At 38.4% G+C, this 511,309-nt stretch overlaps 2 protein-coding genes and 1 long non-coding RNA gene across 6 annotated transcripts; 1 reads left to right on the top strand and 2 right to left on the bottom strand.

Annotated features, from left to right (window-relative positions):
• Positions 1-29,307: 29,307 nt before the first annotated feature.
• LOC131393987 (uncharacterized) lies at positions 29,308-36,752 on the bottom strand. Its single transcript, XR_009216031.1, has 3 exons — positions 36,667-36,752; positions 34,810-34,952; positions 29,308-29,519 (listed from the first exon to the last, which is right to left on the bottom strand). It is a non-coding gene; the product is annotated as an uncharacterized LOC131393987 (long non-coding RNA).
• Positions 36,753-44,755: 8,003 nt separating this feature from the next.
• On the bottom strand, positions 44,756-425,391 carry DLC1 (DLC1 Rho GTPase activating protein). 4 transcript variants are annotated; one of them, XM_058525106.1, is made up of 17 exons: positions 424,369-425,391; positions 331,879-332,028; positions 325,315-325,455; positions 239,902-239,935; positions 72,909-72,980; positions 67,887-67,968; positions 61,887-61,950; positions 58,513-59,936; positions 57,870-58,046; positions 55,212-55,371; positions 54,893-55,091; positions 53,123-53,336; positions 51,249-51,363; positions 50,197-50,415; positions 49,172-49,389; positions 48,232-48,405; positions 44,756-47,468 (listed from the first exon to the last, which is right to left on the bottom strand). In XM_058525106.1, exons 1-17 carry the CDS (start codon positions 425,389-425,391, stop codon positions 47,348-47,350), a joined length of 4,587 nt encoding a protein of 1,528 aa, XP_058381089.1. In that variant the 3' UTR covers positions 44,756-47,347. The 4 variants fall into 4 exon arrangements, with proteins under 4 accessions (XP_058381089.1, XP_058381090.1, XP_058381092.1 ...); XM_058525107.1 differs by lacking the exons at positions 239,902-239,935; positions 325,315-325,455; positions 331,879-332,028; positions 424,369-425,391 and adding an exon at positions 88,150-88,524; XM_058525109.1 differs by lacking the exons at positions 239,902-239,935; positions 325,315-325,455; positions 331,879-332,028; positions 424,369-425,391 and adding an exon at positions 87,973-88,138.
• Positions 425,392-489,840: 64,449 nt separating this feature from the next.
• Positions 489,841-492,380, top strand: C29H8orf48 (chromosome 29 C8orf48 homolog). Its single transcript, XM_058525398.1, has one exon. It carries the CDS (start codon positions 490,000-490,002, stop codon positions 490,765-490,767), a length of 768 nt encoding a protein of 255 aa, XP_058381381.1. The 5' UTR covers positions 489,841-489,999; the 3' UTR covers positions 490,768-492,380.
• The last annotated feature ends 18,929 nt before the right edge of the window (positions 492,381-511,309 follow it).

Genomic DNA, 511,309 nt, shown 5'->3' with positions numbered 1-511,309 from the left:
AAGGAGGCCACAGTATTTGGTTAAGTATAAAACGAAGGGCATGGTAGTTTGAGATATAAAGGGAAATTCCTTCCTTCCCCACAGACCACCCCTGCAAAATCACAGCAGCCAGGCCTCAGTGTTCAGAGCTCTCTTGCTCCAGAGGAGAACAAGACCATGAAGTTAACCCCACCCACGGCTTTGAGAGGCCAGGGCCCCCAAGGGATTTATCAACGGAGATGCTGTATTGAGAGGAAGGCTGGAGCAGCCCCACTGGCAGGGAGCCAGTTGGGCAGTGAGCTGGGCCCCCCGACACTGTTCCCAGGAGTGGAAGGAACCTGACTGGGGATGACCCCATGTGGACCACGAGCCTGAGCACTGGCCCCACATCTGGGAAGCTTGGCAAAGATTCCTGTGCCCAGGCTTGGCATGAAGTGGGCGGAGCTGCCACCTTCAAAGAGCATGGCGGGGCCACTTTGACAGGCCTTGTTCCTGTGCTGCAATGCCAGACCACTGTGCCCATCCTGGACATGGACAAGGCGGTGGGCTGCCTGTGGTCATCCTCATCAGAGGCAACTGAAAGTTTCTCATCAAAAGAAATGCAGTTGGATCCCCAAAGTTCCATGAAACAAGAAGATTGTTAGGGTGTCCTGATCCAGTCCCACACTCGTCTGTCTTATTAAGGGGGGATCTTCAGTGTGCGAGGTGAAGTGACTTGCGCATTCCCACACAGGCAGAGCCCTCTTGCTCCAGGGGTAATGCACAGCCATCCTGAAGTACCATCCAGTGAGGCCTCAGCCCTCAAAGGGACGTGGCCTATGGAGAATTTGTCTTTTTTTCACAATAATATGTTGGTAATTGATTCAAAATCTGTAGAGCAAGCACCCAAAAACAGAAAGAGCTTGTTTTCCTATCATTGTCAAGATGGCAATTTTAAAACTACATATCTTTGTATTTTGTGTTGAACAATTTTTGAACAATTCCTCTGGGCAAGAGGCTTTCTAGGCACTTTGGGGGATTTTTATGGGAATAAGATATAGTCCCTGGTCCTAGAGAATTAAAAACTAGCTGGAGGGAGAAGATGTGCACAGTTCTTTCTAGAATATTCTTCCACTCCCCACTTGACCTGACTTTGCGCTTCCATCTCAGCTTAAATGTACCTTTCTCAGGTGTCTTTGGTGCCCCCACCCTAACCCAGACCAGATACTAAGTTACGTTCCTTCTCTACAGTCCCAGAGCCGTGTACAGTCTTCCTTTTGAAATCCATCACTATATTTATTTCCTTAGCGTATCCTTTCTCTACCAGAGCATACATGTCACAAGGCCAGGGACCTCATCTGCCCCTTTGTCTGCAGAACTGTACAGTGCCTAGCAGAGTGCTGGCCCAGTCGGGAGTGCTCAGGAAAATAGTTTATTGTTGCCTGGCTCAGAGCATGAGGGGCGCTCAGAGGAAGATACAGAGAGTCACGGGGCCCCAGGGCGAGAGGAGGGTTATCGTGAAGGAGGTGACACAAGGCTGGACCTCAGACGGTGGAATGTTGACGGGTGAGGAGGGCAGGGAATTTGGACAACGGCAAAGAGGAAGAGAAGCTCAGAGGAAACTGACAATGATCGTAACAATGATGGTGCCACTTACCATGTGGGCACTGCATGCCAGCAACTTCCACATCTACAGTTTCTTTATCTGTTACACCAACCTGAGGGGTAGGTAGTACTGAGCCCCATTTATAGACATGGAAACTGGGCCTAGAAAGGTCAGGCTACTTGCCAAAGTCACACCGCTGGAGAGTGAAGGTGCTCGGCTTTGCGCTTGGACTTGTCCATGCAAACTCCCTTGTTCTACCCCCTCCATGGGAAGGCGGCTTTTGTGAGAGGGAGTAAAAGGCAGAGAAAACTGGAGAAGCAGGTTGCAGTTTGATTCTGAAGGGCCTTGAATGCCACAGTAGGGGATTTAAACTGGTGCCTATAATGCTAGAGAGCCTTCGAAGATTTTGGAGCAGATGCTTCAGAAAGATTATTACCCTGGAGCCCAGCAAAGATGTGGGTGGGGAGGCGGACTGAGATTCGAAGTCTATAGTGAGGAGACAGTGAGGAGAGGGGACAGGTTTAGAAATGAAAATAAGATACAGAGGTAAGATAGAATGAACTAGAATCTGATCAGACAGCCAGGGAGAAGAAAAGAAAAAAATGGCTCCACGTTCCCACCTGGCTGCCTGGGAGGCTATGAAGCCTGTAACAAACACAGCGAGGGAGCCCAGCAGAGGAACTGTGCCAGACAGGCCCACACAGTGAAGCGGAACTAGGTCGCCCCTTTCTGGAGAATAAAAGCCGGCTGCTGCACTGTGATGTCAGCACACACCCAGTCCATTTATGTCTTTCCAGAACCGACTGATAACGACTTGATACTAACTGGTCTTTCAAACACCTGGTACCTAACAAGTGGTAACCAGGTAGTAATTCAGACAAATCTGGTTGTGCAACAAGAGGCTGTCAAAGCAAGGGGTTACATCTAATGCAAACTATTTCAGATTTAAAAGTAGTTTAGTGATAACAAAACAGAATTATACTTGAGTGAAAGTAGATAATATAATCCATGGAGGAAAAAATGAAGGCAGATATTTGGGGACTATTAAATATGCTCTGAGGCGACAAAGGACTGAAATTGTGATCTTTAGCTGTTAATGCTGAGTTGGAATACCTAAGGCTATCAACTGTTGAAATGTGGAAGGTTTGAACAACTTTAAAATATTTCATGTGCAACTTGGCAAGATAACAGTAGGAGAAGAAAACTGTGCTGAACCGGTGGGAACCGATTCAATTTTTGGTGGTTTCCAGGGCTTTCCGCACTACCCATGTCCCACCAGCCATCTAGATGTCCACTTCCTCACCCAACCCCTAATAGAAACATCCGTTCCTGTGGCATATGCATGTCCTGGGCCACTGAAAGGGACTGTCCACATGGGAAGAGCCAAATGGTGGCCGAGTTGTCTCAGGACCTTGGACAGCATGGCTGCACCAGCCTGAGAGTCATGAGAAGAAAATTGACAGCAGTCATCCCAAACCTACAGCACTGGCCCCATTACCCTCTAATCTCATCTCTTACTCTGCTTCCCTGGTTCCTCAGCTCTAGCCGTACTGCCTCCTTGCTATTCCTCAAACATTTCAGGACTCAGGGACTTTGCACTTGCTGTTCCTTCTACTGGGAATGCTGTTCCCTGAAATATAAGCAATGTTCCCCTCACTTCCTTCCAGGCTTGTACTGCCTCCTTGCTATTCCTCAAACATTTCAGGACTCAGGGACTTTGCACTTGCTGTTCCTTCTACTGGGAATGCTGTTCCCTGAAATATAAGCAATGTTCCCCTCACTTCCTTCCAGGCTTGGCTCAGATATCAGGCTCTCAAAGTAGTCTCCCGTGGGACCGGCCCAGTGGCATGGCAGTTAAATTTGCACGCTCTGCTTCAGCAGCCTGGAGTTTGCCGGTTCGGATCCCAGACGTGGACCTACACACCACTCATCCAGCCATGCTGTGGTGGCATCCCACATACAAAATAGAGGAAGATTGGCATGGATGTTAGCTCAGAGACAATCTTCCTCACCAAAAAAAAAAAAAAAGTCATCTGCCATGATCAACCCACTTAAAATTGCACACCACATTCCTCCCCACCACACAGACAGACACACGCACACACACTCCCTACTTCCCCTCCATGCTTCATTCTTCTCCATAGCCCTTATCATCTTTAAATATTACATTTTACTTGTATACGTTATCTGCTCCCCCCTCCCGAAGATGCAGGGCTCCAAGAGGGCAGGGATTTTGTTTTGTCGTTTTGTTTTTTTGTCTACTTCTCTATCTCCCACACCAAGAACAGCGCTCAGCATATGACAACCACTCAATAAATATTTGATGGATTACAGTTGGTTCTTGGCTCTGCAATACCCAGCGTTCACCCGAGCGGAGACTACGTGGTCGGCTCTGGGCTGACGGGGCTGGGAGGTGAGCCCAGTGGGGTCCCAGCAGCCTTTAATTGCCTATACCTGATAGCTCCTGCTTTCCTCCCAGCCTGGGCGGTCTTGTGTGGGGGTGAGAAAAAAATACACTTTCCCTTTCACCTAGACAGGAGTTTTAAAGTTGGAAAACCAAGAATTGACTGCCTTAGTCTTCAGGTTTTGAAGGGACCCCTTCCTCCACAGCCGAGGATGATTCCCCATGGCTGTCTGCCCGGGGAGAAAGTCCTCAGGGCGCAATGAAAAACTACAAAAAGCCTGCTGAGCTGGGACCAGGAGGTCAAGAGAGCAAAGGGCTTCCTTTCTTTGAGCGTTATCCCCCAACTCCTAGGTTCACCTCTTGCTGCTGTTAAGAGTTACTGGCTGGGCCGGCTCCGTGGCTTAGCGGTTAAGTGCATGTGCTCCACTACTGGCGGCCCGGGTTCAGATCCCGGGCATGCACCAATGCACCGCTTGTCCCGCCACGCTGAGGTGGCGTCCCACATACAGCAACTGGAAGGATGTGAAACTACCACATATAGCTATCTACTGGGGCTTTGGGGAGGGAAAAAAAAAAAGGAGGAGGAGGATCGGCAATAGATGTTGGCTCAGGGCCGGTCTTCCTCAGCAAAAGGACGAGGATTAGCATGGATGTTAGCTCAGGGCTGATCTCCCTCACAAAAAAAAAAAAAAAAAAGAGTTACTGGCTTAAGCAAATACTTGCCCCGTCCTAAGCATCAATTTTCTCATCTGCACCATTTCTTCACCTGTAAAATCAGATTAATGATAACAGTCCTGGGTGAATTGAATAAGATATAACCTGTGTTTGAGTTTCAAGCATCAGGAAAGGAAATAGCTGTCCAGGAGGGCCCCTTAGCACAGGGTAAAATGTAATATACCATCAAATGTGTGGCACAGACGTCTTGATTGTTTTTTTTTCTGAGGAAGATTTGCCCTGAGCTAACATCTGTGCCAATCTTCCTCTATTTTATATGTGGGTGGCTGCCACAGCACGGCCACCGATGAGTGGTGTAGGTCCATACCGGGGAACTGAACCCAGGCTGCCGAATCGGAGCATGCCGAACTTAACCACTAGGCCATGGGGCCGGCCCCCAGACATCTTGTTTGAAAGGACACACGGGACAACAAGAACTGGTGAGTAATGAAGTGACGACATTTGTTCTCTTCCTTTCTAATTGTAAAAACACTCGAGTTCTGTATTAATTAGGAAAAACCAGACTTGAAAGAAGTAAAGGAAGCAAGCATTTGTAGCATCAACAGGTCAAATTCTGAATTTCTAAGTTCCACAAAGACATTTTTCCGACAACACATCCAACTAGGAATTGCCCAGTGGTGTTAGGACCAGGTCAGGCCAGGCTTAGGCAACCATGGGAACTGCCTCCACTGATATTTATGTCCTCACCCCACCCACCCCCATACTGTGCCCACTGAGGTTCCTGTGTCCCCATCAGGTGTTGGTGGTCCCGTGCCATTTCCAGAAGCCCAGGGACCAAGTGTGCTACAGGCTGTACATCCCTGGGAAACGTCTCAAGCCCAGAGCAGTAAATTTCCAGAACTTGGCTCTCTCCTCCTGAAACCAGGCAATCTCATTCCCTCAGGCCCGGCTTTCTAATCCATGCTAATTCAGCGAAGGGAAATCCCCAAAGCTCCCCTCTCAGTTGACTCAGGCCTCCTATGCTGTTTCACCCACCGCAGCTCCACGTAGCTGTCAGAGTCACAAACCTGCTTTACAAACCTTTCCAGGGCTCTCCTTTGCCTCCAGAAGTGGTCCTCAGCCTGGCTGCAGATGAGAAACACCTCTGGAGTTTTAGTACATACTAGTGAAAGGATCCACTCAGAACCCACTAATTCAGATCTTCAGCTTCTGAGTCAACTCTACTGTGCAGTAGTGGTTGGGAACTCCAGTTTCCAGAGCCCCAGCTCCTCATGCAGCATACAAGGCTCCATGCTCTCGCCTGCCTCATCCTGCACTGCACTCTCTCACCACCATTCACACGACACACTAACGGTGTTCCCTGAACTCACCTGACTGTTTCATGCCCTGATGGTTTGGACATCTTTCTGTTGGTCTAGGATCTAACTACTCAAAGTGTGATCCACAGACCAGCAGCATCAACCTCACCTGGGAACCCAGAACCGCAGAATCAGAATCTGCACTTCAGCAACATCCCCAGCTGATTTGTACAAACATTAATGTTTGAGAAACACTCTAGATTCTTTCTCAGCTTGCATCACTGGAGAATTCACATTCACGCTTAGATCCCTAGTTCAATTACCTGCTCTTCTGCGAAGCCTTTCCCAGCCCCACTCTCTTCACTCCTGACCCTCTCCTTGGCGGAATTAATTCCTCTCTCCTTTATGCCACCACTTTTGTGGAACCCAAGATCTGAAACCACCGTCATTCCGCATGCCTGTGTTAAATAATATTAGGACGAAACAAAAAGAACTCAGCTGCTTGCTTCAGGAAATACGTGTTCCTAGAAGACAAGACTGTGGACCAAGTAAACAGCTTACCTAGCAAGACTCACAGCTTGTGCATCAAGAGTGGCCTCAAGGCTCTTACATCACTGTGCCCACCAATCCAGAGAAAGCTAGGAAGGCAAAACTCTGCCCAATGTCGATCCCACCTTGCAAGACTCACCTTAAAATCACCCAGCCCAGGCCCTGAAACCAGATAAATACCCTGCCCCAATTTCCTTTTCTGAGACACTACTAAGACGATCAGGGTGATGTTTTCCCTCATTGCAGCAGACCTAATAGACTCAGCCTTGTTGAATCAACAAGTTTTTCTGGTGGCCTTTTTGACAGCTGACAGGCAATACATCTATCACAGAATATTGCAATTATTTACTTGCATGGCAGATATCTCCCCACTACCATGCCACTGCCCCCTTCCTGGGTAGACACTCTCTCACACACACACACCCCCACGCCCACCCATAGACTCGCACATAGAGCATCAAAACAACAGAATTAAATGACTGAACACCTGAGCTGGAGACAAGGAGAGAAATATAAGTGAAGGGAAGGAAGGGCCAGGGAGTGGTGGAAAGAGACAAGGGGTCAAAGAGAAGTTTCCCATCAGTCAGGAAAGAAGCAGTCCTGCACTGAAGCCTGGACTCCTACTGGTCCCCTCCTCCAGGCCGCTCTCCCTGGAGGAGCTGAGGACAGTGCAATTGAATAGGCGGAGGAGGCAGTTTCAAACCCAGACGGCCCGGTGGAACTTTAAGGATGGAATATTCAACTTGAACCCAAAGTTGAACACTCTTTTCTATCTTCTGTATATTCTTAGAGATTTGTTATTTGTACTTGATCACTCAATTGTATATATATTTGTGTGTGTATATATACCCACACAGGTATATAGATATATCCAGATATATATATCAATAAATATATAACGTAAATATGGTATATACATACCAGCTTGGCTATCTTTGTGTAATATTTTCTCTCTCTCCAATGTTTATGTGATCTCTCTCTCTCTCTCTCTCTCTATGTGTGTGCGTGTAGTTCCTTGAGAGTTACCAAAGACAGAGAAAACGTAGGTAAAAATTAAATAATAAAGACAACAGGAACTTTTGGGCTCATGTTGAAAGGACAGGAGCAAGAATAATGGCAAATGACTCCAAGTTTCCATGACTGTAGTATGAAAAGAATTTTCCTGGATTTATCCAAAACTTTCTTTCTAATCCAAATGTAAAAATATTATCAGGTAATTTTTCACCACTGATGTATTCACTATCTGCCACTATATAACAGATTACCTCCAAATTTAGTAACTTAAGACAACGAACATATATTTTCTCACTCAGTTTCTGAGGATTAGGAATCCCGGAGTGACTTAACTGAGTGGTTCTGAGCTGCTGGTTCTGGGTCTCTCATGAGGTTGCAATCAAGATGTTGGCTGGGGCTGCAGTCATCTGAAGGTTTGACTGGGGTCTGAGGATCCACTTCCCAAAAGATTCACTCAAATGGTTGCCAGCAGAAGGCCTCAGTTTCATGTGGACCTCTCTATAAGACTACTCACAACGTTCCTCTAGAGTAGACCATACAAGAGCAAGAGCAAGCAGGAAGACACAGTGACTGTTATGACCCGGCCTCTGAAGTCACACACTGTCAATTCTGCTTGATTCAATTCATTAGAAGTAAGTCACTAGTCCAGCCCATGCTCAAGTAGAGGGGAATTAGGCTCCACCTTCTGAAAAGAATGTTAAATAATTTGTGGACATACTTTAACCATCATATTCCTCCCACTTGCAGAATACTCTCATCCTTCCTAACACCTTCCAAAAATCTCAACCTTGTACAGCATCAGCTCGAGTCCAGGATGTCGTCATTTAAACCAGGTCCCAATGCAGGTGAATCTCCTTAGGTGTAGTCTTCAAGTACAGATCTTAAGTAGAGTTCCTCTCTGTCTGAAGTCCTGTGAACTAAAGACATTATCTGAAATGCCTATTAGTTATCCATCACTACGTAACAAATACTCCAAAACTTACTGGTTTAATGCAATTCATCATCTCAGTTTCTGTGGGTCAGGAATTCAGAAGTGGTTTTACTGGGTGGGTCTGGCTCAGTGTCTCTCATGAGGCTGCAGTCAAGATATCAGCTGGGGCTGTGTCATCTGGAGGCTGGATGAGGGTGGAGGAACTGCTTCTAAGATGACTCATGACAGGGCTGTTGGCTGGTGGCCTCAGTTCCCCACCATGTGGGCCTCTCCATAGGCTGAACAGAACAATCCTGGTGTGATATAGGAGGGGATTACACAAGAGCATGAATGCAGGAGGCAGGGTTCATTTGGGGCCATCTTGAAGACAGACCAGCACACCTGCTAATGAATTAATGTTGGAAGCTGGACCCAGGAGCATTGTCAGAGGCTGTAGATTCTTGTAATGTTTCTGCCACTCTTCAGATCATCTTGATACAGTTACAAAATTTCTGGGTACCAGGAAAATGGGGATCATAATAATTGTTTCTACCAGATTAATGATGATGATTGAATTATGGTGATAGGCTGAGAAGATCTGTGTGAAAAGAGCCCATAGAAATCCAGGCACTGGGGTCATGTGCTTATCTGAGAGGGCACTTTGAAGTCACGTGAAGCTGGCAATTGTTAAATCCCACTTCCAGCAATGTGGTCTGGGAAAAAGAATTGGCTTTCTCCATGCCTTGGTTTCTTCAACTTCAAAAAGAGCACATGAGAGCTATTTTAGTGAGTTTTTATAGGGATTCAAGATTGTATATGTAAAGTAAATAGCAACTATTACTGATTGATAAATGGTAACTATTGTAGAGATTACTTCATATTTCATCACATTGTATAGTCACCATCTGAGTTGATGTCCTTCAGTTTCTAGAAAGAAATTTTTAAATTCACAGAAAAGGTAAATGTCTCCCATTTAATAACTCATACACTCATATTTCAGATAATGAATAAAAAAGAAAAAAATCAGCCATTACGCTGCGACTAGAACACAATCTCATCACCATCTTTCCTTCTAGCCTTCTTTTCTATGTGCTTCTCCCATAACTGAAGTCAGAGTGTACGTAAAAGTTTGCTTTTTGTTTCTTTCACTTTGTATCTTAATACAGAAACTTCTTACAGAGTCTGAGACAGAAGCTTGTTCAAAGAGCGTCATGCTCAGGGCAGTGAGCTGAGTGTGGGAGTGAGAGGTGGGAACTGGGGGAAGGAGGGGAAGTATCATGGATCAGCAAATGGTCAACAGGGCTGGGTCAGCATCAGCTGAAGTTCTGAAAGCAGAAGTCCTGCAGAGTATCAAAGGCCGATGAGGGGAAACGTAGGAGGTTCTAAGAGATTCTGGAAGTTGTGAGCTAGGCATAAAAGGTATTTAACCAACCTTTGGCTCCTTTCCTCTTCTATAAATCACAGATGTTACATGCACCTACCTTTATAGGGTTGCTGGGAGGATTAGTCAAATTACTATATGTAAAGTGCCCAGCACATAGTAAAGATGTTATTACTAAAATGGTAAGATTCAATGAAGCAGGATGTAGGATTTCCCAAAAAGTGTTTAGCAACCTAGAAGAATTCTTAATACACTTCTCAAATATACAATTTATGTCCAAAAATTTCATGACTAATTTCTATAATACAGGAAAGTCCGTCTGGACACCGGTCAGTGTGGGGTTGATCATTAATCAAAACCATTGGTAACACGGGCTGGCCCGGTGGCGCAAGTGGTTAAGTGTGCGTGGTCCTCTGCGGCAGCCCGGGGTTCGCCGGTTCGGATCCTGGGCATGTACCAACACACTGCTTGTTAAGCCATGCTGTGGTGGCATCCCATATAAAGTGGAGGAAGAGGGGGAGGGATGTTAGCCCAGGGCCAGTCTTCCTCAGCAAAAAGAGGAGGATTGGCAGATGTTAGCTCAGGGCTGATCTTCCTCACAAAAAAAAAAAAAACATTGGTAACAAACCCCAACGCCTCCAGGAACCAGGTGGGTAAGCTAAGGACAGGAGGCAGCGGGGAGAGTGCAACCTGGAGAGCACGACCCCACCTCCAGGGGGCAGCAGCTCCTGGACTCACGTTTGCTCAGTGAAAAGCACAGACCAGGGTTGCCAGGACAGCCAGAGAGCATTTTCTCAACAATCATCAGAATTAATGTGCTATTCCACATAAGCAAAATGATGTTACTAGGATGTTTCTGGAAATTTACACACACAAAACAACAGTGGTTAGGTCACACGGCTCCTAACGTAGGGAGAAGAGTTCGACTTTCTGCTTTATCCCCAGCTACTGGGAGGTTATTTGACTTATATATTAAAATACATTTAATTTATAAATTAAATTAAAAGTACACATTGACATACAAAGTGTTTTAAGAAGTCCTACGCTAGAGCCAAGAAACCCATTTAACTTTATTCGGCCTTGTGGGTCCCATACCATTAGATCTGGAAGCTTTGTTTTCTGCATAAAATGTATTCTAAAGAACACACGTTGGGAAAGGCTGCCCTGCTTTTAAAAGGAAGACCCAAACAAACCAATCAACAAAAACAAACAGAATGCTGTTATGGTGCCAGATGTGGGGTACCCCAGAGGTGCTTCTGCAATGGGGCTGACGGACCTCTGTCGCCTGCCATCCTCGCATCAGCAGATGGAACGTGGCAGTTACTCTTGAGTGCCTGGCTCTAGCTCTCCTCACTGCTCAGCTCACAGGGAAGGGGTCTGGGCCCCACGTTAGAGCTTAATAAATGGGAGTGTCCCCCCAAATCCTTGGAAAACATATATTTTAACTATTTCTCTAACATTTGCCTTATGATAGGAGCTTTATGAGTCTGTGAAAGATAGACAAATATTTCCTCTAATGGAGCTTGCATGCTTTACATTTGGTAGTGTTGGAACACTGCAAACTGCACTGTGCTCTACACTGTCAACAGTGCTATGATGAATCATAATGACAATAGCATATTTCTCTCTTGCTTCTCTTTTATCTTTTTTGCTGGTTTGTAAACATGGAGAGCAGGGTATGGTAGCCTTAGATTACTTATTTGTAAAATGACCATAATAATATTTATCTTGCAGAGTTTTGTCTGCCAGAATTTTTTAAAGATTAAATAAAAAAGTGAATGTGCATAACGTTCCTAAAACAATACCAGAGATGTAGTGGTAGCCAATAAATGACGACCATTGGTATTATTTCTACACCTCTCGTTAACATTAAACTCTTGGAAGATGGAAAGAATCATGAATCCGAAGCATGTACAATCACTAGGGTAAATCACAGAATTGTAGTGTTTGTGGTTGGTTGAAATTTCTGCATAAAATGTATGCAGAAACTATCTTTTACAGTTCAGAAAAAGAGAAACTGAGGCTGAGAAAAATTAAGCAACTTGCCCGTGTTTTCCACAGGAGCAAAAATTACCAACACCCAACATTTGGATCCCACACACTGAACACACTGAAAAGTTAAAACTGAATATGACTCATATCTCAAGTGAACACACCCACAAATCTTCACCTTGCAAGGTCCCAGGGATTCTGTAACTTACACACACTTGCATGGTTAATAACAAATCTGAACTTTTGGTATATAAGTGATCTCTGCAAACGTTCCCAGTATTTTGTTTAAATCCCAGTTTGCCTTCATTTCATAGTCAACAGGTTTTCTTCATTTGGCGTTGTAGGAATCAGGCAGCAAAGCATCAGCCCATCACATCACTAGATGGCGCTAAATCCACTCATGGAGGATCTGGGGAAGCCAGGAGAGTGTGGGACAACCGAAGGTCGCGGAAAACAACAGTTGTTTAACGTCCTGTTTCCATTTTAAATGTTCATACTTGTACATGAAAGCAGATGAATTAAACATGCCATTATCCTGCGACCTTAAATCTAATTGAATTTAATAAAAATAGAACAGAGCTGGAGAAATGGCTGGCAGCCCAGCCTCTCGGGGCTATATTATGGGCTGAGGGAAGATCCTGACAGAATCCAGTCTCCAAACTCTAAACAGCCCCCATATCAGAACAGGAAGCGAACATATTCTGCTTCTTCTTTCTAAGAAAAAGTCGACCATTTGTAATATTATTTTAGAGACAATGAGAGCTGAATAATGTGAGCTGGTGAAGGAGGATCAGAAGAACTTAAATGTAAGAGGCGATCATGTAGGGATAATAAAGGGGAATGGAAGAGGACGAAGAACACGTGGGAAGTAAAGTCAGAAAGAAGAAAAACGAATGTTTCAGAACAACGGAGTGTGGCGAGTTGGGAAGTGAGGCTTTGAGGAGAACTCAGACTTACAAAATTTCAGAGCTGGAAGGAGCCTTATAAGGAAGCAGAATTGGGCCTAAGAACCAAATAATTTGCTGAAAACTATGCAGATAATTAGTGGCAGACAAAATACTGGACCCACATTTGTGCTAACCAGTGCTCTTTCCAAAAAAACATGTGGCCCTCTTAACGTCTAACTGAAAACCTTTCACAAAATCCAAGGAAATCCATGTAGAAACATCCTCCCTTCTGTCTCCACGTGCACACACATCCACCATTCTAACAATACAGGAAATTGAAGGAAACCATCTGAAACTTCAACGTCGGGCACCGCCGCCACAGATAACATATCAAACGAAAGGCTGGAAATCAGCACTGTTCACATTCACACAGGAAGCCCAACTCAAGCTGTTTGACCCTATTTAGTAATCAGTTCCATGCTCACAAAAGAATGCCAGAACAAAAACAGAAGGGAAACACACACACAGACACACATAACCTTTTTCCTTAGGAAGAAGAATTATTCCAAGAAGCTTAAAGAGAGCCCCAGCTAGTTTATAGAGTTTTGCAGGAAATTTGGTAACCATTCTGTGACGCCATTGTCTTTGCCAGCCTGGGGAAGTGGCATGCCAAGGCAGTCATTAGGATAATTCAAATACATCAAAGACATATTTTACCTCAGTTGTGCTTATATTTTAGGTGAAAGCATTTGGATCTAAACATTTCCAAAATTATCAGATGTATTTTGGTTTGATGGGAAGTGCTGGGCAGATCTGTGGTTCTGCAGCTCACTTATTAGCTGTGTGATCTTGGGCTAGGTACCTAACTCTCCTGAGCCTCTTTCGTCTTCTATCAAAATGGGATTAAATAACTATTACCTCACAGGATGGTTCTGAGGAAAAAGTGAGAGTAGATGTCCTATTGCACAAAGGAGCGTCTGTGAAGATTAGCCTCCTTCCTTCAGTTTAATTTTCTAATTCACTTCATTGGTGTGGACCTGGCCTCAAGTAAAGAGAAAAGTGAGAAGAACATCTTCATTTTCTTTGGAGCCACTGCTGAGTTCTCTTAAGCCTAATCTAGGCCAGAAGTTCTCCAAACGTTTGGTCTCAGAACCCACTTACACTCTCAAAAATTGAAGATTCTGAATAGCTTTTTGTGTGTGTGTGAGGAAGATCAGCCCTGAGCTAACATCCATGCCAATCCTCCTCTTTTTTGCTGAGGAAGACTGGCCCTAGGCTAACATCCGTGCCCATCTTCCTCCACTTTATATGGGACACCACCACAGCATGGCTTGACAAGCAGTGTGTCGGTGTGCGCCCGAGATCCAAACCCCGGGCCGCCACAGTGAAGCGCGCACACTTAACCACTATGCCACGGGGCCGGCCCCCTGAATAGCTTTTGTTTTTAATGTGGGTTATCAACATTTATTGTATTAGAAATTAACACTGAAAATATGTTTAAATATTTATTTATTTAAAAGTCACAATAAGGGGCCAGCCCGGTGGTGTAGCTCACACGCTCTGCTTCGGCGGCCTGGGGTTCGTAGTGATGTGCACCACTCATCAAGCCATGCTGTGGCAGGCGTCCCACATATAAAGTAGAGGAAGATGGGCCTGGATGTTAGTCCAGGGCCACTCTTCCTCAGCAAAAAGAGGAGGATTGGCAACGGTGTTAGCTCAGGGCTAATGTTCCTCACTGAAAAAAAAAGTCATGATAATAATGCACTACATGTTAACAAATTATGACAAATAAATATTTTCCAAAACAAAAACAGTTTAGCGAGAAGAGTGATGTCATTTACATTTTATAAATCTCTTTAATGTCTGGCTTAACAGAAAAGAGCTGGATTCTCATCTCTACTCTGCTTCTACAGTCAGTCTGTTGTAATATCTTGTTTTGGTTAAAGTTTATGAAGAAAAATCAGCCTCTGTGTGGGGGAGGAGTATTTTAATAGTTTTTTAAGATAATTGTGTATATTCTTTGATACTACACCCAAACTCAATAAGTACTAGTTTCTTAAAAGTTAATTTCAATGTTAATTTCAACCTGCAACCTTATCAATGAACTTTTTAAACTCTCTTATATGAAATCCGTCGATCTATTTTGCACTTTGAATGGATCATTTACCCATGCACGAATTTGTAACATTTGAAAAATATTGGTTAGCTGAGTTACAAAGATCTTCCAAATTTTGACATATTTTATTATACAACATCAAAAAAATCACATTATTAATACGTCACCACCAATCTCATCCAAGTAGTCTCTATAAGAAAGCTGTCTCGTTTACTGTGATGGACACAAGTTTTCCATAACTCTAATTTTCTCTTGAAAGTTAAAATTTTATCATTGGCAACGGATACTGTCAGTTGTTTTGTTCTACTAGAGGTAACAAGCTCACTTGATTCATTTTTGAGAAAGTATCTGTCAAATATCCAAGTCTAAATAACTATAGTTTGTCTTTCATTCTTTAAAATAAAAATAGTGTTCCATGAAAATAAAAAAAAAAAGGCTAGTTTAGCTCGCAATTCAATTGCTAATTGCCAGATGTTTTTCCTCAAGAAAACCAACATACTTCACTATTCAGCAGAAATGCTTTATGTGTATCTCCCACTTCATCACAGAGAATATTAAATGGACACGTACTCAAAGGTCAAGATTTAATAAAATTAATGATTTTTACTGATTTATCAAGGACACTCCTAAATGAAACTGGAATCTGTTTTACTGTGAGTGTGTGGTGACAATTTGGTGCCATCGCCTTGGTACATGCCAAGGAGACAGCAGTTTTACCCTCTATTGCTTTTGCATCACCTGTGGAAATGACACCACAGTGAAAAAGTCAACATCTTAATATTATTATGAAAACAGTTTTAACCTTACAGACTCCCTGAAAGGGTCTTGGGGACATGCCCCCACCTCCCCAAGGGCTCCTCAGATCACATTTTGAGAACCTGTGCCCTAGGCCCCTGTCCACACCTTAATGCTCCTCTTTCTTCAGCTCTCCAGCCCCTCAGGACCTCTGGCTGCTCTAAGTTCTCCTATGGCAGCACTCAATAGAATGTCCTATTTCCCCAAGTTCTTTGATTTACAACTGACTATATCCTCTAATTTCAACAATTAAAAAAAAAAATTGTGTACCTATTATGTGCCAAACACTGTTCTAAGCAGTGAAAATACAAGAGTCCACAAGACAAGCTAAGTCCTTGCCCTCATGGCCCTTATATTCTAGAAGGGGAAGAATAGACAATCAACTTGTAAATAAATTAAGGTACAAGATAATTTCAGCTTTAAGTCCTGTGATAACCATAAAAAACAGACTGATGTGAGCAGGAGTGATGAAGTGAGCCAGGAGTGAGGTGACCCCAAAACAAGAGGTGTCAAGTTTGTGCAGCCAATGTGAATAATGGTAATTCATGGGGAGAAGAGGGGCTGGGTGAGGTTTCCAGTGAGAATCTGGCTCAGGTAGAATTGGAATACCTCTGGAAAGCCAGGAAGGAAAGAAAGGAGAAGGCATGGTTCTTTGTATTTGAAAACAGTGCTACCTGGGGCCAGCCCCATGGCCTAGTGGTTAAGTTTGGTGCACTCTGCTTCAGCAGCCTGGGTTGGGTTGTGGACTTACACAACTCGTTGGCAGCCATGCTGTGGCAGCGACCCACACACAAAATAGAGGAAGATGGGCACAGATGTTAGCTCAGGGTGAATCTTCCTCAAGCAAAAAGAGGAAGATTGGCAACAGATGTTAGCCCAGGGCAAATCTTCCTCAGCAAAAAGAAAAGAAAGGAGTGCTACCTTACCCTTTCATGGAGGGTGGTACCTCACTAGTCTTCCAGGAGGAATAGCAAAGCACTGGGGCTGGGGGAAATGACTTAGGAGCAGCTGGGGCTGAGATAACAAGGCACTCTGTCCCATGAGGGCCAATGTGGAGTACTGATGTTACTAGTTGTTGCTTGTTCTGTCTAGAGGCTGGTGGGAGAAGGGAGCAAGGATGGAACTGAGGTTATTTGTAATCTGACCTTTCCATTAGCCTGCAGCAATACCCAACTTACAATGACATCCAGAAGCTGGCTGTCACTTCTGCTTCGAAGTATTACAGAACCACTTCTAGAATACACTAACATTTTTCACCTCTACCAGTATTCACCTAAAACAGGTATCTAGAGCAAAACAAACAAGTAAAAATAAAAAAACAAAGAAATCACACATAACTAGAAAGAATGGCTTGGAGGACCCATTGGGAAAAGCACTTTAAAGTGGAAGAAATATACCACTCACTAGAGAAAGTTCCTCTAGAATGAATTCTTGCCTTGTTTTCCTCTCCCCTTTACCCTAGCAAGATGCTGCTGTTGTTCATGCTGAAGGAATGTGTCCTCTGCAGGGGGGGCTGCGTCTCCTGGGCAAGTTTCCGGTGTTTTCTTCTCATGAGATGTTCTTCTTAGTCCTGGGAATGGTCTTCCTCGCCTCGAGTTCAGCCTTTCACTTCTCCACCCCCTGATCTGTTTCCTTTGAGTTAATGCTCCTTCCTATGTGCTTCACTGAAGAGCCACGATTTTGTTTCATGGATTTCACGCTTTTCCCGTAAGTATGAATTATTGTAACCCCAACAAAGGTACATTTTATCTCTTTCCCGGATCATTTCTCTTTTAGCCACTTGATGTTTTTCAGCAAGGACATACTGGAGAGGCCACAGGTCACTATACAGAACACTGCGCTTTATACAGATCATGTATATTCGACTTTAAATGTGAAAAATCTCCCTGCTCTAGAAATGCTTATTCACGGCAATCCATTCAATCCCCTCTACCCATTAAATCATAAAATACTCCCCTTTCCTATTAAATAGTAAAATTCTGGGGGCAGAGACTATTGTTTATTATTATATCCTTGTAGTCCCAGCCCACGCAGATTGCTGATGCTTTTACTGTAAGAATCTTAGAAAATGTGGTTCCCTCTACTATGCAGTCTTTTTTATGATGTTCCCAGAGGCAGCTGGCGGGGTGGGGGTGGTAGTGATAAGGGTAGTGGGAGGGTGGGTTTTTCTCTAATCTCTATTCCAAGAGCAACAGTACTTCTGGAACCACCCTTTCCCCAATCACATAATTTATTATATGGTCCCCTTTTGGGTTGGCTCTAAAATGTTTAAAGCCAAATTTATATGCCACTTTTAGCAACTCTCCAGGATCTTATCACAAGCATCTTAAGAATTAGATACATCGAGGGCTTCATCTTATGTTCCTTTGGTCCCGACTACGTGCATCTTCATCATTGTTGTGCCATCTTCCTTTTTGAACTCTGACATGTGTCTTGGCTACATTTTGTCTTCTGAAAATAGACCCCCATATAAACGTTAATAAGTTGGTCTTGAATTTCCATTGCAGGGACATTTTTCACATTTAAAAATCACATGAATCAAAGCAAGCCTTCACCTGGGGCCCTGAGGAACACTGCAGGAGAACAACACATTTTAATAAGGAAAAGGCAAGTCAGAGTCACGAGGGAGCAGTAGGGTTTCACAGCTACCTAACTCAGTTCTGTACCACCCGCATGCACTCTAAGTAATGCATGAGCAATTAGACTTGTCTGTCTATTGACCAGATTAGGAAGGGGGTGGGTGGTAGCCAAGGGTGGGGAAGCTAGCAGGAAATCATAGAGATGATAAGGAAAGCCGAGAAAGAGCTGCCCAGTTTTCCTTTGTCCATTCTTCGAAAGCCTTATACTGTATAGTAAATTCACACACTGTAACGTGAAGCTAGGAAAACCAGGGTGCACTCTAGATGGTCACTGTATCTGTATTCATCCCAGATTCTTAGCTTTATATCCAGCTTCAATCCTTACCTCCAGCTCTCCGATTTCTGCAAATGTCTCTTAGCTTCTCAAAATGGAGCCTGCTTTCTGTCGTGTTGAGTCTGCTCAATACCTTGGTTTGAGTGTCTCTTTTTCCTTTGAGAATCTGTTAAACCACTGGTTCTATCACCCCTGAATGAACCAGTAGTTAGTGGTAGGCATGGGAGAAGAAGAGAAGACTGCAATCAGAAAGATCTGATCAAAAACATGTTGCTTAAAATCAATATTAAGTGAATACAATCAAAGTTGTGTTTGTGGCCCAAATATTAATTGTTCAAATATTTTCCTTAAACTTTTCCATTTAATTTTTTCAGTATAATTAAGCCCACAGAAAAGGAAATAAAATGAGCTGAAATCCTAACCAATATATAATTTCCAGTATGTAATATCAGCTCATTTATTTTTAGATGAAAATTTATCCTGTTTTGTAACCTTCCACCCAGGGCCTCCATGGAACGTAGAAAGCATTGATAATGTCAGACAGAAAAAAGCTGAGATTTCACATTTCGTGTATTTTTCTTTGGCTCTGCCTAGCCAAAGAATGAAGCATTCAGATAGCTTCCCTGAGAACACCAGTTTGCATTTACATTGTTTACTACAGCAAGCACGCACATTCTGGCGGTTTAAGGAAGAGGAAACTGTCCTCAGCTTAATTCCCAGAATATAGTTTGGGTGTGTGGGAGGAATCAAGTGGACTTGATAAACACATGACATTCACACTGTGAGGACAACAGATACATAGCTTCAGCAATAAACTTCCTAGGTTGGGTGAGGATATTTCCTATATAAGAGGAACAGAGTAGCACAGTGGAAAGAGCAGTACATTCAAAGGTATTTTGATGGATTTAACTTTGTTTTTGGCTCATAGCACTTTAAAATTGTCACTCCAAAAGCTGAATCTGTAAGGAAAAGGATTTATTCCCCAACAATGTTAGGAATGACATGGCTGTGAACAGAACAACTCCTCTGGTATGTAGTCTGGAAAGAAGCCACCAAACCAGAGTCAAGGTACCTGAAAGTCAGGTGTTAATCACCTGTCCATTCCCCACTGTGCCCATTCCATAGGGTATTTGTCAGGGTTCCCCAGAGAAACAGAACCAATAAGATGTATGAAGACAAAGAGAGAGATTGATTGATTTTGAGGAATCTGCACATACAATTATAGGAGCCAGCAAGTTCAAAATCTGTAGGGCAGGCCAACAGTCTGGAAATCCCAACTAGAACTGATGTTGCAGTCTTGAGTCAGAAGGCAGTCTGGAGGCAGAATTCCTTCCTCTTTGAGGGACCTCCATCTTTTCTCTTAAGGCCTTCAACTTACTGGATGAGGCCCACCCACATTATGGAGGCTAATCTACTTCACTCAAAGTCTACTAATTAAAATTTAATCACATCTAAAAAAATTTTTATAGCAACATCTAGAGTGATGCTTGACCAAACAACTGGGTACAATCATCTAGCCAAGTTGACATGTAAAACCATCATACACACTAAGTGCTCAAAAAATTGATTTGATTTGATACATACTCCCAGAAAAAACATATTCTTTAGCTGAACAATGTAAGGATTAGATTTCATTCCTCTAATTCTAGTAGTCCAAGAACAAAAATTTATGTCTTGAGACTATGAAGAACCTGTGGCCTCTGGTCTCCTCAGATGAGCTGAAGAGTTTTAAATCAGATGATAACGCCTTCCCCACTGTGGTTACCACCAGTGTTGGCAACAATGGAATAAATACTATAAAGTTGTGCAATCCCATGAGCCATCTTCCTGTTGTTCTGATTCTCTCTAGCCTAATCACAGAGAGGCAGGCCTCAAGTAGCTTATGGTGTCCAAATCACCACATTTCCAAAGGAGAAGGGCTCCTGTTCTAACAGTGAATGGGCTGCATAGGAATTTAGAACCCAGGAATGAAGGAAATGCCTCTGAAATTGCTAGGAGCTCAGAGAGAGGCTTCCAGAAAAATAGGCTCTAGTGCCACCCTTTACTCTTTGTTTTTTTGTTGTTTTTTTAAAACTAATCCAGGAAGGAAATAATGTCCAGTGTCTTTGGAAGATTATCAGAAGAGGGTCATTGAGGAGGAATGAGAGTCAAACCACACTCAGACCTTTTCCTCAAGTTGGTGCCCCAATTTGCTATTGAATTCTTTTCACCCTAGTTTGTTGTATTAGTTTGATTGGACAAACTACCACAAACTGGGTGGCTTAAACAACAGAAATTTATAGTTTCACAGTTCTAGAAGCTAGAAGTCGGAAATCAAGATGTTGGCAGAGTTGGTCCTTCTGAAGGCTGTGAGGGAAGGATCAGTTCCATGTCTCTCCCCTTGGCTTACAGATGGCTGTCTTCACATTCACATGGTCTTCCCTTTATGGATGTCTGTCTCCAAATTTCCTCTTTTTATAAGGACATAAGGACACTCATATTGGATTATGGGCCCACTCTAACGACTGCATTGTAACTTGACTACCTCTGTAAAGATCCTATTTCCAAATACAGTCACATTCTGAAGTACTGGGGTTAGGACTTCAACATATGAATTTAGGGGACACAGTTCAACCCACCATATTTGTTCTCTGCATATGGCTGTTAGTTTCCCTTCACTGCATATGCAATAAAACAATATCATAGGAAACTGGCATTTCTATAATGCTTTATGTTTTTCAAGGCAATTTCAGATCCAGATGATAATCTCCTGGATGAAAGGAACCCCATCTTATTTACCTTTGAATACCCAGACCCTAGAGCAGTGTCTTGCCCATAACACTCAATAAATGTTCAGGGAATGCACTAGTTATTCTCTCATTTTATCCTTTCTCCATCTCTATATTTTCCTGAATCCCTACCGAGAGGCAGCATACAAGGTACTGATTCCCTTTGCTTGGTTCAATCCCAAGGCTTCAAGCAGAGAAAACCAACACACAGGAGACCCTAAACACCATGGCAATTCCTCAGCTCTGAATTCATACATCAAACATGATGGGTATTTCTTTCAGGCAATGTCCCACAGAGAGAAAAAAGGCAAATATTTTAGGTCAGTTCTGACAACACACAGATCTTTTTCTGTTTTCTGTCTGACTCCCTGTATATGAGGACTTTCAACACAAGGAAAGCAATTTGTTTTAGAAATGTTTTCTTTCATTTAGGTTTTTGCTTTTTTTCCTGAACTGGCTGAGCCAAATAATTAAACCATGAATCTGGCATTTTAAGCATCTAGATTATATCTTTTTAAAGTTGTTTTTATATGTGGAGTTTATTTGAAACAAATGTATAGTCAAAGACAAACCCTTGGATTTCCAGCAAATAGAATGGTGCTCTTATGAAACCCTAGGTGTCACGTAATTTATTTCTACCAACGTGCAATAGATGCATAAAACCAATGGCTTGTTTTCCATGAGGTTTTGAGGGGTACTGTACCTTGACGAGGTTTGCATGGATACAGATCTAGAACTTCCAAGATTAATTCTGCCATGTTGGATCAAACCCAGGAAAAACTGACTTCCAAGGTGGGGAACCTTAAGAGTTATATTCATTATCTTTCATAGCTCAGACTCATCCTTCTCTACCAAAGAGAAATAACTCTCAAATAAAATAAATATTCTCTTCCTAAGTGATATTAGGAAGTGATATTGTTTCCTAAGAAGCAAATAAATGGTATTTGGAGAGAGAATAAAGGGATGGATGGCCCTTACTTGGTTGCATAGAGAAAGATTTTTTAAGAATATAACATTTAAGCTGACATCTAAATAATAATAATAAGTCAGCTATGTGAAGCTGAATTTACAGACTTAGTGATAGAAAAGATGAAGGAGAGTGGGGGTGAGGGAGATGGAGAAATCATGTAGGACTCCCAGGCATCTGCCTTGTGCACTTGGCCTGGTGGTGCTAATATTCACAGAGACAGCAGAAAGAGGGGAGAAGGAGAGGTATGCAGGAAAATCAAAAGTTATGTTTTGGACATGTCATGTTTGTGATGACTGCAAGAATTCTGAGGGGAGATGTGAAGTAGGTATGTATGAGTCAGGGTCCTGGCAGGACACCAGGTTATGTGAGAAGAGTTTAATAAAAGGACTATCTACAAAGGTGCGGGCAGAGTTTAGGAAAAGCAAAGAGAGATGGTGTAGCACCCTGAAGCTAGTAACAGTGGGGAGGCATTACCATGCCTAGGCCTGAAGGAGCAAGGGAAAGGGGCAGTGTCTAGGTAAGAGACAGAGAGAGAGGTGGAGTTGGATGGAGATGGCCTTCTGATAGGACCTGTGGCCTTCAGCAGAGGGACATAGCCAACCTGAAGTGAACCACAAAGAGGGAGCTGGGGTAATAAATTTATTGACCTCACTCTCCTCCTGCTTTTCAATCTTTTGCTGGAAGCTTCTATTGGTCAAACCCAGCTGGAAGTCAGAGAGCCTATTGATGTAGCCCACAAAGGTCAAAGTACCAGGGCAGAGGGGAGAGTCAAGAGGAGTAGGGAGTGGATCTAGAAAGACAAACAGAAAATACATAGCACAAGGCAGCTGGAGCTCTAAAGAGATGTTGGAAATGATTGGTATACATGTGGGAATTAAAGCCTTGGAAATAGATGAGGTCATGGAAGGAGAGAGAATGAGGAGAAAGGACTAAAGAACTCCAATACTAGAGGTTAGCTAAAGAACAGAGAGGACTTTGCAAAGGAGATTGAAAAGGAATAGCCAGAGGCATAGAAGAAAAAAACAAGATAGTGCAGTGTCACAAAAGCAAAAATAAGACATGGTTTCAACAGGAAGAAGTGGTCAGTTGATTCTCCTGAGTCAAATGCTCCTGAGAAGTTGAGTAACAGAAACGTGCCTTTTGGATTTGGCAACATTATTCAACAAGCATTCCGTCCACTGTGCTTGTGGGTGTTGCAAAGATGAGTAAGTCCTTGATTTTGAGGACATCCCAATCTAGACAGGGAACTAGATACCATATTGTGGGACGACTGCTCTGATGGAAACAGGAACAAGTGCCTTTTGAGAGCAGACAGCGTTCTGTGAAAAGTTTCCTGAGGACAATCAATTCTATACACAGTACGTAAATTCTTCAGAATAAAGAGTGCCAGTACTGGAAAAGTCTTGCACTTCAAAGAAGAGGAAAATGAAACTCAGAAAAGTAAAATAACTTGGCACTCCTTGACTCAGCACCCCATTGGGAGGATGCTGACAATGTGAATACTCTGATTTCAGAACTTCTTGATCAGACCTCCAGAGGATAAACCTATGACCTATGCTTTATTAGAATGAAAGTGTTATTTATTTAAAATTTTTCTGTGAAAGCAATATAATTCTGCCAGAAATTTTTAACAATAAATATAAGATAAAGAAGAGAATTAAAATCACACATAATCCACACTCTTAACTTTCTAGTGTTCTTCCAGTTTTTTCCTGAAGGCATGTATGTTTGTATAAATATTTCTCTTTAAAAAGTGTTTATACTCAATCAACAGAATGGAAAGCCAACCACAGAACAGGATAAAATATCTGCAAATCATATATCTGATAAGGGGTCAATATCTAGAATATATAAAGAACTCCTACAACTCAACAACAACAACCAAAATAAAAAGCCCAATTAAAAAATGGGCAAAGGGCTTGAATAGACATTTCTTCAAAGAAGACATACAAATGGCCAATAAGCACTCAAAAAGATGCTCAACATCACTAATCTATAGGGAAATGCAAATCAAAACCACAATGAGATACCACTTCACACCCATTAGGATGGCTACTATCAAAAAACAGAAACTAACAAGTGTTGGTGAGGCTATGGAGAAACCGGAATCCTTGTGCACTGCTGACGGGAATGTAAAATGGTGCAGCCTCTACAGAAAACAGTTTGGCAATTCCTCAAAAAATTAAAAACAGAACTACTATATGATCCAGCAATTCTAATTCTGGCTATACACCTAAAAGAATTGAAAGCAGGGTCTTGAGGAGATATTTGTATGCCTATCTTCACAGCAGCATTATTCACAATAGCCAAAAGGTAGAAGCAACCCAAGTATTCACTGATGGATAAATGGATAAACAAAATGTGATAGATACACACAATGGAATATTATTTAGCCTTAAAAAGGAATACAATTCTAATACATGATACAACATGGATGAACCTTGACGGTATTATGCTAAGTGAAATAAGCCGTCACAAAAATACAAATACTGTATGATTCCATTTATATGAGGCACGTGGAGTAGTCAAATTCATAGAGACAGCAGAATGGTTGTTGCCAGGGGCTGACAGGAGGAAGGAACAAGGGGAGGGATGAATTTGCTTAATAGTATAGAGTTTTAGTTTTTCAAGATGAAGAGTTCTGGAGATTAGTTGCACAACAATGTAAATGCATTTAACGCTACTGAACTGTACACTTAAAAAATGGTTAAGATGATAAATTTTATATTACATGTATTTTACCATAATTAAAAACTAAAATTAAAAATTAAAATGTTTTATTTCATTTAATAATATCAAGTGCACATCTTTTCATATCAATGAACATTTTTTGTAGTATTATTATTTTAGTGGTTACACAAGAGTATTTTATTACCACATAACTTATTTAATCAAATCACTATTTTTGGAAATTTAGGTTTTCTACAAAGCTTTAAACATCATAAACAAACTGCAATGAACATCATTGTAGCCACATCTTTGCCAAATGTGCAATTATTTCCATAGAAAAAATTCCTAGAATGAAATTGCTGGGTCAAAGAAGAGTGGGACTTTATCAGGGGTGAGGTGGGGTGGGAAATGCAATATGAAAGCCGAAATATAAAAACCAATCAGCAGAGAATTGAAGCGGGGTTGATACTGAAGTGGGGTGTGATATAAATTAAGTGCTATACTAAATATTTCTGGTTGGTGAAAGGAAATGTTATTTACCCATTCACTTATTCCTTATATAAATTGTACTAAGACTCTGCTACGCACCATTGTTCTAGACCCTGTGATATCAAATTGTCTTATTAGATATTCTCTCATCCCTCAAGGAACTTAAAGACTAAGGAAGAGAGAAGCAAGTAAATCAATTTCAGTGCAGCTTAGTACATGACGGAACGGAGACATGTCCAAGGGCTGATGGGAGCAGAAGAGGAAATTCACCAATCAGGGGACGCTTCTCAGTGGAAGCGGCTGTGTCAGTGAGCTGAGTTTTGAGGGACAAGTCAGAATCATTTAGACTGGGAAAGTGGATAACTATATGGGGTAGCCCACTTCCAAGATGGTCCCCAATAATGCTCACCTCCTGGTATTCAGACCCTTGCATAGCCTCCTCTCACACTGGATCAGGGCTGTTCTGAATGACCAAGAGAGAATGGTGGAGATAATGGTGTGTGAACTCCAAGGCTAGATTATGAAGCATTGCAGCTTCCTTCTTGCTCTCTTGGATTGCTTGCTTGGGAGGCAGCCAGTTGCCAGGCCATGAGGATATTCAAGCAGCCCTGTGAAGAGGCCCATGTGAAGAGGAACTGAGGCCTCCCACCAAGAGCCAGTGCTAACTCACCAGCCATGTGAACAAGCCACCTTAGAAGTGGATGACCCAGTGGGTGACTGTAGCCCTGGCCAACGTCTTAACTGTGGTCTCATGAGGGAACCCAAGCCAGAACCAAGAGACATAACACGATAGCTGTTTTTGTAAGCCACTAAAAAGTTTTGGGGCGACTTGTTTCTCAGCAATACTTAATGTAATACACGACATCTTAAGCATGTGTGAAAGCATAGCTGAACATTTCTGAAAGTGGGAGATATTTAAGTGACCTCAGAGAAGGTTACATGTGGGGGAACAGCAGGAGCTGGAGAAGGAGACGAAAGCAGCGCCCAGATAATGCGCAGCCGCGGTTCACACTGCCCTTCTCCCCTTCTTCCTCGCCAAGTGAACCAATCTTGTGCACGTATGAGGTGGCCATTTGGATGAAGCCACACAAGGAGGATGTGTGTGTTAAGAACAGTGGGCTAAGGGGAAAGCCTTGGCTGGGAGAAACTCCTCAAAGGGTGAGCAGAGGAAGAAAATCACAGAAGCCCAAGAAGGTGTGGCCACCGGGGTAGGAAAGAAAAGGAGAAAGTGCAATTACAAAAGTTAAAGGAAGAGTTTCACAAAAGAGGGAGTGGCCAATGGCAGCAAAGCCAACCAAGAAATCCAGCAAGGCCTGAGAACCGGCAACTAGAATGGTCACGGTGGCAGCCACTTGTGTCCTTTGTGGAATTAGCTTTGTTGAAACTGTGGGAGCTTCAAAACATTGTGTGACCCTCTCACTTGGGTAATACCCAGAGTCCTTAGAGTGGCCCACGAGCCCCCGAGCCTTCTAACACCCTGTATCTCACCTCCTTCTCTCCTCCCACTTTCTGTTTTCTTCTCTTTCTTTAGCCACAGTGGCCTCTTCTCTGTTCCCACCTCAAGTGTCTTTGCCTTCTTCCTTCTCTGTGCTTGCACAGTTTCCCCACTAAGGTCCACACTCTTTCCTCCTCTGCCACCGGCAGGCTGATGCCCATGTCATCTTCTGTGTGGCCTTCCCTGACCATCTTCCAGATGGAATGCTCCCATCTCCACCCAATACACACTCTCTACCCCCTCTCTGCTCTCTCGTTCTCCCTGGCATTGATCACTAGATAGGCCACATCTTTTCCTTGTTTATCTTGCCTATTGTCTGTCTCCCTTTCTCTAGGATGTCAGCTCCATGGGCGTAGTGCATCTTCTCTCAACTTTGTCCCCAGAACCTAGCACTCAAGTGTTCTTTAAATATCAGTCAAATCTTGCAAGAAAAAGACACACTTCCTGTTTTCAAGGGACTCGCGATCCAGCGGGGGAAAGTGACCTCCAATGACAGTGACAGGTGCTACGCTTGAGGTGTGCAGAACGTGTTAGCAAAAGCACCGAGGAGGGAATGACAGAGGAGGTACATTTGAGCAGAGAATCCAGGAGCAGGAAAAGTGGACGAGTGACAGGGACATCATGTCCTGATGTGCCTGAACTGTGCGACGCCGGTGGAGGCGGGAATGGCTGAGGCCAGACTGTAAAAGGTCTTGAGGAGAGCATACTAAAGAGCCTTAACTGCAATCTGTAGGACAGTGGTTTTCAAACTGTCCCCTTAAGAGCCCAAGGGCTTCACCTCTGCCAGTACACTTGATGATGGAGGGGAGGCAGGATGGCAAAGTGTGTTCTAATCTCCACCCTCCCACACCCCTGTTTCAAACAGAGCAGGCCAGCATTAGCTATTTTATACATTGTGTTCTGACTAGCCCTTCTTCTGAAGGTTGTATTCCACGGCCAGAATTTTGAAAACCATCTCTGTTGGCAATGGAAGCAGTGGCCTTACAGAACCATCAAGTCCACGCAGAATCAATCATTTCTTTTCACCTGGAGGCCACCTGTAAAAATGTACAGGTTTTCTGGATCAGCTTCAGCAGCAGTGGGGGATAGAAACCAACCTTGGACTCTGGGTAGGACTCAAACTTGATCAAGGCCCAGCAAAGGGTAGCGATACAGCAGCGCTGCCCTCCACAGAGAGAGCAACTCCGCTTCCTCGTGGCACACCTGGGATTAGCTCCTGTGGCAATCCCTGCTTCCCGAGAGATAAAGCAACTTGCCAAGGACACACCCTCATTTAGTGGCACAGGCGGGGTCAGCTCTCCTGACTCTGGTGATCTCAATGCATTGTGTTTTGTTTGTTTTGTTTTTTGTTTATTGCAGTAACATTGGTTTATAACATTGTATAAATTTCAGGTGTACATCATTATACTTCTATTTCTGCATAGATTACATCACGTTCACCACCCAAATACTAATTACAACCTATCACCACACACATGTGCCGAATTATCCCTTTCGCCCTCCTCCCTCCCCCCTTCCCCTCTGGTAACCACCAATCCAATCTCTGTCTCTATGTGTTTGTTTATTATTGTTGTTATCTATTACTTAATGAAGGAAATCATACGGTACTTGACCTTCTCCCTCTGACTTATTTCACTTTGCATAATACCCTCAATGTCCATCCATATTCTCACAAATGGCTGGATTTCATCGTTTCTTATGGCTGAGTAGTATTCCATTGTGTATATATACCACATCTTTACCCATTCATCCCTTGATGGGCACTTAGGTTGCTTCCAAGTCTTGGCTATTGTGAATAACGCTGCAATGAACACAATGCATTGTTTAAAGCCCTAAACCAGCAGATAACAACAGTCCAACGCACAGCAGGACTGTGTGAAGTAAGAGCACAGAACCGGGTGGGGTGGGGGTAAAGGAGGGGAGGTGGGGGGGGCAGAGTGGGGGCGAGGAGGCATCCCTGCTCCCTGGATTTTGGCCAAATTCGCTTCCTTATCTGCAAAGCAAGAGAAACTCCTGCTCTGAGACCCCTGCTACCTCTCCTTTTGTGACACTTTGTTTTCAAAAGTATAACATGTACAAATGTGCCAGATTCCCATTTTCTGTCAATATCTAGAAAGATGCGCCTAAAGTCAGGAAAGGAGGTTCTTTTCTTCCCAGTAGCATACCTATATCTTAAAGCGCTGACCTTCAGGAGTCCGCGCGGTCCTTAGGTGGCGCAGAGCGAGCTGGCCCGGCTCTCGGCTACGTGACTGCGCGCTCGCCGCGCCCCTCACGGCCCGGGACGCGCCCCCACCCCTGGCTCGGCCTCCTGGCGACCTAGGTAGGGCGGGTCCGTCCACCCCCAACTCCTCCTCCTCCCCCCCCCCCCCCCCGCTCCATTTCCCTCTCCCTCCCCCTTCTCCCTCCTCCTGCCCCTCCCCGCGCCAAAGGGAAGCGCCGCGCGCAGCCCGACGCACGTCCAGATGCAGGCTTCCGTGTCCTTTCTCCATCCAAGACGTGCGCGGTCACCGCCGCTCTTGGAGCCTGGGCTTCCTCATTCTTAGACTGAGGACTTAGGGAGGCTCTCTGAGGGTCCTTCTTCCAACTCTAAGGTCTGAGGCTGTGGTTTCACCAATGTTGCTTTTCTAGTCTGCACAAATTAATGAGACCGTGTCTGTAAAGGGCCCTGAGTTCCTTGGGATAAAAATGCTGACTGAATTTTGTCACCCATTGCTTATAAAATCCACTAAAATAGCATTTTAAAATCAATGTTCATTTAGATGTAATAACCATAACAACACTCCTATAGAGCTTATTAATCACTTTAAACGTCAGGCTGAGATCCGAATCAATTCAATTTTACAGATGAAATTAACATTGTTTCTTATAATATTAATCATTACTGAAAGTAATACATTTTTAATGAAAAACATAAATTGCTAATCTATACATCTTTATATCTACATCTGTATCTACATCTATATATATCTGAGAAACTCCTTCTTCTGGAGCCGTTTTCAAGGAATGCTCCGGATCTGACCTTAAACAAGAGGAAAGGGCAAAGCGATGTTATCTTTTAGGTCAGGAAAATAAACAGAGTTTTCTATTTTTTTCCCTCTTTTGTAAGCAGTGACATTTGAGAGGTTTCTCATCAGCAGCTTTCTGCCAGTGCCTGAAAATTATCTGACTTGAGCCTAACCAAGGGTGCGGCAATCTGGGGGCGCCTTCCTTGTGCTCTAAACAGTATGTTGTGGGGGGACAGAAATGGGGGCTATAAGGTTTAGGGAAATATCTTACTCCTCATTTATTGGTTGTGTTGCATGGTCTCCCTGCCCCCTGAAAACGGTGAGGATGGTAGAAAGGAACGAGATTTGGTGGCCTCTGCTTTCTCCCGTTGTGAGGCTTGGCTGGTGTCCAAGGAACCCCAAGAACCCATAGAGGTCAAGTTGCGTAACTGGTCTGGGATGGGAGTGGTAAGGGTGGTACAGGAAGCTCATCTGCAGAGCCCCTTCTTACTGTGCAGTTTAACCAGGCCTACACCTAGGAGATACAGTGATTCTCTCTGTCTTATATACTGTGTTAAGGCTCCAAAAAGGTACCTCAAGTAACACAGCTAGGAAATGATACCACTGGTTTACAAACCCGTCTATGTGAGCTCCAACTTCGGTACTGTCTCCTTCTATTCCAAAGACCCAGACTTCGTGAATGTTCTTAGCCCCATCAGAGGGATGGTCCTGGGATGGCAGAGACTTCCGTGGGAATGAGATTGTGGGTATCTCTAATCTACCGTGATCTGGCTCCAAAGCAGTGGGATTATTGAAAACAGGGCGACACAGCAAGAGTTTGCAAACTATTGTCCATGAGCCAAATCCAGCCCACGTAAGGCCAGCCAGTTAAGACTGGTTTTCATATGTTTTAATGGTTGGGGGGGAAAAATTATGATGTAAAAATTTATGAAATTCAAGTTTCTATATCCATAAATAAGGTTTTATTGGCACACAGCCATGCTCAGTGTTTGCATATTGTCATGGCTGCTTTCATATTGCAAATGCAGAGTTGCGTACACTTTATTATTATTATTTGTGGTAATTATGTTCTATAAAGTCATGAGGAATACTGAATTAGCAAATACTGAACCATTGCTCCTAAGAGAAATACAGCGTTAGGTTCATGCAAGCCTCTGTCACATATCAGTTCATAACTTTATTTTTTGTGTGTTTCAGTTTAAAGAAACTTTATTTTAATATATATTGCTTATTCATTAACATTGAACTCATGGCTGATTGCACAGTAACTCATGTTTGGACAAAACTTGTCTAACACACAAATTTTCCTCTTTTAAGGCACATCACAGCCTTCTTGCTCATTGGAAAACTAGACAGCACTTCAGCACTATGCTTCAGTGTCATTTTAAACAGCAAAATCACTCAAAAGGCAAAAACCATAATACTAAATAGTTCTCAAAAAAGATACTTGGGTACAGTATGAGAGCAGAAACAAGAAGGCAGAATGTCACCTTGCTCAACCTCACAGCTGGGAACAAGGCGTCAGGCAACTCACATTTTTCACTGCTCTGCACATGTGCATGGATGACTGCACGGACACCAGAAGTATTGATTTGGGGGTTACAAATTTAAGTGAGTAGGTGAATTCATAAAAACGGAATCCAAGAATAATGAAGATTGACAGTACTTGCAACAGAGACCATTTGGACAGCAAAATCTAAAATATTTACTGTATGGCTCTTTACAAAAAAAGTTTGCCAGCTCCTGCTATACCATATTCTCAGCCTTCCCCCAGAAGAGTGAAACAGGCATAAAGAGACTGATTGTTCCATAACAGTATCCAAAGTACAGGGAGCACATAAAGGAGAGCAAAACTAAAATCAGTTATGAGATCAAGAGACTGGGAGCTCCCATAACTGAATGCGGAGAGAATTTCAAAGTGGTCAAAGTTTCAATGTCTTCCCGTCGCTGATCTGGTTTTCATTCAACCAACATTTGTCTAGTACCTTTTGATTTGCCTGGGTCTATGCTGAGTGTTGTGAGCCATTCAGAGTTACTAGTTTACTTAGTAACACCGTTCCTTGGTCGGTGTGTTGAGAACTTAAGTAGTGGAGGGTACTTAGAAGGAGAGAAGACTTGAAACAAAGGGTCTGGCCAATTTATAATTTGGATAATCAGTCTCTGAAACAGATTAGTTGAAACACTTTGTTTGCTTGTTATGACTTTCTAATTTCCAGAAAGAGTTTGAGACAGCTCACAACTGAAGCACATATGCTAAAATCAGGAGGAGGGAGAAGGGCAGGGTTAAGTGAGCAGGTCTGAGAAGGAATACAGTACAAGCAGGCAGGCGGGAGAGGCCGTGGAATTGTTACATTGAGTTTCAAATTGGATTCTGAGGTTCCCATCTCAAAAAACTAGGGCTAGGCCGGGAGAGAGCAAGTCAGTTCTGAGAGCAAACTCCAGAGAAAGGGCTTTCTGAGCTGTTAGGGGTAAAACAGTTTTCTGATGTGAGGTTTCTTAGAGCAGAGCCAGGAGGTAGAGAGGGCCAAGCTCCGCAACCCACACAGATCCAAACCAAACGCTCAACTGCTTCCTGCCCTGGCTCTTGGGGCTTCCCTGGTGAAAATGCAACTCTGTATTTTCTTCGGAACCTAAATAATAAATATCTGAGTATTTACTTTTCTGCTGTCTGGCTGTACCAAAGAAAGAATCTAAAGTGCCAAGAAGAGTGATGGACTGAAGAATTCTGAAATAGCCCTTCCCAGGGAGCCCCTTCTCACCCAGCCTTCGGATAAGTTGGAAGGCATCAGTTCAATGGCTTAGAGAGACCATATTTTGTGTTATTAATTGAGGCGCAATCCATAGACTCTAGAAATATTCGACTGCTGTGAAGGGTGAAGGACTGGCAGGCAAAGCTAGCAAGTTCTTTCAGGAAATAGATTGGCGTCCACCCTCGCCATGAACAAGTCACAGCTTTATTCTACAGAGAAGGCTAGAGGTGATTTCATCCTGGAAGATTTTCAAAGTCTACCATCCCTTGAAAAAATTCCAGCAATGCTTACATTTGTAGGGGCAGAAAAATCGTGTTTCTCCTAAGCCCGTTGTGGAGACTGGTGTGGTGTACCTGACGTCCCTTTGTGTTTACCCTGATCCTTAAGGCTAGGTGACCTATTTCTTCTTCCTACTTCTTTACATGGAGACAGAGGCTCAGACAGATTAAGAACTAGAGCCTAGACTTCTGATCCCGCTTAATTTTTCCATTCATCATGTCCTATTACTCCCAGCCACCAGTGCTTAGTGATATCAAAAGTAGAGCCATGTGTGGAATATTAAGGAATAGGCTGTGTGCTGGATAACAGCTGCGGAATCTTGCTTGCTCTCTGCCCCACAAACACACACACTGCAGAACTGTCAGCTCAGCCTGGACACAAACTGATATAATTCTTAAGCGCTGTGGTGTGGGCTTGAAAATCCTTGCAGGGGGTCAGAATTCATCCTAGCCACCGGAAGAGCTAGCAATCCACCTTAGCATTTGATCTGATGAAGTGGATTTCACTTGAGGAGTATGATGCAGTGAGTCATTGAACTGGGTATCTCTGCATTGAAACCCACTCCTCCTCGCTCCCTCCCCCACCCCTACACTCCAGCAGGAGCCTCTGCGGGTTTCTAAGCAGCTCTGTATACCTGAGACCGACCAGGTGCTAAAGATAATGCTAAAAAAATGATCAGACCAGTAGGTTGTAAGCCCTTTTCATGTCAAGGATTAATTTGACGGGATTTGTCAAGTCCAGAGGTCTCCTCCTGGCTTGTTGGAATTACAGACTCCCCTTGTGGACTAGGCTGGAGAATCTCAATCTGAAACCACATCTTTGAGCTGGGATGCAGCCCCCTCCCATGGTCCTAGAAGTTGACATTTGGAAGCACTTAAAAGGCACTGGGAGGTGCCGCAGCCCTTTGACCTCATTACATGTTTTTATTTTTTTCTCCCCAGATTGTTGCAACCAAATTGCTTCTAGAGGTGAGGCTTTCGGCAAAGATAAGGGGGTGTGAGGAGAGGCTGGTTATCTGGGAAGAGAAATATAGGATGGAAAACAGAGGGTGGTGATTAAATTACATAATACATTTCCTGTCTATTACCATCTGACAGTTGAAAGATTTTAAAGGTAGCTTTCCCCCAAATGCTTTTTCAGCCTAGATTTCTATTTGTTCGTGCTGAGTGAAATAAATATCTTAAGACTGCCGCTTGTTATGTTTTAAAGCAGAGGTGCGTGGGTAGGTGAGTAGGTGAATGACTCAAGAAGTCAGCTAATATACGCTCACAGCTACCAGGACACACACAAAACAGAGTCCCAAGAAAACTGTTGGAGTCATTTAAAGTGGAGACATGGAAGGCAATTACATCCAGCTCTGGTAAAGCCATAGACAACTGAGATCTTAATTCCCAAGGGGGAGAGACACACCTTGTGAGCATTTGAAGTAGAATCTTACTCTTGCCATTTACTGGAAAGAAAGAAAGGGAAGAGCCAGCATCCGATGCAAATGCTTTTGTCCATCCTTGCCCTAAGAAAAATTTCCTCCAAGCTCCACTAGTCTTAACTCTGAGGATAAATGCTTATTTAGATGTATTGTCTCACAGAGTCCACATGGATAATGAGGAGAGGAAAGATATCCACCTCCAGTTCCTTTCCACTTCCTGCATCTGGCATTGAGGGGGCATTCATAGGGCCCTCAGTATACGCTCTCATGGATTGTTAGATTTCTGTCTCCCCAGTGAGATGGAGGCTCCAAGTCAGCAAGAACGAAATCTGGTGTTCATTGTGTCATCCTAGAGCCCTGCTTATGGTAAGTGTTTGGAAAGGTTTGCTGAGGGATGGTCTAGAGGAAGAGGTTCCTTTAACCAGCAGACCCAGACCATGAGGTGGCCCTCCTCCTCACCATTTCCTGAGCCCGGAGCTGGAGCTCTTGTGGTAGGAGATACAGGTCCTTTCTCCTCTGTCTTCAAAGGCAAGTCTTGTTGTAAAGCAGATTGTCTCTGCTCTCCTCCTTGTTTTTTTGGAGCTCTGGAAATAGGCCAGGCACTGTGTTGGGGGTAGAGAGGGAGTAAGGTAATGTTTGCCTCTAAAGAGCAGACTCAACCCAAACCAGAACACATCGGAACAGAACAAAACACAAACCCAGACAATGACAAAATCATGTGGCAAATCAGAACCCAGAGGAAGGACACTTCGCCCACCCTGGGGGGCTTCTTAGAATATCTCCAAGGATGACTTGGAGTGAGCTGGGCAGGATTTACAATTCTCCACTCATCTCTTTCACAAAAGTGTTGGGAAATGTGAGCAGGCAGGACCTTTTGGTCATCTCAGGACATGCCTGTGGCACTGCTGGGTGGCACCCAGCTCACTAACAAGGACAGTGACTAAGAGCAGAGCGCTCACTGTGGGTTCCCAAACTCTTCACCACCCAGGATATTGTTTTATTTGGTTTTGTTTGTTTTTCAATCCTCAGAGACTTCACGTTTTGAAAACTGATGTCTGTCAATTAAAGTGCATGGATTAAGCAAACCTAATTAGTTTTCTCCTTATAATTTATCAAAAACTCATATAACCATCAATTGAAGCTTCTGATTATAACAAGATAGCAAATGCCACTACACTGGGGAGGCTGTAATTCCTTATAAAATCAACAAAGCATCTTAATTAGTTTGTACAGACTTATTGTGCTAAGACATGATTTGCATTCACCTTTTCTTGTCTTTGTTTTTTAAAAATATTGAAGTAGCAACCAGTTCTTTATTACGGTAAACACTAACATTGCGAATCAGAGGCTGTGTCTGAATATCAGATAGTCTAGGGCAATTTCTGACTTTTTTATTGATGTGCACACTTATTCTATTTAATTAAGGTTTTTGGTTGCCACCAGTCACTCTTTTTTCCATTCCACTTCTCCAGGAAGCCTCCAGCCCCTTAGGGAAGGGATTCATAAACAAAATTCATTGTTTCCAATAAGCTAGGGAATTCAGGAACCTAAAACATCAAGTTAAGAAAAACAACCCTTAGGGGCCGGCCCCGTGGCGCAAGCCGTTAAGTATGCGCGCTCCGCTGCGGCAGCCTGGGGTTCGCAGGTTCAGATCCCAGGCGCGCACCGACGCACTGTTTGGCGAGCCATGCTGTAGCGGCGTCCCATGTAAAGTGGAGGAAGATGGGCACAGATGTTAGCCCAGGGGCAGTCTTCCTCAGCAAAAAAAAGAGGAAGATTGGCAGATGTTAGCACAGGGCTGATCTCCTCACAAAAAAAAAAAAAAAGAAAAACAACCCTTAAGTTCTTGATAGTTATCAAAGACCCCATCTCCCTATTCCACGGCCCTGGAATCTTTTATAAGGTGTCCTTCAGGAATGGGTCAGCACTCTGTGGGGCTGGGACAGCATGGGTGGGGCCTCTCTGGTCTTCCCCAGGCCAGGATGTCTCCATGGTTTCAGCTACCATTTACCCTTCCAAATCCACGCCTTAGACCAGGCTTCTCTGGGGAACTCTTGTCCCATATTTCCATCGCCTGTGGGACAGCTCTACTTACACACCCTGCAGAAGCCTCAATGCACCCACAATTTACCTCACCATACTTTCCCATCCTCATCTCAAGTCTGTTTCTGCTCCTGAACTGCTTGTCTCAGACAGCAGCAGCATCGCCCTCCGTGCAGACTGTGGAGCTGTGGTTTGGAGTGCAGTCTTTATCTCCAATCTCTCTCATTCCAAAAAGACTGTCACCAAGCCCTGTTGATTCCACCTCCTAATTACCTGTTTCCAATGCCTCCTCCCGTTTCGTCCCTATGGCACTCTCTTGGTTCTGGCACTCATGATCTCTTGTGGGTATTACTGCGATGGACTCGGTACTGCTCTCCCCACTCAAGCCCTCCTACTGAATCTACCCTCCACACCACCTGTAGACTTTTCCTTGAAAAAGTCAGATCTACTGCTCCCCTCCTCAGAAGCTTTCCAAAGCTTCCCATTGCCTGTAGGGTGATATTCAAATTCCTTAGAATGGTATGCAAGGCCCTTCTCAATCTCACAGGTGCCTGCTTCTCCTGGCCCTTCTCCTGCCACACCTTCCAGAACAGAACACCCTCCTCCAGCCGTGCAGAACCCTCCCTGCTTCCTCACCAAGCGAGACCCCTCCAGGCTGCCCAAGGTCGCCTCTGCCTGGAATGCATTTCCACCCTCTCCTGTCTGTCATCCTTCAACACCCAGCTCAGATGTCGTCTCCTTCTCTGGGCCTCTGGGTGGAGTCTCCCCTACGCACACTTTATTGCAATTATGTCTGTGTCTGTCTCCTTGAGAAGACTATAAGTTGGCCGGCCCCATGGCTTAGCGGTTAAGTGCGCGCGCTCCGCTACTGGTGGGCCGGGTTCGGATCCCGGGCGCGCACTGACGCACCGCTTCTCCAGCCGTGCTGAGGCCGCGTGCCACATACAGCAACTAGAAGGATGTGCAGCTATGGCATACAGCTATCTACTGGCACTTTGGCGGAAAAAAAAAAAGAGGAGGATTGGCAATAGATGTTAGCTCAGAGCCGGTCTTCCTCACAAAAAAAAAAAAAAAGACTATAAGCACCTCCAACTCAAGAGGGGTGATTTATACTTCCATGGCTTTCCTCTGTTGGTACATAGTAGGTACTCAACAAATGTTTGTTGAATGATTAACCAAGTAAAAATCTAGGGCCAAGGCTGCTGAATTCTAGAGACTCCATAAGGAAACAAAGGTGGTCAGGCCTTCACCACCTTGCTCATGGGGTCTGGCCACCCAAGCTTGGATGGTATTAATGTTAATTAATATTAATCTTATGAGTATATATAGTTTATTTTAAGCATGTGTTTAAACTAGGAAAGAATAAGAAACAGACATCAGAAGTAATAATACTTACAAAGTGCTTACTATGCATCAGGCACGGTTCTAATGTCTTTACTATTATTATCTCTATTTTACAGATATGGAAACTGAGGTTAACAATTTCCGTGAGATCACACAGTTAGTGTAAATGGTGGTTTGACCTCTGAGAATCTGAGGTCTGGCTCCCACCTGCTGCATAATATGACCTTTAGTATAATAATAAAAGCAAAAGCTAACAGACCCTGAGTGCTCACCACATGCCAGGTTCCATTCTAAAAGCTTTATATGATTTATCTGACAGGAACCCTGACAACTGAACCCATAAAGCAGTGTTTTATTTCCTCATCTGTAAAATGGGATAATAATGCCTCCAACCTCATAGGTTTGCAGTGACGATTGATAAGATAATACATGGAAAAACTAGAATTGTGCAGACCTACTGCTTAAATGAACCATTACTCATGCAACCCGGTGCCTACTCACAGCTTTGGGAATGACGATGGGGAAAGTGGAAGTGACGCCACTGGCTGGCAGTGACAAAGGCACCAGCCCTAGGAAAGTCAGAGGGAAAGTCACACCAGAACCCGTTGATGGAGGTGAACTCAGAGAGAAATGGCTGACACTGAAATGCTCCTCTACTATTTTACTGGGGAGAAAAACTGAAGCCTCTCCAGAGTGACTGCTCTCATCCAAACATGAGTTCTAGCCCATTTTTTGCTGTTGTTTAAAACCTCAGGGCAGTCACAGCCTCTCTGCCCGTGCTTCCGCTTCTGGAAAATTAGATGCGTGGATTCAGCCGTCTTGAAAGTCCCATCCAGTTCAACGTTCTCTGATTCTACAGCCCCAGTGCTCTGGCTCACCGCTATACTTTGTTTGCCCTCACAGAGCATGTTCCCTCCTTCTTCAAAGCCACCCGTCCTCCTGTGAGCCCATCCTTTCCCCATCACAGAGGGACTTTCCCTCCTTCTCCATTGGCAAATTTCCTTTGTTTTTAAACCTATGTATTCATGTTCCGTAGTTACTTCAAACCTATGCATACGCGCCCTTGAACTTAAGCAAATTTTGCCCAAACCTGTTCTCTCTGATTACCACTGGATGGCTGTGTCCTTTACCTGTCTAACTTCCTCAGTGACCATTAGCTCTCTCCTCAGTGCCTTACACCTCCCACAATATTCCCTCTGTAACAACTTTAGATACCTCTACCTGCCCAAAGGGGTCAAAGGATAAGGAATCCTTTAGCCTATCTAGCAGAGATAGGCTGCATACCTGTAAATAATAGAAGCAAGAAAAACACAAAGTGATGTTTCTGCTTTGCAAATTAAAGGAGCTTAAGCAACTACTTTAAAAATCTTTTGGGGCTGTTAGGTTTGGCAGGCTCCACGTTGGTGGTCTGGGTTTGGTTCCCAGGTGCAGAACTATACCACTTGGCGGTGGCCATGCTGTGGCAGCGACCCACATACAAAATAGAAGAAGATTGGCACAGATGTTAGCTCAGGGTGAATCTTTCTCAGCAAACAAACAAACAAAAAAAACTTTTGTTTTTATAGTGGGGTTTTTTTTTTTTTGGAGTGATGTGGGGTGGGAAGGGGAGGCATATGGAGGTGTGAGAGATGAAAAGAGATGGAGGAGGAAAGGATTGAGGGAAGACAGAGGGACCAGTCAACATGGGAGGCCGGGGGAGGGCCTTGGAATGAGGCTGGTTTGAAGGAGTCAGGAGACAAAAGTCACAGGAGAGAGGAGGCCTTCGTGTGAAGGAACAGTGGCCAGAGTGAGGCGAATCCAGATATCAAGAGAACGAGAAAAGCAGGAGGCCAAGAAGTTAGTGTGAAATTTGAAATAAGAAATAGCATTTCATTGGGCAACATAAGAAAGCAAGTCTGGCTCTTTGGGTGTCTGCAAACACAGAGGTATTTGTAGGAGGGGTGACCTAGACTTAAGAGTTGAGTGAGTATATTCTGGTAATTAGAAGCCCTACCTTGGTCCCTCTTTTGTTTGCTTCCTTCCTGTTCTGCTTCTTTCTTCTTCTGTTGCCGAAATGAGGGTTTTCTTTCATTTGGAGCCACCATCCCTTATATTTCCTGATTTTATCTCTGTTTATACTTTTCTTGATATTAAATGGGTTTAGGATCAGAGAAAACTAGAAAGTAGGTGTAAGCAAATAAATGGAAGTTATCAGTCTTTGAAACTGCTTTCTTATTCTGTTAAGTCTGCTTCATCATCAAATGGTAAAAATCACCAAAAATGCAATCCTGAAATTTAAATGGCCACTGGGCCTTTGATGTCAGGCTGAACTGTCTACTGAAGTCATTGAAAAGGGGAGTTCATGGATAGTCCTCTTGAATTTCTCAGGGTGGAAGGCCACCTGGAGACATCTGTAGGTGACACTGCAGCAAAGATTAATCTGACCCCAGAGTGTTTGTGACATTAGGTTGGTTAAAAACAAACAAACAAAAAGCTATACTCTTATTCTGCCTTACCAGCCCGGTTGCTTTGCTTCTGGAAATTTAGCTGCTTCTTTCCTTTCCATAGTGGGGCAGGAAAACATATTTCATTTTCAGTATTCTGGGTCTTGGGTGAAAGATTGTCTCACTCTTTGAGATATTGCAACATTTCACATGGTCCCAAGGGGTTCAAATCTCTTCTCGCTCTAAGAACTTTTAATGACTGTGTGAACTTTTAATTCCCTGCTTTCTTGGAATGATTTTAGTGATCTATTCATATTTTTACATTTTGAAATACTGCAACAAAATGGAGCTCGGCTTATCTTTGTTATTGGAAAAAATACATCCTATCCACCAGCCCTAGAAGTCAAGAAAACTAGTTTCTCTGGAGCATGACATTAAATCTCTCATTTCCTTGATTAATGATCTCTTCCTTCGCTGAGCTACAGACTAGTGATTCTTCCTGAGCTGCCGTGGGAGGAGTCAAAGGCCTTGGACTCTCCAGCTTTAAAAGCCTTCATGAGCTGCTTTTCACTGAGAACACTCTCCAATCAGGTGCCAGTAAAAGTTATTTCACACTTCTTTCTCAGAGGCTTCTAGCCTTGATTAGCAGTTATAAATAATGTTTATCTATACCGAAAATAAGGGGAGAAATCATTACTTCTTCGTAAGTTATACTGTTAAAATGATGAATCTTCGACAACCTTGAAAAAGAGTGGAACATGTTAAGAAATATAATGAAGAGTCCTTTGGAGGCAGAAAGCTAGGATCTGCTGTTGAAGATATAGCTTTGTCTCAAGAGTTGTTACCACTGACTCTCAGGTTCAGACATCTCACTGTTATCAAACCTGGATCAAGAACTCCTATCACTGACGGTACCCTGGTCTCTGACAGCTGCTGCCGAGTGGCTGGTCTCACCAACAGGAAAGGAAGCCCCGACACCAGAGACCAGGAAGCCGAAGAGACAGGCACAGACCACAAAGGGACTGTGGTTGTTGGAACAGCAACGTCTGTGAGGATCCGTTTGCTTGCAGAGACCCGAGGAGAATGCTCTGAATTATGAAGCATCCTTTCAGATCACCTCCAGCTTTGTCTCTGGTTTGGAGACGTACAAATACTCCAGCAGCAAAGAAAAGAAGTCATTCAACTCAAGCTTGAGAAACGCAGAAGCTGGCCACAGCTGCGGAGACACAGTTTTGGTCTTGTGGCTGGAGGAATGTTGAGTGGGTGTTATCTGACCTGAAATGTGGCCAGTTAGATTTTTACAAATATTTACCATATTTCTTTTCTTTTTTTTTTTTTTTTTAAAGGATATTATAGGAGGAAGAGCTATAGGAATTGGATTGCTTGGAAATATTCTTGAAGCTTTGAAATAAAACTTGTCCTGTTCAATCCAGTAGCCATTAGCTCCCTGAAGCTATTTAAATTTTAACTTAATAAAAGTTAAATTAAATTAAGCATTCACCTCCTCAGTCACATTAGCCACATTTCGAGTGCTCAACAGCCACCTATGCTAGTGGCTACCTCATTAGTGCAGAGATGGAACATTTCCATCATGGCAGAATGTTCTGTATACAGTCCTGCTCTAGAATGTCTTGAGTTCCCTTTGCAAATATCATACAGTTACATTATTTCTTTAAGCCTCCTTACCTCTTTAAACTTAGGTCTCCTTCAAAGGACTCCTATAAAATTTAAATGTGATATTAATTGTATGCAACATACATCCCAGTACCTAGCACATTTATAATGCTTAATAAATGGTAGCCCAACAAATCCATTCAAATTTGAGCCAAACACATTTGTATTTTAAAAGTATCTGTAACCTACAAAAGTTTTTGAAACAATTTCCTTGGGAATGAGACTATTTTTATGGGAACAAGTCACTGATCATGGTTGATGAGAGCCTTTCTCAGAGTCACAAGGGGAGTAAGGCCTTTGCTTTCCACAATGCTTTGTATCTTTTTTCTTTTTTTGGAGAAGATCAGCCCTGTGCTAACATCTGCCAATCCTCCTCTTTTTTTTTTGCTGAGGAAGACTGGCCCTGGGCTAACATCCATGCCCGTCTTCCTCCACTTTATATGGGATGCCGCCACAGCATGGCTTGCCAAGCAGTGTGTCAGTGCGCACCCGGGATCCGAACCGGCGAACCCCAGGCCCCCGCAGCGGAGTGCACGCACTTAACCGCCTAGCGCCACGGGGCAGGCCCCGACAATGCTTTGTATCTTAATAGGAAAGAGAAAGAAGGAAATGAAAATCCCCTATGAGGAGCAACATTTCTAGCCCTGAACTCATTTTTTTTTTAAAAAAAGTCAAATGAGATGAAAAATCTCTGCAAAGAGGTGTTTATACTATAGGTGTCAACACAGCCATGGGCCCAGACAGGCAAACCGGCTGCTCTAATGGGAACTGTGTATACACAGCGAGGGTAATTACTTTGGGCTACAGCTGCTGACATGACTTAGCAAACTCCCTGCATGCAAAGGACTGATCTCTCCCTGGAGAATGGGCCTGAAGTCATTACAGCTGCACAGACCTACCTGAGCTTCCCCTGCCACAGGCTCTTTGAGGTCTTTTGTAATTTGCATTCCTTAGGCAAATGGAATTTAAATTCCTTAGGCAAATTTCACCCTGATGGAACACCAAGATGACATGCATGCCATGATCTCATCGTTTAGGATTTCTGCTTTTTAATCATTAATGTCTGCTTCAACAGGCAGGTGAGGTAAAGCATTTGAGCTAAATTCCACTCTGCTTTCGTGAACGCCCCTTTACCTTTCAATAGCCGTTGCTTTTCACAGCACCTTCACAAATATCTCAGTTGCACTCCATGATATTCTTGTGTGGTGGGAAGGGCGTAATGATGTACTGCAGGAGGTCACAGGACCGGGGTTCTAGTCCTGGGCTGCAAGTTAAGAAGTCTGTAAGTAGATGTTCCCCTTGTACCCGGGAAGCAATGTAAGATCAGAAGGGTTGGGCGGGCTGCAATCAGACCGCATGTCTAATTGTTCTGTGCTTGCAAATTGAGGACAACCATGTCCTTCTGTTTTCATAGGGAAGCATCAGTGGAATCTTCCTACATTTCAAATCATATATTCCATTTGCAAACAGAACTATAAATTCTTCCCACCATTAACCTGAAACAAAACTTTCGTCTCATATTTATCTTGACCTACTTAATTTCTCCTTAAGCATGTCAGTAATGGGGTGACAGAATAATTTGAGACTTTGACTAATGTGGTTATTTTGCTATGGACCTTCATTTTCCTGGAGTTCTTCCCAATTCTGATGCTGAGGCCACGTGGATTGGCTCTTACTATGAGAAATATGCCTTCTGATTAGGGAAAGATCAGCAAATGGGAGATGGGAAAACAAGCCCAGCTTGTTCTTCGGGCTCTGGGTACCTTAATTCATCACTTCCTAAGCCAAATCCTCACCTTAGAATGATAATACCTATGCTTCGTGGGGCACGTGTGAGGCTTAAATAAGTGTGTGAAAAGTGACAAAAGTAGAATAAAGACCCATGAATATTTCTACAAAATTACACACACCTCTATACTCTGTCTCTCCCTGCACACACACACGCACACCTGACTAATAAAGTTGGAAAGTACCAATTTGGACTATCTTCTTTAGTTTTTCTTCAGATTTTACTTTTCAAAAATCTCATCTCCATTAACCCTGAAAACAAAAGTCTCTTAAAGAACCATTTAATTTCATTAGAATTTTCCAAGTTATTCCGTCTACAGATTGGCAGGCAGGATGCTTTGAGCGTTAACAATTACCATGAGTTTTGTGAAGATCTTAGCTACCCTTCCTGAGTGCATAGGAATCTGAACTAATAGTCACTACATGGCATTATCACTTCTGTTTTCATATCTGTGAGAGCAGATTTTAATTCTGTGAGGGCAGAGTATGTCAGGCTGGCTCACTGCTGTGTCTTCAGCACTGAGCACAGCGTGAGGTAAATAGCAGGTGTTGAATAATTGACTACAAGAGTTGAATAAGTAAATGGGCGGTGTGACAAAAGCAATCTAAATCTAAAGTGTCTGTGAGAGCGTCTCCTCCATCCTGGTGACCTTACGTAGCCTTTTAGTAACTCATGACTTCAGAACTGTGCACACAACTAAAGCAGGAGGTATTTCAGACCTAAGACATTTTGCTCTTTATTTTATACAGCTCTGAGGAAACCAGATCTGGAGGCAGAGCAAATTAAAAAAGCCTTTGGTCTGTGTGTCTTTTTAAAAATTATCATGAGGTTGGGTTTTTCCACTTTTCTATGCCCAGAGTGAATATTTGTCAAAATAAAACCTCTTCTAAGATCGATACCAAATTGTATCTGAGAAACGAGATTGGTTAAAATTCCATCACAAAGAACTCTTTAATTGAGAACCAGTATCCATAGCATCGATATAGAGTAGCTATGCATCTCTGCCAGTTTAAACTTAAAGATTCCATTAGGTTTAACAATTTGCAGTCTCTGCAATCTCAGAACGGGCAGTGATGCGCCAAAGGGAGGGCTTAAGATGCCCTTCCTTTTCAAATAACAGAAGCTAATTCAATCCATTCCACTTAGCAAATAATAAATTTATTAGGTGCCTACAAGTACAAAACACTGAAAGCTGCTGTAGGGGATTATAAAGATGTGAAGAGCCCTGCCCTCAAAGAGCTTACAATCTAGGCAATTAGTCACAATCAGGAAGTTCTGGCAACATCACTTCAGGTGACTTACAGAGTTCTTGAAAATGTTCACATCCTTTGAATTCTCCTCTTGTCAAATATGTAAGGAATTCTTTCAACAGGAAAGCCAAACAGTGGGAAAGAGACCCTCTGTGGAACCAGTCAGTGACCTTGGCTTTGCTTATGAGCCTCTTTCTGTTGCTGTTGCTTATTCTTGTAATTTTCTCAGCATCGTTTCCTAATGACCTTTGTTCAGAGGGAATCTCCATGCTTCCTGAACCTTCACCAGGGTTTCCTGTTTGTCAGTGAGTGGCTCAGATGCAGTTTGGCTTCGGAATGATTTTCAGTCCCATTTTTCCTTCAGCAAACTATCTTTTCATTGTAGTTGATGCTAGAATGCTATGCCTTGCTATGTGGGGTTTTAAGGGTGGGAGTGAGATGCAATATGAAGAAAAGCAGGCCAGACTTTTCCCTTACTTTAAACTTTTAATAGTGCACTTATTGATTATATTCTGTACAGATACAGGGCAAGTTATAAACCTCTTCTTTTATTTTTTTTTTCACTTAGACTGTATTCATGTAAAGTGTATTTACATTTAGGAAAAAAAAAAGCCTTGAGGTACAAAACCCAAAAGATTATCTGAGGTATAAATACAAGTATATTTTAAATAATAATCTTTATCATGCTTTATCTATGTTTGAAAGCACACTGGACATGTGTACATGTTTCTTTTTCTTAATAGAATGGTATATACAACATACAATCTTACAAATCTGAAAGCCATTAAAATTGAATATACAAGTATATCTTCATGAGGAACACTGATATCCAAAATACTCAAATTTTAAAACTCTAATCTGCCCCCCCATTCTTCAAAACCTTTGAAATAACACTGACAATGGTAACTAAATTATAACAAAATAAAAATCCTTCTTAACAACTCTCATTCATACATTATTCACTTTTGATCCATATAAAATAAATTCACTAATACTGTCTCTTGAGTCAATCTTTACCATTACAGTAAAACCTGTATAAAGACCACCCTTCCAAAAATCTGCACTGGGTTTTTTAAAATTTTTTACTATGATTACTATTTTCCATTACTACTAAAATATATTCCAAGGGTACCATAAAGAAAAAGAAAAAATGCAGGAAAAACAAAGCAAAAAAAATAAGCCAGAAAACCTATTTGCTGATAAGCCCAAACCCAATTAATAAACACGTGCAGCTTTCATAAATCCTGTTAGTAACAACAACTTTTGTGGTTGGGTTAAATTTACAGGGATTTCCTTGGGACATACATAGCTTCCTATGTTCCTAACCGTAGTGTCTTTAAAAGTTTCTGTTATAAACATGACAACGCAAAGATTTTGGAAAGGTCAAAGTTTTGATGCTTGATTCAGGAGTAAATGTTACTGTTCATTGTTTACATCTCAGCTTTAAAAAAAAAACAAAACAAGGGGCCAGCCCCATGGCCTAGTGGTTAAGTTTGGTGTGGTCCATGCTCCACTTCAGCAGCCCAGGTGCGGTTCCTGGGCACAGACCTACACCACTTATTGGCAGCCATGCTGTGGCAGCAAGCCACATACAAAATAAAGGAAGACTGACTGGCACAGATGTTAACTCAAGGCGAATCTTCCTCAGCAAAAAACCCACAAAAAACGGTGCTTTGGAGCTGGTAAGGGAGGGTTTTCATCCCTGAACTAATCTCTATTGGTTAAAAATTACATCACTGTTTGCAACTAGGTTGAGAGACAAGCTGTGTTTGAAATGGGATATCAGAGTAAATTTACTACAATTACTTTTAAGGTAAAGAAGAGGTTGGTGGAGAATATGTCTAAAAACTCAGAAAAAAAAAATGGACAAGGGTTTCCTTTCTGGATGGACCCATGGGTAGTCAGATATTCCAGGTTAAACTGAACTCGATGCATCAATATCCTTCTTGGAGGCGTCTCAGTGTGCCAGACACTGCATTCCAACTTACTTATACTTCTGTGCCATTCAACCAGCAACAAACACACATACACACACTCCTCTGTGCAAACCTTTCTTTGCTCATCTCAGTGAGAAAACATATCAAAGAGAACCAACTATTCCAGTGGGTACACCAGTCCCTCATCACACTGCAAATAAAATGACGTAGGTACACATACACCAAAATCACAACAGAATGAAGTATCTTCATTATCTTCCGTAACGTATATATAGAGTTTTGCTTCTCAGAAGCAATTTGAATAAGAATACATTTTTTTGCACAGTCTTATATATTCCAGTCAAGGTCTATAATACAGACCTTAAACAAACAGGAAGCAGCTTTAAAAATGTATCATATCACTCTAGTCAATGCCTACACTCCAACTTGTAGTTTTCTTTGTTTCAGGATTAGACGCAAAACCCAATCTTCCAAGGATCGGCGAGGGTTCTGGAACCAAACGCCCAGATGGTGGACACAGTTGCTTTGCTTCAAGAATCACCTAGATTTGTTGTCTTTGGTTTCAGTGTTCTGATTACAGAAAGAGTCTCGGATCTTCACAACTTCAGCCGCACACAGATGTCCAAAAGATTTTGTGTACCACTCTGGCATGTGGCCCCTACAACGGGAAGGAAAAACAGGTGAATTAGTCAAGTTGGAAAGCCTTGAAATAAGCTGAAGGGAGTTCTGAATACACTTCCACTTCTTGATCAGCAAAACGTGTAAGTAAAGATTACTCTGATTATTCCAAGATAAACTCCTGGCACATTTGGAACCAGAAGTTTCTCCAGAAACAACATACTGAGTACAGGTATTGAGTGAAACTGTTCAGGGAAAGCTTTGGCATATATAACAAAAACAGATCACATAAATATTTGAAGAAGTACTGAGATGTAAAGATTTCAAATGAGAATTTATTTAATATGAGACCCTCTTTGGAAGGAGTTTTCGGAGGTTCATTATTTTATCTGCATTGCCACATTTCACTAGAATTCTGATATGAATACACATTCATGTATGGCGCACAGTGTATAGGCCTGATTAATTACTAAAAGGGCATGTCACATTATTCAAACACCTTTGAATATAAAATGAGAAACATCTGCTTGCTAGTTCGAATTCTCATTTCCTGTGGCTTGAAATTCCTAGCAGAACCACCATATCCACATTGCTTTTGGTACCACATTTTCTAAAGGATCAAAATTAGGAAGTGGTACCCAAAAGACCGAGAAACATGCAGGTGTTAACTTTATAAGCTCCACTCTTCATGGAGTATCCAAAATACAACACTGTATTCATTTAAGCCATACTTGATAGCGGACAAAAAGTCTCAGTCTTTTTCATGACCTTTGCCATGTCAAAAAATCAGAATCAGAACATACCTTAAGTCAGCTCTGCACATGTAGGTGAGTTTGGATTTCCCGGACCCGCAGGGTTCAATCAGATACCTGGACAGAAGCACATTGACCCTCACTCCCACCACAGGCGCCCGGTCATGATCCACGGATGTGAGTAAAAGGGCACACGCCCCCTTGGGTAAATTGGTCCTCCATGTCCTATAGAGACAAAACCAGAGGGAAAAAAATGGAATCTCTTGGAAGCCAAGTTGAAAACGGAGCCTCATTCTTAGAGGAGACAGCTGAGGGGCAGGACTAGTGGCCACGCTGTGTGTGACCCAGCCCTGGGTGGATGGCATCCTCTGAACTACTGTGCGAGGACTCCTGAATGAATAACTCTGTGCAGAGCCACCTCTACAGTGGGTATAGATGCTCACACAGTCACTTCTTTGAAAGAAAACCACTTTAAAGTGTGATTGAAAACCATTTTTATATTTCACAAGCGTATCAGAACATGGACATCCACATGGGCGCTGCTCTGCTGGAAAAGTTCTGGACTAATGATGTGACATTTCCTCAAAGATTTTTGGAATTCCTCTTTCAATAACGTCTCCAGAGAATTTATGAATTACACATAAATCAGCTTTAACCACAGCTCACTTGGGACCCAAATGTTATTTCCTGGCTTATGCACTCACTAGCTATTTCTTCTAACAAGAAAATCTATCCTAAAAGGGACAAGAATCTGCGACCAATGAGCAGATTCTGAATGTGCCTCTCTTTCTGAGCTCAATTCCAAAAGAGTTCAAACTATTTTCAGGGATAAACACACTGTGAGAATAAATGCAGATATATTTTCCATATTTGGAAGAGTTCAACACTTTTCTGGAGGTAAACGTTCTATTTTAAATAATTTTACCACCTTGTAACATTCAGTGACATACAGGCTCATCCTTGCCACAATCATCAATTTGGAAGCTCTCACCTCAAAACCACGTAGTCCCGAGCAGGATGGGGTGCCATGCTGTTTTGGACATACTGATAAATTTCAGTTTGGCTGTCCAGGATTTCAATCACTTTTGAATCCAACAAGTCTACATCCCAAAGGTGCTGCTCTTTAAGTAGGCGCTTTAAGATTTCCTCAGGCATGGCAGGGACCTCGATGGTTGACCTCCAGAGCCTTAGAGGGGGTCCTTCACTCACCTGAAGAGAGGATGTGGTTTTCAGCACTAAGACAATTCACACACACCTAGACTTTGAAGGCAAATTACTAACTGGGTACATGGTCATATGTTTAGAGGCTAATAATCGTCTATGGCTTTAAGAGGCTGCTGTCCTCAAGTATATTCAAGAGCAGGCCAGCAAGCGAATAGAACCACTGGTGTCACCTCTGGTCAAAACTGTTACATCTGTTTTCCTGGGACCCATACTAGGGTCAATGCAATAAAATAAGATCATTTATTTGCACCCCAAAGCCTGCATGGCCATCCAGACCACTCTCATTGTTTATTTCTTTAAGGGTGGTAGAGACAGTAACAACAAATACCTCTTATGGGCCTATCATGCTAAGAAAGCCATACAAGATGCCTCTGCCCTCAAGGGGCTTTCAGTCCTAACGAGTTAATTTCTCCCCTAAGTGCTCCCTACTCATTAAAGGGCCAAGAATAGAGCGACTGAGAACAGAGGAGAGTGCAAGGGGATTCTGACCAAATTATGGAAAACTCTAAGTGCGTCATAAAATGCCCTAAAGCCCAATACCACTAGTAAAACATTCCAGGGGACTCTGGTATGATTCTGTGGAACCAAAGGATTTCATTAGATAGTCTGATTCCTCTGCGTGTTAGATGAGTTTTCTGGGGGATATGAATCACCTGGCTGCCCAATTCTACAAGAAAGGGAATGGGTGACAGATCCCCATGGAGACCTGTGTTGGCAAAAGGCTCTCATCTCTGATGAACCCAAGTCCTGACCACTGGCACTCAACTGGCTGACCACAGGGAGAAGACTTACCTTCTTATAGGACAGCTCAGCCTGCTCAGACGTAGAGTAGCTGACCCAGCCTTTAAACTTCTCTTTGACCTCTTTAAACAGGCTGTCCACACAGTCCTGGAGGAAGTGTTGGTAGTCAGCCGAGTCGTCATTACAAAGACGTCCCAACGCTTCCAGAGTGAGAGGCTTCAGCTCTTGTTCGGTGTAGGAATTTCGACATCGGCTCATTTCCTCAGGAACCTTGAGGGACATGAGAGACAGAAAGGAGATTAGCCCCCTGTACTCATTCTCGTTGTCCATCAATGGAAGTGGCAGGGCAGAAACAATGGACTGGATCCTCGAGGCAATGCAGGCAGTCCATCCCTCTGGTTCCAACGGATGGAGGGTGTCCCTGCTGATCTCATATGGTATGTGAGTACAAACAGGGCACCTTCATAAAGGTACCTAAAAAGCTTATTCTACTGTAAGGAGGTTAATTACAGTAGGAGGATAATAAATAATAAAATAAGGTTATAGTAGGAGAATAAATGACAAAAATAGGGCTTACATTGATGAAGGCAGGTTTCTCAGATACAGAATTTATTTCAGATCATTTGTTGCCTTTTTTTTTTTGGTGAGGAAGATTAGCCCTGAGCTAACATCTGTCCCCAATCCTCCTCCTTTTTTTTTGGCTGAGGAAGATTGGCCCTGGGCTAACATCTGTGCCCATCTTCCTCTACTTTATATGGGACGCCGCCACAGCATGGCTTAATGAGTGGTGCGTTGGTGCGTGCCCGGGAGCCGAACCTGCAAACCCTGGGCCGCCGCAGTGGAGTGTGCGAACTTAACCACTGTGCCACTGGGCCGGCCCCGCTTTTGCTTTTTATTAAGTAAAGGGGTATGGAGGTAGGCAATTTCATTAAACATATTAACTCTAATGAGCTTATATATTATAAAATATATAAATAAGACATTCTCAGGCTACATATATAATCTCCAGCTGGGAAAAGATATTTCTGTTAAGATAGGCTACCTAAGTTTTTGTCCCTATTCACATTATCCTGAACAAATAACAAAACTTCCCAACGCCTCACCTGGAAAAGCTTCTTGCACTCAGCAATCATGTGGGCCAGCCCTTGAGTGGCAGCGAGGTTTTCATTCAAATCTTTCTGATCTGGTTTGCCCAAACTTTGTTTTCTCTGCATTACCCTAGGCAGAAGAAATGAGGGAGGGGAAAAATTCAAATATTTATAAATATATATTTTTAATTAATTAATTAATTATTTTCCCCCAAAGCCCCAGTAGATAGTTGTATGTCATAGCTGCACATCCTTCTAGTTGCTGTTATGTGGGACGCGGCCTCAGCATGGCCAGAGAAGCGGTGCGTCGGTGCGCGCCCGGGATCCGAACCCGGGCCGCCAGCAGCGGAGTGCGCGCACTTAACCGCCAAGCCATGGGGCCGGCCCTCAAATATTTATATATTTTTAATCGGTGTGTTATTTGAGGAAACCCAAAGGAGAGAAAAAACTATTTCACTGGAGCCTATTTGTCATTAAGTGGTTCAAGACTACTTTGGTCACTAGAATTTCTCGGTTTTATCAACAACTCACAAAAAACATGAGAGAGACTGTTTTCAGTGAAATCCAGCCTATTTAAAGCCATCACGTTAAATAGGTTCTTATTTAAATAGGGCAGCTTGGAAGGTGTGTGTATGTGCGGTGGGGAGGAAGAAGGGCAGCTCTGAGCAGTACGTGGGTGGGAGGCACTGGATGTTGGGGTAAATAGTGTCACTATTCTTTCTGGTTTAAATAAATAGGATCCCCTCCTGAAGGTGAGGGAAAAATCTATTGTTTCCTGAAGGTTTTGTCTTAATCTTATCTGATCCCACTCTTCTGCTCATCTCTGGTTCTCTATCCCATTAAAGTTGGAATGCCCCAGTCAATGGTTAGAACTAGTTAAAAGGATGTTTAAGCCTTGTGTGGCTTTCAGAAGCAAAGCTAACTCAGCTAGCACAACCAGCCCCAATGATTCTAGCTAAGAAATATTTGTCAAGATTCCTTGAGAGCTGAGGAAGAGGATCAGCTGGATGGATATGGCAAGTGGGGTGAAGTCCGGTTGGTGATTCCTTCCTCACACACTCCCCTATGAGGCCTTTACGTGAAATATTCATAGAAGTAAGAAGCTCCCACTGGCTCTGCCATTTCCTCCTGTCAGACATGGGCAAGTTACTTATTTACCTGACCACCCCACAGCCTCACTTTCCTCATATGTAAAATAAAGACTAACGGTATCTTCATCTCCTAGGATTGTTACAAGGATTAAATGAGATAATGAATGTCAAAGGAGTTGTTCTATGCCTGGGACAAAGTCAGTGCTGAGCAAATATCAGCCTTTGTTACTTTCCAGATTCTCTGACTTCTTCTACAGCCACGCCCACCTTGTATACATCTAAGGAGAAACTTTGCAAACAATTGGCTCAGGTCAGGTCCTAACTTTGAGGCTCAACATTATCTTTGGTTCTTTTAGATCTAGCTACTTCCTTTCAACTTCCAGCACAGGCCAGGGGCTTGGCTTTAATGATCACGCAGAAGCCAAGGCAGCAGAGCTCCTACACCCCATCCAGTTTTTCAGGTCAGTAAATCCACATGATTCTTTGCTGGCAGAACGTCTGATGACAGTGTTACAGAGAGCACTGGGGAGGGTCAGGGTAAACACTTGCCATGGCAAAGCTCGAACAAATCTCTCTCTCCAAACCTCGTCCTAACAAGATTGTCTAGGAAGTCACACCCCCGGGGCTGAGAAGAAAGGAGGGAGAAGCATGGCAGGTGCATGGGAAGGAGGTCCCACTCCTTTTTGCTTGATTCAGGTATGAATCCAACAAAAACACAGGGCCAACCCTAAAAAGAAAGGTGGGCTGCCTTAGTCTGAAGAACGAAGCATGCGTGTGCACATCTCATCCGACCCGTACCTTGGAGAAGAATTTTCTCTCTTCAGGGTGTTGAGGTGGAAGAGAGAAGGCGCCAAGCACACAGCCAGGTTGGTGGGAGTCATCTGGTTTTCTTTTACAGCTGCTGTGACATCGCTCAAGAAATAAAGGAGCGTCTGTAGAACCTCCCGGTTCTCATCAGGCAGGAGCATAATGGCAGCCTTGATGGCCTGGAGGCGCTGGTCCTTGGGCACATCTGTACAACACCAGAAGTTCCCCCATCAGCTCAGTGATTTTCCACGTACATGGCAAGGAAACGTCCCAAAGCAAATAACCAGCATCAAAGCCCTCAGCCCCGTCCTGAACAAGCACTTGCAGAAAGTGTACTCGAGGTTAAGATGGAAGAAATTAGGGATCGCCACCAGCGTCACTACCCTCAAGTATTTCCTGTCTGTGGAGGAGTTAGAAAATTTTAAACACCCACAACGCCAATATACTCCTAAATCCACCTTGGACTTCAATCCAGATGATTCCTGTTCTTTTAGTTTACAGAACAGTTTTTCTTTTCCTAAGAACTTTTTAGAAATCCCTAGCTTACCATTCTCAGTTACCGAAAACATATACTTAGACTTCTGTTGGGTTTCAATGAAAAATCTTATCTAAGATACACGAGAGGATAAGAACTGAGATTTCTTAGCCTGTACTACAAAATGTTCAGCATCTCTAGGGATGTTCATAACTTTAACTTATCTGCTCATTCTTGAAATGAGAAAAAGGAAGCCGCTAAAATAGTCAGTCAATTTAAACAACAGATATATTTAACTAGTAATTGCTTTAAGTTTTAGAAAGCCTACTCAGAGACTATTACAAAAACATGTTTGAGAAATAAACCCATAAAATAATATACATGTAGAAAGTGCTAATCCCAACCTTCAGGTCTCCTTTACTAAGCAAATCTTTCTTTCAAAAGGCATGTGGTGGAAAAATCAAGACACTCAAATGCAGCCCCATAGGACACACTGATTAAACAGCACCATGGTTACAGTACATAACAAATACCTTGGTGGGGAAAATGTGACCTGTGTTTTCATAAAATCTGAAAGGATGAAACAAATAATGAAATAATCCAGACCAGCTCCATTTCTCATAAAATAAAGTCCAATGCGCCAGTCCTAAAGACAATTTGAGCTCTAAGAGAAACTGCTTTTAAGTTACATTGCTGTAATACCGCACCGAGCCAAGAAAAACACGAGGCTGTAAAAGCTATAATCCTGATCTTGATCATTAATTTAGACAACTGTTTGCCTTAAGTTCTACTTAAAAGTGAGAAGGGCATGGGTATTGTTTTCCCAAGTATTTCTGGCAGAAGCTGAGATGAATAACAGAAAAAGATTATTTATTCATTTTACGGCAAGATAAAACGCACAGACACCTGTGAAATTTTAAACACAACAGGCCCTGCTGGAGAGATGTGAAGCATCTGAAATTTCTGTAGACAAGACAGAGCGAGATTTTGGTACCTGCTCTTTTAAGCATCTTAGGTAACACTGATCTAGATCTAGACCTGGATCAGAATGTAAAAATGTACAATTGCTTTAGAAATTAGAGAATGATGCTAAAGGAAATTTTTTTTGCATTATTTAACAGGTAGACAGAAACCTGTTTCACAAACAAGGGGGCAAGGAAGAAACTGATGATATGCATTTCCAAGAGGTCATCATGTGGAGCAAAAGACTGACATCAAAGGAAGCTACAGGTTTCAGTGGTCCCACTTTTCCCCACCCAACGACGTTAAGATCACAGGACACGTACATTGGTAGATCTGTAGAAAGGTTTCCGAGAGTTTGTTCGTCATTAGTGGCTCAGGAAGATCTCGAAAATACTGCTTCAGCATGTCTGCCACGTCATACGCGGACTGTCCCTCATAGTTGACACAGTCTATGCCACTTTCATTCATCTGGCGCAGAGCCTGAATCCGGGATTTGACACCCGATTTTCTGAAGAGCCCCACCTGTTGGAAGAAAAACATTAACTGTCAAGATGGAAGCAACATTTTCACTATAAAACCATAAAGAGAAGCATGCATCTGAGCTCCCATGATTCAGTGGGACCTGCACATGGTGGCTCTCACCTGATCCAAACAATGGTTGCGGAGGTAGCGCATGGCTTGCTGAATGCTCTGGGGCAGGGGCTGTCCTGTGCGCTGCACGTTGATCGTCAGAGGGACCCCAAACACATTCCGGTCCTTGTAGTCTGGAACCTTGATCCTTTTCATGAACTTGGGCACAGCCCTATTTAAAGAATATTAGGTAGGTAGGTTTACTTGTCTGTCTACACTTGTCCATCTCTGCAGGTAAACCCTGTGGGCTCTAGATCCTTGCTAATAAGGTGGCTATTTAAATTTAAATTAAATAAAATTACAAATTCAGCTCCTCAGTTGTATTAGCCACATTTCAAGCGCTCACTAGCCGGTAGTGGCTACCATATTGGACTGTGCAACTACAGAACATTTCTATCACCACAGAGAGATTCATTGGACAACGCCATTCTAGATCTTCTAAGAGTTGGGACTGGCAAGCCCAGTAACATTTCCTCAGTTGGGGGTTCTCCTTCCACTGTTAACTCTGAGAACTGTGTCTATATTCTTAAGGGAGCTGTTGGGCTTCCTTATAAAACGGTGACACAGGAAGAAACAGAAGCAGATATCAACATTCAAGACCCTAATTAGGTGCTTCATGACAGAGTTTGGAAAACAAATTCCTATTTGTCTGAAAACAGACAAGAATCATTTCTAAGTTCTTGATGAGATCCAATGTATTTAGGGTAAAAAGGATCAGGTAATGCTGGATGAGAAAACAGCAAATACATGACGTTGGTCCAACATAATGAGAACCAACTCCAGCACTCAAGGGTGGGGGCCAAGCTAATGACCCAAAGTCAAAATAAACTCTCCTGCTGATGACCCCGGAGAATATAACATCTTTAGGTTTCTAAAGAAAGATGGGAAAGAACAATGAGGGTTTTGTGAGCCTCCCCCAGGATCCCTGGGGTCCTGACACCAGGCCCAGCCCCACAGTATAGGCAACAGCAGGAAACCGATGTCATGCATTTAATGTTGTCAAGCAGAGATTTCAGCTCTACAAATGACCTCTCTGAATGGGACAAGAAAGGGCAAGGCCGAACAGGAAAAGGACTCTGTGTAGAATTTCTCCCCACTTGATGGATCCCACAATGCGAGGCTTTTACATTTGGTTTTGACTCACTGGAAAAACTGACCAGAACTCAAGAAGTGTTATGGACTTTCAGATTCTTGAGGGTTTGGTGGGAAGGGGGTGGGCACCTCAGAAAGGAGAATGTAAAATATGCCTTTTTAAATAGCCAGCAGGGAAACTATGACTCTAAGCAGGAGGAGCACAGAGGAACACTGCAGGTGACAGACCATTCGGACTTTTGAGTGCTTACCAACAGCCACACCGCGTTACCGTTTATAGCTCTCGGAAAGGTAACACGAAAGCACAGAGCCAAATTTGTGTTTCCATACAGTTAAGTATATGGTATCATGGCTATAAGCGTGCATAATACTTGCTTTGTCGGGGGAGAAAAGCCCAGCGGTGGAATGTGCAAAGAACACATTACGACCTCCACTGAGAATCTGAAGCATGTGGGGATAAACCGGTCAATACTTATTTCTGTCATTCAGAACAAACAACTTCTGTATTTAGCAAGGCTTACATAATAACAGCCTTTGAACAGGAGGTGCTTTGATGCTGAAGTTAAACTCACTGCGAGTCCTGAGGAAAGGAGGAGCTGGTGAGAGAAATGACAGTTCCGTTGCTCCTCGGACTCTCCCAAGCAACTCTGGTTTGCTATAGAGCGCTACTCATGAAATGGGCTGCTCTCTGTTTTTATAAGAAACAGTAGTTGTGCAATTGGATAATAAACAGATTAGTGAAAAGACTTAAGGCCACCCAGCCGACACTGCGAAATGTGCTGGAATGTCAATCTAGGAACATTTCTCTGCTTTGCACTGATCGTAGAAAAGATATGTACATATTAGGTCAAATCCACGACCCATCCAGCCCATTGTCTACATTTCACGTCATAAACACCAACGGCCATATTTTCCAAAATAATTATGGACAGTTTATCTGATAAATTTTACCTTCATGTATATTTTAGTCTGTAATATCTTTGAGTAGTGAATTCCTTAAATTTATGATTCACCGTTTAAGAGTCTTTGTTGGAAAAAGCATAACCTAAACTGTTTAGCACAGGTAGATTTTTGAGGGATGCTGCAAATATTCACATCAAAAATGATTTCTAAAAACAGACAGGAATAGGATTATAAAGCCAGGTACTGTACATCAAGCATTTTAAAGTCAGTTGCATAATATCTTATGATCTAAACAACATTTTTCCTTCCTTCCTTCCAAAATATGATATGATAATATACATGTATTTACCTATGGTGGGCTATTCCTACCGCTGGGCAGGAAGCGCCCGTACAATGCAATGGAAGAATTACCCATTCTCACCCCATCGCCTGGCAATATGTCACTCAGAGAGCTGAAAACTCAACCAACCAACCCTCCTGGTAATTCCCTAAAGCTATACTGGCCTAAGCAGTATCAAATGTGGCCTCAAGAACGCAGGGACTGATTGCATTAGGATGACAGACTAAAGATATTAACAAAGGATAGAACTGTCATATAATCAGTGTGGGGACAGCCTCAAGGAGCCGACTGAAAACATTTCCAAATATAGTTTACTGAGAGGTTTAAACCCTTACCAGCTAAAACCATGCTTATTAGAAGGCGTATATTTCTCCAGCAGGGCAGTTAGCTTCAGGAGTGAGTATTTCTGCAGCAGGTTCATCTGGGCCACGGATTGGCAGTTAATCTGCAGTGATACAGAGTTCAGGCTTGGCCGATGAGAGCTCTGGAAGCTGTGCCATCTCAGTCTGTGCCTGCGAGAGGAGAGCAAGGGAGAGGGAGTGATTACAAAGGCCTTTTAGCAGGTAGATGTAAAATTAGCAGTGGGCTGCTCGCTGGCACCCAATCTTAGGAACTAAGAGGACTCAACTTCCATTCCATTCTTCCCTCCCCTGCCGTGGCAAAATATACCTAATATAAAACTTACCGTCTTAGCCATTTTTAAGTGTACAGCTCAGCAGCATTAAGTACCTTCACACTGTTATACAACCATCACCACCATCCATCTCCAGAACTTACTTCATCTTCCCAAACTGAAACTCTACCCATTAAACAATATCTATTCTTTTTGGATGTTAGGATGTCCTGGGCTGTCACTTTCCTTAGGAACTCACATGGCTATGAATGCCACAGTTAATCCCATGTCCCCCTACACAACAAAGGGAAGAGTCCCTCTCTGATATCCCCTCCCCAACCTGGAGAGGGAAGAAAAGCTCTTACCTATTGGACCTTGTCAGGGAGGCCCCAACCCCAGAATCCCTCCTTTCTGGGATGTCGGCAGGTTCTTCAGGTTCATTTAGTGAGTTGCCTGTGCTGTCCAGGTCACTGGGTGTGGCTCGGTCATTGTCCACATCCAGGTGTATCTGTTTGGGAGAGGATGGGCACGGAGAGACTGAGTCCAGGGCTGAGTCAGAGTCTCCCTCGTCTGAAAACTTCTCGGACCACTGGTTGACTATCCTCTGCATCCCCTTCACGTGGTAGAGGATGTCGTCTAGCTCGGGGAAGATGTCCTCGTTCTCCAGGTCAGCCAGATCACCTGAACTGGAATAGAGGACGGAGCCTGGCACGTTGTCGTAGATACTCAGGCGGCTGCTCATGGAGCTGGAGGAATTGCGTCTCTTAAGTTCCTTGGGGCTGTCGCTGCTGTTTTCCCTCCTCAGACTGATATGGCCGGGGCCATGGAAGCTTCCAGTCCTCCAGTTCACAGAGCTGTTATTCCCTGAGGGAGAGAAACTGCCATTGGAGAGGGCCTTGGGGAAAGTGCCAGGCTTGTGATCTTCTGGGATGTAGAACACTGTGTCCTCCGGGTAGCTCTCGCGGTTTTTAAAGTTCTGTTCCATAACGTTGTTGAACGTCGACTGATTGAACGGATCAAAGCCCTCCAGGTACATGCCTACCCGCTTGTTGCAGGCACTGAGGCTCCGCGTCCTGGTGACGGGACTGGGCGTGCTGACAGCGCTGCTGGTCTCAGACTGGCTGCTGCTACTGCTGGTCTGCGTGGAGTTGGAGACGCTCCTCTTTCGTACCATGGGGACGTTGATGTGGTTGCCGTTGAGGGCGGAGATCTCCACGCAGTTCAGCCGCTTTAGCTTCTCCTCGTCCATTCCCTCTTGAAGGACGGGCCCGCTGATGAGCAGCCCCAGCTTGGACGGTGCCTTGTGCTTGCTGTGGTGGGAGCCTTTGAGCCTTAGGCTCTCCATGCGTTTCAGCAGACTGTGCGTCTTGGACTTGGTGTTCTTCTCGTGGCCTTTCATGCTAAAGCTGAAGGTGGACACTTCCTTGGGAGAGGGCAAGCTGCAGAAAGAGTCGTCGTTGCCTACCAAGTTGCCGGAGGAGCAGACGCTAAGGACGGAGTTAGTCCGGGGTGTGGCAGCGTCCCCGCTGTGGGGCGCATGGGTGGGGAGGCTGCTGGTGCTGCTGAGGCTGCGGACGGAAGCCACCTCCTGGCGCTCGCTGAGGTCCGTCAGCATGCTTTCGTGGCTCGCCGCGTTCTTCAGGTGGGGATCGTCTGGGGACCCAGGGACTGGGTCCTGCTTTGGAAAAAAGACATCGAACTCTTCAAGCCGGGACCACCTCTTGCTGTCCCTCTGGAAAGTCCATTTGCCACTTATTGCACAAGGCTCGTCCTCGTCGGAATCCTCACTCTGCAAAGACAGAATGGAGCCATTCATGCGCTGGGAGTGGCAGACAGCAGGGAGCAAGACATGCGCTGAGGGCCAGGGGACCAAGAGACTGCTCGTAATGCACTGTCAGCGTCAATTCCCCGCTTACACCTTTATTTTATTATTATTATTATTATTATTTATTTATTTATTGCTGAGGAAGATTGTCCCTGAGCTAACATCTGTTGCCAATCTTCCTCTATTTTTTGTATGTGGGACGCCTGCCACAGCATGGCCGGATGAGCGGTGTGTAGCTCCACGCCTGGGATCTGAACCTGCCAACCCTGGGCCACTGAAGTGGAGGGCGTGAACTTCACCACTACGCCACCAGGCCGGCCTCTATTTTATTATTTTTTAAAAATAACAAAGATGTATGTAAATAATTTAACAGGAAAAAGCCTCAGCAAGTGTTTCAAGCTAAATAAGAGTTACTTTATGGCAACTCTGGGATCTATAGGCAGTTCTTTAATTGCTCACAGAGGAAACCTCTGAGATCTGTGAAAATTCCAGGCATGCAAAATATTTTGAACTGGAGTCAGCAACGGGTAGGACTCCCTCTGGTCTACCTCCAGTGTTGCTGTCTGTTGACAGTATGTGTTTATATTCCTTTTTGCAATTAAAAAGGTAGTTTCCAAACACTAAGAAGAGTGGGAACTGAAATCTCTAGCTACTCTAAAAGTTTACAAGATCTCCTAACAGACCAACAGGGACACCAAGCCAGGTAAGCCATCACATGCCTTCAGGGCCATACTTTTCAGCCTCTTATCTGTTCTTTTTCGTTCCCTCCCTCACCAGACATGGGAACTAGAATTCATGCCACAAGGATCCTGTGAAGTTTCAACCTCAGACATGCTCCAGGCAATTTAATCAGGCTTCACAAATACCCACTCCTGACAGCATGTACCATTCTGACAGCAGGTACCATTTGTGAACACTAAGTAACATCTTGGCTGATGACGCCTGATTTATGGGCAGGGCTCAGAGTTACGCTGTGACACCAACTACTGCATCTGAGCCTTTTCGGCGGGGTATCAAAAGGCACCATTCAGCACAATGCATGTCTTTCCCACTGGTGTGGAAAATATCGGATGACCCAAGTTTCACAGGACAATGAGTAGACAGCAGTAAACGCTGCCTTGCAGACTCCTCTCCACAGCTCAGTGGGTGTTGAGGTTCCAGTTCATTTGTTTAAAAGGTTTAACTCCCCCAAGAAGGCAACTTGTGGCAGGTCAGGGACTCTAGGATAATTAAAATTTGTACTCTGAACGGTCAGAAATATGTTCTTTGACCAAACTTATTCGTGTTTACTCTAATTTGTGACACTCACTCCCAGTCCTACACCCACCTCTTTTCCTAAGATCTCATAAAAGGTCCTCACACTTCATACGTAGAAGAAAACACCATCCGATTCAGTTATGTGTCACCATTTGAGTAGAATGTGTGGGATTTCCTGCCCTCCTCTCTTCCTCCCCTAATTCCTTGTCTCCCTCCAAATCTCTATTATTCTTCAATATGCCACCAGCCAGCCTTCACTTCCATCTCTACAGCTTTGAAACATAGTTACTGTTATATATGGGAAGACAAAGAGATCCCAAGAACTTTAGCTATAATGCAAAATCCACAGGGATTCCTTAACCCTCCTACCTTTAATATGTAGTAGGCAATGAGTTAATGAGGCGAAATAAGAGATGATTTGTTCAGATCAAAAACAGTAGGAAAAACACAATTTATTGTCTGGCTGTAACTACTGGCTTCAAGTACATAAGGCTACAGGGTCTTTGGTAAATTTGACTAGATTATAACATTAAAAATGTAGATGTTTTTGGAACAAGAAAGTAAGAGTTTGAGAAACAAAACCTCTTACAAAACACATAATCCAGTTTTTGGTCTGCCCCTTTTCCTCCCACCCTATCACACATTTTATATACTCACTCTTTTCCGATGAGGACTAATTTCCAGCTTCATCATCGCACATTTATTTAAAGTGTTTAGACGCCTACAGAGCAAAGAAATAACATTAGCAAAGATAGGAAACCACTGATGGGTGGATAAATATTTTTTCCAAACAGTTGACATGTTTAATCCTCCTCTTTTTTTGCTGAGGAAGACTGGCTCTGAGCTAACATGTATTGCCAATCCTCCTCCTTTTTTTCCCCAAAGCCCCAGTAGATAGTTGTATGTCATAGTTGTACATCCTTCTAGTTGCTGTATGTGGGACGTGGCCTCAGCGTGGCCGGAGAAGCGGTGCGTCGGTGCGCGCCCGGGATCCGAACCCAGGCTGCCAGTAGCGGAGCGTGTGCACTTAACCGCTAAGCCACGGGGCCGGCCCAAGAGTCAAAATCTTTAGAGTTCAAAAATAAGCAGTTGAATCAGATTCTTCTTTGGAACAGGAGTCATATTTCTCCTCTGAATACTTTTTTTACCCTTGCCAAAAAGTAATGTCAGTTTAAAATTAGTGAAATAATTTAGTTTTGTTGAAAATGAAATACTTAAAACAAACAAACAAAACACAACCTCACTGGGAAATAATGAAATAGCTGAAACAAGAAACTCTATATATGCAAGAATAAATGGTACGTAGAAGTGTGAATGACAGCCCTTCAGGCCCCTGTTCTTTCTAACCTCTTCCAGATGATCATCACTTAGTCTTCCTCAAGTAAACCTTTAATATATCTGCTGTCTTGCACCATCAGTTTTCCAGTTTTTCCTAAAATTGCAACTCTTCATTTTCATAGGATAAGTGCATTTAATTCACAGAAATTCAGACTGACCGTGAAACCTCTTCAAGGCTTTATCTTTCTGATCCTGTTCTTGCAACTTGTCTAACAACTTTGATGCATGAGGATAGAAAGTATTTTTGCCTGCTGATAAGACTGCCTTTGATTTCATAGATTATGTGGTAGCCTGTTTACAGAATAAACAAAGATAATCCAGAGCACCTATGTTCAGGAAAATTCTCTCTGCTGATGGGAGGGAAAGAAAACAAATAACTAAGAAGAAGTCCACAGACTTTAAAATGAGTGGATACAAGGTCCCTCTGTAAGGAGCATCCATTACTTAAATGACTCATACCCACCATGTTTTAGTTCTCAAATGTTTTCAGGATTTAAAGAATCCGGAATGGTCACAATGAATCTTAGGTCTGGGTTTCATTAATCAAACCTGTAATCAAATATCCACTTGACTTTATTTGGGCTTTAATGGTTGAGTGGTGTTTATAACCAGGTTTACTAAGCATGGAGGCCTACGGGGGGGTGGGAGGGGTGGGCAGGGGAAGCTTTCTTCACAAACTCTACATTTGAGTCAAACAAAAAAGACTCAGGAGGCCAGTTTTATAAAGATCAACATTATCTTTTTCTGTTGGTAGCACCGAGCTAATGGCATTTCAGTTTTGAAGCCCAGAAGTTATTCCCTGGGGTTTCTGTGGGATTCATTTGTGCCCTAGGACCTCCAAAGAATGCCCAGTGGTGGGACCTTAGCTACTGAGACACAGACAGTACTGACATGAAGTAATAGTTCTAGCTAGATGAACTGGGGGCTCGCTCTGGGTGAGGCACCATGCCTGGCACCTCCAGAATTATTTCATCTTGGTCCTCACAACAACCCTATGGTACAGATATTACCATCTACCTTCATTTTATAGATGAGGAAATGGGGGCTTAGAGAAGTCAAAAATCTTGTCCAAGGCCACATGACTAAAACATGGTGGCTTTGACATTCAAAAACAATATCTTCTGCGTTCCTTTCCAAAATAAATGCGAATGATGGTCATAAATAGGAGCAGCTTATATCCTAACTATGATCCCTCAGATGAGTGGCAGAACACTGGTGTCATACACCCTCTGTCCAGAAGCCGCGGTTGTTCTCACCCCCAGGGCCCTCACAGGGCTCAGCTCTGCAGGAATGTGTCAGTCTTATCTGCCGGGCAACTTGTACCCTGCTCTGAAGGGGGAGGGAACACAAGGCTGGGCTGTCAAAGGTTCAAGAGCTTCGCTGCTGGGAGCTGCAAGCATGCTGATAAAAGCAGAGCAGGCAGGCCTCTGGGCCTCGTATTCAAAATGAAAACAGGGACACGTAGAAAAGAAGCGTGAGAAAAGAAAGAGGAGTAATTTTCCAAGCAAGACCTGACAAATAAAAATTGTTTCAATTCTCAAAGGCATTTTCTTGGAATTAGTGCAGTTGCTTTAAAAAATTACTTGCTTCCCTTTTAATCGAACAGAAATAGTAACCAAGTTAAAATCTACTATATGGCAGGCTGGTTTACATAGCTTAGGCATTTCAACGGCTGGTTTACAACCAAGTGCAGACCAATAGTATGGCTATCTATTTATCATTATATGATTATCACCTTATTTACATAACTCTTTGGTATGTTTATAAGGAGTCCGTTGTAACTCCAAAGGAAAACAGCAACATGGAATATTTTTCAGAAGCTATAGAGAGACATAAAACATTTCAGAAGAGGTCTTCTAACAGTTGGTCACAGTTTCCATTTTCATCTGCATACGCTTCAAGACAAGCAAATCACTCCTGCAGCATTAACATTGAATGCGACTCCCTCATAATCTTGGTCTTATCCGTGTTGGGTTACACAGCAAAACTAGCAAGAATGGGACAAAAGCCAATCTCTCCAAGGAAACAAACAGATCCTTACAAGTGTGAGTGTAAGAATGTCGGTTGGGGGCCAGCCCTGGTAGCCTAGTGGTTAAGTTCAGCGTGCTGCACTTAGGCAGCCCAGGTTCAGTTCCTGGGCGTGGACTGCTCTGGGGGTATACTGCTCTGCTAGCAGCCACGCTGTGCTGGCGGCCCACGTGCTAAAAAATAGAGGAAGACTGGCACGGACGTTAGCTTAGAGAGAATCTTCTTCAGCAAAAAAAAAAAAAGAAAAAGAAAAAGAAAAGAAAGAAAAGAATGTCGGTTGGCAATCTAAACCCAAAAAACCTGGTAGTTCCATAATTGTAACTTTTGGTCATTACCAAATTTTATATGTCAGGTAGTATCAACATCATTCTCAAGAAAACATTAAGTCTACAAGTCTTCTGCCCTAAGTGGACTATGTTATGAGATCAGCGCCTACCAGATTTTTGACCTGCTGCAAATGTCATAGGTATACGAATGTTTATAATAAATCTTTAAGCAGACACTAGTGTGTACATGGGAGCACTTGTAACATCTGTGTGTATGGTGGGGGCGGGGACAGGGAAGAGAAACCATGTAAGAATTAAAGTAAATTTTAAAAAGCTTTATTTAAAATAAAAATGTTAAATGAAATATTTAATAATGTTATTAAAGTAAAACTTTTCAACTGAGTTTCTATAACTATATTACCATATATATTTAAAATCAGCTGCTCAGAACATTTCCACAAGGCGAAAGATGGAAGTCTACAAAGTCTGTCAGTCTGGAGAGAACCGGACAAAGCAAAGGGCAGAATTTCAAACCACACGAGATTTTCATGATTTGCTGGCTCTTGAACTCCATGGGCCAAGAAGGCATGTGGAGTAGGCTAGTCTAGCCAATGAGAGGAATATCACATGAGCGGTAAAATCGGTATCCCCTACTCTGCTGACAGCTCAGAACCTGCAGCTTATTTCAAAGGAAGGTGCTGGCAATCCACGGTAGGTGGCCTCCATCTTTTTCTTCGGAACATTTGTTTAGGCCTCTCAAAAGGGGAACCATCTTCCATGAGAAATCTATTTATGTGACTCCGTGGACAGGAGCCTTTGGGTTTTCCATTACAAACAAGTTGATGACTATGAATTCTGAAGAATTTTTTTAAAAATAAAACCCAACCTGAAGCCTATTTCCACATCCTCAAATCTGGGCGTCAGATTTGGGCCTGATAATCTTTAAGCACTCTGACATCCATTGCTATATTTCCTTCTCACACTTAACCTGTGAGATATTATTCTATGCATAAGAGAAAATGGAAGCCCAATCAGAATGCACTTGCAGAATCCAAATTCAGAGCAAGGCCTAATTGTTTTTAGGCCTTTCTTTTCATAAAAGATCTAGGGGCACAGATTTATTCCTTTCAAAGGGAGGTAGCTTCTTGAACAGTGGTGAGAGCTAGAGTAAATCACAAAATACAGAGGATGTCCTTCTCTTTAGAGCACGGAAACTAATTTCAAAGTGATGTTCCAAAATAAAAGTATTCAAGAACCTAATCATGACCCTTTGCCCCACAATGCCGCAATGATATTTTTATGACCCAGGAATTCCTAAGCTGTTGCTGCTGTTCAGAAGGCCCACTCACTAAGTGGCTTAAAATATGTGAAATGGATGATCTGACACAATGCGTAAATATTTCCTAGGATACATCTTATGAGTGACCTCATTTTTATGCGTTATCCCCACAGCTAAACATTAAAACATTTAAAAAATGTCTGGAGTAGTTTATATTCCAGATGCTGCCTTCTTCCCTCCTGAACTGCATTAGCGACATTTTTTCATTCCAGATGACATAGCTATGATATGACACACCACAGCGCAGGATTCGGAATTTAGATTTCTTTCAGAAAATGTGAACATACCCCAGACATTTTTAAGCAGTCATTTCACTGGATTTGAAAAGTGACGATGTTTCTGTGGTTATATGGCATTTCTTTTTTTTCTTAAATCACGAGAACTAGTCTAGTCCACACACCATTCTAAACATCCTAGCTACCTTTCCCCTAAAACCACTCCTTAAGTTAGCTGCTTCAAAAAACATTGTATTACATAAGAAAAGCCAAAAAATAGTACTTTCACAGAACTATCACTACTTTCTTTGCCTACAAAGGGGAAATAAATACCACGTGTCCTTCCACCTTAATGATGTTTTTCCAAATTAAAATGAATACTGAAAGTAAAAAAAATTTATTTTAGTTTTACAAGCAAATCAACATGTGAATTTTGTCTAATTATTTTTTCCAGAATTCAGCTTTTAGGGCTTAGAGGTTTTGAGAAAAATTACAAAGGATGAATAATTTAAGATGAATAAAATGTCATGAAGAGTCTGAAAGGATTATCAGTGCCCCATCTTTGTCTGCTACATGTTTTATTACTTCCACTTTCCTAACACCTACCAGCTGCTCCTTAGCCTGGAGATCCACCAGCACCATGAGCAAGGATTTCTGACAGTTTTACTCACATTTCACATCAATGCTCGTTTACTGCCTGTCTCCTGTATGTTAAAAGCTGTGCTGAGTTATTTTATAGCCTTATTTAATCCTACGGTTACTATTTGTACCTGGGGAAGCCAAAGAGGTTCAGAGAAGCTGTTCTGGAATTCAAACAATGGTCCTGCTGACTCTAGTATGCCATACCCCAACCCCCATTTATTCCTCTGAATGTGTTATTTCCAGTCAATATAACAGCAGCTTTGATTCTGCTAGGGTACCTGGTTGGGACCATGCAGTCAATTACACTGCGTTTTAAAAAACCTGTTCCCAGTTTCCAGACCACCTGGATGTGAATGTTTCCACAATCATATGGTATCAAATATGGAACAGTACTATCTGAGTACCTCCTGGGCAGTGCTATTTTAATGGCAATACTAAATAACAGGATTTTGCTTATTGTAATTAAAAGGCCTATGATTTATAATGAAGTAAGTCACTATACCCATTTACGTATCAAAAACCTGACATAATTAGTTAGAACAAAAGCAAACAAAACCACTGTTCAGCAAACAAAACCTATGTTTTGTTTTGTTTTTGCTGAGGAAGATTAGCCTTGAGCTAACATCTGTGCCAATCTTCCTCTACTTTCTATGTGGGTTGCCCCCATAGCGTGGCTGACGAGTAGTGTAGGTCCGCGCCGGGGATCTGAACCCGTGAACTCAGGCTGCTGAAGTGGAACGCGCTGAATTTAACCACTAGGCCACAGGCCGGCCATAAGCACTATGTTCCTAAAAAAGAAAAAGAAAACACTCAAAACATTTCCATTTACCTGCATAAAGCCTCAATGGCATCTCTGTCTAAAAAATCATGCTCCTTCTTGACCAAGGAAATATCAATGGGGAACAGGAGATCTAGAAAAAAAATAAAAACAAGAATATTTATTGAGCACCTAAGTTCTTGCCAATCTACCCCAGTTTAGAAGAGGAAAAAACCCAAACAAACAAAGTAATTTATTGAATACTTACTGTGTACAGGACACCCCACGCCCTATCAAGAACTCTGGGAGAATAAAGCAGTTTAAGACAATTCTATCAGTGTCCTAAAGGAGCTTAGATCTAAAGGGGTCTACAGACTCAAATATCTCTTCTTGTCAAAGATAAGTGGTTCAAAACACTGTTCCACCTTTAAACAAATCAGCAGGCAGTAGACTCCTGCTATAAATTACCATCATTTAAGCCAGAATGAATACCAGAAGGCTGCTCTCTTTTAATATGGCTGGTTTTTTTTTCCCCATGTGTGTCTTTGCTCACATTCGCTCAGGGAAGAGGTCATAGAAAACTGAGCCAAGGAAAGACATAGAGGACAATGGCAAGTGGTAGTCAACGGAATCTAACCATTTGCATGACATCAAAAGCTACAGAGAATTCAGGATGTGCTATTTTTAAACAAATATTAGCACTTCCATATGGCTTTTCAGGAGTTTATATAACTCCCCCTAAAACAAAAGGCCAGCTATAAGGCCAGTGTAGAACAATAGAATCCCAAATCCCCTAATCTGGAGGAGAGTTCAATACACTTAGCATACTTAAGAGTTACATGAGAACTGAAGAGCAGAATGGAAAGAAGTCAACTCAATGGAAGAATTCCTTTTCTATCCCTTGTTGATAAACACATCCAAGAAGAGCTGGGAGCAAGAAGACCAGCAGCGCCACTGTGGAAATTTACAACAGCTCTGGAATCGCCACCAGATAAAAGCAAGTTATGCCTCCTTGGAGTTCCAGCTATGAGGGTAGATAATGGGCCTTCCCAGGAGAATGCTCGTATAATGCCATGAGTAAGAGTCTTTCTGTGCAAGTCTGTGGGTCAGGAATGGGCAAAATAAGTCAGCACAGCAGGAAACCAGGATTACCATAACCTACCAGATCCCTCTGGCCTCCAAAATGGCTAATACTACATATACTGGAATAGACGTGGCTCTCAGTACTTTCGGAGATGTGAGTCATTAGTCATATTCCAGTTCTTGAGTTGACTAGGGAGTGCGTGACTGTTATGTTTTTATGGTTTCTAACTCATCACTGGTTTTACAGAATGGTATGGAACTCCTCATTCTTAGTAATTTATTTTCTAGAGATAACACTTAAAAGTACTTTTTTTTTTTTTTTTTTTTTAACAATGAGTGGTAAGAGTCTATTCTTTTGTCCGAAGGCTGGAGTTAGATTACTGATATGTTCTCTGAATGATAACATAGCCAGAACAATGGAGCAGGTATAGCCCAAAGATTTATGAACAAATACATGAAAGTTCGTATCGCAGGATTATATCTCTTCATTAATATACAGACCAAGTCTTTTAGGCAAATGATGAATAGCACCATTATAGTGGGAACAAAAGAAGAGGCTTATGTGAATGTAAACTATTAGTAAATATAAGCAAGGCAGACTATAAAGCTGTTTGAAGGTTGTGGCATTGTATTTCACTTTGAATAGACATGAAGAACTCTAATTATTAAATAATAGAGCTGACATTAAAGAATATATTTTTAATACTTCCAGAGTATAACATCAGATCTATGAATGTAAATTAAAATACTCACATGCCCGTTAAATGTATATGAGACAGCACTGTGTTATTTCAGCAATTCTTAATTTAGTGTACCGAGAGCTGTATTTTAGATTACTTTCCTGATCCAAATTAACTGTAAAATTCTGTTAAAATTCTAGGGTAGGTAGGAACTAACTGCAGAAGAGTGAAAAAATTCAATCAATCATTTTCTTTTACTTGCCTAGACTCTTTTCTGAAAGGACTGGCTTTGAAAAGATGATAGTTTATTGATATATAGAAGAAGTTCTCAACTCTTCAGGTTAGGATTTCAACTTCCAGCTTCAGTTTGAGGGCAGGAAGTGAAAATTGCCAAGGACCAAAATAAAGCTCGACAGGAAGACAAGGAATGTGTGGGCTGGTGTGTGTGGTGTGTGTATGGCTCAGCCTACACACAGTGTCAGGATGAAGGTGGGAAATTATAGCCCAGAACAACATACAGTATCCCTCAAAAGCAGGCTTATGTTTCAAAAGACTTGTAACTGTGTAGACACCCAGAAACACAACTTGTGAAAATGCAGTTTGTACCTTAGGATTTGGAAAGAAGTAAGACAGAGACTGGAACTGGTCTTAGCAAACATACACATCACAAGAAAGTGCTTCTTGGCAGCAAATCAACACCAAAAATGGACATAATTGAAGGAAATTTAATTTCTAAACAGAGGAACAAAAGGAAGCTATGTTACTGCCACTGCAAATGCAATTATCTCTCCCTATCTCCAGGAGAGCTGTGAATTGAAAACCCAATAGAATGCTGGTCCCACCCCACAAAGTCCTACTGCAAGATTGAGAGACTCTAAATGTTAATAGGTCAAAAATTCTCTCTAAAGGAAAGATAAGCAACTCCCCCGTGATAAGCATGCAGGTTAACCAGATACCTTAAAAAAAAGAAAGAAAGAAAAAGGAATTGGAGATATTCTCTGAAATGGAGGAACAGTAAGATATCTTATATAGTCTGACAATAAAATAATGCTGAATTTTCATGGGAAAATATCATACATTCAGTCTGGGCTACAATGAGGAAGACCAGGTATTGTAAATTAGGTAACAAATTAATTTAGCTAGGTAAGCCAGGGAAATAAAAATGATCTCTAGGGTCTTTGACCAATTTGGTTCTGAGGAGTACCCCCCACCCACTCCATATCCCTCTTCAAGGCAACCTGCTGATCATGTCTAGCACTTCCAAGCTTACAAACTATATCCATTCTTAGCATGGGGTCATGGAATTTTGCTCATGTGTTAAAGAAGGTTGCTAGTGACCCCCTAGCTCCAACGGAGAGCCCACTGCCACTGCTCTAGGAAGCAGTCTGCTTGCTATTAGCCTAGAAGGATAGAAGAGCAAAAGACACATTTTAGAATCACTGTTTATTGTGAGAAGAGTGGAACATCCCTCGTGAAAAGATTTAAGTGACATCTTTTCAACTGGATCTTTTAGAGATTTTCTCACATGGCGGCTGTCTCCTAGCATCTCTTTCCTTCTTAAGTGATGAAAAAGATGTCTTTTTAAAATGTAAATCAACCAAAACTATCTTTGCTTTTTGAGATATTGGCAATCCTCTAAAAGTGTTCTTTGAGGTTTGAACTGTGTTTTATTTTTATAAAATATGTAGCATCTACCACAGTGCTGAGCATCCCTGTGGTGCAGAATTAATACTGGCTTGTCAATTAGTTGGATGGATGGATGGATGGATGGAAGGATGGATGGAGAGATGAATGGATAGATGAATGAATAAATGAATGAGAGACACCTAGTGTTGTCATCTCAGTAGAGTTAAGGAAACAAAGAATGCTCAAGTTGGAAGAAGCCCTGGAAGTCATTTAATTTATTCTCAATTTAGGAATCACTTCATATTCACCCAACCTTTGCTTGAAAATTACCCATAAAATGGACTTCACTAGTTTACAACTGTAATTCTTTTTACATGGTTTCATATAGAGTGCAATAAAACTCCCATTTAAATGAACACCTATTCATCTCACTGTGCACAGAGCACACTCTACCCACACCAGGCAGCCAGAGGACGAGAATGAGCGAGACTTGAGGTGCTCTTCATCCTCAGCCTGAGCTTCTGAGTGATCCCCAGGTTACTGATGACAAAATGAAGTAATGAAAATTCAGCCTAGATTTTGATCTTTTTTAAAAAGTTCCATTTTTCTTCATTAAAAAATTGAATGCCACAGAAAAAATAATATTCATCAAATGACAACCTAAAGAAAAGTGAAAAGCCTAATTACAAACTAGGGGAAGATATCTTTAACACATGACCAACAAAGCCCTAGTATTTAGAATAAAGAGCTCTTACACATCATTAAGAAAAGCCCACTCAACTCATGAGGAAAACCAGCAACAGACATTTGACAGAAGACCAAACACACATGGCCAGATGATATGAAGAAATGTGCATTATCATTAATGATTAGGGAAATGGAAGTCAAAATCCGTACGGTATCATTATATATCCATTTGAATGGCAAAAACTAAAGTCTGACAATAACAAGTGTTGAGAGTATACGGACAGAGAGGATCTTTATATATATTACTGGTAGGAGTGAACATCGGCATAGGCACTTTTGAAAAATTTGCATTATAAAATGGAACATACATGTTATTACCCAGTAATTCTACTCCTAGGTGTATATGAAAGACAAATTATTGCACATGTGCCACAAGAGTACAAGAATGTACAAGACTGTTCACAAGGGTACAGTTTGTAAAAGCAAAACAGAAAAAACTGAAATGCCCACCAGTGAGAGTGTGGGTATGAATAAAGCATGGTACATCCACACAATGGGCTATCACACAGCAGTCAAAGCCAATGAACTATGGAGACACACAGTATAGAAGAATCTTAACAATATAACAATAAGTGAAAAAATTAAATCCTACCAGATTACATAGAGCATAATACCCTTTTTATAAAGATAAAAATAACTTCATAAAAATATATATTTTAGGAAAATACCATAAAACAATATAAAAGGAAAATAAGAAAATGATAAACAGGTTTCAGGATGATGGTTACTTGGGTAGGAGGGAGCAGACGGACCGAATGGGAGAGCACTTGGGTGCATTATTATCAAGATGCTAGCTTTTGTTTCGAGTGGTGGGGGTCTCAGGTGCTTGTTATGTTGTTTTCTTATGAAATACTTAAATAAATAATAAAATGTTTGCAAATAAATTGTAGATCAATAATATCATGAACCAAGGATATGATTATGCCAATTAAAAAGAAAAATGGCATTCCCGGCTCACCTTCATAAAGCTGTGCATATTGGGGGAAACCTGTTGCCCGTAGCCAATCACAAGCTTCTTTGGCTTCAATTTCTAGAAGAGAGCAGAAGAGAGACAAAAATGTTAGTCATGTGCACCTCAGCATGCTGCTTCTTCCTTAATAAACTTTGATTTTGTTACATAAGCAAAACATGATGGGAGGTGGGAAACACGGATAAGCAAAAAAGAAAAAAAATCCATTTAATTCAAATAGTTTAAATTTTTGTGCCTCTTTTCAGACTTTTAAAAATGCATATTATTTAATGCATTACACATCCATATAATGGATATAAAAAATACCTGTTTTTCCTTTAAAACAAATGGGGTCCCAGCAGTGAGTTACTGTGTACGGCTTCTGTATTCTGGTTGCAAATGATGATGAAAATAGAGCATAACAAGAAAGTTGAAGAAGGATTAAATAACTAATTAAGCCTGGCTGGCCTAACTTGGTCTACTTTTCATGTCAACACAAGGCCACCCAGTACATCTGACACCTGGAATAGAACTAACCTGACCAAAGGAACAGACCTTCTGACACCCAATGGGATGCCCGTACAAGCCCAGGTGCTGTGGCCATGGGCCTTTAGGAGCATCCTGCTGTAGAGGCCAGGCTGTCAAGTGACCTGGAGGGCATTAAGTCAATAAACGCCACAATCTTGGCAGGCTGAAATGCCTAATAAAGCTTCTACTTCCCCGTGGTTAACATCTTGTCGAGAGTATTGATAAACAGAGAGGCCAAGAGTAACTGACACGCTGTGTTCAAACTCACTCACGCACAGATTTACAATCCCGTTAAAACTGACTCTCAGAGGCCGGGGCACTTCATTAGTTTCTCTGTTTGCACAAAGAATATTCTTTTCTCCCACCTTCCTCAGGCCCTTAGAGTACTTAGGTATGTAAGGCTATTCGCTCCTTTATAAATGTCTCAACATTGCTTAGTTTATTCCAGATTCAAATCTTCATTAAGCATCTCTCCTCTGGGCCAGATGGGAGGTGGACGGTCCATCTCAGGAGAAGTACACATGTCTTACTTTGGTCTAACAACTTTATGGCTTCCAAACATCCTCATCTATTATTTCATGAGTTCCTTGGCCTTTTAAGAAAGGTAACTGAGAACATTCAAATGCATTAAAGCAAGTAGAAATGTCCTTATTGAGCACGCCCAAGAGAAAAACAACCCACTATCTTCTGATGAGTTAGTTAATACCCAAACTAAACACAATTACGGCAGCACAGTGGGAATAAGTGGCACGGCAAAGTTTACATCCATGAATCTTTCCAGTGTAGTGATGAAAGTAGCATTATTAAACATAAGATTCAGGACTGAATTGGGAGTGAAGGACAAAGTGACATAAACGTGTAAGAACCTCAAGGTTTGCACTGATAAGAAAAAATATAGAATTGTCCAATGTGAATTATCTGCACTTAACATTTTTTTCATGCATTTATGTCTATACCTTGCCTCAGAAAGGATTAAGGAAGCTTTAAATAAAATCATAAAAAACACATTTTCTAGAAAACTATATTGCTGGAAAATTATGTAAAGCTCAACATTTTATTTTAAAGAACTTTTCTCTGTCTCCGTGGACTCTGCTCAAAGACAGACATGAAAAGAAAAAAAGCTAAGTTTTGTTTTTTTAAAAATATTTTAAATAACTTGCTTCTTCTGACTGTTTAGAGGTTATTTCCATTGAACAGATTGTTAGAGGATGAACAATAGATTGTTAAAAAGTAAATGTGCTTGCTTACTTAACAAAGTGGTGAGTAACCAGAAATTCTCAATGTTCACTCTTTTTGGACTATATTCAGACTCGACACCAGGTCAGCACACACACAAAAGCCTTAATCATACACAATTCACTCACCAATTTTGCCACCTATATAGAGCATGTTCCTCATTTTCTTATTAAAATGGCTTCATGCCAAGAGGCACGAAAGATGTAAGGTATTATTTTTCTAAAAATCTTTACATTTATTTATATAATATTTTACAAACTACAAAGTGTTTTCACACACATTACTCATTGAAGGTTCTGAGTGATTTCAGGAACACATACATACTTATTGCTTGTTGTCACTTTCTTACTCATTTTCCACCACTAAGAAAATGAAACCCCCCCAAATGACCAAAAATTGATCTAAGAGCTGCGTCCAAATAGTCACGCTCTTTAGGGCCACTTGGTTAGAAAAAAATAATGAGAACAGGTGAAGGTTTGCTTCATCAGCAGATAATCTCATTAAAAGCTTGCAATGGCTAAAAAGCGTGACTTTCAAGAACTGTAGAGATCCAGGCATTTACCTTTCCTTCTCCTTACCCTAAAATAGATGAGGATTTGTTCTTTTAGATAGGAAACCATGGGAAATAGACAAGCATATATCTATATTACATTTAAAAAGGTCCACTCATGAAAACTTAAACCGATTAACAAACGGGAGCTTAACCTGCTATTTCTGTAGAATCAGAACAGAAAACTGTAAAAAGTTACCATTGATTTTTAATAACTGGAATAGTTGTTGACCTCACTCCCACCCCTTTCCAATTACCAACAGGTCAAGAGAAAATGCCAACAATCCAATATAAGTACTGATTTTAAGAAAAATCAGTATTTTCATTTTATTTAATCTGAAATGAACCTATGTTTATATCCAATACCCTTTCTAGATTCACCCTCTGATCCAAGCCATTACTTCCACTCTGATCTCCTAAGTAAAACTCCAGGTCTCCAATTCGCTCCTCCCTCAGAGAATCCATCCAGCAACCTGGCTCAACAAACTTCCTAAGTTACAGTTTTGATCTTGTCTCTCCGTCACAAGCTTCACTGGAGCTCCACTATTTAGAAAAATCAAGTCTAAACACCTCCACGTGGTTTTCAAGGCTCTCCACGTGGCATCCAACCTAATTTTTCCTGTACTCCCTCGATGTTCCAGCCAAAGTAAACTTGGCACTCATCTCCCCACACATTGCCATGACTTCTCTGGCCTGAAATGCTCTCCCATCCTCTCAATGTCAAGTTTCGCTCATCCTTCAAGGCCTGGCTCTATGCTGCCTCCTCTGTGCGGTCTTCCAGATGCCTCCCAACAAATCTCTCAATGGCTAACTTTTATTGGGTGCTTAATATGTGCAAGGCCCGAAGTCTAAGCACTTAATGCATATGATTTCATTTACTCCTCATATTGATCCTAAAACGTGGATTACTAATATCATCCCCAAGATATACAGATGAGGAAATAAGCAGGGAAATAACCACTTTTCACTAAAAATGAGTGTTCTTCACATTCAAATGCCATAGTGGGAGAGGGAACTAAGACTTACAGAAATGAGCAAGACAAGTTCTTCCCTTAAAAAAATAGATAACAATGGGGGCCGGCCTGGTGGCGTAGCGGTTAAGTGCGCACGCTCTGCTTCGGGGCCCAGGGTTTGCAGGTTTGGATCCTGGGCGTGGACCTATGCACCGTTTGTCAAGCCAGGCTGTGGCGGCGTCCCATAAAAAGTAGAGGAAGATGGGAACGGATGTTAGCCCAGGGCCAATCTTCCTCAGCAAAAAGAGGTGGATTGGCAAGGGATGTTAGTTCAGGGCTAATCTTCCTCACACACACACACACACACACACACACACACACACACAAATTAGATAACAATGAACAATGTTTAAAATATTAAAGAAAACCATGTGCATGTTGCATTACTTCAGTCACTTTAACTCGTCTACGCCCATTTTTGGGGGGCCTCTAACCAGCTCTAAGGGTATGACTTTTCCTTCAGTGTGTGTCAGTGGTGGCATGAAAACTATGAGGACGATTTTTAAAAAACATGCCCCACTGGGCAAAAAATGCCATCAGAAACTAAAAATACAATAGAGATATAACGAAACTGTTATACCTGGGTTTTCTGAGCAAACAACAGACAAATATGTCAAGGAGGAAACAGGAAATTTTTATTGGAAACAGCTTTAGTGGTTAGTCGCATTAGATGAATGGGGTCCAGGAGACCCTTTTGTGTGTGGCTGGGAACCATTAGGCCATATTTGCACATTTCCTGGCATGAGGGGATGACCCCATCTTCCCCTTACCCCTCAACAATAAGGTAAACAGAAATTCCCCAACCCTGTCATCATTCTGTTGAACCTGCTGATCTTAGCCGGTTGAGCAACAGTAACTGGTGGAGGCAGGATGTCATCACTTCCATCTTCTGTTCCTCCACCTTCACAGTGGGAACTCTCAGGCTCCTTTATCAACATGCTGCCACAATCAGGATTCAAGGCAAATGCTACACGGAATTTCTCTCCTAAATCAAATTCTAAGGAATTGGAGGAATGTCAGAAAATTCAAGCACTTTCCAGATTCCTTGGATTCCCCCAAATCTGACAGACTTGTGAGCAAAGATCCATGGAAACACTGATGCTTTTATGGCCACAGAGAAGCACATTAGCTGTGTAAAGGCAGGCATGCTTTCTGATCCAAACCCAGATTCATTCCCGTCCCTGGTCACACAGATTCCTTCCAATGGAAGGAAGACTCTGCTTCTCGACTCTCCTGCCTCCGTCAAGGTGGCCAATTTTACAGGACTGTCATGCAGCTGGGCACCTACAGCCCATCTTTACCTGGCGAGTGGGTTTCACAGGGCGGGGCCCTTGGAGCAGCAACCCATGGCCTCCAACACTTGGAGCAAGGGGAGGAGATCTCAGCAGCTCTCAGCCCTGGATGCAGGTAGCATCACTTTGGGGAGCTTTCTAAAACCACCCGCCACCCCCAGGTATTCTGATTTTCTCAGTCTAAGCACAGCCCAGATAGCATATTTTTTAAAAAGCTCCCTAAGTAAATTTAAGAGTAGCCAGGATTGAGAACCACTGAGCCAGACCACGTTTCTTCTGTTTCTTCGTATTCCTGTGCCCCGGACTCTTTCTCTGCTGGGTTATGCTAACGGCCTCCTGACTGAACTCTCTGATAAGCCTTGCTCCTCCCTGCCCCCAACAAATCTCTCCTAGTCCAAAGGGTCCCTGAGCCCCTAGGTTCGTTTTTATGAAACACATAATTCACTATGTCACTCCCCTGCTTATAATTCTTCAGCGACTCTCCACTGCCTTTCAGATATAATCCAAACTCCCCAGCAGACCCACAACCCTCTCAATTTGGCCTCTGACTATCCATTTGGCTCCTGGAGGGCCTCCAGATGCAAGCTCTGCTCCAGTCTCAATGAACTCCTTGGGTTTCCCGGGTTGCACCAGGCTCTCTCACACCCCGAACTCTTAATCTGTTCTCTCCCCTGCCTCACACAAATTCCCCCTTCTCCACCCCACCAACTTCTCACCCCACCTTCCCCAGTCTGGGTGACGTGCACCTGACGTGCACCTACCATGAGCTCCTTAATTCATCTGTATATCCTGAAAGATGACTTTTTCCACATTGGAAGCACACATATATTTGTTTGCAGGAAGAGAAAGAATCCATGAATATTTTCCTTTCTTCAAAAACAGACTAAGAACTATGACTTGAATCTCTTTCTCTTTGCAATTCATAAAAATAAATGTTAAACATACACAACTTCCAAAGACTGGTTATCAGGAGTTAACTATGTAAAATGAATTCCTAGATGGGCTACGTCAGACAGCAGAATGTATATATTAATATTTATTAAATTCTGATGTTATCTAATCACAGCAAAGATTCTGACTAGCAACCAGCAGCCTTCCTATCCTCAAGTGCCTAAAAAATTCTAAACATCTGCTGTGCATATTCTGAAAGAAACCAGTTAGGAAGCTTCTGGAAGACAGGTCAATACTAATTCAGTTTCTAAGGCCATGTGGCCTAACAGTAGCTGACCCAAATCCACTTTTAGGTATATTTAGTAGAGACATACATTTAAGTGAAGCCAATCATCCTTCATTTTCCCCTTCAGTCAATATTTATTTATTGACTATCTACTCAGTGTGCTGCCAGCTGTCCTCAGGGACGATCAAAGACACACGTTCCAGCCCCGAAGCAGGAAGCCGAATGGAAAGATAATTCACAGCTGAGTATGTGGTGTCGGATGATCCTCTACTTAGGAATGAATTGGTCTCCTAAGGGCTATTCTACGGTCCACACATTTGCTAAGTCTCAGGTGACCCTGTACAGGCAGCACCAACGTGTCGCCATTTCATAGGCGAAAGCCAAAGTCCTAACAAGGCCTACACGCCCTAGCTCCTTACCACACCCCGCCTGTCACCCCATCTCCCTCTGGCTACCTGACCCAGCTGCACTGGCCTCATCATCCTTCCCTATCCCCTTCTCCTGCTTTATTTTTTCCTTTTTCTAAAACATTTATTATGTTTACTTTCTGTCTCTCCCCTCCGTAAGCTCAAAAAGGGCCAGTTTCTCTGTCCATTTACTCCTAAGCACCTACAACAGGGTGGGGCACATAGAAGTTGCTCAATAAATAAATAAACAAACAATGTTTGTTCCAGTGAAGTGGTCTTAATTTTTCTGACCAGGATCTGCAATATTTTACATTGTAACCTGGTACACACATGTAGGTATGCATGTATATATATGCATACATTCATGTCTACAAACACACGTGTATGTATAATCATACGTAAAACTGAAAGAAGTTTCACCAAACAACACTTATAATAAGCGATGCATTTTTCTATTCTATTTTTAAAATGCTATTTGTTACCTACCAAAGCAAGTATGAATGCATTACTCTCATGCCTAGCTTTTGTTTAAAAAGAAAGAAGTTAACTAAGAACTTCTGTATAGTTCAGAAGAGAAGGTGACATGACATAGGCAAGACGTGTATGAATTCAGAGGTAGGAGAGGGCAGAGAGGGAGGCAGCTGCTTGGGCACTCATGTTATGCTCAGCCTTTATCTAAGGAGGGGTTATGACCTCATATGTAAGACTGGATGGCGGGGGAGGAGATGCGGAGTAAAGGAGACAGAACAAGCTAAGTGGAGAGATGGAGAAGCACAGGTGTTTATGAAGGAATGGTAAGCAGTCCAGATTCACTGTAACATGGGACAGAGGAAGGGGAGGCAGGAAGTGGAGCATCCCGTTAGCCTGGTTACCCAATGAGCAACCAACGTTATTTCCTCGGATATGAAATGGTTTTGCATCTGAGTCCCGAACTCCTTCTAATCATCTATCCCAGAAAGGAGGCAAGATGTTACCTATAACAGCTAAGAAAAACATGTCCAGAAAAGAATCCTTGGCTTAGTTAAGCAGCCTTAAGAAAACCATCTCTCTGGATCTGTATCCTCATCTGTAAATCCTGGGATTGCCATAGGCTTTGTAAATTCTCTAAATTTCTGTCTCGGACATCTCCTTTATGCCCAATTCCCTTTCTAAGAACAGGTTCCATTTCTACTGTTAATTTTCCAGATTTATCATAATTACATGGAGATATTCTTCCTCCCTCAAGAAATTGGATCAATAGTAAGTGCTTTGAGTTCCCCAATTTTGTAAATTTAAGTGAAGTTTAATGAAGTTTATTGCTAACATATTTAATTTGCTTTTTAATGGATCGATTTGTTAATCTGCCCCATGAAGCCTATGTTCATATTAGAGAGCACACAAAACCCTAAATGCTTTGCCTTATGTGTGTCTTTAGTCCTCAAACTAAAATTATTCTTTATAGGAAGGAAACGCTTCAGCTCATAGAAAATTCTGAGTTTTACTCTCCTTATTGATCTTTTATGCTCGTGGTTCAGTGACAGCAGCACCCTGACTTCTGCAGAATCAGTGACCTGAATGCTGAAATGCATCTCGGTAGCTTTTCATCTTTTCTCTTTACAAACAAGGAAGCTGGTTCAGAATTTAGGTAACTTGCTTAGGGTTCCAGACCATGCTGTTCCCATTCCCAGGGAAGAGCACTTTCTTCATACTTCGGTAGTGCCTACAAAGATGACCCTCATTTTAAATCACCCGACTGTTTTTCAGTATGAGTAAGAACTGGAAGTTTGGGCGAGTGTTCTTTCTAAGTTTTTTTTTTTTTTTTTTTCCCCTCCTGCTTGAGGTTTGGAGGCTGATATGTTGCTTTCCTAGAAAGCACATTCCTAGAAATAATATAAAGGGGGGGAGAAAAGGACCCATTTTTCCCAGTGATGTGATGACAACTTAATAAATGGCTTTGCCTTGAAAGAAGGAAAGCTTGGGAGACACACCCTGCCAGCCTATACCTGGGATTATGCACATGAAGTGACATTCCAGCAGTGCAGAAAGTGAATCAATTGAAATCCCCTTTGGGGATCATTTAGTGCAAGCACTTGCAAAAAACTGTTTTTAACACACAAACCAAAAAAAGGCAATGAAAAATATGTGCTCTTCCCTCGCAAAGGCAAACAGCTCTGTAATGCTTTGAGCCCATGCGTGACGTGGTTCTATCAGGCACTCCAGACTTGAGCTGATCCAGTTATTTCCAGGAACAGAAAATATCACCCAACTAATCAAAAATTTGGCACTTACTACCCAGCACAACGAAGTCAAACTCAAATGAAAATAAACTATCATGGAAATGGATACCGCATCATCACATCTTTCGATTTCATTTCAATCTGGGGCGGGATAAAAAACCTCTGGTTTACAAACACACACACACCACACACACACATTTCTAGTATTCTATATCAAATATTTATGCATTTCAAACCATGCATTGCTAAGAAACACGATTTGAAATAGCTCTTAAAATACTGAGCCCTTCAAAGATGATAATTGCATAGATTAAGAAAATTTCAAGAAAGGAAACCATCTAAATAACATACTTTTAAGGGCCCTTATTTTTCTGAGCCTCACTTTTTCGTAAAGCGAAGCAGATGTTTTAAGATTACATAATCCATTTCCTTTTTTAACTTATTATTCAAGGCAAAAATACCTGGTTACAAACCTCAAGTAACATCCACCCCCAACTCTATCCTTAAAGGCTGGCAGGCACATCAATTCTTTCTTTTACATATGTTAGCAAAGCTTATTCTACGCTCATCTGTGGCTTTTGCCCTAAATTCTGCAGTGCTATAGCTCAGGAAATATAAAATACTGGGCAAATCGTAGTGCTACAAAAACCTTAAATTAGAAACAAAGGGAATAGTGAGGGATTCTAAAGAAATTGTTCGCCCATACTTTAGTCCATTCTGACAAAGAGAAAAAAGAAAATCAAGAATCAAAATGAAACATCAAGTTGCCTTATCAAGACCAATGAAAATAAAAACATGGCAGACACTGGTTAATATAAGCCACCTCTAGCCATTCCTATGTCTAACCTCAAGCAGGAAACACGATTCAATTTGACTTTCTCAGTTTTGTGCCAAAAAGTATCAGAAAAAATAAGCATTACTGTCTTCTATGGAAGCTAAAAAATTATTTTCATCAAAATTGCTTGTGACGCCCGGCCCCCCAAACACACACACTCAAATGGTCAAAATCTGATTCAAGTTCATCTATTTAGTTTAGGAACGTTTCTGGTTTTATAACTGATACATTTTTCCTACAAGCCCGTTAAGATCCTCATTTTGTTGCAATCCCCATTTTGTTTACACATGTGGGCAGGAAGGAGTCTGAAGTTCCATTCAACTCACATATGACCTTGGACTACTCGCTGAACTTCCAGGCATCTCAGCTGCCCCTCAGTGGGAAGAGGCAATGTTTTTCCAGGCCGCCTTTGCAAAGTTCTGGAATTTCCCACAAAATCACTTTTACAAACGCAGGAGCACTACACAAGATCCCTTTTTTGTGCTATGCAGTTCAAAAAAGAGTCATGTGGAGATTGTTCCTTATGAGATTATGGTTTCTCCAGACTCAGGAGGTGAGGATGATTTCAAAACTTTGGCCTCTTCTATCTACTTTGTCACCTGAGTGTGACAAGTGGCACGGCAGGGCTGTAGTGCAGCTCAGTGCAGGGGCCACAGGCCATTTCACCTCCAATGTCCCTTCCTCTATGGCTTCCTACGTGCTGCAGCCTGGGAAATGCTACAACCTCAGGGTGTGGAAAACTTTCGTCCCTCAGACATCCTCTAGAGACTCCTGCAAGAAGGAAGGCGCCTTTCTGACAAGCTTCAGGAAGCGGCCTCCAGTCCTCTCCGCAGGACACAGAAAGGTGGGGCAGGGAAGAGAACAAAATGTGGATGGGAGGTGTCACAGGCATCTGAGGACTCCAACCTCACTGACCTCAGCCTTCAGTTAGCTTTTGAATGTTCTCCCTGGGGCGGGAGGGAGTAAGACATGAAAAGGTTCCAAGAAGCAGTATGTGTGAATGGAAAGGGAGTATACTTTCCACTATGAAACTCAGCCTAGTAGCAGAATAAAGAACAGGGATGAACAATTCAGAGAAATGGATTCCCACTGTGTTTTGGCTGGACTTTTTCCAAAGGTATGATATTTTACCTTTTGGTGCTCAAGAACATTATTTCCTGATAGGCATTTTCAAGAGGCCATTCAAATGTTTTCAGTGACATCCGAGAGTAAATTTTCCCTTAGAAATATTATTTTAAAATACTTTCACTGAAGAAAGCATTATTCAGTACAGTTAATACAGGCTAAAAAATGGTATCCCAGACCCCTTCCCCAAATGTTAATGGCAGAGGCTCAAGTCTCCATTCAGTAGGCCCCAGAGCAGGGACACAGAAACCACTCATTTGTCAATCTTAGACCCTAACGTTATAGCTCCCTACCTAGGAGCATAAGCCCCCGAGGAAACTGCAAAGTAACTGAAAGGCTCAATATGGCCCCCAAATACTGTTTCCTAAATCGAATCAACTGCTGCCAAATATAGCTTGATAAATTGGATTCTACAGCCACATTCGTTGAAATCCTGGCTCTGCCATGTACAGTGATCCTAGGTAAGGTGTTCAATTCCCCCAAGCCTCAGATTCCTCATCTATAAAATGGGAAGAATTATATCCACTTTGTGGCATTGCCATGAAGATCAAATGTGACAATTAAAGCAAACTATGTGATGAATTTCAGCTTCTATAATATTATTACTATCCTGTTGCTTGTGAGAGATTATAAAAATATACAAGGTAAATATGCAAGGCTTTCTTCCTGTCCACCATTAATTATGATGGAAAGGAGGGAAGAGCTAGTGAGAAAAATGTTAAGACAGAGTAGACCTAATTAAAGAACCCTCAGCAGGACTACTCCCTGCTCCTTATCACTGATCATGATAATCCTTAACAATAACACAGGGTCTCACAAGGAAAAGTGCAGACAGACAGCAAGAGCCTTTCTCAGCTGGGAATCTTCCTCCTTTTAGATTAATTAGATTTCTGACTAATTGGAGGTTGAAAGAAAACACCACTGATTGCCCTCATACCAACCACCCATTCCTATAAAACTTATTTTAACCCTACAGCACTGTCTTTCTTAAAAGAGGAACGACCCTCAAGTCCCTGAATGCCTCCATCAGCAATGGCCACTGAGTCAGGTATAGACAATTGTGAAAGTCCGCACCAGAAAAGTCTTTTACTCCTAATTTCACAGCCATGGAAAAGAGGAACCTGGGACTGTGCTTTTTAGGACACAGTGTTTGGATATTTACGCTTTATGGTTGGGCATTAGTTCACCGTGACCACCATAGCCAGGAAAATTTTTTGTCTTGAATGCTGTAGCACCACAATTCCAAAGTGAGTATCTTAGGGTAAATCGTGCTAAAATGAGCATTCAGAGAAACTCAGAGGAATGACTAATTTTAGAAATTAAATTCTCTCTTCTCCACTGGATCCTAACTCATATAATTCTTATCACTGGACTCTGCAAACATTAAAAATGAAAATCCCCTTTTTTCCTCAGGTCTGCTTTATAATTTCAAGAACCGGCTTAGCATGATGTGAGCCTCCACGCCAGTGACACCATGGGCCGGGTTTTGCTACAATCCTCTAAAGCACCGAGAATTCGGTCTTTAGCGATTTGGCAATATCCAGAGAGGAAGGGGAAACATCTGAAGTTATTTTTATTTTTGCAAGTCTTCTGGCTGCACAGAGTAAATGCTAGGGTGGGTCAAGTATTGTCTGGAGCCCTTCAGGGTCTTTTTTTTTTCTTCATGGCCTCATTTCCGTCTTCCTGTTGCTAGGAAGGAGAGTTAAGCATGAGAAACTCGTGTTTACAATACTGGACCATCCTGTCCAGCACAAGGCCCTCTTCAAAAAAATTACAACTCACTTCACCCACTGTACTTGGGAGGTCTCCATTCTTCTGGACCAAATCACCCTTCCCTGAATATTTTCAAATTGCATATTTACCTGCCTAAGTCATAAAAATACCACTCTCATTTGAACATTGCATCATGGCTTAAAATCTCCATGGGGACACCAAGGGAAACTCAAGTACTTATTTTTGTATTTGAAACCACCTCTTGGAATCCCAAGCCTCTGATTGGAAGGTATCTGATTGGGGCCTCCTATCTCCCCTTTAAGCCCCATACTCGTTCTACAAATAAGAGTTTAAGTACTATATACATTTTTTCTCACTTCACAGTAATAACTTGTTTAATCATAACATGTCTATTAATCGGGGATATTATCCAGAAGCACCCAAACTACCCTTTTTCATGTTAAAATGCCCTTAAACTTTGCTTGATCTTTGCTCTTTGAATTACAGTGTAAAACAACAACAAAATAATAAACAAACAAAAAAAGGCATTAGCTTAAAGGGCAACTGGCCTCTCACCTTCCCTCTAAAACTATAGCAAAATCCTTAATTGGTCCAGTGTATTAAAACATCACTGCCTTCAATTAGCCATAATTAATTGCTTAGCTATTCAACTTTTTCACTCTTGGAAGGAGTAAGTGGTGTTTCTCATAAGGTCTACAATTTAAAAGTTAAGACACACGGAAGTCACCAAAACCACTTTTCTTACCCACTCTAGGGAAAGATTTAAGTTGGAAGCTACATATTCTGAATCTGTGGAGTCAGGAAACCAAGTCAGGAGTCAGGAGTCAGGAAACCAAGTCAGTGCCCCTTCATGAACTTCCAGCCAGTTCACTGCAAGGTAGCACTCAGCTTGAATTAAAATAAAATCCATTTTTGTCAAAAGCAAACTTTTAAAAACAGCTGGGAGAGAGAGTCAGTCTGCTGTGCTTCATTTTAAACTCTGAACAGTAGAGCTAAGGAAAAAAATACGCACCCAGGCTTGGGCCACACCGTAAATCAGGCACGCCACAATAAAAGTAAATATGCACAATCGCCAACATTTTCTCAGAAAACGTCTCAAAATAACTTCTGAACGCACATCTGCTAACTATTTGACACTCATTCCCCAGGACTTCGGTTCTTCTAGTCGGTGGGCTGTTGACTTACAGGGCACCCCTCTGACCATCTGCTGCAGTCTGCAAGCCAAGATGGCACTGGGTGCCTCCCTTAATTCCACACTTATGGTCTGCAAATTATCTCTGCGGAGGACCAGCCTGCAGTCCAGATGGATGCTGAATTAGTCAACCTCTTGGAGCTGCTGATAGATTTACATTCAGAATTCTGCTGGGCTATTATTTTCCCTCATCCCTTCAGCAAACGGAGTTCTGAAAAAAATGTAATTTGAGACAGTATTCTGCTTTCTCTAGAGCTGTGATTTTTTTCTCTCCAAATGCGTCATATACGCCACCCTCATGAATCTTTCTGTAACGGTTGGCTGTGCCTAGGCTGCATTTCTCACCTCACCGACAGTGGCTGAAACAGCCTCTGAATCCTGAGAACGCACCCATTTGCTAACCACGTTGGGTGTAAAAAGGCTCATTCAAAGCTAGCGTGGGGCAAGGTTTTCTTCTCCACAGTGGAGATTAATGACTATATGCAGGAGTTTCGTTCTACAGTAATTAGCATAAATTGGCTATTTGTTAAACATCAGTACCAGACACTGTGCTAAGCACTCGTATTAGCTCCTTTGATCCTCACAACCTCCTCGCGCGGTAAATAGTAGTTATTATCCCCATGCTGCAGATGAAGGAGTTACAGAGAGGTCGTGTCACTGCCCAGATTGGCCCAGCTAGCAGGCTGCAGACCCAGGATTCCGACGCCGCCGGCCTCACCCCTGGTCCACTCTAAGCCCCCTCGCAATAGGGGCTGTGCCCTGGAAAGACGCGCGGAGCCTCCGTAAATTACACGTGGCAGGGTCCGCTTGCTGCGGCCAGGGGTGTAACTCCTTCCGAAGGATCAAAGGCTCGCCCTGTGACGTTGAAGGTGGGGATAGGGGCACAGAGTGGGGCAGAGTTCCAAAAGGCCGTCGCCTCACTACGAAAAAAGTCGGGTCGGGGGCATGCTTCCTTCCTTTCGCCGAGCCAGGGACTCGCTCCGCGCGGGCGCCTCCTCTCGAGCCAAGCGCGTGGGCATATCCTCCGGGCATTTTAGGAAACCCGATTCAACTCCCCAGCACGTGAAGGCACACTGCAGCCTTTCTACCAGGGGCCCCTCACATGCAAGCCATGGGCTTGCTAAATAGCCTCAATACTCTCCAGGGGCCGGCAGCCACCAAACCAAGACTTTCCTGGCTAGGTCTGAGTTATTTTCCAGTGTTTAAAACACTTGAACAAAAACACTTGAAATTAAAGCAATATTTTGGTGAATTTACCTTCAGTAGTTTAAAAAAAAATTTTTCCAAGGGCCACGACGGTCTTAACGTCCCTAAATAATAAACTCTCAGGGAATCAAAGCTCATTTTGGACATGTACGGAGAAGGACAGCAAGTACCCAGAGCGGAACGGTGTCCGAAGGAAAGATAGTAAAAAGGCGGTCGCGCCGCGCCCCTGTAAACCAGAGGCTAGCGCCTGGGATTCAGAATAAGAATAGCAGGGCCGCCAGCGCAGCTGGGCTGGAAGACCCCTGGCCCTGCGCCCCCAGCTCGCCCTTGTGCCCCCTGCCCGGCCCTGCACCCCGCGCCTGGCCCTGCGCCCCCAGCCCGATCGGGAAATTAACGTGGGCTTCAACTTCATCAGTCGCGATCGCTCCCCAGCCCTCAGCCCTACCAGGAGTCCACCGGGCGCGCCAGCCCGCGGCCCCCAAGCAATGAGTAGCCAGGGATCATTATCCGAGATTAAGACCTCCCTCCCCAAATTATGACCCTTGTTTTCCCCACATTCCACCTCCTCCACTCCAAGAAACTCGGGCGACTCGGTCCCGAGCCTCCTCGGAAAGGGTTTCAAAAGCACAGAACGTCAGGCATCGACTTGACAAGGCGGGCTGACATTTCCTCCGCGGCGAGTCCCCTCTGCAGCTGGCTCCCGCGGCTGGCCCGACGGCAAGGCACAAGTCTAGCTTACGTGTTAGGATCATGGTGTCCGGCTTCTCTCTGCACATCAAATGCGGCGGGGGGCGGCAGGCGCGCAGTGGGGAAGTCGGGGCAGCCAGAGGCAGCTCGGCTCCTGCGCCCGGACCCACGGCGGCACCCGAGACGCGCGCCCCGGCGGTCCTCAGCGCATCCTGGCTCGCCGCTCCGTCCCTTCGCCAGGGCCCCAGAAAGAACGCAGGGTTTTCCAGAGGTAGAAAAGGGAGAGCGCTCAGGGAGAGGGGCGAGAAGCCCGGGAGCAGCTGCTCCTGCTGCGGGGACATTCGGCCATGGCCAGGATAGGAGCAATGCGCCCTCGCACGGGCGGCTGGAGCGCACTGCCTCCCGCGCACCCTGCCGGCCGCGCCCTCCCACAGCTCCCGCCTCTAACAGGAGGGACGAGGCAAGGCAGCATCGCCTCCTCCCCGCCGCCTGGGTTGCCGGCCACAGCCTCCCGCCGTCCTCAGGCCCCGCCCCGCCCCGCCCCGCCCCGTGCCCAGGCCCCGCCCCTCCCCTCCTCCCCGCGGCTAGGCTTCCCCGCCTGCGGCAGCCTCTTGCCGTGCTCTGGCCCCACCCCTCCAGGCCCCCGCCCCTCCAGGCCCCGCCCCCGCCTCCTCCGCCCGGGGCTGGAATGTTTTGCCCTGGCCTCCACGTCTGCAGAGGGAAGCGCCTAAAAGTCTCCAACCTTTGGCCTCTGGGGCAAAGGCAAAGGCTGTGGCCAGCAGGCTCTACTCGCCGGGGAGGTCTGGGCTGCACGCTGGGACACAGTGCACTTTCCCTCTTTTTCTTAGGAGCTTTACACATGGTTTTTTTTCACCTCTGTGATTCTGCCTCTCATCCTGGTGGGAACCGCGTAAATTCGCGGGAAGAGAGGGGAAGCGGGGAGGTAGGGATGAACAGTCTTTCTTGATCTGTAAAATGGGGGAGAAGAGTACCTGTCCCTTGGACATTCATTATTCATGCTAAAGCCCACAGGGGTACAGAACGAATGTCAGTAATTCACACAGCTGTAGAGAGAGACTGATTTTTACTCAGCAAGTTGAGTCTACTGTTTGCACAATCACAGCCAGTTTTTTTCACACTGTGGCCCTTGAGCCACAAACTAATACACCTCCTGGAACTGTGATGGGCCCACTCCAGCCTGCAGATTTAGAATCTCTGATGGCAAGAATCTGCATTTTTACAAGCCCTCAGGTGATTCTGATGCACTGTTTGAGGGCCCCTGAAATAAGGAAGCCTCATTTTTAAAGATCACAATTGAATACCCTCTGTAAGATTTTTAAAAATCTAGACTGGGGTTCCATGAAAATTTGCTTTGGGGCTAATTGATGCTTTCTATTTCCTCTGGGCAAAGAAAACTACTAACCTAAACCCATTCATTCAACAAATACAAGGAGAGCATTTACTGTGTGCCAAACACTGTTCTAGGCCCTGAAGATGTAGCAGTGAGCGAAAAAGACAAATGTCCCTTCCTTCCTGGAGTTTCCTTCCTAGTGGAGGATGCACGATAAACAAAATAAATAAGTGAAATATATATAATGTCTTAGATGGAGAGATATATAAAGCAGGGGAAGGGATAGGAGAGCTGGAGGCAGAGTCTGTATTTAAATAAGGTTAAATGCAAATTGGAGAACTTAGTCTCTGGTAATTATAGTCTAAAATGTATTGATTTCATAGCCATGTCTTAGCTTACATACACAAGACTCTTTTTCACCCTAGTTTTTTTTTTTTTTCCCCAAAAAAAGCGAACTTCACCACTGGCTCCCTAATTTACCCAAACCAGAATTCATCTTGGCAGAGTGGCATCTCAGGAGGGCATGGGCTCCTCTATTCAGACATTTCCAGGGCTTTCTCCTACTTATAACTGCCTGGGACACAAGGGTGAGCAAGGGCAGGCCCACCTCTGCCTGCTCAGAGTTCACAGTCTCTGGAGAAGCAACAAGGGGCTTATGAAAAAGAAGTGCTGGGAGGGCCAGGAAGAGGGGACCTGACCTTGCCCAAGATGACAAGAAGAGGGAGCTGCCCTCTGAAGTCTGTACGCTAGGGGAACTGTCAGAACACCCACAATTGTCAGATTGTCAGCAAGGGGGAGTGTGCTTCAAGGGGAGGCTGGAAACGTAAGGGCAAGAACTTTCCATTCCCTGTATGACTGTATTAAGGACTATTTTATCCTCAACAGTGATAAAGTGAGAAGCCATTTTAATGGATGAAGGTATCCCATTTTGCATTTTGAAAAGATCACCCAGGCTGCAGTGTGTCCTTCAAACTTAGAAAATAGGAATACACCTCCTAAACATACTAATTTCCCTCATTTATTCAAAATCCAAACCTTAAAAATATAGATATTCTAAGCATCTCCTCCAAAGTATATCAATTCTCATATAAGTTCTTAATGTTTATTGGTAGCCGGATGAAGTTGTATTTTAATTTAATTAGGTTTCTAGGAGTCTGTGCAATCCTGATATACCCACCCCACTAAGTATTCATCTTTGAGAATAAAACATGCTTATCTTTTTTTCTCTTCTTGTTCAAGCCCATTCCTTTCTCTTTGATTGTTGATGTTGTCTTCTCTGGATCTTCTCTAATTTCATTACATCTCTGAGGAGGTTTGTGTTATGTGGCTTGCTTATTATCTAATAATACTAATAACTCCAAAAACATTTTCCTTGGTGATGCATTGGTTTGTATTTGGCCTTCACTGAATCTTATCATCTTCCATTCTTTGGTTTATTGACAGAGCCTGTGTCCTGGGCCAGACCTCAATTTTTATAGTTTTAATTCTTACTCCTGTTAGAAATGGACATGCTACATTTTGAAGGCTGCTACACTTGTAGAATTGTGGTTGAAAGGAAGACTTTTGGAGCAGGCCACTTCCTAGCTATATGATGAACACATTATTTAGGCTCTCAAACTTGAGTTTCTTCATCTTCAAAACAGGACGTTGAAATACTGCATACCTCATGGAGTTTTTAGGGAAGTTAGAATAAGATAATACACATAAGTGCTTAGCACATAAGCCCTCAATAATCTTCGCCATTATTATTATAAGTTACTAAGTAAGCACATCAGACAAAAACATGCAATTTGTAGTTAAATAATTATCCAGGAGAAGATCAAAACAAAACAAGACCTTGACGTGAACCTTTGTGAATCTGAGGAGCCTTGACAAACTGGGGAAGGAAGGAGTGGAAAAGTCACTGAGTGTCAAGGAACAGTGGTCTTTACCAGATGAAAGAGGTCCCCAGGACAGCTCAGAGTCCTTTCTCTCTCTTAACCTCCAACTCGTCACCCAAGGTTTCATTTGTCTGTCCTAGGTAGATGGCACTAGACTGGGCTTGTTAGCTGATCTGCATTAAGTGAGATTTGGGTATTGAAATATTGGACTCTAAGAGGCAGGGATTAATGTAGCCGATTTCCCCACCAGCCGTCTATAAGGTCCTCCAAAAGCCCATCAATACATGAGAATAAAAACCCATCACAAATTACACCCAGTTTTTTTTGCTACAGTTGTTAATTATTTGTTCTCAATGGCACATTAGAAAAAAAGGAAAGACTTGACACAAGGACTTGTGATGTTTACTTCCTGCCACGTTCTTCTCGGTTTGGGCGTCTACTTCATGGAAGCTCTTCACAGGGCTGTCACAGTACCCTGTCCCTTTGGATGCTTTCACATTCAACTGTAGTTTTACCAAGGAAAGAAAAATAACATAGCTCACTCCTAAACTGCATGACAGAAGGTTGAGTGACTAAGAGGGCAACTCCCTGGTTCCTACTCTGTTTTAATGATTGACATTAGATATCATTGATATTATCCAGGGACATCCTTTTGCATTCTTCTACTGTTCTGTGTTAAAAAAAAAATAAGAAGCAAAAGTCAAGTATCTACAGGCACTCAAGCAGGTAATGCTGGTGAGTAAGGCGAGCCACAGTGGGAAGGAGAGAACTGGGGAGCCCAGGACCCCATCAAGAGGGCAGCGCCAGTCAGGCTCACTTGATTATTGGCATGTGTTAACACAGCAACCCCATTGTTCTGGATTTACAGATTTTTCTTCTTTTTTTTTTTTTTTTGGTGAGGAAGATTGGCCCTGAGCTGACATCTGTGCCAATCTCTCTCCATTTTGTATGTGGGATGCCGCCACAGCATGAGTTGATGAGTGGTGTAGGTCTGCGCTCTGGATCCAAACCTGCAAACCCCAGGCCACCAAAGAGGAGCATGCGAACACTGCACCACCAGACCGGCCCCCTAAAGATTTTTCAAGAGCCCCTAGATTTCTATATTTTTATATTAAATCTCCCAATTTTTCGATGCTAGCAACTAATTAAAAAAATCTAAACTTATTCCAAGTAATTTCAACTTTGGGCTTCATTTAGCCCTGGGGCAACTAGTTTAAACCTCTGCTCTAGTGATACGAGCCAAGCAATTTCTTTGGAAATTTCTCTCTCTCCCACAGGAACTAAAGACTCCCGTGCTTGGAAAATGTCGTAATATAATTAGTGTTCAGCGGAGCATTGTGAAATTAGTGTGGCAAATAATTTTTACTTGTAATGTTCAAAGGAAATAGGACAAATCATAGAAGGATTTGAAAATAATTTTTAAACAGTATATTTAATTAAGAGAAATAATTAAATTTGAAATGTAATGGTTGTCCTTAAAACATTCATGTTTAAACTTCAGTGACCCAAGTCTGGCTTCTTCCTCCACCATCTTCCCTGGTATTTAGCCTTTTCAGTGTTTAAAACCCAAATTCTGGGGGTATAGGATGGGGAAAGAGGAGAAAAAAGAGAGGGCTTAGGTCTCTTAAATAAATAAATTTACCCCCTTTTAATTTTACCTCGAGTAGCTCTCTTGTTCACTCAGACCTTTTTTGACTACATCTTTTGAACAATTTAAGTTTAAAATATGCAGAAGGTTAACTTCATCTATCAGAGATATCTATCAGAGGAGTCCCTTATTCTTGCATAAATGTGATATAAATCTACTTTTTGGATAATCACTTAAGCCCCAAATATGACCCAGCCTGGCATAGTTCTTTTATCATTCAACAAATATTTATCAAACCCTAGAAAATGCAGTATGCTGGTAAAACAAAAATGAACATGAATAAGTAAGTCCTGGGGAAATAGCATACAGCATAGTGACTATAGTAAATAATACTATATTGTATATTTGAAAGTTGCTAAGAGAGTAGATCTTAAAAGATCTCACCATGAAAACACAAATGTGTAAAGATATATGTACCCTATGTTCATCTCGGCATTATTCACAATAGCCAAGACATGGAAACAACCTAAGTGCCCATCAAGCGACAAATGGATAAAGAAGATGTGGTATATATGCACAATGGAATACTACTCAGCCATAAAAAAAGATCAAATCTTGCCATTTGCGACAAAATGGATGGATGCTGAGGGTATTATGGTAAGCAAAATAAGTCAGAGGGAGAAAGTCAAATACCGTATGATTTCAGTCATAGATAGAAGATAAAAACAACAATAACAAACACATAGATACAGGGATTAGATTAGTGGTTACCAGAGGGGATGGGGGGAGGGAGGAGGGCAAAAAGGGTGACTGGGCACATGTGCATGGAGATGGATGGTAATTAGTCTTTGAGTGGTTAACATGATGTAGTCTACACAGAAATCAAAATATAATGATATACACCTGAAATTTATATAATGTTATAAACCAATGTTACCTCAATAAAAAAAATTATTTTGAAACAATAAAAAAAAAAGTTTTCACCGCAGGAAAAAAAAAAGTGTAACTATGTGTGATGATGGATGCTAACTAGACTTAACTATGGTGATCATTTTGCAATATATACATATATTGAATCATTACATTTTATACCTGAAACTAATATAATGTTATACATTAATTATATCTCAATAAAAAAATACTTCAGTAAATGACAAAAAAGAAAAAATGAACATGGAGAGAGGGCTTGGAGGAGAAAGCTCTTTTGCTGGAAGAGATCAGTTCTGTAATGGTTCAGTAGAGCGTTTGAACATAATGAATTCTCCATCCTGATTTGATAAATCAATGGGCATGCTTTGCTGAGATAATTACAATATTTACAGTAGAATCTCCTATTAAAGGCTATTTCATTTAACAGCTTGGGTAGCTGAGTAGTTCAAGGCCTCACTGCTCAAAATGGCAGAGAAGAAGTGCCCCCAGAAGTGCTGGCACCTAGTCAGTGTTCCTGCCACCCCCAAATTCCATTCGATCTTCACCAATGATGGCTCTAAGTCTTTCATGTGGCCTCTGATGACACAAAAATCAAGCCCGTGAAAAGTAAAAATTGCCATCATTTTTGACTCCAGGAAAGAAACTGAGCTACTTGCCCATTGAATTAGCCAATTTTAATGGCATGCTTTGATTCTTTGTCTGTTCTGACATTATTCTCGATTTAATAGTTATTTTTTGAGCTTGTAGCAAATAATTCATTGAAAGCTGAGGATGGACAACGTTATTATTATTTTTTTTTAATATTTTTTTTTTTTTTTTGTGAGGAGGACCAGCCCTGAGCTAACATCCAATGCCAATCCTCCTGTTTTTTGCTGAGGAAGACCGGCCCTGGGCCAACATCCATGCCCATCCTCCTCTACTTTATATGGGACGCCGCCACAGCACGGCCTAACAAGCGGGGCGTCGGTGCGCACCCGGGATCCGAACCGGCGAACTCCGGGCCGCTGCAGCGGAATGCGCGCACCTAACCGCCTGCGCCACCGGGCTGGCCCCGACAACGTTATTTTATAAGTACTAATGATATTTAATCTTTTGGTTTCTTATTTAAATTTTATGATTATAAGATATTCATTATTAAAATGTTTAGGAAATATAGACAAGTATAAAGAAAAAAATTAAACCTTCTGATAACCACACTACCATAGACAATTACAGACGTATTACATTTTCATGTCTATCCTCTTAGTTTTTTATGTACTGATATTTTATTGTACAAAATTGGGGTCATAGTATATATTGTTTTATAATAGTTTATTTCACTTAATATACCTGAAGAATATGACGTTTTTACAGTTGCTTCATATTGCCTCTTATGGATATACTATGAATTAGTTAATCAATGTTGAGCCTTTATTTTTTCACTATTTTTTCTTTACTGAACATTCTTGTGTATTTTAAGGAGTAAGAATTATAATTTACTTAGGCAAATTCACTTACTTTGAATTGAGAGATCAAAGGGTATTAGTACATTTAATATATATTTCTAAACTGTCCTCCAGAAAGTTTGTACCTCTTTTCAGCAGTGTTTGAACATACCCCTTTCTCTTCACATTAAGTATTGCCAGCATTATAATTTCCATTTCTATTGCTAATTTAACAAGCAAAAAAAATCTCATTACTGTTTAGGTCTGCATTTGTTTGAATACTAAACTGGCTGATTTTTTTTTTTTACTGTAGTAAAATACACATAACATAAAGTTTTCTATTTTAGGGGCCAGCCCCCAGGCATAGTGGTGAAAGTTTGGTGCACTCTGCTTTAGCAGCCTGGATTCCTGGGTTCAGATCCCAGGTGTGGACCTACACCACTCATCAGCCATGCTGTGGCAGTGACTCACATACAAAATAGAGAAAGACTGGCACAAATGTTAGAACAGGTCTAATCTTCCTCAAGCAAAAAAGGAGGAAGATTGGCAACAGATGTTAGCTCAGGGCAAAACTTCCCTAGCAAAAAAAGAAAAAAAAAAAATTCTATTTTAACCATTTTTAAAGATACAGTTCAGCGGCATTAAGTACATTTACATTGTTGTGCAACTGTGACCACCATCCATCTCCAGGACTTTTCATCTTCCCCAACTGAAGATCTGTATCTATTTAACAATAATTCCCCATTCTCCTCCCCCCCAGCCCCTTCTAACAACTGTTCTACTTGCTGTGTTTAGGAATTTGACTATTCCAAGTACCTCCTATAAGTGGAATCATACAATATTTGTCCTTTTGTTTCTGGTCCTTTTGTTATACTCATTGAATATTTTCATATTTATTAACCAGTTGTATATTTTAAATTGTCTATTTAATCCTATAGCTCTTTTTTTTTTTTCCTTTTTGCTGAGGAAGATTTGCCCTGAGCTAACATCTTTGCCGGTCTTCCTCTACTTTGTACATGGGTCACTGCCACAGCACGGCTGACGAGTGGTGTAGGTACACGCCCAGGATTCAAACCCGCAAACCCAGGCCACTGAACCGGAGCACTCTGCACTTAACCACCATTCCACAGGGTCAACCCCTAGCTCTTTTTCTTTTTGATGAAGCATTTTTGTCTTTTCTTACTGATTTTTTAATATTATTTATATATTAGAGATATTAACCATTTGTCATTTATTATAAAAATATTTTTACTAGTTTGTCATCTGCCTTTTAAGCTTCTTTATAATATTTAAAAAATCCACAAGATTCAAACAAAATTCAAAGGTCTTATCTATTTGTTCTATTCAATTATTAATGAGGAGTTTATTTAAGCAGTTTTCCCAAGACAATTTGAAGCCAGAAGTGCGTCTAAGACACAAAATCAGTTTGCAAAACAAGGTCATTTAATGCGTGGGATTTTTTGCTTTAATTTTAGTTATAGGTTTTATTATGTACTCAAAGAAATATTCTAGCTGTCTTGTTTGATCTTTCTATCTCCCGTAGCATCACATAGAGACACTTTGCATAGAGCGAGGTCTCCATAAATACCTGCTGCAGAAGCCTAGCAGGGGCAGGGTATAAATTGGAGACCCAGGGAGAGTGAGTTTTTGAGAAACTTTCTGACTTTCAAATTTTCCATAAGTGCACTGTATGTGTGTGTGCATCTATATTTACTAATAAATAAATCTTAGAACTAAGTTTTTCTGGAACCAGGGCAATGCCAAGATGGCCATTTTTATACCTTTCACCTTGTGGCCAAAAACCTATTTTTAGCATTGCTCTCTACCACCTTGTATAAAAGAGCCATTTATGTGGTTCCTCCTAAACTCTGACTTTTAAATCAATATCCAGATGCCATTCTAAAGCATCTGCTCCAAGAAAATTCTCTACCATAGTTTTGAAAATCTGAGTGAAATCACTCACGAGTTTGTTTTGACTAAGGAGACGTTTTGTGTTCGTTTGAGTTGTAATGTGTTGCTGTTTCTTCATAGTAGATAGGGTCCTGAATGAAAGATACTATGGCACGGGTTTGGGCAATTGCCTGAAAAAAAATAAACAGTTCTTTTTCTTAGCTGCTAACTACAGCATGTTGGCCATTACAGAGTTATTTCTGGAAACCCCTACACAGCCCCAGATCATTAGCTTACTTTAATAGTCAACAGGAGAATGGAGCTGCAGTGCATTGTCAAGCTTGGTTTTTCATGCATAACTAACTTGGTCAATTATCTCTTACGGATTCAGTTAGATTACGCTGTATTTTGGGGAACTGCAAGGCAACAAATTATACTTTTTAAAAGCAGGCCTGGCAATAAGAATTATGAATTGTGAAAGACTGATGTTTGGAGATTTATCAGGAGAGAACGGACTAGATAGGATCTCTCCTATACAAATATTCTGTTGTTGAACAAACAACTATTTCTGTATGGATTATTGTCATCTTTTTGATGGGCTGACAAAACAAACATATAAAAAGTAAAAAAAAAGAATTAAAAAAACCCACTGAATTTTATGACTGAGTTCTCTGGGTTCTCTGAATTAGAAAAATGAATCTGTGAGGGTCCTTAAGTCCATGCATGTGTAGAGGAAAAACATTTGACATAAATCATGTTCCCAACTTGGTCACAGACACTATCAGTGGCCTTGAGTTGCTCATATAATACTATCTTTTGCTCTTTGGTTTATTTTTAAAATTATATACATATAATAAGTATGCTATACAATATATTAGACTTTATATATAAGTATATATATTTTATTATATATAAATAAAAATAGATATAATTTACATAGTAAAACAAGGATGCTGGATCATTTAACTAAGGATTTTAAGTTGAAAATACAGTATAATTAGAGGGTAAATTTTATTATTACAGGTAAGGAATTCAACTCAGAGAGGTTACATAGTTTGCTTGATTTCATACCGCTAATAACTGAGGGAGCGAGAACTTGAATCTGGGCCTCTCTGCAATGATGATCATGACCAGGGCTTTAAAGCTCAAACTATGTGAGCTTGGAGCACTATTTCAGGTCTCCCCTTTCCTCAAATGTAAAATGAAGGGATTGGCCCAGAGGCTCTCTCAGGTCCCTTTATCTGTCTTTAGACTCTAGTTTGTCCTGATGTACAGCATAACACTGAATTTATATTCACATTCACTTCCATCTATAGGGCTCTAAACACATCCAGCATTCAAAAATGCTACTAATTAAAAAAAAATGGTGGAAAGGAAAAAGCATCCACTCTGTAGGCCGCCATACCTCACACCAATTCAAAACAGAAAACTCTGGTCCACTGAGCATGCTGCTGCAGATCCCAGGATTGTACATGCTATGGTAGGACTCTTTTCCCTTAAGGGCCAGTTTCTCACGTTTCTTAAACCTGTACCAGAACCACATTTCTCAGAAATCCACAAGCTAAGCTTTTCTCCTTTCTGGATAACCGTCCTTTACTATCACTGAGGCCTCACAAGGCATGTGGTATGGTCCCTATACTTTTGCTCATCAAATTCAGACCACGCAATTTGATTTGGTCTAATTTTGAGGCTCTTCACTCAAATGACCTTCTTACAAATGAATTCTTCCTTTTCTTTTTTTTCCTATGTCACTCCTTTACTTTGCCAATCATATTTTGATTTTAATCCTCCCACCTGGATTTTAAAAATGGAACATTTCTATTACTATTTGTGTGATTTTTTTTCACACTTTGAGTGAGTACTTTTCCACTTTCATACACTTAATCTCTCTTCTAAATTTATTCTTTCTTCCAAGAAACCTATTGTGGTTATTAGAAAAGAATACCCAGCCACCATCCCAAAGTATTACTGATAGAACACTCTGCACCCAAGCCTTTACTCACAGTGACACAAACACTTTTTAAAACACTACCAACCTAATAAAAAGATGACAGTACGTGTTCTGGTGTTTTGTTTTCCTGCACTATAACCTTCTACATTTGAGCCATTATGTAGCCTGTCTGGTATGTAATAATACTCTACATTGGCATAGTGCTCTTAAATATAAATTTATTTCCCATAACATTCAATAATTGAGCATGATATTTTGTTGTATTTTCTTCTGACCTTTTCTTCTCTTACTTTCCTTCCCCCACCTCCCCAATTTTTTTTTTTTTTTTTTTTTTGCCTTTTATATTCCAACTATTTTACATTCTGGGAAAGGCAAAACTATGCAGACAGTAAAAACATCAGTGGTTGGGAGGGAAGCAGGGATGAATGGGTGGAGCATAGAGGATTTTTAGGGCAGTGAAACTATTCTGTATGATACTATAATGGTGGATACATGTCATTATACATTTGTCCAAACTCATAGAATGTACAACACCAAAAGTGAACCTTAACGTAAACTATGAATGTTGGTAGTTATGAAGTGTCTATGTAGGTTCATCAATTGTAACAAATGTACCACTCTGGAGGGGGATGTTGATGGGGGAGGCTATGAATCCATGTAGAGGGTTGGAGTTATATGTGAAATCTCTATAACTTCCTCTCAACTTTGCTGTGAACCTAAATCTGCTGGAAAATATAAACCCTAATAAAAAAAACAGGAGAGAGGGTTTAGGAGAAGATGAAATATCAAATGATAAGGTCGAACATAAGCATTTTAGTGTCCCAGAAGGAGTCAATATAGAGGATGGAACAAAGAGCCAACGTTTCAGTACATAGTGGCTGAGGATTTTTCAGAACTGATGAAATACATGAATCTGTAAGTACAGGAAGCACAAAGTATGCCAAGCAGAATAAATACAAAGAAATCCACACCCAGACACCATTTAGTGAACCTGCAGAATACTTTAAAAAGAAAAAAAATCTTAAAAGTACTAAAGAGAAAAGAGAGCTCACTTGCAGAAAATGGCAATTTAGATTGATGGCATACTTGACAACAGCAAAAATATAAACCAGAGAACATTGGAATATCTTCCAATTGAGAGAAGGAGAGCGAGAGAGGATAACTGGATTATGTGCCCAGAAAGACAAATTTTTAAGAATGAAGGTGAGAGGCCAGCCCAGTGGCGTAGTGGTTAAATTCGTGCACTCTGCTTTGGAGGCCCAGGGTTCACAGGTTCAGATCCTGGGCGTGGACGTACACCACTCATCAAGCCATGCTGTGGCGGCGACCCATATACAAAGTAGAGGAAGATGGGCACAGATGTTAGCTCAGGGACACTCTTCCTCAACAGAAAAAAAAAAAAAGAATGAAGGTGAAAGACGTTTTCAGATAAATAAGAATAAGAGGGAGTTAACAGCCAAAACAACTTACCAATGGAGATTTTGAAGGATTGACGTAAAGAAAAGGGAAAATGACCTCAAAAGTCTGAGAGTCAAGAAAGAATGGAGAGCAAAGAAATTGGTAAAATGCAGGTAAGTAGAAAACAAAACTGTCTATAGAAAATAGAGGTATTAATAATAATAATAGGTCTAATTTGTTAGGCTTAAAAAAAGACAATTACAGAGACAATAATAAGTCAGGAGTGAATAATTGGGGTAGAGAGTTCTAAGGCCCTTGTATTTACTTATTCAGGATGCATAGCAAAATTTAAAGAATAATCTCTGAAAGAATAGAAATAGTGTATTACTTCTAAATTAGTATAGGGAAAAAGCAGAACAAGAAAACATAGAGATTTAAATTTTTTGAAGCAAAAAAGGCAGAGGTTAAAGGCGTAGAAGAGAGCAGGTCAAATAAAAAACACAAAATAGGGGCCGGCCGCCCGCGTAGCAGTTAAGTTCTCGAGCTCCGCTTTGGCGGTGCAGGGTTCGTGGGTTCCGGTCCTGGGCGTGGACCTACACACCGCTCAGCAAGTCGTGCTGTGGTGGCGTTCCACGTACAAAATAGAGGAAGACTGGCACAGATATTAGCTCAGGGCCAATCTTTCTTTCCAAAAAAAAAAAAAAAAAAAAAAAAACCACAAAATAAGGAGGCATATATGTCCAAATCAGTTTTTAGCAGTAATAATAATATATATAAATGGCCTCAACTTGCCAGTTAGAAGCCAAAACTGATAGGTTATGTTGGTCTCCAATAAAAATAAAAATCCAGCTATATAGTGTTTACCTGAGCCACATCAAAAACTTTAGGATATGAAAAGATTGAAAGTAAAAGGTTAGAAAAAGACACACCAGGCAAATATTAAGCAAAAGAAAATTAGGTAGCTACATAGATAGAGATAAAAGGCTTTAATTCAAGAAGCATTTAATTCAAGAAGGACCACAAGTGATGAAGAACATTACTATGCAACACTAAAAAGTTCATTTAAAGAGGAAAATAAAACAATTCTGAAGCTATGTGTCCCTAATAAAATAACCTCAAAATATACAAAGCAAAACCCAGTAGAATTAGAGGGAGAAATTCACAAATATCATGTTGGTGGTGATTTCAACAGACTTCTCTCAATTTTGGGTAGGTTGAGCAGACAAAAAATAAAATAAAATAGAAAAATTTTAATGATCATTTGTAGATTTCTGTATCCATCAATTAGAACATATACATTCTCAACATTCAACATTAAGACCAAAGAAAAAAAACAAAACAAAAACAATGACCATATACTAATCCATAAAGCAAATCCCAACAAATTTCAAAGTGGTATTACATTGACCACTATGGTGGTTTTAAAATATGTCCACAAAATCTTTTGCAATCCTCCCATCAAAAGGTGGAGTCAATGCTTCCTCCCCTGGAACCCAGGTGTTCCTATGACCTTCAATGACTAGAATGTGGCACAAGTGATTCTGCTTTACTTCCAAAGTGGGTTGGAAAAGGTCATGTAGTGACAGAGAGTTTTTCTTGGGACAATCACTCACTCTGGAGTCTTCCATGTAAGAAGTTTATCTACCCTGAGGCTGTGATGTGGCGATCAAGGGGAAAGGCCAGAGAGAGAGAGAGAGAAAGAGATGACAGAGGAGCTGCAGCTGTTTCAGTCCACAGATGTTTGAGTTTTCCCAGCCCAGCACCAGACACGTGAATGGAGAAGCCTTTGAGAGACCCTAATCCCAGCCACCATCTGACTGCAATTGCCCAAGAGACGCTGAAGACAAATTGCCTAGCTGAGTCCAGTCAGCTCCCAGATCTATAAGTAAAATAACCGCTATTGTTTTATGCCATTGCCTTGCGTGGTTTGTCATGCAGAAATAGATAACTAGAACAGCCATATTCTCTGACCAAAATGGAATTAAATTAGAAATCAATAATAACAATATAAATTTTAAGTATTTTAACATAATTTGAAAAACTACTAAATATGTCATGATTCAAAAGAAATCATACTGAAAAATTTAAAATACTGAATGATAGTGAAAGTACTGCATATTCAAACTTGTGAGATATAGTGGAAGACAGTATACAACAAAGTATATAAGCTTAATTGTTTATATTAGCAAAGAAGAAAGGCTAAAAATTAATTACGTACCAGCTTAGAAAAAGAACAAAAGAATAAATCAAAGAACGCAAAGCAGAGGAATTAATAAATAAAAGAGTAGAAATTAATAATATTAGACAGAAGATAAAAGGAGGCACGGAAAACAATGGTGATTAAACATATGGCAAAATACTTAAACTAATTAGTAATCAAAAATGAAAATTGAGACCATAATTAGCTACCATTTTACATATACTAGATTTATAATTAAAAAGTCTGGCAATGCCAACTGTTGCCAAGAATGTGGAATGATGAGAACCTGGATATGTTGCTGGCAGAAGTGTATATTGGTACAAACTCTTAGGAAAACAATTTTACATTTATTTTAAAAATGAAGACTGACCATGCCAGGATCCAGCAGTTCCACTCTGAGGTATGTACTCTAGAGAAGCTCTTGCATGTTGTGCATCTAGATAACTCAAAAATGTTTACAGTAACATTATATTAGGAAAAACTGGAAATAATCCAAATGTCCATCAACTGGAGAATAGATCTTTTAAAATGGCATATTTACATAGTGGAATATTACACAGCTGTGAAAATAAGTGAGCTAGAACTTCAAGCACCAGTATGGATAAATCTTGGAAATGATGTTGAGTGAAATACCAACATTAAAAATAAAGTGCTTACATGGTAAAAAAAAAAATTCATAAAATATGAAGGAAATGACAAATTCCACATTCAGGATTGTGACTGCCTCTGAGGCAATGCAGTAACACTAGATGCAGACGAGCCCATGGAGAGCTTTAACAGGAAAGGCAATACTCTAGTTTTTCAGTTGGGTTTTGGGTTAACAGCTTTTGTATTATTATGCTTTCTAATTTATATTCACAAATATTTTCTTGTTGGTATTAAATATTATATCATTAAGATTTTAAGAAAGAAATAACAGGGGCTGGCCCAGTGACGTAGTGGTTAAGTTCATGCACTCTGCTTCGGTGGCCTGGAGTTGGCAGGTTCGGATCCTGGGTGTGGATCTACACACTGCTTATCAAGCCATGCTGTGGTGGTGTCCCACCTATAAAGTAGAGGAAGATGGGCACGGATGTTAGCCCAGGGCCAATCTTCCTCAGCCAAAAGAGGAGGATTGGCAACAGATGTTAGCTCAGGGCTAGTCTTCCTCACCAAAAAGAGAAAGAAAAGAAAGGAAGGAAGCAAGGAAGGAGGGAAGGAAAGAAGGAAGGAAGGAAGGAAAGAAAGAAAGAAAGGAAGGAAGGAAGGAAGGAAGGAAGGAAGGAAGGAAGAAAGAAAGAAAAAGAAAGAAATCCGAGAAAGTTTATCACATGGATAAGAAAATCAACTTTAGAGTCAGATCCAGATTTGAATCCTGAAAACGCCACTGAACTTGCTGCATTACCTTGGAAACGTTACTTTATCTTCAAATCTCACTTTCCTTATCCACAACATGGGAATAATAATACCTCACTGAGTAGTTGTGAAGATTAAAATGGATTACGTTTATAAAGCAGTCCATACATATATAAGCATATAGTAAGCAATAGCAGCTGAAACTTTAACTCAAAATCTATTTTTGGGGTGTGTGCATGTGTGTGTGTGTGTTTGACCTGTTTAGGCTCTTAAATATACTACAATACTTGTAGTTGTAATTGCATTACACTGCTATTTTACCTGTGTCTTAAAAGGACTTTCTCTTTTAATTATTGTACTAGTTATCCTCTGTTATAGTGTTATTATTGAAAAGTTCCAGAACTAGTGACTTAGTGACACTGAAAATAATAACCATTAAATTTTTCTTTTTTTTTTGCTGAGGAAGATTTGCCCTGAGCTAACATCTGTTGCCAATCTTCCTCTTTCCTTGCTTGAGGAAGATTAGCCCTGAGCTAACATCTGTGCTCATCTTTCTCTATTTGGTATGTGGGACGCTGCCACAGCATGGCTGATGAGCGGTGTAGGTCCGTGACCAGATCCGAACAGGCAAACCTGGGCTGCCAAAGCAGAGTGCGCCAAACTTAACCACTAGGACCTCCCTATCCCAGTAGCTTTTATTCCCTCTGTCACCAATCTTAAATCTTAAAATCAGAAAAGGAAGTTCTTTCACGCTGATTTTCAGGTCTTGTGGCTCACGCTGACAATCCTTGATCTGGATGTTCCACAGTCATGGAGAGGCAGGAGCCCTTACCTGGAAATGACATGTATGATGCAGCAGGCCACTGCAACCGAGGCTAAGGTTGCTAAGGCTCGGGGATACAGCACACCCAATTTTGGTTTCTAGGCCACTATCAGCTAAGCAGCGCCTATAGGGAGACACTTCAACAACTAAATCCCGGGTGTGTGCGTGTTTGCACGCGTGTACCTGCATGGGATACACAAATGGGCACAGACATGCTGGCATTTCTTCATAGGTAACATCTGTGGGCTTAAGAGGATTTTTTCTAAAGACTTAACTTTAAGCTTTTAGGCTGGATGCTCTCACTTCTCACTCTTCCAAGCATTTCCTGGATAGCAGACATCTGGGCGGTCAGTCATGGTGCAAATAATATTTTTATAATGCTGATTGGAAATCTCTCAGCAGAAACAAACTACAGAGGCACGGCCTCATTCCTAGCGTCCTGACAAAGCTTAACTCAAGTACACTTTCAAAGCCCCTCCATCTGCGCTTCCTGGTTCAAATCCCACCCCAGAATCAAGCTCTTTTTCCTAGCTTCTTGCTCATATATGAACCCTATTCTTTTCCTTTAATTTCCCTGAAATTCCAAAACAGCACAACAGAGCTGCCCCATTATATTCTGAGCATTAATCATCACCTCATTTCCTACTGCTAGAGCTTGCTCTGAAATAGTCTCTTTCTTTCCTAGGGACAAACTGTCTGACTCAGCTTCTTCTCTTGCTCCCTAACCCTTGACTGAGGCAATGCTCTGCTCACCATCAGGTCATCAAATCTTAACATTTGTCCTCTCTTTGTCTACTCCTCCCCTCATTCGACACAATCTGATCGAGGTCCTTCTTCCTGGCTCTACACAGACCCATCTGCACCTTCGCTCTTCCCAGACAAGCACAGACAAGATGAATATTTCTCAAACGCTCTTTTAGAGTTGATTACTTTTTCCTCCATTTTCAGAAAGGCAAAGAGGCCCCATACACTTGGCCACCCTTACCACCAGTGCGAAGGACATCTGTGCATGGGAGGAATGAGATATAAACAAACTGAAGTCTCGGCTGACTGGGGCTGGAATCAAACAGGAGATTGTGAGACGAAAGGCTCCATTAACAGTCGCCCGCGTCATGGGGCCTCTTGTTTGCACTTGGCGTGGGGAGGCTTGCCTAAGTGAATTACTCTCAAAGTCTGAAACTGAGACTTCATGTGCTGGTAACCACAACACTTGTTTATAGAACTCTTCCAAAGGATGTAATAGGCATTTCCCAAGATCTGTCAGCTCTGGGCCAGTATTAAATCAGCCATTTGTCTCTGAAGGGTGTAGTAATGCCCATAAAACCAATACCACCTGAATGTCTTTTGTGGTCTGGGATGTATATATGTATGTATATGTGTGAGTGAATATATATCCCCCAACCCTCCTAGGCAGCTTGAGAGAAACATATAGGAAAGACAGGACTATGGGTTGGGTTGGGGGAGGCTCTATGGCTTTTTTTTTTTTACATGTACCTATTTTTAACAACGTTTTTTTAATTAGAAAAAGTTTAATGAGTGTTTTCTTTAAAAAGTCACCTCATCTTTAATGTAATCAAAGAATCACAACCAAAGCGAACTGACAGAGAATAAGAATCGTAACAGCTTGCCCAGCAGGCTCAATTATTCCTTTAAAGGTATATTTCTTTCTTCTAATTACATTAGGCAGTGATTGGGAGGATGGTAACTAATAATAAGGGTTTCATTGTCTCTCTTTTTCTCTTGGTCGCCAACACTCTAATGACTCACTATATTGCACTTTACAAGTCGTTCTGGAGGGGCCGTGGGGGGAACTCTGATCATGGGACTCGCTGGTACAGACGTGGGATGGTGAGACCCAGGACCAGCTGTAAAAGAAAGGAGCCTAGGATGGCTTTAATATCCTGTTAGACAGAAGCATGACAGATTAGCGGGGGACTCCTTCCTTCTCAGGAAACCAGGCCTCTGGCTATAGCTTTGTCTTCAGCGCCGTCTTAGATCTTTATAAACACTTTCCCCCTGAACTTTAAAGGACCCATGCTTTTCAGCTACAGTTTAATGTGCATGAAACAAAAACTCAGATAAAGGGTTCGAGCAGAAAATCTTATAGAAGGGTCTGATTTCTCAAGATCCTTTCTGCAAACTCAGACTTCATGTCCACAAAAATATTTCAACACAGGACTTTTTCACTGGAGAAAATACCAATCTTAAAAATGCGTGAGCTTTTGTACGTAAGATTGAATCTCAATTGTTTTAAAGAACTACAAGAACTTGCTGCACTCCATTAGGGATGGGTTGTAGTCAAGGCCCTCGGTTAAGTGTCTTGGATGAGAGATGTCTAAAGATGGAGCAAGTTAGTTGGGAGGTAATAACTAGGAATTACAGGGATTGGAACCATATGATGATGAAACACTTGGGGAAGATGAATTGTAGAGAAGAGAATATGAATCCTTATAAAACATGGATAGAGATCTGCGGGCAGATGTCTGAAGAAAGTGGACACAAAAGAAGACGCGAATACATAAACAAAGCACATGACATTTACTTGGAAAGACTCAATATTTACACTTGTCAGTTCTACCTTAACTAATCCATCAGTTGAATAAAATACCAATGAAAACAACAATAATATGTTTTAAGAATAATGATCACTAATATGTATCGTGTGCTATGTCATGCGCTGAGTGTTTTTATCTCCTAAATAGTTTAATCTCCACAATAATCTTATGATTGTTCATATTCTCATTTTATAAATGAGGAATTTAGACAGAGTTTAAGCAACTTGCCTAAGCTCACACAGCCAATAAGCAGTAGAACTGAGATTCAAACCCAAACACGCTCGAGAGCTTAAGCTTTATCCGTACTTTCAAATCAATGCAACTCAATAGTGAGTCTAGAAATTGACTCAGATAGAGAAATTTAGATTTTATTAAATGTAGCACTGCATATCAGGGGAGGAAGAGATGGATGATTATTTAATACCTGAAGTTGAGACACCTAGGCAGCCAACTAGAAACAAATAAAGTTGAACCCTAGCCGGCTCTTTACACCAAAGAATTTTTCAAATGTGTCAAAGATTAAAACGTGTAAAATAAGATGAAAACCATTGAGAGAAATGTCATCTGGGTGACTAAATAACAAGGGTTGGGGGAAGACACTTTTAAATTTTATACTATTTGCAGTTTTTGTCTGTTAAAACTAGTTATTTTAAAAGAGAAAAAAAAGCAAGTGGTAGGCCTACCTACAGGGTGTGTGTGTGTGTGTGTGTGTGTGTGTGTGTGTGTGTGATGTGAATAAATGCTAGCGGCATTCAAACCTGTTCCTCAAAGAATAGATCTTTGGGGGTTTACTCTACCCTAGAAAAATGTGGCTGTCTTGTGTTTATTTCCATATGATATTATAGATGGTTCACTTTTTATAGTTTCTCGTTAATTGAACAGTATGAACTTTCCCTGAAGTTACTAAATATATTGTCTGAGTTGCTTCGAGGGAGAGACTGTGCTAGAATTTGAGGCATGCTTTGTGGGGCAGAGGTTGATCCTCGCAGAAGTTCAGCACCTCCAAAAAGTGGCAATTATGCTAGTTTTTCTGAAGTTAACATATCCTGGTCTATAAGAAGTGTTCTGAAATGGTACGAAAGATAGTAGTCAGCCATGGCTAACAATAGTTGACAGGTTTGTGTCCTTTTCTTGACAGATACCATCATTCTTTTGGGTTCATTTGTACATTTTGGATAGAACACCATAATTCTGAATTTATAAATATATATCCAAAAGAAATGACTCAGTATATTTGATTAGTTTCAACAGCATCTCGAATAAGCTTTAATTAAAGCATCTTTGTTTAATAAGTTGTAGATTATTCCCAGTAAGTGAAGCAATGGTTTTAATTTCCATGGAATATTGAGACAACTATTGGAAATAAGTTGAACTATTCCCAGTCAAATACCAGTTTTTAGAAATCTGACTGATTGTAAGCTTTAATATGAAATGAATGTTGTATTTTCATTATGTTTAAGAAATGGCCGTATTCAACCACCTGGGATTTCTTCATCAATTATCTGAAAAGCTGCTGCCATTTTTTGCCCTGGGAAATTAGCTGGTGAGAGGAATTCATTTTAAGCTTATGACTTAATAAAGCTTAGTAACTCCCCCCCCCCCCAAAGCCCCAGTAGATAGTTGCATGTGATAGTTGCACATCCTTCCAGTTGCTGCATGTGAGACGCGGCCTCAGCATGGCTGGAGAAGCGGTGCATCGGTGCGCACCCAGGATCCGAACCTGGGCCGCCAGTAGCGGAGCGCGTGCACTTAACCGCTAAGCCACAGGGCCGGCCCCGCTTAGTAACTATTTTGACCACTACACACTTTTAGGCATATTCCTTCCCACTATGTCGCCTCTGTACATTTTCCCTCTCCTGGGAATGTTCTGTTCTCTGCTTTAAAAATTTTAGAATGCATTCTTTACTACACAGTTACACATATTTAGTGTAGAAAAGATAGATAATATAGATGATCAAGGAAGAAAAAAGAGAAAACACTATCATCAGGAAATAAGCACCATTAATATTTTGATATGTAGATAAGGGAACCCTATTTTATCAATCACTGTTTTTGCAAACTCACAAAAACCCTTATAATACATGCTTACATTCAGAAAAGCAAATATCATAGAGTTGAATGAAGTCAAAAGTGAAACTCCTCCATCTATTGAGGTTGCTACTTTCATTATTCAAATAATTTTCTATGCAATTACTAGGATATTCTTTCTATATATACATATATATGCATATAAACACATTCTTTTTTGTTCACAAATTTCTATGTAAATTGTTCTACAACTTGCTTTTTAAAAATATATATAATATACATAGCTTCATGTCAAGGTATATAGATGTACTCAATTTCTTTTAAAGTTTGTACGGACTTCTGTTATACAGCTATACCCTACTGATTTGGCTAGCCCTCTATTGACAGAGATCTGTAATGTATCCAGTTTTTACTGCTACAACCCTGCTTCAGTGACTATTCAGTAGGTTTTGCATCACGAGCACATGAGAAAATCACCTCCTCCAAAAAACACATGAAAAGAAAAAGAGACTATATGGTTGGACATCGACTTTGTTAGTCTTAGAATCTTAAATACTGTAATTTTAATGAATGCCCTAGTCAATATTTTTTTAGGTTTTAAACTTATAATCTACTTATATTTTACAGAAAAAGCACGGTTACTCAAATCAGACATTTTCAATGCCTCAGGAAGTTCACTAATAAAATATTGAGATAAATGCTTTTAGTTAAATAAAACTTAAACATTCTGATATTTGTTTTATAAGTCCCCATATATTTTAAATTATACTGTTTACTGTATCAATTTGTAATTTGAAGGCCCTCATCATGACTTTGTTAAAAATCTTGGTAATTCAGCTTTAGTCCCAACTTTGAGGTGTCTTGGTAAATAACACATTGATGAAAATGTGATAAAGATATTTAATAGTTTGCATGAGGAATAAAAGAACCTGGAGCCACAGCTCAGCAGTAACTTTATCCGAATACATTAACTATAAGCCAAAAGCCTATAACGGAATGAGAAGCCTCCCAACTAGTTTTTGTTTTATAAAATTGAAACATTTTTAAATAGATGACATGGAGACCAGTCCTGCTTATTTTTCATTCTGATTCCTAATTTTTTCAGTGTTTTTAAAAGTAATGTGCTTTCTAGATTTATTCTGAATACGGCATCCCTCCTTTTCTGACTTTTAAAATTTGAGAAAATGTAATCATTTATTTTCTTGTTGCTTTGCTTAATCAGCAAGGAGAATCAGCAATCTAGCAAAGACGTGGCTACAGTACTTAAGATGAATAATCTCTAAAATACAGTACTGTTCTTTTCTACTGGAAAGTTAGTTTCAATTAATAGATTATTAAGCTCATTGTCAACCAACTGATTGAACCCTTACCTCAAGCTGTGTCCTAGAGCAACTTCCTACCATCAATATGATGGCCAAAAGGCTATCCCAAAGGATCCAAGTTACAGTCACACAAAGGATATTGAGTACATAGTTTTGTTTTGTTCTGAGTTTCTTCCCACTGTGCCAAATGATTACAAGGTTAGGAGGTTAGAATGCGCTGGATGCACCAGATGCTTTTTATATATTAGCTCTAACTTTGCCTTACATTGTTCTGCCATGTGAGACGCCCTGAGGAAAACTCTTCTCTTCCTTCCCACCAAAGCCTAGAGAAACCCATCAAATATTTTCTCTCGGAAATTCTGACTCTTGAGTCGTTGGTGGGCTATGTATTCACATACTTCCCATCCCTTCCTTCCAGGGCTTATTCATAGTTGTTGGTTAGGAGGAGGAAAGGGTGGTTCCTACACTTATAAATTCTAGAATGAATGGTTATGAAAAGTCCAAATGGTCCTGTATCTGACCTAGCCAAAGAGAATGTTTGCAACTCAAAAGTCAGGGATTTTAGCTGAAAGCTTTACTGGAGAGCATCCCTAGGCAGGATGCAACCAGCTTGTAATAATTATTACAAGATCTACCCAGGGGCAACCTGACACCTCTGCCTCTTTGAAAGTGAAAACCTCACTGAAGTCAATGTATATTTTCAGAGAATACATTAGGGTTAGAAAGAATAGCGGCCTTCTATTGCTTTTGTGAGGGAACAATTTTTTTTCAGGTATGAAGTTTAGACTAAGACGCCAGGATTAACTACAGTGACTGGAATCTGATTCCTAGACAGGAAGTGTCAACAATTGTGTGAATGGTGTTCATGCAGAACCTTCAGACTGATTTACTGGGAGCTCTTTGGAACTTGTCATGCATGTCGCACTGACTTTGCAAACTCAATTACCTAAGTCAGAAGAGGCAGGATACTTCTCTGCACCGTAATTTACAAATTAAATCCAGTTACCCAAGGCAACTATCTTTTCCCGTTTTTGATAGAAATGATCGAGTAAGTTTGCAATACTCTGAGACATTAAGAACTCAGAGACATTAAGAATCTTTGGTGGTAAAAGAAAAAACAATTTACATGCAACTTGAAGAGGTGGGATTAGAGAAAGTGCAAGAGTGGGATGTGAAATTGAGCCTGGAGGAGTTGGGGAAGAGAAGGAAATTCACCAAAGAGAAGAAGAACCTGTGTTTTTGCAAGAGAGCCTGCTGCCTGTTAGCTGCAGAGGGAACAATAGGAATAAGTAGAGCAATAAAAAAAAAAAAAAGAGAGGTTAGTGATTAAAGGTAATTTAGCATTTGAAACATAACAAAGCATTGGTCATCACCACGTAGCTATTTATTGGCTTCCAAATCATGGGCTGACTGAGCTTAATCTAGGCAGACTGAGTGAAGAAGGGTCAGACAGTCTGTCCCCTTATAAAAATAATAAATTTATTATGAGGGCAGTGATCTAAAGGAAGGATTCTTCAAAATGCTGTTCTGGGCTCTAGAATTTAAATGTGTAACAATGTGACTATATTTAAATTCTATCTAAATGTGAATCCTTGGCAATTTTCTGTTATACTTTCCACACTCTGAGTGGGAACTTAACTTTTATAGTTTTTATTACATTTAGATCACAATTATATTCCTTTTCCTTTCCCACCAGATCAACTTACATTTTTCCTCTCAATTTTTATTTATCACACGTAATACTTGATAAAACAAAGTAAATTTTTAAAACAGAAAACATCTCTTACCAGTTTGGTTTACTCACTAGTTTATGGAGTAGAATTCTTTGAAACTAGATATCATGGGAATATTTCAGAGTTTGGAAATGTGCATATAAACCAGCTGGGCTTTGTTTAAAATTTTAAAGCCTTCAAATATTTCACTGAAAGAAACCCAAGATATCTTTTTTTATAGATGCCAAGAGGTCACATTTTTATTGGTTCATCTGTGTGTCATATAAAAAGTCCTTAATATTTTTAACCATAGTAGGTCCCTAGGTTTCCTGCCCCATCACCTCATATCATCAAGAGGGGTTAATTGTGAGTCTAACTTTTTAAGTACAGTACTTATTTATGGGAGTCATATTTAGTCAAATTGTTCATCTTTCTGTTAAAAGGAATGTAATAAACATGATGCAGTCTCTACAGAAACTGAGGTATAGTGATGTACACCTGAAATTTACACAGTTATAAGCCAATATGACCGCAATAAAATAATTTTTTAAAAAAAGGAATGTAATAAAAGAAACAAGATTTTACAATGCACTTGCTCTTCAAGGAGTAACCAGGTTACTTTTAATTTAGAAAGAATTGTGCTGAAGTAATTCGTGTATTTGGGGGAAAATTCATGGTTATTCAACTGTACCTTTCCCCTAACTTCTTTATTCTCCATGTGAGCAAAGGTAAAAGTTGTTGTCAGACAAGGGTGGTGACGTTCTGGGACAGATATGAGAGGGGAAAATGCCTCCCAGAATCTCTGGTTGTTCTTCCCCAGGTCAAACACTATTTTACGGGGATATCTGTGAAGCTTGATGATCCTTCCCATAGTGAAATCTGGAACATCCGAAAGGGAGGGGCGTATACTTATTTTCAGCTATAACCCTGCTTCTCTTCCAACGCTTGCTCTGTAAGACTTCTCCACTTAATCTTTATTGCTAGTTACTGTTCACAATCAACACACACACGTATGCCTCTCGATCTTTCTTTCTGTCTCTCTCATATTTCTTTGACACCTCTGTCTCATAGGGCAGTCGTTTAGCTTCATTTTATGAAAGAGTGACATAAATCCAGGGTCACCTCGCATAGTCAACAGCAATAGGACCAGCACTTAAGAGTCTGAGTTCCAGACCAGGCATGAGCGCCCTGAACCCCTGTGTTGAGAGGTGCCACTTCTGGGAACCAGAGCTGTATTCACATCAACAGCTGCAGAATCTCGCAAGGAAATTTATGTAATTAGCGAAGCAGGCAGAGATAGGATTTTTGGCTTCAGATTCAAATTCCACTTCATGATTTCAAGGTGGAGAGTGTTTTGTTATCTACCCACGTGGGACTGATTTCCCTCGTAGGCCTCTAAATCAAATACCAGTACTGTGGCAGGAGCCCAAGAAACTGTAAGAGATCCAGGCAGAAAATTCTCATGCATCCACTCCCCAAAGCTTTGGCTTCACAGCTCCTAAGTGAAATTCAAACAGGGGAAGCAAAGCTGGGCACTTCACGCTATTCTCCTTGTTAGGCAGTGGTGAAAGCCACCCCAGAGGCCCACGACTGGGTCACTCAGAACCACCCAGGGCACTGTCCTTTATCAAGGGATTGGGAAACAGCTGCACATTCTTGCTTTGAGGTCTTCATATGGGTGGAGAAAGGACTTAGTCGGCTCTCCTTGCTCTGTGCCCTGACATGAAGGCTAAGCACCTTCTCCCTTGCTTGAGGCACCATCTCATTCAACATCCTCTCTTTTGTTTACTTATTGTGCAATCTATAGGTGTATCACCTCAATTATGAAGCCAGACAGGGGCTTTTTTCTCCCCACACCCCTATTCCCATCGTCTATTAACTTTCCTTGGGTGAGCTGGCACTGGTCCAATGGAACACATGCCACACATGTCCACCATCTCTCTAGGTGGCACCCAGGTCAATGTTTGTTTCCATCCTGGAGCCCTTGGTGGATTAGCTGATGCATGGTCCTTGGAATGTTCTTCCACTTGGTGTGTGATTCTGAAGGGCAAATGGCAAAGAGGAAGAAAGGAGGGGACAGAGGGAAGAAGTGGAAACCTAGTGAAAAAAGGGGAGGAGGAGGACCACAAACATTGTAGTGCCAGCTTTAAGCCATAAACCTTTGAGTCATAAAGAATGTCTCTGATGAGTGGACTGACTGCTGTTTGACTCAGGGAGTATTCCAGGACCTGTCCCAGCTTGATTTAAAACCTTGACATGTTTCTCATCATCTGCACATGGTTTTTAGGGGTGCTGCCCTCCTGGATTTGGCGGCTAGGCGGTCCCATCTCCATTTCACCTCACTCAGAGGGCAAGGGCCTTAGAAATGTCTTCCTACTCTCTCTCTCTCTTTTCCTCTCTCTCTTACTTAGCATCGGTTAAACCTCCAGAATGATTTGGCTCTGAAACCACAGAAAGCTTAATGCATGCTAACTCTCTGTTAAAAGAGAGGACTCTTATCAGGGAAGGGAGAGGAGCAGGTCCTGTCTATGTCTTTTAATGTTTTGGGGAAATACTATGTGGAGGAGGAGACGGTGGTGATCAGGACGGATTTGGAGTGTTGGGAGTGGGGGAGGTGGACCTATAAAAGATTATTCTATATCTAACCTAGATCTAGTCTCTTTCCTCACCCAAAAGATACCTCTGTGTACATGAAGCAGAACTGAAACTGGATGAATACATTTATTAACTCTAGCATAATAGCTGCAACAACAATAAAGCCAAAAGTTCTAAGAGCAGTTTTCAATGGAGTGAAAGAGTGGCGGTCATCTTTTAGCATAACCTGTGGGGGCTTTTCCAAAGAAAAATTCCTGCCCCTGATTCTGATCCTTACTTAACCTACACTCCCCACTCCTGCCCCTTCTGGCGTGAGACTGATGGGTTTACGCACCTCTCTTACTAATGGAAATGCACTACATCCCTTAGAAAGAATATTCCCTGGCCAGTATCCCATCTGAGATATAGAACGTATAGAACATATCCAACAACACAGTGCTTCTTAACCCATGGAACGTGGACCCATGTTAGGAGCCTTGCGCTTCTTGTAAAAGGTCCATAAGTTAATATTTGTAGTATTTGTGGACTGAAGGGAAAAACTATTTCACTCAGATATGCATGCCGCTATTAAAATATAGATAGATGCTTTTGTGATGAATAAAATACAAATTCATTTCAAAGTGTACTAAATTTATAGCAGCTTTTTGGTACCCATATTTCAATCAACAGGGACTAAAAGTACAGATACAATTCTGCAGGAATTTACAAAAGTTTTTTCCTTTAATAAAGAATTTATATCTGAATGGTTGGGAACTACTGCTGAAGAGTACCTGCCTAGAAATGGAGACTTTTGATAAAACAAACACTGCAGGTACTGATGTTGGAACAGCTTTACCACTTGAAAGAAATATCATAGGAAGGAGTTCGGAAAAGATAAACCAGTGCATGTCCCAGGCAGAGGAACCGAATCAGTTTTGGAGACTGAAGAATATCAAAGTAGAAGTAATTATTGTCTTGGCAACTTAATGGTGGTAGGCTATACTTTTAAATAACTGGGTTTGGGGATTCTTAGATACTTATCAAATTGGCAGAAAATCTCTCCCAAAATCATTGTCTGCCCTCATGTATGAGGTTGACTCCATGTAGCCTCACTAAGTAGGACTTCAAGCCTCCCTAAGTAATAACCAGACCTTATTATTATTACAGGCATACTCTCAACATCCATATATGAATAGCTGAAGGACAGCCAGGTAACCCATGATTTTAGCTTCAACCCAAATATGTGTTACCCGGCTAGTAGATATGTGTTACTAGCTAGAGCCCATCCTCTTATAATATTACCATACTTCTTTAATATAAGTTAAAATTGCAATATAACACAAATATTAATTCATACCTTTATAGCACATTTTACTTGCACTCAGTTAGAACTAGATTGTTTGATTGGTGAATTGCATGATTGGCTGATCAAAGTTGGGAGAAAGAATATAATTCATTTTGTGTTCAGCACTGCCTGCAAGACCTCCCAGAAAGTACCCAGGACCAACAGGTGATTTTGAAAATGGATGGCAAGCTCCTTATTCTAGAGTTGGCAGACATTAAGGAGGAGGAGGAGGAGTGGCTCCTCTAAATCTCACCTGAGGGATTAATTCAGCCAGATGAACTGAGTGCCCATGGCAGTACCAGGTGGGGTGGCTCTGCGCCTTGTGTGTGTGGAGTCGGGGTGGGGAGGTTGTGGGTAGTGATATATTGTGGTGGGTGGAACAGTAGGAAGCAGGAGGAAAGGTACTTACTGCTTCTAGGATAAGGTGGCTAAAACTAGTCAGTCTGGGAAGAAGGAGCTAGCAAGATCAAGATGGTACTCATAGTCCAATGTGGTGTGATAATATTCACCCAGTCAAAGCAATTGGGCTGGTTGTTGGGCAATATGGCTTGATCTCTTCCCTTGATTTCCTAACATCTTTCTACGACATCTCACCTCCTAATGTTCTCTTTGAAGGCTTCCTGAGGCATTGACTTTAACTTTAATTTTCATATAGATAAATATGAAAATATTAACTGGGGACCATTGGTATGAGATACAGTGTGCTACCTGGTCTGGAACTTCCCCTCTCTGGAGCCAGGAAGGCATAGCTAAGCAGACATTCATACTTGGACATCAGGAGAAAACTCTTTTCATAATTATGCTTTAATCCAGAGACTTCTCCTTCAGAGCTTTTGCAAATGTTCTACACAGAAACCGTTGATTGTGTTGACCAGGACTAGAGTTGTTTGTCAGCCTGGATAATTCAGTGGAATAGCATGCAAAACTACATTAGTGAAAAAGGAGCTACAATGGTTATGAAATTAAATCTGAATCAGCAGAGATTGTGAGTCTGGATTTTCCACTTTCTTTTTTGTTTTTTTTAAAGATTTTTTTATTTATTTATTTTTCCCCCCAAAGCCCCAGTAGACAGCTGCACGTCATAGCTGCACATCCTTCCAGTTGCTGTATGTGGGACGCGGCCCCAGCATGGCCGGAGAAGCGGTGCGCGCCCGGGATCTTAGCGCGCGCACCTAACCGCTAAGCCACAGGGCCGGCCCTGGATTTTCCACTTTCTGATGGGTTTTGCTGTATTTTGTGGGTGTGAGTGCACGTGCATGTGAGAGCCAGTAAAGGGGAGGGCCATTAGAGCAGGTAACTTGCAGAATGGATACAGATCTGGCTCTGTGATTGGTTCTCAGTTGTTTTTTCTTTGTACTTGTGTTGCCAGATAAAACTCAGGATGCCTGGTAACATTGGTATTTCAGATAAATAGCAAGTAATTGTTTAGTATAAGTATGTCCCATGTGCTATTTGGGATGTACTTACACTAAAAAAACTCATTGTTTATCTGAAATCCAAATTTCACTGGGTGTTCTGTATCTTTGCTAGATTTAGCAACCCTCATTTATACTGTGGTCTTAATTGATTCTCAGTGTTAATGTTAAAAAAAGGAGAAGAAAGAAAGATAAGTGGCCTAATTCAGAAAGGGAATAAGTAGGCAAAGAATCTGAAGTGGTTTGGGCATGATGCACTGAAAGGGTAGCTGGTAGATAAAGGGCACATGGACTGAGACGCAGTATTTCCGCATTACCAGAGATATTCTGACCTTGTCGCAAAGTGCTCCAGTCCTGAGCACTTAGTTTCAATAGCCAGCTAGTGGTCTCTACTTGAACGTTCTGTTGGCACCTCTAACACAGCGCTGTTAGTTGTGAAGGTGGACACATAGCCAGGATTTCTGTTTGCCATGGCTCTTCTGGAAAGAAAGATTTGGCCAGGATCCCTGTAACTTAAACAGCTCCTACTTCAGCTACATTTTCCTGAAGCATAGAGCCAAAGCGGTGGAAGCTCCAATTAAAACATTAGTCTCCACACCTTCGTGCATTCCCCTGCTCTGGTGAAAGGGGCTGACCACACACGAATGGCACTGATTCTCTTTCCACTCAGTCTTGTGGCCTTGACTACAAGTAGGGTGAATGGCCGCCTTGGGTCTATTTCCTTAAGCACACATCGTTATAATGGCTCATCTGGGTCACTTAGATGGCTAGATGAGTCCCAAAAGGCCAACCCAGGAAAAGTGTTTAATCCAGGTCCACTGGTATTACGCCTCCTAGTGGTCTAGCCTGATACTAATTATGCCATTGAGTCAGGGCCAATTTTCTTAGAGGTGGGAAGGGGGCTGTGGAGGTTGGGGAGGGGTTGCATCTCTGTATCTTAAAGTGTATGGCCAAAGAACATATTCTCAAAGTTACCATCTTTCCTGTCAATCTCTCCTTAATGATATCATCCAAGTCACACAGGCTCAGAACCCTGGTATCTTTTTTGACCACCTACTCCTTCATGTTATTCTCTTCCCCCATAGCCCGTGAGTTATTAAGCCCAACACATTCTGCCTCCGAGGGCATCCCCATGGCCCTTGCTACTCTCCTCATTCAAGCCATCAGTACTTTTCATCAGGACTATGGACCCCTTCTTTAGGGTCCTTGTATCTGATTTCTCTGCTCTTTAAGGCATTTTATCTAAACTGATTAAATAAGCCAACTAATTGAGACTGCTGGCTAATTTTTCTCAAACACACCTCTGATTAGGTACTTCGCTATTTCAAATCTTTCAAAGACTCCTCATCACATATCCAGTACAGCTATGGGAGAGGAAGGCCGCAGAAGTCGGGAACCAGGCGGGCGCTGACAGGTGAGTCCAGAGGCTCCTGAGAATTTGCTGCCCTGTGGCCCTTGGGAGAATTCCTTATTTTTCAGAGCTGGCAGGAAGGCAGGCAGCCTTCCTGAGCCATGAACCCACTTCCATATGATGAAAATGAAGAAAGCGTTAGAGAAATTTTGTCCAGTTCATCTCCTTCCAAAGGAAACAAAACTCTGAAAACGGATTGAATTCTGAATGAACACTAAAAAGGCTCCAAGTGAGCTGAACTACATAACTAGAGGAAATGAACAAAAGAGCTTTTCCAGCGGAAGGAATCTGTGTACATTCTAGGGTAAATAGGCGGCAAGAAGAGAATTCAGAAAATGGTTACAAAGAGAGTCAAGGAGGAAAAGGTAGAAAGGCTAACTGAAGTAGACTTTGCTAAGCCTCCCTTTGTCTTAACATTTTCTATGTTCTTAAGTCTAATTGGTCGAGACTTTTTCTGAAAGGTTGTAAGGGAATTTAATCTTCATATTAGGGATTTGGGGACTCTTTAGTAAGCGACTCTGATTACTCAGAATTACACATATTATGTGTGTGACCTGGACCATAGCTCCCCTTGGATTTCCATGAGGTTCTTAACACTCATTTCTCCGAGGACTATGGATTAAAACTGAATGTCTTCTCAGTGGGGACAGTTGGGTATTTTATCTACCAGGTCTTGACGCTGTTATTTGTTGCCTGATTGATGATGCCTGAAATCAGAGTCCAGCTCCTGAGGAGAGCACAGTTTTTCACAAGAGCCTCGCTATGTGCTAAGTTACCATGGCAGCTCCGAAAATGAATTTCTAGTAACAACTGCCAGTGGACCAGTGACTTAACTCCAGGAGGAGCCCCACAAAACAGTATTTATTTGATCCACACTGTCTTGCAAATGGCATCACCTGCATGGATTATTTTAGCATAAAATCTCCAACTGGGCAGTCTACCTGACATCTGTCATTTCGTGAAATCATGACTTAAAACAAAAGCAAAAACTAAACTATTTTTAGACCACTCAATCAAACAATTTAGACTTCTGTGACTGACAATATACACTGAGTACTATTTACTTAGTCCATGTGAGTGTTATTTTGGTTTCTAAGAAAAATAACAAATCCACATTTTCTCTTCATTTTCTGTGCTCTAAGGGAAATGAAGCTTTTGAAAATGAGGATCAGGCTAGAAGTTGTCTCAGATAGGGCCTCTCTATGCCACAGTGACAACATCTCTAGTAACGCTGCCACACTGTACTCGCTCTTATTTCTAATTTCCTTATCTTTCTTATGAGGCCACTTCTAAAACCAAAAAATATGTCTTTAAGGTTTTTCTTGAATGAGCAAAGCAGCACAAATAGTTTTTAGACTAGAGTTCCTTCTCTATAAAGAAATTTAGTAACTTGAATATTAGATGGCTTTCCAAAATTTTAATGGTGGGGCAAACCTGTATCATTTCCTAGATGAAATTCTTCTTCTCAGAGCTCTGGGTCTGCGTCCAGATCTTGTCCTGGACACACGTCAGTTCATCATAACATCAGGTGTCAGAAAGGAAAATCTAACCGAGTATTTTAAATCTTTGACCTCCAACAGCAACTTGATGCTATTTCTATTGTTCCTGTCATGAAAATAAATGAGACAAGTCCCACAAATTGATTTTTGTGCTTAAAATACATAGATTAATGGTCAGGATATTATTGCCAATCAGGAAAGGGAGTGGAAAGGAAAAGACAAAGTATCTTTTGTCTTTTGTTCTGAGATGGAAATAAACCGTCTCCAGTCTCGATAAGCCTCCTTTTGATCTTCCTCTTGGACTAAGAAGAGATAAACAACTGGCTGTTTTACATTTGCTTTTAAAATTCAAAGGGAATTCCACACCAAACCAATTATTGATGGGAATTATTTTGGTCAGAGAGCCACATCAGTGACCTTCTTGTTATTAGATCTATCTGCTTTCCTAAGGAGGCCCCCAAAATCCCCCACCGCACTCAGGAAATGGACTTGATGATTAGAGGTCTGTTTTTCCTGATGGTGACACTGTGGTTATGATCGTTGGACGGAAGAGTCTAATTTATTATCATAATGTTAGGGGGAGCATATACCCCTCTTTGCATTGTAGAAAAGGTCATGGGTATAGGAAATGGAATTTAGAATTTTCTGTGAAGTTTATTACTAGTCCAGAAATAGTACACAGGCAAATATTTTTATCTTCACCATGTTATGAGTCAGAAGGAAATGTGATGTGCAGTACTTGGAAATTTGGGGGCTTTACTATTAGATAGCTCAAGGTTAGAACCCAAGTCAACACTACTCATTTTTTAAGTTTTGATTTGTTTGTTTGTTTCTCATAGATAGATCAACCTCGTCCAATGAGACACTCTTTTCAGAATGTTTATATTTTAATATCTAAGAACTAGAAAGATGCAGTGGAATGTAATACTTCTTCTTCCTTTTTTTTTTTGCTTTGGTGTTTGGATAGATAGGGATTAAAACTTTGGCTCTCTTGTTGAACTATGTATGAGAATTTGGGCAAATTACTTAATCTCCCAACCTTGAGTGTTTTTGTAAAATGGGGAAATAATCCCTACCTTGTAGGATTTTATTGCTTTTAAATTTAGAGCTAATATAGGTAAAATATCTTGGAATGTTGCCTGGCTTTTAGTAGAAACTCAGTAAAGAACAATTTTTCTTACTAATAAAAATCACCACCGCTCAGGTGTCAGGGTATCTAAGTTTTAGGCCACATTTGGGTCTTGGAACTTGTTTTGTGGCTTTGGCCAAGTCTTAACCTGTGGAACGTCAGTTCCCTTCTCCAAAAATTTAGACCCTGTGGTCTAAATCAGGATTTAAAGAAAACAACAATGAAAACCTGTTGGTGTTATTGCCTTTCATCAAATTCTCCAAGGGATTAAGAACATGGAAGAACATTTCATGATTCAGGTTCCTTAAGCTCTAAAATTCTGTGCTTTATGAAATACAGCTGATTCAAGCTTATTTAGCATAAAAATTTTAATTTTTGCTAATTGTTATTAGGATATGTGATGCTAGAGAAGGCTATCGATGTATACTACAATTCTTTAGAGATAAAAGATATGATGGCTGCATTTCTATATGTTCTTTAACATTTGAAGAGCCAACAGTTCTTGTATGTTGAGAAGAACACAGTAGAATGTCTCATTTAAAACACAGTCATAGTGGGGCCGGTCCAGTGGCACAAGTGGTTAAGTGTGCGCTCTCTGCTGCGGGGGCCCGGGGTTCGCGGGTTCGGATCCCGGGCACGCACCGACGCACTGCTTGTCAAGCCATGCTGTGGCGGCGTCCCATATAAAGTAGAGGAAGATGGGCACAGATGTTAGCTCAGGGCTGATCTTCCTCAGCAAAAAAAAGAGGAGGATTGGCATCGGATGTTAGCTCAGGGCTGATCTTCTTCACACACAAAAAATAAATTAATTAATTAAAAAAATAAGACACAGTCATAGTCACTGAGAAGAAAATTTATTATAGTCTTTCACAGTAATCAGAAATTGATAAAAGTCTTAAGAATGGAGAGTTAGTAAGATATAAGTGAACATGTGTTATTGATTTCAGAAATCCACTTTGAAAACATGTTTCTACATATTACAGAAATTGTGAGCTAACACTGTTTTGCGGACATCTAATGGTAGAGGAGCAGAGTCACTTAGGGTGTCTGGTGAGAAAAACGACAGAAGTGGTCTCAGTCATGGGCTTTTAACCTGGGGGTTTTAGCCTAAGGGCCCAACCTTTCATACAATGCTCAAAAGGGTTAAGATCCACAGGAAACTCTTTTTTGGCTGAGGGCTCCTACAGCTCTCAAACTCTGTAACTTTGACAGAAGTTCTGTAACAAATGTCTGATATACAACTCATTTCAAGTGTATTGAGTACACTAATTTCACATTTATTTACTGGTTATTAGAACATACTATGCGTAGCTATCTCAGAAGCTGCTGAAGCAGTGGGAGAAAGTAAATTGCTAAGCTTACCAGAGATTTAGAAATCCTTCAAGGGTGCAGAAGAAAAAAGCAAATACTCCTCCCCTTCTAGTTTCAATTAGGGATGCAGGCCAGAAAGAAATAAGGAGTTGCTGCTTAATTATCATCTCCTCCCAAGGAAGTGTCAAGGGTTTTTATGAAGGACTTAGTGAAACTTTCAGGCATGGTGTGATTTATGTCACTTAGGCTGACCTGACCTAAGTTTATTCTTATTCTCAATTCATATGATTTTAAAAATTTTCTAAGAGGTGTGAAGTCAGTAAGGACTGAGAGTTCACTGAGCTACCACAGGCACTTCACTTCCTTTTAACAAGTAGTTTACACAAAGGTAAAAGTGGGTTTCTATGTAAGGTCTAACATATAGCATCTAATTAAGGCCTTGCAAAGCATACAGCCAAAGATCACTTTGAGGCTCAAATCCCTTAGGGAAGTCAGTGTTTCCAGTGTAGGTGATGCCCCAGATGAGGGTCTGTTGGAGAGGAAAGGAAGAAGAAGTTTGGGCTCAAAGTGAATTCCAAAAGAATCCGACTGCTGTAGCTACAAGAATGCCTGTCTTTGGGAGCAAGCTTATGTCCACGGTAGAGCAGAGCTCAGGATTAGTTTACAGGCTCAGAACTAAGTCGAAGAAGGGGAGGAGTAAGTCTACACGTGATCACCCCCATAAAAAAGCTGATCATCATAACATCAACCCACCAAGAACAATAATTATGCTTCATCTCTATGGTGCCATTCTTTTGAGAAAAATGTATTTTTTATAGACATCATTTGGGGGTGTTATTTTCATAACTAATTTATAGAGTCTGGAGAGCTAAAGAGGCAATTATTTATTTTAAGAGTTAAGTTCCTAGCCTTGTAAGGTGCTTACACAAATATTTCAGTAATTTGCTTTCAACCTCACTAGTAGAGACCCCTGACAGGGTGTGGCCAGCAGATCCTCAAACCAAAATCACTGCGAGGAAAATATTTGAATAACAGAAACCAAAGGAAGGAAATTAACAGTTACTTAGTACCTAGAATGTTCTAGACATATAGTGCTGGGGTTTGTATACCTTCTGGATCATTTATTCCTTACATGTAGTCATTTCCTGCGAGATAAGTAGTAATATTTTCGTAAGTGTTATTGTTATAAAGGATTAAATGAGCCCATACACCTAAAGAATTTAGATCGGGGCTTGGACCACAGCAATCTCTCAATAAATGTTAGCTATTATCATAATTTCCTTTTACAGATGATGCAATTTAGACTCAGTTTATTTCAGAGACTTCCTCAGCTTGCACAGTTAACAGGTGACAAAATAGTGACAAAATTGCCAGACTTCAGTTCGTCAGAAGTATGTACTATTCTGAGCAAACTTCTGATATAGATTTGTACGGTTGTTCAAATATCAGAAAATGGAAGTTTATTCCTCAGTAGCTTAACTGATCTAACAGGAGCTTACTAAGACCCCTATCAAAAAGAACACAGGAATCAGCTCCCAGAATCTTCCAGAGATTGCAACATTCAATTTAACTAACTACTCTCATCTTGAGTTTCTTGTTTCTTGTTAATTTCTGCTTCCTCTCCAACTTTCTCAAATTGATATTGCTGCCTCTCTGATTTCAGATCCTCACTAGGTTACAAAAAAGTCATTAGTCTGTACAAAGTGTTTTTTTTTCTCTATACGTTTAATGGTAATTGATATTGCATTTCTTCCCAGCACAGTTATGATGATTGTTTCAAAATGCCTTGAACTCTGAGTAAACACACACATTTAAAAAATCGACATGTTTTTTGAAAGGTGCTTTCTGGAATCGTCCTGAATATCTTGAAGTGAACAAATATTTGAGGCCTATTTTTAAAGCTCCTCGTCAGAGGTTTGGCTTCTTGCAAACCGGTAGAGGAAAGTCTCTTTCTGGACACTCTCTAGTTCTCCTCTGAGCTCATGAGGGATGGGAATTTAAGCACTCCACGTAGTCTCGTTTTTCAGATCAATCTGATTACTTAACTTTTGGTGCTTCTAACGAAACCAAATAACATTTCTTTCTTTCTTTGCTCTACCTCTTTTTTCAGCTACTGGATTAAGGATAAAACTATTTAGTTTATTGGATTTAAAGTACATATAAGACTACAGACTTGCGGGGCTGGCCCCATGGCGTAGCAGTTAAGTGTCTGTGTTCCGCTGTGGCAGCACGGGTTCGGATCCCGGGCGCGCACCGATGCCCCGCTTGTCAGGCCATGCTGTGGCGGCGTCCCATATAAAGTGGAGGAAGATGGGCACGGATGTTAGCCCAGGGCCGGTCTTCCTCAGCAAAAAGAGGAGGATTGGCAGATGTTAGCTCAGGGCTGATCTTCCTCACAAACAACAACAACAACAACAAAAAGACTACGGATCAGGAATAATTTGAGAATTAGAATGCATTTTTGGAACTTGTATTAATTTAGCTGATCCTTGTCTCTACCAAATGTTACGCCTTAAAGAAAGTCCACTTCCTCTACCTTAAACATTGCAGACAGAGGTCTAAGTGCTCATCTTTGACTTTTAACCATCTGCCCACACTCTCACTTCCCTCTTGTTTTTTAAACACACATTTACAAAATCAGCATATTTTTGAAATAATTATAGATCCACGAGAAGTTGCAAAAATAGTTACAACCATCACTCAGCTTTTCCCAATGTGCATTAACAAAACCAGGAAATTGATTGGCATAATATAATTAATAAGACTATAGACTTTAGGCAAATTTCACAATTTTTGCATGCCCTCATTTCTTAAAAATGTCTTTGTGGATAATTTTATGACCCTTCATCACATGTATGTATACATTCATATAAACATCACCACAATCAAGATACAGAACTGTTCAGTCACCACAAGAGAACTCTCTCCTGCTGTTTTTTTTTTTTTTGTGAGGAAGATCAGCCCTGAGCTAACATCTGCCAATTCTCCTCTTTTTTTGCTGAGGAAGACTGGCCCTGAGCTAACATCTGTGCCCATCTTCCTCCACTTTATATGGGATACCGCCACAGCATGGCTTGCCAAGCGGTGTGTCGGTGTGTGCCGGGATCCGAACCGGCGAACCCCGGGCCACCGCAGCAGAGCGCAGCACTTAACTGCTTGCGCCACCAGGCCGGCCCCTCCTGCTGTTTCTTTAAAGTCACACCCTCCCTCCTCTTTTCTAACCCCTGCAATCACTTATCTGTTCCTTATTTCTATAATTTTGTCTTTCACAGAATGTTATATAAATGGAGTCACACAGTATGCATCACTTTTTTATTATGGAGAATAAACTTATCCACTTTTTAGACATGAGTCTCTAAAAATCAAACTTCACAGAATCTTATTTTGTTACATTATATTTCTAGCTTCCTGCTTTGCTTTTCTGGATATATACTTTCTTATTTTATTTCATAAAAACAAAATATACTACTGGGCCGGTCCAGTGGTATAGTGGTTAAGTTCATGTGCTCTGCTTCAGTGGCCTGGGGTTTGTGGGTTTGGATCCTGGGTGCAGACTTACACACTGCTCATTAAGCCATGCTGTGGCAGCATCCCACATACAAAATAGAGGAAGACTAGCACAGGTGTTAGCTCAGGGACAATCTTCCTCAAGCAAAAAGAGGAAGATTGGCAACAGATGTTAGCTCAGGGCCAATCTTCCTCACCAAAAAAATAATAATAAAAATAAAATAAAATATACTAAAATCAGATCAGGTCCTGGTTTGGTTTTACGGCTTCTGAAGCAAAATTTTAACATGCTTTTCATTTGTTCTCCATTTCCTCCAGGGAAAAAAATGAAACAAGAGGTTTTAAATTGCTGAGAGAGGGATGAAAATTGCCTACAAATAAGAACTTCCTTTCTTATAGAAAAGATGGTTGTGGTAGGCAGATTAATGCCCCCCTTTTCCCACTCCCAATGTCCACATCCTAATCCCAGGGACCTATGAACATGTTATGTTACAGGGCAATGGAGAATTAAACTAATAGATCTAATTAAGTTTGCTAATCAGCTGACCTTCAGATGGAAAGATTACCCTGAATTATCCAGTTGGGCCCAAGATAATCACAAGAGTCTTTACATGTGGACAAGAGAGACAGAAGAGGAGGTTAGAGTGATGCAATATGAGGAGAGCTTGCCAGCTGTTGCTGGCTTTGAAGATGGAGGAAGGGGCCTGGACCTAAGGGATGTGGGCAGCCTCTAGAAGCTGGGAAGGGCAAAGAAACAATTCTCCCCTAGAGCCTCCAGAAAGGAATGCAGCCCTGCCGACATCTTGAATTGGGCCCCAGTGAGACCCATTTTGGACTTTCAGAACTGTAAGATGATAAATTTGTGTTTTTAAAAGTTTGTGGTCATTTTTTACAGAAATAATAAATTTGTGTTGCTTTAAGCCACAGAAAGTCATAGAAATGTGAAATCATAGAAAACTAACACAATGCTCAACCCTAAAGCAATTCAAGAAGCCATTTTGTAGAAATATTTCTCCATGACCTTTAAGAAAAGAATAAAATTTTACCTGTCTAGACTGATGGTGAGTTAGCAGGAAGATCTGATAGGAGGTAGATCTATTATTTTAAAACTAAATTTTTAGATCAGAAGAAGGGGCTTACTTTGAATAGAGCTTTTATTGCAAATGATACTTTCAAAATTTAAAATATTTCCATAATCATCCTCCCTGTAAGCAAATAATAAAGAATGAGAAGCAATAAGATGCTCAGTTTTTAATAATCCTTATTAAATGCAAAATAAATATATTTCCATGCTATTTCTATTAAGAATCAAAATATATCGTAAACTTAGTTCTGGCATATCATCCATGAACAAATTTTTGTTCAGCAACTGATGCTTCCTGTATGAATCAGCAGTGTGCTAGGCTAGTGAGAGATAGAGGAAAACTTCTCATGGAGCTTACAATTCTGTTTCCAAAGATAAGACTCACATGCAGAACAAGCAATAATTAATGATTCCAACAGTAAATAGATAAGGGTTCTAATTTATGATAGAACTAAACTCTGCAGCAGTGATGGACATGAGCTGCGAAAGCAGGGAGATTATGGGGGGTTTCATGGAGACAGGCGGATGTGCGCCGGGCCAGGAAGGACTCACAGAGCTCACATAAAAAAAAAACAGATGGTGGACACCAAGGAGCGGCAGCAGCAGAGACAGTAATACTTACTGAGTGCGTACTCTGCATTGGGCACTATCCTAAGTATTTTAAATTAGATTATTTAATCTTCCTATGACCCTACGAGGTAGATATTATTATTATTATTATTATTTCTGTTTTACAGATGAGAGAACAGAGGCCCAGAGACCGAGTTAAAAGAAAGTTAAAATTAACCAGAATCGAGGAAGTCATTGGGTTCAATATGGCGCCGAGATGGCTTCAACCAAAGCAGTTAATTGGCTTCACTGAGGACCCATTGCTTTCTGATTGGCACAGGTTCTTTGTGTGTCTGCTAGATTGTCAGAGGACCCCATCCATTTTGTCTAACAGCTGCTAGTGGCCATGCCTGATTAGGTAACCAAGAAACTTGTGAACAGAACACAAGCAACTCCAAACTATGTACTCTTGAGAGGAAATAAAATTCTTTGAAGTCAAAATAGTATGGTAGAAAGAATAAGTGCCTTTTTGTTTTTATTAAAGAAGTAAGAGACAACCACTCTGCTAAAGGTTTAAAGAGTTCTTGCAATAAGAAGAAAACAGAATAAAATCGAAAGCTTACTTGTAAAGGAAACCTGTCTGTATCAACAAGCACGAATCGTGTTCTGGGGCTCAAGGTGGCGACCCCTAGGAACCAAAGATTGTACTTGAAAAGGGACTGGTTGTTGGTCATGGAGAAAAGAGAAGTGTCAGAAGGGTGGTGAGTCCTGAAAAGTGTCCAGTAACAACTGACCATTCCTTGAGTCCTCTGGCTTTTTTTTTTTTAGCTTTTACAATGAGTGCTCAAATAAGACGTTTCTCTGTTGGGTATAATTATGCATGCATACAAATTGTGCATATGTATCATCCATAATGTACACTCACCTTGTTACCTGGATTATTGCCTTTAAAAACATAGATTAGATTAAACTGTATCTTCAAATTGGAAAGAATCCTCTTTGAATAATTGAAATGGCCTTTCTCTGAACCATTATTTCCAATTAGAAGGATGAATGCCTCCAACAAAAAGGGACCAGTTATGGGCAAGAAAGATGCAGAGCTGGGCAAATAAGAGGGGAACAACCCTGAAATGTTATCGAATAAGGTGTTTTCTTTTCCTCTTGGAGTAGAGGTAGGCCTAATCTAAGTATGTCAAGAAAAGACTGCTTGTAGCAGGTGTATATTTGCTTATTTTATCTATATGCCAAAAGGATTTATACAAAATACTCTGAAAATGCAAAAATAAATTCCTATTTGAAGCACTTAAATCATTAACATTTCTACTGTGTCAATGCACCTTCGTTTTGTGTGTGCATGTATATATAATGAGTAAGTGATTTTATATGTAATGTATGCATAGACACATTTGTGTGTTGTTATTTTTATTTTTAAATTAGATAAAAGAACCACTTTCCAAAGTGAAACAACCCAGGTAATTTTAAGAAGACTGTATGTATATAAAAGGTGCTGATAGAACCCAAGAAAAGCATTAAATAGTAGTTCAAGAAAAATACAAAAAGTGGGGAAGAGTTACTGCCTTCACATATTAATGTGTGTCCGAAATGAAATATTTTTGAAACTTTTATTGTGGAAAATTTCAAACATAGGAAAAAATAGAGAAAAATAATATAATCAATTTCCATGTGCCAGTTACTCAACTTCAACAATGATCAATTCATTGCCAATCTAGTTTTGTCCATATCCCACCCACTGCAACCCAACTTGAGTGGCTTACTGTGAAGCAGACCCCAGACACTGTATCATTTCATCCACAAACGTTTCAGAATGTATCTCTAAAAGCTAAATTTAAGTTCTAAAAACACTTAACAACAATCACACCTACAAAAATTAATGATAGTTTCTTATCATCATATCTACTGTGGTCAAATTTCTTAACTCTCCCATAATTTTTAAATTTTTATATTTGGGTGTCAGAGTAGAATGAAATATTTTTATGTGACAATAATATATCAGCCATTGATTCTACTGACTCTGAGGGATTCACGGCTAAATTTTGTTTTAGGAACAAATTTTGTTGGTTGCTTGCATGAAACCTCATAATATATTTCCCATCTTTCTTGTCATTTTCTGAAACTGTCCATTTTTTAATACGAAGAGTTGGATATTGGATGATATACCTTTAGTCTTATGTATGTCATCTATTTACTTTGAGATATGAAAATTTTCATTGTTTTCATAATTACAGGAACTATAAAGAACTGAAAAAGAACATTTAGATTATTTAAATATAGCATCTCTCAGTAAACTAAGTGTATCGTTCATAGAAATTTTATAAGTGCAATGGTCTCCAATCATACTTCCCTCAAATTCCTCCATAAGAGATATGGTAACACGCTCAAGGTTTAGAGGCTTATTGATATACAAATTACAAAGCAAACACTCTTCCAAATAGAACTTGAAGGAAGTAATGTACAATGATAGCAAGGGCTGCAAATGAAATTGTGGTAGTCTAGGGCAAAAGTGCCAACATTCCTATCCATTGTGCTATTTTATATTTCAGAAACTGTTCCAATCATTAGTGTAATCTGGAGAAATTTTGGTTTTTGGACTGGGAATCATGTAAAAACCAGTGCTGTTTCTGGATAGAATGGAAAATGCAGAAGCACAGTGAAACTACTCCAATTTAATATCTGTAGAATAGATTTATAGCACTTATTATATATAAGGAATATAAGGAATATAACTTTTTCCTTCTCTAATTTCCTCCCACCTATTTGCTGGAAATTTGAGTTAGTCACATACACACACACACACACACACACACACAAATGGTCCTGACACTTAAGCTAAGATTTCAGATGATGGAAAATATTTAAGATGATAGGATATATTTGATTCTTACTTATTTCAGTGATGTAATACATCTTAAAATAACTGGATTCAAATAATTGCCTATTTCAATAAAATAGTTCTGAGTCACTTGGATATCCATATGGGAAACTAATATCTCAACTCTCACCTCATCAGATTAAAAAAAAAAAATCAATTCCATGAATTGCAGCTCTAGATGTGAAAAGTAGACAAAAAGAGAGAAAAAAGTAGAACTTTTTAGAACTTCTTCATGACCTGGAAGTAGGCAGAGACTTCACAGATAACACAAAAAAGCACTAATGACAAAAAAAAAAAGTGATAAATGCTAACCATCACGGAAATGCAAATCAAAACCATGTTGAGACATCACCTTACAACCATTAGAATGGCTATAATCACCAAGACAAAAAATAACAAATGTTGGAGAGAATGTGGAGAAAAGGGAACCCTCATACACTGCTGGTGGGAATGCAGACTGGTGCAGCCACTATGGAAAACAGTATGGAGATTTCTCAAAAAATTAAAAATAGAAATACTATATGACCCAGCTATCCCACTACTGAGTATTAATCCAAAGAACTTTAGATCAACAATTCAAAGAGACTTATGCACCCCCATGTTCATTGCAGCATTATTCATAATAGCCAAGAAGTGGAAGCAACCCAAGCATCCATTGACTGATGATTAAAGATGTAATACACATACACACACACACACACACACACAATAGAATATTACTCAGCCATAAAAAAAGACAAAATTGTCCCATTTGCAACAACATGGATGGACATTAAGGGGTAAAGGTGCACATTTATATGGTTACTGACAAATGATAATGTACAATTGAAAAATTACAATGTTATAAACCATTATGGCCTCAATAAAAAAAGTGATAAATGTTTTATACTATAATTAAGAACTTCTGTTCATCAGAAGACACCATTAAGAGAATGGGAGAAGATTTTTCACAATATATACATCCAAAGATGGTTTTGTATCCAGAATATATAAAGAACTCCTAAAAATGAGCAAGAAAAAGACAGACAACCCTCTATTCATCCACCAAAATGGCTAAAATGAAACAGATGGGAAATATCAAGCGTTGGATGTGGAGCAAATGAAACTCTCATAAACTGCTAGTAGGAGTGTAAATTGATACAGTTTGGAAAACTCCTTGATGGTATCTATGAACTATGATATAGCAATTCTACTGAATAGATACTAAATAAAAATGTATGCTCTTAGCAGCATCATCTGTATTAACCTCAAATGAAACCATCCAAATGAACAATAGTAGCAGAATGGATAAATAAATTGTAGTATATCAATACAATAGAAAGCTACAGAGCAATGAGAACACTCTACAACTATGCACAGCAATAGTGGATCAATCTCACGAGCATAATTCTGAGTGAGGGAAGCCAGAAGCAAAATAGCGTACACTGTGTGACTGTATATATGTGAAAGCAGAACAAGTCTCTACTGTTAGAATCAGGAACTTTGGGAGTGGGTAGTGGTGGTAACCGGAAGGGGCCATGAGGGTCTTCTGCAAAGCTGGCAACGTTCTGTTTCTTGATGTGATTTCTGGTTAAACAGGTGTGTTCAGTTTTTAAAATTTACCAAGCTGTACACTTATACATGCACTTTTCTGTAAGTATATTATTATTTAATAAAAAAGGTAAAAAGGCAATTACTTGGCATGCATCTTGGTGTGCCTATTTGGTTTGATTCTCTTTAAAACATGAACATGTTATTGGCTTTGCAACACTGGATTTGCTGTGGATTACGGAGTATCAGTGGCAGCCCTAAAATGTAAACCTTGAGTTTGCAGTGAATTCATATAGGTACTTATCAAATGCAGATTGTGTTTGCAGACATTTCTTTACTTCCTTAATTCATATTTCAAGGTTCCCACTAAAGGATATCACTTTCTTGAAGCTGACCTATTGCTATTGCTCTGCAAAGGACATGCTTTGACTGTACCTCTGTTATAGCATTTGCTCCATTACTGATGAAGTTTTACTTAGTTGTTTATGTATCTAGCTTATCTACTAGACTGTTGGCCCCCTGAGGGCAAGCACCTTTTCTATGTCACAGAGCACAGTGGCTGATACATACCAGAGATGAAATAAACGTTAGTTAGATTCTCTTTAGTACTCCAGATTTGTAGCCTTTTTAAGCCAGGCATTGCTAAAAATCCAACCTAATGTAACCTTCAGACATATTGCACTGTATTTTTTTTAATAAGATTCATAATAAAACTTCAGCAAAATATGTATCATATAAGCAAATACGGCACTGCAGATTCTGTGCTAGAGGCGAGGACAGGAGAGTTTGCTTTGCTTGTGCTAGTTGTGTTCCCGATGCTCCACTTAAGAAAAGCACAGACGCAGGTCAGGAGTCAACAAATAATTCGGATAAAGGACCCTTGCTAAAATTGACATTTGCTTTAGGCATAACCAGATTGTGCATTTTATTGACACAATCATGTCAACAATTTATGACTTATTTACGAATGTCAGAATCCATTAAAGCAGACGAGGCAGCAGATTGACAAATCTGTGGAAACAGTGCTCAGAATACAAATTCATTTTCTTCCTCACAGGAAATGCTTCCCAACCATGTTTTTTAGTTCCTTATCTTGCGTGAAAGATCATGATTTTATATGGCAAAAATCTAAAGTTTTAAAGAGCTTTAGAACAGATAAGAGATGAATTGTGAATTAAAGATAAGGAATTGGCCTGAAAAAGGTTGTAGCAGAATGCAGTCAAACTGAGCACTTTTTTGAAGTTCTTCAGTCGTTGAAATGACATTAAGAAATATTTATAGATATTTATTAGATATTTATATTAGATATTTCATAGATATTTATTAATCATCTCTCCATCCATCCATCCATTTATCCCAACCATTCATCTATCCAGCTTTATTCCTAAATAATGACCTTGTTAAAAAGAAAGTCCTCTTAATTATTTGCGATAAAAAGAACCAAAAGACACATTTTGCTAATTTTCATCTGACAATTGTTACGTTTTTCCTCTCTCTTTGGCACAATCTCTCCCTACAGAATTCCTTAATGATAAATTATTGTTAGATGCAAGAGATTAAACTGTAACATCTAAAGGAAAATAACTTTCATACACTTTGCTTAATTTTACAGAGGAAACATCATTTAAACTAAATTTGAAAATTCCTCTTCAATGACTACTAAGGGTTAGCTAACCAAATAAATGCTTTGCTGTTTCCCAAACGTGCAATAATGTAAGCTTGCTTTTTACATTGTTCTTCAATATGAGTAGATTGCAAAAGTTTGATATGGCTTTCAGAATTCAAATTGAAGTTACCTTTGATTTTCAAGGCTTTCCATTTTGTAGCCATAGTATGTGTTCTACAGTAGAGGGTCCCAGGAATTTCCATGAGACTGTAATCTTAGGCTCCTTATTTAAACTCAAGGAGTCTTACTTTCAAATGTTAAAAACAATCTTCCTCCTATAGAAATGTCTTGAGGCCAAATGCCTCAGTAAAGGTTAACTATTATAATAATGACCTCAAACTAAGCACTGTTGGGAGCCATAGTACAATAGACCGTGAACAGAAAAAACACAATTTTGGCAATTCAAGTTGAATTTAAGAGGTTCCTAAAGTGAATCTTGTAGGACTGGTCACTAAATCAACTCAATCATGTATAAACACCTGCTATACCTTCTTTATAGATGGTACAACTCTTCTCAGTTCTTAATAGGTTTATATTGTCCTATATTGGCCAATTTCTCATTAAGAATACTATTAAAACCAAAACAATCACATGGAATTAATTTTCTGAAAATAGAACATTTGCTGCATTTAAACATTGAAAATGGAGAGCTGTCCCATATGGGTAAATCCAAACTTTTACTATCAGACATAAAATATAAATGAGAATCAATTTTATTTTCCCATTCAGAATTTCTACTTATTATTCATTGATAGCTCCTTTTTTGCTGTTGATGATATTTATTTTTAAACGTATCAGCAGTAAGGTCCTATTTTAGCTGAAACATGTATCTATTAATGTCTGGTATGGAATTTCATAGTGGTGCAAATAATTAATAGGAACTATAGGAAGTTTTAAAAGATGTAAGTCAAAATGATTTTTTGTGAGGAGTGGAGCAGAGAGAGGGAAACACTTCAGTATGATCATTTCCTTCTGTCTCCATCTCTGTCATCATGTGCCTATTTGCTAGGTTGTCCTTATTCTCATTTATGCATTCATCTAAGTGTAAGCCAAGACTAGGGCCCCCCTCCTCTTGTCCACACAAGGATTCCAGAAATTCTCCACTTTTTCTTCTTCTGCATCACCAAATTTTCCTTCTTCTAAGTCATTCTCGTCAGCATTAAAATCCTCTCTTGAATCCACTTCCCCTCCAGGTATTTCAATTCATCCACTTGTTTCCTGTTCCTGTGAAACGGCTTGAGAGTCTTCCAACTCAACTGTCTTCAATTCCACTTCTTCCATTCTCTTTTGAACTCAGTCCAATTAGGCTTTAACTTTTACCACTCCCCAAACTGCTCATCTGGAGGCCACTACTGACTGTCTATGTTACCAGCTCCAATGGTTAGTTCTCAAGTCTTCATCTTCTTGACCTATCAGCATTAATTGATAAGTTAATCACTTTCAATCATCCTTGAAAAACTTTTCCCCTTGGGTTCCAGAGCACTTCACTCTCCCAGTTTTCTTATTATCCTATTGGCCATGACTTTTCAGTCTCTTGCTGGGTTCTACTATCTCCCAGGCTTTTAATGTTGGACTGCCCGAGGGTTCAGACACATTTGACATCTTCTCTAACTAAACTCCCTCTTGGGTGAGCTCATCCCATCTCATGGCCTTAATACCATTTACATGCTAATAACTCCTAAACTTATATCTGTAATCCAAACTTCTCCCCTCAATTCTACCTAACCGCACATATACTTGGATGTCTAACAGACATTTATAACTTAATTACTGAACCAATAATGAACTCCTGATCCCCCCTCAAAACTGCTTCTTCAGCCTTGTCCTTCTCGGCTCTTACAACTCTATTTTTTCAAAATATCTTCGAATCATCCTTGCCTCCTCTCTTTCTCTCATGATGTTTCTTAAAAAGGAATCTGAGGGAAAACGGGGACCTGAGGCTTGCTCTCACTTCAAGAACTTTTGCACTTACATTTCAGCAGAAATTTTGTCTGTTTTAGTCATTGTCGTGTCCCTGTAGCCTAAGAGTATTTGGCACAAAATAGGTGCCCAATAAATATTTGTAGAATGACAGAGTCTCTTTAACCTCTCTGCGTTTCTCACTAGAATATAAGTTCCTTGGGGGGTGGGGGGGCACGGATCATGTCATATTCATCTTTCTGTCTTCAGAGTTTAATATAGTATCTGGCAAAGAGTAGGTGGTCATTAATATTTGTTGAAGTGAACTGTTGAAGAAAAACACACTCTGATTCTTTGAGTATTGCATTCCAAGATGGACAGAAGGATGGTGGAGGACTGTAGAGATGACATAGAGGAGAGACAGAGACTCTAAGTCTGTTAGCCAACAAATACACAGATACTAAATTTTACATTATATAAAAATGTGGATAGAATTTGGGAAAAAAATTGAGACTAAGGTGATTCTGGACTTTTACTATCAAGAGAGTAGGAGTGAGAAAATTAATCATGATCACCTATTTGAGGCAGTCAACATGGCTACCTCTTCAGGAGAGCCACTAACATTTGTGGAATATTTACTATGAGCCAGATTTTTTCACGCAATTTCCAGTGGTGGCTCGTGTTTTCTTGGCTCCTCAACCCTCTAGCTCCAGCCTGAATAGTTGGGTTTCTCTATATAGTGACACTTTCTTATATAAGAAATACAGTCATACAAGTTATAATATGTTTTTCTTTTGTCTGCCTTCCCTCCTCCTTAATGGAAAAGTACTCACAAAAACAGAAAAATAGAATAGTTGCTTTGGGAGTTTAGGTTGCTATATAGATTCCAGGATAATTATTTTAAGCAGGTCCATATAACAAAGGCAGTTTTAATGGCAAAACCAGCTTTTAGTAGTAAAATTCTTACTAAAAGGAAAGTAATGATAAGCATGATATTTAGACTAGTGGTTACCTCTAGGAGGTGGGAGAGACTTTCTAAGGTATTGGAGATGCTTAATTTCTTAAGCTGGACGGTGAGTACAAGGGTGTTCATTTTATTACTTTTTATATATTTCTATGAAATAAATATTTTTATGAAATGTTAAAAGAAGAAACTGCTCCTCTGGACCAAGACTTTCTCAAACAATTATTTAAAGATCTTTAATGTATATTAGACTTAAACTCACCAAAGTCACTTCAACAGCATAAAAATTTTCCCTGATAAAATAATTGTAAGCATTTCAGCTCTTCCTGTGGAGAGTTCTTATGTAAGAGTCATTCAACAATAGAGGCTGAAATAGCCTTTTCCTGTGAAGGTTATATACAGGTTCATTTTGTTTGCTTGTTTATGTGATTTGTTTTACACTCTAAATATTCTTCTCTTAGCACCAACGTGACTGGGATTCCAGCTAAGAAAGAAAAAGCCTTATTTAACTCAAAGAACTCTCATGATGATACTTAGGCCCTAACCACAAAATACAATGATAGTTCAGCAGAAATGCATTCAGATCCAAATTAAGAATGCAATTAGCACGAAGGCAAAAGAAGATGAGATTCTTGGTCTTTGCTTCCCTGTAAACTCTAGGCTTCAGCTGGGCAGGATCCCCATTCGGCTTGGGATAGATTTGTTAACGAGAATTTGGAGCAGTGGCTGTTCCGTAGAAATATGATGTAGCCACTTCTGTAATTTTAAAATTTCTACTAGCCACTTTAAAAAACATAAAAAGAAATAAGTGAAATTAATTTTAATAACATAGTTTGTTTAACCCAAAATATCATCATTTCAATAGGTATCATCATTTCAATCGATATAAAGACTATTAATGAGAGATTTTATATTCTTTATCTCACAGTGAGTCTTTGAAATCTGGCGTGTATTTTATACTTCAAAGAGTGGATCCAGGTTTTGTGAAACCTAATGTTATACAATATTGGATGATGCCCTCTTTAAGAAAAAGAAAACAACATTACTAAAGAAATTAGGTATGAAAGTGAATATCGATTTAGAATGAAAAAAGACATCACAAGGAATGACTGGAGATTTGAAGATTCAGGTCCTTTTCTTTTGATATCATTTTTGGCAGTTTACCAGACACACTTACATAGAAGTGTTTCCTGATTCCACCCTGGTTTCTCCTCACCTTGAACATCACCGCTCCTGTACTCAGAGGGGCCCGGCTAAGTCAGGGTCTCTGAATGTAAGTTTTGTTAGTGTTGTGGGCTGAATTGTGTCTCCCCAAATTCATATGTTGAAGTCTCAACCCTTAGTACCTTAGAAGGTAACTGTATTTGGAGATAAGGTCTTTAAAGAGATGACTGAGTTAAAATGAGGTCATTAGGATGGCCCCAAATCCAATATGACAGGTGTCCTTAATAAGAAGTGGAAGAGAGGAGCCAGCCCTGTGGTGTAGTGGTTGAGTTCAGCATGCTTTGCTTCAGCCGCCTGGGGTTCTCGGGTTCAGATTCCGGGCACAGACCTACACCACTTATCAGCCACGCTGAGGCAGTGACCCACATACAAAGTGGAGGAAGATTGGCACAGATGTTAGCTCAGGGCTAATCTTCCTTAAGCACAAAGGCAACAGATGCTAGCTCAGGGCGAAGCTTCCTCTCAAAAAAAAAAAAAGAAGGGGAAGAGACAGCAGGCGCCCAAGTGCACAGAGGTAAGACCATGTGAGGAGAAAGCACGGAGAAGATGGCTGCAAGCCAAGGAGAGAGACCTCAGAAGAAATCAGCCCTGCTGGCACCTTGATCTTGGACTTCCAGCCTCCAGAACCATAAGAAAAAAAATTTCTGTTATTCAATCACCCTGTCTGTGGTGTTATGTTATGGCAGCCAGAGCAAACTAATACAATTAGCTTCTTGATAGAACTTCCTGTGCTTGTGGACTTTGTTCTTTCCTGCCTCATTCCCTTGCTCCATAGCTCCCTCCTCCACTCTCTCTGTTCCAATCCAACCCAATTTGAGCTTTCTCTCCTTCTTCAAGTCTTTCTTGTGGAGAGACCTCTTGGGCTCAGAGCATGCTAACACTTACTGACTGGCATTCATTTGGCAAGTGAATATGAGTTCCCTTGTGACTGCTCTTATATTATGATCATGTACTATTACTTTGACTTTTCAACAGATCATGTCTTTTCTCCCTTTCTAGGTGAGTCCTTTGAAGACTATCAGGGACAATATCTTCAACCAACTTTGAACATTAGAAACATTTCTTGAATGATCTTTTTTGAATTAGGAGAGAAGAGGCCCATTTAGAGCTGTAGATGGTTAAAAAAAAAAGACTTTTTAAAAAAATGTTATTTCCAAAGTTAACAGATAATGGAATCTACCCTACTGACTGATAGGTTAGTGCTATATATGCACTAAACAGATGCAAACAGCATAACAACACTTATGGCAGAAGTCTCCTCCCCCTCCCACTGCTTCCTACTAATGTAGTGGGTCAGAGGCATTTATCTTTGTTTCTCCTGTAGCAACCAATCCTGGATGTTGTCTTCTGTTTTTCTACTGCCTACACCAGCGACGGAAGTTCACAAGAATATCTTCCAAAAAGCTTTGGCCAGAACCAAAGGAAGTGAGTACATTCAAGGGTGAAGGGATGATTCAACCTCTTTGAGTGCTTAATTCTTGGTATCCCTTCTGAAATTACTGAAAAGAATGCCAACAAGTTGTAATTACCATGGTGCTCCCTGGGAGGTGGAACTCTGCCAGTACTCACTGGATTGCAACCAACAATCCATTTTGAACAAGTCATTGAAGGAAATGAGCATCTATTTTGGTCATTTATGAAGCAAATATCTGTGGCCCCTAAAAAGTCCACAGGCAGGCTTTATACAAAGTTTCATAAAACTGTGCTTCTTATCAACATTTTTTGTGCAGGCTTAAATGTGCACTAAATATAATATAGTAATTCATTAGAGAGTCGATGACAGAGTGGCCAACACTTGGTCTCAGAATAAAAGTAAACTTCTCAGCTCACAAAAATCTGCATTATCCACCCACAGAGAAAGGCACACTTACTCTCCCAGTAAGGAAACATATCTGTGTTCAAAATATTTATCAAATGCCATATTTTTCCAGTGAACCACGGTCCTCTAGGGGGGCATTCATCACCCTCCTCAGGAAAGCGAGAGGTCTGCTTTTGCAATCAGAACGGCTTCCAAGGCCCTCGTGCCAATTGCTGTGTGGAATGATTCAACATCGGCTTCGGAAACTTCCTTGGGAGCTGAGTGGGCAGCCATGAATCATCTCTCACCCTTTGCACATATCATTACTGATCTCCTTGGAATATTATGTGAAAATAATACCTTGCGTTTTTGTAAAGAATGCTTTTCCTGATGGCATCAGACAGTCCCAGAGCAAAGGCAGGCACTGGCGAATGGTGTACCCTGGAATTGGATATGTTCCAAAAATGTTTGCAAGTGCTGTTTTGAGTTTGAGTCAACACACCTGATTTGGAAGGCCGTCACAGGCAGAGGCTGGCGGGGCTGGCAAAAACACAAGGACTCCATTTTGAGGATTAAAAAAACAACCAATTTTAACCCCTTCATAGTCAATTGGAAGGAGCCTTGGGATCTTGAATTATTCTGCTTTTTATGGATAAGAAAGTAGACCTAGGAAAATCAATTCTCCTATAAAAAAAATGCTACCCGTACACTGGGAAAAATACTGAGCATGGTTTTCCCCTTTGATATGGCTATTTCTCATTTTTTGGCCAAAGCTGACACTATAATATTCTATCATGTGGGAAGGAATAGCTGGAACCTCAAAGTCTTTGGGTTCTAATCCCAAACTTATCACCAATTTGCTAGGTAGTTTCAGAGTTTCATGGACACCCTGAGATACCGGTTGAAGTTGACTAACATATTTTGTCAGCAATTGGAGACGGCACTCATTCTGTGGCAAGATCAAAAGCAGATGAGTCATCTCATCAAACATGTTCTTACAAGTAGCAACAGCTGCAATGAGATTTTTGAGCCTTCATATATAAATAAATAGCTCCTATCAATGGTGAACGATCAAGCTGAGGTGACTGTGAATGCAGCCTGTTGTTACGAGAACCATGTCCCATGATGAACAGTTGATGGCAATGAGGATACTTAATTTGTAGAAAAGAAGACTCAGAGAATAGCTAGTAGTTTCTGTGTGATTGAAGGAGATCTGTGAAGGAGAATTAAACTTGTTTTTGCTTGTGTGACCTTAAAGTATAGAATGTGACCAAGAGTAGCAACATGGAAACAGATTTCAGACCAACTCAGGGGGTTATTTTCTAACACACCTCCTTAGAGAAGATGTCACAGTCCCAAATAACATGCCCTTCTCTGGAGGTATCCAAGTGCATGCTTTACGGCCATGTGGAGGAAACATTGTGATTTAACTATAGCAAAATTCCCTTCTCCTGGATTTCAAGGATCATTAAAAAAAATAAGCAAAGGGATTGCAGGAATATAGGCTGCAGCTTTTTAATTTTGCCAGTTAAGGATATTTTAATTGCCATTTATTACTATCACCATTTAACAAACTAAAGGATATTTTAAGCCAAGAAAAATAGAAAAGAAATAATGTAAGAATGAAGAACAGTTCTTGAATAGTAAATAAATTCAGCTCTGTGAAAGATATACCATTTACATAAATCAAAATACAAACAATCAATACTATACATTCTCCATTGATACACACATACACAAATGTGGACAGGAAGAAGAAATATCAATTTATGAGAGTGGTTACCTCTGGATAGGGAGAGGAGAACAGGATGAGAGTGGTATTTTAAAAGGGCTTGGGGCCAGCCCGGTGGCCCAGCGGTTAAATTCCCGCACTCCACTTTGGTGGCCCGGGATTCGCAGGTTCGGATCCCGGGCGCGGACATATACCTCTGGTCAAGCCATGCTGTGTTGGCGTCCCATACACAAAACAGAGGAAGATGGGCACAGATGTTAGCCCAGGGCCACTCTTACTCAAGCAAAAAGAGGAAGATCGGCGACAGGGCCCATCTTCCTCACCAAAGAAATAAAAAATAAGAAATAAAAAGGACTTCAACTTTATCCACAATATTTTATTTCCTTATGTAAACAATGATAACACAAATATGATAAAATGTCCACATTTGTCAATTCTGGATGCAGGGAGCAAGGATGTTTGTTATATTATTCTTTTGTATTTTTCTGTATTAAAATAATTGCTCTCTCCTCTCAAACAAAACAAACACCGAGCTTTACTACATTGTCCTTATTTTTGTCATTTCAACAGGCACTAGTGTGAACTATATTGTCCGTTATTGCTGATCCACAAGCCATTATTTGGGAGACAGGAGACTATTCATTTATCAACCGTATCTTATAGGTCTACTATGGGCCATGCACCATGTTGGTGCATCCTCCAGTCCTGTGATTCTGTGGTTCTACGATTCTTAATTTTCAGCAGATACTCCTTTTACAGTTTCTTTCAGATCTTATATTTCCTCTGAGATCAGAAAAAAAATCTTTTCCAGGGATCTTGGATGCAATTATATCAACATAGTTTGCCAATAGTAGCTATCCTAAGCTGATCAGATTCCCTAATTGGTAGCTATTTAAGCCCTTGATTTATTTTAAAAAGAGGGAGTGAGATCGAAGAAAAAAAAAGGATTTCAAGAAAAAAAGATCTGGAAGGTAATGTCAGGCTGAGAAGAAACTCAGAATCAGAAATACCATCTGAGCTAATAATTGATTTTTAAAATAGTGTTGGCAAAGGGACAAAGCAAAAGTGGTTCACCCTCCAAATTAACACCTGTGATTCTTGCTTTCATAGCTCTGCCTTTTGTGTTGAGTTGTTACCGTTTACAATGGCAAAGAAGAGATGTGCTGGTTTTAGATGTCACCTCTCCCAATTTATCAAAAACTCAGATAAAGTTGCAAGTCCTTGGCATAGCATTTAGATCATGAAGTTCAACCAACATTTACGCTGAATAGTGATTTACAGCTTATAATAGACTTTTGCATATAAAGTCATCTGTAGCCACTGATCTCCAAACATGCCTTTTTTATGCCTCTAAACACACTGACTAGCAAATTTCTCCTCATTCCTTAGAACACCACTGAAATATCACTTCCCTTGGGAAGCTTTTCTTCCTGCTCCACTAGCCCAGACTTATTACTACCTTCTCTGCATTCTCACTGTGTTTTGCATATACTTTTATTAAATATTAGAACTATTTTATTAAATAGGTCTAATTTTATATTAAAAATTATTCTTATTTTATTTTAAAACTATTTTTATATACGTCTGCTACACAAGACAGTGAGGGGAGGGTGTTATTTCTACGTATTAAGGGATGGTAACATAGAGGTTAGGGAAATGAGTAAAACCACAGAGCTGGCAAGTTTTAGAGCCTGAGTTTGAAACTAGATTTACTGTCTCCGACTCATGCGCTTTCTCTCCTGCAGCACCACTTTTCCTGGCATGCTATGGTGCTCAATTTCAATAAATATTACAAGTATCAGTATTGTCTTTGTTTCTTAAAATTATGGTAATGAAAAATTTTAAGAAAAGTAACAATGATTCTAACAGCCTGTATTTATTGAGTGTTTTAAACATGCCAGCCAGTGTTCTAAGAGATCTAGATGTATTAATTCATTTAATCTTCATAACAGCCCTACACGATAAGTACTATTATTATCTTTATTTTATAAGTAAGGAAATTAAGGTGCTGACTGGTTAGATAACTTGCTTGAAGTCACCCAACTAAAGACTGGCAGAACTGAGATTCACACCCAAGTGGTCTGGCCTTGGAACCCGTATTCTTAATGAAAGTAGACTTAAACACTGATGTTTTCTCTCCTCAGTGGAACTTTGGACACGAACACTGTCTATAAGATTGATTTCAATTTTGATACTATGCATATTATGGAACCAACTTTTGGCTCTGGTTCTCTGTTTATAGCCTCAACTGTAATTACATAGCCCCAAAGAGAGATGGAGTTGATTCAGCTGATTGAATACATTGGGTTTCATGTGAATAGTTATTATGAAACAAGTAGGGTTTTTATTTTTGGATGTTTTTCCCCTCCTACTCTTCAAATAATAAAGGAAACTGACAACTGAGGGAAAAAAAAAAGCCAAACAACCTGTTTCTGATTTGTTTGGGACTACATTCAAGGTTGTAGGAATCATTCAGAGTTGAATTTCAGAGTGTTCAAAGCAGCCATTCTCTTTTGAAATAACTTTGAGATGAAAAAATAAAATTGTAAAATATGTTATGTCAAGCTGCCATGTTAAAAGACTTTTCACATGTAGAACAGTAAAAAATGGAACAAAAATATTCATTACAGTTTACATTGTAAAGACCACCTGAGAATAAATCCAAATAAAAACAAAGTAAAAGCATAAGAACAAATATTTCATAAATATTTTATGCCCCGTGATAATAATCAATCAAGAACTTATTAAGAAAGTAAACTTAAGAACGCAATATTTAACAACTACAAGAACCCTAAAATATAGCTGAGAATGTGTCCAAGAGGAAAAACTTCTGGTTTCTAATATATTATAATAAAATTCACAGTCACTATTACAGTTATTTAAATATGATTGTAGTTTAGTATTAAGGAAAAAAAAAGGATTTATGCCACTGAGATTTTTGCAGTCTCCAAAATCCCCAGAATAGATTCTGGACATCTTTTTCTGTATTTTTACAATACTGAACTCCACATCTCTGATAGAGATGTATTTATTCCTTAAAATACAACTTGAATGCTGTATATAAAGTGCTTGTTCTTAGACACCCATTATTCTCCAGATTTTCTTAAGTTACCTTCTTTCTTTTACCCTACATATTTCCTAACCTGCCTGTCTCCTTTGCTTCCTGGGCTTCTTCGTCTTTTCACTCCTTATTAATTCATTAATTCACTCATTCATTCACTCAATATTTATTTCACTTCCCACATCATGACTTTAACTCTTATCAAAACTGAAGCTTTGGGGCCGGCCCCGTGGCGTGGTGGTTAAGTTCAGTGTGCTCTGCTTCAGTGGCCCAGGTTAGCGGGTTTGGATCCTGGGCGCTGATCTATACCACTTGTCAGCCATGCTGTGGCGGTGACCCACATACAAAATAGAGGAAGATTGGCACAGATGTTAGCTCGGGTGAATCTTCCTCAGGAAAAAAAAAAACAAATGGAAGCTTCCCCCTTTTAACACATTACATTTCCTCTCTTTTTCAATGAGAGCTTGAGACTTTAGTTTTAGGGTCAGTCTTTCATGAAAAATGAATAGTAGGAAAGTGAGATTCACTTGTATGCCTCTTCTGAACACTCACCTCACACACTTTACCCTCTTTGCCCATCCTTAAACCTAAGTTAGTGTTGACTTCATAGTATTTAGGTTGTGTTCACTTACATACTGTTCAATTACTATTTTCTGTGTTTTCCATTTTAGGTTCTAAGATACCAGAGGGAACTCAGCATCAAGTGTCAATAATCACCATGTTTACTTTGTTTTAAAGTTTTATTTGGATGATTTTTTTTTTTCAATCAATACCTGGGATCTACTCAGTCAAGACAATGAAGAGGGAATTTCACTACAAAATTAGAAACTTGGAAGAGTGATAAGAGGTGACAAAAGTGTCTAGATTCCTTCTATCGGTTTTGGAATTATGTTGGGGGTGAGTATTTCTAACTTTGGACAATTCCCAAAAGTAAAATGAAGATTAAATTGTCTGTGAAATGGAAGAGGTTGAACAAACCTAGAGATTGTGTACATTCCTGTCTAAAAGAGGAGTCGGCTATATGCATGTGAACAAAAGTGGCTTGATGGAGGGCACTGAGGTCGCATCCTCTCTTCTTGCCAGTTTTACTCTAAGAATATCTTTCCTTTCCTTCTGTACTTAGTTGTAAACACAGGCTCCTACTTTTTAAGGCAAGTCTTCAGCAGGGTTATGGACAGAAGAGGAAATTCCTTTTAAAATAGCTTTGCGATAGGATAGGATGCTTGTCCTTTACATGAAATAATCCTTTTGGGAAACAAAACAGAATGGATGGGAAACAACATGATAAGAAAACAGCTCTGTAGTTTTGCATTCATTTTAAATCCAATCTCTTCACAGGGGGGAGCTGTTAATGGTTTGTGCTGACTCATTTCCCTGCCTCTGCTATTACCCTGGAGGGAGACGCCATCAAAAGTCTCACACAGACTCCTAAGCATTAGTAACTTCTTGGGTCTTTGCCCGTGTTTTGGGTCAACACAATCATTGTAGCACGCCTGAGAGTGGCTTTGAAGAGAGTCTTGAGGCTTGGAGGGGCAAAAATGCTCAGGGGAAAAGACTCTTGTTAAAGAAAATATTGTTGTCAAGCCAGAGATATTTCTGAAGTCTTCATTTGGTCTAGTGAACTCCAAGGATTAGGACAACAGGACCCATGGACCAATAAGCTCCGCTGGGTGTGCTAACATACAGGGTCTGTGTGGGCTGGGGGGCTGGAAATCAGAGGGCCTGTGGGCAGTGCTAACCTCTGACAGGGGAAAATGTCTTTACAAAGTTCACTTACTTTCAGTTATTTGAAGGTCAAGGTAATGAGAACCCCTAGTATAGGTTAAGGTTAAATACACTATTTCCCTCAGATTTTAAAAGAGAGCTTTAGCCTTCTGTTGATAAGTATTGATATGGGTAAAGCTCAAATTCTAGATTTTTAAAAATCTTTCTACCTAGAAATAAATAAACTGTAGATGTAGACAGTTTCAGGGTAATTTCAACTCTTTTACCCATTTCTATATACAAATATATATCTATATATAGGGGACTCTCTCTCTATATATATATGGACCCATATATACTCATAGGTTTTAGAAGCAATAAAATATTTTATTAAGTTTAAGTCATGGCTATTTCATTTCATTTTGAGTAGAAGACTTTACAAATGAAATAAATCATTGGCAAATAAAATGCTGTACTTTAATGATCTGAAAACATAACATCTTTTTAAACGGTCACTAGATATTTGCTGATTTCACCAATTACCTGTCACACTCTGGCTGGAAATTCTGAACCATTCCATTCATTTATTAACTTAGCCAGGGAACTGTTTTTAAAAATTTATGAGAATGCTTGCGGTCAAATTCCTTCATTGCCTTTACTTATGACTAAGTGGAGGGCACACTTTTCCACGGGTTCGTGGTGCAAGCACCTGTCTTGTATTTTGCACTGTGACTATAACTGTGACACTAATTGGCTTGCTTCTTAGCACCTTCTTGATCATACTGCCTGAATTTTGGCCAGGCTTGCAATGGAGCATTTTGTGATCACATGTTAAAATGAAACTGTTATAGACCAGATGGCACTATTGGGTGGTCACACCAGGAAAAAAAAAACTGCACTGTAAGTTTTAATTTTCTATAGGAAAATAGAGTTCATTTCAGTCTGCAATGCAGTCTAATATACATCATTTGCACCTCTAAGAATAGCTAGTACTCACTCTAAGGCAGCGGCTCTGAAAGTGGGGTTTCGCACTCCCACGAGTGTGCAAGATGATTCTTTGGGGTCTGGGAAGAAACTAGGATTTACTTCTATTAATATTTTATTTATTTTTTGATTAAAGTAGAATGAAATTAGGTTTTGCTAATATTTAATATGTAGATTGATGTTGATTCCCACCTTCATTCCACATTGCGTCACTTACTCAAAGTCTATTGAGGGAAGATTGTGAATGTCATGGCTTGGATGGGTTGTCAGAGTCTCAATAATTTATTTGCTTTCAGAATATGCATACATGTTTCAATTTACCTATGGATGAACATAAGCAAACTTAAGAGATCTGAAAGATATATTATCTTATTTGAAAAGAAATTTGACTAAAAATAACACTAATAAGACGATACAAAGTGAAGAGCAAGAAAAAGTTGATATTTCTTCTACTCCTTATGCGAACTCTTGTTTTGACAATCTAATCAGATTTGGCAAAATGTCTGCCTCCATCCCCCTCTGCCATGAAATTATCAAGAAGACTATCAAAATATTGATATGCATTTACTATTTTTCAAAGTGAATCTTGATCTAGGGGAAAATTGTGCCTTGAGATATCAGATAAGGATACAACAAAGTTTTCATGATAAGCAAGAAAATTTAAACTTATGCATCTAAAATGTAGTGTCTTGATTTCTTCCATGCTATGTGATCCTCAATCTAATGTTTAGTGATAAATGTTTAGAAGCCACAGTTGAAAAATTTCACTTAGTAGCCAATGACCTAAAGACACATTAAAGAAACACTTGGTCTTCTCGCCTTGATAAAAATGGCTGAAAGAGTCCTTGAAAAACAATAAGATGTCAAGCTAGAATACATTCCCTTGGTGGTCAACACTGATAGAAAATGCACAGTAAACATTGATAAAAATTTGAAGAAACAAGTTTTATAACAACTTATGTAGTGTAAGAGGTTTGGTATATAGAGTTAAATGAAAGTACAGATGTTTCTAATGGGTCTCAGCTTAGTATTTGCTAAATTTTGTTTCAATGACGGAATATGAACGATTACTTTCCCACTTTTATTATGAGCCACTAAGGAAAAAAAAACCAATGAGGTGATATTCTTAATAATAAATGACTCCTTTAACAAAAATAATATTTTGCAGAAAAATTATTAATTTAACCACAGAAATAATTCTAGGCTAAGTTTCAGAGACAACATTGCAAAATTAATAGATGAGCTATTTTAGCAAAGAAGTTACAACCAAAAGTGCACAAAATGTTCCAGGATGACAGTGATATTCTAATATTTTAATTTAAAAAACTAATCAAATGTAGTGAAGTCTTGCCATTGTTGAAATGAGGTAGGGAATGACCACAAAAACCATTTGTTACCATACAGAGGTTTACTGGTTTTCTCATAGCAAAGAATTTGAAACTGAAGATGAGTTACTCATTTTTCTTTAACAAAAAGCAAATATTTCAAATTTGCTGACATTTCGGCGATGATGAGTAGCTGCCACTATTATATTAATGGAGTACACATTTTTAAAAAGCCTATGTAATTTGTTTCTCTGAGATAAAGGTGACATTTAAACAATGAGTGAGGAAGTAAATGCCTTATAAAATAAACAAACAACAATCTGTGTTATGTATAAGGCATTCTGAAAATATTTTGGAAATATGTGCATTGCGATGTGACTATTATTGAAAATGATGTGTATGTATCACCTATTAAAACTCCCATAAGTAACATTAAAAAAATATGAATACAGTTTTATAATCAGCTAAATTTTTTTCTAAATGAAGAGCTGTAGTAATTTCAAACATACTTGTTAAACATATAAAAATGCAATTTCTTATTTGTTTTCAGGACATCAAAGCAGAGATATTTATTAGTAAAATTTCACCAAACTCTTTTGGATAATTGTTAGAGTATATGGAAAATTTTGTATCATTATTTAGTACAAAAGTTACATTTTGTCCATTTGGAGTTAAATATCTTTTTGTACCCTAATGGTCTTTAAAATCAAGTATTGAAATAAACTGAAGTCTGAATCAGAGTGCCACCTCTTGTTAAGTCAAGATTTAAAAAACGATTTGAAGTATATTCTGTCACATTTCTTTCTCTAAAAATTATTAATGATAATATTTGTAGAGAAAGCAAAATGGGTTTATTTTTTGGCACTACTAAAAGGTAAAATAAACTCAACTTTAAAAATAGATATTTTTTGTGTTTGCTTTCCATAATATATTAGTACAGTATTACATATAAATGATTTAGAGTAGTGATTCTCAACTGGGGCAATTTTGCCCCTCAGGGGACATTTGGCAGTGTCTAGAGATGTGTTTTGGCTGTTGAAACTGGGGGAGGTACTGCTAACATCTAGTTGGTAGAGGCCAGGGATGCTGCTAAACATCTTACAAGGCACAGGACAGCCCCCCAGGCAAATAATTATCTAGCCCAAAATGTCAATAGTGCAGAGGTTGAGAAACCCTGCTTTAGAGATATATAAATATAATATATAGTGTGTACTCAAAAATATTTCAAAATATTTTCAAAATATTTCAAAAATGCCTAATAAATGCAAAGAAGCAAGATAGTTTTACAAGTAGTTCCTTCAAACCTGGAGGAGTTGATGATGGGGGAAAGGAGATTACAAAAACCTTCTATCAAAAAGCTAATTGCCCAGTAAGCATTATTTGCAGCTTAAGTTGTGAAAAAGTCATTTCTATTGTCTGTATTAATTATATTCCATATATTATTTTATTTTAATTGATGTTAAAAAGAATATGAAGAATGTTAAAGAGCATGAAAATAAAAAGAATGTTAAGGGTCACTGACAGCTTTGATTTTACTAAATATTTTTCCTGAAGCCTATCAATTCTAGAAAAACCAATACTTCCTTGAAAAAAAATTGGGGGGAGGTAGTGATGGGGGGAACTGCCTGTTTAGGAAGTCTGTATAGTTTAGTAGATATATTTGATATATATTGATGTATGCATGTACATCTGTGCATATCAGTCTATCTTTCTAGATATATATGTAGCTATATCTACAAAGATTATCTTAATATTTTTGAGAGTCTATGCAGTCTTAATTTCCACAATTGTATATAATTTTCCCCGTAAAAAGCATAGTTCTTTAGGAGAGTTACTGAATATGTAACTATAAGTAGAGAATAAAATTATAATGAGATATCAATGTTGGGTAGTTGGCTAAACTCACAAGCTAGATGACTTTTGCCCATCAGTCTCTCCGACAACACGTTAAAAGTTATCTGAGATTATAGAATATGGTATTGCTCATAGAAATACCGTAGAAGAAAATAGAAAAAACCCCCATAAAATCCTATAAATTTTAAATATGGGAAGGGCAAGCCTAGGCAATAGACTAAAACCAATTATGGGCTTTCAAATGCAAAGATTACAGTTGATAAATTTTAGTGCTTTTTTGGGGTGGAGGGTAGAGAAGAAGTGTTTTTTTCTTCCTTTTAAGTTTCCATAGTTAAATGCTACAGCAAGGGTAGGAAGAAAAGGCAAACTTGCTGCCCATCTATCATTATTGATTGCTTGCTAATTTCTTGCCTTTATTTTCTTTTTAAAATAGTTTACAAAACAAAGCATATTCCCACAGTTCTCTCTTGTTCTTTTGTGCTGAGCAAAGGTTTTTTTCCTATTCTAGCTATTTTCTTTTTTTTTTTTAAAGATTTTATTTACTTATTTTTTCCCCCCGCAAAGCCCCAGTAGACAGTCGTATGTCATAGCTGCACATCCTTCTAGTTGCTGTATGTGGGACTCGGCCTCAGCGTGGCCGGAGAAGCGGTGCCTCGGTGCGCGCCCGGGATCCGAACCCGGGCCGCCAGCAGCAGAGTGCGCGCACTTAACCGCCAAGCCATGGGGCTGGCCCTATAGCTATTTTCTTAACACTGTTTCAGTAATATAAAAATATTCATGAAGAAAGAAGATCAAAGGTTACCGTACTGAAATATATCAGCAAGGAATACAATATTTATTGGAGGGAAAACTTCAGAAGAAGAAATAAATCAAAATACATTAAGCCAATAAATTGTAAAATTGGGACATAAAGTGAACAGAAACAATAGGATTTGATCTTTGATAGAGATCCATGTTTCAGAAACATTTTTGCAAATTTATTTACCATGTTAAATCAGTTTTGGAAATGCTCTTTCTCTGACTTTTGGAAAGAAGGAAATGGATACTTGGGTATTGCAAGGCAGATGGTCCTCATTTGTTATTTGGTACCTGGTGGTTCAATAGAACCACTTTAAGTTTTCCATCTTTCAGTGACTTAAATAGTTAAACATGTATTTTGACATCTTTTGAAGAAATTGTTTTATGCCTTTGTTATCTTCAAAATGAAAATTATATAAAGCATTGCCACTCTTGCTGCTTTTAAATCTCTTTCTCTGGTCTGAAGTTCTTCATATAAGCCTTAAATAATCTATTTTTTTTAGGTCATTTCATCTGTAGGAGTAGAATAGAAATTTTAAATGAACAGAGTTTTAGTTTTCTCATTCTTCCAGGCTTATAACTATCAAACAAATAACAGTGAGGGGGATAAGAGGAAAGAGAAGGAAAGCAATATCTTCTGCAGGGAACTTTTAAGATAAATATTGATGTTTCTAAAACTCATTGGAAGCCACTATATTAGTTACCAATAAATACTATTTATGTTTCCTCTATTAGACGAATAACATAATAATACAATACCACGATTGGTAGGGGAAATGCCAATTTCCTTTTTTTTAGTTTCTTATAGTTAAAACTATTTGTTACTGCATGATAGCTATAAAATAGAAATAAAAAGTAGGCTGTCATTAAAAGGAAAAGAGAAGGCGCCCGCCCCGTGGCTTAGCGATTAAGTGCGCGCGCCCGGCTGCTGATGGCCTGGGTTCGGAACCCCGGGCGCGCACCAACGCACTGCTTGTCAGGCCATGCTGTGGCGGTGTCCCACATAAAGTGGAGGAAGATGGGCTTGGATGTTAGCTGAGGGCCAGTCTTCCTCAGCAAAAAGAGGAGGATTGGCATGGATGTTAGCTCAGGGCTGATCTTCCTCACAAAAAAAAAAAAAAAAGAAAGAAAAGAGAAGAAAAGAAACTCCTAAACTGAGGAGTGGATGTCTTTTTCTAAATCTACCTGAACTCCTGGCAGGTAAAATAATCCTATGTATTGTATATGTCAGCATTTCTAGAATGAAAATTTAACAGAACTCATACCTTGAATGTTGGCAAACTAAAACTGATCAATAGTGAGGTTAAATAAATCATAACCAGAATTTTAACCCAGTGGAGAAAAGTCATTCCTGCAAGCAGTTGGTACCATGCGTAACAGATAAGAAATGACCAGTGACTCTAGTTTAAACAAGCTGTGGTATAAATATATAAACACCCTACGGAGAATTTATATCAATGTTACAAAGACTTCTAACTCTGTTGAACAAGAAAATGAATGGCATTCTTTTTATGTTGGTCATATAAGATGACCAGCCGTGCTGGCCTTCCAAGCTTCCGGAGTTGCCTCTAGCCCTGTCTATATCCCGGATCCTCCCCTAAACTAAGTTAGGTCACTGTTAATACCTAATTCAATAGCACTCTGCTTTTCTTTGCAGCACTCAGTAATTGCTGTTTCTTTGTTGAACTCTAAGTCTCATAAGGGCAGGGATTGTGTCTGCATTGTTTATTGCTATGTCTCCAGTGTCTAGCACAATGCTTGACATGAATAAATGAATGATGAATGAATGAATGAATCCATGTTTGTTCATTTCCTAAGATCATATTTTCTGCTTATCTTGGTTTATGAGGGTTTGGTTTTGGTATCACTTTTGGCACTCAGTTTTCAAAAGAAGACTGACTTGGGCGAAGTTCATTATAATATGCTTTTTTAATGTCAAAAATATAAGAGAAAGATGAAATGGATGAAAAATGATTGTCTGCTTTTAATGATGGACTGTACAGTATTATTGACAGCGCTTGTGTTTTCTCAAGTAGCTTTCTCAGAATAGTTTCAAGAACTTCAAACATGCCTTTCATCCTCGTGTTATCTCTGTGATACGTGAAGTATTTTCAATATCACCATATAACAGCTTGGGAGGCAGGCAGGTCTGAAAGGCAGAAGTCCAGAAATGTTTTCCATTTGACCAAATGTTTGTTTCCAGCTCTGGACTTCGTTCGTTTTCATTTGACCTAATCAAAGTTTGCTTTACTCAAGGGCACCCTTTTAATTTCTATTTGTATAGCTTTCTATTTGCTATTGTAGAGATTAAAAAACTGCTTATACTTTCTTTTTGAATCTTTACGTTTCAAAAAGAGATGTTTAAGGTAGTGGGAGTTTAACAACTACAATTGATTTGTAATTTCACAATTATAAATTACATGTATGTATGTATTTATTTACAATAATTGTATTAATTTATTGCCCTTCTCTTTAGTCATACTCAGAGATAAGGTGAAAGATTTTCCATATAAATTCTGCATGATAATATCAGTACTAAAAATGTCTCAATAATGAACTTACAAACACTGAGAAAACAGAGTTTTCCTCAGGAATTATTATTGGCTGCATGTAGTGCAGGAAAGTAGCATGACCACACACACACAGGTGTATGTACACCCACACCCACTGCATACAGCTCACAGCTGTGCACCACACACCTTCCAGGACACCATTCCACCTATGATACACTTTATATTATTGAAATATGTAGACCTAACAACATATACTTCTATATTTCTATAGAAGATTGAAAGAGACTATCTCATCGAATTTATCAGGACTCTTCAGATTTTCAGAAAACATATAAGTTACAACTTGGGAAGATGTTGGAAAATTATTAGTTTTAAAGCCAAGGATATACTATTTCAAAGGACATGGTATTAAAAAAGAAAATTAATAAAGTTGACTTCTCCCATGAATCAAATCTGAAACTAGAGAGGCTTCTATTTCCAGGGAAGAGAAACTCCACGGCAGATTCCTTTCCTTTCCTTGACTCCTATTCAATAACGAAATTTCATCTTTTAGGAGCCTTAGCTACATCTGCAGTAAGGTTCCAACTGCGCAATAAAATCTCAGACCAATGTTTAATGAGAATTTGGTAATTCAACGCATTTCAGAATGAGTACTTTTTTATTTGTTTATTTGTTTTCCTTTATAAGAAGATATATTCTGTGTAAAATACCTTTGGGCTTCCCCCCGACCAAATGAAGATTTTGAGTATCATAAAGAACAACTTACAAGCTGATGTAGAAAGTAAGGAAACATTATTAATGGCTAGGAAATACTCAAAATGGCTCAAGAGAATGGAAAATACGCAAATGAGGATTCTTCTAACTATGGAGAACATCCTTAAATGATCAATTTAGTGTTCTTTCTTTGTTTTAAGGTCTTTAGGAAAGCCACTTTGTATATTTTCAGAACCCTGTTGGCAAACTTTCGAGACAGCTCTCCTATTTGCTTTCCCGGTGGCCTTGCATCCCTACATTGCGAAATATGGCCCATGGCCGGCGGAGACTGTTGGTGCTTGGGGCTTCTCTTATCGTTGGTGGAACTGGCGTATTGTCAAGTCTTACTGAAGTGCCCTTATTTCTGCAGCAGCCGAGGAGATTGGAGTGCAACGGTCCTGCCGGGCGCACACCCTCCCAGGCGATGTTTTCTTCTTCAGGAACACGGAAAGGCCACTTTTGGGGAAAGGTGTAAGGAGACAAACCAATTGCCACTTCCGAGGGGGGAGAATTTGATCCCTTTGTGCTCTTATCTTCATCCACTTCCAACTTTACTGATTTACCTCTGCTGGGTTCCAGAGGAGGTAAAAAGAAGGGGAGAAAACGCTTGATTTGAGTGCTTGTGGCAACGAATGAGTGACAATAGATGGGTCTCAGTGAGGCAGCTTTGATAACAGCCTGAGTTCATGACTGGGCATCAGATACTGTGATACCCAGCACCACAGATGCACACAGCACTCGGTCAGTCACACGACCATGTAGGAAGAGTCACAAACAACTCACGCTTCTTGTTCGTTCGCACGTTCGTTCATTCATTTGGCAAATCATTTACTGAGTGCTACCATGTGCCCAGCACTGTTCTAACCAGTAGGATTACAGCAGTAAACAAAATAGCCCCAAATCTCTGCCCTTTGGAAACTTACATCCTAAAGGAGCCTACATTCTACATTCTCTACATTCTTACAACATAGTCAACTGCTAGGCCATTTCCCAAATGTCTTGTAAAATAAATTATTTTAATTAAAAAGTAATTAATATGGGAAATTTTCTGCCTTGGTGCCAGGCTGGGAGAATTTGAATTTAAGTATTAAATGTGGAAAAATGAAACCTCAAAGAGCCATAAAAATACATTCCACTACATACGTATGCTTCAAAAAAATATTACCACCGTAGTGCTGTTGAAGGTGGGACAAGATTCAAGGACAATTCAGAATCCACATTTTCTTAGAATTCTAGGTTGATTGTAAGATATTCAAGATTCAGTCTTAGAAACCACATGTAGTTTTCACTTGTTGTATCCTATCCTATTGCACAGGAGTAGCACACAAGCTCATGGAGTAATCTACCTATTTTTATGTCCACCTCTACAAAGAGCCACTAGTCATCCTCCAACATGTCCCCGGAAGAGCCACTCCAGTCACTTTACTGCCAACAAGTTGCTGATGTTTGTCCACAGGAGCAGCAGCTGCCTGTGGAAAATGGTCGGGCAAGGTGTTCCCCAGCTGTCTCTACTCTGGCCTTCTCCTTGTCACGCTTTCAAGGCCCTCACACTCTGGAACCAACTCAACCTGGTAACAACCACCACGACAAAGTTAACAACACTACTTCGTATTTTCAGTTATAAATTGTTTGTACACTGAGGACCTCATCTGATTAAAATTATCCCCATTGACAGAGGGTTACCCTGAATTTCAGAAAGGTCAAGTGATTTGCTCAAAGCCTCCCGGTTGCCAAGTGGAAGAACCAGAGTTAGAGCCCAGTCCTTCTGAATTCCAAACCACTTCTCTAGTCAATGCTTCTCCTTTTCATGACACACTCTTTGCTCCAGTTGGCTCAAGTCCATTTCCAGTCCCCACCACTGGCCACATTCCTCCTGATTGGTAATGCTCTCTTGCTCACTTTGCCCCATCGCTACACCCAGCTGGATCTGCCAACACTCCAAGGCCCACCTTAGAGTCCCTTCCTTCCTGCAGTCTTCCTGAGTCCCTTCCTTCCTGTAGTCTTCCTGAGAGCTCCAGCACAGAGTTGCCTCTTCTTTCTCTGAAATATTTCCCTTAGCAAAGGTTTAGCCCAGGGTGTCTCAACCTCAGAATTATTGACAAATTGAGCCAAATAATTCTTTGTTATGGAGTGGTTGTCCTGTGCACTGTAGGATATTTATCAGCATCCCTGATACAACCAAACAACCAAAAATGTTTCCAGACATTGCCAAATGTTCCCTGAGGGCTAAAATCACTGCCTTAGCCTATAGTTGTTCTCTAGTTGAATGATGTGGGTCAGATGTGTCTCTCATGAGATTTGAAGTGTGGGCAGAATGTTTGTATTTTGTATATCTTGAAGGTGTTCTGCACTCAATATGTGTTATGGACCCTTGCCCCACCTCCCAGTTTCAAACTGGAGCCACCAATCACATCTTCATATTCCTGGTTGATTTTTAAGCTGTAGAGCATAGTAATTAAGAGCCTAGGTTATAGAATTTTAAGAAATGGGCATAAATATCACCTCTATCACTTGCTAGTTGTGTAGCTGTGAGACACGTGCTTGATTTTCCATTTGTCTATGTCAATATTGTCCAATGGAAATATAATGCAAGTCCCATTAGAGGAGTAAAAAGAAACTAGTGAAAGTAATTTTATAACATTTTATTTAATCCAATACACCAAAAATATTATCATTTCAAAATCTAATTTATATAAAAAATATTAATGAGATGTTTGACATTCATCTTTTTGTATTAAGCCTTTGAAATCTAGTGTGTATTTTACTCTTAGAGCAAATCTTAATTAGAATTAGCTACACTTCCAGTGCTTAGTAACCACGTGTGTCTACTGGCTAGCAGATGTGCTAGGTTCTCCCGTTAGGCCGTGCGCATGTTGAGGGCAGAGACTGTCTTAATTTTACATTTAAAACCATTACAGGGCCGGCCCTGTGGCTTAGCGGTTAAGTGCACGCACTCTGCTGCTGGCGGCTCTGGGTTCGAATCCCGGGCGTGCACCGACGCACCGCTTCTCCGGCCATGCTGAGGCCGCGTCCCACATACAGCAACTAGAAGGATGTGCAGCTATGCCATACAACTATCTACTGGGGCTCTGGGGGAAATGAATAAATAAATAAAATTATTAAAAAAAAAACCATTACAAATTGTCTTTTAAATAAATTACTCTGATTCCGTGTGTCAAAAGCTTGAGTCCTCTCTGGCTCCTTTTTTTTTTTTTCACTTTGGAAGCCATTTTAGCCTTTACATAAAATACAGGAATCATAAAAGAAGTATGTCTCCCCCTTGAATGGGTTCCTATCTACTTATAGAGAGAAGATATACATGTATGAACAATTGAAAAAAGAAGCTATATATAATTATTAAGTAAAATGCTTTCAACTAGAAGCTTTCAAAATTGAATGGTTGAAGAAAAGAATAGTTTTTTCAACAAATGATGCTGGGACAACTGCATCCACATGCAAAAGATGAAGTTGGACCCCCACCTCATGCAATATACAAATGAACTAAAAATGGATCACAGACATACATTTAAGAGCTAAAGCTACAAACCTGTTAGAAGAAAACATAGGTGTAAATGTCCCTGATCTTGGATCTGGCAATGGATTCTTAGACTTGACACTAAAAGCACGAGCAACAAAAGAAAAGCTAGATAAATTGGACTTAATCAAAATTAAAACTTTTCTGCACTACTGAGAGAGTAAAAAGACAACCCACAGAATTGGAAAAAATATTTGCAAATGAATAGACATTTCTCCAAAGAAGATAAGAAAATGGCAACAAATATATGAAAAGGTACTCCAGGTCACTAGTCATCAGGGAGATGCAAATCAAAACCACAGTGAGATATCACTTCACATCCACTAGAACAGCTGTAATAAAAAAAAAAGGGAAAATAACAAATGTTGGTGAGGATGTAGAGAAATTGGAACCCTCATACACCGGTGGTGAAAATGTAAAATGGTGCAGCCTCTGTGAAAAACGGCTTGGCAGTTCCTTATTAAGTTAAAAATATGATTATCATATGACCCAGCAATTCTACTCCCAGGTGTATATCCAAAAGAATTGAAAATGGAGTTCACACAGAAACTTGTAGAAGAACGTTCATAGCAGCTGAACAATAGCTAAATAGCTAAATATATTTCACAGTAAATATATTTTCACAATAGCTGAAAAGTGTAAACCATCCAAATGTCTATCAATGGATGGATGGATAAATAAAATGTAGCATAATCATAAAATAGAATATTATTCAGCCATAAAAACGAATGAAATACTGATACATGCTATAACATGGATGAAACTTGAAAACATTATGCTAAATGAAAGAAGCTAGACACAAAGGTCACATATTATATAATGGTTCAGGGGAGGTGGTGTCAGTGAGGGCTTTTTTTTTTTGTGAGAAAAATTAGCCCTGAGCTAACATCCGATGCCAATCTTCCTCTTTTTTTGCTGAGGAAGATTGGCCCTGGGCTAACATCTGTGCCTATCTTCCTCTACTTTATATGGGACGCCGCCACAGCATGGCTTGACAAGCAGTGCGTCAGTGTACGCCCGGGATCCGAACCTGCGAACCCTGGGCCAGCGCAGCAGAGCACGTGCATTTAACCCTCTACGCCACTAGGCAGGCCCTAATGAGGGCTTTTTGAACAAGGTGAGCTTCTGAGCATGAAAGAGATGTAAAATTTGAATTTTCTGTAAAGAAGGATAAGGGCGACTCAGATAAACATGGAAGCCCAAGCAGAAAAGTTTGTGGGGCAAGTGGGGTTCCTATGGAAATGCTAAGGAAGGTCTCTTCATAGTCTACAATTTTGATCCAAGCAAGAATTGCTTTAAAGCACAAAAAGTATATTTTCATCAGAAACCAAGTGCTCCCAAATTGTTAAATATAGTAACTATCAATAAGTGACCACATAAAATAATCCTTTGGATCTTGTAATCAGATATTATTTTCCTATTACTCTTAAGAAAGAGGCAAATATTCCTTGGGATCATTCACAGTTCATCAATTTTTATGACATTTATTTTACAAATACTGTGTTCCTGTGGAGGAGAGAGGTGGCGACACACACAGCATATTTATTTTTTCTGCATCCAGAGTGAATCCATACGTCATCGCTTTAGGAAGTGAATATGGGCAATTTGTCTTTGCTTGACTATTACATTAAAGTGCAACCTGAAATATACAGAGTTTGAAATAGGGATTGTTAACTGTTCACATGGAGATCAATAGCCTCGGGAGGTACAACTGTGTGCCCTGCAGGGGAAGCTCAGCGACAGCCACACAGTCACAGCTGAGAATGTCAACGGGGCAGGCTGCGGGCTGAGTGATGAAAGGCAGCCCCACATAAGAAGGTGTTAGGTGATTGCATTTTAAACTTGATGGCGTAGACTTGGGCCAAGGGAGTACTGGAGGTTTCTCTGCGCACAATAAGGTGAAGGGACTATCTTTCGAGTCTTCCATTCTTAGCCACTTGAAACTCATTGGGTTTTCTCAGCCCTAAACTAAGGTCATCACCTTTCACAAGTTTTCCCTACAAACAAAACAAACGCTGTTGTGTCGCCACCTCAGTCTCTCCACGGAGGATGTTAGACACCACTGACCCGGATGATTGCTGCTGGCAGCACATCCAAATAGAGACATCTAGATTGGGAAGAAGCCTCAAAAACTGGCTGACAACCAGAATCCTCACTCAGGGACCCATTCTACTCAATGGGAAAAATTGCTTCCAAAGGTCTTCCATTTCTTAATGCCAAGGACAGCACTGCCAAGTTTTTCTGTTTTTTCTAAAAGACAACAAAGAAGGTTGAAATTCTAACGTCTAAGAAGGCCTTTTTATTACTTTCATAAATTAAGTTCTATTTGGCAACCTCAGGCACTCATGGTACTGTGCAACAGAATATATCACAGAGAGTCATAGGACATCAAGAAATTTAGGACCTCTCTCAAAAACATGTATTTTTATTAAATCTTTTAACCACTCACCCTAGCTATCATAAATTAGTCAGGGATAGAGGAAGCCCCACATCTTTAATTCTTTCAGATTATGGTAGGAAAATTAAACCTAAAAAGGTAGTTGGTGTAGATTATCCTATATTGGAATTTGAGCTATTGTGCTAAAAGTGTTTTGAGAAAGGAAAATTACATTCCACATCAGTATCTTGTTGAGTATACTACTGATGATGTTTTATGTAGGTTAGACACATCTTTTAAAAGCCAAGTAAGATATTAAAATTTTTTCTTTTCCCCTCAGACCTTGCCATCTGTTTGCTCCTTCATCAGAAGTACCCAAATTCTACTTGCTAAAATTTCAAACCTTCTTTTTTTTGCTGAGGAAGATTCACCCTGAGCTAACATCTGTTGCCAATCTTCCTCTTTTTGTTATGTGAGCCACTGCCACAGCATGGCCACTGACAGATGAGTGTTGTAGGTCCACACTCAGGAACTGAACATGGGCCACCGAAGCAGAACACACCAAACTTAACCACTAGGCCACCGGGGCTGGCCCTCAAAACTGTTTCTGAAATCTGAGCACCATCTGGTGATTCCAGAATTCTTGCTGTTTACCATAGTTTCCCTCCAGACTCTGCTCTTGTGATAGTGTTCTTCCACGCCATTCTGTTTTCTAGATATTGCATCTTCTTTCTTTGTTATAATGAAAGGAGCCCAGCATTTGGAATCAAACATACCTGGTTGAAATCTATCAGTTGTCAGTTGCATGACTTTCTGCAATCTTCCTAAATATTTGTGCCTCAATTCCTTCATTTGCAAAACGGGGAGAGTAACACCATGGGTTTGTTAAAGGATAATGTGAAAGACTATATATAAACCACTTATTAGAGAGCAGCACACATAGTAGGAACTCAATAAAATTCGTTCCCCTGGCCATGAGACTGGAACTGTCCCTGCCTCCTCCCACCCCCGACCAAGTCTCCCAGTTGGTGCCTAATATACTGTGCACTATTTCTGCACATAAGCCAGCTGTGCTTTCTTTAAAGAACAGTAAATTCTCATTTAAAAGAACACAATTATCTGTTTACCTCTGTAAAGCCTTCCTTTTTGTGTTATGTCTATTTTTGATGATTCCCTTGCTATTTTTCTGCAATGCAACAAGGATTAAAAATTCTCGAAGAAAAAGTTGACCACCAACGATATTCACTAAATATGGTAAAAGGAGAACACATAAAACTAACTTAAGTTTAACGTAATGTTCCAAGCAAACTATCAAGATTAATTGGTATAAAACATTTCTTTGTACACATTTTTGCACAGGAAACTTTAAAAAAGAATTACTTGGTTGGCTAACACCATTGGAATGTCAATTTCTAATAAACAACAAGCACTCCATTTTATTGGTCTGCTAGGAATACATATATATGAAAGTAGAGCATATAATTTGAAAAATTTATTTTAGTCTTAACGTCTTTAAAGCTGGGTTCAACTGTTCCTACTTTTATATTGCTATTAATTTTTCAGTGGTTAATACATTTCAGTAAAAGGTGGAGAGTTTTAAATTACACAGTAAAACGAAACAAATCAAAAGATTTCCTAAAAATGTGAAGAATGTCTGAAACCAATTCTAATAAAAAGGAAAATGTACTGAGTATGTTTAAGAAGCTGTTTCTTTTTGCATTGATTTTATCCTGAATTGCCATGATCAGATTATGTAATTTTTGGAATGACTAGAGGCTCTGAGAGTGTATAAAATATCTGACACACAAAAACAACTTTTTTTTGATAAAAACCTTTGGGATCTTTTGATTATAAGAAATTACCTAGTATTTCACATAAACTGTTTCCATTTAATACCTGACGATTTTAGTGTGGTGGCCCCTGGGGACACTCACCAGTCCTCCACTTCTTTTATTGGGCATATGTCACGTTTGTCATTCACTACCTCCTTGAAGATAGATGTGTCCGTATGGCTTGCTTTGGCTAACAGAATATTTCTAAGCAGAAGCCTTTAAGAGCTAGTGGGCAATTCAACTGTCCCTTGTTCCCACCACTGTGGAAAAATTGTAGGAAAAAAATAGTGCATGCTTATGATATATGCACATGCCAAGGCAAATGGAATGTAGAGAGTAAGAAACGTGACGAAATCTGGAAAAGTAGTGGTCAAGATTATGGAGACACTCAGTACCAAGCAAAAGTGTTTGAACTTTATTTCAAAAGCAATGAAGGAACTTCTAAAGGTTTGTGAGCAGGGGAAGGAAGTGACCAGGGCTGGGCTACAGTAGAGGCTGGAAAGTTTTGAGGTGCTTGCTAGAAAAAGCCTAAGTCAAAATGACATCGCCATAAAAGGTGATTCTTGTGAGAGCTCAGAAAGAAAAGAGGACACTGAATCTGCCCCCAGTGCCTTGATCTTAGACTTCCCAGTCCTCGGAATGTGAGAAATAAATGTTTGTTGTTTAAGCCAATAATAATACTAAAAAACTTACCTAGATATTAGATTCAGGTGAACATAAAAAGAATTACACATTTACTCTTTCAAGGCTGCTGAAAATCTTTGGGGAAATAAATTAAATTTGTTTGCTCTATAAAGCAACCATAAAGCTTTTACTAAAATAGCAAAGCTTCTATGAAAAGCTTCTCTCTTTTTTGAGACATGTACACTAAACCAGAGTATTTTCTACAGGATCTCGCTGCCTATGAGCAGATCGAAGTCCTGTTGGTCAGAAGAGCTCATTCATGAAATAAATGATCACTAAATCTCATTAACATTTTGCTTCTTGGATGCTGTTGGAGGAATGTAAAATTCTTTGCAAAGTGAGAACAAATGTGCAGACTCATCTGCTTGTTAAGGGCTTGAGAGCCTAAGGAGTATCTGAGAGCTACAAATGCCAGTGACATTAAATCCAGAATATTCGTGATTGTTTATGGCAAGGGCAGGCTTAGGCAGGTTTTGACATGTGTATCCCTGTCCGGCAGGACTCAGATAGGGGGTGGGGAGCTTTAAGTGGTGGTCAAAGGTGAAGTCTATTCTGAGAAGGTTCTGATTTGTGTATCCTGCACCGCCCACTTCCTTCCTCAAGGCGCTCCTTCCTCCTAAACAATATTACCTCGGTCTTCAGGTCTTCAATATTAGCCCAGGACAGCATGCACATGAAGGGCGAGATCACGGCAGCATCCACAAAAGTGAGTGCTTGCAGATTTTTTCTCTTCCTACTATCTCTACTGTAGCTACTCATCCCAGGGCCAAAGGCCAAGTTACTCATCCCATAATAGTATCATACATTAAGTAAGTTAACAACCAAAGACAAAACCAAAAAACTGAAAGTTGGAAGCTTCTTCAGGAATTTTCTAGATAATTACAGAAGATGAGCTCCTGGATTAGGGGGGCTCCATCATTCTTTTCTTCGCTAGGTTTTCAATGAGTTTTCCTATCCATATCAGGAAACGAAAGACCCATCTGAAGAATTCTTGGAGAGACCAGCCACTTAATCTCAACCAATTAACGTCTGTTGCACAGGGCGGAAATGTCTGTTTCTTCTATACCTCTGTGTGATTTTAAATAGAAAGCTGATATTCTTATGTAAAGGTGGGAGTTCTGCCTTTATGAAAATCATACTTCTTTTTCAAAGGGCTCTTGAGTGAGAGCAAGTTTCCCCCGGACGGATGCTTTCAAAAGCTTTGTTCTCCAGCCACTCCAACCAATGTAATCATCACATTTACATTTGAAGATTTCCCAAACAGGGTAAGTCAAGAGATTTGTCCAACAGAGTTCAGGAAGGAATGTGAACAACCCGGCCGGCACCTACAAGCGGAGAGGGCAAACATCTCGTTCACTCCCTTGCCCCTGCACAGGTATTTCTGACCTCACCGCTGGTTAGAAGGGAGCAGAGAACTCTAAATTGAATGTATAGCACACAGAAGGGGAGGTGCCCACGTCTCAAAGTCCATTTTTGGCAAAAAAACAGTAGAGATCTTTTTTTTCCACAGTTGGAAAATTAGTTTTTTTCCAAAAACGGATTAATCAATTTGAATGTAACAGTCTTGGTTAACATTATTTTCAATTTATGTTTTCAGTTTTCTCTAGGAAATTAGAGGTACTTTTACATATGCTTTCATATTCTGGTAGAGACATAGAGAAATTAATGCTGCTTACATGATAGTGAATAGCACAAACATTTATATAGCACTTTACAATCTATGCAGATATCCCCTATTGTTTCACATAATATTAATAAATACTGATAGACTGACTAAAATAGACTTAGAGAGCAGTTACCCTTTCCCACAGCTGACCACACAGTCAGCTTGCATGGTCAAGGCTCAGAACTTAAGTTCTGGAATTGTGAACTTCTTTTTCCAGGCCACTAGTCTGTCCTTTGCAGGAGATGCTACTGGCATCTCTTGGAAGTCACAAGAATATGGCAATCTTAGGTCCTAGATTTTCCAGGATGGTCTGTATATACAATATTCTTTATTGTCAGACCATGGGGCCTGAATTGTGTATCAGAAAACATTTTTCTCTATATAGGGATGGAGGCTACTCTGACTTTCTGTCACTAATATAACTTTGAGTGCCTCTGACTCAAAGTTGGTAGCTTTGGGAAACCTGGAAGATTCTAGTCTATTAGTAGATTGTCCTGGGTATAGACTTGATTATTTCTGAGCTTTCCTCAAGTGGTTTGAATCAAAGTCTTGGGCACAAAGTAAACTGGACCCCATGCACTAATACTGTGAGGTGTTAATTTTCATGAACTATTGTGGCAAAAAATTGGGCACATGTGAGAAATAGTTCATTAGTACTCTGTGTAGACTATAGGGAACGGGGATGGGACTGACTCCTGACCTTAATCTGAATCTTAATCTGCTTGTTTTAGTGATAATATTAATAAAAACAGCTCAACCTAGTTCTGTATATGCTCTCACATGGTGATTAGTCAACAAGACCTGTATCACCAAATCATTATTGTGAATTGTCTTCTATTCAGATGCCAGGAGGTCACATCTTCTCTTATGCCCCTCCCCACTTTTATTTAAGCCTTAATCTATAACATCTCAGAGATCATGTGGCAGAAACCCTCAGGCCTGAGAGATCGGGAACATAAATCTTTAGCAGATTTTTTAGATGATGAAGTTGAACCTGGGAGAAGTTTGCGTTTTGCCTGATATCACACAGTAAGTTAACGGCAGAATAGTGTGTACTATTCTCTTGAGTACATGTATCATGGTTAGATTAAAAACTCAAGACACAGGCTCCATGGTCATCCTGAGTTCCCCAACATCAATGCATACTCTCCGGGGGACAGACCCATGTGTTGTAAGGCATGCTAAAAGATAAATTAAGTGTTTTGGGTATTTCATATCATGTATTCTAACTCTGGCTAATTTATTGTAAATTAATAATTATAAATTATAATTATAAATTAATAAAACAAGATTACTTGTTTTACTTCTCACCTCACATCTAGGCATCACATACAAATGAATACATTGTGAAAAAGAATTATTTTACACAACTGGTTTGATGGCTTTTGTATTTCATTGAATGAACTTTGGCCTGAATGTTTTGGCATTTACATAGCTGGTGTTTAGGCTGAAGTTAGTCTTACTGAATGTATCCACCCTTATTCCCGTCCCTTCTGTTTCTTCATTAGTAAACGGGATAATTGTAACGCTTCAAAGAGCTGATTACAAGACACTACGTACATCAGGGCACTTTGTAAACTCTAAATCTATGTATAAATGTGAATAATTATTATTATTGCAACAAAACTGAAGTGACCATGGTAACTTTACGTACTAAGTTCTTGTTCTAATATTATTAGAGTTTGTTCTTCTCTCTGAGTCTGTATATTTGGCAAGGAGATGGTTCTGAAATATGCTTTATTTCCTCTATTGTGACACATGATTCCTTTTTAAGGAGTTTGCTGTTCGTATAAACAGGATATGCACAATTACCAGAGAACATCTAAACAAAATTAAAGAGAGATTTTGAAAATTATGTATTTGATAAAGGATTTGTACCTAGAATATAGGAAGGACTTATAACTCAATAATAAAAAGGCAAATAACCCAATTAAAAAATGGGCAAAGAGAACTACCATATGATCCAGCTATTCCACTTCTGGGTATTTATCCAAAGAACATGGAAACACTAATTTGAAAAGATACATGCATCCCTATGTTCATTGCAGCAATATTCACAATAGCCAAGACTTGGAAGTAACCTAAGTTCCCATCAGCAGACAAATGGATAAAGAAGATGTGGTATATATATATAATGGAATACTACTTAGCCATAAAAAAGATGAAATTGTGCCATTTACAACAACATGGATGGACCTTGAGGGTATTATGGTAAATGAAATAAGTCAGAGAAAGACAATTACCATATGACTTCACTCATATGTGGAAGATAAACAAACAAACAAATACATAGATACAGAGAACAGATTGGTAGTTACCAAAGAGGAAAGAGATATGGGGAGGGCAAAAGGGGTAAAGGGGCCCATTTGATGGTGATGGATGGAAACTAGACTTTTGGTGGTGAACACAATGCAGTCTATACAAAAGTCAAAATATAATGATGTACACCCGAAATTTATATAATGTTATGAACCAATGTGACCTCCACAAAATAAAAATAGGCAAAGGATCTGGATGGACATTTCTTCAGGGAAGACATACAAATAGCCAATAAGCATGAAAAGATGCTCAACAGCAGTAGCCATGCATATAGAATGGGAAATGTAAATCAAAACCGCAAAAAGATACCATTTCACTCCTGCTAGGATGGCTATAATCAAACAGATAGACACTAACAAGTGTTAGTGAGGATGTGGAGGAATTGGAACTCTCATACATTGCAGGTGAGAATGTAAAATGGTGCAGTTGCTTTGGAAAATAGCCTGACAACTCCTCAAACAGATTAAACAGAGTTAACAAATGACCCAGCAAGTCTATTCCTAGGTATATACCCAACAGACATGAAAAGATATATACACAACAACTTGTACATGAATGTTCACAGCAGCATTATTCATAACAGCCTCAAAGTGGAAACAACCTAAATATCCACCACCTGATAAATGGATAAAATTTGGTGTATACATACAATGGAATATTATTCTGTAGTAAAAAGAAATAAAGTACTGACACATGCTACAATATTATGAACCTTGAAAACATACTAAGTGAAAGAAGCCAGTCATAAAGGACCATATATTGTATAATTCCATTTATATGAAATATTCTGAATGGGAAAATCCACAGAAACAGAAAGCAAACTAGTGGTTGCCCAGGACTGGGAGTGGGAGAGATTTGGGAGAAAAAAGGAGTGTGACCACTAATGGGTACAAATTTCTTTCCTTTTTTTTCCTCTATCTCATTTTTTCCCCCAGCTTTATTTAAATATAATCCACTTATAACATTGTGTAAGTTTAAGGCGTACAACATGTTGATTTGATATAGGGTTTCTTTGGGGGGCAATAAAATATTCTAAAATTGCACAACTTTGTAAATATACTAAAAATTGTTGAACTGTACACTTTAAATGGGTGAATTGTATAGTATGTGAATTATATCTCAACCTGTTGAGAAAAGAAGAGAGAGAGAGAGAAAGAGAATTCTTTCTCCTGGATTCTAAATTTTACACGATATTTCCTCAGTGAAAATGGATAATGTCACAAGATGCATAAGCTGAGGAGCTCTCTACCTCCGGACTGATGAAGAGAAGCTGGCCCCTAAATTCTGAAATAAAATAAATTCTGAAAGTGCTCACTTCACTCAACTTGGTGACCTGCAGTCATTGGGAACATTTATATCTTAGACAAAATGGATTAGTAGAATGAATTTGGTCCCACGTGGACCAAAGAACCTAATGGCCAAAAGCTTTGATGTTTTCTAACAACTAACCAAATAACATGTTGAATAAAAAGAAAACAGATGTACAGACACCATTGACGGAGGCTTTGATCTCTTCCATGGTGGCCGCACGGTCATAAAGGACACTGAAACTTTGTTCCTCTTCCTAATGAACCTTCCCTGCTTTATTAGGTTCACTGATTTCATGCACACCAAACAGGCGGGAAATGGTATTGCTTTCTAAGAAAGGACTTTGATGTTTTACTAACATTAGCCAGTAAACCATTTCTTGTACTCTCAGCCAATAAATAATGATTATGGGATATCTTCAAAAAATTCTATATTCAATCTCTGCTGGTGTGAACAGAAGGCACACCAGAAAAGATCACAGCCACAAGTCAAGAACACCTTGGAAGGCCTAATCAGAGTGCAGCAGTTTGCTTTTTCTAGTTTATTGCTTTTTTTTTTTTTTTTTACTTAAAAGTCATTGTCTGTTTCTCCTGGTACCTGCAATTTAAAAAGTAAATTATAAAGCAAGATTAGGTTGCAGTGCATCTCCTCTTTTGGGTTTTGACACTTGGGGAGTTGAGGGGAGACAGGCTGCCTAAATGGAGGGTACGTAAAGGTGGCCTGAATCCAGACACAGACATTATTTTCAGGGGTGCTTTGAGAAGAAATTCCATGCCGAAGTGTTTTAGGTATTTGCCACTTTGTGGTGTGGAGAGCGGAACGGTGGGTCACCATGTCACAAACATGCATGGCTGACTGCGGGGAGAGGAAAGGACCTTCAGAATCTGGGCCAGTACACTCACTATGGGAGAAAGCGGGGCTGGTCTACCACAGGAATTGTATACTTTACAAAGAAGTACCTGGACTTCAAGTTCTTTAAATTCTTGGTTTTATTGCTAGACTTCAATGTCTTTTAAACGCTGATAGGAAAATGAAAAAAATCAAGTGAGGGTTTTTATTCTTGTGAACTGATGGGGATGGTTGCCATTTTACGTCTCATGTTTCAGATGTATCACCAAAGAGCACAGCCCTGGAAGCAAAGGAATTTGCTCAGGATCCTAGACTCCCTAATGACTACTGTGTACATTTGGCAAATTACTTAACCTTCTTACTCTTCTGTGACCTCATCTGTTAAATGAGATGATCTCTAGAGTTTCTATTCCTAGGCATTTTAAACAAAAAAAGAAGATACAGATCAGTTATTACTTCCTAATTTACAAAAGGAATATGTGTCCCTTGTAGAAAATTTAGAAAACACAAGTAAGCAAAGAGTTGAAAATTTCTCTCCCTTTTATTGGTCCATGATTCTTAATTTCCTACACTTCAAGTCAAAGATTGTTGGAGCAGGGAGATAGGACAATAGTTATCATGTCCAACCTTCTTATTTAACAGATGAGGAGACTGAGAGATGACTTGTCCAAGGTCATACAGCATACTTCACTGAGCATATCACTGTGCTCAAACTTGTTTAAAGTGTCTTGTCCTCTAATTGTTTGCAAACGAGATTTTTGTTTTCAGTACTTTTTTGTTTTTTTTTTTTTTTGCTGGGAAAGATTTGCCCTGAGCTAATGTCTGTTGCCAGTCTTCCTCTTTTATTTTTTTCCTCCCCAAAGCCCCAATACACAGTTGTATATTCTAGTTGTAGGTCCTTCTAGTTTTTCTATATGAGCCACTGTCACAGCATGGCTACTGACAGACAGGTGGTGTGGTTCTGTGCCCAGGAACCAAACTGGGCTGCCAGAGCAGAGCACGCCAACCTTTACAGCTAGGCTCTCAGGGCTGGCTTGCAAACGGGATTTTTTTTTTTTTTAATAATTTTTTTTATTTATTTTTCCCCCAAAGCCCCAGTAGATAGTTGTATGTCATAGCTGCACATCCTTCTAGTTGCTGTATGTGAGACGCGGCCTCAGCATGGCCAGAGAAGCAGTGCGTTGGTGATCATCTGGGATCTGAACCCCGGCCGCCAGCAGCGGAGCACGCGCACTTAACCGCTAAGCCATGGGGCTGGCCCGCAAATGGGATTTTTTGATCTTCACTTTGACAGCTGTCTATAAAATTGTGAACTTTGAACCATAATGTCTTATATGTAGATATGCTTGGTTGCATTTTCTTTACAAATGGAATCTTTGTGGATTTTTTTATAGGTTGCTGTGCCCAGCTGTTGGTGTCTCCAGAAAACACAAATAACTCAAGAATCCCTGCATATCTGGCACATCCAATTTAGCTCACTGTGTTTACTTTTGTTCACTCTAAAGACTGTCACAACGGCTCTTCTTGGGTTCTTAGTTCTTTGCGCAGTGTGGTGGCAGCTGTTCTCCTAAATAAAGAGGTGGCCCCACTTCACTTGGCCATTGGTGTCTGCAGCAAACACGGTATGGGGTCAGGGGCAAAACAGTATCATGAGAGGAAACAGCCAAGCTGACAGAGTGGGGAATATAGACAGTCCTGGACCCATGGATGCTGAGGCTGGGGTAGGGGAATGATGTGGGGATAGCTTAGGATTCTCTTCCTTCACAGTCGATCACACACACACAGCAAATATGTAGTCATTCCAACCTGCCATTCCAACTTGACGATTCAACTAGAGTCTTAGAGGGAGAAGAGGGCCGTGGCTGAAAGGCTGCCCTCCATTGCCCACATTCATTTCCAGTGACATTAATGTTGCCTTGACAATTGCAAGAGACTTATGTTTATCTCATCATTTTTGGAATTTTAAATTCAAGTGCAAGCTAGAAAATGCATAATATATATTGTATTAGAGTTCTTAGAAATAGCTCTTTATTTCATTATGGTGTCTCCTTTGATAGGTAAGACTTTTTTTTTTAACATAAAGGATATAAAGATCTTCCATTTATTGGTTCTGTTTGTTTGCTTTCTCTGAAGGAGCAACAATTTTTGGAAGAAATAATGGCATACTAAGCTAAATGAAGAATTAAAAATATAGTATTATTCATACTTTTGACTAATGCTAAATAGACATTTCACAACTCTGGTTTATATTTGTTATAGCCCTTGGCCATTGTTATCCTCATTTCCAACAGAGACTCATATTTTTATCTGAGAGAAATTTCAACACATTTTTAGTATGTTTTCTTTTTTCATAACAGTTAAAATCTTTTTCACAAAAAATAAGATATGTTAAACACTGAATATTATTTTTAAAATATTTTATTTGGATCATGGAGTATATTCCATAGAGGGGAATTTGAATAGGATAAGAATGTACTCCATAGGTATTTCAAATAAAGATCCTATAATCTCACAAACAATATGCACCTCATCGTCTATCACATTGCTTCAGTTTCAATAAAATATTTAAACACACGAATGAAAGTGGGATAATTTGGCTTGTCATCTGGCTATTTTGTCAACGCAATGTTTTCATACTCGGATACGCCTGAATTGCTCATTTTCATCCAGCTGTTTGGTATTAAATAAATACAACCTTCATATGCCATAAATCCTTAGAGTAAGAGAGTCTTGAGTTGAGGATCTGGTTGCAGGGAGATGAATTCTATTGGTTTATCGTCCCTCTCTGAGGCTAACATAATAACACCGAATGCCTCAGAAGTCTCAACAATTCACAAGCTATAATAAGTAAATGTTTTCTTTGTTTTTCTTTTTTTCTTTCTTTCTTATTTTTAAAATAATGGAATATATGCAAGTCAGTGTAAAACCTTGGATCATGCTGTAGTTATTTTTCATACAACTTATTTGTATACAAAAAAACTTATAATAGCATACAATTAACTCTAAACTAGATACCGGTCCCTCATCCATTAGTTGAAGACAAATGTAGGTTCCAATAAAACATTTAGTAAGTGGCTGGGTAAGTCAGGACAGGTCTATTTCAAGTTTATTTCCTGTTTACATAAGTATCCTAGTCTAATTCTAATTAGCATCCTGAAATCAGCCTTAATTAGTACTTACATTTTGACTATGTAGTTAATTTAAGACAATACACTTAGCTTATGAAGAAAAATTCTGTATATACAGAAATCTGAAGACAATATTAAAAATGAAGAGGACTGTTTCTTAGTACTACCATCGTAGAGCAAAGAAGTCTGGCCAGGAGAACATCTGTTAAGATTGTTCTAAGATAGAACACCTTTGGTTCCTTTTCTAAACATCTGTCTTAGGCTCCACTTAAAATAAAACAATGGTGCCTGTAAGTTACATTTGTCAAATGAACACTAGCGAGTTGTATGGATTAAATTCTGAAGCCACACTAAATCAGAAAAGGCTCATGAATGCTGAAAGGTTGAATTTTGAGGGATTGTTTTAGCACAGGATCCTGGCAAAGAAAAGAGAGATTTGTCTTAAAAGAAAAAAAAAAGGATTGATTTATAAATAATGTTATTTTAAAAGAAGACAAACTGGAAAATATTTTGAGCCCCTTAGTAAAGGTATGGACAGTGAAGAGTAAATTCTGGGGCCTATAGCCTTGACTAGCCTTGTCTGTTGAGTCTTGCTGTTATTCTGCTTCTTTCAGAACAGGAGAGAAGGAAAACCTCATTTCCTGAGTGTTGGTTGTATTCTAGCCTCTGCAGTCAGTAATTTATTTGAGTTGTCTCATTTAAACATCATTACCATTCCATAAATCAGACATCATTGTGCCTATTTTTGAGGTGAACAACAAAACTGAGATTCAGAAAAGTTAAGTACCTTGCCCAGGCCATTCAGCTATTAAACTACGGAATTTGAACCCAACTCTTATTTACTCCAAAGCCCATACTCTTTGCCCTACAGCAAGATGCCTTTACACATTTTCAGCTTCTGAAAGTTGGTCTAAATCCATAAGGCAGAGGCTGAAATATAAAGTTCTAGGTGGAGGGCAGGAGCACATGAGATAGTGAGACAAGGCTACCTGGGATGGGCCATCGTGAGGGCAAAGTGGGTGGGGCGCTCTGCTTCTCCACATATCTGTGGTGTAGGAGCATCATCTTCACGCTCCTGCTGCTGAGGACTGCTCACCTGGAAGCACTCTGAGTCATTTGTACTCTGTAGATAGGACAATACGTAATCATCGTACGTGTTGCACTCAAAGTGCCAATTACCCTGGTATATTAATTTAAAAAGGTAAGGCTTAGCAAATTTACTGCAATAAAAAGAGTCATTTGAAAAATGGAGTAATTTGTTTACGTTTAACGTTTGCTGCATCATATCAGCCAGATGTTTCCCCAAAGGAAAATCAAGTTGTTTAGAGCACATAAATAAGTTTCATAGAGGTGTAGAATACATTTTATTAACAGCCAATTTATTTACAATAGCTGTTATTTCTGGTATTTTTTATTGTAATAGTCTTCTCCAGTCATGTAATAATGAAAGCATGTTTGGGTTTGCTTGCAGTTTTATAACCATAGCCATTTAGTAATGAAAAGCTGAGAGAGAGGCAGTACCAGGAGCAGGTATACTTTATCTTTTACACCAATTTTACAGATGAAAAGAAGTACCTAATGTCTTTTTGACAATGGAGTGCCATTCAATGGGCCAAGGATAACAGCGGCCTTATTTACATTTACAAAACGAGATAACAGCTAAAAACTGGGTCTAAAGTGGTACCTTTTTTCATTTGGGATATATGAGGAAAATGTGGAGAGAATGCATTGCATTCTCCTCAAGGGTTAAGGCTAAAAGGAAATATGTATATTCAATATCTCTAATTTTTATCATTTTTCATCTTCGCAGAATGACAAATTTCTTCACCGTGACATTCTAAATCTGCATATAAAAATAACTCTGCTGGGGCTAATTTGTGTCAATTTTCTTGTGTAGCAGAAATAGATGAGATATTGAAGAATAGATCTGCTTAAACTAAAATTTAACGATAATTAATCCACGGGTTTAATCCATAGGGTAACTAGACTAGAGTTTTTTCAGATGGAACATAATTAAACCTTCTCCCAGAAATCCCTCTCTAGGAGGATATTTCCTAAGAAATGGAGCCAGATGGCTCATCATCACCGACCAGGCCTCAGTAATAAGTTAATGTGGACAAACTGCCACATACACATTCAGCCTCGGCGACCTTTAATTTCTAACAGCTTTAAAAGCATCCATTAAAGCAAAATGGAGGAGAAAGGACTATAAATAGCTGGCAGTTTTCAGAAGGATTCTTTGAAGACTAGAACCATTGGTACTTATTATACAAAACACTAACAGCAGGAAGCAGGAAGAAGCAGTAAAAGGCAAAGTGAAATTTAAAAAAACTGCGATTAAGGTATTACCCATATTCTGAAGTTGATATGAAGCCAATTTTTGAAATTCTAAATAATTTATTTATGGTAAATCTAAAATATATTCTGTGAATATAAAACATTTAAAACCATATAAAAGAGAAGAAATCATTAATTTACCTAAAGATTAAAAGAAGACTAAAGGCTGAATCTATTGTGCTTTTTTGGCAATGTAAAATGTTGCAAGATCAAGATGTATAAATCTTTCTTTGGATAGAATCTCTCTATGTCTCATTCACTCTTCCAGCACTTATGGTTTCAGATTCTTGATTTTCTGTAAATTTCAAGGATCATATTTATTAGTTCCATTCTTTTAAACAATCTCAGTTTGAATTGATTGTGTATAAATGAATGGCTTTATTGTACCTTAACTAAGGAGAGATGTGATTAAAACATTCTGTCCGCTCCTCTTCGTAAATTGATGTTAAAAACAGAATTAAACTTAAAATCTCTAACCCACTAATAAGCCTGTCAACCTTGTCATACAGTTGTTTTACCCATAGCCATAAGAAATTACCTACAATAATGTCTACAGGGAACAAAAGAAAAATAGTAATTTGCTTGAGTGTATTAAACCATAGATTCTTGGATTCTTTTAAAAAATTATTAAACTCTGACAATATTCCTGTTACAACCCTGAGACAGGTGAGTCTTATTGTACAGTCATGCGTCGCTTAACAATAGGGATACTTTCTGAGAAATGCGTTGTTAGGCAATTTTGTCGTTGTGCAAACGTCATAGAGTGTACTTACACAACCTAGATGATACACCTTACTACACACTGAGGCTACATGGTACTGATCTTATGCGACCACCATCGTATATGCGGTCCATTGTTTCTGGTTTCTAGGAGTCAGGTGGAAAGAGAAGATGTGGTTGGTCCTGAAAATAATTTGACCTTTCTAAAACAAGACATGAAATACAAATCATCGAAGCTTTTCAGATTTCAATTTTCTCTCTGTGAAATGAACAGACTGATGGTTTAGATGGCTTCAAGGTCCTTTCCAACCCTAATCTGTTATGATAATATAAGAATTATTCTCATACAGAAGTCCTTACATCCCTTCAGTTGTTTTGCTTGCTCTTCTAAGGACCAGCAGTGCAGTGGACAAAACCACGCACAATGATCCATATTGTACAAGGAGAGGATAAAATATTTGGTTGCCCTTTCTGACCACAATGGAGAAATATTTGTAGTGTCTCCGGAGTAGAGCATACAAAGTCACACATCTCTTCCTGGGTTATAACTGATTATTTTTAAATAGTATGGACCTAACACATATGTTGAAAGAATGAATGAATGAATCAACAGATAAAATTGTCATTTTGACATCCTTTGGAGTAAGTTAATAAATATTGGGTAGCTCTATGCTCTTAAACATTTAGGTTTGCATTTATCTTTATTTTTTATCCCAAATCAATTTCTTTGTGTGTGTGTGTATGTGTATGTGTGTGTTTGTATAAATATGCATATGTTAACACGTTTATTTATACTGGTAGACAGATGTATTTTATATTTTTTTTTTTTTTTTTTTTTTTTTTTTTTTTTGTGAGGAGATCAGCCCTGAGCTAACATCCGCCAATCCTCCTCCTTTTTCGCTGAGGAAGACGGCCCCGGGCCAACATCGGTGCCCACCCTCCTCCACCCCATATGGGACGCCGCCACAGCATGGCTCACCAAGCAGTGCGTCGGCGCGCGCCCGGGATCCGAACCAGCGAACCCCGGGCCGCCGCAGCGGAGCGCGCGCACTTAACCGCTTGCGCCACCGGGCCGGCCCCCAGATGTATTTTATATTTTTAAAGGAAATCTAAAAAACCAAATTTCTATATATAGACTCTACGATAATATAAAACTAAAACCTATCAGCTCACTGAACTAATTTTGAGCTTGTTTCCTCTCCCTCTGTTATACTTGAACCTTTGCTAACACACAGGAAACCACTGGGTAAATTAGAAAAAGGTGCCCTCTCAGGAGACACTGCCCCATAGGTGTGTGGCTTATTGAGGTATCAGCACCTTTTAACAAATTAGAAGGCCTCCCTTCCTCAGGTGGAGCTGCTCCTCTCCAGGGCTGGAGATCTAAGGGCAGGCTGGACTTCAGCTCCCAGCTGTCCTCTTGGCTGGGAGCCCTTGAACAGGGCAGATCCTGCCCAACCGTGGCCCTGGGGTACACAGTTACCAACTGGAATCAGCTTAATTTCCTGGAAGCTCATAACAATCATTCCTCTCCAGTGATGTACATGCTATTTGAGGTGTACTTCCAGGAGAGACATGTACTTACCTTGGAGCCATCAGAAGCTGAGCAAGCATTTGCTGAGTCTACTGTGTGCACTGCACTCTGCTGGGTGACGTGGGAGTATCTAAGTAAAGCCAAGACAGGTCTCTGCCTTCAGAACACACAGTCAAGTTGGAAAGTCAAAACAAAACCAGATAATGTGGTATGACTTGGAAATCAGGCTCTGAATTTACAACCACTTGGTTTTTCTCTCTCTTGCTTTATATAAAAAGGAGATTGGGCAGGAGGATTTTGAGTGTATCTACCTAGGGTAACAGGTTTTTTATCTCTAATCCACAAAGAACAACTTGCAAAATGTTATATCTAGTACTCATTGTGAAGAAACAATGACAAAAGTAGTTGTTATGTGCAAATGGCTGGTGGAGGGGCCCCCTAGATTAAAGACTTAACATCACATCACATAGTATTAAATCGTCGGAGACGACTGGCGTGAATATTCCAGATTTGGGATGCCGTGTAGGCAAAGGCACAAAGATAGAATGGCTCCAAGATGTGTGTGGAATAATGAAAAGTCCAAGGTAACTGAAGCAGAGTGTTGAGGTTGAGTTACAGAGGGGAAGGCAGGTAGGGCAAGACCAGACTGGGGTTTGTCCTTCCATCCTCTCCAACCGATCACAGCACAGAATTGCCCAATGATTGGATATCGTTTAGGCATATCAGTTGCATCTGTAGATGCAGAGTAGCCTTCCTCAGTGTGAAATGTTCGGGGACTGAGTGCAGGATCCCGGTCAACATTATACCACACTCTAAGCACCCAACAAAAGAATGAACCAGCTCAGACACACACAGACACACACACGGGCACAGACCTCAAGAGGGAAGCAATCCTGATATGTAATCTCAGGCCTGTGCCATGTTCCCCTACTTCAAAGGAGACTCCAACGAGGGGCAGTATGGGAAATGGGAAGTCTTCTAGAAGAAGAGTGTTAAAATATTGACTCCTGCAGAATTGTAACCCAGAGAAATGTTCTCCTCAAACAACAAAACAATTTACAAAGTGGCTTGACGTCAGTCAGAGAGAAAGCAGAGTTTGGGAGGCGAGCCAAGGAGCTTGAATTTCTGTAATGCTTGTTCTGGTGCCAGGGATAAACATTAGTGCATCCCTTCAGCTCTCTGCCCGCTGGAGAGCTATCTAAGTGGCTGCAGTGCTCTCTACACATAAATAATCTTAATCTTCAAATGAACAGTAGACACATGGGAACAAGATTAGGGAGTCTTTTTTTCTTAGCCCTTTATGGAAACTTTCAGAGGAACAAACTTCGGCCTACTATGGAAGTTTCACTTCAAGTAGATATCTCTGGAGACCCGGGCACGTCTCTGTGCAGATTACCAGAGTAGACTCACTCTTTTCCCATAATAGCGTCCTCTAAGCCACAGAAGCTTAGAAGAAGTAAAGGGCTTAACCAGATTCAGAGGTGCAGAAAGGGCTGATAGTTCAAAGGAAAATAAAACTGACCTTCATGTGAGTCATGTGATGGTCACGTGGACTAGTTCGTCTTGTCTTCCCGAAGATATTTTTTTATATATATATATATATATATATATATATATATATATATATGTTTTGTACAACTTTTTTTTTTTTTTGGCTGTGAAAGATTCGCCCTGAGCTAACATCTGTTGTCAATCTTCCTCTCCCTTTTTTTTTTCCTCCCCAAGCCCCAGTACATAGTTGTATATTCTAGCTGTAGGTCCTTCTAGTTCTTCTATGTGAGCTGCTGCCACAGCATGGCTACTGCCGGATGGGTGGTGTGGTTCTGCGCCTGGGAACCGAACCTGGGCCGCTGAAGCAGAGCATGTCAAACTTTAACCACTAGGCCATCAGGGCTGGCTAATCCTTAGGATATATATATATATATATATACGTATATATGTATATATACGTATATATATTTTTTTGGTGAGGAAGATTGGCCCTGTGCTAACATCCATTGCCAATCTTCCTCTTTTTGCTGAGGAAGATTAGCCTTGAGCTAACACCTGTGCCCATCTTCCTCTATTTTATATGTGGGATGCCCTTACAGCATAGCTTGATGAGCAGTGCATATGTCTGCGCCCGGGATCCGAACCCATGAACCCCAGGCTGCCAAAGCAGAGCATGCGAACTTAATCACTACACCACTGAGCTGGCCCCCTCCTTAAGATATTTTTAATGTTGGTGGAGGAAAAGGATGGAATAATCATTTGGCAATATTTTTTTGGCAACTTTGGATAACCAAGTTATTAATGACAAATTTCTATTTAAATGGAAATATATATATTCTCTTTAATTTGAAAATATCTTTACTCTGAAGGGGAACACTCCTAAATGTGTAAACTCTGCACCTTTCCTGGTGACACTTGTTACCAGCACAGATCAGGCTGCTTGTTTCTCACTGTTACACTGTCAGCAGTGAGTGTGGTTCAGCAGGCAAAGTATTAAATTATGAATAGTTTGGGACAGTATTAGGTTCTCTCTGTAATCAGGTTCAGGAGGCTGAGAAAGGGAGGGCAGGAAAGGCCAAAGACAGGTTTGAGAGAAAAGAGAAATAAATCTCTGAGGAGAGAGAGGGAGACAGCTAGGGAGGGAAGGGGAAAAGCGGTGGAGCTTTTCCACGTCTAAGTTATTCTCGCGTGGACTCAGTGTTTAGTTGAGAAATACTGCACTTCAATAGGTGGGCTCTGGGAGGTCAAATCGTGGATTTATATTTTCCCTGTTTGTACACTTTGAACTTCTCTTCACCTGAAATAAAGCAGATGCTTAGAAATTATCCAAATAGGTGGGAAGGGCTTTCAATTAAGTGTTAAGAAAAGCCCACTGCGGAAGGTATTGTTATGCAAACATCTCCTGTAAACACCTTTACTGTGAACAACCAGGAGGCCACATCACACATGCATACAAATTTTCCTATGCAAAAATGCCCAAGCTGATTTGGGGCACAATTTTCTTTTTCTCGGTTCCGGGTTTTAAAACTCATTATACCCTTTGATATGTTTTTATATTCTAGATCAGGTTCAATTGTAGACCATAAAAGGGAGATTATCTCAAAAATTAATATTTTGGTAAGCGTCTCTATGAATGTAGCAGAGACAACATAAGAAAAGTGCTTTTCCCTTTCCTTCTCCTTCCCTCCAACTCCAAGTCCTCTATGTGGCACAGCAACAATATGAAGGGAAGATTTCAGTTCTTTCAATAGAGACAAAGGGCAGTGGCTGAGAATCTCCTCTTGCCATGACCGCCCAGTTGGTGAGGTTTTCTTCCTTGGAGACCCTGCTGCGCTATTAGGAAGTAAGAAGCATTAGCACACCACTCACTACCTTTCAGGGGCCAATTAGCCAGTTGGGAATATCCAGACCCTGGGTTCCTTTCATTTCTCTTTTAGCAGCTCGCCTTTTGGTCATTTACCATGCTTCATTAAGAGGGGTAAAGCCCAGATCTGTCCATTTGGCTCACCCTTAGGAGCTCTGATGGGAGTTTTCTTAGGGAAGGCAATTGAAGCCATTGAAGGGAGATGTGGGGATTATCCATGGATTAGGAATATCTAAACCAGAGGTTTTCAACCCTTTTAACTAGTAGGAGTCCTTTTACAGGTAAAGAACTTGTGAACCTTGACATGACAGTAATTATACTGTCAGTATCTGTTGAGTAAAACAAGCATGTGCTCATGCGAAAGAAGGGCTTGCTCATCTCATCTTCTTGGTCTTCAAACACACTCTGTTCCTCTGCCAATTCCTCTTGGAAAGACATCTTTCCTAGGGCATCAATACTCTGAATTCCTTGTGGTTCAGACTCAAGTAAAGCAATGAAGGTTTACAGAAGAAGCCTGGTATCTATGATCTGTTGGAAACTCAATGACACACAAATACAGATTGTTGAGATGGTTTGGAATTATGAATACTAAACACCAAGAAGAAGAAAAAAAAATCTCTTTCCATTTTATTATAGGTGTTTCCATTTGTGAAGGCTTAAATTTGAAGACAGCTAATAAATCTCCTGCTTAGTGATGATTCAGTGTGTGTGTGAATCAGAGGGAACTGAAATCAACTTGAGGGTGCTCGAGATTATGAAGAGTATGACCCTAACACATTTTTAGCAACGTTTTTGCCTATTTAGTGAATGGGTCTCAGGGTTAGAATTTCAGGGTACAAGTCGAGGGCATCAGGAACAATTACAAAAACTTGCACGGTACTAACTTTTTTTTTTCCTGCACTATGATCCATAACTGTTGTTTTTCTTTGTTTATTGCTTTAAAAATTGTCCGCAGTGTTTGGGCTCCACCTTCTCTCAACAGACAACTTTGTTTTCTTCATCATTAACAAAATTGAGGTGATCAGGTGTAAACTACTTCAAGTTACTAGCAACATCTACATTCTTGAGGCCAAAAAACCTGCTCTTGTCTTTCCATGTATTTTTTTTTGACTGTCTCATTTTTTTTCCTATTTGCTGATGACTCCCAAGTTGGTATCTCCTGGCCTGCCTTCTCCCCCAAGTTTAGACGCAGACACATACCTGCCCCCTGGCCACGTGCACCTCATACTCACCATTTCCTCCCTATTTCTCTTTCAAAATTCGTCATCTCGGTGGAACCCACCATTCCTCCAAGCATCCAGGGTAGGAAGCTGGTGGTAAACCTAGACCTCTCTCTGTCCTACACTCCACACACCCAGTTAATTCCCAGGTATTAATTATTTTCCTTTCTAAATATTTCTCAAACCCTTCCCCTACTGTTTAGCTCGGCTATACTTCCCTCATTCAGGCTCTCATAATCTTTCCCCTGGATGCTTACAATGACTCTTAATGACTCTCCACTGTCTAAAAATAAGGTCCCTGCCTGTTAATATGACATTCAAGACTTTTCATGACCTTCAATTTCCACTTTCATGCCCCTCTCCACGTTCCACTTTACCAAACTGCACACACCAAGGGATTGCTTATTCCTTCTACTTGAAATCTCCTCCCTACATTTCTCCATCTGTTGACTCTAATCCACCTTCTCTGAACCTTATGCCAAGCTAAGTGCCTTTCCTCTGGGATCCTCTTACGCCTTGTGCACGCCTGTTTCCTATCACCTGTATGTTATATTATATGGTAATTATCTGTTAATTCGTATTCCCACCCACACCTTTGTCTTCTCTTTGATGCTCCAGTCAAGAGGAAAGACAGACGCCTGTGATGAATTTCTTTGTTTTCTGTTTTTAGAAAAAATGCTGGAAATTCTTCGACATACTTCTATTGAGAGTTGAGCTCTATTTTTCTTCCCCTTCAGTTAGGGCAGGATTATCACTTGCTTGTAACCAACGGAGTGTGGCTCTGTGACTTCTAAGATGAGGTCAGAGGAGGTTTTGCTGCTTGATCTTGTCCTCTGGGACTTGCATTTGGGACCCTGTTCTACCTTGTAAGAAGTCTGATTGCCCCGAGGTTGTCACGCTGGGAGGAAGCCCAGGCCATATGAAGAGGCCATGTGTAGGTGCTCTGTGAGCCCAGCTGAGATGACAGTTGACAGCTAGCATCAAGCACCAGACACGAATGAAGAAGCCTCTAGGTGATTCCAGCCCCCAGCCGTGGAGTCACCCCAGCCTCTGAAACTTTCCAGCTGAGGCCCTAGACCTTCCAGAGCAGAGGCCCCTGTCCATCCTAACTCCTGACCTACACACTCTGTGAGCATCATAAATGGTTGTTTCACACCACTGAGTTGTGGGGTGGTTTTGCAGCAACAGTAACCGGAACAAACACCCGCAGCAGTCATCTGCTCATTAACCCTTTATTGGCTCTCCTCACTGATCTCCCCTCCTCATTCTTCCATTGTGCTTCCTGGGATCACTTCCGAAATAAGCTACTTGCACCCAAATCATTAACTCAGGGACTTTTTTTTAAGGGAAATCCAAGTTAAGATAGCACCCAGCTCCCACCATCAAAAGTTATTCAGATGGGAGCAAAACGTTTTTAAATGCTTTAAATAACACGTTTGTGTGTGTGTGTGTGTGAAGAAGATCAGCCCAGAGCTAACATCCATGCCAACCCTCCTCTTTTTGCTGAGGAAGACTGGCCCTGGGCTAACATCCATGCCAATCCTCCTCTACTTTATGTGGGACGCTGCCACAGCATGGCCTGACAAGCGGTGTGTCAGTGCGCGCCCGGGGTCTGAACCGGGGCCGCCGCAGCGGAGCGCGCACTTAACCGCTATACCACAGGGCCGGCCCCTAAGTAACACTTTAAACAGGTTGCAGAAGGGGCTGAAACTTGGACCAGGGATGGTGGTCCTGAGAAAGCATAACTATTAGAGAAGGCAATTGGGCAGGTTTAAGTCCAGTAACACTTTTGCCTGGAACTGAGACTTTTAGAGGTCTTTTGCAATGATGGCAAATTAAAAGAAGGAAATGAGGTTAAAGATATGTTTTTATTTATGGAGTAGTTTTCATTTGGAGAAAAAGAAATAACTTTGTCTCCGAAAGTCTGAAAGCATGCCTTTTAAATATCTTAAACTTTCTTTTACTATATGGTTCCCAGGTAACTGTTTAGAAAGGATTAATTTGATCAATAGGAAATGAGGAATTAAAATGACAATAGGGATACTCTTAGTGTAGAGTGAAGTTATTCATGTTTCAAAATGTACAGGGCCAGCCCCAATAGTCTAGTGGTTAAGTCTGGTGCGTTCTGCTTCGGCGGCCTCGGTTCAGTTGTCGGGCGTGGTTCTACACCACTCATCTGTCAGTGGCCATGCTGTGGCGGGAGTTCACACACAAAAAGGGAAAGATTGGCAATGGATGTTAGCTCAGGAGAATCTTCTTCAGCAAAAATAAATAAATAAAAATAAATAAACAGAATGTTCTTCCTTTTATTGGGTAGATTCACATGGCAGCAATCTGAATTGTAAGTGTGCGCATCTCATCTAAAATAGAAGAATTTGACGCTCAGAAAGCATTTGAAAATGAAGACCACTCAAAAATCTCATTGACCAAAGAGTACACAGACAGTAGTTGGCATCGGTCTAGTTTCTGTGTTCATAATAAAGATACCTACAAAAGTATAGTAAGTCAAATGATTTTTTTTTTTCACACGGCCACATTCCATCATCCAACAGTCACTTGCATACCATTGCCTCACTCATTTCTTTATCACGTTTATCTGAGTTCCTGTTTAAATATCTGGAGATAGTCCAGGGAGTGGGGGGATGTCCCAGAGTCCAGCACAGTGCCTGAGATATATTTATAATATTTGTTGAATGCAGAAAGCAGTGCATAAGGCAATGCATCCCATCACTGAGATCATAAATACTGTTCATTCCTGTTTTGTTGTCAGTACCGTGCCCCACCTAGAAGTGACCCTTGATTGCAAAACTCGAATGAACAAAACCCAGACTGAGTGTCTCTCTTAAACACAGGCAGAAACACACTCCTCTGTTAACAAGCATACCATCCAGATACGCCGTGTCCTTAAGCATGCTGCAAAGAGTTTCACCTCCTGCCCAGAAAGAAGTGGCTGCTTTTTATAAGTATTTCATGCATGACCACTGAAAAGAGAGAGACAAGAGGCAAAAATATTGCTGAAATGATGGCAAGGATTCATTATGTGGTTGGGTGCCAAGTCAAAGTCAGGTCTAGTTGCTACATTAACAGTCAAAACTTCAGGCCTTGCCAGACATGACTATCTGCTTGTGCAACTTGGCACAGTTGTTTCTAGGTCAGGATTACAACTGCAAAGGACAACCAACACTTTGCCCGGGAGGGTCGACTCTAGAAGATAGAATACCTTTCAAAGAGTGACACGTTACATGCAATTACAGTAACTGTTAACACTTCTTTAGCATTTACAATGTGTCAGAGAGCTTTCTAAGTGCTTTGCTTATAGTGACTCATTTAATCTTCACAACAACCTTATATGGTAGATGTGTTAATATCATGCCCATTTCACAGATGAGGACACTAAGGCACAGGGAGGGTAAGGACTCTATCCATAGTTACCCATGTTGTAAGCAGCAGAATGGGAATTCAAGCCCCACAAGTCTGTTTCCAAGATCCATATTCCCCTTTTTTTGCTGAGGAAGATTTGTCCTGAGATAATATTTGTTGCCAATCTTCCTCTTTTTGTATGTGAGCCACTGCCACAGCAGGGCCACTGACAGACAAGTGGTGTAGGTCCACACTCTGGAACTGAAGTGGGGCCACCAAAGAAGAGTGTGCCAAACATAATCACTAGGTTACTGGGACTGGCCCCCAAGACCCATATTCTTAATTACTACACAAGGCTGCTTCTAAGAAGCTCTATGCCTGACTGCCCCAAAGCAGCGCAGATGCCCAACTTTAAAGATATGTGACAAGGATGCTCAAACAAGGGCAAAGAACAGACCTGCTTTATCTTCAAGCCTAATTATTGTAGATTTAAGGCTAACAAGGGTGTTCGAATAATCTTCTAATCAAGCTATGCAATATTTTATTAATATCGTTGCTAGTCCCATAGTACTATCTGGAACTTCTCAAAGCTAAAAGTGCTTTCTAGTCTGCATTCATATTAGTGGGATTTTGTTTATGGCAAATCTAGAAATACCATGGAAATGCTCAGCTGTAGGTTTGCAGTCACTTGAGACCACGCCTCTGCTCTCTATATCTTTAGTTATGAAGCGAAAGGCAAACCGTTTGATACTGAAGCTCCAAGAAAGCAGGGTCCTGGTTGGTCTTGGTCATAGGTTGTATTTGCACAGAGCAGGGCTCAGCGGGCAACTGAAGCACCTCTTACATCCTTGTTGCCTGGCACTTCCTCACTCCCCGTCTGCTTGCTTTCACCCTCCTCCCAGTCTTTCTCCCTGTACCACTGGCATCTTCACTTAATTGTCAACATATTCTCTTATATCCCCAACTTGTGCAGCAGTTTCTGCACCTCCTGGTTCTGATGGAGACCTGGATCTCCCCTTAGCACATCTTTTCTCTGGCAGCTTTCTCTTGCTTCTCCATTCCATTGTTAGTTGCAGAAAGAGATGTTCTCTCTGAGCTGCTGTTTCCCAATTCTTATTCTCCCATCTCTCTTTATTTTATTTTATTTTTTTTTGACGAACATTGTCCCTAAGCTAACCTCTGTTGCTAATCTTCCCTTTTTTTGCTTGAGGAAGATTATCCCTGAGCTAACATCTGTGCCAATCTTCCTCTATTTTGTATGTGGGATGCCCCACAGCATGGCCAATGAGTAGTGTAGGTCCATGCCCGGGATCCAAACCCGGGAACCCTGGGCCGCTGAAGTGGAGCATGCAAACTTAACCACCACACCGGCCAGCCCCTCTCCCATCTCTTTTGAAGTTGAGGCAGTCAACTCTTTGTCAATCTAATCTCCTGTTGTTCTTCCTTCTTCACTGCAGGCTCTAGCCCTGGGTTCATACACCCCTTTCACTCCAAGTCCAACAGCGATTCTCAGTAGAGGAGGCAGAGTCCCTGTAGACAGCCCATCCATACTGTACCATCTTTAAAATGGAGATAATCACAAATGTCTCCTTAATCTGTTTGTAAGGATTCTATGGGGATGATTTATGTTGAAGTTTTTTTTTTCAATGTATAAATCACTATACAAATAAAGGTATATAATAATTATTAGATATAACATAATTGAGTTAAAAATATTGAAACATAAGAATTAGATGAAAAAGCAATTATTAATGTAAAATTTCACTTTATAAAGTTATTAGACTAGTAGATTAGTGAAATGTCATGCCTCCTGGTATCAGCAAAACATTTTACAAAGTTGTGGCAATGTTTTTAGACTGGATGGGTGCTGGAACAACTGGACAGAGTTGTATTTTGGCTGACAAACTGATTTTTAAGAGTACTCATAACTGAATAAATACAGATCTGGAAAGAGAGCTCTATTTCATCATTGATCTTGTCCTAAGTAACATTTTGATTAAATTCAATCAAAAGTGCTTGCTTAACAGTTCCAAGTGGCATGCTTATTAAGTCTCTGGGTGTCACAAAGCTGAAATAAAGAGCTAATACATGGAGAGATAAAGACAGAGAATTATCTCAATAGGCTGAAATGATGGGTAAGGGGAGGTGTATGTAAAATGAACACGATTAGATTTAACTGGGACATATGCCAACTCTATATTTAGGCTTAAAAAAAAAAACAAAAAATCTCTGCTGCACAAGAGAAAAAGCCTGAGGATTCTAGTTCAAGTTCATGTTAAAAAGACCTCTTGCTTATAGGTGATCATAAGCTTAATATGAACCATCAGTATGGTGAAGGTGATGAAAGACCAAGAATAAATATATTGAATTATAGATTACATTAATATTGTCATGCGGCCTAGAACAAGGGAGGAAGGAATCCTACCACATCTTATCTTTCTCAGAGCTGACGTAGAGTATCTCACTTACTAAACAGGGCTATTACACTAGAAAGCATCTAGGAGAGACTGTTTAAAGACGCTGAAACCTTTCCCAGTAAGAAAATGCTGAGATAATTAAGGAGATACATCCTGGAGACAACAGGATATCTTCCTTGCTTGCTTTCAAATATTTGAAGGTTCATCATGTAGAAAAGTGGGCAAACATTTTGTGATGCTCTAAAGAATAGTCCCATTACAATTGTCCTACTTAGGTCTCTGACCAAATAGTAATGACACAAGAAAGAGAGTTAAGAAGAGTGTCTTGACCTATAGCCACACTTCTCTTGAGGCTCAGGGCTTATTTATAGAAATGGTACGTTTGATCAAGAACTGAATCCAGAAAGGTAACCTCACCCACGTAGAGACCACCTATGTTCACTGTTAAACTACCATGTACATCTCCCAGTACATGAAGCAATAAAAGGGTCATACAAAGTCATTTAAAGGACTGAGGGAAATGGGAAGCTATCATCTGATCTATTCCCCAAACTTTGCAATAAGAACTTGGGGTAACTTCTAGAAAGTTGTAAGAACAGTTTCAGGTTAAACCAAACCTGAGCTATTAACACCAAGTACTAAAGTGTTTGGAACGCATACGGAATTTACTAGCATAAGGGGTGAAATCAGTTAAAAATATGAATAGCCATGGGACTACTTTAGATAAATTAATGCATATAGACCTACAATGGGTTGTAAAGGAAGAAATTGTTATTGGGGATTTTCTTAACTTCTTGGCATGGATGTCAGAGAGTAACAATGTCTTTCAAGCTGTTCTTGGATGCTCATTGTTACATAGATCTGCTCCGATGTGGCTGCTCTCGTGTGAGTGGTGGTTCTTCTCTAGAGAAATAAATATTGTGTGTGTGTGTGTGGGGGGGGGCGGTGTTTATATACGTATGGATGTATAGGTACATGTAAAACTAAAATCAGATTAAAAGAAAACAACTACAAAAATTTGGGAATATTTATTACTGATTTAATTCCTATTTCTTTACTACGTGATATTAAACCTAAAAAGACAGTAAATCATGTAACCTGTTTTAACTGAAAATAGCAAGTGAATGGAAATATCCTCATCTGAGCAGGCCCTGGAGCCTGTCTTCCCACAGGCTGCACATCCTGTGATGGCCTGAAAGTGTGCTTAGAAAGAGGAGGAATTCAGTTACTCTGGGTCCATGCCATATGCTAATTTCATTTCCCCCTCTTCTATAATGCCTTCATATATTAAGAAGTTAGACTCTGAAAAAAAAAAAACAAAAAAGCAAAAAAAGAAAGGCAGCAAATGTTTAGGAGTAACAAAAACATTGCTAAGTTATAACATCTGGACTTCATCATGGTAACCCTGACGTCAGGACACAGCCCAGATGTTAACTATAGTAACCATCTAAAGTTTGGGTGAATGTGGTCTTTCCTTTAATTTGCAAAATCCTTTTTGCAAAAATCCTTGAAAACATAACAGCTTCGGGATATAAGTAGTCTACCAAATATTTAGGAGACCAGCTTTGGGATTACACAAATACAGCAGCTTTCTAGGTGTATTCATCTCCTTGGAATGTTGTGGTTACCACTTGGAAATCCCATTCCCTCCCTCACCCCCGTCAAAAAAACAAAAAAAAGAAAGAAAGAAAAAGAAAAAAATCAGAAGCACTTGGAAAGAATAGCAAGAAGGGAAACTGTGAATCTAAAAATGAGAAGTAACTAGTCCTAAGCCTTCATAAACATGAGGCCATAAGTTGGGACACTCTTCTTACCCGTTCAAGGGCAGACTGGCTTTCCAAGTGGCAGCCTGCTGGGATGAACGTCCAGATTTCTATGCGTTGTGTATATCCCTCCACATTTTTTAGGTAGTTGAAGAACAAGAGAAGACATTAGAATGCAGATGGAAAAGACAACTATAAACTATATCTTAAATTTCTTTCCACTTTTGATCATCATATTGAATTAATGTGTAATTGATGCCTGTACAGCTTTCTCAGTCGAATAGGTAATGAGGCTATGCTATCAGGCCTTGTCTTTAGGATGATGACTAAAATAAAATGGAACAGAATTTCATTAGCTATCTCCTAATCCACCCACATCCCCAACTGTCAAATATTATGGGAAAAACTACTGAGTGGAGAAAGATCAAACTACAGTTAAAAAAAAAAAAAAGAGGATCTCTGGGAGTAGGGAAAGGATATAGATTCCTGACTTACTCATAGCTGGAAGTTCTGAATATAATATATATTTCTTTTTCATATGCTGTGGTTGTGACATGATTAAAAATCACTTAGCATTTAACAAAATATTTAGAGTTCATTTAGCAAATACTTAGAAGGCAGAATAGTGATGATTAAGGGCACAGACACTGGAGACAGAGGATCTAGATTTAAATCCTGACTCCCTCACTTGCTGTATGATCTCGGAAGAGTTACAGCCTCCTGGGATGAGTTTAATATATCGCTGAGTGTCAGTCTGGTCTACTATGAAATGAGGAAAGCAATACCTACCTCACTGCATTTTTGTGAAATTAGTGATAAATGTATGAAAAGCCTACAGCAGTATCTGCTTTATAAAAACTCAATAAATGGCATTATTAATTATACTAAAGGCAGAGATGCATCCTGTCCATCTTTTTACCCCAATATACAGTGACATGATAAGTCCTCAGCACAGGGTTTTTGAACAGATGAATGAATGAAAAGGACAGAGTAAATGAACAGAGTCAGAGGTTGAGACCACAGCCTTCCACTTCAGCCAAGCGGGTTTGCTCCTGGTTTCCTGAACTGGCCTGGCCATTGTTTTCACTGACCCTGTGCTCATCACTAGGATTCACAATGTTCCCTCTTCTCCTTGCATTTTGCCTATTTTTGCCTGAACTTATTAACCTAGTCTTATCCGCACCTCTGTCATGATCACTTTCTAGACAACTCCAGGCAGAGCTTCCTTGTAATGCCCACAGCACCGGGCATTAATGTCACCCACTGTCATCTTTGCAGCACGTGGCAGAGTGCCTAACCTACAGGAAGTACTCAATTAATATTTGTTAAATGAAAGAATATTGCCCTCTCTGTTGTTTAACGTTTAATGTACCTGTCTTGAGAGTAGAGCGTGTGTCCCATACCTTTTCACTACAACACAGCATAGCAAGGGACAAATACTCAGGCACATAGCTATCTGGGTTTGAAGGACATTTAGAGAGAATGTAATTTAACTCTGTCTCTGTAGAGGAAGAATGTGAGGATTCCATAGGTTATTGACTTGCTCAAGTCTCACAGTGCTGGTTTAGTCTCAGAGTGGAGAATACAAATCAAACCTCTTAACTCATGATTTTTGGTTGAATGGATGAAAAGAAAAAGTTCTGAAGGATGTTTACAAGTGATCACATGTATTTATTACTATGTAACTCAATCTTTCAAAATTCCTAAGAACTCAAACAAGGTCTTACTTACACTAAATCATTACAATAACAATGGCTTTTCTTGTCACAGATTTCTAAAATAGTTTAACTAATAAACAGGCAAGGGCAGGCTCTTTGGAGATGGCCAGAACGGAATGAATAGTGCCTATCAGCAACATATCGTTTACTGTGCTGAATGAAGGATATTCTTTAAACACATTTTCGGTCTCTGAGCCTCTTTATTATTTGTGATCTGTGCAGTGTCTTGTTTGTATTAGAGGACAGGATCAGGGACCAAGCTCCACCTTAAACTTCTATACATTGCAATTGGGATGTCACAGAATGGTTGTCCATGGAGGTCAAGACTCGTGTCACAAAACCAAGACATCTGGTGATAATTTTCTATCTAATTTTGTCACGCAGTTCCCAAGACTGCACATGCTTAAAAAAGCAAGAAGTCTGACATGCCCAGTGAGCAAGTGAATAACAGCACTATAGTTATTGGTAGGGACGATCTTGTGTGACATAATCCACTTTATATGTTTTAGTCATCGTGTGAATGTATGCTCTGGTTAAAACACTGATTCCTGAATAATGAAATGTTTGCTGTATTCAGCATTGAAAATTATTTAGTGGAATATCCTGATTATATCAAAAATGTTAACTGAATACAGGATATGATGCTGACTTTGTTTATGTCAGCTACAGGGAAAAAATGGAGGAAAAGAAGCCGTGGGAAAGCTATATGCTGAAGGTAGGATGTTCTCTTAATCCTAACCAGCTGTCTGTGCTTGAATGCCTGGGAACTTAATAGCAATCTCTCTCTCTCCCTCTCATAATGTGTTTAGTGAGTAGCAAGCTCTGTATGCATTTTGCCAAAGCAATGACAAAGCTGTTTTCTAGCTACAAAAGTGTCTAAGAAAATACAAGAGAGAAATAATCAAAAGTCAACTTGAAATACAATATATGTAAGTCCTGACAACAGATTTCTCCAAGGCTGTTAAGGCAGGGAGCCACAATCAAGGAATTACTTAAATACAGCAAGTTTCAATTCACTTATACTGTTTTAGAGTGGCTACTATCTCAACTTGAATCACCCAGCAAATCACAAGTTCAAGGCTGGTAGAAACACAACATGCCAGTACCCGAAGACAAACAGCCTAAGCGCCGCACTCTAAACTCTTCAGATCCTTCAATTCCTCCTCCTCACATTTTTCTGGAGGGACTGACAAATGATAAATCCTCAGCCTCACAAAGGAAACTGCCACTTTCCTCTGAATCTCTTCAAGTAATAGATCAAGAGAACAGATAAGTACAGGAAAAAAATAACATTTTTATTTTTTGTTTACAAAAATATGCTATGGAAAAAATATGTAGATAGGAAAGGATTTAGATTTTTGTTAGTTTCTAAAAATGGTTACCCCTATATGTCCCTATTTACTTATGATATCTACTTCCTGACTTTTGCTTCAGTCCAATAATAAGGTTATAGGACATCATGGACTTTGATTCAGTTGAGGCCGGCCCAGTGGCGTAGTGGTTAAGTTCACGCGCTCTGCTTAGGCAGCCCGGGGTTCACAGGTTCGGATCCCGGGTGCAGACCTACGCACCGTTCATCAAGCCATGCTGTGGCGGCCTCTCATATATAAAATGGAGGAAGATGGGCGTGGATGTTAGATCAGGGCCACTCTTCCTCAGCAAAAAGAGGAAGATTGGCAACAGATGTTAGCTCATAGCCAATCTCCCTCACAAAAAAAAAAAAAGAGAGAGAATAAAACTCATATCCAAATTTAACCTCTTACTAGTTATGTGACTTTTGACAAGTTGCCTAACATTTTGAGCTTAAGTTTTCTCCTTTGTCAATGGGGAACATGACATCTGCCTTAAATGGTTGTGGCAGCACTCAAAGAGATTAGTGGCTTATGTAAACTGCTGGAATACGGTAGGTCTTCAATGAAAATTAACTTCTATCTCTTCTGATATTTTATTTCCTTTCTGCCCAGGGTTCTGTCGTTTCTCATATGGGCAGGAGACAGTCTAGGGTTAGCCTTCAGAACACTCAATTTCATTTTCCAACCAGGGAAACGAGAAAAGAAAAAGATTAGAAATTATAACTGCAAAATGCCCAGTCAGTCACTCTAGAGGTACTTGGCATGAGAAATTATGAATACAAAGGGTTTGGCCACCCCAGTACAGCCCAACATGAGAAATTCTGAATGCAAAATGCCCACAGACAATCCGCTGCTGTGAATCATAATGAAACATAATGATCTGAATTGAGTGCACTTAGAATATCTCAACTTTACAAATTTTACAAAAACATGTGAATACAGTGCTAGGGTTCCCTTAGGACCTCAGAGGGGTGTGGGCAAGTGAGGGACCCTGAAGCTTCGTTAGCTTCATTGTAAATCCATCTCTGACTGTGGGATGTGGGAAATCGTCACTTTATTATTATTATTGTTATTTTAAAAATCCAGGTACTGCAATCTTTGAAAATTTCACAATTTCTCCAAACCCATCACATTTCCTTCATTTCTTTCCCACTGGCCCTACTTGAATTGGTATGTAAACTTGTTTCTTCTGAGTAAGCAATGGGAATGTTTACTTATTTGCACTGGTGTGTGTGTGTATATTGCCTGAAAAAAAACCTACTGGTATGCTATGTGGGTGCATACCAGTGCTATATGCAATTACAAGAGATGTTTTTTCTGTTCAAGTAGATTCCTATCTAATTGGGTGGAGAAGACTAATATATGAAATAGCAGCAAAGAGATGAAAGAAATAAAAAGAGGCACATAATTAATTACAGCCATTTTAAAAATCAGTAAGTGCTACAAGACTTCAGATAAAATGGACATCAGTGAAGACTGACATTGTTCTAAAGGTTATAAAAGCAGGAGAATTGAAAGGTGGAGAGGATTTGCTGTATTTGTTGGAGAACAGGAGCAAACTAGAGGAGGAACGAACACCGTGGTTTAGTAGAACACAGGGAGACAGTATGACTAAAGACGGTGTAGGCAGATAACAGAGCATCTTCACAAGCAGGTAGAGGTGTTTTGATTTTATGTGCCTGGAAATTGCATAACACTGAAGGTTTCTGAGCAAAAAACAGTGACAAAATGAAGATGGTAGTGGCATATGGGATGCACTGAAGTGGCAGATGCTAGAGTCACAGGGACAAGCTTAGAAGACCTTGACTTTATCTAGGTAAGAATAATGTCAGTCTGTGCCATGGTGGTGGATGTGGGATTAGGAAGGAAAGGGCAGATACAGAGACAGACAGAAGGCAGAATTGACGGGATTTGGTGATTGACTGGGTATAAGGGATGAAGCGGAGGTGAGGCAACCTGTAGAAGATGAATAGACTCTAAGGAACAGACATTGAGATTAACCTTGGAATTGTTGATTTTCATCTGATGTTGCAAGACCTCCAACATTTATTTACTGGATACGTCCAGTAGACGGTTGGAGAGATAGGATTAGAGTTTAAAGGTGAGGCTAGGACAGATAAAGATAGCTAGATAGATGGATAGGTAAATAGATGGATAGCTACTTAGACAGACAGATAAAGGAGACTCTGACGCTGCATAGATACAAGTATAACTATCATAGGAAGTAGCTTTAGAAATTATCAACATAGAAGCAAGAATATAATCTGGAAATAATTTATGAAAAAAAAATCTGAGATGTACTAGGGAGGGGTTACTGATTCAAACAGCTTCCGAGTGTTTTTACTGATTCAGAAAGAATGTGAGGTAGACATTTCACCTCAACTTCTTGATACCTATTTTTTATTTTACTCGGTCCTATACAAAACAAACTTGTATATTTTAAGAAGCAATATTCATTTACGCATTTCTGCATTTGGCAGTATGTGTGTGTGCATTTTGGTTAATACAACTGTCTGTTGATTAAATCATTCTACAAATGTTTGTGTCAAGCACTGTTCTAAGCAGCAGGAATACCTAGATGTACAATACTAAGTTCCTGGTCTCAAAGAAGAACTTACATTCTAGAAAGAGAGAGACACAAGAAACAAACATATATAACATTCTGGGATAAATGGATTGCAATTGGTTGATAGGAGAATGTGATTTTGATAGTGAACCAGAATGGCCTCTCAGTAGAGGTGACATTTTAGCAGAGACCCGGAAGAAGTGAGGGAGAGAGCCATGTGACTATCTGGGAAAAGAGCTTTTCAGGACGAGGGAAGAGCAATTGCCAAGGAACAGCGAAGAGACCAAAGTGCATGGAATGGAGTAAACTGGGGGAAGGACATAAAAAAGCAAAGTAGGAGAGGTAGACAGGCCCCAGGTCAAGTAAGGACTTCTTGACCATAGAAAGGATTTTATTCTAAGTGTGAGGGAAAGATATTGGAGGGTTTTCAGGTGAGGGGTGACAGGACACGATTTATGTTTAAAAATATCACTCTGGTTGCCATGCTTGGAATAAACTACAGGAGAGGGGCAAGAGTGGAAGTTGGGAGGCCAGTTAAGAGGTGACTGTAAGAATACAGGTTTGAGATGATGGTGGCGTGGCCCAGGGTGGCAGCAGTGAGGGTGGTGACAGTGATCGATTCTTGATGCATTTTGCAGGTATGTCTGATGTGATTGGCTGATGGAAGGAATGTGGGGTATGAAAGAAGAGAGGAGTCAAAGATGACTGCCATGAACTGAGATGAAAAAGACAAGTTTTGTGGGAAAGCGAAGAAGCTCAATTCTGGACATGTTAAGTGATTTTTGGCAAGTTACTTAACCTCTCTGGACGTGTTTCCTCATTTGTAAAACAAGGGTAATAGAATTTACTTCATAGGCTTATGCAAGCACTAAATAACAATGCAAGAAACGCTCTGAGCAGAGGCTAGCAGTGAATGTTAGGTGTCTGGCTAAAATTAGACATCAGGAAGTAGAGGAAAAACGTCAATCTCACATTCTTTCTGAGTCTTAAAAAAAAAGCCTAAAAATCCTTGCTACATTTTCTTTCATGACTTCTCCTTCTTGGGTATGAGTTCTGCTGTTGTGGGAGAGACCATTGTTCTAAATGTTAATTATGGGGGCTGGCCCTCTGGCGTAGCGGTTAAGTGTGCGAGCTCTGCTGCTGGCGGCCCAGGTTCGGATCCCGGGCGCGCACTGAGGCACCGCTTGTCCGGCCATGCTGTGGCGGCCTCCCATATAAAGTGGAGGAAGATAGGCATAGATGTTAGCCCAGGGCCAGTCTTCCTCAGCAAAAACTGGAGGATTGGCATGGATATAAGCTCAGGCTAATGTCCTCACGCACACACACAAAAAGTAAATTATGGTATGTGTGTGCTAAAAATAATAATAATTTTGATGGTGATTGTGAATGAATAGGTAAATTAAGTATAGAAATGATGGTTATTAATGAGAAGTTCTAACTGAAATTAGGAGACTTCCAAGAAGAGGTAGGGGTTTATATTTTGAAGAAAAGAAGAGCAAGAATTGCTTGAGGAGAACATATTCCATGAGAAATGATAAAAGGCATTAAAATCAGGAGGAAAATTGATAATCATATGATTATGAAGAAAATCGCCATGCTTTACAAAGTCTGGCTTGTGTCCTTCTGGACGTTACGTTCTAAAGAAATGACTTGCTGTCAATGCAGTAAAATGAAAAGAGATCATTTAACTGAGAAAACTGTTAATTCACCAATGTCGCCAGGCAACTATGAGGAGCTGATTATACTCCCATTTTCAAGACGACAGCTGGGATTTTCACAACACAGTATAGTGCACCGCTCCCAACTTAGCAACATGATAAGAAGAAAGATTGCTAGATGGACGGATGAATATAAGCACAGAGGTCACCATGTCCACACTCAGTAGTTTGAAGTTCAAAACTGAATAACCATCATTAGTTGAGTGTCTCTCGGAGAAAACGTTGAGGTAGAGGCACTGGTTTTTAACATACATATCATTCTAAAACATGCTGCTTTGCTTACAAAAGACAGTTTAAAAATAAAGTGTTGCTACTTATTTAACAGGGCAGAATGAAAAAATATATTCTGTCTTTTTTTGCAAATTAATTCTTCCTCCACTTGAAGATAATTACCCACTGTTTGGGGAAAGGGTTTCTTTTCAATGACATTCATATAGTTGGTCCCTTATGCCAGGTTGTCACACTTGGTTCCAGGAGACCCTTGGTCTTTATGGAAGCCTTCAAGGGATTTCTTTTGCTGGGGAGGAGGTGTTCTGTTAGGTGTTCTTGGAAGCATTTCTTAATATAGGTTATTGTGAGGACACTATATGTGAATCACATTCTTTTTGCTTCCTCTAGTTCTCAGACTTTCCTTTCATTTTCTATCCTCGTCACTTTCTTCAGCTGCATTTGTACCCAAACACAAGCCCAGAATGGGCATAAATGAACTTGATGTTTACTATCACCTTTAAACAGATACTTAATTACATTTTGGCTTGGCCTACATAAAACACCACACTAAAAGGACAGAAATATTATTTACAACCTTCATTCCAAACCTTACTCATCTAGTCTTCACTTAATTCTATTAATAATTTAAATAGTCTTCATGATACATTATATATAAGATATACATATACAAATTTATATATGTATACATATACAAATATATGTATATTTGTATATTGTATATACACATGTATATAGATTTATGTCTCTATATACACATATTTATATATATAAATTTGACTTTATTAATATCTTATCTATATCATTTACATTTTTATGTTTTTTTAAATAAATATTCTATGACTTTTATAGGATTTGAAAAAGTCTCTTTTCTATCTTAGCTATTCTTATATACCACTGATGGGTGTGTAATTCATGTTGAACAATTTGGCCATATAAGATGTGCATATCTTAGACTTAGTAATTCATCCTTAGATGAATTACTCTACCATAGAGAAACTTCTACACATATGTACATGGAGGTATGGACAATAGTATTCCTAATAGCAAGTGATTGTTATTGGAAATAACCTAAATGCCTCTCAACAGGAGACTGAATAAGTAAGTTATGGCATATTTATATAATAGCAGTAAGAATAAATGATCTTCATGTTCCAACATGACTAAACTTCAAAAATATAATTTTGAGCAAAGTGAGTTACAGAAGAATATTTACAGTATGGTACCACTTAAAACTTCTAAGTGTGAAAAACAATAATTAATATTGTTTTAGCTTACTTAAGCCAGTATGGGAATGACTAAACACCAAGTTCAGGATTGGAGAATTTCAGGGGGAGTTGGGGAGGAGGTGGAGGGAAGGAATGTGATCCAGGAGAAGCACACAGTAATTTAAAATTTTAAAACAGTAATTTTAATGTTATATTACTTAAGTTAGTGGTTGATACATGGGTTTCTTGTATGTCTAAAATATTTAACAAAGATAGTCTCGCTATTAGTAAACTGATAATGTATCTAAAGGTATTTATGGACAAAAGAGTTTTGGACAGCAAAGGTACCAATTTCAAATGTTACCCAAACTGCACTGAATCAAAAAACAACAAGTATGTTATGAAAACAGCAACTTAAGCCACACGAGACACCGGAATCAAATGTCCCAGGGTGCGACTGCATGGACCATTAGCTATAGCAACATCACCTTCATTTTACAAAAGCAATTAGCACACGCTTCGGTCTTCAAAGTGAGCAAGGATTACCTACTCTTAAAAAGTTATTAAAAGCACTTGGCTTTTGACCCTTAGAACTCAACTGGTACAAGGTGTGGGTCAGCTTTTTGCTATAGTAATAAAAGTTGTCATTTTCCCAGACTCCATTTAAAAACAGAGACATGACATAAATTATGTGATTCAAAAACATGCACTTTTATGTAGACTCAAGTGGAAAGCTCAAGTCATGGTGTCTTATTAATCAGTTAAAATATTTTAAGTCTGAAAAGGGAGAAAAATATGGAACAAGGAAAAGAAAGCATGCACACACAGGACAAATTATGCATTATGAGCTCGTTAAACTCAGCATCTCCCTTTAAGTACAAAATGGGTACAGAAAAAGCTCGAAAAATCATAAAAGAAGTTGCGAGTCAGGTCTGTGTGGGTCAGGGGTGGGGATTAAGGAGGACGGAAGGCCACGAAGGTTCACTCGGGGAATACTTTATGCAGCAAAGTGGGAGTCATGCTCTGGGTCACAGAAATAAAAACATTTTCTGCGAACTGGCCTCTCAAGAATGGGAACTTGGAATGCGTGTGGCGGTGGCTGAGAAGGTGGGCGCGTGGTTTCGACTCATCTGTTCTAGTCTCCAACAGGACAGTGTCAGCAGGAGGCGGTTTACCCTCATCTCCCTGCTGATGCCCTTCCCAGACTATGCTTTCTTTTTTCCTTTTTTAAAAAATTAAATGTTTATTTTTTCCCCTTTCTCAGCCTATTAACACTTGGCTCTGATGTGCCAGCTAATCTTTGGGGTATGCACAGAATGGCGGGTCATGGACTGTTGAGATTGTCTGAAACGGTATAAAGGGCGTTTACAATAGATTTTCAGGCACCGCTTTGAAATAATTTTTCTAAAGTTTACCCTCCATGTTTATCTTCAGTTGTGCAATGATTATGCTGTGCCAAGAGCTTTGGCTGGAAACACACTTTGAGTTTTAAGTCATCAATTTATATATTGATCACTGAAGGAAACCTTGCTCTATCTTCCTTTCTTACCCTAGCAAAAAAAAAAAAAAAAAAAAAGGAAGACAGAAAGAAAGAAGCTTAATATTTTGCATAAATTGTACATAAATTGGAATTAGTTACTGAATATACATTTCATAAATTTACAAGTATAACGTTGTAATGTTATAATGTCCTAAGTATAACATTCCCAGCGTTATTCTCACAGTGCTGCTATATGTGCCACCTGAATACAAAAGACATGAGTAAGGCACACACATTGGATTGTCCTGTTACCCCTTACATTCTCCAAGGTGCTCCTGGCTGCAGGCATGTTTTCTGGTGTTTGGTTGGATATGGTCTGTAGCCCCAGCATAAAGAAGAGGGTTTCAGTTTCTCCCTGTGACTCAGCGGCACAATACTCTATTCTGGCAGGTTCTGGCTCTTAAATAAGCCCTCCACATAGTTCCAATACAATTAATAACTCTTAGACTATGAAAATCAACCCGTGTGAAATAAAACTTAAGAAGACCTGATATCATACTCATCCCAGATTGCTGTGGGTTTGGTCCCCTCACCTCTCTTCCCCGCCTCCATTGGTTTGTCATGTCATTTGTCCATCCACAAGCTACACATGAGTCAACATGTGCATGCTAATTTCATTTGGCTGGAATTCACTAAATGAAATTCTAGCTTCTTGTAATAGCACAAAGGAAAGATGTTTCTACTGCAGTCTGAAATTACATGTTCAAACTTGTTTTCATCAGTGAAAAATTATAGTCCAAAGGCTGTCTTATTGGAGTTGAAAAACAATACGTTTGATGGCATCCTTTTCAACCTGAGATGGGCTTCATTTTAAAAAGTTTTGTTTTAAAAATAGAATATTGCAAAGGTAGATTAGGAATGTACTTACTCATCTGGTTTAGTTCTTTTTTTTTTGCCAGATGTTTATGTTGGTGAGAAACCAATAACATTGTCTAGACCTCTAGGATATAGTAATCAAGCATGAATGGAAAACATTCAGAGGTCACACTTCGATCTGGACCTACAACATCCTGCTATTCAAAACCAGATTAGAGATGATGGATCATGATAAACTGAACCACACTGAAAGCTGAGTCAGTGATTTGAGAGTTGTCTGCAAAAAGCTAAATATGTCACAAAAAATCTACAAGATAAAACTAAGTCTAGACATCATTAAATGTGCTGCACCCCCACCCCTGCCCTGAGTTGTCAACAACCAGATGCTACCTTGTGATTTTTACATCAGCATCCTGTAAATCAGGAATCCTCAATCTTTTATGAAGAGAGGTTCCCTGAAGTCATGGCTTCCTGAGGGTGTGTGTGTGTATGTGTGTGTGTGTGCAATTGCCTAGTCGTGCTCACGCTAATAATAAATCCCCTAAAGAGACAGAGAAAGAAGAGAGAGAAAAGTGATACATGGTGTCAGGACCACAGAGATCACCAAGCAAGATTTCACCAAGCAATAATATGCTATGGTTTTTTGCTATGTCTTGGTGATTTACATTGTCTAGAAATTGGTAATTCGTTTTTATTGAGTGTTTCAGTTCTTGACTGAAATAATTTACTGATTGGAGATTCTTGCTATAGAGGATCACAATTGACACTCCTCTGTCATGGCACTGAATTCAACACTAAGATATTTTTACTGTCAAATAATGAGGAGTCAGTGTCAATATCTTGGCAAATCATAAAAATGGCCTTCTTCTCACTCTCCATTTCCTGCTGCCACTCTCAAGCCCTTATGAAACTTTCGATCTAGAGCAAATTTGAGTTATATTGAATGCAAGGTGGGGGTCAGCGAATGTCTCAAAAAAGGCAAACCTATTGCTTCCTGGGGTACACTGGAGTAAAATCACAGTGGAGTACTTTATATTTATATTTTTATTTAGTGGAAGGAGCAGTCAGGTGAGTAAGTTCAGTTACCAGTGTGAGAATTTCTTCAAATGTTGAGGAACATCCACGTAACTTAACTGGCTGAACACACCAGTGCTACTGTGAAAAAAGAAATTTCAATCTGAAATACCTGTATTTACATTCACATCACCTTCCTCGCGCGTGTGCGCATGCATGCGTGCACACACACACACATACACATTGCTACCGTCACATCCTCATTGTGGCATAGAGGCTCTTTTCTGCAATGATTCCAATGTTTCTATTTCCATGAGCAAGAGTGGAAAAGTGATAATTACGACTTTAAAAGTTAGCTGTGTTATGGAAATTTTCATTTATAAAATTATTCAAGGTACAAGCGAGCATGACTCTGACAAAGTACAGAGAAACTAGTAATGATGAACTAGTGTGGATATCCTTTTGTTATAATGCACTTGGACCAGTGGAAATCCACGCTGCAGAGAGGAGAGAGGGAGGGGGAGGGAGACAGGGAGCGAGGGAGGGAGGAAGAGAAAGAGGAAATGAGCTAGGGACAGATATTGATTGGCTCAGCAAGTACCTTATGGTACCTGTCAAATCATACCTTCGAATCCTGTTTTCTCTGTAGGTTACTTTTTCCTGCCAAATAGACTCCAGACCACTGAAGTCCAGAGACAGTTTTTAATTTATCTCTGTATCTTTTCCATCACCTGGCATTGTGTCTTTTACATAGTCAGTGCGCAATCATTATTAGCTAATTTGTAGTTAATAAAAGATTATGCCCATCCAGTGTAAAACCCACTTTGTTACTCTTTCCTTTAGTGGATGTTCTGCCCTCTTGACTGTACAGTGTCTGAACCATGTTCCATACTTTCTCTGTTTCTAAGCCCCTTATTTGAAAATGAAACGTTCAACCTTAAAAACTTTCCTATTTTCTTTCATCCTTCAGCCTCTCTACTTGGTAACGGTAAGAAGCCATAATTAACTAGATTCTTTGGAATATACTAGTGAAATCACCTCTAAGAGAAAATGAGGCCATGATACATGAACATATTGTCAATATTCAAAGTACGCTTTAACTAAAAATGTGAAAATTGATCAAAGCAGTATTCATACAAACTCATATCTTCCTTGGTAATTTTCTTATTGATTTTATTAACCTCAGTATTGGGTAGATGGTAATTAATTTTCAATCCATTGAAAGCAATCTAGGATGTCATTGATCTAAAATGGAGTAGAATTTTTTGAGATTATTTTGTATATGGAGCTGTAGAATTGCTTCACTGTAATTGTATACTTAATCCTTAAATTCTATTATCCCAAGTACTTTTCTGCTCAGAGTATGACATAACTTTGGTGACTGGTAAACATTTAACAATATAATAATTATGCCATATTTTTAATACAACTCACCCATCATTATTTTTCTTTTCTTTTAAAAATGCAAACTAGGAATATCTCTTTTAAAGTTATGATGAGAGGGAAAGGTGTCTTGACTTCCAGTTTGGCTCCATAAGAAATTCTGTGGAATCACCAAAGACTTAGGACAATCTATTTCAGTTCTACAGTTCACATATGTTGAAGAGGGAGACTAATCTCATCTATAAATTGAGATATTTAAAGTACAACTTCCAATCTTAGTTCATTCCAATTTCTGAGTCAGTCAAGAGCACCCTATTTTAGACAGTGACATATTTTAGACTTTGTACACTTAAACTGAAAAAATGTCAGCATCTTATCTTAAAAAAATGATTAAAGATATGACTTCATTGCACTTGGAAAGTAATGAGTCTTTGTCCCATGGAGAGACTGGCCAGTTCATTAGGGAAGACGCATTAACTTGCCTGACCCTTCTTTGCAGAGAGGGTCTCCCTTGGTCCTGTGGGGGCGTCCTACTGATGGTCTGATTCATTTATTTATGTTTACAAGTTACACTGCTCATGAGGGGAGTTGGGCCCAAAGGGATGTGCTGAGCAGTTTAAACTGGCGTTTCTCAACCTTTATACTCATGTCCCGTCCCTCCCACCCATGATTTCTTTCTCTATCTTCAGCATTTTGTAAGATACATTTTGTACTATGAAAACAATGAATCGATCGAGTATACTTTTAAAAGCTACATATGCTTTTTCTGATAGTTCCCCTTACAGGTGTGCCTTCTCCCATCCCCCTGAGAATCACTGGTTTAAAGAACAAATCAGTGACGAGTTCCAGACACCCCTCAGTGTCCAGGAGACACTGTATAGTTCTTCCTTAATAAAATGGAGTTCACTTTACCTCTGGAGTTCAAATTCAGGAGTCATACCGATGGCTGGCAGGCAGGCAAGGATTGTGTCTGTCTTGCTTGTCATTCAGTGCCTAGCACAGTGTTTCGCATACAGCAGCTTTTCAATAAATATGAGATTAATTAAGGATGATTGACAGATAAGGATGTTTCTGAGGTTTGTCCATGGACACTCATTAATGGATTTTTAAGGTATTACCAAAAAAATACCCTAACTTAAAGGGGAATAAAAATGGGAGTACATAGCTCTTAAGATTATATTGAAGATTAAATGGGGAAATGCCTTTAGAGCTCTCAGCATAGATTCTGGCACTTAGTAGGCACTCAAATGACAACTTAGTTATTGTTATTATATTATTTGTAATAAAGACTGCATCCAAATGATAATAACCACCAACTGTCAGATGCCACACTTAGTTCATATTACACAAAAAAATTTAGTTCGTATTACATGCCTAGTCTTTGGCTGTGCCTAAGAAGAGAAGCAACAGTACTGCAGGCAGGAGTTTGATTGTTAAGGGGATAGATAACTTGGGTCTTTGGTTAACTTTGGTTAAATATTCATCAATAATTCCAAGCAAATGCTCCAAAAATATCAGTGGTTGTTCACGAGCAATGGGGGAAGAGGAACGATGGATCAATGCAAACTCATCATCATCATATACAAACAACTCCAGCACCTGCCCTCTGGACAGCACATCCTCTTTCTTCAAGAATGACAGATTATAGAAGACATACAGATGGCCAACAGGTACATGAAAAGATGTTCAACATCACTGATTATCAGGGAAATGCAAATGAAAACCACCATGATATATCACCTCACATCTGTCAGAATGGCTATTATCAAAAAGACAAGAAATAACAAGTGTTAGCGAAGATGTGGAGAAAAGGGAACACTTGTGCACTGTTGGTAGGAATGTAAACTGCTACAGCCACTGTGGAAAACAGTATGGAGGTTCCTCAAAATATTAAAAATAGAACTACCATATGATCCAGCAATTCCACTTCTGGGTATTTATCTGAAGAAAATGAAAAGAGTAACTCGAAAAGATATGTGCACCCCCACATTCACTGCAGCATTATTCACAATAGCCAAGATATGGAAACAACCTAAGCGTCCATTGATGAATGAATGGATAAAGAAAATGTGAAATATATATATATATGTGTGTGTGTGTACACATACACACACATATACACACAATGGAATATTATTCAGCCATAAAAAAGAACGAAATCTTGCCATTTGTAACAACATGGATGGGCTTTGAGGGCATTATGCTATGGAAAATAAGTCAGACAGAGAAAGACAAATACCATATGATCTCACTAACATGTGGAATCTAAAAAAACAAAACAAAACAAGACCAAGTTCATAGATACAAAAAACAGATTGGTGGTTGCTAGAGACAGGGGTGGGGAGTAGGCCATATGGGTGAAGGGGGTCAAAAGGTACAAACTTCCAATCATAAAATAAATAAGTCATGGAGATGTAATGTACAGCATGGTTAACAATATCGTATTGCATACTTGAAAGTTGCTGAGAGAGTAAATCTTAACTGCCTTATCATAAGAAAAAAATTCTGTAACTATGTATGGTGATAGATATTAACTAGACTTATTGTAGTGATCATTTCACAATATATACAAATATCAAATCCTTATGTCGTACAATTGAAACTAATACAATGCTGTATGTCAATTGTACCTCAATTTTTAAAAAAAGAATGAGAAATTATTAAAAGTAAATGACTAGAATCAGAAATTGAAAAACACGTACCATGACAAGTTTAACTTCAATTTACGTTTTAATAATTCCCCTGGAATAGGGAACTTCCAGGGGAATGTTCTTTTACATTCAGTTTTGGCTGTATGATATAGCTTCCGGTCGTTAAGCAGACCTGTGACTAATTAATATACCCCTCCCACCAAGACTTTGACTTTGGACACATCTTGTTATTGGAATAATAACGATCTTTGGCGAAAGATGCAGACTGCTCAGACATATTGTTTTAAATCAAGAAAGGTACAGAAGTTTTGTTCCAGAAAGGGAGGCATGCAAAATATCCCTTTCAAGAGGCAGCCTTGACATTTAGCATACCTTTCCCCATTCCAGAGCCGGGCCACGTGCTTCAAACCCCACGCTGCTGCTGGTGTTGCTGTTCTTTTCCATGTTTGGCTCCATCTATACAGCAATTTTCAAAGCAGGTTCCAACTCGCTTGGGAAGACTTTCTGATTTTGTATATCTTAGCCCGACAAGCTCATGTGCAAGGACTGATTCCCTCACCAATGTGCGAAAACAGTTCCTCTCCAGTCACTTCATTTTGGAGTTCGACAAGATCTACCCAAAAGTCACCTCTATTAGATTCTTCTTTGTTTTTTTTCCAGAGGTACAGAAATAAGTTCCATTTGCCATTGAAATTTTACCTTTTCTTTTCTTTTTTTGGACTGGTTGAACTACTTTTGCCCAAAAGGCTTAGGCAAATTATAGTGGTGTCATGCCAATGGGTGAAGCTTCTATGGAAATAGAGCTTAAGGCAAAGAAAGCAGGGTTATTAACAAGCAAAACTGATGGAGTCTTCAAGGACTTTGCATAGTAGGTCATTTTAATCCTTAAAACAATTTGATGATATAGGTATTATCATCATCCTTTTTATATTGGTGAGAAACAGACTGACTTGCCCAAAGTTATCCAGTTCAGGAGCCAGGATTCAAACTCAGGCGTCTGACGTCACAGCCAGCTCTCTTAGCCACGATATTATGTTTCCTCTCATCAAAGAAGGCCTCGACATCAACACGCTCTTCTTTTTATTAAAATAATAATATCTAATTTAATACACGCTCACATCTACCCTTCAGAAACGTGCCAGTGTCTCATGAAGCATCATTAATGATTGTCTCTCAGACCCTTTAAAATGTTATGCAACGTTGCATACATCTAGAGAAGTCTTTGTTTACTGGAGGAGCCTGCATATTTTGAGGCCTACGTCACTCTCAGTTAAAAGGCATTATATATGCCCTTACTTGCTTTTCACTGTGAACCAATGAGCAGAAAACAGTTCACAGGAGCCAGTGTTTGTGGTTGCCTGTCATGGGAAGTGGGCCAGAATTCTTGATGCCCCATTGAATTGAGAGCCAACGTACTGCACATGTATGTCAAGCATTCATTTTGCTAGTGAACTAGAGATCTGGTCAGCTGAAATATAAAAATCTATTTCACAAAAGACAGAAGATGCTGAACAGTCAACAGAATACCCCAGGGGGATCCAACCTAATGTAGACACTTGAAGAATTTATTTTATATCCATTGACTCTCACCTGGATTGAGATCTGTCTAAATTTTCCTGCCTTCTTCATAAGCAATTCAGTTTTTCTTCCTTCTCTTAAATGTTCAGCTATGAAAGTAGGGTCACATGTCTCAAAACAGGTTGAGGTATTTAGATTTTTTCCCTTATATGTCATGTTTCTCTAATTACATCAGTGTGTTTTACACTATATAAGTTGTTCTTATTTTATTAGATGTTGTTAAACAAAGACTAATATTTACTTTCTTTTTGGTTTATTTATTCATTCCACTTTCCAAATTGATGAAAACTCCTGTATATGTGTAGCCTGGGTTTTGCCTTACTTTCAGTCTCTCTGTCTCCTTCCAGTCTGAATTTTAGTTTCTTTTGTTTTTCCTTAGAGGCAGTCTTATTGGCGCATTGGTCCAAACTTGTTTGTGGAGCTTTGTCAAATATACATCAAGGAATTCCAGCCATCTCATGTATGAGAGCCCAGCATCTCAGTCTAGAAGAATTTTTGACGAGAAGTATTTGAAAGCCACACTAAGTATTAGCAGGGATTTTTAATGTAGGGTCTATGGAGAGATTGCAGGGTGTCCATGAACTTGGATGAGAAAAAAATTACGTTTTTAGTTTCACTAAACTTTAACTGAAATGTAGCACTTCTTCCAATTATGAATGTTGACGAACTGCCACGCCCACGTGCAGTGGTATTAGCTGTCCCTGTGACTCTGTCACCAATAGAAACCAGACTTTTCCATATCACATTACAGTTGTTGTAGATATCACAAAATACCATTCACACTCATCCCTACTCCACAGTTACGGGAGTTATCAAACCCACTCCAGACCACACAGGATGCAGTTTTTCTATCTACAGATGTTCATTGGTGTTGTTGGCCCCACTCAGCCACCCAACAGTCAAGTTGAAGGTTTGCACACTGATGACCTAGATGTGGATGTTGCTGCCCAGGGTTTCCTATCTATGACGGTTGGTGACAAGGAGATGAATTAGACTACTGTTCAGTTCAATGCTCTTATTCCAGCTAAGCAACAACAATCTGCACACTTGGTATCTTTAAAAAATAGTTAATTGATATTTACTTGCCTATATTTTGAACACATTATCCTGTTATATACTTCATTCACGTTATATTATTATATCACAAATTTTTGTTTTGACTACTTTGATAACTATATTTTAATCTAAATGGTTACCTTTATAGTTCTATGTATTTTATTTATACATTAAAAAATACTATTTTGAGAAATGTTCCACAAGCTCCTCCAGAATGCTAAAGAGATCCACTGGCACGAAAAAGGCTAAGAAGTCCTATATGAAAGGATTAAGGGGCAACAGGTTTTCAGCAATGAAATGCACCCTGAAGTCAAGATGTCCCTGTACCCAAAGGGAGGGAGGTGGCAGCAGAGGAGTGCTAAGGACACAGAGGAGGTTTAAGACAGATGCTCAGTTCGTCCAGAGAAGGGCTGTCTACCCCATCCGTCACCCACTGTTAACCTCAAAGTTCTAATTCCCTGAAAACTCAATGTTATGTTCTGCTCTTAGGAAAGAAGACAGGGTACCTGTGGGGTTGGGAATAATGGTCGCAGAAAGGATGGGGGTAAGAGAAAACCCTGTGGGTTGTGGTTGTGCAGAAAAAGGAGGATGCAACTAAGACAGTTTCTTCCATCAGTCAGGTTAAACCTCCAGAAGAAACTGAAATCTCAGATTATCTTTTGAGAAACTTGACGAAAGTCATCAAGGTAATGATCATCACAGACAGAACATTTCACGTACTGTTAACAGAAGTGTGTTTCACTAGAGGCTTCAAAACTCTTTTTACCTATCACCTTTATTAATTTCACAAGTGAAGCGGGAAACTTGGACTTTCCAGTGCCTTCCATTCTGCAAGAGAGAGCAAGGTTGTCTGACATATAATCAAGATTGTATCTGGTGTTCGGAGAGGTGACTTTTTGTGGATAATTAACAGCTATTATTTAACCTTTGGTTGGTGGGAGGGTTGGCTGCAGAGAAGAAGTTTGAGGGGAAGGAAAGAAGTAAGTGTTCTTGGGGTTTGATATACACCAAATTAGTCTTCATTTGACAAACACCAACTGAGCTATGAGCCACGTGCCAAGCACAGGGTGGGACACAGTGATCAGAGTTGGCTGTGGTAGCCAAAGTCCTTTCATTTCAAGCGTGGTACCTGGATTCTCTACTATGTGAATTATCTAACAGGTCGTACTCGTCTTAGAAAAAGCAAGCAAAATGGACCTGGAGCAGCAAAAATCCTATTTGCTGTTGGAACTGTGGAAATGTTTCATTTTTCATCACACATAAAAAGTAACTATTTTTCTCTAAGTATCTTTCATCCGATGCTACATTTTTGACTCCATATAGAACATTAATATACAACAAACGACAAGAAAGAGACAGCAACTTTCCAGGGGTAATATCTTTATGCTTAGAGGTCAACAGCTGTCAAAAGCTCCTCATTTATGAAAATACAAGGGGAAATCTTATAGGTAATATGAGAGTAAAGCAGAAATGTTTAGATTAATCTTACTCTCTCCTTTTTTTTTTTTTTGTGAGGAAGATCAGCCCTGAGCTAACATCTGTGCTAATCCTCCTCTTTTTGCTGAGGAAGACCGGCTCTGAGCTAACATCTATTGCCAATCCTCCTCCTTTTTTTTTTTCCCCCAAAGCCCCAGTAGATAGTTGTATGTCATAGTTGCACATCCTTCTAGTTGCTGTATGTGGGACGCGGCCTCAGCATGGCCGGAGAAGCGGTGCGTTGGTGCACGCCCGGGATCCGAACCCAGGCTGCCAGCAGCAGAGCTCGAGCACTTAACCGCTAAACCATGGGGCCGGCCCTCTCTCTTTTTTTTTTTTTTTGTGAGGAAGATCAGCCCTGAGCTAACATCCATGCCAATCCTCTTCTTTTTTTTTTCCACTGAGGAAGACTGGCCCTGGGCTAACATCTGTACCCATCTTCCTCCATCTTATATGGGACGCCGCCACAGATGGCCTGACAAGTGGTGCATCAGTGCACACCCGGGATCCGAACCCGGGTCGCCGGCAGCAGAGCACGGGCACTTAACCACTATGCCACAGGCCCAGCCCCTTATTCTCAAATTAAAACACCAAACCACAATAAGATATTTTTGCATTATCTTTAATAACACATTATTTGCGGAATCTTTCCATTTGTGACAATGGATTTGTCAAATAAGACAACAATGAAGGAGTCACTTTTGTTTTTTAAGGTCAACCAATTATAGTCGTGGATTTTATACTCCACTATCTTATTTCTTAAACTTCCTCTGGCCAATTGCAAATTGTTTTCACTAGATAATACACCTTAAAAAAAAACCTATCAGAAAGTTGGATTTCTTTAAGGTATCACATTTTACTCTAAAGCCATAAAAAAATGGTTAAATTTAAAATATTTTGCACTCTTAGACTTGACATTGTTTATTCTCTCCCAGTCCTGGGCAATATTGTCCAGTTTAACAGAAAGAAAGATTTTCATGAGCATTTAGGACAAACTTACAGCCTCTGATGGTATGTAACTAGCATGTTATGTTCATAATCTGCTTTATCACAATCACAAACCTTAACATTTCCTCTCTTCAAGTCATGTCAGGCCAATTATATGAAAGTCGAATGACCTTTTATCAAGAACACTCAGCACAGAAATCTGAATCGATGCTTGGAGGCCACTTCTAATGTTTTTAACAATTCAGAACTTCATTAAGTATATGAAAAACAACTGGATTAACCAAAAAGGTTAAGAAAACATAATCTTTGACCCATCCATCGCTATGACATAACGATACATATTTAGAGAGCAAACAAGAAGGAGCCATTAAACACCACTGGGATACCTTTCCTGGATTCAGAGAGGTTTTTTTTTTTTTAATTGCGAGATGCTATTCGATATCAATTTATGAAGATTCTTAATACCAGAATCAGGGACAAGTTCCTGTTTCCTTACTGGACTCCTTCAAACACAGTCTGCCATTTGGTCGCTGTCACACGAGCCCTAGAGCATTTGAATTGCACCACTGTATTTATGTTTTATTATATTTCAAATGCCTGCCTGTAGCATACTTGACACCCTCTTGGAACTCAGGGCAGCTCCAGGCTGCCAGAGGAAATACCAGCCTGCTTTCACTGGGCAGCGCAGATTACTGCACTGACACACAGCCCTTCCAGGCCCCTCTCCTGAACACACAGCCAGGCCACCTCCTGCCAGACAGCTCCTCGGCTCCCCCCCACCAGCGCAACAGATCTCCGCGCTTCTGCCTGCAGCTGTTCATCACCACTGATTTCCTGACACACAAAAGGACCTTGCTTTTATTTTCAAGGTTAAAAAAAAAACCTCTCTTATAAAACCTTATCTAGAAATAATCCGACCAAAACCCAGAGAGGTATTAGAGTGAAAAAAAAAAAAAAAACACTCCAGAAACGTTAAATACCAGTGGATGGGAGATTGAAATCATTGCCATGACAGTGATGAACTCATCATCCAACTGATGAGATCATCAATTATCCGAGTTAATAACTGTGTCTGTGTATTTAATTGTTTTCCTTTTAATACCTCTCATCCCCCCGCTCCCCGCTTCGCCCCTCACCTGCCAGCCGTCTGTCTCTGGTGTTTTTCCAAATAGCATCCAGAGCTCTAGCCGTGGAGTCTCGGATGTGGTCACTAAAGGACCTCCGGAGAGGGGCTCTCGGGGGCTGAGCCATCACGTGGGCCTCTGTTCCCTAGTCACCGCAGAGGACTTCAGCGCAGCCCGGGCGCGGCGACCATCCTGCTCCCCTCCTGCCGCAGACGTCTTTCCCGGGCTGCGGGCTGCGGCTCTGCCGGGCGGCCGGGCTGCGTGCGCGCCGGGCCCGGGGGTGAGCCGCGAGCGAGCCGTGCGCCCTCAGGACGCCGGCATTGCGGCTGGCGCTGCGGCCCGGGGAGCGCCGACTGCAGGCGGCCTCCTGGACAGGCGCCAAGCGCGCGCGGCTGCCACATCTGGAAAGGCTTACAAATGAGCCAGCGACACACTCGCGCTGCCTTCGTGGCTATCTCGACGATTCGAGCTTCCCGTGTAATCCAATCACTTGCCTTGGTGCAGGCTTGGCTGTTCGTCTATGAAATAACAGGTCTCTCCTTCCCTGGCCAGCCAGGTCACCTTGCATTTTTGAAGGAAAGGCAGGGCAGAAGGCAAAATAGGGAGGGCGGGAGCGGAGGGCTGGCAGGTAGGGTTCTCTTCAGTTTTCAAGGCTAATTCTCATTCACATTTGCATCTGATTAACTCATTTGTGTTTTATTAACTCATGGCTTTAGATTAGGCTGTTTATGAGACAAAAAGTTCAACCTTTAGCTGTGGATGTTGCAAGGTGGATATTGCTGTAAGGAGCATCCTACGGATCAATTTGGATTCTCTCTGGGAAACAGATACTTGAGTTTTAAACGAAATACCAAACATCTCCTCATATTTTCCCTGTAACTACGCTTCTGCTCACAATCAGTGGTTTAATCAAGTAATTCTAGGTTTTGCCTCTAAATAAGGTTCAAATGTCCCCCGGTTTTGTGAATCTTTTAGTTCCAAGTAAGCAAATTTCATCATTACAACTGCACATCAAAAGCTCACCCCAAAAGAATGAAGAAAAATGCCAAGCACCATGAAATCAAAATATGGGCCAACTGCTTCTTTGACAAGGTATGTTTTTGAGTTTCTAAAATGTCAAATAAATCTATGTCTCTGCCAATGAATTTGGCTGATTTTCTGCCTTTAATGCATATTAATTCTCTCCTTTCTCACTGTCTCCTGAATCCCATCTTGTAATTTTCAAGGTTTGGCAAGGAGGCTTAATACTGGCATAAGATAGTATCTGAGGGCCAGTTCACGACCTTTGCAAGATTAGACAATGCTGTAAAAGCACTCTGTAAATTGCAAGGTACCATGCAAGTGCTAATTATTATCATAATTATTTTTATACATCAAATCATTTTCAACCCACACTGATCTCCTGAGTCTCCAAATTTCTGTAGCAGGTGTCTTCTTTCCCGTACAACTCTGACAATGTAATTATACAAAGGATGAAATTAAAATAGTGAGATTGTGCTCACGAGTTATCACCACTAGGACCACTGCTTATTAGTGACCCATATGTCCTAAATTGTATTGTTCCCAAAGTTACAGCACATGAGTCTCTCCAACTGAGAATGTGCTTCTTGGTAAATATTTACTTCTTTGCCTTGTCATTGGGCTGGGCATAGATCAGGAGGCAACAAGTACTAACTGCTGAGGCATGTAGATTTCTGTGCCTGTGGGAGCCAATTCCAAGGAAAATTCTCCATAAAAAATCTCAAAAAATTTGATCACCTAATACCCGATTCCATTTTAAAACAAAGTACCCAAAATCTGTGTGTGTGTGTGTTTCTCCTTCAAAGAGGTCTGGGCACTTTGAAACAGGTTGATTCATTTCCTGGTCAAGTTGAACAGGACAGGTTTATGTGGACCCCTTTTGCAGAGGAACAGCATGATGTCACCATAGCATGAACGGTGAACCACACACTGTGCTAGGCCTGGGGAAGTTGAGGATGAATAAGACATCAGCTCTGTCTTTAAGGAGGAGAAATCACACGGACCACAAATAATTTCAAAATAGTGTGATAAGTTCCGCCATAGAAGCATGTGCAAAGTGTTATCGGAGCACCAAGGAGGAAAATGTAGCCTGGATTTCTAACTCCTCCTAGGCACTGACCTCACCTAAATTTCCAAATAAATCTATGACAATGTCAGGAACATACAATCATTCCCGGCATGCAGCGACTGACTATAATGGCATGAAGCTTTTCTATACCTAAACACAGACAAGAAGGGGGAGTAATAAAGGGGAAATAGCATTTATTGAGTACCTATGACATACCACAAACTCTTCCAGCTGGTGTATATAGACCCATGTGTATACACCAGCATAGATGTTATTATCTCCTCTTTAGAGATGAGGAGGTTGAAGCGCAGAGAGAAGAGATTTGAGAAAGGTCAGATAATAAATGTCAGATCCAGGATTCACACCTAGAGCTGTCTGCATCCAAAGCTCATTAGCCTCCCAACCAACTTGACTGGTAATGACAGTGATGATAATGACCCAGCTGATACTAAGCTATGGGCCAAAGCTCCTTAATCTTAGCCAAATAAAATCACCAACTGGACCCAGTGTGTGAAAGAAGGCGGAGGCTCAGATGAGTTTTAGGTGATCCCTGCTATGGAAATTGAAGGGCAGTGAGTCCAGAGAACCAAGGCCCAGGCATGCATACTGTTTAACGATAGGACACTCGGGTCTGATCTCCAGTGTTTCAAAATGACCCTCCTTCTCCTCTGCAACACTCCCTCTCCAGGACCATACTCCCAGTTCTTTGTTATAGCTCATCTCAACAGGTACTGGAAAAACCTACTTATTCTAAGTACAAGTTCCATTAGGTAGAATGATCCACCTATCGAAGAGGTTTTTATGTTTAAAAAAAAAGGAAACATAAATGTAACTTTTAGTGACACACTATTGGAGAGGGAGAGCACAGCTAAATGTTTTCAAGCGAGATGGGCTTTAATTATTGATTTCACCATAACCCAAAGAAGGGCTGGCCCTCTTGGGCCCTCATTTCCGAAAACTCATTAAATCCAAATTTCACTGTGAGGCTATTTCAACTCCTTATGGATGAATCTCAGCCATATATCATGGGTATGGTGTATAAACCATTCTAATACACAGTCAATTTTAAATTATTCTTGTTTTTTTGCTTGCTTTCTGTATTTAATGGCCATTAGAAATGTTCCACACAGAAAAAGTGCTTTTTAGAATCTACTGTTTACAGAATAATTCCTCAAGTTGTAGTTGCACAGATTTCAAATAATCCAAGTCTTTTCTAGCTGTGAGGGGTGAGGACAGTATGTGATAATTAGTGTTGTCTCAGCTTGGCAGATGGGGAAAGTGGGAACATGAGACGTCCATTGGTTTTTTTCAAGATCCCACTGGGAATTATAAGAGAAATGAGAATGGTGACATTATGCTTTGATAGCTTCTCACTTTCTTATTTTTGTGATAAAGGACTATTTCAACTCTTGGTGGAGCTGCTCTCTGACCTGGGGCACTTTGTAAACTCTTCCAGATCCCTGGAGAGCAGAGATTCTTGTCATATATTAAGCTACAGAATCTGGCTCAAGTAAGTCCCTAATATTTTCCATCTAAGAAAAACATTTGGCAATGTATTATAGATTTTATCTAATCTTGTCTAACTTATAAATTTTGTCTTACTTCTTAAAAAAAACAAATTTTATGGTGTTTCTAGGTCCCATTTGCTTTGATCTAATGTTAGGGACATCTTATTTTCCAAGTCTGTGTAGCATAAATCCATTTTGGTCTTATGGCCACTTTCATTTACTGATGCAACTCATTTAAATCTGTTTTGAAGCAATTAGAACATTTAGGACTACCCAAAGTTGCTAGTAGTTTCTTTCAAAATGATGTGAATAATGATGGGAAATGGAAAGTTTATTGAGTCAATGCCATGCTGGGTCTTTGGCACAGAGAGGAAATTATTAAAACCCATTTGGTTAAGCCCTATGAGTGATTCAACCCCTGCAACAGGAAGCAGGCTTAGTACATACTAGGTCTGCCTGAAGCGCTGTAACGCCACAAAAGTAGAGTTCTCCGATATGTAGGTATCCAAATGCCCGTGACAAGGAGAGCTCCTACTATGAAGCCTCTGTAACTCTAAGGAATTGTAAATGGTTTCTGTTTACTCCAATTAATAACAGCTAGCCTGTAGGTTATATGCTGCTGCTGATTGTTTTCATTTTGAAATGTTTATATAATATGACCCTCTTTAGCACATTTGCTCTAGTGCAAGTGGCAATTTTTTTTTTTTTTTTTTTGTGAGGAGATCAGCCTTGTGCTAACATCTGCCAATCCTCCTCTTGTTTTTGCTGAGGAAGACTGGCCCTGGGCTAACATCCGTGCCCATCTTCCTCTACTTTATATGGGATGCCGCCACAGCATGGCTTGCCAAGCAGTGTGTCAGCGTGCGCCCGGGATCCGAACCTGCAAACCTCGGGCCGCCGCAGCGGAACGCTCGCACTTAACCACTTGCGCCACCAGGCTGGCCCCCGCAAGTGACAATTTTATTTCTTAATCTGCTTCTACATTTGGAACCCTAAGGATTACGCTGAATTTGGTTGAGAATCTCCTTTGTGATAAACTCTGTTAAATGTTCTCCACCAAAGGGCTCAAGTCAAGGTTGTTTACACTATCTCTTAGGTATCTGTTGATGCTTGATAGACCAATAGACCACAATGATGATTTTCTTCAAATCGGTGATCTCTGACCTGGGGGCAGACAAGATTCTTCTTGGAAGGCAGGAAGAAAATCTTAGAATCTATATCTGTGTATATAGTTCTTTAGATATTTCTATTTTTGTCTAATGCACAAAGCATACAAATACAGTGATTTATGGGTATAATTTATAAATAAATAAATTTCTCGGGGTTCTATGCTCAGAAAGTTTTACTGACAGGAATTAGTGATCAAAGAAGTTCAGAGACTATTTCTCTCCAACTACCAAAATCACACTATCTTTCAGAGTAAAATCAACTTGTTGGGGGCACACTGTGGAATAAACGCGTAAGGGAAAGGGTGTAATGGAACAAGAAGTGAATATTAGGAAAGAGAGGGCTTCCTTTTCTCCATGACTGACTCAACTCTGCCTCATTTCCTTTTTGACTACTGAAGCTCATTACTACCTGTGCTGTTGGAAACAAAGTTTTCCACCTGGGCTGAGAAAAGTGACCTTGCCTGTGAGAAAAGGAACTGCTATAGACTGAATGTTTGTGTCCCTCCCAAATTCATATGTTGAAACCTAATCCCCAGTGTGATGGTATTTGGTGGTGGGGCCTTTGGGAGATGATTAGGTCTTGAGAGAGGAGCCCTCATGAATGAGATTAGTGCCCTTATAAAGAGACCCCAGAGATCTCCCTTGTCCCTTCTGCCATCTGAGGGCTCAGCAAGAAGATGGTGTCTATGAATCAGGATGCGGGCCCTCACCAGATGTGGAATCTGCTGGCACCTTTATCTTGGACTTTCCAGCCTCCAGACTGTGAGAAATAAATCTCTGTTGTTTATAAGCCACTCAGTCTATGGTGTTCTGTTATAGCAACCCAAACAGACTAAGACAGAGACTTACTGTCAGTACTGCCCCCTGACAGCTTTGTGATCTTGGGACAGCATTTTCACAATTGCTAAAGAGGGAATTGGCTAGATCATTGACTCTGGTCCAGAGGGGCAGATGGACGTGGAGGATGTCAGAATCACACAGGGTGGGACCTCACCTCTGCTATTGGAGTGGAACAAAAGGTTAAACAACTCTACTGGGCAGATGGTCTCATGCCACTTCTAAAAATATACCACTACAGAATCTTAATTATTAGTAAAGCTAATTGGCCATTTTTATACTTTCAAGTTGCTTTGAACATGTCTTTTTGGAGTTGCTTATTTGTTTGTTTTGGTTTACTTGTCTCTGAGTTATTTCTTTTCCATTTTGTGTAGTTGACTCTAGTTTTCTATAGTGGAATTTTTGGCAGAAAGACAGGAAATAAAAGATACTGGAGAATGGAAAGAGGAAGTAGTGATGCCCTCAGAATTTTTTTCTTTTTATGTAATGATTTCAGACTTTCTTCTATGTCATGATTTCAAAAGATTAAAATATTTTTAATTTCTATGGAAAAATCAGCAAGGATGCTCACCAATACCAATGCTAAAGAAATAATACATCTACAATTTATGTTACCTTAGCAAAGAATAGGCTTTCTAGTGGTAAAATAAATTTTAGATACAGTTAAAATTTTGGGAGGAAATAATTTCTTTTCTCTTATTCTTCATTTCCTTTTATTCTTTTAGTCTTCCTTTTATCTTTTTATTCTTTATTCTTCACAATGTAAAATTCCTGTATATTATTAATTAGAGGAGTCCAGCATTATGACATAGAATTACAGTGATGTAACTTCTCTGCTCACTCAGATTTAGAGTATATTATGGCTACTTGAATTGCTTTTAAATTATGTTTGTTTCAACTCATACTAGCTATTTGATATATCTTTATATTGAAATTGAGACCAAAAAAATCAACCTCTTGCTGATTTTGAATTATAAGACTTGTGTCTGAGAAACAAACAAAATATTCAAATGTTTTATTTTACCTTCATGTAAGCTTACTGCCACAAATCTTCATAAAGAATGCCATATGTGATTAGCCTTTGGATTATAACAATTATCAATAACCTCAAATAACATGCTACACTAATAATAAAATCAAAAGCAATTTTGGATAGTGGCTGAATGATATACTGAAGCATGTACATTCAGGGACAATTTCAAAGTCAGACCAAAGAGGAACCCAATTATTTTTTTTTGGCTGAGGAAGATTTGCCCTGAGCTAACATATGTTGCCAATCCTCCTCTTTTTGTATGTGAGCCACCACCACAGCATGGCGACTGACAGACGAGTGATGTGGGTTCACGTCCGGGAACCAGATCTGGGCCACTGAAGCAGAGCACGCTGAACTTAACCACTAGGGCACCTAGGCTGGCCCCCAAATATTTTTCTATGGTAATATAACCTATTGATTACACATTTTCAACCATATTATTAATAAATGTCATATATTACGACAAGACTCAAAACATTGTCAGTACCAATAGGCTTGAATGTTTTTGTAAAAAGCTATTTGACAGGTTGACTTAGCTTTTGTCCATGAAAGGATCCTGCTGATACACCCATACACAAACACACACACACACAAAAATACAAAACAATGTTTTTTTAGAAATTGTGCAATACGTAACACAGGACTGTGATCGCTGAAAGAAGGTAAAACAAAAAAGACGAGCTCTACCATTGCCCCAACTTACTGCCTAGGGGCAGTTTCTGGGTCACAGAGTAGAGAAAGGAAAACCAAACATAACCTGGCAAACTTGAAGTGACAGAGATCAGAGTTTATGGAGACTGAGGCAGCTAGAAATGCAGGTCAGAGTACCAAAGGAGAGGGAGCAGCATACAGAGTAAGCTCTGCAGATCTGCAGAGGGTCTCCCCAAGCCTTTGTCTAAATATTGATCTGCACAGGTGTGGGATGGAATGCTCTCAAGCTGAGGAAAGAAGTATTGGACCTCAGTAGACTGATAACTTCCTGGAGCTCACACAGGGCTCAGATTAGCTTCTGTTCCCACCCGCCAGCATGAAGAGATCTCATGTAGTACGGGTCATTGGGTGGAATCCCCTAAAGAGTCATGCCTCAGTAGTGTGGCACAATTAGTCCTAGAATAAGGGCTACTCTATACCTGCCAGCAGAAGAAAAGAAATAACAAAGATGAGAGCAGAAATCATTGAAATTAAAAATGGACACTAGACAAGATCAAAAGCTGGGTCTTTGGAAAGATCAATAAAATTGATTAATCTCTGGTCAGATTAACAAGAAATAAAAAGTGAGTTTAACAAGGTCACAGGATTCAAGGCCAATATACAAAAATCAATTGTATTTCCATATACTAGCAATAAACAATTCATAATTAAAATAAGTATCTACAAAATGATAAAAAAAACATGAAGTATTTAGAGATAGATTTAAAAAATATGTGTACAAAAATTTGTACACTGAATGCTATAAAACACTGCTAAGAGAAATTAAAGACCTAAATAAATTGAGAGATATACCATGTTCATGGATTTGAAGACTCAATATTGTTAGGATGTCAGTTGTCCCCATACTAATCTATAGATTCAACACAAAACCAATTCAATTCCAGAAGCTTTTTTTGTTTTGTTTTGTTTTTTTTAAAAACTGAAAAGTTGATTCTAAAATTTATATGGAAATACAAAGGACCTAAATGAACCAAAAAGATTTTGAAAAAAGAAGAGCAATGTTAGAGGATTTACACTACTTGATTTCAAGACTTACTATAAATCTAAAGTAATCAAGACACGATGATATTGATTTAAAAATAGACACATAGACCAATGAAACAGAATAAAGATTTCAGAAATATGTCCATACTACATGCTCAGTTGACTTTTGATAAAGATGCCAAGGTAAGTCTATGGGGTAGTCTTTTCCAACAAATGGTGCTGGGACAATTGGATAACCATATGGAAAAAAAGGAGTCTCAACTCTTACCTCACACCTTAAATAATATTTACTTAAATGTAAGAGTAAAGGTATAGGACTTGTAGAAGAAATCTTGTGAACTTAAGTTAGGCAAAGCCTTCTTAGGACCCAATAAGTATGAATTATAAAGAAAAAAAAGATAAGTTGGAACAAAAAACCTTTGTTCTTTTAAAGACACTGCAAAGAAAAGAAAAAGTCAAGTCACTGGCTGAGAGAAAATATTTGGAAAACATATATCTAATAGAGAACTTGTATCTAGAATATATAAAGAACCCTTATAATTCAATAAGAAAAAAATAAATAACTAGATTTTAACAAATGGGCAAAAATTTTGAAATGACACTTCATAAAAGGAGATATCTGAATGGCCAATAATAAGTACATGAAAAGATCCCCAATCTCATTAGTCATTAGGGAATTTAATGGGATTTTAATTTGCATGCACTACCTTTAATTTGCATTAAATTCCCATGAAATTAAAATCACATTGAGGTACCACTATCTACTAAAATTAAAAAGACTAATCATACCAAATGTTGGAGAGGATGTGGGGCAACTGGAATTCTTATACATTGCTGATGGGAATGTAAAATAGTTTAACCAATTTGGAAACAGTTGGAAGTTTCTTTTAAAGTTAAACATACCCTTACCAACTAAATCTCCTCCTAGGTAATACTCAAGAGAAAAAATAGCATATGTTTGTATAAGAATATTATACAATTGTATAATGAATGAGAATATTCAGAGCTCCTTTTTCCATTTACAGATAATTCTATGAAAGGCACAACTATAGTGACAGAGATTAGCTCAGTGCTTGCCAGAGGTTGGATATGGGGATGAGGCTGGGATGAGATTCACCACAAGGTGCATGAGAGATTTTTTGAGGATGATGAGAAAAAGCAAAATGATAAACAGGAAAAATTAGCAACATTAATAACCAATAGGGTGTTAATCTCAATAAGAAAGAAAGCACTTCTACAAATCAAAAAAGCAAAATGGAAACAACCCAATTGAAAAAAACCAATGGATTTTATGAACAAGCATTTTATAAAATATATGGAGGCGATAGAATTGTGAAATAGAAGTTCAGTGTTCAAATTTTGATATCACAGAAAATTCTCTGACTAAAGCAAATCATCAGAACTCTGAATCTCTGAAAATCAGATATATGTCTTGACAGAGAAGAGGGAGGAAACGGCTGCTTAGAGAATGATCACTGGCTTGGAGTATGTACATATGGAAACTATGTACCCAGTGCTGCATTATTGGATCAAATTATATGAGAGAGTTTTATAATAAGGCACTTCAGAGATTATCAATAATAAAATTTACTTGAATGACATCATGAAAGACTTATTCTATATTGAATAATTATTAGTATCATTTCATGCAATGTTATTAACCAAAACAATAAAAATATTTCAACTCAATAATGGTAGGTTATTATTGGATTGCATCATTATTTTAGGATATGTTGTTTGTGTGGATATATATTCATTTTCAGGGACCCTAATGGAACCTTAAAAAATGCTTATTTAAGTAAATAGGCATTTTGCTAACATTAGCAGCAAAAGAACATACAATTTCACAGTCTCTTCCTGATAAAAAGTAAGCCAAAAATCTCTTCCAAAATATATATATATATATTTTGTGTGTGTGAGGAAGATTGTCCCTGAGCTAACCTCTGTGCCAATCTTCATCCATTTTTTATGTGGGATGCCACCACAGCATGGTTTGATGAGCGGTGTGTAGGTCCACACCCGGGATCTGAACCCATGAATCCTGGGCCACCGAAGTGGAGTGCCTGAACTTAACCTCTATGCCAGTGGACCAGCCCCACTTCCCAAATATTTTAAATGAGAGAGGAAAAAAGTGAAACTGTTACTCTTCTGACTAGCATACAAAAAGCTAAAGAAAGACAAGTCAGGAGAAGAAGGTAAAAAAGAAAAGCCTTAAGAAAAGAAAGAATAGTAGAATTATGGCAGATGGAACATCACGATTCATTTGCATAAATTAAGCGGTTCACGAAGTGACAGTCTGCAAACTTCACCTGAAAGAGGGCATTTGTAGTAGAGGTTGAACATAATCCCACCTGAAGAAGAAAAGCAGATGGGGAAGGGCAGGGGAGATTTTTAGCACGTGCTTCTTTGAACGAATTCCTTCTTTTTTTGTGTGTGTGAGGGGAAACCCCTCATTAACAGATTTAAGAAACAGGATGGTGATCAATGAAAGCTGGTACCTGCACTGCTTTCCTCATCTTGACTTGGAATCTTAGGGGGTTCTGACCCTCTTTCTTACTCTCATTATTGGCTTGGGCTTCTTGGTCTCTGAGACTATTCAGTGTGTGGGCAATGGCTGGTCAGGCTCTGGACGGATGCTCCGAGATGAGCACAGAAATTGAGAGGAGGCATTTGGAAAGTAGTAGTAGTTTGACAGAGTAGTTTTACATCAGTTGAATCTCATGATAAAGCGCTTTGGGAGCCCACCCCGTGGCTTAGCGGTGAAGTGCGTGCGCTCTGCTACTGGCGGCCCAGGTTGGGATCCAAGTGCACACCGATGCATCACTTCTCCAGCCATGCTGAGGCTGCGTCCCACATACAGCAACTAGAGGGATGTGCAACTATGACATGCAACTATCTGCTGGGGCTTTGGGGGAAAAAAAAAAGGAGGAGGATGGGCAATAGATGTTAGCTCAGAGCCGGTCTTCCTCAGCAAGAAGAGGAGGATTAGCATGGTTGTTAGCTCAGGGCTGATCTTCCTCACAAAAAATAAAATAAAATAAAACTGTTTAAAAAAAAAAACAAAAAACACTTTGGCTTCTACTTTACGTTTTGTGTCTTTTTTCCAATTTTATTTTTTTAGTAATCTATTTTAATTATATTCTCAAATGGTATGTGCCCATGAGAGATTGAAAAAAAAAATCATTCACCATAAATAGTTTAGGAAACTCTGCCCTAAATAAATGTATAAAATATCTAGAGGCAATGGTTGCTGGAGTATTTCAATGGGTGGTACTTTAGCTTCCTTGTGTCTAGATGGAGAGAAAAGGTAAATCAGTTTTGTGAAGTTTTTAACCAGCTCCTGAATTAAACAATTGTTGGTATTTGCATATTGCTTGCTATTTGTTCTTTACGTGGAAGAACATAGTAAGCATTGTTAATATCTCAAATTGGAAATTGAAAAAAAAGCTTTTAAAACAATTGGAAGCATTTTTGCCTTTGGAATTTCATGCACAATGAGTGGTTCATATCGGGCATGGAGACTAGAGCTCATCAATGATGCAAGAACATAAAAAACTGAAATAGGCAAAGAAAAACAAAGGGTAGGTGGGGGCAGGAAATAGATCAGGCAATTTGGTCATTTAAGTGTAAAATATGATTATTCTAAAGTAAACCTCCTTTTTATCTAGCTAGTTTTAGGAAATTGTTAGTATTGCTTAGGAAGATGATTTGCTCCAAAATCAGTTAGAAAATTGGAGATCTTTAGAAGTAGCTATTTTCTTTAGTTCTCTAAATTCATATGTTGTCTCTTCTTTATCTTAATGGTGTCACTTGTTATTTATTATCATGAGCAATGGCTGAAGTATGATAAAACTGGACTCAATTTTTAAGTGTCTCACCACAAGCAAAAGCATAACTCAAAATCTTTTTTTTTTTTTTTTGAGGAAGGTTGGCCCTGAGCTAACATCTATTGCCAATCTTCCTCTTTTTCTTTTCTCCCCAAAGCCCCAGTACATAGTTGTATATCCTAGTTGTAGGTCCTTCTAGTTCTTCTATGTGGAATACTGCCTCAGCATGGCTTGATGAGCAGTGAGTAGGTCTGCACCCAGGATCCAAACCCGCGAACCCAGGGATGCCGAAGCAGACATGCGAACTTAACTGCTACACCTCCAGGCCGGCCCCTCAAAATCTTTTGACTTTTGTCTAGTCACTCCCTTGTGATGTATACATATTAAAAGTCTTTTATCAATAGTGATTATAGTTTTTATCTAATGGGTTTCTTGTATGTAGTGCATAATGAAAAAACTGTTTTTGCCTCTTTTTCCTTTACTGCTAATAAAGAGTTAAGAATAAAGATGTCTTGATCTTTGCAGCTGGGGTAATACCACTGATTAATTTAATAAGATTTACTATCCTTTGTGAAAATTATAATCACTCTCCAAGGCCTCTTGGAGTCTGGACCCATCCCATTTTTCCAGTCTTTTCTCCTTCCAAACACAAACTCCATGCTCCAGCTGGCTGGGCTGCACAATTGCATCACCATGCCTTGTGCATTCCCACTGTCCTAACTTTGCCAACACTATTTTCCTTGCCTAGAAATGTCTCAGATCTTCCTTTCCAGTGTTTCAAGGCTTTCTTTTTCTCCAGATCTTCTCTGGACTCCTCCAGCCCAGGTGACCTCTTTCAGCTAAAGAGTCTCTTGAGTATCTTACCACTGAGCTGTCACCACTTATCTTGCTCAGCAGGCTGGAAGCATTCTCAAGAGATGTGTTTTCAAGGTCTAGAACTGGGAAATCCTGAGACCACTAAACAGGAACAGCAGGAAAAGCAGCACACATCAGCATCGCTTGTTCCTGGTCCTTTTGCCCTTTATCACCGGCCCTCAACTTTCTAGTGGAGGGAGAGGAAGTGGTAAAGAAAGAGGGTAGGGGAGAGAACTGGATGGGCTGACATTTGGCTGGACTTGGATTAACTTGGAGTAGGGATAATACGTTCCCTTGAGGGGAAGCTAAAGATTGTAGCCTTTCTAAACAATTACAAAATTTATATCAGTTTTCAGTACTACATGGTGGTGATTTTTCACTGTCACTTGGGCTGTTTCTAGATTACAAAACTGCAAATTAGGTAATGTTTGTGTCATTGCCCCATGTCCCTCTCTGAACATCTTCACTCCTGAGATCTCTTCCTTTCCCCAAGGCGTTCAGTCCATCTGCCATCCACCTGTCCAGTCACCACTGCATGGTGGTCTACTCCTTCACCTCCAAATATTCCCCATCTCACAGAGATCAGAATTCCTGTTATATGGGTGCTTGATAATACTTGCTGGGCTATTCTAAGGTGCAGTTGAGCCCTGGGAGAGGAGGGGGGGTGTAAGGTTGTAGAAAAATTTATACATAAAACAAGAATCTGATCCAAATAAACATCTACTTATTGAATGTGAGTGGTGGAATAATGGGACATTCTAGCTTCTCATTGCATAGCCTCTGTTCTCTTTTTCTCTCCCTGTCATGTCTGCATGTAGAATTATTTCAATCGCTTTAAAACATTGTTATCTTTAGCTGATTGGATAATGAGTAGGTTGGCTAATGCCAAATATGTGAAGCTATTTGACACAGAGCATCTTTGATTACTTTGCTTGTTCAATAAACTGTTCATATGTATGTATCTTTTCTCTTACCTTGACTATCAGCTCTCTGAGGGTAGTGTCTTAAGCAGTTTTATAAGCACAGCATACTATTTGGTAAAAATAGATATTAAGAAATATTTCTGATTATATATATATATATATAATAAAATATATAAACTTTTCACTAGCCATTCAGTCTCAACTTAATTTTTCATAAGCCTTAGGATTTTGTTAGGGTACAAACTTTGAAGCACGTATTGAAATTATATGCCTGTGGAGAAGGAACAGGTGGAAAATTTTCATTGACATTAACCAGTGATCCTCAAACTTTAGTGTGGATAAGAACTCTCTGAAGGGTATATATATTTAAGAGTCTTGGGCCAGTGATTCTGATTTAGCAGGCCTGGAGGCATCCAAGAATATGAATTTTTAAACAAGTATTCTAGAAAATTATGAAGCACATTTTAACAAACATTTCATTAACAGAATGTGCCTTTATTTTCTATTAAAAATGCCGTTTTTCTTTCAATCAAAAAATTGTTGAGTGTCCTTTATGTTCAACACATTCAAAGATAAATCAGACATGGATTTTATTACATAAGAGGGAAAAATAAGTCTTAATAATCATAATAAAGCGCATAAAGGGATACAAACCTTATGAGAGCTTCAAATATAGTATTGAGAGTTCCGGGAATAAGGGGTGACTTCAGAGTAGTGGAGATCATCGAAGGCTTCAAAGAGGACGTAAATATGGAAACTTGGAGATAGTATGAAAGGAAATTTTAGGTAAAGGTAATGGTATTAGCAAAGACACTGAAGTAGAAAGTGCAGGAGGTGGAGAATGTGGGCATTCCTGTGATGGAGTCCCGGGGCAGCTGGAAATGAGATGGGCAGCTGGGCTGAGTGGCCAGGGCTGGAGATGGTATAGCCACGTTTTTAGTTGGTTGAGATTCCCAAGAGAAAGTGTAAGGCCAGACAAGAAAAGAAAATCCCAACAGCAATGCCATGTCACTTATATAAGGCTTAAGAGGGGATTCAGTGCAACAAAGATTTGACAGTAAGCATTTTTTCTTAATTATGTTAAATATATCAATGAGTACTATGTTACAAATATGTAAGTTTATTTCTGTGTGCTCTCTGATATTAACTTCTATTATTTGAGACAAACAAGATAAGACACTCAAATTGGAAAATTAATATTAACATTAAACCCATTAAAATAAAAATCAAAGCACTGTGTCTACCTAAGGTATTTCTAAAATATAACTCCATAGAATCGATCAGATATGTATATTTTTTACTCTCTATATCATTTATGTAGACACTTAAAGAAATATAAATAAGGCTAAATTCTAGAGAATCACAAAAGCATTGTGAGATATTCCCTTGCTCTCTTTCTTCTTAAAAACAGATCAAAACAAAACAAAACCAAACCAAACCCCTAAATCCCTAGGGGTTAAACAATTTTGCTGAAGAAAAACAAAAGCGAGGTAAGCTGAAGTCATGGGAAATGGTAGAGAAAGTACAAGAGGCTGAAAACCCATCACAGATGGAGCAAAGATTTTCCAGATGTGGAATTCTTTCTATGGATCAGTGCTGTTAGCTTGGCTCACTTAGGTTCTACCAGGAAAAAAAAAAAAATTCAACTATGGCTTCCTTCTAACTTCTATCTGTAATCTAACTAAACCTACTTTGCTGAAATTTTATATTTTGTTTCCTTTAGGAAAATGTCTTGATATCTGTGATCTGCAGTTATTTTTTAAAAGTTGGCTTACATTCTAGATGGGGATGTTTTTGGAAAGGCTGAAGATATTTGTGCGTGTGCCGAAATATCTCCATTTGGAAAGACATTTCTAACATCTCTTTGTCACGGTCCTTTTGTCCATATCCCTGGAAGGCCAGGGTGCTCCCTGCATGTGAGGATGAGGGGGTCACTGTTCTGTTTATTTTCTGCTGCCATGGACCATCTGGGAGAATGGCCTCTGATTAGCTGCAGAACGAGGAGTGCCATCTCAGAGTCACGGTCACGAGTTAGACTGAGATGATTTGTTTTTTTTAAAGGCCCCAAAATTTGGTGCTCAAAAATACTACAAAATAATGAAAGTTTTTGTGATATGATAAATAAGCCAGCTTCCTGCTTTACTAAAGTCGTAAGATAAGAAAAGCCTTACTTTCCCCTTCCGGTCACCTGGCTGACCTTCTTTTTGCATGGATGAAAGCTACTGTCTTCATCCTTGCACCTGGAATGTAGCCATTAGAGGTCTCAGGGAAAAAAAAAAATCACAGATATGCCCCCACATGTGTGATTTTTTTTTTTTAATTAAAAAAATAGTAAGTCATAGAATGCAGGTACATCCAGGAGAATTCTGATTATTTTTCTTAAAGATACTTTATTTAAAAAAATGTATCAACTGGCTCACCCCTGATTATTGGTTTGTTTGTCTATATTCTTCCCTCTTTTGGTTTCACAATGTTAGCTATTATTATTTAATATCTTGCTAATCATATTTAGTGGAATAAGAGAATGTGAATACAGTCTCTTGAAAATATCAAATTGTTGGAGACAGCAGCACTTGACTCAAACAAATTACAGTGCAAATTAGAAACCAAATGGTATGTTCAAGATGAAGTTAAGTGATTTTAAGAAGGAGATAATTTATTTGGTCAAGGGGAAAGAGAAAATCCCTGAATCTGGGAAATATAAGATATGATGGTACTGATGCGGATGAATGCATCTAAGGGACGTGGCACAGGCGTTCTACGGGCTGCAAGGTAATTACGAAGTAATTAACATTTGTAGCCTAAAAAGGCAGGATAATTGTAAAAGATCATAATTTTATTGAAGATTCACTATATACTTAGTTCTTGCTAAGTCTTACAGAGCAAAATCAAGTAAATGGCAACCCAAAATATGTCATGGTTCTTCATTGAGGCTGCTTATAATTTATTTGGGGAGACAGGACATATACATAAGAAACAATGATGTAAGACATCAGGTACAATTAAGCAATAGACTGTTTTTAATATTAATTGTATATTCAATAGGAATTTGGAGAAGGCTGTCTAATCATCTGAGTGCAAGGAACTCATTCATATCAGGTCCAAATGAAAGCCTGAGATGTGAGGGTGCAGAGATATTCTGCAGATGTGGGACAGGGGCCTCCTGAGAACTGGAGCTGACACCTTGGGAGTTATCTGGGAGGGAAGCAGCTACTTTCTCCCTCTCTTTCTCTAGTTTGCATTGGCTCTAACTTCTCTGTCTCGGCCCGTTGCTCCATCATCCTGCTCCTCTTTGCAGAATGGTTTCCTCTGTCACTCCACCTCACAGTCTAGGGGAACTTTCAGCTAAAGTACCCGCTGCAGGTTGACTGCGTCTCTTTGGCTCATAATTTAAATGAGAGCAAGATAGGAGGGAGAGAGAAAGTGATTGGCTACTGGTCAGCCAATGTGTTCTCTGGCCTTGAGTCAAGTGTGCCCCCTGTGCCCCACCCCCACCCACCTGCCCCCAGTCCAGTTGACTCCAGCCATGGGTTAGGAAAGGGGCTCACAGGGCACACAGGCTTCTCCTTTCAGGGGCACAAGATAAGATGACTAATGAATCTTGTCTAATTCACAAGGGGAGTTCATTGCAAAGTAGAGCAATTAGAGGAGGCTTTATGCAAAAACATGACACTCAAAGCAAATCCTTGAAGAAAGAATGTGATTTGGAGTAAAAGATAACAGATGAATATCTGGGGGACAGTAAACTTCAGGAGCAAAGGCATAAGGACATACATATGTAGATCATATAAATGATATGAATTATTAATTAATAATTGTATTAACTTTTATTTTAATGACTTAAATGTTTAAATTTAATAATTTTAATAATTTAAAATAAAATATTAATATTTTAATAATTTTATTAATTCATTAATAAAAACCAATTGTATTAATTTTGGTCATATTTTATTAGAACACTTGGAGGTGGGAGAAATGATGATGTTAGGCATGGAGAGGTAGAGAAAGCATCAGCAAGATGCTCCAGGATATCTTGGAGCAAGAGAGAGACATGTACCATGTAGCTTAGTGTGTATTAAAGAAAATGTCAAGGAAGCATCTAGCTCTCTTCTCAGAGACTACATGGTAGGTACACAGTAAATAACACCTATTGATAATATATTTAGTTGTAGTATTTTTTTTTTGAAAACTTGAAGAAATTTTAAAGGAGAGAAATGAAGTAATCACAATCAATGGCTCAGAGAAGAGAGTTACTTTTGCCTAAAGAAGAAAGGGTAAAAGTTAACATAAGTGGAGTGTGTAATATATTTTATGATCAATGAGTTTTTTTAGAAAAAGTTTTTCCATTAAAAATTTATTAACTAACCTCCTTTAACTGTGGTATATCCAAAAATGGATGAAAAGTCATGAAAAGATGTGGAGGAAACAACGCATATTGCTAAGGGAAAGAAGCCAATCTGAAAAGGCTACATGCTGTATCATTATAGTAGACCGTAGAGTAGTTTCCCTGCCCTAAAAATCCCTGTGCTCCATCAATTGATGCCTCCCTTCCCCCAACCCCTGGAAACCTCTGATCTTTTTACTGCATCTATGTCATATAGTTTGAACTGTACTTTCCACTCAATTTATCTGTGAATCTCAAATTGCTAGAAAAAATAGTCTATTAATTAAATAAACCACTTTTAAGTGCACAACACTGTACTAAGTAACTTTTAAAAAGATACTTAAAAGACTATTGGGAAGCAAGGCTGAGACAAATAAAAAACACTCAATGGACAACGACAACCTACATAGGATTAAGTATGAAAATGACCAGTACAGACTACATATGCTGTAGACATATCATTTCAAAATGTATGAAATTAATATGAGCAGGGATTGTCATAGAAGACTTCACAGTGAAGGTGGGACCCAAATGAGACCTTGAGGGGTGGGGGAGATAATTTCTGGAAGGGAAACAGGAGGAGCGAAGGTCAAGTTATGCAGAAGCAAATTCAGGAGAAGGATGAGGTTGCTACTATGGCTACAGCGGAAGATGCTTGTTAGAGGAGGATGGGAGATAAGGTTGGAAAGGAAGAGAAAGGCCAGATTATGGAAAAATCTGTTCATCAGTCTGAGGAGTCTTGGCATTTAACCACTACGTACAGCATAGTGGTTAAGAGCGTGTCCTCTAGGTTGTGTTGCTTGCTTTGAATCCTGCCTTGACCCCAGTGTGACTTTGGGTACTTTAGGAAACTTCTCTGAGTCTCAGGTTCATCATCTCTATAGTGTGGAAAACAATAAAACCTACCTTACAGGGTTGCTAGAGGATTACATCAGTTCATATCTATAAAGTGCTTAGAGAAGTGCAGGCACAGAGTAAACGCTTGCTGTGAGCACCCATTCGACCGCTATTTGACAAACATCAAGTCAAAAATCTTCAAAGAGGCTGGCATTACATAGTTGGAGGGAAAATGTCTGCCTTTCAGGAAATCACAGCACTGCAGGGAAAACACTTAAATAAACACTTCCAAGAAGACCATAGACTTAGAAAGTCAGGTAAATTAAAGAAGTGATGAACTGTACTATATTATCCTCCATTTATCTATTTCCTTAAATGCATAGGAAAAAATTGACTTAATATTTATATTAAACGAAGTTTATAATATTAGCAGTTGGGAGTCACCGGAATATGTTTTCTGGGGAAGCTTAATGTTTAGGAAATTTTAAAAACCAAAAACAAAACCCCATTATGGTGAGCAGTGAGAGCTTTTGGTGACCATTTTGCTTAAACATCACTTGTAGACTTCTATGAGATCTTTCCTACCTGATTACAGTAGTCAGGACAAAATAGCTTCTTAAATCCGTGATCCCTCTCCTGAAATAACCAGACTGGTCTTCTGCACAGACTGCACACAACAAGATGGGCGCCAGCCTTTTCTTGGGCATCGCTTAATTTGTTATGGTTGTTAATAACTGTCTTGGCTTTCCCACTTAGATAAACCATATCTCAAAATCATATTTTAATTCTACAATAGAAATATTTATGGATCCAGCTGGAAGAGATATTGATCTCAAACTCTTGCTTACGGAAAAACAAATCCAGTTCTTCAAACCAATGTAGGGTCAATAAGAGAAGAAAGGTATAGTCATGCCAGCAGAATTGTAGGTCATTACATGCGCAGACAGGTCAAAGTAATACCTTGTTATATGCACCTCTCCAAAGAAATTAGAATCAATGTACAATTATTTTGTGGGTACATATTTGTGTATATATTCATATTGTTGATAAAAGTAACTGAACTACAAACTATGCACTGAGAACTCTATAAAGGTAAATATTTGAAGCCACTGAAGAAATGGTCAGATATGATTTTCAAACTAAATGCAAGTTCTTCCATTGCTTTGTAAATAAAACTGACAGAAAAGGGCCTTTTCATAAGTTGTCTTTCTTCCGGGAAGATTGAAAATTACAAATTTATTTTTCTACTGATAAAAGGTCCAGGTAAATTAAAATACTGAAATGCAAAACTGCCTCATTAGCCTATACTGGTAGTTCCAGCCGCCTCTTCATACTGCTGATAGCCATTTTTCAACGGATAAAGGGGGAGCAAAATGTGCACAAGACTTTTTGGAGGAAGAAATTTCCTCCTCGTCAAAAATCGCAAAAAGTTACGGTCATTGATAGACTGGAGATTCACTAAGTGCTTGCTTCAGTTGTTTGGTATGTCAAATAAATAGATTGATTAAAAAACTATTTCTTGAGAACCTGCTCTGTGAAAGATACTACACTGGGTGTGGGGTGATAAAGACGAAATGAAGCGTTTCTGCTTTCAAGGAGCTCAGATCCTGATATGGAAGATAATTCATGAACAGAAATACATCATAGGAATCACGAAATGCCATAGAAAGATACAGCCACCTTCATCTATGAAGATGTGGGAAGACCACTCCAAGTGCAGGAGGGAACATTTGAATTGGAACTTGTTAAAAGAGAAATGATCATGTTCCTGTGTTGCTTGAAATATAATTGAAAAGAAAAGGAAATATATTTGATTGATTCTGGTGATACAGTAGATTTGTTTTACCCACTTGGTAATAAATGAAATACCAATAGAACATTAAGAAACACATTTAGAAAATTATCCGTATTGAAAAATATCCTATGAGTTCAAGATCTTTGCCATTTAAGAATAGCTTACTTATATTTTTCACGAATTCCTTGATACCTGAAAGCTAATGTGTTTCCTCTCACCAGCCCAGTCAACCACAGCCAACTTTTCATGGATTAGTTTACACTAGGTTTCAGAAAAAATGAGAGGTTATGTGTGGGCATACCCTAAATTCCTTCCTTGGAAAAAAGCAGGAGAGCACAGACCATAATACTAAGAAAAGTGAAGCAAGTGAGTATTTATAAGCCATTAGTATAAAAATAATGAAATTCATTTTCTGAGGGTGAAAGGGAATAAAGAATTTGGAATGTTGGCCAAAGCCCAGCCTGGCCAGATAAAGACAATTTTCAGATCCTGTTGAACCCTGTAAAACAGCTGGGGGTCTTTGCAGTAACAGAAAGAGCTTTACTTAGAATGGAATGGTAAGATTCTACTTTTGGCTTTGGGAGTATTATGTGTATAGAGTAAAGCATTTGCTGAGTTTTAAAGGATCTCATTTATTCGTTCATTTACCAAACATCAAGCAACTATGACAATGGCTGGCATTGGGAGTAGCAGAGTCGATGAAACAAACTTCCGTCTTTCAAGGTGCTTATGGTCTGGTGAGTGAGAAAGCACTAAAACCAACCTGATCTGTACTAAAATGGAGACATAAAATAGGGCAGAGGCTTTCAAAGGAGAACTCTTAAATAGAGCAATCTTATTTTTATTTTTTCATCAAATCCCTTTAGATCTGTAGATACTGGAACATGACTTAGACTGGAATAGTTCGCATGGGTAATTCTCTGAATTGAAGCAACAATGATCAGACTGGAAAAGGGGTACTATTTTGCATTTGAATGTTTTTTTGTGTCATCTGCATTTCCTTTCTCAGTGATCAAAGGCAGCCAAGAAAATTAATACCAAAAGGCACCATGTCTTCGCAAGGAGCTTAGAATGAAATTATTAAAACCCTGATTTTTCCCCTGACACATTTGTCACAAAGAAGTGTTTGATTTCCATGTCCTGACTTACTAGCCACAACACAAAGTTTGGAGAGACTGTGAATCTGTTATATGCTTCTGAAAGCTATCTTTCACAAGTGTTTCAGGCTATAATTATTCATTATCTTGATTTTTAACGTTTTCTGGCCAACTAAATAACCTGGAGGCAGGAGAACAAACATTCTGAGAAAAATGACCAAGGAATGCATCCAAAGTCAGATTTTAAGTCATCTTTCTCAATGGTGCCCTTTACACAGTGGTATGGGATAGATCCCCAAATAACACCATTAATTAATTAGCTGAGATATTTGGCAGTTGTGGGGGAGGTAAGAGGGATGGAGAAAGTCGGGGGCGTGGCATTAAATAAGGTTTTAATAAATTTAACTAAAACAAATAATAATTTAATAAATATTAACTCTAAATCATTAAGATGGAAACCAAAGCATCTTTGTAATTATAATCTATCGGTTAACACATATTTGTAGAACACCTACTATGTGCTAATAGCTGTTTTAGTTACAAGGCACTCAAAGACAGTATTTGTGATCTAGAAAATCTCCATGGCGTACAGAGGAGGACACAAACCAAGCAAGATCATGAGACTGTAATAGAAAATAGACAGTTTTCTAGAAGCATAGAAAAATCAATGACTTAACTCTTCCTGGGAAATAATTCATTAAGGAGGTGATATTGGTGGATCTAATAAAACAAATAGAGTTTTCAAGACATAGAGGACAAAAAAATTGTCATTTTTGGCTAACGGTAATGGTCTATTTTCCATGGACTGCCATGTTGCCTGACGAAATTTGCGAGGTGTTCTGTGCTTTAATTTTAGAATGAGAGATTTCATATTACCCCATATTACTACTTTTCAAATATACTCAGAGAGTCACATTTTAGTGACTAAAATGCAATGCTAATTTTCTAATTTACATGCTTCTATGCCACAGAGAACACATTCTAAATCACAAGGGTAGATATTTTTCTCCCCCTTGCAAAATGAAAATATGTTCATTTAGGGTGAAGAAAAACATGGTCTATATCTTTTTTTTCCCTAAATAAGTCACTTCCCTGATTCTTCCACTATCTCTGTCCTCTGTCTCTACCTATCATTTATATGTATATATTTTTTTGTGTGAGGAAGATCGGCCCTGAGCTAACATCTGATGCTGATCCTCCTCTTTTTGCCAAGGAAGACTGGCCCTGGGCTAACATCCATGCCCATCTTCCTCCACTTTATATGGGATGCCACCACAGCATGGCTTGCCAAGCCGGGCGTCGGCGCCCCGGATCTGACCCAGCGAACCCCAGGCTGCGGCAGCGAGCGTGTGCGCCACGAGGCCGGCCCCTCATTTACATTTTTTACAAGGCAGTTGCTAGGCAGAAGTAGAAAGATATAGAGTTAGGAGGGGTTCTGTGGCTGATGTGGTGGCTGACCAGCAAACCAAGATAAAGGAATAGAAAGAAGAGAAAACACTGGTAGGTAAATCAGTGAGACTCCTAACAGGAAACAGATGGCACATTGGGTAAACTGAGGGGAGTTTAGTAACAGGACTGTTTATAAAGGTGTAGGGAAACCACTGGCAAGAGGAGATAATGGTTGTCAGAACCTGGACACTTGTGTGGAAAGGGCTGCTGAAGAGAAGCCAGCAGTGGGGACAGATGGGGGAATAAAGTACCCACCCTCACAGTCCCGCTGTCCACCCCATCCTCAGTCTCCTGCTGGGGGTCCTCACTGGTGGAATAGGGAAGACAGAAAGTAGGGCAGCCAATGATTTTGCCCTCTCCAGTCAGCCTCCAGGACAAAGAGCTGGAGAGAAGCACGGTGGAGGGTGAATCTGAGGGGCAAAATGAACATATCCAGTAGAATAAATTATTCTGCATCCAGGTTACAAATGGCCAAGTATGTCAAGCAGGGAAGTTTGACCTTATCCTGTAGACAGTAGGGAGACAAAGAAAATGTTAAAGCAGGAACTGATATGACCAGGTGATGCTTTTCAAAGATAACGCTGGAGACTGGTAAAGAGTGGAACTGGTGTAATGACAGAGTAAGGCAGGGAAACCAGTTCTGGGTGCTGTTGGGAAAGTCCAGGGGAGAGTGGAAGGCTACATTAAAGCAATGGCGGGGAGAATAGACAATTGTTGACTAGAAGACAGCATTGACAGGATTGTGTGCAGGAGGTGAGGGAGGAGGGCTGGGAGCTGAGTAGACAGGATCCAATTACCCCAGGGACTAGGGATACAGGGGATAATGGAAGTGTAGGGAAATGGGACATAGGGTATTTCTTAGAGACTAATCTTCAGTGAAAACCAGAGATTATCTGTTCACAAGACAGAATTTCAGCCTAATAGAGACAAGAATTTCTAATGAGAAGTCTATGCTGCGATAACCTCTGTGGGAATTAACTCTCTCAGAAGCTAATGGAGAAAGTGATCTCTTTTTTCCACATGGACAGCTGCTTAGTTGTTAATTGGTGCCCTGAGGAAGCATTTAAGAACTCTTGGAGCAGACATGGGCAGCAGTAACACAGCTAGTTTCTATTTGGCCTGTATACACGGTGGCTATAAGCGCAACTAATTATCATAAAAAATAGCTGCCAGTTTTTAGAGACTACTTTGTGCCAAGCATTGTTGCCTTACAACAACAACATGGCAGCTTCGTTATTTATACTCTAGAAATGAGGGAAATGAAGAGCTTAAGTCACTTGCTCAGGGCCACACAGATAGGAAGCAGATGTGCTGGAGAATAAACCAATGGCATTGGGCCCACTCTTTAGGGGCATACAGACTCTGGTGACATAATGGAAGTTGTATGAAAATATTATGTGTTGGGTACAATTAAACATTGATACTTGTGTTATCAATTCTGATTTTTTTTAAAACCAATTGTCTGGACTCTACTTCAGATCCTGAGAATGTACATTCTGATAATCTCCTGATTATCAGGAGATTATCAGAATAAAGAATGAAATTTTTATTCCTAGGAAGCTTTCTGAATAAGCTGGGCTAAGAAATTCTCAGTTGAGAAGAAGAAAAGGAGGATGCTGGCCTAAAGGAATATTCTCAACTAGGGTTTGAGTTCCCTCAGGGCCAAGACCATGCCTTACTCATAATTGCCTCCTCAATTGAACCTAATATGATGCCCAGTACATGTTGCCGTTCAATAAATATTTATGGAATGAATGAACCAGTGGGAAGCTGTTTCAAAATTGTTTCCCCTTAGAGTTTTTTGTCATCACAAGGGGAGAGTCAGCCGTAGAATGGATTTCACTAGGCAGTATTTATGTAGCAACATGGATCAGAATAGAAGATGGTCACTTAAAGGACACACAGGGGCAACCACACAAGTGCAATTCAAGAATTATTAGTGGAATGTACCCAAAATGATTTTGTTTAGGGCTTCATAAAGCCTAGTGGAGTTGGTTCCAGTTGGCTTGGATGAGAAATCACACAGATTAAAAATAGACTTTCTTAATAAGGAACAATAGGCTACATTCATTTAGCCAGACAGGAAAAAAAAAAAAATGACAGGCCTTAGGGGTTGGTCTGAAGTTTAATCCTATTTAAAAGCTCAATTAACTCCCAGAAGATTGAGTGGGTCCTCTGCCTTCATGGCCATTCCTATGTCCAGTGGAGCTTAAAAATAGAGATTCATAAAGATAGGAATAAAGAGATTCACATTTGTGTATAAAACACTCAAAATATTTTTAATATTTTAAATAGAGCATAATAAAGCTTAGAAATCCAAGAATTAGATTGCTTAGATTGCTATGTTCCTTTAAATCTTTTGAAATAAATCATGTTCTCTTTTGAATTGTCAAATCTGTTACCATTATTAATAAAATAGTCAAATATAAGCCTTTGACATGTAAATTCATTTATTTTTAAAAATCATTTCTTTCTTGTATTTCTATTATCAAACAGAATGATATTTCCTCGTAAACAAATCAGCATATTCTCAAGAAATCTAAATCAAAATCGATTCTGGAGTAAATTCTGGCATCCTAATGGTTTAGTAAACAGAAGCCAGGTTCTGCTCACATCAATCCACCCTAGGTTAAGCATCTGAGATGGGGCATCCAGGCGCATCCTGGGTAGGTCATATATATCAATTGGTGGATCCTAGTTTTAACAGATCATCTTAGGAGCTTCTGAATGGAATTCATCACCTCTTTTCATTTGTGTCCCAGCAGTATAGAAATGACCCAGAGAGATTGTTAAATAGAGTCACAATTAATTTCACGTCTTTTTTTTGTTGTTGTTGAAGAGGAAGTTTTCCAGAATTATGATAAAAAGTAATGGTTGCATTATATTTATATTCTCTGTTTAATTAGTCCTTTGTTTTAATAAAAATATCTTTAAAATGATACTTCATAAAAATATCTTTTAAAATTTGATAAAATGAAGTGCTTTTCCCTATCAAACTGCAGTCATTTAAGCGGCAGAGGGAAAAGAAAACTCTTGGCCTCTCCATTCCCTGAAACAATGGCATTTCCATTCCTTCTTCCCCTTTCCCACCAGTCATGATTTGCATCCAAGTTTCTCCTTGGAGTCTGAAAGAATTTGCTGATATTCTAATAAGATGACAACTTTGCTCTGTTATATACTTTATATAAATTGCAGGTAATCTTGGAAATTACAGAAAATGTCACAAGCCAAGATAAAGCACGACTTTGGCTAAATTTCTTTGTCTTTGAGATGCAAATGCTTGCTTAACCATTTATTTCTTGCCTTAACTAGATAGCTAACACAATCTAATTAAGATATTAGAGCTCTGGAACTGTAATTTGAATTTGTTTAGTATTTACTATTAATCCATGTAATACCACTGCATTGTTAAATTGAGCAGTTTTTCTCTTGAACTGATGCATGATGCCAATTCAATACTTTCCTTCTATTCTGAAAAGTTACCTCTCAGCATATGAGAGCGAAGCAACCAGACACAGCCTAACACGAGAGAAAAGTTTAGCTCATGGAAGGATATAAACTATGAAAACTTTTGTGTGAAAACTATCTAGCAGCAAAAATAAAACCACTGAACTAGAAAGAGATCATCCTCAGTATAAATATCATATCAGACAAACTCTAATGCTTTTGTGTAAAGTCATTTGGAGTCGTGACATCTTTTAGATGATACTCTAAACTTTTAATACGGATCTTAAAAATCACAAATGTCTAAGAACTAAATGACGTGCCTCAAGTTTGGTAGTGTACTTTTTAAAAAAATTTTTTTTTTAAATTTATTTATTTTTCCCCCAAAGCCCCAGTAGATAGTTGTATGTCATAGCTGCACATCCTTCTAGTTGCTGTGTGTGGGACGCGGCCTCAGCATGGCTGGAGAAGCGGTGCATTGGTGCACGCCCGGTAGTGTACTTTTAATCTGATTTTTAAAAAGTATTATTATTACACAGAAAACATAAGACAAAATTGAAGATGATCAATAGATTTTTAAAAAGCATATGATCCCACTAATTCAAGTCTAATGTTTTCATATTTCCATGTTTTTCTTCAGTTTTTATCTATTTTTCCACAATACTGTTAAATAGTTATAATCATAGCACAGAGCATAGAAACATATTATGATATTTTCTTCAATACACTTATTCATATTGCTTTACACTTACATTTTTGATAGTATAGCATCAGCTTTAAACAAGTACACTTTTTTCCATGACTACTAAATAAGCTACTTAAGATTAAGAAATAAATCTTGATAATTATTAACAACTTATTTCCAAAGACCATTCTCCAGTACGTTGAACACCACCTAATTCTTTTCCTCAAGAAAAAAGTTGTGGTTGCAGTTACAACTTGTAGTAAGGCTACAAGAAGCACACATCTTATTCTAACACAATGTTATGTTATATTAGAAAATTACATTTTTTTCCTTACATTTTGAGCAAAACAAACTTATTTTTCAGGAGCTCAACAATAACCGCCCAGAGACTGATGAGATTTATACATTTTAGATATTTCATGAAACGTCTACATACCGATGGAATTTTACTCTAAAATAGATAGGAAGGAAAACACAACCAAATGTCAACTTACCAGCCTTTTCCTTCTCTGAAATACCTGGAACAGTCTGAAAAAGAAAACAAAAGCCACAAAATTGTGGTATTATTAGAAAGAAACGTAACATTATTAGGAATAAAACGAAGTACCATAAACGGAGCAAAAATTAAATAGAATCTGACAATAGAAAGATGATAGAGCAGAGAATCTGAATGGACATTTTTCCAAGAAAAACATTCAAATGCCAAACAGGCACATGAAAAGGTGCTCAACATCGATAATCATCAGGGAAATGCAAATCAAAACCACAATGAGAGATCACCTCACACTTGTTAGAATGGCTATCATCAAAAAGACAAGAGAGAACAAGCGCTGGTGAGGATGTGGAGAAAAGGGAACCCTAGTGCACTGTTGGTGGGAAGGTAATTGGTGCAGCCACTGTGGAAAATAGTATGGAGGTTCCGTAAAAAATTAAAAATAGAATTACCATGTGATCCAGCAATCTCGCTTTTGGGTATAGAGTGTCCAAAGGAAATGAAAAGGGATATCAAAGAGATGTCTGCACTCCCATGTTCATTGCAGCATTATTTGCGATAGACAAGATATGGTAACAGCCTAAATATCTATCAACGAATGAATGGTAAGGATGATGTGGTATATATATATATAATGGAATATTATTCAGGCCTGAGAAAGAAGGAATTCCTGCCATTTGCAATAACACGGACATTGAGGGCATTATGCTAAGTGAAATAAGCCAGACAGAGAAAGACAAATACTGCATGCTATCATTTATATGTGGAACCTAAAAAATAAAAAATAAAAGAAACTCATAGAATCAGAGAGTAGAAAAGTGTTTGCCAGGGGCTGGGGGGTGGGGGAAATAAGGAGAGGTTGGTAAAAGGGTACAAACTTTCAGCTATAAGATGGATAAGGTCTGAGGATCTAATGTAATCATGGTGACTATGATTGATAACACCATATTGTATAATTGATGTTTGCTAAGAGAGAACTTAAATGTTCTCACCAAAAAAAAAAAAAAAAGATAAACATGAGGTGATGAATGCGTTATTAACTAGATGGTGGGAATCCTTTCACAATGTGTGTGTATATCAAGTCACCACAGTGTATGCTTTAAATATCTTACAAATTTATTTGTCAATTATATCTCAATAAAGCTCAAAAGAAAAACAAAGAAAAATGAGACTTGTGGAACTGTCAGGAAAGATACTAGATCTAGCCCTGTCCCTTCTAGGCTCAGATTCCTCCTTTATACAATGGAGTTAATCACATCTGCTTCACAGGGTTGCTGCAAGTACGACTGTAGTAGCCTCTATAAAGCCTATGAGGTCCTCAGAAAAGGTAGCCGCTCTTACTATTTGTTACTGTGGGCATTGGGCCAATGGGTCAATTTACTGATGTGAGAGGTTTAGAAGTTCAATTCCCAACAAGAACGACCCTTCAGTCTCATTGTTTAAAAAATAGAATGCAGAATGAGATGTTTTCAGAAGACTTTAAAGTATCAATGTCTAATTCTACTCTTTGTGGATGCTCTAAAACAAATTAAAGAAGTTGAACTTCTGGTTCCCATTCACCTCAGTTATTCACGTATAAAATACAGTTAGCACTAAGGGCTTAACTTGTACCGGAAGCCTTTTATAAATCTATCTGGGGGTATATAAACCTATGTGGGGTAGGAACCCCAGAACCATTGACCACACAAGATGTCTACAAGTGATGTCTTTCCCCTTCTTCAGGGCACAAAGTCCTCAGAATTGGGGTAAGTAGGCTCAAATGAGTAATTTTGTTGCAAGTGTGTGTGTGTGTGTGTGTGTGTGTGTGTGTGTAAGAGAGAGAGAGAGAGAGAGAGAGGAAGGCTCAAGTGTACCTCTCTTGTAGATCAGTCTAAGGAAATAGCATCAATCTTCATTTTCAGAAATATCAAACATCAAGACACCTACATCTTTGTGAGATATTGATTATGTCCTGCTGAGATCCTCATCTTTGGAATTTACTGGATTTGGAGATTGATGCAATTTTTCAAATAAGGGAAAAATCTTTCTATGGATAAAAAATAGAGCGGGTTTTTGTTTTGGCAAGATTGATCTATAGTGAAAGTATATTTTGACTTAATCTTGATCTACATTTAATTGTTCACTTCTTGTTCTCTAGGTGTGAACGCTGACTCTGCAACCTGGCAAAGACGCAGCCATGAAGAGAAAGGGGATTAAATGGCAGAGTTTCCACTCAGAGACCAGGAATATCAAAGTGGTTGCGTAGGCTTCAATCATCTTCCTTAGTATCCTTTAATTTATAGTAGAGACATCTGAATATTCCTTCTCTTTAAGAGGAATTTCTCTGATTTTATACTCCAGAAAAGCTGTTTCCTCCCTTTACAAGAAAGTTATCTTGCAGTTTGGGTGATGTTTGTTTATTCTTAATGTGTCTTTTTTGGGAAAGGATTTAAAAATGGAATTAAATCCCTACTATGTGTTATATTTTAAGCCTAGTCCCAGGATTTCCCCCCTGACTGGAGATCAGGGATTTAAATTAATTTTTTTCTTTTGTGACAAGCAAATAAACAAACAACACAACAAAACAGAAGTTCCTTCATTGACAAGATTATAAAGGTTGGTGATAGGCAATTAAAGGATGTTCACGGAGAAAGTTCCTCGGTACAAGAATAGCTAACACTTACCAGGTTCTTAGTATGTACAAGGTACAGGTTTAAGTTTTTACCTGCATAAACTCACTCAATCCTTAGGACAAGCCCATGGAGTCCTGGAAAGTAAAGTAACTTTTGCGAGGTCACAGTCGGGAATGGAAGCCAGGACAAAACCACTGACATGCAGGCCTTGGAGATCACTAACACTAATTTCAAAATACTAATCACAATATTTTCAAATGAAGGAGAAAAAGGTTGGAGAGGTCCTATGATAAGACATTGACTTAGATCACAGAATATCTGTACAAGACATTTAGAAATTATCTACATAAGCTCTCTCTTCTTATAGCTAAAGCATTTAAGACAAATTGAATGTCTTGCCCCAAAACACAATTGACAGTGACACGCATTTTCCATATCTTATTCGATTACAAAGTGTGTAACACAGTATGTATAAGTAAATATTTAATAAAAATGTTAATCAGTGAGTTGCACTATGAAGCAAATATATTTTAGCCTTCGTATAGCCAAAGCCAACACTTCACGTAGCCAACGCCAATTACTTTAGAATCTCACCACGTTCTGCAGGATTCTTTAAGCTACCAAGGCTCATTTCCATTAAACAAACTGCAACGGCCATAGTAAATTGTGGAGAAAGGAAAGGCAAATTCCAATGTACCCAGAATTTTATAACTTCTCTTTTAAAGTAAAACCACACAGTAATGACAGCTGGATATCCCTCAGTTGATTTCTCTCTGAATTTGAGGGAGAATTGTCTCTTTAGAAAATGGCTTATGAATAAATTGATTAAATTTGTGAAATTTCCCAAGGATGAAAGGTATTAGATTTAAAAAATGCTGACACTTGGTTTTCAATTAATTAAAGCTGTTTGTTGATTCTTAATTACAAGCCTAAGTACAAAAACCCTTAGCAAAGTTCTCTTCATAGTGGGATTCACAATCCAATTGAAGAAGATGCATGAAAAGACAAAGAACAGTTTCATGCAGTGGATGCTAAATGGCAATGATTGGCACCATCACTTGTGTGACATTAAAAGGAGTAGGAAGATTGTAGATAATTAAGGCTCCCCAGATGCAAATGGAATGGTTTTCTTGGGCACCAAACCCTTGGGAAGGAGGCACTGGTCAGGAGATTCTTCTTGCCCTTGACTTCTGAGAAGAGGAATGGCTAGATTTGGGTCAATGTCCTGAGGTTCCATAGTATTAAATCTGTTCCTGGTCTTGGAGAAAAACATTCCATGCAAGCTGGCTATATAGTCTAGTACAGAGTAGGTGTTCAGCAAATGTTTGTAGAATTAAAATACCAAATGCATATTTATATATACAGTTTAAACAACATGTATGACTTGCTTATGAGAAAGCTCCCATAAAAAGCATATTTTGAATTCATTAGGGGTTTTTGTTAATAGCTGCCATGTGTTTCATTTGAACTGTATCTTAGGAAGTGATTTAACATTTCTGGCAATAAAACAATTAAATAGGATTTTCCTGCTGGCCATATGGGTTCGCTGTAACTTCATATTTTCTTCTCGTTTCTCAATGGAACACAGACAGGGAAGTCTGATAATAATTTCCAAATGAGAGAAAAAAATCATTCATAGTCTTTTGTTATTCTTCTCTGTGATATTCAAATTATAGAATAACAACCTTTTCAATGGCTGTACTGACATGTAAAGATTTTCACTGAACTTGATCTGTTAAGGTGTTTTACAATTGAATTTTTAAAAAACCATTAAGGAGAAAGCATTTTAGCAAAAGGGAAGGAAACAATTTGCTTACTCTTAATGAGGTCTTTTAAAGCTGTGTGTGGGAACTTAGACTGTGCATGTGTCTGTGTTTTTGGATGTGAAACACGGTAGAGGAAATGCTGATTTAGACATGTCTTGCGGAAATGTTGTAGACATATATTGATGCTTTTGGTCTGCTGCTAGGATGGCTTTCTGTGCTTACAGGAGGACTTCAGTTGGACACCTTTTAGGAAGTTACACCAACTACACAGAAGCTGCTAACATACATAGTAACATAAGTAATAGATGTCATATCTGAATCCATTTTAGTACAATGACAATTGAAACATTGTAATTGATCCAATTTCTTCTTGATGACTAGGTGAAAATGGAGTATGATTTTTTCTTTTTAATACGTTATTGTTAACAATATGCATGTCCCTCAATTATTAATAAATTATTTCCCTCTTGTTTTTTTGGAATTGGGACCATAGAATACTACCATAAAGGAAGGCCCTTTGAAAGCGACTCCCTGCAAAAAATGGACAGCTATGATAGACTGGAAGATTCTATTCACAGTTTTCATGAAGGGATCTTTTTTGTCCTGCAGTAAACAGCAAAGCACTACCATTTATTTTGCGCTTTTTGTTTTGCATGTTATCAAATATTAGAGATGCTCACACAAAAACGTCTGGAATATTGTTTTGTTCTATAAGAATTTCCTCCGTTTGCCTTTTTAAAAATGGCAAAAATCAGTGGTAATTTATTCCATTCCCTTAAAAATATTCACTTTTGTTTCCACAGAGAAATTTCAAAATGAGTAACTGTGTCCTTAGAAATTGCAGGAAAACATCCCTCAGTGATGGAACAGCCTCTGTCTCAGATGAGGGCACAAGAGCCCATTGTGGGCACCATGGGCAACAGGAAGGGTTTGAGGATTCACGTTTTTGGGGAAGATACGAAAGAAAAGGAGATACATTGGAAAAGGGGTTTGTTTCCATTTCTTTATTTAAAGACCCTTTGAAATCACTCCAGTCTGTGATATTGTCCCGTCACTGATTTCTGTTTGCTTTCATTTGAACAAAGGAGTTCATTGAAAAGCTGTGTCTGCTTGGCAATATGATATTATCTATTTTGGTTTACAAAGTATTGCTCTAGCTTTGACAGTCATAGCTCTTTCATTGAAAATACAGGCTCTTCTTGGTGATGGGAACTTGGATATCAAGTCGGGTTTCCCAAACTATAGTATTTCGAATACCACCTTTACTATTTTTACTACATATATGTATCACTCATAAATTATTTAATAATTTTTAAATATCAAATTTAAATAAATTTCCTTTTTGACTTAATTTGTTTTAAATGATAAAAATAAAATGCATGAATTTATGTGTGAATTTTTGTTATATTATTCATAATACACATTAAAATAAGTAACTACTAAAATTTAACAAGTTTGTCTCTGTATTAGCTGATGTACACCAGTAATCTACGTAACCATACTTTGGGAAACCCTGTTCTAGTACTTTCTCTGTCATTTTGTCTATGAGGTTGTGGAGATCCAGAGAGATTAAGTGACTTGCCTGATGTTACAGAGCTTTAGTTGGCCAAATGGGGATAAGACTAGAATCTGGGTGTTAGAGCGCTGTCTGCTACACCACTATTCACAACACTGATGAAGTCGAAAGGTCATCAGGCTTTATCCTTCTTAGTGTTCATGATTCCAATTTAACTTAGTTTCTCAACCTCATAATGGAAGATAATGGAAATTCAGAGAAAGAGATAATGTGCTGGTATGAGGACTGTCTTCAAGGTACACATATATGCAATCAAAGTGAAATAAACATGTGCATAATTAGCTAAGAAATGTCATTCATGTTGTGTATCCTTGTTAGTTCCAAAAAGAATTTGACATGTCTTATTTGAGATAAAATCTGTCAGCCATATTGAGGAACTTTTTTTTTTTTTGCCAAGATTGCTGACTGTAACAATTGTCTTTATAGGCTTGCAGACTGAAATCTTGGCTTCATCTATATTCTACCGTGTAGAAATTTGGGGTCTCAGCTCAAAAGGTAAGCATTTGAACAAAGATAAAGTTTATTGTTGAGAAATGTTTTGGGACTGGCCCCGTGGGTAGCAGTTAAGTGCGTGTGCTCCGCTACTGGCGGCCGGGTTCAGATCCCGGCCAGGCACCAATGCACCGCTTGTCAGGCCATGCTGTGGTGGCATCCCATATAAAGTAGAGGAAGATGGGCATGGATATTAGCCCAGGGCCAGTCTTCCTCAGCAAAAAGAGGAGGATTGGCATGTATGTTAGCTCAGGGCTGACCTTCCTCACACACACACAAAAAATGGTTTGGTGCTGATCACAGGCTCATCTGTGGTCCACCTCTGAGCGGAGGTGGGATGATCCTATACTAAATAAGAATGTAAGCTGGCCTTCTGACCTTCAAAAATCTTTTTCCTTTTTCAAAACACTGGCATTTACTGTATTTAATGCTGATACCTCTCTCTTCAACAAACTCTGCAGAATATCTCCCTCCATGCTTACTTCAGATAGCTAATTATTGATTTTAAGGCTGTCCAGCTCCTGACAAAACTCTGCTCAAGGCCATTTTTATTTGGAAATATGGTTCAAGAGAAAAACTAATTATTCTAAGTTTAAAAATATTCTTTCTTCAGCAAGCTAGATAAACAGAAAAATTCATTGCTGGCCCACATTGACTTAACTCTTCCAGCATTTATTGAAGTTCTTAATCATAACGCTTCTGTATCTCCAATAAATCCACTGTTGAAGATATTATTCATGACACAACTCCATATCCTTTCAATACATTTCCATGTTGTAAATTCCTTTTTCAGAGCTAAAAAGAAAGAGCTATCAAGGGGGTCCGGGTGCAGACATACACTTCATGTCAGAATTTAACAAATCATGTCTCCCTCCTCAACTTTGTTATGAAAGTTAAGTGCTAAATGTAATGTTTAATTGGAGCAACCATAATATCACTTTACCCTTTACATAGCTTTATATAACTTTGAAATTTTATTAATTCTCTTTTATTTGTGTCTTTTGCTGTAAGTTGCTTTATCTTGGTAAATATGTGAGATTTATATTTTAAAACATTATCTGATTTTTATGCTCAACCTTGTAATTCTGGAAAAAGTATTGTTGCTGAAGTACCTGAATATGTTCACAAATTTCACTAGAAAAATTGCATTATTTCTTCCTTCTTGGATATTTTAATATATAAATATTAAAATTGCGAGTTCTTCAAAAGTATTCTTTTATTGTTTGGTATGATGACTTGCATATGGTAGCCATTTAGAAATACTGACTGATTATTCAAGGTAGTGTTGGATTTTTTTAAAAGTCTGGTTTATGAAAGTTCACAATTAAGGAGCACCACAGACATGTACTTATTTTCTTTCTTTCTTTATTTTTTTTATTGCTGAGGAAGATTCACCCTGAGCGAATAAAAAATATCATCTGTGCCAGTCTTCCTCTACTTTGTATGTGGGTCACTGCCACAGCATGGCTGACAAGTGGTGTAGGTCTGTGCCCAGGATCTGAAGCTGAGAACCCTGGCCGCCGAAGCGGATCACCCTGAATTTTAACCACTATGCCATGGGGCCAGCCCCTAGACCTTATTTTCAATAAAGATGATACTCAAGACAGGTGACTTATTCAGAGAGCAATTGACTCAGAATGGCTGTTTATTCTTCTTGGATGGTGTTAACCAACAATTCATCTGCCCTTTAATGTTAAACTTACGCCAATCCATTCTTCCTAGTATCTCTCCTAATGGATTTTGTCATTGTGTCCATGACCTCATTTTTCTAGCCTGAGTCATGGTTTTTTGCTGGCATGCAACCCTCTTTCTCACTGTATCTGATGAGCATTACAAAGGCAATTGTCCCTGCTGAAGTTGTTACTATACCACTGTTTTCCTCAAAGTGCTTTAATGATTATTTTCACTCTTCCTGGGATGCTCAGCCATTAGTAATGTGCTCTGAGACCCTCATGCTTTTGGGCCAGTTCTAGTTAATCAGTTAACAGACACATGTTAAGTATCCACTATATGCACAGTCTTTTACTTGATGCTGTGGTACCACTAAAAGAAATAGAAGATATGCTGTCAAAAATAAGTAATCTCATTGTGAATTCAAGACTGAAGACTGAAACAGAAAATTAGAGTTGGATATAAACAAGTAGTAGGTTCTTTGCTGCCAATAATTAGCTCTGTGACCTTTCGCAAGTTACTAGAACTCTCTGAGCTCAGTTTCCTCATCTATTAAAAAAGGATAGAAATAATACCTACATCTCAGGGCTATTTGTGAAATGCTGCACAAAAGGGGATTATCACAGTTCTTGTCCCAGAGCTCCCTGAGTGTAAACTACTCCTATTGTTGGATTTGTTATTATAGTATAAAAAAGTAACTATATATTTATCCCAAGGTAATGCAAAGAAACATAGGTTGTCTGTCTCTCTCTCTTCTTCCTTCTGTCAGATTAACTTATTTCCTCATGCTCATTCATCTTTTATTTATTTTGAACTATTTGTAATTATTTTCTGTGTTATTTTGTAAAAATGTTTCTTCTTTTTTTGTCAACTGTTTCCCTTAAAGCCCATTTAGGAGGCTACTAGCCTCAGCCCTCACCTTTAGTTTAGAGCCTGTCACTGTGACTGGGTGGTCTATTCTTTGCCCTCTTAGATGTAAACAAGTGTCACTATTCTTCTTAGGTCCTTACACAGAGGAATGGGCTCCCAGTTCTGTGCATCCTGGAGCAGCAGGGTCTGAGGCATATGTGGAAGTGATCCCTGTACCAGAAGATGAGGAACATTTATCTTCTGCACTTGTGGGGCCTTTGGGTGACCTCTGAACTGTAAGGGATACCTGGGGCCACCACTCACATTTAACCAAAACTCTTAATGGGATTTAACACTTACTGAATCTCCCCAAGCTAAAATGAATTCCATATGATCCAGAAATTACTGGAGATACATATATATATGTATGTAAATAATATTGGCCAATAGACTTGGATAAAAGTACAGAGGTAAAGTATTTGTTAATGGTTTAACACAGAATTGCACAGAATATCTAGCTTATAAACAAAATAACTTGCAATATGAATTTATTTGTCTTGTGTATTTTCACTTAGTCTCTTAGAAGGCTGAGAGAGAAGGCATTTCACTCATAGTGACCTTGACCAGGTTAATTACTTCCAGTTACATTTAAATATGACTTAGATTTATATTAATAATTCAATGCCTGCATCACTAAAAATTTATTAATATTCTCACAGTTTCATAACTTCCAACTTAAAAACCTTTGGCAGAACGAGGCTTCTGGTAGAGACTCAAAGCAAGTACCACTCAGTCAGAACTGCAAGAGATACAGATGAAAACTCCTTAGATGATAAACATAAATCCTTTATGACAAACTATAACCTTGTCCACTGAATTGGAATTTACTCTTATCAAATATTACTTCATGTAAGTGGGCTCTTGGCTGGGGCCCAGAAACATTTTTGTTACAGGGCAAGAGATATTCATTGTAGTGGGGCTCACCAACTAATTTGATTTGAAATATGTATCTTATGTCTTCTGTAAGCCACAATGCCTATTTACACCAGCTTCTACTGTACCTGAAAGTAAAAGCTTTCAAATGTTCCACAGCTCTAATGAAGCTTATCGCTTCTGATCTGAGAGTGGACAGAACCTAGTATATGTGATTGGGAACTAAGGAAGAAATTTGGAGTGGCCGAGGACTAATAGAAACTGATAAAAATAAATCACAGGGGCTTTTTAAAATAAAGATGCTTATCAGATAATTACCAAATGTTTGATGCTTTTGAAGTTGTAAATTTTATGAACATTGAGATATTTTAAAATGTTCTGCTTTTTGAGGATGGAGACACAGGCAGAAGAGATATCGGTTACCATTTCTGAGGTACGCGCCTGACTCAATCCATAAAATCTAAGAGGTGTCTATGTGTGAGGAAGAAAGATGGGTTAATTTAGAGATGAATCTGATGTTTGGGCCTTTTGATTGCCTCTCTTGATAGCACGATAAGTATTCTAAGGCCTCTCTCCCCAAACGCAAGGTCATGGAGCCCAACCCAATTTCTTTTACCATGGTAGTGACTTGGACGCCCTTCTTTGTGGTTTAGTTTCCCTTTGCCCCTCCACAGTTCCTTTCTACCCTGGCCGCTGTGCAGGAAAGCTGATCTAGATAGGAAGAGGGGGGCCATATGCTCTGGATGGGAAGGGGGGCCATATGCTCTGGTTTGCCTGGGATAATCCTGGTTTACCTGGGCCTCTTGGTCAGTTTAGCATTTGTCTCAGAATGTTCATTTTTCAAAAGACAGACTTTTATTTTTTAGAGCAGTTTTAGGTTCACAGAAACTTGAGGAAGATACAGAGATTTCCCATATACCCTCTGCCCCCACACATGCATAGCCTCCCCCATTATCAGCAGCCCTCACCAGAGTGGTACATTTGTTACAATTGATGAACCTGCATTAACACATTATATCACCCAAAGTCCGTCGATTACATTAGGGTTCACTCTTGGTGGTGTACATTCTATGGGTTTGGACAAATGTATAATGACATGTATCCACTATTATAGATCATACAGAATAGTTTCACTGCCCTAAAAATCCTCTGTGCCCTGCCTATTCATTCTTCCCTCCCCCAATCCCTGGCAACCACTAATCTTTTTACTGTTTCTATAGTTTTGCCTTTTCCAGGATGTCATATAGTTGGAATCATACAGTATGTAGTCTTTTCAGATTGGCTTCTTTCACTTAGTAATATACATTTAAGTTTCCTCCATGTCTTTTTGTCGCTTGTCGCTTTTTAGCACTGAATAATATTCCATTGTCTGGATGTACCACAGTTTGTTTATCCATTCACCTACTGAAGGACATCTTGGTTGCTTCCAGTTTTGGCAATTATAAATAAAGCTGCTAAAAATATCTATGTGCAGGTTTTTGTGTGGACATAAGTTTCCAGCTCCTTTAGGTAAATACCAACGAGTGTGATTGCTGGGTTACATGGTAGGGGGATGTTGAGTGTTGGAATGTTCATTTTTCGATGACATAAAATTATGAATAGTTGTATTACTATAAGTTGGGTGGGTTTGCCTTTCCAGCTTCTATAGTCTTGTCCGGTATTGTGTGAGATGCATGTGCAGAGAACAAAGTTCTGACTTCACTATATGGTTACATCTGAAAGATGACTAGTGGTAAACAGTCTTTCCCTGACCCTTTCCAGATGTAATCTAATAAACACCTCCCTTTCAAGAACATGCAGGTCGCTCACTGGTTTTAACAAACTGCACTCAGACACAAGTGGCTTGGGACAGCTAATTCCTGATTTCAGGTGGTGAGGGAAGTATCTGATACTGCTGCCCTTCCAATCACTTGGTGTAGCAGCCACTTGTGCTCTGGTGACTGCTGCAGCCTGTAGGATATGCAGTCTGATGGGGTAGGAGGAAAACGTGAGTCAGGTGCCTGTGAAATATGCGTATATGGGGACAACAGAGGTGGAGCAGTTTTGCCATAGAGTGTATCGGGTGGTAGGGGCTTTCTTGCTACAGCAGTTTTGTCATTTATTGTATAGCATAAACATCTACATCGGTTATGTTTCTTTGCTTGCGGTAATTACAGTTAATTTTAACATCTCCTTTAACTCTCAAAAGCGTCCCACTTTGGATCTTAGCTTGTATGGGAACGCTTTATACAGATTCCATCAACAGCGTCCCATGCCCTCTGGCTTCCAGGTAGATTGAGTCTATAGGGAGCCACAGTAGGAGATATATGGGTGTCATATTCTGATTTATAATAAGAAACATATATTTGATCTTCCATCCCATTTCTGGCACAGAGCTCCTAAAACCCTTGGAATTTCCTAAGTTATGAGAGTGATAAAGGAGTCTTTTGTTAAATTAATAAGGTGACTTTTGGATCTCACCTAAGGACGTGGGCTGGTTGCCAGGGGAACTAACCATGTGATTGGAGGAATGGAACTTTCAGTCCCCTCCCCCCGACACACACATCTGGGGAGCGGAAAGGGGCTGGAGATCAAGTTAAATCGCCAGTGGCCAATAATTTAATCAATCATGCCTATGTAATGAAGCCTCCATAAAACCCCAGAAGGATGGGTGTCAGATACCTTTTGGATCCGTGAACATGTGCAGATTTGGGGAGAGTGGCATGCTTGGAGGGGGCATGGAAGTTCTGTCCCTTTTCCATGCCCTATGCATCTCTTCTATCTGGCTGTTCCTGAGTTATTTCCTTTTATAATAAACCAGTAATCTAGTGAGTAAAATGTTTCACAGCTCGAGTGCTGTGAGCCTCTCTAGCAAACTAATTGAATCCAAGGAGGAGGTCGTTGGAACCTCCAGTCTATAACCTGTTGGTCAGAAGCAAAGGTTATAACTTGGGCTTGCCACTGGCATCTGAAGTGGGGACAAGGGGGCAGTCTTGTGTGACTGAGCCCTTAACTTGTGGAATCTGAGGCTATCTCCAGGGAGACAGTGTCAGAATCCAGGGAAATTGTAGGACACCCAGCTGGTGTCTGGAGGATTGCTTGGTGGTATGGAGGAAACCCTGTTCCACATTGGAAATTGGTTCCAGAACCCCTTTAAAGGGGGAAGGAGTGTTTATTGCCCTGGGTCCTACCTGGCATAGTTGCCTTGAACTGGTTGTATCCTTTTACCCAAGGTCATTGCTCTTCTCCAGGCAGCTGACTTTGTAGACTCTTTCCCTCTGGGTTCTGTTAACTGCTTCTTTCTCTTTAGGGCCTTGGGGTAAACACAGCTCAGTTGTAACTAAGCCCCCCTGGTTACTGTGCTAACATTGTGTTTTTCCTGCCCCACACATTTGTAAATAGTCCCTTTGTAACAAATCCTTCCCCATATAATCCTATGTTAAATGTGCTTTCTATTTCCTATTGGAGCCTTGATTGGTATATCTCTATTCCATTCTTTCTTCTATGAGTGTGTGTGGAAATTCCATTTCTCTTGCTGCCCCCGTCTCTCTGTGTCGAAGGTTATATAAGGCATAGATTATAATAAGTGAAAAATTCATCAGAACTACTGAAGTACCTTTAAAGTCCATCTTACACCCAGAAAATTGCATTTCAAAATGAGGAGTTTTGTTGGTGAATCCTGAGCCTTCTGTGAGATAAAATTTGTGATACTGACACATTTTCAACTTATGCTAATGGTAAAAACATTAGAATCATTGAGTATAACGAAGATTAAGTAATAATATTAGAAGTTAGCCACATTTTTGTTTATAAACATAGATGGAAGAATAATTAACTAGCAAATATGAAACCAATAGTGTCCAGATTGAATTGCTTCAATACTAATTTTCTACAGAAAACTTGTTAAATATACTTGCACATTACCCATAAAAGTAAAGACATTGTAGACATGACATGGTTCACTGAAATTTACATATAACATTAGAAGTTAGATAAAATTTTGACTTCATCGTTAACTAAATATTTTACAAAATATACTTTCGAGAAATATTTATCAAAGGCTGAGTAGAAGACAGGAGATGGAGAGAGAAGGCAATAATTTAGAGTTTTAGGAGAAAAGACAGGGATGAAATGACTGTGTTCAGCACTCTTTTGACCAATATCACTAAGGAACTAACGCTCACATCTATCCCGGGCTGTGTATAGTGGCAGGAGGAATATGGCCGGGTGAGGAGGGCCCAGATTAAAGAGCTAGGAGACGCAAGCAGGGAGAGAGAGTACAGAAGAAAGGAGAGAAGTTTGAATCAGGACCATTAAAAGGCCTGCATTTACAAGGTCAGGCAGAAGTTGAAGAGAATGAAAAAGAGGGTTGAGAAAGGAAAGTCAGAGAGATAAGCTGTGGTCAAGAGGCAAATTATAGTAGAGGGGTCAGTATTTTGTGAATAACTGGATGAAATGATGGTAAAATGCTTCAATGATGTGGGAAATAGGCAACACTTATTAAGAGGTGACACCGAGCGCTTACTTATTGCCAGGTACTCTTCTAAGCACTTGGCACATATTAACTAATATAATATTAATAACTGCCCTATGAAGGGGGTACTGTCACTATTCTATTTTATGTGCAAGGAAACCAAGTCCCATAGAGACAAAGTAACTTACTTGTCCAAGGTCTCAGAATTTATGAATGGTCAAATCAAGAATCGAACCCAGGATTTTAACCCAGATTAGGTCTATGTTATTAACTTCTACTCCACACAGCTTCTCTTAGACCGACTTATTCCTTTTCCTGTAAATACCCTATACCACATAGATAGCAATAGGAAAAAAAAAAAAAAGAAAGTTAGAAGCCAAAGATATTGGTATTTTTTTAATTACTGGGAAACAAAAACCTAACAGGAATGTGGGCTTAAAGGAGTAATTGAACACTGATCATCCTTGAGATGACTAAGGGGTGGGAACCACGAATTTTAAAGGAGCAGGAACACAAAGGAAGCTCTGGCACATTTTCCTTTTCTACGTGTCTGGTCCTGGGCTGGCTGACCCTTCCCCCTCTTCCTTCTCAATCAGACATTGCTGGCTATGAGTTCGCTTATCGGAGTGAAAGGAGAAATCACTTAAATTTTATGACCGCACTAGAAAATGTGTATACACTTTCACGAGACAGATTGAATGCTGTGCAGTTTAGCCTCGTGTAATGTCTCTCGTCCAAAAAAACACAACTGAGTGCAGCTCACTCAGAGCAGGGCGCTGACAAGCAGCGCTTCAAATGGAGCGAGGCTTTGCAGATCTGGAGTTTTTCATCAATCAGCAGTGATGCTAAAAGGCCGATTTATACCTATAATGAGTGTACCTTTCAACAAGCTCAAAAATAATTGGTTTAGTGGCTGTTTCATTTATGGAGCTGTTTATGATTACAAGCATATCGACAAAATAACAAACAACCCCCAAAAGTGAAAGTAATGTAGGAAGCATGTAATAGGCACCTGACCCTAAAGAGTAACTGCATTATAATTGAGACCCCATTCTCCCCACACTGGCAAAGAATGCTTGCAGAACATCATGTCTTCCACACTTGTCTGGTTCCCCCAACCCACTCCCTTCAGTAGCCTCCACTAACCACTGTTTAATTCTGTGATTTTATTATTAGAGTTGACAAAAAGCTGGTTTGGGATTTAAATGATGCAATTGGCACTATGTCTACTGATTTCTAGTTCTAAATATCAACAAGATGCTGCTTTATTATCTGAAACCTCTTCCTGGTCTCCATTTAGAATATTTGCCCTCATTGTGACTTCTGCTATCCATGAAATGGGTTGAAAACTTGCCCTATCAATTCTTCACTTTGAGTACTTAGGCTCCTCTTGGGGTAACTGTAATCTTTGTATTGGGTGCAACCTCATCCAATTATCTATTTTCTGTAACTAACAAAAGAAAATATTTGGTGGCACGTTTTAAAATGAAAATATGAAAATAATACCATTTTTTCCTCTTTTGGGGATTGCAATATAGCAGGATCCCGAACTCACAAAACTGATATCATCCCAGTTACTTAACATGCAAAATCTAGTACTAGGAAAGAATAATACATTTTAAAAATATTTAGGTTTATTAATCTATGTGCTAAACAGTCAGTAAGGAACTAGAGACTATAAAGCGATTCCAGAGCAAGATACCTAAGCAGATTGGTGCATTTTAGTAGCAAAGAGGATTTTCCATCTGTAATGAGGCTGTTTCCTCTTTCCAGTTAGCCACTATCTTTTCTATAGGAAGTTAACCATTATATGACCCCTGAGTCATGAGGATAATTCCTCCAGTTCTCAGGGACACTGGAGGGTTTTCTGATATTTCTATCTTTTTTTAAATAGGAAACAAACATACTTTTAAAATTTGCTATTTGCAGGCTCTTCTGACAATGATTCACATCAAACCCACATGGCCCAGATGAAGGAGGTGACCTACTTTTAAGTGTCTTTTATAGGCATTCAGCACATGTGCTACATTCTCTGGTAAGCCTATTTTTAATTCCCACAACTCTTTTCTTTAGTATTTGGGTCAAAATTCCATTAACAAATGGTACTTTTCCACGTATTCTCCACTTCAGGAAACTTGAGTACTAAAAAATTAAAGATTTATTGAAGTAGGTCTGAAAAGTATTTCTATTCAAATGCATTATTTACATTGGAGTTTTGAACATGTATTTTTTTCAAGCACTATAGTAAATTTTCCTTTATAATGAGCAAAATTCTGAATAGAAAATAAATCAAAATTGCTTTTATTAAATGGTTAATTTGTTAATCAAAACATTTAACATATTATCTACTGGCTATTTTAACTGGTACTCACTGTTGTTGAATGCCCTTGACCATTTTGGCTTTGAAAGACAGCCATGTGTCAGATCTAGTCTTGTAGCCTCAAGAAGGTTAGTTAAAAACCTTAGATCACAGTTTTCTTAGTTATAAAGTTTTAGCCTATCTTTAAAGTTCCAAATTTTAAATAATTCTTAGTTTTGCGCTGAAATGTCTGAGTTTCTCTTGGAATGTCTGTCAGCAAAAAACTTAGCCAAACTGAAACCATATGAGTTCTAGGAAGTAATGTTTCTTTACTGCATAGACATGACGTTACCCACAGAGTTTACTGTGACGGTTTTAATATATGTCCACAAATTCTTTGACACTCCTCCCTTTAAAAGGTAGAGCCTCATTCCCCTCCTTAACAGAGTATGGCAGAAGTGACACTGTGTGACGTCTCACATTGTGTCATAAAAGGTATTGCAGCTTCCTCGTTGCTCTCTCTTTTGGATGGTTTGCATTGGGATAAGCTGGCTCCAATGTCATGAGGACACTTAAGTCACCCTACGTGGTCCACATGGGAAGGAACTGAGGCCTCTTGCCAACAGTCATGTGAGTCAGCCATATTGGAAACAGACCCTCCAGGCCTAGTCATGCCTTCAGAAATCTTGACAACCTCATGAGAGATGCTAAGCTAGAACTACCCAACTAAGCTGCCCCTGAATTTCTGACCCACAGAAACTGTGTGAAATTATAAACGTTCATTGTTATTTTAAGTTACTAAATTTTGGGGGTAATTTGTCACACAGCAATAAATAATTGATACATTTACCTATATATTTAAATAAGGACCTTTGAATAACTTTTGTACACATTTACAAAACTATAACTAAACTAAAATTCATCTTATTTCCCACGGAACTAATTTTTTAAAGCTCCTTTAAAGGACTGTTTCCTGTTCAAAATCATTAATTTACCCCTAATATAAAGAATCACAAATTTCCCCTGCTACAATTAAATAGCATCTTCTTTTTTTTTCTTTTTCTTTTTTTGTGTGAGGAAGATTGGCCCTGAGCTAATATCTGCCAATCCTCCTCTTTTTGCTGAGGAAGACCGGCCCTGGGCTAACATCCATGCCCATCTTCCTCCACTCTACATGGGATGCCGCCACAACATAGCTCGACAAGTGGTGCGTCCGTGTGCACCCAGGATCCGTCCGAACTGCGAACCCCGGGACGCCGCAGCGGAGCACATGCACTTAACTGCTTGCGCCACCGGGCTGGCCCCTAAATAGCATTTTCTTTTGTGGCAGACCCAATGGAAATAGGTCGAAGGCTGGCCTCTGTTCTTTATTATTATTCTCTTTCATCATCCTTTACAGTCAAGCATTCTGCTTGAATTGAGGGTCATCATTTATTAATTTATATTTTGAGCTCCCCTGTACATTTTAAGTCAAAATAGGAACTATATATGCATAATAAAAATTTATTTCTACTGTTAAGAAACTTAGACTTTTCGACAAAGAGTAATGTGAGCATACACAGTCATGTGGTCTTCATGCCATATTGACACATACACAGAGATAAGGTAATGCTGCAAAATGAATACCTTATTGCTATTGAGTATTTATATATACAGTACATTATTTAATCCTCACAGTAATCCTATGAGGCATAAAATAAGCATTTCATCAGTTGGTGGTATTATTTCTTTTGAAAATAAATATTTTTCTGTTTATAAGCGTATTTTAAAGGCTTTGAAAATATAGCAAGATACCCTAGTCCGGTGTTAGTGTAAATTGATCCAGCAAACTGGCTTATGAATTATGTGAGATAGTTAATGTATCTCTATGCATCCAATTTCATGGCTTAATTAGAGCCTGTCAAGAGGTGCCACTGAGCACAGTAGGGACAAGTCTGTTACTTGAGAACAGTTAATACAGAGTCTGACAAACCAGCCTGGATTTTCTTTTTTTTTTGAGTCTCACATCAGAGAGAGATCTGGCCCCAATTCTTAAATTTTTGCTGTTGTTGTTATTCTCTCTCAAATGTGCTAACAAGGGGACTCTCCAGAAACACCATAGAAAGCAAAGTGAAGATTTTTAGTAGCTCATATTATTGAAGAACATGTAGAAGACATATCTCTAGGGCAATTCCTTACAAGCGACTTTAAAATGAGCTCTAACTTTATCAATAGGATACAGCTGTCTTTTTCTTTTCTGTGTTAATCTGCGTAAGCCCTTAGCTTCCCAACCAAATTCAAACCACATACTTTTACTTATGAAATGAAAAATGGAAGTTTTCTTTTCAGATTAGAATCTTATTGCACATCAAGCTATTGTAATCTTTACTAAACTTGAAAATTTGAAATTTAAACCAACCAAAATGCACTGACAATTGTGTTTTCCTTAATAAATCTCAAAGGTGTCATGTTGTTTGTGTGTGTGGCATGTATGTATATTTTTAAGGCAATGATTAGAGTATCAAATAGTCTTTTGACCATACTTCGGTGATGCTGTGTAAAGATTATCCAACATAAGGTAATCCAAGGACTTGTTTGACTTTAAACACGAAATGATTTAGTTTCTTGAAATCATACAGACATATAAATGAACTACATATAAAACAGACATAACAAAGCTACTGGGAGAGAGGATCAAAATGGAGAAGTTTTTTTTTTTTAGAATCCTATAACTTATGGCAATTATTTCATAAAACAACGGGAAAAAAACGACATGAAAAGAGAAATCTCAGAAGTTGGTCAGTCTTGAGTTTTTGCTTGGATAGTTTGTTTAGAGCCCTGAAAGGAAGTAGCAGTGACACTAATGAGCTTTTGGCTTTCAGACCAAACCCAGTCCCTTGAGGAGACTGTTGGAGTATTTCACGTATGGCAAGAAGGGATAACGCGATATATAGAAAAAATTCTTTTCTTGCTTCCAATAGTCATACTAAATTGCACAATACTTCCACAACACTTCTCAAACACTTAACATGTTCTGGGACAATCATTTTATACGTAAACAGAGAAAAATCTCATAAGGCCATAAATGTTGCTCTGCTACATAAAAGGAGGTTGACGAGTGGGTGGTTTCTGAGGCCTGATCATAAGGTAGAGAGATAAATGAAGCAGACTGTCAGTGAACAATCCCCAGTAAGTAATTAGTCTTTCATGTGAAGACAAACAGTTGCTGGACTATTTTGGAAAATGCTAGAGAGATTTAAGAATTCATAGAAAAAGAACTTTTGGCACTATCACAGATGAAGATCAAGACTAAATATTCTCAGGGAAAAGTGGACACTAAGGGAAAAGATTGTTTTCTTGCATCACATTTTAAAACATGCAGTGGTTTATATTTATTTCACGTTAAAGTAAGAAAACGGCTCTATCAACCACTCACTCAATATACTAAAGACTTGCTATTGCAAGGCAATGAGGAGGATATTAAAACTTATGAAGTACAATTCCTAGACACAGTGTACTTGAGATCTAAGAGGGAGAAAAAGACATCCACATGCAAATTTCACTAATGATTTCAGAGAGAAACTGAGAGGTGATGTTTGACGGTAAGAGGGTCCTTCTTTTTATTTAAGGAAGTCTTGCACTTAGTTCAATGAGTATTAGCTGTCCTCTACCTAGAGTTTGGGATGTGATGTAGTAGACCACACAAAGGATCACAAAAAAAGTACACACAATTGTGTATATAATCTTGCCACTCACAACTCAAGAGCCACCTACTATTTTCCCCACCCTAACTGGAGCCAACTTGTTAAGATGGACAAGCAACGCTGGCCCCCAATATCTTTCCTCCACTAAGCCCATGGAAAGAGCCTGACAAATCAGGTTTGTCTAAGTAATAAACAGGGTAAAACTGGGACCTAGGGGCATTCTCATCTCGGATTAGCTGGGTCAGTGGTTCTCAAATGTAGTCTGCATTAGAATCTCCTGCTGGGCCCTGCTCCCAGAGTTTTCAGGTTCATAGGACTAGAGTGGGGCTCTAGAATTCACATTTTCTTTGTTTCCAGGTGATGCCACTGCTGCTGCTCTGGGGAGCCTCATAGACGAGGCCTCGCAGTATGAGAGTGTGACACAGGGAGGGAGTGGGCCTGGGCCTGGACACCAGTATCTAACAGCCAAGTCAAGAAGGGGCCAGCAGAGCAAACCGACCAGGACCAGTGAGAAAGGAAAGAGAAAAACCAGAAGTGTGATGTCATAGAAGCTGAAAGAAGCAGCATTTTTGAAATGAGAAGGGCAGTCTGGAGACGAGAGTGGTGCTAAGATCACGATGAGATGAGATGGAAGATGGGATCGTTTGATCTAGCAACATGGAAATCGAGGAAGTTGCTGAAAAAATCAGCAAGGCTAGATGTGGAAACCTGGTGGAGATGGGAAGCTGGATCAGAGCAAGTTGAAGAGTGAATAGGAGGGGAGGAAGCAAAGACATTTATTTACTGAATCGTTGATCCAGACACTGATTTATCCAATTCTTTTGTAAACAAATATTATGTGAGAGAAAACTCAGCCCTGGAGAAAAGATGAAGAATCAGGTTCCTGCCTTGGAGTGGCTCCTTACAGTCTAGGTTGGGAGTCAAGAGAACACCTTCACCTTTTTTCCTCTCCTCAGACTTGCCTCAAACAACTCCAGATTTTCTGGAGTTGTGACTATCTGCCTGTCTCACAGAGCTTCTCAATTTTTTCATGTCAAGACACACACACAAAATGATAGTATTGGTAGAGATTATTGGGTTGACTAAAAGGGCTACTCAAGGCTGGAGCTGTGTCCTAGAAAAACACATCCGTGTCCTTGGCTCCAGCCTGTATGAGAAATAGAATCCTAGTCATCCCCAGACTGTTCAATCTGTCATCACCTCAGCCGAGGTCTGGTCAGTTCTATTCACATCTAGCCTCTTCCCACCAAAACTATAGTTCGAGGGGCCTAGAGGAAAGACTTCCAGAAATAATGATTTTTCTACTGAATTTTGGGGTGGCCTGGCTTTTGGGTATTTTTTGACCCCTCATATGTTTTATGATTAGGAAATATTACCACTACTAATGTAGAATTTATCTGATATATTATTATTTAAAATCTTTTGAAATATTCTTATTGTATATTTATAATGTCATGTCTTATTTCTCCAACTGAACTCTAAGACTCTTCAGGACTGAAGCTATGAACACATTTTCTTTCTTTTTATCCTGCCTATGCCAGTGCAGTATCTTTCATGTCGTAAGTAATACTTATTGATTGACACATACAAAGGTGTGCGAAGTCCACATTTGATGCTCAGGGTTTGTTTGTAGTACGAGAGAAAGGAATATTGCTTTATTATCTAATGTTTAAAATCAACACTGATTTTTGCCTTTGGCTGCTAGACTCATCTGATACTAAAAGAACCCAGAAAAATCTGACCGATGTGGAGCTGTAGCAGACTATGTACACATAACTTTTTGTATTGATTATTAGATATTTAACTCAATACTCGTGAACTTTTGACTGAACACAAAGGTCTACCTTACTAAAATAGGGTTGGGTCTGGGCCTTCTTTTCCATGCTACCCTCTCTTAGTAGAAAATTGCATATTCTGTGAGCTCTGAGCAAACAAATATAGGTAATAGTTTTGAGGCCAACACATTTAAACCTATCACCAGCTACCTTTCTCCATGTCTCCTTTGCCAACAGAGATCTTCCTGTTGGGTGGCCATGATGCTTCTGTGTCATGTTTCCAGGCGCCAGATCCTGGGTGTGCGACACCACGTGGGGAGAGGGGGTGAGGTGACTGTCTAGTCAATGGTTAGGATTACAAACGTCTGTCTTTCCTCACGACTCGCCTTTTTATTTTTGTTTTGTTTGCTGGTTTAACTTTTCTCGAGACTCTCTGTGGCAAAACCGGCAGAAAATAACTATTTAGAATGACTTTCCTCACAAGTAGAGCGTCATGAGCATAATAATAGGTCAGCCTTCTTGGTAGGGTTTCCTCCCTCTGAAAAATGTTTACACACTTGACATTAGGTTAAAATGAACAACATGGGTAGATATGGAAAGGAAAAAAGATAAAGCAAAGAAGATTCCCCCAAAATCTTAAAATAAGCCTCAAGAATTCACGAGCCAGTAGGAGCAAAGCTCACTCGTTTATGACTTGGTCGGAGCCAGGTTTCTCTGGTCACAGACGTTTTGGCGGTTTCCTGGCTTCTATTATACCAGCTTCCTAGTAAATAGGTTCTCACATTGGTATTCTGGAAAATTCTGTGGATTGATGGTTTGTAAATAAGCCCAACCTTTTAATTTTATTATTTATTATTTTTTTAACTTTTAATTTTTATTATTTTATAAGTTCCAAATTGGCCACCTTGGTTTTTCTACTGCAGTTTCCTCTCCATCAATGTGATCATGGATCCCACAGTAACACGGGGGGCTTACAGAAATGCCAAGTAAGGGCAATGCCTCTGGCATCCCACATCTTCGGTCCTGGCAAACACATGTATGCTTTAGGTCTCAGCTTAAAGTATTTATAAACAACAGAAGATAACCCAAGTGGCACTTACTTCTCTGAATTGACCCTAATTCTGAAGCATAATTTTTAGCAAAAGTGACTTTTACTGCAATACAAAAGTAATTCCTTCTCTGAACAATCAAACTGAGGCCTTGTAAGTGAGGATTACCTTGTCAAAAAGATACTTTCTTTGCTTTGTATGTGGAAAATAACGATGGGTAGGAGAAACTGTGGTTTTTCTCCTAGGTGGCAATTCCAGTCTGTAGAATTCTTTTTTGCCTGGAGATTTGAGGCTATGAAGCCATGTTCCTGTTGTATAAAGAACAAATTCTGAGCCTAATAGTATTTTAATAAGTCTGGCTCAGTAAAAGGTAATGCTTCAAAGAAGACTGAGAGTAAAGAATGTCCAAATTGAGGACCTGCTGTTATGAGGATACATACTGTTTTGTTAAAACAGCTATTGTGATGGAGGATCCAGAAGGGAAGAGAAATTAGTATGTCTGATTTTGTCACATAGCTGGATTCTGTTCACTACAGAATGTCTTCAAATTTAAAATGTTTATGTTCTAATTTAGAAATGAGGCAGATAGAAACATCAAAAACGAAATCCCCAAAACCAACAGAAAGAACCATATATGAACACTAAAACTCAGGATATTCCAGTTTCTATTTAAAAATACAATCTATTTTTTGAAATTTCTAAGTTTTCAGAAGCATAAATATTTTTACATACCAAAAAGAGTAAAATATTGATATTGGCATCCAGTCAGGCCTTGCTCCTTGTTTTAAGTGGCTTTAATATTATCCTTTCCATGCTTTCTTCATTTTTGCTAGGCTGTTCCTTGACATAACACGTGGAGAATGTGACCACAGGACAATGCGTGTACCTTCTAAGGATGAAGGTTCAAACTATGGTAGGTTGACTTCAGCCTCCATAAAACAGCACCAAAATTTTTTTTAAACCAATGAATTAGTTTCAGCATTTTTAATGACCTCTAAATCACACATAGTAAAACCTTGATTGTCCAGAATATTTTGGACATGGAACATAAATTGCATTTTTTCCTTAATGCTGCTTTAAATTTTAAAAGGAAAAAGTTTATTTCAACCACTGTTGAAAATCGTTATAAAGTGGCTTAGGACATTTTCCTGCCTTAGCAAATAAAGCATAATGAACACAATGCAATCTTTCTTTAAAGGCTGTGGTTCCTGCAGTGCCTCCAGCTTCTAATTGTCTGAGCTACACACCCCACCCTCTAGTTTCAAGAAGTACATGTGAGGGTCAGAGAGCAGGCAGAGTACACACAGCATACCCTGGAAGCTACATCTTCTTGGGTTTGCCTTTTCCCTGAGAAGTAAATTATAGGTTACTTGATTAACCCATCAATTAACCCAGGTTAATTGATATTTTAGAGAATTAAGATAGTTTATTTAGAACGATATATTTAAATATGATGTTTTCTGAACTACACTAAGTCTCTACTGAAATGGATGGATAAGAGCGATTCCGTGATTCTAGAATCTGCTGTCCACAAGTTTACCAAAATGATATCTCTGTTTATCCTCCCTGAAGGCAGAGGAATGGATTAAATCACCTCTGTGGAATTTCTACAGCACTGTGATTCTAGAAAAGTTATTTGATATCTATAAAAGTTATTTAAGTAAAATAACTAACTGAATTTAATCGTTTAAAAAAAGATTATGGTGTTTTTCATCTAGCACTTATCACTATTTCATATATAATTTTTAAAGTGATTTTTTTGTCTGTCTTATTATTAAATGCATGAAAAATTCTTGAAAAATATCCTTTCCCTACCTATATTACATAAGAATTTTTTCTTTGAGATGCAGAATAAAAATTTTCTAAGACTCAAACTGCTCAAAGGGGGAATTCAGAGCTGCATTGGGAAACAAATCTCCAATTTGTTGCAGAGGGTCCTTCGTATGTTCTCATCCCCCATTTAAAACATGGCTTTATTTAGAATATATAAAACAAAATGCACAGCAACCCAAACTAAATGTGAGTTCCTAAATGGTACAGAATGACTCATTCTCCTTCATTACCTAACATCAATTTGTCTGCTATCTACTAACATGTTCATTTTATTAGGCTCTGTAGTAAAGGAGGGAACTCAATGATAAGATCTTAGCAAGCCCAGAGTTAGTCAGACACAAACATTTTCCGAGTGTCTTCTCTGTGGGCCAGGTACTCATTCTAGTGCTGGGAAAACAGAGATGAACAGAACCAGAAAAGCCCTTCTTCTCATGGAGCTAACTTTCCAGGAAGCGAGATTGACTGAAAACAAGTGAATGTCATATTTAGATAAACATGAGGAAGAAGATAAAATAAGGCCAAGTGGTTTCAAGTGACAGAGGCTTGGCGAGGGGTTGGAAGGTGGCTTTAGCAAAGGTGGTCAGGGAAGTCAGATCCCATGGAGGGGGCATTTGAGTTGCGAGCCGAGTACTGAGGAGACAGTCCTGCACAGACACGGGAGAAGCAGTGTGAGCTGCAAGTGCAAAGTTCTTGGAATGGAAAGGAGCTTGGTGTGCTCAAAGGAACGAGGTCAGGCTAGAGTCACTGTCGCAGAGTGAAAGATGTGAGGAGTAGAGGGAAAAGAGGTCAGGGAGCAGGGCACAGGCCAGATCTGCATGTCCTTGTAGGAACTGTATGCCGGTTGCAATGGGAAGCAGCTGGGAGGTTTTGAGCAGGAAGAGTGGTTTGATCTGATTAGTGCTTAGAAAGATCACTCTGTGCAGAGGATAGACTGCAGGGGCAGGAGAGAAGGCAAGAGACCAGTTGGGACACTGGGAAACAATGATGACTTGAACTGGGGTTCTGGGAGACAAACATCAATTGTCTCTGGCCAAGGATAAGGAAAGGGAATGTATCAGGAGATTTTTGTAGGCAAAGTGGGCAGGGCTTACTGAAGCATGGATGGACAGGTCATTTGAAGGAAGGAGAAGAATCAAAGATTGCTTCTGGGTGTCTGGCCTGGGATACTGGCTAGAAACCTAGGTGTGTGGGGGAGTAGAAACCAAGTGCCCTGCTTTTGTCCTGTTAAGCATGAGATGCTTGTGAGATATGTCATAATTATAGCTATGATTTATCAGTATCTACCGTGACCCAGACTCTGCTCTAAGCCCTTTTAGGTGTAAGAGCTAATTTACTTCTGTCATCTACAGTTGGAAGTAGGGACAACTATTATGACTGCTAAAGTCATGAGAAATGGCATAGTCTGAATTAGTCCACAGAAAACCTGGCTCACGGGTCCTAGCTGGTCATCACTGTGCTAAGCTGAGGGAGAGGCAAGTCTGGGCTTAGAGGAGAGATCTAAGTTTCACAGATACATTTTGGAGCCATCAGCCTACCAGGTGTTTTGAAAACCATGGGACAGAATGAGGTCTCCCAAAGAGAGAGGACAGACAGGGAGGAAAAGACGGCTGCAGATAGCGTCTGGGGGCCTTCGACAGTTGAGAAGTCTCTCGAAGAAGAAAGGGCAAAGGAAGATGAGAAATAGCAGCTAGTGTGATTGGAGGAAATGAGGCAAATGGATATAGAATCTGTCTAAAATTCATTGGAGTTCAAATATAGGACTTTTTTTTAAAAAAAGGAATTATATTCAAAGAATATGGAAATCAAGGACACATGGGTCCAACATTTTTCTCTACTTAATTCTAATATTTGTAGAGAAAACAATGTGAGCACGCAAGAAAATCTTTTCCAGATAGCTTCATGTTTACTATCAAGTTATGCAACTTCCTGATGTAGTATGGAAGACAATTAAGGGAGGGTTGTTTGAACCCTGACTGAAGTTTCTCAAAGTATATTTGAAACTAACATCCTATTTTTCCTCATGGTAAAGTCATCCCTTGGTCAAGCTGATGAAAACCCATCTTCTTCATAAGAACGGGCCTCAAGAAGTATAGGACAATATATATTGTGCCTTACAGAAAACACTAATAACAAACAAAATATTCAAGCCAAATCTAGATCTATTAGTCCATAGAATCACAGCACCAGTTTATTTATCCACGCTATATAAAGTCTGCCACAGGTGGATGACAATATAAAGAAGCAAAACTAAGTGATCATTATTCATTGGACCTATGCTAAGACATGTATAATTATGACTTTATAAATTTCAAAACAACCTGACTTTTTTGACAGAGACTAGGTTTTCATAGACAATTGTTTTGCAGATTATGAAAAAATTTTACTTTACATTTTCATGTATAAAGGTAAAATTTACTACATATGGTAGTTGAATTTTAGCTGGGAGAGGAAAAGATATGATATTCAGAACCTTTCCAAAAATTGGAAAGAGTGCATATTTCCAAAGGCTCATCTTTTGAAAATACCACTGAGTGAGTTAGTTTCCTTCTAAGACTTCCAATAGGAACTGGAGACCATTCATCTAAATCTATGAAGCATCTTCCCTCATTTGCTAAAATCCAGGAAAGCAAACCTTTAATAAAGTTTATTTTTCTAACAAATACCTAGTCCTAAGATGTGTTGCTTGACTACAAGATAGTATGGTTTATTATTGGAATTAGAAATAGAATTACAATAGTAGAAATTACAATGTATCAATACATGTTATAATTTTTGCTAAATTTAGTTTAATATTTCAGACTAGGAAATATAACAATTCCAGGGGAAATTTTTTAACCCTCAAAAAGAGAAGTCTTTCAACCTCATCTTCTTTATCTACAAAATAAGAATAACAACAGTACTTTCAGAGTTGTTGTGATGATTAATAAAAAATTTTGAAAACACCATGCAGCATGCCACCCAACTATAAACTGATATTATAGTTATGTGACATTAATGGTACCTCAAGAAGACAAAATCAAAACATTAAGACTGGAGTCAAATTTGTCATTTTTTCTAATATACTTCAGATATATAAATCATTGGTTAGAAGCAAATGATTTACTAAATCATCAGCTAAAGGAGATAAAATGGAAAGTATAAACAAAGTAAAAATAAATTCAGTTGTCTTTAGCCAAAGACAGAAGGGAAAGTATAACTTCCTTCCTGGACGAAAAAATAGAAATAGAAGGTAAACTTATTCAAACATTTACTTGATAGTACCTTTATTGGAGAACTGAATTCCAGAATATTATAAGACCATTTGATTTCTTTATATTTCTGCTATACTAAAACTTGATTATGAAACACATAAAAGAAGGGCTATAAGAAAGTGTATAGTATATGGATATTATTTCGATAACCCACATTAGATATTGGCAATATGGTTTTGGAGTTCAAGTAAAAATACTTTTGATTTAATTAGGATTATTTTTAAATTAAATTACTCATTATCTGCCTCATTTCAGAATAAAGAATTACCTCATTTGTAATTAAGGATGAATTCACTCATGTTATGTAAAATAATTGGTCCAATATTTTCAGAGGTCATGATGCAGGGTAATAACATATTCTGGGAAATTTGTATCTTGTAATTATTTTTAATGCCTTTATTTGATTTGATAATCATATTAGTATCATGGATTATAAATAGCTGGAAAAATAAGGAGGTGGATTCTGATGTCTTGCCACATTGTTCAACTTTACTACATATATATCAGAGAATTTAGGAGGATAGGACAAAATCAAGAAAACTGAATTTCCAAGATCATGTATATGTTACAATATACATCCACCTAATTGTACCTGCAAAACACCTTTCCCATAAATTTTGGTAAAATAAAACTAGAAAGCACTATGTTACTGATGTTTAACAGAGATAGATTCAGAACAATAAAGAAAAACTTAATATAGCATTAACTAAATTATTGAATTGAGCAAGAGTTCCTTAGTGTCAAGAAGTCCCAGTCTTTCAACTGCTATTGATATAAACTGCATGAAATGAAATATTTTCCCATAATATTAATTGTATATGCAATTTTGACCAACCAGGCTTCATTCATTTCTTATTTCATCCAACTCATATATACTGATCCCTTACCGTATGTTGAGTAGTATTCTTCACTGTCACCAGCCTAATGGTATAGCTAGAGGAACTACCTATCTTGGTGCAATTGCTGTCACATTACCTTTGCAGATGGTTTGATGCAATTCAAAGAATGTGAACGGGCTACAGTTTTGCCCCAACTTGCTTTTGACCTTAGTCAAGTCATTTGGCCTGTCTGCCCCTCAGCATCCACCTCATGGGAACCGGGATGATCCTCTCATCCAATCAGAGGCGCGTTGGAAGATGAGGTGAGATAATACATGTTCAAAATGGTTAAAAATAAATTACAGTAACAATGTCATGGTTTTACAAAATTATTATTTTAGTTTAACTGGAATAACTGTGGTTGGTGCTATAGCTACCACCTCAGCTGAACTCCAGTCCTGAAGTTAAGGACCAGAGCATGGGCAGGGGCTCTCTGATTTTGTTCAAAAGGGGAAAGCACACAGCAACTACTGCTATAAAAGAGAGAAATGGTGCTTAATGTATCCCATGATATTACATACAATAGAAACAACCAGGCTTGGAAACCAATTGAGAAAATCAATATTTGGTGAGCATTTATTCTTTACCAGTGCCTCATGTTTGTGAAGACACAAAGATGAATAGACCATGACCCCTGACCCCATGAAGTTCAGTCTTGCAAATCCGTTTCACATGTGCACACATCTCAGCTGTGTAAGGATGATGAGCCAGATAGTCTTGAAGGCTCACCCCCTGCTAACATGCCATGGCTCTACACCCAGGTCACAGAAGGTGAGTTACTAGTCTACCTAGCAGCTAGTAAGCATCAGCTTAATTCTTGCCACAGTGGAGTAACAATAAATAGCCTTTATTGTCGGTTTGCAGAAATCAAAGAATTCCACAGAATCAGCAATTGTTACGAACATCTAGAATTTTACTTTTTATACTTCGTTTTCTATTTTTTTTCACGCAAAATGTTTGTAAGTTAACCAAGTGATTAAACCAAACATGTTTACAGATTTGGGTTATTTTTTTTATTACACCAGAAGCACTTCATAGATAACAATGCATATGTTTGGTAACAGGACAGAGGGGAATTTCTAGAAGAGCAGGAGCTCAGTAAATATTTGCGGAATGATTGATAATGAACTATTTAACTGAAGCGTTCTCTTGCTTGTCAAATAGGAATTTTACAGACTAAACTACCTCTATGATAGAGTTGCTGAGAGGTTAAAAGACCGTGAGATGATGCATATAGGAACAATTCTCAGAGTTAAAATGGCTATACCAAGGGATGACGTAGCTCAAATGATACAGTAATTGGCCTCTGCGTCAGAGAGGACAAGGCACAATGTGTGACTTTTCTGGCCTCTGGGGACAACCTTTCTAGGGTCTTTATAAGGATGAGATGATGCATCTGAAGCAGTTAGCAGGGTGTCAGGCAAATAAGAAGGGCCCGAGGAATAAAATATCTTTTCAATTCTCTAGTGTTGGTTTACCATTTTTTCCTTTTAGAGGGCACATCTTTAGGAATGAGCACGTCAGACAACGGATCACAGTTTAGTATTTTAGATATTTTGTTGATATTTGCATTAAATCACACTTGATTTCTGACTTGATACAGGGTAGAGATGTCCTTCATTATTTCTCTGTTTTGAAATAAGGGGAGTGGATGGTTCTCATCTCCAGAAAATTTCCTTAAGTATCAGAGATTATTTCTGATTTAAGTTTAAAAGCCTATTTCTACAAAAATAAATCTGTAAGCACATAAAGCAGGGCTTCTTAACCGGGGCCCCTAGTTTTTGTACTCCTAAAACTGCATGCCAAATTTATTTGTGCATGTGTACATTTATTTCTTAAGAAAACAATCCCTTGCTTTTATTAAATACACAAAGGGATTGTGATTCTCTCCAAATTAAGAATTATTGGTATAGAAAGTCTATAATAATTAAATAGTTTATGATGTGTTTCATTTGTGGCTCAAGGGTTCACATTCATTTCTTCCTTCTTTCTTTTCCGTTTATTTAACAAATATTGATTAACTGTCTCCTGAATTACTGCAGTGAATAAAACATATAAAATTGCTGCTGTTCTCATTGGACTTATATTCTAGAGGGGGGAGATGGACAAAAAGCAGTTGGTAAAATTCATAAAGTCAATTAGTAACAAGTGTTATGAAAGAAAATAAAGCAGAGTTGGGGGTAGAGCATGATGGGTGAGATGGGAGTGATCTTGAGGTCTCAGACAGGGGCTCAGGGAAATCTCTCTGGCCAGACGACCTCAGAGCAGAGACCTGAATGAAGGGCAGGAGAAAGCCATCCACATATCTGGGTGAAGAGTATTCCAGGCACTCTTTTAGGCTAGACTTCATCTTCAAATTTTTTTATTTTGTTATTATTTTTTATTTTATTGAAGACACATTCATTTATAACATTACCTAAATTTCAGGTATATATCATTATATTTCAGCTTCTATATAGACTACATTGGGTTCACCACCTAAAGTCTAGTTTCCATCTGTCACCATACATATGTGCCCCTTTACCCCTTTTGATCTCCCCCTACCCCCTCATCTTCAATTTTTTTATGCTGACTTTTTTCTTGCATATGGTCCTGCTTGCTTTTTGTTGCTACTTTCTTTGTTGTTTTTCTTTCATAGGCCCACTGGATGTGAATTTCTGCTCTCAATTTCTTCTCCCGTAAAATGAGGGTGTTTGACTAGCTGATTCCTTAAAATGTTAACATACTCTGGTGCCTATTGTTGTTTTATTATTGTTATAAACTTCACAGGTTTCAAAGTTCTCCCAGACTTGGTAACAATATGGCCTAAGCTAGAAATTCCATAATTAATTTATCCACCAAAGGTTCACCAAGAAGTAAAATGTATGTTCTTGCCTCTGAAGAGCTTAAATCTGGCAGCAATATGCTTCCTGGAAAGTTACATTGTACTCTATGGCTGCATCCAATTGTAGGTGAATTATTCTTATTCCTTGGGGTGGTTTTACCAGCAGGTAAAGTCTGTCTGAAAGTTTAGGGTTTCCCATGTCATTGGTACTGACAAACGCATATTCTCATCAAGCTAGAGGGATATCCAGGATCAACATTGCTCCTTTGAGACTCATGCTGGGGTAACATTGCGTAAAAATAATGGGTAGAGGATCATATTTCAGCAAAAGCACTATTTGTCCTGCTGAACCAATTTATCTAGCTTATAATCACAACACTCTACAAAGAAACTAGTAACAAACAAGTAAGAGAAAAGAAAAGAAAGGAAAGGATGAGAAAGCCCTCAAGAAATTGGACGGCCTGACGCATGCCACCATATTTAAGGGAACTCCTGGGAATCATCCAGTCTCTACTGTCTTCCACAAAACTGAGATGAGCCCACATACAAAAATGAAGTCAGTGAACCTGTAACGCAGCTGTGAGTGTCGCTCACACTTGTGGTGTGGGCACGTGCTGTGTCTTTAGCTAGGGGCAGATTCTTGAACTCTAGCGTGCATTGGGATCACTGGAGGGCCTGTTGAAACACAGGTTACTGGGCCCTAGGTACAGTCTCTGGGGCCTAAGAATTTTTTATTTCTAACAGTTCCTACATGATGCTGATGCTGCCAGGCCGCATTTTGAGAAGCGTTGGCTTAAAGAATTCCCAGATAATTCCTGATTGGAGAACTGCCACTGGGCCACTGAGGGTACCAGGGCAGTTGGAAAGTTGTAAGGAATCCTTGCAGAAGGCTTTGAAGCAGGGCAGCCAAGGTGGTGTCTACAGTAAGCGAAACACACAGGCTCATCTTCCTGGTATGCAGCTGCTGAGATGTAAGATGCTTTTCAAACATTGTACAGCTCTCAGGTTGGTGCCCCATGGAGGTACAGGCCCCATCAAGGCCAGCCAAGAGTGGACTGATTATACCTGTACCCAAAGTGTAGAGGACCAAAAGTCATCCATCAAATTCTCTAATCACACATGAACATGAGATTAGCCAAACTGTTAGCTGAAAAATCTTTTAATCAGTAAAATAATAAAATGCCTAAACTGTTCTCCATTCTATAAGCCAGGTAGTATATATTTTAGCAATAAAGAGACTCTTTAAATAGAAATAGATCCAGTGGATACATTCAGTGAGTATGAATTAAAAGAGTATTCGCTTTCACTCTGTGAATTCCAAACTGAAAACCATTTCTGATCTTGAAGAATCTAAATATGTTGGATGAGCTAGGACAAAATGAAGGAAAGCCCTACCTCTTCCTCGCTGTAATAAATATAAAATAATACACAACAAGTCATAGGAACTACCTTATTTACAAACTATTTAATGCTTATGCTAAGAAATGATTACTTCATATTTCAGGAAAAAATATTTAAAAACACATAGCAAATTTGGAGGAAACTGGAAAATTCTGATTAGAATAGCAAGAAAAGCAAACAGTTTGGTCAAGCAAGAGCTATGTGATGGTTAATTTTATGTGTCAACTTGGCTAGTCTACGGTGCCAGTCGTTTGGTCAAACAAAAGTCTACATATTGCTGTGAAAGCATTTTTTTTAGATGTGATTAACATTTAAATCAGTTGACTTTGAGTAAAGCAGATTACCCTTCATAATGTGGGTGGGCCTCATCCAATAGTTGAAGGCCTTAAGAGCAGAGACTGAGGTTTCTCAAAGAAGAAGGCATTCTGCCTCATGACTGCAACATAGAAACCCTGCCTAATTTTCCACCCTGTTACCCTGCAGAATTTGGACTTACGAATGCAAAATCAACCCTTTCCTGAATTTCCAGACTGTCAGCCTGCCTTATAAATTTCAGACTTGTCAACTCCCACAATCACATGAGCCAATTCTTTAAAATAAATCTCTCTCTGTCTCTTTGTGTCTGTGTCTGTCTCTCTGTCTCTGTCTCTATCTCCCTCATATATATATCTCTTATTGGTTCTGTTTCTCTGGAGAACACTGACTAATACAGTATATATCGAAGACAAGATAAGACCAATCAGACTGGAGTTGTTGAACTTCAGACTGTTTTTAATGTGACTAGGGTGAACCTAACAATAATTTCTTACTTTGACCACTTGAGAATGATTCAATTTTCCTCTTAATCTCCGTTTTCTCCACACTTCTCCCATTGAAAAGCAGAGATACTTATTTGCTATATATTGCTGATATTTCTGTGAAACAGATCACTGGTGCTTTCTATAATTTCCTTTGCTTGGAAGATGCAAAGAGAAGAGGATTTATGATTCCTCAGTGATTTGATCAGTTTGAGAGATTGGATCATCCACCACTGTGCTTCCTCCAGTTATTTTATGTCATTTGCAGCCTCAAGTGTAGCTACACTAAGGAATTATTCTGACCAGACAGCGATGGCTCATTGCCCGAGACAGGAACATCATGTACAAGCCTGCCGTTTTGCACAACTGGGATTGTGCAATGTGGTGTCCCCAGTCAACCATGATCACTGAATGGAAAAAAGCATTAAAACTACATGTCTCTGTACGTAGAGCTAAAATGTGCTCAAATAAAAGTTACAAGATGAGGAAGAATTTATTGTCTATTCTGTGCAAGGCACTATGCTAGGTAATTTAGATGCATAATCCTATTTGATTTTTTAACAAGTCTATAATGTAGATAGATGATGATGATGATTCTCATTTTCTAGGTAAGAAAAAGAGAGTCAGAGATATTAAGTGACCTGTCAAAATCAAGCTGTTAGTAAATGAAGGGACATGAATTTAAGCCATATCTGAGTCCAAAGCCTGCACTCTTTTCCTACACTGGATTGCCTCTAGGTGAAAGACTTTTACAGTGCGGAACATAGCTTTAATGCCTTTGGTTTAATTTATAGATACGTCATTCTGATTTTTTTCAGAGAGGTACCTTTTCTAGACACTGGTCTGAAAATAAATCTACAACAAGTGAATCTAAGTCAACAGTTCATATCATTTTGACATACTTAGGGACCCAAATTTGAAATACTTAGTTGCTTAAGTTTCCAGAATGGTAACACAAGTGGATCAAGCCATCAAGGTGTTGGATTATAAAGTATCATTTTCTTTGGGAAAGTGGTGAGGTTTCTCAGAATCTTGGGATTCCTTTTGCTTTGATATTTCTGAACCTATGTTATTATTCTATAAACCACTCAGTCATTTACTCATTTATTCTTTTATTCAATATTTATTGAATACTTACTATAGCAAAATTCTGTATTTTATGCTTAGGAAAGTACTAAGATGAATTAGCTATAGGGTCTCCCTTTAGTGCTTTCAATCTAGAGGGGAAGATCTAGTAAATAAGTGGAAGACAGAGCACAGAGTGACAAGTGGTTTTTGCTGATGGCCACAAAGCAATGCCTGTAAAACAGTTCTTGCAAAATGGTGATAGAAACAGTTACTGACAGAATAATGCCTGAGGTTAGCCACTATTCCTCTGGAGCTATCAGGATGAAGATGATGATGATAATAATACAAGCCAGACTGACCTGTTAGGAAAGCTAGTGTGGATAAAATCTTTTGGGCAGATTTTTGTGTGTGTGTGTATGTCTCAGAAATAAAGAAATTACCAACCAGAGAAGTGGGTTGCACTTTGTAATTAGACACAGTTTGCAGGTGGTGTGAAAGGAAAAAAAATCTAATTGTGTGCACACATTTAACCCAGTAAGTGTAGCAACTTGTCATTATTTAATTATTTTGCCAAATTGGATAACAGGTGGATAATGAGAAATGATAGTAAGGTTACTCTAGTAGACTGAGAAGGCAAATGGTAGATATAACTGTAACAGTGAGGCAGGACAGGAATTTAGAGCCCTTCTTCCCCCCTTATTTTGCACATGAGGAAAGGCACCCTCAGAGGGGAAACATATTTGTCCCTGTGTGATAGAAGATCTAGGGGAAGAACTTGGGAGAGAACTTGAGAGGAGGGGAAATCTTGGGGATGGAACTTGTAAACTTAGTTTTCCCTCCCCAGCAATACTCAACTGTCATGTATTGTACCTAACATGTCAGGAGTTGCTGTAATAACAAATTGAGAATTAAAAAGACAGTGGATTTCAGTTCCCCTAGAGTGAAAAAAAGTAATTATTGCAGAGAAAGAGAGGAAAGAAATCTCCCTTCCCAGTGGCTTTTTAGCAGTGGCTAAAAAAGGCTCCCTTGGGAGTGAGGGTGAGGGAGAGGGGGAGCCAGGAGACAGTTCAGAGGCAGGGGGTGCGGGGCACGAGGTATCTCTTGGAAGAGAGAATCTACTTATGTGGTTAATGGAGGGTTAGCTGAAGTCAGTGTTTCATTCATAGTTTCAGACTCAGCAAGGAGTTAGGGTAAAAAGATAAAGTTTTAATTTTGTCTTAGAAAAGAAGGACTTGTAAACCTTTGTTGGTGCTGTTTAAGGTGTTATATGAAGCCGTTCAAATTTGTTGTGTGGGAGTTTTGCGTTGTGCATCTGCCATATCATGCTACATAAGGTAGATACCTTTTACTAATTAGGAAATGATTTCACAAGAATCTTACACATGAGGAAAGCTCTTCTGAAAATATGTCCTGAATTGCACTTTGGGATTATATAGTGTTGTCCTTGGAGAATTTTAGGTTACCTGTCTCTAAAACTTGGCTACATTTTGAGTGTAATACTTATGTGAAGAAATTCACTACAATATTAGAAGAGGCTCTTTCAATTTGGCTAGAGTATTGAACCATTTTCCAAGATTACTGGTCTTGAGGGAAGAAAAATTGTTCACAGTCATAGTCTAAGAGTTTTCAATGAGCAGCAGGAATGAAACGTAGGCCAGTTTGAATTTACAAACAAGTTGTGGTCTAAATGTTCACTTTTAAGTCTGCTGTTTGGAACCCTGAAGTCATTTTCTCATAGATGAAAAGACTGCCATGGTAGCTGGATTGCCATGTTTGCTCACAAAATCCCTTTAAACCATCAAGTACCTAAAGTTTAACTGTTTTTCTTGTTCTTTGTAACATAAGCTGCAAGTATAAGAACTTGATGGCAAAGTGCACATTGTTCCTCTAACATAACGGACTCATTGACTTTCCCATTGTCCAGGCTGGGAATATGTCCTGGAGGGAGGTGACCCAGGGGCTGAGTGGTCTTGCCAGCGTAAACCCCCAGTTCACACTCTCCTTTTTATTTCATAGCCCCTGTGATTGGTTCTCTTAACTTCCCTTTACCAGGCACAGCAGATATTTCTGACAAGGTTTTATCTCTTCTTGGGTCCAGAACAAGATGAAATATATCTAAAACCAGATACCCTGTTTTTAGTATTTTCTGAGTGTTACAGAAAACAAAGGGAGAAACAAACAGGTGACCATTAAATCCATTTCTTTAGTGCATCCCTTTCTCTTGCTTGATGAAAAAACAAAATCACATTTTGGTAATAACGGTGATGAAGAAAGCTTTGTCTACATTTCTGAGGAAGATCAGACACAGATAACCCCAAGCATGTCATCACTACAGCTTGAGGATGTGCGGGTGCTTTGGGACCAAGAACAGCAGGGCTGGACAGGGGTGCAGCAGGGATGTTGGGGGTGGGGGCCTGAGAAATGTGCAGGTCTGGGAATTTAATCTCTTTTCTGCAATATACAGCCCATTCTGGATACACTTGTATGCAAGTTAAATCAGTTTGAGGATTAGAGAAGGCAGAAAGGGAAGGGAAGAAAGAAGTGGCTGGAGTATTTCTATGGCCACTTCCAGGAGGTCTGCACCATAAGCTAGTTGGGAAAGATGAATAAGCATCAGTCCCTCTCCTATGGGCAGAGAAGCATGAGAAGCTCATTCCAGTACGTGAAGTACATATGGATAAGGTGCTTTCTACAAGAATACAGAGTAGAGGATCCTAATCCTCAAGGGAAGGGGAAAAAAAAGCTTCCTGGAGATCTCACTTGCAGAAATATTGTGTAAATGGGGAGGGAGAGACAAAAGGTATGTATTACAGCAAGGAAGTGGGAGATAGCATGGGCTCTGTGTGGTGGTATGTATCTGCCTGATGGTCGGTCACAAGCAGTTCCATGTTGCTGGAGTTTAAGGTACATTATATGGCAAGGGATGTAAAACCAAGCTAAAGAGATAGGATCATTCAGGGCTGTGAGCCACACTAAGGAAGTTGGATATTTTCTCTAGAGCATAGGAGCTACTAAAGTTTAAGCAGAAATGACAAATTGAGAGATTTGTGTACATTTTGGATGGATGAACTGTGGTATGTTGGAAGTAAATTTAAGGATGACAGACTAGAAAGGATACCAGTTAGGAGGCTGTTGCAAGAGTCCATAAGAAGGCTGATGAAGACTTTATGAAGACCATGGTTGGAGTGTTGATAGTAGGAATGGAGGAATGGAATAAGTCAAAAAATATTTAGGTACTTCTGGTTAAATATGACTGAATAGACACATTCACTTATCTTAGATCCTTCCCTCAAACACATTGTAATAAAAATGAAAGAGAGAAAGAAAAAAATGGAAGCAAAGGTGACAGGAGGACACAGAGATAATGCAAGCCATAGCAATAACACTTTTACTCTGGAAAGTAGATGGACTGTTGGTAGCTACTTATGGGCTACAGAAAGCTTTATTCTCAGCCTTCTTGAGGGGACATTAGTAAGAGGGAAGCAGAGTCTTTGGGCTTAAACAAACCTGATTGTGCTCAGGGATTGGAGGCACCAGTTACTGGGGATGGGCATATGGGGATGAAAAGAGGAAGAATGACTTTGTACATAGCAGTTAGATTCACAGATCCCAAGCCCATGCTGTACAGCCAGTTAACTGTCCATCTACCACTTCAACAAGAGACAGGAAGTTTGCTCTCTGGAAAGACTAATCAGACAGATCCTGGACCCAAGGATACTGGGCAGAGCTGAGGGCAGGATGAGGGGCAGCAGTGGAAATAGAGAGCGAGTGAAAGTCAGCACGTCCTTCTGCTCAGCTCCTTGAATCTTGACAGCCAGACATTACCTAGGAAGTGTGGGAGAATTTCTTTCTGGAGAAACTTGTCAGCCAAAGAGAAAAGACCAATAGACGTCAAAATTTGAGAAACTTCTCAAAAAGAGCTGAGTCTCAGGGTCAGCCTAGAGGCACAGTGGTTAAGTGCGCACGCTCTGCTTCAGCGGCCCAGGGTTTGCAGGTTTAGATCCTAGGCATGCACTGACACAGTGCTTGTCAAGCCATGCTGTGGCGGTGTCCCATATAAAGTAGAGGAAGATGGGCATGGATATCAGCCCAGGGCCAATCTTCCTCAAGCAAAAAAAGAGGAGGATTGGCATCGAATGTTAGCTCAGGGCTGACCTCCCTCACAAAAGAAAAAAAAAAGGGCTGAGTCTCAACCAGATCACTAGCCACCAGTAAACAAGTCCTAGAGTGCCCCATCCCACCCCCATTCCAACACAGAGCATCCAATCGACTTTTAGTGACTTATCTTTATATATAAATAAGGAGCCAAAGCTCACCAGACGTACGAGAAGGCTACTAACATGAAAGGCAGACAAAAAAAAAATACACACAAAAAATGAAATTTGGAGAAAACAGAGACAGTGCAAGGAGGAAAAGAAAACTGCAAAGAAAACCATAATTAGAATCAATGGAGAAGTAAGTAATAAAATACCATAATAAGGACAAGATGCCATAGAAAAGGACTATGCAGAGAACATGAATGGTCTCATGTATTTTTTAAAAATAACAGAAATTTAAAAGTTTGATAGAAGTGTTGGAAAATATACTAGCAAAATTTTCTCAGAAAGAAGATAAAAACAGCAAAGACTAGAAAATGGAAGACAAAGGTTTAAAAAAAATAGATGATAAGCCTAAGAGGTCTAATATCTAAACCATAAGAGATATGGAATGAGAGAACACAGAAAACCAAGGTGAAGCACTTATTTTTAAAAATACAAGAATATCTCCAGAAATGAAGGAATGGGTTTTCAGATTTCAGGGGACAAATAAATGCCTAGAAAAAAAATAAAGAGGAAAAGGAAAAAAAGGAAAAGAATAATGCTAAGGCACAGCATTGTAAACTCTCTCTAAATTAGAGGTAAATAGAAGAATTTAAATTTTTGATAGAGAAGATGAAAATAGATCACTTATAAGACTGGGAATCAGGGTGACATTGGTTTTCTCAAGAGCAAAACTGCAAGCTGGAAGGCAATCAAGTAATGCTTAGAAATTTTAAGGGAAAATGATTTCCAACCTTGAATTCTATACCTAACTAAACTATCAATCAAACATCAGGGCAGATTAAAAGCATTTTCAGACATGGATATTAATTTCAAAAATGGCATTCCATATACTATTTCTTAGGAAATGTGGAGTAACTGGTCCATCATAACAAGGAAGTAAACCAAAAAAAGGGGACTATAAATGAATTCTAGGAAACAGGAGATCTGACCCAGGATGGCCAAAGAGAATGCCCTGGATGATGGTGACAGGTTGACATCTGGAAAGAGGGATAGATAAATAATCCACAGAGAAGTAGAAAAATAGAAAGCTCCATGTGAGAAATATCTTCAAGAAAAATGTAAAACAAGACAAAACAAATCAACAACAACAAAAAAAACTGGGTAGATTACCAGATCAATAAACTTTAACAGCTCTGGCAGAGAGTTTGGAAATGAGTAAGGGAAACAAATAGAAAATAGAAAATAAGCCCTGTTTCCCTCAAAGAAGGTAACTAAGGGAAACAAAAAGTTGTTTCAAATAAGGGAATATAATCATATTATAATATTAGGGTAATGTGTGTGTGTGTGGTGTAGGAGAGCTAAATTTTTATCTTTTATAGCTACGTAACTAAAAGTGAAAAATCAAGAAACATCCGTTAAGCATTTTATTTAGAAATATAGCAGCAAACATCAATAGGAACAGCAATACTATTTGCAAATGGTTGCTTTGGGGAGCAGAAGTCACGGGAGGGGAGAGATGGAACAGGGGTTGTTAAATTTTGTTATACACATAGTCATACTACTTTGACCACTAAAATATGAGCATGTTTTTGTTGATACAAATAAAAAGTAAATATCACAAAAAGAAACAGAGGCAAAAACATCTGGATTTGATGTTGACTGGGTTTGGTGAGGTGAGGAATGTAGAAGAAGCCTGAACAACTCCTAGTTTTCTAGATGAATGATTAGATTGGGCAATGTCAAGCTGATTATAGGAAAGGAGCAGGTATCTGGTGGCAAGAGATATGGGGAGGAAAAGGAAGATAAGTTGCATTTTAGATAGCCTGAGTTTGAAGGTGGATGTGGCCTCGGGATGATTGGATCTAACTGTATCAGGACTCCATCTCTCTTCTTTGTCTTTTGTTTGTGGACTTTAGTCTCTGAGACCAGCTTCTCCACGCAGTGGGGGATATGGTTATAAGCACACTGGGAATTCCATCTTTTAGTTTGTGACCAGAAACCAAAATAAGCAGTCTTGTTGGACAGGTCTGAAAAATCCTAGAGATATGTATTATGATCATCCAAGCCACATCACATGCTCCCCTCTGTGGCCAGAGGCTGGATCTGTTACTGGGAGAAGGTGTTTAGAAGACAAAAGCACTACACACACCATCTATAACTTTTCTTAACAACTATATTCTCTTCTTTCAAGGCCCACCTCCGAATGTACCCTAACGATAGATATTATAACTACCTCAGCTGGAATTCATTTAGCCTTCCTGCATAACACCCATTGCCTTATTGCTTGTATGACCTTTATCATTTATTGCACTTAGCTGAATTTTTTTATATGTGTATATTATATCTCCTCTCTAAGATTTTAAGCTCCTTATGTGAAAGTGTGAAGTGTAACTGTAAAGAAAAACACCAGGAGGTTTATATCTAAATGAGAATTGTCCATGTCAGGACATTAAACTTGGAAGTTTGCAGACTTTAATGACTCCATTACTCACACCTAACCTAGAAGGCTGGCCCTCTTTGTAATTGTTTTCAAACTTAGTACTCATTCTTTTGATATCTTCTTTTGAAATCTTCTTTTGAAATATTTGATTTTTTCAAGGTAATTGTATTTTTAAACAGTCAAATCTAGTGACAGGTTTCATGAAGTAAAATTCTTTAAGTAGATGATGTTTGATTTTAATTTAGATTTTTGAAATGGGCAAATTCAGAGACAGTTTTCACAAATAAGGTAGGTGACTATAATGATGTTTTCTTCCACAACTTGTAAATTGGCTTTGAAAGTCTTTCTAAAGGAGCCCCAAATGTTTTTAAACAATGAGGCTATTTATTTAGTAAGCATGTATATAGTATTGATTATATTCCAAGCACAGTTCTAAGTGCTTTACATATATTAATTCATTTATCCACACAATAAACTAACGAGGAAGGTATTATTATTATCCCCATTTTATAGATAAAGAAACTGAAGCACAAAGAATTCAAGAAACGAACGTCACAAACTAGGAGGTAGAGTTGAGATTCAATTCCAAATCCACGTACTTGACTACTGATGATACGCTACTATCATTGTAATAGTAATTTCTGAAACATAATCACTAAGAAAGGGGTTGCATTCTTATGCCTTCAAGCCAAATCCTTACTCCCTCAGTTTTTGTACAGACTGTAAACTACATTTTTTTTTTATTTTTGAACAACAATAAAAGAGAATATATTGTGGCACATGAAAATTACATGAAATTGAAATTTTAGTGTCTCCAAATAAAATGTTACTGGAACACATCCACGTACATTGGTTTATGTATTGTCCATGCTGCTTTTACAAAACAACAACAGAATTGAGTAGTTGCGACAGAGACTGAAGCCCACAAAGCCTAAAATATTTGCTTTCTGACCCTTTATAGAAAAAGTTTGCCAATCTCTGACTTGAAGAAGAATTGTCTGGATGTCTGTGTTCTGCCACATTTCACAAAAGAAATTCCAAAAGAAACCAGTTTCAGTAGTTTATATTACAGTGAGTGATTTGCCTTTCTTACGTTAAATTAAATTCTTTCTCATGCATAGAATAACTTATATCCATTCATTCAACAAATGTTTAATTCATATATGCCAGACGTTGCCTGTAGAAAATTTTAAAAGCACAGGAAAGTATAAAGAGTGAAATAAAAACTTTAGTAGCATAACTTTACGGTCAGTTCTCATGCTCCCCAAAACATTCAAAAAGTGCTTTGCACACTGTTAAGAAATCAATAAATCTTTATTAGTAGTTAATTTTGTTGTATTTTACACGTAGAATGTTTCCCATTATGTGCTGAGTGGCTCCATGTGCTTATAAAGAGATAAAAGGAAATCAAGTAGAGACAGGTTTATGATGAAAAAAATGTAAAACAGGAAATGCAACTAGAAACAGGCAATGGAGCACTGTGGTTGAAGGCAGGTCCCAGAGCCAGGCTGTCTGCCTTCAAATCCTGCTACACTGCTAACTTCCTCCCCAAGTTACACACGGAAGCATTCAGTGGGACGATCACCCACTCTCCCTGGCTTCAGTTTCCTCATCTGTAGACTTATGTGCTTGAAATTAAAGGATCTGTAAGGTCTCAAGGATTTTATGAACATACAAGTTTACAATAAGGAACGGGTATGATGGTTTCTGATTTTTAACATTTCTATTAAGAGACTTTGTTTGGTGGGGCTGACTCGTGGCGCAAGCAGTTGGGTGTCTGCGCTCCGCTCTGGCGGCCCGGGGTTCTGCGGCCCAGGGTTCAGCTGCCCAGGGTTCGTGGTTCGGATCCCAGGTGCACACTGACACACTGCTTGGCAAGCCATGCTGTGGCAGCGTCCCATATAAAAAAAGTGGAGAAGATGGGCACGGATGTTAGCCCAGGGCCAGTCTTCCTCAGCTAAAAAAAGAGGAGGATTGGCAAATGTTAGCACAGGGCTGATCTCCTCACAAAAAAAAAAAGAGACATTGTTTGGTGTGGTGTAAGATACCAAGCAGATAAGAACAAGGTCAAATAAATATTTACCACTGGCTAAACATTAACCATTGCTTTGTAATATGAGATGAATTATTTTATCCTTCTTTTAAAAATAGAATGTTCAGGGGGCCGGCCCGGTGGCGCAAGCGGTTAAGTGCGCGCGCTCCGCTGCGGCGGCCCGGGGTTCGCTGGTTCGGATCCCGGGCGCGCACCGACGCACTGCTTGGTAAGCCATGCTGTGGCGGCGTCCCATATAAAGTGGAGGAAGATAGGCACAGATGTTAGCCCAGGGCCGTCTTCCTCAGCAAAAAAAGAGGAGAATTGGCGGATGTTAGCTCAGGGCTGATCTCCTCACAAAAAAAAAAAAAAAAAAAAAATAGAATGTTCACTCAAGTGTGGGTAAGCACATTGGTCCTTTTATTTTTCAAAGTTAAGTGATAAATATATAATAGTAGAGACAAGTTTGACCTAAACAAATTATCCAGAATTATAGTTAAAGCTGAATAATTTTTTACTAGATCAAAATATCTGGACATTCTTTCTTTATTCTTTAATTCCAAACATGATTCATTTAGAGATATGTAGAGATAGGTAATAGCTCATTTTGGATAAATATTTTGCATCTAGAGTTTTAACTTTTATTATATCAACTGGACAGTAATATAAAAATACATATTTTAATAAAGACATACATTTGAAGTATATATAGTCGTTTAAGAGACTATCAACAAGAGGTGGCATAAGAAAATATTCACAAGTTTTCATTTAGAATAAAGTTTATGTGTTGTTAAACACTGATTTATTTTTAAACTTTAGCTTCTTGGCCTAGTTGGGTTAAGACAATCATTTAAAAACACTTTTTAATTAAAGGGTAAGTCACTGTTAATCCGTGTCGGCTGCTGAATAGTGTGTGTGTATATATATATATATATGTGTGTGCGCTTATACAACATATGTGTGCCGTGGACATCAGCTCATATTCACATCCATACACCTAGAAAGTCATTAGATGGAAAAGGAAGTAAAGGGGAATCCTTTTGTCCAGTAGGCTTCCTATGTGAATTTACTTTAGAAGTGTAAACATCATTTGTTAACTCAGTCATTATTATGGCATTAATATGTGTATGATGCATTGTCTTTTGGGGAAGTAGAATCCTTAGGTGATTGTAATAACTGTGATTAAGGGAAAAATAAAATTAAACTTGTGGCCAGGACATTTATAATACTGACCACACACCTATCAGTAATACTAGTATTCTAAATCACCCAAGTAATTGACTCATTCTGTAGGGAGGATATACGAAAGCTGAAATGTGCAGAAATCTACTTAAAAAAAAAAAATCTATCTTAGCAAGACAACAACAAACAAAGCCCCACAATAAATCCATTTTATTAGAAAATTAACCCCTCTTTTTTTTTAAAGATACTATACAATTTTCATGTCCCAGGTGATATTACTCTGCTGTCTTACTTGTCCTTGTGAACACAGATCGCTTAGCCCTGAAAGGTGGCTAGAGGTAGCTTTGCTCTTTGAGGCTGCAACCCAGACAGGTTACAGAAGGTAAGCCAGGGTGGGGCTTGCCCTGCCCAGTTCTTGGAAGAGCAATTCCCAGGGAGAGGAAGTGGAGATGGGCATTCTGGCTAAATCTGAAGGATTTTTTTTTCTCCGCTACATATGTGGCATTTCTTCTGTGCCAGATGGAGAAAATATGTTTGAACTCATATATAATACCTGTAAAAGGTTTCACAACCTTTTACTGTTTACTTGAAAGAACAAAAGATTATTTTTCTAAAGCCCCTTCCAGCTCTGATGCTCTGTACTACATAGTCAGTGGGCAGTTCTTGATTTACTCAATGATGGTTGAGAGTGAAATATGCTAATGGATCTGTCCACAGACATGCTTTTCCACGTATCAGCCTCTTGGGATTCTGCCCTCCAGCTATATTGAATTTCTTTTTGTTTCTGTAATTGCCTATGCTCTTTCACTTCAGACTTTCAAACATGTTGTTTACTCTGCCTAAAAACTCATTCCCTGCCTCTTTGCCTGGCTAATCCCTATTGATTAAAATGTCTATATTTGACATAGTTACTGGTACCTTATATATGCCAACCTCCTTCCAGGTTTTGCTTAAATGAGACTTTTCTAGGAAGACTTTCGTGGCCCTTCTAACTAGTTAGATGTTCTTGCCCCCACAGCAACCTGTACTTTTATTCAAGCGCTTAACATACTTTATAGTCTGCCACTGCCAGTGTCATTGTCTTACGGGCTTGCTCGCGAGCTTAGGGAAAGCAGGGAATGGGTCTATCATCCTCACCTTTGCTATTCCCAAGGCCCAACACAGTATCTGGCATCAAGCAGCTGTGAAAAGATTCATTCTGAGTGAATGTAAAAATAATTACCAGAATTTTTAGTATAGGAATGCATATAAATAGAACTCCCTTAGAAGCAAAAAAAAAAAAAAAAAAGAAAATTGAAATGAACCTGTTTGGCTTGAAATTCATTTATGCGCCAGGTTCATTAGCCTATTTCATTTTTTTGACTGCCACTAATATTTAGCTCACTGATAAAATTTAGATATGTAGAAAATAAGAACTTTAAAATCAACGATTGTTCTCATTTCAAATGAAATAAAGCATCATTGGGAGGGTTATATTCACTAATATCACATTGTTGCGCAATCAGTTAAATATATATTATATTCTAAAGCTCGATAATTACCATAAAGAACTAATAATTCAAATGTTCTAAATATTGCAATCACATTTTTAAATTAGACTTTGATATCTGAAATGAAACTTAAAAATATCTATCCTGGGGCTGGCCGGGTGGCGTAGCAGTTAAGTTCGTGTGCTCCACTTCGGCGACCCGGGGTTCACAGGTTTGGATTCCAGACACAGACCAACGCACTGCTTATCAAGCCATGCTGTGGCAGAGTGGAAGGAGAGGAAGATAGGCATGGATGTTAGCCCAGGGCCAATCTTCCTCAGCAAAAAGAGGAGGTTTGGCAACAGACATTAGCTCAGGGCTAATCTGCCTCACAAATAAAAAATAAAAATCTATCCCATAACAAATAATCCTGTATTTGTTATCTGTATTGCGCAACTTGAGCTGCCATAACAAAATATCACAGACTAGGTGGCTTAAATAACAGAAATTTACTTCTTACTGTGCTGGAGGCTAAAAGTCCAAGATTAAGGTCCAGCAGATTTGATTTCTGGTGAGGACCCTTTTCCTGGCTTGGCGATGGCCACCTTCTTGCTGCATCCTCGTATGGCCTTTCCTCTGAGTACATGAGGGGAGAGAGGGGGAGGGCTGTCTGGTGTCTCTTCTCACAGAGACACTAATCCTATCGAATCAAGGCCCTACTCTTATGAATTCATTTAACCTTAATTACTCAAAATACAGTCACACTGGGGGTGAGGGCTTCCACAAATGAATCTTGGAGGACCCAATTCAGTTCACATTCTATCATTCTAGAAAAACATCTTAAGCAATTCAACTTGAAGCCCTGGAAAGCATTCTTTTGGCATGTACAACACAAAGTAGTATTGATTCATTAAAAGAAAAGTTTTTTCTTTTTTTCAGTTAGGCACTGTTATGACAACGCAAGGGAGGTTATTTTTCTGGAGTTTGGAGCAAGAGTCACTGACTTGGCGTTATCTTTACAGGAATTGATATGATCTGGCCATATTTCATACAAGGCATTTCCTCTTGAACTTTTAATGTAACCCTATTTAGACTTTTAGACCTGGTCATGAACTCAGAAACTCTCCCGTCCAACTCCTTTATTTAAAGATGAAGAAATTTAGTCCCAAAGAGCCTGAGTTGCCCAAACTCCTTAGCGAGTTATTCAACGCATTTCACAATTGGCCTCAATTTACGTTTTACCTGAATTGTCCTTCCTTCTCCTGTGCTGTATATTTTCACCATACCAGGTTACTTGGTAATTACCTTTCAAAGTCCTGATTGAAATCTCTCTAGATGTTTCTGCCCGCACTCCCCAAACAGAATTGATTATTCATTTCTCTCTGTCTCTTTAGAATTTTTCCAAGTGCTTGTACATTACTTCTCGAATTATATCATAGTAATTTATGTTAATTTACATACTTCATTAAATTATGAGCTTCCTGAAGTCAGCAACTGGGCTCTATTTATATTTACCAGTCCCAACCTATAGTATAGGACCTTAATAAATGATTTCCAAATTTCATTTCTGAAGGTCACGTGGCTCATAAATGGTACATCAATAACAAATCTGGGTCTCCTGACTGCCTGATCCATGTTCTTTTTACTCCTAGACCACTTCTCACTCTTAAGATGCTGGTTTTAGAGTTCTAGAAGGTCTTCTGGGGCAAAACACTTCATAAACGTAAATCAGAAAAGTCCCTGAGTCAGAGATTACATCCTAATTTGTCTGACGTCTAAAGGTTTCAAAAACACCGTCCCGGAGAAAACTGTTATATTCCTTATTGGGCAAATTTACCTCAAGTAGTCAACACCAAAAGTCAAGTTTGACTTTTACTGTTATGACTCCGGCTTCTGGAAGAACTATGCAAGGCCTGAGCATGGTCACGTGGTGGGATGCCTTATAGAAAAATCACTGATGCCCCAAACAGATTAAAGGTCAAGGAAGTGAAGCCTGGGGCAACTGTCCTCTGAACTCTGGCACATTCTTACTGGTTTTCTGCTGTTTTATTGCTTTTGGCCCTTCCCTATGGTTTAGCAAGGATTGTGAAATTCTGAATAAAGTTACAAGAAGACAGATTTAATACTCCTTTTGTGAGTCAAATCTCAATTCTTTTCATCTTCAGAATTTTCTTTTGTGAGAATTATATTTGGAGTATTTTTGCAACAGATGTGTTGAACTCTTATGAAAACTGAGATGGACAAAAAACATCTATTTTTTTTCAATACTGCATGAATATCCAGAATTAAGAAGATACTAGAAATCTTGCAACTCCTTGAAAATGTAAAAAAGGCTTTGAAGAAACTAGAAGAGGGCCACATGATAAAAAAAAAATATAAATGTCACTTAGGGTACATACTTTATAAACATAACTGTACATATATATATTCTCATAAATTAGTTACTATCTTGAAAGAGATAAGAACTTTCTGAAAATCCCTAGATAAATCTTTAAAGGCTAATCTTGCTATAACATTTTGCTTTATAACAAACATTCTCCTATCCACCTTAAGTTTTTCTGGAACTGATAGCTGTAAATAAGAAGATTCCAATATTTAATCAATTGAAACTGATGCTATCAGAACAAGTCTCTTTTCCACATATGCAAAATACTCATAGATAGAAATACACATCCTTAGATATATTTGTTTATAAATAATAAAATAACCTTTGTTGAATGAGGAAGAACCTCATTAAAACCCTAATCAGACTTCAATCTCAAAATATCAGTTTTGTTTCCCCTAGATTAGTGAGACTGCAAAGGATTTGCGCTATTCCATAGAAGAATGGGGGATGGTCTTTGGTTTGCATTTAGTCCACAAAGTGCTTGATTTCTCTGGGTATTTTTTCTTACGTGCTTGCTTAGCAGCATGGACCATTATTAATTTGCCTCCTACATTTTCTTCTAGTCTACAGCAGATGAAAGAAATGTAATGAGGTTTTTTTCTTTTAAAAAATAAACATTAAAATATTTTTCCATGTTATCCATTGTAGTTTTTCTTTCCCAAATAACCCAATCACAAACCACAGGGTTACAATACCCTTGAAAGGATAACAAAATTCCTGCTAGGGAGGGAGCCAAAAAAAATGCTAACAGAGAAGGGAAATAAAAAACAGGCAATGAGTAAAAAGGGTTTCCCTTTTATCTGAACCCAAGCACCCAAGATGGCCCTTTCTTTTAAGTTTTCTTTCTTTTCTGTTTTTGTACATACTCACTGACAAAGTTATTCAGGTTAAGACTATGTGACATTGCAAGTTTGTGGAAGATATTCATCTGCAAAATTATTTGAAAGGCAATGCCTAGTTTATCATGCAAAAGGAAAACAGTTACAAATGATCTTTTAAAACAGTATTTGTTCTCTGTCCTCTCTGCTGTCCCACAAAACCTGCCTCATAAGCTGATCCGGAATTCCTGGGAACTGAAATGGTTTATTTTGTATCCTTAACCCATCAATTTGGCTTTATTGGGTAATGTTACACTCAGGTAATGCTATACAAATCTGGGCAAATGACTTTTACTTCAAAGACCTGGGACTCAGATTATAAGTGAAGAGGGCCCCGTTCTGCTGGCAACGTGGACCAGCAGCTCCTCTTGAGGTCAGGCTCAACTATTGGAAGAGGTAAAGTTTACTCTCAGCTGGTTCAACAAAACACAACTCATTCTAAATGAAGCACCAGAGAGGAAATCTCAGCAAATCCAGTGATGTTGAAATTAGTCTGGAACAGCAATCCTAAAACCGGTTTTGTGCCATCCAAGAGTGCCTTCAATTATCTAAGGAGTTTTGCAAAATTCTGTAAGGAATTCTCAAAATATACTTAACTGTTTGTTACCAAAAAAAAAAATTGATATAAAGTAAAATGAAAATACAAACTACGCAATGATTTCAGGAGGTAAGATGGGCAGTATCATAAAGTTAATCAACGAGACACTATTGTAACTTTTAACAAATTGGAAGTTTAAGTTCCAAAGCATTACAATATGTACCAGAACATACAGGAAGTTAAAATGATGCTATGCAGGTGGTTACGGAATGAATAAGCATAAATGCCCGAGAAATTGCAGATGTGTTTACACTGGATGGAGTTCAACAGGAATGGGACAATTGCTAATTGAAAAACTTACGAAGAGCTAGTGCATCAACATTTTAAAAGTGGGTATGCCAGCTCTCCATTAGGGTATTTAGAAAGCATTCTTCCAGAACTGGGGGAAGTCTTTCTTTGCCCATCTGCAGAGGAGACAGACCAATTCAGTTCACATGAACTGGACTGCCTTGAGCAATTCATTTCACATCTCTGAGTCCTAGTTGCCTCTTCTGTAAGATGAGGATAATAATACCCACCTTGTTGGATTATTTTGAGAATTAAATGCACATAAAACACTCAACACAGGGCCCTGCCCAGAGTGAATACTCAGTGTGTGTGAGTTTACCGAAGACAGTGGGGTGCAACTCTGTTTGTACATCAGAATCACCTGGGAGAATTTAAAACACACAAGTGCCAGGGCCCTACTACAAACCAATTAAAATCAGAACCTGGGGTTAGGAACCATACACTGTTCTTATAAAAGTTCCCTAGGAGACTCTAATTGCAGCCAGGGTTGCAAACCACTGATCTAAGCTGTCCCATTAGTCTACCAGTGGTTCTTAACCTTAGCTGCACGTTGAAATCACCTGGAAACTGAAAAATACTGATGCCCGGGTTTCCGTTTCTGATTTAATTGGTGCATGACTCAGCTTGGGAATGTGGGAGTGTTAAAAGTTCCCCAGCTAATTCTTTTTATTTTTTAATCTTACTTTGTTGAGGTATGACTGACATACAAAAAGCTGTAGATATTTAATCTATACAACTTGATGAGTTTGGAGATACATATACACCCATAAAACCATCACCACAATCACGGCGATAAACATATCCATCACTTCCAAAAGTTTCCTCTACCTCTGTATTTATTTTATTTAATTTTTTTCTCCAGTTAATTCTAATGTGCCCCAGGTTGGGGACCACAGAGAATCAGGAGGAAAACTCTTATTCTGCATATTCTGGTGGCATAGTGTGACTCCTTTTGTTTTACAAATAGTTCAATTTTTCTGATTATACAAGTAACACGTCTTAAAAATTAATAAATGCAGAAAACCATGAAGAAAATAATAAAAAAAAATCCATAATCTCACTGCCCAGATATAAACATCATCAGCAATTTGATTTCTTTCCTTGTCTATGTGGTGTTTTACATGGTTGGGCACATGCTGCATATATAATATTACATCCCTTTTCTTTTTTATTTTATAATACAATGCAAGTATTTTCAATGTCATTTAATACACATTTCAGATACCATTTTAAAGAAGTAGTATATGTATTAAAAGTCTTCTTTACATATTATTATTTTGCAAATTTCAAAGAAAGTTCCAAAGTATCTATGAACTTTTTGGCAAACTTCCCCTACCAAAGTCAAACGTCCCTCATTGTAGGGTAGGAAGGAGTAGACCCAAGCTTCTTGCTCAAGACAGAACTCAAAGGTCTGACAATAGGTACTGTTGCTCAAATTCTCCTCATCAATCACACTGGTCAGTAATCTTCAATAAGGAAGTCATGACATTAGATGCTGGGCATTGGACCAGGTGATGATTTGAATGCTTGGCCAAGCTAAGACAGACCTCGAACAGTCAAGGCAGGAAGAAGAGGGAAGAACAGAGAATGTCTTAAAACCGAAGAAATAAATCCAAACTCAGAGCCAAAGAGCCACTGGACACACTAGTGACAACCACTAAACTTTGAGAAATCAGCAGAACTTTCCAGTTTCCTGCCCCAAAGGTAAAAAGTATTGAGCAGTGGCTTAAGTTGAATCTGCTTGCGGGGCAGAGATGAGTTAGCACATACTTAGTCTATGGAGTTAGTCTAGAAGCTGAAGACAAAATTTGCAGAGAGGGTGAAATCGATGACACTAGAGGAATGGAAGCTGGGCCATGAAGCTTAAATGACTTGGGAAAGTTAACCAGTAAAACTGGACAAAGAGCTCGTGTTTTGGGGCATTGCAAAGACTGGCTTGGAAAAATTTCCTTGACATCCTCCAAAGTGGAGGCAGCAAAGTGTGAAATGAGAACATTTGTCTCGGTGCAGTCAGATTTCTGGGCACCCTGTAAAGTGGGGAGCGAGGCACCTGATCATGCAATAATTTCAAGGAAGAGCCTGAAATTAGAGATAAACTCTGATGTAGGTTAACCTTTCCTGTACACATTAGCTCACATCCCTTCCACTTCTGAACACGGACATCTGTTTCTCAGGATCCATGATTAATTATCTGCTCTCTAGTCTCGTTGCCCAATTTTTAAATGTATGTTAATCTCGTTACTAAAACAAAACTGTAAACAAGGGAAGGTGTGGAAGAGGAAAGGGAACTTGCATTATGTTTAGAATAAAACTCAAACTTACTGTAGACTGCAGGCCCTGTGTCATCTAGCTGTTTACCCTGCTCCAGCCACTCTGGCCCCTTCCTGTTTCTTAAGCATTCCACACTCTTTCCTGTCTCAGGGCCTTTGCCCTGGATATTTCCTGTCTAGAATTTTCATCTCCTTGCTCTTTTAATCCGCAAGGCTGGCTTCTTCTCAACATTTAAGTGTTCTAGCATCCTAGTGAGGCCTTTCTGGACTATTCTATCAAAAAATTTATTCCCTCATCTCTCTATTTTCTCCATTATACCCTCACCATGATGCATTTATTCCATAATTATGCATATTTGCCTACTCTGTGCATGGTATGGGCATACAAGAGTTGGTTTCTACCATCATGGAGCCTACACATTAGCGGGGGATATAAACATTAATCGTACAATTACACAAATAATTGCAAAATCCTAATTCTGTTAAAATCTACAAATAAGAGCCCATGGAACTGAACTGTAAGTATTTTACTTGGGATTTCTTTGTAGTTTGTTATCTATCTCCCACCTGAATATTTGCTCCCTGAGGGCAGAGTCTTTGCTTTCTGTCTGGTTCTGCACTGTGGTCCCAGAGCACGCACATTGTAGAGACTTGGTAGATGTCATGGAATAAATGAATGCAAAGCATTTACATTTACTTTTTCTTTTAAACTTCATGGTAACCATGAGAACTATGTACAATGATCCCTATTTTATGCATTAGCAGCATGGAAGCTCAGATAAGAAATTAGTTCAAGGTCATACAGCTGCTGACAGAAACAGAAACTGAACCTAGTTCTTATTCCAAGTCAGGCTCTTTCTGTTACACAAAGGGGATGGGAGAGGCAAAGAAAAAATTCTGTAAATTGCTTTACTATGGTTTAGAAGCTAAGCTCATTGGTTAAATTATTTTCATGTGTTCTCTCCATAAAATCTAAAGCAAAAATCAAAGAACCCACTACCACAAAAAAGAATCCCTACAACTTCATTTTTCAATAGCGTTGCGGGACCAACAAACTCCAACCTCGCCAAGCATGCTCAAATATTTCTCAGTGTTTGGTGATTGCAAAATTGGATTTCATTTGGATCTCTTTATATTTGGCACCAAAATGATAACTTTAAGGATTAAGAACAAAGTGTATGCTTGTCGGGCATTTGCTTTCCTTGGCTAAAGAAAACCAGGTACAAAGATACATATTCTCTTAACTCTTTCTGCACTCTAAGTTCTCTGAAATTTGAAAGGAATTCCTACGGTGGTTTCTTTGTTACTTATGACTTGAAAGTTAGCAGGGAGAGATGTGTGTGTGTGTGCACGTGTGAGTAATGTGTGTAATGCATGTGCATATGCGTGCAATGCGTGTGCATGCGCACGTGTGTAATGTGCATGTGTTTGCGTGTGTATATGTGCCCATATGTATGTGTGTAATATGTGTGTTCATGTGCATACAATGTGTGTTCATGCGTGTGTGTAATGTGTGTGTGTGTAATGTGTTATGTATGCATGTAATATGTGTGCGTGTGCATGTGCATGTACACGCATGTGCAAGTGTGTATTTTGCCCACATTTATGCTTTTATATCCTCCTCTTTTACCTGTGATCTCAGAGAAAAGGCAGGAGTGTGAGGGAAGCCAGAGAACAGCTAACAAGGTGGTTTCTGGTTCAGATTCTCAGATGGCATACTGACCTCTGCATGGAGCATCAGCCCCTCACGGTCAAACATTATTTTTAAGTTTCCAGGTCTCTGGGTAATGCCACTCTTAGCTCCCCTTTTGTTTGGTGGCCTGAGTACTGTCACATAAATCTCTAAGCTTACATGGATTCCCTTTTTGGGATAGGGGTAGGTGATTTTTAAATTTATCACATACTAGAGACTTCTTTCTAAACCTTTCAAAGATCAATGAAAACCAAGCACCTTTCCCCTAATTAAATAAAAACATGTATTTTAAGGAAAATTATCTCATATCTTTAATTCATTTACCTGTAAAGCATCAATACAATAAGAACTAATTGTTGTCTAAGAAACTCTTTTAAGTTTGTTAAAAGGGAATAGTCAAGTTTTCCCCTCATATTTAATAAACTTCATATTTTGCCAAGGATTAAACTCCCGGTATGTTTGAGATTGCATGGTAAATCTATGCCCAAAGACTTGCAACACTCTATTCAACCGGGACAAATGTCTTCCTGTTCTGATACTTAATTTACACTTAATCCAATCTGTATTCCATTAGTATAATCCTTAGTAATCCAATTCCATTTTTAATTTCCATTTCACAACCTCTATCCTATTACTAGCCTTCATGTGGGTCAAGAGAATACCCTGTACGGATACCTTCGTCACACAAATTGAGAGGAAAATACTTTGAGTTAAACTGATTACCTCTGTCCTTTGGAATAGAAGCACACTAGGCTATGGAATGCAATCAGTCGTGCCCACGTAGCTTGCTAATATCTAAGGTTATGTAGGAGGAGCGGATCCATCCATTTAGAGGGGTGTTAGCTTCCCTTGTCAGAGGAATTACTGGCCTCCGTTTACCTCAAGATGCTATGATATTCCCAGGATCCTCTGGAAGGTCAGGTGATTCCGTGCCTTCATCTTGCTCTAGCTGTGATCAACCTTCAAACATAAGACCCCTTTGAACACTTGGAGGGACAAATGCCAGTGCAGAAGGTGCCACAGATTTCTCTTTTGAGAATCTGGGAGTCTGCCTTCCTCAATTAACCACTTACAACACCTTCATTGTATACCACCGGGCAGGCAGTTGCCAGACGGTGTTGCTTCTGGGTTTCCAGACGTGTGTCATTTCCACTGCATATTTAGTGGCACATAACTGCCTGAAGTGGGGAGACCGGAATGTAAAGCACGTCTCACCAAGGAGCAGGGTTTTTCTTTAAAAAAAATATCACTCAACTGCTAATGGAAACGTCAACCTCCCAGCCCTATTCTTAAAAATAAATAAATACAAGGAGTTCCCCATGGGAGAGGTACATTAGGGACACAAGATATTCATTTCCATGAAGTCACTCACAGCAGGCCTGTCTGGAAAAATGCTTTCATGTTATGCAAAGGGAGAGGCAAATGTACCAGCAAGAAGATTTAAAGACCAAGACTTCAAAGTAGAGGGTGAAGTGGGAAAAGTGATTCTTCAGTCAGGTGAATTTGGGCCAAACCAGATTAATTTCTATACTTCATATCAACATGTGCTCCAGAGACCATAGAATTATGATGTGCGGAGGAGAGGCCTCTGTATCTAGTCCAATGGTGTTCAAACTGGGTTTCCTGCAGTCCTGGGGTTCCCATAGGGTCCCCAGGGCAAAGAGGGCAGTTGAAGCGATACGAGTGTCATACTCCTTCAGCCAGGACAGCTCTGCTTTTATCTGCTTCATGGACTGCCTTCTACTTTAATTTATTTAACACATATTCATTGAGCATCTGCTATGACGTGCCTGGCACTGTTTCAACTGTGGTGATGATAATGATCAGGATAGACCTGGCCTTGGCCTGATGGAACCTCAGGTCTGTGTTCTTTGTGGGCTGGAGGGAGGTGTGTGAATGGGAAGGTTCTACCATTTAACACCATGAACGGTGTTCCAACGTACTCATTTTGAGGAAGAATAAACTGAGACTCAGAGAGAGAAAGTCCCACAACTTTAACTGAAGAATTGGGGACAGAATCCAGAGGCCTTGACTTCTACTTTAGTGTTCTTCCTCCCAAGCTCAGACAGGAAGAGAAGGAATAAAATTTTAGGAATCTGCTCTACTGGAGAGGATGTGAATGTCAGACTGTGAACTTCCCTGACTAGGTCTTATCTCCGTTTCTATCCTTTGAGCACTCTCTCAAGATGCAATCAAGGCTGTACGCCCATCCTTGGACACGGGGAGGAGCATACGCATGGGCCTTGTTCCTTCCAGGCCAACGCCTCTGTTTCCCCTCTGACGGGAGGTCATCTGGCTGCGGTTCGTTCCAGAAGCTTTCCCATCAGTCACTCTCTGTTCACGCGGCCCCTTCTACACAGTCCAGTCTCTGTGGAATTGCTGGGCTCTCTTGCATTCCTTGCTGCATTGCATCACTTCCTTCCTTCCTTTCTTGTGCATGGAGAACACTTTCTCTCCAACTCCCACTCCTCCCTGCTCATGATCCCAACTATGAACTTTGCCTCTTCTCCCTTTCCTCTCTACATCCCCCTTGAGGCTACGTTACTGTATTTTATAATGCTGAAAACTAGAAGAAAGGCAGGATGAAATTCAGTTTATTTTCCTTTTTTTTTTCTTTGTGAGGAAGATTAGCCCTGAGCTAACCTCCGTTGCCAACCCTCCTCTTTTTGCTGAAGAAGATTGGCCCTGGGCTAACATCTGTGCCCATCTTGCTCTACTTTATCTGGGATGCTGCCACAGCATGGCTTGACGAGCGGTGTGTTGGTCTATGCCCGGGATCTGAACCTGTGAACCCTGGGCCACTGAAGCAGAGTGTGAAAACTTAACGGCTACGCCACCGGGCCAGCCCCCAGTTTATTCTCCTTTTGATTCTACACTTCTGCCTTGTTCCTCTTTAAAATCTCTCACTCTTTATTTTATTTATTTATTTATTTTCCTGAAGAAGACTCATCCTGAGCTAACATCTGTTGCCAATCTTCCTCTGTTTTGTATGGGAGTGGCTGCCACAGCATGGCCGCTGATGAGAGGTGTAGGTCTGTGCCCGGGATCCGAACCTGTAGTGTGCCGAACTTAACCACTAGCCCATGGGGCTGGCCCCTAAAACCCTCACTCTTTTTAAATTTGAGGTTTCAACTTTAGTCCTTATCACTGGTCCTGCCTGCTGTGCATCCCTCCTCCTTCACACCATCTGCGATCCTGTCTCTCACTGGGCCTTGCAAGGTTGGATCTGATCAGGCTTACCTGAAGAAGGGCGACCTGCAATGTTTGTGACTCAGGATGTGGAATGTTCCTTACTCAGTCAGTCTAGGCCTTGACCTGCTAGGAAACGGGGCCCAGAGAATTGCTGGCCGTGATCCTATGCTGTCCTTAAAGATCCTGTCATGCATTCAGCATCCTGTTCCTGGGAGCTGTCTGCTTTTTAGCTCACATGTCTCAATCCTCCCCAAGGGGCCTAATGGAAGGAAAGCAAAAAGCAGCCTCCACTTACCAAAGATCTTCTCATGAGTTGTTTCTTTGGACAACATTATTTCTTTATTCCAGCAAAAAACACAAAGCAAACCAAAACGGTACTTGTTTGTTTCTGGGAAGAAGGTTGGTTTTCTTTACACAGTCTAGCACACTGAGTCTTTCCTGTATCCTTTGCAATCCTAAAATTAGGTTCTCTGTAATCTTTAATTAACACAGTTGTAGTACAAGTGAAACACTCTTGGTCTATTCGTCTCTTTTGTGTGTTTACTTTCATCTGAATTGGGCTACTTGAAGATGATTTCAGCAGGTGTGGCCTATCTGTCAGTACCCATGTAAAGAAGACAGGATGGGAGAGAGTTTCAAGAGTCTTTGAGTTAAATTTGCACATGAGGATGATATATTATTAGGATGTGAGCCTTGGGAAGGTTCTCAGTTTAGAGAGCAATTATACAGAAATAAGCATACACTCTCCCCTAGCCCCAGTTATATGATCAATCACTGTGTGGGATGAATAGTGTTTATGGCTTCAGGGCTGTTTTCTGTGGGTAAAGCTGATAAGTCCAGTCAAGGACCAAATCTTTGACCTTGGCTTCAAGTGACCACTGTGTTCCAAACAGCTGCCTCTATTCCAGTAAAATAACTCGGAGTGGAAAAGAAAATTACAGCTGTTTTGTTGGAAAAAGTGATAGGAGATTTTCAAACAGATAAGGTTTTGATCCCCACTTTAGAGCTGAGAGGTTAATCTTTACTGTGATAAAGGGCCCTTGAGCACTTCTGTCTCCTTGGGCAATATATTTTCCATTACACCAAGTTCAAGTTCACATGGCGTCCCTTTCTTTCTTCCCTCCCTCACCTCCTGTCTTTCTTTCCACAGAACCTTGGCACCTTCTCCTTCATGGTAAGGGCGTCTCTAGCTGATTGAAGTGTTGTCTTTGCACTTCATGCCACAGCACAGCAGTAAGGTCAAGTTCTTATTTGCTGCAGGGAAATCACGAAGGATCTCAGGTTGATACAGTGGGATATTACCCATCCGAAAATGCAAGGCTGTTTTTCCCTATGTGGAGAAAGAATTCTTACAAAACATTAGTGTTCTATCAGAGGACACATTCCATTGAAGCCATACTTATTTGTGAACTGAGGTGGAAGACGTCATCCTGGGAGGTGAACCTAGGTGGTCTGGTGTGAATACACGCACTCTGAGCTTTTAGGCTAAACAGCCCTCACAGATGGTAAGGTGAGGGTTGCATGTTAACGGTTCACAGTTTTTAAAACAAACTGAAGTTTTTTCTGAGTAAAGAGAAGTGGTTCAGGTGTTAGCAATGCTCTACTTGTTCAACCCTTCTCTGATGATGCTCAAGAATAGAGCACGCAGGGCAGTGCTGTGTATGACTGCCTTATTCACATTCACGTGTGTATCCTACAGTTCCCAAGCACCTGGAGAACAGGTGCTGTGTCTTCAACATCCCTCCTTCTCCCAGTGTGCTGTACATAGAGTGGATTTCTTGAATTTGGTTGACCTTCAAATAGGTTCATTCTTTCTATTCAATCTATTGATATACCTCCTTTCAGAGTCTAGAAAGTTCAGTATTATTGACTTTGGGGGAAAAACAGATGGCAATTGATCTCACCAAAATCATCCAGGACCTGCTTTTTCTGTTGTTCAATCATATAGGCAGTTTTTGCCCCTTATCTTATTTCCTTAGTTTCTCTTCAGCATTTGAAAGTACGAACCATGGCCTCCTTCTGAAAACTATGTTCTTTTGTATTCTGTGACAATGTTCTCTCATAATATTTTGGACACTTCAATTCATTTTCTTCTGAGCGTCTCTCATTCTTCCAGTAGCTCAGGCAGAAATTCTGAAGTCATTCTTGACTTCTTTCTTTCTCTTACTGACAGGATGCAATCCATAAGAATTTCTATTTTCTCTCCCTTAAAGATATATCTAGAATATGAGCATTTTTACCACCATGGCTACTGCCTGGGCCCAGTCACCATCCTCTCTCACCTGGACTGTTACACTTGCCTCCTAACCAGTCTTCCTGATCCCCATCCCACTGCAACAGGCAATTATTAACACGGCAGCCAGAGGGGTCCCTTTAAAGCCTGTCAGATCATGTCACAGCTCTTCTCAGAACCCTCCTGGGCTTCTTATCTCACTCAGAATAAAAGTCAAAGTCCTCACTCTGGCCCCCGCAGCTTCCGATGCTCTGGTCCAGCTCCCTGGCTCACTCAGCTCTAGCTCACTGACACCTTGCTCCATTTCCCAGCACACCAGAAGTGCTCCTGCTGGAGCTTTCAGCACTTGCTCCTCCCCCACCGGAAATGCTTTTCCTTGGGGATCTATATGGTTTGTTTTCTCACCTCCTTCCAATCTTTACTCAAAAAATGAATGTCAACTTCTTAGTGAGGCCCACCCTGATCACTGAAAGCCCACACCTCACTCATTTGCTTCTTATCTCTGTTTCTCTTTAGAACTTATCATTCTCAAACATTCTAATATACTTTATATTTTTTCTTAATTTTTCCCTCCAATATACTATCAGTTCTGAAAGGGCAGGGACTTATCGTTATTATTATTATTGTCACTTTTCTTCACTGATGTAGTGTTTGCCATAGAAGAGGTGCTCAATAAGCATTTGTTGAGTGACTAATTGACCGAATGTTGGTATTTCCCATGAGTTTCTCTCAATCTCTTCTCATATCACTTGGGTGATCACCTCCATGTTTAAAATCAGCTATCTGCAGATAACACTCCACAGCAGATTTCTCCTTGGAGCTCTCGACATGTATATTTAAACTGCTTGCCAGTCATTGCCCTTGACTTTTGTATTTGCTACAACTCTCTCCTACAAATGGCTTAAGCATATTGATGTGCATAACTGAAAAGTCCAGGTGTAGGGCTGGCTTCCGGTGTGGCTGAAAGCAGGGCTCAAACAGTGTCACCAAAACCCGCTTCTTCTTCCTCCCTCACTCAGCTCTGTTTCTCTAGTGGGCTCCATTCTTAGCTTCTCTTTCTGGGGTGGCAAGATGGCTACAGTAGCCCTAGCCTCATATTCTTTTGACTCTAAATCCAAAACAGAGGAGGGAACCTCTTTTCTAGTAGGTCCCACAAAATTCCTGATATTCAAACCCTAACTGGACTAGCTTAGGACAGGTGGATCCCAGCCTCCCTCACTCAGCCACCGGCAATATGGTCACACACATTCATACACAATCACATAACTTGGGCCTGGGGAATTGCAGTATGTTTAGTGGCTCTGATCTGGGCCACATGCTGTCCTCTTGGGAGCACCTTGAGTTGCCATATGAACTAGGTCTTGTAAGGGATCCTCAAATGAAAATTGGGGATGGTTTTCAGGAAAAGGGAAAATGGATGCCAAGGATATTCCTTGTCTTGGTATCACCATCTATCTAGTTGCTCAGGCATTAAGGGGTCTGGTCTCCTCCCTCATCTTTACTCCATAATCCAATATGTGACTTTACTATGTAGGTTCTAATTCCTTCATATATCTTGGATCCATCCACGCATCCTGCTCCATGTTCCTACTGCCTCGGTTCTGACTTCATTGCTTTGTTTTGTGCCTGGATTGCTATAAGAGCCTTCAAAACAGTGTCCCTCCCTAGATTTACTCCAATGTGTTCTCTCCCCATTCGGAAGAGATTTTTCCAAAGTGCACACATGGTCTCCCTGCCTACCCCCTGTCCTTTGAGGGAGCCCCGTCATCTTCTTTGTCATGGTATGGGAGACACTTTTGGATCTGAATCTAACCAGCGTGTGCAGCCGCTGCTCTGAGCCCAAAGCCCCTGCACCTGTGCCAAACCCACCACTTGCTACTCCCCAAATGTGCTGGGGGCTTTCTCACCCCCATGCCTTAGCTTTCACTGACTGTTTTTCCTGGAAAGTTCTTCCCTTGATTCTCAACACCTTCACCAAGGTAGATCCATCTGTCCTTAAATATTAAATAAATATTTGAGAGCACCCACTGTATGCTGTCTTTCCCTGATTCCCTCAAAACCAGTTCAAGTGTCCTGCCCCAGCCTTCCCTGAGTTCAAATTGGTTGTTTCTTAGTGTGTCTCCCTGTTTAACTGTGAGGTCTTTGAGGAAATCTATCATATCTCTAGTAGACACTCAATAAATGATTACTGAATAAGTAAATACAGTGTAAATAACCAGAAGGTAATATCTGGTATTTAAAAGCATCTTCACTACTGAGCAAGTACATCATAAAAGGATCAAATAAAAGCTGTGGTGCTCTAATGATTCGTTCTCAAGAACCAAATCCTCTTGAAAATACGTTAACCAGGGAGTGATGGAGGCAGATAATGAATTCATTAAAATAGATCCAGAGGTCATTCATTTGACCTGTGATTTGAGATTTTGCTTATTGGGAAATAGTTATACCTCCTTACCATTTACATTTCACTTGTCACTTCTTTTTAAAATGCATGCAGGTGTGGTTTTGATAATGGGAAATAGGATACTAAATATCTGAAAAAATGGGCCAAAGGGAATTGACCTTTATCCGAGATCATTTTAAAAGCCCCAGAAAATTCCAAGTCAAAGCTTCAAAATCACGCTTTCCTTAATAATTGCTAATCAAGATTAAACATTTGTAGAGACAAGTGCCATCAATATAAATCATCGTTTCTGTGGGCAGCCTGTTTACAGCCATTTGTGCACAAATAGCAGCATTGTTCTGGGATTGGTACTCAATTTGCTAACATTCCGAGAAAATGTCCAAATGAATTCTTCTATGGTGACGTGGGAAGAACATCATTTCTTCAGAGGCGCCAACACAGCGTGGGAATCCCTCCTTTAAGTGTCTGTATTCATCATTGACGAAATCTAAGGCTTGCTTGCTGGCATTTGAATTACTACAATTATAAGACACAGTTCATGAACTTTCTGTCATATTTTGACCAAATGCTAAAGTATTTCCTCATCTTCTCGAGTACAAAGGAACATGCCATCGATAGAAACAGGAAAGTGCATAGAGGTACATAAGACCCTTCATTTTAAAAGAAATAGTCATATTAACTCATCTTAATATTCTGTTGAGCACAAAATTTTGCTCATATAGGAAGCAGCCTATGCATTAAGTAGTTAAGAAGACAGAAAAACAAATTTTCCAAGAATATATGTATTTCCAATTTATAATATGTGTTCTTTGGAATATTCCCAATGAGGCAAGAGGCTTGGGATGACCTGGCTTCCACCGCGGGTTGGCTCAGAGAATAGCAACAAAGAAGCGTAGCTACAGAAAACAGTGAAGATGGCTACAGACGAAAGCCAAATGACAATTATTAAGATGGATGCGAAGAAGGGTGACTGAATTATTAATCTTTTTCATAATCCTTGTCTTCTCAGATAATGGCCACACTCATTAGTGTCATTTTGAATACGAAAGCGTGCTGTAGGGTTTCCCTTATGATACAAAGCCTCCTTCATCGTTCACTCTTCCCTGTGGTTGAGTATTCCAATCTTTCTGGGAACTGGAGTCTGTAAACTGCTCCTTATCTTATGCTAAGACGTGTAGGACAAGGATGCCCTTTTTGGGCTATTGACCTTCTTAGTTAACCCAAGTTTCTTGGTTCTTTTCTCAATGACAGATGTGTCTCTCTTTAATACATCCTAGTACAGAAAATATCAGAATTTGATTCAGCTCAAAAAACAATTTGCCATGGAATTTAAGCAAAATGCAAATATACTACTTAAAATATTAATAGTTCACCAAAAATAATTTTATGTACTCCCTTTAAAGGGCACATCTATTGCATAAATTGAAGTTTTATAATGACTATCATTGGTAGAGGACTTACTATGCATCGAGCACTCTACTGAGAGATTTACTTCCATAAGCCACTGAATCTTCATGAATACCCTTTAAAAGGGCTAGTTAAAGGGGCCAGCCCAGTGGCGCAAGCGATTAAGTGCACGTGCTCCGCTGCGGAGGCCTGGGGTTCGCCAGCCCGGATCCCAGGGGTGCACACCAACGTACCACTTATCAAGTCGTGCTGTGGTGGTGTCCCATATATAGTAGAGGAAGATGGGCACGGATGTTAGCCCAGGGCCAGTCTTCCTCAGCAAAAAAAAGAGGAGGATTGGCAGATGTTAGCTCAGGGCCGATCTTCCTCACACACACACAAAAAAGGGCTAGTTAAATTATTTAATTAAAATGAAAATATTTTACAACTAGATTATTAAAAATACTAGAAAAGAGAAAACATATAAGTGTGCATTCATATTTGTATATAAAATGTGCCCAGCTTTATAAAATGTTACGAATAATTTCGCAAATTGGTATCGCTCTGTTTCACGGAAATTTTTCCACTATTTCCAGGTTTGGATTGCTTTATCAAAAGTTAACCTAAGTCTAATCAATTTCTAAAAAAATTCAATAAAATAGAAAAAGTATTAATGAAGGACAAATTATATGTCTATAATGTGCTATATTCTGCTTAAATATGTGTAGAAATGCTATGAAGGAAAGAACTATATCTTCTATTAATCTGTGATTTTGTTTTGTGTGTTTGAGGAAGATCGGCCCTGAGCTAACATCTGCCAATCCTCCTCTTTTTGCTGAGGAAGACTGGCCCTGGGCTAACATCCATGCCCATCTTCCTCCACTTTATATGGGAGGCCGCCACAGCATGGCTTGCCAAGTAGTGTGTCAGTGCGCGCCTGGATCCGAACCGTGAACCCTGGGCCGCCTCAGTAGAGTGTGTGCACTTAACCACTTACGCCACAGGGCCGGCCCCCATAATCTGTGATTTTTAATATTTAAAATCATGCCTCTTGAAATAGATCTCAATGGAATAGAAATGCTATATGAATGGTCATGTAGTTTGTTATGGATGTAGACCCTCACAGTGAGCGCTCCAAACCCAAGCTTCGACTTAAACTCTGACCCCGGAGGCCAAAGGGCAGGCCGACTCCTAAATTCTTTAAATCTACTATCTCAATTGGAAATTTCAATGGCTATTATTTTTGCTATGTGAGGAGAATTTAAAAAATCATTTATATGCTTCAAAGCTTAGCTAACGTTCTAATTCACAGGAGAGCAAAAGTACATGTAACTTTGGAGTAATGTATTAAACTTGGGTTTAAAAACACAAATATATATATATTTATATATAAATATATAATATATAAAAATATATAATATAATATATAAATATATAAGATATATAATATAAAAATATATAAAATATATTTATATAAATATATCCTATAAAATACATCAGCTCCAAAATAGCAGGAGATGTTGATATCTAGGATACTTGTTAGAGGACTTGTGTATTTTCTAATTTTCTCCTAATACTTTCATTGGCATGAAACCTGAAAAAGTTTAGATTGCACTGTTATTACTGCTCCAAGAAAAAGCATCAAACAGAAGAAGGCCGTTTCCATGTAGTCTTAGTTGTGTCTTCCAGGTGAAGAGAATGGTTTGACTGTGAGAAACTGATCGCATGAATTCTTAAGCTGAATATCTGTGCAGCGGCTCACATTTTCTCTTACAGAGAATATAGAGGATGCTTTCACATAATCACGTAAACACCACTCAACAATGCATGTGATCATTTACCTGATTTCTTAACAGAAGGAAAAACAGTGGAGTGTGGTGAGTGAAATAAGGCAAAGTTGGGAGGACTTGCTAATGACATGCCCTCCTCCTGCCTCTGCTCCTAGGTGAGCAATCCCTGTGTGACTTGGCACTGTCAGGGAACACGGTTGACTCCCGGAGCACGCCCTGCTCTGATGCATACAGTTAGGATAGAAAGTGCGATTTTGTGATGATAGAGAGTTAGAAGTGTTGAGAAATAAGGCAGGAAGGTGTGTGGGGAGAAAGGGAGGAGCACTTTGTTTTATGGATTCAGAACTAGCACAGAGAGAATAGAACTTTAGAGCTGTCAGCACACTTTTCATCTCTCTTGGGGATTCTGCCCCATGATATCAGTCAAAAGCTCCGGCCAAGTAACTGCTCGCTTTCACCTGCAGAGGTCTTCATGTGACGGAAGCAAGACCAGACTGCTCTTTTTAGCCAATATTGAATCCCACCTCTTGTTGAGTGACTCAAGTCAGTGCTTTTCACTGTGTCAAGATTCTTTGCTTGTTATGTATTGATTGCTGTGCTGATTTCATGGCTATTTGGTGTGGATTATATGCGTCAGCAGATTGTAAATATGATGAAGGGAAAAAAAAGAAAATTTGGTAGAAACCATCAGTGACAAAAAGTGGTAGCTAATGAGTCTTTTAGATGCCTTGCACTGTTACACTGTGATTTGCTAGTTTTCGGTTTTGGTAGATTAAAATGTTTTTGGTGGGTTAGTTAAGGGCAGTGTGGTACAGTGGAGATTTCTAGGACATGGCTAAAGGAATCCACTAAGTTGTGTGCTTTTAAGTCCGGGGATGGCATCTTCTGTTTGAATTTTCAGCATCTACCATAGAGATTAGCACATGGTAAGAGCTCTAATTTTTGTTCAATGAATCAATGAAAAGGAAAAAAGCTGGAATGTGGAAGTAGGAAGTAATCACATGGATGTATACCAAAGCTAGCCCTTTAAATCACACATCCTTTAATAAATAATTCTAACAGACGTTACAAATATGAACAACTCTATGGCAAGAAGACAAGTATCAGCTACAAGAATCCTCTTTGTTGTAAGGAGGGTATTTATTAAGGATTTTTATAAAAAACTATAAAAAAATTCTTTCAAGGTGAACCACTTTGAAAATTAAAAGTTTGTAGAAATGAAAATAGCAAATATATGTCAAAAGTGCTGAATTATACTTAGCCATAGGGTCTTGCAGAAATAGAATAAAAAGCCAAATATTCTCTAAAGATGCTTTGCCTTATCTGTACTTCCATATGTATTTACCATGCAATATACATTTTGATAACATTACACATCCTGAAACATCCTCTGTGAATATAACTTCTTAAAGTTCCTGAAAAGTCATTTAAAGCTCTCTAGTTTTGGAACACCAGAGGCACAAATTTTTAATAGGAGACTCCTAATAATAAAAGGTGAATGTATATGAATCTAAATTGCCACATATTGTAGATCTCGTTTTGTCTGTGAAGTGATAAACAATTTGACCAGCAGATGGCAGCATTCCGAAAGGAAAAAAGAAAGAAAACAAGAAAGCGAGCATGGAAACAAAAAGCAAGATGCTGCAATTACCATGTTTTTTATTCTTCAAAGTTTTGCTGACACTATTTTAATTAGGGTTCATCTTTTTTTGGATATTATTCTTTTCAAGGTGTAAGATGTCCTCATTCCAAGACAGATAACCTAGTCATTTTAAGAGCCTATCTGTACTATTTTCTCGTCAAAGAAGAAAGTCCTTTGAAAGATCCAGCAATTATAGAAAGGCTATAGAATTTTAAGTCAGTGATGTGTTATTTTTCTCTTGGAGTGAAAAATAAGATCTGAAAATAATATATGTGGTAATCAAACTTATGATCCAGAAAGAGATTAAATGTGTTAGAATTTTTCTCCAAAAAACATGAAAAGATTCTTCCATGAAGAATATATATATGTTTTTTATTTGTTTACAAACCTTAAGAAACTCTATGCTCTTATTTTAAATATATTTTAAATTCCGACATATTGAAAGTCCACCAGCCTGAAAGAGTAACAGAATTTTCCTTTTGTGCCTATTTTACTTACAACTTGAATTGAATTGAATCGAAAAGATGCACAGAGGAGCATACAGCTCAGGTCTTTGTAATGTCTCTTCCAATTTACACAGCAAATGGAATCATGGATAATCCACCGAGACAATATTCTCCAATCAGTTAATGACTAATGTTGCTTACTCTATGTAACTCAGAAATATTCTAGGAATAATTGGGAAAAAATAATAAATACATGATGTTAACATAATGAAACATGTTGAAAGGATTTTAATTTTGTGCCTTCTGCTTTTAAATGGCATCATAAAGTTTTTGCCATAAATGCAGCGATTGTTTTCTGGTTTGATGACAATATATTTTTTTATTGATGTTTTAATAGTTTATAACATTGTGAAATTTTGGGTTGTACATTTTTGTTTGTCCATCACCATATACATGTCTCCCTTCACCCCTTGTGCCTGCCCCCCACCCCCACTGCCCCTGGTAACCACAATACAGTTTTCTCTGTCCATGTGTTGGTTTATATTCCACATATGAGTGAGATCATACGGTGTTTGTCTTTCTCTTTCTGGCTTATTTCACTTAACATAATACCTCCAGCCCCATCCATGTTGCTGCAAATGGGACGATTTTGTCTTTTTTATGGCTGAGTAGTATTCCATTGTATATATATACTACATCTTCTTGATCCAATCATCAGTCGAGGGACACTTAGGTTGCTTCCACTTCTTGGCTATAGTGAATAATGCTGCAATGAACATACGGGTGCATAAGCCTCTTTGGATTGTTGATTTCAGGTTTGTTGGATAGATTGCCAGTAGAAGGGATAGCTAGATCATAGGGTATTTCTATTTTTAATTTTTTGAGGAATCTCCATACCATTTTCCATAGAGGCTGCACCAGTTTGCATTCCCACCAGCTGTGTATGAGGGTTCATGTTTCTCCATATCCTCTCCAACATTTGTTGTTTTTTGTCTTGGTGATTAAATGACAATATTTTAATGAAAGTTTTCATAGGTAATTGTAAAAAACACCCCCTACATTTAGTATTCTATTGTTTCAAAAAGTTTAAGAACAATAGTCCTTCAACCTGAGTCTGAATATAAGCAGGTACCCTTGGGGGCCTATTCCTGCTGCCCATGCAGCTCCTAAGTCAGAATATACCATCTCTACTCCCCTGGAGTCAGCGTGACCTAATTCCCTCCACCTCTGCCTGAACTTGACCATTTGAGACTCAATAGGAGGACTTATTGCTGAAATCCATCCTTCCTCATCCCAAGAAGCTGCTGAAGCTTCTAGATCTCAGCCCCAACCTGCACTTCCAGAATCTTTGGCCAGGCAGAGTCCATCCCTTTTCATTGGACCTCTTCTTCATTACAGCTCCCAAGAAAGTCTGACTCATATGGAAGGGTGTTTCTTTAGAACTTGCTGGAGCTAAACAAGAAAGCAGGCCCCACAATAGACAAAAAAATTATGTCGTGTAGACTACAAATTAGAAAAATGTTAAAGTCTAAGCAAACTAATAAACACATTTTATTCTCTTTGCAGAAATACTATGATTCATTTTAAACCTCTGTCATCACTTTTTTTTATTGTGTTCAAATTTGTTAATCTATAGCTCAATTGTAAGTCAACATACAAACTATTCTGCAATATTTTCACATGTCACCTGATCAGCATGTGTTCTGACAATCTATTTAAAGAAAATATATTTAAAAAAATTTTTCCCCCTTTTGGGGGATATAAACTCGACTTTTAGCAGGGCCAATCAAGGAACTGAAGAGTGCTGGTTATCGAACTTTGGGTTATGCGTACCTATCTTTAGTCCTGTCTGAATACAGTTTTAGTGAATGATAAAAAATACTACCATAACCTTGAATCTGTGGTTTTATCTCGCTCAAAGTGTTCTTATCTCCCAGAAAGCAGCAGAGAGCAAATGTGTTCCTGGCAATCATAATCACAGCTCAGGACAAAGATCCGGGTGATAGGATGTTAAAATTGAAGTTTTGACCTAAACACTAAGGTTACAGATTCAATGTCAAAGTAAGTTGTGAGATAGACAAAGAATACAACTTGCAAAAAGCATTTAGAGGAGAATGTGTTGGAGAACTCTTAATTACCCTACTCACCTGGAGGATATAATAGGATCAGGAATCAGAAGATTCGGGAAGAAGTGATTTTGGTGTGCTATGAGTCCTCCTCCACATCTTGCCCTGTACGGAAGGGTTAGTAGGGTGCCTCCTCTCATTTCAAGGCTGGTTAAAGGGACTTCAAAGAGACCCTTCAGACATGGAGAGGGTGATATGTGTCCCTGCAGCATAGGGGACACAGGAGCCTAGCCAGGCCTGATTGGACTGCCTAGCTGGTGATGAACCAAAGGAAATATGGTTGTATTAGTATCAGTTGGATTCCTAGATCTTTCAGGAAAAAGGCAGTATTAGTGTTTCTTATGGATCAGAGATGTTTGACATGGCATCATTCAAGGATCTGTGCAATGGTTTGACCACAGGTGTAAACAGGCCTCAGTCATGAGAAGCTAAAAGTGTCTTTGCACTCCTAGGGGCTGTAGAAAAAATAAGGGATCTGCAAAAATAGAAATATAAGGGCCACATTAAGGGAATCAGAGATGTGGTAGCTAATCTTCAAGATGGTTCTCAGTGATCTTTGCCTCTTGGTACATATGCCCTGGATAGTCCCCTCCCAAGTTGATCAGTATTGTATGACCAACAGAATACAACAGACGCTATGGTGTGTAACTTGCAAAGCTAGTTGATAAAAGGCATTGCAGCTTCTGCCTTGGTCTCTTAGATTGCTCCCCCTGGGCGAAGCCAGCTGCTATGATGTGAGGACACTAAGACTGTCTCATGGAAAGACCCATGTGGAGAGGAAGCAACCTGCAAACCATGTGGGTAAGCCAGTTTGGAAGTAGATCTTCCATCCCCAACCAACACATGACTGCAACCTCATGAAAGACCCTCTACTAGAACTGCATGAACAGGCTACTCCTGAAATCCTGGTCCATGAAAACCATGAAACGTAATAGATGATTACTCTTATTTTAAGCCACCAAATTAGGGATGATTTTTTATGCAACAAATAGATAACTAATAAAGATTTTGGTACTAGAAATGGGGTGCAGCTATAACAAAAAACCCTAAAAACTAACAAAATGTGGGCATGGCTTTGAGATCAGGTGGCAGGTGGATGCTAGATGGACCTTGAGGAGAGTGCTGTTGAAAGACTAAAGGACATCAAAGATCCTGTTAGCATAAGGTGGATGTTTGAGGAAGCAGTGAGAGCCTAAAGAAAAGTGAGGAAAATGTTATCAGAAGAAAGGGGATCCTTTTTATTTAGTGGCAGAAAGTTTAGCAATACAATTGTGTGTGGTAATGTGGAAAGCAGAAATTGTACCTAAGGTATTTAGTGATCTAGCAAAAGAGATTTCCAGACTGGGTTAAGGTGCTGCCTGACTTCTTATTACTTATACTAAACTGCAAAAGGAGAGAGAGAAGCTTCTTCTCAGCCTCTCCAGACAATAAATGATACTAAAATTAAAAAATGGTTTCTGGGTAAAATCAAATTTAGGTCACAGCCAAGAAAATACAGTCTAAAGATAAAATCCTATGCTAAGTCCTCAGAAATATCTAATAATTCCTAATTAGATAATGCCTCAGAGAACTGTTCAAAAAGTCCTCTAAGGATGTTCAGGGTATACATCACAGATCCTTTATATTAAACAATACGATTTCTAAGAATCACCAGGGCATTGTTTCTCAGAAGCTTCAAGAGAGGTCTGCAGTAGAGAAAGGTTTATCTTAAAGAGATTTGTAAGTGTGGCTTTCATCTAATGGAGTGAGCCCTAATGAGACACACAGGAGATGCACAGAGTTTTAAAGAGATTGTACTAGCAGAAACACCTTCATCTTAGATCAAGAGATTCAGAGACAGCTCAAAACCAATAGAGGGCTTTGGACCCCTAAACCTCTATAGGCAGAAACCAAGATGAGAAAACTACTCAGCTGCAAACAGTGGTCATTTCACAAGAAAAAGAAAGAATGACTCAAATGGCAGAACCAACGTCTCAGAGGGATGAACCGGGAACCATGGAGAATCATTCCCAGGAAGTAGTAGGAAGGATTCTTAGCCAAGAACCTTCAAGTATATGCCACGTTGTTTGTCAGAATTTCTATAAAGCATTGACTCCTGTGTGCATTCTATGCTGTGTCTATGCTGTACAATGTATGCTGGGTATGTTCACAGGTCTTCAGGTCAAGAGGAACTACGCCCAAGGGGCTGTACTGGAGGAACTGTACCTGGGGAGTCTCCTCTGAAGCTGGATCTGATTTATATGAAAAAATCTTGACTTTTGCAAAGATGTTGTCACAAGAGGAGTCTTCTGGGGGACTTTGGAGAAGAAGAATGTCTTTGCATGTTGGAGAGACATGACATGTAAGCATGACCTTGTTTAGGCTCTTCCCACATTGAACCCAGGCTAGTCTGTGTGACCAATAGAATATGGCAGGCATGCCAGTTTGACATCCTTGATGTCTTTTACTCTCTTGGGGGGAAGCCAGGTGCTATGCCATGAGGACCCTCAAGCAGCCCCACTGAGAGACCCACACAGAAAGGAACCAATTTTCCGGCACTAATCTCCCACTCACATGAGTAAGCCAATTTACAAATAGATCTTCCAGTTGCTGTAAAGCTTTAGATGACTGCATCCCAGGAGACACCTGACTGCAGCCTCATGAAAGACCTTAATCTAGAACCACATACCAGGATTTCTCTCAAATTCCGAACTTTTTAAAAACCATGAGAAATAATAATTAACTATTGTTTTTTAGGCCACAAAGTAAAATATGATCTGTTACATAGCAACAGATAACTGATACAGTAGATGACAGATCCTTAAATACCTTCCAGACCCACAGAGCATTCACGTTTATCCAGAGAGAACTTCTCTGTTCTCCTTGCCCTCCTACCTTCCATTACATAGTTGCTACCAAGTGATTTATGGGGTGAACCAGAAAGGAAAAGAAAGCTAAACCCCCCACCCCCAATGTTCCCTGGCTGCAGGCAGACACCCGCCTTTAGGTGTGAGACAGGGGAGGAGCCTTACAGGTAAAGGAAAATTGAACTGTTGATTATTATAGGATTGAACTTTCTCATTTTTGATTCAAGATTGCTATGTTTTGGAATTTAAAATGATTGTATTACTTAAGGGTATCTAGTAAGAATCATGGGAGTCCCTGAGTTTTCGACTAAGCAGAGAGGGAGAAAAGTAACTGACATGGAGGTTTGTAGTGGAAGATGTAAGAGAAAATTCAGTTATTGTTCAATTTCATTCTATTAGGGGTGCATGTTTAACATAAGATTATGTTTTTAGAAAAACAATAAAACAATGCAAAAAAAGAATAAGAGATCTTCCCTCAATAAAACTTCCTCTACTAGCCTTTGTCTTTCCTTCTTTCCATTATTACCAAAAACATCCTGGAAGCAAGTACATTTAAAGTGGGTATAATTTATTGTATGTAAATTATACTTTAATAAGGGTAATTAAAAAACATTGCTTTTTCTCCTCATACCTACTTCTGCTTCTTTATTCCCTTAGTCAATGACTTTATATTGTCTTATTTTTTCAAGATATAAATCTTGAATCTGCTTTTAATTCTTTTCTTTTTCTCATCCTTTGCAAAAGGTTAATTTTCAAACTCTATCAGTTTTTCCTCCAACAGTCTATGTGACTCTGCATCTTCCCTGTTCCCTATCATTGTTTCCTTCAAGTCATCACTTCCTGGCCTGAATTCTTACCACACAAATTTACCTTCTCTTCCTAGTTCCCTTTGATGTTTCCTACATCCCCCACACTCTGAATCCATTTTTCTGCACTTGTAGAGTTCTAGTTCTTTAAAATATAAATCAAATCACTTTATTTTCTTGTTTAAAAGCCCTCACCACACTCCCTTTAAGGCAGATTTTTTTTGGCAGGTTATTGAAAGTTCTCCCCAAACTCACCCAGAAGGTTGTTCCAGCTACATTTTCTGCCAGCTGTAGCTATGTACACCATACTTTACTCAAATTAGATTAGCCAATATGCCCTGAGCAGACTGCTTTTTTGTTCTCTGATGCTTTTTACATGCTCTTCCTCTTCTCCTTTCGTCATCTGAGAAACTCCTAGTCATTATTAGAGACCATATTCCATTGTCATTTCCTCTGGGAAGAGAAGGGTTCCCACCTTCTGTACAGAACTAATACATTTCTTTACCATTTAATCCTTACATTTGGTAATTACTTTAATTTGGTACTTATTACATCTCTTCATAACCACGTGTCTGTGTGTCTGCTGCTTGCATCAGAGAATGTGCCCCTTGAAGGTGAAGGCTACGGCATATGTGGTGGAGACTGCAGAGCTCCTCCCAGATTTCCTCCTTGGGGCCAGTGCACCAATTCCCCGCAACGCTGGGAACAGTGGCTGCCAATAGCAGCTGCTTCTCTCTTTGGGACATGCCCTTGGCAGCAAGGAACTGCCTCACTCAAGGTTACATCACTTTCTAGGGGCAGCCTAAGACTGATGATTGGCTGGTGTGGGGATACAGAGATCCAGCCCCCTTTTCTCAATGCGGGACAACTCTGAAGGGCCACCTAAGCTCCAGAGAGCTCCATAGGATCAGCTGAGGCCCCACTTGTTACTACATTGCAGCTCAACCAGCTCTACCCTCTGACCAATTAGGCTTTCCTCACTTCCATACAGGTACACTAACCAATAAAGCTTCTCCAGGAAATTCTCGGTCCCAGAGTCTGATTCCAGAGATTCCAATCATGTCATCTTCCTTCTTTTTCTCCCTAAATTCTATCCCAGTGATAAAGACAGTGCTTACACATAGCCATAGTAAATTCTTATAGTTTTTTGAAAAAAAAAATTAGGTTTCGTAGTATTAATGTTCATAACATTAATAGTATTAGAGTTCAGCTACACTATGAATTAGAAAATCTTTTGTTTAATAAAATAGAATAATTTCATAAAGACATGAATACACCAATTAGAAATATTACACATGGCTAATAATATTGTTCCTTACCTTTTGATCAAAGTAAGGTATTCAAATGTCTAATAAATATAAGAAAAGTTCAATATTACTGGTAATAAAAAATTGCTCTTTAACAAACATGGAATTCTTTTTTGGTCTATGTAACTATACAGTCATGCATTCCTTAATAATGGGGACACGTTCTGAGGACTGCGTCATTAGGCAATTTTGTTGTTTTGCAAACATCATAGAGTGTACTTACACAAACCTAGATAGTTAGCCTATTACACACCTAGGCTAATCTTATGAGACCACCATTGTATATGTGGTCAATCATTTATTGAAACGTCATTATGTAATGCATGACTTTAATAGAGAATATCAGAAATGCAGACAAAAATGTATGTATGTATATATGTAGAGTGTATGTATGCCTACTGTAATGTTACATATAATATTGCATTTAATACAGAAAGAAAAACTACAAATGTGTTACAAGTAGGGAAATGATTGCACAATTTTGATATATCCACACAATTCCAAATGTAAAATTAAATACTTAGTATTTGCTTAGAAAATATCTCTAAATGGAAATTCTACTAGTTCTGAGTTCTAAATGTTCATCTATTAAAAATTATTTAAAATTCTGGCTTTATTCTTCAATAGAAACAAAGTAAAAAAAAAAAAAAGACAAAACTGTCTATCTGCAATCCAATGTCTAAAGTATAGAATTTAATGACTGGGCCGGTAGAACCCCAGACCCGGGCTAAGTCAAGTTGCTTTGATCCTGAATCTGCTCTCTCTCACGCTTTTTTTGTTTCTCACTGTCCCCCAGAGTTCAGGACTCAGTGAAGGTGAAGCTTTAGGAATGACTATGTCACCCTAGCAGCAAGGCAGTTCTTGGGGTCGCCTCACTAGGATGCTCTTGGAAATAATATAGACATATATCAGAGGCTGCCTGGACTCACAAAAAATTCTCCAACATTTTCCTCTCCCATATAATTTGTTTAGTCTAAGATTGAAACAAAATTTACACTATGATTGATCAAAGATCTTATTCAGAAGGCCAATGTATAAAAGAGATAAAAGCAAATAAGTCTGGCTGGTGGAGGTGGAGGAAGGCAGTTCAGGGGGTGTCCCGGAGCACACGGTCACAACAGCACTGATTTATTCCGTTATTATTGCCTGTTTGCATGATTCTCTGAATTTCACATTATGACTAATTTGGTAAATGCCCATTCAGTAAATTACTATAATGTAAAAATAGGGCCTTCAAAATGAATCAACAGAACAAGAACCACAAAATAAAATGGATAAAGCAATCTATGGTAAAGCGGAAGCAATTAGAATCATTTTCATGAACATCAATTGATTTTCTTTTGAAGGAGTTTACTAATCCAGAGGTCATCTGCATTACACCAAGTTGTTACGGTGGAAAGAATAGAGAATCACTAAAAACTGACAGTGGCAACAATAATTTAAAGAATATGAACTATTGGTTCAAAAAAAAAAAGAAACCTAGCACATAAATTGCTCATTAAATACCCAGAATAGTCAAGAACATTGATATTTTTCAATATGATGGTGTCTTAGGACACCGTGAAGATTAAGAGTAGACAATTCCCTTACTTTCGTATTTTTGTTACATGACTCCATCTGTTTAGATGTCTGATACTCAGCATACTCAAATACTTGGTTGGTGTTTTCATTTAGGAATCTGGTATGTGGTAGACAGCTCAAAACTATAGTCAAGAAGGCCCTTTGTGTAAACTTTGTATAACTGCTATGGAATGTTGACTTGGAATTCCTGGTTAAACATTTCAAGTGGCTTCAACTGTCTTTAAGAAATGAGTGGAGAGGCCATCGAATGCCAGGAGCAGAATTAACTATCAAAGAATCAAAGGAGAGAAGTAGAAAAAAATGAGAACATATTGGATATGTAATTAGAACTTTGGGATAACTAGGTTTGAAATGAACGAGGTGAAAACTCTGTGAAAATGGCTTACTGGTTATTATTACTGCTCAGCGCTATGAATTATATTCTTGGTTGCTGTGATGTGGCATGCTGTTGGCTTGCCGTTTTACATTGCCCAGAAATAACTGGAAGTTGTTATTTCTCTTGGATGAAAATATGAGCTGGATTCGAGAAGTAACATCTGCACATGGAAAAACTAAATTTTTCTCATTGTAATGATGATAACATACAAAAGTGCTACTCATATGACCAAATCTTAGGTTGCCTAGATGATTTTAAAAAATTGTTTCTTGTTCTAATGGAATCTATTCAGTTCTAACTCTTTCATCATTCATGTGTGTTCTGTTTTTCCAAATTTCTTTTGGTTTTAGGAATTCTACTCCAGCCATCTAATTAACCAGGTTATTATAAACTAAAACAAGATAAAAAAACAATTTTGCCCACTCAAAAAATTATTTAAATACCATGTTCGCACAGAATAGTAAGGATCAGTATATCTGTGTACAAATTATACTCATTCTTGGCAAAATGAAACTCTTGGATTCAAAGTGAAAAGGCTTACATGAGGAGGTCGTTGTGGAGATCAAATAACCCATCCCAAATAAGACTGTCACGAATTAACATGTAAATAAATTGGAAACAGATGTCAGTATCTTTAAACACAAGAAATGAGAGAATTTTGAATGTATTTTAAATATAAAAGCAAATGACTATGAAAAATGTTTCTTTTTTCAAAGCCCAAGGCTAATGAATTACATATTTATTTATTATTTAAAAATCTAGAATATGTGAACGGAATCCTCTATGCTTTAGAGTCATAGAATTCTAAGAAATATCTCATTATAATAATCACAGAATGATTTCCTTTTTAGAAACAGTTTTTTCCCAGCTCTCTGGTGGCTCAGTTTTTCTTACAAAAAGCTATAAATTTTGCCTGATTTTTCTTTCTCATAAAAAATGAGGATCCTAGTGAACAAAGATAAATATTTCTTTAAAAATCCACATACTTTAATGTTATTGCTTAGCTATGTCAAAGTTAAATGGCCACATTAAAAAGCATTACAATCACAGGTATTTTTCTAAGACTATTACATTTTGTTTGTGTTTATTAATGATAAACTGTATTAAGTCAATTTTTTTGGTGTTTCAGAAGAGGCTGACTAAACTTTCTTTAAAAATTCTGTGTGTCATTTTTTCCTTTACTATGCTGACTATTTTCTTTACTTATCATATGTGACATTGTGAAATCCTATTTAAATTCTAGTCAAATTTATATATTGCCTTGTATTTTTTTCCCAAGACTTCAGTAAAAAGGGGTATTTGGGGACCGGCCAGGTGGTGCAAATGGTTAAGTGCACGCGCTCCGCTGCAACGGCCTGGGGTTCGTCGGTTGGTATCCGTGGCGTGCACCGACACACCACATGGCAAGCCATGCCGCGGCAGCGTCACATATACAGTGGAGGAAGATGGGCACGGATGTTAGCCCAGGGCCAGTCTTTCTCAGCAAAAAAAGAACAGGATTGGCAGATGTTATCACAGGGCTGATCTCCTCATAAAAACAAAAACAAAAACAAAAACAAAAAACAGGAGTATTTGCAGGTCCTATTTGTAAAAAAGACAATGCTTTATCCCTATATTTTATTTTAAATAGTTGATAGCATTAGGGAAAATTACCAGCTTTGTTAAAAAAATTCATTTGATAAACATTTAAGCAAAAATGTAGTATATAATTTCCTGATAAAACAAAATAGAGGCATTACTAAAATTTTGCATATGAGTTGAGTTTTAAATGATACTTTAAAATTATGTGATTTGGATTCCAGAATCTACATGCTTTTTTTCAATTTTAGTGCCGACTATTTTTGTTTTTTTGTGAGGAAGATCAGCCCTGAGCTAACATCCATGCTAATCCTCTTCTTTTTGCTGAGGAAGACCAGCTCTGAGCTAACATCTATTGCCAATCCTCCTCCTTTTTTTCTTCCCCAAAGCCCCAGCAGATAGTTGTATGTCATAGTTGCACATCCTTCTAGTTGCTGTATGTGGGACGCGGCCTCAGCATGGCCGGAGAAGCGGTGCGTCGGTGCGCACCCGGGATCCGAACCCAGGCCACCAGTAGCGGAGCGCACGCACTTAACTGCTAAGCCACCAGGCCGGCCCCTTTAGTGCCCATTATTTAGTGTCACAAGCAAAATGACTTTAGCTTAATGACCATATGTACAAGATATGTCATTGCATTTAGATACAAAACCTGGTTTACATTGAAACTATTATGGAGAACCCCCGATGGTCTTTCTTTTCTTTCTTGGATCAGTTAATTTTATTGATATGCTGTACCTTGGCACAAATGTGAACAACATTTTATAGTTCCATAGCAAAATCAGTTTTCACCAAATATCCGTGAAGCACAGCCTAATTTATTGCAAAGGGGGTAATGTGGAATTCTCCACTAGGAAATAAACTCTAACAAAGTAATTCCTGTCAATGTGCTCGAAGTATATTATTTGTAACAAAGATGTTCTCATGTTCATCAGATCTCTTCACTAGATAATTGATTGAATCATCCATCAAAACTTGAATAAGCATTTCTTTATGGGGGGCTTGTAAAGTCTTTTGAGAATCAGATTTAAGATATTGACAGGCTTCCCACGTGTAAATGCTGACATGCATACATAATTTAAAATACAATTTCAGGGGGTTCAGGCACTCTCCTAAATCCATCCATGGATTCCAGATTAAGAATTCTTTTTCTAATCTTGTGTAGCTAATTCACCACGGATTAATGTCATATTCCCAATCAGACTGTCGCTGACATCTTTCATAAATAACTTTCCATCAGAACAATATTTTATGGGCTTTATAATTTTTATTTTTACGCAGCCTTACATGGAAGTCCTCCTTTTACAGAAGCAACAATTAACACGTTGGTTATTGGTTATAAAAGGTGCCCATTAACCTCTGTTCTTCTCACCTTATGAGATTTTCTCCTTTGAAACCCTTTCTCAGATCTTCCCAAACTTCAAATCTCCTATCCCAGATACAGACACCACCAGACTCCATACCTGGTAACAATGAATAAATCTGCATTTGTGGTTTCTGTGTTTATCCTGAGCAACAGTCTTATATAAAATTAATAAATATATTACTAAAATTTATATTGAATAATAATAATGTGACTATATAAGAACTTCATAATTACTAATTTGATTTCATCAAAAATTTAATCATATAGTTGAGAATTATTCAACACAGCCTTTTGGAAAATAACATCGGGGAATGGAGATATATATATACACACATATACACAAAAATATATGTATATATAATCTAGTATATGTACACACACATATATACATATGAACACATATAAAAAATCTGTGGTAGATGGATGATTTAGAAAATGATGTTAGAACAATATAACCCACGCCATGCTCTGATGAACCAGCCACTGTTCTTTATTGTTCAATGAAACTGTTCTTGTGCACTTTGAGAATTCAAACATTAATGATGCTTTGTTTCTGATATAACAACAGCTCAAACCAATATATATTGGTTCTGAAGCCAGATGGTTAGCATGTGTATTTTTTGTATAAAGCAGTGCTTAGGAGCATGGAAGATCTGGGTGCCATCCTGATCCCATCCCTTACTAGCCGTGAGACCGTAGGTGACTCAGATTAGCCATTGTGAGTCCCAGTGTCTTCATCTATGAACCCTAGATAATAATAGCATCTACCTCAAAGGCTGTTGTGAGGATTCGATGAACTGTGCCTTACTAGTCCGTAACGTAGTCTCTGCCACAAAGCGTGCACTCCATAAATGCTTGTTCTTTTTATTTTTGATATTATTATTACAAGGGCAGAAAATACTTTTCTCCATAGTTATTACCCAGATAAAACTTCTGGATCTTTCCTAAGGTTCACATTCCATCAGTCTCTGCTTTTACCAGATTTACATGTAAATTCATAGAAATACTGTGAGCAGAAATTTATGGTTCTTATATGCACAGTGGTCAAAATATAAATGGATAATTTCAAGAACAATGTAGATTAGACCATATCTCATTGGGTGAAAAAAGGAAAAATAAGATCCTGTTTTTAAATGACTTAAACTTTAAAAACGCTCATTAAAAATAACAATGTCAAAATTCATATACAATGTCATCACCTCCTTTTCCCCTCACTTCAAAACATTTATGCTTTTTAGGAAGGATAAGGCTATTGACAAGTGAATGTCAGGCTAGAAAATTACTGTTTGCTTCTATGATGCCAGAGGGGAGGAAAATAATAGATTGTATATAAGTGCCTCACTAAGTTGACTATAGCATAAACAGTTACGTTTGGGGGGTCATATTAAGAGATTTTTTTCCTTCAACAATAGGTTAGATTGATCATGCAATTTTTGGAATTGTCAGTAAAAGCAGTCCAAATATCAGGTTGACTGTGGCATTGGAGTCTTTTCTTTTTTAAAGTCATCTAGAAATGATCATGAACTTGCAGTCAGGACATACTCTCTTCAAGCTTTATTTTGGTCACCCTCTAGCAATCTTTAGGCAGGATTTATTTTGAACCATTCTTAAAAGGAGTTGGTGGTCTCTGGCTGGGTGGCATTCTGCCTGTCCTCAGCTCCCGCCTCTCCATGAGCTGATGTTTCCCTCTATATCTATCTCATTGGTATTTTGGTGGGGATGATGAAAAGATTAGGGGGGTATTTGATCTGCGAAATTGGAGCTACTGTTGCCATCTTGAGCTGGAATGAGATGTATCTGTCTGTTTTCACTCTGTAGCTATCACAATAATGAAAGTTAATAATTTCTGCTGTTTTTGATGTCTTCAATGAAAGGGTTATTTTGTAATTCCAGTAGTCACTACATTCTGATATGAATGCCAATATATTCCAACATTCCTTTAGATAGTTTAGGATGTATTCAAAGCTGCTCTGTCTAGCTGTGGTTGCAACATGCTCAAATGATTGAGGGTCTCATGACTGTTACTAGAATTCTCTCTATCACAGGGCAACTAAAGGAGTTTCTGAGGTGGGGAGAGGCATTTAGACTAAATTACAAATACATCCTTGCATTGTTTTTAATGATGCTCTCAGTTATTCTTCACAGCAGAATGCTAGACTCTCTCTTCCTCCAGTTACTTATTTCACAAATAAAATATGCTATTTTCCTTATTTAGGGCTGGGTCGCTTTCTTCATAAATGTATAATTGATAGTGATTTAATGAACACCTACACTTATCAGTATCTTTAGGAAAAACAACAACAACAAAACCTCTGGGGTTTTAGTGACCGGCTTTAAAATCTTTCATGTAACAACCCTATATTAACTAACATAGGAACAACTTGAGTACTGAATCCCATGGCGAGAGGCAGGTCAGTATATTACTCTGCAGTGAATCAAAACACTTCGTATAAAATGATGTGACTACTCATGTGTTGTTTGCAGAAGTGTCTAGAAGGAAAGGCATTATGAGACTGCCTCAAAGGAACAAAGCAAAGAATTTAGGAGAGAAATTGATGGGCTTTTTGACATGAAGCACTAGACCCCTTTTCTCCTGATGTTTTTTGGTATTGGATATCCTACATTTTAACTTTTTCATTTTTGTGTGAAATACGTCTCAGAAATCTACTTTAACGCTCAATTTTCAGTGTGATATATACATAGTATTCATGAAAGATCCGAAGATTACTCATTGGTCCCATTCTAATAATAAATGTAGAAGAAGAAATCTTATTGAAAAATAGGCGCTTAGAAACCCAGAGACCTTACACACAAAAGGAAAGCCAAATATTTGTGGTAGTTAGTCACCATTATAAATAGACCTCACAGCAGCAAATCAAATGTAACATTAAATAATTCCGAAATGAAAGTAAGCATTCTGTAAAAATGTGGCATTATGGAGCAGAAGGTTAGTTCATTTTAGGTGGATGTTAGAAGTAGGTGTTATTAGAATTTAATGTTTCTCCTTAATGTTAAAATTGAAATTTTAGTTCACGAGGAAAAGAACAGCTCTGTAGAATACTAGAGTTTTTTCTCTTCTCACAAAGTAGCCAGACTGCCATCCACATCATCTATTCCCTAAGCTCCAAACTGAGGGCCAAGGTATCTGTTTAATCTCTGATAAAATAGGTAAAATTCTTCATTCTAATATTCTAACCCAAGAACAACTAAAAACATAAAATTGATTCATGATCCAAGAATTATTTTCCAACTGTAGTAAAAAGGAAGTACCCAAAAGAATAACACCACCAATAACAACCAAAAATAAAATGCATGCACACACATTAAAACAACCCCTCCCCTCAAAACAAAAGTCTGTTTTTCAAGCTACTTTCATTATAGGCCATTTTCTTCAAGAAATTTCCTAAAAGTCAGTTGCCTTTGAGAGTGGAAGTTTTTTTCTAGCCACCTCTCATGGCTGGCTAGAGAATTTTATTAAATTATAGTTCAGTAGCTGGACAGAGTTGTGTGTCCAGCTGTCTAACTCTACTTGTGGTATTGGTCAAGATGTGTTAAGCAGTTTTTGGTTGTCTTGAGGACGAATATTGTGTTTGATTCTCATGGCTCACTGACTAATGAGTTGTGGCATCACTACAAAGCTGTGATGGGTGCTCAGGTAACAAGCCACACTTCAATAGCTGCATACACTCTCACATTCAATTTTATTCCAAGTTGGCAACTTTTCAGTAAATATCTGATTTGTGGTACATGAAAAAATATGTTTCTGTTCAATAACTGATTTTAAGTGTTTCTTAATTTTGCTTGTGGGGTGAATAGTTTGGTCAATTGATATGGTAAAACATGAAAATGTAAGTCATAGAAAAACTGATGGTTTTGTTTCTCATTCTAAAACTTTACTGAAGATGGTTACCATAAGAAATATGTACATATCTCAATGGAAATATATTGACCACATTTATAAACATGGGAGTATTGAAGAAAGTCTAAGAAACTGAATACAGAGTTGCATAAATTGTTACAAAAGTGTTATAAGGTGGCCACACACTAAAATATGTATGTTACAAGGAAGAAATAGTGGATCTCAGTGGTAATTATTCTAAAGTAAAAGATGAACATGGAATCAATATCAGAGTGAAAAGAACTGCTCTTCAGCATGATAGCAAGTGCTCTAAAAAGCGAACTGAAGCATAAATATCTTTAAAAAGGGAATTCACTTTCCTTTTTGCTTCCTTCTTATATGTCAGCCCCACACCTGTCCCCAGTGTCCAAACAGCAAATACTCCAATGGTTCCCAAACCTTCACGTTAAAACTACTGAGAGACTTTTATCTTTTTCCTTAATAAGAATGTGCTAAAATGAGATCATCAGGTTTCATATTTTAATTTTGCATTTCAACCTTCTTTACCCATTATGAAAAAGAAGAGCACCATTTCATTGCAGTCTGCCCATTAGTACATTATTTTAGAGCCTTTTCAATGTACCCCCAAATAGCATTGTGTGGATGTCATTGGTTCCTCCTATTTCCAATACACACAGCACTACCACATAGCAGGTCATTGCATTTCACTGTTTCCATGCTTACCTCCTTTTGCTAGACCATGAGCTGTTTAAAGACAGAGAATATGTTTTATTGCTCTCTGAGTCTTTTTCATCTAGCATAATGCATGTCACATAGTGGCTGTCCAATAAATATTTATTCTTTAAAAAACGTCTCTAGTTTTTCTTGCAATTGAACATATCTACTATGTTTTACAGAGTATTCCGTTTCGAGTCCTATTTCAGACTTGCCTTGTATTTTCAAGACAGGCAAACAAGCAATCCAAACTTGTTTCTCTGTGTTAAGCTAACACGAGCATTTAAAAAAATAATACGGCACTATGATTTTCACTAAACTAGAAAAGGTTATTTTGGAGCTGCTGGGACTTTAGATATTTGAAGTAGTAATTACTTCCCCCATAAATGTTACCTTTTAGAGTCAAATACCGCTTTCCTGTTGCAGTTCAACTTTTTTACTTAAAGGAAAATGTCTTTATTCACAATTTACCATGATATATTATTACATGTGGTAATTCTTTTTATTTGTTTTCGTAGCATTGTAAAGTCAATGAAGCATCATAATAATAATGATAGTAGCTTACATTTATTCAGTATTTATTCTGTGGTAAGCATTTTACTAAGCACTTTACATGTACTATGTCATTTAAAACCCACATAAAATTTATGATGTGTGTGATTTTTATATATCTTTATCTCTATCTCTATCTATTGATGGATTGATTGATCTATTGAAGCTTGGAGATGCAATTTTCCAACTTGTGGTCAGGATAATAATGCAGGCAGATCCTTCTTCAGATTTTGTATTCTTGGTTCCTTAAAGTTCTGAATATCCAGCAACAAAATTTAATACCATGTTTTGCATAATTCTGGAACCATGACCTGTTTTAGTGAAGTACTTGTGGTATCATTTATAAAATAAACAAACAGCAGATGTTGGGTTGTACTTTAAATATTATCAAGTCACTGCAACTAAGACTCCAAGAGTATTTCTTCTATACTGAATAGATATCAACTCTTACCTGATGATCATCAACAGTTCATGTTGAAACTGACTGTTTCAATTTGCAACTTACCGTAGACTTGGGTTTGGTTCCAGAATTGGCTACTGGGGTGGAAGAGGGTAGGTCAGTGGACTCAGTGTTAGAAGACAAATTTATTTGTGTCTGATTTACTGAAATGGTATCTGCTCCACTCTCAGATCCTGACTCCAGATCCTATTAAAAGAAAAGGAATCGATATTAAGGGCATGTAAATGTTCTCTATATGCCTTTCTCCCTTCCACCAACACCTTTCCACCTCCTCCTTCTCCCAAAACACATTGACACACTAAAGAGTTACTGATAACTGACACTGACATGTCACCCATCATCATGCATTAGTTTGTAAGAACAATTGTACTCTTCAGAGGGTCTGATTTTAGAAGGCACATACTGGAGACAGAGGTAATGTACTACCTTGGTAAATTTAACAGCTGATTGTGAATTGGAAGGGGCAGCAGTGGGATCTGGCTAGGGCACTGCACTGAGTCAGGAGGTAGAAGCTCATAGACACCTCTTCCTCACTGTGTGACCTTAAGTAAATCACTTAACACCCCTCATGCAGCAGGGTCATTGTGGGTGTCAAATGAAAAGACAGCTCTCTTTTCTCCTCATCTCACTCTTTTCTGTGTTCCCCTCAGATCTCCATGGTGGCATCTAACACAATGGCCTGGAATCATTTAGCTCAAGTGTCTGTCTATCGAACGAACTATAAGCTATTTGAGGGCAGGAATTACGCTTTGTCATGTGTGATTCAATTCCCGCATTTGAAAATGGGTATATTAATAACATGCACTCACAGAGTTTCATGCCGATTAAGCAAGATATATTGCATATATATATAATTGGCACGTAATAATCTTCATTAAATGTTAGCCATTACTATAAATAGTTATTATTAATATCATCATGGTTTTTTAGTAACTAGTGCACAATATGTAGCTATGACATATCTGCTAAGTGAATGCAATTACTTGGTAATCTCTCCAAAGGCTGTGCATTTGATTTATCAAACGCTCTCTTTGCATTATATGGTGGCCTGAGAGAACAGAGGAAAGGTGAGGGTGAGGAAAATGAGAGGGGAGGGAGTAAAGACACATATCACTCTATAATTTTAACCCGAGAAAATTATGAGTTCAACATCTTTGTGTCTATCTTTCTTCATCTCAACTTTACCATGGCCCACACGGTCACATATCATCTATTTTGCACCCTAGCTCTCTGGCCTGATACTCGACCATTCTCTTGTTCCTTAGTATGTTCCAGCCATACTCACTCTTTGTCAGTCCTTCTAGTACATCAAGCTGGTTTATATGGTAGGGGCTATGTCTTTTCTTGTCCCTTGCTCCAGTATTTCACTTTGTTGGCCCTTTCTTGTCACTCAGGTCTCAGTTTCAATATCACTACCTCAGAGAAGTATCTTTTGACATTTCAAGTAAAGAAGTTTCCTTCCTTCAACCTCCACAGCATATCATTCTGTGTTCCACAATCTTATTACCTTGTTTATCTACCACATATCAATTATATCCAACCACAGTCTTATCTATCTATCCATCTATTTATCTATCTACTATCCATCTATCCATCCACCCTTCATTCATCTCTTTTTAGAATCCTTGTCTGTCTCCCTCAGCTGGAATCTCTGTATCACAAGGGCAGGGACTTCACCTGTCTTGTTCACTGATACATCCTCAGATCTTAGCATAGTGCCTGGTACCTAGAACGTGCTCATTAAATATTATTTCATGAAAGAATAACTAGACTTAAAAATATTAATATTTAACCAGGGTGGTAAGAGATCTGTACACTGAAAACTATAAGACATTGATGAAAGAAATTGAAGAAGACACAAATAAATGGAAAGATATCCCATGTTCTTGGATTGGAAGAATTAAAATTGTGAAAATGTCCATACTACCCAAAGTGATCTACAGATTCGGTATAATCTGTCAAAATTCTAAGGGCATTTTTCACAGAATAGGGAAAACAATTGTAAAATTTGTGTGGAATCGCAAAACACCCCGAATAGCCAAAGCAATCTTGAGAAAGAACAACCAAGCTGGAGGGATCACATTTCCTGATTTCAAACTATATTACAAAGCTATAGTAATCAAAACAGTATGGTAATTGTACTGGCATAAAAACAGACACATAGACCAATGGAATAGAATAGAGAGCTCAGAAATAAACACACACCACGTGTATAGTCAATTAATATTTGACAAGGAAGCCAAGAATACTCAATGAGGAAAAAATAGTATTTTCAATTAGTGGTGTTGAGAAAATTGGATATTCACATGCAAATGAATGCAGTTGGACCCCTATCTTAACCACTCACAAAAATTAACTCGAAATCAATTAAAGACTTAAATGTAAGATCTGAAACTGTAAAAACTCCTAGAAGAAAACGTAGAGAAAAAGCTTCTTGACACTGGTCTTGGCAATGATTTTTTGGATATGACACCAAAGCACACAAGCAATAAAAGAAAAAATAAGATGTATAAATTTGGGGGATCTAATATTCAGTACAGTGACTATAGTTAACAACACTTGTTAATTATAAACTTGAAAGTTGCTGAGAGAGTAGATATTAAATGTTCTCACCACACACACACAAAATTATAAATATATGAGGCGATGGATGTGTTAACTAACCTTATTGTGGTAATCATTTTGCAATATATAAGTGTAGCAAATCATCATATTGTACACCTTAAACTTACACAATGTTATATGCCAATTATATCTCAATAAAGCTGCAAAAAAAGAGAAGAAAAAAGTGGCATACAAAGATAAAGAATAGAAAGAAAGGGTACAAAAAAGATACATGATGATAATGAATATGAAAAGTAATACTATATTTCTTAAGTGTGTGTGTGTGCGTGTGTGTATGTGTGTAAAACACATAACCCTAACTAAATTTCTCACGCCCTGAATGATTTCAGATCAGGGGCCATCTATTCTTCCTTTGCATGGAAAAGCAAAACAACATTTTACCATAAGAGAAGTATGATTCATTAAGATTTCAAATTGGATCAACATCAAATGCATAGTCATAAATAGCAGGTAATTTATAAACATCAAAGGCATAGTCATAAGTAGCAGGTAATTTATAAGCCATTTATATTTGACCTTTATGTATATCAGAAATCTTTTGCATTAATTTTGCCTTCCTGTTTATGATTGGTTTAGGTGAAGAGAGTAACTTTGCACCTTTCTAACAATACAATAATTCTGAGGCAAAATAGTAAATATTTAAAAAATCTACCATTTATTGTGTTTTCATCTTTTAAAGACAATACTTTACAGTCATTCTCTGCTTCAGTGTTCACCAACTCTATGTGGAAGATATTACTATCATCACTTGATAGATGATGAAGCCAAGGCTTAAGGCAAGTAACTTGACCAAATTCACATTCTGTGGCAGAGCTGGCATTAAAATTCAAATCTGTCTGACCCCAATTCGTCAGGCTGTATCAAGGCAGCCCCCTTTAAATCTTTATCTCCACCCTGATTTCAATATTTTTTTCACCTTAAAGCCCTTCTTAAAGACTCCAACCTATATTATTCTTTATATCCTTTTTATTCATAGAACTCATTCCAGTATCTTCTCACAAATAATCTCTAACAGAGGTCCCTGTTTCATTGTCTGTCTTGTCCTCCCTGCTAAACTGTAAGTTGACAGTGCAGTGTGAGGTTTCTAGTCTGGCAGAGAGTTTCTAGTCTGAATCTGGGACAGAGCTCCTTGGTGGACAATCGAGGTCATAATCATGCTGTTATAATCCCCTTATTCCATGGTGCAATTATCAAAAGGAATGGAAAGTGCTTGTGGAAAAATTTTTGATGATGAGAGAATGTTAAAATTAGCTTTAAATACCAAGGAACAGAAATAAAAAACAAGGAATGACCTAGAAAAACATAAAGACCAAAAAGAAGTTTTGAGGGCTGCAGCATACATCTTATTCATCTTGAGCCCGGTGCCTGGCATGAGTACATGGGACAGGGAAAGAAAATTAACAAATTCTAAATATGTACTCTGTGCCAGATCTGCGCAATGCATCTCACACACATTCTTTCATTGACTCCTCCCAACAAGCCATGAGGTAGGAAACAATATCTCCTTTTTTACATGAACCTCAAGTTGAGAAATTAAATAATTTTCTTATGTTCTCAGATATTCAGTTGTAGAAGTGGCATTTGAACCCGGGTCTGCAGACTCCAAAATTCACAATGTTTGCACTGTATTATTTTGCCTATTCCAAGTGTCTATTGAACTGAAAACTTAGAAATAGATCTTTATTTACAGAATCAACCATTATTCAGCAATGGTGGTGATTTCCATGAGACAGTATGTGTAACATAAAATCTAGTTTACACTTTAAATGGAGGCAGAGATGTAGATGCAGGCAGATCCTAAAATCATCACCCATTTTAGCTCCTGGGTTTTTTGCCTCTACCATTCAACAAAGAACCCTGTCTAGCAGGTAAGGGCTGTCATGCTTTCTGAGATGGAGACAATATGGCGCTGTATTTAGCAGAAATTTGGGCTGTGTTTTTTCCCCTAAATACATGGGGATTGAGGAAAATTCAATATAGAGGGAAAAGGAGAGAGATTAAGGAGATAAGGAGAGATTAACAATTCACACCAGACAACTTTCAAAGAGAAAACATATCCCATGCTTACATTAATGGCAAAAAAAGTACTAAGAAGGATCTTCTATTGAAAAATAAGGCTTTAAATGTGTTGACAAAATTGAGCATGAAGCTGCTATACACCCTTCATATGGAAACAAGATTAAAACATCCCTTCTTGTTAGTCTTCAGATCACTTGGATTGCCTTTCCTCCATGTGGGTGCCTGCCCTACTAAAGTATGTGTAAATTATTATGGCAGCACAGAGAAGGAGTAGTTGATTCTGTTTGGGAAGACAGAAGGAGATTTAGGGAAGACTTCACTGTAAAGAAAACATTTTATATGAATCCTGAAGGATTAAAAAAAAATTATCTAGAAGGTTACAAACAAAAAACAAAAACGTCATTTCTACTGGCTTTCTAGGTTGAAGTATTTCATTTCATATTTATTCATCAAAAAAATTTGTATTCAATTTATTTAAACTGAACAAAAAACAGTTCACCTATTTCTTCCATTTTTTATTTATTTATCTTTTTTGCTGAGGAAGATTCACCCTGAGCTAACATCTGTGCCAATCTTCCTCTATTTTGTATGTGGGTTGCCACCACAGCATGGCTGCCAATGAGTGGTGTAGGTTTGTGCCCAGGAACTGAACCCAGGCTGCCAAAGTGGGGGGCGCCAAACTTAACCACTAGGCCACGGTGCTGGCCCTCTTTTTTTTTTTTTGCTCAAGCTATCAGATTCCCATTACAATCAGCTAGAGAAGGCAGTATGGGGTAGTGGTTAAATGACACGGCTATGCGTCAAGGCTGGCAGGTTTGTATCCCAGCTCTGGCACATACAATTAGTAACTTCTCTATGCTTTTTACTCATCTGAAAAATATGGTGAGGAATGAATGTGTTAACATGCATAAAGGACTTAAAATAATATCTAGATATACTAAGGTTACCTATTATTTCAATTTGTTTATTTACTTTGAAATATTCTGTCTTACAGTTAGAATGAATCTTGAATAATTTCAGAATCAGTAGTAGAGGTATATAAATTAAAGAATTTTATAGAGAATAGTTCCATTTAGGTAGGTGCTCAGATTTATATACAGGATTTTCCACCCCTTTGATCTTAGGTAAATACATAACTTCTTGACTTAACGTGTTGTTTATCATTACAAAAATAGTAGATTAATTGAAAAGAGATTCACGGATTAATTATAAGTAAATTCTACCATCACATTTGCTAGATATGCACAAACTAAGCCATTTAATATGAAGCTAATGTTAAATGTATAAAATATATAGTCAGCCCTGGAACCTGTGTTTTCCAAATTTTATTTTGAGTGTCAGAATCCCAAAGGAGTGTCTGTCTTATATGAAATTAATGCACAGTAGAATAAAATTCCCACCTCTGTCCTATTCATTGTATTTCACTGAGTGAATTTTAGACTATTTTCAAGTTAATCTCATCTAAATTTTTTCTTGTAGTATGCTGGGTTAGTTCAACCAGCATCCATTCATGCATCCATTCACCTACCTCCCCACCCATCCACCCATCCATCTATCCATGCAGCAAATATTTATTAAGCATCTTCTACATGCAATGTAAATTTGTGGGACATTGGAAATAAAATAATAAACAAGATAGACATAGCATTGCTAACGGCATTTATATTATATCAGAGAAAACTGAAAATTAGGGAAACCACCTCAATGAAGAGGATTTGATCCCTAGGAAGCATAATTTCCCAAGGTGACCCTCTTTTCTTTCTAACTAATAACTATTTTCTTTTGAATCACACACTTCTCTTACAGACTCTGCATGAGGCATAGAGTTATTTGTGTGACCTTCGTGGAACACTATCAGGGTCACATATGGGTTGATGCTGCCATCAAGGATGCTTCATTTGCAAGAAGGACTGTATGAAGTAGAGATATTATGCTCATGGGCAAAGTGGAAAGTGGAAAGCTCACAGGAACGTGCCGCCGCAGGTTCGTCGGTGTGCTGGACGGAGAGGAGCTGGTGCTGAGAGCGTTCTCTATGTCCTGGTCAAGCTGTTCCAGTTTCATAATTAGCAGCACCATGGAGTCTAGCCGCGCCCTATCTCGATCTTCTCTTATTTCCTGAGGAACAGAACATGTTGTTACTGAATCTGAAAGGCCACTTCTTAGAAAGAATAAAAAGTCCCCTGTTCTTCAATGTGACAAAAAGGACACTGAATAATAGGCAGTCTTCTACTTAAAGGAGAAGGGAAGTTCTATTCTGTATCATCAATGGGCTCTTCATTGGAAAGATACTGACCTACTGCCAAGAAAGCATTTTACATGAATATTAAATATATATCTTCTGGAGCAAAGTACAATGAAAAAGAAGTATAGTATCAGTGAGTACTGATATATATTTACAGCTTTCTAATGAATTATTCCTGGGAAAAGTTATATATTTACTCTTCTTGTGTCATGGTACAAATCAATGATAACAAACAAATAATTATGGTTAGAGATTTAAAGATGCATATAAAAGAATATTTTGGAAGAATATTTCCAAGGATAGCAAAAAAATGGGAAAAGAATCAAACAAGGCAGGTTTTCAGTTTGTGCGGTGGGCATTTTTTTGGTTTTTTTTTTTTTGCATGGGGCCATTTACCTACTGCTACTTCAACTTATGTCATTGCCAATATATTTCAATGCTTCTTTTTCTTTCATACACTTTTGGAAAAACCCCCACAAGCATAGGAATCATAGTTACTTATTCTGAATTCACTGTAATATAGACATATATTTATGGGAATATTTTTGCTTATAGGAATAGCTAAAGTTTCTCATTGACCATATACAGTTATTTGGACATGACTGTTTACTATTCTTGTGTGTTCAAGTCAAGTCGATTAGTATTAGGAATCTTCCAAATTCCCCGTGTTGTACAAGGTATGAAGGTTGGGTAGGGTCTTGGGTGAAAAAAAAAAATGAAAACCTTGGAAACACAGTAAGTTTCTTTAGAAGCAAAATCTTTTGAGGGACTCAGGGCCAGCGTTTTTGAGGCAAATCATCATTTGTAACTCATTTTGCCATCTTCTCATCTATCTGAGATATTTACCTGGGGGAAATCAGATTTGAAAGGACCACCCAGGTGACCTCAAAGGGAAAATATATCATGACAGAAGGCTGAGGGGTGTGAGCACAAGGGAGCAGGTTGGGGGCTTTGCCTAGGTGATGGTACTAGTAGTGGGATGAATGAGTAATTGCCTGAATCAGATCTTTAATTTTGTTTTTGGCATTGTTCTTCTAATCCCTCTAAATTCTCTAGCCACCATTAGAAGGGAACTCCAAAGAATAAGGACGAGGGTAATTTTGTGGATTCATCTAATTGTATAGGGATCTCTGTACCTCAAACAGCTAGAGCAGACTGTTAACTTTAATGAGAATTATCTTTCATATGTCAAATAATTGGTTTATTAGCTTAAATTGTCAAAGAATCATTAATTAAGCTAACATTGATAAGTTATTTGAGTAAGCTGAACTTATGCTTGGTTTGATAGATTAATGTCAAATCGGAAGAGTTAGTCCTGATTCCACAAAGACATTAATTTTGAGAATAAATTAATAATTTTTTTGAGTTGTGTTAATTCCTTGAGAATACTATGCTGTGATTATTACTTCAATGTCTTTCAATTGTTCCTACTGTCTAAAACATTTATTGAGGCTCTAATAGAGAATTACAAAACCCTTGTCATCATAAAGTTTTATTGTGCTTATTAAGAGGGTCCAGAATATTTGCAAACAAACAGACCTGAACCTTATTACCCATCATATCCCTCAATGCTACAGAACTTTGTTATATTCAAAAAAACAATATTTATAGTAAAATCCTGCTAATACCTTAAAATAGAGTCCTAGAAATATTGGAGATTATTCAGTTTAATTCTCTTCTAAATAATCCAGAAAATGGAAAAATCTAACTGAATAGAAGACTCAAAGTCCCCTTAATTACTTCTCCAATGTGTTTGCCTATACAGTTTCCTTCTCTTTTAAACCAAAGTTGTATTGGGCAACATAATGTTCTTTGCATCTCTATATCCGCATATATGTTTGCGTGATTATCTTTCATTTCCCTGTTATAACATCCTAAAGCAGAAGGATTACATTTTTCAACCTGGCAGACATAAAGTCAAGTTATATACTGCACACACGATGCATTTTCAGGAATAATAACAATGAAATCAATAGAAGCCAGTGAAATAACACCTCCCAAAGCCTTAGAAAATATATCTTGATATTTTTCCAGCTACTAAGTTAATGTTGGATACAGCAGAATATCCTGCAGCTATCCTAGACCTATCAGCAGTAGTCTCAGAAACAATTTGTCTTTGAATTAACTGGATGCTGAGACTGTGCTTTAAAAACGTTTTCAAATCCACGGGCTGAGCATCAAGTTATTTCAAATGATCTGCCAAAAGGAATAAAATCACATAGCTTTGGTCGACAATATGCTTTTAGAGAAATAAGCCTATTGCTTTTCCCTTTCCTTTATGGATGCTTCCTTATTTACCATCCATTACACTCAGCCTGAAGTGTCAAGTACACAGACCAGTATCATATGTTATACATTCATAAAACTTCACAAAATAGAGTTGACTATAAATCAGATGCTTTGGATAAATATTATTGTCCTTGTTTTCAAAGCCCAAGTATTAATGTTTCGTAAAGTTCTAACTTTTCATACGTCCATGGCTTAACTCCAATAAATAGCTCATGCGTGAAAACAGAGCTGTATATTTGCAGATTTTGGCTAGGTGGATTTCTACAGTGGAGCTTTCATTTCATGCTGTCGCTATAGTCCACGAAGAGGAATCTCTTAATAAGTGAAACTGCCTATTAAGAAGTTCTCAGTATTTCGGTAACTTAACCCCCTTAAATTAAGGCCAAGATGCTAAATGCTCTCTCCTCCCATCTTTCCTTCCTTCTTTCCTGCAGTCCCAGCTGTTCTGGGCGGAGCACTATTAAAGGGACAAAATAGTCATTGATGAATAAGAGATATAAAATCCGTATAATTTCCTGAATATTATAGTCAACCATGAGAAGACAGACAGCGAAAGTTAACAGATTGATAAATAAGATAATTTCAGATAGGAACAAATGTAAGAAGAAAATAAATAGGTTAATGAGATCTACAGTAACTGCAGCGGGAGTGTCCCACTTTGTATAGGGTGGTCAGAGAAGAGCTTTCTGTGGAAATGAGTGTTAAATCATGATGGGGAGAGAAAGAATGAGGTAGAGAAGAGAAAGAGAGAGAGAGACAGATTGAGAGAGAGAGAGAAGAAAGAAAGAAAGAAAGAAAGAAAGAAAGAAAGAAAGAAAGAAAGAAAGAAAGAAAGAAAGAAAGAAAGAAAGAAAGGAAGGAAGGAAGGAAGGAAGGAAGGAAGGAAGGAAGGAAGGAAGGAAGGAAGGAAGGAAGGAAGGAAGGAAAGAAAGAGGAAAGAAAGAGGGAGGGAGGGAGGGAGGGAGGGAAGGGAGGAGAAGCAGGAGGAAAATAGTCTTCCATGCAGAGTAAAGAGTGATACAAGGATGTGGAGGTGGGAATGAGTTTGGTGAATAAGAGCATCAGAAAAAAGGTTAGGGGAGTAGGGGACGGGGGTAGTGAGAGGGAGAGTGAGTGGGTGCTAGGACAAAATGAGGTTGAATAGAAATAGGAGTCAAATTATATTTTGTCATGAGGGCACTGTAAACAGGTCAGTTTTATTCAATGTGCAATGGGGCCACTGGCAGGATGTAAGCAAATGAGTGATTTACCATGTTTTTTAAACTTTTAGAGTTCTCATCACATATTGACAACCAAACATTTTTGGAACCTCACCATACTTTTTATCCAGCAATATCACATGGCTAATATATGCTAAATAGTTCTATTCATCATAAGATTATTATTCTAATTCTAGTTGTACTCCTTTTTGAGCTGAAGTCTGAATTGGACCCACATTACAGTGATTATAAAGAAATAACAGATACTTTTACAAGGCCCTACGTATCTTGAGATCAAAGTGGAAAAGAAAACACTGTTTTGGGAACCTATTTCTTAGAAGTAGGGGGTGGGTGGGCAGTGGTATGTTGGTAAATGTTTAGCAACCAGATCTCCAAATCAAAAGAAAGTCCTGATTTGTAGCATGTGCTGATTTCTGTGGTGTTAACACTCTCATGGCCGATTTCAAGCTACCAACTAGATATTATTGAATACAGAGCTGAAAGAGATGCACACAACTGGCTCTTGTGAGCTGATATGAGCTGGTGCATGGTGGCTCCAACACACACTAGGAAGGGGGCCCAGTAGGATGGAGAGTCATTCTTAGAATTTGACTTGAATAGAAACATTAGTAGTTAAACCAATAGCTATAATTATGGTTTAGTCAATATAACGACATATTGAAATAATGCATTTTATTTATTTAATGAATTTACTTTTCTTAACTTTTGCTCTTGTTGCCTGAGTAGAGTTCAGCATAAACTGTAGATTTAAATTTAGTGTTCTTCTGGAGGGTTCTCTTTTTTCCTAATAGTGGCTCCTTTATCTGCCTTCCTTACACTATCCATTATTTATGTTTGCAAAATTCCTTATAATTAACATATCTTTATATTTGTATTTTTACTTAAGTCAAAACACATTTCTTTAAGTTCCTCGTTATGTCGCTTGGAGACTTCATACAACATGTAAGATTTTAGAAATCTGGAAGTCCAGGACAGCGGTTATTGGTTCCAGTGTCCTGACTTTGCAGATGAGGAAAGCGAATTCCTGGGAGTTACAAGTCCAGATCACTCCTCCATTGGCAAATTGAGTAGACCAGAGATGAGCTCTCCTCACTTCCTGTCCTGGTCTCTTTCCAGTACTCCATTTTGGTTTCCTTCCATAGAAACAATTTTTAATTTAATAGCCATTCAGGTATCGTGTATTCTCTCCTTAACTCCTGCAACCTGGTTTCCATTCCTTCCAACATGCAGAAACTATGTTGTGGAAGAACACCAATGACCACAATTAATTGCAAGAAAACTTTGAAGCATCTAGTCCAGTTCTTTACACTTGTAGTTAACAATCATTCAAGATATGTTTATTGCTCAACTGCTATGTGCTATATACTCTTCCCTAGGAGGCAACCTATTTCAGATTTGTACAGTTATAATTTTTAGAAATGCTATAGAGTAAAATTCTGCCTTTCTCTAACTTCCCAGGTTCTCCCTCCAGAACTAGGCAGCGTAAGTAATGTCTATTCCCTGAAACAGCCTTTCAAAAATTTGAAAAATTATGTTGTACCCCTTTTATTCCTTTTCTGGGTAAATCATCCTCAATTCTCTTAATTATTTTACATTTTTCAAATCTTTATTAGTTTTGTTTTCTCTGAATATGACATAATTCTGTCAATGAGCCAATTAAGGGTTGGTGCCTAGGATTAAATATATTACTCTACATGTTCTCTGCTCAGGGCAGAGAAGGCGAGTACTTCCCCATGTTCTACATACCCTCTTTAATGCAGCCTAAGAATTAAAGTGCCTCTTTTAGAACAGGAATAGGTTATTCCTAACGGGATAGCCACAATCTGCTTTTTTTAATGAGGAAACAGTATTTAGTTGACTGTGAACTGACCTCGAGTCAACAGTGTGATAAATGTCTCCTCGTCCCAGTATGTGCCTCTGTATTGCTAAGAACAAAAACATCCTGTTGTCTTGAGACTGTAACCAGCTATTGTCAAGGTATAGATAATATAGGGAGCTGCTGTGGAAGAAATTTCCAGTTGTATCTTTCTCAGACTCAAGTCCAGTGGATACACAAGTCTAGTCCTTGGATACACAAGTATCAGTGGATACTTAGGCAAATTAGGAGAGAAACTTTTATTCAGTTGGATTTGTTGTCAAAAACCTAATATGGGACTGGTCCAGTGGTGTAGTGTTAAGTTTGTGTGCTCCGCTTCAGCAGCCCAGGGTTTGCGGGTTCGGATCCCAGGCACGGACCTACACACCGCTCTTCAAGCCATGCTGTGGCGGCATCCATATACAAAATAGAGGAAGATTGGCACAGATGTTAGCTCAGGGCCAATCTTCCTCGCCAAAACTGCCCCCCCCAAAAAAAACCAAAAACCAAAAAAAAAAAAAATGGTCAACCATATGCTGTTCATTGGGAAATCTGAAAGATGCTCCTTATTTACTCCCAAGAGCTATTTTGTCCTTGGGCAGTAAAGTCACTTTGATCACAATGGTATCTGGGGGAGATAAATAGGGTTTTTAGGGGTCATTCTCTCCAGGAATGAGAGAGAATTTTGAATTGGAATCCTCTCAATAGGAGCCTCCACTATCCTCTTTCCTTCCATCTGGGGAAGATAATTCCAACCCTTCTCTTTCTCCTGATGATCTTTATTGAACAACACAGAACACAGCACACACGCAGGGATTGGGGAGGAGATGCAAGTTATTGGACATTTTTCAGACTGGGCAAATATGAAGTCCAGAGAAAAGGGTGCTTCCCCTAGAGATGCTCAGGCTCTTTGTTCCTAAATGCAGGCATTTGGAAGAGAACCAAAAAATTCAGTAAAATACCCGGATGCTTCCAAATAGTGGATATTTGGCTCAGCAAAGATAGCATTGCATGAACATTCTGCTTGTCAATGAATTGTGGTGTCACATACAGCCATAATAAATTAAAGGCTAGGCCAGGAATAGAACTAAGACTTCCTGATTCTTAATCCAAGGTTCTGACCCCTACACTGTCTTTGATTCCATGCACATCTCACCAGCTATTCTGGACTGGTAATACTCCTTGCTCACCCTTAAAAGAAAGGGACCTTTTAGCAAAAAACTTGGCTCAACTTCATTATGACTTATTTGATCTGCAGCCAGTTGGACTAGTATGAAATCTCATATTAGTGTTATATATTTCATTTGACAATAAATTCCCATTCTAGATTTTCCTTCCTTAAAATAATATCCTGTTTAAAGAACCAGAAAGTTATTAAATCTTTTTTTCTTTAGAAGCAGTGAAGATTTTCATCTGAAATGACAATCAGAAGTTAAAGATAGTGTAATTATCCAATGTCAGAATTTCTAGGAAAGTTAAAGAAGTCAGCCTTAATTTTTATTCTGCTGCATTTCAAGATGAAACTTATGTAGACTGGGAGGAAAGAAAACAAACCAGCAACTATCTCCTACTTGACGGACACATTCTGTCCGACCACAAAATCTTTGTATATTATCTTTAATTAATAATAATATGTGCCAACATCATTATAATATTAGATGGTGGAGAGTGATAAATAATATCCTTATTTAAAGTACAAGGAATCTTTTAACTGATATGTAGACCGTGGCTTTATATTAACTCTCTGTTTATGTTTTATGTTCACTCTCTGTTTATCTCTTTCCATTTACAAAGCATGGTGAAGAAAATTGGTTTCTCCTTTGCTGGATTCTTAAACTCTAACTAGGCTTCAAATGGAGCATTTTTTAGCTGAGACTTTGGTAAATTGCCTACACAGTCTCATGAATAGTTTCAAAGGACATTTATGCAGCTGGTCCTAAGGAGTACTCAGAAGCGGCAGGTGTGAACCGGGGAGAGAATTGTGTGGGCAGTAATTCCTCTCAATTCCTGGGAAATCTGAGGATGACTTCCTCCACTGGCTCTGAAGGCCCATTTTTGGGACTGAGATATAACTTTTACCTAAATTATTCAGTAAGCATTCTGAAACAAGTCTTCACTTTAAGTGCTAAAGTTGGACCTGGGCATTCAGGGTCACTTAATACTTTTATAGACAGGAAGTCACCCTTTCTGGGTTGATTATTTGTTCTCTATCATCATGCCTATGCCATATCTGCAAAGCCTTGCCGGATTTATTTATTTATTTATTTATTTTTACAATTCTCAGTAGCTCTTTGCTTGGGCTCAGGTATTAAAGGAGACAGGACTTTTCCTGTTTGAAACATAAGAAAAACATCTATTTCACATTAAAATTCCATAAACTGTTTTCAGGAATGTTATTTATGATGGTTTTCTCTCAGATGTGGATAATAAAGACAGATGTAAGTAAAAATTTATTCCTTTTCCATAAAAATATATGACAATTTACAAAAGGAGTCTTGCATTGACCTGGCTTCTGTCTGCTCTTCTAGTTTTGCCTCTCATCATTCTCCCTGATTTTGCCCAATGATCTTCAAAGGTCAGTCATCCTGATATACATATTTATACATATAGTCACCACTGTATATCTCTTAATATTTTTCTTTAATAAAACTTACCTTTTTACAGTTAAAAAATGAACTTTTATTTTTTTATAAATAAATTCTGTATAATATATAAATGGTAATCATATTTTTTAGTGTATGTTAAACTAAAAAATTAGCAAAGTAAAAAATCCTTATACTCTCTGATGTAATCTCCCATAAACCACACTATGTTTTAGGAAATGCTGTGCTGGAAGTATGGAACTTTTTGTTTTGTTTTTTGTTTTTGTTTTTTCAAAGGTTTAAAGCGACCATTTTATTTTATTTATTTTTTTAAATTATTTTATTGAGGTTCTATTGGTTTATAACATTGTGTAATTTCAAGTGTCCATTATTATATATCTGTTTCTGTATAGACTGCATCGTGCTCACCATCAATAGTCTAGTTTTTATCCATCACCACACATATGTGCCCCTTCACCCCTTTTGCCCATCCCCCACCCCCTTCCTCTCTGGTAACCACTAATCTGTTCTCTTTATCCATGTGCTTGTTTATCTTCCACATATGAGTGAAATCATACGATGTTTGTCTTTGTCTGGCTTTTTTCCCTTAACATAATATCTCAAGTTCCATCCAGGTTGTTGCAAAGGGGACGATTTTGTCTTTTTTTAATGGCCAAGTAGTATTCCATCATATATATATACCACATCTTCTTTATCTACTCATCTGTTGATGGGCACTTGGGTTGCTTCTACATCGTGGCTATTGTGAATAATGCTGCCATGAACACAGGGGTGCATAGGTCTCTTTGAGGTGTTGATTTAATGTTCTTTGCATAAATACCCAGTAGTGGGATAGCTGGATCATATGGTATTTCTATTTTTAATTTTTTGAGGAATGTCCATACTGTTTTCCATAGACGCTGCACCAGTTTGCATTCCCACCAGCAGTGAATGAAGGTTCCCTTTTCCCCACATCCTCTCCAACATTTGTTATTTCTTGTCTTGTTAATTACAGCCATTCTGAGGGTGTAACATGCTATCTCATGTAGTTTTGATTTGCATTTCCCTAATTAATTAGTAATATTGAATATCTTTTCATGTGCCTGTTGGCCATCTGTATATCTTCTCTGGAAAAATGTCTGTTCGTATCCTTTGTCCATTTTTTGATCAGGCTGTTTGTTTTTTTGTTGTTGAGTTGTATCAGTTCTTTATACATTTTGGAAATTAACCCTTGTCGAATATATGATTTGCAAATATTGTCTCCTAGTTAGTAGGTTGTCCCAGTTGTTGTGTTCATGGTTTCCTTTGCCTTGCAGAAGCTTTTTAGTCTGAGGTAGTCCCATTTGTTTATTTTTTCTTTGTTTCCCTTGCCTGAGTAGACATGGTATTCTGAAAAGATGCTGCTAAGACTGATGTCAAAGAGTGTACTGCCTATATTTTCTTCTAGGAGTTTTATGGTTTCAGGTCTTACGTTCCAGTCTTTAATCCATTTTGAGTTAATTTTTGTGTGTGGCGGAAGATAATGGTCCACTTTCATTCTTTTGCATGTGGCTGTCCAGTTTTCCCAACACCATTTATTGAAGAGACTTTCCTTTCTCCATTGCATGTTCTTGGCTTCTGTATCAAATTGGCTCTACATGTCAATAGACATGTGGTTTTATTTCTGGGCTTTCAATTCTGTTCCATTGATCCATGTGTCTGTTTTTGTACCAGTACCATGCTGTTTTGATTACTATAGCTTTGTAGTATATTTTGAAGTCAAGGATTGTGATGCCTCTAGCTTTGTTCTTTTTTCTGAGGATTGCTTTGGCTATTTGGCTTTTGTTGCTCTATATAAATTTTAGGATTCTTTGTTCCATTTTCACGAAGAATGTCTTTGGGATTCTGATTGGGATTGCACTGAATCTGTAGATTGCTTTAGGTAATATGGACATTTTAACTATATTTATTCTTCTGATCTGTGCGCATGGAATATCTTTCCATTTCTTTGTGTCTTCTTCAACTTCTTTCAATAATATCTTATAGTTTTCAGTGTATAGCTCTTTCACATAATTGGTTAAGTTTATTCATAGATATTTTATTCTTTTTGTTGCAACTGTAAATGGGATTGTATTCTTGACTTCTCTTTTTGCTAGTTTGTTATTAGTGTATGGAAATGCAATTGATTTCTGTAGGTTGATTTTGTACCCAGCAACTTTGCTGTAGTTCTTGATTATTTATAATAGTTTTCTGGTGGATTCTTTAGAGTTTTCTAAATATAGAATCATGTCATCCGCAAAAAGCGAGAGCTTCACTTTTTCCTTTCCAATTTGGATAACTTTTGTTTCTTTTTCTTGCCTAATTGCTTTGGCCAAAACCTCCAGTACTATGTTGAATAGGAGTGGTGAGAGTGGGCACCCTTGTCTTGTTCCTATTCCCAGAAGGATGGCTTTCAGTTTTTCACAATTAAGTATGATGTTCGCTGTGGGTTTGTCATATATGGCCTTTATTATGTTAAGGTACTTTCCTTCTGCACCCATTTTATTGAGTGTTTTTATCATAAATGGATGTTGGATCTTGTCAAATTGTTTCTCTGCATCTATTGAGATGATCATGTGGTTTTTGTTCCTTATTTTGTTAGTGTGGTCTATCACACTGATTGATTTGCGGATGTTGAATCATTCCTGTGTCCCTGGGATAAATCCCACTTGTTTATGGTGTATGATCCTTTAAATGTATTGCTGTATCCAATTTGCCAGTATTTCATTGAGGATTTTTGTATCTATGTTCATCTGCGATATTGGCTTGTAATTTTCCTTCTTTGTGTTGTCCTTGCCTGGTTTTGGTATCAGGGTAATGTTGGCCTCATAGAATGATTTAGGGAGCATTCCATCTTCTTCAATTTTTTGGAATAGTTTGAGAAGGCTAGGTATTAAATCTTCTTTGAATGTTTGGTAGAATTCTCCAGAAGCCATCTGGTCCTGGACTTCTGTTTTTTGATTACTGTTTCAATCTCTTTACTTGTGATTGGTCTATTAAGATTCTCTATTTCTTCTTGAATCAGTTTTGGGAGGTTGTACGAGTCTAAGAATTTTCCCATTTCTTCTGAGATATCCAATTTGTTGGCATATAGTTTTTCATAGTATTCTCCTATAATCCTTTTTATTTCTGTGGTATCCGTTGTAATTTCTCCTCTTTCATTTTTAATTTTATTTATTTCTGCCTTCTCTCTTTTTTCCTTAGTGAGTCTAGCTAAGGATTTGTCAATTTGGTTTATATTCCTCAAAGAATCAGCTCTTAGTTTCATTGATCCTTTCTATTGTTTTTTTTAGTCTCAATTTCGTTTATTTCTACTCTAATTTTTATTATTTCCTCCTTATACTGGCTTTGGGCTTTGTTTGTTCTTTTTTTTCTAGTTCTGTTAGGTGTAGTTTAAGATTACTTATTTGAGATTTTTCTTGTTTGTTGAGTAGGCCTGTATTGCTCTAAATTTCTCTCTTAGTACCACTTTTGCTGCATCCCATAAGAGTTGGTATGTTGTGTTTTCATTTTCATTTGTCTCCAGGTATTTTTTTGATTTCTCCATTAATCCAGAGTTGTTCAGTAGTATGTTGTTTAGTCTCCACATATCTGTGACTTTCCCAGCCTTTTTCTTGTAGTTGATTTCTAGTTTCATAGCACTGTGGTCAGAAAAGATGCATGATACAATTTCAATCTTCTTAAATTTATTGAGACTTGCCTTGTTTCCCAACATATGGTCTGTCTTTGAGAATGTTCTATGTGCACTTCAGAAGGTTGTGTATTCTGCTGTTTTTGGAAGGAATGTTCAATATATATTTATTAAGTCCATCTGGTCTAGTATTTCACTCAAAGGCACTGTTTCCTTGTTGACTTTCTGTCTGGATGATCTATCCATTGATGTAAGTGGGGTATTGAGGTCCCCAACTATTATCATGTTGCTGTTAACTTCTCCCTTTAGGTCTGTTAATAGTTGCTTTATATTTTTTGGTGCTCCTGTGTTGGGTGCATATATATTCATAAGTGTTATTTCCTCTTGGTGGAATGTCCCTTTTATCATTATATACTGCCCCTCTTTGTCTCTCATTGTCTTTTTCATCTTGAAGTCTGCTTTGTCTGATATAAGTATGGCAACATCTGTTTCCTTTTGCTTGCCATTTGCTTGGAATATCATCTTCCATCCCTTCACTCTGAACCTGTGTTTGTCTTTAGAGCTGAGATGTGTTTCCCAGAGACAGCATATGGTTGGGTCTTGTTTTTTAATCCATCCAGCCACTCCGTGTTTTTTGATTGGAGAATTCAATTCATTTACATTTAGAGTGATTATTGATATACGAGGGCTTAATACTGCCATTTTATCTCTTGTTTTTCAGGTGTTCTATATTTCCATTGTTTATTTTCCCTTGTATTTCTGACTGCCACTTCAGTTTGGTGGTTTTCTCAGTTTTCTTTTTATTAATGATTTGTGGCTTTGCTCTGATTTTTTGTTTAGTGGTTACCACGAAGTTTGTGTAAAAGATCTCATGGATGAGATAGCCCATTTTCTGATGGCCTCTTATCTCCATTAGCCTAAGCAGGTTCCATCCCTTTCCTCTTCCCCTTCTGAGTTATTGTTGTCACAAATTGTTCTTTTTTGTGTTGTGAGTTTGTGACTAAATTGAGGTGTTTATACTTATTTTTGATGCTTGCCTTTCTTTTATCTTTTATGTTATAATTAAGTGTTTACTAACCTATTCTGACATAGAGCTACAATTTTCTGATTGTATCTGTGTATTTATCTCCTTGCTCAGGGTTTTGTAAACCTGTGCTTTTCAGTTTTAGATGGGAAGGCTCCTTTCAACGTTTCTTATAAGGCAGGCCTAATGGCGATGAACTCTCTCAGCTTTTGTTTATCCGGGAAAGCTTTTATTTCTCCATCATATCTGAAGGATAGTTCTGCTGGATAGAGTATTCTTGGCTGAAAGTTTTTGCCATTCAGTATTTTGTACATATGATTCCATTCTCTCCTAGCCTGTAAGGTTTCTGCTGAGAAATCCACCGAAAGCCTGATAGGGGTTCTTTTATACATTATTTTCTCCTACCTTGCTGTCCTTAATATTTTTTCTTTGTGATAGACTTTTGCTAGTTTTAATATTATATATCTTGGAGAATGTCTTTTTGATGTAATTAGGAGTTCTATTGGCTTCATGTACTTGTAAGTCCAGTTCCTTCCCCAGATTTGGGAAGTTCCCAACTATTATTTCTTTGAACAAGTTCTCCGCACCTTTCTCCCTCTCCTCTCCCTCTGGAATGCCTATAATCCTTATGTTGCATTTCCTTTCTGAGTCAGATATTTTTGAAAGAATTGCTTCATTTTTTAAAAGTCTTAGTTCTTTCTTTTCCTCCACCTGAAACATTTCTATATTTCTAGCCTCTAACTCACTAATTCTGCCCTCCGTAATGTCACCTGTACTTTTGGTGGTTTCTAGATTATTTTTTATCTCATTAATTGTGCTCTTTATATCCAGAATTTCTGTTTGGTGTTTTTTTTAGAGTTTCAATCTCTTTGGTGAAGTATTCCTTCTGTTCTTTAATTTTATTCCTGAGCTCATTGAACTGTCTTTCTGAGTTTTCTTGTAACTTGTTGATTTTATTTTTGACAACTATTTTGAATTCTCTGTCATTTAGATTGTAAATTTCCACATCTTCAGGGTGGTTTATGGAGACTTGTCATTTTTCTTCTGCTCTGAACTATTACTGTAGTTCTTCATGATGTTTGATGAACTGATCCTTTGTCAGTGAATTTGTGTTAGTATCAGGTCGCAGGTTCCACCTGCCACTGCTGTGGTGGGGGCAGGAGCTGTTTTTTCTGGTCCTGCTCTATCTGCTAGAAGTTGTGCTTGTAGGGCTGCCCTGTGTTTGCGCACAAGCCGCAGCCACTTCGCGGGTCACGTTCACGCATGCAGGCGGGGCCTCTGTGCTCCACTGGCTGGTTGCTTTCATGCAGGCAGGACTGCTGTGCTCAGCAGGAGACTGGCTGAGCTGCTGCACTAGGCGGGAGGGGAGAGCTGCTTTCTTTCGCATGTGGGCTGGCTCTGTGCTCAATGGCCATTAACTTAGCTGTTGTGCTTGGTGAGAGGGGCTCCTTCACAGGGGCTGAGCTGCTGCCACTCAATGGGGAGCATTCCCATCGGTGAGGCTGCTGTGGCAAGGTGGGCACTCCAGCGGGCTGGGCTACCACCCAAAAGCATTTGTGTGCAGGTCGGGCTGCCCTCGCCTCCTCTTATAGTCGCACCAGCCGCTGTGTGAGAACCTGCGACCTGGATCGCTGCCACCGGGGAGTGGGACGGGTCTGCTTACCTAGTTCCACAGCTTCCTGAGGACCCAGTCCACCCACCTTCAGAGGTATGCCTGCATGGATCTCTCAGGCGTCCTACTGTGCTGTGTAGGGATTCCTCTCTTGGTTACCGAATGCCCATTTAGTTGTAACTTAGAGGAGAGAGATAAAGGGAACAACTCACTCCATCTTGATGCTGACGTCACTTCAGTACAGAACTTCTTTTGGTTTCTCAAATATGCCATACTCTCTCTCATTTGCAGTTACAATTACCAGATTTAGTAAATAAAAACATAGGATGCCCAATTATATTTGAATTTCAGATAAACAAGAAATATATATTTTTGTATAAGTATGTCCCAAATATTGCATGGGACAATATTATATGGGATGTCCTTATACTAAAAGATTTCTTGTTTTTCTGAAATTCAAATGTAACTGGGAATCCTGTATTTAATCTGGCAACTCCAGTTTTGATCCATGTAATAATGCTCCTTTGATTTAACACACTTCTCCCCTGCCTGGGTATATCAGAGGAAACCTTTGGCTTCAAGCACAATGTCCTTCCAATGGCGAGGTCTTACACAGGTTGTTTCTTTGAATGAATGGACAGTAATTGCCACCTAAGCTCAGTTATACAACTTCAATGAGTGAAAACTTTCTTTTCTCAGCATCTTATTGAGTGTTCTAATCCTAGGCAAACCTTGGTTTTTCTTTAGTAACAAAATAAAAAGTGAAAAATGCATGAGGCTGCTCTTGTGATCTCTTTAGAATTTCAAATTTACTTAAATTGTTTGTACTGAATTTTCCACGAACAAGTACATTCAGAGTACATTTTTTGCCATTGTGTGTTTTCTCACTGCTAACAGGTGAGGTATGTCTGTAGCTTTTTTTGACATTAATGAAAATTCTCCACATTGAAACAGTATGGAAACTATTTATCTAGCCCAATCCTCTCACTTTTTCTGATGAGGTAATTACTTCAGCCATGTTTAAGACTTTCCCAAGGCTACAAACTTAGTTAAAGGCAGAACTGGCAAATCTAGGTCTCCAGATTCAATTCATTTTTGCTTTTTGTTACCAAAGCAGCCATTAAGCTTTTTAATCCAATATGGCACTTTCTCCATTCTACAAATGACCGAAAGGGATACATTTCCCATATAAATTTACAAGCATTGAGAGATCTGGGCTGAACACACGTATATTAAAAAAATAGACTTAGTCACACATGGGTAGTGTTTTCTTATGTTATTAATCTACAAGTTTAGAACGTAAAACCCTCTTATTAATGATTTGTTCCTTTCTTCCTCTTTCCCTCCCTCCATGCCTTCTTTTTTTTTTTGTGTGAGGAAGATCAGCCCTGAGCTAACATCAGTGCTAATCCTCCTCTTTTTGCTGAGGAAGACCAGCTCTGAGCTAACATCTATTGACAATCCTCCTCCTTTCTTTCCCCCCAAAGCCCCAGTAGATAGTTGTATGTCATAGTTGCCCATCCTTCTAGTTGCTGTATGTGGGACGCGGCCTCAGCATGACCAGACAAGCAGTGCCTCGGCGCACACCCAGGATCTGGACCCAGGCCTCCAGTAGCGGAGCATGCGCACTTAACCGCTAAGCCATGGGGCCGGCCCCCTCCATGCCTTCTTTCTTTCTTTTCCCCCTTCCTTCCCTCCTGCGTGTCTTCCCTCCCTCTTTCTTTCTTTCCCTCCCTCTTCCTTCCCTCCCTCCCCCTTCTTTTCTTCCTTCCTTGCTTCCTTTTTCTCTCTCTCTCTCTTTCTTTCCTTCTTTATTTCTTTCTTTCTCTGTCTGTCAGCAATAAATTAACTATTCTCAAATGTTAGTGTGTATCAGAACCATTGAAGAACCTGTTAAAACATGGATAGCTTCTGAGTTAGTAGGTCTTTGATGAAAACAGAGCATTTGCATTTTTAATAGGTTCCCAGGTAATGCTGCTGCTGCTGCTGGAGGCCACACTTTGAGGACCTCTGAACCTCACGTTAGAGCGATAGTTCTCAACGGTGGCTGATTATAAGTATACTTACATAGCTTTGAAAATTTCTACATGCTAAGGCTCAACTCCTCAAATTCTGATTCAGTAGGTATGGGGTGGGGCCAAGCTAATGTGTTTTTAAAAAGTTTCACAGGTGTATTCAAAACATAGCAAGGATTAAGGGACATTGTAATCTATCACAGAGAAATTTATGTCATGGTTTCTGACAAAAATTAGGAAAATAGGAATTAGATTCTCACCCTGAGTAATTCCACAATAAGACATCCATTAATCCCTTATATTAACAGATTAATGGAAAAAATACAATAAATAAATGTCAAAAAAGTCATTTATAACATTCAAAAGTTATTTTACATCACTTGTTAGTGATTTAATAAACAGAACAAAATTAAAAAAGACTTAGGTAGCAAAGATTTGGAAAGCAACATTCTTAACTTGATTAAGAATGTCAGACAATTAGAGCAAGTATTGAGGATAAAGATGAAACATTAGAAACACTTTTAGGGGCCGGCCTGGCGCCATAGCGGTTAAGTGCACGTGCTCCACTGCCGCGGCCCAGGGTTTGGATCCGGGGGCGCACCGAAGCATTGCTTGTCAAGCCGTGCTGTGGCAGTGTCCCGTATAAAGTGGAGGAAGATGGACACTGATGTTAGCCCAGGGCCAATCTTCCTCAGCAAAAAAAGGAGGACTGGCAACAGATGTTAGCTCAGGGCTAATCTTCTCCACACACACACACAAAAGAAACACTTCTACAATATTGAGGACAAGTAAGAATGCCATTATCTCACATTCTATTCAAGATTGTACTTTAGGTTCTGGTCAATGCAAAAAAAACAGCAGCAACAACAAAATGGAGATGATTATATTACAAAGAAAGAGAATTTGTACCTTGAAAATCCCAAAGAATAATCTGATAATCTAATAGAACAAATAAAAGAATTTGGCTCAAGAAAGAAAAACAAAAGAGCATTCTTGTCCACTGTCATCAACCTTTTAAGAAATGAAATAGAAAAAAACAAATCACAGTAACAACAAAAACTAAAATATCTAGAAGTAACCAAACAAGAAATAATCAAGACCTTTATGGAGAAAACTAAAAATGTCACCAGAAGATATAAAATAAGACTGAACAAATTGAGAGAGATATAATTTTTCTGGGTAGGAAAATTCATTCTAACATACTTTATCACTAATTTGTCATGTATATTGTCTATTTCCCTGCTAAAATGTAGCAGTCATCTCCTGTTTTGTACACTGATGTAACTCAAGAACTTAGAGCAGTGGTTCGCACATAATCATCACACAATAGATGTTTGTTGAATGAATAAATGAATGAATGAGATGTTAATTGTCTTTGAATTAATTTATAAATTGAAAGTTGTCCAACCCAAAACTCCCATGGGATTTTTTTAGTGGAACTTGCAAAGCTGATTCTTCAAAAACAAAAAGAAAGACCAGAAAAAAAAAAAAAACCCAAAGGAAACAGACAAAAAACTTTTTTAGTATGAATATCTTCAAACATATACATAAATAGAAAAAAATAATATAATAAACTCTGATGTATGTATCAGCTTAAAAATTGTCAATATTTTGCCAATTTTATTTTATTTATCCCTCCATACTTTAAAAACAAATAGTATTTTAGGTAAATCCCTGACATCGTATTTCACCCACAAATGCTCAAGTATGATAAATTGATTTTAAAATTCTCTTGCAAGAGGAAAAGAGTATGAATTGTAAAAGTCTTAAAAACAAAACAATCCAAACATTCTATGGAACGTGACACTGTATAAAAATCCACAAGTGGAAAGACTGATAAAAGTTAAAATTCAATTGACAGACAGAGAAAATATTTGGAGCACATATAACAAAGAATTAAGAAATTATAAAAAGACAATGTAATAAAAATGGTCAAAGCATACAAAAAGGCTATTCATAGAATAAGAATTACTTATGATTTAAAACACTAAACTTCACCAGTAATCAAAACAATGCAAATTAAGTAAAGAATGAAAATTATTGTTTTCATCTTTCACATTGCCAAAAAAGAAAAAAAAAATCTTGACCATACTCAGGGTTGACAATGTCTTTGGAAATGTAAATTTCTGCCTTTTTTGGAGGGCATATCCTTCAACCTAGCATTCTAATTTTAGATAACTTTCCTAGAGAATTATTGCATTCATGCAAAAATTAGAATGCCCAATACTATGCACTGAAACATCGTTTTTTCCTAGTGACTAAAGAATTGGAAATAACCCATGTGGCTATCAATAGAAAACTGTTCAATGTAGTAAACTATGGTACCATTATTCCTTGGATCACTACATGGTGGTTATAAATATGAGGTAGTCACAGGCACTGACAGAGTCATGAGAAACCTATTCAGCTCTTCAATGCAAGTTAGAAAATTGTGCCCCTTTGGAGGGACGCAGCCCTGTGCCAGGGTCCACTGCTTGATGAGTAAAACACAGGTTGCCCATCAGTGCCCACTCAGCACTTTAGTCTGGTGTCCTTGTACAGGGAACAACCTGCACAATTGTACTTGGGACCCTGCTACTCATAGGGGAAGTGCTCCAAGAGGGTTTGTTAAGTGGAGAAAGAAAAATAAAGAACAATATCCTATAGCACGAAACACTTTAGGTATCAAATGAGCACCTATACATGCACACACACATGCACACACACACACACAAAGACGCACACTCAAAGCAAAATTCTGTATTTCTATATGCATATATATAGGTATATGATCTGGAAGAAAAAAATATCTGGAAGAATACCTATCCCTGTCATTGGGGGTGGAATCGGGAAGGGGCAAAGGGAAACTATAGATTTTTCTGTGTAGTTTGAAATTCATACAATGAATATGTGATTTATATCAGTGATTATTATTTTTTTATTAAGCAAAAAAGTAAACATTTATTAAAAGCAAGGAAACAAAGCACTACAAATTACAATTTAAAAAAACTCACAAGGCCACAAACATAAAAAAGCCCAGAAAAAATTTTATTAGTTAACTGTATAACATATTTTGTATTACTTTTTTTCCTACCTTTTTCTTTACTATGAGTAAATTTTAAAGATTTTTGGTATATCCATATGTTAACATACTCTGAAGCCTTTAAAACAATGATTGAAAATCTTTATTACTGATGTGGAAAAATGTCCACATGTTCGGTAAATAAGGTTTCTAAATTGTACCTAAGATAAATTTCCATTTTCACGTGGGAGAGACGTTTTATCTTTCGCAGTAGCTCTAAGTCCCCAAGCCACTCTCTACAGCCCGATTTGTTGAGATCTGGTGATCATCTCTTTCTGTGACCATCGCCCTTGATATGTTGAGTCCTGACTGGGCCAATTTGATGTGCAATCTGGTCTTCCTGGTTACTTACCAGAATTATAGTTCTCTTCCTGCGGTTTAGACAAATTCCTGAATAGTTGCATTGTTTCTTTTAGCCCAAAGATAGAAAAGAATACCATTATGACCTTATGATCTCTCTCCATAAATCCAAACTGACATTTTGTGAGAAAAGATAATGATGGGACTCTATATGGAAAAGTTAATATTTACAGAGATCTAGTAAGTGAGCATATAAAATATAATTTCTATGATTCTATATTTGTGATTTTAAGGCCAAATTAGCTATACATTTTTGCAATGAACTAAGAAAAATATTCTTATTTGACAAAATTTTATTTAAGTCAAATGGCAATGAGTGCCATGCAATGGAACTTGATGAAATTAAACAAAACTGTTGGTATTGTTGATAAATACTTAACCCAAATAGCGATTTAAGTAAATACATGTCAAAGCTTTTAGGATATTGTTAGGCAATCTGTTATGAAATGCAACCTACAGAATGGGAGAAAATATTTGCAAACTATAAATCTGATAAGGGGTTAATATCCAAAAAATATAAAGAACTCATACAATTCAATAGCAACAAAGCAAATAATGTGATTAAAATATGGGCAAAGGACCTGAAAAGACATTTTTTTCAAGAAGACGTACAAATAGCCAACAGGCACATGAAAAGGTGTTCAACGTCACTAATTATCAGGGAAATGCAAATCAAAACCACAATAAGATATTACTGCACACCTGTTAGAAAGGGTATTATCAAAAAGACCAGAGATAACAAATGTTGGCAAGAATGTGGAGAAAGGAAACCCTATACACTGTTGGTGGGCATGTAAATTGGTGCAGCTATGATGGAAAACAGTATGGCAGTTCCTCAAAAATAAAAATAGAACTATCATATCATCCAGTCATCCCACTTTGGGGAATAATATCCAAAGGAATTGAAATCAGTATCTAGAAGAGATATCTGCACCCCCACGTTTATTGCAGCATTATTCACAATAGCCAAGATATGGAAACAACCTAAATATCCATAAAAGGATGACTGGATCATTCCTAAAGAAAACATGTTATATATATTTATACACACAATGTAATATCATTTTGGCATAAAAAAGAAGGAAATCTTGCCTTTTGTGACAAGATGGATGAAACTGGAGGGCATTATGCTAAGTGAAAACCAGACAGAGAAAAACAAATACTGCATGGTATTGCTCACATGTGGAATAAAACCAAAAAAGCTGATTTTACAGAAACAGAGTAGAATGGCAGAATGATGGTTACCAGGGGCTGTGGGGAGGGGAAAATGGGGAAATGTATGTCAAAGGGTACAAACATTCAGTTATAAAAAATAAGTTCTGAGAATCTAATGTACAGCATGGTGATTATAGTTAATAATATGGTATTATATACTTGAAAGTTGCTGAGAGTAGGTCTTAAGCATTCTCACCACACACACACACACACACACACACACACAGTAGAGTTAACTCTATGAGGGGTGGATGTGTTAATTATCTTGATTTGGGTAATCATTCCACAAAGTACATGTATATCAAATAAACACATTTTATGCTTTAAATATATTTGTCAATTTTTCCTCAATAGAGTTGAAAAAAAGGAAAAAATATCAATGACAATTAAATTCAAGGATGTATATCATTTACTTTTAGCATAAATATTTTTTCATTGATCTCTTTTTTTTTTTTTGCTGAGGAAGATTTGCCCTGAGCTAACATCTGTGCCAACCTTCCTCTATTTTGTATGCGGGTCGCTGCCACAGCATGACCACTGACGAGTGGTGTAGGTTCACTCCTAGGATCCGAACCCACGAACCCGTGCCTCAGAAGTGGAGCATGCCGAACTCAACCACCAAGCCATGCGGCTGGCCCCTCATTGGTCTCTTTCCAACAATTAGTAATCTAAAAAGGAGTAACTAGTCAGTAGTAGCTTCCTTATATTATTAAGCATTTAATGCACATACAGCCTCCTCAATCAATTTTTAAAGTTCACATGAGAAGAGACGGGGACTCATCCTTCTCTATAATGACTAAAGTACCTAGCAGAGGGAATGCACATACTAGGAGTCAAGAGTATTTTTTGATTCATTAACAATTAGTTATCTACTAAATCCAATCTTTAATGAGCATATAGATAATCCTGACAATCTCTAAAAGTCAAAGTTTCTAGAGAAAGAGACCATAAACAGCTACTATGGGAACTTTTCCTTTTCATTTTAATTGCAGAGAATTTTTCAGATGCACTGATTCGAAAATGTGTTGGCAGTAGAGTGGTTCATTGTTTGTGTCCTTGTAAGACTTAGTCAAAACTCAAAAACGTCTTTGTGGTATAATATTGCTGAGGGAAAGGGACATTTGAAAAATAGCCTTTTGCTTCCAAAATGTTGAGGTTACTCATCTTCCAATTCCCTGAGATCATTAAGACCTGTTTATTTGCCTTTCTCTTGTGCATAAGGAAACCAAACAATGCCTTCTTTCCCAATATGGTAATAACTGTTAACCCAAATTTCTGCCTAGAGAATGTAGCACATTGAAGAAAAATTTTTCTTTATATATCTTGCTTGTTCTCCGTATAAACAATGTGCCCATGAAAGGGACCCATTAAGTTTCTATGGTTTTTAATTCAAATGTCAAATTCAATAATATATGAGTCTCCTGTGGAGTTGACTTACGTGTACTTCCTACAATGAGAAGTAATTCTTTGGCTATCAGTTGTATAACCACAAATAAACACAAAGTAAAAGGTGACTGATATAGCTTGTGAGTTAGAGAGCTTAAGAATAATTTTAAATAGCATTTTAAAATGGGATTCAGAGTTCCTTAAAATATTATGGTTTGAAGTGTATATATAGAATACACATTAAACAAGAGTTAAACCCATGAATAAAAGTAATTTTCTGTGTTTTCAAAAGGTAGGGTATAAAACAATACAGTATCACTCTTTTCAGAAGCCCAAGGTAGGTAGAATAGTGTTTAGTGATGAAATTCTGTTATTTTCATGGTGAAATTATGAAACCAATAGACCACAAAGTAGTAATTTTGATCTGGAAAGGACTCTGCAGGTTGTGTAGCTTTTTTTTTTTTTTTTGAGGAAGATCAGCCCTGAGCTAACATCCATGCCAATCCTCTTCTCTTTTTGCTGAGGAAGACTGGCCCTGGGCTAACATCCACGCCCATCTTCCTCCACTTTATGTGGGATGCCGCCACAGCATGGCCTGATAAGCAATTATGCCTCAGTGCGCGCCTGGGATCCGAACCTGGGCCGCCACCAGTGGAGCGTGCGCACTTAACTGCTAGGCCATGGGGCCAGCCCCTTGTGTACCTTTTTTACCAATGAAAAAATTGTCTAAGATTAGTAATATCAAGGAATAATTGGCTTGCTAAGTTTTGCCTGCAGGAGAGGGTAGCTGGGGAGAAGATTAAAATATACCTGGAAAAGTACACACAGTTACTGCATACATTAGTTGACAAATGGGTATTTTGGCCACTGTAAATCTCTTCTTTTTGAATGTTGAAGTTACTCTTGAAGCAAATTTGGTGCATCTCTCTTTAGTCCTGATTTCAGGGAGAGAGCTGTGGTTTAAATTTTTTTCATATTTATTGGGCAACTATTAGATGGCTAACAGTGTGTCGCGCACAAGAAATAAAACAACTTCTCTCTTCTTTATAGAAGTTTATATTATGTCTGGCAGACTGGCATGCAAAGAAGCAGCCAAAACAACATGGAATGAGTTTAGTGCTAGAGCACAGCGCTGTTAAAGAAAAAAAGAAGAGAGATTCTGATTGGGTGAGATTCTGATGGGATGTTATGGGGTCAGCTTCACAGAGAAGCCAACAATTAAACTGAGCCTTGAGAATTGACTAAGACGGGGAAGAATGGAAGGCATGGTAGTGCAAGCTGTGCTGGGCATATAGTGGGACGTAAAACATGTTAATAAAATAGGTTTGCATTCTGAATGAGCTGAGAGTGGAGTGAGACTAGCTCTGGCTAAAGTCTTCTGCGAAGCACAAGGAAAGGTATATACTCAACACACATAGAGAGTTGTTGCACTGAATTGAGTTGCATAGGTTTGCCCTGTCCCCCAAGTTTACCATGCACGTATCTTCCTATTTTTTCTCTTCACCCACCAACTTCCCTTTCCCAGGTCTTCATTACGATATTTTTATGAGGAAAATAATTGTATTTTTATAAAAATATATGAAAGTGGAAAAAGAAAATGAACCCTTTCTGCTCTCTCTGCAATTCCTACTTCCTCACAGGGTCACCTCTGTCTAGGGTCTCTAGTGGCACAATATTTCCCCTATTTGTTTCCAGGAGAACCTAAATTTGCTATTTAAGTGATTTGCAGAAGTAGACATGTTTTACAAGCTGGTAAGGAGGGTCCTGTGTTAGGTCGGTAATGTTTCACCTCACTGCTCTTTGTGGTAACAGTTGAGTCCGAGCAGAAAGCATTAAGGATAATATATTTTTACATTTATCAAATTGCTAGGCATTTCTTAAACATTCTGTGACTATTTAACCAGAAATGGCATTTCCATGCAATTTCTGCTTTGATGTGTCCCATTATGCAATTTGATAAAATTCTATTCAAATTTTATTCAACCACCGATATTTGTGCATGAATAAAAGGTCAAATACATGAGAAAGCATAGGTCTTTTACTAGAACCTGTCACCATTACTGATAAAATAATTCGAAGTACATGTTCTTCCACGGAGAGCAAGTTAAAGGAAGGACTGGATGGTTTTACTCTAAACGTCTCCTTGTGGATTGAAAGCATTGATCCATTACAGACTTAGAAAGTCCAACCAAGGGGAAAATAAGAATTATGATCTCATTATTTTTAAGATTCTGTTATTTGCTCAGCAAAATATAACTCAAATTTTAACACGACTATAAAAATAGGAAGTAAATTAAATAAACCTAAGAAACGTCTTTATTCCATTTAATCTGATTTTAAGGGGGATATTTCCTTACGTTATTGAAACAGAAACACAGCAATACTCTCCTGGCACATACTTCTCACGAACTTTGGAAATTAAAACGAAACAAAACAACTCATTGTCCTACCTGGAAAAAATAGTAGTAATGGTAAAAAAAAAAAAAAAAAAAAAAAAAATCAGATCTCCATTATTTGCCTTAAGATGTTTCTTGTGCTCTTGGTCAGAAATAAGTTATTTAATAGAATTAACCTACTTTGAGCAAGTATTTACAACAATCTTTGCATTTAGTAACACTATGTGCCAAAGCATATTGAATGTAAATGGCTATAAATAGGATAATATGCATTAACTGCTAAATTTTGTGAGGAAGTGAGGAGTGAGAATTCTATGGATTTTCTCACATACCATGACTCTAGGAATATTGTTTTAACAGCCCCCTAAGCATTTAGGATACGCTTCTCTTCCCGAGTTCCTGGAACACAATGTGCAGTAGAAAAAGTATTAGAAAGGGTCACTATCTCCAGGGGAAATATGCAAGCCCCACAGATGCGCGAATCAGCCTGCTGTTTCCCACAAACTCCACGGCTCCTCTTGAGCACAGGAAGGGAAAGAAAAATCCTCTCAAAAATTAACCACATGTTAGTATTGAAACGGTGCCAGGAACACAGATAGCCCTGGAGGGTTTGTTTCAAATCAATATTGATGGAGCCGTGTGGTGGGTCAAGAGAATGGCACATCTTGCTCTCAGAGTTCACAGGACGGAGTATTTTTGTTCAGCCAAAGAGGAAAACTCGGAAGGCAAACAAACAGCAGTGGGAATGATACCAGCAACACTAACAGTCTGACGTTTTCGGATTAATGTGTAGTGAGAATATCTCAATCAATCCCTCACTTAATGAAATCCCTGGGAGGCAGAGGGGGCTGTGTTTGGGCAGAAGGGGACGTGGGGTATTACAAAGCCCTCCTGGTGAATGAGACTTGCATTTTGCTGAAATTTTTGAAGTATTGGGTCAAGATCATTATTATACCATGTCATAGCAGAAATATGTCCCATTACCGTGGTCAAACTGATTGTAGTTTAATGCATATAAAGCAAAAGCAACCTATCTCCCTGTCACCCTCCAAAAAATACAATTTCTTCCCCCTTTTTTTGGTGAGGAAGATTGTCCCTGAGCTAACATCTGTGCCAATCGTCCTCTATTTTGTTATGTGGGATGCCGCCACAGCATGGCTTGATGAGTGGTGTGTAGGTCCATGCCCAGGATCCGAACCTGTGAACCATGGGCTGCTGAAGCGGAGCACACGAACTTAACCACTACGCCACTGGGCCAGCCCTCTCTCCCCCCTTTTTTTTTTTTTTTTTTTTTTTGTGAGGAGATCAGCCCTGAGCTAACATCCGCCAATCCTCCTCCTTTTTTTTTTTTTTGCTGAGGAAGACGGCCCTAGGCCAACATCGGTGCCCATCTTCCTCCACCCCATATGGGACACCGCCACAGCATGGCTTACCAAGTAGTGCGTCGGTGCGCGCCCGGGATCCGAACCAGCGAACCCCGGGCCGCCGCAGCGGAGCGCGCGCACTTAACCGCTTGCGCCACCGGGCCGGCCCCTCCCCCTTTTTTTGAATGGACCAATCTGATTGTATACAAATTGAATAGCTGTCCATGCTTAATATTCCAAGTAATTGTTAAGTAAATGTTAATTTTTTTCTATAAAGAAATGACAGCTATTATGTATAACATTTAACATAAAGCTGGCAAGCATCAGACACTTAACAAACTGCTTCGTCTCCCCTATTTTCTGAGCCTCAATAGTATTTTCTAAATTACATGTTGCTATATAGATACGAAGGGTTTTTATTAGTAGTATTAGCAACGATTGCAGTGGTATTTGTATATCAATATTTTTTAGTTCTTCTGAATACTTATTTTTATATTGTAATAAACATTTTCTTTTTATATGTCAGATAAAATTCTTTTGACATACTCTCTGTATTCAAAAGAATCTCAATCTTAGTTTCTTTGCCTTCCTTTTTCATTCGGTACCATCTTTGTTCTTGAGGATCATAGAATTTAAAGCTGGAAGGAGAACTTGAGACCATTTAGAGTGTCTTCCTCTTTAAACAGATATGACAACTGGGGCCTAGGAGAGGTTTCTTAGTAGGGACAAGGTAAATCTAGAAATCAGTCCTTCCTCCTCCCAGATCTGTGTCCCACCATTTGTCTATGTCCTTCATATCTCATAGGGATTCCTGTGTTTACAGTGCCATTGCCTAATTCCGTATGTTTTTTCTCTTCTCTTTAAAAATTGTCTACATTTGCCTCTCATCCTAGAATTTCTTCCAAGTCTCTCTGCAGTTATGTCAATGAGGTACTATTGAAAAGTTTCTTGTCATATTATGGGTTTTTCTTAATTTTGTCCGGCTTTAGCCTACAACTTGCCACTTCTAAGTGTTAATTCCCCTGGCTTTATCTGATGCAGGTGTAGCCTAAACTTTGATCTCTATTTGGAGACTTCTGCTATTTGCTTTGATTCCGCACTCCTTGCACTGTTCTTTTATGATTGTGCAAATGTAGTGAGAGGCTGTTGGCTTCTCTCCCTGTCTACCCAGTTCAATGCCCCCTTTAGGGTAAAGTCCCAGGTTTCCAGCTGTTTCCCAAACTTTCATCAGTTATTAATGTATTGCACCCTCTCTTCAAGCTTTTTCCATAGCTCTTTGCTCAACTCGTGGATCTTCGGGTTCTATCCTGACACTGGATTGTTCTGTTCCGTCCTCGTGGCTTCCCACACAAGGACAACAGGCTCAGCTCCCAAGGATCACTCCAGTCTTCACTTATTTCTCCTTCCTTTGAACTTGCATCACCATTCTAGGGAGTGCCATATAATTTCACACTAATTGTTTCTATTTGTACAGAATTGGATTTTCTTGACATATGGGAAGACTAAACAAATCTTTCTTCATCTGTTTCTGTCTCTGTCAGCTTGAAATCTATGCTACTCTTCAGCTTAGAATTCACCTCTTTTCCTAATCCATGTGGAAATATTCTCTTAATTCTCCAGAGCATAATTTATTAGTCATCCTCTCTATGACTGCTTTCTTATTCCTTTTTCCTCCCCAGAATTAATTAACCCTTTCGCACTGCACTCATAGGCCCCTTGTTCTCTTCTAGTCATTTTTGTCTATTTTCTTGAAAAAATTGTGAGCTCTTTGGGGTCAAGAATAAATCTTGTACCTTTAAATGGTATGCTTTTCTCTTGAGCCTTTCATAATTTCCACCCTTGCTAGAAACAATCTCTTAACGCTTTATTAGACTGAAGCTCTGGGATGCAAGAATAATGTCTTCTTATGCTTTTGCCCCCCTCACAGTACCTAATAAAATGTTGAGCATGTAGTGGTCACTTGATATACTGACTGCTTGGCCATCTAGCCAGAAATCCAGTAGCAAAGTTCCCAATTTGGTCTCAGAGAGACAAAACCCTCTGTGCAAATGGCTTTTGGGAAGAAGGGAAGGGCTATGGTTAAAATTTAGGGCTCAGGGAGGAAAGGCATTTAGATTTTCTTGCTAGTCTTTTAATCTCAGCCATTTCTAGGTCTTTGTGTGGGTATGTGCTGGTGTGAAAAGATAAGGTAGCAAGGAGAACAGAGGAATGGCAGATGCAAACACACTCATTGGGGCCACAGAAGTCATGGGAGAAGGAAATATGTCACTGGCAAGAGATACTGCGTGCTCTTCTCTAATCACAAATTTGTTTCAAGCACAGACATGGGCCTAGCTTAATGTTCCCCAAAGTAGTATTTGAGGATTTACCAGGGATTTTTCACTTGAGATACTGATCGGCATGACTTGAGAAAAATGTTTGAGTAATCAGATAAATTGGTGAAATTCCATTTTCTATGATTTTTTCTTTCTATAATTCTTCACCGAAGTATTATAAGGTACATTAGCATATGAAAGCTTTGAGAACTCCTGAAGTAAATAAAGTTATTTAGCTTTATTTAATCAAGCACTTTTCAAACATATGTGAGCATAGAACCCTTTGATATGTTTGTTTTTCATAGAACACCAGTTTGAGGAATGCCTGACCCAAATACTCTAGGGTGACTTGAGTTCAGAAGAAAAGATACTCCCTGGGAGATTGTAGGGTACCCTCTCTCCATCTGTTGAGTCTCCGAGAGGTAAGAGTTAAGTTGTCCAAGACGAGTTTCCTGTAGGGTGGCCTTCTAAGTAGAAATGGCCCCCAAAGAGCTCTCCAGATACTGGCCATAGCTAAGCGCTGAAGTAAATTCATTTTAATAAAGTAGTGCTTCTCAAACTTAAATGAGCATACAAGTAATCTGGAGATCTTGTTAAAATACAGATTCTGGTTTAGTAGGTCTGGGTTGGGGCCTGAGATTCTGAATTTCTAATAGACTCCAAAGCCATACTGATGATGTTGCTCTTTAGGAAACCCTTTGAGTAGCAAGATAGTGGAATGTTGAGAGTGTGAATAAGATCTGGAAGACCCTGAGCCATCATGGACTCCAACCCCATTATCATTCCAGGGAAAGTGTTGGTGTTCCCAAGCAAGGAATGCAGGAATGGTAGGATGGGGCTGGAGGCCAAGGTTCTGCAATGTCATTTGGCCGTTCGGTTCCAGTTCTGTCTTTCTCAGAATCTGATGTCTTTTCCAGCTGGATCTCAATGTATTGCACTTGAATGTGATGGGCAGTGGAGGAACTGCATGCCTGCTGCCCCTCCTGTGTGTGTTTTTCCCAATATTTGCCATTCCAGAAGGCCAATAAGTGTTCTGCATGGTCATTTGCTTCTGTTTATTTGACAGTCTTTTAGCACAAATTTTCTGAGTAGAGTCAAAGAGGAGCTGGGAAGTTTAAGAAATTAGGAAATAGGTTAGAAGAGAACAACTCATATTGTTATTCAAAGGTCCTCCGTACAATGATCCTAAGCCATCAACCCAAACTCATTTTCTTCTCTTCCTCAACCCAGAGCTCCGACGTCCATTTATCTAGTCTCTTCCTTAGCCTACTCAGAAGCCAAGCTAAGTTTCTCCTTCATGCAAGGGCACAGACTGTCCATCCATGTATTCCCTTTCTTTCTAATTCTAACTCAAATTCGAGCCTAGCTCAAGTTCTGCTTTCTTCCTAAAGCCTTTCCTAATCACCCCAAAGCACACACTACAAAATATAACTTGCACTAGTTCTATTTGTTTCTTTTTCTGTTTCCAACATTCTTGTCTCCCAGTTACACTTTAGGTTCTTTGAGAAGAAGGGACATAGTTATTATTATTTTGTAAATTTTTATTTTATTTTCTGCTTTTCTAGGGTCTCACGTTTTCTAGTTTCATGCTCTGGGGCAGCAAAGAAAACTTCTCTAAGGATTTAGTTATCTCATCTGTGAAATACAGACATTGGACTAATCTGTGGATTTCAAATTTCTTGAGGACATAGAACCATTTCTTCAAAACATATATTACACGGGAACCCAATATACGGAAGAGATCAAAGTAGACTCTGCTAGGTCTGCAGAGCAACATGGTGGGGTGAGGGAAGGCAGAGACTCTCCTCTTGTCCATCCCTCTACTCTTCGTAGAATCTCTGCCTAATCCTAGAGTTGCAAAGAACAGTTTGAAAACCACTGGATTCAATGATCTCCAAGGTCTTTTATGACTCTAATGACTTTGACTTTAATCATTCGAGGAACTTTAGTGGTTTATAATAAAGTGGAGAGACACATCATGACAAATAGATAAAATTATAAGATAATATCCATACCTCACAGTGGTTTTTAAGGTGTGCCTCATTGAACACCTGCACCAGAAACACTGTGAAGCTTTTTAGAGATGCCAGATAATTTGTCCCCTTCAAGGCCTATCAAATCATAGTGGGTGAGACCTGGACATTTGCAATTGACCGAGTTCCCTAGCTGATTCTTACAAACTTGAAGGTTTGAAACTCAACAACGTAGAGCAGTGATTTTAAACAGTGGTGCACATAAAGATCAACTATAGAGCTTTGTACAATGTTAATATCTGGCTGCTACTCCCTTAAATTTTGATTTAATAGATTTTGGATGAGGTCCAGGCATCTGTACTTTTAAAAAACTTTCAGTAGTGATTTTCTGTGTACCTCTGTTCGAGATCCACTGATATAGTATAGGAAGAAGTGAAATACCAAGAGCTTAGACGTACACAGTTGCTGTCATTATGCAGCAAGTTTAGCTTTCAGCTTCCTAGCAGTGAAAGCAAAAATGGGAAGGTTTTATTATACATATCTTTTTGTAATGCCCATCACAGTGCAGGGCATAAGTGACACTCAACAAATATATTCTTATTTATTGGAAACACTCTTGCATTTCTTTTTGGTACCTCTTATTATGGTGGTAGGACCTCTAGATTTAAAAAATTCTTCTACTTGCCCAAAAAAGCATATGAAAATATTGTCAGCTAAGTATAACTCTAAAAATGCTAAACTATTTGTTTGGAAAATATGCTGATATTTAATAATATCTAAATACTTTTATTAATTATTGGGTAACAAAAAATCCAAAGGTTAAATCCCCATTTGTTTTTGACTGCTTTCATTTTTAATTGTACACATCATATTTAAATGCAACCTGATGCTTTTATGAGCATGTAAGTGGTTCTTAACCTTGACCAAATATTACAATCAGCTGGGAAGTGATTACCTTTTTAAAAATCCTGATACGCAGGCCACACTCCCAAACAATTATATCAGAATCTCTGAAGATGGGACCTAGGCATCAGTATTTTATAAAGCTCTCTAAGTAATTCCAATGTGAAGCCAAGGTTCCTGTTTTGATCAATAGTACCAAACTAGAGAATGCCTACTAGTTACCTGGGGAGTTTATTGGACATGCAAATTCTCCTCTCCCATACAACTGAGATTCTGATCTAACAGGTTTATCTGAAAATTTAGATGTGATCATGCTGCAAGTGGTCTTTGAGAAACAACGACCCAGGAAAAAAGTCAGTTTCTAAAAAGAAATCCAAAAGTAAATGCTGGCAAAAGAATTAAAAACGTGATCTATCTTTCCAGCGCTGCTTAATTACCTTTTACCAGTGGGTATGACTATTGGAGACCTTTAATCTGTGATACATGCTAGGCAGCAATTACACACTGAAGTCCCAGAACCTCCTGACTTACCAGAATGCAGCAGGAGATACACTTGAGAGCAGCAGACCACTGAGACACCTTGAGTCAATCTTTTGAAAAATGATTTTTAGGTTATATTTTGAGCTGGTACTCATTGTCTTTTTTTTCTCTACTGAGCTTTTGAAGGCAAAAAGAAGAGTTCGAGTTGGAAACACATTTTCTCCATGGAATAAAAAATTGTGAAAATTCCCTGAAATACTTCGGTTTCTGAAATTTGGTAATTGATTTAAAAATTCTACACAATGGGATGGCTAAGAATCAACATTCTATTTCTCGGAAATTCTCAATCTTAAAACTAAATGTTGTGAAACACAGAATTTTATAAACCGCTAGATCTTTTTTGTAAAATGTATTTTATTGCCACTAAATTCTTAACAATGGGTTATATTATGGGTAAATAGTTATTGGGATAGAAAAAAATTCACAATATAGTTTGAAAGCTTTATAACATGGTGTGTGTAGTTAATTGCTATCATATCTAGCTGCGTGAAGAACATTGATAAATAAAAAAAAAATGAGAGGATGAATAGACAGCAAATGAGGATAAGCTATTAAATCCTCAGTAAAATGAGGATGAGCTATAAAATCCACAATTGCTTCTTCATGTCAGTCAAGTGAGGGTTTATTAGGCTATGACCTTAGTTTAAGTTTTTTCAGTTGTCCCTCTCAGAAACACTATTCAAACTAGTTGAAGTAAAAAGAGAACGTCCTGGGGATATAACTGAGAAGGCCAGGAGGTAGATTCAGGCACAGATCCATTTAGGAATCAACCAAAGTTCTCACAGCTCTATCTCCCTTGTCTCCAAGATGGCTTCATTTCCAGGTAAGCATTCTTGATGTGATGGTAAACATGGCCATCTGGGGTTCAGTTCTTTATCTGGAGCTCAAGACAATTTCAAGACAATCTTTCTTAGAAAAAGTGCTCTCAGCAAAACAAAACGAAGCTGGATAACTGTGGCCGAGGGGATAAGATCTGACTAGCCAGAATGGGTGATGTGCTTACCTCTAGGTCTTGGGACAGGGAGTTATGGGTGGGAAAGAGGGGGTGCAGAGTGGAGGGAAGGGAGTCATGTGATTGACAGTTTCCTAAGGCCAAGTAGAGCAGATACAGAACTAAAAAGATTCTGGGCAGATAAATGGTAATGGTTTCCCACCATAGATAGTATAGAAAATGAGTCCACAAAAAAGAAATATTTTTAGATCAGATCTTGGAAATTCATATGTAACATTTTATCACAGCTCTTGTATTTGTCTATATAAGTTAGTGGTTTTCTACTTCCCTGTCAAATTTCCTTGTTAAAAATAACAAAATGTCTGTTTATTGGAAAGCATTCTTAGGTTGACGTTTCATGAAAATGATGCAGCAAATTAAATCTGAGATCTATCATCACATAATTTCAACAAGCTACTAAATTTGACCAAAATAAATCCACTTTCACACAAGTTATTGTAATCAACTCAACAATATGTTACATTGCAAATGAGACCTAACTAACTATAGTCAGCCTCACAACAGATATTTATTGCATTTCTTTGGCTATAAGCAAATGCTGATGGGAGATAGCCTTAAAAAAACCCAAAAATGGTGTACATGGGAATTATGATCTAGTTTGGCAGCAAAACCCAAGAAAAATTAGCGTGAACAATTATAAAACAATATATCACCAATCACTAAATGATATAATACATCCTATTTGCACTCATGCTAATAGGAACATTAGAGTTCTCACTTTAATCCTATAGTTTTATAACTTGTATGCACATAACAAATTCCTTTACATTCTATTAAACATTACTGGAGAAGTGTTCAATTCTTTTCACTAAGAAAGGCAATGCTCGGGGCCAGCCTGGGGGTGTAGTGGTTAAGTTCATGCACTCCGCTTTGGCGGCCTGGGGTTTGTGGGTTTGGATGCCGGGCATGGACCTACACACCACTCATCAAGCCATGACATCGTGACGTCCCACATACAAAATAGAGGAGGATGGTCACAGATGTTAGCTCAGGGCCAATCTTCCTCTTTTTGCTGAGGAAGATTGGCAATGGATGTTAGCTCCTGGCCAATCTTCCTCACCAAAAAAAAAAAAAAAAAAGAAGGCAATGCTCTAGATCAATTTTAAGGTTGATCTTTGCTTTACACCATTCAGGGCTAGAAAATCTGTTTTACCTAGAGATACTGGCAGTGAAGAGTGTGAAGTGCCTCCATGAAAATGCAAGAAAAAGATTCAAATGCTTTTTAATTTTAGCAATGAGGAGCTGGCTAGCAACATTTGTGAGAGTAGTTCCAGGAGAGTGGTGAAGTTGTAAGACAGAGTCACATGAAGTGTAAACAGAAGGGGAGAAAATGAAGACGATGATATTAAACTGGCCTTACAAAAAGCTGGGCTGAGAAGAAAAAAATGTGTTCAGGGCTCTTTGGTTATGTACAGTTGGCTCAGGTTCCTTTCCTTACCCGGCCCCACCCTACCTTGCCTCTCCTTTTTTTCTTCTCCTTTTTCAAAGATAGGGAGACTAAATCTAATTTGCAAGTTGAAGAGAAAGAGCTAGTAGAGGGAAAAGTGGTTGATAGCATAGAAATTTAGGAAAATTGATGGAGCCATGCCACTGAGGAGGTCGAAGGGATGGCATCCACAGCACAGGTGAAGGTGTCGGCTACGGAGAGATGCGGGATTCCCATTCCATTATGGCTGAAATGGCTGGAAGGAAGAATTCATGAAAAGGCATGAAAAGTCCTGTCCTCTCCGTGGGGAGAGGACAGGAACTTGAAGGAATGATTTGACCCATGACTCTATTGCCTCTTTGAACACAGAGGTAGGTTTCACTACTGAATGTGTGTGAGGGTGTTCCGGGGCAGGAGTGCCCAGTAACGCTTGAGGATGCGGTGAAAAAAATCTTTGGAATTGCCACTTCAAGGGCTGGGGAGTGTCACATTTCCCCAAAGGAAACTTCTATTAAGGCAGCTGCTGGTCAGAAAATAGCCTGGATTAGAGCTACTCTTAGGTAAACCAATCCCAAACGCCCGTTCCATGTGTGAAGATTTAACAACCAAGTCATTTTTTCTGATTAATTGTCAAATATCTAAATGATAAATCCACTTATAAGTTGCATGACTCTTAAGCTTTCTTCCCTCAAAATGGCAAGAAACTGATTTTTGTTTTATCTCTAAAACTGACAGACTCAAATGAGATTATGCAATTATGTGCAGGTTGTTATCTTCAATTGTGTATGATGTCAGGGTACTTTGGCCTATAAATTTTACAAGACATGCTCTGTTGGCTCAAAAAAAAAAAAAAATCTTCTGGGAACAAATACATAAAAATGACAAAGCTTCTCCTAATTACTCTGTGTTTATTGAAGGGAGAAAGAAAAGTGGATGTTCCTATAGATCATGGATTTGATGACAAACTGTAAGTGAATTCCATAGTTTTACAAATGAGGATGATATTCCAAATAATGCTCCCATAACTAGCGAGCAATAGAGTTGAGATAGAATAATGACTTCTAAGCCACTGCTTTTTTTACAAAATAGATCTCCATAAGCCAGGACGTCACTGCTCTAGATTTTAAATATATATATACGAAGCTAGTAATTTTAGTTTCCTCTTCTCAATCCACAGAATTTGTTAGCATTTTCTTTGGAGCTGTAAAAATGTGCAGGCATGGGAGTTAATAATGAGAATGTATTGAGAAAGTATGTGTGTGAGTGTATGTGTGCACACGTGCGTGTGGGCATAAGGGAGAATGAGAGAGACAGACAGGAGGATGATGTGGCTGAGGACTTGGGGTGGGTATTGGCAGGATGAAATTGAATTCCCTTACAACTGTGATATTCTATCGATTGAGTCATTATTGAATATCTGTGATGTGTAAGAAACCATTCTAGACTTGGGGGGAATAAAAAATGTAATACCTTTTAAGACTTGGGAATTCAAGATATAATTACTTAAGCGTTTAATAAAAAATATAAAATAATATTTGATAAATTGTCAAAGTAGGTAATAGTGAGCTGGAGTGCACTGAGGTTTTTTACGAAAAAATGGAATGAGTTTTCTCTCTGCCTTCTCTCTGTCAATAAATCTAACTATTTCTTGAATTTATACTTGAATTTTTAGGCTGCTTTATTGGACCTATAAACAACAGGCGTGAAATATAGACTGGAGACTCAATATTCTGATTATTTCACACTTGAATGTAGTCTTAGGTAGCTGAAAAGTTTAATACACTTTGTCGTGAGTTAAGTTGTGTTCCCCAAAAGATATATGTTCAAGTCTTAATCCCTGGTACCAGTGAATGTGACCTTACTTGGAAATACGGTCTTTGCAGATGTAATCAAGTTAAAATGAGATCATACTGGATTAGGGTGGCCCTAATCCAATGACTGGTAGCCTTTCAAGAAGCGGGAAATTTGGACACAGACACACACACTGTGGAGAAGACTATGTGACGATGGAGGCAGAGACTGGAATAATGCATCTTGAAGGCAAGGAGCACCAGAGGTTGCTGACAACCACCAGAAGCTAGGAAGAGGCAAGGAAAGATTCTTCCCTAGAGCCTTCGGAGGGAATGTGGCCTTTCTGATACCTTGATTTTAGACTTCTGGCCTCCAGAACTGTAATAAAATAAATTTCTATTTTTTTAAGCCACCCAGTTTGTGATTCTTTGTTATACAGCCCTAGGAAACTAATACATACATTTTCTGATAACACACCATAGGAGTACAAATGTGAAGTTTACCAAGAATGAGACATAGATAAAGAATTTTAGAGCTTCAGTACAACTTTCTCAATGATAAATGAGTAAATTTTAGGACTATACTATTCCCTCCCCAAAACTGATTAATGGGAAGTGGGGACCAGAATCCAGGTAACTTGCTTTCCATTCTATTTGTTTTTTCATATTGTCCAAACGTACAAAGGAAATATATTATGATATGTAGAGATAAATTGGAAAAAGGGACGACTTCTAATCGTGATTTTGCCTTATTGTGTAACTTTAGCAGGAGTTGAGCCTTCCTTGAAAATAACATTTTATCAAATTTTACTGTCCAGAATACAAATGCCTGTCAAGACTAATCCTTGAAATGAGAGACTGTTAGTACAACAAAGTGACTGTCCCTTATTCAATCTTCATTATTTTCACTTTTCCAGACTTTCCCATAAAAACAGATTCTTATATTTTTTTTCTTTTAAATGCCATCATCTGGACAATTGGGGCTTTACAAATTTAAAAATTCTTTTCGGAGTAACTAGGAAACTTTTCTATTCGTGAGGCAGCTTTTTAACACACAGCAACTGGACAATGCAGAAAACAGACTAGCTGAGGAGGAAATTGTATTTTCCCAGAGTTCTGCTCCATTGCTCTGTCTTGTAGGATCCAGTGTCACGTAAAAGATGTTTGATGCTATAATGGCCTATTTATTTGACATATTGCCGAAACACATAGAATATTTTTAAAAAATTCACATACCACCAGAGATGTGAGAATGTATTTGGTCACTGGATGCTCACAGATTTAAGCCTTGAAAAACAAACTTTCCCGATATCTTTACACTTTTTAGAGGAGGGAAACCAGGGTTATGTGACCTAGCTCCTGTGTTAGAGGAGACTGAGGGTTTCTTGCATAAAATAGTCTATAAAAACCTGCATTTCTAAAAATGTATAGTAAAATGCAAACTTTTGAGAAGAGAATATGTTTTAATTTGTAGTCACATAGTTTTTGAGCTGATCATCTTGAGGCATATGCCCTAAAACATTAAAATAGTTTTCAGTCATCTCTCAAAGATTTTCCAAAAGCTCTCATGGCCCAGTGAACTTGTACTTTGTCCTCAAAATTTACATAGCCCCCACCTCTTTTTGCCTTCTTCCTCTCCTCGACACCATTCCTACTGTTTCTCAAGTTGACAAGTTGAGAACTCAAGCCTCCAGCAAACACTCAGTTTTCCTTTGAATGAAAACATTAATCAAGGTAAAGCAAAAACAGGGGAAGGAGATGAAGGAGTGATAGTGTATTTTAAGGCCTGTTGCCTGGTTTTCATTAGTCATGCTGTTGGCTTTCTTTTAGGTCCACGTTGATTTCTTATATTTCCAGGACATGCTGGTGAATATTTTAGTCAATTGAGTATCTTTCGAATGTTGAAATATGTCTTTTATTTTTTTCACAGTCAAAACACAGAATTCTGTCTTACACATGATCTAAGCCAACTGAATCATTTTCACATTAAGTAATAAGGTCTCCTTTCTTGTGATTAATTCTATGTTTATTTCTTTCAACAAATCACATCACCACACATGACTTCATGTAATGGCTATGCCTGAGGCTTAGAAGGTCCACATGGTTACATATAGCAAATAATATTGCTGTATTACTCTGGGGACTAGCTCTTAGGGACCACTGTGTGGGCAGATCTGCAGGGGTCTCTGTGGCTATCTTTTAAGGGATGGTCTGGGTACAGACAACTGTGTCTAAAACTCCCAACCTAGGAAATTCCCTGCCAGCAAACACCATCAGGTCATAAATATAGTAAAAATTGATTCAAATAACAGAATCAGGATGCTGCCTGTGATCTCAAAAGGCCATTTGATACTGACACAGCTCCTGAGCAGAGTTTTGTCTGCCTCAGACAAATGGGTCCCAGATTTGATTTTACAACTATGCAGGCCACTGAATAATTTTGAGATTCTTACAAAGTCCCCAGGAAGAGTAAACTCCTGGATCATTTATGTTGCATATTGATCTGCTCTTAGCTATCATATAAAGTTGACATTTTTTTCATCTTCAATATTTTTCTCTAAAGAGGTGTTTCTTAATCCTTCTTGGACATCAGAGAGATCTGGAGAGCTTTTAACAAACAAACAAAACATTGATACGCCCACCCTGCTCTGATCAAATTAAATCAAAATCTCTCTGTGGACTCTAATACTGATATTTTTTTTTTCTTTGGTGAGAAAGATTGGTCCTGAGCTAACATCTGTTGCCAATCTTCCGCTTTTTGCTTGAGAAAGATTGTCCCTGAGCTAAAATCTGTGCCAATCTTCCTATATTTTGTATGTGGGTCACAGCCACAGCGTGGCTTGATGAGTGGTATAGGTCCGAGCCCGTGATCCAGGCCTGTGAACCTGGGCTGCCAAAGCAGAAAGTGCCGAACGTAATCTCTATGCTGTGGGGCCAGCCCCAATGTATTTTTAAAAGCTGCTGAGGAGATTTTAATGTGCCACCAAGGTTGAAACCACTGTTCTAATGTATGGCCTTTACTGGTGACAAGTGTTTAATCAATAGCATCTTTGTAGTCTGATGGTAGATAAGATATCATAGTTTTTTGTTTGCTTTTTTAATTTGGAATTGCCCTACTTGATTCTTAGTTGTCTCTCCGGAGTCAGTTTTCAACAAAATAGCCAGAATGATTGTTTTGAAACAAATCAGTTCATGTTACTTACTGACTCAAAACAATTCAAAGGCTTCCTATCACTCAAAATTCAAATTGTCTGTGGCTAAGAAGTTGTTGAGGTCTGGTCTGTCCCTAAGACCACATCTCCTACCACTCATCCGTCTCTCACGTCACTCTCCTCCCACTGAATTTCCAGCTGTTTTTCAAACATGCCAAGCTGAGAGCCTCTGCCAAGAAAACTCTTGCCTAGATTTTCATGGGCTGGCTTCCTCCCCTTTTCCGGGTCTGTCTACGTTCAAATGTATCCCTGTACAGAGGCATGCCCTGTCCAAAACAGCCACCTCCCTTCCATGATAACTCTCCATCCACTAACCCTGATTCATTGCGCTTATCAATACACACAACAATACCCTTTGCAAGCTAGGGGTCAGCAAACTTTTTCTATAAAGAGTCAGAGAGTAATATGTTAGATTTTGATTGTCTTACCATCTCTGTCACAACTACTCAATTCTGTTGTTAGAGTGTGAAAGCAGCCATAGATAGTATGTAAACATATGAATGTGACTGTGTTCCAATAAAACTTTATTTACAAAAACAGGCAGAAGGTCAGATTTGGCCTACAGGTGGTAGTTTGTTGACTCTTGCTGTATGAGTGAGATTCTTCCATATATTTGGGTTTAGTTGCTGTATTTTCTATTACTAATACAACCTTCTGCATTAGGAAAGAAATACCAAATTATTAATGCATCCAAGTGTAAATCAGCAAACTTCAAATGTAATTAGTATTTGGACCAATCCCGGTATTCTTTCAAATTCTAATGGGAATATATACCTTGTATGTTCTTTATGAGTCAAAGATCCTTTGAGGGATAAAACCCCAACTACCTCTTTTTCTCTGGTACATTGGGAAATTTGTAGCAGATCTGACATCAAAAAACTGCAGCTAGTTGTAGTTGTTTGTGATATCACAGAAAGAAGAGTGACATCATTTTCTGAGTACTACTAACCTTCTGCCAGGCACCCTTGGTGCCTCTGTCTTTCTTAAACCTACTTAGTGTAGGAAAGAATGTCTTTGCCCACACAATTCATCTTTGATCAGCAAAGTTATGATAGCTGTAAACACAGTCACCTGGTAGAAATGATTTTTTCTGGACCATCAGCTTTTTAAACTTACTCTAGGAATAGCCTTCCCAGTGGAGGATGAAATGACCATAAAAATAGCTCAATGTTCCATAAAGTGTGTTCCATTGAACATTGGATCTGTGAGATGATAATAGGTATTAGGATGGAAAAAGTCTTTGGTCAAATAAATTTGGGAAATACTAATTTCTTTACTGCAAGATTTTCAGAACTTCCTGGGTAAAAGTATCAATGGATATTTTTACCCATTATGAATTTTGAAGAAGGAGCTAGAGTATATACAAGCTTCTCATTCTTTTTTGATCATTGAAACCTGTTTTACTTGTAGTGTATCTTGTAGAAATAGGGTTCCATGGAATCCACTTTGAGAAAGACAATTAAATCCTATGCCCATTAAAAGGTATTTAATAATCTCTGGAAATTTCTTTGGCATTGTCGAGTTTCACCAATGCTATGATATAAGCTTCTTTTATTATTATTATTATTAATTATTTATTTGAAAACATGTTAATAAATATAAATAGATATGAAGTAGTTTGCCTGAAAAATATCAAATTTCCTGTCTCAGCTCTTGTTGGTTAGCTACATATCTCAACGTAATGTCTAGAAATAGTGAAATTGCTTTCACATATTTAAAATTTCAGTAAAAAAGTTAAAGTAACCCTATTCATTTTTTCTGAGATGAAGCAACTAATTCAATTTCCATATAATATAGCAATATTTCAAAGTAGGCCATGGTCGTGAATCCTAAAAAATAATAGCTCAGTAAGAGCTTAAGGTTCATGGGACTTTAGATGAAAAATTATATCAAAGGAATACTGCAACTAGTAGAAGGAAGTAAATCAATATAAAAAGACAGGAAAAGCAATAACTACTTCTTTTCAGCAGTAATTTCCTTTTCGCTTTACTACCTAGCATTTTGTGTTAAACTACCTTTTCTCCCTATTTATTATCTACATGTATTCTTAGAAATATTTTTCAAGAACAGTGCTTTATTCATACTTCCTCAGAAAGTGAATTCTAATTATGATATGTGATATTAATATTCAAGCAGTTCAAACTTGAAATGCATCCTGGGATAAGTCTACCAAACTATCACTATGAAGAATTTCATTCATCTTCAATATATTTAAAACCCCAAGTGGACAGATGTGTCTGACTGGAAGGCCAGAAGAAACATGGTGTTCTGTATTTGTTTCCTTCACCCCTATTTTGTTCTGTTACCCAATTTAAGCTGAACCCAAAGGAGTACATGAGGGAAATGCCAGAAGCACAGACACCAGCTTTGCTTTCCTCTTAACACTCATTATCCACAGGCTTTTAGTATTTTTTTAAAAACAAACTAGAGAAATAACATATAAAAATGCTATAATTCCAATATCTTGAATTTGTATGTTAGAGGCATTGGTCCTCTATGATTTGCTAAATTATGCTGACCTGATATGAAATCACCCCTCATGGCCATTGGAAGCTTTCAAGGGCAGCTGAAGTTCTAGACTAGAATTTATCCAAGTGTTCCATCCAATGTTAATTTCAAAGAATATTAATAGCTCTTTCATAAAAAAGAATTCTGGGGGCTATTTAATTAGGGAAACACTATGTTAAACAGAAGCAAACAGATCTCAGAGAAGTTATCATACTTCTAGCCTTTGTATGATGATAAGCATTATGAATATCCAAAAGGCGGCTGTCGTATCACATTTTTATAACACGTCTTTGTTAATGAGTGGCTCTGTTCCTTAAACTAATATTGAATGTTTGACATTTCTCTCTATCTCTTTTACCCAGGATTTACTGTTCTTATTTAGGTGCAAATTTAGGCAACAATATTCTGCGGTTATTCAGAATCTGCAAAGCATCGTATCAGTCATGTCCGTGATGTGAATACACCAATACATTTTTTACGCTCTAGAGTAGATCTGTAACTCACAAATTCTTCTCAAAAAGCAAAGAAAAATATTTCAGAATCAAACTCAGAGGATAGTTTTAGAATTCTTGGTCTTTAAGAAGATCTTATCAAATGAGTGACAAAGAGAAGTTTTCAATGATTGATATGGTAAGATTAGGTGTGTTCTACACTTTCAAAAGAATAAAGAAAATTTCTAGGTTAAAAAACTTTAATGTATTATTTTTAAGACCAAAATAATATTGAACTTTTGATTAATACAAGCTATAGTATTTCTCTTCTCACAAATTTGTCTTATCTCCAGTTATTTTATTACTAAATATTATTCCACTGCACTGTCTTTTGAAATTACAAGAACACAAACAAGTATCATTCAGTGTTAGAAGAGATTCAGGGTGATTATCTGCAGTATTTACGGTTCATGGACACTTTCAATGCAATTTGAAAAACAGTCATTTCATTTCAGTAATTAAGTTTTTGCTTTCTCTCTCTAATTACATTCTTACTGGTTTGTACACTTCCCTTTTCTTCATTTCTCTAACTGGAGGCTGTATAAGATCTAGTTTCATTTTCTTCATTGATATGGAATTAATAAACTAATAGTCATAACATTCACACATGCTTCTAGCCTTGCTCCTTATTTCTCCTCAAATGTGTACTCCGTGATATCTGACCAAAACGTGCAGGAACCTGCATATTTACTCATTGCTGAGCGACTTGCTATTTTAGGTCTTATTGTTGGTCTTTTGACTATATGGCCACTTTTCTCTACTTGCTTTTGAGAGTAACCTTTTGAATTTTTTTTTTTTTAGTTTTATTATTAAAAGTGGTCCTCATTGGGCTTATTCTAATTCATATTTGTAGCATTCTTGAAATTATCTTTCACCTGCTTTGGAAAATTCTTGACCATTTTCTCTCCAACTATTGCTTCTGTCCTTTTTTTTTTAAGTCTTTGCTTTTCTTTCTTTTTTTGTGACAGGTGTTTTTTTTTTTTTTGAGGAAGATTTGCCCTGAGCTAACATCTGTTGCCAATCTTCCTCCTTTGTTCTCCCCAAAGCCCCAGTAGATAATTGTATGTCATAGTTGTACATCCTTGTAGTTGCTCTGTGTGGGACGCCACCTCAGCATGGCTTGATGAGTGGTGTGTAGGTCTGCACCCAGGATCCGAAACAGCAAACCCTGGGCCACCAAAGTGGAACAGGAGAACTTAACCGCTATGCCACTAGGCTGGCCCCGCTTCTGTCCTTTTTCCCTCTCTACCTACTGACTTTCCAGAAATAAAATTACATGTATGTTAATATTTTCTCTGTGTCAATACCATATTTTTAAAAATTCCATTGTTTTATCTGTGCATAAGTCTAGCTACTACTGATTTTCCAGGTCACTAAGTATTCTTTTGCTGATTAAATCTTTTGTGTAGCTCATCTGTTGAAATCTTAATTCCAGTCATGCAGTTTTTAAGTCTAAAATTTCCATTTGATTCTTTTTAATAGATACATCTGGTGAATTTTATGGATATCTCTGTTAAAATTTTCTATTTTATTGTTTATTTTCTTGAATATATTCATGAGTTTTTAAACGTCCATGACTGATAATTCTAATATCTAGATCATTTGTGGGTCTATTTCTATTATCTGTTTTTCTTTGCTCCTGTTCCTCAGTGTGCCTGGATGTTTTTGATCAACTGTTAGATATTTGCATGAAATATTGTAGAGACTCGAGATAATATTTTCTTCCTCCAGAGAGAGTTCAGCCTGTTTCCTGGTAAGCAGCTATAGTGTGGGCCAATCACACTAATTCAATTAGGAACTGAGTTACTTCTGGGCTAGGCTGAAGTCTTAATAAGATTTGTTCTCCCTGGTCCACTTCCATTCCAAGTGTGTTGCATTCCAGGGTCCTAACTGAGAGCCTGGGGAGTTTACTTAATAACTTCTCCTGGGTTAGACCTGAGCTTCAGTTTTTTTCTCAGCTCCATGTGACTGCTGAAAGGTCTTCTTGGCTTCTCACGCTCTAGTCCTGTGTGGCCTTAGATTTCATTAATGCTTTAAATGCAAAACTTCTGAGTATCAGGCTCATTTCCCTGTATCTCCTTCTCCATGGGTCATACCCCCTCATGTTCTGGCTGCTAGGAGAGCTCTGAATGCCAGCATTTGTCTCTTTCTAAGTATGGGACTGCTGAAAGCTCTGCTGCCTTCTTGCCTCTTAGCAGTGGCTCTCTGCCTAGATTCTCTGTCACTTTTCCCTTGTCAAATGCTTGAGAGGATGAGGAAATATTCTGAGAAGAAAGGCACCTCACAATATGTTAGGCCATCTCTCTGCAGTTCCCTCCTTTTGGATATCTTGGATCCTAATTCCTACCTGCTTCAACAGCTCTCTAATGTGTTCATATATAGATGAGTTGTTGTTTTTTTTTTGTATTTATTTTTCAGCATTACTATATTTTTGGTGGGATCATTAGTTTGCTGTGAGCTATTCCATCATAGCCAGAAGTTGAAATCTCTATTTGATTTTAAGTTGAGAGATTCTCATAGACTCCAGGAAAATTTGAGAAATTAAACTCTCTGTCATAATTCTAGAAGAAGCCAGAATGAGCCTCCTGACCATCCCGTTCATAGATGTATCGATTTGACATTTCAGAAGAACATGTATGTACTGAATCCTAAAGTGTGGTAAAAAGGAGAATTAAAACACAAATGAATATATTATATCTTTAGGAAAAATTCCCTAGAAAATTATGAATCTAAGGAGGACAAAACAAGATATGAAAAATATATGGAAATACAATTAGAGGAGAAATTATTCCCTTTACATTTTTTGATAATTCTCATGTAATTGGTGATTTTTCAACACCTTTAACTTGGATTGGCTTTTATAGGGTTTCAGTTACATCAACATCAGCAAAAGTGAGGGAGAAAAGGCAGAAACTACAGTATTTAAACTAAATGGAAGACAAAGCCTGTCTCTAAGATGTCGGAGTGATAAGGGATTTAATTGACTTTAAAAAGCATTCAGGTCTGACTAACGAATATGCAGTGCAAATCACCTTACTTGTCTTGAATGCAACATAAAGCAAACTTGGAGGGAAATTCCATTTAAGGCTTTTATTTGTGTAAGCGATTATGAAATTTTCAAATGTAAAACAGTCCCCAAATTAAAGAAATCACTGCGTCTACAAATTCCACAAAAAATGTGAAAGAGCTAGGATATTCCTGTATAAGGTCATGTATTCTCCAAACTCTATATTTAAAAGAATGAAAAAGGAAGGCAGGAAAGAAGAAAGGAAGGAAGGAAGAAAGGAAAGAAAAAAGAAATGAAGGGAGTGAGAGAGGGAGGGAGAAAGGGAGAGTGGAACAAAGCAGAGAGGAGTAAGGAAAGAGAGAGAGATTGAGGGAGAGAAGCAGGGAGAGAGAGAGAGTGTTAGTTAGTTAACAGCTTCCTGGTTTGATCTTACTCCACGCTTTTGGTGTCTTTCCACTTCCCTCCAAAAGTCAGTAGGCAGCTGGCCATAGATTGCTGTATTCAGTATGTCTTTAACCAGGAACAGAAAGCAAAATTGTTTCTGAGGAGAGGTGGGAGGGTAAATGAGTGATCTGAATAAGGAAGCAGGAAGCTCTAGGCACTAACAAACACAGGCCCATACTTCAAGGACAGAAGCACAAATACACCACGTAGATCTTCACAGAGCTTGCAAACTAGAGAATGGAACAACAGCAGCAGAACTTGTAGCATCTGACTTTCCACCCTAAACCCAGAGGTATAAACACAGGCACAAAGTAAGGAACCATCAATTATTAAAGCTGTCACCTAGAACAACCCAAAAGAGTAGAACATCTGGTTAATTCCACAAAAGCCACAGTAATGGGTAGGGACAGAATTAGTATCTATGACACGCCAGTGACTACAGACTTAACTAGACATTACTGTAGGGAGGCCTCTTTTTTGAGTGATATCATCCCACTCTGAGGTGCAACAGCTGTAGAAGAAAGGAAAACAAAACAAAAATAACCCAGACGTCTCTCTTTTTCTAGGTTAAAAACCTGAGGAATCTGCATACTCAGCACCTAAGAGTTTTCTGCAGAGCTAAACTTAATTCAGCCTGTCTATGCGCTACTGAGAGATACAAGGAAATACACATTTCAAACCCTTGTGCCCATATTTAGCATACTTCCTCTCTAAAGACAACTGAGAGAATCCTAAGAAAAGAGCTATGGAATGGTTTAAGTCATTGCCAAATTATACGGTTGTTGACTGAAACAGTGACCAGCCCATTGGTAAAATCACTCATAAACATGTTCACTACCTGAATGGCTGTGGGAAAAAATTTAGTAGCATATCAATTACAAACCAGAAATATCACAACAAAACAAAGAACGTTTGGTTCAGGGAGCTCCGCTTTGGCAGCCCTAGTTTGCAGGTTCAGATCCCAGGTGCGGATCTGCCCCACTCATCAGCCATACTGTGGTGGGGACCCACATACAAAACAGAGGAAGACTAGCAGAGATGTTAGCTCAGGGCAAATCTTCCTCAAGCAAAAAGAGGAAGATTGACAACAGATATTAGCTCAGGTCCAATCTTTCTCACCAAACAAACAAACAAACAAAAAAAAAACAAAGAATTTTTGATTTGTTTTCTAAAAATTAAAAAAAAAGAACCTCAATGGCTAATTAGTCCTAAATGGCTTTACAATATTCAGTGAAAGAATGGTATAATTCCCTCTGGAAAGAGTAAAAAATAACGTGGACAAATGTTCCATAATTGAGAACAAAGAAACATGAAAAATGCTGTTAGAAAATGATATTTACTCTCAATATCAAAGAAATTTCTACGTTGCTCATCTTACTGTCATGGTACCACTCAGACAACAACTCTCAAGAATGTAAAATATATGATATAATGTATTTCAGCAAGACCACGACAGAATTTAATCTCATGTATAATATACTACTTTTGGGCATTTAAAATCTATTTGTCTCTTTTCTGTTATTTTCAAATTGTGAGAAATGAAAAAATAACACGCATTCCTTGCTTTCTTCTTCTGATTTCTGCAAACCCTTCCCAATGGAAAAATTGTTATTGGAAACCATGGTCTGGGCATGTTCATTTAGTCATGACTAAGTTTTAAATCATCAGACACTGGAGGCAGAAACCTTTGGCTCTATGTAAATTAAAAAAAAAAAAAACAAAAACCAGGAAAAAGAAAGGAAAAAAACCAGCTAGGACTCAGTTCTCATGTCTCTTGTGATTTTAAAATGCTCCCCTATACTTTTCCTGTGTTCAGGGCTCTAGCATTCACTGCATTAACTACCATCAGCAACTTTTCTCTAAATGTTGAGTTTTTGGAATCAGAATACAATTCATTTTCTGTAGAAATAAAATGATCACCCTGGAAGTCTATTCATCTCCAATTTTGAGATTAAAATATATGCTATTTTCTACTAAACATTTTTTGTGCATTCATCGTTAATATCATGTGATTCTTTTTTTTTTTTTTTTTGCTTGAGGAAGATTTGCCCTGAGCTAACATCTGTGCCAATCTTCCTCTATTTTTCACGTGGGCCACCGCCACAGCATGGCTGCAGACAAGTGGTGTGGGTCTGTGTGTGGGAACTGAACCCGGGTTGCTGAAGAGAAGTGTACTGAACTTAACCACTAGGCCACAGGGCTGGCATCCAATATCATGTAATTCCTATGTTTTCTTATTAGATATATGATTTATGATACTCTTTTTGTGACACTGAGTAATACAGTATCTACTTGGCATAAATTAGATTTGGTTCAGGTGAATGTGTGGTTGTGGAGAACTGTGTAGTATACATTTTCAAATATTTTATCCTAGTTGACGAGATTCACTCTACTAGTAAGTGGTGGCTATGGGATTTTTGTCCAGGCAATCTGACTCCAGAGCCTTTGCTCTTTACTACTTTTCTTTTCTTTTCTTTTTTATTTTGTGAGGAAGATCAGCCCTGAGGTAACATCTGATGCCAATCCTCCTCTTTTTGCTGAGGAAGATTGGTCCTGGGCTAACATGCGTGCCCATCTTCCTCTACTTTATATGGGACGCCGCCACAGCATGGCTTAACACGCCGTGCGTCGGTGTGCGCCCAGGATCTGAACTGGTGAACCCTGGGCTGCCGCAGCAGAGCGCACGCACTTAACTGCTTGCGCCACTGAGTCAGCCCCTTTACTACTTTTAATATTATTTTAGAAAAGAAAAAAGCAGGCTGCTTTTAGATATTAGATATAGATATTAGGTCTTTATTTCTTCTAGGTGACATTACAATAAAATCTAGGTTAAGATTTAAGGTACAAAATCATATAAGAAAACTTTTTCTAATATTTGCTGCCATTCTGGAATATAAGGTGTTGCTGTAGTTGTTTATTTACCTTTCATTTTTATTTTTTGATTTTTATGTTTTTTTTCAGTTAGATCAGTTACATTGATATTCCTGATTCTTTGAGAATACTGTGCAAACTAATCTCAAATATTAAAATATCCTGCTTGTTTATTTAACATTTTTCAGAAAATTACATGTTCTGTGTGTTTTCAGGCACTGAAAGATTTCTCCAGGATGGCATATGTGTAAATTCTCCTGAACTTTGTCCCCAGTATAGTGAAATTTGTGAAAGATTCAAGGTCCAGTGTATTGGCAGCATGGATAACTAACTGTTAATACATATTTTACTCTGAAGAGCACAATTTTTGACACAAAGCTCATCTTGGAAACTACTTCTAGTCCACTTGGTCAACATCAGTGATTATGGCCGGGCAGGCCTCTTACCAGGTGACTCATACTCCTTTGCAATTGCTCAGTCCATGGTATGTTACTGTGGGTATCCACTTACACTCAGATGGAAAAAAGGGTGGTAATGAATCATGAAGCCCTGGAATGGAAGCGTATTTTCAAGCAATATTCATCAGATTTCCCAGGGTGGAAAGACTAGTTTCTCTCCTGTATCTCCTAAAATGTCTTTTAGGAGTAGTGTCCATGTTATCCTTAAAATAATTGCACCCCCTCCTTTCTCCATAGTATTCAGTGTTAAATTTTTCCTTTTAAATTCAGAAACATTCTATCTTGGTTTAGAACATTTTGGGTGCAGGTGATGTGATTTCTAATATACTGCTCCAAATGTACAATAGCAGATTTGGCAACAGGGGGAACACCATTGTTTTTTGATCATTTTCTGGGAGCTCCAGGGGGTTTTGGGACATCTGTGCTTTCCTATCTTGGGTCCCTTTAGTCATTTTGTTTTGAGACCGAGATGAACTCAGGCAACTCAGGCAAGTTTGCAGGCATTTTTCATGGATTACTGAGGAAGCCAATTTAATGAGCATCTTGTACCTTACAAGCCACAATCATTCCAGAGGTTAACCTTACGAAGCAATTAAGAAAAATCATCCCAGTATTGTGAAATGACCTAGAATCAGAGATCGCTGGGCTTGACAAAGACTCTTTTTATGTAGAAAGCTAAGTATACAGTTGGATTTGAGTAAATAATAGCCTTTGGAGATGTGGAGATTGGCACATAGCTCAGCTCCAATGGAGTTGATATCATAGAGAGAAATAGAGGCAAACTTTGCCTTTGCAAGAGGAAGAACAAGGGAAGGTCATATTGGGATTCATGGGACAATATTTCCAGGGTCAAATGAGGGGTAATTATCTCTTTCAAAGAAGAGATTGTGTTGGTATTTGTTTTAATTGACCCAAGAAGTGCAATTTTAGAACTTTATCTATTATTTACTGGATATTGTATGTATTACTGGCAAGCATAGGACAGGATTTAGGAATGTGACACAGGAGACGTGAATCCTGGGTTGCCCCTTTGCATGTTAGTCGCAGGTTGTATGTGATGTGAAGAAAAATCAAAATATCAACCATGAACACAACGGAGTATTATTGAATTGCGGAAAATTTTTCAACTTGGTGACAGCTATAACTTTGTAATACAAGGTTTCCCCAACATTGTATTATTGTGGAAGTCTCAGTAACTATATGTGCCATTGGGATTGTCAGCTTTAAGTCCCTGAATCTTATCATAATTCATAACTCTTCTGATATCATTTTCTTTTAAACTTAGGAAAACATGTTTTTAAAGAATCAAGGAGAAATTCTACAATAAAGCATGAAAATTAGAGGTAATGAAATTTAGAATATTGTTTAAAAATAAAATTAGATTTAGAATTTGAAAATTAAATTTATTTTTAACTGAAATTGTACTTTATTTTTTGAACATTCTTTTTCTTTTTCTAGTCTATTACTTAATGATATTTTGATGACTTCATATTTTAAGACTGAAAAGTTTTCCCGAATAAGGCTTGCAAAATGAATGGCCATGGACAAATTTTTCCAAATAAAATTATCGCCACAAAAAAAAAAAGATACACATGAATATATGTCAAATTTTCTTGAGATAACTGTGAGATAAAGGAAAATAGAGAGATATATATTTGAGAAAACAAGGGAGTATAATTATCTTTTTCCTGGTTTAGGTCACATTGAATTCATCTATTGGCTAGTTCTTAATCAGACTTTACTGACTTTAAGCCTGACTTGTTTTCAGCTGCACCTAGCATCCGATTTTGTTTGTGAGTCTTAAGACATCTTATATAAAAGATGAAATAAGACCACAGCAATGGTTGAAGAGTTATCTAATGAACAAAGCTAAAGTGAATTTAATATTTAAAATAATTTTTCTTCACAAATATATATGATATTTATTTATAAATATATCAAAAATGAAAACTTCATTCACTTTTAAAAATTGAACCAGGTCATAGTTACATCTATATCTGCCCATAATTTGACTGACCTTAGTAGTTATATCTGTTCTGGAAATTAGCCATCACACAATCAGAGTAAAAGAGTTACTCAGTGTTATCCTACGTACGGCTAGAGGAGATACTGAAACATTTTCTACTCGAGATGAAAACATCCAGATATCCTCATGCCAAATTGATGATGTGATTGCTATAATTCACAAAGTTTTTACTTTTCAGCCATTTGCTGAAGAATTAGGTACAATTAACCATCATATAACCACCAGAAGAAAATAAAGTGGCTAATTGAAATTATTGCTCTGTTATCCAACTTGAGCTGCCTCAGTATATTACACTGATGTCAGATGATCTTAGAATTAAAACATGTTTTCCCTGATACCTTGAATACGGCAACAGTGGGAACCAAGACCTAAGACTAATGAAAGACTACACATATGATTAATTCAAGCCATGCTGATCTCCCTTCATAAAATCTTGAGTATCAGGGTTAGTGTAAGCCCACATCATACACGCTTTGTGGCTCTGGGACTGGGATTCCTCACTGCGATGTTCTAACGTCAAGACAGTCATTCATGTCTGCATTTGCACAGCCACCTCCACAGCAGAGCTGATTGCAGCTCCCAGATGAGAATGACTATGCTATGAGTAATCATAATGAAACAACAACAGTGGCTTACAGTTTCTTGCTTTTGTTCCTTTCAGAAGTTGTTCACAGTCATTACCTCACTCGTTCTTCACAACAACCCTATCAGGCAATTGAATCCTTATTTTATGGAAGAACTGAGAAATAGGTAAGTCACCAGCCCATGTCACAATGAGTCTCTTCAGCACTTTCACCAGAATCAAAAGATGAAATAGTTTAAAAATATATAATTCTTCATAAAAATAAAGAGGAATGGGGGCCAGCCCAGTGGTGTAGTGGTTAAGTTCGCATGCTCCGCTTCGGATACCTGGGGTTCACAGGTTTGGATCCTGGGCGCAGACCTATGCACTGCTTATCAAGCTATGCCGTGGCAGGCATCCCACATATAAAGTAGAGGAAGATGGGCACGCATGTTAGCCCAGGGCCAATCTTCCTCAGCAAAGAGAGGAGGATTGGCAACAGATGTTAGCTCAGGGCTAATCTTCTTCACAAATAAATAAATAAAATAAAGAGGAAGGGAATATAATTATATGTATGCAATAAGATAACTAAAACATTCATTTTATCAAAAAAGATTAATAAAGCAGTAAGTCATTTATAGATATTCTTGGTTTTATTCGTTATAATGATGAAAATAGAGAAATTCCTTGTATGTTTACTAATAGAATGCATGGCCCAGGGTATTTTGTTTTGTTCAGATGATTACTGAGTCCAAGCTGAGCAGCCAATTCATTTGTCTTGTTTAAGGAACCATATCTCATTGGAAATTTCATGACTATCCTCAAAAGAATTTAAAGAAATGCCACTAGCTTGGCTGGGTTTTCTTTTTATTCAACTTCCTATAACTTGAAACTCAATAGTACTTAGTTACCATTGTAGAAATGTTATTTTATAGTTAAATTTAATTACAAATACGCCATCTTTATCTGCTAAAATATGTATTAGAATGTAAAAGATGCTGATTTCCGCCGTTTAAGCAAATAAATACATTCTGAAATTGCAAAATTTGACTGCCTTCTTTTATCTGCCTGTCCACTCAGCTGACAATCAAACTTGAGAATCCACTGCAAAACCTGTCTCAGAATGTTAAATTACGTTATTATATGTGCCAAGGTTTAAAATCTTCCTCACGGGTAAATGGTAAAATTAAAATGTTTTAATTGCCACTCTACTAGTATTTCTTGAATATGCCATTTAAAAAAGCGTGTGATGAAAAAGGCAGAATTATTTTTTGGACTACGTGCAGCTTGGCTTGTTCATGTAGTTACAAAAAACAAATGTTTGTCCAACAAAATGCTGAGAATTGTTGTCTCCTGGGAAACTTATACAAGGTCATAGTTTCGTGAGCATAAAAAAATCTTGTAAAAGCACACTAGCATGTAATGTGAGAAAGTAAAGAAGCGGTTGGGGAAAACATTTGATTCTGTTGGTTGAAACATCTAGTAAGAAAAAAATCATAAGTTACTGTCTTCTTAAAATACTATTTCATATACAAAACGCATTCACAAAGTACATTATTTTCTTCAAAGATCATTTCCACCAAGTTCCTGAGAAGGCAAAAAATAATGATCAAATTCCAGCAATATTACAGAGAAGGGAGGTGTTAGACGTGGAACAAAACTGCCTGATGGGTGCACACAGAGAAGGAAGTATAAAAGAATTTCTTAATATCCATAGAACCTGCCCTATTGGGACAGTTTGGTGGGGGTATGCAGGTAGTAAAGATTACAGAGCATAGAACATGTGGCTGTGACTTCTGTCAACTCTAGGGACCTGTTGGTTTCCTTCACCGTTGAATCTCCATGTGCCAAGTGCTTGGCACGTGGTAGACTCTGAACTAGTATTTGTTGAATGACTGAATGAGTAAATAGTAAACAACCTAGTTAGACAAAGGTGTGGGAATTGATTTGATATCAGAATCTGTGGACAGTTCACCACAAAGGAGGTGAAATGACTTCTAGGTTTATAAATCGAACAAAATGACTCCTTTGTTAATAAAAGCAAATATTACAAGCAAATATCACACGCATGGAAATATTTGCCTTTGAGAAAAGGGAGGAGATGGAATGTTGTACAAACAGAATCATACGTGTTCAGATGTACACATTGTCCACGCACTGACCACACAGAAACGTCCTTGACTAGCCTGTTAAAATGCATGTGTCAGATTGAGTTACTTTTGTCCTCAAAACCCCCCAAAGGGTCACATGACATTCAGGGTAAGAGCCAAAGGTCCTCAAAGATCCTCACTTCTTGGACCTTATGTCCTGCAGGTTCATCTACCTTCCTCTGCTCCAGCTAGACCTGCCCCCCAGCTCCTATCTGAAACCCTTAAGCTAGCTATACCCCCACCCACACCTGCAAAGCTCGCTCACTGCCTCATCTCCTTTAGGTCTTTACTCCAACGACACCTTCTCAGTGGGGCATTCTCTGGCCATGCCGTCTAAAATTGCATTTCCTACATTTTTCCTGCTCTATTTTCATGTATCACTATATACCATCCTATATATTTTACTTACACAACTTTTATATTATCTGTCTCCCTCACTGCAATGTAAGCTTCATGAGGGTAGGAATTCTTGTCTGTTTTGTAGTTTTTTTGTCTATTTTTTGTATCCGAAGCCTTTAGAACATTGTTTGGAAGACAACATTTGTTGAGTTAACAAATGATCAAATAAATAAATTAACCAAATTAACAAAAATTTGGGGGCTTTCTGGTTGAACTTTATTATCTATTTTCCTTCATTTCCAAATTTTTAAAAGATGCAAATTGATTGAAACATCTAGTAAGTGAAATGGCAACTATTAAAAAGAAAAAAACCTTTGTGTCTAAAAGAGGAAAAACATCAATTCTTTTATAGATATCGTGCAACAGAGTTTTCCGTAACAGGAATATCTTAGATTAGAGGTTCCTTACCTGGGGCTCATGGATTCCTAACGATTTCAGAAGGGGTCTCTGAACCTGTATATTTTTAGGCTAATTTGTGTTATGCATGATGCTTATTTTTCTGGTAAGATGGACTACAGCCTTCATCACATACTCAAAGACAATGTTTACAAAAGTCTGGTCTTTTTACGATCCATATTGGTATAATCAGTGTCAGGGGGTGCTTATAAAAATTGTATATTTTTGGGCCCCTCCCCAGACCTACTGAAACCAGAGTCTCTGGGGGTGAACCCAGGATATGATGTTTTGCAACAAGTTTTCCAGTTGATTTTTATCCAAATTTAATTTCATGATTCACTGTCGCCAGTGGGTTGTAATCCCCAAAGTGTGATAACAATGTCACATGGCTGTTTTCAAGGTTACCAGGGTCACTTACATCTGATCGCCTCAGTAGGCCAGTGAGGTCTATAAAGGTAGGCAGCTATTCTGCTGTTTCCCTGGCAAGGAAACGGATACTCGAGGAAGAAAAGTGATTTGACCTAGTTCTCAAAGTGAAGTCCAAAGTTCCTTCACTTTACGTGTTTACTTTCTGAAGACGAGCTTCTTCCATAAAGAATTCACAAGGATCTTCCTAACATTAGTAGCCATAACATTTCTGGTAGCACTCAAGACATTTATTGAAGCTTTCAAATGTTATCAGGTAAATATGTAGAGCAATGTAGACAACAACAGCCCAGGCAAATGAAATTTTAGAAGCATTGCGTGACATCTCTAAATAGTTTATAAACTTTTTGGCTTTTTCATCTATAGATCGTTCATTTATGTTGCATTCCTCTACTGTTTCTGTTCACGTTGCCCTTTTTCTTCACGATTATTTTTGCTTTTATGTCCAGGATCACACAGCGTAGGAGTAGTAGGCCTAGAGCTCACATGTGAAAGTTTTCCACCTTGCCTACACTGTCCTTGAAAGCAAGAGTTATGTGCTTACATTTCTTTTATATGGGGCTTAATGGGTTGTAGATCCCCCAAATAAGATCACCTTTGTGATCCCTCAGGTTTGAAACCTAGGATCAGCTCCAAACACAGATTCCACTAACACTGATGGAGCTCCTATTACGGCACTGTTTTAGGTGCTGGCACAAACTGTTCCAGCTGGATATCAAGCTGCAGAAAATCAATTCAAGACAACAACATAATGAAATCTGCAGTGTTACCAATGGGTTTGAACGGCTGCATTGCTTATTTTATTCTGTAGTTGAAATAATTGAAAACATTGTCCATTTTTATAATACAACCTTATTTGTGGCTTAGATGATCTGTACTAAACTCAAAAATTGGATTTAAAATCTTTGTTCTTGATACGTTTCTATTTCTGTGCATGATCTGATTGCACTCAACATTTTTTAAATGCATCTCTCTTTCTCAGAGTATTGTGACTCCTTTCCTGCATCTAGCACTCATATTAAGTGTTTGATGAGTGTTTACTGAATGAAAGAATGAAGATAAAATATTTAGAAAGCTACCATTTCTATGTCTATTTTGTTGAGTTATTTAAAATATTTTCTTGTTAAACAAATATTATTATATATTATGAAATATACTCCTATGCTATATTGTTATAATAATGACTGGAAAGTTCTTAGACATTAAATCAGGAGCAATGAAGCTAGAAGTAAGATATATCTTCCAAAAGATATAAAATGAAATAGAAAATTATTTTATAAATATATCAGTCATGAGAAAAAAAAATAGAAAACTAGTATAATATTTATTTATTTTTTAGAGAGCAAGGAAGGCAAGTGCAGTTAATTTAATTAAAGAACTTGGTTACAGGAAATTCTAAGAATTCTAAGAAGAATAAAACATGAGCAGTTTTCTAGAGGAAACCAATACATAAACAAATAATGCTAAGTGAGACTAGGAAAGTAAATACAAAGTTCCTACAAACTCTCGTTGAGATCTGGGAGTTTAGTTTCATGATGTTATTTAGTCACACTTATCCCTCCTCCCCCTCCTAGAAGTAATTAAATCTTTAGTTTTTATCTCTGTATTATGGTAGAGTATGACAATAGTTGAAAGAGGAATTATTTATCATTTCTCCAAATTATCATCAGTTACCATCTTCTCCAAAAGACTTTATTGAAGTATAGAATAGCTTCAAGGAGAACCAACACAGACAATAATGTATTAGTCGTATGAGAATTACGAACCTCAGGGCAAATCTCTTGGTGAGTAGCAGACACTAGAAAAACCCTCTAAATGTTGGGAAAGGGCTATTGCAAAGCCCTTTAAGAAAAGAAAGCAGAATGGTTGCAGGAACTACAGGACACGAAGTTTACGTCATATATGGATATACAGTCATACAATCATCATATATGGATATACATTATACAATCATCTTATCTCTTACCAGAGATAAGAATTTTAATTCTAGCCAAAATTTGAGTGTTATGTTTACTATCATTAGGTGTGCAATTTCAATGGAGCAATTTTGGCAAGATTCATAATTTTAGAGTTGGAGGGAATCTTAACGATCATCTAGTCTCAGTCCCTTGCTTTATAAATAAGGGACATGAGGTCCCGAAAGATAATGTGACTTTCCTAGGGTCAAACTGGGTAACAATTACAACATGGAACTCTTAACTCCCACCCCATGGCTGTTTATCCTAATTGAAGTTTTGATATTTTGGAGCCTTTATAAGATATAGTCCATAAAATGTTCTAACATGGGGTGAGCCTATTAAAGAATTCCCTTGAAATGCTAAGTTGGCATGTGAGAAAACTCCAAAATAATACTTTGTTCTCTGTTACCACGGAGCTCACACTGTATAATATATTAAAACAGTGATCTGATATTAGGTCATCACTACAATTTTGAAATCACAGATGTTGCTGACACTTCATAAGTCAGTAGTTGAAAGTACTTCAGATGACCTTTTGAAATATGGCCTTAATCTATAATTGCAAGTTTTTCCCCCCTCAAACCATATTTGTTGACATTTCCACCACTATCCTACCCCTGTCAAGTATAATGAATACTAAAAACCATGCCCATAGTTTTTCTTCACTTAGAATAAAAGTGTGCTTATAGCTTTTGGTAAAAATCCCCCAGAAGTTGACGTATTGTTAATTTGATAACCAGTTTTGGAAAATAGTGTATTAAAGATAAAGCCTCATATGATATAAGAATATAGAGTATTCTTTTGTAGAATAGAATCCACTAACTCATTAACCAGCTAAAAATGTTAGCACTTCCATAGATTAATCTATTTCTTGTGTCCAGCTGATGAATAAGAATTCTTTCCTAATAGAATATGATTTTAAACAACCAACAAACTATAGTTTGACTTTCTAAATGTAGCGCTTCTTCTAAAAGCTCTCTAAAGAGCAGTTCTCTTCAAAGTTCCTTTTTTTCTTGCTACATCTCTAGAGAATTTCTATGTTCTGTGAAGCTCTATGTTTTTCACATTTCTTTCTTTCCCTCCCCCTCTTTCATTCCCTATCTCTTTTTTCTCTTTCTCTGGGACAGGAAGTTGAGGGTGTTGACCTCATCTGGATCTTTCCCAATGTCAGAAGGTGGTCTTTTCAAAAAGATTCCAAGCGGTGGATTTCTTCCTGATTTTATTTTTCAGATAATTGTGTCAATAAGTGAGTTCTAAATGTGTTTTTTTCCCCTCCTTCCTCATAGCTGTAAAATGACCAAGTGACTCCTTTGAGGCAAATTACTGCGCTCTTAGAGAAATAAGTATTATCGCTTTGTTCATTGAAACTGCACTGTGTTTTCCTGACAGGGGTGGGGGCTGGGGCTGGGAGTGCACAGTGACAAGCCCTGTGGTCCACAGGGCCCTCAGCTCACTGGCATCAGTGTGCTCTATGCTAATGCTGTGGACCTGCCTCTCCCCACAGCGAAGTTTCTGAAGGGTTGCTGCTATGATCTGCCTTTCCCATCCGGTCTAAATAGTGACTCCTTTGATTTTTAGAAAAGGGAAATGTTATGGAAAAACTGCTTCCTGTGAATAAGCACAATAAAACTAGAAGGATACAAATGGCACATAACATGCTCTATAAAAAGATTTTTGTGCACAACTCTCTTGATGAGTTTATGAGTAGGCGGATGGCCTGCGGAAAACCCCCTCCGCTCACCCAGTGTTGCCTTGTGTCCATGTGCCTGGAATGCCATCCTGATTCCTCTCCGACTGTTCCTCAACCTACTCCTCCTTCAGTTAAATTGAAATTACTTCATATCGCCCCCTCAGAAACTTCTCCAGATGATTCTCCTCACTGCCATAAGATTAGCACGTAGGGTAGAGCTTGGAACTCAATGTTAATATTGAGTATTAGCATCAGTATTGAATATTGAGTATTAGTGTAATTGTATTGAGCACTCAATAAAGAATCATTGAACACATGTACAGATGAATGCCAGCGGCCAGTGAGGTTGCCTTACCCTGATACATATTGTCTGGATCCCCGGCAGGTTTTTAAAATATAGTGCCTTGTACTCATTTATATCTGAAAAGGCCTATCTGTCTAATTGCCTTACAGCATTTAAAGGGCTGTGTTTCTTCTCTTTGTAGCAACTTTTTATCTCCCACAGCTTCTTGCGAAGTGCCTTCCTTGTTCATGATCAAAGCTTGGTTGTCTAATTAAAAGATTTCCCTAATGATTTTCCTCAAGTTCACTGTAAATGTTCTATGCATCTATTCATTTAGTCATCACAACACAGTTATTTAGACCTGATTACGTACTGGTGTTGCAAAGGCAAGTAAAAAATAGTCTCTATCTTGGAGGATCTCCTAGGGTAGGGACAAAGTAAATAAACATTTTCACTTCAAGGTAATGAGTGTTACTCTGAAGATATGATCCATGGGAGTATAGGGTTTGAGATGGGACCAAAGACAAGATAGGGAAAAATGGGGAGGAAATGGTGTGGATCAAAATTCAGAGGCCCAGGGAGGGACTCCTCCCTTGTTTTCTGATAGTGCACTCCTGCTTTTCAAAGGATAGAAGGGATTACCACCTAGGAGGAGTAGATGTCTATGTATATGTACACATCTAAGGCCAGGCATATTTAGGAATCTCAATGCAAATGACAAACTACTGTGAGCACTCATTCTGAAGACAGACTCTTTCCTTCTATGGAATTATAGTGTTTCATGTTTTACAGTGTGAGGGAAAAACAGATTCCTATGCATGTAAAAATACGTGTAGAAATAATATGATGATGGAAACTACCATGCCAGTGAATTAGCATCCCATACACCAATGTGTCTTGGGATGATTTCACCATCTCTTTATGTGAAAATTCAGCACACGGGTCCACACAGTATTTCTCGATATTTAAATACATGTACAGTTATTTTCCCCCACTCCTTTAACAAACATTCACGTCTTCAGCCTCTTCCTGCCCTTCCCCCTTCCCCCTGCCCTTGCCAGGGCTTGCCTCAGCCTTTAGGTGATAGTATATATTCTGTCACTCTCCATCAGATTTTTATAGAGTTTATCTTCCATAATTTTTAATAATAATAAATTTAAAAAACAATGGTTGTTTGTCCCTTTCTCAAATATAGAATTGTATTTATTATTGATTTCAAACTATGCATGGTCCTTTACAGAGGGCATTTCTCCCATCCCTACTCATGTCCCTTGCAAAGTGTTACATTCAGTCCCCTTTTTCTACAGGTTAAGGAGCAGGTTCACTGACTTACTGAAGATGACAGAGCTAGTTAGTGGTAGAACTGGTATGAGCCTCATCTCTTCTCCGGGATGCCAGTGCTCCTTCTGTCACCCCAGGGTACCTTCCTTATTTATATATAAGGCAATATGCATGTGTCCAAAGATGCTGCCTGAGGCATATGGTGTGATGCTTCTGCATGTCTGCAGCAACAGTTTTAGTGGAGCATTTATCTCTGCTAATATGTAGCTCATTTTACCTTAGCAGTAGTGGAGAGAAAGCCCAGTTCCAAGCTCTTTCTTCTTTTTCACCCTACTCCATATCATTGCTACAAGGGGGAAAGCCACATTATAGGGCAGATGGGGCAGAGGGAGATTCTTATTGTTGTCCCACTCTGGCCCTTTCCTAGTAGGGCACAGAACTCTGCTGCAAGGCCATGGGGTACACAGACCTCATTACATTTTCAACTTAGTCTATACAAATTCTATCCAAATCTATTCAGGATAATTTTTATTAAAAATCTACCAATTCTTCAGCTGTCATTTCATCTTGTGGTCTATAGTAACACATACCATATGTGCCAAGAATAACTGAAAAGGCCTGAGTCCACTTGGGAACATTTCTTTTCAAATGTTCATAGACGTCTGCCATTCTTATTCTTGGTAACTTGTTCTTATTGCAGATGTATCCGTTCCTTACATGGTCGTATAATAGCCTTTTACATGCAGAAGAAATGGATGGGGTTGTAATCAGTGTAACTTTACAAGATGTTGAAGCTCACTCTTTACCAACAGTCTTTAGAGAAGAGCATCAAACACATGTTTTATTAGTTGCTGTAGCTACTTCTGGAACTCCCATAACCCTATGGTTTTATTGCTGATGCATAGGTATCATTAGCGAAAGGAATAAAAATAAATCAGAAGTAACTGTGCTTTCTCTCTGTCATCTCAGACAACACACATCTGGCAATTTTCAATGGAAATATCTTGACTCTCCAAGATGGGCTCTTATATAGTCTTAGAAAAACAAGCCAAGGAGTTCTAGAGATGCTTTTTATCCGGTTTCCAGCATTCAGAGAACTTCACAAAAGACTGTTATCTAGCATGGTAACTTTGTGTGACTGAATATGTATCAGATTTGCCATGCTGCGGGAATATGATCGCTGGAATTTGGTCCTTGATTATGACCAAAAGTTTCAGATTCTATTAGTTTTAAAGAAGAATAACTGCTTGGGGTGATTCTGACCTCTTTAATATAAGGTAACAGAGAGTAATCATGGAAAGAGAACGTTTTAAAAATATGACCTGATAGGACATTGGTTAGTTTCCTCAGACTTATTTAAGGTATAAAGGACTAATCTGATACATATTCAGACTATGTGGATAGTCACTATTTTGTTTTTCCCATTGATTTGTTACAGATATTTGTTTATAAAAATGCTTTAATTTAGTTTACCTGTGAAGCAGGCCTGTTGAAACTAGTGAATCTGTAAAAGATTTCACGTCGATTAGATAAAGGACCTTTTTGTGCTTGACTGTCTCCACGTTGGGACTGGTCATTTCTGGTCATGAGGAAGCAACATTGTTCTAATATCTGTTTAGAGTTATTATTTTTGGCTTATTATTCTCTGATGAGGAAACAAAAACCTGACATTTTGCTGGATTCCCAGGCCCTATGTCTTTAAAGACTGGGATTATCAACCTTCCCCAGAGAGCCATCTGTTAGGGAAGAGGGCCATCTGGGACTAGAGTGGCAGTTCTATTTGTGGGGACATGAAAGAGCTCAGAAGAGCTAGAAGGAGAAAATGATAGCTAACCTGCTTCCTTCTTTGCAGTCCAAGGGATGAAATAAATGAAAGAGATAAACTAAAATAAAAGGAAGAGAAAAAAAGACGAAACTCGAATACAGTGAAAAGTTTTTCCCCAGAGTCGAGAAAGACTCAAGTTCAAGGCTAAAAGTGAATAAAAATGGCACGTTTGTTGATGTGGGCTGAGGCCTTGGGACAACTTGGAGAGTTGGTGCTGGAGGACACAGAGAAAAAAAGCTTCCAGAAGCCCTGAGTGCCTTAGGAAGAGGCACCTTTCTCTTCTTACTCTGGAGGGCAACATGGGTTGTGACCACGTGCACAGGGCCAGATATAAGCTAGACTCACACAAGCAAAAAGCAACACAGACAAACAAAAGGCACCAGCAGACACTCTCTTTTTTCCTTCACCAGCTTAATGCATTCATGCACTGTATTTACCAAGTGTTACTTAGAATTCTAAGTCATAATCCTTGCCTTTGAGCAGTTTACAATCAAATTAGGGAAAATAGGTCTCAAACACAAGAATTTAAAACATGACAATAAAAATCCCTCTAAGGCTTTATGGTTAAAGCACATTCACATTTGTTATCACATTTAAGCATTTTTCTATATTGTATATTAATACATCATCTGATATATGAAACATATCCCAGACAAATGAATTATAAGGCATTATATTACAATGATCTCCTGTGAATCCACCATCTCACCCTAGAATGCGAACATTACCAATGATTTAAATCCACCCATACACTCCTCTCCAACTCATCCTCGCCTCCCTCCACTCTACCAAGATTTTTTGTTTTTGTTTTTTATTCCCTCGCTTTTTAAAAATAAACGTTTTAAATTGCATATATATATGTGTGTCTAAATAAGATATTATTTAGTTCTCTTTTTGAGCTCTATAAACATATTGAGCTCTATGTAGTTTTTTGAAACTTGCCTGCCTTACTCCCTGAGACATTTTACAAACATTTAGTGTTGTGAGTTGAAGTGCTTTATCTGTATAATATGCCATTATATTTATATACTACAATGTATTTATCCATTCTCTTATCAATGAATAGATTATTTCTGACTTCTTTACTATTATGAACATTAATGGAATGCATATTCTTGTGCACAATTCCCGGAGGGCAAATTCAAGATTGTTTCTAAGGATATACATCTAGAAGTACGATTGATTATTTTTAGAGTATGTGAATGTCTAACTTTAAGATATGATGCCAAATTGTTTTCTAAAATTGTTATATCAATTATATTGATACCCAGAACGTATAGGAATTCCTGTTGATCCTAATCAACTCTGACACTTGGAAAGTTAGACTTTTTAATTAGTGCCAGTCTAGAGGGTGTAAAATGTTACATCATTGTAATTTTAATTGGCACTTCTTTGATTTGAAAGAACTTTCTAAAATACTTTCTTTATACTGTGTTTTGGTAAACAGAATTTCTAAATTTTAACATATTAAATATGCCTATCTTTTCTTACGTAATCAGTGTTCTTTCTATATTATCAATTCTTTACTATTCTACTTCGAGGTCATAAATTTATCTGTTTATGTTTTCATATAAAATATTTTGTCTTCTTTTCATATTTAAATCATTAATCCATCTAGAATGGGGCGTGTGTGTGTGTGAGAGAGAGAGAGAGAGAGAAAGAGAGAGAAAGAGAGAGAGCAGATGGATTTAATTTTACCCTTTTTCATTTGGATAACCAATTTTCCATGTATTGGTCCCCTTTCCCTCAAGGACACCTCTATCCTATATAGAAGTTCCATCTTCGTGGAGTTTTTCTGGGCTTTCTCTTCTGTTCTAGTAGTTAATTTGTTTCTTCATTCATAAATATCACATCATATTAATTCAATACCTTTAAAAGTTTTTGACATTTGGGTGGGCCAGTCCTCCCACCTTGCACTGCTTCTTCACAATCTCTTGGCCATACTCTGTCCATTGCTTTTCCATATACATTTTAGAATTAGCTTGTCAAGTTTCTTGAAAAACTTTTTTGGAACTTCAATTTAATTGCATAGAATCTATGGACCAATTTTGGGAGCACTGATATCTTTACAATATTGAGTCTTTCTATCTGTGACTATGATATATCCCTCTACTTATATCTTTAATATTTTGCTATATAGTTTTATAATTTCCTGCATAAGGTATAACATGCAAAGGTGCAACACAAAGATTTACTTCTTTGTAACTTATAGTTCTTGTTGCTTTCATAAATGGTAAATTTTAAAGTATACATTTTCTAAATTGTTGTGGATTTGCTAAACCCTTTTATGATTTTTAATAACTTGTCTATTTCTGTGGGGTTTTCCCAGTAGACAATCATATCATCTGCAAAAAATAGGATTCTTAGACTTTTAGCACTGCTGCCCACCCACCCCTTGGTATGAGTCTGCAGTATGAAGTTGAAGAGAGGTCAGGATAGTCTGTCCCCATTAGAAATGCTATTTGGTGAGGGTTTTTTTTTTTTTTTTTGGTGAGGAAGATTAGCCCTGAGCTAACATCTGTTGCTAATCCTCCTCTTTTTGCTGAGGAAGACTGGCCCTGGGCTAACATCTCTGCCCATCTTCCTCTACTTTATTATGTGGGACACCTGCCACAGCATGGCTTGATATGCGGTTCATAGGCCCGTGGCCCAGGATCCGAACCTGCAAACCCTGGGTTGCTGAAGTGGAGCACGTGAACTTAAGCACTACGCCACCGGCCCAGCCTTTTCTTTTTTTTTTTAAATAGATATCACTTTTTAGGTTAAGATAGTTCTAGTCTGTTCCTATTTTCTTAATTTTTTAAAAAAAATAAATGGATGTTGAATTTTGACAAATGCTTTTTCTGCATCTCTTGAGATGATCATAGATATTTTTTTCTCCTTTAACCCACAAATGAATATTTAAAATGACACATACATAAAGATTTTCTAATGTTAAACCACTCTTTTATTCCTGAGATTAACCCAGTTTGGTGGTGTTTTACCTTGTTTTATACTGCTGAATTCTATTTGCTAATATTCGTTCAGGTTTTTGCATCTATATTCATGAGTGAGATTCATTTTTTCCTATTCTCTGGAAGAGTTTACAAGAGATTGAAATGATCTGTTCTTTCAAAGCTGAGTAGAATTTGCTTGTAAAATCTTCTGGGTTTGGCGTTTCCTTTGTAGGAAAATTTTAAAGATCTTATTTTTAAAAGTGCTGTAAGAATATATTTTTTCCTTGGTTAAGTTATATTTTTCTAGCAATTCGTGTATTTAATTTAATTTTTCAAGTTTACTGACCTAAAGTTTTACACTGTATTCTCTAATTAGTCTTTATCAGTGATTATATTCCACTTTCTATTTCTAATATTATTTGTGCCTTCTTTCTTTCTTTCCTTTTTCTTTCTTGACTTGATAGAGGTTGGTATATTTATTTTTAGGTTTTCCAAATAATCAACTTTTTTTGTTGATTCTGCCAATTTTATGTTTGCTTTTTTCCTTGATTTTTGTTTTTATCTTAATTTTTTCCTTTCTTTGGTTTAACTGAGTTTATATCATTCTTCTTCTTACTCCTTAAGACACTTGCTTTATTACTTTCAGCTTTTCTTCTCTTATAACATAAGCATTTAAGACTTTACATTTCATTACAAGTACCTCTTTTGTTGCGATAGATGTACACATGTAGATATACACTATTTTTTATCATTCAGTTATTTTTTTTAAAATTTCAATTATGAGTGTTTCTTTATCTGTTGAATTATTAGCGTGAATATGTTTTAATGTCCAAATGATGGGAATTTTTTATCATTCACCTCTAACCTAATTGTCTAATTTAATTGCATTGTGGTTGGAGTATGTGGTCTCTGTGATACAATTTTTTGAAATCTGTTGAGACATACTTCATGGTCTGCAATATCAATTTTCAAAATGCTCCATGTGTGATTGAGAACAATAGTGAGTATGTTCTAATCATTGTATGCAGAATTCTTTATGGGCATTAGATTAAGCATGATTATTGTGTTGCTTAAATCATCTAGTTCTTTACTAATGCTTTTACTTGTGCTCTCAACATTTAAGAGATCTGATAGCCTCCCATCAAAACTGTAGATTTTTCAAAATTTCTATCTAGTTATGTTAACGTTTTCTTTATATATTTTTAGTCTATTTTATTTGTTGCATACAGTTTAAAATTGTTATATCTTTATGGTGAATTGAAACTTTTATCAATATTGGTGACATAATTTTATCTGGTGATTTTAATAATTTCTTTTTCTTAAATATCCTTATTTCATTTGTATTTACCTTTTATCTTTTCTTTTCCTTTTCCTTTCAACCTTTCCAAGCCTTTATGCTTTACGTATTTTGTAAACAACATTTGGCTGGAGTGTTTTTCTATGTAATAAACTTTTAACTGATTATTGAAATCCATTTCATTTATTGTGATTATTGACGTAGTTGGGTTTTGTTATACCATTTTAACGTTTTTCTATTTTATTTATTCCATTTTTAATATTTTTGCTTTCATTTGGGTATTGATTGACTTTTTTATTTGTTTATATTCCATTTTATTCTCTGGAATTTATTCACCCTATTTCTATTCCTTTAGTGATTATCCTTGAAATTTTACATGTATTTTTAGCATGGCAAATTTCCATTATATAATCTAAAGTTTAAAAAAATGTCTTAATTCAACCCCCACTTTCTTGAAAAGTACAAGGAACTTTGAGCTTTTTAACTCTGAGCACTCCTCTTCTGACATCCTCAGTTATAGTAGCTGCCTTCTTTGTTTTGTAATTTGTGATTGGGTCTCACTGCTTGATCTTAACAGATGGGAGCTCTGTGGGCCTAAACTGGGGACTGGGGGCACTTTTTTGCTGGAGAGGTTTTGCTTCTGCCAGTAGCTAGGAGATTCTACCGAGCTTGAGGTCTTAGCTCAGCTTGGACTCCCCTTCCATCCTGAGGCTGGCTCGAGACTCAGTTTTCCGGTTGAGGTGCTACTCTTGGCATCAGCCCTCAGGCAACCTTGTTCTTCCTGTCTGCCTACTACTCAGGTTCCTATCAAGGCTCCAGGTCTTCCTTTTATCCCTAGCTCACGATGCTGTCATGTTTTTGGAAGAGAGGTTCATTGGTGTCTTCCCTACCCCTTGTGAGACCAACACCATCTGAAAGAGTCTGTCCTTTCCAAGGTTTAGGTGAACTGAAAACTGAAGTTCTTTTCAGACAATACTGCTGTAAAGGCAAAGCATCCCTTTTAATCATTGTAATAATGCAGTAAAGTAGGAATTATTATCACACATTAACCTCGAAGAATTTTAACACAGAGAGGCTAGCTTGCACAACATATAAGAGCAATTTAAGTAAGAGATAGGACCTTTGATTTTATTTTACCTCCATTCCCTACTCTTTTTACCTTAAAACTATTAAGACATGTAAAATAATGTGCAAAGCAGTAACACATTAATGCTGAGGGGAGGTAGAATAAGGATGTGATCAGTTTTTGTTCTTGTAGAAGCAATTGTTTTTCAAGAATATAGTGGAATTCAGTTACATGTGTATTTCTCATATTTTCCTAGTGCTACCTACCCTTGCCCACCCTTAGTTCCCATGAGCTGGATCATCATCAGCTTTGCTACCATCTCTCTGCCTCTTTTGTTACAGGTTTCATGATAATCATTTTCCATACTTATGTCTCACTGTTACTCCAACCCTACAGACAGATGATTGGGACTAACAGATTAAAAAACTTTCTCAGTGTCACAATCTAATATGTGGTGAGATCCAGGAATCAAACTGAATTTTGTCTGTTTCCAGAATCCACTCTCTTGCACTTTCTATTTTTTATGAATTTTTACAGCAGCATAGATTTCTAGGAGTGAGAAAGAGCTGGATAGTGATTATGGTCTGAATAGTAGCACTGCTTTTTAGCTTTCCATTTGTCCACTTTCCAATTCATAGGCCAAAGAGTAAAAGTCCCTCTCTTTTCAATCTTGTAAATAAACAATCGTCTTGGAAGTTCTGAAGCCTTCTATATTTTAAACAAAGCCTTAAAATATTTCAAATAAAGCTTAAAATGCTTAAATACTGCTTTTCTAAAAAATCCTATGTATTCCATTAGAAATGAGTTTTCTCATGAACGCCTAGTCCTAAGCCTGTACTATGGCCAGAATAATGGGCTTTGGAGCCCTAACTTGCAGACATCTGAGTAATAGCTCTGACATTTAGCTGCTCTGTGACCTGGAAGTATGTCACTTCTTAGTTAAGGCCTCAGTTTTTTCATCTACCAATTTGTACACAATTTGTAAGTTGTTGCAATGATTAAATGAGATAATACATATAAAGAGTAGGGTCTGGTGCTCACATGTAGTCAATGCTGAAATGGTAGGAATTATAGACATGTATTTGCAAAGATAAATTATAGATAGGTTGTGTAATTTTCCATATCCTAGAAGTTTTATTGAAATTTATGTTTGAATGTTAATATTAACATAAAATTTTGCAATAAAAAATGATGAGAAGATATTATTGAAATATGTAACCTACATAATTTGACATGACTTTGACTTTCTAATAGTCAAAGTCACGTCCAAGAAGTGTGATATTGCTTTGCTGAAAGTCTATACAGATATCCCAATGGTATGAAGCTCTTGAGTTGTCCTGAAGGGAAAGCATAAACTGTGAAGAGAATTAAATACATAAGCAACTCTAGTTTCTAACCTCCAGAATAATGTTATAATCACTCAATATTGTGGGAAAACCTCTGGGCAGGGCAGGAAATCCAAGTGACAATTGGATTTCCCTCGATTTTTCTGTAGTTTATACAAAGTACTATTTAACAATAAATCCACTTGTGTTCAACTACCCATTCAACCTCATTTTTTTCCCTCAGTGAACAAAGTTACTTCCTCCTGTGGGACAATTTAATAAAACATTTGAATAAAATAATCCTTTGATACAGCTGAAAAAGAAGAAAGCATATTTGTCTTATCTGACTACATAACTTAAAAGCAATTCAGAAAAAAGTAATTTATTGCCCAAGAGACTTTTATTTTATTTTATTATTTGAGCATAATGTGCTAGGTAACTATTCTAATGGCCATAGAAAATAAAGAACGACTTTCAGCAAAGTCCCTGGAATGCTCCCTGGCAGATCCCCTAGCCCTTTCCACTCCCACTCTTCCACCCCACCCTGAAGTCACTTCCAACCCACTGGGTGACATCAGCCTCGTGCTCTTCCCCTGTAGGAGATCTCCAGGCGGAGGGGCGGTCATGGAGCTCCCCCACTCTGGGTACCACAAAAATCCCAAAAGTTTCTTAGCTAACACCCTTTAAAAAATTGAGGCCTGTGGAAAACCTACATGCAGAAAGTCTGTTTCTATTTCAGTTGTGTATCAGTTTAAGATGGAAAATTTTTAAAGTCCACACAGATGGTAAATAAATTTCTGCTACATGAGGCAGTTCCTGGAATAAAGCAATTTTCTCAAATAACCAGTGCCAACTTATTTTTTCAGTGGGACTTATTTTTAACTTTCCCAGGGAATGGTTGAGAGACTGAGAGCAATGTCCTTCACCTTAGGAATTCAAGTATCTTTCCAGAAGAAACGAATGCTGCTCTCACTACAGAATTACACGTATGTGTAATTACATACGTACATTGAGTGAAGGGAGTGAGTGTTCATTTTCTTGGGGGAGGGGAATGAGTGAGGGAGTGAGAAGACAGAAATTTTGCAAAAGTATTTATGTTGTCATTCAATGTTTAGTTTTCTATAACTTACTCTAAACAGTATAAAATTAACTCATACTCTTGCTTAGGAATTCATTAAATATCTTGAACGGATGATTGTTAATCCTTGGGAATTCTTTACACACTGTTAGACTTGGCCCATGTCTCCAGAAGTCTTCAGCATTAGTCTCCTAGGACATAGTTGAAACCCCCTAATGGTTTGCTGGGTCATGCTTCATTGGGGAGAACCATCCCCGGGCTGCAATTGGCAGGGACGCTGGTGTCTTAAACAAAACTATGCAATTTGCTAAAGGGTGATTGAAACATTTCTTCTAGTAGCAGAGATTCTCTACTCACAAGAAACACAAAGATTGACTATTAAAAAACTAAATTGTGAGGGGCTGGCCCGGGCGTAGTGGTTAAGTTCTTGGGCTCCACATCAGTGGCCTGGGGTTTGCAGGTTTAGATCCCGGGCAGGGACCTAGGAATCGCTCATCAAGCCATGCTGTGGTGGCATCCCACATATAGAGTAGAGGAGGATGGGCACAGATATTAGCCCAGGGCCAATCTTCCTCAGCAAAAAGAGGAAGATTGGCAATGGATGTTAGCTCAGGGCTAATCTTCTTCACAAATAAAAACAAAATTAAATTGTGTTATAACATACTGATGGCTTTAATGAGGGTATTACAGCAGAGTGCTGAGTACATAGTCCTTACAAATTCAAATTTAGTAACTTTATTCTTTTTTTTTTTTGGTAAAACCTTTCACTCAGTACAACAGAGGATCTATCAATCCATCAATAAATATTTACTAAGTGCCTTAATACTAGTCACTGTAGAAATAAGGAAAAAAAGAAAAACCTGTCTTTCTCTTAAAGAGGTTAGTTGAAGAGACAAATATGAAGGAATTAGAGAACCATCAAGGGGCAGACTATGTGATGCTGAACCGTAGGGTGTGGGGCAGAGGGCAATATGCTGACCTGATATGTCAAGAGAGATACTGCTATGGATTGAATGTTTATGTCCCCCCAAATTCATATGCTGAAGCCCTAACCCCCAATATGAGGTATTAGGAGGCGGGGCCTTTGGGAAGTAATTAGGTTTAGATGAGGTTATGAGGGCGGGGCCCCCATAACGGGATTAGTGTCCTCATAATAACAGGAGGAGACGCCAGAGCTTCCTCTCTCCACCATGCAAGGACACAGTGAGAAGCCATCTGCAAGCCAGGAGTAAAGCCTTCATCAGACCCCAAACGTGCTGGCACCCTGAGCTCAGACTTCTTGCCTCCAGAACTGTAAGAAAACAAACATCTGTTGTTTAAGCCACCCAGTTTGTGGTATTTTGTTCTAGCAGCCTGAGCTGACTAAAACAGATCCCCAATGCTCAGGTGAAATCTACGAGTAAACCACCCACATGAAACAGGAAGACATTTTCAGAAGAGAAACTTTAAAGTCTTTTTCAGTGACGCTGTTGTAACTTTTCCATTGCAGTGACATTTTTTTGTGTGTGTGTGACAAATTCTAACACCTGTGAGTAAACACTGACAAATAAACAAGAATCATTATGTTGAGACATGAACACAATTTACTAACTAACAATTGTGTGGGAATTGGCGAAGTGGGGAGCTGGAGGGACATAAAGGTTTCCTAATTCAACATCCTCCCCTGAATAATGAGGAGACAAGCCTGGGGAAGGGACTGACTCCTTTGAGGTCAGAGGTGCTGTGCGAGCTGGGATGGGAACAGCACTCTTCCATTAGGTACCTCTGTGCCCTGCTCCATTATAGCATAAGAAACAATAACAGGTTCAGTGTTACAGGTGTGTAGTATGTACGTGAAAATTCGTCAGTCTGGTTTATTGAGAATCAAAGAGCTCGGAGATTAATTCCCTAAAGTTTTTTTCTTGTTTTTCTTTTATTTGGTCACTAAATTTCCCATGATTTATACCAAATCAAAGTGCAGGTATTAATGACTGAATGAGAACATATTTTGATAGCAACATAATTAACATAATTAGCACTTTTAATAGACAAAGAAGACCAAACTGTAATTTCAATTTTAAAAAGTAGTAAAATTCTAAATATTTGTAGCTAGTTTTCCTTTTTTGACTTAAACGTGCTCTATCAGGTTGAATTTATTTAAAACAGCCTTAAAAAAAAGGTATTTCCTATAATACTGTACAGATATCTTAATTAAAGTTTGTTTCTGAAAATATTTGCTGTGGAAAAAAGCCTTGATTTTCAATTTTGATTCAAAAGGACTTTAGTCTTCTGATTTTGAGATCCCAGCGACAGGCCTCTTTCCTATCAGGTATTTGGCTGAAAAATAGTGGTTAAAATAATGAATTTTCTGTTATTCTTAGCATGTGCCCAGAAGCCATGGAGATTTTTGGACTGACTTAATGAATAAAAGACTCTATAATGAATAGCCACCATAGAAAATAAAGATTATAAACAGTAGTAGTTTCACAATGGAAAGAAAGACATAACCATAACCACAAAATCTCTTCCAGAGATGGGGAGACTCCTTGGAGTATTTCAGCTCTGAGGTAAATTGAGGGAAATACAAACTCTGAGGCAGCTACTTAAATCTTGAGAACATACTATGGACTGAGGTCAGTGATTGACAAGTGTTGGGTATGTGGCATTAAGAATGGAGTTTGCGATGTGAAAGAGACCAGGATGTCATCTTGGCAAACTAATTAGCTGAGTGAAATTATGTAAACTCTAAAGAGGAAGAACCTAAACTCTCGTTATTTCCTTCAACCTAGTATATTCGGTAGTTCCCACATGCTTGTTTCATTATTTCATAACCGGTTCTCCACTGAATTCTGAATGGGTGGTGTAGAAACTTCTACAAGATAATCAGTTCTCAGTATATTTACCATTTTCCAGGGAATAAGAAAAGTGAGTAGGTTGCTTCTTGAGGCAAAAAGAAGCTATTGGAGTGAATCGTGATGGAGGAAATGTATCCATTTAAAAGTAATAAGCATTTTATACTTTTTGAACTTTAAATAGAATAAATAAGAAATTATTTTAGTATTGCTTCAGGAACCTAATTAGTATCATTTATTGCTTTGTGAATATCAGCTCTTCCGTAGCTTTCTGTGAACATCCAGCTGAGGAGCTTTATTTTTCATGACGTTTTTAAAGCATTAAGCCAGTTATCCAAAGTTTAATATCTATCAAAAAAGATTGGATTAAGGTTTTCAAAATATTAGGAAAATTAGAAACATAAGCAAATATGTTCTAATAATTTCAACAGAATTTTCTTACCCCTCTAAGAAATTTAAATCTGGAAGAAGAAACAAGGCACATTTTCATTCTTACACGTATATCCACACCACAGTTCTTTTTAGTATGGCTAGGACATAAGTCAACCATGTAATTTGTCACCTAAATGGGACACTTCAGACAGTGAAAGGGAGACCTAAGCAGAATGTGGGGACAACAGGCATAAACCAGAGTGACCAGAGAAACTAGGATGAACAGTCACCACACTAAAGGACCATGCGCCATAAAAGTTAGAGTTATGAATGTTTTTCATTCAAGGTTTTTGAGTTTCTTGAGGAGAATGACAGTAACATTCATCTTTGATTGTCTGGCAACTAAAATAATGCCCAAATGTTAGATGGTTAAAAAAAGAAAAAAAAACCTAAATGGATGAATTAATGATTGAATGAGTTAACAAAAATATGTCTATGGGGCCGGCTCTGTGGTGTAGTGGTTGAGTTTGGGACACTCCACTTCGGCGGCCCAGGTTCACGGGTTCGGATCCCAGGTGCAGACCTACACCACTCGTCAAGCCATGCTGTGGTGGCAACCCACATACAAAGGAGAGGAAGATTGGCACAGATGTTGGCTCAGGGCTAATCTTCCTCAAGGAAAAGAAGAGGAAGATTGGCAATGGATGTTAGCTCAGCAAATTTTCCTCAGCAAAAAAAAAAAAAAGAAAAACATATATATATGTTTATGCAAACAGTTACACTTTTATTGTGGGATACACTTCTCCATGTATGTAAAATCAAAGAAATTAAAACATCAGAGTCAACAACGTGAGAAGACAGCATAGTATTTCTTTTTCTCTTCTTCCAGACACATAGCAAGGGAGGTTGGGCTTTTCTCCTACATCAGCCTGACTAAAAATGGAGACAGTCCTGTAGTCAGTTGTGGCCGGGGGAGTACAGACTCACTCATTCATCCATCCATCAGCCCACCCACCCACCCATCCATCCATCCATCCATCCGCTAGACAACTTCCTGTTTCTTACTATAACATATTGATCACTGAAACTACGCAGGGAAAACACATACTTTCTGCTCTCAGTGAGCATATAGTCCCACCAAATCAGGGCATTTATTAGCTTCATCCACAAACAAGATGAAAAAAAAAATATTAACTTTCATTCATTTTACTTCCTTTCTCGGTGAAGACATTTTCAGGGAGAGAGGAAGGAAGGTGTAGCTTTGGGAACTTATAGAGAGCAGAATGGGTTTGAAATAGTTAAGTGCTAAATGCTGGAGTAAGCCAAGTAGGTATATAGACTGACTAGTAAGAGACTCGCAGAGCCCCGGGTGGCCAGAAAGCATGGATTTGTAGTGCATTTCTATAGGACTCGTTAGAGTAGTGAGAGTAAGCATAAAATTTGAACAAAGACTAAATGTAGAGGACTTTAAAATATAAGCTGGGGGATATGATCTTCATCTGATAAAAACCAAGAGATAGGTTAACTTTTTTATGAAGAGAAATAACCTGATGGTGCTGTTTTCTTAGGAAGGTTAAATCTGATTATACTGTGTAGAATGAACCAGAATAAGAGAAAAAACTGGATCCAGGGAGAGAGCAAGGAATTTAACTTGGTACCTCCTCACACTGAGCTAAGCGTGTGGATAGAGCAGAGACATGAAAAGTGAAAACATATAAATGATATATTTCTACAAGAATCACAGAGAGATCACGCACCAGTCACCTATTCTAACCAATTTTCCTTAGTCATAACTGGGAAAGACCAACCAAAATCACTAAATCTTCAAGAAAAATCAATAGCAGGGAAACAAACCACTGCACAAAAAGAAATAATTCAGGCAATGCCAACAACACATTAAAAACCTCTAGGGGTCAGCCTGGTGGTGCAGTGGTTAAGTTCATGCACTCCACTTTGGTGGCCTGGGGTTCGTAGGTTTGGATCCCAGGCGTGGACCTAGGCACAGCTTATCAAGCCATGTTGTGGTGGCGTCCCATATAAAGTAGAGGAAGATGGGCACAGATGTTAGCCCAGGGCCAATCGTCCTCAGCGAAGAGAGGAGGATTGGCAATAGATGTTAGCTCAGGACTAATCTTCCTCATCAAAAAAAAAAAAACCAACCCTCTAAACTTCACATTAAATTATTCCTATAATTAGTACTCTCAGAGAGATTTGCGAGAGTTGCATCTATAAAACATGAACGTGTTACTAGCAAAGAGAGAGCAGGGAACATACCCCATATTCTTCTGCTTCCCTCTTGTTATGGGTGTGAACTCTCAGATCCCATCTAAGCCTAATCCATCCACTGGACACTGGATCCCCTCCTCTCTCATCCATTCAAAAACATCACTCTTAGAGCTGCCTCCTCTCTTGTAGCAATGATATTTCCTCTACTGGGTCATTTCTATCAGCTTCCAAATATCTTCCATTAAAAATTAAAAAAAAAATTTCCCTTGACTTCACATCCTCCTCTGGCTTCCACTCTCTTTCTTCATTTTCTTTTATAGCAAATATCAAATCATGATTTAATAGTTGGCTTTGCTCACTTTCTTCGATTCCTATCTTCCCTTTTTCTCTTGAACCCACTGAAATCAAGCATCTGTTCCCACCAAAATTGCTATGAACAAGCTGGCCAATGGACCTTATGTTGTTAAATGCCAAGCTTCTTCTTGATCTACCCACAGCATTTGAAATGTCTGATTTCATTCTTCTTTTAGAAACAGCTTCTTCACATGGCTTCTGGGATCCTATTCTTTGATTCTTTTCCTTCATTTGTTCATTCTACTCCTTAGTTGGTTTACTATTCACTTGTTGATTAATTTTCTGTTTCCTTATACTAGAAAGTAGGGCCTTGAAAGCAAAGATGTTATTTTGTATCTCTCACATCCAGAAGAGTGCTTGGTACATAGTAAGTCTCAATAACTGTTTATTGACTAGGTAATTGAATGAAAACAGGAAAGAGCTATGTAAGTTAAAAATATGACTGACACAATAAATATTTCAATAGATAGTGAATAGCAAAATGGATATATCTGAAAACCAAGCAGCTGATCTGGTCCAGTGAGTCAAAGAAATCTCATAGTAAATAAAGCAAAAATACAAAGAAATGTCAAAAAATAGATAGAAGTTAAGAGACACAGATACAAGTTATTCGAAAACATCCAATAGGAATTCTGGACAGAAACAAGGGGAGGTGGCAATACTTATAAAGTATTGGAAGGAATAAGCTGATGAAAGACATGGCTTTTCAGATTGAAAGATCTTAGTAAACATTAGATTGCACTTAAAAGAAGCAAAGGTCTAGTCACATCCCGATAAATTTTATAACTCCAAGGATAAAGAAAATATCTTAAGAACATCCAGAGACTTAAAAACAAGTTATCAGTGTGACACAGATCTTCACGTCTTAAATACTGTGTCACAAGAGAGTTGAGGAATGTCAGCAAGTTTCTCAAGGAAAAAATAATGAGCCTAGAATTCTAAACCTGCTTAATCATTAATTAAAATATGGGCAAAATAATGACCCCTATGGACGTAAAGATGTAGCATGGAACATTATAGGCAGAAGAAGGAGTGCATACGCTAAAATCTTGAAAATATAAAAATAATATCATCAACAAAAATTAGGAGACAGAGTAGGGGAAAAGAGATAGACTAAGGGATAAGTGCTAATTTTCTAAACTTTTGAAATAGAAATACAATAAATACTATTTAAAATGGATAAATCAACAAATAGAGGAATAAGCATTTAACTAGCAGTCACATTCATGAAGACAAATACCCGAAGAACTAAAAATACATAAACAATAAAAATCAGTAGGTACAAGAGAGAAGCTTTGAGCTAGTACCAGAATACTAAATTCCATTGAAATGTAAGTTTTTGATAATAGAAAATTTGTCAGCCTACTGTTCTTGTCCATTACGTTGTCTGTGCTTGGCACAATATAAGCAGTTGTTATGGGTTGAATTGTGTCTCTTTCCACCCCACAAATTCATATGTTGAAAATTTATGAAGTCATACTGGAGTAGGGTGGGCCTCCACTCCGATATGATTAGCATCCTTATAAAAAAGGGAAATCTGGACACAGACACACACACACAATGCCATGTGGACATAAAGGCAGAGATCAGGATGATGTGTCTACAAGCCAAGGAACACTGAAGATTACCAGCAAACCACCAGAAGCTAGGACAGAGGCATGGAACAGATTCTCCGTCATAGCCAACAGAAGGAACCAACCCTGCTGACACCTTGATCTCAGACTTCTGGCCTTCAGAACTGTGACAATAAATTTCTGTTGTTTAAGCGTGCAATCTGAGGTTCTTTGTTACAAGAACCTAGCAAACTAATCAAGTAGTCAAGGAATATTAAATATACAAATGAAATACCTCGTCTTTCACAAATGGACATCATAAATTCTATGTCATGTCATTAATTAACAAGTATAAATAAAAGCATGTACTTATAGTTATATAGGTAATGAACCAGAACTGGAGACAGTTAACAACGGTAGTCTTTGGAAGAACGGGACTAGTCAGAGAGGAAATTTAACTTTTCATTTTATGCTTTATTTTTTTTGGCCATGTACATGTATCACTTCAATAATAAAAGATAAAAATAGGTAGTTGATAAATGAACCAACGCTATCTTACTGAAAGTATCTTTTTTTTGAGTTAAACAATGAGACAATTTAAAGCTTGGAATTCATTCAGGAATTTTGACTTCGTATAATTACTTGTGACTATGGAAAGCATGCTATCTCTCAAAGAAAATAAGGTACATTTTATGTAGAAATATCCTCATATTATTCACTATAGTTTACAGTTATTTTTTATTACAATTTCTAAAGAGCTATCAGGTTGAATTAAAGATGAGGAAATGTAGCGTGAGGTGATTAAGCGATTTAGTTGGAACAAGAAGACAGTGAAAAGAGTAGTATTAATTATTACTGTGCACCAAGATAACACTTGAAATGCTGTGCTGGTCTTCACTCAATCATTCAGTCTACAGAAACGTACCAAGTGCCCCTCAAGGCCAGGCATATGCCTAAAACTACAGAAATTTTTTCTTTCACAGTCCCTGGGGCCAGATTAATCAAAGTGGGTTGGCAGGACCTTGCTACCTAGGAAAGCTCTAGGGGAGGATCCTTCCTTGCCTTCCAGCTTCTGGTGGCTCCAGGTGTTCCTTGGCTGGTGGCTGTATCACTCCAGTCTCTGCCTGCATCTTCACACGGCCTTCTCCTCTGTGTCTGTGTCTTCTCCTCTTCTGTCTATCATAAGTAAACTTGGCACTGAATTTAGGGTTCACCCAGGTAATTCAGGATGATCCCGTCTTGGGATCCTTAACTTAATTCATTTGCAAAGACCCTTTTTCCAAATGAGGTCACATTCACAGGTTCCAGGGGTTAGGACATGCACATGCTTTTGGGTGCTACAATTCAATCACTACGCTATGGATAAGTGGATAGAAAATGCAACACAGTGTGATAAGTGCTATGCTAGGGTATGTACAGGGGGTGACAGCACGCGCAGAAAACAAGCAGGAGGACGCCCCCATTCAGTCTGAAGGGTTCAGGGAAGACTTTTTGAGTGAAGTGACATTTAAGATGTCACCTGAAGAATGGCAAGGGCAGGAAGGTGGGCTGGGGAGAGCTTTCTGGGTGAGAGAGAGAGTATGATGATCTTAGATAACTGGCAGAAGTTTAATGTAAACTGTGAAATGTGAGATGAGGAGAAGCACAGAATGAGAACACGTAGGTAAACAGAACCCAGATTGTGACTGTCCTGAAAACTTTGTCTAGCATATTGTAATTTTAAAGCTATAGGAGGGAGGGGAGAGGGACAGATTTGCATTGTATAAGGATAATTTCGACTGCAGTACAGAGAATAGATTGGTGGGGATTAGGACTGGACCCAAAGAAACCGTTAGGATGATGTTGCAGTAATTCGAGCAAGAGATGGTGGGGGGATTAATGATAGGGATGAGAAATATTGAGGATGTAGAATTACTATTTTTGTAACAATTGATAATTACAGCTATACTCACAGGTGCATTTCTACATTGTTTCTAAAGTGAAGATAGATTCCAAATCTCTAAATTTTCATTTTTCTAGAACATTCTAGAAATTTCTAGGACTATGATTTACCCACAGGCATACATAGACATGTAACAATATAAATCTAACTTTATGGAACTATGACTAGCCTACAGGTATATATAGACACATAAAAATATGAATCTAACAGTAGTTTTTAATAAGCATTTTGAATTTCTGAAACATGTCTTTTACACATGGATTAATTTCCTTTAGTTCTTAGAGCTATGGATACACTTTAATTTGCATTATCAAAGTAAATTTGGCTTTTTAAACTGCTTCCTAAGTGAAAGGATGGGACTGTACATTTGGGTAGTGGATATTGCTTATGACTCACTTTTAATTATATGTACCTATTTAGTTCTTTGGGTTCCAGAAAGTTTCACAAGAAGAAAGTTAGGAATGCAGAAGGGTGTTATCAAAGTGGCAATGGAATTCTGTGCAGAAAGAACCAAGGCAGCAGCAGTGGGAGAAGGTAAATATGTCACTTTGAACATAAGCAGTCCCTCTAGGCGAACAGTAGTGCAAGTCAGGGAAAATCTTGTCTGCTCCTCACCTGGGTGCCCACTGACCATGACGGGGGTTGCATAATGACTGACATGCAGGAGAGAGATTACCATGGGTCTGAAAGTGGCCTGGCCAGCAACCTCAGGGAGAAATATTTGCTAATTTACTAACAATTTTTCCACAATGGAGTTTTATTAAGTGGTCGAAATGGTAACAACTACTTGAAAACACGGTGTCAAGTGTAACGTCCCTGGACTTGAAATGTAGCACAACAACAACAACAGAAATCCCTAGACAACCCTTAAGGTTATCGTTCACCTTAAGTGTGTTGGCTACGCCTCTTTGGTATTTTAAGCATAACTTGGTGTCTGCTTTATATTCCCTTCCAATAGCAGGGGTTCCTGGGTTTTATTAACACACTTCTACCATTTCCTCCTTAGTAGAGACTGACTTTTATTTTTCTTCCACGAGCCCCTACGTCATCTAGGAAACCATCGTGTGGCCATTTTTGTTATTCACAATATTCTATTTTAGTCTCTCATCTTAAACAATAGATGCAAAATGACTTCGATGTAGGTTGATAACAAATAGTAGCGTTCAATGTTCCCTCTTTGAGCCTGCAGTTCTCCTTGTTCTTTATCCACCATCCCCGCCATGTTCCCCTTACTTATGATGATTTGCACATGAACTGGAGCTCCCACTCAGTGTTGCGCAGCTCTCTGGGCTTAGAAGGAACCCCTGGAGGCACAAATATTGGGCAGCAGCTCACACGCAGCACTCACTCTGTCAATGTAGTGACTTATCTATTGACATCTCCTGAGTAAATTTAGTCCTTTTAACAGATTTACATGAAAGTTAGAAATTAAATTTCATAAGCAATACGACTATTTCCCATTTATTCTCTATCAAGAAAATAAACTACCTCAGTGGTCAGGATTGGGAATTTAAGATTGCAATAGCTATAAGGTATTGCAAGTGAAAAATAGATTTATTTCCATTTTAAGTTGCCCAGGACAGGTTGACCTACAACTTAGCATGCTTTTTGTTTCCAATATAGATAGAATTTTAAGTATAAAAATTCAGTGCTTTATATGATCACTAATATGTTTAAAAGACAAATTTGCATGAAGATTATACCGAAATCCACTGGCTAGCCTCCTTTCTCCCATGCCCTCCTTAATGATTGCTCACAGTATGGAACTTGTTTGAAATACTTTTCAGCTTGTTTAAAATTTATCATGCCTCAACCCAAACACTGCGGACATCTGAGAGAAAGCACTTTGTAACTTCTAAGTGGACAGAGATAATATTTATGATAAAAGTCTATGTTGATCACAGCGAAAGAGTACAGAATAATTGAATTAAATGAAAATTCATGCCTCAGGAAAGAGCAACTTTTTATTATAAAACTAGAAACCAGGAGAAGCTGAGAAAAATCAACTTCATTTCAGACTCTAGTTTCAGTTTTTAAAAATTTATTTTATATCTTTGTCAGCATATACCTGAAATGGTAGTTAAATTCTCAAAGCTGTTTTTTTTCCCCCTGCACACAAAGTGGACAAATGTCTGAAATAGAAGGATAAAACATTTCCTTTCATCATTCAAAAAAACCTTAATATTAGGTTTGTGTTACATTTCTATGTTGGCCAGTTCTTGCTGATTACTTTTAAATTATAGCTTTTCCATGATAATATGCAACTCAGCATCTTCTCCAGGGGGCAGCGACTTTGCATTGGTAACGGGACATACCACTATTAACACTCTAAATTACAGCTCCTTCGCCCTGTCAATACACTCACATTATTCCAGTTAAAGTGAAATGCAGGGATGTTTAAAGTCTCTTCCAGCTGGAACATTCCATGAACATATGAGAAGCAACTTCTCTGTCTTTCATCCCATACTTGTTTGTAGAATGCTGCCTACAAAACTCTAGTCCACTGAACGACGTCTTGCTTGTTGGGTAAATGAATGTGTAACAGGACATTAAACATCATGTTACCATCTTACAGCAAAAGGAAGACAAAATGCGAAGGATATTATTGAGGAATGGATTGAAAATTAAAGTCCCATTCACACAATGGCAAATGTATCCTGCGAGAAATAACTACTCCACACCCAAAAGCTCAGCTATTTGTTTCCTAATGTAGGCACCAGTCGGATATGCTGACTCTAACTCCACTTCTCTGTGCCTTTGCAGGTGGGTGGGGGGTGGGTGAGAGAATGGTCCATAGGCCCCGAAGGTGATATCTACCACAGAGGCTGGGCCTGCTTCCGGTTTCCTCGTGCCTCTCCTTTGGAAACATGTGGGAGCAGAGCACCATCAGCTGACTTGCTAATGTCCCTGAGGTCATGACCACTTAGTTCCTGTGTCTTTTGTCACCTCCTCTACTCCAGGTATCAGTAAAGATGGTGCTTGTTGTAGGAAGCCAAATACTGCATCTCAAATTGTACTTGATTATTACAGATATTGAAATTTAATTTATATATGTATATAATTTATACACATGTATTACATATGTCTTAATTTTTTATATATATATAACATTTATGTTAAGTGAATTTATTTTATCCTTAACATTCCTGCTATAGGTTTGGGCTTTATACTCTTCATAATTCTCTTAAGAAAAAGTTGAACTCATTCAGAAATTCATAAATGGATTTTGTGGCATAAATCGACATTTAATCCAAACAATATTTAAATAATGTTGGAAACGAAGCCTGTTATCCAGCACAGTGAAATTGGCCACTAATCTTTCTCACTCAGAGTTTGTCGTGTAGCAACAGCATGGTCACTGAGTGCCGTGCTCTGAACACATGGTCACCCATCAGAGAATTCACATCACTCACAGGGCCTATGGGCTCTTATTACTAAAGAATTTCTTGATTTATATTCAAGTAAGATGAAAATTGAAATTTTACCTTTTATCAGATATTTATGAAGTACATTGCTTGTCCGCTACACTCTGACTGAAATACCTTTGGGTACCTCTTCAAAGCGACTCTAAAGAAAATTTCCAGCTGTGCATTGGGTCAATATGTGAGCAGAATGTGAAACATCATAATCAGAACTGAATTTTTAACCAGCAAGGAATTACTCTCTTGCTTTTTCACTTCTCCTGCTTTTAGTCAGTTATGCTGTTAAATCATCTTGTTACAGTCATCCATAATTATAAAAAAATTAATTAATAGCCTTCCAGAGACGATTCTTACCCATCTATGAGGGTATGAGAGTTAGTGGGGATCACCATCTCATATCATCAGCATTTTCTAGTTGAACCGTTTTGTTCATATATCTCCTGATCATGTTTCAGTCACCAAGCAAATTTACATGATCTTCATGTCATTTGCTGCTAACTAATCCAACACTAGCTGGGGAGCAAATTAACATGGCTAGCATCTTTTTCAGGACTCATTAGTATGTTCAAATCTAGATTATTTACTTATTTTTGATAAAGTGAATCCAGAAATTGCTTAGCTAAAAACCTAAATCTGAAAACAGACAGCTGCTTTGCCTAAGCTAAAGTCCAGCATATGAAGTCCTGTCATCCTCTTCTGATTTTCATATCACCATGAAATAGTCTGCAAAAAAAACTTAGCATTTAAAAGCATCTGTTGACATGATGGTTTTTTGGAAGTATTTGCTTATTTCACTTACTCCCTAAGAGTCTCTCATTCTCACAAGGGCAAGGTCTTCGCATCCTTCAAAGCTCAACTCGGCACCCCTGGGCGAAGCCTTCTCTGACCTCCTCATCTGGATGGGGTCCCTCTCCTAACCTGTAATGCTCTAGCTCCAGAGGTCCTAATAATTTCTACCTGGGATTGAGTTGAACTAAGACGTTACTTACTTGTAGTTCAAAACCTAATATTACATTAGGTTCTAATAGTAACAGTTATTCAAGTGAGTTTAACTGAATATTTTGCTATTTGTTAACTGTGTTACATTGCCCCTGCTAATATGCAGGGGAAATCCTTCCAGTTAGGATGCATAAAGGATTCTTATTCAGATTCCACACCATGCAGAGCAAAGTGCGTGAGAAAGAGAAGGTGCTTCACATTTATTTAATTTAATTAATCACATTTAGTTAATGAACGTGTATTCCAGGTTCTACTATATAATGATAACTAGGTGGCAAAGGGATCCATGTGGGTTGACTTACTTTATAAATCCTCACTCAAATTTTGTCAGTCTATCCCCACAACTATTCCCAGATAGTTCAACTTACTCTCAGATCTGTAATTAGGGCAATTTTGTAAAATAAACAAAGAAAAATCACCACCAGAAACCTACTACTAATAGGTAAAGTCACAAGGTGTTTTTACCATGTGTCAGGTACTGTTTTAACTACCTTATATATACTTAAACTTATTTAATCTTCCTAACAAGCGAGTGAAGTATCCCACTATACAGATGAAAACACCGAGGCACAGAGAGAATAAGCAACACACAAGATCACAAAGCTGTGAGTGAGGGAAGCAGTTGGGTTTCAGAGTCCATTGGCTTAACGCCTTTGTTGTACGCCTTGCTCTGTGAGCAGTGTAGACGCTGTGGAGGCTGACCATGAGCCGTGCAGCCCTCTGGAAATTTCCAGCTAAAGTAGCCACCCCGGCTGGCCATATACGCTGTGAATACAGTTTCCGCTAGAATTTGACCTATTCCCAGATAAAATAATTTTGCAATTCTTCAGTTATTTAACTGCCAAATCTTCACCTCGAGTTTTGGTTAAAAAATGGATTGTTCTAGTGGTTGTACTATGCAGCTGTTCAATCACATTCTCTCTCATTTAATGTTCCTGAAACCTTATAAGGTACGGACCGGTGTCTCCATTTTTCATTTAAGGCTCACAAGGTTAACTAACACCCCTCAATTTAGATCGTGCTCCTTCTTCTCAGCACAGCTTACTCTCTTGGTTAGAAAATCAAGCTCAGACCAAGCTATTCATTTTCTAGACCAAATAATGATGCTATTTCAACTTTTTTTTTTTTTTTTAAAACCTCTGGGTTAACTTTTAAGGTATATAAAAAGCAGTAAACCCTTTGAAGTTTCACTGGCTCAAAAAATAGAACCAAAAATTGAAGGGGTTCATTAATCACTAGTTTTATTCCTGTGCCAATGTAGAAATAGAACTGAAGAAAGAATAAAAGTGTACTTTCCTAGTTGCTTATATTTCCTTTGAAAATTGTGAGGTTATCTCTAAAGTAGCACTATAATTTTCCTGACAGTTAGAAAATTATCTGTGGCACAGAGATCTTGTTGGCAGCGGGGATAAGTACTTTATTTCTAAGAACACGGGCCAGAAAATGAACAGATTCTGCTGGCACCATTGTGTTCAGCACCCAGATAACAGAGGCAGAGTCCTGTTATGTAGCTTATGCTAGTAATCCCAGCTTTTGTGGATATTGGCATTTCTTCGCGGGAGGCAGCCAAACTATGGTGGTTTTGTTGGTATTAAAAGATTAATAAGTTGGTCCTGGTTTATAGTAACAGAAATCCATGAGGAAGAAACTAAATCAATTTCACTCTTACGATAGCCTCTAATGGGCAATTGGCTCTGAAATAACCATTAATTATTTAAAATAACATCATAAAAGTATATTAATTCTTGCTCCAATAAAAGCTGATGCTGGGTTAACATGAACTTATTAATGATCTTGTTACTAATAATGTAAATTTGCAGTTTTGGTCCAAGTCGTTGCTTGGATCAGAGACCCATCACACATCATAACTACTTTTTTCAAAAATATCTAGAGCAAGAAACATTCAGACCTAATTGCTCTCATTCAGAGTATATTTTTCTGCCTTAAAGGCAGCTGACAGCAAATCTCCCTACTTTGTGTGGTTTTCACAATAGAAATTAAAAAGAAATTTATTATTGTCTGACACTCGAAATAAATGTCCCTCAATTTCTGGTACTCATTCATCTTTCAAACCCTTACTCTATTATTCTTGTCATCTCCCCTCCACTCCACTCCCAACTTCCTCAAAGTGACATTAACCAGAAAAGCCAGAGAATTTCTAGACTGGTGGCCTCCCATCATTTTTGATTATGTACTCCTCAGCGAGCATGTATATCTTATTTGTTTATAACCTATACCACACATACTTTTGTATTAATATATATATTATGAAACACATGCAAAATTAAAGGATAAATTAAAAATAAATGTGAATGAATATTCCAATATTTTCCTTTTCTACACTCATCCTTGCCTACTTCTTTCTAGAGACAATTACTTCTTTCTAGAGACAATTGAGTAGATTCTAAATAACATTTACTACTCGTTGATTGCTATATAACTAATTAGTCACAATTAATTAGTTGTTTTGTGGCATATGGTAATAATAATCTTAAACTTGCAAGTTGCCTCAGAGACTCAGATTTTACGTAGTTCTTTCCTCACTCTTGTTCCCTCTTGCCATGTTTAGCACAGAACTAGGAGGGAGAACAGAGAGGAGATTATGGGATAAAGTATGGGATATCTGGTCATTGATTTTGGTTGTATGACTTCATTTCTTCTGCATCTTTATCACTGGGGATCTTGACACCTGATACTGTTTTCTGAAAATAAATCCTTTACCATGACATAAATATTCATTCATTCAAACACTTTTGAACAGGGTTCTAAGCCCTGGGCTGGATGCTATAGACACAAAATTGAATTGCTACAGACATAAAACTGCCCCAAGGAGCTTATGTTTTAGTTAACAATGGTGAGATAAAATGAATTTGTAGTAAACATTATAATAGGAATAAGTCCTCTACGAGTGAAGAGAGAATCAAGCAACTGACTTGTCTGAGGAAAATAGGGAAAGTCCCCCCCAAAGTGAAAACATCTGAGGATCTTGCAATATGAACTTATCAGGGCTTCACCTTTAGCTGGGGGAGATAGAGCCCATGAGGGCTGGCTCTAGTTGTCAGAGTTCCTCATGTGAAATGATAGTAACAATAATTTATCTCCACCTGCTCTGTAATTGCTGGCATCTAATTCGTGTTCCTTGTCTCCTTGCTGAACTTCTGCTGGTGATAACTATAACTTTACCATGTCGAAACAGCATCCGATTCCAACCTGCTACAAACTCACTTTTTGTCAAGGAGCTATACTGCTTTTCCTGGCAATTGAGCAATGCTTTCCTTGGCACCCTATTTTAGCCCATCCTCTCTCTCTCTCTGTTTTCATTCTTCTCCCCGTTCTTCTCCTCCTTCTGGGCCCCTCCCCTCGCCTTTTCTCTTTCTCTCTCACTCCGTTCCCTCCCTTCAGTGCTAGCCTCATGTGTCAGTCAAACAGAAGCCTTATTTGGGAACTCCAGCAGCGTTTCAGGGACTATATGCTTCACAATGTAGGGAGCTCTGCTGTCTGGCTCATGGTGGTATACCAAGCACATAGAACAGGGCCTGGGATATTGAAAATGCTCAATACTGATTACTGATTGATTTTACCAGACCCTGTATATACTGTTATCTTTTATCATATAATTCAATGTTTTTTGCACTTCTAGTTGGTTTTAGGGGAATTATGTTTATTATGAGGCAAAATATTTGAGCCTCAAATATCTGCAAATATGGTTTTGCCTTTCCAGTTGTTTATTAGGCAAAACCAGTTTAAACGGTATGAAACAATTTGATGGTTTTCAGTGGCCCAATGACACAAAATGAGCTACTCACAAAGTTACCAGCTTTACCTGGGACACAAACCCAGCTAAAAATATGGCTGAGAAGACCTGGTGTTATCCATCTACACACGCACTTTCCATCTGGTAACAACTTTTCTCTGCCAGCTCTAATCCCGGACCTAGGGAAACGAAGTTTAGAAACAATACAATCTGCTCAACAAGCCTATGTCTTTAAAACCAGTGTGACCTCTGTGTTAAATCACACTGTTATTATGAATCTATCTGCAGTGCTATGTATACTTACCTGTTTTTCATTCCTTCCCTCTTTGTCAGCTGATACTAGGCTTATTAACAAATGCTAATTCTTCTAGTCCTTGCTTTCATTCAACATATCTTGGTGCCTTAACGTAACCATCTTTTTGGTTTTAATTTCTTAGACAATTTTTTCCTTCCCTTTTATATTCTTCCAGTTGGCCTCCTATCTTGGTCCATTGTATCTTCTGCATAATTTACTATGTTCTTATGTCACCCATCAGTCAATGTTAGCCTCCCCACGCTACAAGCCTCCCATATAAGCATCCAGGAGACAGAAAGGAACAAGAAGGTCATAGAAAGGAATGAGAAGGTCATTTCAGGTACAGGTGTGTTTTTACTAAATTTATACATATTTTAAAGATAGAGTAAGGAGAAAATATTTGATTTTTATCAATCTTTGCTAATTAATATATTACATTTGTCCAGAGATAAAGTACAGTATGTACAGTATAATGTTTTGCTCCTTGGTGATTTTTCCGGAAGAAAAAGTGTAGCTTTTGACTGATATCACGTCAACATATAAAATAGTTTCCTAACATGCAAAGGTATTCTATAGTGTGAAATTAAAGTATCTAGTATTTATACAGAATACTACAGAACATATATGCAGCCTGTTTATTCCCTTCACAACATGCCTTGATATACCAGAATATATTTATATTAGGGTGTTGTTCCTCAACATATTTGTGCTATGAGTTATCCCTCAGTATAAAATTTCCCCTTCTTCCTTGATAATAGAATTTTTAGCAGACACCTGCTTTCCCAGAATGCAGACTCTATTTCTCAGCCCTTATTGCTAGGTGTGGCCATCCAAAGATGTTCTAGCAGATGAAATACAAGAGAAAAAGAAGTGTGCACCTTCTGAGTTCTGCCTTTACTCAGAGTGTGGCCACCTCTGCACCCTTTTGTCTTCCCACTGACTTGAACATGGATAAGGGCTCAAGGTGGCAGAGCAGCTGGATAAAAGAAGTCTGGGGTTTTGAAAACACAGAGCCCACATGTTTGCCAGAACTGCTTATACCCAATTATCACGTGTGTGAGAGAAAGATGCTGTTTAAGCCACTTTTATCCTGGTTTTCTGTGACAACAGTCAATTCTATATCTTAAATGATATAATTTAGTTTATTGTTGAAATGCGAGGTTTTTGTTCAAATGTTCAGATCATTTTTGCATTATCTTTTGGAGTATATTTTGCTTTGTAATATGGATTATGTCTTATGTGAGCAAATAAAAATATGTTCATATATTTATATAATGTTATGGTTATTCAAAAATTTGGGAACTGTTTAAATAGTCTCTAGAGAAGATTGAATTTTGGACTCTCTTTAATTAGTAAACCACCATCAAGAATAAATATACTAGTTCTTTAAAAAAGTCTAACCTCAAGTCTTTCCCTACATATTTTCCATCTTCACATCTCATTTGGTTTAAAGAGACCACTTCTTAGACTGTCTCCCTCCTCCAAATTTCTTTGGAATTTGTCTCTGAGAATTGCTCTCAACCAGCTGCCTTACCCCAAAAACCCACCCACGCCCAATAAGCGTTGGTCATATACCACACGACCTTCTGACTCATTTTGCTAATGTCTGCTTGTAATCTATTTGGTTTTCCTTTGATTTCAGTGGCTTCTATTTAATGATATATTTCATCATATTTAGGGGAACTATTAGCTTAAAAGGTTAATATTTACATATACTACCAATGCAGTCCTCTCCAATTGAGACTCCTAATAAATACATGTGTGGCTGTCCTTGATGGGCAGAAATATCATTGGAAAACAGGAAAAAATACATCATGCAAAACAATGAATGCCTGCCAAGATTTATAGGTTTCAAGGAATGATAATTTATATCTAAAGTACAATAATATTTCTAGAGTACTATTTCAGTACCTTCTGAGGATCACTCTTAGATCTGTTTTTGTTTTCAGTTTTTTCAAGTCTTAGAACCTTGATTATATCCTGACACACAAAAAAATTCATGCTCATAAACTCAATGAAGGATTTGGTTCACTCACCTGACCATCAGATAATCAGCTGGTTAAAGTTCTCTAACTAAAACTTTATTAGCTTATATTCTATTTCACCTTTCTGAACTCTAATCTTAAAGCTGTCATCGTGACTGACAAATAGTTTTAAAGATATAGACAATTAAGCAAACTCTTTTCAGAATCTGGCACCTAACGCTTCAGACATGAAAATGTGGCTTGTGTGTCTCTCCAAAAGGTTTATCTATTTTAAACTAGCTGCACTGGCATTCGGAATCAAGTAGCTGATTGGAACCCTTGTTGATATTTTGAAAAACTTTGTAAATATTTGTTTACATTTCATAAATATAATAATAGTCATAATAACTATATAGATAAAAGGTCATTTTGTGCCATGCAGAAAATGCTTCCAATAGCTTATATATCAAATATTATTTTGTTTTTGTACTTCTGTTCATTGTATGCATTTCACTCATAATTCTATCACCTTTTATAAAAATTATATAGGCTAAAATGTGAAAATCCCCTGCTTCTACCATTTTAATTCCATTCTCTCAAAGTAATTGCTGTTAATAATTTTGTGCCTATTTAGCCAGAATTTTGCATATTCTTAGTTTGTAATATAGAGAGATTTATACCCTTGTCTATATCTATATCTATATCTATATCTATATCTATATCTATATCTATTTCTATATCTATATCATCTATATTGTCTATATCTATGTCTATCTATATACACATTTTGTCATATAAGGTTGGGATGTGCTATACGTATTGGTCTATCACTGTCTTTTTCCAGATACACTATATCATGAGCATCATTCAAAGTTAGTGCATGTGGATCTCACCCCATCTTTTTAGTGGCTTCATAGCATTCCATACTATAGATAAACAATAATCAAGCAAATTCTTTACTGGTGGAAATTTGAGTTGTTTCCTTTCTTTGTCACACAATAAAACGATGAACATCTCTGTACATATATTTTTATGAATTTGTTTTATTATTTCTTTTGGTAAAGTTCTAAAATGGCTGATTGCCAATTCAAAGGTATTTTAACACTCTTTCAACAACAAATAGAACAAAAATTCCTACACGTTTTGATTTTAGACACTTCTTTGAAAACTGCCTTTTTCCAGAATAAATTCCATATCTGAAATTTTACATTTAATCTGTTTATTACAAAGCATCCCAAATGAGTTGTAGAGTCAACGCAAATATTCCACCAGACAATGCCATAACACTTTAGAATGATGAAATGTTTAAAATAGAATATTTAAGTTAGAACTTGTAAATGAGATATAATTACAGCTCTCACAATGCAATCATGCTATAGTGACATGTCCAAGAGCAAATTCTTTCCAGCATTCTTAGTATTGATATAAATGTCCAAGTGGTGAGCATATGTTTCTGGAATGTTTAATGTTTCTGTCAGCAGTTGGGCAGGGTTTGTCTTATTTTAGGGGAACTATGTCATAGGTCAGTTAATACTTTCTTAAGTCATTATTGCATTCCCTCCAACAGATTTGATAGGATATATGGGCATTTCTGAAAAAGTGACCTGAGCTTTCCAACCATAACAACTTTACGGAGCATTAACATTTAAATACAATTTAAGGAAGGAAGAGTTTGCCAGAAGCACAGAATGCTCTGTAGGCATACAATTTGAGCACATTGATCATTGCTGTAAAGTCTTTGACTTCACTTAAACTAGCTTATGACATGTTACTGATCTAGTTTGTTAGCAAAACCACAGTTTTTGGAAACCAGATTTCTTCACCACAAAGAGAGTTGGAGATTTTTTTTCTCAGTGTAGATAGCCTCAGTTGAACAGAACTAAGCACATTAGTTTTGTGTTAGCAGAATTGCAATTATAGATTAATATTGTATCAAAAGTGGGGCAAGGATGTTACCCTAAAGCGTCCAATCTGCAGGGTTTTTTCAATGCCAATGGCCATGTTGGATTTACAGAAGAAATTGTACCTGTATTGACACTAGGATTATAGAGCACTACATTGTTGGAAGAATTTGGGGGAAATCCTAAAGATAAGGCAAACTTTGGTCAACAGCTCACTAGCTAAACTATGCTTCATGTAGCTCCACTCCAATCTTTGCTTCTCTCATCTGGAAACTTCTTAACGGAGCATGGCGTCTATAGATTAGTCAAAGGGGCTTTGGCATGAAAAAATAATTTCAGTTATTTGCCCTTTTTGGTGAAGAGTTAAAGAAAAGTTGATATATGTATTGATAGTGAATGTGCCAGGGTATCATTTAAAATAGCATCAGCATATCTTGGTTGATGGAGGGGGTACTATTGCCTTTGTATATGTAAAGGGATCATTTTTAATATGTGATTTCTACTATTTTTACTATGATAAAATATACTTTTTAAAGGGAGAAAGAAACAGGCCCAAATAAATGATATTAAATAAAAAAATACCATGACTTGTTTTCTAAAAATTAGATAGGGCTTGAAGTGTGAGCTATCTGGTGGCTATTTAATTCCAACTAAAGAAAGTGAAACCAATTCTGTCTTCAATACAATTCCAAAATAGAATGTTCATAAACCACCGTAAATATTACTAGTAAAATGGATAGGTTATTATATTTAAACTTTTACATATCTTGATGGTTTCCCCAAGAAGATCCTGTCTGAGTTATACAATTACACTGCAGGTACACTACACTACAATATCTCTTTAATCCTAGCAAAATAATAAGTGATGGAAACAAGGATATTTACAAAATTCCAAAAGCCAGATAATCTGTGCATGTGTCTTACCTTTCTTTTGCGAAGTCTGACTTGGTTATCTGTGGGTTCCTGGGTGGCCAGAGTCTCCTTTAAGTGTAAACACTGCATACCATCTCCTGAGTTGACCCTTGGAAGACTTTTGTTTTGATGTTCTGAGAAACCACTCTTCTCCAGGTCATTTTCAGCTGACATTCCCCTAGGGCAGGAAGGAGGCTGCAGAAGGCAGCTTCCAGAATCTGCTTTCAATAATGGCAGTCCTCTGTCTGTACAAGGAATAGCCAAGAACTCATCTTGGACTAGACTGCAGGTGTTTCTTTCATGTCCATCTTTAGGGAAGTCGGGTTTCCTTCGTTGCTGAGCAATTACAGCAGAATTAAGCAATTGCTTCTCAGGCACAATATCTTTCACATTCAAAGAATCGCATGCATTGATTTTGGATGCCTCTTTTATTTCACTTAAGCTTATATCATTACAAAGCTCCAGGCTTTTGCTTATAATGTCGACAACCTTTCTCTCCCCCCTTTCTTCTACCAGCACTAAATCAGCTCCAGCAGCCATTCCCCAGGAGTTATAAGAATCTTGGTTACTTTCCATGATGGGCAGTGTCTTTACCAAGGAGCCCGCTCCTGTGACACTATGTTGGTCTGATGTTTTACGCTCTTGGGTAATTAAAATCTGTTTATCATCTGGAAGATACAGATCGGAATCGGTATCCTCATCAGAAACGTGCACTAGCGTTTCCGTGCTGGCCTCCAGAGAAAGAAACTGATCTTCACCTTCTTGGCTGTCATTTTCATCCACCTTTTTTGAAATGTGACCCATTGGCCTCCCAGGAAAATCTCTCAGCTCTGATCCAGGACAGCAGTCTGGTAGTGAAGCACACTTTTCTTTGCGGTCCACATTTAAAGTTGCATCTTTTTCCATACTTGCCTGCAAGCTGTCAGCTCCTAGTCCATGATGACATGCTGTGTTATAATCATCAGAATTAAAAGGCTGTCCCATCCATTGGGTCACATGTTCTTCCCAGCTTCTCTTTCTGATAGCAACAGACATGTCATCGTAGTTTAACAACAGATAGAGAGATACATTCCATATGAGACTACAGGAGATGGAGTTTGATGAAATATTACTTCAAATTCACTACTTGAAGAGGAGAGTGAGTTTTGTCATTTCACCACCTATTAAAAAATTTAAAAAAACACATAGTTCAGGATATAGTTCTAAAGTCAAAATATATCTTGTAGAAGAGAGCACTTAATCTGTACTATGAAAGATTAAGTAAGAGATTTTATAAAGCTTCTGTTTAATAACTTTAATAGTATTACTTCTTTAAGAAGCAGCTTAATATTAGAAGAAAATTTCCCATTTTATATTTCTGGTCAAAAATTATTGACAATACTTTTAAATGCAGCTGGCCTGATTGTTCTATTAATGAATAAAAATATAAATATTGAACATTTAAAACTCCATAAAGAAAATATTTGGATTGCAATATTTAATAAAAGTCACTGGAAGAAACTTGTTGCTCTAGCTTACATGCTTTCCTGGTTTACTTTTGTGAACACAAGTCATTACAAAGGCCACTAGGGAACTGTTCATGCAAAATTGAGCTGTAGAGATAGCACATGTAATGTATTAGTGTGTGAAAGAGCTAAAGCAGATTCCAAATTACCAGGATGTATTTACTCCAGGGAGTGACTGAGAAACATGGAATAATCCAGTTTAGCTCATATTAACACATAATTCATGGATAAGAAAGCATAACACATACATACACAATGCCTTAGGATAAACACATTTACATGCATTCTATTACTGCTACTACTAGCTAGCAAGCTAGTATCAATGAAGTTTAGAGAAATTAAATGACTTGCCCAAGATTATACATCGAGGAAGTAAGCCAAGATTCAGACTAAGCCCTGGTTCTAAGGCCCAGGCTAAGACAGCCAAACTTTCTTGTCTCCATGGAATGAGAGTCTACCTCTGCCCCTTCCCTCCACATATCTTTAGTATGAATAAAATCTAAACTCCTCAGGCAAGAGTTCAGGTGAACCAAAAAGAAGATACGCGCATGATAACACAAGTGGGACAATTCTTCAGAAATTTCAGTCTCGTTCTCTTTGGCTTCTAAGGAGTTTGGTTTGTATACTTCTGTTAGAATTTGGCCATAAAAATTGAAGTAAACAAGAAAACCAGGCATAAGATAAGGTCAGAATATAAACACATTCCAGGTATCCATTCTTTTGCCTTGAATTATTCAAACTCTTCATTAAAGGAAACAAATTATACCAATGTAAACTCAGCCTTATAAAAACGACTGACCTAAATGTTGTCCCATAATGAAACCAAATTACTGCACTGTAAAAGAAATATCCCATTCAAAGAGCAGACACGTCTGGTTTTTACTCCCCATAAGAACTGTTAGCACGTAACATGGATTGGCTTATTGATTTTAGCCATAAACAAGATTAACTGCTGTGCTGGTTTTGGGTCACTTCAGTCTATTGAAAAGGATTCTGACTCCCCACCAAAAATTTCAAGCTATTCTGACTAAGCACATGCCAGAAAGGTAAATATTCCCATCCTGTAAAGACCAGTGAAGTTGAGGAATGTACTAGAATTTGGTACTCCAGCCTGACCAAATATCTTTCTGGATACTATTTGGTTCCCTCAAAGGTCTGTACCATCTTTGAAAATGGTCAGCATTCACATTTTCCATGTTGGCATTCATTTTGCACTCAAAAGAAAATATAAAGTCCCTGAATTCCATGCATAAGTCATTATAGTGTGGGAGGCTACGGAAAGTGGAAAAAACGCATAGATGCAGGCCAGAAAATTTCTGCTTTCATGGGCAAATTTGGGTTGTAATAGGGCGGTTCTGTTTTAGATGCTTTCTTTCCTTTATTTTTATCCAGGGTAGAAAGATCAGGGTAACTTAAGAAATGCCAAGTGGTGTTACTGTGTCCTTCCTAAGCCACATTTACATTTAAGTTGAGACTGAATTCTGGTTTCATTTCTTTTACTAAGGAAAAATAGAGTTTTATTAACCCGTTGGGGAACAGATTACATACAAATTTTGCTGTTAAGACCTTACCATAATATTAATTAACTTATTTCACTCAACCTTGGCAAGTAGGTAAGTATTTTTATAACGTCAAAGAAGACAGTTCAACAAGTTCTGAGACAATCTAGCTGCAAAGAGGGATTGTAAATTAGATAGATTCAACACAACATTAACTCCTTCTGTCCTAACTTCTAATCTAGCTTCTTTGGACATTTCGAGATCATTCTTGTGAAGGTACAGTGTCTTTAGTTTTAGACATAAGTTTCCTAATTGTGATTATGACCATCATCACTACCTTTTGAGTGCTCAGTCCATATCCTGTGGTCTCACAGATTTTTAAAAAATTTATCTCTGCAAGCTTTCTTATCCATACTTCCTATTTAAATTCTGATTTGTAAGATTTATAGTTGAAATCTGCCACTGTGTTCTAAAGGCTGAACAGAATATTAATAAAAAAGAACATTGGATTATCGTCCATTGCATCTGAGAATATTAGCCTCATTTTCTAAATCATCTGAATTGACTGGAATCCATGCTGTAAGATTGAAACGTCTTTGTCAAAGACCCGACTTTCCCTGTGAGTCTCCTCGCCAGGCTGCCTTATTTCAAATTATATTTCTACTTACTAACTACTTATTTTGCAAATTTGTATTACATTTTTTTTGGTAATCCTTTTTACACAGTTTCATTCAGAATGAGCTCAGTTGCTGAAGACTGGGATGAAGGATCTGGAAAAGTGTAGGTCATTCTAGGGTGTAGATTTTATGAAGTGTATTTCCATGGGGATTTTTCACTTCTTAAATTCGTGTGTTCAAACACCATTATATTCATATTACAAGAGACTCTACGTACCTCTAATTATGTAACGATTCTGGAAAATATTTGTGAAATGTCCAAATTTTCTTTTTGTGATATTAGTGCATAAGATGTTTAGACACAAAGTGATTTCAAATTTATTGTTTGGGTTAATTTTGTAACACCATTTCTTAACATAAGCGTTATATGTCATACGGTATGTATTTTAAAGTTAATCAAAATTGAACATTATTGTACTAAAAAACAACAAGAATTGGAGACATTCTAATTTGAGAATCACTGACCTGTATTTGATATCAATCATGCTCTCCTTTGTACTTACTTCTGAAATAAACACGTGCCTTATATTTTGGCCTGGCAGTTGTCCTTAGGGAAGAAGAGCCTCACGATAATCACTATTACTGATTCTGTAGCCTGGGAGAACATGGTGCAAATGAAATACTTCTGGCTGAAATCAAGCGGGCATTACTGTAGAACTGACAGCAATGCTGTTTTATCATAATCATTTATTCAACAAGTGTTTATTTAGTGCCTAATGGGCCGCAGACACTCTGCTAAACATTGGGAATATAAACTTAAATAATATATTCTACCTTTCCTAAAGGAGCTTACAATTTTATGGGAGAAACTCATGTAAACAAAAATAATAAGTAAGTTTTCTCATGGCCACAAATACCACGGAAAGATTAACACAAAACAAGGGGTCATCAATTCCTCCCTCCCTTGCTCCTTTCCTTCTTTTCTTTCTTTTCCCCTTTCTCTTTTCTTCCTTCCTTCTATCTTTCCTTCCTTCCTTCCTACCCTCCTTCCTCCCTCTCCACCTCCCCTTTCTTTCTCTCTTTCTTTCCATGAGTGGTATCAAAGATGGTGGACATGTTAGGTAGGGTTTCCAGAAGAAGCCCAGGTTTCCAAGAGGAAACACCTGAATGAGGGTCTCTGTGGTTAATAACATCCAGGTCAAATGGGAGTTGAGGTAGTGTTTCCTGCTCTGTGGAAGAAGTCCTCCATTTCTTTCTGGCTTCAGATTCTTACTATTCTAGAATCATCTCTTTGGGAAAGATAGCAGAGGCAGCAACAAATTCCAGAGATTTACTTACAACTTGAAAATTCATTGGTCACCTTAGAGGGAAACCACATTTCTCAGGAGTATTTCAGAGAAAATTGAGAGGAGAGATTTTTAAAAGAAAAAAATTTCAGAAAATTTCTGAGAACTAATGACCCAAGTCTTCAGGTTGAAGGGAATCCACAGAGTATAGTAACACAAGGAATAAAAATAGACCACACCAAGAAACATTATTGTGAAATTTCAGAATCTTAGAGGTAAGCAAATGATCATAAATGTTATCAGACAGAGAAAAAATACATTATATATTAGGTATTGGGAATCTGAATGCTATTATATTTCTCACTAGCAACACTGGAAATAAAACAGTCAAAATACCTTCAAAATTTTGATGGGAACTTATTTCTACCTTAAAATTATATGAAGAGCCTTAAATTTTTTCCCTCTTCTCAAGAAACTACTAGAGGGATAGTTCCACTCAAATGAGAGAATAAACAAAGTGGGAAAGACATGGCAACAAGGAAGCCGGGAATTCAACACAATGACCAGGGAATGGAATTTCCAGGATGAAATTTATGTACCAGGTCTAGTGGCCAATCATTTCACGTAGATTCTAAAGTTCTTTACAAAGGATGTCTCTAAGGAAAAAACATAGAAATAATAGATCATATGATGTATGTGACCACATTGAGAGGAATTTTATAATAAAATCAGACAATTTAAGTGGAAGAATTAGTAACAATTACATAGGAAACTAGGGAAAATCAATTATTAACTCCAGGAAAAAAAAAGGTTTTAAAAGAAAGAAAATGTAATCATAGTACACTACTTGGCTTAGCTGTGAAAATTTTGTGTAGCCAAAATAATGCAAACAGTAAGTAGTAACAATAAGAAATTACAAAAGAGCTATTTTCAAAGCACAGGATTTGTGGAGGACAGGGTTAGGGATGACGGAGAGAATAGTTTCAGAGAGCTAAGTCTTCATTTTCTACAGTAGGAAGTTAACAGATAATGTCTAAAATGGAAAAAAAGTAGTATAATCATATTGGTTAGAAATATGGAGGTAAATGTCAGGAGAAATAGCTAAAAACAACTTAGAGTGTTATGATTCTGTGTGTTATTTGCCTGAGATAAAGAAAATTTTCTGAATCTTGCAAAGCGTGTTAAATAATAATCTAAATTTTAATGTGTTCCAGAGCAGTAATTTTAAGATTGAGTTGATACCTGTAGTTCCACTAAAATATATCCAATGGGACCAAACTATTCCCTTTAGCCCTTCCTCACTCACTACACCACCCCTTCACAATTACACACATTCCTGCCTCATGCCTTTAGCAAAATAAAGGTGCCAGTTTATGTATTTATTTTGGGCCAACGATGTCAGAGCAGTTTTCCATGAGATTCTTAGGTGATTTCTTTTATGGCTTCCTTTCCTCCCACAACCCTTCTGAGAACTCCTGAAATTCAGGACAAGTATTCTTGATAATCCCTTTAGTTCTAGTCATTCTAAAATGTTATCTGAATAAAAGTTTAAGATACAGAAAATAATATGTAAATAGCCTGAAATGAGTAAATGCATAGGAAAAGAGGAATTCTCCGTTGCATCATTCCCCAACTTTTCCTGGACACCTCACTCACAGTGCTTGGAAAGATGACAACATTTTTGATTCAACTCCTCAAATGTGGGTGTCTCGTTTTATCTTTTCAGAACACAGATGACATATATAGATATACATACACATACACATATATAAATATAAGTATATATATATATACACACACATATGATTGACTCCTGCATTGTTTTTAAACACAGTCACACAGATCTTGCTTATTTAATAGAAGAATAAATAAAGAATAATAGTTTTGCCACTTTCTCTTTATTTTCCTACTTTTTCCTTAGATGGCCAGAGTAATTTCTGGTTTCCCTTATGGTTTTTCTTCTTAATTACCCATCCCATGTTAAATTTCTAGGTCATGGTCTCCTCTTATTACTGCTTTAAAGTATATATATGTGTAATATCTACCATATAGCATGTACTCAGTCACTGTGGGAAGGAAGAGAAAATACAAGAGAAATAATCACTTTTTAATTAAAAGTAGGTTAAACTGTCTAAAATGTACTCTTGCGAGAATAGAGAATGCATCTGAACTAAGAAAAGAACATTTCTACATGGCCCACTTTGTTGCTAATATGATAAGGGTCAAGTTGATGAGATGGAGAGATGGGGAATCTGACCACAGTGATTTGAAATCTTAATGGATCTTAGCCTACTCTCAGGGAGTCACAATTGCACATAGTAAGTGCCCCCAAACACTTATTGAATTGAATTAAACAATTAGAACAGAATCAACAAATCGAAACAGACATGAGTACAGCTTAATACAGTTCTTCAAATGTGTGCTTACTAATATCAAAGAAATCTTCGTTACAGTGAGCATTTTTGGAGGCCAAAATGAAATTCATTTTCTTGACGGAACTGTCAAAGAACAAATTATCTTACAAACTAAACTGTGCACATTTGGGCATCTTCTCACTGCCCCCCAACTCAACGATACGTGAAAAGGAATGCTTTTCATTGCCAAACTGATGTTATACATTCAAGATGCTTAGGAGAAGCAAGAAAGCGTAGGAGAGAGACGATTCTTCTTAATTCCTTTATGTAAATGCACAAACAAATAGCAAAATAAAATAACACATTTTTAAAAAGCATTTCTATGAGTCTACTCAGGGTAGTCAACTTTTAGTAAAAGACAATTAGCACTTTTTTTCTTTAAAATATTCATGCTATCTAATCCAAGTTAGACAAGGTTAGAATCGGGCTGTGGGAGAGAGAGACATTCAATAACAGGATGCAAGGATTTATCTCCATATGATTTCATGCAGATTTCCTTTCTTCAGTAGCAATCTGTGCCTTAATCCTTCACACAATCATTATCCATCTACTTTTACATACTTTGTCAAATGTTGGAATTTACTGATTATGCCTCGTTAGCTGTCTTCGGAAAAAACAAACTCCAGTTAAAATTCTTTATTGGTAAATTGCTTAACGAAGCTTAAAATATTATATATGAAATAGCTTCCGAAATGTCTTAGCAACTAAATAGCAGCCTTGATGTCTCTAGGCTGTCTGGAAATCATCAAAAATTTTAGTAAATTACAGAATAAACCATCTATGATGAACGAAGTCAGTGGCATAAGTAGAACATCACTTTTTCCGAGAGACACATCCAACCTTCCATCATTTTTGGTCTTTAGAAGAAAAATGAAGAAGTAGGTACCCAATTTAAAAATATACTTTTAATATTTACCTATTTTTATGTATATCTCAGTTTTACTGAAGTTGGAAAACTTTTTCTCATTCTTAGTTCTTAGAGTCAAAGATATTCCAAGAATCAGGCATTTTGAAAATTAACTCTCAACCCACTAGAAGTCAGCTCATCAGAAAAGAGCAGGGTGTTACAAAATTGCAAGTTATTATTTCTGTGGTGCCTTATTTTTACCTCCAGGTTCCTGCTATGTCATGTAGCCTTAGTAGTTTCTAATTTTTCTGCAGACAGGAGCCCAGCTGGCAGTGTTTGACTTCCCACCACTTGATAACTCAAGTCAGCCAGGTTCGCAGATTCTCTTAACGTTTTCTTGAGTAACCTACATGTAATTTGAGGAAATCTTGGAACATTTCATGATATTTGCCTGATATCATCACTAAGAATTTTCTGGGGTTAATTGGTTTCCAAGAAATGCCAGAATTAAGACAGTCATGAGGGACAATATTGCATCATGGATGTAGTAATTTCTAGATATCTGTATCCTCTTTGGATTTCCAGGTTTTATTTTTTCAAAAGTACACAATCTTCTCAATAACAGTGTTCCATCCTGTGCAGAATCCTTTGAGTATTTAGAACTACACTGTATCTTAGATATTGCTGCAAATAAATTCATTGATGAATAACCATTTGTTTTTTTGCCTTCTCTACAGTATCCCTTATAACCCAAGAAAAGTATTGCCTTTGCTCTGAACTTGTTTCACTTGGAATTTTTCATGCAACAGGGAAAGCTTAGAGTTAAATTTGATATCAAGAGTTAGGCTGCCTTTTTTTTTGGATGGCAAAGCAGTATGATTGAAATGTGGTTTTGCCTTATTATAAAAAGATATTTCTATTCAACAAGGGACACAGATTATAGTGCTTTATCATCAGCATGGTGAGATGTGGCTTTGCTTTAAGTGGCCACTTCCTATTTTTAGCTTTGCTATCATTTCTAGGAACACTCTACTGGTAGACACAGTAACCACTAAAGGCAAATAAGAGATATGGCTACATCAACACAGGTGCTTGTATAGCTAGGTGACAACAGGATACTGAGATTTCAACCATTCAATAAATACAACTTTCACCGAAATCAGGAACATGAAATCACTGACAACTTAGCCACTTCTGTTAGGTTGGTATCCTACCAGGGGTTGATACCTCTGGTATCAACTTTTGTCTTCTCTATTTAACACCTATAATTCTCCTCTTATTTTGTCATCTATGTACATACATATGAGCTTGTGTTTATTAACAAGTGTTCTTCTATATACCCAAGCAATGGTGGGTGCATTATAAACTTTTTATGATCATGATACTAGTGACAGTAAAAAAAGCTCCCATCTGTTAAGCATGTACTGTGGGTCAGGTACTGTATTTGATGTTTTAGTTACAGAGTCTCCTTTAGTAATAGTACTCACAAATGCTCTACGAAGTAGATATTATCATTGCCCTAATTTGATAGGGAGGGATTTTGGCAGCCCTAAGTAATAGCTCATTGTCCACACGTTTTGGTGGGCAGGGATTATTATCTCCAATTTTCGTGAGGGCAAGATGTCTGTTAACCAACCATTATTTTCTGGTGATTTGGGTTAGTTACCCAAGTTTTGTGTTCCTCAGTTTTCTCAGTTCCATAACGGGAATGATGAAAAATCGTTAAGGGGAAAAAAATAATATTGAGCTGAAATAATTAGCCAGCCCTGGTGGTCTAGTAGTAAAGATCCTGCACTCTCACTGTCGCAGCCCGGGTTCATTTCCCCTGTCAGGGAACCACATCACCTGTCTGTCAGTTGTCATACTGTGATGACTGCGTGTTGCTGTGATGCTGAAAGCTATGCCATCGAGATTTCAAATACCAGCAGGGTCGCCCATGGTGGACAGGTTTCAGCAGAGCTTCCAGACTAAGACAGACTAGGAAGAAGGACCTGGCCACCTAATTCCAAAAAATTTGGAGTGAAAACCCTGTGAATAGCAGCAGAGTATTGTCTGATAGAGCGCCAGAAGGGGAGAGGATGGAGCCAAAAGAGCGGGCAGGGTTCTGCTCTGCTCTCTACAGGGTCACTAGGGGTTGGAATTGACGGCACTAACAAAAATAATAACAATAATGAGCTAATAACATATGTAGAACACTTAGTCCATGGCATATTGCAAGCACTTACTAGATGCTAAGCGATATGATGATGAAGATGACAACTCCTTTAGTTTTTGATGGATCTTAGCTGCAAAATCCATGGATGAGTATGAGCCGGAACTATCCCTTGTAAGCCCATGTTGTTGCAATATAGATGAGTGATTGGACCAAATGTGAACCACCATGATTCTTTTTTTCTTGACTAACTGACCTATCCTTTTTTTAAACAAAGATTTGTTTGTTATACTGTATGCAAAACAATTTGTGCATACAAAATCTCATCTGACTCTCAAAATGACCTGGTAATAAAAACATTTTCATTCTCTTCCCCACTTTACCAATTAAAAACAGAAACTCACGGTAGTTAAGGGGCGTACTTCAAATCACAGAGCATCAAGTGGCAAAGATACAAATCAGAGCCAGTTTTCTGACTCCACCCAGGAGCTTCTCAGTACACCACCCCATTTAAATTGTGGAAAATTCACTAGAGCTCTGCTCTCACTGGCCACATGTAACTTTTAATTTCCAACTATTTCTGGATGCTCATGCTTCCTTCTGGTTCTTAATGAACTTGTAATGTCATCTTACGAGATGTTGTTAACCTCTGGCCTCAGGCTCTGAAGACTCTTGCCAACCTCTTATTTTCTTTCCCCTTTAAAAATTATTATTCTAGAATTATAGGATGTCTCGAAAATAAAAAATGTCTCACAACGCCCACTCTTCAACACTGGTTTTCCTTTCCTTTCTTTCTTCTTTCCTTCCTATTTATTTCACTGGTTTTCCTTTCCTTTCTTTCTTCTTTCCTTCCTATTTATTTCACAACATTTATTGACAAACAGCCATTGACAACACCTGACATGCTAGGTATTTTGCTAATTGCTGGGAACAAAAAGAAATAATAATTGAATTTGTAAACTTGCTCTCTGATCTTCCTACTTCCTTTCTATATCATTTCCATTAAAAGAAGTGATTTTTTTTTTTTTTTTAGTGAAGAAGATTGGCCCTGAGCTAACATCTGTGCCAATCTTCCTCTGTTTTGTATGTGGGATGCCACCACAGCATGGCTGGATGAGCGATGCATAGGTCCGTGCCTGGATCCAAACTGGCGAACCCTGGGCCACTGAAGGGTCTGAACGGCTCGAACTTAACGACTATGTCACCGGGTGGGTCACCCTGATTTCCTTGTTGAATTCTTTAAATTGTAGTGTCAAAATACTTTGTTAATTCAATCTAATATAAAAACAACCTTTTCACTTGTACAACTAGCTACAAATGTTTTCTACCTATCTATATTAATTAATGAGCAAGTTCATATGTACACAGTTTACATTGTTTTTCAGGTTTTTTTTTTTGCATCAGAGTCCTTGTTTGTTTTTTCAAGTTTACTTATATACTCTATAATCTACTGAATCAAAATCAACGATCTTTTTTTTAAGTAGGTCTCAAGGTTCACACTTCACCTTTATTCTGTTTAACTTCCTTAAAAACTAAGCCCACGTATTTCTCAAAACTCTATGAACTGACTAGCAGTTTAATGCCAAAATAGAACCACAGAAGTCAATGTTGCCTTTCTACATCCACACCAGAGTCAAATTGGAGTCGGGCTTCTCCGTAAACCTGTTTGGTTTAAGTTGTGCTCATAGGGGGCTTATCATTCACATGGGGAAGAAGGCACAATACTCATGCCCCTTCCTTCAGATCTGGAGGTTTTCGCTTTTCCGTCACCCTCTTTAAATCCTCATGTGTTAAATTCTTGACATGTCTCTATTTTGATAATAAAATTTTCTAAGCCAGATCTAGGTCATCTCTCATTTGCTCTACTGTACTAGTTTCTACAGAGAGATTCTCACTGTAAGATAATACTGGCATGAATTCATTCATTCTCCAAGAAGAAACAAATAAGATAAAAACAAAAGATAAATTTTAAACGTCCCAATTTAGACTTCTATAAGACCCAACCCTCTACAAGTAAGATTAAACTGTGCCTAAAATATTTGTAGTGAGGTGTATGGTATGCACAGGTTCGGACAGGGCCAGACAAATTGTCCTTTTTTATTATTATGTCCTTAAGAAAAAAATAAGCAGATGCTCTCTCTTTCCCTCAGCCCTCTAGTAATCATGCAGTCAGTTACACAGGCCACTGCTTTACTGCATTTATTCCTCATTCCAATAACGCGGAGTGTGGTGCCACTGGAAGCGTTGAATAGTATATCTTTTAAGTGGTAATAACATCAGGAAATTCAATCTGGTTCATAAAAATGGCAAAAAAGTATCATGACACACATTCTCTCTAAAGAAATGGCACGTCCTAGAAATGACACATATCAGCTTTATGAGAAAGTCTCTTGCCTTGGAAAGTGCAGTGTTTCGGCATGCATAGCAACATGTATTGTCATACATGAAGTATGATACAGATGAAACAGCCAACTCTCCCATTTTACACTGCACTGGTCAGACATTTATTTATATACCATAACAAATTCTGTATTCCACAACCAAAGGACTTTGTAGAAGGCTCAGAGTAGATATATGAAGCAATTAAAGGATTGAAAATAAGCTGTAGAAAAGAAGATGAAAGGAAGTGGGCTTATTTGGCCTAGAAATGTATGCTTACACTTTTATATGCCCATTTAGGCTTTTTATATTTCCATTGAGGAAAAAACTCATAGAACTGGAAATAGGCTGCAGCAATAGAGATTCAAGTTAGATAAAAGAAAGTCTGGGTACATGAGACTCTTAAACTGATTCCACTGGGGGGTAGTGATATCTCCTCTGAATGTCACTTGTTGGGGTAAGTTCATTATGATACCATTTGAATACAGGGATATGAGTCAGACAAGCTCTTTTCTAGCTCTATGTTTTTAAGAAACATCAGTTTAAAATTAATATAATTATTAGCATATGGATCGATTTTGTTGGCGTAATCATAAAATGTAACAAAATGTTCACAAGCAGTTACTCCTTTAAAGTATTTGTTGAAGGCATATAAAATCTTTTGGAGAAAACTTTTACATTTGAGAAAATTTCATTACTTAGTAAATTTGATTCTTTTTTAAAACTATGATTGTTTTTTTTTTCCACACAGTAACACTGGTGGCAGCTTTAGCCTTCCTTTTTCTTTTTAAGAGGCACTCCAATTTTCTGTCTAAAAGTAGCCTTCTGCTGGACATGTTCATACTTTATTCTGCATAATTATTAGCTGAGAGCAAGATGATGTAGTATAAAGACATGCAAATTATGAAACAAGGTGCTGTGGTTCTGCTGCCATCTGCTCTACTAGCTAGTGATGTGACCTTGGACAGGTCACTTCTGAACGTCCTTCCTCAGCTCCCTTGTGACAACCTAAGGACAGCGTCAGAAGAGTGATGTCTTAGGTTCTTTCCTGCCTTGAAATTCTATTGAGGGATTTTATTAAATCATAATTTAGATAAGTCAGTATTTTATTTTTTAACATACTTAAAATATGTTTTTTATCATATTTAAAAGTCTGAACACGACTTAAGTTGTTAGTGAGTAGTTAAAATTCATCAATATAAGTTATTCTAGCATAGAATTTGAGAATAATTAGCTCATACGGCAAATGGTCACCTTGTACTATGTAAAAGTTTATAATGAAAACACTTGATTTCTTACGATCCAACTGTCAAATGGATCTCATCTTTCATTTAGTAAATTTCCTGTTTTTCTAATAGATTTGTGGATATATATGAACATCTGTTCCCTTCATATACCATTTCATATTATTTCTATTGAATAATGATTTTCATTCTAAATATTCGGAAACATAAATATAACATAAATATAATAGTATGTTATGCATTAAAAGTCCATGCTATTTCAGCAATTACTAAACTTCTGTCCTCATATATTGCACATTTAAACATTTAAGACACCTTAAAGACACTACAGCATCACGGAAATGTAATTTTATGATTACCTGAATTATGAACACATGATCGGTTTCACAAATGATTGTAGTGATTTCTGGCTGCCTTCAAATAGTAGTAATGAATGTCATTGTCACTGAGATTTACTTCAATTATTCAAAAATATTCACACAAAATATTTCCTGAGCACTGACTCCAGGAATGTTAATATAAATTAAATCTAACTCTGATATTTAAATTTTTGAAAATCAGATTAAATATTATTTAGGATAGAAATAATTTCTGAAATTTCATGTGTTTAGTTTTTTTTTTTTTTAATGAAACTTTCAAGCTGCACATTAAGAGCTTGACCTGTGGTTGAAACTGGTTTGGGGAAACATTGAGGAATCCAATCTTCATATTTTAAATGAGACACAAAATACCCTTTGGAGATTCATTATTAAGAAAAGTCACTCTAGCGCTGTCTACTGTCCCTGTTGGCAAAAGAAGGAGAGATAGATAAAAAGAATTCATTTACACCTCACACTTTTGTGTGAGAATAAGTATTTGTTTCATATTATGCCATGTAGTAGGAAACCTGGTCTTGTAGCTCTATTCATAAATAAGTTAAGAATAAAAAATAAAATCTTAGTTTATGGACGAAAAGACTAAAATCTTTATGGAGCCTATTTTAGAATTGACATTTTGCTAAAACAACGTGACTCACAGTTTTCTACTTACTAAAACATTTTCCACTTCTGATTTCATGGCTCTAAAACCTAGGAAATCACCACTCTGTGCAAGATGCTAACGTTTCTCTCAATCTTTCTGCCCCTTCAAAGATCGCCTCCAAGTATAAAGAGAGAGAGTCCACAGCGTCTTACCTAGAGATCGAGGAGCTGAAACTCCAAGGCATGACAGTGTTCAACACTCAGTCTAGGAGAGAAGTCCGTTCCCGTTAGTTTCTCCAAAATATAAGTTCACATTTCGTGGCTGAGATCATGGCTCTATTCTAAGCAGTTTTACGCAGTGTGTGATTCTAACAAAAACACCCTCTGCAGCTGGAGGGAGCCTTCGCTAAAGCAGGAGTCTGTCAAGGCGTTCCTAGTGACTTCTGTCTACTAAATTCAGACTGATGTTTTGCGAAAGGGGCCTCCACAACCAGGCCCAGATTGCCTGGAAGCATTTCCTGCCTCTGAGTAGTGCATGTGAGAAAGACTGCACGACGCGGAGGGGAGGGGGAGAGAGCAGAGCCCGCCTGGGCGTTTTAGGAGTTCTGATTTTACACAGAACTGAAGTGAGTTTGTCAAAGCTCTTGAGGTGATTAGCTGGAGAGTCATAAAGTCGTAGAGTTTTTTCTATCCCACTCTGCTTATGAAAAAAACAACAAAAAAAAGGAAAGAAAATGTAGTTCCCTCCCCTCATCTACAACCTTTCCACTATGCTAAGTGTATATACACAACTTAATCAAAATACCTTTGCAGTGCTCGTTTCAAAAGATCTTTCAAGAGAGCAAGATGCATGTTAATACCGTAATTCTTCTAAATTTGAAATCCTTTTTTACATTACTTACAATTTAAAATGCTGTAGCCTTTTACATACTCTACCTGAGAGGATCTGTAAGTAAAATCCCAAGAATCCAGTAAATAGAACGTTTTCTTCAAGATCTTTCCAATCCCAAGAATCCTTCACAGAATTAAAGTAGTCTGCGTCTTGGCATATGGAACATTACCTCTAGTCAGAATCCTCCAGTTACACAAATCCAGGGCTGGAAAAGCAGAAGACAGACTCCATCTTGATCTTATTACAGTCTTGCTGACATTAACCACTTGCAACCGCTTCCATCTAGCATGACAGAGTCCCTGAATCACGTCTCTAAAGCAGTTCACAGTATCGGCATCCTTCGTCCGACACAAATTTTGTGAACTATCATCTGTTTATCTTTTCTGCTTTCTTGTGCCTCCCCTGAATGACTTCCTCCTAGCTGCTCCAGGCTGGGAACTTGGACTACCATTTGGTTTTGATTAAAACCAGACAGCCAACTCTGGAGAATTTAGGGAATAAGCTAATGGAAATTGCAAGTATGGCTTTAATTAGTGCACCAATTAATAATAGATGTTAGCTCGTCTTATAATAAGATGACACAAATATAAACGCCGAGGAAGCTCGAGTCCTTTCAGGAAAGAAGTTACACCAATTCTCATTCCTTTATGACCCAGAATTCTCCTTAGGGAAAGTGGAAGGAGAGGAGAGAGATGTGGTCTTGAGACATCCAGGTTGTGGAGAGGCCAGTGGGGCAGCTTCGTTGTTTATACAGAAAAACAGGAAACAGCATCTCTGAGTTTAATTATCTTGCTTAGTTGAAATTGCTCAGTAATGTCTCCCTTCTACTTTATTTATCAATCTATTTGTCAATAGATTCTCTTGCTCTTTATGACTTAAGCATTTTTTTCAGTGATTAGTGATCAGATTAATCTGATTATTGGCTCTATGTGTGGCTTGCAGATTTCTAAAGATTTCCAATAACGGGAGGCATAAGAACAATTCCAATTTCAATATGATAAATGAGTAACATATAAAGAGGTACAAGAAATATTAAACCTCTTAGCCCTCATATCCATCCTGTATGTCTCTGAAATTGTAAGTAGTTTTCATTATTCGCTTTTTTTATAATTTTATTTTTATTTATTTATTTTTTTCCTCCAAAGCCCCAGTAGATAGTTGTATGTCATAGCTGCACATCCTTCTAGTTGCTGTACGTGGGACGCGGCCTCAGCACGGCCGGAGAAGTGGTGCGTTGGTGCGCGCCCGGGATCGGAACCCGGGCCGCCAGCAGTGGAGCGCGCGCACTTAACCGCTAAGCCACGGGCTGGCCCTCGTTATTCACTTTTATTCTCAGTTGGCTCTAATTTTTATAAAGGTCGACAGATACCTGGATATCACATGGCTATCTTCTTAGTACTCCCTGAGAATATTGGGTAGGTAATAACTCAAAGAAGTATGATATTATAGCTACTATTTCTTTTCTTCTTGGATAATTAAAGTCTTTCAAAATTAATGCAAAGCATGGACTATGAGAGAGATATTAGATGGCAAGAATAACTTTGCACATGGATTTGAAGATGAGAAGCATTTAAATAAAAACATGTGGGCAGAAGTAATTTTTAAAAGTTTATATCAAAACATTACTGATTAAAAAATAAGCATTTAGATGCCTTTAATTTACCCTTTAACCATATGGCAAGAAGGAGTCCACGCTTTCACAAATTCTTTAAAAAGTTATTTATATTCCTATCCAAAATACATCCACCGAAACTATGCCCGTTTAATCTTCCCAACAATCTTTGTGTGTATTCTTATTTTTATTTTACAGATAAAGCATTAGGAATTTGTGGAAGTATTTGTCTTGCAATCAAATTATGGAAAGTGGCCAAGTCCACATTGGAACCCAGATTTTCTAACTCTCAATTTTTTGCTTTTTCCCTCCCTATCAGAGTTCAGCTGCCTCTCTTGGCTCCCACTTAATTGCTGTGTGAAATTGGGAAGACTTCGGAAACTCTCTGAGTTTCAGATTCCTCTTTAAAAATAGGGATCATTCCACATAACTTGCAGATTGGAAAGCAGGATTAACTTTATATACACATATATTTATAAATTTATATTTATTTCCCTTAGGAAAACACTGGCGTAGAATGGAATGAGAATTGATGTAACTTCTTTCCTAAAATAACTTGTATATCTCTATCTCTATCTCTGCCTCTAGCATATAGTGTGTGCTCAATAAGTATTAGCATTCCGCTAGTTCTTCTTAGCTAGATTTCCTCATGAGTACTATAATCCTCCCTCGTATAATTTAGCCTTGTTTTTGTTTATATTGGCCTGAGGAAATAACAAAACCGTATTCATATACATTTATAAATGCCTTTTTAGATATCTAGACACTCTTATTAGCAATTTTCTCCTTAACATGCTCTTCTCTAAACAAATAAGAGTTCATGCTTTATGCTATTATTAGAGGATTACTTCCCAAATCTTTAATCACTCATTTATTTTTCATCCTTCATTTGCCTGACTCCAAACAAGTCTCAGGACTTATATTCTCATGAAGGCTTTACCAAATATGAGTATAAAGATAAATAATGAGATAATTTCCTAAATATTTAACATAGTGTCAGGCACGCAGAAGGGGTCCAAAATGTTTGTCCCCTTCTCTCTTCTACTTGTAAATCTAAATACATAACTCCCTTAAATATTTGCCCATTACACTATACTAGATCAGCTAATAAAATATGGCACAGAGACAGTTAAAAAGTTGAAAACAGAGTATCAGGATACGAGTCTGGCTCCAAAACTAACAACCATGATGACCCCGTGCAAGCTACTTAACCTGTGTAAGCCTCTGTGTTAGCCTCTGGATCTAAGGGTTTTTCAAAATTAGATATGACAGGCCATGTAAAGCCATTAGTATTCATCGTTAACCAGAATTATTGTTACCTTTTAAATGATTGTTCTTTTTCATCTTTACATCTCTCTTCTGTGACGACTTTTTAAAGAATCTATCTGCGTATTGAACTCTGCATTAAATGTATGTGTTCGGAATAGTTTTATTGGTGGAGCAATTATATACTATTTTTTCTTAAGAAAAGAGAGTAGCAGGGGCCGGCCCTGCGGCTGAGTGGTTAAAGTTCTGCATGCTCCGCTTTGGCAGCCCCGGTTCATGGGTTTGGATCCTGGGAACAGACCTACACCACTCATCAAGCCATGCTGTGGCAGTGACCCACATACAAAATAGATGAAGATTGGCACAGATATTAGCTTGGGGCTAATCTTCCTCAAAAGAGAAAAGAGGAAGATTGGCAACAGTTGTTAGCTCAGGGCAAATCTTCCTCAGCAAAAAAAAAAAAAGAAAGAAAAGAGAGTAGCAGAATGAGGATTGAAAGTTATTGTGGAGATCAGGTTTCTTCCCATGTCCTGTGAGCTAAACAATAACATCAACTATGATTGACTAGTTAGTCCCCAGTTACCTTCAGGAAATCTGAATCTGGACTTGTTTTAAAGAATTGTTCAATGACTCTAAGGCAATCCAACAAACTTTTGACCATGCAAAGTGACACCTATCATTTGAAAAGAATGTTTTACTATTTATAAATTGAGTAGCAAACATCATTAATTCAGCACCCACATTTAACATTTGTGATATTGTGAGTGTAATTGTGAGGCTTTTATTCTTTCCATTTTTATGAAGAAATAGTGTCATAAGAGTAATGAACTGAAAATTAATGTATAAAGAGAATGAAGGCCTTTAAAGCACTTTAGAAATGTCCTCACACATAACAGTTAGTGTAATAAACGTAAGAGTACTTTGCCTATGAAAACTGATCCTCCAAAAATCTGTATTTAACAATTTTGCTTGAAATGTATTAGAGTTATACATATATGTCAAAGTAATAAAAACAGAATGTATTTGACAGGATTTCTAGCTAATTTTTTCAGTAATTTTTACATGTACTTTTTAAAAATGGGTTCATGTTGATAGACACACACTTACCTAGGAAAAAAATACAATTTTGTAGTTTGTATTTGATAATCTGCATGTGCATTATTCATTTTTTGACCACCTTTGTCAAACTTTTGACACTCCACTTTCACTAAACATTTAGCATTCAACCAGAAGTATTTATTAAAGGAACACAATTAAGTTTGATGATAAACTAACAAAAGGATCAAAATCATATAAATTCTCCAAAACCAATTGTACCTGCTTCCTGGATTATTATGTTTATGGCTTCCCTTCACTGAAAAATATTACAACCCAAGAATAACTGTGGAAAAAAAAACATCTTGATAAATTTCAAATAGCTTTGAAAACATAAACTTTCCATGTAGTAAAAAAAATTATATTGGCGCAGACACAAGAGTGTATGTGGTCTCAGGAACTGATGAATCTCCCTGCCTGTCCCATAGGGCCAGGATACTCTCAGAAGCATGAACATTCTAAGCCATGCAAGATTTATTTTAGAGAGGTCTGGGTGTGCCCATCCAGTAGAGGCTGAGGTTCTTTGTATGTCACACAGTGAGGTTCTTTCTTTGTTCTATATGAAAACTTAAGCTAACATTACTACGTGGCACACTTCAGCATCCTTGCTAAGCTTTGCCATCATATTCTCTGAAATTCTCATTTCATGGCCAAAAAATATCCCTGTGTCTTCAGTCTATTCAAAAAATGTTCCCTCTTCACTTTCAGCTTAGAGCCCACCCTCTCTCTAGCTTCTCTTATAGTTTTTCCAATGGGGCCGCATATTGTCTCTTACATCATCTGTTCACCTGGGAAAAGAGGTAAAATTACCTGCATTCGGACTCCTCAGTGCCCCTTGTCCAGATTCCTTCTCCTTAGCAAAATCTCTGCTGCAATTAAATCTCTGCTCTTTGAGAGTCATTCTACCTGACTCCTTATCCTGTACTCTGCTATAGAGAACAGGGCCACCTTCCTAGCCTACCATTGTGGGGAGGAGGTGGGGTCATGAAGTTGTTACAAAGTCTTGTGGCCTTGAAGGAATACCGGTTCAATTTCTGTTAAAATACAAGTATACTTTTTATCTTTTTCCATTTAAAATGGAACCATTGCAGAGCCTCAGGACACATACGAAGTGAACATACCTAATATCCACCCACACATTCATTTACTGTTCTCATGGTACTGTTCTATGCACTTGGGATACATCACTAAACACAACCAAACAAAAATGAAAGACCGTTGCCCTCAAGGAGCTTAATGGGGGGTAGATGTTGGTAATAAATAATAAAACATAATAAATATATTTAGCTAGTATATGGATAATTACTAGGGAAAACAGAAAATGTGGAGGATAATAAAGACTATAGGGAGTGAGGGTTGAAGGGCTATCATGTTACGGAATTAAATAAGAGATACCAGGGTAGGTCTCACTGAGGGACTTTTTAATAAAGCGTGTTCCTGGCAGTTTCCAGAAACAGCGAAGGAATCTATGTGGCTGGAATGGAAGGAGAATGGGGTAGAGGACTAGAAGATGCGCTCAGAGAGGGAAGGAGGAACAGGTCAGGTAGTGTCTTGTTAAGGACTTTAGCTTTGACTCTGAGTGAAGAGTGGAGCCCTTGCAAGGTTTTGAGCAGAGGAGTGGCAAGGTCTGCTCTACATTTTGATGGGGTTACCCTGGCTGCTATGTTAATAGCAGGCTGAAAGGAATGAAAGCCAGAGCAGGGAGACCAGTTCAGAGGTCACTATGGTAATCCAGGTGAGATACACTGATGGTGGCTCAGGTGGAGGTGATGAGAAAGGTCAGAGGTGAACTTCCCTTTTGGCATTTAGTGCCAAGAGAGCTTCTTACATAGCAAATTTCATTCTTCAGGAAGCTCTCTTGGCACTAAATACCCGATCCTCCTTCCCTCCCTGCACACATCTTCTAGTCCTCTACCCCATTCTCCTTCCATTCCAGCCACATGGATTCCCTTGCTGTTTCTGGAAACTGCCAGGAACACGCTTCCTCAGGACCTTGTTTACTCTGCCTGGAACTCTGTGACCCCCAGATATCTATACAGCCAGCTCCCTCACCCTTTACAAATCTTTATTAAAAAGTCCCTCAGTGAGACCTATCCTGGTATCTCTTATTTAATTCTGTAACATGATAGCCCTTCAACCCTCACTCCCTATAGTCTTTATTATGCTCCGCATTTTCTGTTTTCCCTAGTAATTACCCATATACTAGATAACATATATTTATTATGTTTTATTATTCATTACCAACCTCTACCCCCCATTAAGCTCCTTCGAGTCGAAAAAGCTTCTTGAACAGCTCAAGGATGGAGTTGCCATCAACAAAAAGAGAAGCCTGAAGGTGAAGTGAGTTTAGCATGGGAAAGAGCAGAATTTTAGTTTTGGACGTATTACATTTGAGATGTCTGTCAAACATTTCTAATAGAAATGTCAAGGAGGCAGTTGGGTATATGAATTCAAGTTTGGAAGAGAGGTTTGGGCTGGAGAAATAAATTTTGGAGTCTTAAATAGATAGTTGTAAGTTAAAGCCACAGACTGAATGAGATCATCAAGAGATTGAATATAAATAGAGAAAGTCAGAGGAGAAAGAAGTAATTGGCCACTGTATTTAATAACGTAGAAGTCACCACTGATAATGACGAGAACAAGTTCAGAGAATCATATGGACACAAGCACCACGCTTAGTATCAGAGTTTAAAAGAGAATTTGAGGAAAGGAATTGGAGACACAAGTAAAATCAACTCTTTTGAAGTTTTACTGCAAAGGGAAGCAAAGAAATGGCAGGGTAACTGTCTGGAGCATGGGAAGCTTTTATTAGGATAGGAGAACAGTATGTTTGCAAATTTTTGTTTTATTTTGTAATCAGTATGGTATTTTCCCAAAGGGAGGGGAAAGAAGATGTAGAGACGAGAGTGGAGAAATGCGAGAGTGGATTTTTGAGTAGGAGAGAGAACTTGGGATCTAGAGCACAAAGACTGATTTTAGATAGGAGTATGATACATGTGAAAATTGTAGTGGATAGTAGATATCGTGAGTCTGTTAGTCACTCAGCAAACCTCAGCTAGCCACTATCATGGTTTTCATTGCTATTCAACTTAAAATTATTTTTTGTTGTTCTTAGTCACATAAAAGTTATACCCATAATAGATAATTGGTTAACTAGATGATATCTAAGGAACAAAAAAACAGAAAAATTTTGCAAATATGCTTGTCTGTGTGATTCTTTGTATAATCCCACTTCCTGTTTTTCTTTGGTGAAAACTGGTACAGCCTGGTTTGGGAGGACTTATTCTCGTGACACTGAACACTCCAGTTCCAGCCCTTAAATGTGCAAAGAAAAGTATTGCCTTTGTGTTTCTCTCATGTTCGGGTAGTGTATTTTACTGTTGTTTTCTAGTTCTGAGCCCTTTTGCTAATTTCTTCATTTTTATTTTTCAATTCACCTCTCAATTCTTCTCGATTTCAGTTGCTTTCGGCATTTTAATACCTTTATTGAGATATATTAATAAACCACATGTATTTAAAGTGTACAATTTGATTGGTTTTGACAAATGCATATACTGTGATACCATCCTCACAATCAAAATAATGCACATCCCTGTCACCTCCAAGGTTTCTTGTGCCTGTCACTCCTCCCTTTTGTTCCTTTCTCCTTCTCCACCCCCAAGCAACCACTGATCTGCTTTCTGTCACCACAATTCAGTTTAAGTTTTCTAGACATTTATTTACATGAAATCATATGTATGTATTTTCTTTTGGCTTCTTTCGCTTAGCATAATTGTTTGGGATCCATCCATGTTGTTGCATGTATTAATAGCCCACTCCTTTATATTGCTGAGTCGTGTTCCATTGTAGGGATATACCATAATTTGTTCATCCGTTCACCTGTTACTGGACATTTGGGACAATAAGATTGGGACAAAGTTGGTATTTGACTCTTACAAATAAAGCTGCCATGAACATTCACGTACAAGTCTTTGCATGCATGTATTCTTTCATCTCCTTGGATAAATTCCTAGGAGTGAATTGCAGGGTTATTTGATAGGCATATTTTTACCTTTTCAAGAACTGCCAAAGTGTTTTCTAAAGTGGATATTCCATTTTATATTTCCACCAGAAGTTTCTGAGAATTTTTGTTATTGCACATTCATGCCAACACTTGATATGATGGGTTGCTTCAATTTTAGCCATTCTGATAGATGTGTAGTCGTTTCTCATTGTGGTTTATTTTGCATTTTCCTAATGATTTGTAATGTTTAGCATCTGTCCCTGTGTTTGTTTATCATCAGTATATCTTCAGTGAAGTATCTGTTTAAATGTTTTGTCTATTTTTTTTTTTTGTGAGGAAGACCAGCCCTGTGTTAACATCTGCCAATCCTCCTCTTTCTTTTTTTTTTTTTTTTTTGCTGAGGAAGACTGGCCCTGGGCTAACATCCATGTCCATCTTCCTCCACTTTATATGGAACACCCCCACAGCATGGCCTGCCAAGTGGTGCATTGGTGCACACCTGGGATCTGAATTGGCGAACCCTGGGCTGCGGCAGCGGAGCGTGCGCACTTAACCACTTGTGCCACCGGGCTAGCCCCTCTTTTGTCTATTTTAAAAAATTCGGTTGTTGGTTTTCTTATTATTGAGTTGTGAGAGAACTTTGTATATCCTGCATACAGGTTCTTTATCAAGTGATTTGCAAATATTTTCTCCCAGTTTGTCTTTTCATTTTTTTAACACTGCCTTTTGGAAAGTAGATATTCGTACTTTTGATAAATGAAAAAATTATCAGTTTTTTCTTTTATGGATTATGTTTCTGGTCTCATAGAAAAGAAATTAGGTTTCATTGCCTAATCTAAGATCACAAAAGTTTTCTTCTATATTTTGTGCTAGAAATTTTATGGTTTTAGATTTTACGTTTAGGTTTTTCGATACATTTGGAGTTTATTTTTTTTGTAGAACTGGACAAGCTGCTTCTAAAATTTATATAGAAATACAATGGTCCTAGATTATCCAAAACAACTTTGGTAAAGAAGAACAAAGGTGGAATATTTACAATACTTGATTTCAAAACTTACTGTAAAGCTACGATAATACAATGCGGTATTGCATAAGAGATAGGCAAATAGATCAATGGAACAGAATAAAGAGTCTAGAAATAGAACCACACATATTTGGTCAATTGATTTTTGTTAAAGGAACAGACAATTCTGTGGAGAAAGGATTATCACAAACGGTGATGGGACAATTGGATATCCATAATCAAAAAAACAAAGAAGACCTTTGAGTCATAGTCTCACCATATAGAAAGTTTGTTGGGATTTTGATCAATTTGGTATTTAGATTAATTGGGAGAGAATTAACATTTTAATAATACTGAGTCTTCTGTTCCATGACACAATGCATCTCTTCTTTTATTTAGGTTTTTAACTTCTCTTAGCAGAGTTTGTACTTTTCACTGTAATAATCTTGCACATTTTTTTTGTCAGATTTATCTCTAAGTATTTCATATTTTTGCTTCTATTGTAAATAATTTTTAAATTTTCCATTTCCAATTGTTTATTGCTATTATATAGAAAACAATTCATTTTTGTACACCGACTATTATCCTGAAAACTTGCAAAATTCACTAACTAGTTCTAGTAGTTTTGAAGATCTCTAAGATTTTCAATCCGAATGCTTTTTCTGTCTTTTTTTGATGTTTTATTCCACAGGCTAGAATCTGTGTTACAATGTTGAATAACGTTGGTGCAAGTGGATGGTCTTGCCTTCTCTTGGATCTAAGGGAAAAACATTTGGTCTTTTACCATTAATTATGATATTAGCTGCAAGATTTTTTTGTAGATGCCCTTTATCAGATTAAGGAAGTTTGCTGTATTCCAGTGGTTCTCACCCAGGAGGGATTTTGTTCCCCGTGGACATTTGCAAATGTTTGGAGATATTTGCAGTCATCACAACTGGGGAAGAGCGGTGCTTGTGGCTTCAAAACATACCACGATGCACAAGACAGCTTCCCACAACAAATAATAATTATCTGATCCTAAATGTCAATGATGTCAAGGTTGAGAAAACCTGCCCTGCTCTATTTTTAGTTCGCTGAGAGTAATTTTTTTTTAATCAGAAAGGATATTGGTATCCGAGAACTATTTTTCTGAATAGGATTTTTCTTTTTGAGTCTGCATAAAGTTTTTCTCTTTTCAGTCTGTTCATCCATTGATTTTCAAATGTTAAACGAAATCTTACATTCCTGGGATAAACCATACTTTGTCATGATGTATTATTATCTTTTATGTATTATTGAATTTAATTTGCTAAAATTTGGTTAAGAATTTTTGCATCTATGTTCAAAAGGGATAATGGATTGTTGTTTTCTTGTTACGTTTGTTATTGATTTCCAATTTAATTCCATTATGGTCAGAGAACATACTATGGATAATTTGATTTTTTTTGATTTATTGAGATTTGTTTTATGGCCAAACATGTGGTCCATTTTGGTAGATGCATTTGAAAAGAAGGTATATTATTTTTCCTTGTAGTGTTTTTATAGATGAAGTACCTGATCAAGATCCAGAGACCTGAAAAATTTTCACCACTGTTCTGTCAAGCAGGAATGAAATAACATCTATTATATATAAATTGCAGGCGTATCTTTAGAGAGCTCTTATTTTCAATGAATTCCCACTGAGCAACCTAATATTTTCTTGCAACAGAGGTCACCCTGCTTCTGGAATTTTTAAGCATTATCCAGTTGAAACCTGCATACCGGTAGGATAATCATTTATATTTGAAATGAGTATTAGCTAGGTTTTAGCCAAAGGTTTAACAATTGAATTCAGCCAATTTTTAAGTGTAAACATATCAGTGCATATGCCTGCTTGGGCATCCAATAAAAATCATTATTTCACTTATAGACTATCAGCCTTGCTAGAATTGGTGTGTTGACCATTAGAAATAAAGGACATAATTAGGAGTGAAAGACATAAACAATTCTTTATCAACCTCTTGAAAAATTTCGATGTTCTGTTCAGTATGCAATTGGACATATTCACATTTATATAGTATCAATTGGACAGCCTGGTCTTAATTATTTTCTTGGATAAAACAACACACAACAGTGTTTTCTTTCATGAATTTCAATGACCAGGTTTCCATTTATTATGAAAAAAAATTGAAAAAAACTGTAAAATTAGTGTTTTTGTGAAATTACATATCTCATTTTAAGTTGGAGAAAAATATGTTAGGCAGAATGTAGCAAAAATGTTGCCAAAATTCAAATGGTAGCAAAATGGTTTGAAAGAGTTTGTAAAACATGTGTCATAATAGGTTTCTTCTATCCTTAGGTTGGAAGGTTGAATTTCACTACTAAAATAATCCTATTGTGGAATAAAATATAGCAGAGTTTCCTCTACTTATATTAGTTATTCGTGGGCCAAAGTAGAGTGTAGATTATAGTTGCCAAGTTCCTATGTAGACAAATGAATCACAGAAACACAGTAGCTATTTTATTTGGGGCCTTGTTGGGCTGCAAGTTTTTTAATGAGTTAAAATAATATTTTGGGTTTTAAGTAGAAAGTGTGAACTATCAAAAACACAGACATTTGATCTTTAAAGTTTGGGACAAAAACAACTCCACATGCAAAGTCGTTTTGAGCAACAGACACACTGAACTTGGAGATAGAATCCCCTGAGTGATGGTTTCTATGACTGTTTTTTTTGGGCTGTGAGTCGGTGAAGCCAGTCTGAGGATACTGAAGCTCTTGAGAGAAAATTATTCTATCACTAAAATGTATGCTCAAAAATTTGCTTGTAAGAAAAATTGTTTTAGCTTACGTCTGACTAGCCATATCAAGAAATGATTTGCTTCTCTTCTAGATGTGAAGATAATAATAATGATACTTATCACTAAACACCAAGAAGATAGAAACCACGGAATGTGCAAGATATATAAGCAAACGGAATAAGTAATTACAAGAAATATTTTTCTTAAAATGGGTCAACTAGTTTTGTTAGCATTAATCTATTTTTTTCAAGTGCTGATTAGAAAAAAATAGATTAAACACAACAAATGTATTTGAACACCTATAGCAAGACCCCATGTTGTTAAGGATTTTAAAGATAATGGTGACAATTTAAAGATAATTGTAACAATTACTTTATAATCTGATAATTTTTATAGATATTTAGATATGTGTGGCACCCTATAACCATGTGGTATTGTTTTGTTTTCCATTTTAAGTGAAGGTCGTTTTAACATTTCTCTCCAAATCTTTCTTACCATAGGACCTAACTCTAATGTCTGCTTTTCTGTAAATGCCTTCCCAGATAATCTAAAAATTATACTTAGTTTCTTTCTTGTCTGTTTTTCTTAACACTTTATTTATACTTCTATTCAAACATGCCTCTTGCTTGGGGAATATTGTAAGGGAGATCTGCTACAGGTGTACCCTAAACTAAATATTTAGGAAGGTCGTTCCCTGGACTGAGAGAATTTCAGGATGAAAGAAGGCAAACAAATAAAAAAAGAGGAACACCCATCATGCCAGAAAGATGAAACAACTAAATCCTAGAAATCAATGGGGATGTCACTGCCAGAACCCTAGTTTTTTCTGTATTGTAAATACATGTTACATCCTGCCTACGGAGTTGAGTCACATCTGACTCTCCTATTGTGAGTTCAAGGCCATGTCTTACTCCTAATTCTATTCCTAACACTATACAGTTTAGAGCTAGGGAAAGAAGGGATGGGAGGCTAACAAGAAATCACATTTGAGCATTAGTTTAATTAGATCTTCTTCCTTCATCCATATATTGGAAAGAACAGGAATTTTCATTAGTGCGGGCTGTTGGGGAGAAAGGTTGGGGGAGAAATAGGGGGTAATTTAGCACAAGGGGCATGTCTGTGCGTAGTGGGATTGAGCAGTTGGTCTGTAATGATACTTTTGGGGTTTATGGGAAACTGGAGTGAAACATGATGGCACCTGAGGGATTGAAGGTAACAGTAAAAAAATGAGGGGTGTTTTGCAGCCTTATCTGGAGTTGACCAGTGAGCATATTACTGTTCTTTCCCCGTATCACGTTTATATGTTTTCTCTAAGTCGTCTCTGCTCACCTGCCAACCTGCGGGTGTCTAAGGTGAATGCATCCATTTCTTAAGAGAAATAGACTTATGAGATAATACAAGGAGAAATTTACTTACTGCTGAGTTTTAAAAATTCCTTGAAATGCAAACCACAAAGGAAATACCTAGTTGCTTCTCTAACGGATGGCGGAAATTAGTGGGACAAGATACTAAGTTTCTGGTTTTGGGTTTCATTCTCTGAAGATGTTTCTGTGTTTCTTGGCTCTGCGTGTGTGTGTGTGTGTGTGTGTGTGTGTGTGTGTGTGTGTGTGTTTCCAGAAACATGTAGTATATCCTTGAGCCAGACCACATGCCTGTGAGCCAAAATTTTAGCCTGCATTTGTCTTAAACCGTGAAGCTCTGGGTGTAACCTAACAGGACCTGGCAGGTTGTCTGAATAGTTCTTTCACCACTTGACCCAAAATATAGTAAATCAGATGACATCTTGTTCTAATTTTACATTAGTACTCCTATTTTAATAAGGAAAGGAAGAGTGTGTTCTATCAAGATTTTCAAATACAAACAAAATCTAGTTGCAGATCCAAACTATTACAGAATTGAATATTGGAGTCATCAAATGTAGTTTGCTTGTGTTTTCTTTTTTCAGCTTCATATGTAAATATTTTGGCCTTTGCTACGGACTGAATTGTGTCCCCCACACCGCTACTCCAAATTCATATGTTGAAGCTCTAACCCCCATTGTGCTGGTATTTGAGATGGGGGCTTTTGGGAGATAATTAGGTTTAGATGAGGCCGTGAAGGTGGGGCCCTTCATGAGCATAATGATGGGATTAGTGCCCTTATAAGAAGAGGAAGAGACACCAGAGCTCTCTCTCTGCCATGTGAGGACACAAGGCACACAGGTGGTCATTGCATACCAGGAAGAGGGCTCTCATCAGGAACCAAATCATCTGGTACCTTGATCTTGTGCTTCCCAACCTCCAGAACTGGGAGAAATAATTGCCCGTTGTTTAAGCCACCCAGTCTATGGTATTTTGTTATAGCAGTCCGAGCAGATTAATACAGCATTTTACAAGTTTGGGATGTTTATTGAGTTGTGTTTAAAGTAAAGCTTGACACTAGAAACTCAATGTCTATAAGTAATAGCAGTAGTAGTAATAATGATGGTGATGATGGTGATGATGGATGGAATTTAATGAAGTATCCCTTCTCTCTTGCTAAAATTGCTGGGGGAAAGTCAATAAAGGAGGGGATGAAATTTTATCCTTCCTTAGAAATAAATATTGGTGCTATGTACAGTAAACATATGAACCATTCTCAGCTCTGCTATCTCTAAGTAAGATGAATCAAAAAATTTTACACACTTACTTTTAGAAAGACTTACCATATATTACAAAAAGAAAAAAACCCTATCTATTTCTGCTACTTTTAAAAATAGATCCAGTTATAGAACTTCAAATAGCTTAGGTGACTGGACCTAGGTCACTCAGCTAGTTAGTGACAAGCCTCCTTCCTCCTAGCCCAAGGAAAGTTCTTTTAGTCTCTGGGCAGAAGCCTAACTCTAGGCTAGGAATCTTTTGTCTATCCTCTGAATTCATTAATGCCTAATTAGAGCCAAAAGAGGCAAAAAATAAATAAATAAAAAAGAGATGGGGTCTTCTTTCAAAAGCTAGAAAAGACTTTCTTTCCCTATTTTTTCCTAACACATCTCTTCCCAAAAGGCAATAAGCCCTGAATTACCTAGCTTAATGAAGGGGAAAGGGAATAAAAAAATGAAAGGGGAAAGGAATACTGGGGAAAAGTTGTGAATCTGATTCTGCCAAACTATCTAAAGGATATTTTAAGGATGACCTATCTCTCAGCGTCCCTCTCCATCTGTTTTTTTTCCTTCTATACTTAACATGCACTTCAACTTCTCCTAAAATAAGGAAGCCATCATTCAATCCTGTCTCCACTTGGAACTGTAATTCCTGACTCTGTTTTTTGTTACTAAAACTTTGGGAATCATAACGGATATGCATTGAGTGGTTACTAATTGTTAGGTTCTATTCTCAGGACTGGATGGGATTGCTATTTAAACCTGACAACAATCCTAGGAACTAGGATCTATTAATATGCTCCCTGTGTAAGATAAGGTAACTGAGGCTGAGGGGCTTAACTAACCTGTCAAAATTCTCACATTGGAAACTGTGTTTGACTTCAAAGCCCAAGCTCTTAACTACTTGCTTTCCATATGTGTGTTTTATCCTCCTCACTGTATTTCTCAACCTGTTGACGCTCATCACTCCATCTCCTCTCAATAGTAACCTGAAATCTCCCAATTATACAAATGGAAAGGCATAAAGAGAATAGAAGAAATAAATACTTTAAATACCAATTATTTCCAAATTATATTCAAAGTCGTTTATGACAGCATAATTCCACGCAAAAATTTGGAATAGCCTGTTGAATAATTGTCAAATAAACTTGGAGTATGCATTAATGAAATGCTATGTGCCATTAATAATATTTACATTATAATACTAATTAATATAAGCTGGAGGCAATAAAACTACCACGTTGTAAAAACAAAAACATAAAAATCTATCCATAGAGAGAAATGCTGGAAAAATATGTCAAAGTATAACAGTGATTGTCTTTGAGTAATATAATCTTGGTGACATCTTTCTGTATTCTCTAATTTTTAGTAGTTTCTAAATTTTCCATAGTGAACACATAATACTTCAATAATGGTAGAACAAAATATATTTGAAGTGTAGTAGAAATAGTATATGTAAAAGAGGTGAAATATTAAGAAGTTTCAGGCAACAACTCTCTGTGTGGTTTCAAGCAAATAATTTCTTTGGGTCTCAGTTTCCTCATCTGTAAAGGGAGTGGGAGGGACTAAATATTAATTCCAAGTCCCATGTATCATGTTGTAACTTTGATTTACATTAACTTTTTAAAAATCTTTCCAAATAATCATGAAAAGTAGACAATATTAGCCCAGTTTTTTCTGGATGAGGAAGTTGAGTTCTAGCACTTGAGAAACAACAGTAGATGGTGAGGACCAAGAATCAAAACCATGTATTTCCAAAGAGGATGCCTAAAATCTCCACCACAAATATTTTATATACTATTTTCATATAATTCTTATTATTTATGTTCCCTTTCTTAATGTCGTCTTTTTGAGTATTATCTCCAAATTCTTTCCAAGTTTTTTAGGTCTTGTTCAATTCACTGTTTTTCATTTATGCTAGTAATCATAGAACATCTTATCTAGTCCTCTAAAACCCTTTCCAGTCAGCCTAGCTGACTGGACTGCATCACCTCCCGTTTTTGATGCACACACAATGAGGATGTTAAGACCTGATATGTTTGTGCCTCCTTTTACTTTATTAATGATAAGAATCATATCTTCTGTTGATACTGTATTTTTCTCTTAAACACATACACATCCCTCACTGATTGTAGTTCAATAGAAGACTCAGCACATTGTAACTTGAGTTTTGCAGATTACTTCAATTTGGGGGATAAAAACTGGAACACACTGTTCTGGAAGTCCCCAGAAAGTGGTGTGTGTTCTGCAAATTCTCAGCTCCCATATGGCAGGCATCATTTTCCTCTTTCCTGTTTCAAATGAGGCAAAGAGGCGGCTCTTTGCCTTACAATCTCTAAGTGGAAATTAAGGTACTGATCTCCAAGAAAGGCACCACCAATCCTGCTGACCAGGCACTAAGCTGATGGGGATGTTTATCTGTCACTGTCTCAGCCAGAGCCAGCCATTGTCAACTCTGAAGACACTGCCTTCTCTCTCTTGGCTGTGAAACCTGAAGAACTGATGCCACCAATATTCTATTCTCTTAGTCTTCCACAGAGAATTTAGTTTTCATTAAAATAGTTTTGCTATTACACCCCTTCATGAATCTTTGGGGATTGGAATGGAGGAAAATCTGAGTGATCTGATGCTGAACATCTAATCTGCCCCCTACAACAGTGGACCACACTCCTCTAACTGACCTAGTCCATCTGACACTCGCTCACCTTCTGATAAGTTACAGGAGATGCCTTATCTCTTCATAATCATTCATTCAGTTATTCAACACATATTTATTGAAAGTTTATTATGTGACAGGCACTGACCAAGGTTTTGGTCACAAATCAAGAACAAGACAAAGCCCTTTCCTTTTTAGAGTTTATACTCTAAACAGAAACACAGACATTGAGCAGGGATGTATATATTAATTGTGATGACAGCTGCTATAAAGAAAAATCAGAGTAAGAGACTAAATAGTGATGTGTCTGTGTGTGCGCTCATGTGTGAGTACGTGTCTGTATGTGCGTGCGTGTGTGTGTGGGTATTTGTGTGTGTGCGTGCCTGCGTGTGCACTATCTTAGATCGTCAGGGAGAAAGTCCTCTATGAGAAAGTGATATCAGAATGAAAGCCTGGGGTTTCGCAATGAGGGAAATATAAAACAAATATAAATGCCTCGAGGCAGGCATCTCCAGATCTTTCTGGAACTCAGGGTAGACACACCTGGGGCACAAATTGAGTCTCCTGCTCTACATTGTTTACTGGTTTATAAAGAAAGGGAAGAGGCTATCTCAAGAAAATGTTGACAAGGTCAAATTTCAACATGTAAAAATTAAATGATATGTCTAAACAATAATTCTCTTCATAAAGTGAGCCCAGAGACATAGCTGTTGGAAAGATTCATTTGTCCCCAGAAACTATCAAACTGGGTTGTAGCAAGATTTAAATAAAGTAGTGGGTATGATCACTCATAAAACAAACAAACAAAACCAAAAAGCTATACATCATGATACAAATATCAGGAATTCTTATATAAAAGAGTGGGATGTATTTTGAAGTATATTATTAATATTTATAAAATGTCTATTGATATTCGTAACTGTTTCTCTGATTAACAGATCTGGACAACCCAATATTCTGTATAGTTACTTTTTGGCCTAATAGAACCAGCAATGCATTTATGTGTGGGTGGAGACGAAGATCCACATCCCTGTTAGCAAGACCATTTTGAGCCCCTAGCACACCCAGGATGCTATGTCCATATAGGATGTGGTGCAGAGGTAACAAGTGTGATCATGGCTCTCACGTAGCTTACAAATTCGTTTTGGGGAAAGGAGATTCATTTTATCACTAAGGACAATAACAGCAAAGAATGGTAAATAGCATCTCCCTCCTTATGCATCAGTTATATCGAGCTCAGTAAGTTGTAGATCATCTTTAATAAAGAATGAGAGGTACACATCATACATAACACAAGAGACAGAAGGATCTGACTCCACAGAGAGGCACATGAAGTTAGGAGGGACCATCATGAGAGGTGACAAGGCGAAACTGGAGAAAGTGGAGAATTCTAAGGATTATAGGTTATAATCATAGAGCAGAGTTGCAGAATTCAAAGCTTGGGTTTAATGTAGTTTAGAGTGATAGGTAAAAGATGTGTGTATTTTTAGGAGTGGCTCCAATGAAGGAGGAATGAAAGTCTTAAGGAACAAACTTCTCCATATTCTGTACTTAATTGGAACTTCTCATTAACTATGTAAAGCAGCAAAGCAATTACTCCCATCCTCTATTTTACAAATAATCCGAGTGCAGCTCTGAGAGATTAAATGACTTGCATCGTGGCAGGCAATTAGTGAGTTACAGGGCAGGACTAACCCAGGTTACATTACCTGTGGGCACAGGCTCATTTTACCATCCCAGGTGGATGAAATCCCATTTTGATTTCAAAATCATAGCCCATCCTTGCACAATAATCCCCAGCCATTAACCAAGGGCAACTTTTGGAGAAGGAATATTGCATATCCATATGACATGATGAAATGTTATATATTTAGAGAATCTTCAATCTTCTTCCTTTTAATCCTTTCTAACCAGTACTTGGCCATCTGCACTTCAAAAATTGTTTCAATGCATCCAAGAATCTGTTCCAAAGTTACCATAATTTTGGAAAACACATCATTACTGGTTATTATCAGATATAAGGGAATTTTATGTTAAAATTCCAAAATTATTAACATCTTTCTTGCGAAACAGCCAATATACTTTGACAAGATCTATAAAAACTGGGAGTGATGCAATTAATAAGGTAGTATATTTCTGAATCTTTAAGTTTCTGGTTTGGGCACATTAAATATTTAGTCAAAAATCTTAACAGTAAATAAAAACACACTCGTCTGCTATGTCTTCGCACAAACTCAAGCTAGAAAGATTTCACTTGTTTTTAATTCAAGAAAACAAAATCAAAAGACAATAAAAGCTCTATCTTTCCGTTAACACACCAAGAATCACCTTCTGTAGTTGTGCTCTGGTTCTGTTATTTATACCCTCCATGATACCCTTGACCACACAGTACCTTCAATGTTCACTAGACTTAATCATTCTAACACACATTGTTGTAAACTAGAGTGAATGGCCACCCTGCATCTCATTGATTGTTCTTTCATCATCCCACAGAGCATAAAAAACACAGGAAATGTTTGAAATGCAAGCTGAGGATCCCATACAGTTCCTTTATCAAAAATAGTACAGGTTGTTTATGCTGTGAAACAATCTTAAGTCTTGAGTCAAGGTTACAGGGAAAAAGCGCACACAAGCTATGAGACTGAGACACATTCAGGCAAAAGATCAGTGCAGAGTGAGGGCAACTATTGATGACGGCAATAATAACAACAGCAACCAGAAGAATACTAACAGTAATAGTAGTAAGAGTTAACTCCTAGAAGGTTAGCGTGTTCCAGGCTCTGGACTGGGCCTGTTACATCAACTCTCTCATTTAAATCTCAAAAAGACTCTACAAAGTAATAATAAAGATAATTAATATTGGTTTTAAAAAATAATTATTGGGCCCAGCCCATGGTGTAGCAGTTAAGTTTGCACACTCCGCCTCAGCGGCCCGCGGTTGGAAGGTTTGGATCCTGGGTGCGCCCGGATGCACTACTTGTCAAGCCATGCTGTGGCGGCGTCCCATGTAAAGTAAAGGAAGATGGGCATAGATGTTAGCCCAGGGCCAGTCTTCCTCAGCAAAATGAGGAGGATTGGCAACAGATGTTAGCTCAGGGCTAATCTTCCTCACACACACACACAAAATATTAAATATTTATTTATTAACTATTTATTATTAATAATTATTTAATAATAAAAGCTGAAGGATTATCTCATTAATCCTCACAAAACCCTCTAAGGTTCTGTGGGGAAATAGGCCTGCTTAATGCTGGAAAGTGGGAGCAGAGATATTAGTAGGGTCACCTGGAGAACCCAATGTTTATATACATTCTTGTAAATGGGAACACATTTGTCCTGGGCAGGTACTTCTGGAATGGTGATGCAAGCACTGAGTATTAAAAAACAGCAATATCTCAAGAATTAGAGTTTCCAGATCTGGTGAGATCTTACTCTTTGCAGATGGTGTCAACAGCAGCCGTGTGCCCTTGTTAGGGACATTGAAAGCAATAGGATATGATGCTACGATAAGTTGCATCTACTCTCATACTGGGTGGCCATTTTGTTTCAGAGTTGTGTGTATGTCCTTGGCCAGTTAAATGAGGAACTTACTCTCTGTCTGTGTGTGGTGTATCGGCACTCCAGTCAGTACTCTTCCCGAGTGGATAAAATACATGGATGACAATGTTATTGACTACTTTTTTTTTATTTTGCCTACAAAAGATAATTTAATCTCATAAAATTTTTCCTATTTTTGTATTTCCCTCTCATTCTTAAAATATATGGCCAATTAAACACGTTATTTTTTTCTATTTAGTCATTTACATTCTTTTTTTCTTCATATGTAAGTCTTTATCCTTATATCCTTGTAAAATATTATTCTTTTGAATAATTTCACATCCTACTGTCACATTTGGTCATAATCATTATTTATATAGATTACTGGCAATATTTAATTCTGCTTTGGTTCAACAGATCTGCTAATTGTATTTTGGTTAAAGCTCAGATGAGATCCGAAAACTGAGAGCTACTTTAAGAAAAGCAGGTTTAATGACCTCTCTCCAATCTACCTCTTGAGGCTGGCAGCCTGCCCCTAGCCATTGACTGACGCAGAGTGGGTGCCCAGGAAAAGCCTTTCAGGTTAAATATCAAAATCTCTATAGGCTAATAAGTTGATGGCTTTTAATCTTTGTTTTTATTCCTAGAGATGAGGCATTGAAAAGTGTGTGTGGGGGTGGATTTTGTAGTTTATACATTGAAAGAATCCATAGGGTGAATGATTTCTAAGTAGTCGGGTAGGATGAGATGACAGGAGGAAAAAAAATATTTCAGGTAGCACTGATTTAGAAAATTATTTTTATTTTCTTGACCAAAGCTAAGATAAACTCCAAAATCTTTTCCAACACAGCAGTAAAGAGAAGAAAGATATTTTCATAAAATTAGCCACAGGAAAATTTTTTAACACTCCAGAAGAGATGCAGTTTACAGAGATGTGTGCAAAATGAAATAGAAATGATTAGAGCTGTATAAACCTAGTTGCGGAGGACTTTGAATTTCAGGTATCACTTAGATTCTGAGAATGTGATGGTACTTAACACATCAGTCCTGATAAAAGGAAGTTACAATGGAATGGCAAGTATGGGATACTGAGAAACACAGGCATCAGAAATAAGTGAATAAATAGGCAGTCCGAGAACACAGCGATAGCTGGAGATGATCTGGTCAAAATTCACTATGGTCATTTCCATGGTCCCAGTTAAGCATTTCATTACTACCTTAGTAGAGTACTGCTTTGATTAAAAATAGGTCTAAACATAAACTAAGCATTCATACGTTCCATTCCACAGTAAAATTTCAATCCTTTCTAGCGAATGTCTCTTGTAGTCTTTATGAAATCCCAGGTTCAATGAACTTCTCTAGACATGATTAAAGTGAGGCGACTGAAGAATGGTACTAAACAGAAAATCCCATTCAACATTCCAATTCTTGAGCTGGGTAAACCAGATACACACCATCCCTTACCAAATGGTGTCTGGACAAACCATTGGCTTTGGTTGTGTCACATATGTCCTCTACAAATATTGTTCAAAAAGCATGCATTCAGGTCAATCAATTCCTGTTATCCCCAAAATGCTTGTTAGGCTTGAAGTATAATACTAATTATTCCTGAGGTTAGTAACGAGGCTGTTAAGACAAGATAAGAAACCCCAACCAGTTAGTTAATGAAGCCTTAGAGATGACAATCACTCATCCAAGGATTTGTTCAAATAGCAATCTACAAACATGGTTTTGAATGTCAGGATAGACCTTGATCACAGATGAAAACCAGGACAGGAGTTCAGATTATCCTCTCAGGATTTAGCAAAATCTGTGCTATTAGTTTTTATATAATAAATGCAGGATTTTAACTGTTTAGAAACTATCACAATTCTCTTTGAGAAACACAGAACTGATATTCCACGTTACTGTGCTATCAAACGAACAATCTAACAGGCTAATTCTTTATTATTATTATTATTATTAGCTTCATTGAGTTATAATTTACATACCATAAAAGTCATCAATTTCAAGTGTACAATTTGATGAGTTTTGATACATATATAAAGTCCTGTAATCACCACCAAAACCGTGCTATAGAATATCTTATTCACACCAGAAAGTTCCCTTGTACCTTTTGTCACTCCTTTCTCTCAACACTGTCTCTGACAACCTTTGATCTTTTTGTCACTATAGTTTTACTTTTATAGAATTCCATATAAGTAAAATCATACATTATATTTTCTTTTGGATCTGACGTCTTTCATTCCAGATAATGTTTTTGACATTCATCCAGATTATTATACACGGCAGTAGTTCAACTTTTTTATTGCTGAGTAGTATTCCACTGTATGGATGTACTACAATTTGTTTATCTGTTCACAAGTTGATGGAAATTTGGATTATTTCAAGTTTTGGGTTATAACAAATACTGTTGGTACAAACATTAATGTGCAAGTCTTCCTGTGGAAAAACATTTTCTTTCTCTTAGGTAAGTACCTAGCAATGGAATTCCTGGGTCATATATTAAGTGTATATTTAACTACATAAAAAACTGCTAAACTGTCCTCCAATGTGGCTGTACTATTTTGCATAGTCAACATTCTCTGAGAGGTCCAGTTAGTCTACATCCTGAAAACACTTGGTATGGTCATTTTTTTTTTTTTTGGTGGGGAAGATTGGCCCTGAGCTAACATCTTGCCAATCTTCCTCTACTTTTTGTATATGGGATGCTGCCACAGCATGGCTTGATGAGTGGTGTGTAGGTCTGCGCCCGGCAACCCGACCCGCACACCCTGGGCCACTGAAGCAGAGCACACAAACTTAACCACTATGCCACTGGGCCAGCCCCGAAATTTTTAAATTTTAGTCATTCTAGTGGGTGTGTAGTGGTATCTAATTGTGATATTAATTTTCATATTCATAATAATATTGAGAATTTTTTCATGTAGTTGGTTAACATTTATGTATATTCTTTGGTGAAGTATCATTCAAATCTTTTGCCCATTTTTACTTGGGTTTTATGTTTTCCAATTACTGAGTTGTAAGGTCTCTAAAATATTCTGAATATGAGTCCTTTGTTAGTACACATTTTACAAATCTTTTCTCCCAGCCTGTGGCTTTCCTTTCATTTTCTTAAGAGTGTCTTTTGATGGAGCAAATATTTGTAGTTATGATGAAGTTCAATCTTTTTCTTTTTTGATTTGGGGTTTTTCTGTCTTATCTAGTAAATATTTACTTAACTTAAGATCACAAATATTTTTTCCTATGTTTTCTTTTAGAAGTTTTATAGCTTTAGCTGTTATATTTAGGTCCATGATCTATTTAATGATAATTACCATATATAGTGTAAGGTATGGGCCAAGTATTTTTTTGCATATGGATATACAAATTTTTCAGTAACATTTGTTGAAGAGACAATCCTTTAATTACTGAATTGACTCTGCACTTTGTTGACATTAAATTGACCGTATGTGTATAGGTCTCTTTCAGAACGCTCTATTCTGTTCCATTGATCTGTAAGTCTATCTTTTCAACAATACCACACTGTCTTAACTGTTGTAACTTTATCGTAAGTCTTTATTTTTTTCAAAACTTGTTTTGGTTATTCTATGTCCTTTAAATTTTCATATAAATTTTAGAAGAAGTTTAAAATTTCTTCAAAAGAAAGCCTTCTGAAATTTTGATCAGGATAGCATTAAATCTGTAGATCAGTTTGAGGAAAATACATCTCTTAACATTGTTAACCTCCTGATCAATAAACATAGGCTAGCTCTAAATTTATTTAGGTCTTTTTGAACATTCAGCAATTTTTTATAGTTTCCAGTTTATAAGTTTTGCATTTTTTTGGTTAAATTTATCCGTATTTTATATTTTTGATGCTGTTCTTAATAGTTTCAATTGTTTGTTGCTAATATATAAAAGTACAATTGATTTTTGTATATTGATATTGTAACCTGAGATGTGATTAAATAAATGATTAGTTCTAGTAGTTTTTTTGTGGATTTCTTAGAATTTTCTACTTAGATGATTATGTTGTCTATTAATAAAGATAGGTTTATTTAATAATAAATACAATAAATTATAATTTTTTGTAATTGTAATGTGGTTCATTTTTTTTCTGTTCATATCATAAATTAAACTGATGGATTTTCTAATCATAAAGTAGCTTTGCATGTGGATAAACTCTACTTGGTAATGATGTAATAAATTAAAGAGGAAGAAGCTAATATTGCTTGTTATAATGATTATTGTACCTTAAATGTGATTTGTGCTTAGTAAATACTTATTTTTAAACATAGTAAAAAAAATGAATGCAAAGCAGAGAAGAAATTTTTGAAAGTTTAGACAGAGAGAAAATATAACTTTGTAGTCTTTCCTGAAGTAGTACCTTGTTGTAGAATTGTGATATTTTGTGTTGTAAATTTCCTTAAATTCAGAAACAGATAATTTAGACCAAACAGCCAATGCAATCATTAAACAGAGAATCTTAGAATGACAATTATTTTATTATTCATTATTTTATATCATTTGCATCAAATGTATAAGTACATAAATTGTATACATGCACAAAAATAAATCAATTTCTCTCTCCTCTCTTTGTGATTCTTTTTCTCTTTTGTGTGTGTGTGTCTCTCTCTCTCTTTCTTTCACACACACATACACACACGCACACATAACACACACACACACACAGGCAAATAGGAAGTGACTTAATACATTGGTCACTTAACTGACAAACCCAACAATTTGCAATCCAGAGGCCAAAAGAAGGTCTCAGAGCAGCCAAACTGAACAATTTTTATCAGTGATTTTTCTCATTATGTATCTCCTTATGATCTTTATATATATATATATATATATATATATGATATAATTATTTGGAGCAAGTTTGGCTATGTGGTCATCTGTACATAGTAGATTAAACACGGTACTTTAGCATGAGAAAATGAAACAGTAATAGGTGCAGAGATGGGAGGACCTGGGAGCCAACAGCATGGGGAGAGAGATTACAAAAAGCAGACAGAAGAACTGAAGAGTGTAGCAGCTGGGGCTGCTCAGTGATTGCATATTCTTGTGCATGATTCATGCCCCTGAGAATAATCACAGAATTTTAGCACAGTCTAATAGCTTATGTTCAAGATGATGAAATGGAGTCATTAAGAATAAGTTAAGTCTGATCAGTATATTCTGTTTAACAAGGCTTGAAAGTGTACAATCCATTTAAAAAAGCTGTCCATTAAAATAGTTAAAAATATTTTGGCACTTTTTGGAGTAAGCTTTATTTCTTTTGGGAAATTTACTTGGACAACATGCTTCAACCTCTCTTTGTTCAGTAATGCTGCTTAAATGAGGAATTTGACATATCCACAAGCAGTCGCCATGTAAGGGCCACACAGTCTGTACACTGGCAACCTAAGGGGGCGCTCTTCACACAGACATCAAGATTAATAGCACCTCCCCTGGAACTGTGTGGTGTTGCAGCCCTGTCAACAGGGGATGGGATTCTAAGTTTCTATTTTGTTCGCTGCTGTATCCTAGTGCTAGGACAGTGCATGGCACACAGTAGGCACTTAATAACATTTTTTTACTATGAATAAATGCATAAACTAAATTTAACTAAATTTATTAAATAACTAAATTAACCAAATTTAGACTGCAACATTTAGAAACAAGTATTTGAGTTCTCAGAAGAACTAATATTTCATTAAATGCCCAACTAACGAAATATGAACAAAACTTTATGTATATCCTATTTAAATCAGAGCAGAACATTTGATTGAAAGGTAATAGGGAGGTGCTATAAAGGGAAGGAAAGAGCTGGGAAATCTTCAACTTCATGAATGCCATGGAGGAAGGCTCAGTGTTTCCTCTCAGTCCCCTTTGCCTGCTAGCGTTCATCTTTTCTTTCCTGGCCAAAAGTGGGGCACAGAGTGGCTTCCTGCATTCCCAGGACTGGATCACGGTGCATTGCATGGACAAGGCTTACTCTTCTTATTCTCTGCTCTTAAAATCGCAGGCTATTATAAATGGATACTGTGGTGGTGTGGACTATATCTGTTTAACATACCTTGTCAATTCTAGTTTTGTACCATATATAGAGAGCATTTAGCCAGATGATGATACTAACGATGACAAGACATTGAATTTGGAATCTGGAGACTAAAATTCTACACCTGGCTGAACCATTTATGCTGTAATAAATGATATCATATTTGGGAAAAAAAGACTTTCTGTTGGCCTGATATCTTTTGCTTGTCTATGAGGTTAAAAAAAACTTTAGAATTATTATACTGTTATGAATAGTAATTAAGTAATTTAGAATCCCGTGTTTCCATACTTTATGATGAATAAAATGCTACAAACCCTATTAAACATATTAAAAATTAACCATTTTTGCGACTTTAAGTTTATTAATTTTTTTTAAAGGTGCATTGGGATACCAGCCAAGCACAATAGTTCATACATAGTCATTAGATGTGTGCATTGGCTTCAAAGATATGTTGAAGAGAATAGGGGAGGGGATTAAGAAAACAAGTTTTATGGTATCTTGGAATTCTTATCTATTATGAAGTCAAAAATGGTTTTGAAAATCCTGTGAAGGATGTGCTGTTTATAGAGCTCATAGCCAGCTTGTCAGATGTAATGGTTTTCTCATACTGGTCATTAATCTTTGTTTCAGTAATAATCACAGACCACCATAAACTCTCAATACCCATAGAATTTCATGGTCTGAAATTATTCTGCAATTTAATGTCCGAGCATTAAAAATAGACCAAGAATTTGAGAATTTGTTTTCTTTTAATCAGTTGCAATCTAAAATGTTTATGAATCTCAATCTTGAAAAACTATTTTAATACGATGAAATATTTTGGAACACTTTAAAAAGCCGTAACAGAATTGAATTACGTCCTTTATATTGGAATCAACAGAGGAACTTTTTAAACGCCATACTTAGCTGCAAAGTTTTGCAAGATTATGTTGAAGGTGCAACTTGAAATCACCTTCCAGATGTCTCATTTATAGAATATGACTAGTTCATCCATGAATCACCAACATGTCATTCTGCTTCCGCATTGAAGTTTCAGGCAAACTAAGGAAATACCAAAGCCTTCTGTTCTCTTGGGTCTTTTATTATAGGATCTACTCAGCCTGTTCTGCCTTTTGATAATGAAAGACAGCATTAGAAGACAGACCATGCTTCCAATGGGGTCAATATCTTAATAATTGGTCCTAATCACTCTGGAATATTGTATCCCAGGTTTAGACTTCTTTCCATCTTCCATATTTTATTCATCAATCATGCTTTCTGCTATAACTTGGCGAGAGTCTCTAGAATGCTGCATATTGTTAAAATAATTCTACGTTTCCTGAAATAGACACTCAACGTATCCTAGAGCGAAGAAGTCTTTGGAGAAGTTCTTTCTTTTTGAATCAAGTTGTATGTATGTGTATATATAAAAAATATACTCTTAGCTCAATAATAATCATATGTTAAATATTTATGACATATAATTCCTTAAAATTTGATGAATCAACTACTTTTATTGAACGTAATTGTTTCAGTTAAATGATGAGGAAAATTTCATATTATCTGACAGAAAGCTGATGATATAATGGAGGTATTACCTTGTATCAAAAGCAATTTAATTGGGATATAATAGTATTTTCAATTCCAAATTTATGATAAACTGAGCAAGCTTTTTTATAACCATCTGGAGATTCTTAATAGTTATTATTGATGAATTATTTATCTTTTCATGGTTTTACAAATAAAACCCAAACCAAAGAAATTATCTTCATATAGACCTGGGCAAGAGGAGCTCTCTTGCCATGGACTCAAAACTTAGAGGGCTGCTCATATCACATCACATTTACTAAATTTATTAAAGAAGAAACAAGTGCCTCTGTCAGTGATATAGCACAACGTGTAACCATAGATATCACTATCTTGACTAATACTCTTCAGTCCCCAAGGATATACTTCTCTCCATCTCTTGCTCTCTGTCCTCAAAAGAAAGGTGGGTATGTCCAATTGCTCCGAATGTTGTGAAGGTTTATGGGTTTTGCCTCTGCTGGCAGCAGAGACAGAAAAGGCTCATGCATTAAGAAGGCATATTTGCTGAGGTGGGAAAATGCAACATACTTCATCTAAGTGTTTATTAGCTTGACATAACTTTTAAATGTTTAGCCTCTGTTCGTACTCTCCCCTAAATCCGCACCTTCACATATCTGACTCCTCCTCTCTTGCTCATCTCTTCTCCTAGCACCCGACACTTTAGTAATTTTGAAACACTTGCCATTTCCTAAAACATCCTTAACTCTCACTCATTTCTCACTGGTTGTTTCCTTTCTTGGAATCTCTCTTCCTTTCTTGTCTTCTGGATGAAATTTTTTCATCTTCAAGATTCTATTCAAGTGTTAACACTTCTTTGAAATTTTCTCAAGCACCCCACATTTCAACCTAGATTGATCTAAAATAACACTTAAAATATGAAGTGCTAATATTAAGTGCATATATGTATATATATAGGCATAGTACATAACACATTGTGAGAATTTAATACGCTCATTGTTGTTGTTATTAGTTCTTCATGCTCAGCTTAATTATGCTCTCCTTACTCTCACCATACCACCCACCACACTAGATTAGCTAACTCTGTTGTATGTTTCCATAGCATTCTGTACTCCCGTATTGTCCATTTTTAAAAATCACACACTTGACTAATATTTGTCTTTCTGTGTATATCTCATTTATTCTTGTAAACCAAGCATCCAATATTAAACTGAATTAATGAATTAGTTTTCAGAGGGAAAATAAGAGGTGAGATTTGAAGAGATATGGGAGGGTCTGGAATTTAGGAGTAGGTATAGAGACGATGGATAATGTTAGGGAATTTTTTAAAGAAATTTAAAAAGTTATAAGGAATATAAAATAAATATTTAGAAAAGTAAAAGAAGGGACATTTGAGGTATTTACTTAGATGCCCCCAAGGGGTCATTCATCTGAAAATTGTAGATCATTTTTAAATTAATGAGTTTACCCTCCACTCTTTTACTTCAATTCCATTAGAGATTTTCAACTGCCTTAATCAACTGCCAAGACATTGTTTTTCAAAGTTAATGTGCCTTGTTTATAACTTCTTCAAGAAAAAAACTCTCAGTTAACCTGAGTTAATTCTTTTTATTATCATCACCTGGCATATAATAGGGGCTTAACAAATAGTGTCAAATATTTGCCTTAAGAACAATAATATAATAGTAAAAATATGCATAAATATTATCACTTCTGGAAAAAAAAGTTTGGTATAAAAATTGTAATGGAGGTTTAGGAAACTATTTTTACAATAATCAGCTCTCGTGTGGATTTAGCAATGCTATGGCTTTAGTTAACATCATATCTTAAGAGCACATCACCTCTTGATAGCACAGAGATATGATATATTTCCATAACAACATATTGATAAACAACTGGATAGCTGGTAATCAACACAATCTAGATTCTTTGGATTGGATAGCTGAGCCACAGAGAAGACCTTGTATGTTTTTGACAACATAATATTCTTTTTAGAAAAAACTTTTTTTTGGACTCCAGAAAAATGTTGGAATGTATTGAATGAAAGGATAATTATAATTACTTCATTTCAGTGAAAGGATTCTTCTCTCTTTTATACTTTATTCCCTCAATTTATAAAATATAAAAAAATTAACTTATTTTTGAACTTTTCCCCTTCCTTTAAATTTAGTTATAATTGACCAACTATATTAAAAATTAAGAAATGAATCTCGACATATAAAAAAGACTTATTTTCTTATTCTAGGGCTGGCAGAAATTAGCAGCAAAACACAGGAAAGAAATAAACATCTTAGTGAAGTGATAGGTCTATGAGCAATAGGACAAAACACTGAAGGGCAGGTAAAATAATTGTATTACAAGAAACTCAATAGCTTTTTAAAAAGTCTTTTCTTTAGGAACTCATCATTATCCTGAAGAAACTTACAAACTGTATCAGAAAGCACTTTTATCTGAGTTGAAAATTGTTTCACAAACTGTCTATAAAGCACTAGGTGAGGTAAGCAAATTTAACTGCTTTAACCCTATAATTACATTTCCACTATCTGTGCTTCCAGATTTCTATAAGATATCCCAGAGAAATCACCAGAAACATTGCTGTGCAGCTAACACACATAACATAACTCATGTATGTGACACAACTAGTCTAAAAATGGTTGATACATTAAACAGCAGAGGAATTAAGTTTTTAAACCATGTTAAAGGATGTGGTAGAAAAAACATCTGGAAAAGAACAGGTAGATTGAAATAGGCCTGCATGGCTTCAGGAATGGAAGTCATATTAAACTAATCTCCAAAGAACTCTGCGAGTATTACTGCCAAAACAGACAAAGGCAACTCAGGGATGTAATGCATTTGGATTTTCAAGGATCACGTGGAAATGCTGGAGGTTAAAGAGTCAGTCTAGCAATGTGTTATCTTTTATTTTTAACCTTTTCATTGTTTTCAAAGATGGCAATCTGGCTTGTTTTTAAAATTCATATGAATAGGCAGAAACATTTATACTCATTTAGGAGATATTTATTCTGCCTACTATGTGCCAGGCAGGTACTGAGATTAGAGAAGGAGAGATGTATCGTCATCCTTGAGACTCCAGAGTCTGGTCTGAGAGCCAGGCAACTATCCTGACCATACAATAGAGAGACACTAACCCAAACTGAGGTTTTGCACGATCTGCTTGAGATGTTAAAGGGAAATTTAAATTTTAGAATTAAATATAGGATAATCCTCGTTCCTATTCAATGGTGACAAAATATATATGGAGGCATGTGCTTTTCTGCAGAAGCACTTGTAGAAATAGTAAAGAAATGAAATAACAGAATCTTAAAGCAAAATATCATGTACATTCTTTTAGTTATTTCCAAAGCAGCTTTAGCTATCTTAAAATAAACTTAAACCCTATGGAATAGATGAATCATTAAATCAGATTGGTAACTCAATTATGACTTGAATCTAGCTACATGCTTCGTGTTTAATCATGGAACTGTATAGCTAGAAAGACATGAAGACAACTCTGGTTCAGAGATTCTTGAAGTGTGTTCTATAATACAAAAAGAAAAGTATTTATGGTCAAATAGTCTAGAAATCAACGGATTAAAGTTAAATGGTTTTTCTGTTCCAAAAATTTTCAGTGAATTTACTCTACTGATGTGTATTTATTCTCCACAAAAAGACAGCACAGTTTATAGCATTTCCCAATCTTCTTTGATCAAGTATGTATTTTTCAAAGAACACTTCATGGGGAATATTCATTTGAAAACACTTTGGAAAATATTGCCTTAGCCCAACTCCCTTACTTTGCAAAGACAGAATTAAGATTCAGTAGGTTAAGTGATTTACACAGTCAAAAGTCAGTTATAGTGAACCAAGACTAAGAATCTGGCTTTTAGATTTTTAGTCTAGCACTCATTCTTCCAAACTGTTTACCTCAACTTGCATACACCTATCTTCAGGAGCACATAAAGATTTTCCAGATATATAGGCACAGATAGCTTTAAGAAAATCTAGTTTCATATCTGTTTCTTAAAATTGATTTGTCTAAGAACAAGTCTGTGGGCTGATCATGGGAGCAGGGTTTCTCTCTCCTTTCTTACATCCTTCCATGATAGGTCTTCTTTTTATTTGGTACATTGAAGGAAATGATTTACTTTTATGGAAAAGTAGTGTGGTTTTAAGGAATTTAGCTGCTGTCATTGGTTAATCACAGAATTAGAAATAGGAATATTAAACTAAAATCTTATTACTTCAGCATACACAATATTGGTCTCATTAACTAAGTAGTTATCAATACCCACAGAACATTAACATATTTAAATTTTGATAACATTAGCCACTAATGTGCCATTGATTGTTACTTATCAATGAAGTAAACCTTTATACATCATTATATTGCAAATTAAATACCTATCAACTTCTGTGTATGTATACACCACCTTTCTTCCTATTATTTTAGGTGAAATATCTGTGTGTCTCTCTAAGGCCACTCTTTCCATGCATGTGCCTACTCCCTTGCCTTCCCATCTGCTGTAGAACATCACTTGGGCCTTTCTCTTCCTGTCTCCTGCATCTGTACGTTTTCCCATTTGATTGGATTTCTCCTCAGCATACACACATACTATTTTTCTCTCATATTAAAAACAATCCTCTCTTAATTTCATTTACACCTCCAGCCATTTCTCCATTTTCTGTTCCCCTTTATAGCAAAGATTTTCAAGAGTTATCTATACTCATTGTCTTTACTTTCCTCTCTTCAAATTCTCTAAAAAACTGATTCTTATGAGTCTTGGATCCCCATCACTTCAAAGCTACTTTTTGTCAAGGTCATCAAAGTCTTCCACATTAATAAATCTATTGGTTAATTTTCAGCCCTTATCATACTTGGGGCATTTGATATGGTTGCTCACTTCCTTCTCCTTGAAATACTTTCTTCGCTGGACTTCCAGAACACCACATTCTCTTGGTTTTCTTTGTATTTCCCTTGCTGCTCCTTCTCAGTTTTCTTTGCTGGTCCTCCTCACATTCTCAACCTGTGATATTAGAGTATACAGGACTTCCCTGTTTCTCTTCTCCTCTGTAAACACTCCTCTTGTGATCTCCTCCAGCCTTATGGCTTTAAATCCTATCTATACGCTCATGACTTTCTAACTTCCATGTTGCCATCCAGTCTGCTCCTCTTGGTCTCTGGACCCATCTACTGGAGTACTTACTTGATATCTCCACTTAGGTGTCCAAAGGCATCTCGGAGCTAAAATTTCCAAACACTGCATTTCCAGTCTTCCCCTCCAATGGTTTTTCTTGCAGTCTTTTCTATTTCCATTAATGATAACTCAATCTTTCCACTTTCTCCTCCTTACCCCTTCTCTATCTCACACCTCATGCCCAATGCCTTTGAGAAATCTTTTAAGCTCAAACTTCAAAATTTCTCCAAAATATGACCATTTCTTACCACCTCCACTACTACCATTCTGGTTCAAAAAATTGTTATCTCTTGCTTGGACTTTTGCTCCTATCTTTGCCCAATCCCCATCTCACTTTCCCATCCCCATCCAAAGTCACAGCAGCCAGAGATATCCTGTTCAAATGTCTGCTCAAAATGTTCTAATGGTTATTCATCTTACTCAGAGAAAAACCCAGAGAGTTCACAACAGCCTACAAGGCCCTACATGATTGGGTTCTCACTAACTCTTCACTATTACCCTCCAATTCCATTAATCTGCTCCAGTCAGCCCACAAGTACCTTTGCTTTTCTTTATACACGCCAGGCTACTCTCAATGGAGGACATTTACTCTTGCTGTCTCCTCAGTCTGTAACACTTTTCCTCAACAACCTCATGGCTCATTCCCTCACCTCTGTCATGTCTGTTCAAACTTCATCTCTTTGGAGAGACCTTCCCTGAGCACTCCTCAGAACTTCCTCATGCTCTTTGCTGCTTTGGTTTTCTCCATGTCACATACAAACTTCTAATGTAATTTACTTATATATAATGCTTATTATCTGTCTCTGCACACTAGAATAAAAGCTCCGTGAGAACAGGCTTTCTTGTATGTTTTATTTGCTATGGTATTACAAGTGGAGAAAAAAAGGCATGTTTGGTACAAACGAAAAATACAAAATATAGATACCAACTTTGGGATAGTGAGCACATTTGGGGAGGACGCATATGGAATAAAACTGGGTAGAGATGACTAGGTGGCTTTAGTTTTATTATTTATAACATATTATTTATTTTTTTTAATAATAAAGGACCCAATTATGGTAAGAGTTTATTTTTGTTACATATTAATGATGGGTACAAGGGTTTTAGTTGTATTTTTTCTCTGAACTTTTTGAAAGTTTAAAATATTTTATAATGTTGGGCCGGCCCCGTGGCTTAGCGGTTAAGTGCGCGCGCTCCGCTACTGGTGGTCCGGGTTCGGATCCCAGGCGCGCACCGACGCACCGCTTCTCCGACCATGCTCAGGCCGCGTCCCACATACAGCAACTAGAAGGATGTGCAGCTATGACATGCAACTATCTACTGGGGCTTTGGGGAAAAAAAAAGGAGGAGCATTGGCCGTGGATGTTAGCTCAGAGCCGGTCTTCCTCAGCAAAAAGAGGAGGATTAGCATGGATGTTAGCTCAGGGCTGATTTTCCTCACACATACACACACACTAAATAAATAAATAAATATTAAAAAAAAAAAAAGAAAGAGAGAGAGAGGCATATCAGGCAACTGTAGTTCTGAATGGTTGGAGCGAAGATGGGAGAGAGGGTCAGACGGCAGAAGGAGAGAAGGAGAGAAAGACAGTGGTCAAGCATAAGGTAGTCACGGTTAAGTGTGGCTATTTTATAAAAAGATATTTAGGACATGCATCATAGAGCAGTGTTTCTCAAACTTCAATATGCATAGATGCATAGAAACCACCAAAGGATTTGTTTCAATAAGCAAATTCCAATTCAGTTGTTCTGGGAGGGGATGAGATTCTGCCCTTGTAAAACTCTCCCAGGTGATGCTGTAAACTTCTGGTCCTAGAGCATCACTAACAAGTCCTATAGGGTGGAATCTCTAACTTGGCTGCACACTAGAATCCCCTGGGAAGTTATAGGAAATACTGATGTCTGGGTCCAGTCCCCAAAGATTCTGATTTAATTGGCATTAGATATGGTCTGGCCACCACCTAACATTTTAAAAGGTTATTTTAAAGAGCAGCTTTAAAGTGCTGTAGAGGGTCCAGGCCAGGTGACTTCCTGGTACATTGCCTCCTCTGAAGATCCGTTCTCAATGCTTCCCGCAGTCCCCTTCTGAGGGATTTTGAGGCAGAGGCCACTGGGCTGTACCAATTGTTGCTGCTGCTCAGGCCAGGCCATGTGCCAGGGATTAGGACCCCAAACCAGACATAGGCAGGACACCTGACAGGCGTTATCTTTACTGACGGAGGCCTGGGTGGTCAATTGCTGCAAGAACCTGAATCACCATTACATACAATGCAAAAGTAGAGACAACAGATGCCTACTTCTGAGGGGGAAGCTATCAGAGATGCTGCAGACTTGCCAGAACTGTTGCCAGATTATCAAATCAATTATTTAGTCATTTGATTCATTTATTATTTTCAAAATTTATTGATGATCTGATATGTGCAAGATGTATAATTTAATGGCGGAGAAGATGGACTTTTTCTGCCCTGGTAGGGCTTACAGTCTATCAGTTAGGACAGAGAGTAAACAACGTATCACACAGTTGTGAACTTATTTGTAAGGTGGTGATTGTTATACGCATGTTCTGGGTACTGGAAGCATGAATAGTAGGGGTCTGAGGGGAAGGCTTGTCTGAAGAAGTGACAGATAAGCTGAGACCTGAAGGGTGAGTAGTAGTCAGCTAGAAGAACAGGGTAGAGGCAGGCAGAAAGCTGCTGTTGAATACTGAGTGTTATTCTATTTCTCAAAGGAATTTTCAGCTGCTTAAACAATTTCCTTTCCCCTTTTTCCTTAAGTAATTTTACATAAAGCCTTTAGTAACTGTATTATCCTGAATGCTTCACTGGTTTTGTTGGGTTTTTTTTTTCAATCTGAAAAAAAGCCAATCCATATGAGCCAATGGTTTCAGGCAAGACAAAATGAAGAGAAGCCATAAGAACATGAGGCGGGGGGGGGGGGGGGGGGCAGAGTCTGAGTCTGTACTTCATTCTTTTTTTTTTTTGAATTAACTTTATTTTGTGTGTGTGTGTGTGTGTGTGTGTGAGGAAGATCAGCCCTGAGCTAACATCCATGCTAATCCTCCTCTTTTTGCTGAGGAAGACCGGCTCTGAGCTAACATCTATTGCCAATCCTCCTCGTTTTTTTTCCCCAAAGCCCCAGTAGATAGCTGTATGTCATAGCTGCACATCCTTCTAGTTGCTGTATGTGGGACGCAGCCTCAGCATGGCCGGAGAAGCGGTGCGTCGGTGCGCGCCCGGGATCCGAACCCGGGTCGTCAGTAGGGGAGCATGTGCACTTAACTGCTAAGCCACGGGGCTGGCCCCTGTGCTTTATTCTGGTGCCAGCGTGGATAATTGTCTAGAAAGGAGTTGGAGGGGAAGAAAGGAAGAAAGTGAAGGGTGTGGGAAGAGTCTAGAGGTTGTGAGGCTGACTTGAAGACAGGTGCATTAGATCCAGTGAAAAATGATGGTATCTTATACCAGGGGATTTGAGAAGGGACCTTAGGGACTGAAGAGAAGCAGCCAGCATAGAGAGGCATCATTACAGGATTTTAGGACTGACTGGAGGTATTCGATGGAGGAGAGGAAGCACCCATGGATGACTCCAAGGATTCAGACTCCTTGGCTCATTTGCAGGTTTCTGCCCTGTGTATCATGAGTTTCTAATCTCATAACCACAGCTTCTTGACCATACTCCAGTACCAAATTTCTGTTATTGTCTGATTACTTTTAACATCTAATAATTCTAGGTTTTTGATGGCCTAAGTATCTTCAAGTACTTACTAGCAGTAAGAAAAAACATAGGAAATCAAATTATTTAAATTTTTTTTTAATATGCTGTCCTTTTAGGAGAAATGGAATACCATACAAATGAAAGTATGTTGCTGGGCATTCCTTTTGAATTCCTTTTGCTCTGCACGCCGTAGAACACGATATTCCTGAGTCACCCAGTCATGACAGAACTGACTATGAGATACAGTTTATGCTGGGGGGTGGGGTGGACTATTTAGAAGTGCTGTTTAGAAAGGCACTTGGAGAATAGGTAAATATTCTCTTCTCATCAGATGTTTACCCACTCCTTTTAGCCTCCACTGATCATTTGATAACCCCGTCTTCTTTCTGTATTTGTCAGTTGGCATTCTTCTGTAAAAAAGAGCTTTTTCTTCCCCTCTCTTCTTCCCTCCCTCCCTTCTCCCTTCCTTCCTTTGTATCAATGTGAATTCGTGAACTTTTATTTTATTTAGTAGGTTATAATCCACCGCTATCAATTGTTTTGATGGAAAAAATAGTACCTACCCTGAGAAACATTCAATCAAGGTGAGGATTTGGAACATAAATTGCCAAAAATATTGACAAAATAGCATGACAATCTCATGGCATTTGTCTTTGCTTTGATTAATCATTTTGCTCAGATATACTTGTCAAGTATAAAATAGATACTTACCTAGATATCTTTTCCTGTGAGATAGCGACACACTTAGAAATGAAAACCTACATACAATCTTTAAAAGATTGGCAGAAACCATATTTGTAATTTTCAACTCCCACTCCAAAAAATTTCCACTCCAAAATTGATTTTGATCTTTGACATACTTCTAAACAATACAAGTATTAAGTTAGGATTTGGGAAGAGGGACATCATTATATTTCAGAACTTTTTCATTAGAATTCAATAGGGGATTTTTTAGGTGTACTGTAAAAAATATCTTGCTATGTGATGGGGTGAGGTGATTCAGCAATTATTGGAAATACTACAGGTCTGACCCAAATGCACTAATGCTATTATTAAATTTATAATTATATTATATGAATATATTACAATGCTATTACATATGTCCTAACATGAAATCAAAATCTGCAGCTAATTCAGATTATAGCTTCGTTCATGACAGCATTTTCCTTAAGCAAAAATTAGAAAATTTGATAGAACACAATTTTTTTTGGTGGGGAGAGGAAGATTCACTTGAGCTAACATCTGTTGCTAATCTTTCTCTTTTTTTGCTTGAGGAAGATTAGCCCTGAGCTAACATCTGTGCCAATCCTCCTCTATTTTTTACATGTGGGTTGCCATCAAAGCACAGCTGATGAGTAGTGTAGGTCCGTGCCCAGGATCCGAACCCAGGAACCAGGGCCACTGAAGCAGAGTGCACTGAACTTAACCACTAGGCCATGGGGCCAGCCCCAGAAAACACTTTTTAATCTAAAAATATGAAGAGAGGAAGAAAGCAAAATAAATTCTATGTAGGGACATGCATTTGCACTTGAGGAGTTTAACAAGTTTGGCGCAGGCATTTTAGCAAAGGAAAGGACAGAACTTGGCTTCTGCTAGCTAGAACAAGGGCTGGCATTGTGATATTTACTTTTCCGGCATTCATATTCTATTGCCCTGAAATGTTTGATAATCTCACTAAAATTGGGAGATCAGGAAAATCAGAAAAAATATGACAATGGTAGAAATGTTGAGATCGTAGGGCCCAAGGAGGTGATGTGTTTTCATTGCTTCATTTTCTTTTTTCATTCAAGGAAGTAACTTGTATGTTTGTAGTTTTTTGCCATTCAAAGTATTTTTACATATTTAATTTTACTAATGTTTTGGACAAATCTTATTGGGTATGTAGGACACAAATGCAAAACTTAAGAATTGGAAAAGTAAAAATCTTATTAAAAATTAGATAACTCATAATGGAGGAGACAGTATTAGAAGGATTTCAGGTTCCTTATTAAATCTATTCCAGAATTGTACTGATGATGGTGACTACAACAACTACTGTGTAATAAGCTTTAGTCTATCTTATCTCATTTAATACTTAACATCACCCCAAGATGTAAGTGCTTCTGTCCCTATTACATTACAATAGGTTAACTGAAGTCCACATTTTATAGAGAGCTATGGCAATCCCTCTTGATTGTTCTTTAGATCACATTATCAAAGCCTGCTTTGGGACATATCTATATAATAGCAATTGAGGGAAGGAAGATGCCTAATCAGATAACACAGTATGGGAATAATATGTTAAAATATAACAAGTGTGGACCAATTTTAGTACGTCTCAGTTACATTTAGGATTAGGCCGTCTAATTAATTTTGATCCGTTTGATGCCATTATCTTCATTCTGGATGAGTTTTATTCTTGTTCTTATTCTTACAATGTTAATTGTTATCACTATATTTAACATAGAAGAGGGACTTTTAGGAGGGTCACTAGCTTTCACCTCCAAGTTTTATCTCCAAGTGGTTTCAAAATTATAAATTCTTGGCTTTGGGTGGTGGTGATATGATAAAAAAAGGGCAGGCACAAATATAAGAAAACAAACAAATAAAAACAACTATACAAACAACAGAAATTAGTTTAGTAACAGATACCCTCACTTATTAGTAAGGGTCTAACAAGTTTGATGTATGAAGTTAAGCCACAGAAAAGACAAGAAACAGCCTCTGCTGGCCAGAACAAAGGCTGACATTGTGAGATTTCAGTGGCATAATATACAGGCTTCAAATAAGAGTTCTGGTCAGTGGGACATAAAGGAAGTGCTTCATTAGCTATCATAGTGCATACCTCTCAGGCTTGTACCACAGGGCAGCACGCAGCAAGGGCACGGGCGCAAAGAATGAGCTATTCACTCAGGTTTCATAATCTTGCTCTGTTTCAGCCTCCTGGGTTGACAGCTTTCAAGTTAAGCATGGAAGGCTCAAAAGAAACAGTCTTACATTCTTCAGTGATAGAGTTTGTTTCTGGAAAATGCCTATCTAAAATAAGGAGATAAAATAAACTGAGCCTGTGAACTCAAGTTTGTACATTAGATGTCTTTCCAGAGCATAATGATATTTTTATGATTGCTTTGAACAATTCAATAAAATAGTTCTATGGAAAGATTGGTCTCAGATGAAACTGTTTGCAATTTCTATGTCATTCAACCCTATGCAATCATATGAATATTCATTTTACAGTGAAAGCTTACTTTGTATGTAGAAAAATTACAGTAAAATGCTTTGCAAAGATATTGAGTAGAAGAAAAATAATCCTATGTAGTGCTTTTCAGGAAAACCACTATGAATTCCAATCTTTTTCCCCATCACCAGAGCCACAGACCTCTGTCCTGCCAGGAAAACACAAAACTATATAACTCAAATTCGAATTAATGGCAACATTTCTGAATTCATTTCATACATCCTCTGTGCTTTGAAGAGAAATACATTATAAGTAGGTTCTGATTTACATTAATTTCCTAGATACCAAGGTCAGTCTTAAACAGTATTGCCCGAAGGCTCAGAGACCTAACTGTGTAACATTGCATAAAGTTGCTAAGAACAGTTCTGAATTGGAACTACAAGGAAAAGGGAATACAGAAGGCTAGAAAACCTATATATCATGTTGTTATCATAGAATTTTCAAGACAGAACAGCCAAAGAGATCATACAATTCAAATTCATATTTAACATTATTTGTTGTGAAGAATATCACCATCAATACACTTAAATATATTGGAGATATTTATTTCTAAAATAACTGAGTAATTTATAACATATACTTGCTTGGAATTTTACTAGATACTCAGAAGGAGTAGTGGGGAATCATTGCTTAATGCCTAAAAACATTAAAAATCCTGAAATACTATACTGATCAAGATATCTTAGAAGAACTGTTTAAAATTAAAATTTTAAATTTTACTTATTTTCCAATAAGAATAACGATTTCTTACTTAAAACACTAGATGTAAGCAGTCACTCTGTAGGCTGGCCAGTCAAGTTTGTGATAGTGTCAGAGAATACAGCTTGCATTCACAAGACCCCACGGGCCTTCATCTAAGACAAAGGTGCTTCTTAATTAACAGACAAAGTCAAAATTAGTTACTAGAATGTAGCTCTAAGTACAGCTATAAAACAGTTTAAGTCCCTATGTTTAACAATTCTATTTTTCTTGCTTAGCAAATCACTAGCAGTTTTATATTTAAAGTCTATCCCAGCGGTAGGCTGTCTAATTAGCCTTTGGTTTGGTTTTCACCTAAACGACATGTTATAGGTTGAATTTTGCCCCCCCCCCAAATTCTTATGTTGAAGTCCTAACCCCCATTACCTCAGAATGTGACTTTATTTGGAGATAGGGTCTTTACAGAGGTAATCATGTTAGAATGAAGTCGTTAGGATGGGACACCAACATCGGACGTCAATATGGCTGGTGTCTTTATGATAAGGTGAAATTTGGACACAGAGACACTCAGACAGGGAGAATGTCATATGAACATGAGGATGGCCATCTACAAGTCAAAGAGAAAGGCCTGGAACATATCCTTCCCTCATAGCCCTCAGAAGGAACCTACCCTGCCAATGCCTTGATTTCAGACTCTTTGCTTCCAGACTGTGAGAGAATTTCTGTTTTTTTAAGCCACTCAGTCTATGGTACTTTATTACAGCAACCCTTGCAAATTAATGTACCACAAACACACAAAAAGAATGTTCTACATTTCTGGTAATTTCCTTTAAAAAAGATAACTGAGATTATCCTCATTTTTCTTAATTCTAAAAATTATGTTGGTTAAAATTGCAACATTTGGAATGCCTAGGCTCCAACTGTGTTGCTGGTTTATATTATACTAGTTATGTATAAATCAATTTGTTTATAATTATTTAGAAAAAATTTAGATAAATATCACATATTTGGAAATTATTTAAAAATAAAAACCCACTACATTTGCAGGCTTGAATTTTATTTTAACTTAACTTTTTAAAACACAATTCTGGGTATGGTGAATAATGCTCTGGCAATATTGAAAGAAGATTCACGGCAGATTTTAATCTTTAATTGGAGAGTTTGTTCTCGATTAATTTATGAATTTCTTCAACACTGTATCTATTTATCTATCTCCCAGAGCTTTGCTATAATAGCGTTTTACAGGACAATTTTGTATCATGCAGATCATTTTGACTTTTTGTTTTTCTAAGTTCAAAAACATTTCTAAACTATGAGACGTTTTATGTTTGTTTTACAAATCCAAGACAGAGATAAATATCCAATTTTTAAAATGGGTAAGATTACTGGCTTCACTACTATTTCACATTGTGCTGGAGGTATTAGACAAAGAAATTAGATAAGATAAATCAATTACAGGCACAAGAATTAGAAAGGAAGAGACTATCTTAACTTGTAGATAATATGGCTATATACCTGGAAAACCACAGGATAAAACCGATGAAAAAACTCTTACAGACAATGTTACGGGTATGTTGATGAGGTGGCTAGAAGGGAGACAGCACGAGGGAATTCTGTATCCTGATTTTGGTGGTGGTTACAAGTGTTAAAATTCATAGAACTGTACAGCAAAAGAAAGAAACAAGTCTATTTAAAAAATGAAATAAATGACCTTAATAAAATATAAAGTTACTCTGAGCAACAAAATTTTACTCAAGTAGCAGCCTATATATTAAAGATATAGACATCTGTGGCATTCTACTAAACAAATAACAACCAGATAGAAGATATAGTAGAAGAAACAACTTCCTTTACAATCATTAAAATAGAAGTGCATAAAATAAAATACATAAGCTTAAAAAGAAATGGACATAACCTAAATGAGGAAAACTACCTGAAGCCCCAAAGTACATATGAATACATAGAAAGATATACCATATTACTGGATAGGAAGACCTAATTTAAAAAAGAAATCCTCAATGTTTATAGATTTAGGGCATTCCAATAAAATACCATTATGTTCTTTACTTTTATCCTGGAGCAAGACAAGTTGGTTATAAAGTTCATTTGGAAAAATAAACAGATAAGAACATCCAAGCAATTCCTGAAAATGAAAGAGATGTTGAAACATATTATAGAGTCTATTAAAACAGCAAGGCATTTGTATGTGAATAGAAAGACAGACCAATGCACGGGAGTTGAAATTCCGGAAAAAGAAACAAACCCAAGTGCATATGGAAACTTATGATACAGGCGGCATCTAAAGACAGTAGGGTAAGGAAGAATAGTTCGGTGAGTATCATTGGGATCACTGGACGGCTATATGGAAAAATATAAAATTAGGCTCATTCTTCATACTGTAGTAGAGAAGAAACTATAAAAGGGTCAGAGTTTTAAAGCAAGCAGACAATCACAAGTACTGTAAGAAAATATGGGTAGGTATATTTATAACGAGGGAATAGAGAAAATTTTTCTAAATGTGACTAAGAATCCAAGAGCAATAAGAAAAAAGATTGATAGATTTGATATATGAAATAAAAAATTAGAATTTTGCATGGCAAAAACAAGCATAAGCAAATAGAAGGACAAATTGGGAAAACCATTTGGAACTTATGTCACAGACAAATGGATACTATTTCCAATATTAAAGTGCTTTTTAAGAATGAGTAGAATAAAACTAAAATTCTACGGAAAAATGGATAAAAGAAATGAATAGACAGTACATGTAAAAAGAAATGTAAATGACTCATACACATGATATGGTGTTCAATCTCACTCAAAATGAGAGGAATTCAATTTAAAATTACACTGAGATACCATTTCCATCCATTAGATTCACAAAAATCCATAAATCTGAGTACATATCCTTTTGGCCAGGCTCTCGGGAACAGGCGCTCTCATACATTACTGGGAGGAATGCACCATGTACACCCCCTATAGAGGAGAATTTGGAAATGTGAAAAAAAAGAACTACATATGCCTTTATCCTTTGACCCACTAATCTCCCTCCTAAGAAATTTCTTGGAGAAATATCTCTGCAAATACAAAGAAAAATTTGATTTCTTATAGAAGCAAAATGCTCATCAAATGTGGAATGAATACTTGTGGTACATTTCCACAATGGAATAGCATGCAGTCATAAAAACAAATGAGGAAGATGTCTATACACTGATGTAAAGTGACATCCAGGATATACTTTTAAGAAAAAAAAAAAAGGTGTAAAGCAATGTGTAGAGCATGCTGAATATTTTTTCTTTGTAAGAAAGGAGACACAAATGATTTATAATTTCAACAAGAAACTTGGAAGGATAAATCAAAAAATTTAAAATAATGATTCTCTGTAGGGAACATAATGGTAGATACAGAGAAGAAAGCTCAACTTCTCTGTCTGCACCTCTTTTTCTTTTTCGTTCTTTAAATTGTTTGTACATTGGAAGTGTTGTGGTTTAAAGAGCCTTGAGCGCTGTATCAGCCAAACGCAGTGAATGGACCTTAATTCAAACACTTCAACTTGCAAAAAGGCATTTTTGAGAAAATCAGAGAAATTTGAATACAGAATAATTAATAGATGATATTAAGGAATTATGACTTTTTAGATGTGATAATCATGTTTTTAAAAAGGTCTTACTTTCTAGAGATACAAACTGAAGTATTTATGGATAAAATAGTATTACATCTTGATTTTTTTTTTATGTTGCAGTAGGGGGTAAAAAGTGAGGAGGGGAGATTTATGTCTTAAAAGTCTTAAATCAGTACATACATTTTGGCCTATCAATTACAATTTCTGGAATTTATCCTAAATGTATAGCTATGAATGTGTATAAAGATTTAGCTAGAGGAATGTTTATTCTAATGATTTTTAGAAGCAAAAACCAGGAAATAACTTATGTCTAAATAATTCAACTAGTTAAAAAAAGATCAAATAATGTAATACAGTCTTTAAGATTACATTGAAAAAGTATTTTTATAAAGTGAATGGAAAAGTATTCATATTATTACTAATTGAAGAAAATAGTTCATAAAACCATAACTTAATAATAATCTAGATTTTATTAACAAAAAGTATTCAAGGAAAAACATACAATGTTTTATAAGTGTTTATAGTATAATCTTTGGGAGGTGAGAATTCAGGTAACTTTTACTTAAAATCAGTATTTCTGGTTTATCTTTATCTTTTAAAGTACAATAAATATACATTATCTTTGCAAAACAATAGATATTAAAGTAAAAGGGGGCAGCTCTTCATAAGGCAATTAATCAATTTCAGAAAAATTATAAAACTGAAGACACAGAAAGAAAGAATGGAAAGATTGAGATATTTGTGAGGTAAAAACATTTTGAAGAAATGAAGAACATCCACTGCCCTGTAAGTTGAAATCATTTTTTATCACGAGTGACATAAGATTCTTTACTCCACAAAAAATGGTTTCTCACAGTGAAATTCCTGACATATTTACCTTAGCCTCTTAGGAGAAGAAATAATGTTTCATTTTGCTTGATCCACAGAACGAAGTACAGTGTTGTGAAGTTTATGTAAAGGGAAGAATATTTTTTAAGGATCTGTCAACTTCATTTCCCTTATTCATAAACTAGATTCCCTCCCGGTACCCTGTATACCACAAGGGCTCCAGGAAGAGATACAGGCCAGATGCCACCTTGGCAAGGAGGCGAATTGCTTGCCAGACAGGAAGAAGTTGAAAGCATGCCCTTCTCCTTCCAAGGAAAGAGAAACGAGAGAGAAAGGGAATCAGATAGGAAGTCTCATTTGTTTTGAGCTCCTCTCTCTGGGTTAAGCCCCATAGCTGCAAAGCATATTTATTGTTGAGGAAAGGCTGGCAGAAGAGCTTTTGCCCTGCTCCCAGTTAAGAACTATGAGGGAAGAGACAGTGAGAGCAGGACAATAAAAATAGTCCCATAGCATGGGTAGGACAGGGGTATCTGATTTGTCTCTTTCTCTCCAATCCTCTCCCACCCCACGTAGGGCAGCCTTCAGCCACAAAATGGTCTATAAAGGACCCTAGCGATTCCATTAGCCCTTAAGAGATGCCAAGATGCTTGAAATTTCTGGAGGAAAAATTTGCCAGAGGAAGTCTCCTGAAAGATGTTGCAGTGGCGAGGGCTCTAGGCTGTGCTGTGTGCACATCCACCATTTTCTCTGCCTCTTCTCAGCATGCTTTTGAAAGAAACAGAGCCAGCCTCCAGGAGGGAACCAAAGTACCAGTGGGTGTCAAGATAGCCAGGAGAGGTTTTGACAAGTTCCACTAGGATTTTGTCAGGACTCTGGAAGTGTCACCAACTAGGTGCCTTGAGAAACTCAAAGGTGGGTTTGGAAGCAATTAACTGTTTTTCCAGGTTGTTTCTTTTCCTTTTGTGTGTTAAGGAGCTGTAACCACCAGCCATCCTGAAACTGACCAAGCCTCACCACAAGAGCTATGCCCATGACCTTTGCCTTATTTTTAATGCAAAGATCTCTCCAGGAGGAGCTTAGGTCTCATTATGTGGAAGCATGTTCTCCAACTGAGCCTGTGCAAGCGAATACCTGCCTCTCCCTTTTGAATATTCATTCCCCAAACAAATAAAAGTTCCTGCTTTCCTTTGTTCAGGGACGCCACGACTTTGGAAATGATTCCTCATGGCATCCTATTTGCGGCAAATACACTTTACTTTGTGAGACAACTTCCACTGGTGTAGAGTCTGATTCAACCCACCAGGAGGCGAGTCTACTTGGTTAGGTATCAGAAGGAACCTGTCTAACTGTGCCTTGGTGGAAAACAGTGCATGCCCAATGACTGCCTGCAACCAAGTGGTGGAAACCAGCAAAAGGATCAGCACAAAGTTAGGGTCCCATACACCAAATGCCCCAAAGATAATAAAGTTTATCCTTCTAGGAAGACACCATCTTGGGAAGGAAGGAATAGCTCTGTTAGGGAGTTAAATTTAGCATTGACTAAATATTTGCCAAAATGAGACTGACTTTTACATGGGAAAGTCTAGGATATTATTAATTATCAAGTTAATGGTTTTCCATAGCTACCAAAATGGGTGAGAACTTGTAAGGATGATTACATTAATAACAGGAAATAAAAATGCAGCGTTTTCTTTGCACATTTGAGTGTTGACTGGATAACTTTTTTTTAGTTTTAGATAATTAATTTTAGTTTTGCAAAAACTACTCCAAGGTTCCTAAATATTTGCTAAATAAAGAGTAAGTTATTATTTAACAAAGTTATTCAAACACTGAAATGTTGCTATGAATTTTCTGGGAAGGCTATAAATATTTTCTCTCTGTCAATCCTTTGGTCTTCTTTTTCCTGATAAAAACAATAAAATGTTAAATGTCATACTATATATTTTTTTCCTGCAAATCTTGATTAAATCTGCTTTCAGTATAGTGAGTAGCAGTGATTTGTATCCACTGGTATAGTATAAAAAGATTTTAGATAAGATAGAAAGTTGCAACTCTACACTCCCTTTTCTCCTTTATGCATTCCTGGTTTTTTTTCCCTCTCACTTGAAACGTCTAATTAAAAAAAAAAATTAGTGTAAGACACTACACTTATTCACAGTTCTCTTAACAATCTCTCTTAACAATATGGAATACATATTTTTGCCAGTACTGCTTATAAATGGTCTGAGATTTTCTTTTCACATACATAACACTGATAATTCTCATATACAAGGAAGACAGTAGGCAAATATTATTTTTATTTCATCTATAGAAAAGAGATAACAAGAGTGTGGATTTCAAGTAGAGTCACCTTTAAACTTTATTCTGTGATAGACGTAGAGTTGAAATTAAAGAGTATAAGGTTTATACAAAGAGTAATAGTTTCTATGTTTAAAATTAAAATTTGACCTCTGTCTTCATGAATCTTATTTGATAATGTTATAGTACTGCTGAGCTATTTTACTTCCTTAGATAACACACATGTAAGAGTGTTGAACCGTTTACTGGGTCATGCTGGTTATTACAAAGAAATTGGTTAATTACAGGATATTCCCCCCAAATTTACCTGCTTCTACGGTAAAGTTATTTAAAAAATATTAAGCATATTAGAACATATGAATATAAATTATTTAAAATATAGCTCCCTTGCTGAATGTTTTGGGGGAAAATGTGTGTTATAATGAATTAGGTGTAAATATTCAGAGAATGAGGAAGGTTTTTGAAATAAAAATTAAAAATGAAAATCTTGAGCCCTTGAGATGCTGGAAATTACTTTGAACTAGCCACACATTATTTGCTACCTCTTTTTAGAGACTAACGTTATATGATAAAATATAATTTGGGTTGAATAAATGAAGTTAGACTCTCTTTATCTTCAATATGAAACTGGCTCATATTTGAGAAATGCTTTTTGAACATTTCAGATTTTGACTCTTTGCCAAACTGAACATTTTTGGAATAACATTAAATATATCCAGCTAGACTTGAATAACACCACACAGGCGCGCGCACGCGCGCGCGCGCACACACACACACACACACACACACACACACACACAGAGGGAACTGAGCAAGGGGAGCCCATTCTCTTGAAACTATCTCACGTACTTACAAAGACCTAGACTCAGATATTTATCAAGATCTAGAAAAAGCCAATCTCCAGAGCTAACATTTTATAATTTCTGAGAATAGTTATTAATAAAACTCTACCACGTTTGTAAAAAGGCTGTTTTAAAAGGATATGTCATGAGCAACAGCCTAATTTGGGGAGTTCGCAAGGAAAAAAGATTGGAGTTCCTTGAGCTGGTAGTACTTATTCCACAAAATCCACTGGACCTGTGTGAGGTAATATTTATTTCTATTTCCATAGTCATTCAACGCATTTACTCAACAGAGATTTATCGAGAACCTTCTATGTGGCAGGCACCTGCTGAGTGCTGGGCAACACTGATCTGGTTTCTGCCTTCATGGAGTTTTTAAGCTAGTGAGGAGATGCGGAGGGCATTATCAAATATTCATACAAACACATAGTTGCAAACTGTGAAAGAAAGGATGTACAGTCAAGTGTTGGGCGCAGGAGTGGGTATGAAGCCCTTCCTGAGGAAATGGGACTGGGAGGAGGAGCAGGAACTAATCATATAAAGAGTGAGGAGGGGTGTTAACGTGCCAGTCGGAGGGGAACTGCTTGAACGAAAGACCTGAGATACTGTGATTTGGGAAAATTGCAAGGTCGTCCCGATGCTGGAGCACAGAAAATTGTGCAAAATGAGGCTGGAGAAATAGGTGTCATGCAGGAGTCTTCAAGGATGACTTTAGTATTTAGATTTTTATCCTAAGATATGGTGTACAAATAGGTGTTCTCTGGCTATATGGTGGACTGACTGACATGTTTCTGCTTCTGCTTTTTGGCCAGCAGGGTTTTTTGTTTTTGTTTTAAATTTGGAGGCATTTAGGCGGGGCATACATTCTCAGATTAGTCAGAGGCCGCCTATCCCTGTTAGCCTCACACAGGAATACTTGCTTGACCCCTGAGTAAAGGCAGTTTGCAACCTTTTCTCAAGGATTATTAGACTTTGCACTTACAATAGCACTAACAAGGAGAAGCCGTACAGCAAACGCAGACGGCGGGTCACACACCTAGAGTGATCTGCGCAGGCGCAGCCGGCGCCAAGAAAGGCGGGGGTGCGGGGTCAGGCGCGGCGCGGCGAGAGCGGCGATCCACTGCGCATGACCGCTCCGCGTTGCCAAGGCAGCGGGAAGGAGTATCACGGAAGCGGAGCTGTGCTAAGCTGCCGGCTCTGGCCTGACTAGTTCTTGAGCCGGTCTTGATCAGGGCAAAGCAGATGAGGGGGTGAGTCTGCTGCAATGTGATGGCCATCCACCTAGAAGCCCGGGGATTCCGAAGAGCAAGGGGAATTGGCCCAAACGGACATCAGGGCTATGGCCGATCTTTCTGACGAGACCTTCAAGTCCTTTACTGATGACGTACGGAGTTCTGGTTCATTCAGCTCTCCTGGAGGACTGCACCCCTGGCCCCATTCCTCTGGGAGCAACCCTGAGGGTGGAAAGCCCACTACATGCTTGGAATATCGAGGCAAACAATCTGAGCTTTCGGACTACAAAAGTTATGAAAAGAAGTTCAGTAGAAAGTGGATCAACTACCTCAAGGGCAAAGAAACTAACTCTGAACAGTACCAACTAGACACTAAACTTCAAACAGAAATTACTCGGGCATCTGATGAAGAACTGAATGCCCTGCAGTCTTTTTGCACCATTAAAATAAACCTGATCCATCATAGAGCGAACTCGAAGGAGAGAAAGAGCAGCAGACATAAAAAGCTGCAGTTTAGATTGGATGCAGAGGCTTCAGAGAGAGATACCTTAAACTGTACTGTCCCTGATGAGCTTTTGAACAGAATCTATTTTAAAAACATGAGGACAACACCAAAACAGGTGGCGACAGCTAAGCAACACATTTCTTCTCGGTGTCCCAATTGTAACAGAAAAAGAGCAGAACTGGCCCAATCTGCCTTCCTGAAACAAAAGAAGACTTTTCTGGAGTCATTTCTACTCCAAGAGAAAATAGATGAACATCTTCACACTAAAGACTTTCTTACCCTTATTGGAGAAATACATCAAGGCCTTCCCAGGCTCTCAGATGACCCCAGAATAATCTGGAAAAGACTGAATGAGAAAAGTCAGATCTGATACTCTGGTTTTGAAAGGTCAGATACAGAGCTGAAGATGTAGCAGAATGGACATGGCGCTTGTCATTCATCTTTTTCTCTACCACTTCTCAGACTACTGACTCTAACAAACAAGAGATGGTATTTATTAATGATAATGTGTAATGTAGATAGAGGTTTCTGTTGTGTATTTGAGTAATTATGATCATTTCTACAGACACTTTGGAAACTAACTTAAGACTTCACTATGCTTCCTTCACAGATTTGAAGACTAAAAACTTTCCATCCAATACATTTTTCAGATTATAGAGGGCAACATTGTATATGGAATAGTGACAAAGTTTTAATAACAATCCAGGAGAGAGATGTTGGTAGTTTGGACTAGGGTTTTGACAGTACAGACAGAAAGAAGTACAGAGATGTAAGAGATACTTAGGAAGAAATAATTGACAGTCTTTGGTGAAGAAATGGATAAGAGGATTTAATAAAAGGTAAATGTTAAGAATGTTACTACATTTCTAACTTGTGCACTTGGATGAATGATAATTTCATTAAGATAGGAACATTGGAAGAGAATCATCTTCGATGGGAGTGATTAAGAGTGTGATTATTTGGACATGGTTAGTTTGAGGCATATTTGAGACATCCACATTGAGACGTTAAGGAAACATTTGGTTATTTGTGCTTGCAGTCTAAAGGAATTTCTAGCCTAGAGATTTGAAATAGAAGGTGGGGGGTGGGGATCATTGACATATAGTTGAAATTGAAGTCATAGATGGGGTGAGCGCTTCTGGAAGAGAGTAGAGTGAGAAGAGAGGAGGAACTGTGACTAACTCCTGAGAAATTCAACAATTAATGGCTGGGTAGAGGAGAATAAGCCAGAAAAGGATGTTGGGAAGAAATTATCATAGAAGGATAAAGGAAACCAGGAATGTGTAGTGTCATAGAGGCCAAGGAAAGAGAATATTTCAAGAAGGATGGGTTATGGAAGCATGCCAATGCAACAGAAAGTTCACATGAGATGATTTAGTCATGTGTGGGGTTCTGTGGCCTTAGCAACAGCCACTTCACTTACAGAAATTGGACATATAAAGTGGATTGAGGCATAAATGTAAGGTAAAGATAATGAAGAATATGAATACAGACTACTTGAAAAGTTTAGCTGTGGAGGGAGAGACAGGGGAAGCTAGAGGTAGATGTATAATTAAGAGAAGGATGCTTGAACAAATCATCTAAAAAACCATTTTGGTCATAAGGATTTTATGAAACTTCTCTTGTTCATCCTAATTTCCATTCTGATGAAACAATGTCTTCCCCTGAAGAATACCATGGTATTTTGGAAATACATTTATTGGGGAAAATGTTAGATGGCAATATTAGAAATTATATTATTTATTTTCTCTATAAAAATATAAATCCTGGAATTAGTGACTGTACCTAGAGGTCATTTTTCTACATGTCTAACAGCTAAGCTATCACAATCAAAAAGAAATCTGTTTGTAAAAATCAGCACAAAACAGTCATTGTATCATATTCCAATATTACTCTTTGGGTTTAGACCTTCATTCGTGTATAAAAATACACTTTTTTTCCTGTAAAATTTAGCATATTTCCTCTTAGTAAGTCATTCCTAAATAAAATGGAAAAATCATTATCATTTTCATAGTAACTTTTTATTTGAAATCCACATTATGTCATGCTTTATCTTTGACATCTCAATATATTCACATTTCACATAATCAAAATTCTGAATAGTTCCCATTTAGAATTCCCCCATTAAAGGTCAAAATCTACTTCTTTAGTCAACTAAGCTAGAATTCTTCAAGTCATCTTTTGTTCCTCCTTTTTTTTTATTGTCAACCCCCAAGCTAATTATTTTTCCGCAAGACCGTTAGACCGTTCTTCTTCAGTATCTTTTGGCCATGACTGCTCATTTCCATCTCGTTACCTCTTTCCTCATCATGCCAGCCCTCCCACTCCTAATTTCTCTCCTCTTGAGTCCATTCTCCACAGAGTTGTCAGAATTATTTTTCTAACACACAAATCTATTCAAGTAATTCCCTTGATTAAACAAACAAAAAAACCCTAAATAGTTTATCAGTGCTATAGAAATAGTTCAAATTAATTAATGCCACACAGAGGTTCTTTAATATCTGACCTAAATTTACCTATCTACCTTCATCTGCTATTCTCACCTCTCTATGTTTAAGCTTGTCTAGAAGACTTGCAATTCCCTGAGCCCTCTTGTTCTTTGTACCACTATGGTTTACAAGTACACATTTGTTTTGCTCAAATTCTCTTAACTGTCTTTTCCAGCTGGTGTATTCTTCTTTTTCTTTTTTTTTTAGTTTTCATATTTTATTACAGTAAATAGGTAGTATATTTACATGGTTCAAAAATCAAAAGGAGGGGCCAGGTTGGTGGCATAGTGGTTAAGTTTGTGCGCTCCGCTTCGTCAGCCAAGGGTTCACAGGTTCGGATCCCGGGAGTGGACATATGCACAGCTTATCAAGCCATGCTGTGGCAGGCATCCCACATATAAAGTAGAAGAAGATGGGCATGGATGTTAGACCAGGGCCAATCTTCCTCAGCAAAAAGAGGAGGATTGGCAACAGATGTTAACTCAGCGCTAATCTTCCTCACCAAAAAAAATCAAAAAGATGTTAAAAGGTATAGTATGCAAAGTCTCCCTTTCACCCTGTTACCGTCCCACTTCATTCTGTGTTGGCCTGCCAGACCCCTGCCCTGCCAGGGTTAACTCTTTATACTTGCCAGATAAGGGGGCAATCAGGAATCCCAGGATGAGGGCAGAGGTAGAGGGAATTCAGGAAATTGGGGAGTGGTCACTTACCAACCAGGACAGAGTATTTCTATATTTTAACCAGGACAAGCTGATTAGTGTGTGTGGGCTGAATATTCATGTTACCTATAAGTAGCCATTTATATTATTTTCTTATATATTCCTCCAGTGTTTCTTTATGGAAATACAAACACCAAAGATAATTTACCATGTATGCTCTTCTGCACTTTGGGTTTTTTTTTGCTATTTTTTCCTTGTGATTCTCTTTCCCTCCCTCCCTCTCTCTCCCTCCCTCTCTCTCTCTCTCTCTCTCTCTCTCTCCCTCCCTCTCTCTCTCTCTCTCTCTCTCTATATATATACAATATAACATAAAATTTGCCATTTTAACCGTGGCTAATTTTACCATTCAGTGGCACTACTTACATTTACAATGTTGTGCAACTGTCATCACTATTTCCAAAATTTTTCATCACCCCAAACAGAAACACTAGACCCATTAAGCAATAGCTCCCCATTCTCCCCTTCCTCCAGTCCCTGGTAACCTCTAATGTATTTTCCATTTCTATGAATTTGCTTATTCTGGATATTTCATGTAAGTGGAATCATAATATTTGTTCTTTTGTGCCTGGCTTATTTTACTGCATGCTGTTTTCAAGATTCATCCATGTTGTAGCAGAATTTCATTCTTTTATATGACTGAATAATATATCATTGTATGTATATACATGAGATGTATATTTATTTATTCATCTACTGATGAACACTTGGGTTGTTTCCGCTTTTTGGTTATTGTGAATAATGCTGTTATGAACGCTGGTGAACAAGTATCTGAACACCCGTTTTCAATCCTTTGGGTCTAAGAGTGGAATTGCTGGATCCTTGGTAATTCTACATTTAACTTTTTGAGGAGCCAAATTGTTTCCACAGCAGTTACAGCACTTTACATTTCCAGCAGCACTGTACAAGGGTTCCAAGTTTTCCACATCCTTGCCAACATTTATTTCTCATTTTTAAAAATTATAAGCATTCTAATAGGTGTAAAGTTGTATTTCATTTTGCTTTGCATTTGCATTTGACTAATGTTGAGCGTCTTTTCATGTGCTTATTGGCCAATTGTGTTTCTTCTTTAAAGAAGTGTCTCTTTGAAGTCCTTTGCCCCTTTTTAAAATTGGGTTGTTTTGACTATTTTTTTGAGTTGCAGGAGTTATTTATATATTCTGGATATGAAACCCTTATCAGATATATGAGTTGCAGATATTTTCTTCCATTCTGTGGGTTTTTTCAGTCTCTTGATAGTGTCATTTGGTGCACCAAAGTTTTTAATTCTAATCAAGTCAAATTTGTCTATTTTTTTCTTTTGTTGTCTGTGTTTTTAGTGTCATATTTAAGAAACCATTGCCAAATCTAAGGTCATATAGGTTTGTCCCTATGTTTTCTTCTAAGAGTTCTATAGTCTTAGGTCTTATGTTTAGGTCTTTAATCCATTTTGAGTTAATTTTTTCTTTATGTTGTGAGATACGGTTTCATTCTTTTGCATGTGGATGTCCAGTTTTTCCAGCACCATTGTTGAAGAGACTGTTCTTTCTTCATTGAATAATCTTAGCACCCTTGTAAAAATCAGTTCACCATAAATATGAGGGTTATTTCTAGACACTAAATTCTGTTCCATTGATCTATATGTCTATCTTTATGTCAGTACCACACTGTTTTGATTACTGTGCTTTGTAACTAGTTTTAAAATCATTAAATGTGAAATCTCCATCTCTGTTCTTTTTCAATATTGTTTTGGTTATTCAGGGTCACTTGAGATTCTATATGAATTTAAGGATGGGTTTTTCCATTCTGCAAAAAAAAGTCCTTGGAATTTTGACAGGGATTGCGTTGAATTGTATATTGCTATGATAGTATTATATTTTACCAATATTAAGTCTTTCAATCCATGCACAAGGGATATCTTTTCATTTATTTAGGTCTTTAATTTCTTTCAGTTAATTTCTTTTCAATTTTCTTGTAGTTTTTAGTATATAAGTCATGTGCCTTCTTTGTTGAATTTATTTCTAAGTATCTTGTTCCCTTGTTTGCTATTCTAAATGGATTTTTTTTTCCAGTCCAGTTTCATTTTGGATGTTCATTGCTAGTACATAGAAATGCAACTGATTTTTGCATGTTGATTTTGTATCCTGAAAATTTGCTGAATTCATTTATTTGCTCTAATAGTTTTTTTGTGTGTGTGTGTGTGTGAGGAAGATTAGCCCTGAGCTAACATCTGTTGCCAATCCTCCTCTTTTTGCTGAGGAAGATTGGCCCTGGGCTAATATCCATGCCCATCTACCTCTACTTTGTATGTGGATGCCTGCCACAGCACGGCTTGATAAGCAGTGCATAGGTCCATGCGCGAGATCTGGACCTGTGACCCCTGGGCCACTGAAGCAGAGCACGTGAACTTAACTACTATGCCACCGGGCCGGTCCCTCTAATAGTTTTTTGTAAATGGATTCTTTAGGTTTTTCTAACTATAAGATTATATTTGCAAATAGAGATAATTTTACTTCTTCCTTCTAATCTGGATACCTTTTTTTCCCCTTGCCTAATTGTCCTGGCTCTAACTTCTAGTACTTAAAAGGTAGACGAAAGCGGGCATCTGTGTCTGGTTCCTGGTCTTAGGGGAAGAGCTTTCAGTCTTTCGCTATTGAATATAATGTTAATTGTGGGTTTTTCATATATGGCCTTTTTCATGTTGAGGAAGTTCCCTTCTATTCTTCATTAACTGATTTTTTTTTTTTTTTATCATAAAAGGATGTTGGATTTTGTCAAAGGCTTTTCTGCATCAGTTGAGATGATCGTGTGGTTTGGTCTACACTTTAACCTAGCCTAAAACCTCACCTTCTTTGTACTCATCCCTTTACCCTTAAACACTAACTAATCAGAATTAAAGGCTGTAGCCTGTATGCTCCTAGGACATGTATATAAATTGATATTATAACACTTGTGTCTTAATTAATATACTTTTCTTCCTGACTTGATTGTGAGCAACTCAAGGGTAGAGACTCTATCTTACATCACATCTATGGTGCTTAGCACAGTGCCTTGCACATGATGGTGCTCAACAGAAGTTTTGTGGATGAAAAAATAAGTGCATCCAAACAATGAGATTTAATATGTCTTTTGCACCAAAAGAAGAAAATAATCTGCTAGCATACTCTTTTCTGTCAATGTTTTGCCTTTGTGTAACTGTTTTCTGTAATTCTCTCTTTTTTCTCCATGGGCTGGATTTCCTTTTATCATGTGTATACGTACGTTTTCTCAGTGGCAAATGAGTGAAATGTTTTTTGATAAGACATCTTTCCAGAAAGTATGCGACTAATACAGTATTCATTTTAAAGAATTAATATAAAAATATTTCTCTGGAATCCACATTTTCAGATAGAAAAAAATTCATCTGAATTGTTAATTTTAAAGATAAGTCATGAATTTCTGTGATTTTGAAATGGGGTAAAATTCTTGATGCCAAAACTTGAACATCATTTTTTATTGCCTCTGAATAAATTCAAAAGGAATGAATATCCTTTCTCCAAACTCTTTATAGTTGCACCCAAGAGATTCCAGTACAGCTGAAAAGGAAAGTCCATCAGATCAGAAACTAAGAAACCACATATCCCCAATGCACTAAAACTGTATCCAGCAAGTTGGTACAGGATTATACAAATATGTAATTTATATAATTATAGTATACAAATTACATAAATATGCATCTATTCAGTTTATGTTTTTTCATCTAGATTTTTAATTTAAAAAATTCTGAAACAAATCTACGCATTTAAAAAACATTATAATAATGAAATCCTTGAAACAGAAGTTAAGTAATGTGCCAGATTGAGAGAAAAGAAAGTTCAGTCCTGAACATCTGAGTCATTCAAATTCCAATCTCAGAACTGTTTAGGAATGTTTGGGACACCCAGCTCAGAATACCTCCAATTTTAAACATGTTCGTTTATTTCATGATGAAGCCTAATATAGTAACTTAGTTGTTTCTGCAGTAACATAGCTAAACAGGTTGCAAAGAAATAGGAATTGTGGCTCTACGTGGGTGTGGGCTTTCCCCGAATTTTGTCTGGAATTGACAGATGAAAAATACATACACAAATAGTTAATTTGAAAAACAGAAAAGGAAAAGATAGCTGAACTTCTATTCTCGGTTCTAGTCTCGGCTTCTACTCTCTATTCTTTGGAATAGAGAATTCAGAAATTTTCCAATTTGCAGTAGACTCAAATGACAGTGAAAATTGCAAAATTCTATCAGGGTGGCTCAAATAATCCTAAGGCCTAGTTTTGATGAGCCCGCTGTTTGTTGCAGTATTAACTGAGGTTCAGGAGAAAGTATGTTGTGGTCCTCCCACCCAAAATTTGCTTTGGATGTCAAGACTGATGACCCCATGCGATGCCTGAGAGGGTATGAAAAGGTTTCTTACTCACATAATGAGGGCTTCTGGGGGGCATAGGGCAGACTCCCAAGCAGATCCGAAAATGGATTGAGAGAGAGGAAAGGAGACTGGTATAGCTTTTATTGTAATTAGGGCGTGGGGCTGAGGTGAGGATTCCCACCTATGGACTGAGGCTCCCATGGTTTGAACTTCCTGCCGGGACCAAAAAAGGGAGCATCTGGGCTTTCTTATCAGCTGGCCCAACTGTGGGGCAGAAGGGCGGGACTGTCAAACATCAAAAATGGAATCAGATTCTTTATTATAATTCACCCCTGATGTTTGACTGATGATGGAAATACGCCATTTCATTTAATTAAATTTTAACTTTCTTAAGTATGACATAATGGTGTTCCATGAGGCTTGTAGCCTGAGACAGGTAAGGGTGGTGAAAGTTCCATTGAACACCTTATTCAAGAGCCCAGCATTGTGTATTTTTAGAAGTGAAATGGTCACTCAACAATATCTGGAACTCCAAAGTGGATAGTATGGTTTGAATATGTACAGAGATATGTGTAACCTTGATTTATATTTTCAGTATCTATTTGGCAAGGGATTCTCATAGTCATTTTCCCCACAGAAGGAAACCTTGGATGAGTAACTACTGTTGCTACCATTGGCAGAACCAGATGACTAGCCCATTGGCAGTGGTCCAGTAGTCTGTAAAAATGCACAGATGGAGACAATTGTTGGCCAGGGTAAGATGACTGCCTAAAGTTTAGCTAATTTTGTTGACCATTGATTGGATCCCATTCTTTATCAAGGATGTTTGGATTAATGAATGAAAAGCAGGAGCCCTCCAGTAGGCTCCATCACAAATAGTTTTGATGCTGTCTATAAAGTGTATATTCCTGTTGCTCTTCACTTCTTTGATCCCAAAGGGCTCCCCAGGTAGCCAAGGGCAAGGGACCGAGGACAGAAGGAGCCACTCTCTCCTGTAGAGGGGATACTCCAGAGGGCCCGGACTTAGCTCTGTCCTGTAGGTGACATTTCTGTCTCAACAAGGAGACTCTGGTGGCTGTGCTGAGCTTGTAGAATGCTGCCTTGTGACTCATGGAAAGGTATTGAGCTTCACAGGCTCAGAGCCTGTGAGAACCTCTGTTTCCAGGAGAGCTCAGTGTGCAGTCAGCAGTTGCCACTCTAATGGTGTATAGCGTGGAACTGAGGAAAGGCAGTTTCTCACATCAGAAATCCATGGGCAACTTAAGGTCACCATGGGTGGTCCAGAGATTTGAGGAAGTATGAGAGGAAGTTACTAAAGCCTCTACAGTGAATGACTCTCTAGAGGCAGGGAGAGGGAACACTAATGAGAGTGACTGTTGTATTGCAATTTGGAGATTCTAGAACGCTTTGTTGTAGGGGCCCCAACTCAAGATGGGCCAGATTGTGAATAACAGCATAAATAGGCATAAGTAAAATTTGTAAATGAGGAATATGTTGCTTCCAGATCAAAAAGGCCTAAAAGGTGTTGGGCTTGTTTTAACATTGTGCACGTGGACAGGGTCAATTGCTTCTTCTTGACAGTGTGAGACATGCAGAAGTCCTAAGCTTACCGAACAATTTTTAGGAGTTTAACTGGAGTTACCGAGCTTTGCGCTATGAGCAGAGAAATGCCAAACCTCCTTTTTTGAGCTCCCCCTCATTTCTCATCTTCTTCTTTATTTTTAGTTTTGTCTTCTTACCTAAAAAGAGATTTATTGTATTTCATGCAATTGGGAGTACCAGCAGTCAAGTCACCTAGAAAAAATTTTAATGCATTTAAAAATAAAATAAAAACTCTGTGCGTGTGTGTGTGCGAGTGAAGGAGGTAGGACAGATGCACAAAGTTCTAGTCACATACAATCCCTGGGAGAGAAAGGTTTAGGGGGAAAAAACCCATCCACTCTTCCTGGAGAATAAATTTCTCTCTTAAATGCGGGAATATTTCTGTAGCCTCTGGAGTTTATCTCACAGAGCTCTAGGGCAGCACGTTTTCCAAAAGTCAGGATACGGTAATGCACACCCCTGGAGAGATTTTCTCCTATAATGAGGTAGTGATGAGACAAAACCAAAACAAAACAGGAGAAAGATTTCTACAACCACTCTCTTCAAGACACCACTATACATATGATATTTCATATTTTCATTTCACAGTATTGGCCACACAGATAAACTTATTAACTCTTTAGCAAAATATTGATTCTTTAGGGAAAAAAAGAAGTGAGAAATATTGCATCCTTCTGTTAGAGAGTCAGTGGCTCTGAGTTTGGTTGGTTCCTTTGGGACAGGAGACAGCGCTCAATGTCTGAGGCTGTATGTATGGTAAACATTGCATCAAGTGTCCTTGACTTTGTCAGCACAGGTCATCAGTGGCCGATCACCCCAGGAGCTTGTCCTTGGAAGGGCTGGATGGCTGATTGGGTGACCATGCACTGAGTGGGATCCTGGCCAGCGATCGTGGTGACTTGCTGGATCCAGGAGAGCTGCTGTCTATCTGTGAGCTGGCTGAACTACTGCTGTCCCGCTTGGATTGTGGTCTGTGCATTTGGTTGAGCATTAGTGGAAAGGGTCTGAGTGCCTATACCAGCTAGGACAGCAGATCTGCAGCATGTGTGGGATCTTTCCTGTGTTGATACTGTTCTACTGCATCAGCTGCATGGTCTGTGCAGGACCACTCTGGGCTTGCTGGGCTTGGTCCTGTGGCTGGATCTGGACAACATGATCTGCTGATCTGATCCAACCTGCAGCTTCCCAAGTATGGTCTGGCCCCACTGATTCCACATTATGAGGATCTGCCTGAGCTGGATGGTGGTCATGGAGCTGGTGGTCTGCTGGTCTTGCTCCTGGCCCTGGGCAAGAGCGGACTGCTGAGCCAGGGTGCACTAGTACTGGATGGGCTCAGCAGGACGCACACCGATGCACCTGCTCCTGATGCACTGGCAATTTCAATCATCTCTTGGAATAGTGTCATTGAAAAAGGTCAACTGATCATATTTTGTAATTACCACGGCAGTATCACTCATCTATAGACTTTTGGCACTTGTTTTCCTCTGGGAGATCCTCAGATAAAATTTTGGCCTTCTTAGCAAAGAGCACAGGAGCTTCTCATTGCTCATCTCCACATCTTCAAACAGATATCTTTCATTGTTACCTGTACCCAGGTATCTTTCATTGTTAAATTCTGGACTTCTTCCCTGGCCCAAGACTGGTATTATGGACCTTGCTGGGCATCACTGCTGCTGGAACCACAACATCCTCCTTTTGTCAAGGAGTTCAGGAAGGCTGATGAGTGACCCTGGAACTTCTGAGGTGTTGGGCAATGTGGAGGCCAGGTCAGGCAGAGGGAGGGGACAAAACAAGAGCGGGGCAAAGCCGAGGTGGCAGATGGAAATCTCTTTTATCTCTTCTTGTATCACTCACTTTGTCACCAAATCTGCTCCCAGCACAGATTTTTCTCAAAGTAACAGAATTTCCCACCCCTGCTTTCAGGACACATTTAATTGCTATTCTCTGACTTCTTCTCATTATCCATAGTTCATCCCCAATACTGTCAACTCAGAGATCTTTTGGATCACCCTATATAAATTAATTCTTCCTTCCCATCAATTACTTTCCACCTGATGCCCATGGTTATTTCCCTTAATGGGTTTTTAAATCATCTTATTTCATGTTTAATTTCTAAATTATCTCTTTCATTTTTGTTTTACCCCACTGGAATCTCCTTGAAACTGGGACCCTATATGAATTCCTTGGATCACTGCCATAGTTTGAGACAATAAAAACATATGACACAATAGCATAGCGTGAAGATCTGGCCTGCAGGCAGGCAGAAGTCATGCTTTATGGGTGCAAGCACCCCCAGTGAGAGAATTACAACTGCTGCAGGTATCTATACCTTAACTTAGCTGGGGTAAGAGGCAGGCCCATTGAAGTGAGATGTGGGAATCTTCCCAAGCGTAACTTTGGCTCAAGGACGCTCCATTGGTTTGACCCCAGAGTTGTTGGAAGTGTGCACAGACCAAGACTCTTCCTACCCAATCTTCCTTCCTTCTCTTACTCCTTCTAGAGGTTTCAAACTGCATTGTAGTCTAAAGGTTTTCCTCACCTTCCATTGCTCTCCCTCTCTTAATAAATCTCTTGTGCCTGCAATCCCATGTTAGCCCCTGCTTCTCAATGGACCCAAACTAATGCAGTACTCTGTATAAAAGAATTCATTTATTCATCAATAAACATTTAAGGAGGACTTATTATTTTGTAAATACTAGGAATTTAAGGAATAAGACATGACACTGCCTTCAAGGAATTTAAAGTCTTTTTAGAACACAAAAATATAAGCAGGGGCTGGCCCAGTGGCGGAGTGGTTAAGTTCACGCGTTCCACTTCAGCAGCCTGGGCTTTGCCGGTTCTGCTCCTGGGCGCAGACCTATGCGCCGCTCATCAAGCCAAGCTGTGGTGGCATCCCACATGGAAGAACTGCAACTCTACAACTATGATATACAACTATATACTGGGGCTTTGGGGAGAAAACAGAAAAAGAGGAAGTTTGGCAACAGATGTTAGTGCACGGCCAATCTTCCTCAAAAAACAAACAAACAAACAAAAAAACTCAAATATGTAAACTAATACAATGTGGTCAGTACAGTGATAAAATATATTCTGAGTACAGTCACGTGCTGGATAACGACAAACCAAATATACGACAGTGGTCCCGTAAGATTAGTACCACATAGCCTAGCTGTGTAGTAGGCTATACCTTCTAGGTTTGTGTAAGTACACTCTATGATGTTTACACAATGACGAAATCACCTAATGATGCATTTCTCAGAACATATCCCCATTATTAAGCAATGCATGGCTATATAATCAGAGAACATGGCATTTCTAAGGAAATTTATCCAAGAGAATATACTATCTGAGCAAAGTGTTCAAGGATGTAATTCTGGAGTGAAAAGAATGAAGATATGAGAATGGAGACATTGGCATAGGGCAAACCATAGAATATCCACCTTAATAAGCTTAAATTTTGCTTTGTAATTTATGAAGGTGCATTTTTTGCTAGGGCTGCCATAACAAAGTATCACAAACTGGGTGGCTTAAACAACAGAAACTTATTGTCTCACAGTTCTAGAGGCTAGAAGTCAGAAATAAAAGTGTTGGCAGGGTTGGTTTCTTCTGAGGGCTGTGAGAGACAATGTCTTCCACGCCTCTTGCCTACTTTCTGGTAATTTGCTGATGATTTTCAGTGTTTCTTGGCTTATAGAAACATCACCCCAATCACTGCCTTCACGTTCACATTGCATTCTCTCCATGTGCATGTCTGTGTCTAAATTTTCCCTTTTTATAAGGACGCCAGTCATATTGGATTAGGGCCCACCCCAATGATCTCATTTTAACCTGACTACCTCTTTAAAGACCTTATCTCCAAGTAAGGTCACATTCTGAGGTACTAGGGGTTAGGACCTCAACATATAAATTTTGGAGGGAACACAATTCAAACCATAACAGAGGGGGTGGTAAAGCAGAGGAATAAAATACCCAGAATTTCATTTTAGTTAAATCATTCTAGAATCTTAGTTGAAGATAGATGTTCAAGGTAATGATTTTCAACCATGGCTGCACATTAGAATTATCTGAGAAGCTTTCAAAATATATCAATGCCCGGGACTTCCTTCTACATATCCTGATTTAATTGTCATGGAGCGGAGATCTGGCAGTAGTATTTTTAAAAATCTTCCCAAGAGAGTGTAATATGCAACTACATTTAGTACTACTGTTTTGGGATGATAAGACTTGAGGCAGGAAGACCAATTTGGAGGCTGTTTCGTTAATCAAGGAAAGAGACAATAAGGCTGTGCAACATGGCGCCAGCAGTGGGAAAGAGGAAGAGAGGAAGAGATAGATGGTTTCTAGAAACAGGAAGCAAATCAGCAGGACCCGATGACTGATTAAATGGGGGGGTGGTCGAGAAGAGCAAAAGGTGACGCCTCTGTTCCCATCAGGTACACGCCAGTGTTGGCGGCAGATATTAAAGATAAAAGAAGTTTGTTCTCTTGGGGGAGAGCATAATAATTGCACTGATTGAGTTTTTAACAATGAAACTTGTTATTTTGAGATAATTGTAGGTTCACTTACAGTTCTAAGAAATAATACAGAGAGATCCCATGTCTCATTGACCCAGTTTCTCTCATAACAGCTTGCAAATCTACAGTACAATATCTCAACAGAATGTTGACACTGATACAGTGGAGAACAGTTCCATCACCACAAGGATATGTTGAGTTGGCGGTGCCTGGAGATTGTGGTCAAGTAAGACTTGTTAAGGTGGCATTCTGTAAGTGTTCCTTACCTACTTTTGGTCACTCTAAGGTACCAGAAATCTGCCCAAACTAAGTAAGAACCACCTACTTCAGGTATCTCAATATGATAATACACAGAGGAATTTTCTAAACTTAGGATTTTATGTAATGCATCTCTAGCAGAGTTAGAAATACATGTAGGAGCCATTCCACCTATAGGACAAGATCTACTCGGGGAAGTTGTTCATACACACACACTCACACATGCACACCCAAAGATGCATGCACATATATACCACAAGCATGTACATGCACAGATGCAACTCTTATTAAAAGACACAAAATTTTGTGTGTGGCCACTGTACAAATCCCTCACATTTGAAGAGAGTGACGATTCTGTCTTTTAAAGGGTGTATTTTCATTTTAACCACAGCCAAAAAAAAAAAAAGAGATTAAAAACAGCTGGAACATATGTCTATTTTCACCTCCTCCATCTGGAACTTTGTTTTTTGGATATCACAGACATTTTCCAAACAAAACTCTGCTGAACAAAATGATAAATGTGGAAGAGACATGTATGATTCTCTTTTTCTTTGAAGAGCTTTATAGAATCCAAAGCATTGGTGTGTTTTCAAACATAAAACTAAACCTTTGAACATCACAAATAGAATTTGCTTTCGACGAGTGATGTGACATTTAATTTATATTTGAAATTAGGCGATGCTGTTAATTACGATGCTGGCACTTTAATCAGTAGATCCTATTTACCTGGGAAGTAAAAATGAAGTTTATTATATGTTGATATTTGAATAGAACAGACAACAAAAATAATGTTTTAGCTATTCTTTCAAGTTTCTGTCAGTAATTTACTCTCTAATTCATCTTTTTCTTTAAATCTCTCAACCAAAAATATGGTAGCTAGACCCTTATCATGTCATGCCCCAATTACCATAACTTTCTTTCTCTTTCTCTGACTACAATATGCTTTTATATCAATACATTCTACATAATAATTCCAGGTTAATCTTTAAAACTGCTTTGGTAACATCTCTCCCATTGCGTATAGACTAAAATCCAAAATCTTTGACTTTTATTACATAGGTTCTACTTTAGTTTTCGACAAGGATTAAGAGCCCAGGTTTTAAAAGTCTTTGTTTCAAATTCCAGTTCTTCCAATTACGAAGGTTCCAATTTGCAAAGATTCATTGTTCTAACTCAACTGATGAATTCTGAGGGTCTGAAATTAGGTAACGGTAGAGGAAATAGATGAAAAATGGGAAAAGATTGGGGATAATAAAGTGGATTAACCTTGGGGAATTGATTAAAAGACAGAAAAAGGTATCAAGCATGATATTTACCTTAAGCTACTGTGTGGATTACCTGAGAGAGAGAATCCAGGAAAGAGAGGGGTTTGGTAGAATGAGGAGGAAATCATTCTTTTGAATTTGGTGTATGACACCTAGGTGAACATATTTCCTCCACAGCAGTTAAGAGCCAGAGGAAAAGAGCAGAGGCCAAGATAAAATTTTGGAGGCAGTCAAAAATTATAATTGCTGTGTTCATCCAACATAAGACCATTAAATATAAATTCACTCCACTACAGAAAAATATAGCCTTTGAGTATAGCATATTTAAAACACTCATTTCTACTGGATAATAAAGCAATAAAATTAAAGTGTATTCCATAAAAATGACAGAAACAGTATTAAACAAAAGTTCACATAAAAATCTGGGTACCATTTACCTTGAACTTTTGGCTCAATATAAGATGATTCAAAAATTATGGCTACTTGACTATCTCAGCAGCTGTTTTCACAAAGACGAAAGATACAGACTTGGGATTCATGGTTAAATGATATTTATTAGACTAGGAGAAGTATGGGGGCTGGGAGAGGTCATGGCTACTCTTTTGCTCTACATTTAGGGAACTTCTTTTGATTTGTGACCAAGCACGTAGTTTTGAAATAAGTGAGAAAGGAGAGGGTCACCTGTCTAACAAACTAGATTACCCTAGGGCAGTGAACCAGGTGACAGATGGAGTCAGATGGCCCTCACATTCCTGTAGGAGAAGATATTTTTCACAGTTCTGGACTATATCCACTCAACATAAAACAGAATCTGATAACAATTATGGGTTGCTAGTGCACAGTGAGAAGTCAAATACTAAAGCCAATCCTTGCCAAGTTTTTCTTTGTATTTTAACCACATGATCCATATTCTTCATTAGGCTATCCTTCATCTGTCTAAACAACAGGCTGTTGTTAGCTTATAAAACTTAACCATTCTTAGCCCAGATGCTAATGCCTGCTTTTTTAAAGTTATAACAGAATGGAGATTTTTGTATTTCACATAATTACAGAAAAAGCGAATTGAAAAACAAAAAGCAAAACCAAATCTTTCTAAGAATGCTCGGGAGGATTTAATGGAGCAACATCTACTGTTACAACAGTCAGAGGCAATGATTCTCCATTTCTTCTGGGAAAAGCTGAGGAGAACTTTCTGACAGCTTCGAGAGAGGCGCTATGTTGGATAGACTGCATGGGCTCGTTGAAAGTGAAGTTCAGGTGAAGGTTGACTTGGGTTGAGTTGATTTTATGCTGCTCAGAAGCCCAACTATTGGATCATGGAGAATCATTTTTAATTTGCACTTATTTTATTTTTGTGACCTTGAGGATTTTTTTCATGTTGATTAGCTATTTGCGTGTTTCTTATCTTGTGATTTGTTGTTTTCATTTCCTTTTTGCCCAGTTCTATATGGAATGTTCTATTTTTTTCTCATAGACATAAGGAGCTTTTCATTTACCCATGGGATCAGTTATCTTTTTTCTATCAGATATGTATAAACATATTTTTTCACTTTTAGAGAACGTTAAAATATGAATGGTGAAAGGAAATATTTTAAAAATAAGAATAAAAGAATTAAATACACTTTAATCTAAATTCTAAAAATGTATGTATAAACATAGTGATTTTGATAAAGATGACGAACTACACCAAATGTATTAACAATCGCTATCTGCATATAATAGGATTACTTTAATATTTTGCTTTGTACATTTATGTTCTTTTCAAAATTTCAACAATGAACATGTATTATTTTAAAACGTTATGGAAAACCACAACATTTTGGATAAAGAAATCTAATGTTCTTAAAATTAAGATATCAATATGTATATATGTTATTGTTTTGTTTTGTTTTATTTTCCCTCTCATTTTTTTCTATGCATATATTTTTTCTACATTGACACCAATCCTGTATACACAATGTTAAGGATATTTTTCATTTGTGGTTTGTTAACATCTTTGAATATCTTTCCTACATTCTAGCAATTTCTCAAAGTCCTGCCTTTCCAACGTAGAAGTTATAAAACTCACCTTCCCAGTCTCCTTTGCAGCTATAGAACAGACATGTCACCTAGGTTACACCAGATTGAATCCCTAGCATGAGATTTGTATTTAGAAGTAGGTAGAGTGAGGAGGTGGTCACGTATGCAGTAATCAATATTCTGATAATCATGGTCGCAGAAGCAGCTGTTCTTTGGACATGGTGATGGTGAGGATCCAACCCTGAGCATTTCAGGTGCTGAGGGGAGGTGGACACTGGTGTTTTCTCTGGAAAAGCCCTCATGGTGTGGCTGGGCAATGGATTTGGCTATTTAGTTTTAGAATTTTACTTTCTAGCCTTCCAAAAGACTCTGAGAGCTCCAAAATATTCTTTAGCCTATACTTTTTCTGATTAAAATAGCCAGAGTATGCTCTATATTTCCAACAAACAGCACTGTCCAATGAGTTGCTTTTGTTTGTATTTGTTTTCTTTCTTTCAATATTGCATTAATTTTAAATAGCTTCTGCATACTTTCACTATTTAAATGTACCATAATTTATTTACTGTTTCACCATCCATAGAATATTTCATTTGTTTTCATTCTATCAACATAATAAAAAATGCTACACTCAACATTTACATGAAAATATAAATCTAATTATGCTTTCTTCCAAAGCAGATATTCCCAGGAAAGGAATTATCAAATCAAAAGGTTTTATACTTTTCAATACTTTTTACAAATTTTGCCAATATTTTCATCATCATAACCCTCCCAGGCATGGTTAAAGGAATTCAGAGGTCATTACGGCTGAGCATAATGGATGAAGGAAAATTTATATCACATGAGATTAGAGAAAAAGGGTCTGGTCATATCATGTGGGGTTTCTGAGTAATGGTAAGGAGCTAGGTTTTTTTTTTGTTTTTCTTTTTGAGGAAGATTGGCCCTGAGCTAACATTTGTTGCCAATCTTCCTCCTTTATCCTTTTTTCTCCCCAAAGCCCCAGTAGATAGTTGTATGTCATAGTTGTACATCTTTCTACTTCCTCTATGTGGGACGCCACCTCAGCATGGCTTGATGAATGGTGCATAGGTTCACGCCCAGGATCTGAACTGGTGAACCCTGGACCTAGGAAGGTATTAAAGAAAGAACTAAAATAATCTGATATACATTTTTTTTTAATGATCACCCTCATTGTTTTATTGCAAAGAGGAAGAGCCATTAGGAGATTCTTGCTGGAATCTAGGCTAGAGATGATGGTGGCTTGGACTTGGTTGTTAATGAAATAAGAAAGACTTGAAAGTTTTGGGATACATTTTGGAAGTATAACTGATAGAATTTACGGATATATCGGATATGAGAATTGAGAGAAAGTGGACTCATGGTAATAAACAGCTTTTGACTTGGACAACTAGAGATGGATGGTGGTGAGATGGAGAAAACTAAGTGAGGATTAGATTTATGGAACAGGGCAAGAAATGTAGCGTTCTGTTTGACCCCGTTAAGTTCAGTGTACATTTTGGATATTGTTGTGGAAATTTAAAATCAGCAGTTGGATATACATATTTTGAGTTTGTGAGTAGAGATCAGATACTGATTTATTAACATATGGAGATTAAAGCCTTAGCATCGGGTGAGGTCACCTGTTGATAAAGAGGCCAAGGGTAAGGCCCCTGGGCAATCTGATAGGTAGAAGCCAAGCAGAGCAAGGAGACAGAGCAAGTAGATGAAAAAGAGTAGCTATATGGGGCAAAAGGTCCTATATTTATTGACTTTTGGAATGACTTTTAGATTCTGCTTCCTCTCCCTATTTTTTGTTCTGAGATATTTATGACATTATATTGAACTGTAAAAACTTTCCATACATCAGAGACACAGACTGTTTGTTATGCTTGAATTCCCCCTATTTATCTTTTCTTTGTTTCATTTATATTTTGATATTTCCTTCATTTTTCGTAGTCAAATCTATTGATTTTTTAATGTACTATATAATGCATTGCTTTTTTTTTTTGCTTTAAGTGTCCATCCAAAATCTACTAAACATTGACCAATGTATTTCTCTCATTTTTTTATGAATTCTTAAAAAAAAAAAAAAAAAACTAGCTCTTTAATTCATCTGGAATGTGTTTTGGTAACTGAGCAGACATTTGTTGAAACTATGGAGTGAATCTTGGTCAGCCAATCTTGCTGCCAATGTTCTTCCCACTGAGAGGATTTCCCTCATTCAGTGTCTTGCGTCCTACCCGTAAGAGGGGCATCAGGAGACCCTACTGCCTGAGCCAATAGCTTCTTTTTGGTGCAGTTTTGTGAGCCTTAGGATTTTTTTTTTTTTTTTTTTTTGTAGCTAAGCAGTGATTAATCTCTGTTAACCAAGTTTGGTCATGTTAGCCTCCCAACTATTCTATTTGAATCTGTTGCTTGTAATTAATCCCAGAAATCTTATTGAGTCATGTTCTTTAAACAGGGTCACACCCTCATGTCCCCCTCCCTTTTTTCCCCCAAATATTCCAAGTCTTAGTGCTAGTTCTCTTTTATTTCTGTTTAAGGGATTTAGCTTCAGTGTATGAATAAGATATCATGGTCTGAGGTAGCCTGGCTGCTTGAATACCTTCTCAATTTGCACTGCAGTATTCCCCAGTGCACCTCAGCCAATCTGTGTTCCAGTTGGATGTGGTTTTTAATAAGAGCCATCATCAATTTGTTAGAAGCAGGCCAAGAGGAGGTGTTTTGGAGAGGGAATCTGGCATCCCTAATTCCAAATGCTTAAATTCTTCAGTTGTGTTTTTTTTTTTTTTTTAATTGTTTTTTTCAGCACACCAACTTTAGGAGCATCAGAGAATTTAACTGCTTGAATTCAGCTGGGAACATGTGGGCAGCCATTTGCTCTGTCCACCAAATATTTCCACTTCTCCTTCTAGGCATGTGGTAGGACTGCAATTCTTAGCCCCCCTGAAACTGTGATCATCCCATTTGCATGGGCCAATGTAAAAGAGAACAATAGATATCTGCCTCCAATGAGAAACAAATCTTTGTTGTTTTAGGTCACTTACTTTACGGGGTAGTTTATTATTAGAGTATTATAGATCACCTCCTGACTGATACAGAATTGGTACCTTAAAGTGAGTTACCATGGGACTAACCTGGTTTGAAAATTTAATTTAAAAAAGAAGATATATTGTTACTAGTTACACTCAGAAGTGATACAGTAAAAATTGATTAAGAAATCATTTGTGCACATCCTTGAGGGAAGGCTGCGTGTGGGCAAAGAACTTCATCCACGTGGGTGTGCTCATAATGGTTACATTGTTGTACATCAGGGTAAAACTATAATTTTGTGACAAAGCACAGACCAAGAAATTGAAAGAAAATACTCATATAAAGATCTACTTACCACATGATAATAATAAAACTTGAATAAAAATAAACATAAAGCCCAAATATAAGACTGCCTGATTTAAACAAACCAAAAACTCATGGCCTTGTGAAGTAAAGGCCTCTTTTGTTGATTTTGCCTAGGACAATGTAAGACCTTTCAATTTGGCCCATGTAGCACTCTATTCAGTTTAGAAGAGTTTTCTGTAATTGTTGATTCTATGGTAATTGTTTTGATTTATTTTTTAGGAACAATCTAATGCCTTCCTTCTATCACTACTATCTATCCTAACATTTTATCAGATTCTCCCATGTT

The sequence above is a fragment of the Diceros bicornis genome, chromosome 29 (assembly GCF_020826845.1).
Source record: "Diceros bicornis minor isolate mBicDic1 chromosome 29, mDicBic1.mat.cur, whole genome shotgun sequence".
NCBI lineage: Eukaryota > Metazoa > Chordata > Mammalia > Perissodactyla > Rhinocerotidae > Diceros > Diceros bicornis.
Note: the sequence above shows the minus strand (reverse complement) of the source record. Positions and strands in the feature narration are given on the sequence as shown.

What these genes read in the sequence shown, in the direction of transcription:
- DLC1 (XM_058525106.1), bottom strand. Translation starts at nt 425,391, where the DNA reads ATGTCTGTTGCTATCAGAAAGAGAAGCTGGGAAGAACATGTGACCCAA. An exon ending in TTAGTCCTCATCGGAAAAGA is followed by an intron (nt 59,937 to 61,886) that starts GTGAGTATATAA and finishes CTGTCTTTGCAG; the next exon opens with AGTGAGGATTCCGACGAGGA. An exon ending in CTTTCTACAGATCTACCAAT is followed by an intron (nt 53,337 to 54,892) that starts GTACGTGTCCTG and finishes GGTGTTGTACAG; the next exon opens with ATGTGCCCAAGGACCAGCGC.
- C29H8orf48 (XM_058525398.1), top strand. Translation starts at nt 490,000, where the DNA reads ATGGCCGATCTTTCTGACGAGACCTTCAAGTCCTTTACTGATGACGTA.